The 504,294-nt window shown below is 40.5% G+C and overlaps 6 protein-coding genes and 1 non-coding gene across 15 annotated transcripts; 2 read left to right on the forward strand and 5 right to left on the reverse strand.

Moving 5' to 3' along the window:
- The first annotated feature begins 21,211 nt into the window (after nt 1-21,211).
- Nucleotides 21,212-29,209, forward strand: PMPCB (peptidase, mitochondrial processing subunit beta). 2 transcript variants are annotated; one of them, XM_072342505.1, is made up of 13 exons: nt 21,212-21,364; nt 22,350-22,490; nt 22,830-22,916; nt 23,349-23,478; nt 23,857-24,055; nt 24,715-24,794; nt 25,291-25,403; nt 25,945-26,088; nt 26,643-26,806; nt 28,282-28,367; nt 28,447-28,535; nt 28,734-28,809; nt 28,905-29,209. In XM_072342505.1, exons 1-13 carry the CDS (start codon nt 21,275-21,277, stop codon nt 28,967-28,969), a joined length of 1,464 nt encoding a protein of 487 aa, XP_072198606.1. In that variant the 5' UTR covers nt 21,212-21,274; the 3' UTR covers nt 28,970-29,209. The 2 variants fall into 2 exon arrangements, with proteins under 2 accessions (XP_072198606.1, XP_072199433.1); XM_072343332.1 differs by having other exon boundaries at nt 26,646-26,806.
- Nucleotides 29,142-45,688, reverse strand: DNAJC2 (DnaJ heat shock protein family (Hsp40) member C2). 2 transcript variants are annotated; one of them, XM_072340510.1, is made up of 17 exons: nt 45,531-45,688; nt 44,303-44,493; nt 43,909-43,984; nt 41,848-41,946; nt 39,616-39,757; nt 38,467-38,547; nt 37,723-37,788; nt 36,323-36,414; nt 36,105-36,226; nt 35,331-35,480; nt 34,955-35,043; nt 34,799-34,868; nt 33,239-33,423; nt 31,858-31,958; nt 30,900-31,007; nt 30,133-30,287; nt 29,142-29,260 (listed from the first exon to the last, which is right to left on the reverse strand). In XM_072340510.1, the coding sequence occupies exons 1-17, from the start codon at nt 45,586-45,588 to the stop codon at nt 29,186-29,188; spliced, it is 1,860 nt and encodes a 619-aa protein (XP_072196611.1). In that variant the 5' UTR covers nt 45,589-45,688; the 3' UTR covers nt 29,142-29,185. The 2 variants fall into 2 exon arrangements, with proteins under 2 accessions (XP_072196611.1, XP_072197384.1); XM_072341283.1 differs by having other exon boundaries at nt 44,303-44,404; nt 45,531-45,666.
- A 136-nt stretch (nt 45,689-45,824) lies between these two features.
- On the forward strand, nt 45,825-52,034 carry PSMC2 (proteasome 26S subunit, ATPase 2). Its single transcript, XM_072344573.1, has 12 exons — nt 45,825-46,031; nt 46,186-46,223; nt 46,930-47,011; nt 47,181-47,280; nt 47,965-48,096; nt 48,742-48,814; nt 48,965-49,060; nt 49,286-49,450; nt 49,955-50,042; nt 50,841-51,043; nt 51,572-51,668; nt 51,756-52,034. The coding sequence occupies exons 1-12, from the start codon at nt 45,962-45,964 to the stop codon at nt 51,911-51,913; spliced, it is 1,302 nt and encodes a 433-aa protein (XP_072200674.1). The 5' UTR covers nt 45,825-45,961; the 3' UTR covers nt 51,914-52,034.
- A 1,609-nt stretch (nt 52,035-53,643) lies between these two features.
- On the reverse strand, nt 53,644-86,627 carry SLC26A5 (solute carrier family 26 member 5). Its single transcript, XM_072326653.1, has 19 exons — nt 86,519-86,627; nt 74,808-75,017; nt 73,034-73,173; nt 69,519-69,629; nt 68,782-68,963; nt 68,121-68,285; nt 65,752-65,904; nt 64,511-64,593; nt 64,268-64,415; nt 63,328-63,441; nt 62,898-62,975; nt 61,909-62,004; nt 60,581-60,687; nt 59,378-59,447; nt 57,856-57,948; nt 57,026-57,148; nt 56,341-56,553; nt 56,006-56,060; nt 53,644-55,459 (listed from the first exon to the last, which is right to left on the reverse strand). Exons 2-19 carry the CDS (start codon nt 74,960-74,962, stop codon nt 55,317-55,319), a joined length of 2,229 nt encoding a protein of 742 aa, XP_072182754.1. The 5' UTR covers nt 74,963-75,017; nt 86,519-86,627; the 3' UTR covers nt 53,644-55,316.
- A 7,277-nt stretch (nt 86,628-93,904) lies between these two features.
- RELN (reelin) lies at nt 93,905-355,140 on the reverse strand. Of its 2 annotated transcripts, XM_072326651.1 has the most exons (65): nt 354,550-355,140; nt 312,693-312,803; nt 280,488-280,623; nt 249,220-249,290; nt 240,391-240,423; nt 239,450-239,528; nt 232,622-232,718; nt 227,095-227,146; nt 212,800-212,896; nt 210,519-210,759; nt 198,296-198,441; nt 192,399-192,550; nt 189,780-189,892; nt 187,864-188,072; nt 186,994-187,122; nt 185,846-185,955; nt 183,346-183,412; nt 182,216-182,449; nt 181,441-181,602; nt 177,180-177,416; nt 171,599-171,791; nt 168,915-169,027; nt 163,481-163,618; nt 162,686-162,872; nt 158,192-158,397; nt 156,829-157,000; nt 156,260-156,460; nt 153,452-153,687; nt 151,490-151,647; nt 150,340-150,547; nt 144,954-145,030; nt 143,267-143,425; nt 142,200-142,388; nt 141,685-141,958; nt 140,453-140,593; nt 140,184-140,361; nt 138,607-138,691; nt 136,977-137,159; nt 135,500-135,671; nt 135,280-135,382; nt 132,459-132,688; nt 127,556-127,776; nt 126,328-126,475; nt 122,342-122,600; nt 120,827-121,076; nt 119,490-119,658; nt 117,651-117,791; nt 116,162-116,339; nt 114,732-114,925; nt 113,505-113,761; nt 113,109-113,263; nt 112,092-112,306; nt 111,269-111,446; nt 110,392-110,567; nt 109,913-110,019; nt 109,251-109,493; nt 108,593-108,768; nt 106,927-107,000; nt 106,103-106,264; nt 105,593-105,750; nt 104,520-104,739; nt 103,330-103,527; nt 102,824-102,922; nt 98,232-98,367; nt 93,905-95,060 (listed from the first exon to the last, which is right to left on the reverse strand). In XM_072326651.1, exons 1-64 carry the CDS (start codon nt 354,776-354,778, stop codon nt 98,238-98,240), a joined length of 10,416 nt encoding a protein of 3,471 aa, XP_072182752.1. In that variant the 5' UTR covers nt 354,779-355,140; the 3' UTR covers nt 93,905-95,060; nt 98,232-98,237. The 2 variants fall into 2 exon arrangements, with proteins under 2 accessions (XP_072182752.1, XP_072182753.1); XM_072326652.1 differs by lacking the exon at nt 98,232-98,367 and having other exon boundaries at nt 93,906-95,060; nt 354,550-355,139.
- Nucleotides 355,141-386,855: 31,715 nt separating this feature from the next.
- On the reverse strand, nt 386,856-450,030 carry ORC5 (origin recognition complex subunit 5). Of its 6 annotated transcripts, XM_072338724.1 has the most exons (16): nt 449,924-449,979; nt 449,514-449,574; nt 447,119-447,272; nt 446,214-446,306; nt 444,176-444,373; nt 441,564-441,638; nt 438,616-438,727; nt 438,134-438,264; nt 434,966-435,014; nt 434,355-434,445; nt 431,942-431,994; nt 430,239-430,351; nt 427,656-427,703; nt 419,243-419,353; nt 390,682-390,794; nt 386,856-388,550 (listed from the first exon to the last, which is right to left on the reverse strand). In XM_072338724.1, the coding sequence occupies exons 3-16, from the start codon at nt 447,227-447,229 to the stop codon at nt 388,505-388,507; spliced, it is 1,344 nt and encodes a 447-aa protein (XP_072194825.1). In that variant the 5' UTR covers nt 447,230-447,272; nt 449,514-449,574; nt 449,924-449,979; the 3' UTR covers nt 386,856-388,504. The 6 variants fall into 6 exon arrangements, with proteins under 6 accessions (XP_072194825.1, XP_072194808.1, XP_072194844.1 ...); XM_072338707.1 differs by lacking the exon at nt 449,514-449,574 and having other exon boundaries at nt 449,924-450,030; XM_072338743.1 differs by lacking the exon at nt 449,514-449,574 and having other exon boundaries at nt 444,212-444,373; nt 449,924-450,019.
- On the reverse strand, nt 436,753-436,823 carry TRNAG-CCC (transfer RNA glycine (anticodon CCC)). Its single transcript has one exon. It is a non-coding gene; the product is annotated as a tRNA-Gly (tRNA).
- Nucleotides 450,031-504,294: the final 54,264 nt, after the last annotated feature.

Genomic DNA, 504,294 nt, shown 5'->3' on the forward strand with positions numbered 1-504,294 from the left:
CACCGACCACTGCTGAAGTTAAACGGGTGCTCGCTCAACCTTGCACAGCTGGAACAGGGATGCAGACCCTCCTCTCACAGAGCAGCCCCCACACCCCTGCATTATCCTCGTTCTTTCTTTTGCTGCTAGAAGTTAAAACTCTTCATGCAGGGAGTTAAGCCCACTGCCAAGCCCCTGAGAGCAGTCCTCACCTGGTAGGAAGCAAGGGGCTCTGAGGAACCAGCCTGGAGAAATGAGGAGCTCACAGAAGTAGAACAGGTAACTGCTAATATCTTTCCATAGCTCCCTCAGGGTGGAATACAATGGAAGGTAGAAAGCAAAGCTATGCACATATGTATATCTGACACTGTATGTACAGCAATATGGATTCAGAGGCTATCTGGAGTTCAGGCACATTTATATGCACCTTATCTGGAAGCTCAGGAATCAGCAATGAGATTGTTGGGAAATCTCATGCAATCTTAGAGGTGAAGGTCTAAAGATCCTGGGGGAAGCACATCTATAGACAAGGTGGAGAATGTCTTGAGAGCCCCGAGGAGAAGGATTTGGGGGTGTCAGTTGATGAAAGACTCAACATGAGCCAGCAGTGTGTGCTTACAGCCCAGAAGGTCAACTGTATCCTGGGTTGCATTAAGGGAAGGGTGACCAGAATGGTGAGGGAAGTGATTCTTCTACTACTGTGCTCTTATGAGACACTACCTGGAGTACTGCATCCAGTTACCTTATTCAAGCAGATTTGCTGCTCATTCACTAGTGGGAAAATCCCAGTTTGTTCCTCCTGATTCTTCTCACCTGACTTTTCCCAATCATTTCATCTCCTATCAGTATGTTTAAAGATAAGCAGGCCTTGCAGATGTTTTGATTTGTACTCAAACTTCATTCAACATAAATCTACACGGACTGAAGTTATTTCTACTCTTACTTTATAGACTCTACGGCTGACTACATGAGCTAGATGATAAAGCTGCTCTTCATAGCTACAATCAATGCCTGTTAGGTTAGGAATAATTAACACTTATGCATAGCAATCTGTGCAATCCAGCAGGCAAGCACCTCCAGACAGGTAGTATCTGATTGCCAACAGTAACGGATTTGGGATACTTATCCTGAAGGTCAGCTGAATGTCCCTGTGTAGGCAGAGCTGCATGCATGTGTCATTTGGAAGTTGTTTGTATGTCACTAGTGATACATAAGCCATACTGGAGGAGGTTGTGCTTTGTTGTGTTTTGTCTATATAACAAATAAAGATGTCAGCATTTGGAGGCTGTAAGTAAAGACAACTGGTGTCTGTACAACACACAGTGTTCACGGTGTTTAATTTGAAAGGGAAACATCTCTTTTTCTAGTGAAGAATTATATGGTTGTTCAAGTGCGTTCTGGCACAGCCAGAAGTCTGTATCTAATGTGCGTTACCTACTCTGCCGCAGCAGTCTGCATAACATGAGAAAATTCATGTTTGAGAGGTGTTCCACAGCAGAACCAGCATTTAAAATCAAGTAATTTCCTGTTTCACTATTCCCACGAGCCAGCTAAGATCTCAGGCTGGTCCTGCTGCTTTGGTATGTTTTGATCTTTCAATGTCTTACGTGCACAAATGCACTTAGACTAAAGAAAAGTTCCAATGTGTGCTCAACAAGTTGTGCAAACCCAGAGCAGAGATGTGTCTGACTTGTAAAATACCACAGACATGCTATTGTGCTCAGAGGGCTGATGTTCAGATTCTGCAGAAGCCAGGGGCCAGAAGTAACTAACAAGTGGGGAGATTCCAGCCATCTGTGAATGAAGTCGGAGTTTTTCTTGCCATCTAGTCTGTAATGATTTTATTTTCTTCAGTGGTACACATTTCTGGTAATGGTACTGTTCAGACTGGCCCTATATATGGCCACTACAAATGGAAATGAAAAAGACTTGGAATCTGCGTTGTACTGCAGAGAGGCACAGATACTGAGGAATATTAATCAAACAGGTTATTCTTGGGTCGGTGTATTTTATTTTCTCACAGTGAAATTTAACAGCTGAAATAGAATCCTGTTTTATTGAGGAAGTTGAGCTGTATCATTTCATTAACCATTTGGAGGGAGATATACCTTAACATAGCTTAAACTGCTTAATACAGCAACCTGTATCTTAATTAGAATCGTGCAGTTGGTATTTCATGAATTGTATCCACAGTGGTGTATTTCCCTTGGAGATAAAGTGTGAATTAATCATGAGCAAGACAGCTCAACTAACTTGACTATAAATCTTCTCTTGATGAGGGGTTTCACTTTCAGTGCAGCAGAAATGTGTCAATATTTTGTTTAGAACTTAGAAGTGCAGAACTAATATCTTATTTACAAAGTGTAATTTAGTTAGTTGACATAAGCTGTGTCAGAGGAAGGTACCTACTGTCTTGGGCAGTAACTGGAGCACAATCTAAAGAAGGCAAAAGAAACAACAACATTCTTATAATGAAACATTTTTTTTAGCTTTGTACCTGATCTGTCTTGTCTTGATTGTGAAAATCCTCCAAGATAATAAAATGTAAAATGTTCTGCCATCTCTTGCTAACATTAGAACATCAATATTATCAAACCCCATTAGATTTAGGTTAGACTTAAGCTCACTATATACTAGGCAACATTTTCTCTGACAGCACAGATGCAGTTTATAGCATCAGGAAGCACACTCGCTGCAACAGCCTGAGCTGGATCTCTCAGTGAAATAAACGATCTGAGCAAAGACATTTTTCACCACTCTGATAGTGTCCCTACTAAATCTTTTAAAGGCCTATGAATATTGAACCCAAAAGAAGTCTGCTAGGTTAGTCAAAGTCACTCTGGTAAAACTGTCCCATGCTGGGACAAAATGGAAACATTTTCCAGTAGGGCAACCTAGCCCTTCTAATTGTAATATGGGGAGGAAACCATTCTCATGGTATCCATGCTGTTTTGGAAAGAAGTCAAAGAAGACATGGCATGGTGCAGGCAGAGGCAAGCAGTTTCAAAACATGTTGGATGATAAGTTATCCTGTGAAGAATGGTTAAGCTGCCTGCTAATGCATATACATAAGGGCAATGAGTGCTTCACTGTAACATTTAATTAAAACATACGTAACCGTAAAATATTTCTCCAATCAAGGCATAGCCCTCGAAAAAATAGTTAAGCAAACACTCTGACTGAGCTCCAGGATGTGTTATTGTTGTAGAAAATCATTCTGAGTTACTCTGCATGTCAGAAGCCTGATGGCTGAAGGATGTTCCAGGAAGTAGAACAAAAAATGGCTCAAGAATGATCAGTGGATACAGACCTGGCAAAAGAGCCCCTTATAGTTTAAATGGAAACTTTAAATTGCCATCATTGATACAGAATCAATATACAATACTTAATAAAGTAACTGTAAATGTCATGTTTACTGTTACAGATCCAAACCTCTCGCATGGTAAAGAAATTGACCATTTCGGGGACTACAGAGAAGAAACTTAGAGAACTACTAAAAAAAAACCAAACAAAACAAAACCAGAAAATCACCATGCTTCTAAATATTAAGTGAAATACACTCTAATGACAAGCTGGTGTCTCTACTTAGAGGATAGCATAGAAGCATAGAATGGCTTGGATTGGAAGGTACCTCAAGGACTGTCAAGCTCCAAACCCTCTGCTGCAGGCAGGGCTGCTGAACTATAACTGGAGGAAGACAATAACTGGGACTATAATAGATGCATTTAGGTTGCATCTGTACTAGTAATGGTCCAGGAACATTCTTCAGCCTTAAAGCTAAATTGTACAGTGCATATATTTTCATAAAGGTAACTTATTCTAGCCCACAAGAGCAGGTGGCTTCATTTTCCCCAACACACCCCTAATGCCTCAGCTGTGATTAGGTACTGTATGGGAGAGTGTTTGTTGGCACGAGCCAAAATGCAGGTTGTTAAACCTTGGTAGTGATTTAATAATCCCTAGTGATAGTGCAGGTGAATTCAAGGTCCATGCCCTATTTACTGGAACACGTCTGGCCTTAGACAATACCTGATTTTATAACTTAACCTTGTATCTTGTGAGTAGTGCCAACCATTATCACGGAGAGGCAGGACTCCCTGAACCCAGTACTGCTGGAGCACAGCCACATAGACCTCCATCTCAAAGAGCAGCTCTCAGGATCGTTCCTTCCTCTCCTGCCACAATTTCTTCATACAGTGGATGAAGACCACTGCCTCACACCTGTCCATACCTCATACCTGGCTCCAGTGAGAAAAGTGAGGTTTTGAGGAACCAGAGAAATGAGCAGCTCAGAGTAAAATGGGTACTTGTGAAATCTTTCCATGCCTCCTTAAGGATGTAACACAATGGAAGGTAGAGAACAGAGCTATGTACTTATGAAACAAAAGAGACTGTATGTAACAGTGATATGGATTCAGAGGCTAGCTGGAGTTCAGACATGTTTATATGCAACTTATCTGGAAGCTCAGGAACTGATGATGAGACTGTAGGAAAATCTCATATAGGATCAGAGGTGAGGGTTAGACCTGTTAGATCTTCGGGGAAGAGAAACACAAGCCTTTCTTATCTTGTCTTAATCTATCATTCCCTTAACCTCTGTAAGGTAAGGAAGGCTAATACTGCCACGTTATCTTGTTCAGAATGAGGAAGACCAGCGTGTATCAGTTACCTTTGGTCAAGCAGATTTGCTGCTCATTTACCAGTGGGAAAACCCCAGTTTGTCCCTCCTGACTCTTCTCACCTGACTTTGCCTGAACGTTCTGTTTTCTATCAGCATGTCTGAAGATAAGCAGGCCTTGTAGATGTTTTGATTTGTACTCACACTCTATAAAACATAACTTTATGTGGATTGAAGTCTTGCCCCATTTCACTGGAACACATCTTGCCCTAGATAATACCTGATTTGAAATTTAACCTTGTATCTTAGAGGAAATTAAGACTGTTGCATTTGTCTCCAAAATCAGTGAAGCTTGGCAACTTCATTGCAAACATGCAGCACTAGGAGAGGATTCTGTTATGGTTTGTACCTGTAATGAATTGTAACATTGCATAACATTTTGTGAAAGAACTGTGATTAAAATTCATTTAGGAAATTCAATTACAGGGTCTAGAAGGCCTGGTCAGATTTGCATTCCTTTTTTCTGTGTCACTAAGCATAAAGAACAATCCTTGCCCCTTTGTGACTGAATTTGTAGCTAGAGTAGGATATATTAACAGGTTTAATAAGCAGGAAGAAGTACATTTGGTATGAAAAGGGGAGAAAATAAACAAAACACTAAGAATATATAGATTAGCTCCTCACGTGGTTACATTTTTATGAGTGACTTGACTTTCAATCATGTATTAGAAACCCTAGATCATTGTACTGTAGGCAAGATGACAACAAACTGTTTTTAGTGTCTAAATGCATTACTGGAGGGTACACTTCTGGCATTCATTTTAGACTCATGCTGTAATGGATTGAGCTTGTGTCTATCTCTTACATCAGGGAATATTTTTTACATATAGTACCATGGCTTGAATGTGAATGTCAGTAATTGCTAAGATCTTAACTATACCCTTTAGATGGATTTCTGATATGATCAGATCACTGCCTGCACATTTAATGAACCTTATTCTCACGTCACTTGTGTCTTTGCAGGGATTTATTTATTTATTTTTATTTGTTTGTTTTTGATGTGTGGCTCTAAGAAATATCTGGCCTTACTTCTGTGCTTCTATTTACAAGTGGCAAATAAAGACATTTGTCATCCTACACCCTCATCAGCAGAGGAGTGAGGGGCATGGGTCCTTCAGATGGTCTGGCTGCCTTTATGGCTGTGAGTGTAAATCTTTGTCATTACTCTTTGGCCCATAGAGAGTCCTCTGTGATGTGGGAGCAAAATACATCCTGCCAAGCTTATCCTGGCTGGACTGCAAAATGAAGGGGTATGTGCGCTGGAAGTGCTACAAAGTGCTTGGGGAGGGACAGAATGGAGATATGTAAGAAAGGAAGGGTACTGTGGAAGCATGTACTCTGGCATGCTTCATGGTGAAAATATGCTGGTGGGATCATTCCAGGCTGCGTACATCTGCAGAAGAATTATACAGACTGCAGCAGGAATATTTAGACTGACCAAGGAAGATACCTTAACAGTGCATAGGCCTGAGTTTTCACCAGCAGTGTCCTAAATAGATTGCTCTCATGATGATTTCCAAAGAGGACCAAGAGAATGAGCTGATCTTGGGAGTGAGATTCAGGTCAATTCAGCTGCTGATTCTACATGATTTATAGGAGCTGCCTTTAAAGCTGTGGAGCACTAGAACTCTCATCTTTCTCATATTTGAACATAACGTCTTTGAAGTCTTGCAGACAGTCCCTGTTGGAGGTTCACAGATGTTTATTTTCTGCTAAATAGTGACATATCCATTCTAGGAGACTAGGACTGAAACAATTTGAATACACTGTTTCTCTTTTTTTGAGCTTAGAGCCTGTTTCATACCCCTGACAACAAAGCAGAATAAAACCAATGTCACATCAAACCATAGAGTCCTATATAAGTAGGCTATTTCAGAAAGAAGGAAGCTAAGGAAGCTGGATTTTCTGTTCAGTTTTATTCACTGCTCTGTACATTCACCCTGCCAATGCAATAATATGAGCCCACCCCTCTCTATGCCTTCCTCACCATCTCCTTGGGCAAGAGAGAGCATGAGCTGTGGCCAATCCAGTTGGACACATGTGCAAACTGGCTGGCCGCATGAGCCCACTGGCAATTGGCCCCTAAGCATAACACACACTGCTGCTTTCTACCTGCCTTTTTCATACTTCAAGAATAATTTGAGTCTCCTTCCACTGCCTAGATACTGATGTTGAAGAAAATTATAGGAATTTAAATAGCTGTGAGTGTATTAAGCTTACTTTTGGGGTGCACTATTGTGTGTTCTGAGGCTTGGGTCATTTGACTCACCGGAACAAATGTTTTAGAACAACCCAACAAACACAAATTTTTGATGACTGCTTTCTTTGAAAGCCAGACCACAGGGAAAAGGACTGAGATGAAGAAATCCCAGTAAGAATTGGAAGGTAGCTGAGCTGTCCGCTTTTAATAAGAAACAAAGGAATGCTCCAAGATTCTGCAATCCATCAAAAGCCCTTCAGATTTCTGTCCTTCTCTGGAGTACTTTTGAAACTGGCTGTTAAGTCTGACCTGGTTAAAATCAGCTAATGCTGTGAACTTCTGTGTAAGTTCAATTAAGATGGTCTTTATATTGCAATGAAAACTATATAGTGAAATGAAAAACAAGAAGAAACTTTTAAAATGCAGTAGAGTTACTGTAGGGGAAATAGATGTGAATTAGAAAAAAAGGTGTATAACGGTGACATAAGTCAAAGCTTCCTTGAGATTTTTTGTGAATATTCAGTGAAGGGCCATACTTTTTCTTGCCTGTGCAAACTGTTTTTGCAGCATTATTGTACGTACATCACAGATATACAGGGCTAGAAGAGACTTCAAGACGTTCTGTAATCCAAGCTATTACATTCGGCAAGGCTCTCTGATGTAACTGGAGCATTATAATTGTCAGTAACACCACACAGGCACACTGTGTGCTGCAGGAACTGCTTTCAGCTGCTAAGAAGCTGTTAGGGCACTGATGGAAGCTGCTGGGCTCCCAGGCTGACCTCCCTACTGAAATGAGTCTGAAACCACTCCTTCATCCTCAGCTCCCAGGAGGGAGAGGGAAAGGAAATCCGCTTTGGCTTTAACAGCTGGCACTGAACAGAGGAGAGGGTTATAAATAAATGCAAATGGAGAATGAGGGCATGTGAGAAGAGCCAGGAAGGTCACTTTTTGGTGTGCCAACAGATGAGCAATGCTCAGAGTGGTATTTGACAAAATGTCACTCTTTATATGTAGACATGATAATGATGTCAAAAGAGGCTCCTTTGAGTTGAGGTTTGGGAGGATCCTCTATTTAAATCCTGTCTGAGCTACTGACAGGCTGCATGACCTCCTAGAATATACTGAGCTCCATGGGTCAAACTAGTTCTTGCTGCAACTAAATTGATGACAATGGAATTATTCTGGGAGTGAACTTGATTTCTCAGACATCAGTCAATACAGCTGGTTCACAGAATAAGTGAAAGAAAGCAACCATAGATTTCGCTGGAAAACAGATGAATCTGAACTGAGTCATTTAGTATCTGCAAAACAAGAACAGAAGCACACAGGCGTTACTTAAAATGCATTCTATTTCTCTCTATATATTTTTAGTGGGATGTAATTATTATGTGTTTTATTTGTAACTTGTGAGATAAATTGTGCTTCTTTAAATATCCCAGTATAGTATTCTCTTCAAAAACTTCATAACTGACTCAGGAATACAGCACCGTGTTGCACGATGGTAAGCTTCTTTCAATGAAAGTTCTTCTGGTGTCAGATTATAAAATAATTGTGATCATTAGTGAATGATAAGAATTGGTATTAAAAGTACCTAGGCAACATAAGCAGATGATAAAACCGTGTGTAAAATGGAAACAAAAATGACTTCTAAATAGGAAGATTTCTACCTTCTGAGATGGAAGCTGATAGAAACCACAATGTTATGGATTTGAATGCAGATGAATAACAAGCGATTTACTTCTTTGTGGAAAAGGAGTGAGTAACGAGCGTTCTCTTACTGATGTTTAACTCCACCATTTGTTTAATCATGGAGGTACTGGAAATTTCAAGCGCTATTTCCCCTTGTTTCACCAACACCTCTACAAAGAGTAGAGTTGAAATAGGGAAATCAGACTGTGATCTTGCTTTCAAGGCTGGTTGAAAGGAAGCTAAATCCCGATGTCAGTGCACCTGCATCATGAGCAGAACTTTGGGGAGTTTAGAAAGCATAAATTGACTCGGACAAAATGATTACAGAGCAATAGTAAGATATGCTCTCCAGCACAGAAAAAGATAAACAAAGGGTTCTCTTATCTCTGCCATTCCTGTCATTTAAACAAAATGAGTAGTTACAAACCAAAGGGTTTTTTTATCCCTACTGCTTATGGGATTTAAGCTAAACAGCTGTTTTCAAAACTTCATGTATGTTTCACTTCTACGAGGCATACACTAACACTAGATAAAACAATATTGACTTAGCAAGCAAAAAAACCCTCAAACCTAACCTAATTTAAGAAAACTTGGACACATAACATTGGTACATTTTTTTCTTCATTTTCATTCCAATTTAGTAGAGAGGATAATGGAGTTGCATCGCCAGTTACAATTAAATAAAAAGATCCCCAAAAGCCTTCCGTTTCTTATCAGTGCTGATTAGAACAGGACGTTGCTTCACGTGTCCTTTATTATACCTGTTTACATATCTCATTGTGCAGCTGCAGCACTATGTGGTGTCATAACAGCATTGGCCTGTTGGGTTTATGGTGCAATAATACCCCGGACACTTTTCTGAGGGGCATGTTAGTAACACTTCATCATCTTTCTGTGCAGCTGATTATGTTTTAAAACAGTGCCTTCCATTCTGAACAACATCCTATTTTTTTCCCAGATGATTTCTCTCATTTGTTACCATTTTTTAATTTTGATCTTATTCTTCAGAGTTCCTGCACTTTCTGTCTGTACAAGGCTTATCCAAACTGTATTGATTATCCTTTCTTCTCTGTAATCAAATATTCAACAGTGGCAGGTACAGGACAGGCTTCTTCAGAACTCCATTTGTCATGTTCTTCCAGCTGACAGAGAGCATGGGGTAATGACTTTATAAGTAACCACTGTACAGCAATTTTGACTTGGATCAGCAGTAGCCAGCTTCTCCAGTACAGACTACAGAGCCTGTGAGTAAACTGCAGTGGACTGGGTTCCCACTTATCAGATCGGGCTGCCCAGGGCCCCATCCACCCTGGCCTTTAATACCTCCAGGGATGGGGCAGCCACAGCTTCCCTGAACAGCCTGTTCACTGCCTCGCCACCCTCTGAACAGACAGTTTCCTCCTAACACCCAGCCTAAATCTCCCTTCTCTTACTTTAAAGCCATTACCCCTTGTCCTGTCACTGTTTGCCCATGTAGAAAGTAAGTCTCTCTCGTGCTTATAAGCCCTCCTCAAGTACTGGAAGGCAACAATGATGTCTCCCCAGAGCCTTCACTTTTCCAAGCTAAACAAGCCCATCTCCCTTAGCCTTTCCTTGTAGAAGTGCTCTAGCCCTCTGATCATCTTCATAGCCCTCCTCTGGACCTGCTCCAGCAGCTCTGCACCTTTCTTGTGCCAGGAGCCTCAGCCCTGGGCATAGTTCTCACAGATGGGACTTCACAAGAGCACACGCTAATCCTAGGATGTGATGTACATGTGCATCAGAACATTTAGATCAGTGTGATGAGAGAGTGAGATGTGCACTTCCCTGTCCCCCTAGAAGAGGCTGAGCACAGAACTGGAACAATCCATGTATGTCGGGACCACTCTCTGCCCACTTCTACGTGACCCTTTGTAGAGCTCAACAGGACTGGGTCACAAGATGGGGGAATCTGCATGGAAAACTGAATCTGTTCCCTAGGCAGATCCAGAGTATATTTTAGCTATCCATACTGCTCCTGGCATAATAATATGAATAATCTATTGCTTCTCTGTAATCTGCTGAGCCTGTTTACCACTTTTGGAAGGCTCCTTTCCTAAGACTGATATTTGACAAAACCATATTACCCGTTACTTATTATCATATGATCACTGGATAATTTAGTTTGGCAGGGACCACAGGAGGTCTCTAGTCCAACATCCTGTTCCATGCAGGGTCAGATTGGGTTCAGACCAGACTCTATACTGTTGGATTTTGAAAACTTTCAGGACTTCACAAACTCTCTGGGCAATCACTCCATGACCACCCTGTGATGAAAATGCTTTCCCTTAAGTGCAGTTCAACTCTTCTTTGAACTTTCTAGTCTGTCACCCTCCCACCACACTGCACTTTGAAGAGCCCAGTTCCACCATCTTCGTAATCTTTTCTTTGTGTAGATGCTTAAGAATGCTTTACTTTTTCTGTTATTTGGGAAAAGGAACTAGAAGGTAAAGCCAAAGTACTGCCTTTTGGATTCTTTTCCCATTTGAATGTTTGATCATTTCCTTTCTTCTTAATCATTCCTTATTTAGAGCAGGAATGAAACAGCTACATCTAAGAAATAATAGAGAATGAATAGGTGAATTATATCAATCTGACACAATTTAGAGCACTTAGTAGGTCTATGATGTCCTTACGTGTTCTTTTCCTTTTCTATCTGGAAGTCTTATTCCCTTCTTTTCTAATTTACATACCGATGCAACGTATAACATGAAATATTATATTATATGTGTATAAATGTATATAACAAGTGAAGCTCACCACCGCCCAGCCAATGCTCAGATAGCCCCTGAGCAGCAGGAGAGAGATGAACTCCCACTCCTGTCAAAACTCTTTCTGCTTGTTGCTGTGTGGTATGGAATATGTGGTATGGAATATCCCTTTGACCAGTTTAAGTCAGCTGCCCCAATGCTGCTCCCTCCCAGCTCCTTGGGCCCTTCGCTGACAATGGCCTCTATTCTGAACAATGCTGCTCAGCAGCTACTGTAAACATTGGTGTGTCATCAACATTGTTTTTGTCCTAGAACAGAAACATCATAACAGACACTCTGAAGAAAAAAATTCCATCCCATCTGAAACTAAGACAAGAGGATAATGGGCTAGTTCACACTAAGAAATCAGTCACAGTCTTATACATGATTCACTGTAGTTTTTCTTGATATTTCCTTTATCTTAAACAATGGTCATATTTGGGGTAAAAAACACGTTTGCTAAAACACGTATATGAACGGCAACAGAGAATGTACCTTCCACTTAGTCCTCAAGGAAAGAAACACCTCAGCCTCAAGTACAAGCTGTGGTTAAGGTGCAAGCTGTGTCAATGGTCCTCTGCCTTTTACAGAACAGTAATTTGCTCTGTCTGGAAAATGCAGATCTCTGGGACTTCACAACACAGTGTCAGAATCACTGGAGGGCATTTCCTCCAGGACTGCATCTTCCATTTTGTACAAATGGAAATTGTTAATGTGTGAAACAGGATTTTTCTCTCTTCAATGACTATTGAAGAGTGTTACTGGCTACACAGAGCTCTTATGTTTCATTTATGTCTCAAAGGCAGGTAAAATAAACACAGACCCAGCTCTTTCACTAGACTAAAATGCCTTGCTTGTCCATAAGGTCTAAGATGAAGTAATTAGGAGTCTGAAGCAGGATGTACTGGTTAAAAATCTGCAGCCTCTCTGATACAAAAGGACTGACTTTATGGGCAGTATTTCATTCTCTGTATTTCAAATCTGTAAAAGTTTGTAATGGAAGAAATCAGTACGAGTTTCAGACACTGAAAATAAAACAGCAGAAGCCCAATAAAGATGTGACACCAGCCGAGGATGAAGTAAAATAGCACAAATGGAAAATAAAAATAATAATAATAAAAAAAGAAACTTACATGACATTGGGGTTTAGTAGGAAGTGAATCAGTAATTTGGGAACTGGGAATATGGCTTGGTTTGTAAGTGTCAGCCACTATCCTATGCAATCTGGGTGCTTTGAATTACATCAGAGCGTCTCATTGACTCTGCTGAGCTTTGATTCATGCCTTTAAAATCTCTGCCTGTAAAGAGCAGACAGTGAATCTTAACTGTGCACATAGATCCTCATGCTTTATTGTGAACTGGGTGGATGGGTTTTCCATATTCAAGTATGCATGATTTGGGGTAGGAAAAGAGAGCTGATGCGTACATTCCTGAAAAATTTATGAGGACCTTATATGGATGAAATAAAAATTGCATGTCAATGCCACATATTCCTACTATTCATCCAGAGCCTGCCGAAGACCTTGAAAAATAATAAAAATGAATAGTTTTTAAGAAGCTCTGGAGAGTTCAGAGTTTCTCAATAAATACTTTAGAATCATGTCATATCTATCATTATACTATAAACTAATCCTGATACTTAACGTGTAATTTAGAAAGCGATGTAAATAATCTCACTGCTATAAAGTCAAGGCTAGAAAATACTTCCATGGTTTTATACTTTCCATAGTTTGAAAAAAGAAAAGGGGGGAAGTGAAAAGGAACCGCAGTGAGATTTCTGCTCTGTGCATCTGGCAGCAAGTTCTTAGGCTTTCTGGTTTTATTTTTTATATCTGACTGTGGACAACTGTTTCAGAATAAAATGAATGCGGCATAAGATAGCAAAAAAGATTTGCCTCCATTAATAGACTAGCAGGATGACTGATAGCCATAGCCAGAAACACACGAGATTATTGCTAAAGCTTAAAATAGCACAACCACTATTGTAATGGAATTTTGGTGGAATGGAATCGATGCAATCAACGACTGAAACCAGCTAGAGAATAACTGTCAGCCCCATCCCCTCGTTCTGTTGAACTACTTAGCAGTTGTCACTTGGATTCCTACTCCAAGCCTCTTTTTGTTTTCATAATGCAGCTCATCTGCCATGAAGACCATGTCGTGTTTGGAAATGCTTCTTAGGTAGATTTCTTAAGCCTCTTTTAGTAACCCAATTCTTCCTTATATACTTAGTTAACTAGGATTTTCAAAGAAAGAAATGTACGTTCCAGGGATACTCAGATACTCTGCCTACCTCCCAGTCACTATCTCAAGTTCCAAAGATGAAAAGAAACAAACATGCTTAAGGTATGCTGGACCTTTAGCCATGTATATCTATTTGAACGTGCCCTGGGTATTTCAGGCTTACTGCATGTCTACAGCTCAACTCAGTAATGTGTGGGCACTGAAATTCTTGCATCGCAGACCTGACAATACTAAGAGAATACATGGCTCAAACTGCATGGATTCTGAGAAGATGGAATGTATTTTGTAGAACCGCAGTGCGCATAAAATACGCAGCAAACCTTTGCATATGCAGTGTCTGGGACACGTAGATGTTTGGCAGCCTGCTTGCTGTTCCTGCTCTGCACTGGCTGCCAAACATCTGGGAGTTAGCTGAAAAACATGGAAAGATGGTAGGGAAGAAAAAATACAGCAAAAGCAGCCATGTCCCACAGTGAGTGGTTGGACTGGCACTCGGGGCTGTAATAGGGTTTGAGAAAGGCATCAATCTGGGACATGGGAGCATGGTGGATTATAGAAGCTCCATTTTTTCTTCTTTCAGAGAGCTATAAAAAAAAGGCCAGTTAAACTGGAATAAACCCACAAACAGACCTTAGGAGATATGCACTCAGAGATAAACTCAGTGCGATTCGGTTGTTTAACTGAAAGATAGAAATATCAACTTCGATGAGTTAGCTGTTTGATTATGTGAGAAACATCTAACCAGTCTTATCCCACATTCTCATGCTCCTTCTGCTGGCTTTTCAAGTGATGAGAATCTCAGTTTCTTCTTTTCCAGACATCTGCCAACACTCAGCTTTTCTCCTGGTAGTTTCTACAGTGTGCTTAATTGTTTCACACACAAGCAAAAAATATCATTGCTATATCATCTTGAATACTAAATATTTGCAAGAATCAACACATAAACTTAATTCAAAAATAAATAACACAGAGAATACTCAATTGTTTTAATTTATATTTAATTAATGACAAGAACTTTAAGTAAAGATACTACTGAATTTCCAGTTTATTGCACATTGCTGGAGATCCTTACAAAATGTAAGTTCAGCCTGTTGTGCCCTTAAGTAAATACACTTACAGTCTGTATAATGCCTTCTAATAGTTTAATAAAATGGATGGATCTGATCTTCAGATAAGTAAAGTCTGGAATGTGCTACTTGCCTGAAGCTCAGGATAAGATTTGCTTTGCCCAGAGACATCTGTCTTGAAGTTGGGTATCTTTACCTATTGAACTATTCATTAGTTTAGAGATAAGTGCCAGCAGCAGACATTTCTGAGTAACCATCCTAACAGAGGTCTCCAGAGTACAATGAATAACCACATCTTGGAGCTGTCTTGTTTCTGTCTTACTGGCTATGGAGAAAGTGTGGAGAACAAGTTTGAAAGAGCTGGTTAGTCCAGTGCAAAGGGATGAATGAGCACTCCAATTCACAGTATCATTAAGGTTGGAAAAGACCTCTAAGATCATCTAATCCAACTGTCCACCTACCACCAAAATTGCCAACCAAACCTTAGTACCACATCTACACATTTCTTGAACACCTCCAGGGACAGCAACCTCCACCGCCTCCCTGTGCAGCCCATTCTAGTGCCTGACCACTGTTTATGAGAAGTTTTCCTTAATGTCCAGCCTGAACCTCCCCTGGCACAACTTAAAGCCATTCACTTTCACCCTATCACTGCCGCCAGGGAGAAGAGGCTGACCCCCATCTCACCACAACCTCCTTTCAGGTAATTGTAGAGGGCAAGAAGGTCTCCCCTGAGCATCTTCTTCTCCAGACTGAACAACCCCAGTTCCCTCAACTGCTCCCCATCAGGCTTGTTCTCCAGACTCCTTGCAGATTTGTTGCCCCTCTCTGGACATGCTCCAATGTCTTTCTTGTAGTGAGGGGCACAAAACTGAACATGGTAGTCAAGATGTGGTCTCACCAGAGTTGAGTGCAGGTACTCCCTGTCCTGCTGGCTGCACTATTTCTTACACAAGCCATTGGTCTTCTTGGCCACCTGGGACACTGCTGGCTTGTATTCAGCCAAGCATCAACCAACACCCCCAGGTCCTTTTCCCCTGCACAGTCTTCCATCCACTCTGCCCCAAGCCTGTAGCAATGAATGAGGTTGGTTTCACCAAAGTGCAGGACCTGGCACTTGGTCTTGCTGAACTTCATCCCACTGGCCTCTCAGCCCAGTTATCCAGCCTGTCCAGATCCCCTTGTAGGGTTTTCCTACCCTCAGGCACTTACTCCCCATGTGGTGCCATCTGCAAATTTACTGAGGGGGCACTCAATTCCCTCATTCAGATCATCAATAAAGATATTAAATTTAGCTAGTCCATAGTGGCATCAAGGACCTCAGAGAATCTATGACATTATGGAAATCAGTGCAGGATTTAAACTAGCTAAGAAGTTGGATAGAGCTATAAAAGTGAATGCCTATATACAGTGCTTCCCCAGTTCCGTCGTGATGGGGAACTGTGGTAGCTAAATAAAAATTGCCTTCAATCAGTTGCTACTATGGGTAGGTCTGTATTCATGGTGTATTAATAGCTCAGTTAAACTATATAGTCTGAAGTTTATGTTTGCTAATGCTTTCTTAAGCATTACTGAGACTGCAAGTTTAGGTACTATAGCTGCAAAGAGTAGCAATAACAGCATTTTTGCTAAAGGTTTCCTTCCACAGGTTCTTAAGAAAAGATGCTCACAACATTGTTACCTGCACGACGTCTGAACACAGAAGGATCATCTGCTGAATCATTCTAGCAATCTGTGTGCCCTTTTGATTGCTTTCTGGAGATAATATTGTTTTAAAGTGTTTTAAAGACTTTTCCTTAAGGTTGGCAAAAGGTTGAAATAAATGTTGGAGTTTGGGGAAGTTGTCCACCATCAAATTAGAATAATGATATAAAACAATGCACCCGAGTGTGGCTGTAGCCAAGGGAAAGTGCAGAAGCGACACTTTGATATAATGCCAACAAAAGCGAAACAAAAAGAACTGTTTTCTAAGATCCTTGTTCTGTCATAAGCCTGCTAAAAAGCTAAGAAGAAACCCATCTGTTTTGCTAAATCAGATGAACTTACCCACAATAATTTCCTATTGAGTTTCTGTATCAGACTGCATTTGGCACAGTGTTCTTGGAAGGAGTATTTTGTTACTAACTATCCAAACTGCTTCCATTGATCTTACTGATAAAAGTCTTCAGAACTCAGGCACTGAGTTGTTCAGTACTCGGTGACAGCTCCTCCTTTCTTATTTCAGAGCACAAATGTTATTAAGAGAGATTCAGTCAGATAAAATAATATTCCCTGAAGAAAGTTTTTAATCATCAGCTTCAAAGGAGCTGCTCTCTTAATGAGCAAATGAAATGTTGTAAATTCAGCCAATGGTTTTCACGTTGAATTTGCACAGACTTCCTTACAGCTCGGGAGTCAATGTCAGTGGCCTGTAGGCACTTGCACTTATTGCCCAGAAGCCACGGGATTGAAAAGTTATTTGCAATTTAATTAGCTGGAGGATAACCCATAGGTAGGAATGATAAAAATAATCAGCTCACTGCCACTGAGCAGCTGACAAGAAAATCGTACATGGAGCTTGATTTATATACTCAGCATAGCTCTATTCACACACACAAAACCAACTTCCTCTCCAAAAAAGTATCATTTTCTCAGCCCAAGTTTTTAGGCTTGTTTGAATTCTACTTGCTTGGCTAAGCTAAATGCGATCCCTGGCAGCAGCATTTCGGCATGTTCATTAAGTGCAATACTATATCATTGCTTTAAACACATAGTGAATTGTAAATAAGCAGCGAACATGATGACTCCACAAAAGCAAACCCAGCACTAACCAGTAGTTTAGCTGCAGGCAATTTCAATCGTTAATGCTTTTACTGCGTGCTGGTTTCAGCAGTTTTGAAGGTCTTTCTCCCGAGCAGCTCCCTTCTGATGCTGAGCTGCTGTCGCCTGCTGACTGAAGTTGAATCAATCTGCAAGTCAGGACAGTGCTTCCAGATTACCTCCATAGCAACCTGATGGTGACAGCGTGTCCCGCTGACAGGAACTTCTTTATTTTGGAAGAAGTGTTTTATCTACGCAACTGAAAGAAAATCCCTTTGATACGATCACACTTTAGTCATATCAAGATTGTCATTCTAGTTCAGAAGTAAAGCAGTGCTGGTTTCAAAGCGTGGTGTTCAGCTTCTGTGTTGACACCCGGTTATTACGTGAACCAGGTAGGAACATGTTGATTTCCGACGTATCTCACTTTCACTGCTACTGCATGGCTTTTTTTTATGAGCTGGAAGTATTACTCAGTGATCAACCAGTCAGATACACGGGCACTGGGAGCAGCCGCACCTTTTTTTTTCTTTGCTGTTGTAACTGGGTATTTATAACACAATCTCTCCCCAATGTGGGTTCTAAAACAATGTCAGTTGATACCGGAGCCTCTTCCTCAGCTACAGTTTCCTGGCCGCTCATTTCCATGAAACACAGGAATGGCATTATCTCTGAGTACGCTGTGTCCACTCTGGTTGCTACTGCACAGTGTATAGTAATGAGCACAGAAACCTCATTTCCCCAGAAAATTAGCTGGAATTGTATAATTCAGACCGTGTTTTATTACAGGTTTTGGTGCAATTCCTTCCAGTTTGGATGCTAAAGCCTGCTTCAGAACCAGAAGTGCTGTACTGTTCATGAGGAATGCTGATCTAAAAGAGTTAGTCTAAAATGCAAAGCTGCTCTTTCTTAGGCTGAAATCTGCAGTCTGAATTTGAAGGAACCAGGCTGTCATTCTGAAAATTTCATCTCTGTCATCTACCCACTGCATAAGGCTACATGGCATCCCCAAATTGGCATGGAGCTGTTTATGTACCATGTAGATAAATGTAGGATAAATTACAAGGACGTTGTTTATTCAGAACCTCCCCTGCTGATCCTGGTCCTCCTCCTTCATTGTTGCTTGAATTAGATGCGTAAGAGCTATAAAGGAAGGTTTCTCCACCTGGAAGCTGTAGGTTTCCCTCAACCATAGGGATATTGTGAGCACTTCCTTATAATAGCCCGCTTTTAAGTAGTCTAATTGTAGAAAGATATTGTTAAAACCATTTGAAAACTAGTGTTCCAGAGGAGCTTAGGTTGTATTTATATATTCAGATCATACAGCTAAAGCACAACTATCTGTTCTCTTTTAGTGCATTTTTAGCCGAATAACAACATCGCTTGATTTGAAGCTGCATCTCTCTAATGACCTGAATGCTAAATTGCAGATTGCATTTACATATGAGACATTGCTATTTTGTTAAGTAGGAGACATAATATGAGGATAATCAGTTTATCTTAAGCTGTAATTCTCTGTCTAGCAAGGATTCAAATTTCTAGGATAGCAAATGTCTGGTGAAACGTCTCTGAGATAAATCCCAGCATAATGAGATCAGTTAGATCTAACTGTAAAACAGAGGGGAAGCTTCATTCTCATTTCCAAATGCACAGTTTGAGGCTTTTTTCTTTTACAGCTTGACAGAGATGCATCTGAAACGAGGAATGCTGGAACTGGAAGGGTCTTTTGAATATGCACCAACTAAAAAGGGAGAAACCAAACAGAAAACAACAAAAGTGTGGCTGGCTTCACATAGAGGTGGATTTTCTGTTCCACAGAAACTAATTTGCCTCCAATGCAAATTCTCTGTTGAAAGGATGTGCCTACACTGCAGCTGAAAATCCTTCTGCCATAGGTTATGTGGGTGCTACAGCAGCGCGGGCAGCAAAATAACAGTAACAGAACAACTTAAATCACAGAGATCTGCTATTACAAACGCAATCGAGGGCTCCCTGTCGAATTTAGAACCACCTGGTTTCTTGGCGCTTAGGTTTGTATTGTAAGAAATGGGTTAACAGCAGTTTCCACTTTGAAATCTATGCGGCACGTCGTGCTTTTGGTTTTCCTGTTATAATGCAGTCCTTGTGTGTCTCTGTCCTTGTGACAGAAACTGGATCCCCTCTGCAGCATCAAAGCTTCTGCTTAAGCACACGGCACGTGCAGTGCAAAGGTTTTAGGGCATTCAGTGCATTTTCACTGTGAACTCCAAAGGAAAGAAGGGTTTGCCTGCACACAAAAATATTCCAGAACAACAACAAAAAATTATACACGGCGACTTCTGGTATTGCCCCATGATTTGGAGTCTGGCAACATAAATAACTGTGAATAGCCTTCCCAATCATTAGCTTCTGAGCCAGCCCAGGAACTACCAGCAGCTGTTACAGCTGTGTGTGGTTTGTGGTAATACTGTCACCTGAAATCTACACGGACATCTCAGTGGGGAAAGAACAGCTCTTCTGAATTAACTCTGAACGACAGGATCTTGGTAGATGTAGGAGGTGGCTCACACCGAGCTGAGACACCCTCACTTCTCACCACTTCTGAGGCTCAGCACGCTCATGGAGTCGTGGGCAAGAGACAGAGGGGCTGAGGGCTGTAACACCCTCTTAGCACTCAGCTCTTTCAGAGCACTGGCTGCGTATATTAAGAAGGAAAACACGAGGCACAGAACGCGGGCATGAAGGGCCTTCTTTGTGGAGCAGCACAGAACAGCAGTTAGAAAAGCTTTATTGTGTCTGTGTTGAGGCAGAGCTTGTGACAAGTGCTGTGCTTCAATGTGAGACAGAGGGGAGATCTGGGAAATAGGAAAATAGTACAAAAAAAGAAAAGTGTAGTTTTGAGAGAGAATTTGATAAGTGAAGGAAAAAGCCCTTAAACCCAGCAGGGAAAGTAAACACTAAAGAGGAAATGAAAACTTACGGCACTGCTTTCTGCACGTCTGTGCATGTTTATCTACACCCAAAGCACGCCCAGAAACATGGAACGTGTGGTTCTGAGATGGGATCACCTGGACTAGCACACAGTACTAGCACACAGTACTAACACACAGTACTAGCACACTGTACCAGCACACAGTACCAGCGCACTGCTACGGCCTTGCCCAGCCCAGCCCTGGCTCCTGCCCAGGACCTGCAGGCTGTGCCCAATGCTCAGCAGCTTCAGTGCCCAGGGACTGCCTGCAGCACAGGGCTGCTTCCTGTGTCAGGAACCGCATTACCTGGCATGGATGAAGTCTCCTGGTAGCCCAGCCTCTCGGACACGTTCCTTATGATCCGAGCACGTTGTACGACAAGATTTCAGATGATTACCCTGCATTTTCCTAGTTGGGTTGATGCTGTCTGATAAGAAACGCCACAGCAGCCCATCCTAACTCAGTGACGACAGGAAGCTCAGCAGACATCAGCTCTACACACAGCACTGCACACAGCAAACATCCAACCTGGTGTTACAGGAACCGCCGAGAACAGTTTATTAGCAGGAAAACTGACTTTCCTGATCAGTGCAGTTCTGTGCTGCAGGCCGAGGAGCGCAGCGTGGTTTACACTCAGGCCTGTTCTGCAGTTTGCAGCTGAGCAGCTCTGGAGCAGCTGCCTTAGAACACGCCTTGCTGAGCACCCACTGACATTACCTACGCCGAAGCATCGCTTAGTGCACAACAGCCTCCTGCCTCCCTGCAGCCCGGCCCGCACCGCTCCAAGGCCGGCAGCGCCCACACAGCCCGCCTGACAGGAGACGCGGCACCGCCGCTCTGCGCCTGCGCAGCGCCCGCCGGAAGCGAGCCTCGGTCCCGCCTGTCCTCTGGCGAAGATGGCGGCGTCTACGGCGCGCTTAGCGGCGCGGCGGCTCTTCCTGCCCTGGTGCGCTCGCCTCGTTGGGCCGTCCGGCTCGGGGAACCGGGTAAGAATCGGAGCGGAGATGGTGGGGGAACGTTCCGGGTATCGGTCTGCCGCAGTGGGGGCGGGGAGCTGTAGGCCGCGTGTCGCGGTGCACGCTGGGAGCTGTAGTCAGCAGATGACTGAACTGCAGCCTTAGGCGCAGGCCCGTGGAGTCTCCCTTCGCTTTAGCAAACAGGTTCTCAGGAGGAGACTAAGTGCTAAAGGACGTGTCCAGTGCCTGCAGGCTCCTGTCAGCAGGGCTGGGGTACACGCGTGGCGCTTGTTGGGTGTTTGGCTGATGGTGGCAACGGAACTTGCTGGCAGAACATTCACTTGGAGGGAGACGGGCGCAGTCTGCTCCGATTGAGTTGGCTTAAAGTGTACGAAGAGCAGATAAAGGCCATTGGATTCTTTAGACCAGAGGAGGAAGCTCCCCTGCCATTATGAGGAGTGTGGGGGGGCAGCACTGATCCCTGCTCTCTGGTGGCAGCAACGGGACCCGAGGGAACAGCGTGAGGATGTGATGGGAAGTGCTGCAGTTGGGTATCAGGATAATGTGCTTCACTATGAAGCTGCTGGAGCGGGCGCAGCAAGGCACTGCAAAAGGCACAGCTGGCCAGGAGGAGAGAATGCTCTGTGAGACCTGAGAGCAGCCGTTCAGTATCTAAAGAGGGGCTGTAAGAGAGAAGGGGATGGGCTCTTTAGCAGGGTCTGTGGTGACAGGACAAGGGGAAATGGCTTCAAACTAAAAGGGAGATTTAGACTGGATGTAAGGAAGCAGCTTTTTACAGTAAGGGTGGTGAGGCACTGGAGCAGGTTGCCTACAGAGGGGGGTGGATGCCCTGTCCTTAGAGACACTAAAGATCAGGCAGGATGGGGCTCTGAGCACCTGATGGAGCTGCAGGTGTCCCTGCTCTTTGCAGGGGAGTTGGCCTTAAGAGTCCCTTGCAACTCGTCTGGACCTGTGATTTAACTTACAATCTATGACTGATGTCCTTTTCTTCCAGTGCGTACATGTGGGAAAAGGCAGATTCAGAGCCGCCCAGGCAGCAACAGAAGTAGTTTTAAATGTACCTGAGACTCGTGTGAGTCCTCTGCAGAATGGCTTGCAGGTCGCTTCTGAAGACTCTGGACTTTCAACATGCACGGTAGGTAACCTGTAAGGGAGATGCTTTTTCTTAACTTTGTACATGTTTTCATAACCTCTTGTCTTTTTCTTTATAGAACTCCATTGGAATCTATAAATATTTATTAGCAATTGCTCTTAAAATGAGCAGGGAAATCGGATTCGTGAGGCTTTTGCAAGTGTTTTGTCATTAGAATTTTGTGAAGATCTTTTTTCTCAAAAACCCGGTTCGCTTTAAAAAAAGCCATTTAAAAGTAGGTCTTAAAAATCTTAAGTGTAGTTCATACAGGAGAAACAGCACAGACACAATAATATTATTGATTGATAACGTTACGATTTGTTTCCTTTTTCCCCCATTGAGGTCGGGCTTTGGATTGATGCTGGAAGCCGGTATGAAAATGAGAAGAACAACGGAACTGCTCACTTTCTGGAGCATATGGCTTTCAAGGTGAGTGTTGGCTTCACATTTACAACAGATTGCTAAGTTAGGCGTCTTTAGAGATCAGTGATAGAAACTTGGTCAGAATTGTCTCAATAGGGTTTTACAAATGAAGGGGGTTGGATTTGGGTTCCAATCAGAAAGCAGAGCCAAATTGTTCATCCTGTGTAACTGATACTGAACTACAGATTGGTACCAGGTCTACTTTTAACTTACTTTTTTGACAGTTTAAAATGTCCTTAGAAGGCACAGAATCCAGCTTTGGATTTTAATTTGTGAGCATAGTAGAATTTAGAGCTGCCTAAATATTGGAGAGATGCCAGCATTCATTTCAGAAGGCTCTTGCTCTTGACCTTGACTTTTGCAGACAAGCAGTATTAATAGTCAGCAAGTGGATTCAAAGGTTTAGTTTGACTTCCTTATTGTTTTGCTTTGTTTCAGGGTACAAAAAAGAGATCTCAGTTAGACCTTGAACTGGAGATTGAGAACATGGGAGCTCATCTGAATGCCTATACATCAAGGGAACAAACAGTGTATTATGCAAAGGCTTTTTCAAAAGATTTACCAAGAGGTAACTGCTTTTATTAGCCTGAAAAGCAGCAAAGAGCAAAACTCTTACCAGCTCCTGGTGAAGCATGAGGGTGATGCTTTTGCTGCCTGACAATCCCTTCTTTCTTGGGCTAAAAGGACTTTTTTAAGCTTAAAGGAATGTGAGAGCGCAGGTTTGGGAAGGGTTGTGGCAGAAGCTGTGTTGATACTAGAAGTATTTCTGCTAGGCTCGCCCTCAGAAGTGCCTTTTGAACACATACAGTTTTAAAGCTTCTAAAGTTCCAAACTGCGGATCTTATTAATGAATGTTGGGCCGCCTCTGCTTTGAGCTCAGTTTTACTTTTGGAACCAGATTGAGTCTAAAGATTCAGTTTCCATTCCCATCTCTGTTTCCAATTAGCCGTGGAAATCCTTGCTGACATCATCCAGAACAGCACCCTGGGAGAAGCAGAGATTGAGCGCGAGCGAGGAGTTATACTCCGCGAGATGCAAGAGGTTGAAACCAACTTACAGGAAGTTGTCTTTGATTACCTTCATGCCACAGCCTATCAGAAAACAGCCCTCGGAAGGACAATATTAGGACCCACTGAGAACATCAAGTATGTCCAAGTTTGTGGCCATCTTCAGTTGTGGGGTAACTTTTCTGTATTTAAAAGATCCCCGTGAAAACACAGGGAATAACTTCAGTTTAAGTTTTGGCTTTGGAAGATACATGAAGTTGCATTGGATGTAACTGTAAGAACTTCCCTATTGCCCCTTGATACAGTCACACAAGTGTACGTGAACTTCACGTGTCTTCATTATGTGCCAGTTTTTGTTACTGGTTTCATAATGTTGTTACCTGGTGCAAACTGGGAGTGTTCCCTTTTCCCATCAGTCAGCTGTTAGGCGCTGTTGTAAATAAACCTGTGTTTACATTGCTCTTTTCTGCACTTGTTTGCAGCAGTGCAGTTGAGATCACCAAATGTGCTATTTTAAAGCTGACATGATATCATTGGTGGATCCTGGCTCCGCCTGACTGAGATCAACATGGAGTAGAGCTGTAATTCTTACTCCTTGTCAGGAAGCTGTAAGAACTATGAAAGACAAAATGTATGAAGCTCCTGCTTCCATTTTAGGTCACCCTTACTGGAGCTTTTTGCTCTGTACGCTGGCAGAACTTATAATTACTTTGATACTACATCATTCTGTACTTTTATTTCTTTACCTTGTCATAAACTTTACTGACGTGGTAACGATGATTTCTTGACTGTCACAGATCCATAAACCGTAATGACTTGGTGGAGTACATAACAACACATTACAAAGGACCCAGAATAGTCCTGGCTGCTGCTGGAGGTTGGTACGAGTTACCCTGGATCATGTGAAACTGTGCTTAAAACCAGTCGTTGAAGTTCCCGGGAACAACAGGATGAATTGCCCATTGTTCAGCGGGTCCCAGATGCTCACTGTTAGCCCTGCCTGTTCAGTTTGTGCCTCTGTAGCCTTTGAACTTCCGTTCCCATTTCCCCTCAGTAAAATTCCAGAAGCATTCTTAAATCAGTAAGTAGAACTGAATTGAGGGGTGAGGTCGTTGTTCCATGTGAGCTTGAAAAGAAGGGTCTGGGAGGAGGAGTTCATTGTGAAAAGGGAGTAGCAAAAAAAAAGAGGGAGAAAAAATGTTCAGGCTTGAAAATGAGAGCAGTTTGGTTTGGAATATGGTCGTGATTTTATGCTGAGTAACAGCACTGTGAGCAATGTGGCCTTATGGGGGGGAACCTCACTGCTTGGTGTTGCAATTTAAAGGAACTGTTTACAGAGTAGCATTATGAAGTGTGTGAAAAACCTTTGTTAGGGGTCTGTCACGACGAGCTACTTGAGCTAGCAAAATGCCACTTCGGTAACTTGCCATCTGCTCCAGAAGGAGGACTGCCGCCCCTACCGCCATGCAGCTTCACAGGCAGTGAGGTAAGCTGTTTTGAGCTGCCCTTTATCCACTTAGAGCACAACTGACACGTGCAGATGAGAGCTCAGTTGTTTCGCCCACAGTGGCAGTAACAAGTACGTTGTTTCCAAAGCAGCACTTACTTACCAACTTCTTTTTGGCAAGCCTTGCTTCCACCACCTTCTCTGCCCCATTGATTGCTGGAGGAATACCTCCCTGCTCCCACTGCTGCTTTCCTTTTATTCCCTTGCCTTCACTGTTGGAACATTTCCACTTGTTGGGGGTATTTGTGTTACATTCCCAACTGCATTCACATACTGGAAAGCCATTCTCTCTCTTTCCTTCTTGTTCTTTCTCATAAAGCGCTTTGTAGTGCCCTCTGGGTGTATGTGGCAAAGTGCTACAAAATGTTCACAGTGCAACTAGTTAAGGCTGATGTTAAGTGTAACTTTGATTTTTGGCTCTGTGTGTGTCTGCTTTGTGGTACTGGTGCATTGGAGATGTCTGTCTCCTAATGCTTAACTTCTCATGTACGTTACCACGTGCTTTCATGTGCTCCCACAGATTCGTATCAGAGATGACAAGATGCCCCTGGCGCACATTGCCATCGCTGTGGAAGCAGCTGGCTGGTCTGACCCAGATACCATTCCCCTTATGGTAGCAAACACTCTGATAGGTAACTGGGATCGTTCCTTCGGAGGAGGAGTGGTAAGTGGACCTGCGAGCACCCTGCTGCTTAGAATGAGCCCGGTGAGAATTGCCTGACGGGGTTCTGCCAGCGCAAGTGGACATGAGCGTATCTGGGGGTGTTACTGTTACTTGATGATATTATTTCTGAAGGTCCTTCATTAAGGCAGCATAAAGGAAACCCAGCTGGGGGTCAAAGAGTATTTGTTGCCCAAGATCTAAGAAAATCTTAGGAAGTGGTGCTAGATCACTAAAATAGAGGAGACTTGAGGTCTGCCAGTCCTCATGGGCAGTGGAACGGTTCATACTTGCACGTTATCAGCACGTGTGGCTGTTGCCAGCTGCACCTTTCTTGAACCTGCGTAGCTTTATGATTTCGGCTTAAAATCTGGGCTGTTATTTGGAAGTGTGAGATTACACACACAGGAAGAAACCGGCCATGAAGAGCCGATACTGGACTACGTAGCTCCTGCTGGGCCTTCAGATAGCACTGCATGTTCTGCAATGACTGAAATGAAAACAAGACACCGACAAACCTGCCGAAAATTCATGAAACGTGTTTTCTGTCGCCTCAGCAGAATTTATCCAGTAAACTGGCTCAGATTGCCTGCCATGGGAACCTGTGTCATAGTTTCCAGTCCTTCAACACCTGCTACACTGACACGGGGCTGTGGGGACTCTACATGGTCTGTGAGCCATCGACTGTGCAGGACATGGTGCATTTTGTTCAGAGAGAATGGTAAGCAAACAACTTTTGTCTAAAAAAAATACGTTTGTGGACAAATATACTTTAACCACATAGGAATTCTCTGAAGGGAATATTTCTAATTCTCTGCTTAGGCTTGCCTGGAAACAACAACTCTATCTGGTTCTGACCTTCGGCACATGGGATGCACGGTCCCAGCAGCCAGTTTTTGGCACTTTTACTTTGAATGAACACATTTAGGTGTGTTTTTCTCCCCTGGAAGAATGAGTGTGAACAGCAGGGCTTTTACAAGGAAGATACGGCAGTGATTTTCTTTTAGACTCTGATGTGACAGCAGTTATGAAAATGTACGTCAGACTTTTTAGAATGCTGCTAAGGCAGCTTGCAGCGCCATGAACTGCGTGTTTGACAACTGAAAGAGTAAATATTCAGCATAACGAAGGAGCATAATGAATGTAGTTACCTTTAAATACTGTTACCAGTGTTAATGATGCTGTCCCACATGACACAGCAGGTGGTAGGAGTACATAGGAGAGTGATGTGTAAAGTAGCTGGGCTGTTTGTTATATATGGAATCATAGAATTACCCAGGTTGGAAAAGACATTGAAGATCATCAAGTCCAACCGCAGCCTAACCAGTACCCGAACTCTAAAAACCCTCCGCTAAATCATATCCCTGAGCACCACATCCAAACGGCTCTTAAACACATCCAGGGATGGCCATTCAATCTTGAAACCTGGGACTATAGATGGCTTAATTCATCTAATACCTCATATCTACATTGAAAACGTGCTCATAGGTGCAATTCTAATGCTGGAACTGAAGATGTAATTAGAGATGGATACATTATTTCAGGGCTTGAAGTGGGTAAACTTGAAAGGAAACAAAAAGAGGGTTTTTGTCCCATCGTGTAGCACTTACTTAGATACCCTTACTCTGAGATTATGAATAGCTGGTTGGTAAACACATCATTGCTTTAGCTGTCTGTATGCTGCAGCTTCACACCAGAGAAGCTGTGAGCCCTTCTTGTGCTTAAGTAATGCTGTAAGGGTACCACATCCTTCTGTCCTAATAAAGTCTTCTCTATGCAGTGTGATGTAGTTACACAGTTTGCTACCTTAGCAAGAGCCAGGAAGTAATGGATTGCCTTCTGGGCTAATTACCTCTAATTGCTTGGCTCCTGGTAGCTTACCAGCAGCCATTCTCAGACTGGCAAGTATGGACCACACATGGCTCAATACATTCACTTAATAAAAGGAAACACAGCTCATCTAAGGGGAAACGCTTGATCTTAGGCTGAATATTGGTATGCTGCCAAAACCTCCCCTACTTTTATCATGCTGCTTCTGCGTATCCTGTGGCTTATTTTCTTATCAAATACTCTTATCAGCACTGCCTATAGAAAAGATATGCCTGGGTAGATTGCCTGAAGTAACGAGGTACACAGCCCTCCTGCATGCTGCATGTCAGCTTTAAGGAATGCTTTTGGATCTGAACTGTTTTTCAGGATAAGACTTTGTACCAGCGTCACAGAAAATGAAGTGGCTCGAGCAAAGAATCTTCTGAAGACAAACATGCTGCTACAACTTGATGGTGAGACTTACGGAGCTTTGTTTGCTTTCCTTCCTGCACCTGTATGCTGATAACTGAAGCTCATTTTCTCCTGGCTTAGGCTCCACCCCAATCTGTGAAGACATCGGAAGACAAATGCTGTGTTATAAGCGCAGGATTCCAATTCCAGAACTTGAGGCGAGAATTGAAGTAAGTGACACCCCTGTTGTATGTTTTTAATTAGGCCCCTACTGTAGTAAGAAGTTTCTTAATTGTTATAGGAAGTAACAGCACAGAGGATAGACTGCACCTGCCAGATAGTTTATCTGTTCTGCTGCCTGTTCCTCTGGGCTGTTGGTAACTTTTTGGACAGGGTTGGTAATAAAGATTTCTCTCTACTTTTTCTAGGCTATCGATGCCCAGACTATTAGAGAAGTTTGCACAAAGTACATCTATGATAAGCATCCTGCAGTCGCTGCCCTGGGTATGTTGCCATGTTCCCATCTAGTAACCCCTTCTACAGCTTTCCTTAACAGTTTAGAATGTGTCGTCTCATGGTCAACTTCCTTTAAACTCCAGGTCCAATTGAACAGCTTCCAGAGTATGACAAGATCTGCAGTGGGATGTATTGGCTTCGCGAGTAGGATGACCAGAACTTTCAGTATGTTTGACCTTCAGAAAGAAAAATAAAGAGGATACCACTATCTCCTCCTTATGGCTTTTGAGCTGGGAGAAATGCATTTGAAAAGACTAAAACTCAAACACCAACTGTAGCCCTGCGTGTTTGCGTACTTAAGGAAGTAAGGAAACAATGTATAGTATTTGCGTTTTTATTATAAAACAAAGATTGTCAGTAAAAGTCATTTCTTGACTTTAGTAGCATTCATCACTTGTTCTTGAGCAGCTTTCTTTGCCTTGACCATTTCAACGAGTTCCTGGAGAGTTGGGGGAAAAAAAAAGACACATTGAAATGTACAGCTTAACTATGCAGGCAGCCTGAAACACTCTGATAGGGCTGCATTAAAAAAGGGGTGGCCAGCAGGGAGCGGGAGGTGATTGTCCCCCTCTACTCAGCTCTTGTGGGGCCCCATCTGCAGTACTGCGTCCAGGGCTGGGGCCCCCAGTACAGGAAGGATGCGAAGCATTTAGAGTGGGTCCAGAGGAGAGTCTTAAACTGAGACAGGGGAGGTTTAGGTTAGATAGTAGGAGGAAGGTTTTCACACAGAGGGTGGTGACACACTGGAACAGGTTGTCCAGGGGGGTTGTGAATGCCCCATCCCTGGAGGCATTCAAGGCCAGGCTGGATGTAGCTCTGGGCAGCCTGGTGGCAGCTCTGCACATAGCAGGGGGGTTGAAACTAGATGGTCATTGTGGTCCTTTTCAACCCAGGCTATTCTATGATAGTGAGCAATCTGGACAGTTTAATACTGTAACAATTTATCCTAGAAAGAACCCAATTAATACTGACATGGTGTTGAAGGTCAATGCTCATCCACTTCTCTTGTGGTACAACATGGAATACAAAGGGTGGCTTATGGATAGGACTTAAGAATCTCAACTTGCTGTCACATTTAAGACAAGTTTTAAGAGGCAGACTCTTCTTCCTTGCTTCCACCTTCAGTACGTTCAGGGAAAGAAAACCTAGTCCTTCCTGCTCTCTTGGGGCCGAGTTACAAAAAGATGATTCTCTCTAAAGCTCCATCTTGTGCTAGCTTGCTGTTGCCAGGTACTGTGCCCGGGAGGTGAGGGCAATAGTAAACACAATAGATTCTAATGAGACCTAGATTACATGGTAAGAAAACCTTACCTTGTATCGCTTCATGCAGTCTTTTTTTGACCGGCCTGGGACAGCTGCTGCTATTTTCTCCCATCTTTCAGGAGTATTTACTGGGTAAGTCTTCAATGCTTGTTCTAGAAGTTTTTGTTCTTCTGTAGTCCAAGGGGATGAATCTAAAGGTGATCCTGTTTTCAAATGCAAAAGTGACAAAAAAAGAGTTCAGTAACAAACTTTTTGAGATAAGCATAGTACCATTAAAAATATCAGATTTTAAGTCCTTACAGAACTGGCCAAGTGGCACAGAATCTGTGGAAGCTATCAGATAAGCAGGTGTGAGATAACCAGAGCTGTCCTGTGAAATCACATCCTTAGGGCAGCGATGTTGCTTCTCCTTTTATTTTTCAGTAAAGAAAGAGTCTGTTTCAAGACCCTGGAGGGCTTGATGGGAGGCGTTTGGGCTTCAGCAGGAAACCAAAGCTTAGCTGTGGGATGATCCTATATTTCAAGACATCCATCCCCTCATGCCTACTGCTTCCTGAAAACGAGGAGCAGATGATCTCAAAACCAGATTTAATCTGTTGCCTCACAAAGAAGCATTTCAAACTGCCGCTGCTCAATTAACCTTGGTTTGTTCTAAGCGTATGAGAAATTATCAAATAGGTCTCGTAACTGAGCTTGCATCACCTTCTTACTCACTAAAGGTTCTTCATAAGCAGTTCTAAAGTTATGGATTACTTTCTTATCAAGATGCACAGAGGAGACAGCTCTGCTGAAGGAGCTCCCCTTTTCACCTTTACCTTCGAATCGTTCTGAGGGGGCAGCGCTGTCCATCTGAGGCACCACGCCGTGTTCCTTTTTAAATTTGTCAAATGCTTTCTTGTTGATATCATCTTTTTGATGAGGGTCTGTGAGAAACAGAACAGTTACTGCAACAAAACAGAATCCAGCTGTAATGATAAAAACACTAGCAGATAACAGGCTCAGAATAACAACAAATAAAAGCCCCAGCCCCTTTACAACCATGGCAAAGAGGTTGGTAGATACAAATATTGTTCGTGGACCAATACATTTTGCTCAAAGCATCAGACCCTCCAACTCCTATTTCACTTCATGCTGCTGAAATAAATACCTCCTCCACGTAAAATGAAGCCTGAACGAGCTGCTTCAGTGAGACCGAAAGGGATTGTCTTGTCTAAGGACTGCAGCACAGATCTCCTGCCTTACCCAGCCTGTGTCACAGGGGCAGTCAGGAGCACAGGCAGTCTCCTGCCTTCTTATATAGATACGCAGCACAGAGAAACAACTCTAATGCTGTTTTGTTTTTTCTCTACAGTAGCACGTTTTGCTTTTCCTTGAGAACATAAACCAGAGCCTTTTCTCAGTCTCCCAGCTCTCTAGGCTCCACTTACTACAAAAGCCATGTTAATGTAGCTGTCTGACTGGTGGTGAACCCCAGTTGGGTGGACAGTTCCTCTCACTCCAAGTATAGAAACAGGGCCTAGACATTTACAGGTGCATCGAGTTAGATTAAAAGAAGATTTCAGGGATTCAGTCATGAGGTAAAGACTTAATGTGATAGCTGTGAGGATGGAAATATCGAGTCACAGAAACACTCCTCTACATTTTCCACCTGAGCTACGTTTCCTTTTGGGATATACAGAGCATTTTCTCCCAGCAGACACTGTGCTGTTTGAAGATGGAGTTGCACAGAAACATTCAGACCATCCCAGTACAAAAATAAGCGAATACAGTTACCCAGCTTCTGGAGGCTCTTGGCTTTATTGATGACATCTTTTGCTGTTCGTTTTATTCCAGTGGCAGAGTGCAAGTTCATGTAGTTGGCGATAACTTCCCACCTAAAGCCAGGACAGAAAGGGGAAAAAGAGCATGTATTATAGCTGCTTATCTTTGTACAAGCTACAATCAAGCTTCTGTACGTAGCTGAACATATACTAATTCCTAAATTAAATTAATTAGTACTTAAAGATGTGAAAACTCTCCTAAGTGACACAGAATGTTTTTAGTCACTAAATACTATGTTTCTGTTAAACATTCAATCAGCTTGCGTGAGGCTCTTGGCTTCTCAGACATAAAAGGCATGGGGGCAGAATGTAGGTGTGGAAGTGCAAAACTAGAATCCTTGAGGCTGTTTGGCTGTAGCTTACCTGAATTCCTTACACAACTCCAATATAAAATACTGCACCGGCACTGAAATGGCAGGAATGTTATTAACACTTTTTCCAGTGCCCCTTGAAAGGGCCTAAATACCAGATAAAGGAGATTCAGCAGGAGAGAGCTGGAACAGCCCGGCCCCAGAATTATCCATAGTGCATCTTAGAAAAGGAGGAAGATGTGCACCTGATCAGACAGGAGGGTCACAGATCAAGGCTGTGGCTCTTGCTGTTCTTGTCTGCTGATATACAGTGCAGAAACAAATACTGATGCCATATCTATCACTACCATAATATGAAGGCTTGGGCTTGTTTGTTTTTTGGTTTAAATGTAGGCATCCAAACCTGGTAATAGAGGCTTCAAATCTGTGAATCCTAAGTGAAAGCAGGTATTTCAATCCCGGGAAAGATCAGGATTTAAGGCATGAGGAAGCTGATCACCAGTGCTGCTTTCTGTCGATCCCAGCCTTTCCTTTTTTCCCAGCTCTCTCCCAAAGAGAAAAGAGGCTCTTAGCTCTTTCTGTATGTTTTCTTCGTAACATGTAGAAGAGAAACGGCAACACATTCACTGTGGAACTACTGCAAGTATCTTACACACTTGTGTTCTCACCCAGCTGGATCACAATCATTGTTCCAGTTTTATTCTGGGCTTTAATGACTGGTGCCTGTCATGAGCCCTATGCAAACGTGCAGCGGGGCACAATCTTGCTGATGGACTGAGGCCCAGTTGAGTGAAACAAATAGGGCCAGAAGTAATTCCAGACATGTGTACAGCACAGTATTAACAGGAGAAACCAGAGGCTATTCAACAGTCAAGAAAAACAAGGACATTTAAAGAGTCCGACTGACATATCTACGATGGTCTGAAAATAATATTACATATAAAATATTATACTTGTATAATGTAAAATATTATACTTACTTACAATTATTAGTTAGCTTTGAACACCAAAACTAAGAAGTACCTTGAATTAGTCCCTGCTGGGAAGAGGTTCACTGCTTTAATTAATAACTGTAAATCATCTTCTGGCCAGTTTTTGCTCCCACCTCCACCACCTGTTGTCGACTTCTCTGAACTCTTTGTTGCTTGGCGCATACGAGCCTCTGCCTCTTCTTTCTCCCGCCTTATTTGTTCATTTATTTCTTCTATCTGGGGGGTTGTAAACGAGCACTTTCATTTTTAAGAAAGAAATATTTTATGTTGCTACAAACCCCCTCTCTGGAATTGCTTTGAGCCTTGAATTTTGCTTAGTTTCTGTTCTGTACATGATGCATGAAGAAACAGAGCTCATCTGCTTCAGCATTATTTCCCTCCATCATGTGCACAAATGTAGCCATCCCAGATTAACAGCTACAGTAAAAGTCCATCCCAAGTTCACTAAGAAACATGAGGATAAAGGCAAGATTTCTGAATATAATGGGAATCTCCACACTAACATCTGATACCAAGAGACAGATCCACAGAAGGATGAAGGACCTAAACTGGCTAGTGGGGACAGTTCAACATCTATTCTGAGTACAGTAACTCCCAGAGCTTCCAGTAAAACTGGCACCTAACCCTGGTTAGGCCAGAAATTCACAATTATCATGATACAATTCAAGTGACGGCTTTAGTAGGATAGCTAAATTAGCACTGATTGCAACAACGCAGACTTGGGCTTACTAAGGCTTAGGTGGCCATATGTACAGTTTGTTAGCAAGCAGAACTGAATTTATCTATCACACAACGTTGTGAACTGTAATCACACCTGGAGACAGCAGTTAAATACCATTCACGTATCTACTTCTGAGTAGATAACTGGATGTACAGTACAGTCCTGATGACATTAAAACACTGAACGATGCCCACCACCTTTTAATTAAGTCTTACTGGCAAAAGGAAAACTACCTTAACTTTATTAAAGCAGAAGTAGAACAGCTTTAGCAGGGACAGAAAGAAAAATCTCCTATTTTGGAACACTCCTGGAAACTGGGAATTGGATTAAACCATATGCAGTGCAAGAGGGATTTGAATCTTAAATTTTCAGTTATCAGATGAGGAAATCTAACCCTGGGATGGAGGCAGATGATCAGGAAATAAAGTTCACAGACATCACTCGAAAGTGGATGAGAGAAAGCATCTTATTCTCTCTGCAAGACATGGGTTCAGCCTTGTTACTCCAAATGGATTTGCTTTCCTGGCAAATAGAAGCAGATCCCTGTGGAGGTTCATGAACCGTGAGCACAAGTGTTTTGCTTTTCCTATACTTTGGCATCCAACCCGCTGGCCCTTCCATGTGCATATAGCATGTAAACCCTTTTGTGGATCCAGTCCCAGGTCATGGATAGTAGAGGCAGGATTTTTCTTGAGTAAAAGAATTGGTTGAGATTGCTCTCATTCCCCACCTAGGGGATATCTACGTGATGAACCTGATCTAGGAAACATGGAAGTTTGGTGGCCCTGCCAGGCAGGGGGGTTGGAGCTTCATGATCCTTGAGGTCCCTTCCAACCCGGGTCATTCTGTGATTCTGTGATATATAATTACCTGTTTTACTACAGCTGCTTTTCCTCCTTCCCTTGTTGTGGACGTAAGTGCTTCATTCAAGCATTGCAGACTAAAAATAAATGATTAAGTTACAACGCATTGCTAGTAGAAAGGTGGATATCAAAATGAGCAGGAATAGGGAGCAAGAAAACTCACCTTGCTAGCTCAAGACGATCACAAAGTTTTTCCACCTCCTCCATCATTTTAACACAATCTGCCTCATTATCAGAAAAGTAATTCCAGTTCTGGAAGCAGAAATACACATTCTGCAAAGTTCTTCAACATTATTGTCCTGTCCCTTCAGACAGAATCTTAACACACAGCATTTTTCAGCCATTGCTGTGCCTGGGCCCATATGACGAGCCTTACTCAAAACTGCACGGTAAGCACGCATTTGAGCATTTTGCTGTTTAGTAAACCCACTTTCCATACCCATCTCTGATCACAAGAACAAGCGCATGATAAAGTCTGATCTAAGCAAGCATAATTTCACTCACATCACTTGTATTTCACTATGGTAACACTGAAGTACCTTGCACGTTGTTCTCAATTTTTGCCTTTCCTTCTTGATTGCTTTTTTCTGGATCTCCTTTTCCTTCTTTGCTACTAATGCTTGTTGCCTAACTTCTTCCTCCTCTTTTTCTTTTGCTAACCGTGCTGCTTCTAATTCTGCTTGTCTTTGCTGCAATCAAAAAAGAACCAAAAAACACCAACACAAAACAAACACACAAAAATATACACAAAGCAAAGTCATACAGTTATAAGGTCATTCAATATTAACATTTGCTGTTTCCATATGTTGGAGTGTAGCAATACTTCAGCATTGTCTTTGAAGGTACGTTTTAGTACCTTACATTTCCCAAGCCTTTCATTCTGGATACTGTTTCCATGGACATATTTTCCAAGCTGTTAATATTAATCAAGTAGGTAATATTACCTCAAAGTGTTTCACACCAAACAACCGCTCACAGACCATACCCAAGAAGTGGATAGAGCTGCTTGCTTTATGTTAGAGGAAGGCAGGTCTCAGAAGTTAGTGACCGCCTTTAAGCCAGAGGGAGCGTATGCAATAACAAAACCCAGTTCTGTAAGTTTTTCATTTCAGATCCATGCTCCTTATTTTCATCTCTTTCTCAAAAGGCTCTCAGCCTTCTACTGCCTGTTACACTGGGAACAAGGACAACGCATGTGTAAAGCCCAATATAACTTTACAGTAATGTTCTGACACATCTAGAAGCTGGAGCCTCTAGACCAGGTGTGAATGAACCAGACTTCTTCAACAAAATAAACTAAGTGATTAACTTACTTTTTCTTTTGCCTCTTGCTCTTTTCGTTTTGCTTCTACCTTTGCTTTCTTCTCTGCTTCTTTCTTTGCCTTTTCCTCCTCCTTAAATTTTTTTATCCTGGGATCACAGCTGTATGCATTGTCTGGCAGAGGAAAGACATATCACATACAGAAGAAAAACAGGGCTTTTCTGCTGTTAGTTAACAAATCTCTTTTACGAGAGCAGTTTGTACGCTCACCAACAAGTATCCTAATTCTGTTCATCTCCTCTTTTTTCCTCAGTGCTCTGGCAGCCCTATTTTGCTTTTCAATCCATCTCCTTTCATCTCGACTGCAAAGGGAGAGCATAGTTAGTTCAGCACTAATACACAGCGAAGCATCTGTAACTGTCAGAAATTCAGCAACAAACAATTCCAGTTTCCCCACGTGGATGCTTTTCTGTGAATACTTCAACAATAAACTTCAAAAAAAGAACTTCCAGGCCCCAATGCACTGTCCCAAGTGCTAAGTGTTTAAACGAGCAAACAAACATGCCTAACACCTGACAAAACAGGCGTCTCACCTCTCATTACAGGGAATGGCACCGTGGACTCTGTTTCCAAAATACAATCCATTTGCTGACCTAACATTAAGCCCAAGCAAAACAACTGGAATGCTAGTATACAGTTTAATTAAAGGGCAGCGGAATAATTAATGCCAATTATCACCATTTCACACAAAATAGGCTGTGTTAAGTAAGTGTGTGTAAGAACTAACTCTTTCCATGAATTACTCATCCATAAACCAAATGCAGATAAATATCCTTTGGAACAAAGGAAAATCCCCATACGAGTAGGGGAGTCAGTAACAGCCTGGAATTAAGTACAATACAGGACTATGCAAATAATTCAAGAGCTTTCCAATAAGAAGCCTAGAAAATAAGTTATCAAAAATACAACTGACATAGAATTGATTACAGCACCTTCATAGAACCTTCACAGGAAAACACTGAGCCCAAAAAGAGAAAAAACAAAGTAATTGCAGAAAAAGGTATAAGAGAAACAAATGTCCAGCTAGAGCCTAAGTATGGCACCAGCATTAGACATAGAACTGGCTAACTGCTGCAGCTAACTACAAAACTGGTTTCTGTTCAGACTTGCAACAGAAGGTTTATGTAATTATGGACATACAGGAGTGACTGAGTGAAAGGTTGTGTCCTGTGAAATACAGGTCAGACTAAATGATTCAGTGTTTTATGTTAATTTAAATGTTCCGTGTTTACAAGAATAGAATTAGAATGTATTTTCCAACAGCAGCATGGTCTGGATAATTCAGCTATCACTATACCAAGAAGTATGCCATTTTTATGAATATCAAGCCATCAAAAATAATTCTGCTATATTCCAGGAAGCACTGCTCGTCTCAGCATCGTTTAACATGAAATTGGAGAAAGAAACAATACCTGCTTGCTCATCTAAAAACCAAACCCAAAAGCCCACAGTCCAGTTCAACTCCACAGCTGACTACTGAGCAGGGAGGGCAGAACTCCATCTCAGCTCAGCAGCCATTCCCTGTCTGTTTTATAGTCTTAACACACCAAGATTTTCCCACTTGCCATTAGTCTCTCACTCTCCTACCAGACTTCTTCTTTCTTACATACCATTCTGCTTTTTCTTTTTCTTCTTCATCTAAATAAGAAAACTCTCGCCAGGAATCAAAATTATACCTAAATTAAACACAGAAATAACAAGAATTAATGAAAAGAATAGAAAACAGCAAAACTATTAGAAATAGACAATGTTCTTCAATATTAGGTTTTTTTTGGTAGGCACTTACACGGCTTTTACAATTTAAAAGGTATCATTTATAATTATATTGCACTTACAGCGATGCCACTGTATTGAAACTAATAATTCCTATCTGCAGGACCACCATCACAGTGCACTAAGCTCCCAGTACAGGCAGTGGAGATGTACAGCAGTGTTATGAGAGAAGTAAGTATCCATACTTAGCAGATGAGTCAAGCCAAGAGCTTTGTGACTTTCTCAGACTAGTCAAACCCTCTTTAACTAGGGGAGCTTAAATACCTAATGGATACCTCCACTGAAAACACAAGTGAAACGAACCCCCCTCCTACTGTATGGGACAGCTCAGTTTGCAGCCATTCTGGCCAAGCACTGTCCAAAATTCCTCTCCGTTGTAAATTTACAGTTACAGATGTTCTATCTAGTATAAATCTGGCCCGGTTTGTGGAAGGCACCAAACAGCTGTGAAGCAATTTCATGACCTTACACAGCTAGAACAGACCATAGGGCAACAATCTACATACAAACAAGTCTGCAAACTCTTTGTATTTCACACCTTGAATACTGTGAAGAGCAGCTGAGGTCATCATCCAACTTACCAAAATGAATAGAATGCATCTACCTCTTCAAATGAAGAGTTCGCATCCCCAAGTTTAGGAACATTTTTCTTATTTGACCACCTGAAAATAAATGGAAATGTTCAGGAAGTAATATATATGCAATCTTATTTCATAAAATGGCATGTGTTAAGTACAAATCAAAATGCCAAAACTGGGTTTCCCTCCCACCACACAAATGGATCATGAGGTAAGAGAAAGAAATCATGATTGTCTGCTCAAAATATCATCCAGATTGTGCCTTTTCTGGGGAACTCTCCCAGGTTTGGCAGATATACAAGCAGATCTGATGGAGCACAAGCTACAAACACTAGTAACAGGGCCTCAGTTCTCCACACACACCCTCCTGGTAGAGGAAGGCAAACAACAGAGTGTTGTAAAAACAGGACAGAATGTAATATGGAACTGAGAACAGTCTTCTCTTTTTTACGAACATCTCACAAGTCAAACTCAGTCATTGGTGTGGCAGTGGAGATTATTTTAAGAAGAAATCATTGAGAATGCTCCATTTTGATTGTATTGTGCTTATCATCAAACTAACAGAGAATCACCAAGGTTGGAAAAGACCTAAAAGATCATCCAGTCCAACCATTCACCTATTACCAATTGCTCCCACTAAACCATGTCCCTCAACACAACATCCAGTCTTTCCTTCAACACCCCCAGGGTTGGTGACTCCACCACCTCCCTGGGCAGTCCATTCCAATGCCTGACCACCCTTTCTGAGAAGTAATATTTCCTAACGTTCAGCCTGAATTTCCCCTACCACAGCTTGAAGCCATTCCCTCTAGTCCTATCACTAATGACACAAGAGAAGAGGCCGACCCCCAGCTCACAACAAGCTCCCTTCAGAAAGTTATAGAGAGCTATAAGGTCTCCCCTGAGCTCCCTCTTCTCCAGGCTGAACATTCCCAGCTCCTTCAGCCTCTCCTCATAAGCCCTGTGCTCCAGACCCCTCACCAGCTTTGTTGCCCTCCTTTGAACACATTCCAGGGCCTCGATGTCTTTCTTGCAGTGAGGGGCCCAAAACAATTCCCAGCACCCCTTAAAAATTGTAGCTGCTACACACAATGCCAAAAGAGTTTGCAAATACCGACTGCAGTGCAACAAAAGCAGTAGGACATGGCCTACCTGGCATTTCTTTCAAAAACTGGTGAAAAAACTTCAAAGAAGTTCTCTTTTGCTTCGCTTTTGGAAGGTACAGAGTTATCAAAAGTAGGATCTATGCTGTTGAACGCTCGTCGTTTCACAGGGTCAGACAGTATCTCATAAGCTGAAAAACATTACCAGACATCAAACGTGAGACTGCAATGAGTTCTCTTAGCAATGTGGGAATGCTAACAGAAAAAACTCTACACAGATTTGTGTTTGATTTATCATTCTGCACAGCCTGAAATTTAATTATTTTGGTTGCATCTCAACTTGTACTGCTGGCAATTCCTGTTTAACTAAGCAGTAAGAAAACATCTATGAAAAACAACATATTTAACTATTAAAATGTAACAGATTTAGTTTGGGCATGACATCTTTTGGCTTTTATCCTGCACCAGAGCCTTGCAGACAAATTAAGTCTTTTAAGTCCCACAGTTGGGGAACAGCACATTGCAACTTTATAACCTGGAAATCACACTCTGCAGCTCCAGTAAACTCGAATTGTTTCCTCAAGGAAGCATGGAAAATTTGTCTGTCAGCTCTACAATAACTATTGTTTTTCATTAGGAGTAGAAATTCAAGGAAATCAAATTCATATTGCAATTATTTTCTGACTGCTTCCCTGGAGAGAGAACACCACACCATGAAGGTCACATCTTGCAAGTGATAAGCTGGAGACCTTGATGCTTTGTGGCTCTGTAAACTGAGGAATGAATGAATGCAAGGAAACAACACTAAACTGTTGTTTGTTTGTGTGCCAGTCTTCTTTTGCCCCCAGGATAAGGGACTGCTTCTGCCAGTACTCTAAATAACATCAGTTGTCTTCCGCATTACAAGATGGGAGCTTCAACAACTCTCAGTCCATTTCCTAGTGCCACCTGTAGCTGAGTTCAGGAATATGCTGTGTCTCAAACATCTGTCAGTTGGCAGAAATGCTGAACAAATAGACAAAATGTTCCTTGGGCTAACCAGGCAACAGCAGAACTGTGTATGCAATTCTATATTGCCTGAAGATCTTAATTTCCATTTGAAGCTGGAGTTGAATACAGGCCAGTAAATAATTAGAAGAGGTGGGAAACAGGTTTCCCTACTGATTTTCAGATATTAGGATTTTTTTTTCCTGTTTCAAATTGAAACAAAGTCACAATATTCTGATATTTGTTACCACAGCCTCAAAAAGGTCTGGTTTCAGTCAGCTCATAGAAGTGTCTGAGTTGGAAGGGACCTTTAAAAGTCATCTAGCCCAACCCCCCTGACATGAACAGACTGATCAGGTTACTCACAGCTCTGTCCAGTCTGATCTTGAATGCCTCCATGGCAGGGCAGCCACCACCTCTCTAGGCAATCTGTTCTTGTGCTTCATTACCCTTACTGTAAAAATACCCTTCCACCTTGTATTCCAGTCTAAATCTCCTCTCTTTCAGTTGGAAACAATTTCCACTTGTCCTGTCTCAACAGACCCTGCTAAAGAGCCTGTCTCCTTCTTTGTTATAGCCCAACAACACAGGTGTTTATTTTTGAAAAGCTTTAGTACAACTCTATAGAAGACTGTAAACATCATTAGCTTGTCTAATGTAACGCTTCCTAACATTTTAACAAACAAGAAAAAGTCATTTAGAAGAAGGATTAGAAGACACAGATTCCAAAGCTCTCCCCTACCCTGACCTTACTGATTGAAAGCATCTGTTTAAAAAAAAAAAAGCACATTTAGAAGTGTAAGTCTGGTTATACCTAAAGTAATCTCTAAGTTTCTGCCATTAGCCAGCAGCAGCATTCTAGGTCACTGCAGGCAGGAATGAAACATCATTCAGTACACCAGGTCATCTGTGCAAGAGTCTGAGAAAACTGATATCCCAGATGAAATCAACAGGTACTCTGCTGGCAGACTAAGAGCATTAGAATTCTGACTGTTTCTACTGTTGGTGTCTTGCAGGAATTATTTTACAGTGTTTCATTTATTCTAGGCGTGTGGCAACCTCTAGTGGTTCACCCTTGCATACACTGTCATAAGAGTTCATAATAACTTCTGCATCGTCACCAAGTGGCAAAGGTCGGTCAGCTCTATTTCCATACTGCCTCCGCCCAAAGAGAAGTTACACTTAGGTGATGGCTGCTGAGTAAAGAAGTTTGCCAGAACAACTTCTATGGCTTTGCACAGTTCTTTAAAAGTAGCAACAGAGACAAGTCTAATAAAAGAGGTCAATGACTTACCTTTAGTTATGCACGTAAAATAATCATTATCACCTTCTCCTATTTGCTCCCCTGCAGCTTTTCGTTTGTCTGGATGATGCTTCAAAACCATGGATTTATCTAGCAAGCAGATGCATAACATTTAGAAATGTTTCATCTCAAACACTCTGTAATTTGCAAGAAATAATAATTCCAATTATCATTTCTCTAACTAGGTTCTGCAAGTAAAGTACATCCACAAGCCCGTGAAGGCTGCTGCATGAATACAGAATACACATGAATAAAGCAAGCACACACACACGTGTCTTTCTGGTCAAGTTCTCCACTCAGGCCTTAAATCCTAAGAGGTAACTTATGGTTATCTTCAGAATGTCATCTGAACTTGTTATCAAAGTTATCTTAGAGCTCTACAGTCATCAGGAGAGAGATGCCCGAGTTCTTGCTCAAGAACATTAGCGGGGTCAGGTTTTGCTCTATGCAGTACTAACACAAGACCCATAGTGGCACTGCTAAGAACTCCAACATATGCCCACATATCAGCTGCAACATAATTTTCTGTACAAGTCAGTAACTTGCTATGGGTGCTGCCCAAGCCAGTTCCAAACATAAGGTAATGTAACCAAGCTGTAAGTGAAGAATGATTTCTATTTATGTGCTCTCAGTGACCACACAGTTGCTCGCTATGGCTTTGTTGGTAGGTGACAGACTGGCACATTGCCTTAGCTCAGCCAAGTTGAGTTCAAAGGAACCCTTCTAGCCACTTGCAGGTAACTTAACCTTCACCTGTGGTTTAACTGAGGACAGTGATTCTACTCAAACAGGGACAGCTTTTTTATGTAACTGTTTGCAAGATCAATTCACAAGGCTGTTGGCTTATTTCATACAGAATTTAACGGTCAACTTCAATCTTCAAACAAATATTTGCAGTTAGCTCTTGGTCACATTGCTTTCTAGAAATAAAAGTTCTGAAGCCTGACATGATGTTTCTTGGTGTGTAAATATCATAAAATACCCTGGATAACCCAAGTGCACTCGTGAACCTTCACATTTCATGATTTCAGACACAAGCCCATGATAGCATGAAGCAGCACACTGCACTTCAAAGTACAGTTGTTTGCTTATCTGAAACGCCAAGAGAATGCAACCTCACAAGAACACACCGTTAATAGATTGATGATATCCCCAGCACTCAACAAAAGGAACTCTACACTATCCACACAGCAAAACGACCAAAGAGCACAACTGAACTTCTCAGAGATCTGAGTTAGTACAATGTTTAAATATTTAGTACAATATTTATATTAATTAATATTAATTAACATTAATTAATATTAATTAATATTAATTGTGTGCCCCCGGTGGCACAGTGGTATAAAGTGCTGCTTGCGGCACCGAAGGGCCTGGGTTCGAATCCCCCCTGTGGCGCAGGGGGTAGAAGTGCCGCTTTGCTACACAGGGGGCTCGAAACCCGGGAGTTGGACTTGATGATCTCTAAGGTCCCTTCCAACTCGCACGATACTGTGATACTATGAATATTTAAATACATGAAAACTGAAGAGTTACCACTCCATTCCCACGAAATCCTGTGCCCACCACCTGGGAAGATAACAGCACTATCTATACTTCTTAAGCATTCAGTAGCATTAACATGACAGTTAACAATTATAAGGGGGACTGAAGGTAACAATTTATTGAAACAGGCAATGCAGGGCCAGACATACTTCTCTACCTTTCACTGAGCCTGGCTGCAGACTCCAAAATGCAGAAATATACAGTTACAGCCTGTGTTGGGATTTGTTTGTCTGCTAGTCTTTTGTTGTTGTGGTTTGTCTGTTTTTAATCAGGAGTCTTGAGATAAAAAAACAAGATGTGAACTTGGTGGAATTTTCCACATCGCTCGCTTTGGGCCTGTGGATTTCAGAACTGTAAAGTGAAATTACAGGCTGGTAAATAAGTTGGAATCAAAGAGCAGGTCTGTGAAAATAGTAAAAAAATCTTCCTTGTGACATGTTTGTATTTGTATGTAGAAAACAGAGCTGTGTTTCTGAAAGAAGAGTATGCCTATGAGGGAAAGATACTTACGAGCTGCTTTGATTTGTTTCTGAGTAGCCCTGTATCGTATACTTCCTAGCCCAAGAACTGCATAGTGGTCTTGATTCTGAGGAACAAAGAACAAAGTTCTAGTAAGCACTGATATACGTGATCTAAGAAGCCACAACGCACGTAGAGCAACATCTTAATAAAGCACATCTTTAAAGCAAAAGGCAGGATTCTTCTCTCTCACAATCAGACAACACAAAATCAGTCTAATGCTGACAGACACAGAGAGATTCAGACTGGGGTAAGGAGGGGGTCACTAACAGCTGGGAATTGCAGGTAAATTTGTCAGATCTCCAGCAAAAAAAACCCAACAAAACACAAACTAAACAGCAACAATGCCAACCCCAAAACAACACTGCCTCTGCCAACTGAATACCTTCCAGTCCTTGGGATCAAGGGTTTTGAGCATAGGAAATTCTTCAAGTTGCAATTCTTCATCCCCTGATTCTTCAGAAAGTTCCTTCTCATCTTCTAGCTCCTGGAAAGAGGCAGAAACATTTATGTTTCTCCTCTTAATAAATGCTTCAAACCATCTTCCCACAGGTTCCACTTGACAGAGCACTGATGCTATAAGCAAAAACACAAAAGCAACTTCACCTTCTGTGGTTTACTTTTTTGTTGTTGTTGTTAAAGTACCATCAAAGTACTACATAACACAACACTGCAGATTGTCAAGTACAGAATCATCGAGTAGCTTGGGTTGGAAGGGAACTCAAGGACCATCAAACTCCAACCCCTTTGCTGCAGGTAGGGTTGGCAACCGCTGAATCAGGCACTATACCAGGTACCAGCTCAGGCTGCCCAGGGCCCCATCCAACCTGGCCTGAAACACCTCCAGGGCTGGGGGATCCACAGTTTCACTGCCAGACTGTGCCAGCACCTCACTGCCCACTCCGTGAAAGATTTCCCTTTGAACTCTATCCCCAGTCTCCCCTCTCATAGTTTTATGCAGTTCCCCCTTGCCCTAACACTACCTATCCGTGTAAAAAGTTTTATTCCCCTCCTGTTTCCAAGATCACACAAGGGGAGGCTGGAGGAGGTCCTCGGAGCCTTCCCTTCTCCACATGAACAACCCCAACTCCCTCAGCCTGTCTTCACAGGAGGTGCTGCAATCCTCGAGCATCCCACGGCCCCCCTCTGCACCCGCTCCAACAGCCCACATCCTCCCACGCCGGAGGCCCCAGGATCGGACACACGGAGCTCCCAGTGAGCTGTACAAGCCCTAACGACCGCCGTTAGCTGTACAAGCCCTAACGATCTCACACGCACCAGGCGCTCCCTTCCACAGACCTCACCGCGTTCCCAGCCCCTGAGAAGCGCCTTCAGTCGGAACAGCGCAGCCGTTAGCAGCTCGGCTCTCCCAGGCACCACCGCCGCTTCCCCCCCCAGAGGCCACAACCTGTTGCTGCCTCACCGGCTCCACAAAGCCCCGCGGAAAGCCCTGAGCGACGGAGTTCGCAACCAGCAGAAAAATCCTCCCCCGTTCGGTTCTAAACTCCAACTTCTGCGCTTCCACCGGCGGTCCGCTCCGAGACCGCCCCCTCGGCCCCCACTTCGCCCGGCCACCCGGCGCCGTGCGGGACGGCCGCCCTCCCCGCACCTACCGGCCGTCAGCGCCCCGGTGACCGCCGTCAGCTGCCCCTCGTGCGCCCCGCGCAGCATGGCGGCGCGGCGGGAGCGCGCTCCGGGCCCGAACCGCGGGTGCCGCCGGCCTCGCCTCGCCGGTTGCCGGGAGCCGGCGCATGGAGGCGCACGGGGAGCGCTTCCGGGTCAGCCGAGCGCTCCGCGGGGCCGTCAGGGGCGGTGCGAGGCGGGAAGCGTGAAGCGGGGCTCGGCCCTGAGGGGAGCGCAACTGAGCGAGGCCGCGGCTCGGTGCGTGACGCGGCTGTGATCGGCCCGCGGTCCGCCGCCACGCCGTGAGGCGAGGAGGGAACGGCCGGCCCAGGCCCGCAGGAAGGCGGCGGCGCGGCCCGGAAGCGTTACGCAGCAGCGCTCGGCCTTCCGGAGCGGGCGGCGGCCGCAATCGGGCTTCACCATGCCGGACTACCTGGGAGCGGATCAGCGCAAGACCAAGGAGGAGGAGAAGGAGGACAAACCCATCCGCGGTAAGCGGCGGGCGCCGAGCGGGGCGCGGGGAGGCGGAGGCCGTCAGTAGCGGGGATCCCCGCCAACAAAACACAAACGCGGATGCAGCCTCAGAACGAGCTCCCGGTTTGCTTTTAGAATTGGCAACTTTAGTCTTTTCTTGTCTCGTTTCAGCGCTGGATGAAGGAGATATCGCCTTGCTGAAAACATACGTGAGTAACGCGCACACGCTGCTCGCTGTGCTCGGCGCTGCTGAGGCCGCACCTCGGGTGCTGTGCTCGGCTGTGGGCCCCGCACTGCGAGAAGGACATGGAGGCCATGGAGTGTGTCCATGGAAGGGCAGCATGTGAGGGGTGTGCAGCGCAGGTCTGATGGGGAGCAGCTGAGGGAGCTGGGATGGGTCAGTCTGGGGGAGAGGAGGCTCAGGGGAGGCCTTACTGCTGTTTGCAACTGCCTGAAAGGAGGCTGGGGAGGGTGGAGTTGGTCTCTGCACACAGGTAACAGCGATAGGACAGCCTCAGGTTGCTCCAGGGGAGACTTGGGTTGGATATTAGGAACAACAACTTAGAAAAGGCAGTGAGATGCTGGCACAGGCTGCCCAGGGAGGTGGTCAAGTCCCTGTCCCTGGAGGTGTTCAGAAAGCGTGTAGATGCAGTACTGAGGGACGTGGTTTAGTAGGCATAGGTTGGACTGATGAACTTAGAGATCTTTCCAGCCTTGAATGATTCCACTGTGGGTCTGTGAAAGAACTCTTCAGAAAAAAGAAACTTGCCACTTGGTGTATGTTGGGATGCAAATATGCTTGTCAGAAGTCTGAACTTTATTTTCTATCGAATCTCTCGATGCTCAGCAGTTATTGACACTTATTCCTGAACATGACATTGATTTGCAAAAATCAACGTGCTGTTTCTTTTCCAGGGCCAGAGCACGTACTCCAGGCAGATCAAGCAAGTAGAAGATGATATTCAGCAACTGCTTAAGAAAATCAATGAGCTCACTGGTATCTTTCTTTCTTAACGTAGTTTTCATTACAGAAAGCAAGAAGTTCATTACAGATGTTTGTGTTTAATTAGAGATCTCAGAAAGTTTCCTCCTAGCCTGTGTGTAAGGTTATTGATGTTTGGAGACATACCAGTTGCTTCTTCCTCCTCCCTTTGTGTTGTACCCAGGAATTAAGGAATCAGACACTGGCCTGGCTCCTCCTGCTCTTTGGGATCTGGCTGCAGATAAGCAAACTCTGCAAAGTGAGCAGCCTTTACAGGTTGCCAGGTGGGTGGACTCTATCTTTGTCCTTGCAGTAGAGTTGCATAGTGTTAAAAATGCAATTTATAACTCACTCTTTTTCTTTTTGAAGACGGGTCATATTTTGTGCAAATTGAAAGTACTTTTTACCATTATATCAAAAAAAGTATACTAAATGTATATCAAATATGCTATATGATGTTGTTATGCTTATGAAGAAGCGAAATTGCTTCTGACAGGTCCTTGGCGATACCAGGCAAGGTATTTGCAGGTAGGCTGATAGTCACATACAGAAAGAAGAGCTGAACTCAGCCAGCTGGTGAAGGGGCTCTCTGGCTGTACAGCACTCCTCAGGAAGCAGCCTAGATCTAAGAGATGCATTGCCTTCAGTGACTAGCCCTTATCTGAGCCCAGGGTGGCTCCACCCCTTCTGGTCATGTGGGGAGCACAAGTGCAAACAGTTTGCCTTGCTCCCTAGGCCAGCCACACTCAGTCACCAGTTCAAGCCCTGACCTAACCGTTTCCATCCAGGTGTCTTTCATACTTACGCTTCTGTTGTTGTTGTACGATGCTATAATGTTAGAATCACAAGTTCTGTAGCTTTTTCAGTGTGTTTGGAGAGTATATCCACCATTTCTATCCTGATGCTTACACAAATAGCAGGGCAGTGAATTCTTTTCCTGATGATGTTAATGGTATGTTGTGTATTAGATGTACGAAGATAATCAATGCAGACTCCGAGGATCCCAAGTACATCATCAATGTCAAGCAGTTTGCCAAGTTTGTGGTGGATCTCAGTGACCAGGTGGCACCTACTGACATCGAAGAAGGCATGAGAGTTGGGTAAGCAAAATCTTTTGTGTTAAGAGTTGTACTGAAGACTGAAGCCTTCTCATCTGATCCGTTAGTTTGACAGATCAGCAGCTGCCATTAGGTATTTTCACTGGGGTTGAAATCATACCAATAAGACCTTTCTGTTGGAAGACAGTCGCTAATCTGCATGCTCTGTTTGGGATGGTTTGAATTGGATGTCATTCTGGTGAAAGTGAGTTCAGTGCACCAGACTGAAACCTTTCTGTGTGGGCGCCAACAGTCCCCACTTTCAGGTAGTCTGAGCAGCGTGCTTCCACCTTGGCTGCTTTGGCAGATAGACACAGAGCAGCTGCAGGAAATGTTTGCTGAAGAGGTGAAGCCGATTATCTTCAGAATCAATATTTTGCCGGTTTGTTCTCTGGGATATTTTGAAGTTTAGTCTTTAAAATATTTTGGAATTAGTATTTTTGGAGTATAATGTTTTTTGAAATATTAAGATCCTCTGCAGAAGGAATTCTAGCCTTTAGCCGTTCTGTTAGCTTTGAGGGCCGGGTTATCTTGATGCCAGAGAAAAGGATGGTTTAAGAATTCAGCTTCTACTAATTTGCAGTTATTTCTTCATGACAGGCTTATTAACTGGTGTTAAAATAAATGTTCTGTATGTTTGCTCACCAGAGTGGACAGAAACAAGTATCAAATCCACATTCCTTTGCCTCCAAAGATCGATCCCACAGTCACCATGATGCAAGTAAGAACTGCCTTTACTTACTGTTATTATTATTTTACTTTGCTTTGCTCTCTCTGCTAATTTTGATTACAGTTTTGTTCTTGGCTGTTGAAAGCCTACAGAGAATATGCAGCATCAAGCTGTTAACTGCTCGCTTACCTTCTTGTGCAGGTGGAAGAAAAACCGGATGTCACTTATAGTGATGTTGGTGGCTGTAAAGAGCAGATTGAAAAGCTCAGAGAGGTGGTTGAAACCCCTCTGCTTCACGTAAGTAACCCACAGGTTGGAATTTTAATTGTTTTAGAGCCATGCTGATCATCTTTTAGCATTTGAAAAAGCAAGAAAAGACAAAGCTGTACGTAAAACGTCAAGTGAAAAGAGATTTAGTTCTGACCGATGAAATCCAGATTAGCCTGGTTTGTTTTGTTCTTCCCTGATGGTTTTCTAAATGGGCATGTAATCTCGGATGCCTTCTGTTTCTCACCATTGCAGCCTGAAAGATTTGTTAACCTTGGAATCGAGCCTCCCAAAGGAGTGCTTTTGTTTGGGCCACCTGGTACAGGCAAAACACTTTGTGCCCGTGCTGTTGCTAACAGGACTGATGCCTGCTTCATCAGAGTGATTGGATCTGAATTGGTGCAGAAGTATGTGGGAGAGGTGAGTTGCCAATGCTTAATGATATATACTGTGAATCAGAAGTTTCCAGTTCTGGGGACGAGGCACCCTACTAAGTCTGATGAGTGAGCATAGTAGCATGCTGGAGATACAAGGGGGGCAGAGGGACTGTCAGACAGATGGGTGTAGATCGGGCAGTCAGTTAAAACGCATGAACTATGTTGTCACCAATGAAATGGATTTTGCAGTATGGGGTGTAATCTGTATTTTGGGAGGACTCTGGAATGAGGATTTTGTTCCCAGCTCTACCACTTATTTATCAGTTGGCTGTGATGTCATCTGTCCTTTTTCTTAGTTCAGCAGTAGCAATCTGTCTCTCACCTGTAAATTACTGTACGATTTATGAGTGTTCAATTATGTGTATTTATACTAAAAATAGAGTTTCATCATTGGAAACTAGAATTGTTTGGAGGCATGAAAAGTTTGGTATATTTCCTTTAATGTGCTTTGAGTCTGTTACAAAGTCTTGATTCGTTTTGCTTTCAGGGAGCTCGAATGGTTCGTGAACTCTTTGAAATGGCCAGAACTAAAAAAGCTTGTCTCATATTCTTTGATGAAATTGATGCCATTGGAGGTATGTGTGCAGCATGCGGAGCTCTGACCTCATGGGAGAACTTGCAGATTTTCCTTTTATGCCTTAATTTTTTATCCTGCTTGCTGCATTCCAAGAAATACGCTTGTAAATACCTAAATATTCTAAATATTTAGCAAAACTACTACTAGCATGAGAAGGTGTTAAGAAGTGCTTTATACAGTCTTAGAACATATTTAGCCCAGATGAGAAGTCATCTCAGCATGTTTGGAACACCCAGATAACTTAAACTTTAGCTTGCAGTCTCTGTGTTTGGCAAAAGTACTGTTAACTGAACCCCCCTTCGGGTTCTAGACTATGTACCAAACCTGTGCTGCTGCCTGAAAATCACATCTCCTTCCCTCCTTCCCCCAAATAAAGAAGTACTTCAGTCTTGAGATAGTAGGCTTTGGTTGAGGGCAGATGTTAAAACAGAAATCCAACTCATTCATAAATCTCAGCATTTGGTCTGTTATTAGTCAGGGAAATGGCCCCTTTAATATTAAGGATGAATCATAGAATCACCAAGGTTAGAAAAGAACTCCAGGATCATCCAGTCCAGCTGTCCACCTATCACTGATATTTCCCACTAATCACAGTGTTTATTAGAGCTGACAGATACTGCCACTCACTTTTTATTCAGTGTGTGTCATTTCCAATTAACCCCTTCACGTTTTCTTTCAACTCATCACAAATATTGGTGTGTAATTTAAATACTCTTTTCCTGCATTCTCACACACAGCAGCTTTGATGTCTGCCCACTCGGAAGGTCTCTCTGCTGTTCTGTGTTTTCTCTGCCAGGTGCTCGCTTTGATGACGGTGCTGGGGGTGACAATGAAGTGCAGCGCACGATGCTGGAGCTGATCAACCAGTTGGATGGTTTTGACCCACGAGGCAACATTAAAGTGTTGATGGCTACAAACAGGCCTGATACCCTGGATCCAGCTCTGATGAGGCCTGGGAGGTTGGATAGGAAGATAGAGTTTAGCTTGCCTGATCTTGAGGTCAGAATGCTTTCTTTCACTGCCAAATATTTTCTGACATCAGTGTTTCTTCAGCTGGGGCAGTGCTGTCTGGAAGCAGTTTACAGGAGTTACCAAAATCAGCACTCCTGACTTATGTGAAACTCCATACAAATCTGGGGGATTAAGGATGTGCCAAGGGAAGTTTTCTCACACTGCCCAGATTTCATCCCTGGCAGAGAACCTGTAGATATGTTTGCTGTATATTTCTATCTCAATAGATAATCCTTTAACTGGTAATTTAGTTCTTACATTGGATTGTGTTTTATTTAGCTCTTTCTGACAGATTTCTTGAAATACGTGTCCCTGTAGAACTCTATAAGGTATTTCTGTAATTCAGTTTCATGGACAATTAGTGTTCCACTGTTATAGTCCAGACAAAGGAAACCGTAGTCAGGTACCAAGTAAGAATTCTGTTTTCCATTTGCCCTTGCTGGGGAAGGGGAGAGCTGCACTGAGAGCGGGTCGGGTTGTGTCCTCTTTCATAGTGTGAACACTTCTGTCTTCCAGGGGCGGACTCACATATTCAAGATACACGCTCGCTCAATGAGTGTTGAAAGGGACATCAGATTTGAGCTGTTGGCTCGACTGTGTCCGAATAGCACAGGTAAGCTGAATTTTCATGTAACCGTTTTGTGTACGCTTCACCTCCACTGGTGGTCAGTGTTGAACTTGTTTGTCCTTGTTATGACAGGAGCTGAGATTCGCAGTGTCTGCACAGAGGCAGGCATGTTTGCGATCCGAGCGCGCCGAAAAATCGCAACTGAGAAAGACTTCTTAGAAGCAGTGAACAAAGTCATTAAATCCTACGCAAAATTCAGTGCTACTCCCCGCTACATGACCTACAACTGATACCTTGGAGTGCTTTCCCTGTTTCTGCAGTTAAATTTTCTGCGAAACCAGAATCTGTCTGTATGTGGTAACTCCCGGCTTGTTCTCGGAAGCTAGAAATAAAGGAAGTGTTCCAAACATTCCTAAAGTGACTGCAGTGCTTCCTGAGTTTTGATATGTTGTTACACAGAGGGTGACCTTGATTGGGTACTCATCCTTCAGTACTCATCCTTCATAGCTTAGTTAGACAACACTCATAGCAGACAATGTTAAAAGGGTGATCTTTATTCATCTACTGTGTTCCTGCAGCTCGGTTGCTGAAAAGCAAAGCAAGCCTTTCGTTTCCTCTCTTTTCAAGCATTGCAATGAAATAGGAAAAAAAAGCTTGATGGAACATGGGAATGTAAAGCTGTACGGGAACTGTTACATCTTAAAGGTGAGAAAAGTTATATCAGGCTTTCTTATAAAAGAAGTGTGCAGTAGGGGAAGTGTATGCTGTGAATGGATTTTGTTACGCTTTTGGCCAAAGCATCAGTGCCTTAATAAACAAACTCAGACATTCTGATGTATTTATTTGCCCACGTCTGATCAAAAAACTGATCTCAGTGGTTATTATTTTTATAAGCACATTTTGGAGATGGGTGAAGGTTTAGTGGTAGGAAGAGAATGTTGCCATTTTGAGCCAGAAGGTAAAGTGGCTCAGAAAGTAGCAGTGATTCACTATCAGTTTATTAATAGAGTGCTTGAAATTAAATGCATCTTTCACTTGAGCAGGATGAGTGAAGGATGTTTCTTTTTGATGTCTTTTCCTATAGCTCCTATTTCTCAAATAAAGGCTCTGTCATTGCCTTCGTTAGTTCTACGGATGTACAAAGAATTTGGAGCTGATGAGGTATCCTGTATCACGTATCCTGTGCTTTTGCAGAGAATAGAGGGAAGGGAGTATTCTGAGAATTAAGTAGCATCTCAGCACCAACTGAGACTTGGGTTGTGCAGTGCTGTGTGCTGTGGTGATGTTGCAGCAGTGAGGATCTAAATGTAGTGAAAAGGAGAAAAAGGACTTTTTGATCCATTCCTTCAGCAGCTCCCCAGGCAAAGCAGCATTAATTGCATCATGGTGTGGCTTGGTGCCGAGGGGGCTTTAAGGGGGTGCTAAAACCAGAAGGGTGAGGAGCAGGAACCTGAACACTAGAAAGCAAGCAAACTTCAGTGCAAATCTGCATCAGCATGGTCTGTGGAAGGGCTTCAGTGCTGCTATGAAGAGTGCAAGGCAAAGGATGAGAACCTCAACACAGGGAATGCTTCCTCAACTCCAAACAATGGGTAACGCAGTCCATAACTCCTTGGGAAGAAGACATCCATTTGGTTCCTCCCTCATCATCTTTAATTTCTGTTAGCCCATTAGTAGGGAGGATTTCCTGTATATTGACCTGAAGATTGTCCCCTCCCTCAGAAGGGTAGTATCAAATCTGGTGAACAAACAGTTGTATGGTTTTAGCCTAACCCCACATATATGTGTGCGTGCTTGTTAGTTCATCTGATGTCATGAAGTACAGCTGACCAGTTGTCGGGAAAGGTATCTTGCCTGGGAAAGCATTAGTTACCTGATGTTTGCGTGCTGGATTTGATGCCTGGAAGGGCCTGTATGCCGGTTCTGACCCTTCCCAGCCCACCCCTTAACAACAGACACCAGTCCTGCAGTGTTGGCTTGTCCCACATGCACAGTCTTGCCAAGACAAAGTGGAGAGTTTGAACAAGTCTTGATAATCACTTTATTTTAGAATTTGACAGGATTTTGATGTGAACAGGAGAGACTACGTAGATAAAAACCAAAGCTGCAACAAGCTGAAAGTAGAAAAATATATACTGTATGCAGATACAAAGGCTTGTTAAACTAGTAAACATTATAAAATGTACCCAAAGTTGTTTAATAAGTAAACGCACACTGTGTTAACGTGCATTCATACTTCAAACTCCAGCTAAGCAGTATCTTCTGATGCAGAAAGCTTCCTATCCCTGGTGGCAGGGGATCTGGAGGGAAGAAAACATCTTCCCGTTTCCCCTGGTTCTTGGGAAACTCAGTTTACCTGAAGCAAACCATAATAACAGCGTGAACCAAAATCAAAAGTAGCAACTTCTGAACTAAGAAGAGAGGAAGTCGTCTGAATTTCTGTATGCACACGAGCTTCGCTTCGAGGGTGCAAAATGAAACGGCACTGACCCTCCTGCACTGCCCACGTGCTATTGAAATTGCTCACGGAGGAACACTGCCAGGTTCCTACCTCTAACCAGATTCATACTGATGGTTTGGGGAATAACAGGCATCCTTTAGCCTGAGTTGTTTCCATATTTTATGTTCTAAACCTGAAGTTAAACAGTACTTCAGTGGTCACTTTGTAAAGACAAAAAAAAGAAAAGAACCAACTTTTCCATTAAAAACATCCAAATGCATTTCTGAGTTCTACTGAAATCTATTTCATAAGCACTTAAAAGCTGAGGCAGAAGCAGCTGTGCTGGTAGGTAGAAAGACATCTCAGGCAATGGAAAAGTACTTCTCTTTTGGACCTCTGAGACTTCAGTCTTTGCGTAACCTTCTATTCCAGCTTAAGAGACTGCACATGGGGCATCAGTTCTTAAGTCAGTTTGAACAGGCCTCATTCCTGGCGTAAACAGGTTTTGTCTTCAAACATGAGGACAAAATAATTTTTGCTGAAAATGAGTTGTATTATTATCTAGAAGATATAGCTAGGTTTTGGCAGTGCAAGTACCATACTGACAACGTCATAATTCAACGATGGTTTTCTAATATGAACCTCACAGTGAAAATACTTGGGCAATGAAGGGATCAGTAGATTTGGGACAGGTTAGATAGTAAAAGAAACAAAATGGTACCATTGAGACTGAAAAAGAAGAGCAGCTAATGTCACCAGTGTGAATTCATTGATCCAGCCGGCAGAGTATTAGTGTATATATATATAAAATATATATATACACCTGTGGTATGCAGATGTGGACATCAGGCTTTAAAAGTTGTTTAAGAAAATCCTGTAAAGACACCGGTACAGTACACTGGAACTGCAGAACAGTTGCCTTCTGCAAGTAAGTTAAAGTGCCCATTTTCTCAACAGGAATAGGAATGTCACCTTGTCTATCAGACTCTGATTGTAGCATAATACAACAACTTTTCTCATCTTGCATAATTGTAAGGTCGTGTCACTGAACGGTTCTACCCTGATTGAAGGAAAAAATAAGAGCATGAAGGCTTCCAATTCTTTGTCCGCTCTTCCTACAGAAGGTAAGCCCCACTCCATACCCGTAGATACAGACAGCCTTTATACAGGCGCTCTTTAACCTGTGCAAATTGAGTATTCAAAGGAAGTCTCTATCAGCATAAATCCGACGTCCATTTTGCTGTTGCCACTCTTCAGTGGTCTAAGGCAGTCTGTGAAGCAGACCTGTCTTTCCTTTGGCAAGCAAGGACGGCGTCATGAACACTGTGAAACAGCAACTCTCTTGTTACAGTGTTATCAAAAAAATTCAGTCTTGTCAGCTCGTTCAGAACCGGGCCTACAACATAAAAATACCCACAAACACGGCATCAGTGCACAAAGCAGGGTACAGAGATGGAAAACAACAGTATCTCAGAAAGACACAACAGTCGTGGAGTCCTACTTGTCACTACTTAAAACTTTTAAAACACCCAGATGAATCATCACTCTTCTACTCCAAAAGACAGCAATCCTCCTTTGTAGCCATACAAAGAGGTCTGTTATTGGCTGAAGGTGCTGCAGTTCCAAATACTGAAGCTGAGAACACTTCAGGCTTTTCTTATTGAGTTATTAGAACAAGTGCAAGCTACAACGTGTGGGAGATTCACAGTTTGCCAGCTGGAAATAAATGGGAGCAGGATCTAGTCCTCGGAGAACTCATTACATCAATGCTTCGCTTTCAGCAAAGCGAAGACTCTATGAGCCTGTGCTTCCCCAAATCCAATTTTAATGCAAAATCAGCTGTGATACTACTGAGGCACCCGGCAGCAGAAAATTCAAGGCCAGAGGAAAAGAGATGAGATACAATCATTCCTATAAAGGTCACACAAAAAGCTCAACTCACCGCTACAGCTGGCAATGCAGACACAGACACCAACTTCTTTGCATTCTTTTATAACCTGCAATAGAGTCAAGTTGAAGTTAAACACGGGTATATCACAGCACACATAGCAGTTCTGGAAGATGTAAGCTGGCTACCATGAGAGCTGCACTTTCCACATTCCCCAGTAATCAGCTGAAACTTATAGAGCTACAGAATTAAGTTCATCATTATATGAGATACTGTCTTGTGTCCGAGCTGACATTTACATCCCACGGGGACAGGTTCCCTGGTAGGTACTTGATTTACTTATCATCTATGTTTTTGAAAAAGAAAACACAAAAAGAGACCTTACTTACTGATTTCAATGTTTTTGCTCCAACTGAATCCACAAAGTTCACTGGGGTGAAATCCAGAATTAAAGAGTGGATGTTTGTTTTGGGCTCCACAAAGTGTTCAAGCTCATCAGGAGACCCATCTTGTACACCAGCATCCACAAATGCAAATTTGCCATTTACAGGTAAGCCGTCATTTGCTATCTCATGTTTTACGCTCGCTTCCACATCACTAGACTGTGAGAGAAGATAAATGCAATTAAATGACAGCCAGTACTCAGCCAGTGTAAATCCCCTTGCTCTCCACACACATATGTTCTTCTAGCCTTTCATGCCAGAATCAACAGAACAGTATGGGTGGCATTTTTTTATTACAGCTTCCCATTTGACTTAATTTTATTATATCCTATTTCTGCGTGATTATTCCAAACGTGTGGGATCCCTCCATCTTCTGCTCACTGCACTGGTGAGACAGTCTGAATGTGAAAGGCTCTGCCCCACTAACGCTGCACCTGAATGTAACTAAGGCTCAACACGGTTCTCCATTCCAGTCACGATCCTCTGACACTTACACTATTCCTTAGCAGTCTGTCCACATTTTACAGTGCTTGTATTCCAAGCTTTCCTACCTGAGTAGCACCCAGTATCTTGTATAAACGAGAACAGTAATACCAGAGAGCATCATGATAAAGCAGAGGTAAATATTTACCGAAGAATTCACTAGCTTCAGTACAGCTTTCTTTTTGACTATGTTGGCCTTCTTTATCTCCCTGGCATGCTTCTTCTGGGCTTTTCTTCTTGCTGCTAATATGGCACAGGGGTCCACTCCAGTCTGGCATGAAAAGAAAGCACGGTCAGACAAGATTCAGCTTGCTAGGATGACACTGCAGTATCAATTAGCACTGAATTCATCACTGTCATAAATGTTGAAGACGCCTGCATTATTCAGTGTTCCTTGGTGGCGGTGAGAACAGTATAAAGGAAGAAGGAATAATCTTTGCAAGCACCGTGTTAAGATGAAGAAGAGATGCATAACATTCCTCTCTTGAGATCAGAGGTGCCGTATTTCAACAGAATGCTGATTTGAGTGCAGAAAGTGAAGGGGAGATAAGTGCATGTGGACGTAAATCGCTAATAGCTCTTGCTTTCTGGAGAAGTACCACCCACCTCTTTTGTGTAAGACTCACCAAGGGAGCTACAGAAAAACGGTTCAGAAATTAGTAAGGGTGTAATTGTTACCAGGTCAGGCAGTTCTGTCCTCAGCTAGTTCTGTTACTGCCATTCCACTCAGCCAGACATGGGCAGGAGGTGAAGCATACTCTGTATGTTGTTTATTCCCCACCCCACTGTGTTGCTGTTTGTTAAGATGGCGCACAGTTGGCTGCAGGATCACCTTCTCCTATTTTACTGATGACTGGGGGGGCACCAGAGAAACACTGCACTAGGGGCTACATTGAAGGGCCTGAAAGACGAACATGTTTCAGAAAAAAAAAGTTTGCAATTTCAAAACTTAGGTATTAAAGGTTTGGCTTTACTCACCTTTTTCTTCAGTGCACTTGTGTATGACTCACTATTGGCAAAATAAAGTGATGTATTAGCTTGAAATATTTTTATTCCGGGATATTCTTTAACCTAAGGTAAAAAAACAAAAACACTGATGTGTTAAGTATTGCCTGCATAGGTACAAGACATTAGGATACTTGTAAGCGTGTAGCCCAAAAGCCAACTCAGAATGGCATGTATCAAGGATAGTCAGCAGTGCTGTGAGCAAAGCCAACTGGAAGATCAGAGCCTCCACCCTTCCAGGTGTCATACTGCACAGAATCAATGCATTGTGACACTTCTGTTTATAACAAAGACAGATACAGCCATATAAAGAATTCAGTATTTACTCTGATGTTTCTATTTGTGGCTGATATTAATATGAGGAGATCATGCAGATCTAGGAATGCTTCCTTTTTGCCTCCCCTTATACGGGCATGAATACCTTCTTTCTTTCTCTTTCTTGGTCCTCAGCTACCAAAACAAGAGCCTATAGCTTTAGTCTGAGAATCTTGGCCTTTTTGTAGGTCTCAAAATGAAGTCATCTCTGAGCAGCCTGCACTCTGATATTTTACATGAAAACGACCTGAGCAGCAGCAGCTAAGAGCACGGCAAGCAATTACGCCATTAATTGAGTCTGTTTAATGAACAGGAGATAGATGAAGGCAGGGAGATGCTGTTTAATAAAGCTTGTGCCCGGGGCCCAGAGCACAGGAACGATGTGGAGCTGTTGGAAAGGGTCATGAAGATGATCAAACAGCTGGAGCACCTCTTCTGTGAAGAAGGGCTGAGGGAGCTGGGCTTGTTCAGCCTGGAGAAGAGAAAGCTCCAAGAAGACATCATTCCAACCTTCCAGTACTCAAAGGAAGCTTACAAGCAGGATGAAGACTGACTTTTAATACTATGTAATAGCAACAGCACAAGGGGGAATGACTTTAAATGAGGGGAGATTTAGGTTAGATGTTAAGAAGAAATTTTTCACTCGGATGGCAATGATGCCCTGGCACAACTGTCCAGAGAACCTGTGGGTGCCCCATCCTTGGAGGTATTCAGGGCCAGGTTGGATGGGGGTCTGGGCAGCCTGAGCTGGTGGGGGGCAGCCCTGCCTACATCAAGGGTTTGGAACTAGATGATCTTTAAGGTCCCATCCAACCTAAGCCATTCTGTGGTTCAGTTGTAAATAACAGTCCTGGTGCTTATAGATTTCATTTAATATTGTCACACAATTAAATAAGCTGGCTTTTTTGCCATTGTATACACAGCAGGTTCAGCAGTGGTATTCCTACAAATCTTACCATTCTGTACTAGGCCAGCGCAATGATAATTTGTGTAAAGGTTACTTTTGAGCATCTCCTAGTCAGACATACATGCAGGACAAGAAGGCAGCATTCTACACAATATGGCTTTTCCTATTAACATTTATTTTCTTCCTGAAAGCATATTGCAGGTGCACACCAGACAATTGCCACAGTCATCTTTGTTCCAATATGTAAAACCACACACAGAAACACACTCCTACCTCTTCATACTCTTCCACATCACAGTAGATATCTGTGTCAGGAATCTGACCAAGGATTCTGTATTGAGGTCTGGAGGGAAATGGAGGCAAACGTTTCAGTATTATCACTTACAAAGTGGAAAAGCGAGTACTTGAAATATTTTGAATCTTATTTTAAATAGTCATTTTGTCCGCCACAATTTCATCTAAATGTGGTCAAATGCAGTGAGTAGTTTGTGGAAGAAACAAAACCAAGGGGCCATCAAGGGGCTACTTAGTGATATTTAGTGGCCATTTTCTGAAGAGCATTGGCCACAGCATGTGGAGTTACAGAGTAAATTTCCTTTGGTTTAAACTGGTGCAACTTCATTGACTATCTTATGAGTACAGCAGCTCAGACTGGCACAGAATATGCTGCAACTCCAAAAAGCCTGCTCCCAGGACAAGCATGCCTGAGAAGATGAACATTCTCGACTCAGAGGCAGTATGACCACAAAGTACTGTGATGTCTGCAGGGATCAAACCACGTACAGCTGGCAGAAGAATATGCTTATTTATACAGAGTAGAAATCTCAGGATTTAATTTCACGCCAACACAGATGGATACAAAGACTTTTACAGATTTTCCATCTAGATAACCAACACCTTGAGCACAGAGGCCTCGTGTAACAGGTGAAGTCATATTCACACATGCAAGAAACCATCCTGCTCTAGGTCTGGAAGACAACTTTTGCTGTCAACTAAAAGCTTTGAACCGAAAGCAAGAAGTGATCTGAAAAACTAGAAGGGCATGGATAGTTCTTTGATGAATTATAACTTCTTTATAAAATACTTAAACATTTAGCTAGTGATAATCTGACACAGTTTGACTATGACAGTGCACAGAAAAGGTAATCATTTACTGAACTTAGCACCAAAAGTTCCGAATTCCAGACATTAAAAACAATATACACAAGATTAAGTGAATTAAGAGATTAAAGCTGCCATTTGTGACTGAAATTGCAGCTCTCAGGCTCTTTAGAAATTTTGTTCTCAGAACGATACAATTTGAACCCCAGATCAGGGCCATGAGTCATGTCCTCCGTGAACTACATTATGAAGCAGTTTCTATACTGTACACAGTTGAAGGGAGAGGAAAGGTCTGCTGCTTATTTGCATCCCTTAAACAAACACAACCACACAGAAGTCCAACAAACACTGATGTTAATAAAGAAGAAATCTGACCTTTGTGTTCTGTAAATAACAGTTATCATTGCAAATGCTACTGCAGTAAGCAAACCATAGTCTAGTCCCAGGAAAAGAGAAGCCACAAAAGCTACCACCCAGATGGCCTAAAACAAAGAAAAGCTCTGAATTAATATGCATCTTCTGTTAACACAAAAACAATAGCATAGTTCAGCCTGAAGCTTATGAATCTCTTCTGATCAGGAACAGGCTATGATGTAATTCGTCATAATATCAAACTGTAATTGCCTTAACCTTTGAAAAGGGTGTAAAAGCTCAAGGCACACTAACAACATCTGACAAATTGTCCCATTATTAATCAATGCATCAAGTCCTGTTCTCCAAGGAATGCTGAGTTAACAGCAGACTCCCAACTCTGAAGGATAAAGAAACATACAAGGCGTGCAAAAGTAGCTCTCATTTATTTCCATCTTTTACTGAGCAGTTGTTGCAAAACCTGCTATTTGCGGAGTGAATTGTTTAGGTATATAAATAAAATACATGAAGAATGATTGCCCTAAGAACTCCTGGACAATTAATGGTATTTGCCTGGATGAGACACCTGATTCCATACATATGCTGAGGAGCTTGCCACTGAAAAAGAGAGAACTCGGTGTTTCAAATGTGCTAAGGTCTCTGTGCCATACTATATAGAAACTAGCTCCATTTTTAAGCCAGCAGAACTATTTCACAGATCAGAAAGAGCAGCTCAAGCCAATAATGGGGACGTACCATTTTATTCTGATGTTTTCAATGATTTACTTCTCCGTTTGTCCAGAACTTTGGAAATCAATATATATATAGGGCTACAGTTAACTTCTGAGGTTGGGTATCTGATCCATGGGGTTAAGGACTACCTGTGTGTCAGTACACTGAGGTCTCCGTCACATTTCCGCGTTCCCCCCAGAAGTAACACACTGCTGCAAATCGCAAATCATCTTACTTCGGGTCAATAACAAACTAACATGAATCCAGAAAATCACTATGGACAGGTTTTTGGTCTGTCTTAGAAGATGACAAATAGTTTCATGTAGTTTTCTGTTACTCTGTATTTCAAATTCCTCTCAGGCATTTCTGCAGCCCTCAGTACAGTTCCTATAGCAACACTGCAGAAGCTTTGCTTTTACCACAACTAAACTACTTCTGACCTGAGCTAAAAGCTGTTGAACAAGCACAAAAACATTCTTGTCTGCAACAGATCCCTCTCCAAGGGTATTTAATGTCTTACAACCTGATTTGTAATTCCTATGCCATTTTGGAGGGTAGGAAGAAGAGAAGCAACACATTTATTACAGTTAAATATATGCTCTGAGTTGCGCATTACTCACCAGTTCAATCTTACTGGTTCTCCAGAAGTGTGCGACATCTCCAAACTGTTTAAACATTCCTTTCAGGTTCACCATTACAATTGCAGCCAGCACTGTCTGGGAATATTACAAAAAATGTTATTTTCAGAAGCAAAAGAAATCTTCAAAGCATCCAAAATAATTATTTTCTGTGCTCATAAAACTGATAAGTGTACTGCAGATGTTCGGCTTAAAAAACAACTTTTCAAGTAGTTCAGCAGAAATATATTTTTCTTCCTGCTACAAAATGGCAAGCCAGAATCAGTACGATTTGATTTACTCTCCTTCCTGGCAAGAGAAATCATGTATTGCTGAGCTTCAGGCCGTTGCAGTTATAGAGCCTGCAGTACTTGAAGTAGCTGGACTGTAATCTCAGATTCAAGTTTCTCTGCTATACCTTGTAAAAATTCTGTGACAGTCATATGGGTGTGAACCAATATACATCTCTTATTAAGAAAGCAAACAAACAAAAAACAACAAAACAGGAATTGCATATTATCCTGTGCATGGCACCAGAATCATCTTCTTGTTTTTTCATCAGTATGTATCTATTCATATGAATAAATCTTAATACAAAGAAGTAAAATTGTTTTTACTTCAACTCATTATGCTGAAGCACCACCGAGCCCCAACCCTCTCCAGCTGATTTATACCTCATTTAACTTTTCAGCCTCTTCCCAGAATTCCTATCCCGCAACAAAAGGGGCATCATTTGAAGATATCAATGTTATATCTTAAAAACCGAGTCCAGAATGGTCAATATTAATAACAACAACTGCACGCTGTATTTGCAGAATATTTATTAATTGTCAATCTAACTTACAGCAAGAATCCACACAAAATTTAAGGGTTTCTGAACCAAGCTCTAACTGTCTGCTTACTCATCAACCACTCCATAATCTCTGTTGTAAGCAATACTAGCTGGCTTCTGGTCACCGACATGCAGTGCTTAGCAGGCAGAACTACCTTACCTGTGGAAGTGGCTCAAAGAGGTATCCAATCGCCACAATTACCAACAGAACCATAATTGAAGAGAGTGCACCTGCAATCTGAACAAAATAAGCAAGAAATGACATCTGAATAACCAGAACTGCCCCAAAAGGGCAGTATTACTCATGAGCCAATGCTTCCTGCACTTCCCAAAAGGCTGGTTGAGTCATTTCTGATCCCTCCCACTCAACTTGTCCATTCTCACTGTCGTGCAGCCTCCTATTCTGGCCCAGACAGGATATGAAACAAGGAAAACTGCAGTTACTTCTTGTGGCCAAGGCAGAGATATAAAGCAGTCTAGTGGAACTCCAGTCTCCAGCTTTGGAGCACAAAAAATGGAATGGAAAAGAAAAAAAAAAAGGAAAAGAAAAAAAGAAAGCAAATTTTGCCTCCAAATTTGAGTTTACATACCTGAGTTTTCCCACCAGTGCTTTCCTGAACGAGACTCCGGGACATTGAGCAAGTGACTGGAAAGCTTTGGAAAAAGGACCCCACAGAGTTACATATTCCCAAAGCAATAAGCTCCTGTGTTAAAAAACAAAAGCAGAGCAAAACAAAAGGCAGTTATACCTAGCAACTGTATGAAGGTGGAGCTATCCATACAGAATAACAACCACCTCTTGCTGACAGTGCTTTCATAGCAACCTTATCATAACTTGTGCACGTGAGAGAACCGCAAGCACAAGTTAATGCACATTAAATCACCTGTTAAATGAAGTATTTCATAAAGCGATGGAGACATTTCTCATTCTTAAATGTTCCTGTGATTAGTGAGACTGAAAATTAAAATGAATGACAGAACTGTTTGTTTTTAAGAATTTCTTCAACTCATGAATAACTTGAACTTTAATGCTAAAATTGCATAAAAAATGGTTTGTCATACAAATAATGCCCTCTGCTTTCTACTCTAAAATATCTATTTATTAAGAATAAAACAAACTACAACTGTATTACCACCCACAGGACAAACTAACTATTTGCAATGGATAAATAAAAAGTAAAATATCATTGGAATTTCTAAACCATTTCTAATTCTTCTTTGGTACAGAAGACAATACAGAAATCACATGGGAACTCTGTGTTTCACTGTGAAAGAATGCAGAAGTAAAACAGGTGCCTATCAGAAGAGAAGTATAAGTAATGGCTGTCCCAACAATTATTATTTGTGCACACATCCAACTTCAACTGAAGTTTCCCAAAACAAAGGTACAAGTGTAATAATTATATTATGCCAATAACTTGATAACACAATGAAAGAAAAACCCATTCTTGCCCAATACACCTTTCTGCTTTAACGAAGAAATGAAGATGGCAGTGAACATTTCCCATAGGAAAATTCAAATACTTTTACCTGATTCCCATCAATGGTGTAACCATGTTTAAGGGCAAAGATCTTGGCCATAGATACAGCCATTGAAAATCCAACTATTGCTATTGCTAGTGCATCTACAAATATTGCTGGGATGAGTTGAATCTCAGGAACTCTTGGTGCACTTAACCTTGGAAAAGAAATAAATGGTTACAATTACTATAAATAAAAGCTACACGCTACATGAAAAAAGGTATAGTTTGAATGAGAATGTATCACCCCTACCCTTGAGGAATTTTCCCAACAACATCCACTCCATATGACTCAGTCAGATTCATTCCAGCTGAAACTCCTGTGCCGATAATGACCTAAAAACCCGCAAATGCATCAAGAGCTAAGAAGAGAGAAATACGTCTGAAGGAATGGCAGCTTATTAGAAGTAAAACACAAGGGATAACATTCATTTGTCAGTCAGTTTTCTAAGAGTTAGTGGGTATAGAAGCAGACAAAAGGACTCCATTCATCACCTTCAACTCTTGCTGATTTCATTTGCTGTAGACAGTTAAATGGAGCATGTTGTGGTATGATCCAAATCATTAAAACACCCTTTGCTTGAGCTAAGCCTGGGTAGAATAGCATGTATTAGGAAATGCAAACAGCACCACAGAACAGCATGTATTAGGAAACCCAGTGCAAGAGAAGGATTCCACTGCTATATTTTCCTGTGCAGAATATGCATGTTATCTTCAAAAAATAACTGGTGCAGAAGCAATGAAAGCTGAAGGTCTAAGATTGTGCTGCTACTGCCTTGCTATTAAACAATACTCTAGAGCATCTTCCCCATCAACTCTCAGAAGCACCTCCTTTCTTTATTCCTCACATACAGATTGTATCCATGCCTTCCGCTACTCCCTTGGCTGTGACTTTGTGCAGGTTGTTTGCTAGCTCTAGTTATCTGAGAACTCATTTTTAAATTCAAACACTTTAAAAGGTGAAAGTTCATGTGAGATGTGGACTATTAAGACGGCTTGATTAAGATGTGGATTATTAAGACGGACACATTGATACCTGACTGCAGGATGAATTGTGTTTTAAAAGATTACACTAAAATCCAAGGATAAAGCAGTATCAGAAACAGAGAAAGGAAGAAGTCCCACTGGTTCCTGCTCCTCTTTCTACCACTGCATTTTAAAAAGAAAGCAAGCCCTGCAGAACCTCTGGAACAGGCATCCATAAGTGCCTTTCCTCAGGAGGGGATTCTGAGCTCTTGTACTCCATGCCACATGTCATGCAGAGACTCACTCAGGTGCCAAAGCTCAATTCTTATTTGGGAGTTCATGCCCAAAACTTGGGTATATCAGTGCCTCAACCTCATGAGCACCCAAACACTCAACTGGACCAATTCTCAAACAAATTACATTCCACAAATGTTACCCCAAAGCCCCACAAGAATAAAAAAATGAGACCAATTCTACAGCTTTAGAAGAGGTATATAATTAAGGTACAGAATTTCACAACTGACTTACCACAATGATCTCCATAGGAATAGGAACTGGCAGTTTTTTCTTAAAGCGGAGATTGATTTCCTTGCCAATCAGTAATAGAGCAATGCACGTTAATCCAACAATCAATGCAGCAATATTGGTTGTTGTTATTTTTGAAAACACGGCAACTAGGCTCTGTAACAGCAGAAATATCTCCATAAAGATCATGATTATTCAAATTTATTTTCTTAGGGTATTTGCCACTGCTGTTTTTATTCAACATCTATAACTGCAGCTAATCACTGCTTCACTAAAATCCCTGCTGTTCCAATAAAATACACAAGTTCAGAGTATCTCAATGAGGGAAACAGATTTGCAACCATTTACAGTATCAATCTTACTGAAAGTGGTCAAAAATTTGGAGAAAAATTGCTATCATGGGGAAAAAAGTCCAAATCACATCTTTTATGCTCAGCATTTTCACACATATTTCAGACTGGCATCAACCTGAAAGGAGTAAATACCAATCTCTTCTAATACCTTCAAATATTCTTTGGTAGATCACATCTATTTAGAGCTGCAAAAGCCATTTCCAAAGGAAAAAGCTGCTGATACCACCACTAAAGTTACCATAGCAATGCGATTAAATAACAATTATCTTACAACAACACTGAACTGGCCATTACCGCAAATTTCTTTCAGCTGAAAAACACTATTAGAAATGGTGTTAGAAAAGAAAGTTTGCTGAAACACAATAGTTACTCAAGTGTAAATAAATCCTCTAATCATTACTCCATCTTCTTCCACAGACTTTTAAAAAGATGACATAAATGACCCCTGGAGAGGTCTTTGAAAGAAGATGTACATACCCTACTTTAAACAGAAGGAAAATTACAGCAACTACCAGAAAATTATCAAAGTCCTGGCAGCTCATCTTGAATGCACACCTCCCCTCTGATTTGTTTGGCAGTCAGTATTTCTCATATATATATTACTGAAATAATGATTTAGCAAACCTGTGTGGACCTGTTTCCAAAGGGTTTGTTGAATCTGTGCAATGACACAAGAAAGACTTCCAAGAAACATTTTCTACAGCCTTCATGGCTGTAACTGAAATGCTGATTGCTCAGCAATAAGAAAGCTTCAATCTGTTTAAAAGCTTTGGTTCTCATAGATACCTGAGACTTTCCCTATTCTTCTACTCAAGATTTCTTGTCTGCAAAATTGGAGCACTGATTATGTAAACTTGGAGCTTCCCAGAATGGTTGGTAGATCAGATCTGCTTGTTCATAACAACAAGAAAAGTAATCACATAATCACAAAATGGCAATGGCTGAGGTTGGAAGGGATCTTTGGAGGTCATTTAGTGCATCCTCCCTGCTCAGGCAGGGTCCCTTTGAGCACATAACCCAGGACTGTGTCCTGATGGCTTTTAATATCTCCAGAGAAGGAGACCCACAACCTCTCTTGGCACCTGTGCCAGTGTTCATTCACTCTCAGTGTTCCTAATAGACATCACAACAAAAACTTCAATTTATGCTTTGGTTATGATTTCTATTAGAAATGTCCCTTTAAACCATACTTTGCTGTAAGGTATCTATTTAGTATCTTTCCAAGCACAACTGTCAATTTTAAATTTAAGTGAACAAGAGCTTTTGGATTTACTGAAGTCCTATTAACCAAATAACAGCTTTACACTGCATGGTTTCTCTTCTATGAATCAAATTTTGTGCATTAGATGGGTGTGTGGAAAATAAGGCTATGAGCTATGCCAAATACTGGATCACTGTATGCTCCAAACAATCAGTTCTAATGTTTTAGTCCTTAATAAATAGCACTGTTACACATGGAGTGCCTTGCTTTAAAAATAGTTCTCTTCCATTACTTTAAAGAACAGGTACATTTATGATAGCACAGCACTTTATGTCCAGTCATACTGCAAAACAGCTTACAGACAGGAAATGAAGAATTACAGCCATCAGGAACCATGTGTGAAATTAAAGAAATACAGACCGGACAAGGTTCTGAGAATAACATTTCCTACTTTTGCAAAACATCTCTGGTTTACAGTAAAACATGTCATACAAAGCTTCAGTCTTCTATTTCATTAGGAGGACAGATGTTTTCCTACAAGAGGTTCATTCCAATGAGTTTTATCTGCTCATGTTAGGAAACCACATTTAGCAGAATCCTAAAATCTGCCCACCTTGGACTGTGCTGATTTATTCTCACCCAAGACACACTTTAAGATGCTCAAATATTGCTATAGCACTTAAGGATCTGACACCCAGTTTTGAATACTGAGGAGTTGTTCTACTTAGTGCCAAAATACATTTTTTTAACGGAAAAGGGCTTAAGTACTAGACCATGACAATGTGGCATTTGCATATTTAGTGAAGGTAGTTACTTACATATACAACTGAGAGGGGTCCACTGTATCGGCTAGTCTTTACTCCAAGCAGATACTTTAACTGTGAAGTGAAGACATGCACTGCAGCAGCAGTAGTAAACCCTCGCACCAGAGGCTCTGTTAAATAGATGGCAACAAACCCAAATCGAAGGAAACCTAAACACAACTAATGAAGAAGAGAAACAGGAACCGTGTGACTCTCATTGTAATCTGAATCTCAGCACTACACAGCAGCCAGATCTACTTATCCCCAAGCTAAATCAGGCAGCCCTGAACCTGGCCCTTCCAAAGCCACAATTCAGTAAGCAACCATCGATGTACCAAATCTTCCATTCAACTGGCAAGTACAACACAAGACACACATAAACAGGTGCTTGTATGCATTTATGGACATAGTAGAGAATATCATGTAGAGTTCTTTTCTGACAAGGTAGGAAAAAATGAAAGGGGAGGTCCTGTTTTTGCCAGTCAAGACAAAATGCCCAGACACAGACTTGCTTCCCACACTTCTCCCTGCAAGTTACTTCTGCCACGTGGCTGCCATGGAGCAGCCTGCATTCTTCACAGCACACTGCTGAAGCATGAGTCTGTTGACTAAGATCCGCTGCCCCTTGCAGCTGCAAGCCTGGCAGCAGCTCTTAAAACAAACTGTGTTCACATACCTGGATAATTCCTGAAAGAAAGGCGAGGGTCACAGCTACTTGCACCCGCTTGTCATCCCTAAGGCTGTAGTAATCTGAGGCATCTGTAGCATTAGTTGTGTTATAGCCTACAGAGATCACCTCATCAGGCACTTGTCTCACAGCAACCCCGCCAACCATCATACTAATCACAGCAAAAGTGCCTGAAATAAGGGGGAAATGAAATAATTAATTAATACATAATTAATACATAATTAATAAGTTAAAATCCTGCTCCTGTAAGGAACAGTTCTAGGCTTCCTTACTACTGCACAGATCCACAGAATTATTTGATAATAGATTCTTCTATCTAAATAGTATATTTTTTTAGATCCAGAAGCTATTTAGATATTGAACACAGACTGCTATGGTAAGTAAACATCATCCATTTTTCCATCTCAGTTTCTATTATGCAAATTAGAGACTCATGGCCAGATGGATGGCTGACAACAGAGACTAAATCATAGTTCAGGAGTTCATAGCACACGTTTCTAGACAAAACCACCCCCCTCTGGCCCACAGCTCTTTATTCTTTCCTAAGTAGGATAAGTAAATTAACAATAAAAAAACTTGCTCGTGCCCAACACATTTTTGTATTGCTTATTCACATAAACGTGAGTTCACAGAAAACCACTACACTTTCTATTTATATAACTTAATTATTAGAGCTTTGTCAGGCACAAACACACAAAGAATTTCAGTTATCCATGCAGTTGTACCTATTGATATGTGCTTGGAGGTCCCAAAAAAAGTATACAGAAAGACAGGATAAAATGAAGAATATAGGCCAAATACTGGGGGAACAGCTGCCAGCAAAGCATAAGCTAACCCTAGAAAACAAACACAAATACATATGTTAGGCAGAAAAAAACAATTTCAAGCAAAAGGACTCAAGTCTACTAAAGCTGAACTCATCTAATGTGAGTGTTAGAGATTTATCACAGGTAAAGAGAAGTCTTGCAGAGAATATTCTTAAATAAATATATATAATAGTGTAAGACAGTGCCCAGAAACTTGAGTGATTTAATTCAGGAAACCACAAGTCTGTAACTACAGGCATTGCAGATGCGCATGGATATGTTTGTTTGTGTGCACGTGTCTTTGTGGTTGGAAGTATTTCAAAATAGTTAACAAACATATTTTGTGTCTTTTGTTCTCAAAAACTTAGTGAACACTCCACCACCGCAAATCCAGAACACATTTGATTTTTCTCCTCCTTTTTAATCAGACACGATTTTCATGGCATCTTATATCTGACCAAACACTTTCTTCCTCCCTTCCTCACCTCTTCCCAGAATGAGTGGGATTACATTATACTTCAAATATCTGTAAAACATGTTCCTGAGTGTATAAGAAACAAGGACGTGTTGTTTACAATCCATTAAGACAAGGAGCTTACAGTCTGTGTTCCTTCCAGTAAATGAAATTGCTTTTTTCTTAAGACATGCAGTCCCATGTGCAGCCTAAGAGCAATCCACACTATTCCCATTTGTTGGTGGAGCTGGCAAGCATGAGGATAAAGCTGTGGGAGAACAGCACTGAGGGAAGCCAGTGAGGGACATCTCCCACAGAGCACTCCATGGTGCTTACACTCACTCCATACAGGTGCTTACCATGGGACTGTGTTTAGTAGCAAACAGTGTGCATTACATGATACAGAGAGTGACTATCCTGAGCAGTTCAGCAAATCCAGTAGTTTTGCATGACTTGCACTAAAGAGAATGCTGTATCCTGGCTTTATTTGTTCTCCAGTTCACCTAGACAAGTGCAGAGTCACAACACACAAAGAAGCCATGTGTTGCTACCACAGTCTGGTGGACTGCTCCAGTCTGAGTCTGAAAAGCTCAAAAGTCCACCACACTTAAAGGAGTCGGTGCTTTGCCCATAAGGGAGAGTTAGTGATACCCTACAACACCTCTCTCTATTAATTTATTTTTAAATCCAGAGACAAAGCATGAGGTTATCCTAATAGAACAGGCCAGGAAGGAATCTTCTGTGTCATCCAAGTAGTCATGTACAATGCAGGGACTTGTTGATGCCAAAATGTCCAAGACCTAACCTATCCAAGAATTCATATTCCTAACAGAACTGGACTGATTAAACTTCTATTTTCTTGCACCAGTGAGCTTTTAATTAAGTACTTCTGAAACTCACCTCACATGCACTCTCTGTCCCAGGGGATATCTCACGCCAAGAGCATCAACAGAACATCCTGTACCATAACATCCGGGCCTTTAATATTGCAATGAACTTACCAGTGAAAGTGATTAGAACTAAAAAACAGTGGTGTCAAAGCGTCAGAGTAGGAAGGTGGGTCTATGAATACCCTTTTATTCTCTTTCCTTTTCACTCGTACTGGCATTTTTTAAAATACTGTCAGTGCCAAGGAAATAAAGAGATATTGACATGAGAGGAGTTCACTGCTCAAACCTGGCAAGACTCCCAGGCTTCTTTGACCTCATTCTTGCCATAATGACATCCTTTCCAGAAAAACAGGAGTTCAACTTATGCCTTTTCAGAAAGGGAAAGATCAAGAGCAGTTCAAGGGTATGACTGCAATCGCTGAAGAATAATGTTTAGTTAAAAGCAAAGTTTCAACATTAAGTTTAAAGTTCACTGCTGACCACTTACATTTTAGTGCCCTTATCTAGTCCATCACATAAACTGTGCTTCAGTATACACATGGAGATGTTTGTGCCTAAAGCATGACATATTTCTCTTACAGTTTACCACTGCACTGATCTGTTTAAGATAGAATCATGGAACAGAACCATAAAATGGCCTGGATTGAAAGGACCATAATTATCATCTAATTTCAACCCCCCTGCTATGCGATGTTTATGCTCGTGTAAGGAAGAATTCTTAATTATAAAGAAAAAAAAATAATGCATAAATCTGGTAAGCTGTAGAAATAAAAAGGTCAATTGCACTAAGTTAGGATATTTCATTACCTTAATGGGTCATCCCATAATAATCAAGATTTCTGAGATCTAGACTCATTCTTCAGACCTGCCTCAGCCTAAAGAGGAATGAGTGAGGCAGAAATAGGAAATAAGCCAAAGCTTAATTAAACTTAAGTAAACTTATGTATGCTTCATTACCCTTAACATGAGGATCCCTCTCAACTGGGCTCTGTAAAAAAAAACAAGGACTCTACTCTGAGAACTACTGGGACAGTAGCTGTTGTCATGAAGCCGCCATTCCCAGTAACAGCACTTCATAATGACACTGCAGTAAAATGATGCCAGTTTTCAACACTGCAGCACTTCTGAAATTGCTGATAACGTCAGGCTTAACAAAAGGCTTCACTAGCCCAGTCACCAAGAACTGAAAAGAACAAAGGATATAGTTTCTCTCTTATTCTTCTAGAGTCTGCTCCAGCTTCAAAGCCTGGCTCTACTAGGTGTCAAACTTCCAACTAACTTAATAGAAAGTCCAAAGATTTTCATTCTTTTTATATAGGTTACTCTTGACTGCTTTTCTCCATGCCAACTGTTGCCCGCTACTACATCAGCACTGAGATGTCCGCTTAGTAGTTGCCAACATGTGGGCCACAAAGATGACTGGGGGCCTGGAGCATCTCCCTCGTGAGGAAAGAGTGAGAGATCTGGGGCTGTTCAGCCTGAAGATGAGAAGACTAAGGGTTTCAGATTGATATTATCAATGCTCATAAGTATCTAATATGTGGGAGTCAGGTGTATGGGGCCAGGCTCTTTTTGGTAGTGCCCAACAACAGCAACGAACACAAACTGGAAGATAAGAAATTTCATACAAACATGAGGAAAAGCTTCTTTACTTTGAGGGTGACAGAGCACTGGAATAAGCTGCCCAGAGAGGTTATGGAGTCTCCTCCTCTGGAGATACCCCATACCCACCTGGATGCTTTCCTGTGTGACCTACGCCAGCAAACCTGCTTTAGCAAAGTGTTGGACTAGATGATCTCTGGAGGTCCCTTCCACCCTTATGACTCTCTGACTCTGCTATAGCTTAAGCTGGTGGCTTCTGTCCTTAAGACAGAAGTCTCTGATTTCTTGCACATTCTTCTCTGAATAATTTTAGATGCAGTATTGAGGGAATCTTCCTTACACGACGGTCTGCCAAATGCTGTGCTGACCTCCAGACATGCATCTGAAAGGCCCATGCTATTCATAGGCACCCATTCAGGAAGCCAATCATTACTATAAAAGCAAACACAGAAAAAGAAGAGGATGAATAAATCCAGAGAGATACTCACCTTGAGGAAGCTGCATAACTCCAGTGCTTATACCTGAGATAATATCTCCTAATAAGTATTCCTTCACTGGGTAACGGGGAAGCCATTTTAAAATTGGTAAGAAACTGTAAAGATGAGACTTGGCTTTCTTAGAGGAGCAACTGAAAAGACAGAGCAGAAGGAAAAAGTTAAGACACTAGCAGCTCACAAAAAATCTCTATTTTCTATGCAGCATAACAGTCCCACTAAACACAGACTCAGACTTCTGATTACAGTCTTTTCTGTACAAAGCTTAAGCACAAACTATCATGACTTCGGTTACTTCAGTCCTTTTTCACATGTTGGCATTACAAGCTTCTGAGGCTGGAATTCTGAGGGAAGTGAAATGGTGCAGTCACACAACACTTCTGTCTGAGATCAATTGTCTAATAACAATCCCTGAGGATAACTTGCTTTCAGATAATGTTTCTCCCTCATAGATCTCAAGATACTTTGTAATGCTTTTTCCTATTCTTACTTACTGTCTGGATGTTTTATACTTTTTATTATATCTTCTGACATCATTACGCTTTTTTTCCCCTAGATTATTTTACTAGTGCTTTTTACTATCACTGTTACCAATACCAATTTTAAGGCTACTTGAGAATATAGTCCTCCTTTACCATGAAAGGAAAGGCACTGAAGTTAGCAATACTGATCTTTATGTCTTTTAGCAGTTATTAACCTTTAGAAACCCTGACTCGTGAGAAATTAATAGAGCCAAGGAATACCTCTCTCTATCCAGCATTGCTATGCAACATAAGTTGATTCCAGTGTGGTAGGATATTTTACCCTTGAGTAAAAATACAAGACTGGAAGTATACAAACACTTCTCTGTGTAGAGGAACTGTGAGGGATCTGCAGAAATTTGTTAATAATCCCAAACCGTCACAGGTCTAAATGGCATAGTGAAGAAGTTTATTGTTAAAGTGAGGGAAAAACTAGTCATGCACACTTCCTGCAATTCCCTCTGCTCTGTAGATTATGAACTACATAATTTTTACTTGGGACATTCTTTGGGAGTTGATGACATGACAGAGTGGAATTAGGTGCCGATACTATTGGAATAGTCCTTCAGTTAACCAAAGAGAATCCCTAAGCATCAAATCACAACATTACAAATATTTAACAAACAAGTAGTCAGGCAGAACAACATTCTGGCAAGGAACAGAGTCAACTCTGCAGACGGAGCATTGATAAATGTAAAGCTAACAAAATCAAATACCATAAGAAGCTTTTCTTCATTATCCTCTGGCACTAAGAAGCTAGAGATGCACAGTTAAAGGCATTTTACACGTAACCATCTGATACTTAGTTTGCAAGGCAGTTAGTTAACAGCTACAAAGTACCTCTATTAAATCCTCATTTGGCTAATCATTTAACTTCTACACAGCAGTCATTTACTTCAGTTCTTCCATGAAATTCTCATGTGAAATGCAATTTGACTGCAAGCATTTCCACATAAAAAGGGCAGACATTTTTCTGGGTCCCACAGATATATGCATTCCTATCTTGCATATTTTTCCTTTTCACTTTAATAAAGGTAATTCAACTAGTTCATCCTACAGTTTGTAATACAGTTACACATTTACATATAAAAACACGTACACAACCTCATCACAGCCTTGCTGAATAATCATACCAGAACTACTGCTTCTATCTTGTAGGTTTTTTGAAAGAACTACCACATATGTGTATGAAAAGAGAATTAGAATGGTTCTAACTAATAAAACAAACATAAGACATAATATCCTACCGACAAGAGTGTTCGATTTTCTGCCTCAAACTCTGAGGTGTTCTTTCTCGTTTGTGCAGCTGTCCTTGCAAGATCTCTTGGTTATATATTGGTCTCTCCACATGATACTTTTGGTTTTGCACAAGACACTCTCCACTTTCTTGAGCATCTTCCATAGCTGATCTCACTGAACAGGAGCCAAGAACAGCTCTACAGTCTCCACAGCAAAACCTGACAGTAGAGAAAAAAGGTTTGATCAGTGGATGTCGCTGTTTGAACCTCTCACTTGGAATTTCCTTTCTAAGAGTGCACTTTGATGAGCCAGGTAACAGAATTATGATTAAAGTTCAGAAGCACTAATTAGATGGTCAGTAACAGTAAATAAATAAATTACACTCGATATCTTTACTACTGGGAAACCATTATTTTTATGCTTCTCCAATGTAAAGAAAGCTTCTGTATTAATTGCTCTGTAAATAATTGCAGAAATGAAAAAATGGAAAGGTATGTTCAGACTTATCTGCCCTCTTCCTCCTCAGCTTCTAAAGGAAATGTGAGTATCGAAGAGAAATTACTTTATTGCTGCTTGCTCACAAACTGTAACGCCCATCTCCAGAACACAGACTTCAAATCTAACAATGAGAAAGCCACTTCCTTTTCCAGATAACCAGTGCCTCCTGCACCAACCCGCCCTGCTTCCTCTTCCTTCTTTCAGAGGCTTCTTTTTCCAGACAGCAAGTATCTGAAGGACGTACAATTCACTGCTATCAAAGAACTGTTGTTCAAAGGCACAGTCTCCTCAGGTGGCAGAAAGAGTGGTGAGGTACTGGAAAAGGCTGCACAGGGAGGTGGTGGAGATGTTCAGGAAACGTGAAGAGGTGGAACTTTGGGACACAGTTTAGTGAGCATGGTGAAGATAGGCTGACAGTTGGATTGGTCTTATTGGTCTTTTCCAGCCTTAATGACTTTATGATTCTATGATACTGCTGTTCTCACCCCTACACCCACTAAAATGAGGTGCCACTGCCATAAACATCTGAACATGTTCAGGACATGCTCTGCCCATTACTTAGCCCTGTGGAAGCTACTTCTATAAACACAACTCTGAATCACAGTTACTCACAACCTGAACTCTGACTCATAATTCAGAGCTCTCCAGGACTCTCCTTCAGTCATTTTGTACCCCATGTTTATGGGAGCAAAATGACAGAACTGCTACATCATTAAGCAGGGATGCTGGCTACCACTACATTTGACAGCAGAAAGTGCACACAAATACAGTGAAGTGAAACCTAGGAAAAACTGAGCTCCAAACTGCCTTTAAAAATAATAGACAGATTTCAGTTAAATTATTGTAACCCAGAATTTGAGAAGAGATGACACTGATGCTTTTGATACACTGTGAACTAATAAGAAAAAAATACAAGTATTTTAAACTGAATCTTACCACGATTATTCTGATCTGGGTAGAGATGTTACTTACAGTTTGACCCCTTTAAATAATGGGAAAAAGCCCTGATTGTGAACAAGGTCTTTGAGCTCAAGTCCAACAAGGTGATTAAGCACGTTTGCCTTTAACCAAGGGTGGTAACCCAGAAGCACATAGTTTTGACTGTACATCAATACTTTCCTAGAAAAGGGTTACTGAACAGAAATTCAACAAGCTCCACCTGAACGCTCAAAGCGAGCCACTATTGGGCCAATGTTCTGATTCAGCAAATACAGTCTGCCCAGCACCAGTATTACTCCCAGAGCCTTTAGCACAAAGGTGCTAGAATTTTCCACTCAAAGCTCATGGTTCTCTACCTTCAGGAACACAGCAGCTCTTCAGCTCTCATTATTTTGTAAGAAGATTTTCCATATGCAGTTCCAGAACAATATTTTACTGAAATTGCAATGTTTATTTACACCACAATTAAGGTTTACTTCAGCTTTATTGCATGAAATAAGAAATCAAAAGCAGGTTTGCAGGAATGGTGGCACATCAAAGGTGCTATCAAAGCTTGTTGGCTTTTTACTCTTGAGACGCATTTTAAGCTTCTTTCCCATCCTTACATAGTTTGAAGTCACTGAGAAGCCTGAATGTCACTTTAGTTTCTCACATCATTGCTTAGAAAACTGTAACTCTCAGATCTGGGTCCAGTAAACAATAGAACAGCATTACTCCACCATCTTCATGATACCAGTTGTATTTCATTGCACACTGCAAGCAATTACTTTCTGTATTAAGATGTTAGCAGCCAAATATACACTTTTTTTTTGCACCAAAGTCTACCTGCCCACAAATACCACTTCCCATTGCGCATCTTGCTCTGTTCCAGACAGTGAGGCAGGCATGAGTTCTAAAATACCTGAAATGTTAACTGTCCTAATGTAACACAGCAGACCACAAGCAATTCAGAAGCTTTCCAGGGTGCAGTGATTACGGTTTCCTAATAAAGGTGATGAAGGAGCTGACAAGGGGATGAGCCCTGTTGGACCTGATGCTTACCAACAAGGAAGAACATGTCAGGAACATGAAGCTTAGGAGAAGCCTTGGCTGCGGTGTCCATGAAATAGGGGAGTTCAGAATCATCAAATCATAGAACCATTTGAGTTAGAAGGGATCTTTAAAGGTCATCTGGAAAAACTCCCCTGCAATGACCAGGGACACCTACAGCTAGATTAGTGCCCTGTTCAGCCTGACCTTGAATGTCTCTGGGGACAGGACATCAAAAATCCCTCTGGGTGACCTGTTCAAGTGCTTCACTAAAAGAATCCTGGGTGGAACAAGACATACAGCTGAATCACAGTCCCTGACCTCAGGAGAGCCATGGGATATGGTCACAGAGAGAAGAATCCTAGAGAGTTGACTGACTGTCAGTGATCACCTCCTCCAAATCCAAGGATTGTCCACTCCAAGGAACAGGAATTCAAGCAAGAGTGGTAGAAGGCCTGTGTAGATGACCAAGGAGCTCCTATGTAAGAAAGTATACAAGATGGATGCACCAGATAGTTGTGTTACTATTCAGAAGCACCTTGATGGAGAAATGGGCAGGCAGGAGACCCACTGAGTTCAACATAGGGAAGCACAAAGTCCTGCCTGTGGGAGAAATTACTTCATGCACCTGTAAATGCTGGGATTTAATCACCTGGAAAGAAGCTGTGCAGATAAAAGACAATATTACAACAGATAATATACATTGTCCACTGAGTAGCTGAGGAGTCAAAGAGAGCAGCATTTTGTGATTACTTCTGTGTCCCTCCAAAGTGTCTGCTGACCACCAGCATTGTGATTTGCCAATAGAGATATATAGGACATACAAATTCAGACTCGGTCTTCACTCTCAGCATGCTCAAGGAAGAGGAAAAATAGCAAGAGTCATTCTCATGAGGACACAGCATAAAACAGTGATTTCTGACAACTCCCAGACCCTCAGCTAAAGGAAGAGAAAGGCGATCTTCCAGCATTTGTGAGTCTTACTTAATAGTGGAGTACTGTTCTTGGACAACCTTTGAACTTCATAGCAAGGATAAAATTAACATGCTGCTAAGAAACACTGCCATTAATCTTATCAGACAGATAAAAGTTAAGCTAAAGTAGCTAGAAGCTGTATGCAAAAGACTTAAGAGTTAGCAGTTCTTTATCTGACTGATAAAGACCCATTCTTATGTCTTTACTGCTACTATCAAATTGAAGGTGTCAGAGAAAAAGAAAGGGAAGCAAATATCACTTTATAACACCATCTCTAGTAATCAAGAACTTTCTCCTCACAATTGTAGGTGATAAAGCACAGTTGTAAAGCCACCTATACTGATCTTGCAGATGACAGTAATTTTTGATCCAGTTTATATACATGAGAATACAGTCATCAAATTTATAAGGGCCTAAATTTGGTTATTGTGGACATTCAAGCACATACAGTGGATACTTGAATATACCTTATATTCAAAATACAATGTATGAAGGAAAAAAAAAAAAGATGGAGACACAAAGAACAACTATAACTCAAAGGGTTCAATGACAGATTGAGATGAGAGAAATGCCTGTTTTAAAGGAGCAGAAAGCCTTCCTCCTGGTGGCTAAGCACAGAATGCTTTACAAGTTGGAAAAGCATGGGTGGAAGTTTCTAATACAGCATTATGCTAGAGAAGTGCATGTGCGCTGAACTCCAAGTTGGATCATGAACTGCAAGTTTATCAAGTACCTTCAAGACTGCAAATAAAGGGGGTGGCTGTTAGCCAAAGGGCTTGTGGAATTCATTGTTCAGAAAATACACTCCACCAAAGGTACACTGAAAAGCAGAGCTATTGCAAGGTCTGTTGCTGACATCCCAAGAGCCAATTTTCAGAACCATGACTTTTCTCATTTCTTTCTTTTCTCTCTGACCTCATTCCTCAGGGCCCTTATGCCCTTTTACTTATCATCTTAAGTAATTATAAAGTGATACCAAGCCGGAATTGAATTATTTTTTGAACAAGCACAAAGCAGATGTAAAATGACTGGGTGGGGTTATATGGAATGAGTTTTCTTAGTTTCCTTGGACTGCACTTATCATCCTTGTTTCTCCTTTGTTACTCCCACTAAGTACACTACTGAACAGACGTTTTAGAACTGCAGCCTTCAGGTAAAGCTTCACAAATTCAGAAATTACTTGTGAACCCAACAGAACTTTTGCCGCATAGGTAGGAAGATAAGAAATGCAGAGGCTTTCATGTGAATCTTTAAAAAAATCTAATAATCGGGACCAATCCTGGCACAGCTTTCAGACAAAGTTCCCACTCTTTTCCAAATGAAAGGTTGAGATGCCTGCATAGACAGTGTTGCTTATGTAACAAAAGCTCCTTCAGACACCCACTCCAGTTGCACCACAGAAGCTATCAGCCCATCTGCACAAGCCCAGAGCAGCACAGGGAGCAGCAATGGGACCAGGGGAGCCCCACCCCACTCTGTGGGCAAGAGCACTGGAGCCTGGCACAGGATGACTATCAGGAGCTGGGGAATCCTGATCCACCATGTGTATATACAGATAACTGTCCCAGCAACTGGATAAGGCCTCAGGAGCTTACATGACCAGTGGGGGGACACAGGGATACACCAACTAGTGGCAGGAGCCTCAGTGTCTAAGTGCAGTTGCTAGAGGAAATACAAACATATATGGACACATCTATTAATTTATACCTATTATCAATGTGAACCTCCATCCTTCCATACTCAGAGAAGGAGAACGAGATGACTGTTGTTGTCTATCTAATCTATGTGGCTGGCCACGCATACAAGTATATTGTGTATGCTCTGTGAGTCTGCTGGGAATGCATCTCTAGCCTTGGTACTCACAGGACCTGCAAAGGCAGAGCAGCAGCCTCACCTGCCTGAGACTGCTGTGTTCAGCATGATTTTCCTCTAACAAACTGATGTTTTACTCACTGAAAAGGATGTAATCCTAAAATGTGAGCTGCTGAGATCCTTGTCTCAGAAAGTAGTAACTAGCCAGATAATGAAAAAAAGACTAAATCTAACTTAGTACTTTTGAGTCTAAAGATTGATTTCATGGTTTATTTATTAGTATCTAATGTTATCTCTTATCAAATAGCAATCTTATGTTTGTTTTCAACAAGATAATATTTCAGAAGCCTGTGATTGAGGTATTTAATCAGTTTCACATAAGGCAGACAGCTGTGGCACTTTGAGCAGCAAACACTGTTCTCCCCCACCAGATATAGATAAGGGGTGGCTTGTTTCCATCGCAGACACTGTGTTCATATTTACATGGGTTCTTGAGGACATTGTTCTCATTTCTGTGTTTTGTGGCTTTAGTGACATTGAGTATGAATCTGAAATATCCAGCTCTTCATAACGTTCCCTTTGAACTCCAAAATCAGTAGCTACAGACAGTAAAATCAGAGTTAATCATAATGGTATCATGGCCAATGACTGCTTTGTTGATCTTGAGCCAACTGATAAGGATGCACAGCCCTCTGTGGACCTCAGGTTGGGTAACCATTAGCTAGGTTCACTTCTGTGGGGGAAATCCACTGCCAAAAACTGTTTTGGAGCAGGATTCACTGTGGCCATCCAGGTGCTGATCAGAAGAGAAAACATGGATCAAGATCAAGCATACATACAAAGCTAACCCAGAATCATCTCTACAGTGCGTGTAACATTGGAGCACCAATGGTTCATGACCTGGAACTCTTCATCCATCTTCTAGCCAAGTGGAACAAGCGCGCAACAAACAAGTGCCTGATCATGTAGCAATGTACAGTTACATGCTGCACTTTCTTCAGTGGAGAAAGCACCTAACAAGTCCTCCAATCATAGATTGCTTCATCAACCCTGCTTCCCAACTGGCTGCATCAAGTTACAAATCAAAAAGCAGAAGGTTGCTGTTTATAATCACAATAATTTCAGTGATCATATTTATAGTGCAAATGCCTGAAGCCACTGGGGAAGCTGAAGGACAGCAAATCACACCGTGTTTACAGGAATAAATGACGGACTTGGAAGGAGGGAAGAAAACAGAGGGTTTCAAATGTATAAATTGATATTACAGTTTCACTGCAGACAACAAGGTGTGAAGGTGTGAAGTAACCATCTTATTAACTAACAGAGGATTTGAATTTTCCAAGGATCCTGTAGGGAGTCTCCCTTCCTAGGGCTTTCAGAAAGGATTTTCCCCTCTGCAGAACAGGGACAACAACTCCTGTGCTAGAAGAAATTCCCAAAGAACTGCTGTTTCTGAAAAAGCCAACAAGGAGCTCCAGCACAGCGTAGATATTCTCTTGGGAAGTGATACTGGTAGCTACTTAATCAAACTGTAATTCTCTTCCTATAGTTTTGAGAGAGAAGTTCAACTTCTGCATTCACACGAGGGTGCGTGTTCAGAAGACATTTCCTTGTCAGCTGATATTATAACACAGATTGTCAGGGTATGTTGTTTGTGCACTAGGTACCAAATTAAATCCTGTGTGAGCAGCAAGAAGGACCTGACTTATGATGTATCCTGCCCCAGTTTAGGCAACTGCTAATTGGCTGAGATTCTGTTATCCAAGCAATAGCGTCTTCCTGACTCCTATGTACTTAAGGGTGTTGCTCTGTTGCCAGTTAGTGGAAATGACTTTTCTTGACTTTTTGACATCAGGGTTATGCACGAAGGTCACAACTGTGCAGTGGCCAATACTGCTTGTTGCTGGAATACTTAAAATTCACAGTAAGCAAACAAAAATATACAGAGGTTTTTCAGTGCTTCACACCAGCACTTGCAGACTCACTTTATGTCTTAACATTTTTCTGTGGCTGATGACATAGCTCATGGAAAAAGAAATGTCTAATGCTTCCTGGGAGCTTAAACAACAGCTGCCACATAACAAGTATGTCACAGAGCATGTGATGGTTCTATGTCTGCTCTTTGTTACACAAGTAAAACTACTAATCTTGATCTACATAAAAAAAAGTGGTTCCACAATCACAACAGTGCAGTTAAGATGGGATAACATATAGAAATTGTCTCAGACTGACTCATTATCAGTTTGTGATGAACAGCTTCATATGTTGAAAGTTTTCCACTGAAGAGAACAAAAAGGATAAAATAACCTGCCAGACTCCTGCACTCACAGCCGTACTTTAATTCAATGAGGCTACTGAAGCACTAATTTTTCAGAAGCATTAGTGAGGTCTTCATTAATTGGCAACATTTATATGGTAGAACTGAAGATACGTATACTGCAAGAAGATTAAGGAAATTGTGGTGCTCACCATTCAAGCACACAGGAAGGCCAGAAATTCACCTACCAAATCATCATCCATACCAGATCAGTAAAGATGTTAGTCTGCAGGGACAAGAGTCATCCAACTGACTCCCAGCATAAATGGATTCCTTCAAGAAATAACCCAAACAGGACACAATAACCAAGGGACTGTAAAGGCAATATGAATGCCTGGGCGAGGATCATCAAAGGGAAAGAAGAAAGGCTCACTGAGTTATTTTCTGGTGTGACTTCCTCTTACAAGACTTTCCTTCAATACAAGCACACATACAAAAGCCCCAGGTCACCTGTTAGCTATATGGACACAAGTACAGCAGGATCAGGAGCACTGTAATACCAAAAGATCATATGCATCAATTAAACATGAAACTAAAGCAGAACAACAAAAAACAAACAAAAAAACCCAAATAATAATACAGATCTGAAAATGAGCACATAACAAAATTCCACACTGAACCGTGAAACAGACCAGAGACAGGAGATAAAGAATCTAACAGAAATAAGAAGGGCTTAGAAAATAATATTGGAGTCAGAACTCTGTAGCTAAGGCACTATTGCAGTGAGCAGGACATGTGGGGCTAAGCCTCAGTGCATGGAAGCAGCAAGTGGACTTAATTCTAGCTTTTTCCAGAAAAGGACTGTAAGCACATTGTGCCAAACAGGTTTGAAAGCAGCAGCAAAAGTTAAGCATTTAAAGAAGGTATTACAAATGCCTGCATCTATGAAAACAACCCGTGGCATTGTTCCAGCCACAACTTACACATGCCTCCTCAGACATGCCTGAGCCCAGCAGAGCTGCCACAACTGGAGCAGGCAACATTCCCTGACAGACACCTCAGAACAGCAATCCAAGCTCTACGCTGCACAGCATATTAAGGTTTTAATTCTGTTCCTTGAAAACCAGATGCCCAGAAGTCAAATTTTATAATGCCAAGCCTTAATCTGTAATGCCTTAATCTGATCCAGCCCCAGTGAACTGGACTCCAGCAATGATGTTTCAAGCAACAAACACTACAGACTCTTATTTAATAAGAGTGGAAAGTTCTGTCCATGCTTTAGTTCTGACAGACTATTTGAGAAGCACTTAAATCAGAATAAGGATGGCAATTATTTCACTGAAATTCATTGGGTTCAAACTAACAGGTTGATTTGAGCTTGAGAATTGTAGCTACAGTGTGTAATTCTGCTTAAAGTTACAGACTGATCAAACCACTGTGCAGAAAAGCATCTCCTTTACGAGAACAAGTTCCTATGGAAATACTCTATCAGCAATGAAACAGAAGAAAAATTAGCAGCCAGCAGTTCATCGCATGCAGAAGTATGAAAACACTGGATCAAGAGGGAGCGATCTTCATGTAAATGAATGGGGGAAACCCATGACAATAGGGCAACCTGCTGTGGTGTTGCAGAAGAGTAAGAAACAGGTGGGAATGAAAGTCCTGACAGCTTTCTTCCTGTGTATTAATGTCAGAGGAAGAAAAATGGGCAGCTGAAATAATTCAAGCCATTCCTAAGGATCTTGTATACTCCAGTTCAATAGTCAAACTGATATCTACTGTACACACACAGACACACTGTCATAATAGTTGTGTTATGCCTTGAGGTCCACTGTTCTTATATGACTCAGCTAAAGGTCTGATGTTACCACAGACTGTCTGGACACGCTCAAGAAGTAGCCAGGAAAGTTACCAGAGCATAAACAATTCAGTCACTATGTATTCAAACTGGAGACTCTGGGACAATGGCACTCTAAGCTTTATTAGCTACTCATTACATAAATCAGACACAGTTTAGGCCTCAGCATTTCCCCAAACCGTTCTAGTTGCAGCCTGTCAAGTTTATGCTACTTACGGCTGCTACTGCCTCACAGGGCTACAGCCCCAGCTCAGTAACAACCGGCATAACCACAGCGAAAGCTGATCAACCAGCTCAGCTAGGTCAGCCTGTGTAGGGAGATCAGAACAACAACAACAAGCCCAGAACATCCAAACCTAGCACCAAGGCTCATGTTCCATAGGGGAAATCTCCTGGGACACAGAAAAGCAGTGGGCTCCAGACCCCTCTGTAGTGAGAGGCTTAAGGAGATTAGCAAGCACACCATGTGCTTTTGGAACATTTCAGCACCCTTGGGTACAAAATGCTACACCTCTGGAAAGCAGCATGCTAAAGATATTTGAATCACAGCAAGAGACCAGAAATGCCACACAAATGGAAACACTTGATGGTTGCTTAGTGCCTTGAGTCTTCAAGATCTGATGGCCAGAACCCAACAGAGCCCCTGAGCAAGTGCCCAGCTAAGAGAACCAGGTTCAGTTGTGGCAAAGGCTGGGAAGGCTTCAGTCTTTCCTGCAGAATTCCCACTATTGCGCTCGGCCATCTTTACCTTTCTAATTGTAAGTATATTAATCAAGCAAACTTACCCTGCCCATGGAATTTTGCACAGCATGACTAACAGAAGCATACCAACTCTGGGCAGATCACTCAGGCAGCAGTAGTATGGTGTAGTGATCAGAGCTTCAGCCCTGAAGTTATCAGTAGATTTTTTCCTGCTGATCTTAGAGCTTTCCTTTGCTGAAATGTGATTCCATTAATATCCCAATATTGCCCCAGCTCCCTCCACAAATCTAATTTTAAGCTTAATGAAGCTTCTAGCATGATACTGCTGAGCCAAGGCCCTCAGGTCTATACAAGGAGGTTTACACTATCTCAAATCAACATGCTTTATCAGCTACCAACAGCTGCTCTGCTTGAGTGAAACTCCACTCTCTCCCTACACTCCTTCCATTTCAGAGATGCTTGGCAATGCTCTGCATATCAATCAATAAAACAGTTCAGTTCAGAAACACTGCTAGAAGCAGTACTAGAACAAGTATGTTGTGTCCTGAGGACGTGTGGAATTGCCATAATCCAAGTATGACTAAATGTAACTATGTCTACTGGTGGAACCCTGAGAGCAGAGCTGATCTCCACCGAGATCATTCAGCATAAGCCACATGTCTGAAGCTGTACCATTAACCACCTTACCTTTATTGTTCCTACAGCAGCTAGTGAAGCAGTGTATTACTTATGGAAGTTCTGTAAGATAAATAAAGATATCTATTCACTCAGAACACATTCTATTACATGCTGGGTAGAAGATGCTTTAAAAGTCTCTCAGAAAAAGCTGTCTTCTTTCATGAAAATATAATGAAAAACAAACAAACAAAACCCCAACGACCTCAGCCTTCCCCAGCCAGACCAACACCGTGTGACTGCAACAGACACAAGAATTATGAAGGTACCTTCTGCTGAGTCACCGCTAAGTAACAACAGTAAGAGCACTTTTTCCATAGTTATCAGTCCTTATTTTACTATTAGCTAACGTCCTGCCGCAGCAGCTGCTGGGCCACTGGCGCGATGGGGTGCGGAGCATGAAGCACAGCCCGCAGCAGCGCAGTTCGTCCCGGCGGCTTCCCTTCATCCCTTCAACGGGGTCCGAAGCTCCCAGAGCTCTCAGACTGGAAGCTGAGAGACACTGAGTGAGGCAAAGGCACGGTTCTACCCTTTTCCAGCACAGGGGATAAAGCACAGACCAATCGAGCTGTTGGCAGGGTTGGGAAGACGTGTGGGCTGAAACTAAAGCTACGAAGTGAAGCAGCTATTGCAGTCGCACGGCCGCTCGGAGCCACGCGGCCCGCAGTGCCGGGCAATACACGAGGAAATGACGGACTCCCCTCTGCCTCTTCTCCCCTTCACGTCCGCGGTCCGCCCGCTCTCCGCGCACCGCCGCTGGTCCCGCAGCTCACCGCACACCGCATCCCCTCGGCGACCGCGTGACCGGCGGGGAGGCGGCCGGGGACGAGGGGGCTCCGCGGGGACCCGCGGCTCTTCCCCGCCCAGGGGCGGCCGAGCGGCAGCCGCGAGCACCGGGAGGGCGCGACGCGCGGCGGCGCTGCCCCTCAGTTCGGGTTCACCCCTGCGGTCACACCTCCCCGCGCTCCGCTCACCTCCGTCCGTTACCTCCTCGCTACTGCCCGGCCCGGCACAGCCGCCGCGCACCCAAGGTGAGCGCCTGGGGCGCGGGGCGGGCGGCGGCGAGCGGCCAACTCCGGCCCCTGCCCCTCCTCCTGCCGGCAGCGGGCGGCCGCGGGCGCGGCTGGGACTCGTAGTCCTCCCCTCGCCGGCCCGCGCCGCGCTGGCTCCCGCTGCGGCCTACACGTCCCGGCGTGCCGCGGGGCGGGCGGTGCACGCGGCCTCAGGCGCCTCAGAGGTGCCCGGCGGCGCCCGACAGGCTCAGCCGGTAGCGGGACGTGCTGCGGTAAGCGGCTGTTACTGGAGGAGCCGCCGGGCTCTATGGGGACGTCAGCGCCAATCGCTCACCGCTCTGCTGCTGTTCCTGTTTGTTATTTTACTTTACTTTTATTTATTTATTTTTAATAACCTGCCTCAGCTTCTCTTCCCCCTCTCCGCCGGTAGCTGGAAATGGCGGACCCGAGCTCTCACAGCAGGTGCGGGACGAAGCCCACGGCCAGGTGGGGAGCAGTAGGGCCCGGGTGCAGGGAGCCAGTTGTGGCAGCCCTGGGGTTTACTTCAGGATTTATTTTTGTTTCCCAGGGTTGTTTTGAAAAAGCAGGCAGCAGTGATAGTATTGGGCAATCAGTAAGGTTGGAAAAGACCTGTAAGATCATCTGGTCCAACCATCAGCCCATGCCCACCGTGCCCGCTGACCTATGTACCTCAGTGCCGCATCTCCATTTTCCTCAACACCTCCTGGGATGGTGACTCCATCACCTCCCTGGGCTGCCTGTGCCAGTGTCTCACCACTCTTTCTGGGAAGAAATGTTTCCTGATATCCAACCTGAACCTCCCCTGGTGTTGCTTGAGGCCATTGCCTCTCATTTTATTGCTGTTATGCAGGAAAAGAGCTGGACCACCCTCCCCCTTCACCACAACCTCCTTACAGGCAGTTGGAGAGAGCCGTAAGGTCTCCCCTGATCCTCTTCTCCAGACTGAACGATCCCTTCCCTCACCTGCTCCCCATTGGACCTGTACTCCAGAACCGACACAGCTTCATTGCCCTTCCCGGGGCATGCTTCAGAGCTTCAATGTCTTTCTTGTAATGAGGGTCCCAAAACTGAACACAGAACTCAGTGTGTGGCCTCACCAGTGCCCAGTACAGAGGAGCAATCACCTCCCTGACCCTGCTGACCACGCTATTTCTTATACAAGCCAGGATGCCATTGGCCTTCTTGGCCATCTGGGTACAGTTCTGGCTCATGTTCAGCCATCAACTAACACCCCCACATCCTTTTCCTCCATGCAGCTTGCCAGCCACTCTGCCCTAAGCCTGAAGCCATACATGGGGTTCTGTCCTTTAAGAAGTGTACCACATACATTAGGCATCAGGCATGGACATGTGCCAGTAAAGCAAACGAATGCAACAGCAAGAATGTCTGAAGTGTTCCACGTTGGTCGAATACGTCAGTGGGCTCACAACAGATTTTTGCTGCCCCTGTCTGAGGAGTGCACCTCTCCAGCCAGGCCTCAGCAGTCTGGGTGACTGGATGTGACTTTGTGTTCATTTCAGTTTGTAGAAGGTACATAACTATTCCAGTACCTGAAGGAGGCCTGCAAGAAAACTGGAGAGTGACTTTTTATATGGGCATATGGCAACTGGATGAGGGGGAATGGCTTTAAACTGAAAGAGGGCAGTTTTACACAAGATATTAGGAAGAAATCATTCACTGTGAGGGTGGTGAGACACTGGAACAGGTTGACCAGAGAGGCTGCGAATGCCCCCTACCTGGAAGCACCCAAGGCCAGGCTGGATGGGGCTGTGAGCAACCTGGTCTAGAGGGAGGTGTCCCTGCCTATAGCAGGGGGTTGGAACTACATGATCTTAAAGGTCCCTTCCAACCCAAACCAATCTGTGATTCCATGATTGCCTTCTGAATAAACAGGAGTAGTAGTGAGATGTCCACACAGGTGAAAACTCTAAAATAGTTCCCTGTCAATTTAGAGTTGCTTTTTTTTGTCGATGTTGTTTTTTTTGTAGCTTAAAATTTTAAGTTAAACCAATTCCAACTGCAGTACGGTACTTTTGGTTTTGTCAGATTGCAAAACGTCAAGGTCAGAATGTTTCAAAAGCTGCTTTTTAAGTAAGAGGTTTGTTATAAGCAGTCTTCTCCACAAGAGTGACAAGAAGGCCATTTGAAAGAAAAAAAATCAGAGTGATAGAAATGCACCACAACCAACAAACTTCACTTAGGGTGGTGCTGGATGCTGGGCATGCACAGCTGAGTAAATGGAGGTGCTTTGGGAAAGACATCTTCCTGATGCAGTTTTACTTATCCAAAAGTTTATCTTTTGTTTTGTACCGGGACATCAGTAGAATGTGTAAGAGCAGAGGTGCGATGGGCTTAGGGAGGTGTGGCGTCACCTTTCATGTACTGAAGTTCTGAATTGCTTTATTACCAATAAAGCACGCATTGCAGTATCGCACTACAGATAGTGCTGTAGAACTGGAGTTAGTACAGAATAAATACTGCACAAAGAAGAGGGAAAGTAGGAAACTTCAACGGGGAAATAGCAGTGTAAGATATTTCCTGCTAGAAAATCCATAAGAGTATAAATCATTTTAAACCTTACAGTAATCCATAGTGAGGTTTGTATTCAACTCATTGTGTCAATAGCTGCGTTTAAATACATGAATTAAAGCTGGTTTTAATTTCTTGTGTACATTTCAGCATGACCCGAGGGAATGTTAATAGTTAATAGCTTTTGTTGCTTCTTTCCAGCACTGTCTGGCAAACTGGCAAAAGATGCTTTGATGCTGAAACGCTGAACTCAGGAGAAACAACATGAAAAGTGAATGTTTGGTCAAAGCAGATGATGGGAGGGGAAGTCACTGCAAGAGAAACAACATGGGCAATTGGAAAGGCTGAGCCATTCCTGTGGAGTGTTGTGGGCAGCCAGCTCATGGCACACACCGCCTGCGCCGGGTGGTGACAAGGCCCCAGTGCAAGCACCACGGGCTGCGGAGCATTGGGAGGACACAGGGAGCTGCAAGGTGCTGCTGAAGGTCAGACCCAGCATTTACTCTCTGGAGCTTTAGGCATGGGGCCATGCCATTCTCAGCTTAGTTTTTCCTCAAACAAACAGTGACAGGCACTGTGGTCCTGGGAGCCAGATGGGTGGGTTTGGAGACTTCTGGCACTTCACAGTGGGGTGAGCTTCCCACACAGGACAGATGGCAAACTGTGTCAGATGGAGTGAGTCGCACCCAGCCTCTCCTTTTCTAGACCCAGGAGTCTTCTCTTGGTTCAACTTCATAAGGCAGAACAACTCAGATGCATTTGGTTGTGGAACATCCTAGGACAGGTTAAACTAGTAAAGTGGAGATGGATATTTACAGATTAAAGTAAAACATGTTAAGACTGATGGGGATTTTCCTGATTTCAGTTGACTTGGTTCTCCAAGCGCTCCTGTTGATTAACAACTACCTTTATCCTGTACAGATACATTAGTCATGTCAGGCTTTATCACTGTGTAATAGCAGGGACCCTAGGGGAGGCTTGATCATGAAGATATTTCCCTCTTCACCATGAGAACTTCCTTGAAAGCATGTAAGTGCAAATGCTTTAAAATGTCCCCTGAGATTTTAAACAAAGCTGCGCACCTGTTAGTTTGTATGGAGCGATGGATACAAACCAGATGAGTAGCTTTGCATGTGCTGCTTCTAGACAGTTGGAACAATGTGTTAGCAGGAGGCTGTCGGTGCACAAGGAAAGGAGGAACAGCTCATGCTGTCAGCAGAAGCCTAATGCAGAAGCACCCACTAAATCCATCACTCTGCCCAGTGCCTTTGGCCCAGCAGCAATCAGGAAATAAGCCACACCCTTCTGCAAGAATTTCTTTGCCACAAATTCTTTGGCAGATCAAAGCACAAGCCCTATATTCCTTTTTTTTTTTTTTTTTTTTTTTTTTTTTTTTTCACTGAAGAGGCTTTGTCAAATTGTTTTCTTTCAAAATAAATACAGATTCAGACTATTAATCCAGCAGTTACTGATGCCCTCTTGGTTAGCACTCCTTCATCCCTGGAATACTGTCTTTACCAGGCACTTTGCTTGCTGGGTACTGGCTCAAACTCTTCTCATCAGGTTCTGTGACAATAAGCCATACCTACATCCTTAGGCCAGCTGCCAGATGAGTCTCTTACTGGTTTAACTTGGCCTTAAGACTCCCTCAGCAGCCCAGATTTGAGGACACTCCTTTGTAGAATCATAGAATGATTTGGGTTGGAAAGGACCTTTAAGACCATGTAGTTCCAACCCCCTGCTATAGGCAGGGACACCTCCCTCTAGACCAGGTTGCTCACAGCCCCATCCAGCCTGGCCTTGAGTGCTTCCAGGGAGGCGGCATTCGCAGCCTCTCTGGTCAACCTGTTCCAGTATCTCACCACCCTCACAGTGAATGATTTCTTCCTAATATCTTGTGTAAAACCGCCCTCTTTCAGTTTAAAGCCATTTCTCCTTGGCCTTTCATTACCTGCCCTTACAAAAACTCCCTCCCCAGCTTTCCTGTAGGCCTCCTCCAGGTGCTGGAAGATCCCTATAAAAATCCCCTGGCACCTTCTCCAGGTTGAGCAGCCCCAGCTCTCTTAGTCTGTCCTCATAGGGGAAGTGCTCCAGCCCTCTCTTCTCTTGATGCAAGCCCTTGTTGAGCTCACACCTGGTTTAGCCTTGTGGTTCCAGAGCTGAACTAAATGGGGTTTGTCTGCCAGATGCTGTAGTTTGTGGCCCTTTGCATGTCTGCTGGTGGCTGGTAGTGTGGCTGCTGCTGAGCATCCTGCAGCAGAGCCTCATGCAGATCCTGCTTACCCACTGATGGAATGAGATGGTGCTGAGGCAGCAATTCTACCCAGTGGCATTTGCTCTGAAAGGTTAGCCACTGACTGAAACAGAACCATGTTTATAGCTGCTCTTGTGTTTCTTCCCGAGTGTTTTCTTTCCTAGACTAAACAAACTCTCTACTTGGAAGGTTGTGGTCCTATGGGTCTTGTTTTTACCACTGTGCTCTAAAGTCTCTTCAGTTTGTTTACATCTATATTTAAATGAAGGGCTCAGTAGCCGATAACTACTGTCTGCTTTAGCAACACTGACAGCTGCATGCATGTTTTCTGTGTTTTACTGTAAATGCTTCTATTGATACAATGCAAAATGACTTTTTTTTTTTGATACAGTGTATGCTGTTGATTACCTTCCCCTGGTTTTGCTGCTTAGCCAGGTGTTTACTCAGTGGTGTGTGGGTACCTCATTTCCTCTTTGAGGACATATTGTCCTTTATTGTATTTGGTTTGTTATTTTGTTTCTATCAATTCATCTAAAGTGTTCTTTTCATGCAAGGTCTGATTCAGTCCTTCAGAAAACCTGTGCTCCACTCTTTTCTAATCATTCAGGTAATGTCACCAGCTTTGAATGAAGCAAGCTCAAGAGAAGACGATTTTGAGGCAAAATGATGGTAACTTTGGTTTTCCATTGTTCCAGGAACATCAGCAGGTAAGAATGTCGTTTTTCTATATTTTTATTTCATCTCTCCTACATTTTCCTTGTTCTGGAGTATGGGTTCATGCGCTCTTGGGGAAATGGGAAAGACCATAAGGCATACTAAAGGTATCAGTGCTCATAGTTACACATGGCAAAGTTTTATATCAGTAGATAAGCTTGTCAGTACATTTTATAGCACTGTCAATGGTTTATTGCCATTAATTATGTGATGTGTCACCCTTGCTATTTCGCAAGCTATTTAGCATCAGATGATTCATTACTTTCAGTTATGTGGGAGGAAAAATAAAATAGTGCATATTCTGAATGCACCGCATGTGTGCGCTGCTTTGTGTGCTGTAGGAATGGAAGAAAACTGAGCATGAACTTTATGGAATTTGGAAAGGACAAACAACAAAATCACTTGGAAATCTACCAGTGGGGATGATTTTCATGAGATAGGCATGTCTATAGGTTATAATCAGCCCTAGTGAGATGTCTTGGGGGATTCCTCTGTGGTCATGACTGCAAACACAATTCAAGAAAAACAAACACAATTGTGAAAAGCAGCTTATCTGGCTATGCTGGCCTCTTCTCTGGAAAGTGAACTCAGACTGTTTGCCTCATTGTATCTATCTTTCTGTGTGTAAAATGAATGAATGCCTTACCCTAGCAACACAGTAGCTGCACACGAATTTAGTTTGAAATATTACTCATGTATTGGCATATTAGGACAAATAAGATTATCTTAAAAAATATGAGTGTTTGTTAATATCTTGCATTTTTGTTTGTTTAATGGGTGAAACTTTCTATTACAATATTTTAAAATCTCTTGCACAAACATTAAGATATTATGTCCTTTAATAAAATCAATTATTTCTTCCTGTTCTTTCCCTGAATAGATCCTTTACCTTGTTTCAAGTCCCAAGAGCACACTCGATTTGGGCTCTTGCAGCAAGTTTCCTGTTTTGCCAAAGGCTGGTTGCATAATCCTGACCAAGCCAAGGTTTTGACTTGTTGGTCACTGAATGACCTGCTTTTTTTAATTATTATTTTATTTATTATTTATTTTTTCTCTACTTCCTCAGGTTCATTTGAACAAAAAACTCTCAAAAGTTAAACACATTTTATGTATCTGGGCAAGGATTTATAACATATGCAATACTGGTTCAAACCAGTGTAGTGTCAAAACCAGTGGCCAGAAGCAGATGTGCAAGAAGATTTAAGGGCATAACACGTGTATGATACTTTGCTTTGATACTTGCCCATTCCATACCTGCCACCATTAATTCAGGAAATTCCCCGAATGTGTTGTGGTTTGCTTACTTAGTAACCTGCATGGATTTCTCTTTCAATTACTTGTCAGTCTCCTCTTGAATCTAGGAAAACATTTCATAAGTACAACACAATTTAGTAAGGCCTGCCATGTATGTAAACTCTACTACTGTGTGAAGAAATAGCGACTTTTACCTCTTTTGAGACAGGCCCCTTTTGTGCTGCATGGTACTGGGAGCTTGGAAACACTGATTTGCACCAGTATCTGTCCTCAGACATGTGACATATTTATATCCTGAATGGTATTATGCTTGGACACAGCTGTGATGTGTAAATTGATGCCATAGATGCATGACACCTCTGTGTTGGGTTTGCAGATAAAGAAAAGTGAGTGTGTGTATTGGTCTGTGGTCCCATTTCATTCCTTGCACTGGGACAAACTCCAGCAAGCCTGGGAACGTCTCTCTGTGTGATGTACTAAGTACATATGAAAAAACACCATCAATATTTGCATTACAGTCTAGATATTAGTAACATAATTTGATTTATGATTTCTAGGAAAGCCTACGTGGCTCGAGAAGTCTAACATCAGAGTCATTTGTTGACATTATTTTTATTGAAGCATGGATCTTTAGCTTGGTTCACCATAAAGTGAAGCATTTTATTTATGATAATAGACAGTTTAGGGCTATAGGGGCATTATAACGTTGCTGGTGTAAATACAACTTTATCAGAAGATACAAACATGACCCGCAAGAGAAACAAACACCTAAGAGAACACAATGAAACGTTCACTGTTTACGAATCACTTCATTACTACAGACACCAAATGGCAGTTACTGTAAGTAAATCAGTTGCAGAGAACTGACTACATTTAGAGAGGGGAACGGGAACTTCAGTTTGGGGCTTCATCCACAACTGCTTAGTAGAAAAAAGTTTCATGTCAAGCATTCTTTTTTTATCCACAAAACAATGCTAACCAACAGACATATAAAAGAATAAGACTGAAAGATATCAACGTCTTTACAACTACTTTTGCAATTATCTTCTTCATTAGGTACTTTGATTTTTTAATACATTTTGTCAGAAGGTAAATAGCCCAAAAGTCAGCAGCAAAAATATTACAACAACAAAACAAGTCAATACAGTGCCAATGTGTCATGTTGTAGAATACAAAGAGGACAAACAATGATAACTTAATCATATAAAATGACACAGAGCTGAAATACAGTGCACTTAAATACCTATGTGACAAAAAATGTTAAATTCTGTACTTAGTATGTACGTTTTTAAACATAAAATCTGAAAAGTCTTTCTTTGTGCTTCAACTTTTTTTTCTTTTTCCTGTTAAACAGAATTAGTTGCTTACTTCCAATACTGCCACTGTAACTGATATTACAACAGATCACAATTTTCACAGACATGTCAACATCAAAACATTTACCTATGAGAAAATAAGTCACTTCTCATTAGTTCACAGTGCGAAAAAGTGGTGTACACTCTGTCTTGAGAAAGGCTTTCAGTTATTCATCAAGCCACTTGCAGAAAAGTCCTGAAACCAGATGCAGTGCTAGGTTTAAAGAATGGAAAGCAACACATCACATGTTGGGAGGAAAAAATAAATTTCTCATTTCTTCATGGATATCGTCTAAGTGACCTTCGTCTTCTGTTGTAGAAATGCCTGAGCCCATGTTGCCGTGAAAAATTCATCATGTAATTTTGTTTGCGAGTGCTGTTAAAATCAAAGGGTGAGGGGAAGAAAAGAATGTCAGCTTGTTGTAGGTACTTAAATTTCTACTGGAGCAAGAGCTAGTGGGACAGATTCTTCTTGTTTCTGCATAATAATTTTTGAAGCCTGTGTAAAGTAGTGTAAAGCGCAGCCTTGGTACAACAAGGTACAAGGCAATAAAGAATCTGTCCCACTTTGCATCTTATTTACTGTTCATTATCTTAGGGAAAGGTTAAGAGTTTTCAGCTCATTAAAGCTTGAGATGTCTAGGGCCATATTCACTAAAGCTATATGCACTTCATACCCTCTCAACATAGGGTGTTTCTCTACTGCAGTCTTATATTCTAGTCACCTTCTGTATCAGAACATCAGTTGCTGTATCTTGAGAACAGAGCTTTGCTTCATTATCTTTCACCTTTGCCATAAAGGAAATGAAGTACAATGCTTTTATGCAGATTTAATATTTCCCTCCCTTGTACTCCTCATCTCAAATTGAAGAAAGATCGGGGAAGTCAGCATCATTACATGGGAAGAGACCAGGTGGGAGACTGCATCCTGATCAAAGGAGGGACACGTGTTTACATCTTTGTGGAGAAGACTCAACTTGTCTCGTTTAGGTTTCTGCTTTTAATGAGGGAAGAAAGAGCCATGAGAGGGCAGCAGTGCACAAGGCTGCTCAGCCTGGGATTTCGGTACCTGAAACGTATCTAACGCCAAAGGGCTGAGTCCTGCCTTCAGGTAGGCTGTCATTTGTGAGACAAAAAACTCACAAATTTTCCCAGTCCATAAAAAGTAAACACACATGCTGTAATTGGTTACGCTTTCAAGTGCATAAGCTTATTTTTAGTGAAAATGGCCCTTAGGAAAAAGAAATAATTACATGCTTTGCAAAATAAGTACAATCCTCTAAAGGCAAAGATAGCTTATGCTTTGTACCATGATGATAATGTCGTCTACATGAATCTGAGTAACAAAATGATACCCTTTTCTACAGCTACTCTAGAATCTCAATGATAAAATTAAATAAAAGCAGTTGTGGCAAAATGTAGAACATAAACGGCCCATAAATTGCAAGCTGTCTCTTTTTTTACTCTTGTTTAAGTTAATGCTCTAGAGCATCTGAGTTCGACTTGTCCTTGAATTTCACATGACTTTTTCAACTGAGAAGTTCTATGCTAATTTGTAACTGTTGTGTGAGAGAGTGACAGCGGTCAGTTCATCTTGTTTTATTGTTACTTGGTAGCTTAAGTCGAAGAAGCATCAAAGGTCAGACTTTATTCTAATCACATACTCTGTGCAGCATCACCCTCAGTGTGCTCTGTGCCCCACACCAACCCCAACTGGCCTCGCTCCGGACATGTGGGACAGAATGGAGCCTGGCAATGGGTCTGGCTAAAAACTTTTCCGTTTTTGGAAGTAGTGAAATTCAGGACTGGGTTTGGCCGTGAGATCCTCTGCGTAGTCAAAAAACAACCCACAAGCAGCCAAGGCACAAAGAGTTGCTGTCCTTGGTCCTGGCCCTACGCGATGTCTGCTGCCTTTCTCTGCTCACATTCGGCTGCAGCTCAGCAGAGGTTTTCACCGTTTTGGACACTTCTAGGTATGCCTGGCCTATATTTCACTTCCAGTGCTTAACCATTTTGTAACTGGCACACATGTTGTGATGAAGACATTTAAAACTATGAAGAAACACAAAAACGACAGAAAAAAGAAAGGAAAAGAAATATATGAGAAAAGGAATAAAGAAAGGGGTACCTAAAATTTAAAAGTGATTATTATTTCTTTTTTAATGTGTATTCAGTCTGTTTTTGTTATTTTATGAGATGATCAAAATGTTACAAACAAATAAAATATATATTCCTTGTCTTGCATGGAACACCACAGCAGTGCAATGTGTGAAAAACACAAAAAATCTGGACTTCCAAGAACTAAATGCTGTGGGTTTTTCTGCTTGTACTGGCATGGTTCAAACTTGTTCTCACCAAAGGCTGAGGTTGGCATCTCAACTGCTGCATTGGACGCTACATGCATAAAAGCTTCATGCCTGCTTATAGAAAGCAGCATGGTTTTCACTCTTGTTAGAGATAAATTGGTGTATCCTATAAAATACAGTACAGTGTTGTATTGTATTGCATAGTAGCTGTAGGCTGATATTCACAAAATAAGACTATATTAATTTATCTTTATATTAATTTCTATATAAATTCTCTGAATTAATTTTATTTACTGTTAGGAGAAGAAGTACTGGATTACAGAGACTGGTAGCACAATTTATGAGGAGGAGTCACTCTGACTCTTCAGCAGATCATTCTGACTATCATGTATTTCCTAGAACATCATCTGAACTAAAGCCTGCAGTTTAAAAATTATGAAAATAGGACATAGCCAAATTCAATGAAAAATATAAATTAAAAAATTAATATATCTAACGTCACTCATCTTTTCATGTTTTTCTCATTTCTCGTGTTTTTATTTTTGATTGACAGGACACAGTAGGAACCAAATAGAAGCAACAGTATTTGGATAACAAAGCCAAATATGAAAGGAAAACAGGAAAGACATGGTCTCAGGGCTATGCTTCTGTTGAATTTTGTGGCAGAATTACAAATTATTCATTAGGAGAGTCAAGAGAAATATGATGTGATCATTGGCTCTAGTGAGATCAAGACCTGAACCCACAGCTCAGTCATGGCGCTGGCTAATAGTATCTAACCATGGTAGCACACAGCAGCATAGCTACAAGTGACAAGACTACCTGGCACAGTCTTACTATGTGTCTGAGACATGCATGCCTATGACATCAGACGTGTTCACTGAAATGTGATACCTGGCCAAAGCTTCATCTCTGTAGTTATTAATTACAGAAAACAGCGGTAATTCCCCCTTGGAGCTGAGAGATTGCCCATGCAATAGGATGGGTGCCCTCCATTTGTAGATCCTCTTGTGCTGCAGCTCCAGAAAAACTGTTGTACAGTGGTGAGATGCTGAACACCTTTGACTAACATTAGCTTTCCTTGATACTACCTGGGGCAGAGCTGCAGGATCAGGGCCCTAGAGAGCTGTGTGGCACATCTCAGAGAACACAAAGGCTTTTCCATGGACCCGTCACCCACAAAACTTTGTGAAAGTACTGTAGCTGTAAGCAAGTTATATTTATTCAGGGAAAGTACTTACCTTATTCTAGTGTAAAACCAATGACAGCAAACAATGAAATACAACACAAGTTAGAAAATGCCTTTCAATGCATGCAGCACTGTGATTAGTCATAAAACCCTGATGAGGTTTAGAGGCAATATAGGATTTTTCATCTCTTTTGAAAATAAAAATTGAACAAATTATTTCCTGATATTTCAAATCAATACTTATATTTTATTTTCTATAAAATTCAGCATGCACTTTTTAGAAACATAATAAAAATGTCATAAAAGCACAGACCGCATCAGATTAAATTTGGCATAAATGTTGTGAATATTCAGATAATTACCCAATGTTTGAGTATTTCTGTTCTCTGTTATAACCGTGTTTGTACTTTAATTTAGATTCATTTCTCAAATAATTGCTTTTCATTAAGAAATAAAGCAGATGAAAATGCTTTTCCACATAAACACTCTTTGCTAGAGCTGAGATATATAATTTGGAGTTTAATGTTGCAAAATATGCATAAGCATCCTTTGCACCAAATACAACCTGAGTTCCTCACTAAATCATTTGTGCCAAAAGTGTGAGACTATCTGGACAATGAAGAGCATGGAGTGATGGCCATGGAGAGATTCGTTCTGTTTCCCAACAATTAATCATAATATAGTAGGTGGGGAAATATTACTTGCATTCATTGCACAGCTCCAATTCCCATGGATTATATCATGAGTTTTGGGGTACAAAGAAAGCAACACCAGACCATTAGTATTTAGTTTATCATTGCCCTTTTATTCTCAGTATCTTTTATCAGAATTCAGGTTTGAAGAAGTCAATAAAGGCCTTCTCTATACACAAAGAAATGGCAGTTCAAGTGCACATGCAAAGTAGTGCGTGGTATCTGTGCAGCAGACAGGCTGTGAGCTCTCCTTCGAGAGAGGAACAATGTGCAGATGAAATGCAGAGTTGAAAACGGGCTGTTCTTAGGGCAGAAATGCAGGGACACAAAAAAACCCACTCTTAAGTCTGGAGTAAAATACATTTTTTCATCCTAAGAAGAGCCACAGTCATGGAACACGTGAAGGTTGTGCCCAAAGCTTTCCTTACAACTGCAGAGGAAAAACGTGGCACTAAAAAGGAATTATCAGCACTAGCTTTGAAGGGACTGGGCCTCTTGCTAACTTATATCTTCTTCCATCACATGATAGATACCAGCCATTATTAAAATAGGTTGGCCAGTGGTTAGTTGGCAAGATTGATTTAATGTATCCCATATTCAGAGCAGGTACTGTGTTGGAAAGAGGTGCTCAATGTGAGCTCTATTTGCAGCTGCACTACAGCATTAATAATACTGATCTTTAATGAGCAATTCAAACAGTTAAAAAGTGGGGCGATTCTGAGGAATGCACAAAAGCACTCATTCAGCCTTTCTTATCATCGCTATGTGTTTTGCATGGACAAATACTCTGCGGGCTATTTTTTCCCCCAGCAAAAAATGGAAGCAAATAGATTGCTTCCTGAAAATGCGTTTGCTGGTAAGAGGAGGATGTCCCTTGATTCAGAAATCAATTAGACTGAACAGTGCTGTGACCCTGGCTATGTATCAGCTGTGGGCTGCACCTGTACTATGGCATAGCAGCTGGGCTCATGACAGAATTAATTTCAAATCTCTGGACAGCTAAGAAGAGTTGAGGCATGTAAACAGGTATCACATAGTTGTCCCTGGGAAGACAGTCTTTGGGGAGGACTGTAAGGAGGAGCAGAGACATTCCTCACATCGACTGGGGAACAAAACCATGAAAATCCTGGGCAGTACCATAACCCTACTGACCCACTCTAATTGCAGGCAGGTGCTTTCCTTACTTGCCTTCCTAATCCTGCATATAACCTGCCCAAGGAAAGCACAGCTAACTTGCCCATGGGCTGAGGGAAAGCTGCAGAGCTCTGCACACTGCTGGATCTGCAGGCAGCCAAGCCAAACAGGTACAGGGAGTATGGGAAAATGTTTGTGATTCCTCCACTACTCTTTGGGCTGATGAGTTGTATGGAAAACAAGGAATTTCTCTGTGGCCAAAACCATACCGCCTGTTACAGGTCAGCTTCTTGCTATAATGCCATACAGGTAGCATTGCTGTGGTGATGTGGGTTTGTAGAGCACAAACAAGCATAAACCCCACAACATCTATGAGCAGACTTCACATGGGGCCAAAGAGGATAATCTGGATGGTGGCCAGAGGGGTATATGTCTGTGTACATTAGCTGGAGTTTCTCAGGTGGGCAGAGGTGTGGCAAGGTTAGGAGAGGACAGAGCATCAACACTTCCCAGAGCCACGGTCAGAGGTAACTTCCAGTTTGAGAACTACAGAAGTTTCTTAAGGTATCTCAGTTTTAAGAAAAGTAAGCCAGGCAGAAACTTATTGACTCCTTATAAAATCAATGGAAATTTACATAATGACATCACCCTGCTAAATGAGTCCAGGCCATGCCTCTTTGCTCTTTTTCCTTGTGGGTGAAGAGGAGCATCCACTGCCTCCTCTCTAGATGGAGAGCTGGATTCCCATTTCCAGCACCTTCCTTTCTAAGCCTCTGTTTTTTTGTTGTTATTTTTTGTTTTGTTGTTGTTTGGTTTTTATACTTTTCCAGTTTAAATTGAATGGGGATTTGATTGGGAAAAGCCAAAGACAGCAGGCAAGGAAGACTAATGTGTCCAGAAAATACAAAACTGCTGACATGTTGGTTCTACTCAACAGCATCTTTCTTTATATTTTAGGTACCTTCAGGCCCTTATACTACCAATGGGGAGAGCCAGAGAGACTGGCAGTGGCAAAGTGTCAGGCGGCCTCTGATGGGTTTTCTAAGATGATTCTTCTTCCTTGCCCACTTTTGTCTTACAACCATTGAAAATCCCAGGAAATTCTGAGATTAAGGCTCACACTGGTCATTGGAAAGTGAATCGATGTTAAGAATTAAAGCTAAGTCATATCGTTGTGATTCAGGACATGTCATAACACAGCTGGTAGCCCTGTTGTGTGCAGGACCACCTGGGGCTAGTGCTAACAGACAGAAGAAATAAAAGGGAGGAGGCACTACTTGTCCACCTGGTTCCTTTCCTAGGCAAGCTGCGACTGCTTGCTGCAGCATTTCAATTGTTTTTCCATTCTAGCATAAAACATATCTTACCATTGAACTGTCACACCTCAGTTTGTCTGTTTAGTTTATAACCTGGCAGTTTCATTGTCAAAGAAGTTCTTCAGGATTCAGCCTAAGAATTCCTTTTTATAAATCTATCATATTCCTACTTATGCTTCCCAGATGAATGGGTAAATATTAGGCTCTATTTTTTCCCCACATGCTTATTCCCTTTTTATTTTATTTTAATTGTAAGGCAGAAAAAAAAATGAAAACTTTTCATAACCAGCAGTTCCCTCATCTATGGTTTCTTGAACACTGTGAAACCTCCTGCAGGTTTATGATTTTCCCATCCTTAATGGTGCAGCATCCCACAGCCACTGATTAACTAAGGCAGGAATCACATCCATCCCTTTGTTCCTTTGAGCTTTAAGCTTAATGTTATGGAAGCAGAGCCCAGCAGGGTGTAAAAGCAGCAGAGCGTGTACAGTTACTCAGTGTGGGGACCAGTTTGGCTTGGGGTTGATATGAGTGCCATGCAAGCTGGTGCTGCTTGGTGGAAAGAAGTACAGGGCTAACTTGCAATCAGATAATTCACTTTTCTACTGTTACAAAATATTACTTGCAGTTTCTCTGCTAATTCAAATTTAAAGACAAAAACCTTATAATTACACATTCTGGATGTTATTCAAGCCTGATGTCTCATTGTTGGTTTGTAAATTATTCAATAAAAGGAATGTTTGAACCTATCTATGGAGCAGGCACGCCTCTCTCTGCCAACCACTGTCAGCGATGAGTTCCAGCCCGTGAAGCCACTAGCATTTCACTTCTACTGGAACTAAATTGTTAGAGAAAAAGCAGGTCATCTCTTTGTGACGTAACACAGGAAAATGGGTTAGCTGTGAGCAAAACCCATCTTAATAGCGGGAGAACCGGGAGAGTGAAGACACTTTACTTGGTAAAATCTTGACAAGGGGATGAATATAGATCAGACCATAGGAACCTGATATAGTGAACCCTGTTTCTGAACAGTATCCTTCTTACTAAAAAAGGAAATGAATAAGGCATTAGTTGCTAATGCAAATTTTTCAGAGGCACAACAACAACACTCTGTGCAAAGAGCAATACAGCATCTTGTATCTTTGAAAGGATATAAATCAGCCTTACATGGCAGCACAGTACTGAACAGAAATATCCTTTTATCTATGCTCCAGCAAAATATATTTCACAGTCACTGCTACACTACAGGAACACACCAAGACTTGGTGATAAAGCCCCGCTTACCCTTCTTTGTTTTCCCAAGAGGCACAACACCTACCCCTTCTGTGCCACATATTTCATTGCTATCTTAACTGCTGCAGGTTGCAGTCAGGGCAAAGCATTAACAAAGACTGACTCTCAAAGGTTTCCCTGGGCCAAAGTGATTCTTACTGAGCTTAACACTTGTGCCATGCTGGAAGTATTTCTGAGATGGGGTGGGATGAGTTGAAGCTGATACTCACAGGACGACTTCTACGTGGTCCAAAGCCCACTGATCATGACCTGTTCCGTTGTGACGGGGCTGCCACCAGCGCAGTAAGACTCCTTTCATTCGTGCCTCCCTGTCATCACAAACACAAGATCCTATGAGAGCTCCAGACTACCAAAGGCTTGCACTTTTCTGTCTCCCCCCATCAGGAACTGAGAGCAAAGTCAGAGCACTATTTGTACACCCCTAAGCATCAGCAGTAAGCTGTGTAAGCACAAAACATTCAAAGGTGAAAAATGCATACACAAAAGGAAGAATTAAGTATATTTTTCTCTTATTCTTAAAACACATACTATGCTTTTTTCAAAGTATTTGATAAGCACTCTACTGTTCTTCCTTAATCAGCCTTCCCCTTACACTTCCTTCTTTTGCCTACCCTCTCATCAACCTTATTTTTCTTGCAGTGATGCAAAAATAGTCTTTCCTACCATAAATGTATCTTGTGCATTTAGACGTAATGAAATGTGACTAGGTACTCACAGGGGAACATTATAAGACACTCTTTGGGCTTGTATAAAGTCCTTTGGCTGATGCTGTGCAATTACTTGCCATGTAATTCCATTATTTACACTGTATTGGAGGAGCACTGCCTTGTCTACAGTGTTAGGATCACTTAGATTGGTATTGCAGCTGTCTGTTTGTGAAATGCTTCCAATTTGCAAAACAAACATGATTTTGCTGTAAAACACCAAGAGAAAAGGTATTGTCAATAAGCAAATAAGTATCCAGACAAGAACAATTGTACTTCCACATTTATCTCAGTTATTAAAAATTTCAGGATTCTCAAGAATCGTTATTTTAACACGTAAAATAAGTTGTTCTCACATCCAAAACACAGCTCCTCTTTCAATATAACCATTCGCTGTGTACAGCATATTTCCAAATATTTGAAGGCAACAGATCCAGTTTTACAATGTACCTGTACTCAAATGAGATATACAGGTAGAACAAACATGCAAGTGAATGTATGAAAAGCTAAAAAGGGGCAAATAAAAGTTGAACAAAGTGCTGAAAAGATTTCTAATATTCTACCTAGGCATTCAAATAAGAAACAGAGGGTCTGATTCATATCTGGCCCATTTGCTGATTCACTCTGTTTCTAATAATACTTTAGACGGTTAAAGACAAAACCAGTCCAGAAAGCTGTCACTCTGTTAAGGGTCAGCACAGGCTGGTTACGTTTGTTTTTCTGTGGCTAAAGAGATTTAACAGAAGAAAAAGATGCTCATTTTCTTTTCCAGGTGAATATAATTTTATTTGACAACTGAAACAGGAAAATGAGTCTGTAATTACTGATAGCATCTTCACTTATGACTGCCATTGGAGGCACATGCAAACATGGCATTTGTTTTATCAGATCAGGCACTGGTCCAGACAGTCTGGTATCCAGTCTTTGCCAATGGCTTCACCGTCAGTTCTGGCTTACAAGGCAGCTCTCTGTTGGACATGATGAAAACAGCTGACCTTTTCATTTGACATCGCTTCCTCCTTATTCTATCTCCCAAATGAAAGTCACAAAGCATTTTGTTTATCTGCCAACCACATCTGACTGCATGGTAAAGCCAAGTTAGTTTATCCTCTTCAATACTGCCTCACATGGCTTCACATGCATAGAAAGAATTTCCTTTCTCATGAGCTGCTGAAGGAACATATTATGCTTAAAGTATTACCTTGCCCGGGTGAGATCCAGAGGCTTAGTCACAGCTTGTCGTACTTGACATCCATTAAAATAGAGTGAATCTCCGTGGGCATAGGGTGCCAGCTGTCCACATCCATTCCCTATCACTCCCCCCTGAATGGTTTCCCAGTTTATTTCAGTGACTCTTTCAGATTCAAAATTATCTTTAATATAACTGGGTAGATCATGGCTAAAAACAGAGCAGTCATCACCTAAAAATGAAACAGTGAAATTATAAAACACGAAGAAATGAAAAAATTGGGAAAATTCAGTTACAATCCATTGTAATTGCATTCAAGTTAGTGGCTCAATACATGGGGTGACTACAGGCTGAATATGTTTCAGCAAATCCATTAATAGTGTGCACATTGCTGCACAGCATTCAGTTTTATGAAACTGAAGCTGCCAATCTGTTATTTTTTACAGCAGTACAACTACAAGGATTGCAATAGAGCTTCCCCTGTTTTCCATTGGTGCCATCATAAGAAACCTCAAATTGACGCTTGAGGGGAAATGTCTTTAAAATTGGGAAGGAATCTGACCTCATAAAGTTATGAGACTGCTCTGGATGGCTCTAAACACTTTGGCTCCACTCCCATAAAGCAGTTAGGATGTAATGAGGACACTCAGGTACCGTTAGACATGTGCTTATCTGGACTGAGGCATTAGAGCAGAATACCCTTTTGTGATTGTGTGCAGTGCTGAATCCCCTACAGGTGTCATCAGCTTCTGGATCCCGTGTACACTTTCCCTGGGAGTGACTGCACCCTTGGAAGGAGTAGAAGGCTGAAAGCCATATCTGGGTAAGCAGGTAGCCACCTCCTGGCTCTGATGAAGATTGAATGGGCTTTAAATACAGTGCCAGACAGCAGAGACTACTGATTCAGTCCAGAAAGAATAAATGGAGGGAAAAGCTGTTAGCTGAAGCCCGGTCAAATTATGAGTTTAAAGTCTGTTACTCAAGCACTCCAGTTAATACAGGATATATCACTCCATCTTTTTGTTTAACTTTGAGCTACATTGGTTTGCAGCAGTTGTATAAGAAAGAAATTGAAGAAAAGAAACCTTGATATCCTTCATCACAAATGCAAATAGCTCCAGTTGTGCAATATCCTCGACCACTGCAAAGCTTCGGGCACGCTTCCCCAATGTACACATGGTCGATCGCCCAGCTTTGTTTCTCTAGTTCTTCTCCTTTCTGAATCCACCTGAACTGAGTTGCACTGCAAATGTCAAAACCCAAATACGATATTATGATATCTAACAATTAAACACATTTGTACAGAGAACTTCAAATTTTCCAGCAGAAGATGTAATTAAAAAAAAATAATAATTGCATGAGAGTGTTGTGACTTTAATAACTAGAAAGACCCAGCCTGAACGGGTCGCAACCATATTATTGGAAGTAGACACTTCTATTTAAATAAGCTTTCTCAAAAACATTAGTTCTACATCAGACCTAAATCCAGCAATAAAGAAGCATTTTAAATCCACCAGTTGTTCCAAAGCTAACAGTGCCAGCAAGACAGCTGACATTTTATAGACCCACAGTGAGCTGACCTTTTGGTAGCCTACCTGGAAGAGACATGATCAGGCAGCTGGATAGTTATTCTTCTCCACATGGAGCTGTTGACAGAGTTATAGATGGTAGCTTCATGGAATTGAAACGGGGAACAGCCAATGCTATTAGATGAGGAAGGAAGACAGTGCGTCTGTACGAGCTGCCATGAATCTGTCCTATAAGAAACAAAAAAATTATGTTCTTAGAACTACAGACAGAATAATGAAAGGGAAACAGGGAATCTCTAAAGGTCACAATGCCACCAATCTTACTAACAAATCCAAAGGATTGCCAGCTATAGTTTTTGTACACTTTGTAGCCACAGAAAGACAAGAGTTGAGTGAATGAAAGTCTGGTGTAGCCATGGAAGAATTTCCATGCTCTGTATTTACCTACAAGCATTTAAGTACAGAACATGCCTTCAACTGTACAAATTAGAATGCATGATTATGCTACAGCACAGTGCTATTACAGAAATAATGTTATTGTTTGTCAAAGACCAAATCAAAATTAAATAACCTCCACCTGATTACAGTTTGCTCCTAAATACACTCCTGTATCCTACTAAAACAATAGTATCCCATGATTGTGGTTTTCTGTGAACACATTTTTAACAGTAACAAGGGCATGACTGCAACTGCAAGCTCTGTCAACATCTGGGATATATTATAAAGTAAATTTATGGGAGTTATGTACAGAAATCCCAGCGCTTGCCAACAGAATTTGTTCAGATCCTGTTACAAGATGAACATCAAAGCGAATGCTTCAATAAATAAAAGCCCTTGAAGTTTTTAATAGCACACTATTTTTTAAGTCTGTATATTCTGCCCTCATTTACCTCGCATCCTTAGTATACTCCAGCATCACAGAGTGGAGGTCCCCACAAGACGATGCCTCGCAGCCAACCACAATCTATAGCACAAATAAAATTGGCAGCTGTAACAAGTCAGGTAGACATTTGATGTGATATATGATGGAGTGTTGCTCTATTTTTTATTTTTTACAGGTTGCCTAAAAGAAAAACTTAGACCATGGAAAAACATCCATCAGAAGTGGGTGGATAACAAAAGACACAGTACTTCAAGTACTGCTTACTTGCACCTCACTGTTATTTTCAAACAGAATCCTAACACTGCTATCCCAAATTTCAAATTAGGTATCTAAACAAAAACTGAGTATGAGACACAGAGAGGTGGGCGTTCCTCGGCATTTGAGAAACACCTAACTTCATATTAACTACCCGTGAAATATTTAAATCATAATGATTAAAATGGGAATGTGAAATCAAGTCAATCCAATTTAGGAACAGAATTATCCTGCATGTATCAAGCACTAACGATATTTGTGCTATGTTAGAATAGAAAGATTACAGTGTCCTTTATGGAGTACTGAAGAGGTAACACAAAGCTAAATTTTAAGTACTTCAAAACCAAATGGCAGCCATGAATTTAGAGCTGCATTCTTAGTATAGAAATAAAATCTTTGCTGTGTCTGGAGAAGGGAAAGGAGGAGAGAGTCTGGAGAAAAAACACTTTACTCAGTAATGTGGAAAATTCAATGCTGATGAGTTATCTTATTTTTTGCCCTCGAAATAGAGGAAAATGATGATATGCTGGGTAAGAATAGCAGCAGCTCAGAGGGGTCTTGGCATGCAGTACGATCTAGCATGTCAGACTCCACTTTTATATCATTTCTTTAAAGACAGCATACTGTGTGTAAATGGTCACAGCAGAGCTTTCATGGAGTATATTAGTCAATATAAAATAGGCAACTGTGTTGAGAAAATACTGATTGAAAACTGGAAATCCCAGAGCTGTCTTGTAAAAAATAAAAAATAAAAAAAAAAAGCAAGAAAGAAACAAAACAAGAAAACAGACAACTATTTGTATGACTTGGCTTTCATGTTATTTCTTGGCTCTGGGAATGACCGAGAACATTTCCAGGCAACAACTACATAAGCATTTTCTGATTGCCACTGTCTCTATTCAGAATTCTACCTTAACTAAGTAAAATACCCAGAAATGTTACTCTGATTATTCAGAATACTGTTCATTACACAAATAAGCAGAGATGTTCTTCTACTCTGAGCACTCCTGCATTGTCAGCATGCCAGCTTGTTTCTAGCCCAATTCTGTATTTCCTTTTCTGTTTATTCACCAGGTGGAGGAAATGGTGTATTCTGCATGCCTTATATTTTCACCTTAGAAAATAATTCTCACTGTATCTGATGATCCAGTAATTTGGGGAGAAAGGGATTGGACTGCCAGTCCTTCTCAGTAACCCCCGAAGGATGCAAGAAATCAGAATTACCCATCATTTAGCTTTCATGTAATTTTTCATGTACTCGTTACCTACACTTCAACATTTCTCTTAAATTCTAATAATTAAGATCATACTTTATTCATCCGATCGTGCCTCATGGCTGGAAGAAGGAGAATTTCTGAAGAGAAATTAGGCTGTTTTTCATTGCATACTTTACGCTGTAGAGAGAGAACATTCCTTACTTTAAACTGCATCATGTACCCCGGTTGTATAATGAGCTCCCTGGAGGACAGGATGTTGTGTGTTTTGTCCTTTTTCTTATTTGGCCAGTAGAGATGGAACGAAGGATTTCCACAGAACCCTGCAGTCCTGACTGCATTAGGATAAAAACTCCAGTTTTCTTCATGAGAGATGCCTTCTGTTAACATACAGAGTTAAATACAATTACTGCATTGTCTTGTTAAATATCAAGGCTTAGTAATGAATCCACAGAATCACTAGATATAAACACTACATCTCTGCTCGCTGTTGTGACATGCAGTAAGTTAAGCTACTAGCAGACACAGTAAAAACGTCACCTCCAGACAACTAATTTAAATTTTAAAATAACAGCATTTCCAAAAAATATGATCAAATAAAATCTCCCTGTTCAAAAATTTACATGAACTGAGGTAGACTGAAAAAAATGCCATTCTTACACGTATAACCATACATATACACAAACACACCTGAATTCATGTGCAAATATGAATTTACACGCCAGGATATAAACAGTAGTTGTCTACAACATGAAAAATGTGCAGAACTCAAAAAAGAGAAAAAGAGTGTTTGCAAGTTCATGGGGCTTTTCCCAAATAAAAGCACGGCAGACAACAGAGTAGCTGTCACAGCCCTTCTTACCATCATCAAATGTATCTACCAGCTGACTGGGGTTGATCTCTGCTCCACCAATCAGAATGTTATCCAGAGCCCACTGCGCCCGATCAGGCCCTGAAACCACAATGCCATTGCTGATGGTGAAAGGCTGCCACCACCGCAAGCGGGTTGTGTTGGTCAGAGCATGTTCAGGGAGAAGGATGTAGTCATGCCTGACTGAGATGTATTTTTGGTAATCCATCTCATGAAGCAAAGTCCAAGTTATTCCTAGAATGAAAAGATGCAGATTTAGTAATAGAAACAAGAATAAGACAGAATCTTCTAAAAGATTAAAGGGAGATAATAGGAAATCAGGAGTAACAGCTATGGTCTTCTAATAAACAAATCTTAACTTCTTAAGGGTGGCTGGTGACTGTTATTCATTACAAGAATAATCTTGTAATTGTATGAAACAACGAATTGGCTGGAAGCCACCAATTAATAAAATCAAGCAGGAGGATCATGGAAAACTTCTCCCAAGCAATAGATGGAAATTTTAGATGGAGGAAGAACATCAAAAGGAGAAAAATGCTTTTTCAATGAAAAACAGTCTTACTGATTTGTATCTTTCTGATGACTTCCTAGATATTTATGGTGTTTGAATACTGAACAAGGCTGTAGTTTAGAAGAAACTTAGATGTACTTGCCTCCATCGATGGAATAATCTAGCAGCACTCCCTCCTTTCTGCACGTTGGTCTGTGGCATGTTGTCATGTTGTTTTCACTCCCAATTCTTCCCCAGTACTGTAGAAATCTAAGAGTAAATGTACAGAGTTACAACTAGTAAAGCGCATCACAGATCTAGAGATTTGCTTTCTGTTAGTAGATATGCTGAAAATGCTCAAAATGCAAAAACTTTTACGCATGTAACACTGATGCAAAAGTAGAAAAAGAGTTTCAAAAAGTGTTATATAGTTCCCACTGAAGCCTCGTGGAATTCAACAAGAACAAACACAAAGTCCTCTATATGGGAAGGACTGACCCCCTGCAATGGTACATGCTGAGCACCTACTGGCCAAGAAAAGCTTGTAGTTGCTTAAGAATTCCCTGAGCTATAAATGGTATTGCCTGCTGCTTTGTGAGTGTTTAAGAGAGTTCCCCACTGAAATGACATAATGTGACATACTTTGCACCCCTCAGGTCCAGATCTTGAGTGACAGCCTGCCTCACAGTTTGACCTCCAAAGTACAGAGTTGTGTCTTCTGCTAGAATCCCACACTCTGTACAAGTATTTCCTCCTTCCAAGGACATCCATAAATCTGGCTTAATTTCTTCATTGTCAAAGCGTTCTTTCAGGAAAGTCTGTAACAAAGGTATTTAACACAAAGGAAAAGTAGTTACAATCTTATGCCTCTCTGACGAACAGAGCTGGAACTGAAATTCAAAACATATTTGAAAGGCTCATGAAGATTGTAAAGATTTTTTTTTTTTCCTCCTGTTTAAATGAGCAGAAGAGGACTGAATTGGCTAAATGTGCAAATATCTTAGGGCTAGATTTTAACATACTGGGGAGACAATCCAGAACACCAGAATTTGCATGTACAAATGAATGGGTCTATTTCATTTAAAACTATATTACACCACTCCAGTATGTATCCAGTATATGTGTAGATATTGGTATTCTACATTTTCTCCCCAGCAAAAGTTGTATTGCAATGAAATGTCAAGATTCTTCTTGTATTCTTTACTCTTTCATGATAAAGACAATCCTTCTACAGGCCTTGATCAATTGCAATCATGGACAATTGTGATCTAATGATAATCTAAGAGTTAACAATGAATTTTATTACAGCTTTATTAAGCAGTGTTATGTGTAAATGAACAAAACAGTTCTTGGATACTGCAGTAATAGTTTCATTTTAAAAAGTGATAAAAGAGATAAAAATGGACTTGAGTATCTTCATACTGATAGGAATGGAAGTTCAGTTTCCAGTGTGATCAACCTCCTTCTCTCAGTCAAACACATATCAAAATTCACTCTTTAAAATGTGCAGTAGGATTACCTTCAGTGTTTGGGTCAGATAGCAGTTTGGACCTGAATATCCAGGATCACAGATGCATTGCTCTTTCAGGCAGTCTCCATGTCCTCTGCAATTTTCCAGACAACCAGGGCCCAGATAGAAATTATCAATGGCCCACTGCATATCTGAGTATTTCTGGTAGAACCGAAACCTCACAGGACTACATGTACAGAAACAAAGAAAAACAGACATGTGAAACAACTTTGCTCAAACAAAAACAGGTAGTTGAAATGCAATATACTTATGACTGTACTATCATCCAAGCTTTCAAAAGTAATATCTGGCAGTCTATGTTGAAATGACATACCCATGTTTTCTCCTTCACAAGAGTACTACGATGTCTGGACACCATGGAAGCAGGAAAAGTCTATTCTGGCTTCCTGAATTTCATTTTTGGTTTTACTTTCTTTGCAGATTACTCAAAGATACAAGAGATTTTTATTTTTGCAGAAAAAAATCAACCTAAATAGTTTGCATATGTGTGGACTACTGCAGACAACAGGGAAACTTTTCCACTCAGTAGGGCCATAAATTTACTCTCTAATTGAATGCAGCTGCTTGAACAGAGCAGAACATGCTATACTGAAGTAGGCTTCAGAAAAGCAAGGATAACTGTTCCGTTTGTTCCGAACAAGGGTCATGATCAATCTTGACAGGAAATAAAACCAGGCAGAGCACATGTTGAATGTAAATGTTTCTATTCTGCACTTTGCTTGGAAGAAAATGAATAGGTAGATGTGTTCCCTGTTGTGTTTTTCAGGAGGTGAAAATCCAAGAATCTCAGATAAGAGTAGCTGATACTTACTTGCCCACGAGGTTTTCAGGCAGTGCGTAAGTTACTCTTTTCCACCCTTTTGTGGGAAAGAAGACAGATGGCTGTGAAACACTCCCAGAACATTTTGGGTCAGCAGGTAAACACTGAGGTACCAAGTAACTCCAGCTAACACCAAAGTCAGTGGAGTATTGCACATGGACCTGATTTTGTGCAAGTTTTTCTGAGGTTTTACATCCAACAGAAACCTAATAAAGAAGAGAGCATAAGTAAATTAGAATTAATTGTGGTAGTGAGTAGAGTTAGAGTTTATAAAATATTTGAACCTGAAAATAGGCTGCAGAATTTTGCTTGAAACTATGGTGGTAACAGCTCTTGTACGCTACTGTCATCTCAGATCTCATCCCAGTATTATCAAGATTGAGAACATTCATCACATTCAGAGGTTTTTTGCTTTATTTTTCTCTAGCTAGTTCATCCTTATGGATGTCCAGGTTTTGTCACTTCTGCCTCATAGACTGATATTCTCCTCTCCCATAAAGTCTAAGATTTGAGTATTTCAGAGGAGGACACCCAGGTCAGTTACATCCAGCAGACCTTCTTTATAAAAGAGATGTGCAAAAAGCTCTTACAGCTTTCATGTACTGCTGGATTATTTCCTCTCTGTAGGTAAAGGCAGGTATGAAGGTTGATTTACTTTCAAGTTTGATGTGAATGGACAGGAGGGATGTGGCCAGTTTTGAGCTGTTTTCACTTCACCAAGCAGCTATAACAGAACAGGAACCTTATACATGTTTAATAGCCTTATTACATGATGTCCATACAACTTTTGTGCTGGAAGAGAACAGTGTGCCATCTCTAAGAAGGTCTGCAGTATTAAAGCTGGCCAACAAGTAGCAGTTGAGACAAATGAAGGCAGCTAATTAACATTTCCCCCTGCAGGGAATGGCTCATGAATTGGTATAGACATCATCTCAGTTCTTGAAAAATCTACTTAGATTTGGAGGAAAATGAGTTGTAGGGTATTTATCTAGAAGACTGGGATTTTACCTTGAACTGCATAATCCAGCCTTCTGTTGGAGTCAGGTCATGGGTGACTGCATAAACCTCTCTGCCATCATGGCTCCCACAGATCATAACACCATCAGGAGAATCACAAAACCTCTCAATTGAGCAATCATCATGGAATAACCAGTGTTCATTCACTTGAAAATAAATGAGAACATCAGTAGTTTCCAGTGACCACATGAGTTAAGAAACCAATCAGGAAGTAATTGTTAAACACTAATGATAGTTTATTTTTCAGCCTACAAGCAAATTATTTAATACTGCTCCTGAGAATGTCAGTATCTTGTCTTTCCCATGTACGCATTTATTACATGCATTGCTCTTAGAGCTCTCTTAACGTAGCATCATCTTTAATTTAGATCCATGTAGAACTTTTACCTGTGGTTTTGTCTTCCATAAACATATCAAAGGCGATCCTCCCAGTGGGCCCTGCATCGGCAGGGGAGCGCTCATGCTGTGGCAGAGGAGCACTGCTGAAGGTGTCCAGCATCACCGTTCTCTGGTCAGCTGAGCCAGAGATCAACACATTGTCAATAGCCCAGTCGTTCTGGTCCAGACCATCATGTTTAGGCTGCCACCAGCGGAAGCGTGTCCCAATAGTTTTGGCATCATAGGGAAGGAGGATGTTCACGAAACTGAAATACAGTGTGGAAATTAGTTGTAGGAAACCCACAGGGGAAGGACACTTCTCAGTGCCCTGTACTGGGTACTCTGACTGGGTCCACTCCTGTTGTCTCTTAGAGCATGTGGAAACTGGGAAAATAGAGAAGGTTAGGTAATGTAGCCTGCCTTCTCCCATGAGAGACTGCCAAAATAAAGAGCCCTCACAAATTCCAAAGTCATTCCTTGCACAGAGACTCACACAAAGGTGGAGAGGGTCAGCAGCCAGTCTATGGCATGAGTTGTTCAAATTTGCCTTAGAGAACAAAATGCAATGGTCTGTGAACATAAGATCCCAGGGAAAAATGTTAAGAAGGGAAGCGCTGAACAATAATTACTATTTTCAGCCTGAAGCCATTCAGTGAAATTTTCTTATTTCCATTACAATAGTAGTCAATGGCACACTTAAATCACTTGTCCAATTAAAATGCTAATGATTTGTTTGTGTATTCAAATTAAACGTCAAGCCATATGTCCTTCTCAGCCCCATTTCTATGAGACTTTTAAACGAATAAATGAGGAAAGGGTTCACCTATATCTATGCATGCTTTGAAACTCAGAGATGTCTGAAAAGAGTGTTTGAGTATAATGTAGACATCTTGATGAGTATCTGTAGAAATTCAGTTTCTCCTCTACACCATTTTCTAACAAGTTCAAGGAGCTTGTCAGTAAGGAGCATGATTGTAAATGAAAGCAACTTGCAGAACAGGATCATTGCAGCAGCTATCTTCCTACTCTCATGGCCTTGCAGTTGAGCTAATGCTGATACTCAAGCACATGATTTAAAGCCATTCAGAAACACCTGCAGCACTGGACAGACTCTGTCTCCTGAAGATCTGACATCCAAACCAAAGCAGTAATAAAAGAAATATGTTGTGACAAAACATTCAAAGCCACCTCACCTAGCATAGGAAATTCTCTATGCAGAAGAAAGCATTTACAAACCCAGGCTTGCTGAACTGGTCATAGAAAATTTCCATCAAAAGGCTCCAGGTAATTCCGCCATTCACAGAATACTCCAGCAGCACTCCTTGGTTGCGATTGTTAGGAGTTATCAGACATCCATACATGAAATAAAACTGGATGAATTCTGCATTGGTGAGATTCAGGTCCACTGTAACTAACATACGACTGCAGCCCTTAAAAGCAATGAAAAGTTATGTTGGCTGGTGCTTTCTGGTGAAACTTAGAAAAAGTGTTAGATTAAGCAGTCACTGTTAATAAAATTACATTTCGTAACGTCTTCCAGAATAGCACAACTTCTACAAATTATAATAGCAATAAAGCTACAACAGAACAGCAAATGACTTTCTCTGAGAACACTTTCAGTTATGTTCCATCTTAAAAATATCCACCCACGTTGCTCCTTGCATGTACAGCTTTATAATATCAAGCCTTATAAATGGTGTTCACCTTTGTGCTGCATACAAGAGTTACAAAAATCCACATCTCCAATGTAGAGCATGAGGTTCTCCATGCAGAATGGATGAACTGCTGATTGTGTGCTAATGGTACAGCTGATGCAAATCGTCAAACAGCACAGCAATTTTAATACACGTGCTTTCCAATAATGCTTTGTATATTTCACATACTTTGCTGACTGTTAATTAGTGGTGCCTACTCAGTCCTACTGGAAGGAATTGGAAATGCAGTAATTGCATTATACTCCAGAAAACTTGCATCAGTTTTCACCAAGTTATAAATGTACATGAAAGCGCATAAGTTTTATGTTTCTAAAATACCATCTAGTCAATTTTATAGCCCTAAGGCTATCAAAGCAAACTGCAATTCAGCAGCAGTCTGTGTTACACAGTTATGAATGCAGCTAAAGCACAAGTAATTTTACTCCAAATTTACACTGAAAATAAATAAAAAAAAAAAACCCAAAGAAATATCTGAAGGATGAGTTGACACATGGACATATTTTCATGGAGCAAGTGCACGTTAAACACATGTGAATACTCCCCCTCTGCATTTACCTCTGTGGGCCGATTAGAAGCAGCACCAAACCGTAGCCTCTGTGGAAAATGTAAGTTCTGCAAGGAGGCCACTATCAGTGGGCGGGTCTGAAAGTCAACAAACTTTGAGCTTTGATCCACCAGGCCCCACCACAGCTACTTTCAGGAGGCCTCCATGCCTTTATTCATTTCCCTGGCTGCAGGAAAACTGGGAAATGCCCAGATCATGGTATCTGCTTTGCTGGAGTCCATCTGGCTGGCACTGGTCTGTAGGACCTATCTGACTTTGCACTTCAGCTAGCCACAGGGTATAATTTTTTAAATATGTTTTGTGTTTGCTGTGTTAATATTTTTTAACACACTGCTCTTTATTTAAGTTCTTAGACCTAAAGCAAGAAGTCTGTGCTAAATACACACCCCGCTGAAGTGAAGAGCCATCCCGGAGGCCACCGCTCCGCACACTGTGCTCAGTTTGCCCCCATTCACTGTCAGCCAGTTCTGGTTGGATGGCGAGCGATTGAAGTTATCTTTCAGTTGTGTTGGAAGGGGAGTCTCTGGCTCATCACAGTAGAGCCCCCCCCAGTGCTCATCACAGCTGTGGAGGAAAACAAATGCAAAATTCAGCTGGTGAAGGCTATGCAGAGAGATTTGATCCACGTCGTGTTATCCCACATCAAGGTGCAATGTTATTCCACACAGAGTCTGTCTGCGTCATTCACTAGCTCACCACCTGCATAAAGGGGTTTCAAACATCTGCTACTTTTTGAAGTTACTACTATGAAACAAAAATGATTTTAGGAAGGAGAGATGCTTTTTCATCCTATCTTATAGTCCAAAGCACTCCAACACAATGTCATCAGTAAAATACATTTTACTTTGATAGACAAAACTAAAAGGATGTGCCAAGCCTAAGAATGTCCAACTAATGTTAAATTTACATGAGTTTCTGTACAATCCTAATGGACAGATAATTTCCTGCTGTTCCTGTGTACAGTCCTCATTTTTTCTTTTTCCTCTTCTGAAAAACCTTGCAATGTCTTGAAATGTGGATAAAAGCACAGAAATGTGTTTTGCTACTATGTATTATTTCAACAGAAATCACGCCTTGGTACTCCAGTACTGTTGGGATAGAGGATAGGATAGAGGATAGCACAGTAACACACCTATTCTGCTATGGAATATATTTCTAGCAAACACAGTCACAGTAAAATTATACCAGCATTTTCCCATTTCTATTACCATTTGTGACTGGAAAAGCAACACATCCATCTGGAAGGTATTTCTCTGTTGCCAAACAGAAAAATCTGGAGAGGTCTGGTTGTTGTTTGGTATATTTGCGGGGCTTTATGTGTGCCTTTATACTGACAGATTGAGGATCAAACCAGACTGCTGCCATGGGCAAATTCACTTATGACGCAAAGGCATCAGGCCATCAAGCCAACTAGTCCCAAGGCAAAAACTGGCCTTGTGAAGAGCTGGCATGTATCCTTCTGCTTAGCATGTATTCCACTACCAGCCCTGGAGCACCAGCAAGGATGAGGATGAAGGAGCAGGAGGAGGGAAAAGGGACAACCCCCTTGGGAACCAGAGATGACTTCTGGGCAGCTTTGGGACTGTACGATCCCAGCAGGGTGTGTGTCCTCAAGCAGGCCCTTCTCCCACCTTCATGAGAGGGGAGTCAAACTGCAACTTAGCCAATAGCAGAGGCAGTGTCATCTGCACCAGAGCTAACCCCAGCACTTACCCAGCCTCCTGAAATTTCCGTTCCCAAGCGGTCACAACACCCTGCTCAGCTTTAACTAAGTCCAGCTTCCTTTAAAAATTGTATCAAAACCTTTCCTGTGATTTTGTTATAGTTACAGAGATGCTGCGGTGCTGTGTAGGACAGGGAAAAAAGTACACTCACACACAGTTGTCTTGTGTGCACTTCCCATGGCCGCTGCACATGTCTATACAACCATCTCCAATGTAGACGTTGTCAATTGCCCACGTCTGCTGCTTATCAAACGGAGCAGGCTGGTGCCAGCGGAAACGAGTTGCTTGAGACCTTTGGGAGAGAAAGAAAAACAGAAGGGTAATACTTCTAGGTAGCCCTTATTTTAACTGAAGAGAAATATCAGTCTTGTGGCTAGACTGCTCCTGATTCCTGACAGCAGAAAGGTCTCCCAACGGCCAAGATAAGGTCTCCCACTGAGCTGCACCGAAGCTGAAATGGCTACAGTCACATAGTGCAGCTCTAGACAGAGGGTTGGCTCCTACACTAGATGCTATATTTACAAACCTACAGGGGTAGGTAAGCCCGTGTAGGGCTGGTGAGGCCAGCAGTGGTGTGACCCTGCTTTCTAGTTTCTTCCCTATCCTCCATCCCGGGTTTGGCTGGAAATAGTAAGAAATGGTGGTAATCCTGGCTTCTTTCAACAAACCATTTTCATTTTATTGATTAAAGATGGAAGGTCTCTTTTCAAACATCTTATTTTCATACAGTTATATTAAATATCTCATCTCCCAGGGTAGATGGTGGCGACCCAGCCAAAACAGTCTGGGAACACCAAATAGCTACTCATGTCACACAGACACATACACGTATATGTGAATGGTTCCTAGATGAGCTTCTGAAACTTTTCAAGGTTAAATTCAAAGAAGTCAACGATTTGCCATGCAGCACTAGATGGCAGCATTGAACTTCGTATAGTCTGCTTTCTTTCTAAACTCAGCTGCAAACCTCCAAACATATAAACCGCAAAATCCCCCAGATTTATTCAGTGTAAAAGTAGACTCTTTACAGTAATGTTAATGTTACACTATGAATTATTTCTTAATAAATTTACTACGCGAAGTGAATGGAGAGCAAGTTTATCCTAAAAAAATCTACTGCTGCGCTTACCAAATAATGTTTTCCAAAGAAATATTTAAATCATGAAGAATTCCTTGTGGACCGAAGAGAAGGTCCTATATCTCACTCTACCTACATTAGGTTTTGCACTTCACTAAGGTTACAGAACTGATGCTGTTGGGAGAAGCTTTGTGTTTGCATCTGCATTTTAAAATCAGCTCTAAGATATAACTAAATGTTCATTGTGTTCTGCAGGCCACAGGTTATAGAGCACTGGGGAACATGGGCCTTAAAAAGCTCTGCCATTGTGGGTTCTGTGTGCCAGTCCAAGCTGTTCACCAGGTAGCCTGCAGGTCTCTAAAATATACAGATACAGGCAGTCAGAAAGGACATGAACTGGAAGTCTGAACTACCCAGTTAGCTCTGTATAGATCTTTCTGGCAGAAACAAAACCACCAACAACAAATTATCAAGCTGTTTCCAGGGCGTAATAGTGAAGTGTATGGCAGCACTGCAAACAGCAGCAGTCAGTGCTCCTTTCACTGCACAAAATGAAGCCTCCAAAGTATTACTTTGAAGCCTGCAAAGTATTACTTTTAAAACACCAAGTCATAGGCAACAACAGCAAGCACAGGATGTAGGTGGGGATTCAGAAAATCCATATTAGCCATCAAAACAACCAAGTGTAATAAGGATGCCGATGCCAGGAGACTCTTTCAAGAGCTCCCCCTGCTCCTGCCCTTCACAGGACAAGGCATATAAGAATTTCCTATTTCTAAATAACTAGGAAAAGTAGCTCTGCAAATAAATAAATAAATGGAAAGGCACAATTATTTTAACACTAGAATGTTTCATTCTGCAATACATAGTCATGTATTCGGATTTATTCTGCAGTAAACCAGAAAGACATACCTAGTATAGGGAGGCAGAGGCAAAGTAATCCGGGTCCACTTGTTGAAAGTGTCTGATATGAGAATCCTCTGGAGATGGTATCTGTTGCATTCCACATTAGTGGGAAGACAGTCTCTCAGAATTGGGTGCCAGGTAATTCCAAGGTCCACGGAATACTCCAATTCAATAGCTAAAGGTGGAAAGTTGGTATGTTAGCTGAAGTAGAGGCCCACATCAACAGGTCAGCTGGTAACCCCAGAGATCTTTAGTCACAAGACTACACTGACACAACAACAACCCAAAGCTTTTCAAAACTCTGTTAGAAGCATGACGATAACCCCTTCAGTGGCTGTGCCAGCGGATGTGCTGCACGTTGCTGAGCAAGTGCAGCTCAGAAGGCTGCAGTATGCAGCAGGCACTCAATGCAAAGGACTGCAGGTGCAAAGATAAACTGTCAAGTCACCAGGATTAATTCAAACCAATTTCTTGTAGCTGCTGTGAACATGAAAGTGATGCGACAGCATCATGACCAGAAACTTCTTCGTTTTTCAGTCTGAATGATGAGACTCAGCTGGCTGTAATCTTTTGTAAAGCACAGCAACGCTCAAATTCAAACTTCTGACTCCTCAACAAGATGGTTTAGTCACATTTTCAATCCACTCCAGACCAGACCATTTCAGTATCTGACATAAACAATTTTTAAATGAGTTTGTTAGTCAGTGAGCTTGTTTTCACTCAAACACAGTCTAGCCATATTAAACTAATGCATTCATTTCTCAGCAAGAATCAGCAATTTCTTTGTTTTGCCTACAAACTTCCATTATGAAAAACAAAGATAAGTCAAGCTCACAAAATACTTCAAGATAAACTTTTATGAAGTCACTAAAAAGTAAATAAAAACAGGCATGAAACTGTAACTTGAAGTGAATGTTCCAGCTGCCAGGCGTTCTGGCTCAGTAAAAAATGGAGTGTGGTTGCAGTGAGAGGGGTGGTAAATTAGTTATCTTTTTTTGTTTGCTACTGGCCCATTACTCTCATGCACAGAGAATGACCCTTAATCACCTGTTCCCAAGCAGTGGATACAACACTGTGGCAATGGGACTGGAGTAAGACAGCTGATATTCTTTTTCATACATGAGATGAACTATAACTTAACTGTCCAGAGAGAAAAACACACCTTACTTTTGTCTTAGGTTTCTGACACCAGCAATAAATGCTGATCACAATTCCTGACAGAAATATGTAGTTTCCCTTTGTTTCTCAGTTCTTGTTATGATGGATAATGGAACAAGAAAACAAGTGAATTTTCCTGTACAAGAGAAGAAGAGAAAATGCAGGATCTACTAAGAATTCATTACCATAGCAGGAGTCTGTGACAGAGCAGGATGCTGCAAAATCTATTTGCAAGAAAGAGTCTTCATTGACAACAATGTCTGTGGTTACAACATAGCGGGTGCTAGCTTTCTCGATGAACACCAAAGCATCCCCAGTAGACCCACAGACTGGCATTTTTGTTCCACCAGGATGGAGCAGCCACTTTCTATTATCCAGTGTAGTGAAGTCATCTTCTAATACTGTATTGCCAGAGATGTTTCCTCCAATAAGAATCTGAAACGTCATACAATGAATTGTTATTGAAATGAAACCATGTTTAAAAGTCTTCACAAATGCATGTGACAGAAAATCCTGTAGGAGGAAAAAAATTAGTGATCTATGCACATGTATTCTGTTGGTCCAAAATGGACAGATTTACTTTGTGTTTTAGGTTGTAAGGAAGGAGAATAGACCTTTCCTGTAGAGGGATCCTAAAGAGACTGTCTTAGCTTAGGGAAACGAATTTCATTCTAGATGAGGTAAAAACTACTCACCGAAGTGAATGTTGGTGGGAGCATAATGACTACACTGACATTTTTCCTACTGACTGTTGAGCCCTGCCATAATCTGGGGCACTATTACCTGATTGCATCTGACGATTGAAATGGGGAAACATTCTGTTTTAGCAGTGGCTTTCAGAGATGAGGATTTTACTATTGAATAAATAAAGCAGAGTAATTCTTATTTGCAATTCTGCATTTGATTACTGATTGTCCTGAACAAATATAACTAACTAAACTCAATGAAGAAAGGGTGATGAAAGAATAAGACTTTTATTTTTCATTTTTAAATGGATGAATGGGAAGTAAAATTAAACACCATTAAATGCAGCTAGAAGGTCAGCATCTGTTTTCTTCCTAACTAAGTGCTGTGAAAAATATTCATAAATATTTAAACAAATTCAACTGAGACAGTCCAAGAACACTATTTTTGGTGCAAGGACGTCAGTGGAATTTCTTGAGCTTTACATCAAGTCATACAAAGCAATGTAATCCGGTGTACAGAAGTCAAATATGAAACTTCTACTGCATGGATGTGAATTGAAGTTTTTCTATAGCTTTTTCTACTACATTCTGCCAAGGAAATTCCATATTTATATAGATTCAAAATAATAGTTATTTTCTTACTGGACTTGGATTTTGCATGCTAAGGATTACTGCAATGTGACCAAGCGGCTCTACCTATGTATAAAAGACCTTCCTAGCTTCAAAATAGACATTTGGTACCCAACTTGGAAACAATGCATTAAAAACAAAATGAGCAAACAGTAATTGTGCTTATACCACAGATTAGTATAATCTTGGAATATATTCGTAAAATGCATTTTTGGATGACCCAGAGAAATGACATAAAGCAACAAAAGGGTAACATTAAGACAACACAGTATGTGTTACATCATATAACTGTGTTATATACATAAAAATATACACAATCCATGTATATATTTATACAAATAAGCTTATATTAAAAAAACAAACACAAAAACAAAGAGTGCCTACCTGATCAATGACCCAGGGACTGTAGAAATGCCCATTCTCAGATGGCTGCCACCAGCGAAGCCGAGTGGAGCTGGAACGGGCCTTCATGGGGATTTCCAGGGCAATGTATCGTCCCACGTTGCTCGAGTTGCTGAAGAGGAACTCCTGGAGAAGGCTCCATGTGAGACCACCGTTGAGAGAATACTGCAGAAGAACAGGCTGGCTTCTGGGGTCTGGCACCCCCTTACCGCATCCCAATCTCATGAAGAACTGCACAAACCTAACAGTGGGAGGAATTACTGTAAAGGTTTCTTTTCTTCAACATCCTACACAGCAAACCAGAATGATAAGCCTCATAATTCCTTGGAATAACAGTTAGCCATTGGACACCTTATGATTTTAGACAGGCAGGTGGGATAGCAAAAATTTCTTTTGTCTGTGTGGTAGTTTGTCAGTTGCTGAACAAAGCTGGTCATTCATGTTGTGAGCTTTTGTCTGTGTAGCAGATGGTGCTGCAAGTACCAGAAATGTAATCCTGGGTGATAGTTCTATCCTGTAACCTCTGAGTACAGATTTTAGTGGCAGAAAAGCTACAGTGCTCTGACCCTATCTGACAGAGAAAATTCTCAGCTACAAAGTACTATTTTTCAACATATTCACCACCATTAGCTAAGTGTTTTTGCCAGCAATGAACAAGAGCCTGTGTGCTGTGCTTGTAAAATTCTGCAACAGCAGAGATGAACCACTGTCACTTGTAGCACTGCTGAAATGCCCCACCAGCCACCTCACTGCGCTCACACCCACTGTATGGTCTGCATAAACGTTCAACAAGTGTCATTGAATGTCAGTGGGTGCCATTATTTCCACATAGAGGCATTCAGTGACACACCTTTGCTTCATCCACATTCCCACATCGGATGCCATTCGGTCACACTGTCCCTCTGTTTCCACCCATCATGTCAGCATCACATAATGGGATATTGGGTGGAGGGTTAAGCATCTACTACCATACCACCAACATCTGTCTCTGAAGTTGTGGGCCAACAGAATAAAACATGAGGCATTACTTTCAGAGCAGCCCTCATAGGTCACATTTTGCTATGAATTTGCTGAAATGCTTTAATGTAAAATAAAATCCTCAATTTTCCAGTAGCATAAACTAGCAAGAATCAGGATAGGACAACAAAGCATGTTTCACTCAGGGACCATTTTGTCCATTTAGTCAGCATGGGAAATTTGTCTAAATCACACCACTTAAATGTGCTGCCTTCCCTGAAGCCAGCTGTAGACACCCAGGGACACGAAAGCTTTCATCCTCTTTTTAATTGTCTACTCCAAAGAGGTACAATAGATAGACCCGTATCAAGCTGTGAAATTCTTCCTGTTAGCTGGTGCTTATAAATAGCACTCCAAAGCACTTGGAGTGGAGGAACCACTGTTGCAATGATATTTACCCATCTGACTTGCAGGGATATTACAAGTTTTAATTCATGTTTGCACAGCTCTTGCACAGCTTTAAAGTGCTCTATCTGTTCTAATTATGATTGCATTAGAGCTGGCTGGCTCATGGTTAAATGAAACCCTGCATCCAAGTTCTGTATCAAAAGTGCTGTTTGGTTTTGATCTGCAGGTAGATCCCCTGGGATTGGGGGCTGCAGAGGTGCTGAGGAGACAATGCCTCAATAAAACACCAGATCCACAAGTCAATTAATTCTAGTGTTCACTGCGACTCACTGTTCTCTTGGTGCTATATATAACTTCTTTTGTTATAGATTATATCTACCTCCACGTCCCAGACGTAACACATTGCTTCTGCTGTAAAGCAGTGCTGGGGACCCTCATGGATCGACATAGCATCTGTAGTGGATTGGACTCACTGCTAGCAACACATTAATTTAAGGATATAAACCCAAGTGGCCTTTTTTTCTGTTGAATCTGCTCCCAGTGGGTTAATCTGAATTTTTACTAGTGTAGCAACAACTTACTTCAAAATAGGTAACATAATGTTTAACCATCTTCATTAAAAAGATAGGAGATTTAAATATCTCTTGTCTTACCCCAAAGATATTTCACAAAGGTTCTGCCAATTTTGGAAAGGATAAGCAAAGATTTCTTATCGATCTAATAATGCTAAAATACATCGATATTCCAGAAATTCAGAACCGAGATTTGATCAGCCGTGATATCTAAAATGTATCATCTCTACTGATACTTCACGCTGTGTAGTTTCAGCTGCTGTTATCACTGTAATGGCAAGATATTTCCCCCTGTTTTAAATACTTTAAAATGTAGAGATGATGATGGTGGACACTGGATTGGGGAGTCCATTTGATTTAAACTCCCCCATGCAGAGTGGCACACAGGACTGACAGCACTGCTCAGCTGTGTATTTCAGGAGATCTCTAAGAAGAAAAGCGAAGGGCTTTTAATGTGATTACTGAGTCCGTCGCTCTTTAAAAGATCTGTTAGAAATGCTGGTTCTTGCTGGTTCCTGTCAATTCCTGGCATAAATAGAAACCTCTCCCCAGGCCCCAGGCAGAACTTGGCATATCTGTATCAAAGCCAAATATGCTGAGTTGTTTTGCAGGTGGCTGACAAAGTCAGCCTGAAAATGAAGTAAATCCCACTGCTTTTCCTTTAGGTTTCTAAAGAGCAGTCCACAGCAACACCTTTACAGCCTGCCTTGCTGTTCAGAGTTGGACATACAGTTATTTGTTGATAACTGTTATTTTTCATGGCATACACAAGAAATGAAACATACTGCTCTATTTTCCTTTTATTAGGACAGGAGCCATTTATCTCTATGTAACACCTTGAGGTCAATATATGCAAATCCAGCTACATACTTTCATGGAAAAGAGATAAATTACGTCCCTTTGAACACGAGCAATTACAAAATCATGACATGTAGTCTAATGGAGCAACTTACAGGATCCCTTGTCTCTTCTACTAAACAATCTTTTACTATCAGAACGGTCTAGGAAATCAAATTACTGCAGCATGTTGATGTCTGTGTTTGCTAAGTTCTGAAAGAAGTTTGCTTTGAGTAATCTCCTAAATACAATACAGGGATCTCAACTATTGCACTTCTCTGAAGGTCAGCTAATTGCTTATCTAAAAATGTAATGGTTTGAAATTAGGCTTCCTTATCGATCATGAGGCTCTTCATTGAAACCATTATTTAGAGGCTCAATGCTAATTAAGACAAGAAGGCAAAAAGAGATAAACAGATAAACTGCCTGTTAAAGTGTTTCTCACACAACATTAGAAAGGAGAAGGGAGTTTGCAAGGTACCCGTGGTAAAAAGTAATAACCTAAGGATAGAAGCTAAGATACCAAATAAATCAGAAAACAACGCCTATTTGTCAGCACACACACAATTAGGATGTGGTTGAATTTATATGAGTGCGACATTTTTATGTGGCTTGCTTAGCATGTCTCTCTCATTAAATATCTCCTCTCTGGTAATGATACCACATGGTCTCTAAATACAGTAGAAGTGTTTGTTTTTTCAGTTCCTGTATAGCTGGTGACAGCTTGATGGGAATTTCTCAGTGAATTATTGGAAACAAATGTGCACAATAAGAAGAAATTAAGCTTCAGAAATGAAAGAATTATGAGCTGATGAATGTAACAGTTATACTGGCAGCAGATCCTCCTGTTTCCACAATGGCTCCTAATACAACAAATTAAGACAAGCAGAGCGTATGACGTGCAAACAATTGCTCATGTTATCCATTTAAGAAATAAAAGCATGAACTATTGAAGATGTGGTGTCAGATCCTGGAGCTCTTACACAAGGAAAAAAGGTAGCATTTAAACGGTTAATCCCATTCAAGTTCAAGTTAAATTTCAAGTGGTAACAGTGTTTTAAAAAGGAGAATGTGCTAGAGTAAAGAAGGCAGACTGTATCAGCTTGCCCTTACCACAGAAGTATCACATATGTCTTATTCCTCAGTAGAGTATTTCTTCAGTGACATTCTGAAAGGACTTAAAAATTGTGTTACCTTGCTTGTGACAAATCTAGGTCTCGAGTCATCAGCATACGTAAGCCTTCTTCGTTAAAGAAAAGGTTGTTTCCTCCAGACATAATGCCACATTTCCTTGATGGCTTTCCACCACTCACAAGCAGGAATCTATCAGACTCCAGCTGACCTGAATACACAGTAAATACATATTTATGATTTACTCTGAAGTGCTCCCACTGCAGGAGAACTATTTCCAGAGGAAGAGAGCTAAATTAAACATTACATGCAGATTGAACAAACATTCATGCCAGTGTTTCTGAGTCAATGCTTTCTAGAAAACTGCCACAATTCAAAGCCAAAAATAAACTGTAAACAGAAGTATTAAGTTTGGGACCTTAGTCTCCAGTTTTTCACAGGATTTCCTATTTCTCTTCTTTTTTTTTTGTACAACAACAGCACCGTATCCATCCACCTCTATAAGGAAACTTTGCATGCCATATGGTAGCATGCGATCCAGGGCTGGTGAAAATTGAAATGAACAGTAGCACCTATGATTGGAGGATTTTGCTTCCCAGCTGCTACTTCGTTCAAAGTTCTTGCATTGCTTGTTAGTAAGGGAATCCTCGAGGTGTTTTTAGAGGTATTTGCATGGATGCTGCTTACACTCAGGTACTTGAAGGGCTTTGAGTTTCTTCCTGGCAATTTCCACTCGGGGTCCTGCTCTGCTGTTCATGCAGAGGTATGAGGTGTGCTCTGAAACAATGTTTGCAGTGTGAAGGCCACTCAGATTTCCCTTGTAGTGAGAAACTGCATAGCCCTGAAGCCCTTCTGTTTCCTTCACTTGCATGTGTGCTGTCTGTGCTGAAGTCAAACTACCCAACTGTATGTACTTCAACAATAAATCTATATTTTGTTAGAATTAGACTGACATACCTCTTTCAAAAAGTGTTGTATGCCATCATTTCCTTCTACAATTACTTTTTTTTTCATGTGTAGAATTTTAAGAAAATCCATTTCAGCAAAGATTTTATATTTCAGCATGAAAAACTAAGCAAGGAGTCAGATACTCCAAAAAAGGCAAGTGACAGCCATCACATGCTCACAAGCCATGCTTAAGAATTACATTTAAAGAAGTTCATAGTTTCACAGAGTAAATCAGATTGAGAAGCATGCAGAAGGTGAGGAAGACAGTACTATTTCATCCCTTCAGCCCCTAATTCCACTAAGACATACAGGCAAAATTCATGCTAAAAATGAAAAGAGATACCTTCAAAATCATCCTTAAGGAAGTCAGGATTCTTGGTACTTATTTTGCAGGTTGGCCCAGAGTACCCTGGGTCACAGATGCACTTTGTGCCATTGATACAGCTGCCGTGCCCACTGCACATCTCCTCACACTGCGGACCGATGTACACGTTGTCAATGGCCCATGTCACAGGCTGGGATCCAGCAGGATAAAATCCTTGGTACCATCTGAACCTTGCCAACCTGAAAAGATGTAAAGTGTACTTAATTCAAGTGACAGGGTTTTTGTTTTTTCTTTGTATACTATATGTATAGACTGTACCATACATATACATGCAGTCTTCTTGGTGGAGCTGACCTGATAAATAATTTAATTCTAGAAATGGACTGCTATATCCAATTCCTTCATCTTGTCATCTTCATGCTGACATTCAGTGCAAATACCAACAGAAATAGAAAAAAACATCATTCATTTGCTGTAATTCCAAAACTGAATGACAGACTTGAAAATGGGATTTGAAATCTAACCACTCTTCTCTCTGTCATTCTTAGGGAGGATAACTGGCCACAGTCAGATGGATTTCCTTCTGCCTTGGTTTACAGCATCTGGGTCAGACCAGGCCACTTCCATTCTCTCCCAGAGAATGAAATCCTGCTTCACACTGCTACCTTGCCTCTAGGGTGGACTACCTGTGGAACCGGGCTGGTAAAATCTCAACCTCAATTACATGGACAGAAAACACGATCTGCCATGTCACGGGGCATTCAGCTTGCTTTCAGGCAGCTTAATCTTAAAACAGACTGATAGTGCAAGTTGTTAATTTAAACTATGTTCTCCTTTGGGTGCTGGCCTGTCATTTTTAATTTGCTGCCTAAGTACTACTTGCATCAATGCTGCAAGTAAAGAGGAACAGACCGGGGAAGGAGGAAAAACAAACTGAGCAGGGGAAAAGCACATGAGAGACTAATTTTATTCCCACGTGAGAAAATGTTTCAAAGGAGGAAGGAAACTAAAAGAGTAAGAAGGGAAAAGATCTTAATTGCATTACATGTTTTATACAGCTTGTTAGAAACTAAATGCTGCAGATGAATCAATAGCACAGGCAGCTGACAAGAGTTTGGCTTTTTATTTGCTAAAAAGGAGTCTTGACAATGTAATTCAGGTGGTAAGAGGTAATTGATCACTGAGGATACTGCTAGCAGTTTCAAGAGATACCCATAAACCAGCACCCTGCTGGGAGTAAAAAGACATTGTTTTTATCGTGCCCTGTGTTTAAGGATGTAAGTGTGAAGTTGGAAATGTTTCAGACTCTTCTCTAGAGGAAATTTCTGTCCCTTGGGTTGGATTCATTCCACCCCACATAAGTTCCTTGTCTCAGCCTCCCTGCTGGTCTGAATGAAGCGTGTGTTGTAACTGAAGCAGAGGGTTCAAATCCTGGTTTTGATGAAGCCAGCAGGAGTTTCTTCGCTGACCCAACATATCCAGGTGTTTTCCTTCAGGGCCCAGCTGGAGTACTGATTCTTAGTTACAGCTATCTGCTCAGTACACACATTGATTTCTAAAACAACACATGTAGTGGAAATAACTGAAAATATCTTCATTTAAATAAATCATTTGACATCTTGGGGATGAAAACACTGGTTCTTTTAAGCATTACACAAAGAGCCATGGTTGGTATTTTTTTCTTGTTACTCTGGTGCATTCTGGTGAAGAAAATTCCTCTTCAGCCCTCTGACCCAAGGATTTAATGGCACTAAATGCAACATGGATGCTGAGTTCAGCTGATTATCAGCAACTAATTTCAGATGGCTGGTTGCTCTTCTAGCAGGAAGTTTTAAAGGTACAGGAGCAGGCTGTCTCTCTGAGCTGCAAAATGAGCTGGTGGGGAAGAAGAGTGATGTGGATGAATAGGGAGCTGTTCTTGAGGCTCTGGGAGAAAAAGAGAATCTACCTTCTGTGGGAGAAGGGACAGGCAACTCAGAAAGAGTACAGAGAAGCTGTTAAGATGTGTAGAGAGAAAATTAGAAAGGTAAAAGCCCAGCTTGAAGTCAACCTGGTAGTTAGGGTAAAAGAAATTCTTACAAATACATCAACAGTAAGAGGAGGACTAAGGAGAGCCCACTCTTTATTGGGTGAGGCTGGGAATGTGACCACTGAGAATAAGGGAAAGGCAGAGGTTCTGAATGCCTTCTTTACGTCTGTCTCTAAAGATCAGACCAGTTATCCTCAGGGTACTCCATTCTCTGACCTGGTAGTTTTGGCTGGGCAGCAGACAAAACCCCTGACGACTTAGGAGGAAACAGCCAAAGACCTACTGTTCCAACTGGACTGCCACAAGTCCATGGGGCCAGATGAGATTCACCCGAGAGTGCTGAGGGAACTGGCAGAGGTGACAGCTTACCCACTTTCCATCATCTGTCAGCGCTCCTTGTTGACTGGTGAGGTCCCAGAAGACTGGAGGCTTGCCAACGTGACTCCCATCTACAAGAAGGATTATAAGGAGGATCTGGGGAACTACAGGTCTGTTAGCCTGACCTTGGTGCCAGGGAAGGTTATGGAGCAGATTGTCTTGAGGGAGATCACGCGGCAAGTGCAGGACAACTGCGGGATGAGGCCCAGCCAGCATGGGTTCACAAACCTGATCTCCTTCTATGACTGAGTGACCTGTCTGGTGGACAGCAGAAAGGCTGTTGATGTGGTCTATCTAGACTTCAGCAAATCCTTTGACACTGTCTCCCACAGTATTCTCCTGCAGAAGCTGGCAGCCTGTGGCTTGGACAGGTACACCCTTGGCTGGGTAAGGAACTAGCAGGAGGACTGGGCCCAGAGAGGGTTGGTGAATGGAGTTAAATCCAACTGACAACTGGTCATGAGTGGTGTTCTCTACCATGAGTGGTGGGGTCAGTGCTGGGGCCTGTCCTCTTCAACATCTTTATTGATGACCTGGATGAGGGCATCGAGTGCACCCTCAGTAAGTTCGCAGATGACACCAAGTTGGCTGGAAGTGTGGATCTGCCTGGGGGTAGCGAGGCCCTACAGAGGGATCTGGACAGGCTGGAGAGCTGGGCTGAAGGCAATGGGATGAGGTTCAACAAGACCAAATGCCAGGTCCTGCACTTTGGCAACGACAACCCCAGGCAGCGCTACAGGCTTGGGGCGGAGTGACTGGAAGCGGCAACCTGGCTTGCATCAGAAATAGTGTTGCCAGCAGGAACAGGGAAGTGATTGTCCCCCTGTACTCGGCACTGGTGAGGCCGCACCTTGAGTACTGTGTCCAGTTTTGGGCCCCTCACTGCAAGAAAGACACTGAGGCCCTGGAACAGGTTCAAAGAAGGGCAACAAAGCTGATGAGGGGTCTGGAGCACAGGCCATATGAGAAGCTGGGATTGTTCATCATGGAGAAGAGGAGGCTCAGGGGAGACCTCATTGCTCTCTATAACTTCCTGAAGGGGGGTTGTTGTGAGCTGGGGGTCGGCCTCTTCTCTCATGTGATAAGACTAGAGGAAATGGCTTCAAGCTGTGCCAGGGGAGGTTCAGGCTGGATGTTAGGAAATACTACTCTGAAAGAGTGGTCAGGCAGTGGAATGGGCTGCCCAGGGAGGTGGTGGAGTCATCGTCCCTGGAGGTGCTCGAGGAACGTTTGGATGTTGTGTTGAAGGACATAGTTTAGTGAGAACTATTGGTGATTGGTGGATGGTTGGACTGGATGATCTTGGGGGTCTTTTCCAACTTTGGTGATTCTGTGACCCACCATTAAGGAAGGAATAGGAAGGAAGTCAGGCAAATGAGACAGAAAACTAAATCAAAATAACTGGAAAATGTACGTGAGTTAGGAGTCTGCACTGTCAACGTTCTCATTTGGAGGACTGCATTGGTAATTGGGTAAGGGGTCACATAAATCTGGGCTAAAAAAGAAAGATGTCTGAGCTGCTGCCAGAGATGGTTAACTATTCAATGTTTGAAATGTTAACTGTCATAAAATAGAATATTCAAGTTTAAAAATTAAACATTTTCTTCAATTATTAAATATCCAGGCTTTCCAAATTTGGTTCTCATCTCTTATATAGGTCTCATATTTTCAGAGGCATTTGTAAGGCCACTTATTTAGTGGAAGAACCACTGCATGCAGTAGATTCATACAGTCTCATAGTTGCATAGCTCATTGTCATTCATACATACTACAGTTTAATCTTTAACGATGTGATTTTTTACACAAACTGTCTTGATGTTATAAGAGAGTTTTCTCTGGAAAAAGTAAACAGTATTGTTATATACTTTGAAAAGTTACGTATTAACATTCCTGCTAGCGCATATTATTTTTCCATGCTGTATATCTCCTATCATCCAACCTAGCTTGTCTCACAAACATAAAAGTACCTAAATGAGAGCAGCAGTTAATTAATTAGAATCACAGAACTTTGTGACTATAAGAAACCTTGAGTAGTAGGTGGGTCTGCTGTCCCTACAGTGAAGTAGAATGTAGTTTGTACTAGCTTACCTTTTACTATATTTTCTAATGAATATCAGATTTCATGCAAAAAAAAAATTAAATAAATAATAAAAAAAAATATATATATATATCCTCAATGAATTCAAATGTCTCATTCAGTATAAGCATAAAAGGAGCTTTAAAGCAGGTGATTTTTTTTTACTATGCAATCAACTTCCATAAAAATGTCACCAATCAGATATAAGGATAAATGGGAAATACTAACATTCAATATTAGCATTAGGCACAACATATTCTTTGGAATCAGCTAAACTTTGACTGCCATTCAAGGCAAAAAGTGGAGAAACTCTTGTCATTTGGTTTGCTTAATGCCACAGTTCTTATGGATCACTAATGCCAGGAGAATATTTTGAACAGAAACCAGAAAATAACACAAACAAACATGCGGGTGGGTGACACATGCTAGACGCTTACCCACAGAGGTGCAGTCTTCCAAAGTGAATGACCTCCCTTCTCCAACCCTGAGTTGTTCCTGTGTAGTAAGTGCTGCTTGGGTGATGTTCAGTGGAGCACAGGGAGCTGAGGTGGCTGCTGCTGCTGTAGCACAAGGGCAGAAGGAGGTGCCAGGTTGCTCCCAGATCTCGTGAGAACTCCAGTTTTACTGGGTCAGCAGAAGAGCTGTCAGTGGTGCAGCCAATATTGATCTGGAGTCCAAGACATGAAATGCAGAAGATGAAAAAAGGCAGGCTGGGACAACTAATCACTCATCGTCTTAGTCAGCCTTGGCTATATGGTCCTGTATATATTCAGCTCAGAAGATGGTGGTTTAGGAATTAATTTAACAACTGTGATGACAAACTCAGGCCATGCATGTAAACATGAACTCTTGAACACTGTCCTACCTGCCCATGGCTATTTTGCACTCTGGCTTTTTGTAAAATGAATGTGATAGGGAATTCTGAAATACTTCCACTAAAAAAAAAAAAAAAAAAAACAAAAAAAAACAACATCAAAAACTTAATTAGAGAAAATTCCAAAGGAGGAAAGCTAATAATGTGGTTGGAACAAATGCATCGGCTCATGCAGTTCTCTGTCAGGAAATGGAATTATCACAGCACCAATAGAATGTGCATTTTTAAAACCAGAAATATTAAACCAAAATGTGCAAACGTAAACTTCTGTTCAATTAGTGAGTTGCACTGTAGTCCTCCTTTGTGTTACACTTCCAAAAAAATGTTTATGTTAGAGAAATTACACTTCAGGCTGTGGGCTGTTTCGCTTCAATATGATCCTTAGCTTACAATTCTCACTACCCTTTCTGCTCATGTTTAGCAGCATGGCCTAAGGAGAACAGCACTGAGAAGAGTATCATAGATGGGTTAGGCTTAAATTGGGTGTCAGACCAAAATATAGTTTGGCAGCATCAAATATCTCAGGTGTTGTGACAAGATTCCTGATGTCCAGAACAGTAAAAATGTAAAAAGATCAGCTGTGCTAATACTGGTTGCCTGTAATAAATAACACGTTTTATGCAGAATTTGAGAACTTTTAAGACAATTTTTTTTTGCATGCCACTACTGCGAAGGTCTGCTTTTCTTTCATGATGATATTAACATGGTTTTTTTTTTTTTTTTTTTTTCTGTTTCAGATTGCTTTTATAAAGGAAGAATTAGTTCCCTTGCAGGATGGCTATGCCATACCAATAAAATGTACTACATATACCATCCAATAAATAAAAAACTATTGCAGCTGAAATACAAAGCCTATGAAACTTTTTGTACCTTTACACATCTTTCTAGTAGAAAATAGGTATCTTTTTAACATACTGCTCCAGAACAAAAATGTTTTTCTAAAGCCCAGTAATACTCAGAACTGTGCACTAATGTTGAAAATATCTGTCCTACACTGAATATCCCTTGTCACTCTTCGGCAAAATTGAGAGCCATCAACCTACATTTGACTAGAAGATTTGCGTACTCATCTGGAAGCTTAGAGACAGGCTTGACCCAATATAGTTTTTGACTCTTGGGACACGGAAAAAAACTCTACTGCATTATGCATAGCTTCTTCATTTACTCTGATGTCCTCAAAAATGTGAGCTAAAGTCATTTAAATTTCTTAAAACATTGTTCTTATCACATATGGAAGTATGCATGGAGATTTTATGAAGTTAATGCTCTGAAGACTTATGAACATCTTCAACTGACCTCAAACATTTTTGTTCTACAGGCAGTAATCTATATTTTAAAACAGAAAATGGTTTGCCTTCAATAATTTATGAATTAGTTGCATGACAAACTGAAGTGTTCACGAGTACACAGCTAAACCAAGATTTCTTGGATCATTTCAGTAATCTAATAAACTAGTATCATTTCAGTAATTGTTTATAAACCAGTATAATTTGCTGTTTAATGCTACAGCATGCTAAGTCTTTGTTGAAATCAGCTTCATAATTATGGCATGGTGATTTACAAGAAAGATTATTTTAAAATAACTTAATGACAATATAATGACTTCCCTACACAAGTACAGGATAGGCTAAAAGGGTACTTCTATCAATATCTGTTCTAACCAATGCACAGTTTAGATTTTAGGATAAACCAGAAACACAGTTTTAGACTATGTGTTATCGTTGGATGTTCTGGTTTCTAATGGCTTGATGGGAAGCACAAAAAATGTGCTCCTTATTCATGACACTTAGATTACTTCCTAGGATGTTACGAATTCACACTGTTGTGGCAAAGAACAGCTTCCACTGGAGCTTCAATGAAAGCACAGGGGGAAGCAGAAGGAAAGCAGAGGCTTGGCTCTCTGACAGAGTATAGCCAGTACAGAAAAGCCAGCCTGTAAGAAAATAATTTCTAGTGACACAGATGAAGTTGTAGCTCTCCACTGGGTCAGATCATGGAAATACTACAACTACGCTTATCCTGAGCAGGTTGTGAAGTGGCAATCTACACCTTCACTGTACTGTGGTGCTCATCATCTTGTCTACCAGTGGGGAATTTCCAGCTTGTAGTACGTGTTATGTTAACAGTGCAAGCATATATTCATGGACAAAGTAGTAATTTAGATAAGAAAACAGGAGACTTTGAGGCAGAAATTTCCCTCTGTGTGATAGAAGTTTCGTGATACATCTACAAGAGGGAAAGTAATATCAAAGCAATTACAAAGGAAATTAGAGAGACATCTCTGCTTGGTAATCATAATAGCTGGACAAATACACCGAAGAGCTGAACCTGGACAACCAGAATTCCTAGACTAAAATGCAAAGTAACTTTCTGAGGACAAGTACCTCAAATTGGATTATAGTGTTTTCATTTACACTCAGATCCCTTGTTGTAATGGAGTGTTCTCCAACTTCATTTGAAACAAATACCATAGCTGAATCTTCCTCCCTGCAAAACAAAAAGAAAGGAACATCTTAGAATCAGTTTATTCCAGTCTTTTTCTTTTTTTTTTTTTTTTTTTTTTTTTTTTTTTTTTCCCCTAATTTATTGCTGAGAGATGCTTACGGAGCTCCCTTAGATGAATACGGGCAATAAAGCCCAATGTTTCCCCCAGGATAGAAAAACCAGTTGTCCTCTTTGGGACCAAAGTCAAAAGTATCCAGAAGTATAATAGGATTCTTCAGGTTATTTCCATCAATAATGAAATCATCTATAATCCAGATTTCTTCTTTTTTGCCTACAAAGAAAGGGAGAACACTTCTATTAAAACTTAATAAAACTACTACTAAAAAGTAGATGAATAGCCTGTATTTATGAATTAAATTGAAAATAAAGGTGCTAAAGAAGAGACTTCGCAGGCGGTCTTTCTTTAGTCCCCATACTGCTCTACCAAATTAAACTTCATTCCTCTAAAATTCATAGAAGTCTCAAATAACTGAAGACTGAAAATCCTACATTGAGTGAATCTTCTGCTGAAATCACATTTGCTTTGAAATTATAGCATCAGTGTCATCATCTAAATGAGCCTATGTTTGGCAGCCAAGAGCTCTTTGAGAGAGGAAAACTCCAAGTGACCTTTTTTTCAAATGGATCATGAATCTGAATGTGTTACAGAACTGGCACTTTCAAACTGGAGTGGAATGACTGGATGCCAGATCTTTTGTGGAACTGTTTTTTTTTTTTTTTTTTTTTTTTTTTTTTTCAATCTGTCTAAAAATTGTTGTGCTGCTCAGAGAAAGTTAAAGTACTTCTTTTAAATGAAAATCCTTTTTACAAGAAAAAATTAGTTAAAAGTTTCAGGTAAGACCATTGGAAACATGAGCTGGAACTGGATTCTCAGGCCTAGATTTGAATTTGCTTGTTTGTTGAAGCTGCACTAGGGCATTTGCCTGAGTGGCATAAATAATTTCTCTATCACCAGGTCTGAATGGTTGTTGGAATTCTTAACAGTCCTTAATGCCAGCTTCTGCTAAGAGATATTCAGAGGAACTGAGAGCAGAAGAGAGTTTTCTTCAGCTGGCACATGTCCTCTAATCAGGAGAAATAAGCTATGTTCCTCTTGTGGTTTTCTACAGTCCTTTACAATTTAATCCAAAGATTAACTGCTTGGTACATTCTCTTTCTAAATGTGCTTTTAATGTCTAGTTAATTCCAAGCAAGGTAGGCCCAATTCCCGTTTACACTTGGGACACATTCTATAATTCGAGCACTGTAATGAGGCCTCAGTGTAAATGAAAATCGGGTGCATTAAATACAATGAGAAGGACATGTGAACTTTATTGCTGCTGCTTGACTTCCCAAGAACTCCAGAACCAAAGCTGCACACCATCAAAGGTATTAGGTTAAGGTACTCCAACTTTAAAACACACAGAAGCTCTAGAAGAACTGTAAATATAATCTTTTGACAATTTTAACTGAAGTACTTGAAATACAAGACAACAAGATTCGAGAGTTTCTATTCTTTCTGAGTTCAGAAGTCCAGCCCCTTACTGATATGGGCTTTGCAAGTAGATCTGGTATCCCATGGGCATTGATTCCTTACCGTTGTTATAAGGTTGCCAGAGTCTGAAACGTGTTGCATTGCTTTGGGCTGTGTAGGGCAGAGGAACATTGATAAAGAGGACGTCTGTAGTCTGCGTGAAGTAAAACTCATCTATCAGATGCCAAGTGATGCCACCATTGACAGAATATTGCAGTAGAATAGAATGAGACCTCTCAGGGGTACCTGGAATGAGGAGGACATATATTTATGTTAATTAGAATCATAGAAACACAGAATCACTAAGGTTGGAAAAGACCTCCAAGACCACCTAGTCCAACTATCCACCTACCACTAATAATTCCTCACAAAACCATGTGCCTTATTAGAACATCTAAATGTTTCTTGAACACCTCCAGGTATGACTCAACCACATCCCTGGGCAGCCTGTTCCAGTGTCTTACCATTCTTTTATAGAATAAATTTTTCCTAATATCCAACCTGAACCTTCCTTGGCACATCTTAGGGCCAGTCCTTCTTGTCCTCTTGCTAGTTACAAGGGAGAAGAGGCTGAACCCCACTTTGCTGCAGTCTCCTTTCAGGCACTGTAGAGAGTGATAAGCTGAGCTTTCTCTTCTCCAGATTGAACAATCCCAGTTCTCTCAGCCACTCCTTTTAAGAACTGTGTTCCAGACCCCCTGCAGCTCCGTTGCCCTTCTCTAGACATGCTCGTGAGCCTCAGTGCCTTTCTTGTAGTGAGAGGCCCAAAACTTAACACACTACTCAATTTGCAGTCTCACCATTGCTGCGTACACAAGGACAATCACTTCGCTGATCCTGCTGGCAACACTTTCTTATACAAGCCAAGATGCTGTTGGCCTTCTTGGCCATCTGGACATACTGCTGGCTCATGTTTACCTGGCACTGCTGTGGCAGAAGTTCAGGACCTGGCATTTGGTCTTGTTGAACTTCATCCCATTGGCCTCAGCCCAGTGATCCAGCCTGTCCAGATCTCTCTGTAGGGGGTTCCTATCCCCAGACTGATCGATGCTTCCTCTCAGCGTGCTGTCATCTATACACTAACTGAGGGTGCACTCAGTCCCCTCATCCCGGTGTCCAGGTCATCGATATTCTACAGGACAGGCCACAATACCAACTCCTGGGAAACACTACTTGCGACCACTCACCAGCTGGATTTAATTCCATTTATTACCACTCTCCAGTCCTGGCCCTCCAGCCAGTTCTTCACCCAATGAAGATTGTAGCTGTCCATTACAATCTGTTTTTAAAAAGTACTAGTTCAAAAACATTTCTTCAAGTATAATTATAACGAGCTTACTCAGACATTTATTATAGAGTGTAAACATGGTTTTATAACAATGGTAGCAATTTTTTTTGAGGTTACATGTGTATTAAACCTATGTATCCCTATGCTTTCCTGTGCTTTCCTGTCTGCTAAAGAATTAGGGAGTAAATATACATTGCTGTTCATTGTATGTACAGACACTGTTATTTAGATGAGAAGATATTTCAGCATCATAATATCTTATGATAGAACAAACCAACTCCTTATGCCACAGCTATTTTTGACAGTTTGGTGTTTATTTGGTTGTTGTTCCAAGGTACCAGATATTATAATCAGCATCAGTAGCACATCAACACTGGAAACAGAGGAGATCAACAGTGCTCTTACCTTTGGCTATAAACTTAAATGAAAACTGGATGTACACAGTATTAGTGCAATCTAGATCTCTTGAAACCAGCATTCTCAGTCCCTCCTGCAAATACAGAATGCATAATATGAATCACGGTTCCCATCATCAAAGATTCTCCGCAGCTTACTATTTTTTGGATTCTATCTGTTATAGACTGTTGTGTCAGTGAAAGAAGTAGCTCTCTGTGCCTCATTTTCTCTCAGGCTACTAATGGTGATAGTGATAGCATCAGTATAATAATGGCAGGTGCTAGATAAGGGTCTGCAGCCACCAGAGGCACAGCTACATGCTCAGGCACAGACATGGGTGCAGCTCATTCAGCTCATGCTCTTAACCACCAGGACATCTTCTGATCTGCAAGCGCTGTAGCTGACTTACTCAGACAGTGAGTCCATGCTCATATAGACATTTTTTCATTAAACTATACAGCAGCCAAACACTCTAATTTCCAGGGAGTAAGTATCCTCTCTAGGAGGAGACTCTTTTCTGTACCTCAGAAAATATCTTTGTACAAATAACCTCTTGAGTTAAGAAGGGAGCATTCTTTTTCCCTTAGTAAGGACAGGGAGCAGGTAGGATATGTCATAGTGACCCCTAAGGTCCTGTCCATCTCTACTGATGAGCTCAGTGTTTTATGGATCCTGGAGACAGACCTGATCCCTGTTCTGCAGAAATCTAGCAAACTCCACCTCACAGAGCTTCCCTCTTTCTCAGACCCCTTCCCCAGGGAACAACCTGCAGGAACAACCAATGCAAGTTTTAGACAATTCACATCCTCTGATTTGTGATTTAGAATAGCTAAAGAGGCTGAACTGGAGTCTAGGTTTCATAAGGACATTTGTTAAAAGAAATCATTTCTACCCCTGAAGTTTTAAAACTTTGCTTTTCAGGGCCACCTAAATTTACTGTGTCAAATGAAAAATCTCATGTGGGAACTTAAAAGTTGTGTGCTTATTTGAACAAAAGCCTTTCAAGAGTACAGATATTTCTCTGGTTTGTTAAAGAAGTGATAATTTCAGAAAACACAACATTTCCTGATTTTTGAGACCTTTTGTTAAAAAAGAAAAAAAAACACTCCACAAAGAAAACTTCACAAAAAAATATAACTAAGTAAAACAAACTAACTACACAAACACTGACTACACAGTCTACAGTGAATAATGTCATTTAAAATATTCAATAGACAGTCAAATTATTTCAGGACAGAGACATTACTGATTGTAATGTGTACCATATTTCCGTATCACTCACTTGGCCTCAAGAACCTCAACTGCACAGTTTCATTCTTTTCCTTCAGAAGGTAAGGAGGAATTTACAACATGAATAACAGTAATAATAAAACCAAAAACAACAAAACAAAACAAAAAGCTCATAAAAACAACCTGGACAAACACTGTGCACATTTAGAGCAGAAAAACACAAGGAAAATGAATATCAAATTCTAGCCTAAAAACTTTGAAATAAACTTCTGGGGGAAACAACAAAAAAAAATATTGTCTCTTCTTAACTCTATTGGTTTACAACTATTTTTTTCTCAATGTAATGAATCTCTGACCCCTTTAAAAATGAGAGCTGTTCCAGACTTGATTGTATCACCATTCAGGTTTCCCCTCTCAGCACCGTAGACCTCAGGCCAAAGGTCTGGATGCAAGTTACCATTGAAATCATCCTTCAGGACAGACGGCAGAGGAATGACAGGGACACAGTACGGACCACCAAAGCCTCTGTCACACCTAGCAACAAATTTGGAGGAAAAGGTATTATCCATCTGGCCTAGGTAAAACGTATCTTTATATAAAGCATGTAAAGCAAGTCATTACTTACACACAATGACCTGCATCACAGATGCCATGGCCTGAGCACATCCAAGGGCATCCTGTAGCCAACACCACATTATCAATAGCCCAAGAATCAACACCAGAAGCATAGTTGTATTGAATCCATCTGAACCGTGTTCTGGGAGAGCTAGAAACAACAGAGTGAATGCATTTCAGGCTACAAAATGTTGCTCCATAGGGTGATAAATAATAAAGTCCTGTAGATTTCAGGAGAATAAAATCTTTTTAATAAGCACAACACTTTGCATTCAGAAGATTTATAGCCTAGCTGAAATTTGAAATTTCAATTTCTCAGGTGTGTTTTCAGGCAAAATTCCAGCAGATCTAAAGGAAGATGCTCAAGATCCTATGATCCTATGACATTCTGTGGAGCTGACCTAGACCACAGCATAGCGAAATACCCACTGACTTTTACAGGGTCAGGCTATCTTTATATCTGTAAGATTCTTTGGAAGAAGATGAGGATGACCCTGAAGAATGAATTGTGTGATTAGAAACTAAGATGCGAATCCTAGTCCCAATTTGTCTACTATGTGTCCATTTTAATCACCTTATTTTCTAGGTGGTGGAATTTACAATGTTGGGGAAGGACCTATCAAGAATTATAGAAATATGCAGACTAATGGTAAGTAAGATTATTGTCATCTGTTATTTCTGAACAAGAGCATGGTTTTAATCAGAAAGATGGATGCCAGCTTGTCTGCCGTGTTCATTTAATGATATGATTATATCACCAGGAGGCAGGCAGAACTCTAGTTAAAATTCTAGTTAAAAGTGTGAAGGTGGCACATCCAGTAACAAGCACTTTGACTTGCTGAATGCTCTGATTAATGTGCTTAAATCTTGAATGACAAATAACCCTATTACTTATGTGCAATAACAGAAAATACCTTTATATGAGAGGATGGGTAAACGCATTAAGTCTTGTTTTTTACTGGATAGATGTTAGAAAAGCTTGGTTTAACATTCTTGTTCTTGCTGCCATAGTATATGGGCAAGACTTACAAATTCACTCATCCAAACTTGTTACTTTCTAAGTTCCTGCAGCTCACATTACATCTGATGAAATATTCTGAAGCTGAATTTAAAATTCTGATGGTGTGACAACACACATTTAATAATTTAAAAGACATGCAGAAAATTCCCAAGATGGCGGATGTTTGCTCAAATTAGAACAGCAAACTCTGTATTCGTGCTAAACTCCAGAACAGCACTCACTTGGTTATGGGTGGAAGATAAACTGTAATTCTCTTCCAGTTTTGGAACCTTTCTGAAGTGTAGATGGAGCTCTCAGTGTAGTGCTGACAGCCAATCGTTGGAGGCACACACTCTTCTGTCACCAAGTGCCAGTCTCTCCCATTGTTTAAAGAATACTGCAGGTGGATGCTATGAGCATTGCTGTATGGCTTGCTGCATCCCATGCTCAGCTCAAACTGCAGGAAAGTAGAGGCTGACACATGAAAGTCCCAAGTCTCTGCATAACGAGGTTTTTCTAACAAAAGAGAGAACAAAATATATTTATATATATATAAAATTGTACGCCTTATGCATACGCTTCCAGTACTTTCACTCAGATTTTTTATCTGCTTTTTCACCTTCTTCTTTTCAGCTTCCCTGCCCTGCAGATAACGATATATTCAAATTTCTCCGCACCTCCTATCTTGTAAAACATGACCCATACATAATTTATAAAATAAACACATACAAATTTATCAGTACTTGGTGACACATACCAATGTTTTCACTGAACACGAGAGCTGTATCCATAGATAGGCAGTCGATGTCTACCTGACCTCCTTGTATTCTGTACCAGCTTGCTTGTAAATCCACAGTTCCATCAAATTTATCCTGGAAGCCAGTCTGAGAGCTGTCATTCATCCCTATAAGCACATCATCCAAAGCCCACTGAGCTGAATGTTTTCCTGTAAAAAGCAGAATGAGTGAGTTGGTGGAGTCATAGATAGTTCTGGGTTTTTTTAAGCTTACTGAGGTCCAGAGGACTGCTGGCAGTCTTACTGTGACCTCTCTCAGCAGAGGTAGGTGCCACCTAGATGCCTACATGTCTAGTGAGGACAATCTACTCCAGTACGTATATTATACAAAAATGTATGAATAAAAACCAGACATCAAAATGACAATAGCCAAATTCTGTACCATAATTACATGAATGTAAGATGTGTTCTTTTCTCCCCTAGGAAACTGCTGCTAAAATACATTTTGCTATATGCCTGAGTAACACCTGCAGGGATCCAGAGCTCCTGCCTTTCACAGAGGTAAAAAAATTTAATAAGGACACTTACAATTCCAATAATGTGCTGCAGTGCAAGGGAGGAGCTGTTGATACCAGTCAGCATCATGGCATTACTTTCATCTAAGTATGCAGGAAATACTTGGGTGGGCTTTGAAGGTACAGAAGATGACAGGAGGAGTCTGGGGGTGTGGAGATGTTAATTCAGGGAGATGGCAAGCCACCATAAAGGGAAGTTCAAGGTCACTTTATGCTCCTCCTCCCAGATTAGACAAAAAGTGAGAGAAAATGTGTAGGCCATTTTACATGCCAGGTCACTTTATACTCAGGTAAGTCCTCACATCTTAGCACAGTCAGGTGCTCTACAGAAAATCATGTCTGTAGCATGACTGAGGAATGTCTAAATACGTGCTTACAGCATCCAAATTTTTGACCTCAGTTTATTTTCTGTAACCAGAGGTTTCTGCAGAACATGCCCATATTGAGAAGTACTGATGGTTCTGGGTTGGTAAAGGCACCTAATGAATGGTGTTGCAGGATGGTGTTGCGTACCGTGTAGTGGCTGCCACCACCTGAAAGCTGTGGCAGAGGTTTTGGCCTCCCGTGGTAAGTCTATTGAAACAACCTGGGGTTCCAAGTATGACATGAAGTCTAGTTCTCGCAGTAAATGCCAGGTGATCCCGTTATCATTTGTGTATTGAACGACGAGACCTGTAGTTAACATTAAGCAAGGCAGTTAGTCAGGCTGTATGGAAAAGAGAGGGCAGCTCCTCAGGAGTTGACAGACCTCATCCAACGTGCACCACTGATGTGATGGTGCCTTCCATTCTCATTTATTGTTTCCTGGTCCAGAGGCATTTTGTGGACAAAGTCCTGTTGCGAAGATGACATGGTCTCACCATCTGCCACATATAATGTTGCTTGTCTTCACCAAACCCAAAGGATAAAATCCCTAACTTAGTGAAGGGTCTGCAACTTCAGTGAAACCAATAGTTGCATCACAGAAACCACAGGAATAATGTGACTTTCTTAATATTATCAGTATTCATTTTCTATGGAGTATTCCCACTGTTTGTACAGGACACTAAGTTGTAATTCTGATAGTTGTGCTCCCAATAAGGAGCAGCACACAATGTCCAAAGCATCCTTAAGAGTGATCTGCCTTAATATTTAGATAATTTAAGACAGAGCAGAATTTTGAAGTCATTTATGAGCTCACTGCAGGGGACAGTGCAAGAAATAAGCACTTCTTATGGATATTTCACCTCTTGAAATTCTGGATTGCTTTCAAATAACAGATTTTCTTGTGTCTTATATATCAATGCAACTTAGAGGAGAATGATGACAGTTCTGAATCAGTATCAATATAAATGCCATGCACCAAGAAACAGTCCACTGATGTTAAATGGTTTATACTGAGAGGAAAACAAAGTGACATATCTACTAAACACCACTGATCTTTCTTCATGCAACTAGACCCCCTTACTGCTCCCAAAACTCTGCTAATTCTTCCCAGATCCAGATATCAGTCCTGTCTCCATCACAGAAATTCTAAGTTTGTGGGTAAAATAAGAGAGGATGCAGCTGGAAGAGATCAACTTCTTCATACTAAAATTCACAGCTGCATATTTATAATTTTGAGCTTCAGGTGAATTATGCACAAGAATGGCTTGTTTTTATCAGACCCTCTGATGGAGATGAAAAGATGAAGAAAAATTTCAGGCATGTGGCTCTTCAAGCCAGAAATTGAAGCTACAAAACTTATACTGAAATTGAAATGTATTCATTCTCCACAATGAATACATTTCATACTTACTTTCTTCATACACACTCCGTTTCTTCACACATCTCTTCACATGTACTTCATTTCATACACACTTCTTTCTTACCTGAAGACTTGTGTACTTGTGAATTTACCTGTTTTCCAACATTATCAAATAGTTTAATAAAAGTGATTACACCTATTCTTGTCAATCTTTCTTAAACCAACAGAGATCCAAAAGAGCTATAGCTACTGATAAAAACATTGAGTATGTTGAAAATAAATACAAATGCAAACGTGGATTAAATGCAAATTCTTATTATTGAACTTTTAAATTCAAAGTTGACTTACTGTTTATGAAAAGTGACAAGCTAATCAAATGAAACAATTGTTTGATTTTGTGAAGGCAGTGAAATGTGAAATCACTATAGAAGACTCCAGATACAAGAAGTTTACTATAAGGAAAAGAAGCTTTACCTTCATTCCTGGATCTTGGTCTGTTGCAGGAATTGCCAGTAGCCTTGCTTCCAATTTGTACATAGAATTGAACCAGCCTGTTAAAAAACATCAGGGTAGAAGAGTAATGTAATCAACTGATAGAACAAAATCAGTCAGAATAACTTTCCTTAACTGATGTGGCATTTTCAAGTAGGTAATTAGTCCGGGCTTATTCATTAGGGATTGTTCCCACTAAAATCAAGCATTGCCACAGTAAACAGTGGAGGACCCAAAACAGAAGAAGGTGATGTTGTTTATTGATCCAGTGCCTAATAAATATATTGTTGATCTGAAAGGATGTTATAACAGTTCCTTCCTTCACATGAAGATGCAAAAATGCTAAGGAAGCCAAACCTGCAATTTACATCAGCACCTACCTTGATCCCTTCTAACTAGAAAGTGGTTTAAGCTTAAAAGACAATATTAGAGTTTAAATAGAATTATTATACTCTCACTAAAACACCAGTCTCTTTTTGACTGTTAATTTCTTCATGTAATGGAGCTCAGTGACAAGTGTTCATAGGCCATTTTGTGAAGTAACCTCCTGGATTATGAACTGTATATTTTAATTCTGAATATTATCTGGTTCATATGTTATGAGGGGATGAAGCATTTCTGATGGTTTTGTATCTTGTAGTTATTTGTTTTACCATTTCCTTACTTTCTCCTCATCCTCTCGATGGTAAACCATGGCAACATTTTCATCTGCATGAAACTTTTTCCATGCCCCTGGTTTTTCACAAAGCCATTTTCTAAATTTCTTCTAAAGCTGCAACATCCTTTGAGACAGTGTCACTGGTCATCCCTAAAAACAATGATTAACCCATCCTTGTGCTCCAAAATCTTATCAATTTTACCACTGTCTGCAGTGATGCCTTACTACACTTATTAAATTGTTTCTTTTAATCGTGACTCAGTGGTGTCAGAGTAGTTTACGTTTTTCTCTTAGATGTGCACTGTTTTGCTAATAAAACCAATTTCTGTTAATTAATGTCCTTTTGTTAACTCATCAAATTTCACTACATTTCTCTGACCTTCGTCTGAGTCATATCTGGTCATAACTAATATAAAGAGCATTGAGATGACCAAGAAAGCCACAACCCTTTCACTTCTTTTCTTCATGGGTCATCTGTGAAGCAGGGTCAGAATTGAGCAGAGATTCTGGAATCATCTCCACCTTGCGCTTTTGCACAGTGAAAGTCGGCAATGGCATTCTCCTTCCTGTTTCCTAGCCAGTTTTTGACTTATACTGATGCCTTCCTGCTGTGTTATGGTAGTACTCACTGATGTTTTTGAGAAGCAATTGCTTGTGTCTTGTGCTGGAGGGTGTCTTTGTGGAGCACATGGGGAGATCTGGTCTTATTGCCAAGCAGAAGCTTGGGGAAGAGAAGAATATGAACTGAAACTAGGTTTTGTTAATTCCACTACTTGTAAATGGCTTCTGCATTTTCAGTACTAGTTTTCAAGGTGGATTTATGGCTCTGTGTGAAGAAACGAGGCTTGAATTGCCACTCAGATAACTCCTCACAAGGATAACTCTTTTTTCCTCAGAGCTTTTGTATCTGGTTTGTATGATGCAACTATGATTCCAATTTCTATCTCTCACCACTATGTACGCATTTCTACAACCCTTTTCTGATTCTAAAGCCAACCACACTGCTGTTCTGTTACTGAGATTGGTGTTTCTTATGTTAGATGTTTCATATATCCACAGGGACAAAACAAGCCAGAATTTACTCATCAGTCTCATTCTTAATATAACTCCATAACTCAAGAACAGAATAGATCACAGTGTTACACTGCTAAGCCAGTGTCTCTGTGTTTTCTGCAGCTTTACTGTCTCAGACAGCATTCAGGTCATAAAATAGTAGGATGTGGTCTCAGAGCTGAAAATATTTTTTTCTATGGAGAAAAAAAAAGTCTTCTTTCTGCAGAAGGGCGAATCAGTTCATCTGATCTGGAAGAGTTTGACCCAAAACAACCCTCTGAAATGGTTGCATGGTCATTAGCAACAGAGCCTGTAATGCAGATGGAAGCCAAGTCAGCTAACAAGCCAGATGTTGCTGTTTGGAAAAATATATACTGCACAGTTTTTATCGAGCTGCCAGGTAGGCAATGTGTGTGATTGCTCTCACTGAATAGATAGTAAAGAGGAAAAGGCCATCAAAATGGGAGGCATCTCTAACCAAAATACATCCAGGTATTGTACTGTCAGTCAAGAGGATGGTAACACTACTGGTGAAATTGTACCTTTAGTGCACTGGGCCACACAAAAGGGAAGGAGAGACTTGGGTTTCTGGAGCTTGGTGCAGAAAATATTTTGGGCAAAATGACAGTCTTCTCTTAGCACTATGGGACATTATGTTTGTTATAAAAAGTGAAATCAATTACATAAGGAATAAGATGATAGGGCAGATAATGCTTCAGAATATGATAGTGCAGTGTACGCACAGGGTGCACGCTAATGGCCACTTGTTTTGGGGACTCAGTTTTAGATTACAAGATCTTAGCATTAAAGCTGAGTTTAGCATTGCTCTTCTAGGTTGCTCCCTTAGCAGTACCACCAAGAGCTGACAAATCTTGACCCCCCCTGGAGCAGAGTGAACCAGGAGCACTGTGTCCTGGTGTTCTCTGCTCTGTTAGGAAGATACGGGTGAGAAGGAAAAGGTCTATTTCCTACAAAAATGAATCAGAATTATTTATGTTCTTTACATAAAAATTATCCAAGGCAAATAAAAAGCTGTAACTGAAACACAATGATACAAACACAAAAAAGGTGAGAGTGCAGGAATGAAAAAAGAACTTTAATGTCTTGCAACATTTTTCAATCTTTACTTTTTTTTTTTTTTTTTTTGCTATTCCATGCCTGATTTTATGACACAAGGCCTTAAAAGGTCTGGGAAAACATTATTCACTTCAAAAATAAGCAGCTTAAAAATCTACTGAAGGAGTCTCAGCATTCCTATTCACAATTTTCAATCCACATATCTAACAGTATGTCATATTTTCCTCCTGCTTACTCAGTAACCAAACCACCCCTAGCAAAATAACTCACAAATAAAAGGTAACTCTGCATGGGCTAAGATGACCTCTAATAATATAACCTAATTCTATGCAAGGCATTACTGAATGCAAAGAAAAAAAAAAAAAAAAAAAAAAAAAGAAAGAGAAAAATGACTCCACTCTAATCTCCTCTTTCAAGTGACATTAATTTTAGCTCCAATAACAGAAAGCATTTCTAGGCTGGAGTATGATTTTCTTTTAGGATATGGGCTTTTCAGTTAACCCCTCACATTCTGACAAACATAGTCTGCTCTTGCTTCTAGGATAAATTATCCAGCTAATGTTACAGACAGCCTCAAACATTAAAGTGGGATTCACCTTTTCTTAGCAAGGTGTCTAAAGGCTAGATATTGATGTCTTACATAACCATCCCATTATTCCCTTATAAGTAAGGAAAAATACAAACTTCCAGAATACAAAGCAGTGGCCTTTGCTAGACGCTACTTTAGGATTAAGTCCATTGCTCTTTTGAAGTACTTATTTATCCCTTTTGAGTATGTAAGAAGTGTGGGGTAACTGCAATAATCTGAAGTACCTATGTTCTGGATGACCTACATGAGGTGGATCCTACTCTTGAGAACTTGTGCTCAAGAAAACTGAGAAAAAAATGACAAAATCACGTTTGTCCCATTTGTGCTTGAGATGATTTTTCTCCCTAGCAAACAGCTCAGGATGCATCTACAAATTTCAATTTCTGAAGGAAATTAGGCTATTCACTGCGATACTTACTAAAAGAATCAGTGTTGGTTTCATCTGCTACAATGATCAGTCTTAGCAGTAGAGAAGCTCAGCCATTGAGCTTCTGAGCACACTGAGCATATGCGCAGAAGGGGGATCTTAGATCCTCTATCAGGAGGTATATCTCTGGTCATTGAAGCCCTGGGGACAGTTTTGAGACCCTACCTGGCCTTAGATGTGCTTGTGCAAAATGAAAATGGTCTGAAAGAAGTCCAGAAATAGCATCACTCAATATTGTGCTTTTGTTGGTGTTTTAAGTGGTTCAAACTCTATAAAAATGCAAATCTATTAATATAAATAACTAGCATTGAAAATGATTTCAAAGTAATCTGAAAGCTAAAGAAAATACTTTTCTTTATAAAAAAGCTTTCTCTGGGGATGAAGGAATAACCCCAAACCATCATGTGAACATAGACTTCTTGATGGCACAGTTACTTTAGAATGACACTTTGCAGTACTAATAACATGAGAGTTAAAAGGACGGTGGAACAGAAAACGTGTTCACATCTATCCAGAGTTTAAACACAAACATACGCCTGTCAAAAGTGTATTTGTCAAACAATAAATTACTTCAATTATTAAGCAATTTTAATATAAGAGAATCAAATATTTGTCAGAGGAGACTTTTTCAGTCAGGCAGGAAGGAGAAGAAAAGCAGCAGCTGCTGTGTAACGTTGTGCTGGAGAGCAGCCAAGGATGCCCTGTGAGCCACAGCACCCATCCTGCCCTAAGCAGCACTGCTTGGCTGAGCTAAAGAGGGGGAATACTAATTTGTGGCCACGCTGAATGTTTCCACAAATAAAATAATGCAACAAAATCACCGCATCACTTGCTCTTGGAGCAGGATTTGACAGGGGACATATGTTTTACTAAACTAATGGATATAATTGTGGGGTGGCCAAGGCTTGAGACGCACGATCCTTCATGAGACTGGACAAAGGAGCAGCAAACTCTAGGATAAATAATGGTTAGAAATAATCGTCCTTAGTTTATCCTAATTACATGAATCAATTAGACAATTTGAGAGAGAGAGGATAATTACTACCAGTGGAGCAGGATTCAGTGATAGCACAGAAAGAGGTGAAAGCCTGTCAGCCTCTTGACTGCACAGAAACAATTCATATTTCGTTTTTTTTACACTTCTTACAAGTGGACTAATTCACATCTGGCAAGTAAACAACAGCTCATTTGCTCCACTATCAGCATGCTGCAATTCAATGCAGCCACTGGAAAGGGAATTTTTCTGTCCAGCTATTGACAGGCTCTCAGTTTTTGTGCAGTCTCAAGACCACATTTTCAGCTTGGTCAACTGGGATACGCTGTAAAACCTTTATCCCACAAAGATTAACAGTTCACATTTCCTGTACTGCTACTGCATTCTGTTTCCAACCCAAGTTTTCCCTTTCCAGAAAAGGATGTACTAGACCAGAATGAACAAAAAATAACTTATCAGTCTAAGATTTCTTGTATGGGTTGTGATTGCCAGAAAAACATTTCACACCCTCTTGCCTATGCTTGTAATAGCAGAGATACACAAAGATGAGAAGCGGCACTGATGACTGACCTGATATTTGTGGTGTCCAGCGGAACAGTTCTTGCCTCCCTTTTGCCAGGTCCATTGAAGTACAGAGATTTTCCATCACTGAGCACACCACAGCCTGTTCCAACCTGACCTCCTGTTATCTTGTACCAGAGAGGGCTTAGCTTCCTCTCAAACCTGTCGAACATCTCGCTGTGGTTAGGCACATTAGGTACACAGGTTCCATGTGATGCTTAAAGAAAAAGAAATATACCGGAGATGCTTTGTTGAAACTGAGCTGAAGAGAGCAAAAGTCAGATACAGAAAACTGGCAGACAGTCCTATTGCACCCACACAAGAGAAAGTACTGTGTTTTTTCTTGAGAAAATGCCAATAAGGGAGGATTGCACCTTTACAAGCCCTCCATATTTTTTTTTTTGGTAGTAAATCCTCATCCTTTAAACTCTAAGATGGCTTATTTCACTGGGTAAAAAACACATGCCTTATATAGATAAGCCACTTTATGTAAACAGACAAATATGATTCTTAGAGTCCTTCCTAAATAAATTGAACAGAAGATGTTAGCTTATTGCTTTGTTGATATAGAGGGTTGCAAAGAGTGCAGTATGCAACTGGTAGTGTCAATCTCTATTTTTTTTTTCACCAAGTATGTGTTTTTTGTGGTTTCTGTGTTTGTTTGTTTTTTTCCCCTTTTTTTCTTCCATCAGAAAAGCCCCAGAAACCACAAGTGAGCAGAATTTTTCACAGAAGGGCCTGTCAGAACATATGTTCCTTCCTGGTCCTATGCCATCTGATGGCCAGGGGACTCAGTAACAGAAGCAATTCATTTGAAGATGGTCCAAAGGTTCTTAAACAGACTTTTTAGTTTAAAATATTTTATTTTGTTTTCTCTTCTACTGCTAGTCCCTTCCCATTCATACAGATGGCTATGTTCATAGACTGTGGTTGCCAGAAACATCACCGATGTCTCCTGTCCTCAGCTGCTCTATTTTATCTGTACTGGACTCCTGTGCTAAATTTTATTCAATAGAAAGAAAATATTCTTGCTGGCAGCCCATGAAATTTATGTCAACATGTATTTTTCCAGAATACTGGAGAGGAAAAACACGACACTAGACTTACAAACAGCAACACAGCCAGTGTTAACCACTGTCCTATCTAAAAAACATCTTACCTGTGTAGCCCAAGTCACAAAAACAGACCCCCGAGACGCAGTCCCCGTGACCACTGCAGTAATTGGGGCAAGGCTCAGAAATGTAAACGCCATCTAAACCAAAAGGAGGCACACTCTTGTGGGAGCTGCTCTCCTGGATCCAGCGGAATCGAGTCTTACTGCAAAGGGACAATAATGACATGGAATTACTATTCCCAGCTTTCAAACCTACTGCACACCTTTTGTGCTCATGGCTTAAGAGAGAAAAAGAGCTTTTTTTCCTAAATTGCCTACATGCAAATAAGATGCAGGTGGATGCCTGGAAAATATTTCTGACATCCCATAGCTTGTGAGACTTCACTTACGCATATTTTTTCCACATTTTATAGGATGTATCTTTACTTTCTCTGTTTTTCTGGCCTGTATCCACCGGTGTGACGCAAAGAGCAGATTACACGGTTTTATCAGCAGAGTGTAAGATTAGATGTGACTCTGAAGACGACTTTCAGTGCTCAGTTCAACCCAAACTGCTAATTACATTTTAAAATCCCAGAAATACATTTCTTACAGTACTTATGAAAATAACTCAGTAATGACAGTGATGCAACTCAAAGGAATAAAAAAACAACACCGAATAAACTAGATGTAGGAAAAATCATTTGCCATCTACAGAAATGTCACACAAAAGGTCCTAAAGAATATGTGGACAGAAATACAATGATATGCTTGGATGGCAACAGGAAAATCCTGAAAAACAGTGATCTAATCTTTAATCTCTGCAACTGAAACTGCTCCAGAGACTTCCATGAACCAACACAAAGTTACTACAGTTGACCCACTCGCTGTATAGGGAATTTGTTAAAGAAAAAATATTTTGATTTTTAATTCCCAGCTTTTAACTTCTAGTTTAATCATCTTATGTGTGTTTCACAGGGGTGAACTGGCTTAAAATTTGGTTGTCACTCCAATGGATTAACCAAGATCCTCCTTTCTGCTTCTCCTTCTTCTTTGCCCTATGTACAATATACCTATCACCTTTAAAAAACTAAAAACAAACTTTTCACTGGGATATGGTAGGTAAGGTGATCAGCATGCTAAGTGTTTTGTACCAACAGATAAAATGGGATGCTCTCAAGATAACCATGATCCCCAAAATGAGCCAAAATGAATACAGTTTTCAACACGTTGAGCAACTCATCATACTCCCAATACTTACATTTTTAATACATTACCATGAGCTTCTTATTCCTGATCACGTTACAAAACATAATGCCAAACAGATTGCTGCTATTGATTCTGTACTGCTTGTTTTGGGGAAGTCAAATCAGCTGGTGTCAGATCTGTGCAATTTGGCACCTGCTTTTATTGGCTAATTACTGGAGAAAAGACAAACTTGTTGTGGTACATGCTGCTATTTCAGCTCCTTGCAGCAAAGGCACCAGCTCCTCTGCTACGCAATATGCTACATCCTGAAACTCTGTGTTGGGACCTAGAGATGAGGAGATTGTGTCAAGATGATGGACTAAAACCTTAGGGCACTATGTGAACTTCTGCCTAGAGAGAGAGATGGACAGGAGCCAGCAGGCTCAGGGGGATGGCTGCTGCTGCTGGTGCAGACAGCAAATCAAACCTTCTAGGGCCTCTGCCCAGGATGGACTGTAAAATTAATTCTGTTGAAATGGCTTATTTGATTCAAGTGACTATCACTCTCTTGCTTGTGCCTCTGACCTAACTGATATGCCTAAAGAAAGAGCACTATGATGAAGAGATTGAAGTCGAATATGTTGTAGTCTCTTGTAATTTAATTTTATACGTGGTTCTGACACCTTTAAAATGGAAAGCTTCTCCCTGTTTTGGAGAGCACAATATATTTTTCCCAGACCTGCTGATTTTTAACGCTGATTTTAGTCACAGCTTGCGACTTTTTCCTAACATAGCCACAAAGGGCAGGCAGCTCATTCACCACTGGCATCACAGGCTTACCTGGCTGCAAGTGACCTTGGGATAACAATAGTAATTCTTGTCCAGTCCTCAAAATCTCCTGTATGATACACAGTTGGCTCACTCAGCTCACGGGAGCTCCCCTCACAGCCTTTGGTGCCTGGAGATGCAGGATAGCAGCCTTCCTTCACAAGTGACCAGAAGAGCCCGGCATCATGTGAGTACTGAAGCAGAACGGGAGCAGAGCTGCTGTACTGGTTAGTGCAGCCAATATTCAGCTGCAAAAAAATCAGAGTATCAGATGAGATGAAAAAAACAACCCTGTGCTGTTATTTGCAGCTATTGACTGTGATTGGCTATTATTATAACTGGTTATTATTGGTTTTTAATTGCTGTTGGTTATTATCTTTGACTTTTCAGTTTGGAAGGCTTAGTTCTGAGCACTTCCTTTGCACCCTGCTGGCAAACAGTGACTGATGCTTAAAGTCTGAGTCTCACACATGTATGATATTTATCCTTAAAAATTACCATTGTCCCTTCATTTAAGTTGATGGGTTCAGTAAAACATGCAAAGAACGCACTTTTCAAAGGTCCTGCCCTGTAGCAGGCTGCAAAGAACAAACTCTAAAGGAAGATGGAGAAGAGCTGTGTCCTCTGAATCATACAATCATAAAACCATGCACATTGGAAAGATGACTAAGTCAATATAATCCAGCCATGAAGCCATCCCCAAAATGCCCAGTCAACCATGTCCCTCAGTTATACATCTCCATGTTTCTTGAACGCATCCAGGGATGATGACTTCACCACCCTGCTGGACAGCCTGTGCCAGCACCTCACCACTCTTTCTGAAAAGATTTTTTTCTTAAAATCCAATCTAAATCTCCCCTGACACAAGTTAACACTCTTATCACTAGTTACCTGGGAGAAAAGGCCAATCCCCACCTCACTACAACCTCCTTTCAGGGAATTACAGAAACATAGCCCATTGCGGTGCACCCTGATGTGCCCAGAGGATAAGTCTGACTCTGAGGTATCCCTTGCCCTGGGGCTGCAACTCCTGACCATAGCTGAGTCATTGGCTTTGCAGAATAATGTTTGTGAGAGCTGGCACTGCAGTTCTGGCCCCAGAAAAGAGCAAAATTGGATGCAGCAGAAATATAAAAATGTGAAATGAGATCATAACTAAGAGAAAAATCAACTTTTCATTTTATGTTTTCAGAAAAATATTAGTTTTGTTTTACTGCAGAAATTCTGCTTGAGCTGTATAACAAACGTAGAACAAAATGATTCCTGTACAATGAAACATTTTTTTGACAAACTACTGTCTCTGAGTTTATCAATGCAAAATTATTCCATGCATCTACTTAAAATGGAAATTTCACAAACTGAGGAAACATTTAACCATATGCTTAAAATTAAAGCATGCAAATAGGACTACGCATTTCTGTGCTTTCCAAAAAAGAGAGGAGTTTAAATTAAGGCCTTAAGTAATGGAACAACTCCCTGTTTTCCAAAACACATTGTTGTTGTTTTGTATATTTACATTGTGTTGCCAAGGGTTTCAGTGATGGAAGGTGCATGAAATCTTTTTAAGCACTGCTTTTTCAGACTAAACAATTTTTGAATTGTTGTAGATCATAAAACCTGAAGAATGAAAACTTAAGTCACTGAAGTGACACATCCAGGCTGGATGTGGCTCTGGGCAGCCTAGTCTAGGGGTTGGTGACCCTGCCTGTGGCAGGGGGTAGAAACTAGATGTTCTTTGAGGTCCCTTTCAACCCAGGCCATTCTATGATTCTATGATAAGTACTGGGAAATGGTCTGGAAGCAAATAACATCTTTTCCAAGTTAAACAGTATTTATATATGGCAGTACTTTGGGCTTTAGACAAGTTTAAGGTATAAAACTATGAACAATATACTAATCTAGAAATTGTATTGCAGTCTCTCAGTTTGTATAGCATTTCATTAGCATAACGTTTGGATGAAATGAGAATTTTTTTTATAAATCCTATTACTTCTAACTAACTTCCCTATTTACAGAAGTGTGGGAATTATATTTGAAAAGCTGCCTGTAAACATCAGATCTCCTTAATAATTCCACTTGTAAATTATTTAGTGTCTGTATCTGCCAATTATGTAAAGACCATGTATTTGTGGTGAGCTCATTAAAATTGCATTTCAACCAACCTCCAGAATACACCAATGGGATTTCACTATAAACTCAATAAAATTTTGATTAGAGTTTGGAAACAAGAGCTTGTGAAAGCAAGTACACTTTATTTGGAGCCCATATTCTGATGTACTTTCAGACCACTAAACTTCTTGTGAGCCCTATAAATAAGAATGCTAATTGGAGTCTATATGTCTTGACAAAATAAAAGTAAATTATTTGGAAACAACAACAACAACAACACACTGGAGTACAGAGAAGCTTGTAAATCCTTAAATAGCTTAATGTACAAAAAATGTACGCAAAACACATTGGAGCTTCTGTAGTCATGGAGCCCCAGATGAGACAGAGCCTTTTTCCCTTGCAAGGTACTTCCTACTATTTCCTAGTGCTGACTCAAATATACTGACAGTCACTTCAGTCCACTTGTGAAACTAGTTAAAGAACATTAAGCCTTCAAAGTTTTTCCAGAGAGGCAAAAAGCTCTCCTGCACCAAGGTTTTGTCAGCATCATATTTTATACTGTATGAATTCACACCTATACTCTACACACCTTTCAAGGCAGCATTATAATGTATTACTTTGCTTTCTATGGTGACCCAATGGCATCTTGCAAGTATTGAATGAGTTTCACTGATACACTATGATCTGGAGGAACTTGTATTTAAGGAATACCTTGAACTGCAGAACATATCCAGGCTTCAGTGTTAAATCTCTGGTCACTGCAAATCGGTCTCCGTCTGATTTACCAAAGAGCATGGCAGAGGGGGTGGCAGAGCAGAAACTTTCATTTTTGGTCATCCCTTCATTAGCCAGTATTAACCACACACTCAGCTGGTTCATAGGGTAATCAAATGCTGGCTTTTCATAAAAGTTCTGTTAGAAATGAAGAGAAAAGCAACACAAAGAAGTAGTACCTCCTTGCAGTGTGATTTCAGATGCTTTCAAAATTATCAGTTTTCCAATTTTGCCCTTTATATATTCTGTAATTGCCTCAAAATTGTAACTTTCAACTTTGTGAAGAGATGCATACATGCTCTACTGTAAAAATAGGGAGTCCTACAGTGATATGGTAAGAGCCAGGTTTGCGCCATGTAGAGAGAGACACAGCTGCAAACATTACAAATGTTTCTTTAAGTATAACCTGATATTTTCAAAGAAAATCAAATTCAAAGAAATTTCTACCAACAGAGAAGATGACTCTCATTTCACGGTGATGCCCACAGGCTGTTCTTGCTTATTACCTGTGGTAATGTGGGATTAACAACAGGAATTATGTGCTTCTGCTTCTCTGACAAAATGATGATGTCGTCGATGGCCCACTGATCGTACCCTTCTCCTGAAAACACAGGCTGCCACCACCGAAACCTGGTGCAAGGAGTCTTGGCTGCTGCTGGCAGCTCCAAATAGACAAACCTGAGAAGAGAAATGCAGTGGAATGTTAAGGAAACATCATAGGGAAATGGGAGAAATACCACTGAATATGAAAAAGAGGCAGGAAAGCCATTTCTTTTTGCAAGAAACCATTAAGTATGATGGGCCTTGCTTTCCCAGAAATGGCTGAACATCTGCCTGCCCATGGGAAGTAATGAATGAATTTTGCCTTGCTTGTGCATTTAGCTTTTATTTTACCTTTTGAACTGTTTTTTACCTTAACCCATGAGTTTTCTCACTGTTACCTTTCTGGTTCTCTCCCCCATCCCACTTAGGGAAAGTGAGTCTCTATGTGGTGCTGAGCTGCCTACAGGCATAAAACCACAACAATCAGTTACCTCTTCAGTATTATTTCACATAACTTAAATATATGCATGTACATGTATATCCCTTCCTGTGTTTTTTCTTAATATCATGCTACTTTGTGTCACTGAATCTGCTAGAACTTTCTTCTTTGGCAGATAGAAGTGAACGAATCATTTGGGGCCGTACAGAATCTTCTTTTTCAGAGTTCCTAGCTGTATGTGTCAAAAGATAAGGAACTGGAAAATAAGATTTGGAGCAGCAATATGAATAATAGATATACACGGCAACATACTCCATAAGGACCATTGTTCTTGGTTATTCCAGAGAGGAAAATGTTTTGCCTAAAACTAATGCATTGTTTAGCCAGGCAATGAAGACTCCAGTGCATATCTGGGGATATCCTCATTTGTTGGAAGCTTCCTGTAATTTTGACAAAGTGGAGGCAAAGTAAACAGTTTTATACTTTCAAATTTGAAGATTACTTTTAGAAAAAGTTTTCCAAGTTTCTTCTGAACCACTGTATATTGAAGCAAAATGAGGGGCTTGGAGGATAAAATTATTCACGTTTACATACTGCAAGGAATGAGCTATGGAAATAGAAATCGTGTTAATAGCTACATGGACAATTGCAATTTCATTTTCCACTGGTAAGCTATCTTCAGGTTTTTTAAGGCCCACTTTAATAAGATTTTTCCTTCATAGTGATGAGGGTTTACTGTGGCAGCCTGAAAGAATTTCCACATAAGGACGGCTTTTAAGCGCTACAGCTTGGATTGATTCTTCGTGTTCACATAGACTAAGAAACAGTTTTCTTAAAGAGATGATGCAGTATGGATATAACTGATTTAATTTAGGCAAAACCTTTACCTGGGTTTGCTGAAATCAGAGAAATACATTTCCGCTAGCAGCTGCCAGTTGATTCCACCATTATTGCTGTACTGCAGCAGTACACCTTCTTCTCTGCTGTCTGGTCTATTGCATGAAGAACTTTCTCCTCCTATCTGGATGTAAAACTGAACAAAATCCACCCAGGTAGTGTCCAAATCCCAGCTTACCAGCTGTCTTTTTCCAGCCTACAATAGAATGAAAAGAGGTGGGAAAGACAATATTAACTATGACACCTTCACTCCAAATTGACATATTTTAAAGTCAAGCACAGACGAATATTATACAGGAACACAGAAGACTCTGAATTTTTTGTTAACATGACTTTTCTTGTTCTTGGATCTACGGTTCTCCTTGGCCATCCTTCAGGTCTTTATCTCTCTGGTGCATTCCCACAAACATTTTTACTATTGCAGACGCAGCATTTCAATACACAACACAACTGTCTATCACAATTTTAACACAACACTTTCATCACTCCTTTTCTCCCTCACTCCTTCATGGTACCAAATGCCTTCAGGAAACATAAAGTATAAAGCAATAAAAAGGCATTTCTGACATCTCATTTTTCTTGCACTGCATAATGTTCCTGGGACACCTGGAATTATACCATCAATAATGCCTACTGTGTATCAGGGAAGAGAAGTACAGCTAATGTCTCAGATGCTTCACCATTGTTTAGTTTTTGTTTTGCATTTGCCTAGCAATCAAACTCAATTATGATCAGATCCTTGTGTATTATAATATCCTCATATATTGTAGGCTCTGATTAACCTGGTCTTGTCTCATCAAGACCCTTACAACATGCAAAAGTATACACTTTCTCTGTGTTTCACTTTAGCATCTTCTCTCTACTCTACCTTTGGTCCAAGGACCTCTCTGCTGGCACAGATGGGTGACTTCACTTTCTATTCAAAGTCTTTTAGTATTAGTGGCACTCACTAATTAGAGACATTCACTTGTTTTGTGATGGTCTCTGTGGCATTTGTTTCTCTGGTTGCTAACTCGGTGCTATTTACATGGAAAACAGCCTTCCCACATGCTGGCATCAGCCCATTTCATAGTTTTCCTTCCAGTTACCTCTACAAAAGCAGTGCATGGAAGATTTGCAGCAGTGCAGTTCATCTCCTAAATAATATCAAGGGAAGGGCAGTTTCTCTTAATTCCTCATGTGAGTAGGATTTATTCATACACAAAGCAATGTTCTTCTCCTAGCATTATGAATCTAGTCTTTCAACTAAAACCTATGGATTTAGTTCCAGTTTTACGTGAGCATAGCAGAGAGAAAAAATAGCCTCATAAAATTTAGTGAATAGCATTTCCAGAGATGTTTTTGAGTTCTAGCAGGAAACAGCTCTTGAACACCTGTAGGGTGGTCCATGTGGTCACTCTGTACTTACCAACAAAAGAAGACAGAGGATATTCAGCTAGAAAATTCTCTAAGGTGCAAAAATCTTTAGCTGTAATTGCAGTTCTCCCTTTCCCATCGCACTCAGTGCTCAAGACTGAACTTCTGGGCTTCACAGCAACAGGGACGTACAATGCTGCCCATGGTGAGACAGGACAGAGGACAGAAGCAGTGTCCCTACAAAAGCGCTCCACGTGCACCCCACCTGTCACAGCCCTGCCCCACTACAGCTCCAGTTGTGCCACCACAAAGCACAGTGTGCAGCTGGTGAGGGGCTACAGGGATCATCTTTCTGCATTCATAAAAACTAGCTGCAAACTGGCATGGCATTGACAGTGAAAACACCTTCTCAGAATGGAGCAGACTTGACAAAACACCTGCTGTTTTGAATTGCCTAAAAATCACAGGATAGTTTAAGATGGAATGGACCTTTAAAGGTCACCTGGCTCAACCCCCCTGCAATGAAAATAGACACCGAAAGACAGATCAGCATGCTCAGTGCCCCATCCAGCCAGGCCTCAAATGCCTCCAAGGATGGGGCATCCACCACCTCTCTGGGCAACCTGTTTCAGTGCCTCACTTCCTTATATCTAGTCTAAATCTCCCCTCTTTTAGTTTGAAGCCACTTCCCCTTGTCCTATCACAACAGACCCTGCTAAAATGTCCTCTCCATCTTTTAATTCAAAAAGGCGTTAAAAAGATACAACTGAACTAAGCTGTAAAAATTGTGCTTCTGTTTAAAGTAATACTTATGTGTTTCCCAGTCTTGTATATCCATGATCCTCCTACAGATTTCAAGTCTGAAATAAACAAATAGCACTGATCTACCCGGACATAAGTAATAAGATTTATGAGCTGAGAATTAAAAAATAATCTATATTTCTTACAAGATGATAGATGAATTTAAATTATGTTCCACTTATTAACTATTTCTTATTCCTACTCAGTTTAGGATAAACTCAGAACAAAGACACATTAATTGCTTTTCTCACATAATGTTTTGTTTTGCTGGTGTTACAGCCATAGTTCATTTATTGACTCTACCAAATAGGCTACATCACACTGGCAGACTAATTTCTGGAAAACTTACACTGAAGATGCAGCCATATTGATTGAGTCTTGAATACCGTCTCCTTTTTGTGGTTGTTTGTTTATTCCCAGCTGAGTAAAGCCATCCTGGATGGTGCCATGACTGTGAGATGGGCTCAGCCTCGGGTACAGTCCCGAGCTTCCCTGTGCAGGCCAACATGGCTAATACTGTCCCTAGGCACTGTGATGTGACACTGATAATGTTTTGCTTTCACAGCTCTTTTGTTTTCAGAGACCCATGGCAATTCAAAATTGTTTTAATCAAATAAAACTTTTCCAAAAGGCTCCAACACTGTTGTGGTCCCATGGGCAAATATGTCCCATCTGAGTGTCTGAGATCTGGCTGTAAAACTATTCTGAGGATGTTTTTCAGATCTACATCAACCCTGCTCCAAGTTGGCACTGACTACTAAAGAGTCATCCACTAAACCAGGTTAAGTAAAAAAGAGCATGAGTTACTTAAAAACCTCAAAGAAATTGCAGGGGCAAACTGCTAACACACCTATAACTGATTACAGTTAATGGTGAAACAAAAGATAAAGAGTTGGCAGAACAAAGGCAACATTAATTCTGATAGCAGTGATTGATTATGGCAGTAAACATTAGACATTCAAATAAGAAGTGGCTAGCTGAGCAACTGTAAAGGAACAGAACCTGTGAATACGAGCTCCCAAAACAATATAGAACTGTTGGGCAGCTATGAAAATAATTTTTGTAATGTTTATCACCATGACCATGAGATGGCTTGAAAAAGACCTAAACAGAAATTAAATAAGCCACCTTCAGCTGATGGCACACAGACTGCTACCACTCAAGAAATGAAAGATAACCTAATCCTTAGAGATCAGTAGAAAGAAGCCAGGAATTTCTAAATGAGATTTTCACTCCTCCTTAGCAGAAACCAGAAGAAAGATCATAGCAGGTTAATTACAATTTAGCAAACTTCTTTGAGAAACCTGGCATAAGGAACTGAGCCAGAAGGAGAAACATCTAATAGATAAGACAATTATATTAAAAAATCCAATTATCACAATTAGCTAGTTAGACTGATTGGTTTATTATGAAATTTTCAGCAGGGCTGCATTTCCAGGGAAGGTGGATGTGAGAGTATGTAGAAGTGTTGAGAATTATTTGATGAGCTAGATTTTTGTAATGAGGTTAACAACACATGATTACACAGCTTTGCACACTGGGTTATTCTATTGGGACTAATCCAGCTCTCATGGCAGCAGTGGCAGTTTGATCAAACCCTTGAAAGAAAAGCTGTACTTATATTCTTCCTTTCAATTGAGAACAACAAAAAAATCCATCCCAACAGAATTAGCCTTCAGGAGCAACAATGGAAAACAAGTCTATTATTATGACCCATAATCTTACATCTGATCATAAAGATCTCTTTTTATGCTACAACTGCTATTGATTTGCAGAATTCTGTATATCTTTTTCTTGCTGTATTATTTTTTTCTCTTACACATCCAAGTCATACAAGAGTGTTTTCCAGCAGGCTAACCAGGCCCTTTCTAAGTGCTGGAGGAGTTGCTTTTTCACTAGTTTTGGTTCTTTGATCACAAAGTAATCTCCTCATTCTTCCTGAAAGCCAACCTTTCTTGATGCCTCATCCAGAACAGGACAGAAAAATAGAGTTGAGATTGCTGAGAAAGAAATGTGTCTTAAAGCAGGGCATGCATAACATTAACAGTAGTATTAATATGTGCATGTTTCAGCATGTTGACAATCTGCTTTTTTTCCATGACATTTGGTATTGGATATACAATGCACGTCACACTTCATTTCTTTGGATTTCTTTGTCTTTTACCTGCAGAGCACAGCTGTGCTATTTAATGCAATTTTCATACTGCACTTTGCTATGCCTCAGAGCCTTCTGCTACCTTCCTTTTCTCTTCCTTATAACCCCATCCTGTTCCATTAAAACTGACATGACCACATGCCTTTCGGACTCTCCCGTCCCTTACTGATACCTTGTTGAAGTATAGGGAGGAGCCAGACGAGATGACCCCACAACCTTCTTCAGGCTTTACAATCTCTCCTCCAATGACTTCTTGCCACTCTGTCTTCAGGACATCTGGGTTCTCAAAATCAGACATGACAGTTGAAGGAAGGGGATTTTCAGGCTGACACTCTGTACCCCGAAACCCTGAGTCACACCTGGAAGGAAGCATAACAAGCTTTTCAAGATCTTACCTGATACTCACAATTAGTTAAGGACTTTTAAAATTACATGTAAAAAAATCACTCAGGAACTGGAGTTTTGGATGCTAGAAACAAGCTGGGATACCTGGATAACTGGAAATAAGCTATATTTTACTTTAAAAAAACAATGCAGTGTCCAGAAAGTTTAAAGCAGGCAGGCAGCACTCTGCCTTCAGTATTGCAGGAATCCTGAGAGACTGCAAAGCAGCTCTGAGCTGGTTCTTGATGTCCTTCTGACCCAGTGAAATTGCTCCAGCCCTGTGTTAGAGCCCCTTGAGTGGAGAACCACCAGGAAACCTGCAGCAGGGAATCCCTGTGCCACTGAGAATCCTTCTACTGCTTGCATCTCCCAAGGGTATGGGCTCTTTGGTGTGGAACAACCAGCTTATAATGATGCTTTAATGGCTTAGCCCCTATAGTGTGCGTGTTTTGTTTTTGTATTTTTAGTCTAAAAATACGAAAAAACAGCAAACAAACAAACAAAAAAAACAACAGCCACAAAATAACAGATTACTTAAGTGTTAAGATAGCAGTAACCTGTCAAATTGGCAAACGCTTTGTACCTGCAAATGCCATGGTCACACCAGCCATGTCCACTGCACATGTTGGGACACTGCTGTCCGATGTAGATGTTGTCTAAGGCCCACTCATCTGGTGCTGTGTAGTAACACTGACTCCAGCGGAAACGTGTGGCACTGGACCTTAAAAGCAACAACAATGATTTAATGTGGATGCTTTACATTATTGCAAACAAAAAATGCAACTATATAAAGTCAAATTGATATCACAGTCATTGCTCAGCCTGTAAAAACTAACACAAGCAAATGCAGAGTCTTACAAGTGAACTTTCTGTATGATGTTGCTTACTGCACAGGGTTACATAAAAGACTTTGCTGTTAATAATGACATTTCTGTGGAAGACTACAGAGATGCTGCAGAAACTTTATGCATAATGGCCACATTAATTCAGGACAAATCTATCAATGAATATATTCAGATTTTTATTATCAGATTATTTATCTTCTGAGGGTGCAAGGTTGCAAAACAAGAAAGTTGGATCAAGAATGTGACCTTGATTTTTATATTTTTGGATGGTTAATAGGGTATAATGAATGTAAAAAGGTTTCATATGATACATATTCAAAAAATAATCTTTGAAATTAAACATCTTGCAATTAAGCATTTCTCTTCTTTGAATAGTGGCTATTTCCATTCAAAAAGCTGACAGATTTTTATTGAATCATAGAATCATAGAATTACCCAGGTTGGAAAAGACCTCGAAGATCATCAAGTCCAATCACAGCCTAACCATAGTACCCTAACTCTAACAACCCTCTGCTCAATTATATCCCTGATATAGATTTTTATTGGATACAGACAATGATACTAGATTATGCTGGTGACATTATGGTGACATTACAGTCATCAGTTTTTGAAAAAGACTGTCACCATCAGGCCTTCCCAAGCTCTACTGCCAACTGGTACAATGTGATGCCAACCAAATGGTGGGATGGGCAATCTCTTGTCCACACTCATGCAGAGTGAGAAAAAATATTACATATGAAGTGAAACAAAAATGGGAAACTGTTATGATGGGGTACAAGGAGCTGTGATGGTTGCATGGTGGGTCTGGGGAAAGAAAGGGATGGCTGAGGCAATTTGGGAAGTGAAGTTTGGTTATAGAGCTATAGAGGGGATAGATAGAGAAGGCAAAGCTGACAGCAGCAAAAAGAAAATTCAGACACAACCTGGGGCTTTGTCTGGCCAAGGGCTGACAGGGCAGGGAAAGGAGGAGAAGCAGGAAATTTCTACAAGTAGGAGATTCTTTTCAAGCAAGTTTCCGAGTCACATGGCTATGATATGATGGCATGAGATATAATGCTCTTGTTTTAACTTAAGTAAAAACAAAACCCTTCCTTGCTCTCTGGAAATCATATAGAGTAAGATGTTAAGATGAACATAAATAAAGGTGACTGAGTCACCTGCTCATATGCTTGGAAGTGGAAGAATGAACATAGGAGTCTTGGGTAGCTAAAATGGACAGTATGGCACAGCAGTTACCCAGCCAGTCACACACTAGAAGCGTACAAAGATCAAATTAATCTATGCCTGGATAATTTTTTAGAATTCAAATATATGAACTTCTTTAAAAAACAAAAAACAAGGCTGCCCAAGGGCTTGATGTTCAACTGCAATGACCTTTGTTTTCTTTTTTCAGTACCCGTTTGATATTGAAAGTACTGTAAGTATTTTTACAGCATTATAGAGCTAATCTGCAGGGGCAGATCTGCAGATTAAACACTCCCTCAGGATACAATGCACTGATGGGTTACATTACAAGAGCTATGAATTATCCATTAAAAGTGCACAATTTCAGAAATCTGCCCACTAAGGACTTCCTAAGCATGCAATAGGCACAAAGTACAGTAAATACTGACCACAATTATTTTCTGAGTGCTCTGAAGCCAGCACATTGCCTTAGTGTTGTTGCTCATGTTCACTACAGTGCATCAACAGTGCCTCAGGGGGCTCTGCATAGACTGCACCCTGGAGGGCTGTGGTAGTGGGTATTAACTCTGGTGTGCACTGAGGAAAAGAGCAATACTGAAAGCAAATAAAGGCTTTTATGCATATGAAAGGAAAAAGAAAAAAAGAAAAAAAAGAAAAAAACAAGACCTCCCAGCAGAAAAAAAATGGTGTCATGTTGTTTGTGACAGGAATGGAAGCTGTGGCTTCCTTGTTTTTCGTTAGGAGAGTGTGGGCAGAGGTGTGCAACCCTGCAGGCCCAGGAATACCTACACAGGGGTATTTAGAGTTGCATGGAGGTAATTAGGGTATCAAGAAATGAGAGGTCACCCCCAGAAAGATCTTCACCACAACACATCCCTATCTCCCAGAGCACAGGTTGGTGGTGGAGGCCTGGCTGAAGGAAAGGCCTGTGGGCTGAGGTCTCCATTGCAAAAGCAACGCTGCTGGAAAGCCAGTTCTTGCTGCTTGTAAGAGCTTTCCATCACTGCTCCGCATTGCAAAGAAACAACAGCTTAAGAGGATTATGCTGTTAAAAATGGTAACCAACCATTTAAAAACACCATGTTAATGAAAGAAAAAGAATAAGAAGCTGAATGTCAGCTTCATTCTCAGTTTTCTGTACTGCCACTGTTTGGATGGATGCCTACTCAAATGGGAAGCATGTATCAAGGAGTTATAAAATAATTTTATCACAAGCAAAATAAACCTCTCCAATACTTAATAGGAATTGCAGTAGATGACCTTTAATTGTTTCCAGTGTGAACAATTCTGTGATTGCCTATTTCCTCCCAGTTTTTTCTACAAGGTTAAAATGTTACTGGAAGGTTCTCTGGCTTTCTGATGACACCATATTTAAATGAGACTGATGTCAAATGGAAGTCACTGCTGTTGCCTGCTCATTTTACATGAGCAAAAGAAACTGGTGGTGAGTCCCAGATGTCTCACAAGTGAAATGAAGCCTCTTCTACTATAATTTTTTTTTTCAGATACGTGATTTAAATAAAATCATTGCCTTCTCTCCTGATACTAAAAATCCTAAAGATTTAACGCAAATTTGTGGTTGATACAATTGCATTTGCTACCTTCTGAGTTACCATAATTACATTTACCCAATTATCCTGAAACTGCCATTCAGTTATTAGGTGTTGATTTGTTTATGAAGTCAGCAACTGACAGCTGCTTGTATCTCATTAAGGCCTGTTCATATGTAAATGTCTTCCATAAAACTGAAATTAATTTTCATCAGTGTTAGAAATATTCAGTTCAAGTGCAACACAGTTTCAGTGAGCAGGTGCATACATTTCATTTCTCCAACAAAACTCTCACAGTTGCAGCAGATTTCCTACTGCACCAGATTTTGGATAACACAAGGACTATGTAAACTCATGTATGCCAGATGCTGAACATCTACAAACACACAAAAATACCAGCACACACAGAAAGTTTTACAACAGAACTAGTTACTGATACAAGCCATTTTCTCTTGCACAGTAACAAAGCCTGATACTTCCAATGCACCAAAGGTGCAAATCCTCACTGAAGAGGGTCTTTTTGTATTGGGGCTGTGTAAGAGTGTGAGGGCGTACTGAGGCCGCCAAACGTCACACTGGGATGATTAAGACATCTAGGTCAGGTCCATGTTTGACAGCACCTCTGCACTGCTTTTCCTGGCCATCACCTATGTTTTGCAAGTTGGTGCTTGTTGCAGTGGGTAGGAAGGGAACAGAAGGTGATGAGAGGTAGCTCTGAAGCCATGTACCAGAGGGAATCTGACTGTCACACGTTCACCAGTAAATCTTAGGCAGAGACTTACTTGCCCAGTGTTTGTTACTGTACATGTGGTATACAGTAGATTCAAAAATGCAAAAAATTCCCCTTCCAGTCACAACCCAAGGACTCACCAAACCTTGCTGGTGAGCAGCAGAGATCAGCTTTGTGAGTCAGATTATTTCTGGTGGGGGTTATGCAGCCATTCTTCCTCCTCACCCTGACTACTCAGTAGCACAGCAGAGTTATACTGAAAACGTGTTTTATGAAAATCAAAGTAATGTTCAGTGGTAATTTGTACCTTCATTACAAACAGAACTCTGATAACAGATGGGAATCCTTTCAGATACAAGACGAAGTGTGAAATATTTATGATTTGTGCACAGTATAAAATGGTAACCTGGTTATTATTCCACCATAATTTTTCCCCACAGTCTCCTAAATTAAAATGGAATTATTTGCTTCTGTCAACTTATATGCTAAGGAAAATTACTAGATCTTAAAGAATAAAAGCTCCACAACACTGGTATTAACATCAATTATAAAATGTATAATAACTTTGATTATATAAATTAATCTTAAAATAATAGCCTACTTTGGAATAGATCCTGAAAAATTCTAGACACTTTTTAACACTTCTAAATGCTTCCATGATCCACAGGTTTACAGCTGATAGTAGAGATCACTGTGTAAGATTTAGTACATAATAATTATAGGCTAATGGGTGCCATTTGGTATTATCTGACTTGACATGCTTTAAAGATTCAAATTTTGTCCACAATGGCTTGTCTGTAAACATGAAACTCTGCAAATTGGCTCTTCTGAAAGAACGGTAAGTGTTGTGGAGGAAGGTAACACTGCTTGTTATGCTGAGGCTGTGGAGAGTGCAGAAAAAATGGCAACAGAAGGAAAACACAAAGATAGCTTAATCTGTGCAAGTTCTCACTGTAGTTGCTGTTAGGTGGAACAGAAGCAAGGAGTAGCTAATTGGAATAATTTAATCCTCAAATGCAGGAAGCGAGTGAAGATTAGTGAGATTTACAACAACCTTCTAGTTGTATATTATAGAAAAGCTTATAAAATAAATAACAGAAGAAATAACTTAGTTAAAATGTTAGGGTGGGCAAAAAATGGTTTTATTACAGTAAGGTGAATAGGATTCTTTTTTTAAAAAAGCTATTTTTGAAGACATGCTATAAAAAGAAACAAAAGGTAAAAAAATTCCCAGAAATGAATAATTAGTTATTGTTTATGCAAGGCTTTGGTCTGGAAACGTAAACAATAAAGAATGTTCAGAATAAAAATTAACGATCTAAATAAACACTTCCTCCAGTGACCCATTTAAAGAGAAGCCACTATTTTTGAAAGGATCCAGACTTTATTAGAAGTCACAGTATACATTAAAAACAGTCCTTAACAATAGTTTCTAGTGACTTCAGCAACATTTCATTCCAATGACGTGAGGAAGGCATTTTATGTTAAATACTGTGACACTGAGTTAGCCCCCATACCACCCATTGTCTTGAGAAGGATCTACACGGGACTTGATTGTTGTAGCGACAAGCAGACAAAGGAGATGAACTATCTGCACCCTCCCCTCGAAAGAAAGACAGAAAGAAAGAAAGAGAAAAGGAGAGAATAAGAGAAAGAAGGGAAGAAGGAAAGAAGGAAAACAAGAGAGAGAGAGAGAAAAAGACTCACCAAGTCTTCTGTGGTAAAAGGACAGTGATTCTCCTCCACTGAGTAAATTCACTGGAGTGGTAAATGCTTGCTGAGGTAAACTCCTGGCAGCTTGGCATACTTGGAAGACATTCCTTGAAATAACACATTTCAGAACCAGGATAATGTTGAGGCACAGTTAGAAACAAAAGTGATGTTTAAGCATTCACTGATCTGGGAGCTTATCTGGGTCCAGATGTCTGAGTGAAAAACTCAGAAAAATCCTGGGATGCTCCAGTGAAATTTCTCAAAAAACTAGCAATGGACAATTTAGGATAGGATGAACCCATAGAACCCATTTAGATGTTTATGGTTCATGTTAGTGTTTATTAATATTCTATTTTCCTCCATCAGAGTACATGTTTATATTACTCTCACCCTAGCACCTAGCATCACCAATGGATAAGGAAGTCTACACAACTGACATCCCTACTCCAGTCATGTCAGAGACCTAATGTGAAGCCTCACCTGGGGCAACACTCTTTCCTTCTGCAGCAGGAACAGTAGGAACCAACAGAGTCGCCCAAGAGGATCAGTTTTAGGCACCTAGCTGAAGTCCACTAAAACTGCATCTAAATGCCCTTACCATGCTCTGCAAATGTATCCATTTTGTAAACCAACAGCAAGTGATGCAATTTTGCTCCTTCAGCTTCTATGATCTTGAATCTTTAATTCAAGACCCCCGGAGAGGTCTGTTCCCAAAGTCTTTTTTCTTCTTTTCAGAAAACCTCATTGTTGTCACATCTTTTTTTTCTTGTAATAAACATGAACACAGTACATTATACAACTTCCTTACCATTTTTTAGAACTGTTCTTCCCTTGTTACTCCATTTTTCTTCATTAATCCATTTACTTTTTTAATATATTGCCAGAATAGCACCCCAAATTTCTGTAGTTTGGCTTTGATGAGGTATTAGTAAAGCATTTAAGCTTGTGTGTAAGTTTTCTGGCTACCCATTTGGGGAATCAATTCTACCACTACTGTCTCAGTGTAGCTGCTTCCAGATAATCTCCAGCTCTCCCAAAGACTTCTCTGCCAGGCTCCAACCCACGAGGTGTGTCAGACACAAGGGACTTTCACTTTTCTGTGTGAGTATTATGCTTTGCTAAGAAATTACTAATAAAGCAATGATATTCTATGGTAGTTAAAGCAATTGGGAATACTTATATGGTGAAATATAAGGAAGAACAGAATATATTATTATTTCACAGAAAATTTTATTGTTCAAATATATTAGAATGTTAAAAGGAGATCTGATGTCTTATTCTGCTTTTTGTTGTTGGTTTTGCTGTTTTATTTTTTTCCCTCCCCATTAGATTTTCTAAAGGATTGGTTTCTGTTCCAGCAATTTTCAAACATATTTTGTTGAGTCATCTCCCATAAAAGATCTTAGAAAATCGGATCTGATCGGTATGTGTGAAGCAAACAAGGCTTTCAAACATCTCAATTAGTGTTTTGTGTATCGGCCAGATTACATCCTTGATGCACGCTACAAATAGCCTTCTTTATTACTGTTTAATAACAACGAACGGGGTGGTATTAGGAAAACTGATTTGGCTGCAAGTCCTTCTTTCTGAACCCAGTTCCACTAAGACAGGAAAGGAGCACTAAAATCTGAAGGCAACTGATCTTTCATTGATGACAAAGTAAAGCCCCAGACACTATGAACTATTCCTAGGGTCCATGGTGATGCCTGCTAGATTTAAAAACATGAGAATCATTTGAAATTCAGTATTTATAGCTTTCCTCTTAATTCTGTATAAGGAAAGAAAGCATCACTTTGATCTGTAATGCTCAACATTTCAGTTATTCACATTACTCTGCTTTGCACACCAAAGTAAATATGGCAAAACAATATGAAGCAGGAAATGGTTTCGTTACTCATAAAACATGTTGGACTGTATGTTCATATGCCTTTGTGAACATACAGGTCAGGCACTGAAAAGGCATCAGGACTGGCTCCCTGACACCCTCTGAACCTGCTCAGAGGTAGCTGAAAGATTTTTGTTAGTTCATGCTGAAGTCAGATAAACTCCAGCTTCTCATTTAAGTGGAAGACAAAAGCACAAATTACAGCCAAATGTGCTATTTGTGTTTGTGCTGAGGCAGGGCTATGCCACACAGGGAAATAGTGTTGAACATTGCTATTTGCACTTCACCTGAGAAGGGAAAAAACCATTGGTCATTACTGCCCTGGACTGTGTTTGAACCAGGGATGGGAGATGAAAGGCTCTACATTACAATCCCCAGAAGGAATGTGCTTTCCATTTATGAAACAGCTGAGCACAGGGGCAGAAATAATTTCTATCCATTTAAATTCCAGGAAGCAGTAAACGCATTTTACTTTGGAAAACAAAGCAATAGCTCAGGAAAGATCTGTGGCCCTGTCTAGCACACCAATTCTCTTCCCAGACCTGGTCCACTCCTGTCATAATTTTATGTTTCAGACTTTCAGGTACTTTCTTCCAAACATAATGAATAATAGTTTAAGCACTTCTATTAGTCATTTTTACTGACTCAGACTGAAGGCTTTTTTAATGGAAAAGGGAATGACGGAATCATCTTCCTCTGTCCTATGCCACAAGCATACTTCAGTTAAATGATATAACAATAATAATAACAAGCAGTGTTTATGGAGAACAAAGGTCCATGCTCGCAGCCTCACCTCTTGAACAAGATGCCACGTGAGGCCGTGATTGGTGGAATACTCCAGTTTCACCTGGTTGTCCATATGAGGAGTAAACTTCTGGCCACAGCCCATTACCAGGTTGAACTGTATCATATATGAAGCTCCAATTTGCATTGACTGGGTCTCCACGTAGCGCATGCTAGAAGTTAACTTCGAATCTCCTGTAAAACTGAGAGATGTAAGGAAAGAATAAGGATGCATCTCCAGAGTAAGTCAGGAGGGAATATTATGAATGGTTACGTATTAAATAGCATTACTACTTTCTTTGTTCTGTGGATTACAACATGGGATTTGGCAATGCATAGAAGGATCTTTCTGTTGTTACTTCTGTAAATTACCAGGAAGGTCTTGATGTATCCCAGAGTGTGAAACACTGAATTATTCTGTTAGTTCTTACTTTATGCTCTCTGCATGAAGGATCAAATTAAAATCAACCAAAAGATAACATACAGAAAAAAACCCACAACAAAACCAAAGCTCATTCCCCAGGAGCAACCATTACCTAAAGCCATGTCACAGTAACAGCTGTAATTTCATTCTATCACTGTACAGTAGAGATACACTGAATTTAGTTTAAATTATTCTTATTAACTAGACTTTTCATTTTATTGATTTTCAACTGATTCCATTTGCAGTGCCTTCACTTTTGACTACTTTGGGTTTAATTTTGTCTGTTTTCAGCTTCTTGTCTGTGGGATATAAGAGTTGTAACACACTATGCAGTGGACTGGGGATAATTATTAACAGTGCTTGAAATACACCAGGCCTCATATATGATACAAGGTACCCAGTTATCACATTCACAGTAACACAATATATAGCTTAAAATTATAATGTAATTTCAAATTAAATGCAGAGTTCCTTTTATTATTATTATTACTATTATTATTTGTTTAAAATATACCATTAAAAAGGGGGGAAAAAAAAAGAATCAAATGGAAGAGATGTATGAAGAGGAAGTGATAACGGTGTAAACACCGAATCTTGCACCCTATCCTACAAGACAGAATATTAAGAAGGAATGAAAATAGCCTCCCGTCCCTCACTTAGAAATGTTTAAGAAGTGTCTTCAGAAATACTGTAGTCTTTTCAGCTTCAGCATTTTCCAAGTGCGTTCTTAAATGCAAACAGTTTGGGACAGACATCTTTTAAAGACAATCCCAGCAAAGCATCACGCAACAGTAAAGAGAGACATACTGCATAGAGAATATAAAGACAACAACCTAGTTAAGGAATGTCATTCCTTACAGCTGAGTGAACTACAGTTTATCATCTGAAAAGAGAAACTCCTGAACTATCAGTACTGTACAGTGAAACTTACTGGCTTCCACCTCTGTAAGATTTCAGGTCTTAAAGGTGTTGGTGTAAAGACAGGATTAGGAACAAGTTACTTAGTACTCTTTTGAACTAAATTCGCCCACCAACTGTTTTTTTTTCTATAGCTCCCTATCCAGAGTGAGCAGTTAAGGAATAAATTACAGCACTGTACCATCTTAATTTCTTTTTCTTCCAAACATTATCTCGCATTTTTCAAAATGACAAAAATAGGAAATTTAAAAATTAAAGCTGACTTGCTATTAATTTCTGCAATGCAGTTTGGAACTTCATGGCTGACGTTGGAAATCAAAGTTCTACAAAAGCCAGTACAACAACCATACTCTCCAGGTATCAGTCAGCTGCATGCAGTATAATTAGCTGAAAGTTACACATGACTGTGATTTGGATAATGATTTAACATTGCAGTCCTGCAAACAACAGAGCCGTGCTTAGGTAATGCATAAGTTACTTAAAGCTCAACTAAACAGAATGAAAAAGTTGAAACAAAACTGTTTGATAAGAAATCTGTTTAGAAGCTGTCTTTCCCATAGTGATTTAAGTGAGGGAGTGGTACTCAGCCTAGGTGAAAAGAATTAAAGCTTTCAGTTTCTTTGCCACCACAAAAAATTCCCTCCATTTCAATAACACTACCATAAAATTAGGCAAAAAATAATAATAATAAAAAAAATCAATAAGAAACTGTATCTTTCTTTTTCTAGTGGCAATTCCAATCATGATTAGTGCCTTCCAAGTTCAGCATTCATTTTAATGCAACAATTTAGCCAGTGGATATTGTACACAGTACATTTAGTGAGCATTACTTTAAAGTAAAAACAGCTCTTGAAAATAAATATTAAATAAATGTGAAGAAGAATGGTAATGAGGAGATGAAGTCAATCTCTGATGCTCCATATGGAGCTCTTTTCAGGGGAGAAAATCACATTATGTGTTCACAAAGGCCCTTATCATCCACAAATTACCTCCAGCTGAACAAAGGTAGCATTAAAGGTGGGTCCTCTGCCTTACTTGCTACTTCTTTGCTCTCCAGCTCTTCAGTGCATGTGGTTGGAGTAAGCTTTTCTGCTGGAATACATCTCTGGATTTTGTAGAAGACTGAATCATGTCCCTGGCATGGCAATAATTAGCAAAAAACAAAACAAAAAAAAACCCCAACCCTCCAGGAACTGAGAATGCAGAGGCCACGTTTTTTATATAAATATGTAGTTGTGAATTGTTTTCTAGCCTGTATGTAATTAGACCTGTGGAGGAGCAGGAACACAATGCCCATAGGTACCTTCAGAACAATCGCTCTCCCTCCAAGCACTGCCAACTAATTGGTACTTCTGGGAATGATATCACAGTGAATGTCAGCCGGTCTGCACTTCCCCAAACTGCTCTGGGATTCCCAGAGTTACCACATCTTGAAGGCCGGTACTTTCAGGAATACTGAAAAGCCACATGGATGCAGCTGATTTTGTAAAGCTGCACTAACAGAGGACATTGACATGCCAGCCAAACGCTAATGCTGTCCCCAGTTCTGCTCCCATCAAAGGCAGAAGTTTTTGTCTTTTTATATCACTTCATACGTATTTCATTAGATAATTCCTAAATGCATTAATGCATTTTAATCGAGTTAATTGCCTGAAAGAAAAATTCTGCATGTTACAGAATAGTAATTAAACTAAAAGACAAACTATCAGCTGCAGAGAGACTGCTGTACTGCTCCGCAAAGGTAGTTTACTATGAACTAGATTTACAGTCTTTTCCCCTGATAGCTCAGGAGTAACAGGACACTCTCATCTGTTACATGAAGTTCAATCATAATGCCATAGTCTAACTGAAGACTGTTTGTTTGTTTTATTTATATGATGCACTTTCATTTGGGTCAAAACACAGCCTGTGTATGAGCATTTTGGAGAGGTGATGAATTATTGTACACCATTCATTACTTCATTTTAAGTGTGTTCTTCAGGCTTTCAGAACGCACATTACGCTTGCAGTTAGAACCAAAGTCAAGCCAAATGTTGACAATAAGAATCAAGTCAAGCGACTGCTTCAATTATAAATCAATCGTTATACAACAACTAAAAACCACCCTTGCTCAGAACACATACTTACCAACAAATCCCTCTTTCTGAAGGAAACCAGATACCAAAAACAACAACCTCCCTCTTCAAAATTTTCCCCCAGTTTTAAGCATAAATACTTCAGATTTACAGATTCCGAGGCAGAAATGAAGACTGAGCAGAAAATTAAAGGCAATCCAGCAAAAATAGGCCTTGAGATGACACTCTGTAAGATGATTCATAGTGTATTTACCATAGTTCTATTAATGAAAAAGCAGTTGTTAGACTTTTCTCAAGAGGATGGTGTCAGTGCTACAGCAAACTCTTCTCATATAAAGTCATGAGTTAGAAAATGAGAACCTAATGGACTCACAGCTGGGAAAAGCCAACAATAATTAATTTAACTATCATCCATTTGTAGAGACTTTGTATAAGTTCAAAAATTTCCCTTGAGAAAAACAAGGTCAGTGAAGGATAGAGTTCATGTCTTCCAGTCATAATGAGAAATACTTATACATACGTAGTAAGGGAATATTGCACAGGCATCACTTCTTTATTTGATGCATGGAAAATTCAACATTACCACTTATGACTGAGCACTGCAAATCCTAGCCAATACATGCCATTGAGAATTTACCTTAGTGTTTATTTTTCTAAATCTGATTGAGAGCCAGAGGAGGAAAACAGGAACTTTTGCTGTCTTAAATAACCTGCTGCCCAGTTATAAGCCAGTCTTGGAAGAACAGAAGGAAAACTGTGTCATTAAAATGCTTCCATTCCAACTCTTTGATGAAGAAGCATAAACAGTTTGAGCCCTAACATGTTGTTTCATTTTAATGAGCAGAGAGTACCTTCCTTGTCCTTATTAAAGTGGTTAATGGTGCTTCTACCGCCTCATTATCACCGCCAGAATGGGTTCTGTGTTGTTACTACCGTTAAGCCAACTCCCTTTAGTTTGACAGATGATCAGAAAGTCAAATCGGATTGCTCAGAGGTACTTGTTAATAAAATTCCAACGGTGTTTCTCTCAGTGTCCATGGGGACGCTAAATTTATTTATGTTATTTATATTTGCTTGAGGATTTCTGTGATTACTGTGGCTGTAATTTCTCCAAATAAATATACCTCTGCCAATTAAAGCTATACTGGGTTAATATGTTGGTCAGACTAGCAAAAAAACTCCTAATCAAAACAAAGAAGTTAAATGGACTTTACCTGGTATTAATTCCTAATGTTACACTTCTGTACTCCGGATTTTTATTTTTTTTTTAAACAGGTTCATGATTAGTAAAAAAAAAAATCTTATTTTTAAGCAGCTCTTAAATCATTTTCTAATTTTTTTTTCCCACTTTTTTCTTTTTTTTTTTTTTTCTCTTTTCTCACTGCTAAAGGAACATACTAATTGCTTTGGGGTAAATGATGTTTTCTTGCTTTTATATTTCTAAATAATCAGCACATTTTTGGATATCATTGCAATATGCAGAATCATAGAATCAATAAAGGTTGGAAAAGGCCTATAACATCATCTTGTCCAACCATCCACCTACCTCCAATGTTGCCCACTAAACCATGTTCCTTAGTACCACACCTCCATGCTTCTTGAACTCCTCCAGGGACAGTGACTCCACTACCTCCCTGGGCAGCCTGTGCCAGTGCCTCACTGTTCTTTCCAAGAATAAATTTTTCCTAATATCAAACCTGAACCTCCCCCAGTGCAACTTAAAACCATTCCCTCTTGTTCTATTGCTGTTACTGGGGAGAAGAGGCCAACCCCCATATGTACCAACCCCCATAGTGTAATATAATGGCCATATAAACAGATATGAACAGCACAAAAAAAATATTCAGCATCTGTACTCTACAATCTCTATAATTATACTAATCCAACTGGATTTTAAGTGATTATAGAAATTTTACAAATTGTTTCTATTTGGAGATTCTTTAATATTTTATGCTACATTCACAGTTCCCATCAAACCTAAGTCTCTGTGCAATGACGTGTAAAAACTTACTTTTAATTGCAATTAGTTTGATGACTGTAGTTTTGTCCATAATGTGATGGTGAAACACAATTACTCTGCATAGCTGCCAAAATGACTCACATGCAACAGTCATTTAGTTCTTAGTAGGACAAATAGACAAAGAAAACAAAATTAGAACAGAATTAACTCTCACCAAAGAGTCCAATCATGGCCACAGTACGGCTGAACATTTCCCAGGTAGAATCCCAGAGACTGTGTGACTTCAACTAGGTTGGTAAAGTCCAGACTGATGCTATTGAAAAGCACAGAGGTCATAACAATTTCATCGATTGCCCACACATCTTCACCCTGAGAAGAGTGATACGGTTGCCACCATCTGAACTGAATGCCAATCTGTCTTGCATCTTCTGGCAGCTCCACTGAAATTATTCTGAAAAACAAAACAAAATCACTGTGGAAAGTCTTGCTATTGGCAATAATTTCATGGGGATTTTTTTTTGTTTGTTTGTTTGTTATTTACTAATTACTCTAAAAATCATAGGTTATATGCAGCCCATAAATACCTTAGTCACTGGTATAGTAACAGGGACAGGGGAATCACCGTTCTCTTGGTAAGCAACAGCCATGAGAAAAAAACACAGAAGAGAATTTACAAAAAATGATGTAAATTCTGCTTCTCTGTTCACATTTTAAAGCTGATTTTCCATGGCAAAAGAAACCCAGCTGCAGGTCAGGCGTTTAGACTGACAAAGGAATGATCATCTAACCAAGATTTACAAATTCTGCATTCACTCTCTCAGACACAGTAGATTTTATCCTGATCTGAAGAAATGCATCTTTACATCTGTGCTTGTTTCTGCACAGCACTGATGTCATGCCTGTGTTTTTCTTGTCCTAGCAGAACCCATCTCTATAAATTGTCACTTTTTAAGTTGAAAAGTTTCATCTTGTTGGCAGTGTGATCTCGTGTAGTCTTTTATGGCACACATATTTCTTTTGTGGTTGCATAAAGATATTACTGGATGTGAGGGACAGGCTCTCCTGGTATGCAAGGCCACCCTATTTGTCATGGCACCTATGTCAACAAACCTATAATTGACAAACTGCAAAGAAAATTAAGAGTAATATCTGATTTCCAGGAGCAATTATCATACACAGCAGCAGGGAGTGTGCATTAATTGCTACAGCAATGACACTTCCTTGAAAGCTCCATAAATCACCAGGGCCAGACTGCCCCACGCAATGCACGTGAGCTGTAAAACAGAACGGCAAGAGGGACATTTGTCTCCATCACTGTACAATTACATGCTGGCAAAAGGAGTATTGGCAAACTCATCATGTAGCTGATATTTTCCTTTCTCTTTTAGAGGAAATGTGAGTAAAATGACTGATCAGGTAAGCTGGAAAAATCATTTTATACTTTAAAACCAAGTTGTTGTTTTTTTCTTCCAGATTTAAGGCTTCCTAAACTGCTTGTTGTAATGCTATGTTCTGTGCCTATGAGTCTTGTCCCTTCAGCACTCAGTGCAAAATCACACTCTTAAAATGGCTTCCTAAACTGGCCTTCTAAAGAGTAAGTGTACAGTACTCCTGTGTAATGTCATATAGATTATAAATAGGAATGTGTTAAGCAATCAGCAAGAAAAATTAAATGGCTTGGTTAATCAAGTGGGAAGGGCTCAAGAAGTCCTGACCAGCATTTCTAGGAGCTGCTTCCTGCTGTTCATAGGCTGAAGTGTCAAGGGACAGCCAGAGAAGATGCTGCTATGCCCCCATGGCAATGGACCAGGAGGGCACAAGCTTAGTGAGCAGCAGATGCATTTATTTTGCCACTCAAACAGATGCTTGAACTATTTCATACTGTTCTAAAAGGAAGACTAAATCCTAATTCTCTCCAGTATGCGAATAATCCACAAGGCTAACCTTTCTTTCTCTCAAGGATTCCCTAATAAGCACCAACTCTACAACTTTGTGGTCAATTATTAAAATCACCATTGACTTAAGTTGCTACTGATGCTGAAAGGAGCTGGTGGTTTTGCCTTCCATTGGCCAGTAGGGCAAATCTGAGGAAAGCGGCACCCTGGCTAGCAAGAACACAGCATCCAGGAGGCAGTTGGCACTCTCATGAGCTAATGCTCTCTTATAACCTTGGACACATCTTTGTATCCGTGGATGTCACTGATGCTTGCAACTTTCTTTTCTCTCTTAAGCCCTCATAAACTCTCCCATGTGGACACTAATTCTCACTGACAGTAATTTGCAGGAAATCCTAAATTGACATACACCACCGATATACCTACCGGACTTTAAAATATTTAACGCATGTTAAAATAATTTTCTCATCCCAGGGGATTAAAGAAACAATTTAAAAACACTGGTGCAAACCACCATATATGGCACATATGTTAGTATGCAGAACCTCACTGCATCTCCAGTTATAACAGCTTCTCCTGTCTGACTTTGATTTGTTGGAGACAGATGGAGAGGGAGGGGGATCCTTGCTAATGACTATTCTGCTGCAGAGAAGAAAAGTGTTCTCACTAACATTACCAGCTACCATTAGATTTCCTAAAAACCAGCTGGGAGACCTTTGCTCTGATCTTATTCTTTCAAGCTATGCGCATACCTAATATTGAAAAGCCACCGCTGTTCTACTGAGAAGAAAAATGCAGCTGTCAAATGTTAGCAGATTAAATGCACCTTTTCAGCAGAACATTAAATGTGTAATTATTTTTTGTGTGACTGAAGATTAATTAAATTTCTGGATACAGATTGATTGCCAAACTTCGTAGCAGTTCATCTACGTTACCAAAAATGCTGATATTTTTAGACAACATAATACAAAAAGGTGAAGTGCTCTTCATGTTCTTCATCATAATTATTGCCAGCACTACCTTCGCATTTGTATGTCTGCCATTTTTCTACATATCCCATAGCAAAACCTTCCTAATCTGCAAGTGCTGTGCTTAGCTCTTTGCCTTGTGAGAACAACATAAATTCTTTAATGCTTAACAGCAAAGAGGAAAAGAAGTGTTCGGCACTAGTAAAATTTACTACACTGATACCTTAAACTCCATTAAAATCAGTCACTAGAATGTGTATTTTCCTTTTTGTTATAAAAAATTAATAGAGCTATATATTAAAAACCTTTAGGGAAATAAAGGCCTTACAGTTTTAATCTTGAATCTACAAATTAGAAATAGGGCCATATAAAATATATATGTGACTACAATAAAAGACGGGGAAAAGATCTTTTGAAGGTTTGTGAGTGTTTCATATGATCTTTCCTTCAGAAACACTTAACAGAAATAATAGCTCACATATAGTATAGTTTTACCATATATAGCCATTCCTCTCAGATTTTTGAGTATTTCTTATTTATCCCAAGAAATTAGAAGGCTGATTGTTCTGTTTTTCCAATAGAATATTCTTAAAATATTTTTTGTAATAGATTTCCTAACAAAATGAAGATAGCTTATTTTGGCAATGCCTGGTACAAAGCTGTCCCTGGGCAGAAGCAGAGTGGTGGGGAGAACCCCGTGATGCCACTCTTGCTTCTTCCATTTGTTTGCCCACTCAGAGAGCATCTTCTTTCATTGAGATATATTGGCTTTACTGCTGAGGGTGGCTGCTTCCAGATTAGGGTAGTTTTGAGCAGAGCCAGCCTGGGCGGTTCTGTGCATGTAATACAGTTATTCTTATAGAAACTCCTAATTTTTCATGTGCTTTAAGAAAAGTTTTGGATGGTCTCAAAAATGCAACAGTAGAGAGTATATTTTCCATACATTCCCCTCTAATCTGGTGCCACATACAGGTGCTGTTAGATGAGCTGAGCCCTTTGTTTGGCTTGTTTATTATTTGCACAATTCCCAGGAACAGCCACCATCAGCTCCTCCCAGGGCCCTGTGCCCAACCCCCAGCACAGGCTCAGTCATGTAATCCCATTCCTAAACAGAGCAGGAGCAACTTCCCTGCTGACCCAGAGAGACCCTTATGGCTGGATTTCTTCTCATCTGTCCTATGCTGCCTGCAAACTCCTAATCCCAGAGGATGCCGTAGTGAAGGTATCTATGGCTTCAAAGCTACAAATAATTTATGTTAATTTTTCTTTACAAGTGGATGCTTCCATGGGATGAGATACATCCCTATTTCCCACAAGTAAATTTCTTCCCCCTCATCCCTCACTGCTTGTTCTGCCATGTCACCTGAGACTTGGCTGCTGCCAAATCCATGCATTCAATTTTTATAAAATTGGACAAAAATTAGTAGTGCTCAGAACAGTAGCACCATTTTAGGGAAAATAGTAACTTCCAGTGTGCAATAGAAGATCATCACTCTACTCCTGCACCATGCGCCCATGTTGGGGCAGATGTCTTCACTCAGCACTGCAGCGACTAACTTGACCAGCATTAACTGCATGCAGATAACACCCTTCATCACATTCATGCCTATACCTTGGCTCGTGGTAGTTCAGATATGAGTAGTGTTCCAGGAGTTTCCACGTAATGCCATTGTCATAGGAGTAGTGAAGCAGCACTCCTTCCCCAGGCTGGTCAGGAGCTTTGCAGGTGCTCAGCACAGACTTGCTTCCCAGGCGTAACGTGAACTGCAGGAACCTGCAGCAGAATTACACATATATTTGAGGGTAACATTTACATCGTGGGTTTTTTTTTTTGGTTGTTGTTCCTAACTAGCTCATTTATGGTCTTCTCAATTTAGACAAATTTTGATAAATATCATTTATGCGCCTTTGTGAGTGGATTTTGTTTTTACTATCAAGTAATGCAATGTGGCACACACATTTTAAAAATGCCAATCAGTACAGCATTTAATTATTTATTAGGCACTGAAGTAGAGGGAGAGATAGTGAATGGATCTAATCAGCTGCCACAAGCTGTCAAATAAACACATCCTTATAAATAATTAATTAGCACTTGGCTTTGACACTCAAGTTTGATATTAACATTTAATATTTTCCAGCCTCACTGTACAATAACTTCCCTCCAGTCTATTTTGGGCTCTGTTGTTTACAAAGCAGGGAATGAAAACAGGCAGTACAGCTATGAACTCAGAATTAAACTATGGCACTACGAGGTTTTTAAAGAACTTTTCTTCCTGCTGAATGATCACCTTCATAATACACAAGGCTATTTCTGAAAGGGGGGGAGTTCCTGTCACAGTACAATTCCCCTGTTTCCATACCTCACACTGCTACCCTTTTGCTCTCACCTGGACTGGGAACTGTCAAGGAAGGCAGTGATAAGCTGCCGTCTCCCATCCTTGTTGAACACCAGGGCCTTGCCACTGGCCAGAACCCCGCAGCCAAAGCTGACCTCAGCTCCACGGATGGAGTAGAAGTTGTGATAGGAAGAGAGGCGGGAGCTGGCAAAACTCTCTGAGATGAACATTGGGAAGGTCTGTGACGCCGTCTCACATGCAGGCCCTGAAAAGCCGGGGTCACATCTGGGGGTGAAGGAGATCCAATGGTGTAGTTAATGCCTTCTTCTTGGACCCATCTTCTCTTAGAGGTGGTTAGCAGCCCAGTACACGCCTGAAATCTCTCAAGAACAGATGATACCATGCCTACAAAGTCCCCCCCCCCCCCAACTCTGAGGACCAAGAACATCTCTAGACCTTATTTAGTGAGCCAACACCTTTCTTCTAGCTAGTACTGATCATTCCATTAAAAAAAAATAAAAAAATCAAAGTTTTGAACACCAACCACTCAAAATCTACATATAACAAGTAGTATACAAATGTTTCTATTCATTTTTAGACCAAAAATACTCCAGGCATAATTTACAATTGTTCATATGTCAAATGATTTTATCTGTAGCACGTCAGATGTGATTACCAGCAGCTGTGCAGCATAACAGAAGGCCCTGTGGGTCACACTCTCTGCACCACCTAAAAATAGTGACACCATAATTTGGAAAATGTTTCTGGATCTTTTTTTCAGCTGAAACACTTCAAAAAGGAAAGCCATACTTCCAGAAAAAAGAATAAAAAAAGTGGAGTGCTGGCCTTCTGTCCTTGAAGTTTGTTGGGCTATACGAAATATATATATACTATACTACATATATTACATAGATTCTTCTCTGAACTTTAATATAGAAATGATACAGCCCCAAATCACCTCTAAGAAACAGTATAAAACAGTATAAAATAGTATAATATGTTGCTGTTTAGAAAGATTGATCTGTATCACTCGAGTGACTTCTGTGCATTCTGTGAAGTATGTTACTTTATACTCAGTCATCTCAAAAAGTAAGGGCTTAGATGAAACTCACTTCAACTTTCAGATCTTTGAGTGAGCATGTGACAAAAACTGAACACAAGTATTGAATTATAACTCTTACTTGCAGCCATTTCTAGTACACTGTCCTCGGCCTGAACAGAATTTGAGGCAAGATGGACCAATATAAACTGCAGAGAGAAGAAATTAGTGAAATGAAGGGTTACATGATAAACTGAATATAATGAATACAAGAAAGTATTGTCATATAGGCATTGCATTTATCTGAATCCCGCTAAATGAAAGAGGTCTACAAAAGAACAAAATGCATTCAACTGTACCTTTCTGTAGAAGCAAGTAATGGAGTTTTGTTCTCTGTATATGGTATTCAGGGCCAATTTACTATTTAATGGGTAAAGTCTGCCTGTGGCTTGAGGCCCTTGTGATCTAAATCAAGTACCTGATTTTTCTAGGACTGTCAAAACATATGATGACCTGCTATGCACTGACCATTTTCTTGCCTCTCTTTACCTTCATTTTGTTTCAGAAATATGTTCCAGTAGTACTTTCATCAATTTTCTAAAACATGCTACTGCTTCTTTCAGTGAAACTAACTCATTTAACCTCATTGCATTTATTGGAATTAGAATCTGCCCCGATGTGTCTTAAGTAACAAGGAAATATGCACTTTCACTGATTCTTTCAAATGCAATAAAATTCAGAAACATTTCAGACTTGCTTTTTATTTCATTTTCCTCCAATGACTCCTAATCAACAGCACTGATATCTTGTGAATCATATGAGGGATTAGCGAATCTCAGTATAATCTGCATCTCATTACAAAGAAATGCATTAATCTGAGTATAGCCCAAAACAAGAACTTGGGGGCAATGTTCTTTCATCCGAATGTGATAAACAAGCCTTAGACTCAGCCTTACCCTTCCTGCTGAATAATGAGCTTTGGAGTTACCTAATTGCACTGTGACTTTTGAAACATCACCCAAATAATGACCAATTTGAAATAATTTTTAACAAACAATACTTATTCCACTGCCCAGAGAAGCTGTGGATTCCCCATCCCTGGTTGTTCAAGGCAAGGTTGGATGGGGCCCTGGGCAGCCTGCTCTAGTATTAGATGTGGAGGTTGGCAGTCCAGCATGTGGCAGAGGGGTTGGAGCTTCATGGTCCTTGAGGTCCCTTCCAACCCAAGCCATTCTATGATTCTGTGACAGCAATGCATCATTACACCCTGGCAGACACTCTGTAAATCTCCATTAGTCACTCCTTGTAACTAACTCCCTATCGGACTTCATTCAATTTCTAGATTTTCTCACTTTTCAGTGTGCAAAGATTCTGCTCTGATTTATTTGTCTCCTTTGAGGTCTCTTTGAGAAGATGGCAAAAGTAGAAGCGTTAAAGATGTAATTACGTCTTTTACTTTAAAAAAGCTTTATGAAAACTGGCAGTTTTCCAGAGTTTCTAAAAGATGGCCAGCTTCCAGATTTCATTTAAAACTTAATTCACAGAAGAAACAGTTGTGAAGCTATAAGTCAGAGTGCAGAATCCTTGACATTTTCACTCTCTCTTCAAGAATTTTAGTTGTTTGCCAATATTTATGAAGTCTTTTTGTACAGTACATTCTAAAACTTCAGTTCCACTAGTATCTACCAAAAGAGGCATGCAGAACCTCAGGAAGGAGTTCATCATTAACGCTTCATTCCCTTAAAAGCAGTTCTACATCTCAACAAAATTCTGCCAGAGCTCTCCCTGTTTGGCTTTATAAGCAGACGGTAGTGCAGATATATGAATTGTACATTAATATTCAAAGACTTGTTGTGTTCTGTTGTAAAGAATTGAAGTCCTATTTCATGTATCTAACAAAATAAATTCTGAATGTTGTTTACATTGTCCCAAAACACTTGAGGCTAAAAACTTTGCACATACTCACTTAGCCCTTTCCTTCATACTGATTTCTGGTTTTAATATAATTTATGCATATTATCATATGTTCCTAAGTATTTATCTGTGCTTTAATTTTTCCCTATACTATTTTCTACACTAAGTTTTATAAATATATGAATAACTATAAGCTCCTCTCAGTTCTTTACAGCCATTTAAAAAAGAGGTTGGGGAAAAATAATTTCCTAAAGAAGATATAATCCCTGTAACAGATGGTCCTTCCTTAAGACACTGTAAGCAACGTAACTTTTATCAGTACTTTGGTAGCAGTGCTGCTTTATGAAGGTCTTCTATATCCAGAAGGGAAAAATACGTCTCAGATGCTGTAACTGCTGCTTAGGCTAGCACAGTGTGTCCTTAATAGTACAGCGTAGTACCTATACATGTAATTTGGACTATGTATTAAGTGCTTCCCAGCAATATTGTATCCCAGAAAGCATTCACTTAAAATAAGAATAATAAAAAGAACAATCTACTAGTCTATTCTCTTTTCAAGTGAGAGAATTTCCCTCTGGCTTTAAATGCACTTGCTACTGAGTATGAGAAGAAAACAAATTCAACAAACTAAGAGTCATGTGATCTCTGATTCTGGAAAATATTTACTTGGAGCAGCGCATAAAAATGTATTCTTCTGTTGTAGCATTATTGTGGATAAGAATACTGACTGTTATCGATTGCCCACATATTTCCATGGATCGGTCCTGTTTGCCTCCAGCGAATCCTGGTGTCACTTGTTAGTGCTGCATTGGGAAGAGGAGTAGTTATTCGGTTCCACCTGAAATACATAAACACAAATTCTAATGTTATACACCACTAGTTATTAAGTGATTGAAGGTGTTTGCTTACATTGCAAAAGCTTGGTGAGTATAAACGAACATATAACAGACCATGGCCTGCGATATTTTCACACAATATATGAATGTTAATTACTAGATTATAAAGCTCAGACGTTTGTTTTTTTTTTTTCTCCTTTATGAATATCTGAAGTCAGTAAGGCTCTTCACCTATATCACTATGGCATCTTCTCCATCCCAGTGAATATCACCTAAATTGCATATTAAATTCAACCTTTCAATGCAGCTGAACTCTGTTGGGTGGAAACCCCTGGGAATGGGAAGTGTGGTGTGGAGGATGTGGCCCACTGTCCAGCTGGGCCTTGTTTCTCATGCCATCCACATGGTCTGCACCTGCTGCACACACCAAGTCAAAATAGTTGCTGTGAAGATGATACAAAAATGAGGTCACCACATCATGCTGTGCTTCAACTGTGTTTTCTTCTCATGGTCATACCCATGGCTCTGAAGTGTTTATGGAAGTTGGGGAACCATGGGATGACAAGGTGGCACAGTCAGAGCAGTACTGAAGATACTTCGTCTGCTGAAGCACAGAGGATGCACTTCACTGCAACCCAACATCAGTATTCCAGGTGAGAAAAGGTGTCTGAGGATGTAAATATGGCTTTGACTGATGGTTCCTCTGACTAAAAAGAAAACTTCTGCAGCTTTGACACAGTGTAACTTTTCTTTTAATTACCAGCATGCAGCCTCCCTTCCTCCTTTCCCCTTTTCTTTTGGTAATTTATCCATAGCATCAGGAAAAAAATATATATTATTCAACAGAAGCAGTCTCATATTTTTCAAATTTCATTACTGGGCAGCCAGGAAGACCAGAACACTCCTCCCGTGCTGTGCTCAGCCAGTCAAAAATGAAAGATGATACAGGGTTGTGTGCTCTGCTTCTTTCTCCTGTCAGCCATAATTCACTTCCTTCTCTAATCCTGCATCTCAGTTAGGGTTGCAGAGAACACTCTCACCCGCTGTAGTTTTCAGAGGCGTAGACGGTGCTGTGGGGAAGATGGGGCCCAGCACATATCTCAGGCAAACACTCAGTGTGGAGCAGGGACCAGGAGCGGCCATGGTTGGTTGAAAATTCCAAGCTGACACTGGTAACACAGTGAAGGAAAGAAAGAAGAAAGGCATTGTAAGCATACCTGGTAGAGACTGGCAAGCAGAAATACCGCTACAGAGAAACACAGTGAAACCCAGAGAGGTTAGGTGATGTCCACCCATGGAAGTTTTCAAGTCACCGATAGATAGTGCCTTGTGTGACCTGACCTACACTGGCAGTAATCTCACTAGATTTCACTAAATGACCTGAGAAAGTCACTTTCCACAAACATTTCTATGATTTTATAAAACAAAAAGAAGCAAATGACTTAATTCTTTCCCATTTACTTCCCCTTAACTTTAATGAATGTCTCAAGGAAGTGAAGCCAACAAAAGAATTTTGTGGTCAGTCTGGGAGCAGTGAGGTTCTCACACTGGCGGCATTCAAAGATGAGTGCTATTTAACACCACTCTTACAACAATTACTTATGCTTGTGGCTTGAATAATATTTTGGATGTCAGTAGGCGACTATCTTTAACACCTTCCACCTTCATTAAGAAAAGAACCCAAAGTACACTTTGACCTGGAAGGCTATTTAATATACTCTTTATTGCATGGGAGGTATATCAGCCTGGGCCTGTGGAAATCAGGAGAAACACACACTTTTGAGCAGCTTATACTTAGTTGGCTTCATTCTTTCTGAGAAAAAACAAAAACCCACAAATACTCAAACAGATTCTGTAAAAACAAAGCACCAAAATGCTGATAATTGAAAGAGAAATCTCGCCTGTTGTACCTGTTACCAGGTTGATATGTTCCACAACCCAAATTGATGGAAAACTGGATCATGTGAGTCACTATGGAAGGGAGCACTGGAAGGACATGGAAGTAATCCACAGCCCAGACATTCCTGTTGTGGCCTTGGTGACTCTTTTGTTTCAGGCAAAATTTGGTGGCAGGAGTCTGCAGGTCCGGACTAATGACAACAGAAACCAAAGATGGAACCTTTAAAAGAAATGAAATCTGGCTTAAATAAAAGAAATAATATGAAAAAGGCTTACATGGAAAAGTTCTACTTAAAATAGAGAAGTGGCTTCAAATACGCTGAATGAAACATGCCCATTTCTCTCCTTGTTTGTTAACTTTTATTTTAGCTAGCTGTTTTCCACAGTAGAACTCAAATAAAACTTATATTATGAGCATAGCTACCGGCATTCTGGGTACCAGTGCTGCTTATCAGCTTAGTCAGATCAGTTTGGTTGTAAAGGCACAGTAGGACAGACTGTATCTTCTGCGTTCTGAAACAAAGGGGTATGTTGTATGAGTGCTCAGCTGGAAGAAGATACTTGTCCTGCAGTCTCTCAGCTCAGGGAACAAATGCAGTGTAACTGCAGGGCTGAGTACGTGAGAAGAGAGTAACCGTATGAGCTCACATATATGTGGGGAGGGTGTAATGCTGAAATAAATGGAAGCATTGCTATATGAAGCCCAGCCTTTGTCCGAAAGGAATGCAATTAGACCTTTATTATGTCAAAGGAGGATGTCAGCTTTAAAACTGCTTGCTTTAAAAAAAGCTTCACAATGAATTCAGCGTAATTTCAGATCCTGTCTCTCCCTGAATTCTTCAATTAATGTTTTATTATTTTACAATTACAGTTTCCTCAGTTTTGAAAAAGTCCTACCCTGTGTTTCGCACAGAACCAGCAGAGGAGGAAAACTACATACAATGAAACAATGCAGATGACTCAACCAAATTCAGGTCAAACCCTACTGTAACTATAAACATCACTTCTCTAAATGCTACAGTTACAGTGAAAATGCACATGGATCTGTGGCTGAAATCAGCTGCATGTTTACCACCAAATTTCCTCCACAATATACAAACATTGCATTTGAAACTGTAACACATTCACATGTGTATGCATCACACATGTATTTGTACACTGATTTTTGCTCTCTGTCTCCAAAGGGCACACTGTTTAAAATGGAAAGAAAAGGTATAAAGTGTGCAATTTTCTGTGCCAGGTGCAGGAAAGGCAAGCAGACATTCCTTAATAATTCTTCTCTCAGACACTGAGCCCATCAGAACTGACCCAACTCAGGACAAAGCTCCTGCATATTGCACTGTGGCTGGCAGGACCTTAAATGGAGAGAAGAGTTTATCCGTGAGGAGACGTGATCAGCACAGTTCTCAGCTGTTGACTGAGTGTTGTTGCCTGTTGTCCATTTGCCTGTTATCCTAGCATTACCCAACATGCAGCACTGTTCAGCAACAACCACAGACCTGTGTTGCAAAGGCATCCTTTCACTGCAAGAGCTGTGTACGAATTATATGATGGGGTAGGTCATACTTGACCATGTGGAATTCAACATACAACACTAATGACATGACTTAAAAATAGATCACAGGGGTTGGAAGGGACCTCAAGAGATCATTGTGCCCAACCTCCCTGCTAATGCAGGTTCCCTGCAATAGGTCGCACAGGTAGGCATCCATATGGGTCTTGATTATCTCCATAGAAAAAGACTCCACAACCTCTCTGGACAACCTGTTCCAGTGCTCCATCACCTTTATCGTAAAGAATTTCCTTTGTATGTTTGTACAGAACTTCCTACGTTCAAGTTTTAGGCGATTACTCCTTGTCCTATCACTACACACTCCTGAGATTGATCTATCCATTCTATCCATCTGATTTGTTTACCGTGATTTACCTTGTAAGCAGCGTAGGTCAGGGTATCAAGAGTTATGTGTTCCCTCCTGCCTTCAATCTTGGCATAAAGGATGACATCATTTTCATGGGATTCTCCAGAATCACAAGTTCCCCCTGTACAACACACATTTAAGGGAGAAAAAAATTAACTGAGGTCCTTGTTATTGGAAAGCAGGATCATATTACACAGACAAACTTAAAAAATAACTACTATCAGATGTTGTTTATCTTGAGGTATGAAAGAACACAAGTCCTAAGGACATACTGTATAAGAACTACTTGATCTGATATACTACGTCAGAGATCAAGGGAGTTGACAATTATGAAAACCTCAAGCAACTCTCTTAATCTGCTTAAAAAAACAATTTAAATAGAAAATGCAGTGGCTAGAACAATGCTTCTATCTGTATGTTTCAAATCCTGTTCACATAGAAATGTTCTGCTTTCTGAGTTCTTGCCTCTTTGAAGGAGACCAGCAAACTGTTACCTGGTACTCACCCCATTCAGCAACACACCAAATATGAGGACTTCAAATAATACTCATCTGATAGTTTTGCTGCTGAGAACTTGCTCTCAGTATGAAAGGGGAGAGACTGCTGCAAATCTTACTCATTGTGCTGCTTCTTCTATTGTCTATACCATATCCTAAATTGGATGAATTGAATCCACTGTATCACACAGAATGTGTGTGATATGGTAATCTCACTGGAATGAGGCAGGATTTCACGTATCTTCATTTGGTAGAATCTAAAAACACTTGATATCCTTCTCTGGAAGAGCAGATATATTGGCAAGTTTGTGGAATGAGTATGACATAACAGTTATACAATGGACAGCACCAAACTAGTCTGGCATTCTGGAAAAGATTTTTAAGAGAATATCTGTTACTAAAACAGGAAGCCTGTCATTTTCCTGTACACTATAGGTACCACAGGTACTGAAAAAAAAACATCAGAAAACAGGATGAGGAAGTTTCTCTGAACTATCCATAAAGTAGGGAGGTTGCATAAACTAAGTACTTTCTCTACATTTTTTCACTAAACATGCCCAGCTCCTGGAATGGGATAGGCAAAGCAATCTAGAGAGCTAGATAAGATGTGCATTTTTGATGCTTATTATACTGCAGTAAGAAATATCCACGTGTTCATTCAAATTCTCTGCTTGCTGGAGTGTTTAAACTGTGATCTACTTAATTCATGAATACAACAAAATAAATTTTCTAATGACAACACACTATTCTCTGTGCCTGTATGTGCTGACAACTTCTCCCCTAGGTTCAGAAGGTTGAGCAAATTTCTTTCCTGTTTCTCTTGCAGGTGCTGTAATGCTTGGGAGAACTGGCAAATTGCATCCTCTTCTTCCTGCGTGTTATTGGTAATTCACATACCACAGAGGAGATGTGCAACAATTTAGAGCCGTAACATGAGGCCTTCCACTCATTAAATACAGGGTGTTTTTTCTTGTTGATTCAGAAGGTAGCTTCTGGAGGTCATAAGTTTAGTATCTGCTTCCTCCTTTATTATTCTCTACCTTTAAACAAAAATCCTCATCTACTCTAAACATGGTGTTGAGAGAATAACATAATGCAATATCCTTTATGTGCAAAATAAAAGTTGTGGAAAAACACTGTAAGGTACTGAATGGCAGCCACAATGTCCATAGGAATTCTGGTTAGTTAAAACAACAAACTAATGCAGTTGTACTGATCACAACAGTGGGAAGGAGCAATGATAGCACAAGTTTGCCCCTAGATGCTTTTTTAGCCCTAGTAAATCACTAAAGTTGCACTTCATTCTAAAAGGAAGGTCCAGAGAAGATGCTGGCACCACATCAGTTCTTTCCACAAGGGTGACACACAGAGGCTCTTTCCAAGGCTATAATGGTCAGTGGTGTGTTTTGTGCACGAGAGATGAATTTGACCCTGGGTAAATACATTAGAACAAAATGCTCTTGAATAGAGTGATAAACTAAGCACTATGTTGACTTTTAAGGTACGCTTGTGTTTGCATTGTGAACCCTGCTTGAGGACTGACAAGTGTAAGCCCACAACTATGTGTGCAGCAGGTGTGTAAGTTTCCTTTTATATCAAGGGATATCCAACCTATGCAGTCAGTGGAGTCCAGAGAATAGCTTAGCTGGTCAAGCACAAGTGTCTCATGTTGAAATAAATGCATTTTTTCAGTAATGATCACATCCCCAATTACAAAAGAAAATTAGACACCATGACCACATGGACATACCTTCATGTAGCGGTTTTAATCTGGAACTAAATGTTTATACCAATCAAATTGGCTAGATATATCCATGGGGAAAAAAGTCTCTTCAGGGCTCATAAACCCAGAATGCCCCATCTGGCTAAGAAAGGTCTGCAAGTCAGCAATATCTGGAAGAATATTTTTAAGAGGGCTATTTGTGTGCCCACCATGTTTTCACATTTCTGTGAACATCAGAAGAGCAGACCCTCAGTCCAAGGTTTGTCTGTCTTACATCCTTCTAGGTGCATAACTGTGATGAATCTGAGCCATCCTTTTCCAAGGAATGTTTAAAATATTTCCTATGTGCATTGTGAAATCTGAATCTCACATATCCCACTAATGTTTTACTGGGAATACACACTCACCCATACTGAAATAAAACCGTAAGTTCCCATATCCAGTAGTGTCCATATACGGAGTGCATATTTTTCTTTCACCATCTCTGAGAAATACCATAGACGAGCCAGACTCCAACGTCCCACACTCAGTACCAATGACAGCACCTAGTATGTCCCACCTGGAGAGGTCAACAGTGGGCAGAGAAAGTGTGGTAGCACGTTACTGATAAATTCAAACAAAACATGTTCTAGGAGTTCATTTTTATGGAAAGCAGTATCTGTTGCTACTGTTAGAAAGTACAATAAGATCAACACAGTGCACTTTTCAAAATTAGCTACTGGGAAAAGTACTGGCTTATTCAATATTAGTTTTTAAATTTAGTCTAAAACAAAACTAACATAAATCACAAAAACAAACAAATTGGTTGAAAAGTTAAAATTACTAGAAAAAATCAACTTCTAATGCTGTTACCAAATATTTAGTGCTTTGTTGTTCCAGTACTTCATTATTTTTCTGGCGTGAAAATGTTTTAAACACAACTGCCTTCTGTTCATATTGTGTAATAGAATGTTTACAGATGAATGAAACATGAAAAAGCACGTCTTCCACATCTACTATGCCAGCTATTAAATACAAAGGTAATAAGCAAAAAAACAACTCTTTTCATCTTCTTGAGTGTTTAGGGTTACACTTTTTACAAATACATGAGCAGAGAATGAAACAAGATTTGCTGGGTTTCTTCTAATGTACGCTGATATGATCTTTGTCAGGCTTTTTAATTCTTATTATTCAGTGATAATTAAAAGAGCTGCTGCAGAATTTTTCAATTAAGTATTTCTACTGAAAATATGTTTTCAGCATGAAAACACTGGTTTCTTTAAAACTTAATATTTTCAAAGATTAGAAACTTGAAAAAACTGTACATTATTTTGGTCTCATACATAATTATTCATAATGAAGTATTTGAAAGTCATAAGGCAGTAAAGCAATGCAATATTTAGAATCATTAATACCCAATAATCCAATCATTCAGAGAGAATCAGAGAATGAGAAGACATTTAAGATTCGAAGTCTTTGAGGGATGACAAAGCCATTTCCTGTCCACTTCTAGCAGAAACAATCTCTACCACCAATGTGGAGCATGAAAACCTCAAAAACTGCCTTTTCAACACTTTAGCAGTCTGCTTATCAATTTAACCATTCACACTATTTCAAAATGTATTTTTAGATCTTCTTAAGAGCTGCCAGTTTTCTTATTGACCTAAGCTGTGACAGACTAACAATGTGCCTGCTTGAAAATCCTCCTTTAAAACTGTCAGTCATTTACACAGGAATTAGCAAGATTAGCGTCACTGAAAAGCTTTTATGACACATGTATAAATATGTTAATGGAAGCAGCGTTTAACCTAACCCTATTTTAGTTGTGCAGATCTTTTAAAGGTAATGTGCAATATAATCAAAATACAATTTTGAAAATGGGTCTCTTGGGCCAAAGGCAAGCACAGAATAACATGGTTGTGCTTACTTCAACTTACATGACAAAATCTCACAATGCTCCATTGATCTTTTGTATGCTCTATTTAGCTCAATTAAAACAGTCTCTTTGATGACCCACAAAACAACTTGAGGTCATGAATGATGCAGATCGCGGAGGTTTCCAGGGATCCTTTCCTTTTAGGCAGAATTATAATGGAAACTAGAAAGTTCTACAACATAAAATAACTGGCACTTAAAGAAAAATAAACAAAAACAGTATCTGTAAAGATAGAGATCTCTTGGTGATGGCATGGCAGAGATGCAGATGTTGACTGAACAGTACATTTGTATACATTTATCCCTCACATGACTATTGAAATTCTTCTTTACATAAGAAATGACAGGATGATACATGGATCTAAATTAAATTTAACAAGCATAGACATTCAAAGTAGCAGTACATATGCTAGAGACGCCAGAGATAGCTCTACGAAGATCACTTTTAGGGTTCACTTTAAGGAACAGGTCCTAACTTATGTGATTAAAAAATGACAGTAGAAAGATGCATGGTACTAATAGCAAATACTACTTATGAAGCTGCTTCATGTTGCCTACCTGAAGCCTTTTACATAGCCTTGGACCATATTCTTATCTCTAAATTGGAGAAATATGGATTTGATGTATTTACTACTCAATGGATAAATAATTGGTTGGATGGCTACAGCAAAGATTGTGGTCAATGGCAGTGTGAGCAAGCAGAGTCCAGTGACAAGAGTCCCCAAAGATCCATCTTGGGACTGGTTCTCTTCAATATCTTTGTCAGTGACACGGACAGCTGGATTGAGTGTACCCTCAGCAAATTTTCTGACCACACCAAGAGAGATGTGGTTGACACAGCATCTGTCTCTGTTCATACACAATGACCTTAATGACATTCTTTTCTTGAGACTGGTATTTCCTATATTTCCAAAATGAAAGAAAGGAAGAGAAGTGCAGTCCACCAAGCCACCATGTTATTTATACCAAAGAATAAAAGAACCCTTATTTACTAATGAACCTTGTAGATAGAAAAGTCAATAGTGGAACACATTGTATTAGGTTGATCTGGAGTCTTACACGGCTTACAATGCTTCCATGGAAATTACAACAGATACGGAAAGCACAATAACACTGTTTGGTAGAGTAAGTTCTCACCTACAAAACACTGTTTTCCAACATAGTCACCATCCATTCATTTTTGCCAGCAATGAACAAGAGCCCGTATGCTATGCTTGTAAAAATCTGCACCAGAGAAGGTTACCCACTACGATGCTATGATAGTGTTGTAGCTAGAAAAATGTTGCCCACTCAGTCCAACTCTCACCAGCCTGTACAAATGGAAGTTGAAAAGCATTGAATCCAGACTATACAGTGATCCAGCCAATACTGGCAATGTGCTCCACAATCTTCAAATGGGCATGAAGCCTGGCATTATCATGTTGCAAGGTTGTCTTCTTCTCTGGCCTGACTCTGGAAGTTGGGTCATTCAGCTTAGACAGTGTTGTGGCCCAGCAGACAGAGCTGATGGTTTATCCATGTTCCAGGAAAGTCAGCATCACCCCTTTCCTATCACTTCTCCTGCTGAAGGTTGTGTCCTGAACTTTTTTTTTGATGGGGAGTTCACACTCAAAGGACTGTTGTTTTGTCTCTGACTCATAGTGGTTACACCGCATCTCATCACTGGTAGTGATGAGATCCAGAGAACTGTCACCTTCAGCCTGGTACTGGTTCAGTATGTCCTGACAAACTGCATATGGTTTTCTTTCTGTTCCCATGTTAGCATTTGTGGGAACAATTTGGCACAAATGTTGCAGTATTCCAATATTGACACCATCATCTCTAGCGCACGGAAGTTGACATTCAGCTCTGTACACAGTTCCATGATTACAATTCTCTGATTCTTGTGGATGAGCTGATCAAAACAATCTTCATTTTGTGGTGTGACAGCTGTGCATGGCAATCCAGAATGTGGTTTGTCTTTCACATCACTGCTGAAACACACCTCTCACTGTGCTCACATCCACTGGTTGGTCTCCGTAAATGTTCAGCAAGCATTGATGAATGTCAACAAGTGCAATTTTTACATCATGGAGGAGTTCAATAAAACACCTTTGCTTCATCCACACTTCCATGTCAGACACCATTTTGTCAGACTGCCCCTCTGCTGCCATCTATGACATGGCAACAATATGCAATGGATTATTGGTGGGAAGGTTCAACCTTTACTACCATATCATCAGCATCAACTTCTAGTCAAGATTATTATGGGCTAACATAATAAAATAGGGGGCATGATTTTCAGAGCAGCCTTCATAAATTCTGCAATTCTTACGTATCAGAAATGGCACAGAAACAGGGAATTTGGGTCAGAAAATGTTGACAATCTTTAACAGAAGTTTTTGCAAAGACACAATTCTGAGGAAACATCTGGTCCCATGAGGAGTTTGTGAGCAGAGATGCAGGAGGCTGAATATCCAGCTTGGATGTCAGAGAGCGATGATCTACTTCTGTTCCACCCTGTTGCCAGCAGAAGTGGAAATGGAATATTTCATACCCCAGGAATCTGCTCTCTTTGCTAACCTATTTCCCTTTCATTTTGAACATCATCTTGAAATACAGGCAATTGACATACAGAAAACAAACCACTAGTCTTCTAAATCTTACATTTTTTCCACAAAAGAGAATTTTTATTTTCTGTTCAGGCCTGCTGTGGATAATTGCACCCTTTAATCTGTCCTTCATGTTCCTGTGACAGTCTCAATATAGCAGAACAATATCTAAAATACAGTTCAAAGAGCATTCAGAAACATTTCTTTAAGAAGAAATTAAGGAAGCGATTATATTTGCAGTTCTGTACAATTCCCAAAGCGAAGCCCCACAAAAATGGTGCAAGAAGGGACAATGTTAACTACAGTTTCATATGATGAGGTTGCTTTCTGTAAGTTCAACGGAACTCAGTGTTTGTTCATGGCTGTGTGTAATTTAAACCTCTGTTCCTATAAACAACAGTTGAAAGAAGGAAGTTTCACATATAGAATAAAATTTGAAAATTAAAAAAAAAAATAAAAATCAACACCTTTTTGTAATTTGAAAATTGAAGAACCAGATCAGGATGAAGTTCCTGTGAATGGGATACACAAAGTATCTGCCCTGCTCCTGGCTGAAAGCAGTGGTAGCTGCAGCTGAAGTTCGATGCTGCATGAAACCAAAAATGTATTATTTGCAGACACTGTGCTCTTTCTTACTGGGTATGGTACAAATCACTGACTTCAAGATTTGTACTCAAGTGCAGAATTTACTACTGTAATTTTGTTAATAGTTTACTAATTATCAAGGAAGGAGGAGCCCTGATTAGAACCACTGAAGAGGAGGAGCCTGGCTCAAATTAACTGATCACCTGGTCCAGCAGAGCCAGGAGCAAAAGAGAGGGCAGATGTCCTGAGGCCACATACCCATCCTGTTTGTTCAAGATGGAAACAGACTGAGACAACATCTCAAATCCATCCCACGTGGTCACCTAACACATAGTACATACATATGCTTTTTGTTTGCCTGAAATGTCTAAAAGGACACAGCAAGAATTGTTCAGCATCCAGTGTGCCATGGTTTGGTTCCCCAGACTGTGAAGGAGTCCATGAGGAATACTTCTGTATTTCTGTAAGCCCCAGATAATCCAAGTGTTTACAGTTTGCAATTAGCATGTATTTCTCAAAAGGTGCTCTTTGCTTTCAGCACAGCACAAGCAGCATCTGAACAAGCTGCTAATGATTCAAAGTACTTTGTAGGTTAAAATCAACATGCAGCAGAGACCTGTAAACTGGCAGTGTGTGTTTCTCGTTTCTCAGAGGTTACAGCCACTAATGAAATTCCTTTCCTTAAAAATAACAAAAGAATTAGGTCCGTACTGAAGTTCTTATTTTCCTTTTATTTGGTCAGAATGTACGCAGTGAGGTATACAAAATGACAGAATATAAAGCTGTAGTTCTCTACCAGGCCACTTTTGTTTTTGAAAAGCTCGCTTATGTTTTGGTAAAAGTGGTTTGACTTCCTATTGTGCCATCCTGAATGGGCTGCCAAAGTTTGGCGCACAGCAGTTTGGCTGAGTTTGGGAGGAATCTGATTTGGTACAGATTGTGAGCAGCTCTCAGGTGCAATGAAAGAAAAAAAATAATAAATCAACATCACATGTTTCTTCAAAGATGTCATGAAATCATGACTTTTTTCATTGAAACATAGAAAACTTTAGTGACACAATGGTCAGGAGGCTGTTCCTTCTGGGCTTTCCTGACTTGCTTGGTCCCAGCATCTCCAATTATCTGTTACTTACGGTGTTGCTATTTATCCTAGTAACATTTACCCAGCTTCCCAATCCCCAGCACAGAGCTCCCAGCCCTACCCAGGCACTCACCCTTTGGGCTGGCTCTCAAATTCTTCTGCCCACAGCTCCTGGGCATCCTCTGTAGAAAGGTCCACATCCCGAGTTGTGGCAAAATTGAACTCACTGCCTTCTGTCCCATGGAAATAGATGGAGTTTCCATCTGACTGGCAGCTGTGCTGTAGACAAAAGGAGCACAGAGTAGGGGATGTTACTGTGGTTGGCAAGGGCAGCTATCCTGCTCAAGGGCTGCCTGAGCTCAGAGCAAGCTGCAAATTGGCAAATGACTCTCCGGTGTCTGAGATGAAATACAGATAAATAATGGTCCATCGCCTTTCCTCTTTCTTGGCATACCCCAGTTTCCTAACCTCGTATCAACTTCCCTATAAATGCAGTTCAAACCATTGTGAAATTGTGTTTGCTTAGAAAAGAAACCAAACCTTTGTGTGTTTATTCCTATTTTAAAGCCTAGCCATTATGTTTGCCTTGTACCAGTAATCACAACTCTACTCACCTTAACAGCACTATTGATATGGATATTTTGTTGGTAGAAGAGTTTCATGCTGAGAAAAATGTCAGATCTTCATGCTTGAATTTTTGCAAGCAGAGGTGTTTGAAGGCAAAAGTGCTCTGCACTGCCACATAGCAAACTTCAGGGCTGACATGTATGAGTGAAGAGGCTGTTTGCTATAATTTTATGCAAATAGCACAGCAAATAGCTATGTAGGCAAATAGCTCTTGTAACATGTTGATCGCAGGGTGCTGAGGCTGCCCACATGAATGACGTGTCTGCTCTTCATACTGCATTTCTGCACAGATCACCTCAGCAGCATGAAATGAAGCCCCACATCTGCTCAAAGAGCCCTGCCCATACAGAGCCTTTGAACAGGTCATATTGCACACAGACTACAAAATGGCACGTAGGTTACAATATGGATTGTCTTCTTCTGCCTGTACTACTCTTGCCCTCGTGTCTATCTGATAAATTGTTAAGCCTCTGGAATTTGCATGGCTGAAAGGAATATTGGAAGCTTCTAAAGAAGCTCTACCCGTCCTTAACACAGACAACTTGGTATTATATTGAATTGTTCATATTAAAACAAATACTGATAAAAGTAATAATTAGCTCAAATGCTTCTTTGGAAAATCTGGTCACATTAGAATTATGAGCTGCAATAAGAAATGACCGATTAGACTAATTCTCCTTTCTTGCCACAGTTCAATATCTGAAAAAGAAATACAGTAATACCAAACTGCATTGACCTTTTCAGCACCATTTATGCAGTCTGCTCTTGTCTCTGAACTCCTTCAGAAGTCACCAAGGGAAAGTGTGACGATCGCCTCATCTGTGCTTAAAAAGGTCATGGCAGTGCCACATAAGTTAATAATTAAATTTTCAGTAAAAAAGAAACATGGCAAAGAAGCAAAAAAAGCTGTCCAGTGCATCTTTGTCTATGCGATTTTAAGAGAAAAGTAGAAAATGCTGCATTATCTCTATTCCTCTTTTCATTTATCAATGCAAAAAAAAAAAAAAAACATAACTAAAATTTTTATGTTGATAATTGTCATATATGTTTGCCTGTAACTTAGCAGTTAAATTTATACTTAGGAATGGCTTTTGTTCACTCTTTTGCATTAATGCTCCCAGGTATTACCAATATCGTAATTCTAAAAATAATTTTGCTCCTTGGTTTTCAAATTATGCTTCGTTTGCTGAACAGAAATTAAATAGCCTTCATCTGTCAATCAATCTACCACAAAACCCTTATTACCTGCAAGCAGCCAAGTAAATACACTAGAAATAAATATTCAGGCTAAAACTTCTGATAATTCAAATCTATGTGTAATCCATCATCTCTTAATAAACAGACAGATAGATCCTATGGAACTAGCAATGTACAGCTGCATACAAGCTTTGGAATGTCCTTTGTAGGCTGTACTTATTTCTCAGCTGCTCAGCTATATGTACGTGTTTACTTGATACTGGGACATGTCATTACTAATCTCTTGCTGATGAAAGCCACCTATTAGAATACACAGAACAGATACAGGCCTGTTACCATTTCACAATTGTATGTCCTTCTGCTGTCTTAGAGAATATTTACCAAAGTCTGTCTGGTAGAGTTTCCACTAAGGTTGTCAAGATAAATCAATGGGCAGCTTGGCAAAAGGGCAAATATGTAATTACGCATAGTTGTGTACAATCAGAATTCTATGAATGCTCCAAAGGATACAGAAGCATCACTTATTTCATTAGTTCTATAAAATTACCTTTATGTTTTGTCAAAAGCTACAAAATATCAATGAATATGTATTTTATGCTGATTTAATGTGTTAATGAACTACATAACATATGGCTCAAATCAAACTCGGACCAAGTTAGCTTTGAACCTGATATAAAACAGCTCTGCAGAGGAAAAGCTCAAACTGGAACTTAACAGCTTTTATTATTCTACATGACTACAAAAACGGTCATAGAAGCTTATTATCTTTAAAGGAGGTAAGAAAGATGCTCAGAATACATGTAAAGCTTCTATCAAAGTTCTGAGAGAGAGCAGTTGTTTTCTTTTTGCTCAGTAGAACTACTTGGGACCATAAGAGCACGTCCACAAGAGAGGAGCACCCACCTGTATAAGCTGTACCCTCATCATCTGCCAGCCACATCTCCCTGTCTTTATAACCATCACCCCCTGGGTCACACTTAGCTTCCTGCTTCCATATTTTCCTTTTCATTTTCCAAGCAGTTTCTATCTGTTGCTGCTTTTACTGCTCTTTTTCACCCAATGGGCTGATGAGGGGCAAACAACCTTAAAAGGTGCTCAGCCAAATCTTCTAGAGGCAAAAGAAACGCCACAAGAATTTATTCCTCTCTGGCATAACTCCCAACTACCTCATCAGTCCTGTTCAGCATCCAAGAGGCTGCTGATTGCTGGATTATTCTGTGGTTTTGCAACAGGGTTTGAACATATTAGAGACTGAACTGAAACCATCAGACTCATTTTCTCTTGGGTTCAACCCAGGGTTTGAATCCAAGCCTTTAGAAATGAAGAACTCAAGTACTGTGCTTTTTCCTGAATTAATGACTTTACACTTTCAGTGGTAACTATAGAATGTTCAGTTTTGAAGGACTGAATTTTACAGGTTTCTCTTCTTTTTTAAAGGTGATAAAAAATCTGAAATGAACATGTACTCTTTTTTGAAACTAATGCAATTAAGTTCTTCCTAAACTGGAGATACTGCAGATCTCTCTTATGCAGATGCATCATTCTCTCTTATGAATATCAGATGCAGTTTGCTCTATGTTTCATTTTTATTTACACATAAACAATTTTAAAGATATGAACAAATTAAACTACTTCGTAAAATATGGCAACTAAAAAGGCAAAATGGCAGCAACTTGTGGCATATTTCTCTTCTTGTTACCGTGGAAGCACCAGCTGAAGGTCCAGTACTACAACAGAGTTCAATTTTGTATTTAATGAGGGATTATAAGCATAAGGAACATTTAACGTATCCTTGCACAAATTACAACACCGAAAGGTTAACTAATTTGTGATGAAAAATTAATTTAGAGAAAAAATCCTTTGACAAATCTTATAACCTTCATTAAACAAAGCTTTCTCCCAAATTACCTTGAAAACAGAGCACACGATCCTTGAGACACTTCAGTGTTGACACTTCACAACAGTAGCTGTTTCCTATTGTTTGCAACAAGAGTGGGACTATAAGCCTTCCGTAAGTACACTGTTGTATTCCTAAGCAAACAACAGTCACTGCTGCCAAATGGAAAGAAGCCAAGAACTGTTCAGGGACTGTGGTCATCCCAAAGGGAAAAAAAATCAGTTTAATTTAATCTGGCACTACCAGTACTATTATTCACTAGCTGCAATTGTTAAACTATTGCTTAGCATGAATAGAGCAAAATGAAAATCGTCTGGACACATTCCCATAGCTCAGCATGCTTAGACTTGCTTTCAATCTAATATTCACTTTGAATTTTCTGTTTCTAAAGTTTGTCTGCTGTATAGTTACAGTATTACTGCTTTTCACCTGCTCTGGAAGCACTGTGATAGCTCATCTTCACCTGCCTCTACCACCTCTTAACTCATTTTTACCTGACTGCTGCCCCTTCATCTGCAGGTGCCCATCTTGCCTGGAAAATTCCTCACCTGATGACGTCCTTCAGTCATCTCCTTAGCACTTTCCTCAACAAACCTTATCACTGATTACACTTAAACCTACACTGCTTACCAGCATGGGCACTGTTCCTTCTTGCATGTTTCCTTTTATTCCCTCACCTTCCCAGCCTCAGCCGATCTCCTGCTTTACAAATGGATGGTGGTTTTTCCTAGAACACATTCTTTCATTTTGTTTCGTGTCTAAAGAGGCAATAATTGTATATCCATTGCTCAACATTCCTCGTTGCTACAATGGTACAAAAGTTTTGGTTTTGGTGATGAAAAATTGCAGAATTATTGTCTTATAGTTTAACAGATTTAATTCTAGAATTCTACTACCAAAGATAAATTGATATATTAAGTCAATTCCTTATATTGCAGAAGTTTTATTATACAGTACCAGGCTGTACCCCACAAGTAAGCAGTGTACAACACCTTTGCCTAAAACAAACTGAACACTTGCCTGGTGAATGGCTTTCACTACCAGCTTGACTAGCAAATATTAGTCCAGATAGAGAAAGTAACCCTCTAAAATGAAATAATTAAATTACTTATATATATTTCCAGTCTGTGAATATAGTTCTTAGCCAACATTTCTACGAGAAGCAGCAAGTCGGATTATTCTGGTGAACCTCTTACTGTATAGGATGAGGGTATTAGCTCGTAACTGGAAGATACAGACTATAGGAGACACTGATACATGGTTTCAAAACCTAACTTTTGTCAAAAGTCTGCACCGGATTCACCTTCTTTGTCCTACTCTATACTCTTTAAATTCTACATCTTCTACCTCCAGCTTTCACCTTTTCTCTGTAGTTGCTTTTAGGAAAGCCTGCTGATCACCTGAGACACAGAAGGGATTTAATTAGGACTGCTCAAAGCCATTGGGTTTCTGAAAGCCAAAGCAGGGAAAATGGATTTGGTGAAGCAGATGCCAAATGGACCTATTTATGTTTTCATAAATAAAAACAGACTAATTTATGGTAGCATCTGAATGTTCTCAGGGATCTATGTAAGATCTGATGTTCCACATCCTTCTGGCATGCTCGAAGAATGTCCATATTTTTAAAGACTTGCATGAGAGCACTGCATTAGGAGACATCTGCTGTACTCTGTGTGACCTGTTGGGTGGGAGGGATCTTTGGAGGTCTGCACTTCCCTCTGCCATGTGAACACAAGCTAGTTCTGCAAGCAGATCACTAACACTGCAGTCACAGCTGGGGATGTGGACATAAATACTGTTAGAAAATTAAAAGGCAAAGATTGGGAATGTAAAAAGAAGCACTGAAGTTCATTAAAATCAGCTTCTGTCCCAGTGTTCAAGTCAGATTTTTAAAACATTAAATAGCTCTTGGCTCTGCAGTACAGAACTTGGAGAGCAGAAACAGAGGGCAACTAAATGATACAACTGTGCCATTCAGAAAGGCATCAACGGGAAACATGCACATGAAATTCTTTGGTGTAGTGGGTTTTTGGCTGAGATGTTGCATCTCTCAAAGTTTATACACATTCCCATGAAAACGTTATTCACCTCTGTGCCTTCGAAGTATTTACAGTCATCTTTACCATCATTTAATTAGGCTTTTATCAGAGGCAAACACTGATGCACCTCTTCATATTATCTCTCCTGAGCCTAATGGCCCCGATGATTCTTCCGGACAGCTGTAGCCTTACAATTTATTTTCTGGCAACAGTTTTTTTTTGCATTGGAATGAATGTGTTGGGCATTTGGACAATGCCAGCTTGCAAAGGGCTGGTGGCAGATGGAAAGAAATCTGCCCAGTATGCCTTCACCTCTACATGAGCAGAGAGACATCAATTTCCCCCATTAAGGAGTTGTCACACAGCCCACTCAGCTGGAGGAGCATCTCTGATAGCCAGGCTGGTTGGCATGTGCTATCCACATACAAAACACACTTTAAAAGGAAACAGAAATATACTTTGTCGGCAAATTGAAAATGCATGGCTTTGACCACAGCCAATTTTTTAATGACTGTAATATTTTAAGTGATTATTTTTGCCACTTCATATTGCTCCTCAGAGAGGAGAGGTTTGTTTAATTAAAATCTAGGCAATGCAAACAGATGAAATATGAGAAGCAGAGGAACAAGAAATAAAATGAAGGAAATTAATTAAAACAGCATTTTCAATGGAGCCATAAATTAGATATTGTGCCTTTCTGGAAAGGGTCTTGTAGGTTTTCCAAGGTTCTAGATTTTGAAAAGATAGCAAGTAGGAGGATAGATGCAGTCTGGATAAAACTGTACCCTGTAGGAAGTTTCTTAGCAAGTGAAATTACAATTAAAAATTCGAAATTCAGTGGATTTGGCTACTGGGGCTTCTGGTCTGAAGTCCATTCTTCAACCAAAGGAAAAAAATACAGTGAGATTAGAATATCATTTCCCATGGGGCTTTAAACTTTTCTGCTTTCCTGTGCAAGCAGGTCAGGTGCAAGGAGGGTTATAGTGCACCTTCCCTCTGCAAAAAAACCACTAGGATGAAACTTGTCCTGTGATGTAGTAACAGTCTATAAAGTGTGCTTTTACAAATCATTTCCAATTACAGACTCATAGCCAAAGGCTGGTGCTCAAAACATTTTGCTTGTTTTTGACTGACTGGTATAATTTGTATGGTTGTTGTCTTTCTGGGACAATTCATGATGTTTATATAACATCAGTTACTCAGGTGATGGCTGATTTCCTTGGCTGGCTTATTTAGCTTGCACGCACTGAGCTATTCCTCTATATTACTGGAAACTGTTGATACTTCTAGTACTCTGCAGTGAGCACGATATAACCTCACCTGTTCCTCTGAAAGTAATGACATGTATCCACAGCAGTGTAAAATCCGAACAAGAAAGAATCAGCCAAAGCTGTTTCTACTCTTTGGCATCTAATGGGTCAATCCACATTTCTTTTACTAATGTGCATCTCACGGTGACCCGTGAAGACTAAATTCTTTCTTTCTAGGAGGCAGGAAACACCCCTGGTGTTTTGATGCTAGCTCAGTGCTAAATCTGGCTCCCTGCCACTACGCCACACTTCTGAGCCATGGGGAACTGGCATGGAGAAAATTGCGGGCTCAGCATTGCTGCCCACAGCTCTGCTCAGCTGCCCAAACAACTCAGCACAACCGTCAACCTAACTTCCAAGGAACTCCAATCCATTGCATTTAAGTTATTATTATTTTAATTACAACGGTGATTATTAAAAACAAATAACAGCAAGAAAAAACAACCAACAAAACAAGAGCAATTCCACACATGTGCTAAGTCCAGTCCTATATATGTTCAGATGCCTCCTTACAGAGTGATCATATTCTCACTAAACGGAGCCAGTGGACGGGTTTAATGCACCCTACTCTGATGTCTTCACCTCTCCTCCCTTCTCACACACCTCCACCCACCTGCAGAGAAGCAGGAAAGGCTCAGAGCTGAGGAGCAGCTGGAAGCCAGCTCATGTCTTCCCAGGAAGATATGGTAGGTAGTGGCTCCTGCGAGGCAAAGCAGCTGGCTAGAAGGCTGGGTTTGGCCCACAAACCAAAACCTGCCTTGCTGTATCTTATTCCAAAAGAGGAGTCTTGTCAGAAACAACTACATTCATGTATCTTTGCCCAGTATAGAGACACAGCAATTTCCCTTTGTCCTTTTCACACTAGCATAGCTAGAGAATCACCTTTCTGCAGAGAAATATTCTTCACTTGCTTCAATGACTTGACAATGACAATGACTTCCTCAAGAACAAGATAAAAACAAAAGAAGAAAAAACAGTTCATTTTAGCACAAGCGATTAAAACCAACAAAGATATATATGGAATATAAAGATACTTGTTTTGAAAGAAGACCATCCAATGCCATTCCTATTAATTAACACAGTATTCAGAAATTTGGAAATCCGCTCTGGAACCGGAGGGTTGGAATAGCTTAATCAACATTTCTTTTTGCCAAACTCCTAGGCCTGCCCATTTGTCTCTTGTGCTCAGTCACCCTCAGCAACACATGCTCAGGAAGGACTCACAGATCTAGGATGTTCATAGCCCTGATGTGCTCAGGGTATGGTGAAAGGTCACAAAATTTTATGGACACATTTTCAGAGTATTTTCTGAATGTGAATGTTGAGTTCCCCCATTCTCTTCTTTGTAAGCTTTCTCTTCTACTAAACTCTATTCTGTTTCCAGGGAATTGAAATGAGTGGCAATGACCTGTTACTTAACTATCAAAATAGGCATGACTGCATGGTATCAGTCTATTGAAAAGTGAGACAACACAGCTGAAACAGGGACCATGCTGACTTGGATGTCTTGGAGACAAAACACACTTGGAATCCACTTGAGGATCATTAAATAAAAAAAAAAAAAAAGAAAAAAAAAGAAAAAAAAAAGAAAAAAAAAAGAAAAGAATAGAAAATGATGAGTTTACAAGCCTCGGCACATCTTTTATAACAGAGGCTGACATTATCAGGAGACTGGCATTGGGACATTTTCAGGAATTACTTGCAGCATCCATGATGGTGAATAACACGTATCAGATACTACTGACTGGCCCTGAAACTGACTTGTTCAGTGAGTCTGGCACACACCTTCCCTCCTTTTCCCCCACCCAACATTATGGATGCTTTGGTCTCAATGCTATCTTTATTTAATCAGAAGTAACTGCTGAGACTTGAACTGTAAGACTACTGAAGATTACTCTTGTCTCAACTTTGTCTGGCACATCCAAACTTAAACCAGAGCAATCAGGGAAAACAAGAAAACTTGGCAGAAGGTGGGCCTCAAAAGACAACAACAATTTATGGTCAAATCTACAAAATATATGAAGCATCCACTGAAAGAAGAAATGGCTCCCTGCTTTAAAAAGTAAAGATCCAAGAAGCATTACTGAAGGAAGATTTCATCTCTCCTCCTGATTAGCTGTGGGGTGTTGAGACCCACAGACCTTTAACAGCACCCTGATCTATGTGGCACACTGTAGCCATACTTACTTGCAACACCATGCTCACACTCAGAGCTGTCAATGCAAATACTGAAGTGCAGTCAGGAATTTATCCTGTTCAACACCCTTCCTCACAGTCCAACACAGATAAATACGTTCCAGTGGATCCAATTAATCTCCTAAGGGGTGTTTGGCCTTGCTAACAGCATCTTTTTGGTCTTTTGCTGTCTTCTTTGGAACTGAAACACACAAATTTGGTGGCTTATCTCTCAGCTTGCCTCCTATCTCAATAGCCAGCTCCAGCTGCGTCTGCAACCAGCCATGTGCTTTCAAACGAGCAAGAACCACTCCCGAGCGCAGCAAGAAACAAAACAAAACAAAATCCTGACAAAGCTCAAAAAGATTGGAGGAGGAACAGGAACCGCTTCTTACTGGACACAGGCAAATTCCCACAAGTGCTCATTGAGGAGATGAGCCTGATTACACCAAAGTGGAGCGAGCATATCAGTGCATAATTACACTGCTTGCACTGTCCTCTCCAGTGACTGAATCCACCAGAGAACTTAAATCAGAACCTACGTAATAGCCTTCATGATATCACATTTCTTCAATACCCTTTTACTTAGTCTGAGTAGCTCTGAGGGAGAGTAGTTTTACCAGCATTATAGGGTTTGCTATTAATTTTAGTAGACCTCAAGTACTACCAAGGAAAAATTTCTGCAGAAAAAAATATACTTTTTATGGAGCTTGGTAAGCATCCAGCATGAGCTTGTACCAGACAGAACAAGCACTTCGCAAAGCCTTCTCCTGAGCAATGACTGGGGAAGAACTCACTGAACCACCACTACCTATGTGAGCAGCAGCAACATTTATTGTAAACTACAGCAAACTCTATCTAAATGCCTACCCTTATGAATAAAGTGCTTAACAAAATCCACTAGGGCAATAAAACAGTACTCAATGAGAACTGTCTGAGAAGATTTGGGATGGTTGAAGGGACTGATGAGGTGTGCAGTTTTAACATGCTGGGTTTGTGACAGTAACCAAATTAGGCCAAGGACCATTCTCTGGCCTTGACAACAAATGACATAGCAGAGTTTGCATCCAACTGGGTAAAATTTTTCCTCCCTGCAGAGTGCAGTCATTCCTTCTGCTTACTGGAAACAGATCTCAGCCCATTCGTGCTTGTGCATTCCTTGAAGATAATATCTGGGAGACAGCACAAGCCAAAATCAAGCATGGGAGTGTTGTACCAGCTAATGTGTGCAAGTGAAGATAAGTGTAAAAAATAAACCCAGTAAAATGAAAAAAAGAAAAAAAAAAATTATTTTTTTTTCTTGTTTCTTCATTTTTTTCTGAACATTTAATTCCCTTGGTTCGATGACATTATTTTATAGCACAATTTTGGAAAGGAACTTATGACCCACAGTTTTGTGTACATCAGTTAAAACTGAATTAGACTATAAACAACATCCAGAAATGTGACCATTTGTTAGCATTGCCAGGGAAACTTGCAAGGAAAAGCATTAAAAGAAGTCAGTGAAGAAATTAACACCAATCTCAAGAAAGATAATTTGTGTGAAGTACTAATTTACAGAGGACAGGAGGATATGAATTGAAACCTGTATGGCACAGACAGTCCTGGATGTCAGAGAAAGGTCTCATTAGCTGGAAATGGAGTCCAGTGTAGCAGAAAGTTGTAGGGATAGAAACATATTTAGAAAACTCATACCAGTTTTCCCTAGAACAGAAGACAGCCTTGGAGGAATGGCAGGTTTGTGAATCATTGCTTGTATCTCACACAAGGTTGGAGTTTGAAAGATATTTCTGTCCAGAAAAACTACCAGATCTCAATGTTTAAGCCCCTCATCTTTCAAGTGTACTTGAGTACTGACACTAAATCGGCTTTTGAATAGGCAAACAAACCAAAGATATTTACTTGAAATATAGACGCTGTTTGTGCATGTTTTAGAAGGAGCAAGCTTTGGGCTTTGCCATTTTGGAAGATGCAAGTATGGCACATTAATCACTGTTTTGTTCTCATACCTTCTAACTTGTGGACTGGATTTTGAAATCCATAGGTAAGATGGACATCAGAACAAACATGAAAAGATCATAGAAAATCATTAAGCAGTCAGGACATTATTTGATCTAAAATCTCATTATAAAAAAAAAGTTTTCATTGTAGTTCAAATGGTCTTAAAAAATTGATACACTGGTACTATGAGTAGACTAGTGAGATTATTTCTAAGAAGAGTAACCTTAGGCCAGATTCCGTGGGAAAAGGCTGAAGTCACAGTCAAAATTGTTCTGCCCTCATAACACGACACCTGTTTCCTGCGTGACTGCCAAAACAACCATCAACTTCATAAATGAACTCTGACAACAAAGCAGCCCCTTTTTGTGAATGAAAAATAGGATGAAAACTGAACGTCATCAACTGTTCAATGTCTGTCTGCTTGGAAACATAAAAAGTGAGGATACAACTGGTTTTAGGATGTAGAAGAACTCTGCAGTTGGAGGAACTTTATTCACAGAGATCTTGCAAGTCTCCTTAGGGCTTTTCCAAAGGTTGTACGATCTTGCTAAATCCCATTTATCAGATTAGGGTCTCACTGCAACAGTGACTTTTAATGAGTTCTCACTATCTGAATGTGTGCTGCAACAGAGGTGATATTCACACAAAAAGAGGAAGTAGAACTTCTTATGATGGCTTGTGACAAAGAAAGTGCTGAATAACACCAAGTTGTAGTACCAAACAACACTGAGATAAATAAACAGGTAGATTTCAAAATACCTGACTTGAATTTGTTTCAAAAAATATTGTTTGTTTTCCCAAAAGGAAGCCATTTCCCATTTTCTGTTGTATGATCTTTGACATGACAGTAGTTACAAACTGTCATCTGCTTTCGGTAATGGCAAAAACGTCGCATTGTTTTAGGAAGCTCCAGTGGGACAGGAAATAGGTCAGAACAGAGTAAAAGAACCCAGTTCTGCAAACAGATGGAGAGGCCTAACTGTCCTTAAGTTTTAGATTATAATCATAGAATATCCTGAGTTGGATACTCATTGGAATCACTGAGTCCTTCTACATAAATAATAATAATAATGAAATTAAACCATTATATACATATATACTCAAACTAACCTTCACTGTGGCCCCAGGAAAGAAAAGCCAGTTGCCAGTATCCACAGGATCAAGATTATCTTCTAACACAACTTTTCTGTGAGCAGCATTGATGATCAGGATGTTGTCCAGTGCCCAGCAGGCTTCATACACTTCTCCAGCATGAAGATAATCCTGTTTCCACTGAAAATGCACATTCTCCCCTTTGGCATCCTCAGGAAGGTACAAGATGTGTATGATCGTGCTGACATTGGAAGGAGCACTGAAAAACAGTGATATGGAATTAGACCAAGCATAAGCCACAACCAGGAATGCTTTTCAGTCATTTAACATGTTTACTAAATGTGACACAGCTATGCTGATATCACTTGTATGATGGTATATCTTCTAAAGAGATTAGAAAATATCTGCTCTGAGGCAGAGTCCCGCCATCCTGAGTAGTGTATGTACAGTCCAAACAAAGGCAGCCCCACTGCAGAGACCTTGCAGGCTGGGGTTGTGAGTAACAGATCAATGAGATGTTTGGAGAGCAGAAGCACAGATCATGGCAGCATTCATCACACTGATCACACTTCCAAGGTGTCTGGATAATGTCTGGTATTTTGTGGATATGGTAACAAGGAAATGATAAGGAAGCCACAGTTCCTGTGCCACATCTCCCCAAGCTTTTAAGACTGTTCACACCCAGCACCCACCCTGCCCTTTAGATATCCTTCCCCTGTGCTGAAACCTGTTTCAGCCTGTGCTGAAACCACGCCAGCATGGCACACTCAGCACAAGACCATGGCACTGTTCCTGCACACTGCACTGACCATCAGCATCCCTGTTCCACCCTACCCCATTTCTCCCATTCCCTGGAGCTGCCTGAGGTGGAAAGAAAGCTGCTGAAGCACATTCACATAAACACTGTAACTCATAGGAACCACAGGAGAGATGAGCATCCTTTCATAATTCATCCTCCTCTCTACTTTGCACGACATTGCTCTATTGACCTATTTTCTGCTGCCAGCTCCAGCTGTCAGAGTAAAAGCAACACCGTTCAAACAACACAGGCATTAACGTCACATATTTGGGGTTTCAAAGGCTTGTGTTTGCTCCATCACAGGAGAGTCATGAAATCATTTGAACTGGAAGAGGCCCTTAAAGGCCATCTAGTCCAACTCCCCTGCAATGATTAGGGGACCTACAGCCACACCAGGGTGCTCAGAAGCCTCTCCAGCCTGACCTCGAATATCTCCGGAAAAATCCATCACATCTCTGGGATACCTGTTCTAGTACTTTACTACTTTTATGGTAAAAAAACCTTCTTCCTTACACCCAGGTGAAATGTCCTCTCTTTTAATGTGAAACCATTTCCTCTTGTCTGAGCACAGACCCTGCTAAAGAGTCTGTCCCCTCCTTTCTCATACCCTCCATTAGATATGGAAAGGCAGCTCTCAGGTCTCCCTTGAGTCTCTTCTCCAGGCTGAAGAGTCCCACAAGAAAAGATTATAAGATTCTCATTTGTAATCCTTTGTGATTTCACGTAAATCAATTTGTTAAAAAACAAGGCATAATTCAATACATCTTGTTAGGAGCCAAACATTCACATCAAACTATAAAATATTTTTATGGATCATTTTATCCTATTGAAGTAGAAACTTGCAACAGTACAAATTATTGTTCTTGCTGAGATTAAAAATGATGCTGAAATGCAAAAGCCATTGAGGTGTTGGTTTAGAATGAAGAAATCACAAGGAGAACACAACATGCCCCATTCCCTGGTGTTTGGTGTGTAATGCAGGTTGATGTGTCTACGACTATGAAAAGTGCTTTATTTTTTGCTTTAATCAACTTTTCGTTTGTTCTTAAGCACATCAATGCATTCACTAACATTTGATGTAAAAACAGTCTGGTGCTTTAACAGTCAATCCACTCAAAATAAAACATTGCATTACCCACCCCAGCATTCACCTCCTCACTTCAGCAAGGTTTGGCATGGCCATTGGTGAGAACCAGGAACACAAGCTTACAGCACACTGCCTACAGCATAGACTGAGCCTTTTGGTTACTGGAGCTGCATTTTAACTCTGAAGTCATTACCTTCTTGACCTCCCACACAGGATGGAACTGCGATTTGCCAAAAGCAGTGGCAGATCTGAAATTAACATTAGTGGCCATAATTTCACCCCCTCAGCTTTTAATAAGCCTAAACAAGTGAGAACTTCAAAAGTTAGCAATCAACAAAGTTATAAAAGACTCAAGCTTAATCAACACCTGCTCATCCAGAAAGCATGAAAGTGATTAAAAAGCTGTAACAAACCTAATTTTCTCCAGCTGAGTCCAGTCTGCAGAGCTGTTCTTGCTGTAGGATACTGTGATGCTGGGATCTGAGTAACTAAAGCGGCACGAACCTGATCCTGGAAAAGGTGATGAAATCATAAGAGTTATGATACATTTAAACAATAAATGATCCTCCAGTAACAATCAGTACTGCCTGTGCATTTGTCACATCATCACTTCTCCGTATTTTAAAGTGCATTGGTTGATGATGTGATTCCCTGGAATGTGTTGCTGCAGGTAAACACAAAATAATGCATGCCTTATGAGTCAGAAATAAAGTGGGAATGATAAATCACAGCCAAGCTGTGTAATCTCTGCAGATTTCCCAAGGGAAGCAAAATAAATTGCTTAACACTCCCCCACTGCAGGAAAAAAAAACACAATAAAAAAACCAAAAAAACACCGTATAATATATAAACAAATTCTTTTTTTATTAGAATATAATCCACCTAACGGTATTTATAGGGAAGACAGTAAAGGACTGATTTGCATACTGGTACATAGGAAAAAACAACCAGAAACAAGAATATAGTAAACAATAGGGAGGTTGGAATTACTTGAGCTACGGGCAAATGTTCTCCAGGAATTTGAAAGAACAAAGATATTACAAAATTAGTTATTTTAAGGATGCCCAAAGAGAATTAAATTAAGATATCATCCCATAGACTCACTAGAGCCTATAATTAATGATAAACATTTGATGCTGATCTGGGAATCTCAGAACACTTTACAAAAATGAACTAATTAAGCCCTATGGCACCCCTGCAAGGTAGGGTAATATATTTACTTTTGATTTATAAAAGAGCGCCTCTGGGTGTTGTCACGAATGATAAGCTTAACAATTAATAAAGGGGACAGTCAAAATAATAAAAAACTGGGATTGAAAAATGCAACCTACCAAACTGATAAACAGCCTGAGTGATAATTAAATACACTAAAAATACTACTTTTTCCCCCCCCTCAAATATCAAGTAATTCATCCCTCTCAGGAAATTCAACACCCAATGAAACAGATAAATCCTAAGCTGTGCTTCACAGATCAACATCTCTACTTCAGAGACAGGTTGAAATATGAGACTCAAAGGTCGCCAGGCAGCAGATAGCAGATACCTTCCAAATTAAAAGAAGCTGCTCTCAATTAAACAGCACCTCTGATCACATCGTTTTGCTGCTGGGTGTGTACCACAGCTTTGCTCACAGTAGGGGTATGAATTATTGGTAGTACATGTAGTGTGTTATGCTTGTGTGTACTGCAGGTATATTTGGTCACAATGAAATTGTGCATATCCATGTACATAAATGCAAATACATATTATAGAAAAGGTAATTCATTAATATAAATTTTACAAAATATAAATGCACACAAATAAGGACCACATATATATGTGTTAAAATATATAAATGAGGAAAATTCTGGAGATAAAATTTTGCAACTTGGGGTACATTACTGCTGTAATGAAAGGAATGGCCCGATTAAAAAGATGTCAACCACCTGCATGATGGAACAGCCTGCATATTTGAATGGGAATGTCACACACTGCTTGCAGCCCCAGTGCCCCGAGGCAGCTCCCATCATAGCTCTCAGCTCAGCAATGCTGCACATCTGGTTTTCCACTCTGTGGCACACATCATGTACAGAGGGAAAAATAACCAAAAGCTGAGATTACATCTCCGTAATTTTGGCTAATACATCAACTAGCACTCTGGAAATGACCGACAAAGTTAACTTCTTGTATCTTTTATTACTGTTATATTGCAAACGTAGCAGCAGATACTTCCGAACCACTCACTACAGCTGTGTGGGGCACATTCAGCTGCTCTGAAACGTATTCTGCTGTAACGAGGCACAGAATAATTAATCCTGCAAAGGCAGCAGGACTCTGAATTACCAAACATATACCCAAAATGACTACAAAACAACTCTCTGGGTATAATTTACTGACAAGGCACTTTATTTCTATCATATTAAAACTAAATGATGTCAGGAAAAGCCTTTACATTTCATTTTTGCCCATCTGCTGAGATGGTCTACTCCACTGAGTGGCATCTGCTGTCAGTTTCTACTTCTGTGGCTTTTAGGAGTTCCAAGCTCTAATCACACTCATCAAAGCCAATGAACTTCAGCTGGTTTAACTACTTTGGCTGGCAGGAGGCTGTGAGGCAAAGCTGCAACATACTGACTTTTCTCTCATACAAAAACAACAGGAACATAAACAGGAAAAATAACAAGCAATATAAACTTAATAATGTGCCCCATCCGTTATGTTTACAATCAGCTCTTGGTACAGCACTCTTCAAGAAAGCCAAATCAAAATGTCCTGCCAGAAATGTGGAGACGGACATATTTGCTGACAATACCATCCGTATGATATTATGAAGAATGTTATCTCTTAAATCTGGACAATCTCAGGCAGAAATTCTTGCTTTAAAGAAAAAACACCACTGAAAAGTTGCAAGGCAGATGTGGCATTTCCCCATGTTATTGTAAAGAGAGGAGCAGACACAGAAAGCAAAGAGGAATGACAAGTGCTGCTTTCTGTTCTTATTTTAATAATCAGTCTGGTTGTACTAAGAGTAAATTAGTTTGGGAACGTGATCAACGTCAGTGGAAGCAATAGTTACTACCACGATGAAATATATGCTTCTATCAATTTTTTTTTTTTTAACGTACATTCTTTCCTCAAAATCATAAGAAAGTAAAATGTTAATTATTTAAGCATCAAATTCTGTAAAACTTTAGCAATTGAAAAACCGAAATGAACACATCTGTTAAGGCATTCTTTGCCATTAAAACAGTCTTTTTAAAATCCATAGGAACCACAAGGATCTACTGCTTGCTTCTTTTACAAAACCAGTATTAATCCAGCCTGCATAAACAGCTTCTCCCCAAGGAAAGGGAGATGGATGAAATACAACTGTTCTCAGAACTGGATTTATTGAGATGTCATTGAAAAACAGCATCTTTTCATGTAACTTTCAGTATGTCGTTATTTTCAATATTACTCCCAAAATTATTATTAATGTTTTTCCTATTACCCCATTTTACTGCAGTATGAGTAATCCTAAAATAGAAATATTTATTTATTTTGTTGTTATTTGTTATTACTTTATTTTTGTTTAAATCTGCAGTTTTAATGTTTGTCTCTCTCTTGACCAACAAAGCAATCATGAGCAAGCAGGTGATCAAAATGCAAGCAGTTACATAGAATTGCCCAGGTTGGAAAAGACCTTGAAGATCATCAAGTCCAACCGCAGCCTAACCATAGTACCCTAACTCTAACAACCCTCTGCTAAATCATATCCCTGAGTACCACATCCAAACGGCTCTTTAACACATCCAGGGATGGCGATTCAACCACCTCCCTGGGGAGGAGCACAAACATAGCACAAATGGAAGGCAAATTTGCCCAGGAAAGGGGAGGCATAATTTACCCCACTTCTAGAAATGCTAACAGATGCTGCCCCAGCTCTGAGCACAGACTACTTTGCAGTATGCGACACTGTAAATCTTCACAACCTCTTGTCTTTCTAATAAAAAGTTGTACAAAATGACCTCAGACCTTATGAATGAGCCTAGAACATGGTCGCTTTAAACCAACAATGCTCCGGTTTAAAATTAATCATGAAAACAGGTAAGAAAACATGCAGAATGATTACCATAAAGAAGCTTATAGTAACTAGTTCATGAAAGCAAGATGCTGCCTCTTTCTTCAAGCAAGTAAATCTGATGCTCTGTTGTGCTCACTGCCTAAATAAAACTAAATCCAGTTAGATTTAGCTGGTCAGCTAGTTAGCTAAATCTAACTGTCTAAGACTTACAGTCATACTTTCAATATTAAGGTATGTGCACGTGCAGATTACCCCATTTTTAATTTCCATATTTATAGTAGTGTGTGTGAGGAAGTAAGTATTCTGTTCTTGTTGCAATGATTTTACTCCTTTTCATAGGCTTCTAGCTGAAATCCACAGGTTTTAAAACTTATAATAAATGCTGATGTAGAGACAACCTTCATGGATATCATGTTAGATGATACATTTGAAGCTCTGACAATAATTTTTGACTTAGTGAAAACTATAAGCAGTAAATCAGCTTCTGTTATAAGACCCAACTATTTCCACACATTGCATAATCTGAAACATTAGTTTATTTGGCCTACGCTTCATATGCTTTTGCCCTAAGGGTAATAAAATAAAATTTACTTAAGTTGAATCCAGGCACCAATGCTGATAGGAGATGATTTTGTCTGGCATAGTGTAATAAAGCTGAGCAGGTTCTGCCTGCTGCTTCATTAGTTCTACCTGAGTCAAAACTATCCTTCCCAACTGCTTTCCTACATGTTCTGGAGGATTTGTAACCTGTAGCCAGTACCCAACTAGCACTCATCACCTATAACATGTCCACCTGAGATGGAGATATTTTATTTTCCTGGAAGTCTCATTAAGTTCATTTTTGATGCATTCAATGCCATTATTAGTTAATATTTTATGCACCTTATTTTTTGAAATGTCATAGAGGTAAAGTATTAGGAACATTTAAGGAGGAATGTGACAAAGGCACTTCATGACAGGTATTTGCAACCATGTACTGGCGTATTTGTATCCAGGCTGACAATGGCAGGCAAAATTAATTCAAGAGTCACTGCATCTTTGCCTCCAACTGTGTCAGATCTGCATAAATCTGAGTCACATGGCTGTTGGTCTCTAAGATTTGTTAACAGCACTGTGTAGAAGCTGGTGTTTTGTTGAGATAAAACTGGGTGCCATCTGCAAGGGAAGCAATATTTTGCTTCCTTATAGACTGTGACGTCCTCTGCCTCTTGACAACCTCTTGATAGTTCCTGCAAGTGCTTCAGTGGATAAGCAGATGAGATATCTAATGCTGGCTCTGAGAAGAATGAGTCTAATGTGCAACTGTGCAAGAAAAACTCACATGAAAATTTGTAGAAGGGTTTGATTATGTCCTAACTGTAGTCTGAATGGGAGCTCAGAAGACTCCTGTTTATCTAATACTGGAAGATTGCTTTTATTCATTTTGTTAATGTGTTGAATAATGATTAGTGTTTGCTAAGGATTATGATTTGCTGATATCGCTTGAATTAAGCCAGACAGAACAGGATAATACAGTGGTCGAATTTGGCTGGCTTGCTAATAGTCTTTTTCCAAATTAATGAACCATATAGTCTGGTAGAATGAGCACTCAACGGAAACTGTGGTAACTTTTTTTTTAGGTATATGTGTATGTTGGCCTCTAATCAAGAGCCAAATGATTTCAACCATATTTTAAAAATGAGTGTTTTGTTCTGGCTACACTGGAAACACCGATAGAAAAACATGTGACTCACTATTCATGCCATACTGCATGGCATACATAATCTCTGTGCCACTGTGTATGTTTTGACAATCCAGAATAAGCAAGTGAACGGAGGAACAATAATGTCATTGGTGCTTGCCCTTGGTAAAAATCAGAGCTACTCTAACTTCTGTGAAAATTATGCATCTTGAGATGCAATGTCTCAGCTGCTCATTTCAGCAGAATTCAGAGAACAGCTAACTTTATTCCACTGATAGCTCTGGGCTGATGTCTAAATTAAATGAACGTGCTTTTATCCTCTGTCATAAAATCACATAAGACTGGAGGAACGATTAGTAAATTGCAAGAGAAATTAATAAATATGTTTAAAATTAGTAAATACATTCTCAATTAGTAAATGCATTAATCAGAAGGCCTTTGGAACTGAAGTCCTAAAGATTAATTAAAGTTCAAAGCCTCATTGGATGGGGCCATTATCAAGCTGCACCCACCCAAAAGGCGGCCTTGCTCAGAGCAGGGAACCTCCCCTTGCCCCTTTCCACCCACATCCTGCCAGGGTTATCAATAACAGTGAATGTACTTTTTGTGAAGTAATCCAGCTATTAAGTACGAAAAGTCTAAGGAAATAGTTCTCCGCCTCAATTTCCTCTTGGTCTATTTATGTTCAGAGATACGATGTGCTTCCTGCACTCACAACAATTTGTTCTCTTCTAATGAACAAGATAGACCACAGTTCATATTGCTTTTTGTGCTGAGAACATTAAGAGAAAAATAAGTTAAGTAGAATTCTGTATTTCCCTTCTGCTAGTTTCCAGTTTATTCTGATAGTCTGCAATCTATAGCACAACTTTCTGAGCTGCAGCCAGCAGGTATGTGCTTGAGTAGTGTGTCTGTTGTCAAATAAATAATCAAGTGATGCTTCTAAATTTAACCACATTCTTAAATGCACTAATAATGTTTAGATTTCCTTGCTGAAGGCAAAGTGAGTGAACCTGTTAAGATCTGGATGTAATGGACACCCATTAATTACAGCTACTGCAACAATAATGTCATTAACTCCCCAGAAAGACTCTTACCGTGATCCTTGTGTCTGACCAAGTAGTAAGCTGTACAGTAAGAACGCATTTTCTGATCATATACCCATACTGCATTTTTTAATATTACTGCCATTAAATGCTTAATCTCAGATTATGGAGAGGTCCCCCGAAAGGGTGATCTTTCAATGAAGCAGGGCAAAATTTAAATTATACCATTTCAATCTTCAAGTAGTTATTAAATGACAAATTAACATGTATTGGTAAGAAGAAGAGGCCTATTGCTTAACTCTGATTAGCGACCTGAGCAAAGGTCAGTTATCCTAACTTTAACACAAGGATGTGAAAATACAGCAGGAAGGTATGTAATGTTTTGTTTAGATCTCAATAGTAGTTCATTCCAGAAGGGCTGTACCGAAAACACAGAGTGGTCCCAGAGCTGCTGTGTGAAAAGTGGCAACTTGAATATAAAGACTTGAAAGTAGTTTTCTTTCTTGCTTTAATGAAATTCCCTTTCACCAGAAAAATTTGGGAAATATTTCTTCCTCAAGTCTGGAGTTAAGGTGTTGTTCATTTCTGAAAGTCTAGAAAACAGATTGCCTGTTGTTAACTTTATATGTAGGTGAGTTATAACTGGTGAAAGCTTTATTTTATTATTATTATTTTTTTCAGTGCTTTATAGCTTTTCTATATTTTTCTTTGCTTTTGCTTTCAGTGATGCTCCTGCTCCCTTCCCCCTGGAAAAAAGACCCATGGGCATTTTGCTGAGTGGGGGGCTCCCATTTCCCTTCCCCCTCAGGAACTGCAGATGCTTTGTTTTGGAATTAATTCAAAAATGGACAATTTTAATCGTACAACAGTGTTATCCTAATACAATGTTATGAGCAGGATTAAGATGAAAGTCAGCCTGTAATCTGGCATTTATTATTTTCAGCAAACAATTTGGTAATGGCCCACATTTGACCATGTGGAGCTGGCTCTGGCACTTGCCCTGGGCCAGAGCCAAGTCAGACCCAGCTCCCTTATCTGTGCTGCTTTTCACTGCACAATAAATCTGTAGTGCTCACAGTTTAATTCATAGCAGTGGCAGAGAAACCGTGGTACAGAAGTAATAAAAACAATATTTCATTGTAACCTTGAACTGGCCAAAACAACACAAATCATTTCACCACAAGGCCATTAAAATGTCTTTCCAATATGGCATTAGCTTTAAGCCCTTTTTTTGACCTAGGCATTATCAAGGCAGCCCTTCTTGTATAACTCAGCAAAATCAATAAACACCACCTCACATCTCCTCTCATGCTATGTGAAGTGTGCTAGATGATGTTACTTATCTGTCTTCCTCTTTCACATTAGAGGTAATTTATAACCTGTCTATCTACATAAAGGACTTCTCTGTCAGAAAGGTGAAAGTTACTGGGTTTCATGTCAGGTAACAGAAGATGACAAATCGAGAAGCGAATTAAAAAATCTTAATGTTGTTTTATCAAATGGAAGATAGGAAATGAAGCAAACAGAAGAAATACAAATAGCAAATTATACTGATTTTTGCATTTAATTATATCAAATTTCCAACCTTTGCCCAAATGGCTAGGAAATAAATAAGGATAAAACAACCTGGCTGTTCAGATGTAATATGGTTTTACTGTTAAGAAAGGAATGTATCTCAACGTAGCAACAACTGAGCTTCATTTTATAATTTTGATTGCTTATAGAATTGGTACTTCAAATTACCTGGTTTAAATGCTGTTATTATGCACTATTTACACTCAGCTCAGGCAGGGTCCTAACACTTCTATTAGTCAGTTGCCTGGTATGAAATCCTTCAAAAACTACATACTAGTTCAGGAGTGCCCTCTGTTTGCTTAACACAAGATAATCCCTCTGTCCTGGGACCACCATCTTCCTTCCTTCACCACGTGCCTCAGGAGTTCTCCTTCCCTGTTTGTACCACAGTCAACATGACCTTATAAATGCACCAAGCAAACAAATCTGGTGTTTCCTGGAAGGCGTCGGAGAGGGAGAAACCTGAGTGCTGAGGGAAGTCATCCATACAGGTGACTACAATGAAGGAGGCAGCTCAACATGTCCAAAACATTTGGCCCCACAAATTGTGTTCAGTGAGGTAGTGAGAAATTTTAAAGATCAAATACTCTTCCACGAAGTCCTCAGAAGGGGTTTATTTTTCACTTTATTTGTCTAGAGACACGAGTGAATTTTCATAGCAATTCTGAAAAGAAACTTCTCATGTATGCCTGGTTCAGCTGAGGGCAGGCCCAGTGCTACCACATAAAATAGCTACTACAGCATTTGTCAGTCATTGGATAGTTTTTGCTAGTTGTAAACTAAACAAACATGAACATTAAGAGAAAGTAGTCAGCACTTGTTCCTCCCAGCCAAAGTTGTGGCATATTCAACAAAACATGTTTGGATGTGTGAATTTCTGTTGGGTTGTCTGAATCCAAGCAGAAGATGAATAGATGATGCAAAAGCAGCATTGTTAGTATAACAGCTGCCACCAGAAATGAGATAAAATATAATAAAAATATAAATTACAAGAGTTTTCGAACTGTTGAATGGAGTCAAATGAGTTCATTATTGTATATGCTGCTGAGTCAAGCAGTATAAGGACGTTTCAGCACTGGTGAGGCCCCACCTTGAGTACTATGTACCTCAATATAGAAAGGACATGGAGGTGCTGGAGCAGGTCCAGAGAATGGCAGCAAGGCTTGTGAAGGGCTCAGTGAATATGCCCTACCAGCAGAGACTGAAGGAACTGGGGCTGCTTAGTCTGGGAAAAATGAGGCTGAGGGGAGACCTTATTGCTCTCTTCCAATACCTGAAAGGTGCTTACAGCGAGAGCAGGGCTGGTCTTTTCTCACTGGTGACAGGTGACAGGACAAGGGGAAATGTCCTCAAGTTGTGCCAGGGGAGGTTTAGGTTGGATATCAGGAAAAAACTTCTTTACAGAAAGGGTTGTTAAGCACTAGAACAGGCTCCCCAGGGAGGTGGTTGAGTCACCATTCTTGAATGTGTTTAAAAACAGTTTGGATGAGGTGCTCAGGGGCATGGTGCAGCAGTGGGTTGTTATAGTTAGGGTAGTATGGTTAGGTTGAGGTGGGACTTGATGATCTTAAAGGTCTTTTCCAGCCTTAGCAAGTGCATGACTCTGTGATTCTGGAAAGAAGGAGAAGCAATTGCCTTCCTGTAGATGTCCTGCAGAGCCCCACAGATGCCACTCTAGGTGAGCACATGGAGAAACCATTTTCTCCGTGGATGTACCTGGGGGTCAATGAGTCAGTTGCACTGTTTCTGTCTATAGGCTATTCTTGTAAAGTAATTTGTATCCGTTATGATCTTCTCTTTGCTGAGGTTAATAAGGAAGCAAATGTGTTTCTGAAACATAAAATCTTGGAAGTCATTACTAATCTAAAAGGCTCATTCATCAATTCTGTTTTAAAAACTACTACTATGACTATTACCATTGTAGCCTGAATACATATCAGAGCAAAATAGGAGTATTTCCCTAATCTACAGAATCAATTACTTGTAGTTTAATTCTCTAAGATTCAGAGTGGTAACAAACTGCTATTTCAAAAATGAAGGAAGAAACCTAAGCCTGAAGAAGGATGCACCATTTCACTGAAGGTGATAAAAACGATCTGTGCTTTGTCTTCAACAAACATCAGTGAGATCCTTAGTACATAGATTTACAGAGTAAATCAACTCTAGTGTTAACCCTAGGGACCTCTGTGGTTCAAAAAGAGTAATAGAGGCTGCTGTGTTAATGATTCACTAACCTGCTGTCTAAGGCAAGGCAGGGCATGACATGAAAACCCTTTTGGAACCATTATGTCAAAGATCTGCATCCAAATCAATGACCCTTACTCATACACTAATCAAAAGCAATCAATAGCATATTTTAAATTGTTTTCTCTATTGCACTTGTGAAAAACTGTGAAAAGAGGAAGCATTAAAAATAGGATGTAAATATACTAGACCACATAGAAGTTCTTGATATGTGAGTTACACAGGGAGCTTTCTTCTTAAAAAGAAATGATGCTATAAATATAAAGGTCAACAGAATTACTCTTCAGTTAAGTAGTGTTCATAGTCTGATGGATTTATAAAGCTAAAGACTTTTAAAGTGAAGATAGTGATGACTGCTCTACCAGGAAATAAAACTGTAAGAGTGAAATACTTTTCACTGTTGAGCATGTTTGGAGAAACGATTAGCTCTATTACCTGTTTTTGTGATTAAATTATGAGCTTATCAGTGAAATATTTATGCATGTGAAAGCAGAAAGTGAAACATTCTACTTTCACTTAGGAAATAAATAAATAAAAATAGACAGAATCACAGAATTGTTGGGTTTGGTTGTAAGAGACCCCTGGAGAACACCTAGGTCAACCCCTGCTAAAGCAGGCTCCCTACAGTAGGTTGTAGAGGAAAGTGTCCAGAAGGATTCTGAATATCCCCAGACAAGGAGACCCCACAACCTCTCTGGTTGTGACCCCACAACCCTCTTCCAATTGAACTTCATGTTTCTACAGACAACTATTAAGATATTAAGAGAGATTAACTATTTGTAAATATTACTAGAAAATAGAGGGGGAACAGTTAATAATGTGCTCTAGGAATGACTGAGGATCTTTGGATAATACCATAAAAGTTGAAAAGAATTTTAAGATATAATCCTTTCTTACAAACATTTTGCATTTATCCAGTCAATGACACTGTCAAATTCACGCTGCTTGTTGAGCAGTGTTCAAGAGTTTTCATGAACAAAGCTGAAGAATGAGTGCTTTCCTTATCAAGTTAGTTGTATTTTCCAATACTGTTCAGAAGTCAAAAATGACCCATCGATACTGGAGCATGAAGAAAGAGCTATGGAACTATTTTTTTTTTTCAAGGAAATTGAACATTCCCCACAAACAATTTTCATGCTGAGACACACATGGCTCCAAGGAGCACTTGCATGGGAGGACAGGCTAAGTGTTGGTGCTCGTCACCTTCAGCTTGGTGTTTGACACACACACTGCGGAAGAAGGAGGGCTGCAAATAGTCTGACAATGCTGAACGCCCACGCAGAGTATGCACAGCCCGCATGTATCACAGACGTGGGAGCATATGCTTGAAGAGGATGCCCAAGGAACGGTGCCACTTGCACACCTGACACCTTGGCATTGCTCCCTTAAAGTCTTTTCTCTTCCCCTTACAGGATCCCATGAGTAGCTTTTTTCCCACGTCTACCTCTGTTATTAATCTCTCATTGCTATCTAGTCACCTTCCATCACATGGACCTACATGAATGACAGCTCGCTTTCATCCCTGGAGAAATCTAGTGGCTTAGCTAAGGGGAAAAGCCTGAGCTTTGGAGTGAGTAATAGAGAATATTTCAGCTAACAAAACAGGCTAACATCTCTGTAATATCCTGCAGTCCCAAGTTGTTGAACTAGACTTTCTGGCCCATGGGAGTCCAAAGGTATTGCTTTAAATATCTCAATTAACAGTCCTACTGAGTATTGAGGAAACTGACAGATTTTTTCTTTCACATATCTGTGCTTGGTCTTGTAGATATGTAGTCAGGGGTGATTAAAGATATCTGAAGCAAATGAAATTTTCTGCACACTTGGGCCTACAGTGCATGAATATAAGCATCACTCCAGACCTGGATGACAAGGCAGTGCCACTGGCTCCAGCAACTCCGAGTGCAGCATGGCAGAGACACTGCTCTCGCTCAGAAAAGCTACTGTGCATTAATGTTGACCTGTGTGCTGAATAGGGCTTACTAACTACCTTTCCATCCTAATTAAGGCTTTGTCCTCAGTGCTCCTTTTGAACTCTATTGCTCTTCGGAGTACAAGACTACCAGATGCATAGCACATTAAGAAAACTACACAGAATATCAACTAATGAAAAATTCACTGGAATCTTATCCTTTCTGACCATACAGAGAGTCATGATGTAATCTAAGTCAATTTTTTTTTGCTTCGTTTTCCAGTCTTAACCTGCTTATATAGCTGAAAATACAGAATTCCATTTGATAATTACTGATGAGAGAAATCAAAGGATACGCACTTTCATGTGGTCACAGCTAGGTGAGAAATCTAATATAAAGGCAATCCCAAAGGATTTCAGCTTAAGCTATTCAGTGGTAGATAGAAAGTGTTGAACCCTCTTTAAGAAAAGGTAATTCTCTTGGATGAATCTCTAAATAGGGTTATGATTAATCTGGACATTTGGGAATAAGATGGAAACTGGCAAATGCCTCGTTCAGTTTTATGATTGTAAAGCCAAGTACTGCTGAGCACAGCAGCAGTCTCCCGGCTCACACTGGTTTTTATCAGTTACAAAACCAGTCTGTGCGATATTTCAAGCCCAACACAGGCATGCAGGTAATGTGATACATTTTGAACTTAGGTTGAAATTTTATTTACTCAGATGCATATCCACTCTCCTCCTTCTCTATTACATGGGGGATTTTACTGGCTTCTACTGGTACAGTTTAGGATATTGTTACCACACATGATATTTCCTACTCGGCCACTCTTTGACCTTTTTTAATTTCACCTTCCCAGATGATAGGACCAAAGTGAAATTTTAGATCTAATTGTTACATGTTTGGGAAATGCAATCTTCTGTATGCCACTTGCAGTGGGACCCAGCTGCCAAGATGGACCAGCAAACATTCACTGACTATGAATGGTACAGCCACAGGTGGGAAAATGAGACAGAAATGTGTGACTTTAAAAACCCCAGGAATGCTTCTGTGGGTGAATGACATGTCCTAACAATTCAAGTGAGTTGCTGCCCTTCCACTGGTTGCATGAAGCTGCAGGGCAGCTCCAGGCTGTTTTTTTGCTAGAGGTGCTGGATCTTTGTGCAGTAATTCAGCTTAGGAACAGACACATTTTGCTACCTTTTTAAAAATGGTAATTCTATATGAAAGCACATATACCAATCTTTAGCACTAATAACACTGCTGTGAGCTGCACGGTGACAAATAATGTCGCCCTCAAATAGTCAAATGAATGACTTCAGGTAGAAACAAATATAACTGATGTATTTCTGAGCCTTCTAGGAAATAGATTTCAGATCCATTAAAGAAAAGAAGCAGCTTGCCAAGCTGCCTGATAGCTCTTATTTCCAACTGAGATTTCCAGACTTTAATCACACATTTGCTGAGATACTTGTAGTGATTTACTTTTTTAAAAATAGGTATATAATTTGGAAATACATATCCAGGAGTCCACAGAGGAAACAGCTATATTTCTTTCTTGCTTTTTTTATTGAACTATTTGTGTCATAAGAACATTTTTCCTTCGTACTTTTTACACTGAGATTTAAGTTAAGGAATTATGTGTTTTCTAAGTTTGCCTTCAGCCCAAGCCACAACTTCTGCAGTAAGCCCCTACCATACATTGCAATAACTTACAACAGACATTCTAGTTGGTAAAGCATGCCACCACCCTGTAAATAATCAGAATCAAATAGCATCTATTTTAGTTCTCTCCTGCTACCTATTCTGTTTGTATAGATGTGTTAAAAACAGCTTTATCCATACTAAAGAAGAAAAATCCACTTCTGCTAGTTCTATTTTAGAAACAGCAATCACACATTAGAGAAAGAATGAGTGATTATACCATTTGCCATTGCTTTATAAAACAGATGCGATAAAGATTAATCCATGACTACACCTCCCACCATCAGAGTATCCACTGGAATTACTCCTTTTCAAAGTTTATATTGGGAGTTTCATGGATTATCAAGAGATGAATAAATGTGCTATAGTTTTTACAAGATGCTTTTAATCTCTCATGTCAAGTGCCACACCAAAGAAAACAGTGAAGATGAAACTGAGGGTCATTTTCCATTGCAACAATGACTTTTTATGCTTTCTCAGGTGAAAGACTAAGCCAAACTTACCAAGGGAAAACTGAAGGACGGATGCAGTAGTTGTGTTAAGGCCATTGGTGGTCTACAGGAAGAAAAGCAAACAGCAGAGAGATTGTGTTAGGTCAGCAAAACAGTACATTAATCACTTGTTTTTCTTTGAAAGCATGGAAGGTCTCTGGATACTTAGATCTCCAGTGCATAAAACTATTAATTTCCTATCCTTTCAGGTTGAGTGACTGTGGAGACATTGCTGTTATGTCATTTTGATTATTGATATCTCATCATATGTCATAGCTGTTTTCCTCCTTTTTTCTTTTTTAATGTATTGTTGTCTGCCAAATGATGTGAAATGCTGGCACTTGATCAGTGTTTAGGAGATCTAAAAAATGAAGCAACCCTGTCATCTATGGCCAGCTGGGATAAACATGTGCATATATAATGGTTTTTATTTACTTATCTTTGCGCAGAACAAGAAACAAAAGTGATTATAAATAAATAATGAAAATAACATTAAATAAATAGAAAATAATAAAATGAAATATTTAGAGGAAATAATATAATCTTAGTCTTCACCAGTAAAGCAAACAAAAACTTGGTGGTACAGCATAATATACACCATGACATTTTGTTGTAGCATCTACCCATCCAGCCAAAACCTACAGACGGGCAAAAAACTCCCAGCAGTTCACTCTGTATTCAGGACACTGCCCACCTGTGTTGTTTTTCTTTCTCTCTCTTTCAATACTTTCATATTTCAGTAATTCAAATTAGGACAGTTTTAAAGCACTATGGTATTGTGAAGAAGATAGAACCACCTGTATTATTTTAAAATAATTTTCAATACATTTTGAAAGTCAAGCTTAACAATACTGCTACATAAGAAGCAATCCAGAAGCACTACTATAAAGACACTGCCTGATCTAGTTATTTTGTTGAGGAGCTGAAAAATCATAGCAACTGTTTAGCCAAGAATTAATGGATCATCATCCCAAAAAGAAGAGACTCGATGTTTGATTCATTCCCATTTGCAAAAGACCCAGCAGAGATATGATTTTTCACTGTAAGCAACCGTTGCAGGCTAGAGTGAAAAAGGAAAAATGTACAAAATGAAAGATCACATCAGCAAGAAACAGAAGAAAAAAGGGGAAAAAAAGGCACAAACTGATCAGACAGTAAGTTTATGCAATCTAAAATGTCAATTAATTAGAAGAACAGTGACAGCAAATGCCCTAAGTAAATCCATCTGATATTTATTGCCAGTGGTGCCTGCAGCCTGGATCTGATGCCCTTGGAGTTGTCCTCTCATGTCAGAACAGACCAGAACTTCATGTTCTTTCCCACTAGAGTAGTGATAAACACTTCCATTAAGAAATCCGTGATCCTCACTCATTCAGAACATCATAACGTGGATATGGCTAAGGAGAAGCTAAACTCAGTCCTAGAAGCAAGGTCTGTGGCTAGCAGAGCTCAATGCTTTGGCCACCAATGCTGAGCTGGGGACCTACATGAAGGTGGCTACAAGTACCTGGCGGACTTAAATACTCCGAGGAATGGAGAGGACACTGAATAGAAGATCAGCAACAACAATAATAAAATTGGTGAACTGCAAAATACAGAATTGAGCTCATGAACACAAAACTGCCATTTTCTTAAAGAACTAGACCCAATTATGCGGAAAATCTTACTATAGCAGTATTAGAAAGGCAATTTTGTCAGCATTTTTGAATGGCAAAAAGCACTTTTTCTGTATAATTTCCCCAAGTCACGCAGCAAAAACAGATTCTTCCATTATCAGGTGTTCCTGTTCACTTTAATTATCTACTGTGTAGATAGACGTGACAACTGGAGAGAGAAATCTCTCATGTCTGAACTCCATTATTACCATGCACATCTCTGCAGGACAATGAACAAAAGCTAATCCAAAATGCAGATGTTTTATGATTCTTACTTAGGATCAGAAAAATATCCATATCTTTTCCAATGAATAATCAGCATTTGTATGTACACTCACATCTATATGATTAACAAATTCCTGGGTGACAGGGCAGCTTTCACCATTCCCTTCTATGTACTAACATCAGCATTTAGATGATAACAGGTAGATCAGCCTGAGTAGCTGATTTCAGTCAAGCTAATGGTCTTCCTCCTTTGCAAGTTAGTTTTAACCTGATAAATAACATGGTTTACTATGCTGTCCACTAGTGCATGTATGGACAGTATTTCTGCCTGCAATGGTGCAGAAGAGCAAAAGGGGTTCAGCTTTGTCCAGTGCAGGTTTGCACCAAGTTAAGGTATTTGTGAATTTGTAACAGATGGAGACCTGGTCCTGGGAATGTTCTAGTGGGTGTAGGTGAGCATGGGGAGCACTGCTTTTAAATCTGTTTACGTTTCTGAGTCACCAGCAACTTCTCACTGAATGACAAAGAACATCAGAGAGATCTTTATTTTCCTTCCTCCACACTGAGAAGAAAAGAGTCCATGAAATGGCTTGTTTTGGCATGAGTTTTTGATGTCTTTTTTTTTCTACACACATGCTGAATACGGAGGAAAATTTCTTATAAGTGTTAACAAATGGGATCTTCACTGAAATGCACTACAGATTAGCTGATAATACGGGTCCAAGTGGAGGATGAATGAAAATGTAAGTAATTAATCACAGCTACTAATGATCTGAGAACAGACTTGGTGGGACAGATTTTCAACCATCGCAATAATCTCAAATAGCAATTTTCAAATCCATTTGAAAAATTTCCATTATCTGTACATCATATTTGCAGAAAATGCAATTTTTCTCTCCTTGGAATATTTCTAAAAGGCGATTATAATCTTTAAGCAAAACCAAGGAAGTTGCATTTATATCAACTCTTTTAAAATTGCATTCATGTCCCAATTTATGTTCATTCTGTCAGGATTGATTCAATATTACGCATCACATTTATCATGCCAAGTAATAAAGTGCTTTCTGACTTGAGTTATGAGTACCTATTATATTAGCTTACATTCAATTAATTATGTTATGTTGTGCAAGTTCTAATTTCAAAACGAAACCCTTTATCAATGTTCAGTAGCTCACATTACCAAGAAATTAAATGTTATCATTTATCACAAAAGGCATTCAGAAAAAAAAAAAATAAAAATAAAAGAGAATATGTTGAGACTTGTTCAGGTAATGTTTTAGAAAAATAAATAAATAAATAACCAAAATGAAAACAGTTGATCTTCCAAAACCCCTTTGACAAGCCTTGTAAAGGACTGCTAAGTTCAGATGCTCCAGAAAGGAAACTTTTTTCTGAGCTGGCAGGGAGTCTTTAGTAGCTATTTTTCTCTGCAACATCCCTCATACTAAATATCTTTCCAGGATTTTACCAGTGGTAAATTCTCACCAACAGACGCAGACAGTTGGTATTAAACAGCCTCTCCCTGCAGAAGCAGACAGCTACAGGCAGTAAGGAGAGGAGATGGAGGTCAAGGAAGAAAACCAATAGCTGTCACAGTTGTTGATATAATACACTTTGCAAATTCAACTCCTCTTCACTTAGTATTTTAAAGCAATGATGTGGAAAAAGAAGCTGCGAACAGAAACATTTCAAGAGCAATTTCAAGAGTGGGACTCAAAAAATAAATATAGATTGGAGAAGTAAAAAAGGTTTTACAAATTTTGACAGGAAGAAGGAAATTGTTTAGATGCTGAAAGATGGTTACACGTGAATATCAAATCATTTCAACAAAAATTAGGATTAAAATCTGTGTCCATATTTAAAAATGAACCCAGGTCAAACCTGTGGTATGAGCAGTATCCTGTGCTCACCGCAAATATTAAACCCTTCATAAGGATTTGATTTTTTGGCAACATTGCTGTAATATTTATACATCCATTACTAGGCATATTTATAAGCCTTAAAATACTTATTTTTAAGTATTTTTAAAGTATTTTTTAAGCCTTAAAATACTTGTTTTTTTTTTCAGCTGATTATTTAATTACACTTAGGCATCATCATAATTTTTTTCCCAAGTTCCTGATGCTATGACAGCAACATTTCACCAACTGTCAATATAAGAGATACAGTCCAAGGCTGGATTTTGAAGTCAATTTGTGATTAATAAAGGTAGGCTAAATTACACATTAGCAGGAAGAAGACATCTAATTAACAACATTTTAAACTACTTGGGACCCTTGGTTTGCTAAATGCAAGAAGGTTATTTTTCAGGAAGCGTTGCCTACAAGCAATACTGGAATTTAATATGAGTAAAAAAATGTGGAAAAAACATCCTAGTGATGTGACATAGTTTCTGCACAAGGCATAAAACAATACATCTCTTCTCAAGGCAGTTAATGAAGCTTAGCGTGTTCAGATAGGATTCAAAGTAGCAGAGAGGCAATTTAGCAGCACTGTCAGGATTCCCCTGCTGGAGTTCGCTATGGAGGGAATGACTGAAACTCTCCTTTACCCATAAAATAAATGAATTGCTTTTAAATCTGTTTATGCCTTTGAGTCACCAGCAACATCTACATTGCATTTGTGCAATTGAGATCTCAGTCAAAGACATAAAATTAATCCCATTCAAGGAACTGTCAGTGTCTAAAACAAGGAGAAGATTCTTGGCCAAAATCACTTCTGCTTTATGGCACTCTTCCATCCATCCTCTTCAAATAACTCTCATTAGCCTCTCCCTCCACTCAGAATACTATTGAAAACATGAAAATTAATTTTGAATTAAACAGGTTTTGAGCTGTTCTTGCAATTTTTCAGTTCTTTCAAAAACTCCCATTTTATCTACAACACTGCAGCTAACTGCTGGTGTCAGCTGCAGCATGTGGGCATTGGTTATATATCTTTCAATTAATTTCCCCCACCCAGATGATCCCAAGTTAATGCAAGTTGCACCATGTTGTTTCTTTCAGCAATTTTATGGCCGAACTACACCCCAATGAAATTAATTCTGTCATGTTCATCATGACTCAATTTGCTACAAACACTTTGCTTAGACTGGCAGGTGCTTGCTCTGGGCTGCATTTAAATCTCTAAGATGCCTTGTTTGCAAGTGATGTTTTACAATCAAATTAACATTTGTCAACAGCAACAAGAAAAAAAAAAAAGGATAGAGCTAATAGAATATAAAAAGAAAAATGAACCTTGTCTTTATTTCATTGTCAGAAATAAAAAGATGACAATTTGACAACAAAGCTCTGTTACATCACCTTTCACAGAATCACAGAATGGCCTGGGTTGGAAGGGACATCAAGGTCATGAATCTCCAAGCCTCCCACCACAGGCAGGGCCACCAACCATTTAATACTTGACCAGGTGGCCCAGGACCCCATCCAACCCAGCCTTGAACACCTCCAGGGACAGGGCATCCACAACCCCTCTGTCGTTACAGATATTTTAAATAACAGATATATACTGGATCAAGAGATATTCCTTTGCAAATGATTGCAACCATTTTTGGTTATCAGTCATCTACTGTTTTGGATGTTCCTGTGGTGTTCTTCCATGGCTTTATCACCTTTGCTAAAGAGACTGTCTGCTGAACACTAAACCTGCAAAGCACTTACCAGCTCTCGGGGACCATATGGCTCACAGAAAGTGATGGCATTGCCATGCATAATCACACCACACTGCTCTCCAACCTCACAGTTGCTGCATTCAGACCTGCAAGAAGAACAGAACATGTCCAAAATGGAAACGAGAAACCACACACTGGAGATGGCATCAGGCACGAAGACTGTAAAATAAGACTGTTATATTATGGTACTTGAATCAGACTGTCTTGCTAACATGAGGTCAAGCACCCTAAGTCCAGTGTGCTAAATCTGCCTCTTGATAAAGGACCATGTGGATGGGTAGATAAGTACTTGCTCTTGACTTCAAAACATGGGTAGGATCAGATCAGAGGAACAAACCAGTGCAACTGAGTCATTTTACTATGCCACTTTATATCACAGGGACAGTAAGTAATTCAGGGGTGTTCCAGTTTGCAAAACTTGAAAAACTTCTTCCCCGCTTTCCTGCATTGCTTCTGCATGGCTTTGGCCACCTTTCTCTCTGGGACAGAAGCCTCATTCATGGAAATGAACAGAATAAACCACACTGGTCTGGAGATAAAACCAGCCTTAGTATGCCTTCAGTTCTCTGTTGCCCTCATGCAACAAGGATGGAGACCAAGGTCTAGTACAGTGCTTGGCCTTCAGGCAGCTCATTGAGTTCCTCCTGACAGGGCTGTCGCACTCCCTTCCAACAGGAACAGGAATGGACCCTGCAGATTTGAAACCCTGAACCCTTCAGCTGCAGGGTTATCTATTCTAAAGGGCAGGATGAAGGTGAGAACAAAGAAGGGAGGAGGCACTGTTGCAGGAGAGCTTGGAGTGTTCAATGTCTGCCATCCATGTTGTTGTACTGTCTTCAGGCAACCCCTTTAAGATCAAATGTAAAGACAACATTTGCTCTGGGGACAAATCCATTGTAAGCAATGGTGAATTAATTCCGAACTTTCTCATTTCTTTCCAATTGCTGTCTGATAAATGGTATTTTTAGAGTCTAAAGCGAAATGGACTTCAGTAAGGGGTGCTTAGACATGTTCTTCTTTGGCTTCTCTCACACAAAGTGCCTCTGGCTTGGCCACCTTTTCTGATGCAGAGTGCCACAGAAATACACATTCCCACAGTTTAGTAATTTGCAAAGGCTTGATTTCATTCTTTTAATTATATAGCTAATTTCTGGATGACAGAAATCAGATGGAAAGGAAGAGATTTCAACAAGATAGGGACTTATTGATACATATGATCATAGCAATGATCACAGTTAATTCCTATACAAATTTCCTTGATCTTTTTCACTTCTTTTCCTAAATTATGGCACTTGTTAGTCTTTTCATTGATGTGTTGTGCCAAACCTTTGTCAAGTTTTTCTGTAAGCATCTTAAAGCAGGATATTTCTATTCCTGAGTGTCTGAAAACCATCAGCACACCATGGACACAGACAGGACAAATCAAATCTCTGCCTGCATTGCTGGGAATGGTCCAGAAGCATTGTAAGAGGGTCAAATCTACCCAGCGAGCTAGGGCTGAGGGATAGATGTTAGACTTTTAGATGCACAGACGTAGTGAATAATTGATTGCACTTGTTATTTTGGGTTTCTTCACTTGATCCAGGGTCAACTCAATGCAGAGCCGGCTCTAATGTGCCCAAATCCATTACAGAAATCAAAGCTGAATGTCTCTTCCCACTTTTTTATGTCACTCTGTTATTCTAAGATTTTATTAAATTTCATTTCCAGTTCCCAGAATAAAGTCAGATTTAAAACATCCTTAATTTTTTCTGTGTATTGGTATTTAACTAAGATCATTTAGCAAATCACATTGATAGAATTTAGTATTTTGGATTTAAGTAGCAAAACTGAATCTTCTAATAAAGTAATGCAGTTCCTTTTGATTTCATTGAATTAGTATTTACTTATATAAGCCACAGCTGGCCCATAATTTTATTTTTCAATATAGCTCAAGAAGAGAGCATATGAGTGAACTGAAGTGTGCCTTAGGAGAATGCACAGAAACAGGGTTTATGGTATGTGTGTTTTCAAATGATCTAAATTTCACTTGATGTCTAAACTTTGGTAACTGAAGAACATAGGAACAGGAATAAAACCTGGAATTCTGTAGTATTCTGGCTGCTTATAATCATTATTTTATTTATATTATGTGCCCCTATGCTTTTGGGTTTTATAGCAAAGTAACCGCCTGAAATCTCCATATATGCAGAGAAACATACACGGCAGGAAAACCTTACCTACAAATACTACGTAGGGAACATTTATGCCCTAATAAGAGGACATACTACTTAAGCCAAGTGATAATCTAATTGTTTAATTATCATATATCAATAAATATAAAGTGATTTAGCTGTTAATTTATTCTACTCCTCAAATGTGGTCTACAAACATATTACAGCTCTTTCATCACCACTCATCTTCTCTAGGATGACTCCTCTCATTAGAAATTGTATGACTGCTGGTAATCCTTCTTCAAACCTTTGTGTTCTCTTTGAAATGTATCACTTCTGACAAGAAATTGCCCAGCAGCTTGACAGGAATGTATGAAGAGTAAGATAATTGATCTGGTGTTCCTCAGATCATCATCATCATCATACTACATGTTTAGAAATGACCCAATTTACTCCTCTCCTGATGCAGACAGTAAGGTTAATTCCTTTTCCATTCATATAACCAGGAGACAGCATTAATTGCTCTGTCTAGGTGCAGCTTTTTGCTTTCTCACCTGCCTGGTTAGAAGTCTTAGCACATTAAAATCACTTCAGCTTTCTCTTCACAGCTGGCTCTCACTGGTGCTGTTGATGTCTGTCATATTCATCTAGATGTCTTCTATGCAGACTGCCATCACTCTCATCCCCAGCCCAGAGTCCCATCTCTCTCAGCTATTGTTCTTTGCTTTGCTGAAGGGGAAACATCTGCTGCTTCCTCATCACTATTTGTCATCTCGTTTCCCTCTACAATACCTGAGTTTGTGGACATTATATTGACTGATGTCTTTTGTGATGTTTGGACTATAAAGAAGGTAAACATCTCAAACTGCCATGAGATTTTAAAACATAAATCTTTCTGAAGTTTAATCCCACAGTTTTAGTGCAATTTGGAAATCACTTTAGGATCTCTCTCTCCTGTCACAAAGCTCTCTGCCATTTCTGTGCCACTGGAAATACCACTGTACCTCTTCATTTCTCATATGCTATGAAGAAGTGATGGAGTCTTTCTTACTGATTGATTTTACTTGCTCAGCTTTTCTTCAAATCGCCTTTGAGGAGTTTATCTTTTGTAAGTGATTGCTGTTTGGATTTCGATGGGCTTTGAGATGAAACATGGCACTAAACTGAGAGTCTAGTCAGCAATAGCTCCCACATAGAGCTTTCTTTTCCAAATGTACTGAATTCCTTGTTATCTACATCTCTGTTCTTAAAGCATGGAGTTCTATCTAGAAGCATGAATTAATGCCAGAACTGCTATTAATTTATGCATCTGCTTTCCCCCGTCTCTTTGTCTCAAGATTAATTCATTCAGTATAAAGATATTTTCTTCTAGATTTGTTCTTGTTTGAACTGTTTCTAGTTGTTATATAGCATCATTTATTACTCTTCTCTGTTATGGGGTTATATAGAGGCAAGATGATAATAGAAGCAAGTATTCAATGAACTAGACTATATTTCACATATCACCTACATTGCTCCTCTCAACCTTTTCTCATCCAAATACCATTTGGCCTTTTATCTTCCAAGAAACAGACCACGTTTCAGAAAATGCCCCGAATCTTCTTTCTCTGCTGCTACTACAAAGTATTCATCTTATGCATCAACTATGGCATCATAAAAGCAAATTACATGCTCAGAAACATGCATTTCTGCCTTCAGAAAAGTTTCATTAAGCCTTACCTCCCACAAAGACTAGAGAACAGGCTTCCCTCTGCAAGGGCTTCCTGTATTTAAATTTACACAATGCAAATTTCCTTTCTCTACTGAGGAAATCAATTACTTCCATGGTTTCTGGACTTTCCAAACTAACACACTCCTGCCAGCTTACAGCATATAGACCATGAAGCAGTTGTGCTACTAGACTTTTCATATGGTCTTCTGTAGGTCTACTATGATCTGCTTAGCATGTGGTGTGTTGACCACAGAGTGGGACTCACTTAAACTACCTTACACATCAAATACATGTTAGACATGAAATACAATGGGTATTTATGAATCCAAGAGTCATATTATTTCAGTAGAAAGAGAGATCTTCGTAAAGTACACAGCAAATGTGATTAGAAAAGCAAGGAAATCTTTGCTTAAACAAACAAGTTTGCATGCTTCTAAGTTTGGCAACTTCAGAAATAGTCACATTCTGACAGTATTGCTTGCTGGAAGACAGAAGTTAGAAAACTCAGTTGGACACACTCCACAGGGAAATCTCCGTGGTGGCTGAGTCCCATGAAAATGAAAGAAAAGAAAGACGTTTCAGCTCCTGCATTCCCAGTACAGAAGCCCTCCCTGTTTCTTTCTTCACCTGATGTTTCACCTGCTGCCTTTTCCTTTCCCCTTTCTTTTCGTTTTTTTCCTGTTTTCTCTCTGTTACCAAACTGTGATTTTTATCAGGAACCCAGTCTCAGATGTTGGGATTTTTCTGTTTACAAAGAGCCCTATCCCATCCCTTCCTTTCTTCTCACCTCACAGCTCCAGAAAATACCCATGGCTATCTTTCTCATCTTCCTGAGCCTCTGAAGAAACAAATGGATGTGGGTAGGATGCGTCTTGCAATGCATTTCAAAGATCAGAAATCTATATTAAAACAAGCATACACTCTCAAAATCATATAGTGCCATTGTGCAGAATAGCTATTTGATGTGGGGTGGCACTGTGGCTTTGCTTGGGCTCAGAATTAGACACACACATAAGCTACACAAGGCTTTGCTTGTGCACTTGGACTGTACACACCTTGCTGGAGTTCTGCATGAAGAGAGTGGTACAGGAGCTGTGACAATGCTAATCACACCAAGCCAATGTTGCATAGGATGTGGGAAAAAAAGGCCAGAGGAAAATATTAACTCCTCTCTTTTCATCTTTACACAAATAATGGCTCCAGAAATTATTAGAGGGGCTTAGCTTAACTGGCCCCGGGTGACAAGGCGCTGCTGGAGGGCTGGTGCAGCAGGCAGCTGCTCCTGCACTCAGAGCACAGTGGAGCAGGGCCAGAGTGGGGCTGGAAATCCTGCTCCAGCACTCACTGCAATTGTTTGTGATAAAGATGGGATTTTAGCAGCTGCCAGGGGAAAAATGCAATTTTAGGGGGGATGGTGTAAACTGCTAATAATCCCTGATTTAACTCCCACAACACAACCAAATGAGAGTGAGCTTTCTGCCACTAAGCAGCTCTTCACTGGAGGGAGAGCTACTGTAGAAATCCTTTATGCAGAAAAGCTCATGACACCTCATTATAGTTTTATTTGTGCTCCACTTCCATTGAGCCTTGCCGAAGATGTTGCCTTTCTGGTGTCATTACAAGAATATCAAGGTATCCCTTGCAGGGCAGCAGTGAGTTTTAGGGCTCTCTCCCAGCACACACCTCTACACACTGACGCACCTGCCAAGGTGGGTCAAGGTTATTCCATAGGGATCACATCCAGATCTCAGAGACAAAAAGAGCAGGAGACCTGGGTCTCTTTTAGACTGAAATTTCTCTGTTGAGACTTCTGAAAAGCAAGGATGAATTTGAAGATAAGAGAGCAATGAATAAATAAATTATGGAGGCTCCCAACAGACAGGCTCTCTGTGAGTTATGAGACATCTGCAGGGAAATAATGCCTCCTCTCATTTCCTTCCACTCAAGTCCATTTAACACGCTGCTGCTAAAGCTATCTACCTTGACAGCTATTCTGTAACCCATTAAGAGTCCTTGATCTATTCATTCCCATAAAAAGAAAGAGTTGGTTATTTTTTTATTTTTATTTTTTTATATTACAGCATTCCAGGTCCTTAATGTGTCTGTCCAGAAAAACATTTCAAGAGAAAATACAAAGGGAACAAAAGGAGGAAAAATAGTAGGCACATACTAAAAACTGTTACAACAAACATATGCAAAAGAAAAACGTCTGTAGCATTTCATAAACCATAATCTTTTTACATGAGATGGTGAAATGCAAAAGACCTGCACATATAGGCAACTGTGAGAGACCTTAATAAAAAGGAAGACTAAATTAGATTTAAAAGAACAGAAGTATTCCTAAATCACAAACGCAGTAACTGCTAAAAGGCACATTTTGCCTGAAAGCGATAAAGTAACTCACTAAAATATTCCTGTCTTGTATGAATGAAATCAATAAAATTAGTTACATTTTTGAAATAAACTGGATTGAAACAAACTGAAATAAATTTCAACTCCAGTTGATTTTCTACTTTGAACGTTTTGGAATTATTTTATCTCAGTTTAAAATGAATTCCACTATAGTTAGCTTCACCAGAAATACGTCATCAACAGGAAATGAAAAAATTAATCAAAAAACAAAATGTAAGCATTCAGATTCATTGTCTTTTCCAATAAATGCTTTGATTTGAAGAAATCAACATTTTCACACAAAAGCATTCAGGGAGTTCTGCTCTACTCCTTGCATTTTTTGATTAATTCAAAATTTGAACTGAATAAGAATTTCTTGCTCACTTCAATGGACTTAGAATTTCTCTCTCAATCATTAATCAGTAAATTAATAAGCTAGTATATTTAGAGCTTTATGGAGCAAAGACATACATAAGGTTACAACAATGTGTGTAATATAATACTCTGTAATAACCAGAATGATTTAATTTACTAAGATGCGTGTAAAAAGTCTGAAACTCACCACATGCTAGGATTCAATTCTTGCTGATGGTAAGAGTCAAAGTCATCTCGTAAGATGATGCTGTCACTGTGCATTTCAGCTAGAATGAAAGAAAGTGTCATATGAAAAAATCCCATCAATTACCTCATGTTTTCCAGCTCTGACCAACTGTTGTCATCAAGTACATGCTTAACATTTTAACGTCTGTTGTGTTTCTTGAAAGTTCAGAAAAAAACAACTTCCATATCCAGAATCTGGAAACACTGGCATAAAGGGAGATGAGGCATCCTCATGAAGTATTCTGGTTCTAAAAGTCAGGAGGTCAATTTTGATAACTCATAAGCAAAAAGCCAGGAGTTCATTGGGATTTTTCTGCTGTGTCAGTGAAGGTGGAAGTAAAGGTCAATTCATTCAAGATATCTAAGCTGTGAGTGAGATTACATAAGTATTTCCAACAATTAACCTGCAAGCTCTGAACTTCAGCTTTTGCCCTGAGTTTACCGTTTCATTTATATGTAACGGCCAAAACATCCAAACCAACTTGCAGCTCAGCTGTTGATGGGTGCAGGTTAGTGCTCTGTGGGACTGCCCTGCTGCTGGGTGCACCCTGCAGGTGCACAAGGGCAAAACCTTCCCTGCAACCCTGTGCTGGTGTGATAGTGTTCTCCCACAGCGGAGTTTATGTGTCCTTATTCAAATGGCTGCTCTAATGCAGAGCTGGAAAGAAAATCTCTGCAGCGTGATATACTTACACTGCAAAGGCTCAAAGGCAATAAATAAACAACAATAAAAATCAGAATGAAAAAACAACTAATCAGAGTTAGATATAATTTAATTCATTTTATATGAGTTTCATTTTTATTTGAATTCCCTAGAGCTAGTTTCATGTGACCTTACAGATTGTTTATTATAATAAAGATAGTGTTTCTGAGTTTTAGTAGTAAGAATGACAAATCACCTACCTAGCTGAGGATGCAATGGAGCTTCTGTTGGAGCTGTGGAGAACAAAGACACACAATGCATGAATATCTGCTGTGATTAGTGCTTAACTGCAGCATTAAAGATCAGTTTGGTATAAAACAAATTGTAGCAGCGCGTTCTACTATGTCAACTCTTCAGACATTTTAATTATGAAAAATATGACACGTTAAGAGTTATAAAAATATAATAGGAGCTAAAAATAAATGAATATCCTCTAATTAAAATAAGCACCAATAATAAACGCAATATATAAATTGTACAGCAAGGTAAGAAAGATTACTTCTAGTCAAGGATTACAAAATGTTAGAAATAGCTAAGATTGAGATTCAGTAATTTAATAATTTACAAGCAGAGTGGAAATTAAGTTGAATAAAAGAAATAAAGTCTAGGAGAGGCAAAAAAATTGCCACATTTTGACCATTTATGCTGCTCATGACAACATTTTACTAGGTACATTGCTGGAAGGAAAAATCCTACTTTACCTAGTGCGACAAATAAAGGATTATCTCAGCATATCACCGAATCAAACACTTATTTTTGAGCACAGTTTTGCATGCATTGCTGAACTGATTCCCTAGTAGATCCTTCCACAAAATAGTAGAATATATTAATGACACAGTGTATATGGGTATGCGTGTTTGAAATGACTAAACTTGATTTAGTCATTTCCTAACACTTTGAAACGGGAATCTTGTTGTAAAGTTACAAAAATGAAAACAGAACATAAATACTTATACAAAGAATTCAGGGAAGGTAGAACACATTGTTAGATACTCCATAGCAGCTACTACATCGACAACGTCACCCAGTCTTAAGTCCCAAATATGTTATATCTCATTCCAAAAGTGCACACAAGTGAACTTGTGGAAAGCAGCCATCTTGTTTGCCTCTCAGTTCCTCATAAAAGTGGCTATATTTCTAGCTGTGTATTGTACTTCAGAAAACAGAACACAAATAAAACAGAGAACAATGATTCTGAGTTTCTTGTTGGGCACTGACCTAAATCATATCATAGTCATGATTTCTTCAGAATATGGCAAAACAGATTACTGAAATACTGCAATTTCTGTCACAACATCTGACTGATTTTTAATGCAGCAAGCTGCGTAGGGCCCTCGCACATAGCCGTCCAAAACAAATCTCAGACATTTCTTTTTTTATCTGCCTATTTTCTCCTTAACCATTTGATTTGCTTAGAGGTATGACATTTTGTAATGAAACTGCAACTTTCCATGGGAATGCCTGTGATTAAGATGATGGAGCAAGAAACAGGTGAGGTATCTGTAGATCAGAAAAGGATGGCAAGCAGTCTGGAGGAATTTAAGACATGTGCGGACAGTGGTGCTTAGGGACATGTTTTAGTGGTGGACTTGCAGTGTCAGGTGATGACTGGATTTGATGATCTTAAGGGTCTTAAAAGCCTCAAAGATTCTGTGATTTTATGATTCTGATATGCTGCATTTTTATGGAAGAAAATGATCCACATAAAGGAGTGAGCAGCACCAAACTTGTCTTCCCGAACAGAAATGCTAATTATGACTAGCAGTGGCCCAGACTTCTCATCACAACTTTATACAAGCTGGAGCAATTGGATTCCAACTGCAAGCTAGATCTTGGCACTGCCTCCATGGTAATGCCATGGCGGATACTGCTCAGGAAAAGGCAGCATTTGTATCTTGCACTCTCAATCACTGTTCTTCTCCATGGAGGCATGTATATACATCTTAGAAGACTTTTAGAAGCTCTTTGCATAGAAAAAAATGGATTAACTTGGATTAGCTGAATTGTTTCCTAGGTAGAACAATGCAGCTGCTCTGTTTTTTTGCTTGCAGGAAAGGAAATACACCATGGTGTGGGATTTGAAATACTCTTGATGTTGCTAGTGGTTAAGCCTAAAATAAGATCTCAGTCTCTGATGCTCTGCATTAACCCTTTTCATTAGTTCTGGGTCATCACAAGAGGGGATCTATAAGGACAGGCGTGGCTGAGAGCTGCTGCTGGTGCTTGTCTAGGAGGATGGTTGTGTCAGGCCAGGTCACGGACAGACTTGTTAGCTGGCTGAGCAAATTTCATTAGCCTGTGAGAGAAAGTCTATTGAAAGAGACGTTCTTCTCCAACAAAAGCAATTCAGACCTCAAAATTAAATGAAAGACTATATTCTCATTCATCTCAGGCTGCTTGGTATTGCTTTTTGGAAGCTTCCTGCAGAAGGCTGTTGTGCCCCGAGTACTCACTCTTACCAGTGGTACTTTCTGAATTTATGCAGAATTTCATTATTCATCCAAAAGGTACAGGTAGAAGACAAACTTGTTTTTTTTTAAATTTACAAATTTCTTTGTCTTCAGCATTATTATTATTTTTTTTTTAATTATAACTAGCCATTTATACAGCATTTGATTTTTCCTGAATGGCCTTTTCAATTATATACATAGTATACTGCAAAACAAAACTGCTTACCAATAGTCTGAAAGGAAGGATTTTGAGCACATACCTAATATTACTACTAAACACTCATTTAAAAAACTACATGTGCAATTAAGCAAACACTTGGTGTTGGACAAAAGGCTGTTCCTAAAGATAAAGATTTTATTATGAGGAGGTTGATTTTGTTCCCCAAGTCTCTATAGGATCTGAGAAGCCCAAGCATTTTTGCCCCAGGTATTCCTCCATCTAATTTGTAATTCAATTTCTAGAGCTGAATACAACAAAAGACTGTGAAGTTACCACTTAATGAGTGATGATCTTAGACTTTATTCTCCCTAAGAATAGTTCCTGTATTACATTTTACATATCATTGCAAGGCACCACTGTGTTGGTCCTCAAGTATTGTAGTTAAGGTCCTCAAAATATTATAAATGTAGAATGTCACAGAAAATTAAGAGTATTTTCTTCTGTCTTTTTTCATCCATTCACAGAACGACTTACTTTAAAACAATGCAGACTGCACGGTGGGCCATACAATATGACTGAAGTAAAACAGAATTTCCTTGCATGAAATGAGAAAGCTAGAAAAATATTATATGTTGCAGAGTAACCATGCACCGCAAAGATCAAAATTAAAAGAAAAAACTACAGCCCTTCAGACTGAGAGAAGAAAAAAGGCAATCATAGCATACATTTTTAAACCATGATTCACTTAGATAGCGATACATAATTGTGTAGTTTGAAATTTAGAATCAGTATTTGTGTGGCTTAACAATGTATACTGCTCAAATGAGAATTTGTAGCCTTTCAGAAATTTTGAAGTAAAATAATTTATTACTAGATTTTAAACTATTACCCAGGATAAGTACAGAGCTTTACAAGAGGTGAATTGTACTGGGCAAATAATGGAAACTGAGCTGGATAGAGCTCATAGTCTAAGAGGCATGAACAAATACAATACAAGAAAATGTAAGGAAATGTAGGATGCTTGTCTTGTAAGGCAAGGCAATCCCTTTGGTAAGGAAAGCACAGAATAAAAGTATACAATACCAAGTGATTCAGAGAGAGAAAGGCCACAGTCAAACTGGAAGCGTGAGAAACCCAAAGTAATGGGGAATGCAAAAGTCAGTGGGGTCATTGTGGGGCTCCGTGTCCATGAGATGAGAGAGAATGAAGGCATCTTTTGGAGTAAAAGATTAAGATATTCTGTGGATGAAGTAAGGCTAATGAAAGGTTAATAATGATTAAAATAATACAAAAATATGTCCTAGTATAAATGAACTAGAGGGGAGGAAAATCAGAAAGAATTTGCAAGGAAATGTCAGCTCACTCTATAGGGGCTGGTATATAGGGAGGGAAACAAGATTCATTGATGGGTCTGATGCTAATGGAAAAATCAGAACGAAAATAATGACATATGATAATAGCTAATGATTAAGCACAATGAATGTTCAACCTGAAAAGAAGAGCTAACATATTACAAATTAAACATATGTTCCAGTTACATCACTTTGTACCAATGACACACATATTCCACAGACTTGTGTGGTCAACCTAGTGTACAGGGATAGGCAAGGAATACAGCTTAAGAAGATATTCCAGAAACATTCCTAAAACTCACTTCAAATTATATATATATATATATATAAATATATATATATATATATAATATATATATATATAATATTTTGGACTTTAATATTTTTTAATACAAAGCTAATTACAGAAACTCAAATGCTCCCAGACAAGCATCAAACACTGACTTCAACAAGCAGCAGCCATTGGACGTCACCCAGCAATTCATCATAAATGAAAGGTGCAGAAAGGTATGTATTTTGCAGATTATGAAAGAATCTAATCTCCTCATTAGCAGACAGATGAAGATGAAAAAGAAAACAAATATTTTTTGTTTAGAATCCTGCCAATACTTTCTCTCCACTGGTAAATAAAGTTGCTGTTAAAAGACAGAGGCTGAGCATTCCCCTAGAGAGAGTCAGTGTGTTGCCTGAGGGCTGCATTATTCTTGCTGACACATAAGCCAAGGAGCAATATGTCAGCTCTGAACTTCATTCTTCTGTAAAATACTACTCTGGTCAGGCCGGAGAGCCTGCAATCTGTTTCATATTTGTTTTTCAAAGTGTTCTTCAATCCATATTTACAATGTACAAAACATGCCTTAAAGATCTTCCACAAACATTCAGGCAGAAGCTCTCAAATCAAAGGGAACCTGGGCCAGTTCTCATCATTTACTTTCACATGAAGACATCTGTCAGAGCAGACAGTGGTTTCTTATGAAAGGAACATTACTCCTACAATTAGTGGTGAAGGTTGAATATGCAAGATTGTACAAAATTCTGGGTATTTTGCTGAAAGGAATGTTTCTGCACTAGAAGGGAGCAACAACACCCTTCACCATTTCCATCTTTTAAGTTTTATGGTTCTGATTCTCCTTCACTCAGGCACAGCTAAATGACAAGTTATGGCATTCTATGATACAATTCTATAACATGCTCACAATCTCTCAGCATGGTCCTTATGCCAAAGAACTGTACTGCTAGCCCAAAGGTAAATAGAGGACTTGGAACAACAGTCTGTTAGCCCTTTCACACCAGTCAGTGTGATGTGGGTGCCAACTGCCTCCATCCCTGCACCATGAGCTCTTTCAAAAGTCCAGCACCATCACTGTTCTCATACAGAGCTGATGGTCTCCTCTGAGTTTCACAGTGCAGCGCAACCAGGTCTGATCTTTTGCCAGCTCCGTTTTAATTACAGTAGTGTTTTTTCAGTGTAATCTTTTTGTTCCGTTCAAGACAAGAATAAATATGAATAAATCTGTACAAGTTTGCCTTATCAATCTGTAAGTTTACCTTGTTTTCCACTCATTTCACTATTAGATGAACAAGTGAAATGTATTGTTAAAGATATTATTAATGGTATTGTGATGATGATGACTATCATCAGTCATTAACACACTTTTCCTTACTAGTATTTATAACACATCCACCTTTTCTGTTTTGTCTTTAAATTCTTTTGTTTTCTTGCCTGTTTTTATGTTTCCTTTCCTCTTCCAAGATCTTCTTGAAGATTCATATAAACTTTAAAGCACACATCAGTTCTCAAAGATCTCTCTGGCTTCTTAAAATATTTATTGTATGCTGAACACACAGCTTTTCAAGTGATTTTGTCTTTCCCTGTGGCGTCTTTCCTTACTCCATTTACATTATACACAGGGCTGCTGTTTGGCATTGCCATTCCTTAACACTACCCTTTATCATCCTCTAATTCACTTCCAAATAAGAAATACGCTTCCCTTTCACTGCACAAATCCCATTAACTCTATTAGGATTTACTAATGCACATCTAAGGGTAGACAGCAACAGCAATTGTGATTTCTGAGATTCTGTGCTTGTTTCATGTCTCCATATATATCCTTTGTACTAGCTATTATGAAGGCTGATATCATCTCTGGTGAATAATTATTATAAAAATGTTCTGTAATAAATCTATAAAGTTTCCCTTTGGTTTTATTTTCTTTATTTTATGTGCCACATTTTTCACTTCAGTTATTCAGTTAAGTAATGTTTAGAGCCAGAGACAGACCTTAAGACCCCACCTCCGTCAATCTTTCTTGCTGTTTTGCATTTTTATCTTCACTTTTAAAGAAACACACTAATTCTTTCTGCAATAATCCTTTGTTTATATTATTAGTATTGCTGAGACTGTGATTGTCTGCATGGAATTAAAGTGAGATTTGCTTCAAAGACAACATCTTTTATTTAAAATGGAATATCAATGCTAATAGTGTAAGAGTTACAATAGTTCTCACTGGTAAGGAAGACCAGTGCAATGCACACTGTCTGCTTAGGAAATAAGAAAAGAGCAGAGGGTAGCCTGGCACTGGACAGGACTGAAAGAAGGGCAATGGGCAACAGAGTTTTTGACCAGATGAGTCAGGAAAACTGACAGCTGGACAGAAATCTGGGGAAGAACCAAGCAAAGCTCTGAGAAGCTTGCATGTAGGAATTTCAAAGGAATTAACTTATTCATGGCTGCCATAGACTGTGGGCTGCTCATAAAACTGCAGCTCGGGATGATCTTTGACTAAGACAAACTTGATAAATATTTTGGAGAATACAAATCCACAGTTATTTAGTACTGTCTGTACAAAGTAAAGAGAATTGGGGGGAACATTATGGAAAAAATGGAAGTTGTTGAGGATTTGGGAGATGACCACAAGATGGGGAAGCTGGAGGCCTCTTGAGGGATATGGTGCTGGACATGGCTCTCTGTGTCTGTGTGATGGAGAAGGCAAAGGGACAGCCACAGTGAAGCCCAGGTTTGTCACAGCTCATCATCTTCTATTCCCTGCACATAGACAATAAACAAATCCCATTTTCTCTTTATGCTGTGGAGTCCCTTTGTGCTCTGAGACTGCATGTAGTATCATCAGGAGTTATTGTTCTAATCCACACAAGTATTGTCAAATTGTTGATTTAAGGTTGAATTATGCTCCAAAATTGCAGTGGTGTAAAACAGCAGAGGGAAAGAATTACAATATATGCTACCAGCTCTGCTAGCAAAGACTCCTTGTATAGCATCTCAGAAACAGGAACTGTCAAAGTCTGTACTGACGGATTTCTACTCACTACTCTCTGCTTATCAAAGTATTTTCTTCTGTCAGGGAGATCCTGTTGCTTTGCCCATATTCTCCTTGACCACACTGTCAGCTCTGATACTGATGGTCATGTTTCCTTTTGTCTTGTTTGCCTATCTTTCATTGTGCTGATAAGTGCCAGCTTTCTGTCTCCCTCTCAGTCTTCCCTCAGTATGTCTTCTACTTATGTGTCCTTAACTTTCCTGTTCTGACCACTGCAGGCTCTGCCTTTGGCATTGGTTTCATTTTGCAACATTGCATGCAGTATGAGGCTTTTTACTATTTTATGCTAATAACTGTATTTTTCCACTCTCATGTCATCTAGCAAGTTACCTGTGTGAGATATCTTCACCACTCTCCTTAACACATCCCAGATGGCATTCCTGACAGTACTCCCATTCCCAAATATCCTTATTCCAGTCACCAAACATGACACCCATACAATTTATGTCCTATTCTGAATATTAAAGGCTTTTCTGTAATTTCACCAGAGATTTTTCCTTCCACACAGTAAAACACTGGTACCTGCTGTGTCTGATCACCTTCCATCCGGATCATTATCACCCTCCCTTGCCAATATATGTGTTACACTACTCTAATTTATTCAAAATATATTTAATTCTACCTTCTGAGCTTGTTAGTTGGTATCCTCAGTCACCTCTCTGAATTCCCTTATTTCCCTCTGAAATATTAAAATACTGAAAACTCACATGCTGAAACTGAAAACTGAAATGTTTTGCCCTCACTGTCACAGAGGTACAATTCATACTTTATTCACACCTCAATAAAAGCTTCTCAATAACATTCAAGAACTTTCTGCTACAAAACAATTGCACAGATATTCCCAAGCTCATATGAACAAAAAGAAATAATAAGTAGGCCCAAAAGTATGCATTTTAATTTCACAGGCTTGTTTGAATGACAACAAATGTGTAATATTGAAATAGTTATTTTAGACTGATTTGGCCCATGTCTCCCTTCACATGGAAATACCACTGAAATTTTGCAGAGAAAACTGGATCACAGAAATCACAAAGCACAGATATTCCCTTCTCTCCTATCTATGGAGAGTATGGAAGTAGTCACCAGAAGTGATGGATACCTTCCGTACTTCCCACTGCTATAATGAGACACATTCAAAGCCATGCATCAGTGCTAGGCAACAACTCACAACAGGACACTTATTTTGAAGTTACTCATCAAAAGCCTATATATGATAAGCTGTGCAAACAATTAGATTTTTAAAGTCAGTGTAAGTCAAACATTTTGTTTAGCTATAAAAGTGATCAAAAGTTGTTGGTGAAGGGCAAAAATACGACGGCCTACTTTCATAAAATGGGAAGGCAGGTTCTTTACAAAGCTGCTCGTGAGCAGGATGGTAACTGAAGCTTTTGCTGTAGGCAAACTGCATTCTTTTCTTCTTCAGCTAGAGTTGAAACTCAGCTTGTAGTGCTGACAGTAAACAAAAGACAGTTCTTATAGTCTCATTTTAATGGTATAAAGCAATAGGATGTACTTCAACTTATTCTTCAATGCTCAGACAGGACAGAATTCTGGGCTTCCCAGATCAATAATCAGAGATGTACAACCACCGAAAGAGCTGGTTTTGAGAATACAGGGAAGGTCCTGACTAAAATCGTCTTGAATTCCTTTTGAGATGAGTAACATTGACATGCAAGTACAATGGAAAAACACATTTACCAGATATTTTTAAAATAATGGCTGCTCTTACCTCCCTGCTCACACAGCTGTTGTGCTAAGGCATCCTTGAATATAACTTGGCCCCTATGAGTAGCTGTAGCCCTGTGGACATAAAAACAAAAAAAGACAACAATAAATAATGTAGCATACTCATTTATATATGCATATGTATTGTTATATGCATGAGTAATTAAATCAGAAGTCCCATTCTACTTTCTGCCTGTGGTCTTCTTTCTGCACTCTTTGTTTTTAAACTTGTAGAACAAATCACAGGATTTTTTCTGTATGTAGCAAAAGAAAAATTCCTAAATCAAAATGGCTACGTTCCTAATATAAAGCACTTGCATAGGCATTCAATGAGAGACATGAGTAAGAGCAGGCACATCACAGAACTTAGCTTATCGCTTTGCCTGAGAATGCATCTCTGCCTTAGAGCAGAAAAGAAATGTTCTCAGAGTTGTGAAAAACCTGAAAAATTTATATTCACAAGATCCAGTGAAGTATAGCAATACTGTTACAGAATGGATAGAAAGGTAGAGATTGAATGGTTTTTGGAAATCCTTCCTAAAACAAGGAAAAAATGTCCAAAGGAGGAGAACCCGCACTGCCCATCCTCTGACCATTCACCTTCTGAACAACACACCACCTTCCTGGTCTCTGCTTGTCCCTCTCTATCTCCATCTCTGAGGAAGTGATACGCCTACAGCTGCACAGAGAGTTTCTGTACTTAAGTCATATCAGTTTTGTCTGAAGAATAAACATTTTCAAGTAACAACCTGCAGCTAACAGGCCAGTCAGTGGACCATGGAGAAAGATTCATTATTTTGTTTTCTTCTAATCAGCCAGAGATCCAGTTCAATTTGACTTGCTCTTCTCTTACAGTGCTGCCACACTAACAGTGCCAGTTATTCTTGATTTCCAGTTGCTTAATTCATCCCTCTTTCCTGTGATGTTACAACTTAATTTCATCTTGTTGATTTCAAAACATTTCAGTATTTATCAGTGTTGACCCTGATTTCCAGTTTCTTGCAACCAAAGTTCTTTCCAAATCTCATACACGCTCTTCATACATGCTCTTCACCCTTTCCAACTCAGTAATGGAAATAATTAACAGATTATACTTTGAAATAGCCTCAGTCCAACGGTAAGATACTGAAAGCAGCTTTATGAGTACAATCTTTCAGACAACTGCGTGCCACCTCTAACTGATCACACCTGTTTTGCTTATGACACTGTCAGGAAAGAGCATAACATCTTGTTCTGTAGAGGGAACTCAACATACAATGTTTTTTCCTCAACTATTGGGCCAGCTACACTGTCAGGGAAGAGCAATAAAGCACATTTAATTTTATGTTTTTCAGATGCAATGGATCCTCAAGGTAAAACTCATCTGCAAGCTACCAAACAGGAGTAAATGAAAACTCCATTGGGATCTAATTTGTATCTTGCTCAATTAGGAAAATTCTATTTACCCCTATTCCTATGTCTGGAAAAATAATATTACGGCCACTTGATGTTTTTAGGGCACTCAGGGAACTCTCTTTTCTGTGCATGTTGTTTTTTTCTGCAGCTTGGACTTTTTAGAGGCATAGGAGAATCTGGAGAGGAGCCTCACCAGGCAGTGAGGTTCTTTGAGCACAAAGCTGGGATCATGTCCCTAGTGTAAAGTTTTGGCCCCTACCATGCTCATTATGGAACTATTTTAGGATTTCAAACACAGAGTCAGCAGCCAGTACGGTCTGAATCTTGTTGTGTCCATTATCCCCTGCGTGATAGCTGATAGGAGCCAATTATTGCTGCTCCATAGTAGGAGCAATCTGTGCCCAGGGGCAGCAGTGCTATTCAGGACAGGCACCACTTCCTGCAGCACGCATTCACAGTAGCTCCACTTTTGCAATGAGCATATGCATGAGTTCTGCAGCAGAGCCAGAGCAGCCTCAGAGGATTATGAACTGCTTCTTTCTGTTTACCAGTGCTAACTACTTGCTTTTCTCTTTATATGTTCATTACACACTGAGCAAATGCCAGTAATGTGGTGCAATTATGCAGCAACTAAGATACTTCCAGAACAGAGTGCAAGATGTACCTTTCCTGCATTGACTTGCCTCTGTTGGTGATTATAAAATCATGAAATCATTTGAAAGGACCATTAAAGGTCATCTGGGTTAACTCCCCTGCAATGAACAGGTACACCTACAGCTAAATCAGGCTGCTCAGAGCCTGCTCCAGCCTGACCCAGGGATGGGGCATCCACCACCTCTCTGGGCAATCTGCACAAGTGCCCCACCACCCTTATTGTAAAAAACTGCTTCCTTATATCCTATCTAAATCTTTTAGTTTGAAGCCAGTTCCTCTTTTCCTATCACAACAGAACCATCTAAAGAGCCTGTCCCTTTCTTTCTTATAGCCTCCCCCCCCATTCAGATACTGACAGGCTGCGCTGAGGTCTTCCCTGAGGTCATTCCTCCTTTTCTCCAGGCTGAACAGCCCCAGTTCTCTCATATTGTAGGAGAGATGTTCCATCCCTTCGATCATTTTTGTGGCTCTCCTCTGGATGTGCTCCAATGGGTCCATGTCTCTCCTATACCAAGGACTTCACATCTGGACACAGTACTCCAAGTGAGGTCTCACCAGCACAGAGTAGACCAGAATAGACCTAGTTTCTCCGTGACAGGTAGCTTAACAGAAAGATATCCTGAATTTGGATTTTTATCATTCTAAAATATGTACCATTCATTGGTGTTCCTCCCAACCACCTGTAGTCCTGCTGTCACTGTATGGTAACTACTTCCAGCATATGGCCAACTGACCAACCAAGCACAGCCGAAAGGCGACATGTACACTCCTTGTGCCCCAAGGCAACTCCTTGCTATGAACCAGTCTTTCCCAGGGGGTGAATAATAGAAGAGAAATGGATAGGAAAAGGAACATCCTGACATGGTGAGTGCTTTGAAAGAAAAGCAACTTAGAGGTAATAAGATTCCTCTTTACATTAACTTCACACCTCTGTGAACCTAGATGGATCTGTCTGCTTGGGGCTATGTAAGAGAGAAGGGAAATTGTGTTTTTAACAGTATCCAGAGAAGACAAACAGCTGAGAGAGAACAAAAGGGCTCTGAGCAGAGGAAGGCTCTATCTGGCACAGAGGTTTGCTGTCACTTCAAGACATCACCAACTCCATGCTTTGTCTCTAAGAATTCTGTTAATGAACTTCACTTCCTCAAGATGAAATCAACTGGTACCAAAGACTTTCCGGTTGTCATCAAAAAGGAGAAAAGAAACATGACCTTCCAAATATACTCTTGAACTACATATAGTCTACGTTACCTGTGAAAGAGGATGTGGAGGACCACTGTTCTAACAGGCTTGAAATCTCTATTCATATGCAGCACTGTGAGCTCCCATGTACGCAGCCTAAGTGACATAACTTTGTCCCCTGTGCAATTTTGCAAACTGTTCAAGCCCTCGGGCAATTTGGAAGAAGCAAGTCTAGAGATATTCACATCCACTTCCATTTCCCTGCTCCCACAACATGCTGCATTGCATGCCCAGACTAGAGCTCAGGCCCCACAACCCCCTTGGTAGTGCTCTGGGGCCAGTATGGCCTGGCCATCACTCTGCTTTTATAGGGGCTGGCAGCATCATTCCCTCAGAGGGGAAAGTACCAGCACAAAGGTCTTCAGGAAGCATCTGGGAATGTAGATTTCCTGCAGTAAACCACCCCATTTAATGACAGATGGTTCAGACAGGTTTTCAAGAGGATCATGGAAAACATGCTTATAGAATCATAGAATCACAGAATGGTTTGGGTTGGAAAGGACCTTAAAACTAATCTAGCTCCAATCCCATGCTACGGGCAGGATTTTCACCCAACAGATCAGGCTGCCCAGGGCCCTGAATGCCTCCAAGGATTGGGCACTTCAGCTTCCATTTGACATAAAAACACACTCTAATTAAAGAGCGGGAGTTAGATGCATGCATTCTAAAACCACAGTTTTGGCTCTACCTTTCCCCCCACTTTAACCAACTGTTTCTTCCCCAGGGTACAAAACTATGAAGTCAGCTGTCCTGGCCATATTCAGTGGGAATTGCCAGATAAATCTGGCATGTAAGATGCAATTATTTCTGTCAGCGTTAGTGCGAGAGACTGAAATTAGCATGCTTGCTCTAAAAGCCTGGATCAGATGTGAAAAAACTTCAGAGGGAATGGATTAAAATGGCCAGCAGAAGGCGGTGTGTGCTAAAGGCCAAAGAGCAACCAACCCAGCCCGGGCAGTTGTACGGGCCTGAAGTCTGTAGGCCACAGCTGTAGAACCCTGGATAGCTCTGCGATTAATGAAACATTAAGATGTGGATAAGGCTGGTGGAAACCTTCACTTGTTGGGACAAACCAACACGTGCAGCATGGTCTGCTTCCCCCTCCCACACACCATCTGTGCACTCTAAGGGGCACACTGCAACTCTTCTCCTGTTGCCAGCCCCAGCCTGCATGCAGCCAGTCCTGCAGGACTTTTCTCTCAGCACACCCCATGCAAAATATGCATTTTTAAACCTACAACTTCAACCACACTCCAGATGAGGCACTTTCAAAATGTGCAGTGGTCCATGCACCCTTCTGTGTGTTGGCCTGATATGTGCGTTAGGTTTCCAACTGTGTACATGGTCCAGCGCACACCTACAAGACATGTAGAGAACAGGGATCGAAGATCTGTCCCCAAGCATCTTCTGCATATATTTTGTAATGTGCCTACCACCTAAACATGCAAAATTCCCTCCTGTTCCTGTCAGATAGATTAGTTGAAATAATGATATAATGTGCCATTCATTTTTGCCATCTTATTTTTTCTCAAAAGTACTGATTAATTTTTCAAGTTCAGTCTCTTCTACTGTAGTTAAAAGAGCTGAGAAAGCCACCCTCCATCTTGAGACACAACTTTTGAGTTTGGAAACAATTTCCATTTCTCTAATAGAGGTAAGTTGGTTTTTTTGTTGCTGTCTTTGGCATTAAAAAAGAGAGAGAGAGAGAGAGACAGACAGAGAGAAAATATGATGATTTCCCATAGATAAATTCAGCAGAAAATATGAAAGGTATAATAATGGTAACATCAGTTCAAGATCAAGCAGAATTAAGTTCTTATGGTATAACATAGAGAAACTGTGCTACACCACACGCACTTAAGAAGTGCTGCTCTGATTAGGAGTTGATTTAAATACATATTTTAGTGCTTTCTTTAACCAAGTTTTTGAATTAGAAAAAAGTCTTCAAGTAGACAAACAAATAAATTAGGGGAACATTTAATTCTACAGTTGCATGTCCTGAATATTACAGAGAATGCAGTTACATCTAACAGCACTGGAAGCAGAAGGGTGTGCAGGCAGCCCCAGCCCCAACACATTGTAATTTATGAGAATTTTTCCTTTGTAATGTTATAAGCACACCACGTTTTTGTTTGGCTGCAAGGACTGAGTGCAGAATGGAGTAACAACAAAACACTAAGTATGCATTATCAAAGAAGAAAATATTAGGAATTACCATTTTCAACTGTATGCAAGCATTTCCATCCTCTTTTCCCCTGTATCTCAAAGAATAAAAAGATGCTTTTTTACTTCTATCTACTTTGATGTGACTAGAATGATTAGAGCCTCTTATTGACTGAAAGCAGATTAGGACAATACTTTCTTCCCAGCTACAGGAAATCCAACATTTTCATTAGTATTTTGCATTGTGTGATTATAAAGGAAAGCAAATTTTTTTTCTACACTTTAAATACAGAGTTTTTTGCAGTGGCATCTGCCAAGCAGTCAGTTCATATAAATAATAGAACAAGCATCCATTGTCTGTATATTGACACAGTGCCAACAACAAGGTCTCTGTTTTTCCCCTTTTCCTGTGTTTGGGAGAGGGTTCTGTCCTTGTCTTAGGCTTTCCCGACTATTGTGCTTAATTATCTAGTGAAACATTGATTCTATGAATTTTGGACTGCTAATGTGTTGAGCATTTATAAACACTTCAAGTCTATATTTAGCCCTATCCTAATGTATTATATCTTTTTGAGATAAAATATAGTGTTTACACCAAATTTTGCTTGTATAATTTTCTTAAGTGTACATGTAATAAAAATGTCTTTCAATCACCTAAATTATCCTTCAGGAACAACAACAACAAAAAACCAACAAGCACTTGTGTGTTTTCCTGAATGAAACTTCACAATTCACTGTGGATTTGCAAAGTACCCGGCATCTCAAAAAGTGAAAACATTTGTTAAGGCTAAATTGGATGAAACCCTGGGCAGCCTGATCTGATGACAATCCTGCCCACAGCAGTGGGTTAGAAATAGATGAGCTTTATGGTCCCTTAGAACCTAAGGCATTCTGTGAATCTATGAAATATATAGAAGTGCCCTGAGAGGTTGTGGAGTCTCCTCTGGAGATATTCAAAATCCACCTGGGCAGTTTCCTGTGTAAGGAACCTGCTTTAGCAGGAGGTTGGACTAGACGATCCCCAGAGGCCCCTTCCAACCCCTGCGATTCTGCAATGATTCTGTGATTTCACTGTCTGGGTTTGAGCAGCCTGCTCTTTTAGCAGCAACCTGTTTTTTCTGCCTATAGTCCCCAAAAGACGCTGCCAGCAGCTGCAGATGAGCTGGACCGTATGAGATTCTGGAGCCTCAGCCCTGTATTTGCTTTACAACCCACACAGGGAAATCATAACACAGCCAAATTAACCCCATTTCTTAACAAGCACTCAAATCAGCACTAATTACAGAGATGCAACTGGTGCACCCACAATATGTAAGGCAGATTACAAAGCTAGGAAACTGCCTAAAAGAACAGGATGTCCACAGGCTGCAATGCAAGGCCCATGGTACATGATTCTAATTCCTATGGCTTAAATGGATACTGATGTATTTCCCTTATCTTAGGTGTCTCTGTACACTTTCCACTGTCCTAAATATTTTCAGAGGACTTAGAAACAAATGAAGCACACAAACTTTTCACAGATTGCTACGAACCACATAATGATAGAACCTGCTATAGTCGTTCACTGCTTTTCAAAGAGGGAATTACATCCCCTATTGCCTCCTACATGAGGGGAATACAACAGATATCCTGGAATAAAAAAGCAGGGTCACTAATCACACAAAGGACAGTTATTTCTCCTCCTTGGTTTTTCATTTTCAACCAGATTTATGTGGTGGAAGAAAGCACATATCCCTTAAGACCATCTCAGCTTACAAACAGAAATAGGCAGGTGAAATACTGCCTTAGGAGAAATTAATTCCGTCATCCACAGAAAAAAAATGAAAAATGACAAATTTGTTAAGTATTGCAGAACTCTAGCCAAAAAAAGCAGGTGGAAGGACATCAGGAATATGGCATAAACTGGAGAGACTACAGTGAGGAGGTCTGGCACTGATCGTAGGATCTGGGTATACAGGGGAGGGGTAGGAGGATGCCCGGAAGGCACTGCAGGAGGAGCTGAGATATGCTGTGAGAGCACCTGGGAGCACCACAGTGTGGGTGCTGCGGGAACTCACTGCCCAAAGGGGCACAAAACAGGTGTATGGATTCTGCTGCTCATGGCACAGCTTGGTCTTTCTCAACAAACAGGTTTGTTTTAGAGATGCCCATTTACGTAACGCTGCTTCTGAGCCAGAGGCAGAATTTTTGATTCCTCCACCCAAGAGCCCATGTCTGGCCACACAGACTCGTCATCACTCCCCAGAGAAGATCAGAGGATGATAAGAAATCCAGGCTGGAAGGGACCTTGGGGTTTCCCCAGGCCAATCTCCTGCTCAGAGCAATCAGCCACACTAATCAAATGCACACAGCCCTGCAGTGGCTTTTCCCAAAATGTTTAACAGCATGTCCGGACTCACAGCTCTGGTATCTATGAATGCTTTTACATAATAAAATACTGCTAAAGTTATCAAGTTTATTTTAAACAAAAACTGCTATGTGAATTTAACTTGAATTGGTCAGTCCCTTGGTACAGTCATAAACACTTCAAATTTACAGCTCATTTGGACAGCAACATCCCATGTAATATAGTGCTCTAACAGTAATGAGTCTGAGCGCATGCTTCTCACTAGGAAGCAATCCATGATTTATCTCACTCGTAAATAAATTACCCACTAAGCTACATGGCCATAATACCTCCTTTTGATACCGTGTTGGTAATAATTCTTTAAACCTATTATTAAAAATAAATAAATAAATAAATAAATAAAAGTATATCAAACTCTAACAGCCCTTCTCTTAAAATGGAGTATTAATGATGGGATCTGTAACCACTGCCTTGAAAGAAGTCAAAGTAACAGAGAATTTGCAAGTAATATTGTACATACTTCCAGCGGAGATGGTTGGTGTCAGTGCTTTACTACTGACTCATTCTTCCTCTGAACACAGATTTGTTTTCAGAAATTACTGGCAGAGTAAGCACAGCATTAGAATGAGTCTTAGCAGGAAAATACCTTGATGATATTCTAAGACTCTTTAGCACACTTGCAGTTCTGGGTTCCCTGTGTTCCAAATGAACAACAAAAAAAGGCAATAGTGGGTAAAATGCAAACAGCCTTTGATTCTTCATGTATTTGTTAACGGCAGTTTCTAATAAAAAAGAAAACATTGGGAATTCAGTTCAGCAGTGTAGCCAGGAAGGTAAACTTTTCAAATACACACAAATAATCACTGCTTTATTACATGAAATATTGCTCGGGTCCTGAAGTTGCTGTGCCTGGAATCACAAATACTGAAGATTCCAGATGAAGGCATTCATTGGAGACCTGCACATCTGGAGGTGTATCTAACAGAATGGTGCTGGATATTAGGGAAATTCTTGGCTAATTTGTAAATCTGTTTATGGCTGATTAATAAATCAACGAACTTGAGCTAACACTTGTGATGAAGTAAGACCTCATTTCAAAACTAATGTGTTAATGGTTTTTCAGAGAGCCACAGTTTTAAGATATATATATATTTATTTATTTATGTCTTCATCAAATAAACAACATAAAAGGTGGATTTGTTCTTGAGAATCTCTCATTCTTGCCTAAGGATCTTCTGCAATAGGTCCACCACTGCATTAGGTACAAACCCTGTGAGCCATTAGGGAAGAGACATGTTCCACATGCTGCTCAGGACAAATTCCAGGGTGTCAGGATAAATAAGACAATAATTTCCTAGCACTTCTGAGCAGTTCCTTTGGAAGAAATAGGTTGAATACTGGCTCCATTGGAGTCTCTGGCAATGGTAAGCAGTAACATCCCATCTCTGAGTTAGATCTTCCCATTCAGTGTACAATGACCAGACATCAGATGTCTGAGTGTCACTGTGGTGGATGGATTTAAAACAAAGACCAGATTTGATGGAACATTGTATAACACAAGCATTTCCCATTTTAAATGGAATTGTCCCTTTTTGAGTGGTTACTGAACACCTAGCAATCTCTAAGAGAAACTCATATTTGCACACAGAATGGCTAAAATCCTGAACAACTAAAACAACAAAAAGACGATGTAACATAAGGTGCACTGTAGAATAAGGTGCTTTGCCCCTACCGATGAGCTGGATGTGGCTGGGAGCCAAAAGACTTGAAGCAATACCCATCAAACAGATGGCAGAAATAACAGCAAACTGTAAACTGGTAAAGGCAGATATATGATGGAGATACAATCATCAATTTAGAAGAAAATAAGACATCTCTGTGAACAGCATCTAAAAACAATGCTGTAAAAATAGCATCTCTAACTGTGCAGAAGCACTTGTTTGGCACACACTGAGGAAACAGACTTCAGTCATTGGCAGAGATTAACTCCGCTATGCTATTCTAGTACATGACAAACAATATATTGCCATCAATAAAAACAATGTTTTAAAATATAGCTGGTGAACCACCTCTCATAACTTCCAGGTATGTCCGTCTCTGGGGAACCCTCAATTAAATGGCTCATCATGAGTTTGGATTTCTTGCAAGATGTTACTGCACATCTTCTTTTTTGAGTTTTTTGATCTCAAGTCATACCCTCGCACCAAAATATGTGTTCATATATGGATCACACTCAGTGGACACACGCCCACATGTATCTTTTAAGAATTTCAAATGATATGTTTATTTCTATTTCTCAACATATAATGAATGTAAACATTGTTCTGCTGTACTACTGACTCTGAACAAAATGTTATGAAAAACTGTGAGACTTCCTAAACAGAAATAAACACAAATTATCATAAATATTTCAGATTCATTTAGGTAACAGAAGTTGATCATTTATGAATCTTTTTTGCTATATTCATTGCAAAACTTTTTATGTTGCCTTGCTATAGAGAAACATCTCTCTATTTTGCAGCTGCCAGGAGTGTTACAGAGGATTGCTCTTCAGTATTTCCTATGTTGTTACTTATCTTTCAGAAAGTTTACGAATAAGAATATTGCAAAGACTTTTGATCTGTTGGTTGCATTTCCAAGCCACACCATGGTCCTCCCTTACCAGCATCATATCTCTGATCTCCCAACTGAGACGTGTCCTGTACTTGACAGCACTCCCAGAGCTTCCTTTAGCAAAGTCCTCCCTATTCAAGCACCCAAGTGAATACACTGAAGACACGCTGCTGTCAGCTTTCAGTGAAACAGATCTATGAGTACAAAAATAATTTGTGTAGGGGGAAGGATGGATTGACAGACAGCGTTATCACTCTAACCATGTATCTTAAGCTAACCATCCCTATGTTACATTTAATTTCCCTGCATGTTTTTCTTTTACTTGCTTTTAATTAGCACAGGCACCTTTTGGTGCCAGTGATGGCAAATTTTAATGTTACTGGCTGTCTGAAAACTGGACAGCTGCCCAGGAATTGGCTCTGTACTATGTCATCATCCCATTTTAAAACTTAACTTTCCTAACCAAATGACACACAAAATAATGAAGAAAAATTACCCTAGTCGTGCTATCTCAGAACTGCTAAAAGGTGAAATTCTGAGCTTGAAGTTAGTTCCTGCAGTTGTTAACCCCTGATCCTAATGGAATTCTGTTGTCTTGAATGCACTGATGTCATTATGTAGCTCCATGATAGCTCTTTTGCTTTCACTCTTATGTCCTGCCTGAAAATGCCAAAATTAACAAGCCTCATTCCTTGGGGTCACCAGGCACCAAAGTCACTTTCCCTCCCTTCAAGTTCTTAGCATCCTTCCTGGAAGGATCTGCCATCAAATCATCCCAAGCTGCAGTCTGAGAACTGGAAGGCCTAGAAATACATGGGCCATCCCCTCCTGTGAGACAAACAGATCCTTCAAGGTCCACGGATCATCCTAAAACTCACCCATCACGTACTTAGTGTCACCCAGACCAACAGTGGGAACAAGGGCTACATGTGTCAGATAGGCAACCACTGAAGGGAAGAAGGAACCAAAGAGATGTTCCAGATGAAGTCTTTATGGAAGATTTGGAAGCAAACAGACACTAAAAGTAATTTTTATTTTGCACCTATAGACATTTGGTAGTTTTTTTCTTTCCCCAAGAAGAGCGTCTTAAGTCATTTTGACAAATTAGATAGAATAGCCTGATTTGCAGAGATAATATTATTCCAAAAATATTTATTCCTGCACAAACTGATATGAAAATTGAGGGGGAAAAAAAAAAGTTCCAGCTTTGTATACAAAATGTTAGTATATTTATTTATTTTTTTCCCTAATTCTAACTTAAATGTTCTCCTATTTCAGTGGCAAGTCAAAAATTGTTAGCTGTTTATTTTTTGTGGACATAACCTTTCAGCTGGACCTGTAAAGAGAACAGAAATCCCAGGTTGTGGGGTGGTAAGTTATAATCATAACTTTCATTCGTGGTATTTTGTTTCTGAAGAATTTTTCAACTCAAGTTTAAAACATTAGAAGTGCAACACTATTCCTTCATCTCCAGAAACTCATTTTTTCTGATTTTGTTTTAGGAATAAACATCAGTATTCTCCTGTGAATGCAGCTCCTTTCAGTCACACATTTAAAACATGCGATGGCTATTTTTCTGACACCAAGAAATGTCCAAGAGAGAATGTCCCTCTTCTTACAGCCAGGAGGTGAACAAACCCACAGTGAGTGACAGCCCTGGAGTCATCCACAGGTCACCCATACCTCACGCTGGTAAATAACTGCCTCTGCAGCATGAAGAGTTAAACCTTTTTGCTTCAAAATTACCTTTATATGTAAGTTATTCCATCAAGAGTTCATGTACGCTTTGAATAATACTGAGGTGAAACCACATTTCAAAGATCTGATCCTAAATGCAGGCTTTGCAAATATATGCGTATGTACATATAATGTTTGTATTTGTGTATATATGTATGTATATACACACATATAAAGAGCTAATGGGGTCAAAAATCTTTACATAAAATTAATAAAAGGTAAATAAGTAGTAGACAACTTTTTTACAGGATTTTCAGTGCTCTGGATTTCAATGCAATTCAATAGGAATTTAAAGAGACAATAAAGAAAAGCTACAATGATGAGAGTGTTTATTTATATTTCTGTGGGGAGACAAATGAATGTAACAGCAAATAATACTAGAAGCATTAGATTTTTAAATTGTAATTTAAATAATCAACAATAGCATTTGTAATGCAGAATAGGAGAATATTTGTTTTTAATTTTATGAATTCCTTTACTAATCATGTTAAATATATTCATGTCAATATATTCATTCTCAGTTTGTGGTGAAAACAGTGATACCATTTGTACACAAATAAATAAAAACACGGATGTCATTCACTTGACAAACTGCCCTGTATCGCTATATTTTATTCTCACATGGAACGTAAGGGCATATATGGAGAGTCTGAATGCAATCAGAAGAGGCATTGTAAAGTATATTTTTGACACCTTCTAGGCCCAACCTACACCTAAATGAGAGACTGGTGTCTCTTATGAATTAAACATAATCCTTGATTTATGTTCCGTAACCCTTGTATCAAAAACTGTAGTTCCAGAGCAATGTCACTGGGAATTCATTTAATGATATTGATGGTACAGCTAACACAGGGAATGCAAAGTAACAAGCAGGGAAGAGCATAGCTTTATAAATCACTCCCATAGAGCACAAGGCAATGAATAACCAGCCATTAATTCCCACTAAATTATGCTAAAATTCTTAAGCTACTTGTGCAGCAAATTATAAATGCCTGCCATTTCTGTAAAAAAAAAAAAAAAAGAAAAAAGAAAAAAGTGAAACTTCTGATCAAGAGATTCTATCAAGTGATACCGCATATATCAAACTTAAGATTATTTTTTACCTGAGAACTTATTTTCTTTACAGCAAGAAGCAAATTGCAAAGAAATACTGCAGCTGCATTGTCCTCGATGCTGCACACATTCCAGCAAACTCTTCCCAGTGCCCACAGTTCTGAATCACCCCTGCTGCTGTGAATCAGGGATGCGACTTTGCTGGCATCTGCCCAAATGCTTGCACACAAAGTGTGGGTAGCACCTGAGCCACTGGTCTGGGCCTAGGAGAGCTCACTCTGTAGGTGTACAATGAGTGATGAGTTAACAGAAACATCTGGCATTAAAGGTGGTCAAGAGAAGGTACAAGTCTTCAGTAAGAAAGCCGGATAAGCTGTTTCATAACGTCCAGTCTCTAGTATCTGGGAGAACTTAGTCTTCTGTAATGACATAGCATGAGTTGTGTGTCTTTTTGTCTATGTCTGAGAAGCTATGAAGGCGCCTCTAATTGTACTTATCAATTCTAACATTTTGAATCCTTTAGGGATTCAATCTCATATCCTTTACAATTCGTGAGGTACAAGCTCTAGAGCTGAATTGTGACCCTATTGTGCAGGCCAGGAGTGGTACGATGGATGTAATGACCATAAAAAGAAGAAATTTGCTTTCCCAGGAACTTTGGGACCCCCGTCCTGACATATGACCCCAACAGGGAAACCCTCTCATAAAGCTGTGCACAAATGCCTCACGGTCCTTGTTGGACCCGCTAATAGCAACGGAGAACCCAATCAGAGAAAAGTAATTGTGCTCAAAAGAGCAAGATTGTAAACCCAAGAAATCTGGTTAATGTACCATGCATCCAATCGTACTGGCTGGTGCCCAAATAGAGCTCTTTCACGATACTTAGCCTAACTGGTCAAAAGGGAAAAACAGCAGTCTGACAAATTGTGTGCTTTATTCCTTTGTAAATCTATTAACTGCAAGGACAAATTCCACTCCTAAATCTTAGCGAGGAAGCTGAGGCTGAGTGCACAAGGATGCCACTGCCACTGTTTCGTACACATCACGATAAAACCACTTCATAATCTCTTTTAATCTTAATTAACAAACAGTGCTTAAATAGGCAATAAAATTGCTGGAGCTATTGGAACAGGGTCTGTGTCAAGCCTGGGTCAGGAATGCTCATTGTCCGCACAGGCTCTCCCAAGGCCTGCCTAAGCCCACACCCTCACGAGGTTCACTGTCTCACCACAAGATCGCTTCTTTTTTTTTCTTTTCTTTCTTAATTTTCCAGGTTGTTTTCTCCGTTCACGGACATTTTTTTGTATTTTCCAAAATAACCCTAAGAATTTGCCAATGGGAAATCCAGCAAACAGCCCTTTCTAACTATCCCTTCTGGAATTATATCTCCTATTTTAACTTTTACTTAGAAAAGAAACCACTTAAGTCTAACATTGTTTTAGCTATGTTTTGAGAATAAAGGTATAATTATATTCTACATGTATAAGCCTCAATTCAGTTTCATGTATCTAGAACTGTGTATCAGCCTCTGGAAGACCAAAGATGATGCTCGTCTCTGCGGGTCTCCCCTTGTTTTTTTCTCTCTACAACCTCCAACAGCCCTTTGCATGTTAACAGCTGTAGAGTGCTTTCGCTCTTTGTTTCAGTAGTTAGATGAGCAGATTGAGGTCAGCATAATGCCCTCAAAATTCCTAGTGGCAAACCGCTGGTGTTACACACATTAAATCTGAGATGGCCAAGGCCCAGACTTTTCCACATTAAAAATCCTGATTCTGACCCAGTTATCCAGCTTTGGCACAATGGTCCCAAAGGAACACAGCAGCAGTATCTAATCTTGTATACTGCAAATATTAGACACAGGCAGAGCATCAGGGTTTCATTCTGCAAGGACTTGGTTCAGCTGTAAAATTAATCATAATAAGGCTTTAAAATATAATGATAAATATAGGTTATTCGTACGAACAATGACAGTCCAAATAATCACTGCTTTTTCTATCAGCTATCTCAGCTGTATTTTCTGATTCTAACAAAACCTTAAAATAAAGTACTGCTGGCAGCAAAAGTTACACCTCCCACGTTTTGCCTTAGTAGACCAGCGCTCACCCTGTAGCTGAAGACAGCTATTCTTAGTTTGGTGCTATTTTGATAACACTACTGCTGATTTAACTTCACCCATACAGACACCCTGCATGCACACCCCACACGCGTGCAGCAGGCAGACAGCTCTCAGCTGTGCTCCGTCGTGCGCTGCCCAGGGCTCCTGGAAGTTCTCTCAGCCTTTGGCAAGTGCTTAGCAAGAGAAAGTCTGCAGGAATGCAGAAGCATGAAAAGTATTATTGCATTGCTACTTGTCATGCTAATTTCGTTATGAGGCTGTTAGAATTTCACTCTGAACCATAATTTCAGAGGGGTTCATAAATCAACTGTGAAATGTATCCTGTGCTTGAACTTCTCACACAAAGAATACATCCCAATAGCTTTATTATTTCTTTTCTTTTTTTGCCTATTTGAAACAAACACAAAAAGTCCCACCAACTAGGTTTATTGAAAATCTACACATAAGTTTTTCAACTATAAAAGGAAAGTTAAATTCAAAGGTAAATCTCTGATAAAGAGTCATGGAAAACTTCCAGCATTGGGCTTCACTTGACCAGTGATCTTGTTACTATATTGGAAAAACCAATAAAGCTCATGCAAACATCATAAACTTATTTTAACATTCATAGTTCCACTGGGGTTTCTGCTCCTCAGGTGTTAGAGATGTTCAGTGCTTCTCAACCTATGAGCTGCTCACCAAAGCTCCTGTGCAGCTGAGAGCTTCCAGACAAGGGCCAAAACCCTTTGAGGGTCTGGGGCATGCACAGCACCAGGCACAGCTCCCAGGATCATTGTCCAGGGATGACAGCTACTGTACCAGGGCTTTGGACTCTGTATCTCTCCTTCTGCACCAGAGAATTTACACTGCAAGTCACATTCTGCAGTAAAATAGCCCTGCTGCTGGAAAACAAAAAAAAAAGGACAAAACCCCAGCTCTGGAATTCAGTTTAACTGCCTATGATTTGGGTAAACATTAAGGGCCATGGCCCGCAGATACAAATAAATCACATTTACCAACTTAAACCACTATCACTAAACTATCCTTAATGACAAACACAAGTAATTCAAACATCATCTTTAAGATTGCAATTACAAAACTCCTGTCAGTCTCAGAAATATTTGTTTCTGATTTTATATATATATATATATATATATATATATATATATATACACACACATAATTATTATTTTAATTCTTCTCTTGGTCCCAATGGACAAAACTACCAAGACAACAAAGCTATTCCAGAGCTCTGAACATTGCCACAAACAGTAATCCTAGCTACTGTTTAGATCCACAGTGGGTTACAAATAAACCACGGAAATTTCCTTACAAATGTAAGTAAACATTCCTGACATATCCTAGATAGTAACAAGAGTGAGATCTTTTTGTCATTTGTATTTCATTCAGCTAAAACATGCTAACAATTTGTACTCATAAAGTGTCCTCCTGAGATGCTTAGTTTTTGCATCAAACAAAGCATTAAAAGATCAGCCCTTAAAAGCTTAACAGTAAAAACAGACGAATGCAATCTATATACACTGAAACTAATGACTTTTATGACAATCTACTTATCCACCACATCAGTCTGGCAACCTAATGCATGAACTCCTGGAGTCTTAGTGCCCGAAGGTTGTGCCATATGGCACTGCAAATTTAGATTTAAACTTGGTTTCCATAATCCAGCGGTCCTCTTTTTAAAGGCACAAATAAATGCACTAATAGATACGTGAGGGCTGCATTCATTTTCAGGAAATTAGCATTAATTTGCACTTTTTAAAATCATGCCTTATTCTTGGGGACCACTCCCCTAAGAAATAAAACCCATTTGTCAGCATGGACAACAGTTTCAGACAAGAGCCCCTCATGTAGCACTGAAAAGGAGGAGAGGGAACTGGGTCACCAGAAAGCAGAACACACAACTACGTGCTACTTGTAGCAGGCTTAAGTATGTTTATCTGTCCAAATCCTGCTCTTCACTGGCTGGAGGTTGCTGAGATCTCTGAAGCGTGGTTACATGGGGGACAGGAGAACGCCTGTGTGAATTTGTGTCGGGTGAAAACCTCACATGCTCCACATGGGCAGCATCTGGTGACATCAGTATGTAGTCATGGCCTTACAGATTTCACAGTCCAGCCCTTCGTAACTTCTTGAAACTAATGAGACAGCAAAGAGCAGAAGGCTAAATTCCTCCCTTACTTGGCAGGAGGCCCTGAAGCATGTCCAGAGAAGGGCAACAAAGCTGTGTAGGGTCTGGAGCACAAGTCTGATGGGGCGTGGTTGAAGGAACCAGGATGGTTCAGTTTGGAGAAGAGGATGCTTAGGGGAGACTATATTGCTCTCTACAACTGCCTGAAAGGAGACCGTGGCATGGTGGGGATTAGCCTCTTCTTCCAAGTAATGGTGATAGGACAAGAGGTGATGGCCTTAAGTTGTGCCAGGGAAGGTTCAGGTTGGGTATTAGGAAAAATTTCTTCCCAGAAGGAGTGGTGAGGCATTGGAACAGGCTGCCCAGGGAGGTGGTGGAGTCACCATCCTTTGTGGTGTTCAAGAAATGTGGAGGTATGGCACTGAAGGATATAGGTTAGTGGGCATGATGGGCTGATGGTTGGACTTGGTGCTCTTAGTGGTCTTTTCCAACCTTAATAATTCTATGATTAGATGATAGGGTGAGAACAACTTAGAAGTAGGGAGAGATTTCAGTCAATTTATTCATTGACTCAGGCTCCTGCTTGCTGAGAATGATGAAAAAAATTCCACTAACAAGTTCAAGATTCCACAGAGGAAGAAGCCTATTGCTGAAAAACAGTGGCAGACACACCACCATTCTTTGAAGCGAAGATGTTTTCATCATGTTAAGTAATAACAGGGGACCTTTTTTGTAAGGTCACTCCAAAATAGACTTGCCAAAACAAAACTAAAAGACAAAAATTTGCAGGTAGATATATGGAACAATGACCTAATTGCCCATACTATTTAAAACAGAAATCTCTGGCCAACATCAACAACCCACAGAATGGTGCCAGCTCTGGGAACGAAAAGACATGGGCTCCACAGCAGGGCACTTCACCTAAAGGGAAGGTCAGCTATCTCTGGCAAGCAGGAAAATACCCGAACAGATTCGTGGCTGCCGGCAAGAAGGATGCTCAAGGCTGAATGTCTGTTCTCACAAAATTTCAGATGATATCCAGTAGGAATTGAGTACTGCAAGGGGATCTGGTGGTATGTAGGACACAACGGCCCAGAAGAGCAGCAGAAAGAGCTCCAGCTGCACCAGAGTTCCTCACTTGAAAGTTTCCTAGGCATAAAGACTCATAAAGGCACATAGTTTCCATAGCCCAACCAAGGCAGATGGTCCCTCCAGAACTCCAGGCACAGAGGTACCAGACCAGTCATACTCCTGTGCCCCTACCTCTCAACCATGACTCCGTGTCCAGCTTCCAGCACTGGCTCCACAATCAGTTCAGTAAACTATGGCTGTTAGTGATCCTTTCCTCTACCTGTTCAGTAACAGACCAAATGGCAAAGCAAGGAGCCTGAAAGTAGCTGGGATTAAGTTCCCACCCAGGACCAAGGATCTCCAAGGAATTTTCCCCCATATTGCCCCTCACCCAGGCACTAGGCAACTTCTCACAGCCAGAAGAAGGAGTCAGAAAAAAAAAACTTCAAAGCAAAACCTAGCCAACAGATTAGATATCTAAGTTTCAACCCTCAATTCCCCCACGAGGCTGGAGTCTACATGTGTCTGCATGGATGCTTCCAGCCCCACAGACTTCAGAATGTCACGCTACATCACACACAGCAGAGAATCACAGAATCATAGGGGTTGGAAGGGACCTCCAGAGATCGAGTCCAACCCCCGTGCCAAAGCAGGTTCCCTCCACCGGGTCACACAGGTCGGCGTCCAGGCAGGTCTCAAATATCTCTAGAGAGGGAGACTCCACAACCCCCCTGGGCAGCCTGTTTCAGTGCTCCGTCAACCTCACTGTAGAGAAGTTGTTGTTCACATTCGTGCGGAACTTCCTATGCTCCAGTTTCTGGCCATTTCCCCTTGTCCTGTCTCCACACACTGCTGAAAAGAGTCTGGCCTCCCCACTTTGCCCCCCCCACCTCAGATATTTATAGACCTGGATCGGGTTCCCACTTAAGTCTTCTTTTCTCAAGGCTAAACAGACCCAGTTCACTTAGCCTTTTTTAATAGGGGAGATGCTCCAGGCCCTGCACCATCTTTGTGGCACTCCTCTGGACTCTTTCCAAGAGATCTGTCTTTTTTTTTGTACTCAGAAGCCCAGAACTGGACACAGTACCCCAGATGAGGCCTCACCAGGGCAGAGTAGAGGGGGAGGATCACCTCCCTCGACCTGCTGGCCACACTCTTTTTAATGCACCCCATTATGCTACTGGCCTTTTTGGACACAAGGGCACACTGCTGGCTCTTGGCCAACCTGTCATCCACCAGAACACCCAGGTCCCTCTCAGCAGAGCTCCTCTCCAGCAGGTCATCCCCCAACCTGTACTGGTGCATGCAATTATTCCTCCCTAGGTGCAAGACTCTACACTTGCTTTTTTGCTCCAGTTCCTCCTAACCCAGGAAGGCTCCACCAAAAGCCAGCCTTGAGTAGTTCAGCTTTCTCCACCTTTGTTGTGTAGGATAATGAGGGTACCCACAGCCCACACAAAGTAGGTGCTATCACTTCTAAAGCCTAATACAGTTCTGCAAATCCAGATCAGGTGTCTCCAGACATCGGATCAAAGAATGACTAGAGATGGAAAAGACCCCAAAGATCTTGTAGTTCCAACCTCACTGCCTGGGCAGGGTTGCCAAGACATACTTAGCAACGCATCATGCTGTGATCAGGTTTACGAGCTTAGGCTATGTGAATGCAGTAGCACAACTTGGGGCAGGTATTCCCTGGACATCCCAAATGGCGTTGGAAACCATGAGGAAGAGAGAACAAGCTTAGCTTTCCAAGGAGCCCCTCCTGGGTCTGGGAGCTGCATGGCTAGCTACATTCTTACATCCTTGCCATACTTGGTTTTGCTCCAGTAAAGGAAGTTGCTTATTAGCAACTGGAAAAGCCCTAATATCAGTTAGTACTATTTATAGAGGATGAGCATTGATTTCACTCCACTGTTTTAAGGGAGTTAACCTTTCTAGTATTTGTACACATCAAAGAGACAGTACTTCCAAATGCTATCATCTTATATGACCATCTGACTAAGATGCACTTCAAATAAGTTGAGGTTTATTTAATCATGTTTTCTAACTTCAGGATTTTCTGAAAATGTCATTTTCCCTTTTAATTTTGGCAGTCTTACAAATTTTAGGGAAGTTTCCCAGTACTTCACATGCTGTCACAGCATCTTCAAGCTGCCTTTAGAGCTCTTCCATCATATTTTGTGTAAAGAAAAAAACTTTCAGCTCATCATTACAGCAGCTGCTAATGAAGATCTCTGGGCTTTTCTTTTATTTTAATTGGTAAAGAGAAAACGACAAATATTTTAAATAGCCATTAAACAGTACTAAATCAATGGTATTTGACACAATTTCTATAGAAGCATACAGCACATCCACTTTAATATCAAGTGAGTTAATTGTGATCAATGATACTACAGTGAAAAGCAAATGAATTCTTAATGACAAGAAACTTCACATGCCACAAAAATAGGAGCTAACAAGAAACCTAATTGTTGGATTTTTCGTCTTACATCATCAGTAACTACCACTATGTTGAAAAAAATTAAAAGGCAAACAAGTATTTCAAAGACTTGTGGATCAATCAAATTACAGTATATAATAATAGGATTACAAAAGAAGGAAAACTGTCTTTAATATTCATTTTCCACCATGTTATTGGAAATTTTATTTTAACAGGTGTTAGATTAATTAGGAAGTTATCATTTCAGAATTCAGGTTACTTTTTTTAAACCACTGAATACAAGACTGGAGACTTAATGGCTGTCCTTGTCTCACTTTTACAACCTCTTTTGTTTGATTTGCAGATTTTAATGTGCATCATAACACCTCTCATCCAGCAGTAAGAAATTCTCTGGGGAACACTTGCAGAAAATAGGACATTGAGTCCATAATTAAAGTAATCTCTTCCCGGGCAGATGCTTCAGTTGGCTCTGTTATCACATATTACAAAAGGCATCTTGAGGCCTATAAAATGTGCAGCAAATGGCTTTGGAGATGAGAAACAGCAATTTTTCATCTAATTTTGATCCATAGACATGTAAGTACTGTATTGCCACTTTTTGGTATGGAGCCAAATAACTATTGTGGTTGTTGAAATAAGCTTGGCAGTAACCAAAATTAAAGAGTACTCCAGCTTTTATCCCCTGTCAGGAAAGCCTTTTTCTAACCATCTTTGCACTTAGCAAATAAGCATGCCATCTCAAATATGCACGTTAATGCCTACATCTGGATTTAGAAGAAAGGCTTTATGCAGCTTAACGCACCATACACATTCTCTCCATATATGCTTGTTAAAATTGTCAGTCAAATTACGGCCCTAACGTCTTCTCTGCTTTGCAAAGCAGTCTGTGATACTGATTGAAAGTGTTTCTACTGCTCATCTTTTGTGTTTTAAAGCATTTAGAACATGCTTTTTGAATGTGTAAGTAGGTTCTGCAAAGTAATTTGTTCATATCAATTATAATCCTTTGCATAAACATTAATGCTGATAGGAGCTGGGTGAGCTTTTAGAGGCATGCTTTTGGTCTGCCACTGATGCGTTGTATGTGGGCAAGATTCAAGACTTGAGAAGTACTGGAAAAAAAGAAAACATGTTTGGCTTCCTTCCATTTGTTTCTTTGAACCTGCTATTTTAAACTCTTCCCTACTTTGGTGGGAAATGAATAGAGTGCTGCAAGTGCCTATTGTTTAAGGATTCAAAAATGCATTATTTCATAGAAAACATCACAATGAAACATGCACCATGACTTCAACCAAACAGCTTATGATGAGCTAAGAGACATATTTAGAGGGGTTCAATGTATCATGAGAGATTTCTGCATTTCTATCAGAAATAAAAGACCTAAGCCACTTGATATCTTCTAGAATTATTTCTTGTTTGTTTTTAGACTTCTGTTACCTTTAGTTGTGAGGGTAACACCTCAGCATAGAAAAAAGAGAGAAAACAATTTTTCTTGTCATGTTGTATTACAGTTACCTGCTTCCTTAGTTTTCTCATTCCATATTTATACACACACGAAAGTCACACTGGATATCACTGCACCATGAAATACTACTTTGTAGATTTCCGTATTAGAGTTCATCCAGACAAACAAGGAGAGAAAAGTTAGTCAAGCTTACATGAACTAGGAATAAGGACAGAGCATCCTTATACGTCCTCTGCTGCTTGAAATTAGGCTTCTGTGTATACGAGTAATTTGAAGACATGAAATTAAAAAAAAAAAAAAAAAAGCAAAAATTCTGTCTAGATGACAGCATGGACATGCCTGATTGCTCTGTTGGGTCAAGGCCAGTGCTCAGCATCTTGCAGCACTGAGCTCTTCACTATGTTATTCAGTAATAGCCCCTTGCAAGAAGTCAAGTTATTTCCAAAGAATTATACAGACAATACACTTATCTCAAACTCACTCATGCACTAGACATTTGTTGTACTACCCACTCAAGAGACAGCATTGAAATGATCAGACTCTCTCCTGTCAACCAGGGGGACATTCCAGAGCCACAAAGGCTTCCATGCACAATGTCTGGTCGTAAGAACTGCCTACGGTACTGAAATTTAGCTTCCCAAAACATCTACTACAATTGTTCTTTTCCCTAGCCTGCAAGTAAGGCTTTTATACACTGCATATTTATTCCTACAGAAGGGTTCTGCGTGTGTTAATAGCTCACACTTCACATAACAAACATTTCCAGAAGAATTCACAAAATCTATTTCGTGCTGATTTCATTAAACATACTTCTTCTGAGATCTCATTTTAAAAGGTTTGTTATCAATCAATTGTTGGCTGTCAAAAGATGTTTCACTCAATTGATATTATAGAGGAAAACCTACTAGTAGAAGCAAATTGTTGGAGTGTGTGTAATATAGTTTATATTCTGGTCATGCTTTCAAAATTAGAGCATCTTGGGAAGAAGGGAAGAAAAAGCACCTCTTTCAATGAAACAAACATTTATACTCTTGAACTAAAATATGCTTGAAAAATAACCCTGAGGTTAAATTTCAGGGAGAACAAAACAAAATTCAAGGGAGAATTCTAAACACAATTACTGATAACTGTACTGTAGATTGCAAATTGATGGCCTCGTGCAGAAAATAATGGGTACACTGCACAGAATCTAATCTCTGCTTCTAGAATTGCCAAATGAACATTTGTAAGAAGGGGAAGTAATTCTTACAGTGCTTGTTTTATTATTTAGATAATACCAGCAGAAATGAATTTCATTTTCTTTCATGAAGAAAGTGCCAGAGCCCTATATGGAACAATGCCAGATTCTTTACAGAGTAGCCAAAGGCCATATTGAGTTGCTTCCTGCTATTATACACTACAATTATCTAATATATTAAATTTGTATCAGACAAACATAAAACCAAATCCTAATACTGTACCATCTTGCAGTTTCTATTCTGACACTACTGTGTTGAAAGTTTTATGTTTTTTCTCATCTTTTGAATTGAGCCCAGCTAACTTATCAATTGAATTGCCACCTGCTTTTCATTTTTCAAACACACACTCACTTATTTGTTCTTCCTGGCTTTGTTGATTCTGCTTTCCTTGCACCCATGCAGCATGAGGAGCCTGCAATAGCAAAAGGCCAGTTCTCTGCAAGATTGGAAAAAGTGTTAAGCACTGGATATTCCTCTTGTTTTGGCGGACATTTAGTAGGATTGTCACCCTTCTAAGATGATATCAGACAGTAAGAAAAAAAGCAAGACTTGAACTTCACAAAGCTGCCTGTTCTACTTATTCACTTCATCAGTTTTCCACTGCTGAGCAGCCAACCCAGTAGAAATTCCTGACATGGACAAAGACACTGACTATTAACACTGATGGGGAGGAAGGATTAATTTTTCTTCATGTGGTATTTGATGATTACATTTAGGCAGCTGTGTATGTCTGGGTGGGATACAGATCCAGAATAAAACCCTCAGGATTCTGTAGAAATGTCTACATGGAAACTGAGTAGCTAGTGATCCACTGCAGTTAGTGAAGACCTAGGGTTTGATTCTGCTTCCTGAGCATGTCTGGAACCATTTGGGATGTCCAACGGAAACTACTAGAGAGACCTGCAGGTAACTCCCTCTAAATGTAAATAAAGCTGGCTGTCAGGTCTCACACGCCTGCAATCCTGTAACTGGATTGCACCTCAACTAACTATCAAAGGAATTAGTGATACTTGGTTCACTCATAGATACCTATCGAGAGATATGTATATATCTATCTGAAGCTGAAACTGAAAAAGCCTTTGAGGAGTCAAAATTGGTGCAATCAGCTAGCATTGTCCATCATGGTTTTCTTCTTTTTCATTGAACTCTCTTGAATACTCCCTCATTACAGTGCACTTTGTGCTAGAACATAACGATGTTTCTGAAAATACACAGAATTCCTCACTGGTCTTCTCTGTTTGCATTGTCACTGCATAAAAAAGGCAAAAGAGAGACAAAATAGACAAGGAAACTGTAATTCTCCACAATCAGCTGGGTCTATGTTGCTTGGGGTCATACTCAGAATGAGTCACAGTGATTCCATGCATAGTGTTTGATTTCACTGGGAAATTAACAAACGTGGAGGATGAAGGAGGTAATCTGGGCACCACATCAAAATAGGACACAAGCAGAGCCAAGATCTGAATGAAACACTGGCTTGTGATTTTCAGAATGTTACACATAATGCTGATTGACATTACAACAATGCCTCTCCCCGGGGAAGTGGAAAACATAGCAAAGGAGCAATTTTTCTTCATAGTTTCACAGTTCCACTACACCAGCACACCAGAAGGAACAGTTGATGAGGATTTTTATAAGCAATATGGATATGTCATATCTACCTTGACTATAAATAAGTGCTGTTACTTTGTGCTTATACAATCCTTGTCTCAGACAGGGCTACTGATATACCAACAGCAAAAAGACTGATGGTAAATACCTGCTTCACTGCTACCTTGCAATAAATGTCAGGAAGATGCTGACACAGCAAGATGGTGCTTCACAGAACGCAGAGCCAGGGCCACCTATAAGTTATAGTGTCCATGTGCTTTATGAGATGTTCTTTAACTGACCGCAAATGTTACAAATCATAGCAACAAACAGGATGCTATGAACAACTCTGATTCTTCCTAAGAATGCAAGGAATAGAATCTATATGATCATATATTCAAGAGTTGAGTGATACATAAATACAAGCAACCTTTGTTCTGATATTTGCTATTTTCTATTTACATTTTTAATACCTGTCTGTACTACCACTGAGTATAGAGTAAACAATCATATACCTAATTTTGAAGTTACTCCTCTGCATTTCTTTCATTTGAGGGTGGGTTTTAGGCTGTGGGTTTTGTTTCTTTAAAAAAAGTGAAAGAAAACAGCAAACATTGCTTTAAATGACTGTTTAGCAAAGTGGTTTACCGGGAGAATGTGTCTTCTTCAGACAATGTATTCCTCCCCCCACCCTAGTAATAGGAATACTATAGAAGACCATATAATCTTGAATGTTTATTCAAGATTTCCATAATTCTTATCATGGGTTTTCTGTAAATGCTTTAAATAGGTAACCAAGCCTCTCAATCACAGTCTTTATGTTCTGTAGTGTTTGTGCAGCGTGATATTTCAAGTTCATGCACTGGCACAGCTGCCAGCTCCTAGAAACCAGCTTAAACCTATGGGCACAAAAAGACTGGTTTGGGAAGAGGGTACTTAAAATTTCCCAGAAAGGAGTTGTGGGGGAAAAAGGTGTACTCAAACAGTAAAAAAACATCTCCTTCCTTAAATGTTTCTTCCAGTATCTTTCAATAGCTCAGCTGTTTGCCACAGCACTGAGGCCCAGTCTGTGCCCAGGAGCTGTGCTGGGAACCAGTGCTCCTGCTCCAGAAGTAATACACCCTGCTTCAATTCTCCTACCCCTGTCCACATAGGTGGACACTGCCACTAATTAGATGTCATTACGCAGTGTACACACATATAAACAACTGGGATTGGAAGGTACTTGTTTGATAACAAGGAAAAAAAAGCTATATTAAAAAAAGCACTTATTTTCCAAAATAACCTCTATAGCAATGTATTGTATTTAATACAGTAGCTGGAACTTCTGCAGTAAGCCATGCTGGTGCTCAAAACACAGTATGCTTTTGAAATTTGGGTCAGCTTCATTACTTCCAAAAACAAGGAAGTTAAGCCATCTATAAACATATGGGCTTAACAATCTCAGATGCAACACTGTGTATCACCCTGTCATTGTCATCCTCACAGCAGGCTGGGGTTTAACTGGGTGAGGGTGAGCTTCAAGTAGAAACTGCAAACAGTGAGACCAAGCTGAAGGTTCATGAAGATAATGTTCTACAGATTTCCAGCAATCAGAGAAATCACTTGTTAGCACAAAGGAGGGCCTGCTTTTTTGGTGGCCCTCTGCCAAGGCCTCATTGCCCTCTGAGTAAAGAAGTTTCCTCCTGACATCTAAACCAGATCTCCTCTCTTTTAGTTTAAAACTTTCCATCTTGTCCTATCACTATCTACCCATGTAAAAAAAATAGCAGTCAATCTCTCTCACGTTTATAAGCTTCCCTTAAGTAGTGGAAGTCTGCAATGAGGTCTCCCCAGAGCCTTCTCCAGGCTGAACAAACCCAGCTCCCTCAGTCTGTCTTCACTGACAGTCTCACCTTTGACTGAGAAGCATAGATGCAGTAAATGGGAATTTTCCCAATGATGTCTATGGGGTTTTGACATCCCTGTAGGGATTAAGTTTTTCTTTTGTCTTGGTAGTACAGTGTAAATCTTCAGTTTCTATCAAGTTGCTTCAGATTACCAGAAATTTAAGCAATATAATCTGGTAAATCTACTTTAACAACCAAATGTGTTGTTGTTTCCCTTCCCAGACCTTTTCATTTAGGCATGTCAGCAATAAATATGCTTCTGACAAAATGTTACCAAAAAAAATAAGAAGAAATAATAACCAAGACCGAATAAGCGAGAAATTACACTTCAATATATGATTTAGAAAAGAAAGAAGATAACAAAATATTCCAGCTCTACACTTTCCTTATCCCAAACCAAGCGTTAACATGTAGGATATCCATCTACATTGAAGGGAGAGGCTAGAATGCTCTCACTGACATTAACTTATATATGAATGACTCTAACTTGAGCCCTGAGTATTTCAGCTTTCCTGCCCATTTGTCCATGCCCCTCCAGGAGTAAGTCAATAGCATGTCCATAACAGCTCATTGTGCAGAGGCCCAGGGAGATTCGCCTGGTGACCTTTGTCCAGCGCCTCCTGGGAAGTATCCAGAGAGAGGTGTCAGCATGGCAAAGCTTGCACTGCCAGAGCTGGCACTAATTAATGACCTTATTATCCATCCTGAGAGAGGTCAAAGACTAACGAGCTGAGCTGAATGACAGATACATTTGCAGCAGCATAGGAGCCTCTTAGCTCTGCCACACTGTTGACAGAGTTCATAAATTATCACCCAGGTACCTTTGTGAATACCTTTATGTTATATTTAAACTAGACAAGTAGCTAGTGTCAAGTGTTAAGAAGTCTTTTTAAGTTAATCTTCTGCGGAGGAGCGAGTGGGAATGAACAAGGAAAAGGCTCTGAAGTCAGAGAGCCATACAAGGCAGGCAGCCTAGCACAGCACAAAGCAGTAGCTTTGTTTTCTGTAGCCAGGGATTTGGTAGGCACGGGAAACAACAACTGATGCAAGAAAGTGCAAGCAGCTGAGGAAAATATGAGGAGATGGACTGGAAAAAAATTAGAAGGAAGAAAATATATTTCCCCCTCCCCCCCCCCTCCTTCAGCTGGTGTTCACACTTCCCTATAAGTCCTGCAGCCAAGTAAACTCTGAAGGAAGTTAAAACTCTGAAGGATGCTAAGACTTCCCACTCTAGTCTGAATTCATCCCACCAGACAGATACGGGTTGCACTGTTTTGCACATTCTCAATGAGAAATGAGCATCAAGGAGCATCCTTATGGGATGGAAGTCTGAAAAGCCTCTGAGATCAATGGATGGCTGGGACAGGTTGACCAGGACTGTCTGCAGTGCTAGGAAAGGCACTTGTGGTGTCTCTTTACCCAAACTGCTGACATCCTTATGTTAACACCAGTGCTGCAAGTTATAGCCTCAGGTAAATTCAGATTTCTGTGCATGTTCTATACACCATAGCATGATTAAAAACTGTATCAACACAGTCCAACCAACACTGCTTTTGAATAGGTGCAACTGCACATTACGGCTGTAACAGGCAATCAGGAAATGGTTTCAAACTAAGAGAGGGAAGATTTAGATTGGATATAAGGAAAAGATTTTTCTATGATAAGAGCAGTGAAGCACTGGAACAGGCTGCCAAAAGATGTGTGGGTGCATCATCCTTAAAAACATTCAAAGTGAGGCTAGATGCAACTCTGAGAACCTGCCCTGTTTGTAGGTCTCCCCATTTGTTACAAGGGAGTTGGCCTAGATGACCTTTAAGAGTTGCTTCCAACTCAAACGATACTATGATTCTATACTATAGATACTATACTATGATTCCAAAGCAGTTCAGTGCTAACCTAACCTAATCCCCACTGGAGCCAGTAATTGATTTCAACAATGGCAAACACCTACTGCCTCAAAAAACATCCCTTCAATTTCACTTACGTGTGAATAAGCAGCCACAGCACTACTTGTATTTATATGGAACTGTCCATAAGCTCTTCCTCAACAATAACAAACAGAAAGCCATTTGCTCAAAAACATAGGTGTAATGCTGTAAGGTGTCAGAAAGCACAGCAATGACAGTCCCAGGCTGCAGCAAGTGCAGTTATTTTCAAATGTGGCAGTCATAGAAACAAAAGAAAGAAACTACTTATCCTTAGAAAGCCTCAAACATGCAGGAATATCTAGCAAGATAGTCTCCACTGCCAACCCTTAAATGAGGTCTGGGAAGGGGTGGATTCTGTTTCCACCCTTCCAGTCACTCAATGCATTGCATACACCTGAGCTTCCCTGGGCTGACCCTGCCTTCCCACCAGGTGCTCAATCACTGGTTCAGGCTGTAGCCACATTTCTGTCACAGGGTGCCTGTTTATAAATTGACCTTAAAACTTGCAATAGAAGGTCACATCTCTTAAAAAAAATTCTATTGCAGTTACTATGTGATCTGGGACCAACAATTGTTTCTTGAATATACAAAACAACAACAAAGAAAGGGAATGACCAAGAGTATGAAGAAAAGATTTGCAGTTCATCTCACTTTTCTCACATACCTACAAGAATAAAATTTAGTTGCTACAACTTGACCAACAAAGTTAATTATGCATCCTTGTAATTCCTGTTTAAATAGGCAAAGTCCAAACATTTTCTACCAAATAATGTAGCTGACAGATTTCATTAGGGCATGTGCAACTATTTTGTGAGGCTAACTTTTCTGACACAAAATTCACACAAAGCGGTGGTGGTATTTCCTCCAAAATTTGCACAGATTTGACTCATGTCAAATAAGGAATGGGGAATCTTACATAATGTAAACAGCTTATCTGGTGTGTTATAGAAATTAATGGGAAACAAAAGTCCGTCACTCATCACAGTTATTTGTTTCCCAATTAACTGTTGTATATTTAGAATAAAAAGAGAGCTAAGGGTAAAAATGTCTTGGCATTGTCATTGCCGCTAATAACATACTGTAACAAAACAAGCAACAAAACTGCACTGTGGAGGAAAAGGGGAATATCAGAAATAGATCAGTCAGTCAGCAGGTACTGTGATCACTGTCAGCAACTCATCTCCTCAAAGAAGGAAGGAACTCGCTTTTTGTGTTTTCCCATACATTAAACAACAAAACAACTTGTCTACATTGGGACACTTACCTGCAGTTTCCCAGACAGAAAGGAAAAAACACTCATTGAAAGCAAGATTTGTTGGGACAATCAGGGCAGTCACCAAAGTGCACAGAAGGTCTCATGCTAAAATACTGTGACCATTGACTTCCCTAACTAGGGAGCACTCTGGCTTTTTGTCTGTGAATGAATCAAGCTTGAAGTATCTTCTGCTTTCAGTTCTATTCTACGTACATATTTTTACCTCATATCTACCAAAATTCTGGGAGAAGTAATTAGGAAATAATTTAAGGTAAAATATACTAATATGTATATTGTAATAATATTAAGCTGTGTATTTTGTGGGCACTTGATTAAAGAACTGAATTATTGTATCTGACTTGGGTATTTAAAAAAAAATTACCAAAAAATCCCTGAAAGTAATCTTTATTTCTGAGGTTGTAAAAGAGCAGAACTTAGCAGAAGGTAAAGTGTTTTTCACCAGGAACTGTTAACATTTGAATGTGAGTATTCTTGACTGCTTGTGCTTTATGTTGAGGCTCACAATCTGAACAACATCATGAGAACTTTGTGAAGTTCTATCTCTTACTGAATGCAATAAGTAGGAAAAAAAAGTCAATGCAAAAGTGCTGTATTCTGAAAAGTTCATTGATATGGCTAATAACTAAGCTGAATCATTTTCTATTGAAATGCCAGTCTAGATGCACTTATACCTTATTTTTCTGATGGTACTCTACATTACAGAACACCGTCTCCTTCTTCTATATTATTGAAATATGAAGTCCTAATACACACAGAAACTCATCAATCAGGAAGAACTCAGTAGTTTTACTTCCAAGTAAACTACTCTTTTCAGGACCATGGTGCAAGTATAAGCTCCTAGTACAAACGGGTTAAAATCATTTTGTTGTCTCCAAAATGGTTATCTTCTTTGGCTATAGGAACCATACATGCTCTAAATATACGTACATGAAGTTCACGCAGCCTGTCCCTGCAGGTGGAGCAATCCAAACAAAACTGAGATTGGTGGTTGGGAGATGGCTCACGTGTGACGCGACCACACTGCACATGAACTGATTCCCAAACTGGTGGTCAGACATAATTCCTACAAGAAAGACACAGGGGAGATAAACAGTAACACATGTTAATGGCTCTTTGCATGGTGCTAACAGATAGAGTAATACATCTACCATGTGTTTCATCATGGCAATATGCAATGTGAAAAGCCAAGAGTATGCCACAGACTAATTAGAATTAATGCCAATGAAAACATTGAAGCTGGCCTTTGCTTGAGCCAAGGCTGACTTTGGCTGCATATACTTGCTGTCATTATTCTTTATGAGCCCAATACTAAAGGAATTATTTGCATTTTTAAAGGAGAGAAGTGGACTGCAGCTGCTGTAAATCAGTGTTACCCCATTAACTGATTTACATATATTATCAATCTAAAAGAAAATAAAATCTGAAGGAGAAATCTCATGTTTTAATTAGCAAAATGAAGCTGATAGAGAAAGGTGTTATCTTTTAGTAGACAGGCACATCTACTTGGGAAAAAAAAGCAGATGAGCTTTTGTTTAATTTACTCTTCTGATCTGAAATAAAAGCAGCAGCCTTCAACAGCTTTACCAGTATGCTCTCCTTTGAATTTTATTTTTTTTTTTGAATTGGCTTTTAATATATGGATGAATGTAAATGTCTTCTGTTAATCATCCTCTCTGGAATTCACTCCAGTTCATCATTAGATAAAAGAACTGTATTTTTTTTAAACAAAACTAACAAAAAACCAAACACCTTCCCCCCCCCCCTCCATCCCCACCAAAACCACAACAATTATGACACCAATCTTCTTCCCCCTTGGAGTCCTTCTGTAGTTTCCTAAAGATCAGAGAAAGCATGGTTGTTTGTTTAGCACCCCCAGGCTTAAAGTCAGGCAATCTTACTTAAATGGATTACTACACCTTTAATCTCAGCACATTAAACAATAAATGTTGAAACTATTCTTTTGAATGTGCTTATTAGAAGAAAATGCCTTTTTCCCAGTGACTTCAAATATTGATCCTTCAGTTCAAAGAATAGTTCCATGGGCTAAAACACTGCTAATAGGATCAGCAGAAGAGCAAATGGTAGCAGGTGCCTCCATGCTTCAAAAGGTGAATGTTAGCTGTTATGTTGCTTGGAAAGTTTATAGTAGCTGGATGTGAGGAACAATTTCTTCTCAGCAAGAGTGATGAGGCACTGGCACAGACTGCCCAGGGAGGTGGTGGAGTCACTGTCCCTGGAGGGGTTCAAGAAAAGGGTGGGTGTTGCACTGAGTGCTATGCTCTAGAACTGTCATAGGCATGGGTTGGTGGCTGGACTAGATAATCTTAGTTGTCTTTCCAACCTTAATGGTTCTGTGATTCTATGATTCTGTGATTTCTTACAGCCCCTTGCTGTACTTCAAACAACAACAGATAAACAAACATTTCCTTGCCTCTCAGAATCCCCAACAACTGTTTTTGACAGCTGTTCTGAAATGCAGACCCAGCAGATCTTCTTAAACCTTTCCTCTTAAACACTTCCACAAGTGAAAGAGTTTGCTCACAGAAGCCCTTCACTTCAGGGGCAGATGAATCTGCTTCTCCTGTGCCTCCCCAGAGGCTGCCAAAGCAATCAGTAGGGACCTTGTGAGGAAATTGCCAAGTGTTTTACAGATCTAAAGCAACATCTGTAATCCCACTTGGGCTTGTGAGAGCCATAGCTCAGGTTATATATATTGTTTGTCCTGGGGGCTATTAAATTCTAAACCTGCTTCAGTTTTGAGGGAGAAATGAAATCACAGCCAGTATAAGTATTCTGTCCCAGGAATGACAGGAGTGGGTTATGGCAGTGATGGCTGTATCTTTTACAAATGAACACAGCCCTCACATGCAGGCTTTTTCAATTAGTTCCCCACTGATGCATGCACAACATATTCTGTCATTCATTCTGCTACACAGCTCAGCTCAAATTCCCTGCAAATGGAATTATAGAATCATGGAGTCATGGAATGATTTGGGTTAGAAGAGACTTAAAAATATTAAGTTCCAAGTGCCTGTCATGGGTGGGGATAGATCTCATTGAGTTGGGATGGCCACAGTGAAGGCTCAGGATTCTCAGGATGGGAGCCTCACATCTGGAGAGCAGTGGTAGGGAAGCCCAGGGAGATGGATTTTTACTGCCTCATTCTAGTTTACTACATGATAGCAGGTGCACGTGGACTTTGTCCATCTCTTGTCAGTCTACACTGACATTTTAAGTTTTTATTTGCTGTCCTTGACTAATTGGAGTGGTGGCATTGTCAAAAAAACCACATACAGAGACAGATGTGTCCAAAAATATGCCCAGGGATATATATACACCCTTGCAGAGCGTGTGGTATTTAGGCAACTGTTTTGCTTTGCTGAGAGTGAAAGATGAAATCTCTGTTTCTTTCCCAAAGCTGTGGGACTTAGGCTGATCTCTGAAGTTTTGGCAATACCCAGTGACTTAGTGTGGGATCGGTCTCCAGAACCTATATAGAGCACCAGCTCACACACAGCAGCATCCCTGGTTGCTTAATGGGAAATAGAGCCAGCTAAAGGCTTTAGCAGGTTATTTAAATAACAGATATTTTGAGGGGAGTAACAGGAACAGCACTTCAGACAGAAGAAATCTCCCTTTCTCCAGAGCCAAATACAAGAGAAGACAAAGACTGCCCTACCCACATCCTGCAGCCAGGGACAGGCACACCAGCTTGGGAAATGTGACTGTTTTCCTTGGCAGCAACTCGTGAGTTAATGAATTCCCTAGGTTTCAAGGCAGTAGACTGCAAAAATGTGTCTAATACATCAAACACGCACAACATCTGTGGAGAATTTATTTTCCCTTTGACTTACAGTTTATAAAAAGAACAACTTTTCAGCGACAAGAATAAATTCTAAACAATGAAAAGAAACTCATTCAGAATTTTTGAAGACAAAAATGTCAATGAATTGCAAAGAGAATACTCAAAATTCTGTGTTACAATTTCATTACTGTTTTAGCATTATATTTTATTAACAGTTTATCAGGATAATTTTTACAGTAAAATCTACCACTCTTTATCTGTTGGACCTCTACTGGGAATGTCAAACTCTACTTTGGAGTTCAGTGTTTTCAGAGTACTTCATAAAAATGAAGTACTGATACTTCACGGAATGACATAGAGATGCTTAAAAAACCTTAATCTGACTGAGAATTAAAATCAAAAGATTCATGTTGAAAAGGGGAGCATGAAAACAACAAAACATCATAAAAACGTGAAAGATGGAAGAATGCAATTAATGCCAAGAACTTATTTAAATAGAAAAGGAAAAAAAAAAAAAAGAGATAAAAACCATTATTTCCTCTTCTTGCTACCAGCTTTCTTGTAGCACCTTGCTATGGAAAGCAGCACTTCCCTTCTCCATTCCCCCTCCAACCAGGCAAGCTATTTCCTAGGCTGAATGCTAAGCCTTAAACATACCTTAGGAGAAACGTAAAACAAGTTTCTTCCACAAAGAACAAGCTGAGAAATGACAGCCCTGGTTTTATTGCAGCTCTCAGAACAAATATATGTCCTTCGTGTACCTCAGAGCATGCCTTATCGAGGTATTTGGATCAAGTCCACTGTCCGATGGACCATGTCCTGCATGCCAGTGCTGCCATATCCATTCCAGTCTGGTGTTTCAAAGAGTAAGAATCTTAAGGTAACATTTTAAGATTTGTCTGTATAAAACACTGTAAAGCCTTTTGGAAATAAACAAATGTTGCCAGCTCACTTAATCCCCAAATGCTCAAAAGCTAGTTACCATCCCATATCCACAGGTCTGAAATGTGCTACATGCAAAGATACCAGGAAGATCTCTTGGAGTGCCTTTTCCCTTGTTTTTCTGGTGTACATTCATCATACTGAGGTGTTCCAGACACCTTCACTTTTCAGCTACTCCATCCCCTAAAATTTCTGAGCCTTTAGGAGTCCCAGTAAATTCATTCCAGTCCCAGACATGTTTTGTACCTGTGAACAACACTGCTGGGAGAGGATCCAGACGTGCTCAAGCCCTCTCAAGATTTAACTCAGCAGCTGTTTTTATTGCATAAATTTTCAAAAATGTGCTTAGCCCTATTCAACCCACTCTTTAGAGTCACTGAATGAAAAAGCCTCTATGTGAAGAGGTAGATTTCAAGAGGTAGATCAAACACAAGAAATCCAGACATGGAGAAAGCTTTTTGAATAGTGAATATAATGTAAAGTCCGATGACAAGTACATTGCTTCAATCTTTGCATGTGAAAAATCATTCTACTGGAAATCAGAGTCATTAATAGAGTGTTAGTGCTAATTCAGGAAAGTACTGTGCCTCTTTCATAAGGTGGTATGCAGGAAGATGAACAAGATATGAAGATGTTGTTTTAGTGGCCAGGAGACATCCAGGCAGTTCCTCAGTTCTTGACAACTTTAACCTTGGTGTGAGCCTTCCCCAAAAGAGGAGGGAAAGAGGATAGGAACTGTTCTCTCAGTTGGACCCCTGGAAGCCAAAAGATAATCTTTTCTTCTGGCAGTGCTTGGAAAGCATCCAATAGTGCAGACAAATGCAGTAAAATTATCATTCTTTTCTGCTTCCTAAATCTGAGAAATGTGGATCTGTAATAATTCTGATTTACATGATGTAACTACATGAGGTTTCTTATTTAGAAAGCAGTTTCCTAAACCAATAATTTACACAAGTATCTCATCTGCATGTCAAAGTCCTCAGCTTAACATCCGTGGTAAGTCTCAATAGGATTTCCTGCACTGAACCAGATGGTAGGTAGCCAGCCATTTCTTATTTGCTGTACGAATTAAGGATGATAGTAGGAAAGAGGATTAATGTTAAACACAGGTGTAAGATGAATGACTACAATTTGATTTTCCTGCCTCTAAATTGATTATCATCTGCTACACATTTCCATTTTCAAAGTATTGCATAAGGGCGACAGTAAAATGCCAAACATAAAATATTTATGAAATACCAAGAAAATAAAGCTATAAGTGCCAAATCACTCCAGGATCTTTGGGAAAGTAATCATTCCTGATTTACAGATAATAAAAATAGACATCCTCAAATGATCTTTCATAATATGAAGGAAGGAGCCGTGGATGCAGTACAGGTCCTTAGGACACCCCTGGGCAATCTGATCTAGTGGCTGGCAAGCTCACCCATGGCAGGGGGGTTAGAACCCAGTGACCTTGCGGGTCCCATCCTACCTAAGCCATTTCATGATTCTAAGACACCTCAGAATCAGGGTCCTACTGAACCAGCCCAGAGCACGGCTCCTTCTGGAGGCCAATGGAAAGCCCTGCACCTCTCCCCATCATCTGGGAGCAGAAGAGGCTGTGCAGCAGCTGAGCAGTGAGCTGTCAAACCTGAATTCACAGCAATCCAAGTGCAGGCCCTAAGGAAATTTTAGGCTAGGATCTGTGCACTGGATGTATATAGGCTCTGAGTGCATTTCACAGCTGCTGGAGCTGCAGATTTCAGACCATGTTTCCAGAGCCAGACATCTCCCTTTCTTCTATGTCCTTTCTGGTCCTTACCTGCATAACAGACATTAAAGCAAAATATGTCTTTTCCCCAAATTCCCTAGCAAGTGAAGCAATGGTTTATTTTTGGTTGCTGAAAGAATATTTCAGCAGTGTCTTTAAACTATTCTGAAAACTTTACAGGATTCTGAATTAAGTTCTAAAGCTCTGTGTAGAAGAATAGGTACAAAGAAAATCAAATATATATGTATGTACTTACAGTACATGTGTGTGTCTAAGAAAACCATCAGCAGTTCACACTTAAAAGGATGACTGGGAGTAAAGAATTACCTGGGGTTGGCAACTATCCAGTTGTTTCTAAAAGATGAATATGCATACACAATTATGAGCTCATTCTGAGACCTGTACAGAAGGCAAGCAACCTTCTATAGGCAGGTGAACTACCCACACAAGTCCCTTCAAAGTGAGTAATGGTGCAAAGTCCAGCTCTAAGTGAGCTGCGCTCACTGAGCCAAAAGATGAAGTTACCAATTGATTTTTTTTGATTGATTTCATTCTGCTTCACAGGAAAAACGCATCTTGTTTGATAGCAACAGACTGCTAAAGTGCTTGGTGGCCCCTGTGATCAGTTAAGGGTCAGGGTGATTTGATAAATTATTGAAGAGTACGAAGAAAGAAAAGACTGTAGGCTGTGGTCTTCCACCAGCAATATATTGCCTTCATCTTTCTTGAAGTCACGCATGTATTTAACTGTCATTGTTACTGCTTCATCATTAAATAATAGATTATTTCATCCTATGTTGGGGAAAATACCATCCACAAACTAGAAGTAGAAAAAGAACAAATAGCCATATAACAACTTAATAAAGGCTGTCACTAAAATCCTTAACTCCTTTTGTGGTCAGGAGCCAAGTGGAGCCTGAATGCAGCGCACAGAACCCCTGGGGCACTGCTGTGCTGAGCAGCTGGGGACGGAAGTATTTATTTTACAAAATATTGAATGTATTTTCTTCATAGTCCTGGAAACAACAATTTTCTGCAACTTTGCATCTGAATTACTTTCACAATTTGGGACCCAGGTCTGGACTATTTAGATGCCAGCAAGAGCAGTGCTTTATGTTCATGTTTTTTGAGTACTTCCTGAAGGGAACACTTCACTTGTTGTGCAGGTTTGCAGGAATTAGCCCCTAATATACAGATTTACAAAACTTGCTCTGAAAGGGAGAATATATATATATATATTTGTTCAATCTCCCTTTTAATGCTTTACTTTTAAGTGATTGTTAATCAAAACTTTTGAGCAGCCTTTTGTTAGAAGCCACTTAAGGGTACTGTTTCATGTTGGGGATTTATGAGTGCCAGTCTCATTAAACCTAGCAGAGGTTACACATATGGAAATTCTGGTGCACGGGGAGGAGAATATTGCCTTTCATTTGCATAATTCCCCAAGAAGCTGAATGAGCCCCTTGTTTAGCAATGGGCTGCGAGGGGCAGGGGTGGGGGTGCAGCCTCTGGGTGGGTTTTGGTGGCGCTGGAGGGGGAGAAGAGGGCAATTTACAGCTGAAGCCCAAGTGTTCCATAGAGAGCAACACGGGAATAAGTGCTCCGAGGCAAGTAGATTTAGTAACAGTAAACAGGGACCAGCAGTAGTATAAATAGAAAATGCTAATAAGCTTCTGCGTTGCTGAAGTACAGAAGAAAAAACCCTTCCCAAAGGCTTGAGCCAAAATCTATTTTAAATGTTCACTAACAGCTCTAGCATGTTTTATAATAGTAACTTTTGTATTTTTCTTTATAGAAGCTGTTAGGCTGATACCTTCATCCTGTACTAGCTTTTCATAGGTCTATTTTAGCAATGCATCCCAGCTCACCCTCTTGCAGGAGAGCAGCTGTCCCTGCTTTGCACCTGCTCTTTTTTGTGTTTTTGTGTTTGGTAGGTGAGTGTCTCATCCATGCAGACAACTCCTGCACAACTTCCCACAGCTACTGCATTGCTCTGAATCCTTCCACTCCACCACACCTTAGCACGCATCCCAGAAGTCAACCATTGGACTCATCACTGGATTGTGTTTATGTCAGCAATTGGTGTGACAAGGGACCACCATGCCGAACTGTCAGGCATTGCTCCCACCTGGCTTATTCCCAGGACCATGTGACAATTCATGAAGGCAGCGCTGAAGATACAGAAATTGCTCTAAATTTGCCCTAGTAGAAATGAAACTGCAAACCGATAGAACTGCCTGATCTCCTCCTTACACAGAGCCCCACCCTGACCAGACCACCCCACTCCATGGCCAAGGTAACATCCAATGGAACATCACTGTGCAACAGCAAGAAAACAGCTGCACACCTCAATACCAATGTGACTGCCCAACATTCATTTACAACATGCATAAATTCTGGTTACATCTACAGTGCAGTAATCCTTTACAAAGCATTACCTTCCAGAAAAGGAATAATCTTCACAGCAGAGTCCAGCTGTGCCAGGCTGAGTGATTTCTATAGGACAACACCCAGTCTTTGGCTGTACTGTTGATGGCAACACATCCTGATACCCTGGTTGCTTTTCCATAGCCTGGTGTGACTAATTGGGATAATGGCTTCAAGGTTTTACCTACAAAACCCTAAGACTCTTTTTAATTTATTTTTAATGAACTTAATAGTTGCTAGCAGCAGTTTGCCTTGTAATGCATTTCCTCCTTTTTGATCCCTTGCCTGTAGACATCTTCCGCATGTGCCCACATTACCGTCACTGTCTCAGTCACTGAACGATGCTTCTTTGCGCTGTCCCTAATTACACTTTCTATCTCTGTTATTGACATAAGCAGTGAACTCTGTTGTTTAAAATTGATAGTTTCCTCCAAAGCAAATTATATCAGTCAAACCAATCAATAAGGATGCCTTCATAATGAACCCACAGGGACCTCCATGGAAATTGTTCTACAGATGGAGAATTTATCATTTGCAGACATCATTTGTTGCTTTGCAGTGATGCTATTATGCAAATTGTTTTGTTCTGTTCCACAATTTGTTATGCAGATATCTGAAAGTGAACCTATAAATATGAATTGTGCACAGGAACCCCAAAGGGTCCCTCACCAGTGAGACTGTCCAGGTTTCCCATCTCCATAAATGATTTTAAAAGAAAAGGCAGGAGATTTAGGTTGGATATTAAAAGGAAAGTCATTATTCAGAGGGCAGTGAGGCCCAGGCACAGCTGCCCATAGAACTGTGGGTGCCCCATCCCTGGAGGCGCTCAGGGCCGAGTTGGATGAGGCCCTAGGCAGCCTGAGCTGGTGGGGGGCAGCCAGTCCATGGCAGGGATCAGGACTGGGTGGGCTTTAAGTTCCTTTCCAACCCAAGCCATTCCATGATTCTATGACTCCCTCTGGGCTTGCAGTTCATCAAGGACTTTGTGCTGTAGCTACATATCCACATGGGAAGAGCTGGCTACAAACAAGAGAATTTTGTTTCATCATTTTACACACAAAACCGAAGAGCCGCTACAGTACACACAGTGTGAAAATACCAGCTATAGTGTCTGCAGCACTCAGTGAAGAGCAGGGCTTTGCAGGGAGCCGAATGAGTTGACAAATGCATTTCACTGAGTAGTTCAGAAGTGACACAGAAGATGGTTTTGTGGGTTGCATGAAGGAATTCAATGAAAACAGCCGATCTTCAGGAGTTCTTTCTTTGAAATTATGCTGAGATTCAGCACCACTGGCTAAAAGCTACCACTATAAATGCTCAGACCACACTAACCACAGATAGGAGTACAGTTTTGCCCACTGAATGCATACTCCACAAGCACTGTGACACTAACCAAGACCTGCTGGGTTCACCTCTATATAATGACTAATCTATTAGACTCACAGCTTTGAGCAGCAAGCAAGGTGTCCCCTCTGTGCTGGGGATGCTTGGGAATAGAAATTGAAAACATCAGACTGTACCAGAGCACATGCATTTCCACATTCCACAACACACCTCCTGGCTGTGCAGTGTCACCTCACTGCCACCAGGCCAGTACATGGGGGGAACATATTTTGGCTGGAGCAGAATGGTTGACACACAGCTTCTCTGTAAGGAGAGAAGTTGACAGTCAAAGTGTTTTCCTGTTACATGCTTATCACAGAATCACCGAGTCATTATGGTTAGAAAAGACCACTAAGATCATCTAGACCAACCATCAACCCATCCCACCATGACCACTAACCACGAGCCACACCTCCACATTTCTTGAACACCTCCCTCGATAGCCTGCTCCAATGCCTCACCCCTGGTACAACTTAAAGCCATAACTTCTCACCCAATCGTTGTTACCTAGAGAAGAATCCAACCCCCATCCTCTCTGACTTTCTTTCATCACTAGATGTATCAGTTACAGCTTTCAGACTTCTGTGGTATTTTTAGCGATGAAATAAAAATCACAATCTAAGAAATCCCAAATAGTCGTTTAGGTTCTTTATTTATCTTTAACATCCTTTTCTATGATGACTGCAGGACAAAACAGAAAACTGAAAGTGGATAACTGCAAAATGTGGCAGTCACTCTTCTCTTTCCCTTGTGAAATGGGCAACAGTTTACTTTTCCTACTGCTCTATCTTAAAACTGCTGTGATCCCACCCTTTGTCACTTTATGCTGCATCTCCCCCACTAACCAACAAGGCACTGTCATGCTGAGAATATTGCGCTGAGCAGCTAATAATGGAATGAGCAGCATTCCCAGCAGCCTGAATTTCCATGGGGCCAACAGAATGGTGCACATTGAGAAGCAAACTCGTCAGAATACATGCTTGAAGCTAACAAATGTCAACAGCAGCCAAACCATCAGGAAACAAAACAAAAACAAAACAAAAACAAAACCAAAAAAAACCCACAAAATTTTGTACACAAAATCAAGCAGGAATAATTACAGCCAGCAAGGCCAAAGGGTTAAAAATTTATTTTACTCATTCATTTCCATATTACTACTTCTAACTTCAGTGATAAAAAAATCACTATTGAGAACAAATCTGGTGCAATGCCCTTCAGCCAAATGGTATGAATTTATACATACGTACCACAGACAGAATACTGTACTTCCATGCTTTTATTTTTATCTGACAACACATACTGTAACAGTTAAGAGTAGAGAGAAAATAGAGAAGAGAGTAATTCTGCATGTCATTCCTTTGCCTGGAAATTACCCCTTCTAGACAAAATACTATCAATCACAAATAGGCAAGAGCACTTTCAGATCAGATATGAACAAAGCAAATAAAGGTTGCCAAGAACCAGAACCCTCTTGTAAACCGTCGTTCAACGTCAACAGTCATTTTGGGGAAAAAAGACTGCTGTTCTTGAAGTCTTTTCCTTGAAAGACCAGTCTACTACTAAATCTTAAAGGCTGAACTGCAGTTATTTCATCCTCAAGCAAGGATCTTATAATACCATGCAGGACTCAATGGTTGTGGATGCCCCGTCCTTGGGGGTGTTCAAGACCAGGTTGGACAGGGCTCTGGGCAACCTGATCTAGTAAAGGCGTATGTTTGGTGGTCCTGCTAGGCAGGGGAGTTGGAACTACATGATCCTTGAGGTCCCTTCCAACCCGGGTCATTCTGTGTGATTCTGTGTGTATCCCAGCATAGACAGTGAGGCGTGGTGGTCCTGTGCACATCTTGCCTACAGACCTCGCAGCTTTGTGGCTCAAATATCCTTTCCACCAGCCAAAGATCACAGGATCACCACAGAATGGCTTAGGTTGGAGGGAAACTTAAAGTCCAGCTCTAACATTCTACTGTGGCCAAAGCTGCCATTCACCAGATCAGATTGTCCAGGATCTGGATTTGAATGTCTTCAAGGATAAGGCATCTATAACTTCTCTAAGCAGATGTGCCAGTGCCTCATTGCTCTATGAGTAATTAATTTCCTCCTAACATCTAACCTAAATCTCCCCTTTTTTAGTTTAAAGCCTTGTCCTGTCACTATTGGACCACGTGAAAGTTCAGTCTCTCCTGTTTGTAAGCTCCCTTTAAATACTTGAAGGCCACAGTGAGGTTTTCTCAGAGCCTTCTTTTCTCTGGACTGAACAAGCACAACTCCCTCAACCATTCTGCATAGGAGAGGTGCTGCAGCCCTCTGATCACCTTCATGGCCCAAAAGAACTCCCTGAAACTGTGAGATTGGAGGACCCTGGGTACTCCCACGCATGCAAGTCTACAAGCTGGACACTCATATTAAAACTTGAAACGTAACTCAGTTCCATGAATGAACACTTAGCTGCAAGCCTGCCGCTTTGAGCAAGTAAGCCCAACTGGGAACCTAGTGGGATAAATACTCCAAGATCTTATAGCAATTTTTGAAAACGTTTAAAAAGTACAGTAAGTCAAAGCAACACACCAGAGAGCAGTAGTCCCATTAACATTTAAGGGGAAAGATAAAAATATGAAGATCAAGGCATGGCCCTGCTTTTTTAGCTGCAAATCTGCAGGAAAAACAGCCCAAATAGCTGCAGCCCTACAAGGAAGTTCCCTTTTTTTGTTGTTGTTTTGTAGATAATTAAATCAACAGAAAAGTGTGAGGGCAAAGTGACAAAATTAACTCTCAGTCTCAAGGTCTCAACTACATTTTTTTCCTGTTCAGGGCAGATTAATAATTCAGAAAATGAGCAGGTTTTCTAATTTCCATCAGCCAGCCCTTCTATGTACGACAATTGATTTGTTTTCTCAGTAAGACTTCTAAATACTTTGCAGGTCTGATGCGATCTCACACTGTACCATAAGCTTTCGCAGATATTAACCCTTCTTATGTATGTGTTCTCTGTTTTAACACATGGACATCCATGTGGTGCACAGGACTGGTGGAAAGCATCTATGAGTTTATCAGCACAATTAGAGCTTTTGGCACTAGTATATTACCAAAAGAATGCTTTTTGTTAAATAACAAGCTTGTCACATCTCAATAGATTAGGGAGTTTTCAGCTGATGTACCAACATGGGCCAAACACACCAGATATTTTAGTCTGGAAAAAATGAAATGACTGCTCAAAGGGTATTTCAGCATTCCTTGAATGCAGTGACCAGAACAACTTGGAAAAAGGACACTATATTGAACAAACTGTGCTGCTTGGAAAGACTGAAACTTAATTTCATGCAGGTCAACTCAGATGGAGACAAAACTGCTCTGGAGTGAGCTGAAGGAAATGTGGTGGCCTCCTGAAGAAACTGCTCAGTGTCTACAGGTATGCAAAGACTGGGAAGAGCCAGGAATGCCCCCATGTCCCACATCCCAAGGTGGTGCCCTTCCAGGAATGGCATCTGGGTAACCATACTGAGTATCTAGGATTGGCCAACACCAATGAGATGCTGCAAGTCTGAGCAGGCTGCCCTGTGAGCTGACCACTCTTTCCTCTCCCATCCGTGCATGCACATTGAGGGAATTTCATAGCCCTTGCCAGTTAGTTTTTGATTACTAACTCAAAGTCAAGCAATTCTGCCAGTTAAAGGTATTCTCTATCACTCCCTATTGGTTAGGATACTTTCTGGAGCAGTAGGAGATGTAAATTAGGTTGTTCTCAGACAGAAGAAAAAACTGACTCCCAAGTCCTTGGTGACCACTTTAGCCACTGAGACTTAGTTTAGAAAGGAGACATTCCCCCAGACTGTGAGTTCAATAAGTGATGCAGCTGCTTTTCTCTCAACTGGCAGAAATAAAATTTTTCTTCTGGGTCAAATGAAAATTATCAAGAAAAAAATTAAAATCTCAGATTAGTACAAAATACATATTTTTTAGGGTTTTTTTTGTTTGTTTTTTCTTTTTAAATTTGGTAAGAAACTTGAAAATCATAAAATCTAGGGAAGTACCAATGGTTTCATTGGCAATGACCACAGAAAAATGAATCACGTAGGCTTGTGCAATCCAGCACAACTGTCATGTTGTTTGTTGTTGTTTATATGCTATTTTCTACAAGAATAGAGATTTCCCCTGTCATAAAGGCAGATGTAGGTTCATTCTTTTATTTGAGATCACCAAATATTAACTCTAAATGCAATGTACAGGTGTTCATATCTCCTAATGACTTCGTTTTGTAACAATTTTGAGACAGAACATTTGTGATTCCTAATTGGCTCCGTAATGAATTTGATACAATCCATGCTTGTAGCACTGTCTAGTCTTTATTTTGCAGCCTATCTTAATGAATCACCATAATTCACTTGGAAATAATTTGCAGAATTAGTTTTCCATCTATCTTTCTCGTGAATATTTTGAACTACTAGCAGTGTGCAACTCGAGCTGGAGGTTGTATGTGGAATATATTAAAAGCTCAGGGGCTGCTGGTACTCTGTAGCGCAGCACAGAATACAGATAGCTCTTTGCAAATTATCTAAGCACAAAATGTATTTTATAGTTATAAGGTAAGAATAACAATGGAAAGATCAAAGTCAAGCAATATTATCTTCCAACTTTTGCATGCTTTTGTTTCTCTCGTTCCTTTATACGCTGTTTGAGCTAAGCCCAGAGCTGTCAAACTGGTACCAGCCACTTCTGCTTCAACTACCATACTACTATGTCTGTCCATGCTAAAATCACTGCTGTGAATAATTAGGTCTTCATAAAGACAGTAAACTGTACTGTACTTTTCCTAGAAGTCTGCATCAAAATAAACCTAACAATTCAGTGTAGACTGAAGCATCAAAGCTTTCTTGTCCCAGTCATAAAATGAAAATACCTTTCCCACTTTAATTTTTTCACCAATATTTTATTAAAGATGCTGTATTAGTAAAGGAAATGTGAAGATTATCTTTAACATTCCCCACAAATACTGTGTGAAATGAAAAATTCTCTCAGTGAATTGGATCATTTTAATATGATGCATTATACAGAAAAAGCATGAGATCATTGAGTTGCTTGGCTCTGCTCAGAGTTGTACCTGAAGTGCCTCTGAGCACCTGGACAAAAAAAAGTCTAATTGTTACCTGCATCCCTATAAGTATAGTTGTACATATAATTGTGCTTCTTATCAGGATAGGCCTTCTTTGGATGTCAGGGGGAAGTTCTTTACCAAAAGAATGGTGAGCTGCTAGCACAGGCTGCCAGAGAGGCTGTGGATGCCCCATCCCTGAAGGTGTTCAAGCCCAGGTTGGATGGGGCCCTGGGCAGCCTGGTCTAGTAGCAGATCTGGAGGTTGGCAGCCCTGCCTGTGGCAGGGGGGTTGGCGATGATCTTTGGGATCCCTTCCAACCCAAGCCATTCTATGATCCTTACAGGATCTCTACTAGAAGGTCTGAGAATTTGATCGTAATTTTCTTTCTTGAATTTCTGTGTTATACCAATACAATTTTTTTGTTTATAAAATACGTATTAAAATCCAGAAATCACAGGATTTCTGCAGAATATTGCAGAAATGTTGCAGAAAACTTTATTTTAGAGTTTTTGAAACTTCTGCCCAGCTGAGATTTCCCTAAAGAATGCTTTTCTTTGGTCCAGTGACCCAAGCAGGTACAACAGAACTCCTGTTTTGAGGTTGATGTTTTCTCCATAGCGCTTTACTGAGCTAAGATGTGTTTTGTTGTTGTTTTTTTGTTGTTGTTGTTGTTGCTGTTTTGTTTTTCCTTATAAATTTTCAAAGAAAGAACATCCCATTCTTCACTTATTCCTACAGGACCACCATGAATACAGTTAAGTCACATATTGCAGTACATTCCTGGAGGTTTCATGTTGACCACCAAGGGCTGACTTACGAGCTTTTATCTATTTTGTACAAGCTATTTGTTTTAACTCTCCAGAAACCTACATTTTCATTTCTGGATTAATTTTTCACAAGGAAGATGCACTTTGATTTGTACAGTCTCATCACCCTTGGTTCTATTCTCATCCCCCACTACTCCTTCATTTGTTTTGCTTCAGCAAACCTTCAATTCCCAGCCTTTCCATCATTATCTTCTTCCCACTCTCCTTGCTTCCACACTTAATGTAGACCTAGAATGTCCCCATATGGATTTCTTCTACAACATACCTCTTTGAGCTGTCTCCTTAAGACCTCAGATTAGTTTTGCTGAAGAACTGCAGTACAGAGCTATCTTCACCTTCCTTCTTGAGAAGTAGACCCAACAAATTACCAATCAATAAATTCCGTAGCAAAACCAGACTCTTGAAATCCAGTGTACGTTGGTCTCTCTGTCACTGATTTCTTTAGACAGAAAGGTGTGCTCACAAAATCCTAAAGCTCCTGTATTTATCTGTCAAGCACTAAAGAGACTTGGAGCTAATAGGTCCAAAAGTAAATGAAAAACCTCATTGCAATACGACATCATCAAAAGAGAATTCTTCCCTATATTGTGAAGCATTTGGCTGAAAATGAAATCTGCAGACTTCCAGTTGGTTCATGACAATTACCAATTCTCTTTATTTCATAAAAACCCATTATGTGAAGGACCTTGATGTTTTCAGTGTCATTTAAACAAAACTGGCCTATGTTATAATTAATCTTTGATCAAAAATTTTAATGGGATCTCAGAGGAAAACGGTATTTGACTAAAAGAGGCATTCTTCTGCATGTATTAATCAAGTGAATTCTTGTTGAACTGCTTGAATTTCATTTAATAACACTGCTCCGTTGTTAATTAGCAGAGCAGGAAAATGATAGAATCTGCTGCAATGCTTTTCTATTGTAAATATCCTGAAACCTTTTCTTTTGACTGTCAATACACATTGACTTGTTTAGAGAATAACATTAAGGACAGAAAAAACAAGTTGGAAGAGAGGTCATGAGAAATTTCTGACAAGTATCAAAAAATCACTTTTAGAGTTTCCTGGGGCATCTTATTTAAAAACACAACACTCTTATATTCAAATTAATCCACTATAACATCAAACCATACATTTATGGCACTAAGAAATTAAATCACTTAGACCAGCTGTCACTTATGAATGACCATTCAATATCACTTCCCTGAGTGTTGCTAGTCATTAGCATGTTCATCAGTAACATGAAAGCAGATATGAAATCACCAATAGTGACATTTTCTGAGTTATATAAATGTAAGTGGGAGTTCACGTTAGCCAGGTGAGATATAGCAAACAGAATGCAACTCTTCAGTAAACTGAGTCTACTTTAAAAGCAAAGCAAAACAGAAGGGAATGCACACAAATCTGGAAGAATGAGGAATGGAGAGATGCAAAAATATCTGTGGCAGGGGTTCATGTTCTTAGAATGAAGTTGAAAATTGCCACAGCCTGGTGAAAGGCTAATAAGTCTTATACTTTTTGCTTAGACATGAAGAAGATTCCTTACATTAAAAAACTTAGTGTTCAGTCACTATAGGTTATGATTTATTTCTCAAAATTGAGGAGTGATTTGATTTCAGTATATAGGTGTCCTAACATAAAGAAAATGTGACTCATAAAGGATTTTTAGACATTGCCTAAGAGGTATCACAGGAACGAGATCCTCGGAGACACTCACAAGCCACATGAAAATTTGAAATTAGGCAACTTTTTAAGCAGGGCGTATGACCAACCACTAGAAAAAAAAAGGGATACAGTATGAATTCTTTGCCTCTTGCACTGAGTGCAAGATCATGCACTTTAGATAATGACAAAAATACTTTCAGCTCTAAGATAGAAATGATGAAGGAGGTGAAAGCTCAATGCAAATCAGTCAATCACAGTCTTTCAATGAGCTGCTGATGTGAAAAAAGGCAAACTCTACCCTAGAATGTACCCACTCAATTGTTTCCAGTCATGACAGGGAAGTACTCGTACAGTACTGGTAAAGCATTGCTAAGACACTGCTTCACTTGTTGGGCATAATTATGAATGCTTGTGTTCAAAATATTAACTTAGGCTGGAGCAGCTGCAGGGAAAGACTACATGTATGATGAGAAGATTGTAAAATATGTCATAAAAGTAGTCAGAATAAACTTATCCTGTTTGGAGAGAAGGTTACTACTGCTATATATAATGGAGTTATAAAGAAGCTGTTTAAGCCAAAGATAATTTTTGTATAAGAACAAAGAGTAGAAACTGGACTCAAATACATTTGCTGTAACTTACAACCTTCCTAATCACCAAGCAAATGAAGTATTGAAACAATTTTGCAAGAGGAATATGGGCAATAAAAAGACTTCAGGCAGCTTTAAGTCAAAGCTTAAATCCAGGCTTTCAGGCTCCGTAATCAGTGTTGTGGGGATCAGACTCAAACTGTGACAACCCCTCCTCGGGATGGTTCCTGAGCACCACAGCACTCAGGTATTAAAACAGGACAAGCGTCCACAAGGTAGAGTTCAAATTCCATGGAAGATTTCACAGTTGGAGGGACTCATAGCAAAGACCATATACAAATATTTAGAATTTAGATTAAGCTGGCCAAAAATTAAAAATCTGGCTACCAAAAAAATGTTTTCCATTTCTATTGTACTTCACAGGAGTGAAGTTCAGTCACAAAAAGTCAAGTTAGCATTTATTGATAATATTTCAATTTGAAATCCTCTGACTCATTTAATTGATGCAGTTTCCTTCTTATTGCATGTGAAGTGGTACAGTAGTGCTTTACCTAACAGCAGTACTCTAGCTGCATATGGTTTTTTCCTTCCAAAGTCTGCCCTTAAAAAAGGACCATTTCATTACACTGGCTTTCAAACTCTTCAGATCTATTTTTGCCTTCAGGGCACAAAAAATACAAAATATGCTTATGAAGAGTCTAAACCATTTTCCCTTAGTTAAAATGATTCTTAAACTACATGCAGCTTCCTATGCTGCTATCAGTTTTTGTTTCCTTGCATATCATGGCTGCTCTAATTAGAGTGATAGTTTCTCCCTTTCTTATTCCAAAAACTGTAACAGAACCGCATGTTGAAAAAACAAGAAATAACTGCAAGTAAGATGGACTAGGATTTACTGTGAAGAGCAAGTCCTTCTATGAACAGTCTTTTTTGTAACACAAGGCACTTTTGCTCATGTGGTTTGTGAGAACTCATAAAATCAGGCCTACATTATTTCCCTTGAAAATATCCACTTAACAAAATCTCATTTTTACCAGTTCAGAGTTCATGTTTCTTTCTCTGGTGCAAATGCTCAGTGTTAAGAGGTTTTATTTTCTAATAAATGAAGATAATACTGTACTTTTTCCTTTATTAGTAAAGAAAGGAGGAATTTCTTGTCAATTAAAATAGTCAAGGAGAATAAAGATGAAGCACGATGTCTTTTTTGTACTAGACAGTGATTCATGAAGGTGAGTGTTAGCTGAAGTTTTAACACATTTTGATCTGTGGTTGGAATTTTTAAAATTATAGGCATTGTTTTCTTTGAAGCTATTTATATTTCATTTCACCTTTCAAGAAATACATGGGATAAGCACAAAAGCACAACTGTAAATAGATTACAATAGATAGGATTCAAGAACCCGGCCCTCTCATCGCTGATCAGCAGATGCCTCCATTGGAAATTGCAAATGAATTCAGTTTAAAATTAAATGCTTTTGGAGTCATTCACTGGAGTCTGGAATTCAGCCTATAAATACACATGGGAAACCATCAAATGTGAGTCAATAAAGCAGCGCATGAAAAGCCACTCGTCCTGGCGAGACTCTTCTGCACCAGCTTTTGAGAAAGTACTTCACAGGGTTTGCAATAGCACAAATTCCACAGCCAGCATAAAATCAGACAGTGTTAACAAGAACCTTTTCTCCTTTTCTTATCCTTTACCAGTAAGATTATGTTAAATAGAATTTCATTTAATAAATTAATTTACTTATTAAATAATAAAGTTCCTCCCTGTAATTTTTAAGCTATACTTTAACTATGACTGCACTTCAGCTGCTTCTAAGGCTGAGCTCTGAAGTGTTTTGTTACCCAAACCAGACAATGCCCTGAGCCTTAGAGGGTGAAAAACAGGGGTCCAGACCGAGACACTACATACGTGCTCCACAAGTGGCACCTGGCTCCCTGCTGGAGCCCTGCCTGGCCCAGCCCATGGAGCCCAGGGTATGGGACATCCCTTTGCTTAAAGGAACTCTAATTCCCCATGCTTCACCAGCTGTACCAACTGCACAGCAACATTCAGTGATATCTGAAATGTGTGGCACGTTGGGTAGAGGGCAGATAGGATGCAAGACCTACTGGGAGCCCCTGAGTGCCTCTGGCAGGTGGGTAGGTATCAATGGCCTTGGGCTTCCACTGATCATAACAGTGTACATGACTAATCTATTAGACTCACAGCTTTGAGCAGCAAGCAAGGTGTCCCCTATGTACATCCTGGCCTGGCTGGTGTTTTTATATGTCTTCAAGGTGACATTTTGTAACTAGGCAGTACCCACCTTCCTAAAGAGAAGGGTAGAAAGGAAGAAATTAGGAACTCAATGCAAATGTCAGTAGATCAGTAGATTCTTTTGCAAATAGTCTTTCTCAGAGGGCAAAATTTTGGATTTCCTTCACAAGCTTAAAAATCTATTCTTCAATGATCACTTTCCATTTAACTAAACCTATGTTGGAACTATTAACAAGAGTTCTGAAATAATTTTTCATAAGTGCACAATATCAATCTCCATATATTACTGGCAAATTATGGTGTTATAAAGCTCAGTCATATGAAAAGGTAAGGGAAATAACCAGTTGTAGCACCTTGTAAATGTTTTACTTCAAGGACAAACAGCACATTCTGTTTCTTCTGGCTTGTTGGTAGATTTATGCTTTGGATATTAGCTGCGGTAATTTTGGTAGAAAGAAGTTCTCTGCTATGGGCCAGACATATTGTGCCATAAATTTACGTGTATTAAACTTTTAATACTCTCATAATCAACTCGAAGTTGATTGTAACAGCTTTGTTTATTTGTTTGTTTGTTTCCCCAAACTATTGCTCACTTCTGACAAATTTTACACATCTCTTATGAGGACTTTTAAGACTTTCAAAGGTCAGTTATTCAAGGAATACTCCAATTTGTACTTAAACTTTAGATGCTTCATATGCCAATAAATCAAAATTATCTGTAACAAAATTATTAACATCATGGAGTCCCTCAGACTCTGCAAGCCAATCTGTTCCATCCCTCCATGTTCACTGAATCTAGCTAACATTTTTTCCACATGAAGAGACTACAGTTTTGTCCTCGAGTGGAGCTGTCCACCAACTCAACTGCTTCAGTAGTTGGTCCTCTTTGTAACACACTGCTCTGTTGGCCCTAAAGAACAAGAGCTTGCTTTACCAAGCACAGCTAGTCTAAGAATGAACAATATGATCAATACCAAACTGTACAGTTGTCCTTGCAGCACTTGCATTCCCAGTGCTTCATATGTTTTATGATCATACATCATTCTGTCAAGTAAAGAAGCAACTATGGCACAAATTCAGGGTTTTCTGGTGCTCACTAAAACACAGGAGATTCCTGTCACTCAACTTCGAATTTCCAGTGTGTTGAGGTTCACGGCTGAGCTACTCACCTTAGTTTCTACCGAAATCAGTGGCAAAAAATAATGACTTGGAGACAAATCATCTGTCTAGTTTAGATGGCCACTGCAGGGTAATATGACAAACGTCCCCAGAATGCCCATTTCTGTCCCCAGTACAGAAAGGCAGCTAGGGGGAACCAGCTCAGCTGTTGCCACAACTCCTTGTCATAACTAAATATGACAGATGTCTTTCAACATTCCTTTGAATGAATAGCAGCTAGTGTCAGAAAATTAGACCTTCAGAAGTACTTTGCATGTCAGTGTCAACCATTGGAAAATAGGGAACTTTAAGGCACATCTTTGTGTGAATGCCTCAGCTTCCATCCAGTCACTCAAATCCCCTACACAAAAAGTACTGAACAAAGGGATCCTCTGAACTGAATGAGAAGACCCCTCTGTGAGTAAAATACGGAAGAAAATCTTAAAAAAAAAAAATAAAAATCCTGGCTTTAAAAGTGTAAAGTTGTTATAATAAAGTCTTCCAGAAATATTTATCTAGGATAAAAGAAAAAACAAAACAAAGCAAAAAACACAACAGCAAAACGAGAAGTTCTTGAATCTTGCATATACTGCTCAGTTAGAGTATTTCAGCAGAGCAAATAAACATTTGGACTGCACTAAGCAAAAAGTACTTTAGATTATCACACATTTGATAAATTCTTCAGTGCAAATCTGAATTTCATATTCATGCAAAATCTCCAGCCAAACTTCAATTAGAAGCTACCATGCATCTCTTTCATAATCCCAGGGAAAACTGCAGCTGAAGCAACTTTCTTCTGTATTGTACATCCGAGTTTATTTTGGTTGGACTCTGGCAAATTATGACTGAAGTTTTTTAAAGAGTTCATTACATCTTTGCCTTCGTAAGCAAATATTTTGACAGAGCTGCCTGAATGATTGAATTATAACTACAGTGCATTCACCAGTCCCTCTGATACCACTTATTACATCTCCAGTGATAAATTTAAGTAGGTAGTTAACAAGGAAGTGTCTTAATCAAGACCTTTATTACGCAATCTAGTAAAGTTTCATTTTTACAGAGAAAATAATGAGTCTTTTTATATGTGCTGAGCAAGCAGATGGAATATTTCAACAGATTCACAATTCACATAGAAATTAAAAAATTAAGCTTAATCTTTCTAAAAAATAAGACTTGCAGAATAAAACAGCTCTTAGTTGTTGGTTTTTTACTCTATACCTCATTAACACTTATATTCTTCTTCTTAACAGCTATTGCTGTCAGTATTTATTGATTCAATCTTCCGATAATTACCTCATCTTTTCAGCACATCACAGGATGTCAAGGTGACTACGATGCCATGCAACTGGAGTATGACTCTAATGTCACAACATATTTGTGTCAGTTTTTTGTCCAGACACAAGCATATAACAAATATCAGTGTTAGAAAAGCAAAAAGCTGACTTTATGCATAAACTGCTACTTTTAAAAGATTAATTATTTCCAGTAATGCAAGCAAAGTAGCATTGCCAAGTAATTATTTAATCAGTTTTAAATAAAGTAGAATGCAACTAGAGTGCTTAGTCTATGTGTTCCCAAAACACCACAAGATCTTTCAATACTCAGCTATTTGACTTGGTATGATTAGAAAAAAGAACAAACCATCCTCAAACACCTGCAAAACATCTTTACCTTCCCACAGTGAGGACCAATGATATATTCGTGTATTGCCCCTATTTCTCCTAATATTTGTTTTCTGCAGGCATTCAACAGCTTAGGGTTGGGTTTATGAGGAAGAATGCTTTGGTTATAGCCTGCCCTAGATTTTAATAACTGCCTTATCTGTCCTAATGGGGGCAGGATTACAGTATGTTGATTTGCTTGACAAACATTTCTTAAAACCTCTTCAGAAGAACCCCCTGGGGTCTGCTTGCTGCAAAGCTTTCTCCCATTTCAAGCAGTGACGAGTTCCTGAGATCAACAGATGCCCTACAAGCCACGCTGGACCAACAGTGGTGACTATTTCTCTTGCTTTCTGCAAAGACTCCTTGCTTCTGTTTTCTATCTCTTTTCTATTGCCTGACTTCCCTCCCCCATCTCCCTAAGCAACTAGGATTTGTAATAAACTGGTCGGGGTGACATTTGACCCACTGTGTCTTACCTTGCCATCAGGTACACATATATTAAAAGAACCTCCTCTCCCTCCCATAAACTGGACTGAGACAAACATCTTAAAGTTATTAAGTTAAATATCATCATTTCTTTTTACAAGCAAAAGTCAGTGTTCATATGAGAGGAGTCTAAGAGTTCATTGAAGTATTTAAAAGCAATCAGTAGGTAAACTAACAAAATGTGAACATGTTTTGTTAAAAAAACAAAACAAAACAACAACAACAAAAAAGGTTATTTTTTCTTTCTCCATCTAATAACCTTACAAAATAAGGTGCCTGGATTGACACAGGAATGATTTTGTTTAGTAAAATCCAGCTGAACACAACTGAAGAACAGCCCTGTCTCAAGGAGCAAGGATTTCATTCCAGGGCCTGCACTTTTTCTTCCAGGTGATTTTGTAGCAAGGACAACTGGACTGAACTCAGTGTAGAACCAACTCAGACTCTTGCAAGGTGATGTTTAAGGTCTTGTTATGTTGTGGGACAAGCTATGAGTGACCTTGTGCTGACGTTCTTCAGTGCCAATGCAAAGGTATAATGTTTTGCCTCATGTGCAAGTTCATAAATGACACAGAACCTGTAGGACTGCCTAATGTGCCAAAGTTGTGCTGCCATCCAGAGGGATCTCAGCAGGCAGGAGACACCACAAGGCTGATGCAGCCTTGGAAGTTCAGTAAGGAGAAACACAGAGTCCAATGAAGGACCATGAAGATGAAGGAATTGGAGCACCTCTTCTGGGAGGAAGGCTAAGAGAGCAGAGTCGGTTCAGCCTGGAGAAGGGAAGGCACAGGGGAATCCCCTGCACAACCTGAAGGGAGGGTGCAAGGAGGACAGAGCCAGGCCTCTTCCAGTGGTTCCCAGTGACAGGACAAGAGGTGATAAACATAAACTAGAACATGAATGTTCCATCTGAACACCAGGAAGCACCGCCGTGCTGTGCAGTGGCAGATCACTGGAACAGCTGTCTGGAGACTGTGGGGCTCCTCCATTGAGATCTCCAGAAGCTGCCTGGCTGCGGTACTGCATACCCTGCTGGAGCAGAATTGAGCCAGATGGACCCTGAGCTTCCTGCCAGTATCAGGCAATCCATGATTCTCCATGATTCTGACAATACCCTCCTCTCTCTAAAGTCAACACTACCAGCAACAGCTGAGTGGGAGCAGCACATGATCTGAGAGGCAGCCCTGCTCCCATGCCTACTTCAGCAGCAAGGGCTGAGTAGTTTACTTAATATACTTCAGCACCTAATAAAAATACAGCTGTACCAATCATTGCCTGAGGTTAATAATTCCCTTTTATTAGTTTATTCTTAAAATTAGGTTACTCTTTTTACAAGACCTGGAGCAGATTTTTATTGTGAACTATCTGTGGAAAGACACAAACAGTTATCAGTCATAATCAACAAGAAAAGATAAGAAAACCACAAAAACATTTGCTACAATAGGTGATCATCAGGAGCTTTGCACAGGACTCTTAAAATCCATTTTCCTGTAAGCCTCATCAACTCCACTTCCAAAGAAAACATGTTGGCAGCTATGGGGAAAGCATACTGATGACAACATTTGTTTGCCATAATATGCCAGAAATTAGTTTACAAACTTGTCTTCAGAATTACAGAAATAACCATTTCCCAATATCATTTCACATTTACAAGAGGCTTCAATGCATCTTAATTGATGAAGTCCAAGAACCCCATAATTTCAGCTTGAATACGTGATCACTTCCCAATAGACACAAAATACTGGGAAAATAATAGTCCTGGCACAACAGGGGAGTCAGGAGAGGGGACTCTGGCTGATTGTAGCAACACAATGCATGACAGCCAGGCATCACAGAAAGGGGCATGGGACAAGAAATAACACAGACAAGGCATGTGAGCAGGGTGATGCTCATGCAGCCACAGGAACATTTGCTTGATATATTCTTGAGGCATTCTCACACACAATGCTGTTTTAAGATGGCCCTAAATTTCTAGATGATAGCCTTTTCCCCCTACTTTATTATAGATGCTTCTCTGTTATTAAGAATTGCCACGGAACTCCAACCTATCAGTCCAGCTGAACATAGCTCTCAAAGCAATGAAAATGTATTTTAGATTGCCATGTGCACTTACAGGCTCAAGCTAGACCAGAAGTGCCTTATTTCTGAGGTCACCCATGAAAGCAGGCAAGCTGATTTGATGTCTGAGATTCAGAGGCCTGAATGTTACCTACACTGAGGGTTAGGTGAGGTTTAAGTGTTGGTCTCCTCAGCTTTACTTTTAAGCACAGGTCTCCTCAGCTTTACTTTTATCCCATTCCAGGAACTCTGAACATCTTTCACCTTCACAAAATTTTCTCATGCAGTCACTACCCCAGCCTTTCTCATTTGTCTGGTGCCAAGTTTGACATGTAAGACATGTAAGGGCTGATAATGCAGAAATTAACCGGGCCTTGTCATCACACAAATTGCTGTGCAGCATGGGAGATCTCCAAAAGACAGACCACAGCTCTCTTAAGATACTGAAATTGCAGGATACTGAAAGCCTTAATCATTGCTATTAACTTAATGGAGATAAAGCCACAAGCGGCATCATATGTGCAGTTGTTTGTTTAAAATATATATATGTGTATATATATATATAGAGAGAGAGAGAGAGAGAGAGAGAGAAATTCAGAATGTGGTGACTCACAGCCTTCAAAATGCAGCAGTTGAAGATGGTACATGATGTTAGGATGAAATAAGGAGAAAGAATTACATATGGAAAAATGTGTGCATGAGTGTATACTTATTTAAAAAAATATATTTTATGTTATTAACAAGACCTAAAATTTGTACACCCTGAAAAGCATTAGTTACAATTTTCAATGGGTATTATAATAGATAAAAATCCCCAACCTGACAGATTATTTTTAAGGCAATCCATACTTTACCACAATCAGAATCCTCTTAGGGATGTGGGGCAGCCCAAAAACTGATTACTTTCACAAAGTTCTATGTTGGTTTTTTACCTCTTGCATTTTATTAAAAACTAAAATGCAGTAAAAAAAAAAATCCATTAAAATTCAATGATCCTCTGAATTCTTCCCTTACAATTTTCCAGCCACCTCAGGGGAGACAAACAGATGTATATAAGACCTGAAAAGCCATTACTGCTGAGTAAATGTACTTGCTGAAATTGGACCAGCCTCAACATATCAATTAGCAATTTACTTTTGGTAATGTAAAACTGTCTTTAAAGGCATTTTCTTATTTAAAAAGTACAGATGCCCATTTAAAAGCAGTACTGGGCTGTAAAATTTCCCTCTGCCTCCATTGCAGTGTTCGCCTGTCTCCCTATTTGCAAGCATTAAGTGGTGCTTGTAGTATTAAATCCCACCTGCAATCACAAATATAAACAGTGTTACATGTATCATCACATTTTATATAGGCTCATTCTCCTTTTCTAGCTTGGCCACTTTGACCATGTCACTGCTAATAAGAGCGGCAGGTATATTTGTGAGGTTAAAAGCTTGAATTATTTTACTGTCATCTTCATAATGCTCCAAGGATGCTTGAAATAAATCACGGAGCAGACACCATAATTTAATTCTATGTATGTTAAATTGCAGAATAACTCAGGGCTTCTCAGCCGATTAGGTAAATTGGATTTTGATGTCCAAGAGGCATGGCTGAGCTACTGCTTCCATGGCAGGGAATTGGCAAGTACAAGAGTGCTTACAGAAATGGATGACTGTGCTCAGGTGATAGAACTGGGTGGCACTAAACCCATACTAGGACAATTTAAGCATTTTCTGCAGAAACTGCCTTTCTGGCTATCCTGATCCTCCACCCATGGGGTATTTCTGCCTCATGTAGGGAATCTTCCTCTTCAACAGGTGGACACTTCCTTGTCAGGTGAGCAGCAATGACTGCTTTTACCATGGCAACATGATGAGTTAATAAAGCTGAAACTTTTTTAATTTTTTTTTTTTTGGCCATAAATACATTTAAAGAGTAATTAAATATCTCGCTAGACAAACTCTGAAAGTTTCATTATGGCTTTGCTACATACTCTTGGCAGAGGGGAGTACCACGAAATTAAACTGAAACGTAAACTTTCTTGACCAATGTCAGCTTGGCACTAACTCACTATTTAATTGACTGTTAACAAATTCTCCAAGATATGACTACTATACAGATATTTTATCTCCCTGTTAATTGGTAATTATGCATTGGCAAGGAAAACAGTGTTTCTTTCCAATTATTCCAGAACTCAGTGATTATTTAAACTTTGCTAATTAGCAGCAGAGGGCTGGTACAACTTCTGGGCAAATTGTATTTGATAATCCCTATTAAAATATACATGGCAGTAGTTGACTTGTAACAAACTGGAAAGAAAAAGTGGCAGTTCAAAGGGTATTAGATACAGCACAAGGCAAATCAGGGCCTATTAAAACTTCCCCAACTGTTCTAATGAGAATGCCAAGGGTCATTTCTTCCTAGTTTACCATCTGTTTGGTTTCTGGCAAGTATCTCCGGTGTGAAGGGAGGGTCTGGGAGCCCATTTGGCTTGTCGCAAAGTAAACCAGGGATCCACAGCAATTTCAGCAAGTTACAGAAGTGCACTTCAAGAGCAGTTGTATATATGTAACTGAAAACTTTTTCTTAAGAACTGGTATTTGCTGATTATTCCTTACTTTTTAAAGCTGTGGATAAGCAAAGAGAGGCAAAGACTGAGCAGGAGTGAGCAGCTTGGTAGGCTCACCTAACAAGAAAAACCCAACAGTTGGTCTTTTTCTCTCTCAAATGTTAGCAGGGGCTATTTTCTTTTATCTGTCAAAATCTGAAAGCAAAACATTACCCCAGACCCAACAGTGTGTGAGCATAAACTGATGCCAAAAACAAGCCACCAGAGGCTCAAAACCATGTAACCAGTGCAGGAGCAGAGGGAGAGCATGGGCACCTCTGACACATTCAGTGCTTGCTCTGGACCCATATACCACTGGCACAGCCACAGCACATCCCAATGCTTTCTTGGAGACAGCGGTGCAAGTGCCCTTCAGCCACCCAGGCACCCTGTTGCCTTTCTTTCTCCAGGGATAAAATTGGCAACACTGCTGATGACTCCCACCTGCAGTAAATCTGCTCTAAGTCTGCATGTGTCATGTGAACCAAATCACAGAGATTCTTCAGCAAAATATTTTAAAGGGCTTTTGGTTTTGGTCTGCAATGCAACCATGTACACAACCAAAATACCAGTCAGAAGACTGCCTTAATCCTGTCAAAAGGCAACAGAATAATTTAGAAGAAAAAGAGCATAAGATAGAATGTAACGGCAAGAAATTATTTCTGGTGATTGTTCTTCCCATGCATTCTTCTAGGAAATTTATTGCTCAACATACTTTAAGGAATATTTGTAACTCTTTTAAATTATAACAAAACAAGAAAAACAATTCCAGAGACTCAAGGTATTACTTACAGAATTTGTGATGAACTTCATAATACAGAAGCATGGAATTGCAAAACAGGAAAAAATACAGTATAATCTTTTAAAGAATAATCTTTCATATGCTGTTTTTTGTTTGTTTCCTAGCACACAGAATTCTCTTGTTCAGGCCCTAAAATGTTTCCAGATAACATCACTCTCATAGACTCTTATGAAATCGCCTGAAGAATTAACAAAGCCTAAGATCCATCAGAAGTTTAAGATCTTGGTTTAGATAGGAGACATCTGTTTTAAAACGTAGTAACTTACAAATGGTGTAAACTTATGCAGAAAATAAGCCCAAATCTTTCTGTTAGCCAATTAGGTCTGTGGCAACACTTTCCAGAGCAGGGAGAGCTGTGAATCCACTGTCTCTACCACAAATCACAGAACCTGCATATGGTCTAAAGGCCCTTTTAAATTTAGCTTAAAAGGTTACAGTATATATGACTGCTATTATAAAATTACTTGTTTATTCTACACTTACTAAAATGTAAACATCAGTGTAATAATTAATTATGATTTCACATAAAATTAGATTTATATTTTGGCTTAACTACACAGGCTTCTATTTTCTGTAACAAGGACAGATTTGGGTTCTCAGCTGAGGGATTATGCTGTAATCTTCTCCCTTAGTAGAAGAAATGATGCTTTGCTCTTTGCCTTAAAGTGCACATAGTTTTGGAGGAACCCAGCTGCATTCTTGCACTTATCCAGGCTAGATCCCTCTACTGATCCTTAGCACCACTGAGCTTTAATCTCATTTGCAAGCCATCATTCTGCATTTGGAGCTTTTCAACATGTTTTTAATTGCTGCTCTTTCCTACTTTTTTATAATATTTTTGCAAGAAGTCCGGCAGTGACCATATGGACATCCCAGCCATGTGGGAGAGTAGCACTGGTGGGCTGGTAAGTCCCCAGTGCAGCTACTACACATCCCATGCAGTAGAAAGGAGGCAAAACAGCAGCAAGGGCCCTCAGACTCAAAAGAAGTGTGCACAGGAGTGGAGAGTTCCTCCAAAACGTCTCAGGGAAAGCTGGCATGTGAATGATGTTGAGGATATCAGCGATGATTTGGCTTAAAAAAGATGGAGATAATGAGCAGGAATTAAGCCTTAAGGGCAGAACTTGAGGACATGGCAATGAGCCCCTGATACACACCCCACTGATCAGGACATGAGAGTGGAAATGATACCAGAGAGATGTCATTTTGGATATTTATTTTATCAAAGGGGTCATACATAGATAGAAATACTGTTCGTAGAAGTTAGATTTAAGAATCATTTCTTTGCTAAATATCATCACATCTTGGCTGGTGAGACTTCCGGTATGTATTTATGCTTTATCCTGGTTCCACTTTTAGCTTTACAATTTTAATTTTTACCTTTGTCTGAACTCAGATAACGGTTTAGCTCGGGACAAAAGATGAATACTTAAGACAACTTCTAAGTTCCATCCCCCAAAAGCTGACTCACTTCCCCCTAGAAAAGTTGTTAGAAAGTTTCCCAAATAAATATATCAGGAAGTTCCATGTTAGTATCATCCTCCAGAGGAAGCCAAGAACTATTTCTTTGACTACATAATATTTAATGAAAAAGAAAAAAATTCCTAACCTTTATAATTAAACCTTCTGGTATTAACATTTTATCATTTTTCTTCAAAGATTCTTGATGTGTTTAACTAACTGTGTTAACTGAGAGTGATTGTGTCTCCATTAAGTGTATTCCTAAATAAGGTAATTAAAAGATAATTGTAGCTACTTAAGGGAGAAAAGGACAGATCTGTGTATGTTGGGAAGACTTCATAGAGTGGAGGAAGACTGGAATGTGATGATAATCTCATGTGACCTCCTGAGTAATGTGGACAGGAGCATTCCAGTGCTATTTTTTTGCAATGGAGAAAAAATTTTCTTCCTTACACTGTAAGCAGCTACTATCAACCCAATTTCAGAATATTGCCATCCTCGTACTTTTAAAGGCCTATCTTAGTCCCCCCTCCCTCCCCCCCTACTCTATGCTCAGCCACATAAATCTTTCACTTCTGATTTCTGAATCTTACACAGTTATCAGCTTTAAAAAAAAAAATAAATCATTTTCAGCAAGCTGAATCTAACCTGAACATCATGACCACTTGATGGAAAGGAGGAGCTGCTTCTTTGCTAATTAGAAATGATGACACAACAGATGGATCTAGGCTTTCTTAAAAAAGTACTTTATGTTTGTGTCAGAAAATGAAACAATGCCATTCCTACCTATTAGTGTATTAAACTACTCATTACATATAGTGGAAACTACTCTCTCTTTCTACTGCAAATTGTAGCTTTTAAAATATTGTAAACTTTTGAACTACCAGACTATTTTAAATGCAGATCATATGTGCTTTGAAGAGGCCAGCCTTCTCAGCTCTCACTGCAGAGTGTAGTTTTCCATGCTGGGAGCCATCAGTACATCATGCATCGTACATGCATAGAAATTTAAATTCAAAAGCTGTTGCCATCTTCCCTTCACTGTTTATTTCTTACTGTGGCTTCAAAGACACACACAAGAGCATAAGCTCTTCTGAAACCTTCAGACCATTTTTTTTTTCAATATATATGTAAAGATAGGAGCTAGTGAAAAAAAAACAAAAAAACAACTGAGATTTTTATTTAAAATATTGCATTTGCCAGGGCAGAGCTCTTCTCAGGCTATTCCTCACAGTTTTAAATAATGTGCTGCTTGCAACATGAGCTCACTTACATCACACTATTTCATTTACAACGAAGTATACATCTGATATATGACACTCAGGCCCTAGAAAGTTTTATATGAATTGTTGCAAAGAAAATTACAATGAAGGATTATCACTACTGGGTATCATTAAGTATCATCTAGACAAGAAGACCAAAGTGGAAGGTGAAAACATACAGAATAGATCTATTGGTGTTGCGTTCCTCCTTCAGCACAGATGATAACAGCTCTGTGGGGCTAATAAAAACTACTACCAAATAACAACCTGTCTACAGAATATATAGTGGCAAATAACTTGCAGAAATTCAAAAGAGAGTTTTCAAAGCAGTTGTCCCTAATGCAGCTGGCCTGGCTTCTGCCACTGAACAGAACTTGAAGTGTACAATTGTACCGTAAAAAATCCTTCCTACCTCTTGTACTATAACTGTTTTTCCCCACACAGAAAATATTTGGTTGTACAAAATACATTGGTCAGTATCCTGGTTTTAAGGAAGATGCTATTGTTAAGTAAGTGAGTGGAAAAAGTAGATTGACATTAAGCTGAATCGGTTTTGCTGTTCAATAGTTAGACAATTGGAGGTAAATGTTTAAGTTTATACCAAACGTCACTCCATTTAGAAATGACTGTTCAGCACACAACAGCTGCTGAAATTTTTTCTCTTAAAATTATCATAATTTGGTCAGTACCAGAGTTGACCAAAGATGGAGAAAGTAGAGAAAGAAATACAAGCAAAAACTCTTAAAAGCCAACTTGGACCCTTATCTCACTGGCTATATCTGGCTTCCATGTATTCTTGATTACCGAGTCTAAATTAACTTGTGTCAGTAATTGTGTTGTTATTGGTAAACTCTGGATGATCAAGTATTCATTAGCTTTGGCTGCAGATCATGAATTACTTCAGACTTACCAAATCCAAATGCACTGGAACCACCAACGCTCTGGGAAGCCTGAACACTGGTAGAGGTGTAAAGCCCAGTCACCAGTAAGCCATCAAAGAAGGTACTTGTCGAAATAGTCACTGGAACGAGAGAAATAAAATACGTGTAATTATTTACAAGTACTATTTTAAATCTTACTGTGAGGAGACTCTTGTCATTGAATTAGATACCGGCTACACTTTTTGAACAGCAAATTTGCCTATTTCTCTCAATACTTATGACACTTCAGTGACTTTAAATTGGCTTTCCCATGTAATTTTCCCAAACAACTTGCTCAGCATTCAAGCTGTGAGTACCACATTTCAGTGCGCACTTTTGCAACTTCCTCGGGGTTTACTTAAAGAAAATTGACTGTTTTAGAGGTAAACGACAGGCGTTTATTGGTGCTTGAGTCAGCTTCTGTTCCTAAATGAATCATAAGTCATGTACCAGTAATCATCTACAGCAGGAATCAGGCACAAATTGAGCATTACAACAGCATCTGAATATCTGAAGGGTGGTGGTGGCCATCTCTGTCGGGGAAGCTCCCTTTGCTAGAAGCAAAAACTACAATACAAGCTAAATATAACATATAGACTAATTGCACAATAAGTTAGTAAAACATCATTGTAACATATGGATTATAAGCAATTGTCAAGACGTTAAAATATAGTAAAAGCAATTAAATTGATTGGCTTGTTACTGATATTGTTATCAAACATATTATGAGATTGAACGCATAAGTTATTTGAGAAGCTGAGTCATTATAAATTATATGCATTTAAATAACATGAATGTATTTCAAAGAAATTTTTATATAGTAACAGTAATAATCCAAATAACATCTACAAGCAACAACAGATATTACTTGTTAAAACTGACAGTGCTTGCAATACCTATTTATTTCTTGTAAACACTAATTCTCATGCTTTTATCTCACTGTCTTTCATATCATACAGCTGTACACATACCACCAGCCTCAGCAGTTCCATCCTGGAAATATCTGAATTATTAAGCGATGGATGATATAAAGGCAATATTCTCTATGGCCAGAATGACTTCTCTGATTTCCCCCAGCAGCACACAACTTTTTTCACACTGTAATAATCTCCCATCCATAATTATTTAGGATGTTTTTCACATTTTATCTACCTCTAAACTGAAAATCAGAACAAGGAATATTTACACAAAACATGGATGGGGTAGCTTTACAATTATGTACATTATCTTCTCTTTTTCTCTTGACTTTTGTCTACCTAAAATCATCATTTTGTACATTATTTGTTATAAATCTTTACTCAAATTTAAATACAGATAAACTACATTGCCAATCTGAGGCCTATCCTATGTGATTTATTATTTTTTGTTAAACTATATAAATTAGTAAGGTCAAAGAACTTGCAAGGAGATCCACACAAAAACATTTCTCTGATGAAGAAGTGTCCCACAGATTGGAGCCATGTACACCAAAGATACATCAAGACCTTATTGGACATCATGGTTCTGCTTTCATATTTTAATCTTTTTTTTTTTTTTTTTTTTTTTTTTTTTCCCCATTTTTCCTCCTAACACACAGAGATAAGTGCTTGACAGGGTCTTTGGCGAACTCCAACCTCTCCATACATCATATTCCCCCTCCTCATACTGCTCTGTGCTCCGGAGCATCACAGACTGGTGACTGGATGAGGAACTGACTCACAGTGCTGTGGTTTGAACATATGCATTTAAGCAACAACGAAATATATGCAGCAGCAAAACTTTTTCTTGGCCCAAACACTCATACAGGGCTTCATCCAGACTACATGCTAACATTGACGGTGCCTTAATTTGTTCCAATCAGAGGAGCAATATATACCACATTTAATTTATTCTTTAACTCTTCATATTGAATTCTCTTCCTTCTTTTTATTACTTGATGGTATTCTGAATAATTCTCAAATCCGACCTTTTGTGGCCATGACTCCAAATTTCAGTGTTTTATTATGTACATCTCCCCTGAAAGCAGATAGCAGCTTCAGAGCCATATGCTCAATTTTCTTTTTACAAAATCGTCTCTTCTAAGGTGTATGTTAAAAGAGCAGCAAAAGCAATTAGACTTTTAGGAAATAAAAGAAGTATTATGGAGGGAAGAAGAAAATCAAACAAGCAAACAATGAATTCTTCCTTTCTTTGATGATGAAGTGGTGAATAGTGCAGAATCCTTTCTCTTCTCTTTGTGCTTTTGAAGCAACAAAAAGACAAAACATATGCTGAAAAAAAATATGCCTATGCGTTATTTCTGAAGACTTGGCAAAACAGTCAGCAAAAAGCATTCATAGAAGGGCACTGGGCCAGTACTTTGCTGCCATTTCGTTTCCCCATGGGGAAGCATCTTATTCTTTACTGAATAGGATATAATGCAAAACCCTACTGGGAACAGGTGACCAGTTTCTCTCTGGGAAAGAAGTGATATTTTACAATGCCTGTATTTGATTTTGGACATATTTGTGTGATTGTCAGCCCTCATTTTACATGAGCATGTAATAGGTCAATTTTTATTGTTGAAAAATTTCCAACACAGTATGGCTCCCTCATTAAGCCTCTGGGAAACCACACAATGCCTCTAGCAGAGTTTTTAAAAACAGAGCGCTAGGCTGTTATTATACACGTGTCATACATTTCAGAATAATTTCATAGTTCCTCAAGAAGAAAAAAATTAATCTTGACAATCTCAATGATGATTTTTTTTCTCTATCCAGTGGTGAAATACATCAGGTTCCCATAAAATGAAAGAAAGCGCACACAGTGCCAAGCGCTAATGACTAAGAGCAGCAAAGCTGTGTTAATGCACAGCCCAGCAACAGGACTGTGGCTTTATGTAGGGAGTAGGGCTTGACTGAGGGCTCTTTCTTTCCCCTTTCAAGATGAACAGAAATATTCCTGTGAGATCTCCTCCATCAGGCGTTATATCTGCCTGTACCCCAGCTCACACTGTATGCAGTTGACACACAATATCCAGTGCTTTGGAAGCAAGGAGTGATGCCAATGCCCACCTGAACCTTGGACAACATCTGGAGGGGCAACATCTGGAGGAACACCAGGCTCTGGGTGCTCAGTGGGCAGGAGATGGCTGGCACAGCCCCCTGCCCATCCGGCAGCACCCGCAGGCACACAGCTTCAACAGCCCCAAACAGGTCTCCAGAAGCAGCTCTGTGAAATGGCTGCCCTCACAAAACCAGCGATGGGGACTGAGAAAATCTTCCTGTGAATCAAGGCTCAGGTGAGGCAACAGCTTGCTGCAAATATCGGAGGTGGGACTGATAACAGCTACTTTAACAGTTATCCGACAATTCCAGTCATAAGGCTCTATTTTCACATCCTGAGATCTCTGCCAATTTTATCCTTTCAAGTTTTTTCTTTTGTTTGTTTTAAATAATTTTTAATGGTGTTTGCCTCATACCAATTTAATAATTTGAAGAAGAATCTTCAGTCAAAACACTTCATTCATTTCTGAGATGAGGTTAAAGGAACAGGTTGTGCTACCACAGATAAAAAAATTGCAGTGTCCTTCATTCCCATCAGCTCCTTCTCCCCAAAGGTAGGAACTCAGTGCAAGACCTGTCCTCCAAGTTAGGACAAGTTATACACACAGGGCAAAATTCAGAGTTCATACATACTCAACAGAAGCCTTTTCATTTTTAGCATCTGAATATTTCTGGAGATTCTTTTGTCATTAGAACTCTCAGAACACTTTCTGATTTGAGCGCTAATTAACAGATGCTGAAAAAAACATATCTGTGAGAGATATTTCAGCCTGGCCACACTGCCTTGTTGGAGTAGGAGATCTTCCTGCAGCTTTCAGCTCCAACCATGTTTTGATCTTGGAAGTTTCTTAGCATTTTAAAGCAGAAAATGATGTCTGCTGGTTGGAAAGAAAGTGGGAAAGGGAGGAACCTTAACCAAAAGTCTAAACCTTCTAATGAGAAGATACCAATTCAGCAGAATCTCACTCTCCAAAAAGCTGGAAAATGTGCAAAATTTCTCAAGATTGAAGTTGCCTCCAAAGTTTGACCGACACTATCCCAGATAACTTAAAGTCAGGAAACACGAAAGCAGATTCAAGGGCAGGAGGACAGTGTGTGAACTGGGACGGGGATGGTGGTGACACTGGGACCAGTGCAGAGAGTAAGGGAAGACTCTTTGGAGAAGTACTGAAAAGTGATGGGTAAGAGGGGACCATGATTGAACAATGCAGCATAGAAAAGGTGAAGAAAGGAAGACAGGATCTGTAACTGTGGCCTGGGAACACCAGTGGAGAAGTTCAGTTCCACAGACTCACGCATGACTCACAGAAGAGACCAGGGACACAAATAATCATTAAATACAACAGCCAAGCATGAACAACTCTCACATTGACTTCAGCCAGAATGGCAGCCTGCTGTGCTATCTGCTGCTCCACCTCATAAATCACATGAACAGTGCTTGAATGAAAAGGGCCTGCCCCAGAGGGCTGTGGGCACAGCCCAGAGCTGCTGGAGTTCAAGGAGTGTTTGGATAAAACCCTCAGACATAGGGTTTGAATTTTATGTGGTCCTGTGTGGATCTGGGAGTTGAAAGGAGTTCTCATGGGCCATCTCCAACTTCAGACATTCCATGATTCTAATGATGGATAAAAAATGTTCAGTCCATGACATTCAGTTCCGGTTAGGAACACATGGGCTAGGTGGATAGCTTCAGTTTATTTTACAAAAGCTGAGAAAATAGCTTGATGAAAACAGCAGTATTTCAGGAGAAATACCACAGAAGTATCAGCTGGTGCTCCCATGCCCTGCCCTTCTTTCTGCACAATGGCTGAGGCCTTACAGCCTTTTCAGAGAACGGTATTTCTGAGAATAGTGAGGACCCCTGCCCAACTTCCTACCCACCACACACTGTAGGAGACTGCTGAATGCACCCCTGAATGCTCAGCACATACACACTGCTGTGCTCTCCTTGAAGCATGCACACCAGCCAAGTGAGCGTGTACACCTGGTCCTGCCTCTGGGGAAGCAGCAGGGTGGTATTTCATTGTGGGGGAGGAAAGCAGTGCCGTCCCTTCCCTCTGCAGATTCCTTACTTCCCATGGCCGAGCGTGAGCTTGGTGCCCCATGGGATGGCAGCAGCATTGCCAGAGGCAATGCCACAGGCTGACATGGCTCTGGAAGCAGCCAGGGGAAGGGGGTTGGCAGACAGGCTGCTGGAAATGCACCACAGGTGGAGGGAGTAGCACAGCAGGAGAAACAAAGCAGGTTTGAATTGCGATAATTATCAGGTATTTCTAAGAAGCACAGGCTATTACAAACATCACATTTGTTGCCTTTTCAGTGTTACATGCTACACATTATATATAGTACTATTGAAATCTATTAATCTGTGTAAGCAATTGCATACTTGCCTTCTGTTCACTTCAGGGACCAAGTGTCTGTTCTGAGATGTGGATGTATTTTGTTTTTCTAAATACTTGAAATAGTGACAAGGTATCTAAACTGTAAAGGCAGAAAAACTGCTAGGAGGACAAAGGGGATCATCCCAAGAGATACATGGTGCTGATAAGTTGTACTGAATTTTGCTGGTCTCTGACATCAGCTAAATGCCATTTGAGAGGGCTGATATATACAGAAATTCAACTGAATTTGCAGCTCCTGTTGATAACAATCACCAAGTTTAAAAAGGAATAGATGTGCAATGCAGATATGACACAAAACAGCACAGGTGAAGGTTTAACAGAGTTCAAACATAGATTTAAAAAAAGACAAGAATCTTTGTAGCCCCCTGTATTGCTTATGAGAGTGAAGTCATACAGACTTTACTGCATGATGTATAAAACTGCAATTTTCTAGTCCGTGAAGAAAATAGAAAACAAGCTTGCTATGAGAAATGGGATCACAGCAAACAACATGCTTCCCAAAATGAGACTTTCCTCTGTGAAAGCAAGGAGATGGCTCTTAGAAAGGTCAAAACTTATTTTCTTGTAGTACTGTAATATTAGAGTATTGCATACCGGGGTCATGGTTGGAAACCTTCCATCAAATCTAGCAAAAGCTGCCAATGCCACAGAGCACGTAGAGCCAAGCAGAGCTTGACACCCCTGCAGCGCTCAGCAGTGGGAAAGCAACCTGAGGGCATACAACCACCTTATCTCACATGCTTGCATACAGACACTGACTCACTTGAAGGGCTCAAAAGAACAAGCTCCTGAGCAAACTAAAGGATTCACTGACAAGAACAGCAGGACACTCCACCCTCCAAAACTCATTTCTACTGCCTCACTGGAGATCCAGCATTTGCCTAAACTCTGCCCATGGCATTCCTGTAAGCACTAGGTACGTTACATGCCAGAAGGGTGACAACAGGCACACCAAATCTAACACCTTCTCCAGCCAGCACTCCTAAGCAACACCTCTCTGCCTAGCATTTAGCAACAGCTATGTTCACACCTCCTTAAAAACACCTGGTGTATCATGTGGTACTACCTCATACAAGGTGCTTCATGTTCTCCTGGCTGCAAAAGGCAGTAGCTCACAGAAGCTGAAGAAGAGTTTCCCTCCCTGCTCAAGTGGGTTCCTTCTTTCAGACAGCAGCCCTGGTGAAGCAGGCATTGGACCAGACAAAGCCCAGAGGCCCCTTCCAGCCTCAGCAATTCTGTGATCCGACACCAAGCACAGCCCCAAGTGTAAACCCATCCCAACACATCATACTGCCTTAGAGGGGCACAGTAACACTGAGCCTAGATCCTTAAAATACCTGACCGCCCTCTGAAATGTTAATTACAGATGAAATTGCTCAAAAGAAGAGAATGAGCTCAGATGCCTTATTTAAAGGCACAATGCTCAGACACTGCAATGACAAGCAATATATACTCAGGTAGAGTTTTCAAGGTGTGCACTACAAACAGTGTGCTGATGAAGGCATTTGTAAGTAAATAGTGGAGTGTATGTTGTTACAAGAATAAAGAATCTTTATGCAGATAATTCCCCTCAGAACTTTATTAGTAGAAATGAAGGAATTAAATAAATTGACAGAGACAGATATACTGACATTAAACTAACCTTTACTCAACAGGAATACTTTGCCTTCAAAAGTAACCCAAATCCAGTTACTCATTTACAAGTGAATTTCAAATACAAATGCCAGGCAGATACCTAAGGACAGTGTGAATCAGAGAGCTCCACCCCATCCAGCAAAAACAAAAGCAGAAAAAGCCATTGGATTCTTATACTGGTTCTGATTATCCCCATATAGGTAGGAGAAAGTAAAAAAGTCATTTCTGCATGGTGAAAGGCACAAACATAGGTGAGTGACAGAACTTGTACAAGAGAAAATGCTCCCACTTATGTAATGGCTTCCCACCCAGCAGCACACTGAGGTTCCAGCAGAAGCCTAGTGAACCTTCCTTGGCAGTGGGACTGATGGCAAACTCAGCAGCTCTTCTGACTTGTGATGACTCATCAATGGCTCTCTGCTTACCAACAGGGTTGGGAAGGAGGGAAGTAAATTGTGCTGCTTTTGCACCTCTAAACAATTTAACATCAGGACTGGTATTGCTTTGCAATACTTTACTGGCTTCAATGGTTCTTCCTAATATTCCATCAAACCTCCTTCCCTCAGTTTCTTCCCTAAATTGGTAATAAGCAACAGAGAACTGAAAACAGATTGCAGATGTGTGGCAAGGTGTCAGTAACATGGTATACAGAGACATCATTTGTCAACAATGCACAGGGAAGCCTATCAGCCCTGTGAAAGAACTATTTGCAGACACCACTTATAACATCCTTTCCAATGTTCCTAGCAAGACAGTGCTAATAACACCAGCAGCAATATGAACAAAGTTTATTCTTATATTCCTAAACTACAAAGGATTGGTCAAATTCTTTAAAGCATCTGAGATGCTTCAGAGCCCACATTTCTCCAGGAATGAAGAGTTCAGTACTAAGACCAACATTGTGTCAACAGCCACAGATGTCCAAAACAGGTGAGTCCAAAATCAGACAGAAGAGCCTGAGTTCTCATGCATCAAAATCCCTTGCTTAAACTTCTGTGACAAAAAATACCTGAAGATCTGTTTCTGACTATATCCAAAGCCACCAGAAACATGGCCAGGCTGAGCAGTGAGGTGCTTCATTCCAGCTGGCATGGAAAAAGCAAATACACCAGCACAGCCCAGAGAGCTGACAGGAGAGATCAGGCCAGCCGCTGCCAGGGGAGCCTGTTTCTTAGCCAGCAGATGGGTAATTAAGGCTCTCATTTAGGAAAGAGGATTCAAACTAGAATTTACCAAGTGGATATCCTAAAACATATTACACCCCACTGTTAGTGTGGTCCAACCACTGCCCCTGATCTGCAAACACTGCATGCTGTATTGGAAAAATTCCTATTGGCGGCCACAGAGAAAGGCTTGTTTTCTATTCCTGTGTAGGGACAGCCTTGTTAAGAAGAAGGAGATCGAGGTTTCAGTCAGTGGACCAGTGAATACGTGCTACTGCTATATACAGCTCCTGAGAACATCACATCTATTTATGTCACCCTGTTTAGCCTGTAAATCTCACCCTAATGTAGATGTCTAAAACAGACCAGATGAATCACACTCAAGAAAAGCCTCTCTCTCTCCAACTGTAAAGGGAACCTAGACTGTAAAGCTCAGCTCTAGATGCCAGCTCTGAAGATGCCTGACTGAGATGAATCCCACTGAGAGCCACACACAGAGGGTAACTTAATTACCCAACATCTATTCATATGTCCAACTATTGCCCAGAAGAATGGGAGCCCAAGTAGCACCCCCATGCCCAGAGCTCACCCGAGGACACCAGTGTCAATGACTATCTTTATCTTCATTCTGGTGCTATGCCAATATCAGCAATGCTTAGCAACTGCACAAGCTCCAAAGCATATCAGCAAACACTAATACTTCATCTGATAGCTCTCAGAGCTCTGAACAATATTAATGATGTCGGGGCAGCAAAAGGAATAATCTGGATGTGAAGCAAAATCCATTTAACAAAAGCATACATCAGCTATGAGGTCTCTAAAAATGGTGTCTGGCAGAAGTTGGCAACAGTCAAAATGGAAACACTGACTTATACTGCGTGCTATAACCAAAACAAGGACTGTCTAAGTACTATTTTCTGTAAGACTTAATGAGAATGGTCACGTATAGTTCTAGTTCAACACAAAAATCAATCTATTATTTGTTAAAATGCACCTCTGCACAACAAAATGTTAATATGAGAGTTTATAGGATGACATAACAGCCAGCCACATACACTGCAACCGTATGTGAATGATGGCTGGACTTAAATAATTATGACATGTATTTTGCCAGTCATAACACATTATTTCTGTTACCTAGTGCTCCAGTGGCAGCTGGGAAGCTCACCAGGATCGTTCCTAGACATCCTGACCTACAAAGGGTGACACTGGTCAGGAGCTGAGCCCAGGCTGCTCCCAGGGCAGAGGTGGCGCATAGAACCAGTGGCCACAGGCAGCCTCTTTGGAGCAGCCAACTAAAAGCCACTGCTTTGAGTCCTTCAAATGTTGAAAGTGGCTTGATGATTCTAAAAATATAAATTAGTTTCTAAAAAATTCTCCTTCCGGCTTTCAATGTGAAACTAGTTTTTCAGTAGAATTACAGGAACAGAAGGACAATTCTTCACCGACACCTAATTATGTCCATGGGAATAGTAACAACAGACTTCCAATGACACTGGTGCAGTTTGTGTAGGCAAAAACCAGTCAAATACGCTAATCAAGATAAATATTCTTGAGATGATGACACCTTGTGCATAACAAACGCCAGATCTATGTTGGAAGAGTTCTGTGCCCTTATTCAGCAACCACTTATCTCTTTAGCAAGCTCTGAATTCAGATTTTGTCATGATCCTACAAAACATGCCAACATAAGGTTTTTCTTAAAAATGCATTAAAAATATATTTATTTATTACCTTAGCTTGAGAATTTTGACCTCTGTTTTGAAGCAGAACCTTATTTTTCATGCCTTTCAAGTTTATGAGGTTGCCTGTTTGATACTCACACATGAAAATTTCATATTGTTGGCTGTGCTCTCAATAAATTATTTAAAAGGTCTGAATATTACTGCAGCATTCAGATTTTCAGAGAGTTTTGTAAATCCCTTTATTCTGCCATTCTCAAAAGAAAAAACAACCATTCAATACACAACTAATATTAGCATTAAAAAATACATTAAAAATTAAGGTTTGTTTGAGAGAGAGTGAGTATTCTTTTCTAATGGGAATTTGTTATAACTCAGTGGTGTCTGAGCATTTGCAAGAATTTCCTTCTTAATTTTAGCTAAGGAGGCACACCAACCAAAACCAAGCTGTTGAACATGTTTACCTTAGGCTAAAAGAATACAAATCTTCATATAGACACACAAATTATGATTATCATAAGCAAATAACAGGGAAGTGCATGGGTCTGAATGACACTGGAGAATTAGGAAATATCTTTGAATTAAAATATACGCATGCAATGTCCTTTCTTAAATACTCATCTGCAATATAAAGTGTAACCACAGATAAATATGACAGAGCTCTATCTTATCCTGAAAAAAAATTCTCTGTACATAGTCTCCTCCAATTACATACTCATATGGATTTAAAAGCAATAAAACACCAACTTCATCCTTGTTTTAGAACTTTGTTATCCTGCCCAGAGACATCAAAACCTTAGACATAACCTTCCTCTTAAGGCCTGCTTGCAACTCTTAAAGCATGTAAATAATATTTATGCAAGTCCTAGTATACTGAAACATTATATTGGCACATCATAACATTAAATAACTGTTGTCTGGTGCCAGCGAAAATGTGGCAGTGGATGCAAATCCACGAAAACTCTTCCAGCCATTTTTAATTTTGTCCAGCACCAGGTTTCTGGAAGACACTCTGCAGAACAGAAGTTCTGAATGTCAGTATATCCTTAGCCAGTGTGAAAAACCAAAGTTGGATGCCAGAGTTCACTTCAGCTGCATGAAGAGGGGTGACGTTGAGGTACTCTGAGGAGAACACAGAAAGGCAGCAAGTACAGAACAGGCCATCTGGCCATGCAGGGTTTCGGTATGGACACTGTATGGTATCACAAATGGCATCTTTATTTTTTGGGAGATGAACTATCTCACAGAGCTGGCCAAAAGTCCCTTCCAGCTTGTTGTTCTTGCCTCATCCAGCTGGCTGCTGGTACTTGTGGAGAAGTACAAGTATGGCCTCAAGTTGTGCCAGGGCAAGTTTAGGTTGGATGTTAGGAAACACTTCTTTACAGAAAAGGTAGTTAAGTACCGGAACAGGCTCCACAGGGAGGTGGTTGAATCGCCATCCCTGGATGTGTTTAAGAGCTGTTTGGATGTGGTGCTCAGAGATATGATTTAGCAGAGGGTTGTTAGAGTTAGGGTACTATGGTTAGGCTGCAGTTGGACTTGATGATCTCCAAGGTCTTTTCCAACTTGGGTAATTCTATGATTCTACGATTAAACATGGCAAGCAGAGAACAAGCCCTGCATCCCCTCCATGTATGCTCCCATCCCTTGGTAAGTGGGTTGTGATGTGTTAAAGTCACTAAGAAACCATCAAACTGTTCACTTAAATAACTGTATTTGTACTTTCACAGCTACAGATAGCAAGGAGCTCCATTATTTAGCTATGCAATACATGAAGATGTTTTCCCCTTCCTTTTTCATGCTCTCTGATCTTTAAATTCCCACAATTTCAGTAACAGCAAAATGTTTTCATTCTATCAGCAGTGTTTAACACTCATGGATGCCTTTTCTTTAACCATTTCTTTTCATAAGTTGAAGAAACTGCAGTTCCATATGACATGGAAAGTTGCTCCTTCTCTCCCAGCTCTTAGTGTTAGGCAAGTAGATCTTCCCATAACAGCAAAATGTGAGCATATAATTTATTCCTTTTCTCATCATTCTGAAGATTTTACTTTCTTTTTTGTTTTTTTACTCATGCTCAGCACTGAGGTGACATGTTTTGAGATTCACTCTCAGAATCCTATCCCATGTGCTCAGCACTATTTTTCACCATGTCCTCATAATTTTTGCAGTCACAGCAAGCTTTATGTCTGAGAGCCATGGGCAGTGTGGTACGTAATGCTGTTACCTTGCTACTAAGCTCCCATAATCACTTTGACCACACTTGTTTCAGATACCAGAGGCCATGACGAGGACAGTTCTGACATAAGCCTCACTTCTCTCTCCTCACACAGGATTCCTTGAGTGCAATAACCCAGGTGAGACCTGGCGTACTGTTACAATTAGATTATCAACAAGCCACAGAGACAGCATTTCTGTTTATCTTCTTTAAAAGAGAGTAATGACTGAAACACAGTGAGTTGCTGAGATTCATAAGCATGAGTAGGACCAAAATACGTGATGTTGATTATTAAGGGAAGTGGGTACAAGAGTTAAAAAATATAATTTTATATGTGATTCATACAACAAAGTAACTCCACTTATGCAGAATCTCCCACTCAGTTGATTGAGAATGCTATTTAAGGAGGACAAATAAAAGCTAGACAGTCCCCACCTGCACCTATAGACAGGAACAATACTACAGAACAACCTAGAGGTTGATTGGCATTTTAACTTAGCATAGACAGGATGAAGCAAATGCAGATTCACAAAGGGAAAAGATATATCATAGTACTAGACTATGGTATTTTTACTGATTTTTGGCATACAAGTGATGGAGTGTAACAAACAATTACATAATCCTTTGACTATATATGGCACATTAATTTTTCCAGATCAAATCAATTAAAAATATTTACTTTTAGAAGTTCAAATCAGAAAAGTACTGAGAAGAATCTGAAACATAACAAATGATTATTAGTACCTTGACACTTAAAAACATATCTAAATGAAAATTGGGTCAAAGTGACAAAAATAATGTGATTAAGAAATAAAATTCCTAAGATGAGAGCAATATTAAAGCTCAGTGGCATCTGTTTCTCTTATCTTTATGGATATGTGGCTAAATGGGTCAGAGGCAGACATGATGACAGTAATACAATACATGTGCCTGTCCCTCACGGTATAAGTCACAACATGGCTTGCTGGGCATGCCAAGCAATTAATGGCTGCCCAATGAATGGTAGGACTGTAGGTATATCATTTTACAGTGGGTGGTTTGTTCTTTGTGTTAGGTTTGTTATAATGGTCAACCACTGAGCAAGAAAGAATGAGGGCCAGAACAGCAGAGCTGTGGCAGGTTGTGATTAGGAAGCAGTTGGCTGGGCTCTGGGGGAAGTCCACAAAGTGCCTTTTTCCTCTAGTTTGCTTGGGCAAAGGGTTGGATCTGAAGATAAAAGGGGTCCCTCCCAGGCTCCTGTTTCTAGACAGTTTCTAACAGATGTTTTAGAACCTTTAAACACTCAAAATCCTGAGCCCAGCACTCTGAAAAAGTAACCAGTCAAGAAAATAAAGTGCAACATGACAACTTTTGTTGGACGAATTTGTCATTATCATTTAGTTGTTTGCTAAATACTTTACATACACAGCTAATTCCCAAATTGTCATTTTACATTCTTAAAAACAACAACAACAAAAGTAAAAAATAATGGCACAAGCTGGTTCTTGTCCCTGTTGTACACAACCATTCTGTGTACCACCCGTACAAATTCCCCAAGCAACTAACAGATTTTTAACAAATCAGTTCATGCTCTCTTTCCATGCTGAAATTCTTTTTGCTCTGCGCATCCCTGTGAAACAGATAAGTATTCACAGCCATGTCCCTGCTATGACTCATATCTTGTTAGAACAGAGACAGGCTCTTGGCTCTGTGGAAGAAAATTCCCACAGCCGCCTGGCTTGGTTTTCTGCATGCCTGCAGCTCCCCGGGTTGTGCCACTGAGGTCTTCATGTCCCACAGGAGACAATTACTAAGAAGTACTTCCAGAATAAGTGATGTTCTGCATATTATTACAGGAGAACAGCAAGGGCTGAAGCCATAAATAAGCCAACCCTAACATTCCAGTGTAACCTTGGTAGTTTTCCTGCAACAAATCAGCTGCAAGGTAGTATGTTATAATGATATTACTCAGAGTCACACGTTTTAGGTGGTAACATGACTCAGAGGGGTTGAATGGAACTATGGTATACCTCAGTTTTAAAGGCTTGGTATAAAGCGTGTTCTTTGACAGTAGACAATTTGAGGATGACTCTGACAAATGTGGGAAATGGGTGGGACGTCCTCTGTTACCACACTGACCAATGGATATTTGAGATTAAAAACTTCATTCTTCCAATCAGTCTGAAAAAGCTCAATAAGCACACCTATTCAAAGTCAGCTATCGGTCAAACTCAGATGTATGGCTACCACAGGTGCTCTCCTAGAGGAGCGGTGATTCACGAGAGAAGAAACTGAATTGCCAAGATAACTGGTCTCCTAAGCAAGGAGCCAAGATAGCTAAGAGCCACAAGGGCTAGCAGAGTTGTGCCAGAAAAAAAACCCCACAAACGCTAACAGATTTTTGCTTTCCTAGCCTTTCTTCTGTTTGCCAATGAAAATTGTATCAGTAGAGAGAGCTTATTCTTTAATGAGTAACAGTTCTTCCTCAAACGTGGCAAAGTTCTTCTTTGCTCCTTGTTCCATTTAAGTGATATCTCTTTGCACTATTAAATAACCATTACAAAAAGCTCCCAGGGACATCAGCCACTCACAGCCAGACAAGTGGTAATGCAGGCATACAGGTCCTCATCTTAGCCAAATGTTGACATCCTTCCAATCCTCCATCCCAATGTAAAAACATAAAAAGCCATTGCAATCATTATCATCTCAGGGATTATTAGGGTTCAGATAGGGTAACCACTGTGCTGCAGTGACTCTAAGCCCCAACATCTCTTTTTATAAAACAACTACACTGCTTAGGTAGAAGGGGAGAAAATAGCAGTCTAAACATAATAGCTTTAAGGGGAGGCTCAGATTGAACATTAGGAAAAATGTATTCTCTGAAAGAGTGGTGAGGTATTGTCACAGGCTGCCCAGAGGCAGAGGATTTACCATCCCTGGAGGTGTTCAGGAAACTGTGTGGATGTGACAGTGAGGGACGTGGTTAGTGAGCATGGCCAGGATGGGCTCATGGTTGGACTAGATGACCTCAGAGGCCTTCTATAACCTTAATGATTCTGTGATCTCAATGAACCAAAAAGAAATACCCTGCCATGCTTTCATCAGCAAATTCTGAGCAACTTATCAGTAGGAACAGATTGAATACGGAAGAGGATCCAGTCTCCCCAGTCTTTGCTCAGTAAACAAGTTCTCTTTGAATTTGTATTACCTTGAGTAAAATCAGAGAAATTTTCTACTTATATGAAGGCCGTTTTTACCACAGATACCTGAGGCTGGACCATTAGAGGAGCCACGTTTTGAGAAAAAAAAAACAGCAGAAATCCCTGGGACATCTTCAAAGTGTCCTAATTCAATAGTTAAAGTGCGCAGAAACGGCAGACCATTAAAAGTAGTTAGCTCTTTGATCTGTGAAATAGTATATTTATCTATAATTAATTCCTTCATAGATATAAGTAGCCTGAATACTGGAAGCTACAAATTCAATATTTTCTTCCACTTTTGTCTTTGAAATTCTCCAATTGATTAAAGGAATAACTGACATATGACTAATCCTCTCAGTGCTGCACAAGGAAGGATGAGGAAGGAGAATCAGATAAGCAGAGGTTGGTGTAGAAAGAGATATCTGGATCTGAGCACGGCCAATTCACCAGTTGGGATCCTCTCTACAATTTACATGCAAAATGTAATAAATACTAACAGTCCTCTGAAATAGATTTCAAAAAAATAAGGTGTTCCAGTAATCCTCAAAGACAAATGCATCCTTCTACCTAAACAATCCAAGAATTTGGACTTTGCACTTTTGATAAATAAAACTTGTCCATAAACATTAGCAATAATTATGGGAATACCAATACTATTTCAACATTTATTATCTTAGCTATGTAGAATTGAAATACTGAAGGGTTTTTAAAAGACTGAAGTGTTTAAAGACTCATAAATGATAAAGCGTTCTTATTTGGTTCCATGGAAGTTGGATACTTTGATCTTTCAAAGTATTATTTCAGCTTGGCAATCAATATTTCAGGTTGTTTTGTTTTGTTTTTTAACCAAACAAAAAACCCTCAGGTTTAATATGTATCAACATTTAACTGTTCTTTCCAAACATTTTGTACTGACTCCCCCCACCTCTACCACTGCGTATCATGCTTTACAGTCTAGTTAATGTGTCCAACTGACTGAAAGCATAAAAGCAGCAAGATCCTCATTGCAGCCTTCGTATTACTGTGTGCCAAAGCAAGATAATGCAATTTAAACTTGAAGTTCTAAAGAACAAAATAACTATATTTTTAATGAAAAAATATTTTTACTTGAGTCAAATTCTCCCTTTCAAAAGCTATTTTACAAATAAAAAAAAAAAAAACTGATTTTTTTTTTCCTCCACTAGAAGTTTTCACTCTACAAAAACTGTATATTCTGATATAAATTATTCCTGCTGGAGCTGGTTTTATTTCATTTCTTAGAGGGCACGTATACACTTTTTTCTTCACTGTAATAACTCTTTTTTCCTCTTCTATGCCTGACATATTTTTCCTTATTGCCAACAATCAAATAAACATGACTAAACACAGCTTTCCTGTGAGCCCACTTGCAAAAGTAGGTTGGGCAAGGTATTCATTTTGCTGTTTATATTAGCCTATTGAAAACCAAGAGGAGTTGGCACTTTCTCAAGTCCAGAAGAATAAAGTCAAAATGAAAGTGAGCTGTCATTGGCAAGATCACTGAGCAGACTTGTGTAGAGCTGCAGGGTTCACCTCAGAGTTCTAGAGGCACCCTTCTCCAAATTTCCTGGCAAAGATTTAAGCTATGTGTTTTATAGTATGCTTTGGGCTACTACTACACCAAAAGACAGCTTCTAAAGATGTGAACCATACCCTTGTCCTTGTCTTTAAGATGGAGAGTATGCAGTCTCTGTTAGTAATGAGAAGCATACTCTGTGGAGTAGTTAGATTACACCTAACTACTTCAGAAACCATTGACAGCAGAATAACCCATGGATGTGATTTAAGCAAGGAATCTTGCGACTGGTATTTATGAATGCAGAGTAGCCTATCAACCTGTAACATTTCTTATGCTTATTCTCTTCTCCATTAAGCTTCATGTTTGCTTTTTGCAGCAGCCAGAATTATGCACTGCGCAGGAGAGAGGCTCTCTTCAAAAGTAAAATAAAAAAGCCTGCATCAAAGCAAGATTCCTACCTTGGACCACAGAAAATCACTCAGCCAGGCTGTTATTATACTCAAGGCATTCTCAGACAGCTGAGCCTCATTATAGGCAACAGAGCTTTGGCCATTAACTTTGTAGAGAGCATGATAAAGCATTAAATGCAATGAAGATAATTTAAAGCATGTTAAGCAAGAAAATGAAACAGTATAGAATATTGCTAGTGCTGTATGCTAGGCATGCTTTCCATGGAAGCTGGAAGATTGGCAGCTCAAAGCTCAGCATTGGGACAGTCTCTCCTATGGGTTTTTGCTTACCTTCCAGCCCAGCAGAAGGAGAAACTGCTAACAGGGTGAAGCATCAGGAAAAAGTTGGCAGATTTAGGGTTTTGTGGGCCAGAAAGAACAAGGATGCCCTGTGAGGGCATGGCATCTACTCCACAACCCCCTGCTGATTCCCTCTGCCATTTGTTCTGCAAAAGAACAAACAAGCAGGGCAGAAACTTTCACAGAAACTGAACAGTAAGCAATATTCAGCTTTATAATGTAAAACTCAACCTGACCAATGCCACTTTCAGCCCCACCAGCTGGCAAGGCTGCACTATGAATTCATTTCCCAGGACTCTGGACACAGTAAGTCTGATTTCTTTGGGGTGACAGATTATTCACGTGTGGCATAACCAAACTTAATAAACAGAATCCTTTTAGAAAATTCTGAATTTTTTCATAGTTTTAGAAAAGAAACTCTCCATCATCAGTTGCTTGTCTTGTGTACCACTACAGCTATGTTTTGGGATTCACCTCAGGCTCAGCAGCCCATTCCAACAGGCCTGTCAGGACTATCTCACCTTTCCCAAAGATTCTAAGACTGTCCTTGAGATCTTTAGTTTAATTTATTCATTATAAAATAGCACATCTCCAAGCCAATTCAAGTTAAACCTCAGACTAACTCCAGGAGTGGCTTAGTCCCAGTCATCCCTCAACATATTTCTGCATTTCTACAGACATACATTATTCTTTGAAAGACAGAATTTCAACCTTCAGCCTCCTGAGCTTGTGCAAGTTCCAGCTTGAGTGTATTATCGTGAAAGGTTCTCTCAAAGACCTTTGACAACCACTCCAAGACTTTAAGTGATTAGTTCTGAAGTAGGTTTTATGAAAGAATGAACAATAACAGCAGAAGGTCCAGACATTAATATTAACCTGTAATAAAAAGAACGATGTTTAAACGATTCCTAGAAATAAAAGATGAGTACCCAGTCCTGCAGTGCTGCAAGAGCCACATAGCTTAAATTACATCCAATCAGGCAAAATGCAGATATTAAACATTTATGAGCAGCTCTGATATATTCTGAATTAATCAGTTCTGCACATTTAAAAGTTTTAATATTTAATGCCACTACCTCAACAGTCCTGCAGAAATATTAAACTTTTTAGAAGTCCTTTACAAGGAATAGCCATAACATCTGAATTGGTGTTGTAGGGTTTGCATTAGGCTGCGTTCTGTGGAAGAACCATGATTATAACATATTGAAACGCAACTGAAATTCTCAACACTTCCACCACATCATGAAACAGGAATAAGGGCAGTCATAATGAAAATAACAATTACTAAGCTAGGGGTAAGTACATCTGGAATCTGATTAAGTCTCCTAGGCATGATGGATTACTCATGAAGGCTTACTAATATCATACTCCCATGAAATCGCTCAGATGAGTATAAATGGCACGCTAAAGGCATTTCAGATATTGCAGAGTATTAGTGTTAGTGTGTTAGTGTAGTAAATCTTCTCAAAAACACCAGCTGTGGTAAGCAAAAATATTTATAGATATTTACCCAACCACAAATTCCCTGACTGTAAGGAGCGAGCACAATGAAATCTGTCTTCACTTCCAGCAATGGGAGTAATTTTAAAAACAATATGGGAGATGTTTTAGTCACTTGCCTGTAGTTTTAAAATAAAGTGCTTAAAACGTTAAAATTGGAAAGGCAGACAAAGACTTTACCTAGAAAAGGCTGAGACATAAAATGCTGATTCAATTACTGAGATGCATGTTTTGATCATAAAATTTAATTATGAGATTTCCTGCCTATTCTCAATGAATAAAATCAAAATTCCTTGGTAAAATCCTACTTAAAAGAAAAAATGATAACAACCACCCCACACTACAAAACTCGATGCTGGATAGAAATTGTAGGAGGATGGCAAAGCCTACGCTCATTTTCCTATCACTTTGAACTATGTATGACTAGAAAGAGAAACTCTGACTTGGACTTGAAAAGGTAAGAAATTGCTTTAAGAAATAGATCATTAATAGATTACAAACCACAGGGACAGCAGCCATCTAGGTGTTGAACTGAATCATCCAGAAGATTTCCCTAACATCAAATGTATATTAGAATGGCTTATGTTGGAAGGAGCCTTAAAAATCATTGAGCCCCAACCCCTTCTGTGGACAGGGTTAGTGCCCACTAGATCAAGCTGTCCAGGGTCGCATCCAACCTGGCCAAACATCCGCCACCTTTTTTTACCCTGACTGTAGCGGTCCCAGAATGGGAAACTCAGTGCATTCCACATAAACCCTTTAGGGGGACACTCTTGAGCAGGGACAATTTGAATCACTCCAACATAACATCTAGTATTGTAAAGATAAATTAAAGAAACAAACATCCCAAAGCTTCCAGAAGTAGTTGTTTTATGAAAAAAAAAAAAATCCCTATATATGAATGTCATTATATTTCTCCTACATACACCTTCATTTTCTATTTATTTATTTTTCCAATAGGTAGAAGAAACATGCTGCAAAATTGACCAAAGTAAAGACCTTCTTGACTGAATATTTTGCTAACAATGTCAGGGAAATTATTCGTCCCCTTGAAATATGGGGAAAAGTGGTTTGATTAGAACTGAGAGAAAAATACTCAGATAATTTCCTTACATAATTGTTTAACAATCTGTTCAGATTTAATAATGGCAAAATGATACCTAAACAAACAAAAAAAACCACACATGAAACCAAACAAACCTGAAGGCAATAAAAGCCAAATGTACTAAAATGAAGTGCACTGAGACATAGCCCTTCAAGATCAATAGGATGGTTGCTGTGAGCAATGGTTTTGTGCCTTCACAGGCAAATCATGAAGGTAGCAAAGGGATGGCAAGGAGTTCCTAAGCACTCTTCTAAGGCTGAGGATCTTGTGGGAATTGTAGCTGCTACAGTTTCTGAGAGCTTAAGAGAGCAGTCCTGCCACCTGCAAAATGGTAGTGAAAAGCTTACAGAAAAATATAAAGATAGGAAGCGTGATTGCAAAGGTAAAACAGCAGATGTAGAAAATGTTAGCAGGGAAAAGCTGTAGGAAGACCGCTCTTACTCTTGTCCCAGCACAATGGTCTTACATTTCAGGAAGAAGCAGCAGATAGTTCTTTGTCAGCAATCAGGATTCACTCTCCAAAGCAATAATTACATGTAGGAAATTACATTGCAGCTGGTCACATTACACTGATAAGCTGCAGGAAAAAAATAAAAAAATAAAAAAATGGAGAAGCAGCTTTTCTGCAAAGCACAGAAAGTTAAAATAAGTACTCTGGGTATCATAGCAGGTTCAGCATGCCTTCCCCATAAGAATGACTAACATCTAGGGGAAGTGAATGCAAAGGCAGGGAAAGCACATCTTCCACAAATACAGAAACCCTCAGCAATTTGCATTGATGAGCACTGATTTATACTTGCCATGTTGGGGGCAGCACAGGCAGCCCTCCTTCACCTAGATGATACCCAAAAGATACTACTGGGAGAGATCAAACAAGGGAGAGTGGGGAATAAGTGACATGTACATTTCTAAGTTAATATTGTAATAAATACCATACATGCAGTGCAACGAAGCTGTGACATTTAAGTGATTTACACACAACTTTGTCTCTTTCTTGCAAAGCAAATTCCTTCAAACTTATCACAAATGTAATTACAAAAGGGAGGAAACCAGCAGGTCCCTGTGGGTAATCTGTGAGGTACACACAAGCAGAACTGAGCCGAAAAGCAGACAAAATTGAAAATACTGTTTTGAAACATGTTTTTCTTTCATCAACAATCTGTTTCAAAAGAACCAGTAATTATAACATAGCCGTACATAAGTCTGCCAAACACCTGTGCACCATTTTAATGAAAGCAAACCTTTAAAAAAAAAAAAAAAACACTGATCAAAAAGGTAATATTATTGGTAAGTTATAAGCAAACTCAAAAGGATATTTGAAATGAAGCCGTCCTCTCAGCTGAAGCTAGAGAACTGCCTGGATTCTTCTGTGCTATATAGGGGGCCAAAGAAATAATACCAGTGGTGTAATTGTAAAGCACATCGGAAAGGCAGGTGCCATAGTTCATTGTTATGCTAAAATACTCCCCACAATCTTCTATAGCAATTGCAGCTGTCTTTCTTTTACCAGTGTGTAATAATTATCCATCTGATTAGCAAATGTAACCACCTGCAGTCAACTGGTTTACCAGTTGTGCAACTCCTAAGGACGAAATACCTTTAAAAACAGACAATTTGACACTTTATTACATTGCTAAAACTATAATACACTTTAAAAGTTTTGTCTATATGTTGATAGAAAGAACATTTCAAATGGTGTGGAATCATTTTTACTGTGATAAAAAAAGTGCTCAGAAAATGATTTTGCCAAACATAAGGAGGAAGACCAACAGTATTTTGGGGTGCATTAAGAAGAGTGTGGCCAGCAAGTCCAAGGGAAGTGATCTTCCCCCTCTACTCTGTGCTGGCCACACCACATCTGAAATACTGCATCCAGTTGTAGGCTACCCAGTTCAAAAAAAAAGCCAACAACAGGGATCTCTTAGAAAAAGTCCAGCAAAGGTCAAGATTATTAAGGGCCTGGAGCACCTCCTGTACACAGAAAGGCTGCCAGACCTGGAGCTGTTCAGTCTGGAGGAGACTGAGAAGGGATCTCACTGCTCTTTATAAATGTCCAAAGTATGGGAGTCAAGTCAATGGAGGCAGACTTGCTTCAGCAATGAGCAACAGTAGAACAAGGAGCAATGGGCAGAATATGGAACAGAGGAAATTCCATACTCACACAAGGAATAACTTCTTCGCTGACAGAGTGACAGAACATTGGAACAGGCTGCCCAGTGTGGTCATGGAGTCTCCTTCTCTAGGGATGAATGGCTGCCTACACGTGCAACCTACTGTAGGGAATATGCAGAAGATTGGACTTGGTGGTCTCTAGATGTCCCTTCCAAACCCTACAATTATATGATTTTCTGTCTGAGCTAGCAAATTTTCATGGCTTTTTAGATAGGATGACCTTGCTTTTATCTTTTCTCTCACCAGACAACTGAATATTTAGTAATACTGGCAAACCACATCATATCCTCCTGTAAGAAGTGCCAGTATCCCACTAACAATCACACTCCTGGGCATATATTTTCATTAAGGTCTTTATGTGTTTATTGGTTTGGAAGTAGTTTATGGATCATATGTTCTTCTCCCTTCTTAATTGTCCTACCTTTTTTGTATGCCCCACTAATGTCTGCACTTCTACTGTGCTCTCATGAGACCCCACCTGGAGTACTGCATCCAGTTCTGGAGCCCTCAACACAAGAAGGACGTGGAGTTGTTGAAGCAAGCCCAGAGGAGGGCCATGAAGACTATCAGAGGGCTGGAGCAATTCCCCTACAAGGACAGGCTGAAAGAGCTGGGGCTCATCAGCTTGGAGAAGAGAAGGCTCCAAGGAGTCCTTTAGCAGCCATTCAGAACCTGAAAGGGGCCTACAGAAAAGCCGGGGAGGGACTTTTTACCAGGGCAGGTAGCAACAGGACAAGGGGAAATGGCTTTAAACTGGAAGAGGGGAAGTTTAAACTAGATATTAAGAAGGAATTCTTTACTGTGATGATGACAAGACACTGGAACAGGTTGCCCAGAGGTGTTCTGAATGCCTGCTCCCTGGAAGTATTCAGGGCCAGGCTGGATGGGGCTGTGAGCAACCTGGTCTAGAAGTATGTGTCCCTGCCTATAGCAGGGGAGTTGGAACTACATGATCTTAAAGGTCCCTCCCAACCCAAACCATTCTGTGATTCTATAATTCCACAAATATAGAATCACATTTGAAATCCAATATTTTATTTACTTGCTTTTGACTTCTTGTGTTCATAATTAAAAGGAATCTACATTCCATACATTTACTCTGCTCTCCTTGATTTAAGAGGAGGCACTTAGGCAAAGAATACTTTGTGCTGGATGCATTCTCACTTCCATGTAAAAAGCCTAAAAAAATTACTAGGTTAGATATAAAAATCACCAATGTGGTAAAGTCTTATTCATCCCCCAGGAGGAGAAGGCTGTCACAGCCATGTTAACAGACAACAGAGAGTCTATGTGAGCGTGTGCCTCCGGTGGCGCAGCGGTAGAATTCCCGTTTGCAACACCAGGGGGCCCGGGTTCGAATCCCCTCCTGTGGAGCAGGGGGTAGAAGTGCCGCTCTGCTACACAGAGGGCTCGAATCCCGGGAGTTGGACTCGATGATCTCTAAGGTCCCTTCCAACTCGCACAATACTATGATGATGATAAGAAACCATGAATGCTTCAGCTTCAGGAAAAGCATCATTCACAGCTTACACCTGATCAGATAAAGAAGAATCCCAGCTCTAGACAGACAGCAACATGGAACCAAACAAATAAAACTCGCTCAATGAACTACTTGGAGACGGAAGCAGTCTTTCTTTCTGCTGGTAAGGTGAAACTCTCTTTTTCAGGAAGTACAGATGGCTTCACAAATGGGGCTGGAAAGTTTCATTTCCTGCCAGGTTTCACATCATTATAAAACACAAAACTATTGCCAACAGAAACGACCTTCAAAGCATACCTCCAGTCCAGCGTCCATGGTGCAGGTCACTAGCTAAAGTGTTAGAGGCCACCTACTTTCCTTATAGCTATGTTTTTGGAAAGTGAAAGTACTTCACTACAAATAACCCAGAAACCAATACATAACAAAACCAATTACTTTTATCTTGAACCACTTTAGAACTCACTGTCCTACATAGATATGAAAATCATACATAAAACTATCAAGAGAAACATGGACTATAATAATATCAATAATAGTAATGATAAGATTAGAAACAGGTAAAAGTCATTTCACCAAGAAGTAGGGATCAGAAGAAAAAGCAAGTGTGGGGAAAGTGTCTTATGTTGCAAGAGGGCACCTGGAGCAGGTAAGGCCCATGCAGGTTTTAGCTGTACATTGACGTTTCTCCAGAGCAGAGGTTTCAGTCTGATATCAAAGTGAGTCATATGATTTTCATCTCATTTGCAGTGTTTAATCTACTTTTCTCCTCTTTCAGATAGAAGAACTGCGAGCAACAGCAGAGATATCACAAAAGAAAACTCCCTAAATAAATATATAGATAAGCTTACTTCTGTAAACAGAAGATTCCTGCCTGTGCACAGGTATAAAGAAAACAAGCCTCTCCAGGGATGCCCCCTCAAATGCACACTCTGTCAGGTGTTGCTGGTACTGCAACCACCAGCAAGGTGCGGGGATCCTCCTGAAGCCCTTCAAACAGATCCTCAGACCACAATGCTCATTTGACCCCAAAGCCCAGACCTGTGTAAGCAACTGTCACAAAGTCAGGCCGGAGGAGACTGTAATTTGCCAAGAATTACATTTTGAAGAGGGAATTGGGGATTTTTTTTGTTGTTTCTTCATAGGAATCAGAGGGATAGAATAGAGGGAAAAGATGAGTAGCTACTCTAAGTATCCAAATTCTGTGGTTCCTTTTCCAAGTTGTTGATTCAAAGAGATGACATCTTCCCCTTTTCCTCACCTCTCAACTGAAGAACTTTTCCACCTCCCACATGGAGCTGGGCAGGGTGGAGAACGAGCACCGAAGACAAAGTCTGCACCCATTTGATCCCCACCATCAGCTTGAGTAGACACAAAGGTAATTACCAGACATTAAGAATTAAAGATCAATTTGCCAACTGCTCTGCCAGCGGCTCCAAAGCACCTCCTGAAGACATTCTGAAGCACTTTCATAAGACTGTTATTTGAAATTATCTCCTCTTTGCACTCAGTTCTCATTGAGAATAAGTTGATGCGTCATTCGGAGGCTTGCATCAACCATTTTTGGCTGATTGGTTTCAAATCCTCTAATCAGCTTACTGTCCAAATAATTGAGCTGTGTGGTAGGGAAGGCCCTTTGAGGTGCAAGCAAAGATTTCATCCCTCCAGGCACTGCAGCAAAATGCAAACCAGCATTCCCAGAGCCTGGCTGGCTGCCCCACACTCCAGCTCTCTGCTACATGTGTAGTTAATGGAATTATGGGCCGCCTCTATTTTTCTAAAAGAGGTTGATGTAATATGCCTGTAGGTTTGAAGCTGAGTTGTAGTTACATATTTTTCTCCATTATCTAAAATTATAATACTAAATTTCTCTCACTGGCCACTGTGCAAAACAATAGGAGACACGGATCCCCACAGAGGGAGTCTAGATCAGAAGTGACATTCGGAGTGAGGAAAAAAATACACATATGTGAGCGCTAGAGTGGCATAATATAGGTACACAGAGAGGATTTATACTCGCACAGGCAGCCCACAGCAGGATTTAAAAATCAGAGTGGCATCCTGAGAGGTAACTTCATCCCATGCTGTCCTTGCTTTAAAGAGCAGAACTACTGCTTGCCCATTGGGGTGATATGGCTGCAACCTACAGTATTTCATTCCTGTTTATCCCATCTGATGCAGAGCCCCCTTAGGAGAGTGCAAAGCTAGTTTACACCAGAAAAAAGGGTCTGACAAGGACTGCCCTCACCCTGAGCTTGCACCTCCCCCTGTTGTGGTCTTAGATGGCTGCCTCTTCCATCTTCACACAGACCTCCACAGCTAAAGGAGAAATGGGTGAAGAACTCCGTTTTCCTCTTCTCTCACAAATTACCATGCCCTGATTTTTATATCTTACCTTTATTATCTTCTTTTTATTATCTTCCCTATTTCCTGGTTCTCTGTAATTACATACTGAGACATCAAACAGTGAAGCATGGACTGCTTTTGAAGGCTTTCATAATTAGCTTTTCTATTGTGTCCTCTAATACCTCCTCTGGCTTTAGACTTACTTTTTTCTGTTCACAACCTCCTGAACATATGGTGGTAAATATGCAGCATGCTGTGAGCTTCACCTGGAGTCTACTTACAATATATCTGCAATGTAAATAACAGACTTTGTGTCAGTCAATTAATCACACACCAGCGGTTGGCAGAGGGCAGGCAGATTGCAGGAAGATAAACTGGTAAGTGGCATCTATCAAGTCAGCCTGGACTCTAAACTATTAAATGCTACCTAAGCCAGAGTTCTTCCATGATATCACTGCTTTTGCCTAGAAACACTTCCCTACAATTGTAAGAGATCCCAAGTTTCCTTCATACCATAAAGACTCAGCTCAAGGCCAAGTCTCCAGCTCTACAGGACTACTGTGCTAACATTTCACCCATTAGAGTCACAATCCCATTTCAACCAGCAGAAAAATACAACTCCAGTGCAAAAGTCATGCAAAAATTAAGTGTAAATTAATACCAGAGAGATGCATACAATTTAAGCATTACCACTCAAGTGTCTCTACATGTGGAACTAATAGAAAGTGAATTGCTTTGGAAGCACATTTGACTTTTCTTATTAGGACGACACATACGAGCAAGACAAAGTACTTTGTTTACCTGTTTCACTTTATTTAACTCCAGAGATTCATGAGCATGTAATCAATTATAGTCACAAACAAATTGCTTTGTGTTTTAATAAAATTTAAGAGATGCTCTTCTTCAAATGAACTCTTCTAATTTGAAGATCTTCTGTGCTACATTAAAATCCTTGTAATTCCCACAGAGAAGAAATGAAAATATAAAAACAAATCACCTAATATTTAAATAGACTAGTGTAGAGCAAAGCATAACACTACGCTAGACCAGCTTTTAGATTAAAAGTCATTGACTTCTGATGATCCCTAGCTCATTATTTCCATCAAGCTTTCAGGTACTTAGCATCTTTATGTTAGGACTGACTGAAGCTAACCAATATGCTCAAAAGGGAGCAGGACCAACAATGCAATTGGAATGCCTCAGAAAAAAGCCTTTTCAGCTACATTTGTTTCAGGGAAAATAACTTGATTTTCAAGCATAAGTAAGCAGAAAAGGCAACCACGCTACAGCAATGTGAAGAATATTTAGCATATTAGTCTACAGTGCCTTGCTACACCAATGAAAACAGCAGTAAAGCAACAGAAGCAATAAGTACACAAACGGATATTTTAATATTATGGACATTACTGTGCAGAAGACCTAATCATATGAATAGGGGGAATTTAGATGTCTAAAGGATAGAAGCTCTTGTAAATATGTAAAAGTTAGCAAGGTTAATTTAAAATAAATAAATAAGTAGCATTTTAGCAGGTACAGGTTTGAAGAATTTAGGTGGGTAGTGCAGAAACTATGAAAAGCCCCAGGAAGAGTCAAAAAGCAACAAGCAGATATTTGAGGAAGTCAAACAGCAAATTCAGAGCATCTTAGCACAGGTCAGACTCAGACTTCTCCTCCCAGAGAGGACCAACACCAGTGGTGGACACACCACCCATGACTCAGGCATTTGTATATCCTTTATTTGTTATCCTAATCACAAACATTTAATTTGGACCTACCCACAGTTTTGAAGCTTGAGTGGCATGATGCACCACTGGTACGGCAGCAGGCTCTAGCAGAGTCAGCCCAAGCCCAGCCCACATGAGGGACAGAGTTGTTAACACCTGATCTATCTTGGGCAGCCCAGCCATTTCAATTCAACATGCTGGGTGCAATTAAAAGACTTTTCTCCATTCAGGCCTTACCCAGGGAGCGAGACTTGAGAAGGAAACAAAGACAAGCCTGGAGGCAGAACATCTGATAATATTTCTAAGTTGATTTATAATAGTAATGCTTTCACCCTTAAAAGATCAAATAAGTAAGATGGTGTTACGATTAAGGTGCAGAATATCTAATTTGAGATGTGTATAAAAGAAAATCAAGGAGTGCTATCCATCAGCAAGATAACTGAAAAAGGATCAAGTCTTCCCCCATCTTTGCTATAAATCTTTCACTGAGAAGAACTAATAGCATATAAAGAATAAGAATTTCAAAAAAATAGAGATGAAAAAGGAGACATGTTAAACACTACCTAACAAGCCTCATGACATGAGCACAAAAGTCTTAAATTCAATGTCATAAATTCAGTACCTTCAAAAGAATCAGCTACATCCTTAGAGACAGCGCTGTGTAAGTCAGTAAGACACTGAAATCTTTAAGAGGTGTTAAAGATTTTAAATACATATATCCAGCTCACAGAAAAAAAACACAAAAGCATCAGCCATTTCCCCCCCTTCTGTCATTTTTTAATAGTTGTACCATATTCCCCACAGTTTATAGATAGCCCAAACATTTCACAGAGAATGGGTAATCCATAGAACATGGTTGCATGTAATCATCATGCCTACTCCAACAAACACACCAAAATATGCTGAAATTAATACCTGCATACATTAAATTACCACTTAGAAAGAGCACTTCATCTGTCTCCAGAGGCAACATACATTGATTACTCCTTACAGGTATTTTCCTGGGGAATATATGTTGTTCAGAAGTACTGAATAGTGTGATATCACCGTATATGTAACCTCTACTTTTGGTTTTACATTTAGGGCACATAAGCCGCTATTTTCTGTTTAAATGTTCTAATCTTCTTAACAGTATAATCAAGCTTCTAATACATAATATTATAAGTTTATATTTAGAAGGAATAACTGTCACGTTGGTGGTGACGGACATATCTCCATTCATCTGACTGAATTACCCTGGATAAATCCCTTTCCCCAATTCATTTTGCAGAGGCAGCGAGCAGCTTCATTTTATTTAAAAGCAAATCACACAGTTGCAAGATATTTATAGTTAGTACGTAAAAAACTCACTTCAGTTTTAAGAAATGCTTCTCTCTTCCTCTGCATCCCTCCAAAGATATTCCAGCCCATAGATCTTTTTATTGACACAGGATTTTGCAAGCTACACGTTCAACAAAAGATATTCCTGTTCAGGACGAGTCGCAGAACCTTAAATTCTGTTCACATTCCTCAACAGCTCAGTATTCTTGGAAAGTAAAAATGAGACTGTTTTCTTTAAGGAAGTTTATATTTACATGTAACACAGGGATCTCTTTTCTCTAAGCAGAAATGAGAGTTCTCCCAGCATTTCCTAGTTCCCCACATATTAACAGCTACACAACACATAAAAGGTGACCCTGCTGATACAAAACTTAAGCCAGGACTAAGACACAAAAATGAGCTCTTGCTGGGAGATACCGAGGAGGAGATTTTCCAAACACCAGGCTTCTGGCATATGACAGGAATTATGTCAGGCTTTGCCATCATACAGACAGTAAGTATAATAAATAACCACTAAATACCCACAATCCTGAAATATATATGAAGATTTCTGCCACCTCAGTCACATATAGTTCCTTGTTTGCCCTTTCTTCCTATTTGGAAAAACTTGGTAAACATCAGTCACCCAACACGTGTAAGTAACTACAGCAACAACCTGACTGGCTACGAAGTTAAAAAAGAAAATAAAGAACCAACAAAAGATCCAGATACATAACAAAGGGGATCGTGCAATATGCCCTTAAATGTGTAACCAAAAGAAGGGTCAAACAATTTATTATCACACTGTCATACTTTGATTATATGTAAACACTCCCAAATTGTTCAGGAGAAACAGAAGAAATGTGATGTGGTATTTACATTCATTTCTGCTTTGTCTCAGCTAGACATACCTATGTAAGGAAGCAGCAAGTAACATCAGCAACTAAAAAGGCCAACTGTTCTGGTCTTGCTCATTAGAAAGGCCCTGATCTCTCTTTAAACTGAAGCACAGTGCTCTTAACCATAAAAAAAAATCCACCAAAAAAATATGACACGCCTCTGATTCAAACTCATTACGAGCACTTTGCATGCAGAACATCATAAACATGTGTTAAATTCTGCAGAAGAGATGAAAAACTGAATTGATGTACGTCTGAGATACTATACAGATCTTTCTAGCATGGTGCTTGCTTTCCTGCTGATATACCTGCCCAGCAGTTTAGGAGGAGAGCTACCAGCTGGAAGTTAGCAATACAGCTATACAGTGCAATCCACAAGCTCCAAAAAAACAAACCAAAACATAGAGAAGAGGGGTGTAACGCTGTAACACAATAGAAAGCACAGCAATGGCAGCAGAGCAACAAAGTCCTAAGGCGCAGCAAATAAGGACTTGCTCTAATACATCAGCCACATGCACAGAAACAAAGAATGGAAGCCACTTACCCTTAGAAGACCTCAGGCACACAGGGATCTCTAACAAGATGCTCTTACCTCACTGCTAACCCTTGAATGAGGTCTGGGAAGGGGTGGATCCTGACTCCACCCTTTCAGGTCACTCAGTGCGCTGCATGCACCTGAGCTCCCCTGGGTTGTCCCTGCCTTCCCACCAGGTGCTCCATCACTGCTTCAAGCCAGGACTTAACATTTCCACTACAAGGGGAACTGCAGAATCATAGAGATGTAGGATGTCCCAAGGAAATGAACCCACAAGGATCACTGAGTCCAGCTCCTGGCTACACACAGTGCCACCCAAAATTCATACCCTGTGACTAAGAGCATTGCTTAAGCACTTCCTGAACTCCAGCAGCTCAGTGCCGTGCTCACTGCCCCGGACAGCCCGTTCCGTGCCCACCGCCCTCTGGTGCAGACCCTTTCCCCATCCCCTCTTCCCACCCTCCCCTGACAGCTCCATGCCGTTCCCTCAGGCCCTGTCGCTGTCACACAGAGCAGAGCTCAGCGCTGCCCTCTGCTCCCTGTGAGGAGCTGCAGCCACCATCAGGCCTCTGCTCAGCTCCTCTGTTCTGCACTGAGCAAACAGGGACCTCAGCTGCTCCTCACATTTGCCCTCCAGAACCTTCCCCATCTTCATATCCCTCCTTTGGATGCTGTCTAATAGCTTTATGTCCCTCTGATGTTGTGGCACCCACAATGCACCCAGTGTAGGAGGTGAGGCTGCACAGGGCAGAGCAGGACAAGCCCTCCCCTCACCTGCTGGCAGTGTCCCCTTGCCTGCTGCACCCCAGGGTATCATCAGCCCTTTGGGCTGCCAGGGCACAGGGAAGAATCCAGTCAGCTCAGAATCTGTGTGTTGTGCATCTTTAAAGCAGGGGCTCAGTCCCTTTTCACTTTATCTGTAAATATCACACCTACATTCGTGAAGTTCTCTTTGTCTGTATAGACATGACATTGGCTAAACTGCTCTGGGTAAAAATGAGCTTGTATTTGCACTGAGATTTGTGTTAGAAATGTTCCTTCTGGAGTGATGCCCAACCTTATTTTGTTCAATGTCTGTTAATTGTGTCGGCACTCACTGTTTCCCACATGCAGACTTTCTTCTAAATACATTCCCTTGCCCAATTGCCTTTTCTAGGCTTCTTGGGGCATATTCAATAATTCATTATTTTTACGCCTTGCTTAACAAATCTAGATTAAAACTTTAAATGATATTAATTTACAACACTTAAGGCCCAAAGTGGCTTTCCTGGAATGGGATGAAATCAGAGTCATTATCCTAAAAGCCATGCTTTTCTTTTTCCTCAAAACACCAGGAGCACACCTTTCATTTACAAAGGAAAGCTGCAACGAGGGCAGAAACTTCCATATCAGTTGTGGAGGCTGATGGTGGTAGAGGGGTGAAACAAAGTCAGGGCTAGACAAGGAAGACTGGAAACACCACCGTGTATGTTGAGCTTTGTTGCACTTGGTTAACCCTTCTGCCTCCACCTTTCTGTAGCAGAAGCCTGGGGTCAACCTCACCCTGAAGCAGCAGTTTCTAGAGATACAGTCCCCAACAAAACATACGTAAATACATATTTCGTGTTTCTGACTATTTGCCACTGAAGTATATTTGGTAAGTGTAATAAGTGCATGCTCTGTAAATCTGTAATGAAAGGTCAATAGTTGTGGCACAGTTCACTACTGGGAACCCAGCAGTGATTCTTAGCAGTTACTGATGTCCAATCAGGAAATGTACTGCACTGCAACTAATTTTTCAATGTTTTTGTTTTGTTTTGTTTTGTTTTTTTTCCCTGGAAGAAAATTGCTGCAAATAGCAGAAGAATTTGCTCTCTGATATCACCAAGTGGGAAATAAACAGGAGGCTGGGGAAAGATGGGCATTGGGTTTTTAGGCGAAGACCCAAAAGAGGAGTAGCCAATGCATAACACACAAGTGCCTCTGCTCAATTACAGTTTGGACTTTTACAAAGATGATCTGTACTAAGAAAGTAGCCAGATGCCATAGCATTGGCTTTCCCTCAGTGATGAATGGTGTGAAAGCTTGCTAACATCTGCTGCCACTTGACGAAACAAAACTTCCATCGCCTTGAATGGGAAGGTCCACAGATGCTTAATGAAGTAATCTGGGCTGCCAGAGGCTGGAGAGGGACCAGGCCAAACCCACACCTTTTCACCTCCTCTGGCTGAGGCAGTTTCTGCAAACATCACAGCCCCAGTACAGTGACGTAATTTTCACCCCACATTAGCAGTATGTTGAAGGAAAAATAGGCTAATGAAGAACATTAAAGATGATTTCCCTTAGTGAGATGAGCCTGCAATTCTCAATGCCAATTTCTATCTCTGCTCTGAACAGTTTTCCCCTGTTTGAGATGGGCAGCTCTGTAAATATCATTCCTTGGGAAGAAAGAAAAAGGTAATTTTAGAGACGTGGAGGTCTATTTATCTAGTTAAATGGATTCTTATTCTGTAGATATGCCACAAGAGCTTTTCAAGTTTGTAAGCATAAATGTCCTCTAAATGTAGATATCCAGAAGGAGCAAAGTGATAGATCGCTATGGCTTTTTTTTTCACCAAAAGACTGAACTGGGGAAAAGATTTCTGCTGAGGAAGAAAACTGAACAATGGCTGAATGTAAAGGAAAATGTGGTCAGTGTATGCATCACAAGCCCCATAGCAACTGCAGGTATCATTACAGAAAACAAGTGTTTGTTACCTTGGAAATGGCAGTATTCCTACCAGCTGCACTTTGGTGCCTTAAAGAGCTAATTATTATTCTGTTATTTATTTTGGGAACAAATGTGAGAGGAGTCATGAGGGTTACTTGTTTGAATCAAATCTGTTCAGTGGCCGGAAATTAAATGGTCAACTTGTCAGAAGTAAAACTATTCGATTTTTGGTTCAGTGACCAAAATGAAAAGAAAAAGAAAGAAAAAGATCAGCTAACATAAAGGGAGAAGTATTGGGGCATTTAACACACACACACACACACACACACACACACACAAATTAAAGTATCAGTTTGGTCAACATGAAAATCTTCAATGAACACAGAAAAATTAGATAAAGAATACTGTTCAAGCAGAAAGGTCTCATTCTATTTCCTGATTATTCAGTTATCTTCTTTTTTTTCCCCTTTTTGTAGTCAGTTCCAAATCTGAAATACTTTTCCAAAGCGAAAATCAAAAGTTTGCATTGAAAATTTCATCAAAGTATTTCAAATTCTTCACCACTTTCTACTCAGTGACATTGTCTGTTTTTATCCTCCCCACAAGCAAATTATAAATGAATTTCTTACTCATTACAAACAAGGCAATTCTAGATGAACAAATTACAAAGTCCTGTTTCTTATGGAAACAATACTGTCATCTTAAAGCCCTTCTGTTGGGCTATTGGTAATGAGCAAATCAACAATAACAACTGGAAAACATAAAAACATCTGCCAGAGGGCTTTGCTCTTGATACCATCCAGAACCATGCTCTTCATGCTGCCATCTTTGGGGCCCGGAGAAAAAGCAATCACTCTACAAAGATATTTAACGTTAGCGTTTAACCAGACATCCTCTCTTTCAAAAATACTAGAAAGGTGTTTTTACTGAACTTGATAGTAGTGACTCTGTGACCTGACACCCCACAAACAAGCCTGCTTGCTGCAGCACTTGCTGGGCAGTGCTTTGTTAGACCCGGATCTTTGTCTGGGTCAGTGGTGCTGTTTGGTTTCTTTCTGCAGTTCACGGTATTGAAAATCATTTCACCCTTTGTCCAGATGAATGTGTCTAATTCTGGAAGGAGGCTTGTTTTCTCTAGCAGCATATTTCCCCTGTGAGATAGGAACACTGGAAGGTTATTCTGGCCTGGAAACTGCCACTTGTTTAGTCAGAAAGATAAACATTATCTATATTTCTTGTTCTTTCCTATCTATTGTATTGTCCTGGAGAGCAGTGGGAAAAGTGGAACCGAATGGCAGAGACCTTGCCAAGCCCTATGACGTGATGAATGACTTCTCACATCCCAGGGCCTGACATGGGGAGAGGCCACAGAGGGTTGAGCTGCTGTTTTCAAATGTTAAAAGGCTGATCACCTGCTCATTGCTCACATTTATCACACAGAGAGAGCTCTCAGGGGCAGGACACACACAGCAAACCCAGTGCTGCCATGAAGTATTCCTCTTCAATAGCATGGCCAATATACCTAGAAAAATGGTTTTCAGCCTGTATCAGCTGATTGTGTCCTTGGTGACTCACGATTACTGTACCAGACATGTTGAATGCTGAGGCCAGAAATTCCCTCTCAATTACGGAAAGATATTCCCAGGTTTCTCTAAGCCTTCTGGCCAGTGAGTGTTGTGCGCTCACTTTTCCCTCTTCCTTCCTTCCTCTCCACTATGATGCAAACATTCAAGGTCTCCCCATATTTCCAGGGAGCATCCAACATTGCCTGTGGGCAATCAACACACAAATCTCTTCCAACCCAAGCGGAGGCTGGGAACTGGAGGGGAATGAAAGATGGGGTGCCAGTCCCCCAATAACCAGTGGCTACAAGGAATAACGTGTCAGAGCTGGTGAGCAGATCACCTTCATGTTTGCACCTCCTAAAGCTTCTGTGTCAGAAGTTAGCATGGCAATGGCTTTGTGAATGTTTCCAACACCCAGTGATTCCCTCGACCTGGAAGGCTGGAACTGTTAATAAGACTTCTCATTGCCAGGTATATCCTGAGGTACTTTGACACCCTGGGGCATGGATGGACAAGTGTGGGGCACCAAAGCAATGATGCAGTTCAGAGAGAAACCTTCAGTACATATCATTTTATGAAGGAGGCCAATGTAAAGGTCTAGAGAAGTGGAGATTTTTTTGTTATTATTTTTATAAAGGGTGAAGCTTGCATCTGAATGGAGATGGATTTGATGCCTGCTGTCACTCCAGGCTCTCAAAGATAACAGACGTGAGCTGGAAAAGCTGCATTGATTTTTCCCCAAGACAACGCTTGTAAAAATGCCACAACCAGTATTAATATCAAAGTGCCTAGTCAGAAGATGGGAACTGCCTGTTCTGGTCCTGGTTCTGATTTTCTGGTCCCTACCAGGACAGAAAATCTGCCAAGAGGAACTTTACAAAGACCTTGGGAAAACAGCCTTTGTTTTGCAATAAGCCACTGGAAGTTTATGAGTTCCTCACCTGCTACCCTGCAACTTCCACAGACCCTTCACATCCAGCCCTTACAGACCCCTCCTGTTTTCCATGTTAATGTACATATTCATTGAATCATAGAATAGCTCAAGTTGGAAGCCACACACAGGGATCACAGTCCAACTCCTGGCTCCACAGAGGACCTTCCAGAATTCAAACCCCACATCTGAGAGTGTTGTCCAAATGCTCCCTGAACTCCAGCAGCTCAGGGCTGTGACCTCTGCCCTATAGGATGGGTCAGAAGGGTTTCTGCCCCTGAAATGCCATCACCTTTTGATTTCGCACAGCCCATATTGCACTGACGGTGTGATGCACTCTTGGGCTTTCATTTTCCAGGGAAGGGTGAATGGATAAGACAGGGAGCTTGACAAGAAGGAATCAGGAAAGAACTTCCCAAGGCCTCTTCCACAAGCAATCTATTCTTGGGCCTTGACGGATGTTAAAAGTTGCATTGTAAGAATTCATACTGTGTTTATGCCAGTGGCCACTCACAACTGAGGAAAAAATAAAATAAAATGGGAATGACACAAATATTCCAGAAACACGTTTGCACTTCATGCACTTTTTATGCCAGATGAAAAGGCAGGAAATGTTAACACAAAGAAAGGAAGCATGTTAAAAAGGCTGAAACTTTCATCACAGACTATTGACATTCTCAAACCAAGGACTACTAGGAAAGGTTGCTTGTTCTCAGAGGTAAGACAGTGCCATTCCCTTCCCTCTTTATGCAGCAAAGATTCATGACAAATCCAAACCGCAGCTGTAAAGCACGAGGCAAAAAGCTAATTAAGTTTATGTCGGAATACATCTCTGTTGTATCACCAGGTCTGTCATCAGATGGATTATCATGCATTAGTGCACGTGCAAATGCTGTATTATTGTGCTGTATTGAAGTGTGACATTATTTCAGAGGCAGTGGTCTTTAAAAATCCAGATCAACAGAAGAAAACTGGAAATGCTAACAGCCAGCAGTCATACTCTGTCCTATGTGATGAACCAGCATGGCTTGGGTCTAATGGGCAATGCAAAAAGATTAGAGAAATGAGCTACGTGTCACCACAGCATGGTAACCTACTTACACACTGTTTACTGGTCAACTTAGGTCCTGAAGCGAGTTTATATCTTGCTATATATACTGAAAATACACAAATATACACATAATTGGAATGGGTGATATAATGTAATGTACATATACATATATATAATTACAGCTACTAGTTATTCATAGAAAAAGTAACTTTTAAAAAATCTAATTAAAAGCTGTTACCGTGGACAGATTTGAGCAATGGATAAACTGAATGTATTCAAAATTACGTCCTTTAAACTTGAAGGAAGTACGTGCAATATTCCCAGATCAATTTTTAATGCACAGACCAAGAACACCAACAGTGCCATTTCTGTCCTGCAGTCAGATGTCACCTGGCAAATGTGGGTCAGGCCAGCACACTGTGCTGGCTGCAATTGCTGTTATTTGGGGCAATCAACTCTCCTTTGCGGGGATAGCAGCCTCCTGATGGGGGCGGAAAGGGTTTAAGCAGAGATTACATCTCTTTTGCAAATTTGCAAGGATTCATGGAGGCCTTTGTGGGCCATTACCTTCTCTTATAAATCCCATGTCTGACCATATCTATGGTTGAGCCATCTGCTGGCTGCTTATCTGGCCCAGGAATGAGAATGATGGCAGCTGATCCCATTAAAATTTAACATCTTTCCTAGGAAAATACCTTGACTTTGTCTCCCTTTTTCTTTTGAGGTTACCGTCTTTCATCAGCTTGTGGTCAAGGGATCTTCAGAGCACAACTATATAAAACTTTTGTGTTTGTCTCACTTTAACTCTGGGACCAGACAGGAGCTTCAGAAATAGAACCTGTTGTCTGAGGTCAAGATTTAAATAAATAAGGTTCAGATCTGACAAATTCAAACTGCAAGCCATAGAGAACAGACCCCATTATTCAGAAGGTCATTCCTGCTTCAGCAAGCTCTGGTTTATGCAAGAAGATCCTAAACAGAATGAAGCGCAGCTGGGATGAACTATTTGGGCACTGGGGGATGAAGGTTTTTCTCTGAGTGCTCCAGAAGAAAAACTTTATGGGTTATGAAACCTCTACAGCACTGCAGGATTTTGCTAAAGACCCATTAGGAAAGAAAAGACTTGAAAACCCAGGATCTGTCCCATTCTTAATAACTCCCTTGCTGTTGCTACCTAGTGCTATCCTCAGGGTTTTAACTTAAGCATCCTTTAGGAGTTAACTGTGATCCTACGAACAAAACTTTCTACACAGCCCTGCAATTTAGAACAAAATAATAATGGAAGTATCCATTCCTATAAACATGATGATGAGGTATAAGTAAACTAGACCAATTTTGAGGGAATATCCTGCAAAAGTTTCCAAGAATGACATAATTCACAGAATGATGCTAGAAAGCATTGACCAAAACACGCTCTTCCCTTACCAACATACATCACATTCCCCACACGTTTTACTCCTAGTGGCTCACAATAAGCTTTGTACACTGTGGCATAACTGATAGAGAAGATGCCATAACCAAGTGTCCGGACCTTTCTTACAATCCTACTTCTCTCTTCCTCAAGCAGCATCACTTTTTACACTCCTGTTATTTTCTCTCACCCCCTCCCTCATCTCAGATTCCGACACGTTTTTTGTTTTTTCCTACTCTGAACAGTCAGACTCTCCCATGCACATAACCACCAGACCAACCTGCTACCAAAAATGACAGCATTCCCAATGAAAACAGGCATTGAGTCACAACCTGTAGTTCTTACATACTGTGGCTAAGTAACAAAGGTGCACTTGGCCACACTTGAAACAATTTCTTATCAGTGCTGGAAGAGTGTGTAATTACCACTTAAAATAGTTGAAAACTTTTCTTCTTTTTTTTTTTTTTTTTTTCGGTCTATCCAAGCAGTGGTTCCACACAATATACAGTGTGGCCAAGAATAGTAACAGCCATTGATGGGAACTGATAACATTTGGGGACTGAAGGTTAATCGGTTCTGGAAAAAAAAAAATAGGAACAATGGAGAGTGAAATAGGAACTGAAGTCTCATTAAAGCAAACTATTTTAAGGCTGGAATTCTGAGTTTTGACATCAATCATGGGAAAAGAGTCCAAAGTTGTTCCTAAAAGATCTAAATAAGAAACCTTGAGAAAAGAGCGCTGCTTGCAGTGACAGCAAAACTTTTTTTTGAGAGAGAGATAAGGAAAAATACTGTGTGAAGGATCCCTTTGCACTGTTCTAAACCCTACCAATATGAATGTTTATTTTAAGTTCTCTGTAATGAAGGGCAGTGAGGATTCGGTGTTCAATCAGGCTGATCCTTCCGCATGTGTTTCCTTTGTGTATTTCCAGAGTACAAAACTGCCTGCAAACCGCGGGATGTGCCCACAGCACCAAGGGCAAATTGGTGTGAACAACCAAAACTGAGCACGGATTGGGAAGAAACAACAACAGCAAAAAAGAAACTTGCACGAAGATTTTGGATTTGTGATTTTTTTTGCTTAAAGGAACAGTCTTCTGCTCTGTAGATTGCAGTGGGAAACCCAAGAGGAAGTGGGATCACTTCAAAGCTATGAGCGAGTCGTGATGCAGCTCCAAGCACACCAACACCACTTGGCTGGAAAGGAGCTGAGCAGGTGCCCGCATTTAACAAGTGCACACTTTGTCAGTTCGGATTTGAGCAAGTGCAGAAGTGCTTCGCCAGCTCAAGGGCTTAATTAGATTTGAAAGAAAAGAAAAGCTAATTCAAGGAATAAAAGTCTGTCAAAGGTGATAAAACTGTTTACCAATTTCTAATCAGTCCTGTATGTAAAGAGCATATTCACGTGCAGCATGGCTCTGTCCCTATTCAGTCAACATGTGTTTAAATATTTAGTGATTGCAGGAAGAGGGACAAACTGGGAGCAGTTTTAGGGGTTAGGGGTGAAGTGCTAAATCCCAAAGTATCCAATTGAATAATGAAAAGTAGGGAATACCATTGTCCTCACTTTACTTATGAGGTTCAGTGTCACAGGGAAGTGAAGCGCTGGACTCAGCATTCCAGAGAAGCTGCTTGGAGAAGCTCCATTCTCAGCCGATGCCCACATTTCCCCACAGGGACCTTTCTTCTCATGGACACAGGGCAAGAGGGACCACGGGGCAGACAGATGTGAGCCAGTGTCACAGCTCTGCGTGTAAACCAACTAACAGAACGCTGTGAGCTGATTTGTGTTTAGTATTTCTTCTCTTCCAGCCCTATGAGGTAAGGTTTCCCCCAACTTCCTCATCTCTGAATTTGGTTCTCATGGGTTCTGCTGTCACCGAGGGGAGATGCAGCCGGTGCAGAACAGCCCTGCTGGATCCCACACTTGGAATGTGCTCTCTGTACAGGTGGATTTCCATTGCACATCTGTACATCTCCCTTTGTCCTGTGCTCCTGTACTGCGTTCGCAACTCCACCCCACAAGTCTGCCGTTAAAGCCTGGTGCTTTGAACAGTAAATGCTGAAGCAGTGCAAACTGGGATTTGCCACTAACATTAAACTGCATGACAGAACAACCCGGATTACTGCGGATTATTTTTCAGGTCATAATTTTATTTATTTTACTGGTGCTACATTTAACACCGATAATTGTCTCGAGATATTCAGATGAGACGTTTCAAAGTATCTACCGGACTAAGTGCGCTTTGCTCAAGGGTACATCCTCACGTCGCACGGAGCCAGCGAGCACTGCCTCTGCCTTTGTTTTGGCACAGCCAAGTGTTCCATCAATGCAATGAATGACAAAACAAGCTCCCGTGACAGGCTGTGGCAGGGCGGGCTCACGGCAGGGTATCCCCACACCTCGTGCTGCACGAACGCATTAGCGCCAAGTTCAGCCCGAGCGCTGCGTGCCCAGGATGGGGTCGTCCCCCCGCGCCGGGCTTCGGCTTCTCTCCCGGCACAGCACGATTCTGTCGCTTAAGCATCTGAGCCGCGGTGTAAGAAAATACAGAGCTTAAAGCTGAGGGAAATTAGGGCTGGGTTGTTGTTTTTTTTTCGCTCTCGGGTCGGACGGGTTGGATGCAATGCGATCGGTCCGAGAGAGGATACGGGGCTCTGAGGGGAAACCGAGCGCCACGGTCACAGATTTTACACATGGGGATCGTTCAAAAGCAGATAGCGACACTTTTATTCAAAGTTTCGTATGGATTTTGTACGAACTGCGTTGTTAAAGGCTATACGGAGAGAGACACTTCAGCGCTCCAAATCCGGTGAGGACGGGTGTGTGACGTTCGTTCTCCCCGTCCTTACAATGGGAACGAAACCATCAGAACACCCGCATCCCTCCGAGATTCTCTGATTTGCTTTAAACTTAAATTCTGAGCCGGAACGCATCAAAGGCAGCAGTTCGACTCCAGCCATAGCCAGGGGCCGTCCCGTGGTGTCTTATTCTGAGCAGGACGCTTTCAGTAAATATTTACTTCTTTCTTTTATCTGGCTTTTTAATGTTTATTGCAAATCAGCGCTTATTACATAGCGTCGCAAAACCTCGGGCGGATGCAAAGAGGGGAGAAGAATCGGCCAATACACCTCGGAGCGGCCCTCCGCGGTCATGAATTAGAAACGTTCCGCATCTGAAAGTTTACCCTACGAAGAGGCGGCGATGGGGCTCTATCGTTTCTCCTCACCTCGGGATGCCCACAGAGAGCCGGTGCTGCGCCGTGCTGCCCGCCCGACCCGCTCCCCTCCCACACACACCCCCCGCAGCCACCTGTGAGCGCGGCTCCCGCATCCCCCAAACGCGGCCAACTCCGGGCACCGCGGGCGGCACCGGGCACCCCCAGCGGGGCGCGTTCCCCGGGTCCCGAAGCGGGGAGGAGACGGACCGCCACCAACTTCGGAGAGTCCGGATCCGATGCCGGCTACGCAGACCGGAGAGCGGAGGGAGCTGCGGACACCGCGGGAGTCCCTCGGGGGATGCTCGCACGCTCTCAACGCGCGGCCGCCACTTACCGTGGTACTCCTGGCCGGGCACGTAGGCGGCGGGGTTGCCGGCGATGTGGAGGGCGATGAGCACCTCGCCCTGCTCGCCGTCCCCCTCCAGCTCGCCGTGGTGGGTGCAGAGGAAGAAGAAGGGCGAGAAGCGGGCTCGGGGGGTGGCCGCCAGTCCCGCTGCCAACAGGGCTCCCAGCGCGGCCAGAAGGCAGGGCCAGCCCCCGGGGACGCCCCGCCGCCGCTCCATGCTGCTGCCGCCGGCGCCGCTGGGGCATCCAGGGCACGGCGGGGCCGCCGCGCCGCTCCGCTCCTCTCCGCTCCCCGCGGGACGGGACGAGACGCGACGGGACGGGACGCGGGGCGGGACGGACGGGGCGGGACGGGGCGGGCGCTGCCCCCCACGGAGCCCGCGGGAGTTCGGGGAGCGCGGAGAGGCGCGGAGAGGAGCGGAGCGGAGCGAGGTAGGGGCGACCGCGGCCCTTCCGCTCCCGCAGAAGGCTGCGCTGCCCCGAGCGGCTCCGCCGTCCCCGTCTAACGCTGCCGGGGTGCGGGGCTCGGAGCCGGGAGCGCGAGGGCTGGGAATAATTTATTTCCCCCGGTGTCGGGGTGGGAGGGAGGGGAAGGTCCCTCCTCCTCCTCCACCTCTTTCTCCTCCTCCGCCGGCGCCGCCCGCTCCTCCCGCTCCTCGCTCTGCGCGCCGGGGTGCGGTACTGCCTCTGCGGGGCCGCGGGCTGCCGGCCCGGCGCTGTCGCTGCCCTTTGTCTGTCGCCGGTCCCTGCCTTACGGATCCCGGCCCCTGGTGCTGGTGCTGCTCCCGGATCCCTGGCCCTGCTCCTACAACCGACCCTGCCCCAGCTGCCGCCCCGACACCTGAGTCCCTGTGCCCCCGTCCCGCTTCTCCAACCTCTGTCTCTCTGCCTCTATCCCTGTCTCATATCCCCGTCCCACAGTCCAGACCCTGTGCGCACGCCCCTACCCGTCCTCCCTAGTCCCTGCCCCTCTCTCTGCTCCCGTCCCTGCCCCAGCCCTGCCCCTGATAGATGTGCACCCAGTGCTTGGGAAAACGTCGGTCTTTTTTCAGACCTTCTCCCCACAGACATACACAGAGACCCTTCAGCTCAGGAGAGGCAGCGTGAGGGTCCCCAGGGAGGGCAGGTCCCAAGGAGGGTTGTTCAGCCCCCAAGGAGGTGTGCCCAGGCCCCGCACCTCAGGAAGAGGAGCAAACCCAGAGTAGACCGCAGGGGGGATGAGCAGCTGGACTCGAAATGCTGGCAAGAGGAATAGTTCATACAAACGTACATTTTTAACAGAGCAGGGCTAGCGGAGGTACTGCAGCATAAGGAGACAGGAGCAAACATACCGGTCTGTAAGGTATGTGCCACGCTGCTGCTGGATGCCAACTGGTGCCCAGGGACAGTGCGGGCGAGCACTGGTGACATGATGTAAGTGGAAAGCAGAGCCTACCTGCCAGCATTTTGTCAAGTGCAGAACTGGCACGAGCCAGGGGCTCCCTCCTGGATCCGTGTTGGTGCCAGTGGGAAAGATTCCCTCCGCAGAGGCGCGAGCCACATGGCAGCTGCCCTTCATTGGCGCAGGCTGCCGGGCTGGCCCATCTCCACGCTGCTGATGGGAGCCCGCGTGGGGCCCTGGGGACATCCTCACCATCTGCCCGAGCTGCCTCTGCCACTGGCTGTGCACTGAGCTGAGCTCACCACCACCAACAGAAGTTTGCTGCAGTCTTCCTACCTCAGACCTTGGTGGGGGATGGAGTGAGGCCATGTCCCCCATTGTCCTGGATGGGGGAAGCATGGGGACAGACTCCCCTGTGAAGATGCAGAGGCATAGGGGTGCAGGGGACATGCAGCTCCAGCTGGCGGCTGTCCCGGGCCACTGCCTTGGAAACAGAGCTCCTCGTCAGTCTGGCTCCGACTTTTCCCTTTTAGCTCCTTTATTTATTTTTCAGCTTCGGGCATTTGTTTGTTTTGGATTTTTTTTTAACATCTGTGCCTCCTCCATAAATTTCAGTGCTTGTAAAAATGATGGACTAACATAATTTGCTCATGCCAGAATCTCAAACAGGCATAAGCTGTTCAGGCTCCCTCCAGAACTGCCCTTGGGTTATGTTTGCCCCATGTGTTTCCCCCCTACCCCCTTACCCCCCAAGTGCTCACTCACTATCCACAGAGCTCAGGGTCTGCAGGCACAGCCAGCCCCATTATTTCATAACGAAGGTAGTGGCAGGGGAAGGGGCAATTCCTCCCCATCGCTGCCAGAGTGGTCCCCAGCTGCCAATGATGCCTTTATTTATTTTTCCTCTGAGAGAGAACTCTCTAAGTAAGTTTGGGAGCATGGGAGCATCTAATCAGCCAAGGGATTTCTCACTGAAGTTGTTGGGGTTTGGATAAGCCCCGTGGTGATCGATTTTAGGCTTTTTTCTTTGTTGCCAGTGGTTCAGTGCCCAGAGTAGCCAGGACTGTCAGGGAAGCTGGGCACTAAAAGCTGTGTTTGTCATTTACAGGTGAGGGGGAAACTCAGCAAAGCAATGTGGACAAGGCAGGGTCTCTGCTTGGAACCCTCATGCTCTGCCTTAGTCACCTCCCTCCCCCACTTCCGTACCTTAATGCCTTTCTCTCTCTGTCCTTTTTCTTTGTTTTTACTGTTCCTCCAGGCATCTCACCTCTTCTTTGAAGATCACAGCCTGTGCCTTGTCAGTGGAGAGACCCCAGAGTGCTAATACTGAAGGGGACAGGACTCAAAGGGCTGTCTGGGTCCTCCAGCCTGTCACAGGTTACCCTAAAATCTACCGGCACCAATGACAGGGGTATAGACGGCCTGCAGGCCGCTGGCCCAGAAGGAAAATAAATACAGCGGCAACGATCTAAGGAGGCACACTATTTTACTAAATACTATATCGGAATACAGAATAACACAATATAATGTAATATAATTGGAATTAAGGCTAAAGAATCAAGTAAAATAAGAGAGAGTGAGTCCCGAAACCGAGAGGCCTACTGTAACTCTAGGCGAAACGGCTGGAACGCTCCCACACGGCTCTCCCCATGGCTGGCAGGATCCAAGAGAGCGAGTCCAGCACTGAAGTGAGATTATATAGTCCTGGTCATATGACTGACCGTGGTGCTCCCTGGGACATGTAGTCTTCTTTCTGTGAGCAGCAGATTCGTCAAAATTATCTATGCTTAACATGATGTTATGATGTGGAATACTGATAGCAAAATTACAACATTGCAAAACCATGACATTCCACCCCTTATTCTACATCATTACATTATGCTTATTACACACACACACATATATAGTTGTGAGTAATCAGCAACCTTATTTTCTTAACAACTTATATCTATTTCATGCAAATCCCTAAGCTGAAAAATAAAACTCCGTAACTTAACACACTATTATTTACTAACTCGAGAAAATGGCAAAACTGCCAGAAAGAGGAACATGATAACGGTGGAGGGAAAAAAAAAGAGGAAAGGCAGCACTAATGGGGCGTCCCCCACATCAAGGTGCACTCATCCTTTCCCTAAGCTACAGGGTCACTGCATGGAGGTTGTCTTGGGACTGTCCTCCTCTGTATCCATCAATCTGGATGTCAGGGAGGAGCCACAGAGCATAAGCAGAGGGGAGAAGCAGACCAGCATGACTGCTGGTGGTATGGCCATCCTCCAAGTCATCTGTTCCCTTCAGTGGAACAGAAGCATCAAGGAGAGGCTCAGCAAGAAACTCCCCAGCAGGTGATCACAGTATCACAGTATTGTGCGAGTTGGAAGGGACCTTAGAGGTCATCGAGTCCAACTCCCGGGATTCGAGCCCTCTGTGTAGCAGAGCGGCACTTCTACCACTTGTGCCACAGCGGGGATTTGAACCCAGGCCTCCGGTGTTGCAAGCGGCACTTCTATCACCGTGCCACCGGGGCACACGATTGTGCCAGCAGCTTCACATCCTGGCCTGGAGAGTTCAGCTCCAAACCCTCATAGGGGAACAGTGAACCCAGGCCTCGTGGCTGCGGGATGACCCCCCTCACTGCGGGGTGGCTCACTTGGCACATCCACACCATCCTCACCATGGGCTTCTGCTTCTTGCCCAGGTGACAGGGATAGGAGTGGAACTGCTGGGGCGGTGTCTGGAGTACCATGCCTCCATAAAACTTGCTTCTCCAGCCCTAATATGGTATTTCAGGCGATAGCAGCGATAGCATGGGGTACTGGTACTGCGTATGTTTTTCGTGCCACCCAGTGGTTGCCTCCACCATGGTGAGCACATAACGGTTACCATTGCGAGATCATGGCAAGGTGATATAATCAACCTACCATGCCTCCCCATATTTATATTTTTGCCATCACCCTTCCCCCCAAAAAGTTTTCATCCTCTTGGCTTGTTTAATTATGGCGCATATTTCACAGTCATGAATGACCTGAGCAATAGCATCCATAGTTAAGTCCACCCCTCGGTCTCTGGACCACTTATATGTTGCATCTCTTGTTTGATGGCCCGAGGTCTCATGGGCCCATCGAGCTAGGAATAATTCAATCTTGCTCTGCCAGTCTAAGTCTATCTGAGCCACCTCAGTTTTGGCAGCTCGATCAACCTGATGGTTATTTTAATGTTCTTCAGTAGCCTTACTCTTAGGCACGTGAGCATCTACATGGTGCACCTTTACAACAATGTTTCTTATTTGGGCAGCAATGTTTTTCCACAGTTCAGCAGCCCAAATAGGTTTACCTCTTTGTCGTTGCCAGTTGTTTTGTTCCCACTGCTGCAACCACCCCCATAAGGCATTTGCCACCATCCATGAATCAGTATAAAGACGAAGCATTGGCCACCTCTCCCGTTCAGCCACATCTAAGGCCACCCCTCATGCTGGACAGCCGGGCCTCCAGCGGGCTGGATGGGGCAGTGCAGTTCTCCTGCCCCATGGCCATAGCGGTGGGCACCTGCTCAGCCTGGAAGCGCACCAACCCCTTCCAGATATGGAACAGACCCACCGGGGGAGCCGAGACCGGTGTTGTCCGCTTGGGGTTGCGCTGCTCCGCTACAGGCTGCCTCGTCTGGGCTCGGGAAGGAGCCTTGCTCTGACCGGAGGTTGTTACACTCAGACTGGAGGGCGTCGTGCTCAGACTGGAGGGCGTTGCGCTCGGACTGGAGAGTGTTGCACTTGGACTGGAGAGTGTCATGTCCAGACTGGAGGGTGTCACACTCGGACTGGAGAGTGTCACACTCGGACTGGAGAGTGTTATGCTCGGACTGAAGGGCATCTCGCTCAGACTGAAGGGCGTCTCTCACAGACTGGGGTGCGTCTTGCCTGGACCAGAAAGCATCAAGTTCGGACCGGAGGGTGTCACGCTGATATAGGAGGTCATTTCTCTCAGCTCTGAGACTCTCCATCTCAGTTCTGAGACTCTCTATCTCAGCTTCAGAAACTTTCTCCCTCTCTGCCTTTTCAGCTCTGAGACTCTCTCTCTCAGCTTCAAAATTGAATAAGGCCCAATAGGCATTAGCCAGGCCCCAAATCATTTGTGCCTCCTGAGATCTGCCTGTGCCGCAACATTCCTGCCTCAAATATGCGATCAAGCTCTCAGGATTCTTCAAGTGTTCAGGAGTAAAGCTCCATGACACTGAAGATGTCTGCCTTTTTAAAGTCTCCTCAAAGCCTCTCCACACTCCCTGCCACTCAGTATTCTCTGGTTCTGGGGAAGACTTCCTCAGAATGTTATAAATCCAGATACTGAGTGAGATTAATAAAATAACCAACAGTATGTTCAGGGAAATTAACAGTGTGGTCAAATGGGCATTCAAAAACTGCATTAAGGATTCAGGGAAGGGACGAGGAGCATACAACACCCTGAAAAGCAGTTTTACTAGCAGTTTTAACAGAGCACACATTTTTTTTCCTCTCTACAATAACGAGATAGCAGAGCTAAAAGTTTACAAAATATTCCGGGGTATTGGCAGTCCGCCTGGACTTTCAAGGTCAAGCTCCCAGGTGCAGAAACGTAAACTTCAGATAGCTCCTTAACGAAAAAAAACTCGTAGCTCTGTAAAAAACTAAAAGGACAGCAGGAAAAACAGCAGCTTTTGCAGTTTTTACCCACTTTTGCCCCTTTTTGCCCAAATTTCTTGGCAATCTGCCCGCATTCTCCACCAATTATGTCACAGGTTACCCTAAAATCTACCGGCACCAATGACAGGGGTATAGACGGCCTGCAGGCCGCTGGCCCAGAAGGAAAATAAATACAGCGGCAACGATCTAAGGAGGCACACTATTTTACTAAATACTATATCGGAATACAGAATAACACAATATAATGTAATATAATTGGAATTAAGGCTAAAGAATCAAGTAAAATAAGAGAGAGTGAGTCCCGAAACCGAGAGGCCTACTGTAACTCTAGGCGAAACGGCTGGAACGCTCCCACACGGCTCTCCCCATGGCTGGCAGGATCCAAGAGAGCGAGTCCAGCACTGAAGTGAGATTATATAGTCCTGGTCATATGACTGACCGTGGTGCTCCCTGGGACATGTAGTCTTCTTTCTGTGAGCAGCAGATTCGTCAAAATTATCTATGCTTAACATGATGTTATGATGTGGAATACTGATAGCAAAATTACAACATTGCAAAACCATGACACAGCCGCCGGCAGCAGTGCGACAGATACATAGACCAGACGTGATCCCTGCCTTCCTGAACCTTCATCATCAGGGTCAGAGAGTGCTTCCTAAAACTGCCCTGTAAGTTTCAGGTTCATCTTTGTGTAGCAGAGCGGTGCCGATGGTGCCCATCAACAAAACATGGAGATGAGGAGTACTGCAGAAACCGCAAAGTTACAATTACACAGCATCCTACAACAGCAGGGACATACTTGCTGAATAAACTTTCAGGTGAGCCAAGGCTGTGGCCAACCCTGTGCTCCAGAGGAAAGGAAGGAAAAGAAACACCACGAGCCCAGTTTTCCCATAACTCCTTCAAAATGTCCCTTGCATGGAGCTCCTGTGCCCCTCAGCAAATCCCCTCAGGGGATTTTGTCCCCTGCTCTGGATCAGTGCGATACCTGCCTATGGAAGTTAAGGCACTCATGCAGTGCCTCTGACCCGTATTTCCCATTCATCCTTCTCCTAACAACAGCAAGATTAAATAATAACTATTATTATTAATAGTACAGTCTGTTTAAGAAAAGCAATTCTGACCAACCTGCCTGTATCAAAACAAGGTTGTAAAATCACAGTAGCCTCTGTTTTCATGTCTCTGAATCAAGTTTCATGTGCAAGTTACCAATATGCATTGTTAAAAGCTGGAAGCACCTAATGCTACAGGACAGAGGTTACCACGGGCTTTCACCCGCTGTGTAGTATTTTTTTTAGCATGGAAAACAACAGGGAATAAATGGAGTTGAGAAACGAGTAAAGACTGCTGTCTGCAATGGAGAATGCAATAGGTGGAACGTAAATAATTACCCAGGAGGTGCAGGGCCCTCCCAGACATGTGTGACGGGGGGAAATCACAGCACAGATGGACGTGGCTGTGGTCCATATTCATTTACGACAGTGATTATCTAGGCTCTGGAGCTGCTCACTTCATTCAGAGAGTTCTTGCACCCCAAAAGCAGAACAGCAAAGCTAACAGCAGAGGAGCAGCTTTATTAGCATGGCCACAATCAGTTACTTTGCAAGGATCAGGGTAGGCTCAGGAACAGTTCAGCAATACTCAGCAGTAAGGAGTTCTGCCAGAGCTCCCCGTGTCTGGAAAGGTTTTCACAGCAGAACACTTGTCACTGCACTGTGGAAAGTCCTGATTCAATTCTCCAGCTTTTAAAAACAACTCTCTATTACTGCCCAAGTTTTCTTCATAATTGGCTTAGAACATCAGAGACCACCAGGCTGCAAGTAGCACTTGTTCACTGTGTTACAGCATGTAACATTTAAGAACAACAAGTCGAGGCTCTATTGATTTTCTTATGCTAATAGAGATGGTCAGGTGGAATTTTCAAAGTGAGATCTTTCCACCAAGTGCTTTTCCTGTCCACTCATCCAAGCAAGCAGCTGTGTCTCGCTGTGTGCCTCTCCTCCTGTCCATTGTGCAGGCTGAGAGAGCTGACCTGCTCTTTTTGCTGCTTGGAAGGTTTTGCTGAAGAAAGGAATACCGATGGCTGGAGGAGCATGATGTGATGGATGTGCAGAAGAAACAGCCTTGTAGCTGATACAGTTGATGATCTGCTCACAAGCACTTTTCTTTGAAAAAGTACTGTTGTGTTACTGGATGCAGTGGTTCCCTTGGGCCAGCTGGCCCCACAGCTCATGTTCCTGACCTTATGGAGCACAGGGCTGAGCCTGGCTGTGCAGCAGTGACTCCTCTGGAGATGGGGAATGCGATGTGCTGAGCAAATGCATGCAGACAGATTGAGCCATTGGGTCTGTGTCTCATCCCATTCCTCCTTGTCTCAGGTACAGGTTGGAAAAAATGCAAACCAAGCATCCGAGGGATGGAACACCTCTCCTACAAGGACAGTCTGAGAGCTGGGGCTGTTCGGCCTGGAGAAGAGAAGGCTCTAGGGAGACCTGAGAGCAGCTTTTCAGTATCTGAAGGGAGACTGTAAAGAAAGGAGGGAACATGCTCTTCAGTAGGATCGGTTGTAATAGGACAAGGGGAAATGGTTTCAAATAAGATGAGGGGAGATTTAGATTGGATATAAAGAAGAAGTATTTTATAGTAAGAGTGATGAGGCACTGGAACAGTTTGTCTAGAGTGGTGGTGGGTGCCCCATCCTTGGAGACATTCAGGGTCAGGCTGGACACGGCTCTGAACACCTGATCGAGCTGTAGGTGTCCCTGCTCATTGCAGGGGGGTTGAATCAGGTGATCTTTAATGGTCCCTTCCAACTCAATTCCATGGTTCTATGATTCTTTGATAAAACCATCAACACAGGCTGGGAAATCCTTCCCCAATCACCCCAAGGGTCCCTGTATCAGGGAACTCAAGTGGGAGGATGAGTCCAGCAGGGCCAAAAAAAAACCCCTTCTCTTCTGTCTTTCAGGAGTGTTGAAGCTTCAGCGAAGTTGGGCCTCAGCGCATCTGCCTTGTGAACGCTGGACAGAAACGTTAGAAGTAATTAGTAGCTAATTGATCTTGTCCCTTCTTTCAAAACAAAGTCTTCCGTTCATGAAGTCTCCTCATTTTCTCCTATTTATGCAGGCGCTGCCACAGTGACTTACCAGAGGGGCCTGGAGCTCTGGAGCAGCCCTGGCCATGCCAAGTAACCCCTTGGGATGAATTCCTTTTTTGTGCACACTGCTGGTCATAGCTGTGTAATAATGCAGCCTTGCCTCGCCACTTGCATGAACTTTGCTCTTAAGTAGAGCCCAAGCCATTTCTAAACAAAGGCCTAAATGTGAAATTACAGTCAACTTCCATGCCTATGTTATTACGAGATTTTCGTTTTTCTAGGGTATGAACAATAGCAACTATTTGGCTGCGCTCTTTTCCCGGGCGCTGGCACAATATGCATCTTCTGTAAACTGACATCTCATGATTTTGTCTGAAAATAGAATATTTAACTGCCCACATTTTATTCTCTCATATTTAGTTTCATTCAAATGGCTTTAAACTTGTATTTATTGCTTATTAACTTTAATGAGGTATGAATATAAAAGAGAATATTAAAAGGGTTTTCTTTTCCAAAAAGGCATTTCTTTACAGTGTTGATGTTATCAAGTAGGTGAGTCTAAGCCCTTAAATTTATTATTGATCATTAAAAAAGGAATATGAGATTACAAAAACCTTCAAATTAGGCAACCAGGATTAATAGCTTTCTATTGTTTGGCTTAATAACACAGTTTAAGTGTGAATACTTTAAAAGTGTAGGAAGCCTTTATGCTTCAATACCTTATGTATTTTTTTTTATTTCTATGAAATTACTTTAAAGATTTAAATCTCCTGCAGCGAATAAACTATGCTCATGCTTAGAAAACAAGATACTGTGAGAGATTTGGGGCTTGGAATTATTCTGAGTATTTATTATACATAAGAATAACGAATTCTGACGACAAATACACAACAGTCATTACAAGTTTTGTTTTTATGTGTTCCTAACTTCGGTGTATTTTCTTTTAATGAATTATTTTGGGTGCAATACATGCACAGGAATATCCTTCTTTCTGTGTCTGATCCACTGAGCCGATGTGCCTTATTAACAATGCATGAGGAGCGCACCTAAATCTATTTAAGGAAATTCAACTTGACTCTCGTTATTTACAATTCTAATGTTCAATCTTGCTTTGGAAATCTGATTTTCAATGTACGTTAAATAAACATGTTTTATATGAAGAGGCATCTCCTTCAACCAATATTCATGGTTATTGTTTCCTACTATACTATATGTTTGCTGATCTGGATTTCTGTAAAGAAATGCTGGATATTTACAAGTGTTACTGAAGTTTCCGAGGCTTTCATTAACTTGCAGATATTTATCACGGGTTGTCTTTATCTGAAGAATTTTTTAAATGTCAGTGTCCACAAAAGAAACCCTCAGTCCATTTTACAACCTGATTTATCTCTCCGCTTTTCTCTTCTAACCTGAATAACCCCAAGGGCCCAAGGTACACATGGCTAACAGGACAGGTCAAATTTAACCATTTGCTTTGCAAAGGAAAGCAGTAAATTCTAAGGAAGTCCATAAAAGATATTCCTTCTGTTTTACCTAATGATCAACAAACCTGGAAAGACCTGGAAACACCCAATACTGTGTGTTTTGAGGATTTGCTCTCATCACTTCTGCATTTAAATTATATCTAAAATATACAGTGCACATGGTTAAATGTTGGTGTAGCTGTGCATGGAGATCCAACATCCAACACTTTTATCTAAGACACACCCACTGCAGCTTGTGAGCCCACATGTACGCTGAAAGGATGAACTTTGTTTGCCAAGTCTCTACCACAAAACTTTCTAGGCTGCAGGTACAAATACAATCCAAGCAAAACATGAACTGTGTTTGCATCAAAGCCATTTAAAATGCCCACAGATTTATGGAAAACCAGAGAATAAATAGGGAGTTCCCAGTGATAGAGCTGTCCAGGAGGAGGGTGCTCCCAGGCAGCAGTTTGGGTGCAGGTCGTGTCCCACTGCCCAACACCTCCATGCTCTCTGACCTGCAGGACCACATGGGACATGCAACAGGATGTCAAAGTTCTGTGCCTTACTTGGGACCAGGTCACCAGAGCCACCAAGTGCTCACATCCATTTTTCTCAGCCCACTGATGCAGAGCCAGTGTGAGAAGAAAAACTGCAGACGGATTAATGTGATGGATGCCCTCAGCGATTGCATTGCTGTGTTTATTCACTAAACACAATCTCTTGGTTTTGGTTAAAGAGCATCTTTTGTTGATGAGATGAAATGAGATGAGATAAAGGCAGAAGAGCAACAAAATACCATTTGGGCTGGGGTACATCCCCACAGGATGGCTGAAGAACTTGGGGCAGCTCAGCACCTCCATCAATGAACTCAGTGAGCCTGACCTCACCCTGGATTGGACTACTGGGCAAAAGCCACCTCTGTCACAGCTTCAGGCACTCTGCAAACCAGGCACATGTGAGTCTGTGCCCAAAGGTCACAATATATGCGTGTAATAAGATGTGGGAAGTGAAAAGACTGAAACAGGTATGAACAAATGGGAGTAGAAAGAAATCCAGTGCTAATGCCTTTCTTCTTCCCAGCACTCTTCACCTATGGAAAAAAATCTTGTCAGAATTGCACAGCTTTCGCTTTCATTTCACTGGCTTGTAAATCGTCAGATTCCTTGTGTTTCAGAAAGAGCCATATCCTATGTATATGGTAGTACTGTAAAACATGGGGCCTGAACTCAGTGTCAACGTGAATGCAGTAAGAATGTTAGGAATGGTATCTCCACTTCAGTTTTGACCCACAAAATGATTTTTTCAATCAAAGTAGGACTTAAAAATCAGACTCAGTGGTTAATTTTAAAAAAAGGTTTTAATTTGTATTAGCAGCAAAGCGTTAGGATAAGCCAGAATATTATACAATAAGCAGATATTTTTATTATTATTCCAAATCCTTCACCAGAAGTCTAAAATTCATCACTTATGAGTCAAATATTCCTCCCAGCTCCCTGTAAGAAGGTCACAGAGAGATTGCTCAGAGTGGTTGTCAACAAGAATCTCTTGTATAATAAAAAGTAAAAATGAGACCACAGGATTTTCTTCCTCCAGAGGAATCATTCTACAGCTGAGGAACAATCTGATCCTTGGGAGGAAAGTGCTGGGCTCCTATCCCTGCCCTTTGCTTCTCTCAGGGAAGTCGATCCCTCCACATCTCAATATCACTACTTCTAACGTGATCACATCAACTGGCCCATAATGGGTTGTTCAATGGACAATTTTATTAAGTATTGATTGCAGCGCTTCTTGGTTCCCTTTATAGTAAGCATTATTATGTGATCTTAGTAAAACCATGAGTCTATTTTACAAGCTTTTAAGCCCAAAGGTGCTTCTGGCATCATCTCAGTGTCTGATACCATGGATCATAGGGCTCCACCAGGGAAGCTTTTTTGCAGCTCAAACCTTTCAGCCATGGCACAATGTTGTTTTACAAGGTCTTGAAGATTTCCAGTGCCAGAAAATCCATTGCTCTTCATTCAGAATGATGTAATGGCATTTTTAAAACCACTTGATCCAAATCAAATATTTTCATTTTTCATACAATTGTGTTTCCCTTCCCTTTGTTCGACTTTGTTCCACCAATGTTAGATATCAGATTCAAGTCAAGGCAGAGGAAATGTCCCTCTGAAGGCACGTCAGCTATCAAGCTTCCTGTCACCTCTCTCTTTAGTAAGCTGAGTAAATCACCTTCTGTAAGCTCCCCACACGGTAGCAGAAACATTCCACAGAGAGTGACATCGCCAGCAGACATGAGTCCTCCTTGCTCTCATATGACACGATGCACAATGGTGTGAAAAGGTGCCACACTCCTAAAACTGAACAGGCTTTTGGAGAGCTGCCATGGAGGAGAGGGGATGAACCTGAGAAACCTACACATTAAAATATCTTGCTGGGTCACCACGTGTGGACTTACAGCATGTTTGAAGTTTTCAAATGGGTGTTCATGGAGACTGAACAAATATGAGTTTGTACATGCAAAGGTTTTCTCATGTTTGCTGGCCATGACATTTCTTCTGTTTCCTCAAAGTCCATCTGAAACCCCCAGGGGACACCAGTATATCTAGTACTGCCGCATTGATTGTGTGCCCTCTTATGAACTTCTGCAAATCAATTGCCAGTCCCAGATTGCTTTTTTCCATGGTAATTCCTTCTACAATAAAAACACACAAGTGCTTGTGAGCATGTGTAGAGTCTCTGCATTAAAGCACAAGGTCCAAACTGTACCTGAGAGCATTTGTACACAAAAGACATGAAAGAAAACACCCAGCGAGCTTGCAGACCCATTTAGAGTCTTCAGGGCAATGGGAGGAGAATGTGAGGCATCTCTCAGCTTCCAGGTGAAGTGAGTGGAGGAGCTGTACCTAACTAAATATCTGTGCTTCAAAACCTGTGCTTCATGTCCCTTGGGAAAAGGGAGCCTGAGTGACCTGAGGCAAAGCTTCATGTCATTCTGCCCTGGCTCTTGTGGCCATACTGTCATGTTGACTGCTGTAACCATGATCCTCCCTCCTAACACTTCAGCTATTTAGAAGTAGTTCTCAGATTTAGTCATTTTTCACTTCAGAACGTCTGGAAGGATGTGGGCTACAAGAGCCTGTGCCATCAGTGTCTGTCTCCAGAGGGACCTGAGCCTTTATCAGCTGATGGAAGGGGCTTGGGACACAATGCGTGGCAACACCTGGCAACCCTATCATCTGTCTGATTCCTCACCCTTCCCCTCACTCATCCTTCCAAGCAGATAACAGGACAGGTGTTATCTCTGTGAGCTGTGCACACAGACTGATGGCGGTGCTGGAAATCCCAGGTTTCCAGGCAGGCTGCTCCTTCCCTGCTGCAGGCTGTGCCACCCTCCTTGCACCAGGCCCAGCTTTCTGCTTTGCAGGCAAGCCTCGTAGACCCAGCTGTTCCTCACAGACCCACCTGGACCTCGTGCCACCTCTGCCTCCCAGGAGGATGTGTGGGAGTTTGTGCACTGCAGGCCCCAAGCGGCCCTGTCAGCCATCAGCAGCCTGGCGTGAAATCAAAGGATGTTTGTCCAGTGCTCGGAGAGGCTCGACTAGAAGAAGATATAGAAATGCAAAGCGCAGGATTCTTTTTTTTTCCTTGGCAAATAGCCTAGAAAAGTAACAAAAAGAGGCAGAAATGCCAAAAAGCAAACCACCTACTGTTGTCTCCTGGAGATAAAGCAGAACATTGTTCCTAGGAGCAGAATGGCGCTGTCATTTCTTGTGGAAGTGGAGGCAGCGTCACAGGGTCCTGGGGAGGGGCAGGAGGTGGGGGGAGAAGAAATGAACAGCTCGAACGAACCTCTTGAGGGAAGTGAAGGTAGTGCATTTAGTGTGGAATAACGTGATATCGTGCATTGAGGGGAATCACAGCTGTGGGGAGTTAATGCAGATGCAGAGACATTTGCGACATTCACTGGTTACAATAGTTTGTTGTAGATTATTACTCCCACTCCTGAGGAGAGTTCTTCTCCACATGAGTCATAAGGACCATGCCCGTCTGTCTCGTTATGTCCCATGGCACTCTATTGTCTATTATGTTTTCTTCCCCCACACAAAAAATGCCGATTTTCAAGGCTATGATTTCTGACATTCAGTGCATACAACAAGGACAGAACCCCAAGCACAGGGGCTCGGTCACTGCACTGCTTCCACTAGGTCAGTCTTTGCTGTTAGGAGTCTTTGGAGTACAATGTTAGCTTTTAAGCTAGATCCCTCTGTTTGATTTAGTATCAGTCTGTGTTTGCTAAAGCCAAGCCCCATTACTAATGAAATTAACAGCAGCCTCAAAAAGACTTGACTTTTTGCGTGGATAATTGCACACGTACAACATCCTGTTTCTCCCTGTTTTGTAGATTATTGGGCAACAAAGCATAATCTTGTGACAAGAAGTGTTTTCACACCTATTCCTCCAGGCTCTACCAGAGCTGCTGACACAAACCTAACAGAGGCACCTGCAGTGTCTCCTGCCCCACCTGTCCACACACCAGTGCTCCAACATCCCTCCAAAGTATGACACAGAATCAGCTCAAGACCTGCCTCTTTGCTGCTCCACTCTTGTGCCTCAGCGTGAGCTGACTCGGGCACACATTTCATTCTGCTTGCACTATTTGAGCAGCAGTAACCTCTGGCAGGCAGGTGGGAGACAGCTCCATCTGAAACCGCCGCGGCTCTTTGCTTCACTGCGCACAAACTGAAGCCCTGAGGAGCTGAAGCTCCATTTGCAACCATAGGAAGCTCAGGAAAGCAGCAGTTCACCTTTCTGTGGTTCTTTGGGGATAAGGCAAAGAAAACAAACAGATGTAATACAGCAGTGTTCTTAGGGAGCTGTATCTAGGAGATCACATATGCAATAACTCACTGGTCAGTAATGGAAACTATCAGCGGTATCTTTATTCACCAGTCAGCAGTCAAATCCCCTTAATGGCTGCTTCCCAGACACAACCAACACTTTATTTCTTCACATTTTCACGCATTTCACCCTCTGAGAGCACATTACCCAGCCGCCTCCATGCTGCTGGGTAGAAGGTGCTCCCAGGTGGCAGAGGAGCACTGCGTTTCATTTCTGCCCTCTGTTACAGTGACACACATAAAGAAACCATTGATAAATCGTATTTTTCCTACAGGCTACTAGCTGTGTGAAGGATCAAAGGCAAAGTGCCTTTTCACAACTCTATGTGCTTAAGAAAAGTAATAAATAACAGCAATGTTGTGGCTGTGTACAGACTTCGTATCCAGAGACAAAGCATTTTGCAAGCGCAGGTAAAAATGCTTGTCATATTTTCTACAAAGGGGAACATAGAATCCAACTAATAGGTAATTTTTTTCCTTCTATGTGTACAATATGTTGGAAGAAAATCTATTTTAACACTATTGCATTTGGCTCAGCTCTGCACTGTGCACTCAGCTGTGTGGCTCCAAAGCTATTTGCCGCTGCAGGAAGAAGGGAGGCATGGCGCTGCCTGCTGCAAGCAGGATGCCTGGGCTCAGGGCTGTGACTGCAAACCCATTGAAGGACTCATACACTGATCAACCATGTCCTAGCAAAAGCATCCACTGTTTAAGGCATCCAACCTCTGTAAGCCACAACTTAGGCTGAAACACTGGGGCTACATGTCTGGAGCAGGACTGCACACGTTGGGCATGCACTGCAGCAGCACGGCAGCTTTTCCTTCCCATTTTGCACTGACCAAAATATATGGATGTGTGGGGATGTGAGGGGGAGCATCAGCCTCGGTAAACGTGTGTGTGGCCTCTGAGGCTCAGAGGTGCTCCTGATGGGCACCACATTCAGAGTGGCGACACTGGAACTGGCGCAGAGAACTTGAAGCTGTGGGAGAAACTGGAGGTGCCGACTTCGTTCTTTGTTTGAAATTGCATTTTTGCCACTCCGATTAGATTAAACTACACTGCATCTCATTAACAATTCAGGTGTTGTCTGTGTCTTTAGAGAAGGAAACGTGAGATGACAGACTATTTAACAAGTTCATTTTGAGCACAAAGTGTGTTTAAGGCAGGAAAAAAATATTACTTCATGCAAAACTTGGGTTCGTGTAATTGCAGGTCTGACTGCTTCTAAGATGAAAAGCCTCTTTCTTAATTCAAGGCAAATGTAGCAGAAATAATGTTTAGAAAAGAGGTGCAGGTAGGTACACACCAGGGAGTACAATTTTAATATCCTGAGTACGAGATTTCTTAAATCTGTGTCTGACCCTGCATTAACACACTTGGTTACATTTCATCTGCCACATTTATCTTTGTCAGGTTTTTTTTTCCCCTGCAAGTTGCCTGCCTGTACTCGTGTTAATCTGCCCATTTCAAGGCTTTGTGGAATCCCAGCACCGACCCATTGGGTGAGGTCTGGTTATGTCCTTCTTGAGCAGATCCTCCTCAGAACCTGGTGGCATGGATTCCAGATATCTGCCTTGAAAATAAGCAAAGCAATCAGCAGTTCATCAATCAAGAGGACGGTAGGTAATTCTGGAAGCTCTGAAGATGTGCTTAGTGCAGATTTACACCTGATGCTATGGCTGTGCCTCACCGTGGAGTCAAAAAGGTCCAAGTCATTCCCAGCCTGTAAGCTGGGTGGCAGGGATGTTCACCAGCCTTTCCAATGCAAACTAAAACTTTTGCTTAAAGGGCAATGTGTGTGGAAGATCTTGTAGAAACATAGAATTTTTGGAGTTCAAAGGGAGCCTTAAAGGTCATCTGGTCCAACTCCCCTGCCAATGAACAGGGACACCTACAGCTCGATCAGGTTGCTCTGAGCCCTGTCCAGCCTGATGCTGAATGTCTCCAAGGACAGGACATCCACCACCTCTCTGGGCAACCTGTTCCAGTGCCTCACCACCCTTGGTGTAAAAACTTCTTCAGATCTAATCTAATTGTCATGGGATGTAACTGAAAGGAATATGGGATAAGGCTCCCAAGTATCCTGTTCTGAAATACTTGTGTGAATTTCCTCTAGTGCAGCTCCATGGGCACCCACCTCTCTGCTGAGACATGTGGGAAAAATCCCAGCTTGCTTGACCTTTCCTGAGCATTGATTTATCCAAAATAGGAGGTGCTGTCAGAAAGGATGGACAGCAGGAAGGAAATGAGAAGTGACACAGCCCAGTGTCAGGCTGGAGCCTTCATTCAGAAGCCCCCCAAAACACCCCAGACTTCATCCCAGCAGTGTGGCCAAACCAAGAGCTCACTGCCCAGGAGAGCTCATGGAGGTCTGAGGGGCTCCACCATGGTTGCCAGCATTTATCCCCTGGCTGCATCCATGCCTACTCCAAGTCTGGAGGCTTCTGGCAGAGACTTCTTGGAAAGCTGAACAACAGCTGATTGGCCACAACGTTTCCTGAGGGCCAAGGGTTCTGTGCTGCTTGTTGAGTCTTACCTACCTCCTGATTCAATGTTTTGTAAATTTAGCTCTCTCCATCTTCAGTTGATGTGTGGATGAAGACGCTTATAGATGTTATTTATTCCAATAGTGAGAAATGACTTGATAATTTATGGGTTGTAAACCCAAAGTTGTACAGGTTTTTACCTCGGGAGAGAATAAATCCACGTCTCATTTCAACACATTTTAGACAACGTGCTCCTTTTTAATGGCTTCCTTTGATTTTACTCTGAGATATGTAGACACTTCCTCACAGGATTTTCATAGGGGAGCTTCATGCTGTTCTGTCAGGTTGCATATTTTCCCCCTGAATTTCTTATAGAAGATCACGCTTATTTGAATTACAAAGATGTTAACATTGTGGTGTCACTGCAAATAAGGAGTTTAGGCAAAGATTTTATTTTGATTAAGAAACAAAAGTGTTGCAGAATAATGACTGCAATAGCAATAAGAAATGCAAGGATGTTTAAAATCAGAACATTTTTATTTATTTGCATATGTTGAAATCTGAGTATGCTTTTAGCCCCAAATAAAAGAATTTGTGCACACAGTTGCTAAGTCTGGTTGAGGGGATGTGCGTGCAGTTTGTGCCCTGAGAGGAGAATATAACTATAAAGGATACATATTGGGATATGGTGAGAGGAAATTTTAGGCAATCACATCTGACATTACAGTTCAAGGATGGAAAAGATTTATTGATCTGTGAGTTAAATAGTGACCTTGGTTTCACCCCTTTTTAGTGCTCTGTAGGTTGCATTCAAAAATCGTACCGTAGTGAATCCTTAGGCTCAGATAACTGTAAATCCTTCTCTTGATACGTCACAAAGGAGAAAAAACATTGCAGGAGATGCTCAGTTCTACCAGCTGTTTAATACAAAGGACCATTTTCACGTCTTCTGCACAGATTAGAGTCAGTTTTGTGGGATTCCTCCATCTCCTCTTTCCTGATGACAACCCTTATTTTGATCTATCGTGACCTCCCAGGCCAATATTTGTAAGCAGTGACTGAAGTCGTGAGCCAATGCCATCTAAATACACAGTATGGCAAATGGGACGGGACAGGCTTTTGTGTCTCTGGGCCCAGCCTCACACCACTGAGGTAATTATTAAACTCATGGCAAACAGAACTTTGATCCCATCTGTATTTTTAAGCGATTGGCAACTGCAGGTTTTTTTTCTAAAGTCACTTGAAAAGTGACACAGGAATTCATTGGGTCAACACAGAAGGTGTCCAGTGCAAGGTTTAGAGGAGCAAACAGCAGTGAGGAGCTACACCGGGAGCTGGGGGGCCTCTGGTGCTGCCCACTCAGAGGGAATCACAACCTTCATTTCCCAATCAAAAAGGACATTCACTCAGCATCAGTGCTCCCGCCTAGTAAGAGAAGGCAGCGTGGTCAGGGGAAAGGTGGATGTGTAATAGGATAAAAAGATGCACTGCTCACAGCGCAGCAGGATCTTCGGCAGCTGTTCCTGCTGCTGTCTCACAGGCCTCGGCAGGACGGCATCCTGTGAGACGTGGCTGAAGGAAATGCTGCCATGTGGGTGTCCAGGAGGACACAAAACCCATTTCCACCTCCTTCTGCAAAATGCTTCTCCCTGATTTACATACGCTGGCCTATCTGCTTCTCTGAGTGCTCATAGCACTGAGGTGGGCCAGGAAATCGTTTCCTCATTGAGCTGCTGCTAGGAGCTGCATTCTGAGATCCCTGCACAAAATGCTGCAAAACTGATGGTAAGAGCACCAATTCTCCAAGTCTCTTCAGGATGTGGAGTATGTGGGTAAATGTTTGTGCTTAACCTGAGCCAGCAGTGTGCACTTGCAGCCTGGAAGACCAGCAGTACCTTGGGCTGCAACAAAAGAGGAGTGGCCAGCAGGGACAGGGAGGTGATCGTCTCTCCCTGCTCTGCCCCTGTGAGACCCCATCTGCATTCAGGCCTGGGGTCCCCAGCACAGGAAAGATGTAGAGCTGTTAGAGAGAGTCCAGAAGGGGGCTACAGAGATGACTGGAAAGCTGAAGCACTTCTCCTCTGAAGACAGGATCCAGGGTTGTTCATTCTGTAGAAGAGAAGGCTATGGGGAAACCCTATTGTGGCTTTCCAATATTGAAAGGGAGATTATAAACATGAGGGAAATTTCTAACATGGATAGATAATAATAGGACAAGAGGGAATGGTTTAATACTTAAAGAAGGGAGATTTGGATTAGACATCAGAGGGAGTTCTTCAATGAGGGAGTGGTGAGAAGCTGTCAGAGGCTGCCCAGAGAGGCTGTGGATGCCCCATCTCTGGAGGTGTTTAAGGCCAGATTGGATGCAGTGCTGGGCAGCCTGATCTAATGGCAGGCAACTCTGCCTGTGGCAGAGAAGCTGAAACCTGATGATCCTTCCTCAACCATTCTATCATTCTGTCATTCACGTGCACATTGTGAATGTGGGGAAATGTAGTGAGCAAAGTGCAAGAGCCCACCTGCCATGAGGAAAGCTCCCACTTTCACAGTAACTTCTCACCAAGACAAAAAACAGATGGGATGGTTTGGTGAACATCCCATCCTGCTTTCCAGAGCTGATCTGTGCCTGTTGTGCACCCCTGTGCTTCCACTGAGCTGCCTGGGGCTGAGGGCTGTGAAGTGTCCTGGGCAGCCAAGAAGTGCCATGAAGCAGAACCTTAGGCTGCTCCTAAAGGGCTGAAGTGAGTATGAATAGATATAAAACATGGATGGACAGAGAGATAAGCAGCAGAATCGAGGCTTTCCCTCAGTCTGTCTTGCTGTGTTAGCCTATGTTCTGAGCCTGGGGAGGTGAACAGCCTGGCTCTGCACAACTGCAGTCCCAGCATGTGCAGCCCGAGTGGTTCATTCATTTGTGGCTGTATCTAATTAAAGAAATTCGTTCTCTATTTTAATTATAAAAATAATTTCTGACCATGTGCCGGAATAAAATGACCTTTCTCCCACTAATACAACTTTGTGTGAGTATGTAATCATACAGCTCTTGTGTCTGCAGTGTAGGATGTTCTGCACCGGGACGCGTCTCATGACTGTGTAAATTTAAAGCCCTAAATATTTCATGCAAGCTGTAAAATAGCGTAGTGCAATCAAAAAGTGCACCATATCGGGAGGGGTTGGACTAAGGTGTGAAGATGATGAAAACTCATCTGTTTGCTTGGAACTGTCAGCTGGGAGTTACTTGTCTACAGTTCCAGAGACCTCTCCAACAATTTATGTCAGCTCTCACAGCTGTTCCTTGCCATGCTCCAACCCCCCTACCAGAGATGCAGTCATTATTGCACCTACAACACTGGGCTGGATTTCTGCCTCTGGAGGGTCTCAGAGCAGAGACCAGCACCCTCCAGGAGGTGGCCCTGAGACCTGGCAGGGGATGCCCCAATCCCTGCTGAAGTACAACTGGTGGCTGGAAATAATAACCAAGTCACCACGAAGTAAGAACCCTCTTCTTTGTAGTGATAAAACATATCTGCGGATGGGCAGCTATCTGTAGAGGCAATCTGCAAAGAAATAGCTGGTGAAAGCTCAGCATGCTGGCTAGGCAGCTTCCTAATAGCTTCTGTGTATCACCTAGCAAACGGATATCTACAGCGGTGTCGTTTATTGGTGATGACTGATAATGGGATTACTGCTCCCACATCCAAGAAGCGTGGCATCCCAAATAGCATCGTTTCATGCTGATGGAAAGACATTATTATCGTGTCCTGACTTCGTGTACTGCTCAACCAGTTATCTATGCAGGACTCAGTGTGCAGCTCTGAGACTTTATAGGGTATTATCATGTTATATGAAATTCATGCTGCTGCAGCTATAAATCAAGAGGATGCCTCGTTTGGTGGCTGATTCTCCTTGGAACGCTATCTCTAAGCAGAGGCTCTGTTCTCTGAGAGATTAGAGTGTGATTTAAAAAAAATATGTTGTCAATTAATTTAATGCTCATGAAAAGGGCAGGTTTAATAACTTTGGCATTTGCACAGCACTGTTTGTTGCAGCCTAAGCTTCTGCACAGCACCTTAAGAAAATACCCCAAGCTTGACCACAGAGTGTCCCCTTTGCATGGATAGGAGGATAGTTAAGTCACACTTTTAAAATAGCATTTCCATCTACTAACACTGTCCAGGAGAGCACAAACTGTGGCAGAGGCCAAATGCAAGGAACATCAGTCTGCAAGGGGCTGCACATATTCAGGATGTGATTTCGAGAAAAGCCAGACTGATCTAATAGCTTGTAGGTACAAAAGAACATGCTGCCAGTCCTTGCCCTGCTCCCCTGTCCTTGCTCAAAGTCAGACCTGAGAACTCCTCCTCTCCTCTTTTGACAGTCATGGTGCTCATCAGCCCTTCTTGCCTTGGGGGAAGGCAAACAGCTCCCCAGATGTTTTGCTGGGTTAGCTTTTGGATCCCAGAGGGGAAGGCCTATTCTGAAAGTGGTAGAAAGCAAATGATGGAAGTGTATATCCTAGGGAGTGGGAACCCACTAGCAAGAGGAGATGACTCACCAAGTGTCATGGAGTTGAGCCCTTTCCTTTTGGATTAGCTTGATGAGATGCTCATGTGGGGCTTCTCAACACACAGCAAGAGTGCTAAGACTACAGGTGCCCCCAAGAGCTGATATTCCCCAGGCACAGTGTATTTGTTAGGGTGGCTCTTGTCTGAGACCTTCTCTTGCATTCTCTCACCAGCAAGAGTGACTACCACATTTGTTGGGCACAAGAGTGCAGGCTTACCCTTGATGGAGCAATAGTAGCTGGAAGAAAAATGTCACCTTGGGATCAAAGAGTTGTTAAAGTACTGGCGGGTTCAAAAGCAGGACTAATGGGAGCTGAATAGCAAAGCTGAAAACCAGAAAGCTTTGGTCAGCTTTGTGCAGCTGATCTGAGCCCTCCAGTCAGCCCCAGTTAGAGCCCCAGCTTGAGCCATCTCTGTTGTGCTGCTGACGATGGATATTTGAACAAATCTCTCCTTTCCTTTTGCTGACAGGAAGCTGTATTACTTATAGGACTGACTGAACCAGGGCACACAAAACAGATTGGGGTCAAACATTAAGACATATCTTTATAAATTCATCCCTAATTAAGCTGTGAAAAGGTCAATTGCGTTTTTGAAGATCAAGCTACAAAGGGAAGCTCTTGTACCATTAACCTTAGGTGTATATATGGGCCCCTCCTGAGCCACCAGTGAGATGAAGTCTTTGGATCTGCCCCTTAAGTGCTGTTAATCCTCATCATTCCAGAAGCTTATAATGAGAAATCAAAGCTAAAATCCCAGCAACAAGAACTAACTCATATGATGACCAAACACACTTATTGGCCAACCCTACTAGGCCTCAGGTAGGCTGCAGCAGCAGGTATTTCCACTTGTGCTGCTGCTTCACTTCTTCATGAAGAAACGGGATTAAATTGATGATTTAACTTCTGCACCCCCTCAGGCTCTCCATTTCACCTGTATTTAAAAGTAATAGACTTGAGAAATAGCTTGTTTTAATCTTAGAGGTTGACTTGAAATCTTAGCATCCATCCTTCATGCACTTCTTCTTGGGACTCCCAGCAAATAAAGACTTCACCCTACGCACACAGGGAGAAGGAAGAAAGTTCTCCAGCACCTACAACACAAGGATGGTACTTTATCATCCTTTGGAAAATCACGGAGAGCTTTGAAGGTGTACAAAAAAGTAATGATTTAATAACAAAGTTCTGTTGGTTGCCCATTGCGTCTTTTAAATGCCCATTGACTATAAAGGCTTGTAATCTTTCAGCAGGTTATTGCCTCTGGGAGGTGTTGCTACTTCATTATACATTTTGTGATTGTTCACAAGCCTAAGATGCTAAAGATTTGCTTTCTTCTTCCTGAAATAATGCCTGAGACTCGAGTTAGGGAGTGAACGTACAGCGCATGCTGCTCATGAATAAAAGATGTTTGCAGCTAGGCAATCTAGAGTGTTCTTCTCTTAGGGAATTAATGCTATTCATCAGAAATTATTTTAAAGAACAGTTTTTAGAGGAGAAATCTTGCTTGAGTGATGGTGAGGGTGCTGCAGGGGAGAGAAGGGGAGGGAACCGGGACATTGAGCATCACCACAGCTATGGGAGAGGGCTCAGTCCTGCTCCTCACCTGGGGCAACTCTTCAGATCACAGCATCCTTCTGGTGCTTTTCACCACAATCTCGTGGTTATTCCTGCTCCCACTTTTAGACACCTCCTCCTTGCTCCAAACCCAAACCATGGCTGCCAGGCTGCTGTGGGGCAAATCATCTGTGCCCTCAACCTTGTCACCATCGTTGTGCTTCCAGCTCTTCGTGCCACCATGTCCACGGGCAACATCTATGCCTGGGACAGTCTGAAGACACACAGCATCTTCTACATCAGGTTGAATATTAGGGAAAATTTCTTCTCAGAAGGAGTGGTGGAGCATTGGGACAGGCTGCCCAGGGAGGTGCTGGAGTCACTGTCCCTGGAGGTGTTCAAGAAAAGGGTAGCTATCACTCTTAGGAACATGGGTTAGAAGGTATGGTGAGTGATGGTTGGACTAGATGACCTTAGTTGTCTTTTCCAACCTCAACTTGTACAAGGTTGTGACCCTGTGTGTGAGAGGGTGCCTCCCTGAGGCCTTCAGGCAGCTGCCAGACTCTGGGATATGTCTTCCTCACCGCCCAGCTCCACTTACAGCCTCAGTCACTGTCTCTGATGTCTTAGTGCCAACTACATGGCAAGCGGTGAGACAGGAGTCATGAGAGATATCTTATGGGTGATGGTTTTGTACATATCTTAGGTAAAGAGGCGTGAAAATGCTCTGCTGAAGTGAAACTCTGCGACTGGCACCAACATAGTGCTTCTGCACACACATCTGAAATAGCAGTGACAGTCAAGACGCTGAGAGTAGAGGAACATGGTGCATATGCTGCACAGGAGCTGTGGGCAGCACAGCCACTGCTTCTGGCCACCTGCAGGACCATGCCACACCTGCAGCCATGCTGTTGTCACGTTATAGAAGCCAAAAGTTCTCTAAGTGTGGCTGGACTGCATCACCCAGACTGTGTACCTGCAGGAGGAGCAAAGGCTGAGCCATGTTCAGGAATCAGCAACACATATGGGCTCTGCCCATGAGCATGACAACATCTGTTAAAGACAGACACTATCTCTGTCCCTCTTCTCAAAGCCACAGCCTTGGTGGCACAGCCAGGTGCAGCCTACTGAAAGGTTCCTCCTACCTGGAGAGTCTTTGCAAGTGATCAGCAGGAATTGCTCTGTGCATGGTGAGGAGACAGGGAGATCCCCATGTGCCCATGAGTTTTAAGGATAGAACTCCAGGTATCGCCTCCTTATCCTACAGTCCTCATAACAAAACATCTTTTTGCTTTCAAGTATGTATGCATGTGGGTTGCTCCAAAAGTAATGCCTCCTATTTATTTCCATAGAAACTACAACAAAGAGCACAATAATTCCATTTGATAGAGCAAATTCTCAGCTCCAAAACACCATTTGTCAACACAGTCACCACCATTAGCTATGCATTTTCACCAGTGATGAACAAGAGCGTGCATGTCGCTGTTACTGCTGCTGAAGTGCACCACCCACCATCTCACTATGCTCACGTCCACTGGTTGGTTTCCATAAAAGATCAGCAAGAACTGCTGAATGTCAGTGAGGCATTCAATGGCACATCTTTGCTCCATCTGCACTTCCATGTCAGACGCCATCCTGTCAGACTGTCCCTCTGCTGCCATCTGTCACACAGCAACAACACGTAATGGGATGCTGGTGGGAAGGTTCAGCCTCTACTGCCATACCACCAACATCTGCCTCTGACATCATGGGCCAGTGTAACAAAGTAGAAGGCATTACTTTCAGAGCAGCCCCTATGCATACAAGTAAATACGTATGTAATTTTATGGGATACTTGGATCTCAGGCAGCTGTGAATAAATGAACCTTGTGAAGAGTCACAAAGTCCATCACTATAAGAACCACAGCCCCAAAATGTGAGAGAAATGAAGAAGGCTCCCGTTTCTCTAACACTGTGGCTCTGCCTGTGGTGCTGGCAAGCAGGGGGCTGCAATTACACTATCAGTGTTTTATTGCAGGAAAAGCATCAACACGTGTGCTGTATTTTCTGGCTCCTAAACAGCAAAGTAAACATACATAAAATTGCGAGGTGATGCATAACATGCAAAATGAAGACATTTTGAGTCATGCAGCCAAATGGAACACATGAAAATTACTGGTAGTTTATGCGGAATGAAGTTTCATTCCACATAACTTTATGTGCCTGCACAGAGAACCTGTAATCCCACAAAGGAGCACCCCGTCACCTGTAATGAATGAGGGGTTTTAAAATGAGAAGCCTTTTAAGGTTTGAGGCAATACTTATCTAATACATCTGAAATATGGAGACTAAAAATAACACTGGAATACACGCGGTATCCAAATGAAACCATCCCATTCCTGCTTAAGAAATTAAGCATCCAGCAAACACTTCATTTGTCTTTAAATTCCATATTTTCTTCTGCCACGTTTTTCACTCAAAAGCCTGTGTGAGCTTTTGTACTGTTGCCAGGTTTATTCTGTGTGTACGTACAGGTTCTTGCCATGGAGATGTGTCCCTGACATGGAGGCATCCAGTATAGGAAATGACACGCAATGCCTTATTCTTCTGGTTTAATTAATGCTCTGACAACTTGGCAATGAGGCTGCAGCAAAGAAAAGGTCTCTGCAGGAAACCGCAGGTTTTGAGCAATAAGAAAACTGTCAGAATTTTACTATATATCTATAGTAACATATCAAACATCCAAAGACTTCTGGAAGGCATCTGTAGAAAAGGATTCAAAAGAGAAAAGGTTAGCAGAAAAATGATGCTCCTTAACCTACTAAAAATAAAAGAATGACTTTCCCAGCAGCTGAAGTTGGAACCCTTAAAGCAGCCTACATGTTCTTACTGATTCCATGCAGAAATGCCCGTTTTTAATGAGCGAGGACTGCTATGTACAACCTGCAAAGGGTTATCCCGGTCTCCATTGAGGCAGATTTTCTCCTGCCATTTAAACATGCTGAGTAAAGAACGGGTCAATCCTACACAGTGATCTGGATCCCCACGACCTGCTGGATTCACTATTTTGGGCAGCAACAAAGACAGCAGCCTGAAGGAGGCTGCAACAGCTCCAACAGCAGCCACAACTCTGGATCATCACGACTCCATCCTTTACTGAGAGCATCATTCAAAATTCATGATCTTACTGCACTCTATCAGCACCCCCTCTTTCCAGGATAGGATATTGCAAAGGAAATAGTCCACCAAGCACAGCACCATCTGACCTCCAGTATCCCTGCATCTCTTTGGCTGTGCAAGCAGAGACAGGGCTCTGTTCTGATGGATGTGCTGTTCTCAGTTGCTGATGGACAACAGCTGTCTACGCTCACGCACTTAATTGCCTTCAGCACCAAAGATTCATGGAGTTGTGCCGCACGCTTAAGCAGCTCTCTGTAATTGGGACTTAAGGGACTTTTATTTTAGTGAACAGATTAATTTATTTCTGCAAATGCTTCCCAAGTGAACCAGGCAGGCTCGTCCCCTCACAGGTCTGATTTTTGAAGAAGGTGCATAGGAGAAAGTAGAAGGCTGCCACCAAAAGTATTCATTCTACATGAAAAATAACCACAGGAGAGGATGTGGATGCTATTCAGTGTTAAAGATGCCATGAGCAGCAGTGGCTATAATGAAGAGTATCTGATTTTGCCACAAAGGTGATCAAGGGGCTAGGGCATGTCCCCTACAAAGACAGGCTGAGGGAGCTGTGCTTGTCCAGCCTGGAGAAAAGAAGGCTGCACAGTGACCTCATTGCAGCCTTTCAGTACCTAAAGGGAGCCTATAAACAGGAGGGGAGCCAACTCTTTGAAAGGGTAGCTAACAGCAGGACAAGGGGAAATGGTTTTAAGTTGAATGAGGAAAGATTTAGGTTGGATATCAGGGGGAAGTTCTTTACTATGAGAGTGGTGAGGTGCCGGAACAGGCTGCCCTGAGAGGCTGTGGACGCCCCATCCCTAGAGGTGCTCAGGGCCAGGTTGGATGGGGCCCTGGGCAGCCTGGTTTGAATGTGGAGGTTGGTGGCCCTGCCTGTGGTGTGGGGGGTTGGAGATTCATGGTCCTTGAGTCCCTTCCAACCTGGGCCATTCTGTGATTCTGTGATGCAATTCTCAGAATTTTGCAAAAAATAAACAATTTATCCTATAATGGCTGTGTCAGCCTTAGCACAATTTCTATCTCGAGGGTAAAGGAACTTTAGCCTAAAGACTTGGCTAATTGTATGATGGAAAACTAAAGCTGCTGTCTTCTTTTTTTGATACTGATACAAAAAATGTCGTGATCATTTCATCCATTGAAAAGTTCTGTTACTCCCGTGCTTTGGAGAAGGTATTGAAGATGAGAACAAAAGAATTGAGTGCACAGCTGGGTTATGCACAGACCATCAAGATCGAATCACAGAGTGTGCGTTCTCATTTTAAATGTGGGTGGTGAGTGGTGGAGGGGTCACTGAGGAGAACACTTAGCAGAAAACTGGCCATTCGCACAAACATCCCATTTACTTCTATCACCATCAACCATAAACCCCTATTCTTGAGACTGGGTGAGCCTGGGTAAGAACATGCTGAGGGAGCACACATAGGTCCCCAGCGATAGCACCACATGCATTCTAGCATGCCTGAAGTAACAGTGATGCAGGGGAAGCTATTTCAGGTTACGGCACACACCTGCAGCCCAGGCCAAGTGAAGTGGAAGTGCTCATGTCACTGCAGGAGGAAGCTCTGGGAGGGAAGGACCTCCAAGGTCTGTTGTGGCAGCAACACTGTGCCCTTCTGGCGGTACTTACACTCAGCTCTCTGAAACTCCTGAATTGTAGCTGGATTCACAGCTATTTGCCCTTTTTGTTGTTGTTTTTTCTTTTTTGTTTTTTCTTTTTGAACTGCATCCTTAGAGAACAATAAAAAGCCCATGGGAAGCATTACTGGGAGATAATGGGACGGGCATTCTTCCAGGTGTCTGCAATTCAGAACCTCCGGAGCTGCAGGGCAGTATCAGCACAGGTCCCCTTTGAAGATCACGGAATCATGGAATCAACTGAGTTGGAAGAGACCTTTAAAGGTCACATAGACCAACTCCCTGATGATGAGCCATTTGTTTTTCATCAACATTTCATCAAAATCCAACAGACTTGTAGAATAAACGTCAACAACAAGACAACCAGCTACACAGTCATCATGGCACAATGCGCTTAATCAAACTTTGGAAAAAACAACATTGCTGAAGCTGAACACCTGCCCTTGAGTCTCCAGTCATCACTCATGAACAGCCACACAAGTGCTGGCAGGACAAGGGACATAATGAGACGACAGGATGCTCCAACAACGTGCACCCACAGTACAGGCGGCCCACTGCAGGCTGCCCATTTTGCCAGCTCAATGAAGGCTCTGAACCAAGCAGAAGAGTTAGGGACACTTCCTGGTGCTCTGGACTGCCCTTTTTCTATGCCACCTATGCTACTTTGTGCATCACTGTTTCTCAAAGATGGCCTGTCATCTTCCTAATATTCCTATTATTCCTATCAGTTAACCTAAATAGCATGGAAACATGAATGGGCACAGGCTGCTCAACAAATCGCCTTGGTCTTACTTGTAATCTTCTTAATACTAGAAACCCAAATATTCACAAATATGTGTGTTTTCAAACATATGGCTGATGTATTGCCAATGTTGAACAACAAGCAGTATGATTTCCAACTGTTTGTTACAGCAGAAAAAGGCACTGATGTCGAGAAACCAGAAGTTATTGTCATGTCAGTAGCATCAAACCCTGGATGGAAGAAATCTTCTGTTTCCAGACTGGGCAGACTGAAGCACATTGCATGCCTAACTCCAGGCAATCCCTAAGAACCTGCTGTTCCTTGCTCTTCTGTGCTACCTCTGCCAACGGAGGAGCAGAGGGAATATCTAATCCTGGGATATTCAACCGTCTGTGTTTTGCTTACAGGTCACAGACATGTAATATCTCCTACGTTCCTGCTGGGAATCCCATCCTTCACACTATTTTCCTGGCATGGCTGTCTGTTCCAGTTAGAGGGAAGCAGGTAGTGCCTGAATGGGCTTGGCAGATCTACTTGGATGCTGGAAAAATTTCACCGAGGAAAAAATGGATCTACGCTCACATATGTAAATCATGGTGTACAGCAGCAGCAGCAGTCAGAAAATGTTCAAATAACCAACTCACCTCTTTTAACTAACAAATAATAAGAGAAGAGCCACAGGGATTATTATGGTCGGCACAGCGAGTTCTGGGAGAAGCACAATGAGGTAAATCACTGTCAAAAAAGAATAAATTTTCTTCACACTACACGAGGATGCACTCTTAGAAGACTCTTAAAAATCTCTAGGCTATTGGTATGAAAATGCAGCTGTTGATGAAGCTCTCAAACTCACCTGTAGGATGAGTGCAATTCTAGCCCCGGGGAGGCTGAAGCCCAAGACTTTGCCCACACAAATGGGGTCTTAAACTGAAATATTGCTAGGGTACATAATAGGAAACTCAGCAGTAATTTATAAACTCACTGATATGAATATATAGAGGTATTTCTAGTTTGTTAGAATAAATCCCACTATCCATCATCAGCATAGTTATAGCTTACATCCATCATCCACACCTCAGCCACCTCGCTCATTCTCATTCTGCTGATTCAGCTTCAACTTTTATATCACTTGATAGGAATCTTTCAAAAGGTCGCAGAAGTGCATTCAGTGAAAGGACAGCAGTTTTGGGTAAGGGATCCCCAGTAAATACTTCTTCTCCAGGTAACTTTGTTTCAGTCAAATTAACTACATCCCACAACTATTCATAGACTCAGCCTCCAGATTTACACTGTCAATGATCATCAAGCTATCAGGGAAGAAACTGCATTACAAAACATATTTCCAGCATTACGTTTTCTCAGAGCTTATTTTCTAAGGCCAATACTTAGTATCACCCATTATTTGTGTCCTAAAAAGGGAGTTTGGTAGTTCTGACAGTCTGGTCTTCTATCTGGGATCAGTGGGTTTACAGATAAGGCTGGACAACCAAATGAATGCATTGGCTGCAGTACTAATGGAACACCTTTCCAGCAGCAACCTGAATCAGAACTTACTTGGTTTTGTCCCACATTCAAACATCTGAAACATAGCATGTTTAGTATTTTCCATGTATACTGCCTGTGTATTGCCTAGCACCTATAAGAAATTAAGTCCTCAACTGGTTCTGCTCTTGATCTCTATGGCAACAACGAAAAAAGAAACATCATTCATCCATGTTGATTTATAATATCCAACTGAATTTTGACTTTAAAACAAGTAATACTTTGCATATCATTATGTACGATTACAAGTGCCTATGTGTGTTTATGTATTCATACAGTTAAAAATACTAAGCTTTTGGAATTGATTTATCCATACACCATTATGCTTGTTTTTTCTTTTTCTGTTTGAAACCTTAGACTTTGCATCTTCTATCAATGTACATCATCAACAGCATTAAAAACATTCCTGAAATGATCAGGTATTAGTCCAAGTGGTAAAAATCCTACTCATTTCCTTCTGGTAGGTTATTAGATATAAACACTGCCTGACTCCAAGATGACAAAGTTTTCTTACACATCCTTATGCTCAGGTAGGATGTATTCCATGTTCTCTTGGTATTCTGTTTGCATGCATCCTCTGGAACTATTTGAGTATTTCTGATTATTTTTCATGCAGGGTCATTTGAAGTGTTATACTATTCAGAACATACTGTTGGTAGTAAAGCTTTCCGAAGAAGTGCTTCTTAGAGTACTGACTTGGTAGGTGCTCTGGTTTTCAGCCATTCTGGCAACCACTAAGCAGGACTTTCATAAGCTGGCGCTGTCCCTCTCCAGCAGTACGGCCCCGTCTCCCTTTGTTGAAAGCTGTAAACAAGGTCAGCTGCAGAATTTTCCAAGTATTGTGACTCAAAGAGTCACAGGACTTCATAAATTAGCATCAATCACATTATGTTTCATACATCCAAGTGTAATCCATGTCAGATGTCTGGAAAAGCTATGATGCATGGCTGTTTCTCTGAATGGGCTGGTAGTAACAGCTCAAACTTCCTTCACCAATTTTCAGCCCTTGGTAGTCTGGCCAAGCACAAGAGCTCAGCTCAGCCCATCACAAGATCCAAAAAAAAGAAGTAACTGTAAAGTTTAGTGCCAAGAACAACTTGTATACATTTTTATTAGTAAAAACAAAAGTAGGCAATAAACATTTTGAAACAGGTCATGTATTTGCATCCATTCACTTCAGCAAGCGTGACAAATGTTGCCACCTCATGGACAGGTGCAGGGTTTGATGTAGCTCAGCAGTCGGAAGGAAAACGGATCACAGAGATGACTCAGTGCTGCTCTTTCACATTCTCCTGAGGAGGGAAATGACAGCTTGGCCAGAAGGATGCTTTTGTTGCTTAGATTCACCTGGAACTCTTTCATCTGAGTCCAAATCCAGAAGCAGAAGCCTGGCTACATGTTCACAATTGAAACAAACAATGAGTAAGAGCTACACACGTTCAGGGGATTTGACCATCTCCAGTATCAACAGGAGGGTGTATTTTTCCTTTTAGAAATCCCTAACAGTCAACACATGGCAAGCATTCAGGAACAAAATACCCAAATAAAAGGCTGTGGGGCCCCGAGTCTTCAAGATGGTGACAGAAACTTTAGATTTATGAAGGCAATAATCCTTGAAGGCAATAATCCTTAAGTGGGCCAGTGGATTTCAATACTCTATAAAGATAACAGCAGCTGGGACTCCTCTGCTTGTAAACTGGAAACAAATATAGTTACTGTGTATTCCACCATATATTTCCAAAATCAAAGCTTAGTGCTGTTACAGAACAGCACTGATTATTCACTATTACACCTTGTTTGGGCAATCATTACAGGAACACTCTGTCAACTGTTGAACCTCTCCCTTTCTGATGGAAGGGCAGCTGTGCCACACTTCTCTACAGGACAGACACTGTTACAAAAACCACCACAGTATGTATCTTAAATTGCATTCTTTAAAACAGCATTATAATTAGTGCTCCGCAGAAATGGATGAGCTTAAAGGGAATATAAAATGTTCAAGCAAGAAAAAAAACCAAAAAGTTTCAAGTTCAACATCAGGTTAGAATTTCATGAATCAATGAGTTTTTAAAAGCAAGCATCATAAAAATGGATTTGCAGTAACATTTATGAATGGTCTGAAAAAAGGACAGTGTGATGATTAATTGGGAGTTCCCAATCATTGTGATCTCCATATAACAGTGTAACAGTCTGCCTATGAATGACTGAAGAGAAAGCATTTATACCAGCTTGATTTTAAATATTTTCTTACGTTTATTGTATTTCGCTACTCCACTCCCCTAAAATGGTAGCCTCAGGAAAAGCTACTTTGGCAGGCAATTGGAAAGATTCCTGTGGAGAGGAAGTGAAAAGACTGGGCATACAAACAAGGGCTGCTGCCATGTTCAAAGCACCGGGGAGAGTTCATAGAGCAAAATGCAGTCCTAAGTAAATGGGTTTCAGGCAATTTCAGTGTTAAGATAACATCATTAAGAGTAGAACAGATTGTGCTCAAACCCTGCTGTTTATAATTAACACATTGCTTCCAAATACTCCAGGGTCCCCGGTAAATAGTCCTCTGCTCAGATCTACCCAGACCAATCAGAATATTTTCATCAGAATCCATGCTGGGCCAGCACCTGTTTGGACAAATCCAAAAGAGCCAAAATACTCTTCTTTCTGGCCAGCTAAGTAGAGAGATGAACACAGCTTGCCTTAGTCATTGTCACAGTGTCCATATGGCTGTGAAGCTTGTTTTCACAAGAAATCGTACAAGTACTTTATTATGTCGAAGTTCACAGTCCTACAAACAAAAACACAGTATATTGGAGCAATCGTCGTAACAGTGCTAAGACTTCAACCTGTTTGGAGACACATACGTGAGACCCAGCGCTATCAAAATCAAGTAATACCTCCAAATAAGAGCCATCAAGAATTAATTTTTAATTAAGTTCCTATCTTCTATTTATTCAAATTTTGTAAAGTTTGAAAAAAATAAAGCAGCTTTCTAGCAGCAACTGAAAGATTCTGATTCCAGCCACTAGGCAGTAAAAATATCTAAGTAAATATGTTTTCACATGGTAAATATGATATTCCTGCTAGTGATGCGAAGTTGCAGTCTTCTATGCTATTGAATGTTTTGTTCATTTTCCAAACCACCTGTTTTACCATGTACTACATAACTCCTTCATCTCCACTCATTTGCAGTCTGTGTTCTTTCAGTCTTGACACTACTTGACCCATATTCATAGCTAAATTTGAGAAATCTGAGAACACTACTCAATAGGACAGAAGATTTTAATGTATACTTTTATACTTTAATAGCAGGCAGAACGAACAGCAGTAAAATAAAACATATAATTATTTTTTTTTGTCTTCAAACTCATTCTGTCACGCAATCTAACACTCAGACTTTGAGATTTACTGCCTGAACAAATAACACAAATTACTGCATGTAATGACAAGTACAAAATTAAAAGGTTTTTTGGTTTTTGTGTTTTTAAGTATTCAACGATTCAAAAATAACTGTTCTCAATGCTAAGTGAGATTAACTGACTGAATGTCGTATTTTCTAGGCTGCAATCATTTAATATTCTCTACTCACGCACTATTCTGTAACCCACTTTTCAAGAAGTTTCTACAGAACATCACACTGAGCAGAGAAAAAGTTCAGAAATCCCCATGATACCTAATGAGATAAAATGCGTTGGAGTCTACCTAATAATCCAATGACAAAATTAAAGGAAATTAAATGCCACCATTAGATTTGTATTACCTTACATTGCTGAAGAAAAATGCTAGTTATAAGGCTTTCCACAGAAACACAGTTTGGAATCTGGTTTCTGTACTCATAGTAAGAGTCAGAGCAGAAGCAAGAGAATGGGGATGTCTGCACACAGTGATCCATGTTGCTAAACAGATGGTATGCTGCACTTGGTACCAGTGGGAGCTTTTTCAGGGCATCACTCACACGTGACTTTATTGCTGGGAACAGCAAATTGATGTAGCAAAGCCCTGGAGATGGTAGCAGTTATGGCCCAGCTAGGCCTGAACCAGATGAAGCTTAGCTCCACTGTGCCTGTGTGGTTTACTGACCAGACTATCAGACATTTCATAGCTCAAGGAAGCAACTTGTGCACTGAGAATAGGGAATATAGTCTGAAACACAGACTCCTCTAAGTCCCGTATTAGAGAGGAGAGGTGGCCTTCATAAGCTTTCTCCTTTTTGCCATGTGTCATTCCTGGGCTTTGTTCTGGTTACACACTCCTTAACCAAGACCTGCTAACTGAGCTGGCTGCAGCAACATGTGTGAGGTAATGCTGTTTGAATTTCACATCGGTTGGATTGTTGCCTATATACTGCATGCAGTTCTATCTGTAATTTATAACCATCTCTCCTGATGCATCTGGAACTGAAGGCTTTGAAAGAACAGCTAATTGCTACCTTTGGCGTACTCACATTGATTTACTGAATTAGTCTATATCAACTACAGAAGACAATGTGAAAGATTCCTTATAACCTAGGCAGCTTTTATATAAGTTGTAAAATAACACTTCTAAGAACTGAATATCAGTTTGGACTTAAATACCATAATGTGCCTTTGGTAATAAGATGGGCTGCTGTTTTAGATCAGAGTTTTCACAGGAAGTTCCTGACTTTCATTAAGCACAAAGACAGTATGTTACTATGACACACTGAAGCAGTTCCTTGGCCTACTCCTGTCACTCTAAGATAGTTGTTTTCCAAAACAGGATCGAAATTTATCTCAAGTTCAACACCTCTCGTAGATAAGACTCATTCAGTCATTCTTCAAAAACATCCACAGATTTCCACTCTGATCTGCAAAGAGCTAACATAAAGACTGGGAAAAATACAGGTTTTAAGTTTCATTCAGATTGGCACATACAACACTAAGGGTCTCTAGTAAGCTCACCGGGCAATAGCTCTGATGAAATCCAGAGATACAGTACATTTGTATCGGGGTCCATCAAGCTGGTCATTGTTGCCAACCACGGATAACAACTGGAGAGTCACAAGGGAGGTGATCTACAAACAAGAAACATCAGTAATATTAATCATTTTTGCTAACACGAATAGCAATAGGCCATCTTTTTTTCCTATCTGTCATCAGTGTGTCTTCCCAAGTTACAATATTCTCATGCTTCAGAAAGTTACTCTTGTTTCTCACCTATTTTCTCATAGTCCTGGAACTAGAGAACTCAGGAACATTTGTACCTTTTCTCCATGGCATTTTTCAGCACAGGCAATGAGGCAGACAAGCCAAATCCTTTATATCAAAGTTATTCTGGAGTTGCGATCAGAGAAAGATCTTGGGGGAGAATAGCAGGCATGAACCGAACATCTTCCAAATCTCTGCCCAACAGCCAGGACAGACTTTGATTCTCTTTCCTTTATACCTGAAGACCTCCTCTTGAATTTTCACACTCAAAGTTGAATTTTCTTGTGCCAGCTCATACCGCATTTTGAACAGATGGATAGTATCACTCTATTCCAGCTAAAAGAAAGGAATTTCAAGCTTGGAAAGAAAAGGTCTGAAGACCATGTGCTTAAAACGAATAGTGCCTGAAAGGACAGAAATTTGTCTAGAAACACTCATGCAGTGTCTTGGCAGAGCAGCCAATTATTGTACCAGTACAGCAATGTACCAGCATATTTATCACTGTCTTCTTCTTCCCAGGTACGACTGCAGCATCACTGAAGTGCAGTCAAGGGGCGTCAGCAGTGAATGCAGTCAGGCTGTTCTGCCTCAGGAAAAAAACCTGCGGTGATTCTGCTGCTGCCCTACCACCACACATGCACGTGCATAGTTAAAGCAAAAAACAAGAAAATATTTCCCTAGCCTTTGCAAAAGATGCTGCTGACAACTCAGTGCAACAAGAACTGGTATCTCAGCACAGCCCTGCTTTTCAGAGAACAAACAACCACCACAAAACAGAAGGCTACAACCTGCTTCTGTGTAAAGATAATAATATAGTAAGGAATATCTGAAGCATGAATGTATCGAGAAAGAGCATCAATTCAAAACATCAAGGAAGCACGCTGCTATAAAAGGTAACAAGTATCAGCACCGATTTAAAAAAACCTAACTCAGTAATAACCCCACTCTTCCACTGGAAGTGAACTTTGTCTTCAAATGTGTGACACGGCTTGCAGGAGGTACAAATGATTTTCCCTAATGTGGACATAATATGAGAAAATGACATCTGCTTGTGGAGAACAGAAAAAGAAATAAGCATCAAGAATGAGGCAATCTTTTATATGAGCTTTAACTTTCTTGCATATGGCATTAGGCAACAATGATTAGGATGTCATCTTTCTGCAAGGTACTAACTCTGGTTAAGGAACACAGGCCTCCCTTTGCTCACTAAGGCAAAGACTTAATCCAGCTCTATAAATTACAATAAAGAGAAGCAGATGATTTACAAATTGTTAGTGCTGACAGCATTTAAGAAAACTAACTTGCTATTATATACATGGCTCAAAACGCAGATAATTAATCACCCTGAACTCGTCACTGAATTGTAATCAATCTCAAACTGGTTAGGTGTTTATTTTCTTAGAATACCCATGAGTTTGAGAGCATATTTTTCTACACTTTTCATCCAACAAAGTCTTTATTTAGCTAGTGAAGAAATATTATGTAGTAGTCTGTCGTCGCAATTGCTGTTTTACACCCCAGTGCCCCATTACTGCCTAATCACTTCTGCGGTATGCACTTGCAGCTGGCCCCATGTTCAGAAATTACCAATGAAGGGACTGCAGGAGGCTCCTAAAAAAGCTTCCAATGAGCCCAGCAAAAGCCCAGAGATAGCTTGGAGCTATCACAGTTTTGTGGGATGCAAGTGACTTTGTTGTTGCATTGCAAATGTTCCAGCCATGATTTAATAGCAAATCATAATTGATTTTTTTCCAGCTATCACCAAATGCCACATATGTAACATAAGGTCAGCAGTATAAAATCCCTCACTGAAGGCTGACACTATAAATCCAAAATAGTGTCAGACTACATGTGAAGTTTCATTAATGTTTCAGACCCAGTATCACCAGACAGAAGGTTTTTGATCATGTCAGAATTAGTTACTTAGCAAGCCACATTTTACTCATTTCTTTCAAAAGTCCTCCGCTTTTTTAGCTTAATAAAAATGTCATCACACTGAAATGAATATCTAAACACTGAGCTCCAAAACTGAGACTGCTTAAAAAGAAAGAGGTAGACAATTGCTGTTTTCAATTCATGCGTGTTTTTAATTAATTCAGGTAGGAAACAGCTCTTTCTGAAGAGGCTCAGTACTGATAAAACCAGGGCCCGTATCTCAGGGGAGCAGCCCTGGGACGGGTCCGCCTACCAACAGTCAAATGTTACATCCTACAATACCTAACTTGCAAGTCTTCGGAGTAGAATTCAAGACCTACAGAATCTTAGCTACAGATGTCTCCTCTATACACAGAGACAGGCAGGGATCTCAGGAGGACATGTGCAAGAGCCTCCATGTTGATCCATGGGCACCAACCCAGAGCTCTGTTTGCACAGCTTTCTTAAGAGGTTCAGGAAAAATCAAAACCAAGGGTTGTATAAGGGTTCTGTCATCCGAAAGCAGTAACTTTTTGTTTGTTTGTTTGTTTCCTGTTTTATACAAATACAGTACAGCACTTCCACTGATAGGCCAGCGACAAAACTGGGTGACAGACACTTCTGGTTGTTTTGTCAGAAGATTCAGTTTTGCTACAAGTGGATTTAAGTCCCTGAAAGCAGTTTGTGCTCAACCTATAAATCCAGATCTGATGCATGGGAAAGATGATTTTCCTCATCAAACAGTTATTATATCATCTAGGTCACAGAAGGCCCGATCTTCCTGCCACAAGGGATTTGGGCTCCCCTTAGCTGAGCATCTGGCACTTCCCTGGGGCATGTTTAACTTTGGAGGTAACCTATTCTTAAATGAAGATATGTCAGCGTATTTGGAACAAATAAAAAAAGCAGTATCAAACTAATTATACTTCGTAGCACAAAGAAACGTTCAAAGCTTTTTTTTCTTTTTCTTTCTTTTTTTTTAAATGCTGTGCATACAGTGGCTGCATTTCATTGTCACAAAAGCTGAGAAAAAAACATCTGGCGAGAAGAGCCTAGCAACTAGCCAGAAGAATTATGTGTGGGTGACATAAAAGAAGAATATTTACTGAGAGTCTTCCGAACAAAGGAAATTACAGTTGGGAGAAATATTTTAAAGCTATTCATAAAATTAAAGTTATACGTGGCAATAATTTAATACCAGCGAAGACTAATAAGTAAGTAGAATTTTCTACAGGAAAAACAAGGACATCTAAAGAAAAGTTAACTGAAAGAGAAGAAGGAATAGGTGCCATTTCTGTGTTCTAAAATAAAGCAGGACTGAGCTTTCTTTGGAATGTATTTTAGTGAGAAACCTGCTGCTGAAGGCCTGGCTGCAAGGTGGGGATACCCACACATACATGGCCAATTGTTGCTGCAGCAACCCCTCAGAATGCTCCTGAAGATTGGCTGGTCGGAGATGGACATGGTCAAGCCTCTGGAAAAAAAAACACAGAGTAACCCACCAGCCATCCTTAAAGGCTGCCTTTTTCCTATCAGCCTGAGCTAACAGATGGCCTTGCATCATTCCCCCACAGAAACAAAGGCAGGCTTTGTTAGCACGCTGCTGTGAGGGGGCAAGAAGAATTCCAGAAGTGAGAGCTGTCCATGGGGAAAGGCCAGGCTCTTCCTATTGACATGGCATGCCTGAAAGCACTAACAGAGGTGCAGAACACAACTGAATTCAGAACAGAGATACAGACACACACGGGTTTGGTTTGGTTCTGTCATTACAGACCATCTCAGGAAGAAGTTTGGATAAATTGTGCGGCACATCTCAAAGTTAATGGATAAAACTAAATTGAGAAAATGATGTTGACTGTTATAAGAGATGCAACTAAAATATCACCACGTGGAACACTTTAAACTGGATCAGACAAAATCCTATTGAAAATGACTGCTTTAGGAACAACTCTCAAACTGGCAGAGATGCACTTGATGATCTACAAGGTATTTTTCATCTCCACAGCCTGCAATTTCTAATTACCTTGCTGTACTATTAACCGCAACTCTTAAGTCTGGGTTACTTTCAGAAACTGACAGCTTTAACCTATTTTATGATTCCAACCTCAAACCAATCAAGGTATTAAGAACTTCCATAATTTAAGTTATAATGCTCAGACAACAGTACTATATTATTTCATGATCATTACAATCTATATGCACCTAAGTACTCTGCAGCACCACCACCACACAACTTTCCAAGCACAAATGCAACTTGTGCACTTGTTCAAACCCCACTGCTGCTTGTAGTTGCTGCTGCTCGATAAGACAGCCTGAATCCCAGATGCTATATAGAAAGCACATTTCAGTCACCATGACTGCAGAACTGGTCTCCTGGAGCTGAATTCAATGACCCCAGTATGAATTACGTGAGCAGAAAAAAACCTCTGCTCAAAATGATTTCAATCAAAATTATGTCCAAAGTATGTTTGGTGTGTCAGTCCTGGTAGGAAAACCAACAAATGGGAAGTTAATGATAGAAATAGCAATTACATATATTTAGGCCAGCAACTGATCAGACCTGTTTTTATAAAAATTACTAAAAGTAAATCAATATTTTTTACTGAATGCTTGCATTTTAACACACAGTTTCATACTTGATAAAGTATTTTGTCAGTAGCACTCCTATTTCTAACTATACCATACCATTGCATTTCTTTTCATATTTTTGTGTGGACTCTATACATCACACCACATACAGCTTAAGTAATCTCTGCACATTTCATCAATGGGATGACAATACTTCACAGATGATGTCCTCAGGTGGGGCAAGCAGAACACTGGCATAGGTAATTAACCTGAACAAGACAAAAATGTTGGCGAATTCCAGATGTGACAGCATAATCATCACTAAATGTTCAACAAGACAACTCAGACCCCTTTGTTACCTCTAAAATCTCATGTTGCTTAGGCTTGCTGGTTTTTTTAATTATTATTATAACAATTTAAGAATTTTAATATCTTTGCTTTCTCATTATGTTTAGCTGTTACCAGGCTGCACTTTTGACAGCATAGCAGGCAGGAAGATTTGCATCACATTTTCCTTTAAACATTATCATGCAATATCCCTACAATTCTACTTTCAGTCTTAAGAATTTCCTGAATCATGGTTATTTTGTGCGACCGAAACCATTATGTCATAGCATTTTTTTCATGAGTGCACTACATTTTATCATAAAAGCAAGAAACATTTTCCCTCTAGCACAATGACTCCCATAGAAAACTTTCAGAATCCTCGGAAACTTGCTTCAGGTTCCTAAGTCATTTTATTCAGGATCAATTCACGTGAGTACAGTGCTTTATTTTAGTCAAATCTTTTGCATTTGTTATTCTGCATCTCCGTCTTATGTTCCTCTGACTTTGCTTCACTTACAGATTTAAACAAGTGACATTTTTGGCTCTTTCAAGGCCTTGTCTTCACAGTAGAAAAGTTTCTTAAGCCCATGGTGTAGAATCTTGAATGTTTACATTACAAAATTCCTTCAGTTTCCATTATATGGGTCATAACCACCATTCCCATATGGTATTTTTCCCACTGTATAAACAATGTGTATCACTCGCCTTGTTGTACTCTGTGTGTCCCACTTACACTAAAGATTTGACAAAACGTGTTGCTGATTTCATAGGCTGATTCAAGGCGTAAGTGTGAATCTTTCACTCTTTTTCCTTCTCCCCTCCTCCTGTCCTGTAAATCACTCACCTCCTTTCAGACCATTTCAGCATACCAGAAGCTGTCTATTTCTACTACATTCTCCTGTAAATCAGCTTCCTTGATAGCTTTTCTCTTCTATCCTAGGTGAAGCAAATGTACTTTTTCTCCTTCAAGAAGACGCCCTCACCTTCCCCTAGAATTTATATTCTTTTTAGAATCAACTCTCTTTAAACCCATCTTCTACATCTTTTTGTTGGGTGACAATTTAATTTATAGGATCACAGAATGGCTCAGATGCCTGCAAATCCTGAGTCATCAGTGCAGCATCTTTTCATCTCTCCTTTACCGTATTCCCACTCATACTTTCTCATCATCTCTAGCCTTCACATCTTTACTTCCAAAATAAAATACACAACTGGGATGTAGGGAAAACAAAGTTCCTGTTTCATGAATACTGAAACAAGGTCCAGTGAACAGCCCAGGAAAATAAAAAGGCAAGATAAAACAGTAAGCAACAAAAACACGGGAGGTAAAATTTCTTCAAATATGTATTCAGTTCGTGACACACCTGGCCACTGAAAGTTCAAGGTTTTATGAAGTTAAGAAAGAAGCATAACACATACAACCATAGGCTGTTAAACAAAGACTGTCAAATCTGCGGCAAACAGCTGAGCCACAGCGAGTGAGAAGCTGTATCAGACTAAATTCATCCCATGTCTGCCAACTGTATATTCTTCCCTGCATGTCTGATATTAACTAGTAGCTGTTATGACACATTCACCAGAGGTCATATAATAAATCAATCAGTATCAATAAAATCTGCATCTTCTATATCCTTCTACTTTGTATTTCCCCTTCACCCTTCTCTTGGGTCTCCACAGGAGCTTTCTCAATATTAATTACTGTATTTTCTCCATAGCCTGCAGATGGGGAAATAAATAAATAAATAAATATGGGCTTCTTCCTACCAGCTTCTGGAAAACTTCTAGTTGTCTCAAAAGCAGCAAAAGATTAGCCTTGCCCACTCTAATTGTCACAATAACAGAACTTTCTGAAAGCCATTCAATAATTTATTCATTTGGGAACTCTTATCAGATGGTTCTTTAGAATTATATTTTTATTTAATACATAAATTTGGGAAGGATCCTTTTACTCTCCGAACAGTCACTTCAGCATTAACTCAGTGTGCACAAGGAGAAAGAGAACAACAGAAGGCTATTCACAACAATCTTAAAGTACTCTGTCATCTACCCTGAAAGGCACGCTAAAAATTTGCTTAAATAATTTTATCTCAAAATACATTTCTGTACCCCAGGATATATGTGGAAATTTCTTCAGAAATTTACTAGCCTTAGAACAGATTGCAGTTTATTTTGATCCTCCAAAATGATGAAAAACAAGAGTTGACTGTACTTAAAATCTGCTGGATGCACACACATCTGAATTGTTCCATAACAACCTGAGAAAAGCAGACCTAACCACAGGGTCTACAGAGACAAGCTGTGGAAAGGTGATTCAAAAGTACTTGTCTTTCTCTTTTGTACTTTAAAATCAGAGCAAACAAAGATGGTAACAGATGGTCCAAATAATACCTGGGGAATGGCACTTATGGTTCTTCTGATTACTTGCAAGTACTGTATTCAGTTCTGGGCACCTCAGTACAGAAAGGACATTGGGGTGCTGGAGCAGATCCAAAGAAGGGCAACAAGGCTTGTGACAAGCTTGGGAATGTGCCCTATGAGGGAACTGGGGCTGTTTAGTCTGGGGAAAAGGAGGCTGAAGGGGAGACCTTATTGCTCTCTTCCAATACCTGAAAAGTGCTTACAGTGAGAGCGGGGTTGGTCTCTTCTCACTGGTGAAAGGTGACAGGACGAGGGGAAATGGCCTCAAGCTGCGCCAGAGAAGGTTTAGGTTGGATATCAGGAAAAACCTCTTTACAGAAAGGGTTGTTAAGCACTGGAATAGGCTGCCGGGAAGGTGGTTGAGTCGATTTTTTCAAATCGAAAATTCTGTTTGCCGGTAGAAATCATAGAATAGCTTGGGTTGGAGGGGACCCAAAGATCATCAAGTTCCAGCCCCAGTGCCATAGACAGGGCCACCAACCTCCAGATCTGGTACCAGGCCAGGCTGCCCATGGCCCCATCCAGCCTGGTCTTGAAAAAATGCTTCTTTTTGTTGTTTATTTTTTCCTCATAAATGGTTTGTTTCTAATAAAATTCCATAGTCTGCAACCTGCTCTCAAATATGTACCATGAGTAAGAGCTCAGTGTCTTGAAAGACTGCCTACAATAACATAATGTATCCCAACTATTATAGAGAATCAGAGCAACAGACTCAAATTAACACTATATTCATTATGACTACATGCATCTCCGCACGTTTCAGTGGATCTATAATAGAAACAGATAGCAGCAGAAATAAAAATAGAAATAAATCATATCACTGAAGCATACAAATACATCATCCTGGTAAAAAAAAAACAAACAAAGATCTCTTCTATGCCAGTATGCTGCCTCTTGAAAGGAGCAGCAATAGATGCTTAGGAAAGTGTACAATACAACTGTAAGCAAGAGAAATTCCACAACATACGCTCTTGGGTACTCTCCATTTCAGGGACTTAAGTAATTAAATATAAAATTATTCACACATATGGATCTGATCAGTTAAAATACAGCATTTCATTTTGTTCTTGCATTGTAAAACTGAACCTAAAAAGATTGCTAGACTGGGAAATTAATGAACCTAATCAACACATTGCAGGAGAAAATTATGATAAGGTTGCACATACTAGGATGAAGACCAACACTCAGTCAGTCAATCATCCTCTCTAATTGCTTGAAAAATAAGAAACCCTACTGTAACAGCGCAGAAACTGATGGCTGTAATCAACAATATGAAATCTTTGTGTTTTTTGTTTTTTAAATTAAAATTGATAACTATGCAGGAAGTTTACACTACAAAAGCGACTGTGAATTTGTAACATCCATTTGTATTCATCATTGTACAGAAAGTAAAGCTTGCAGTCATCCATGAACTGATGTCATGAAATATTAAAAATTTAACTTCAGTGACCCATTAAATACCTGTTAGATACAATTGCAGAATACATCTATAAATAGCCTTAAGCCTCTTGAATAGAGGATCCTGAAAAGTGGTACTTCCTTTCCATCTTTTATTCAGCTGTACTGTTTCATCAAATAAAGAGCATGAAACATCATCTGTCAGCACAACACATCATCTGTCAGCAATTAATTTGAAAGGAAATAAACTGTTCTGCAAACACAACACTGTTTTTGTATGCAGTTTCCATCACAACTGTCAAATTTGCTAGTTACACCGTGTATCACTTAGCTTTCCCAACCTGGGAAAAAATAGTTTCTAACACATTTGGCAAGCACACATGTCAGGTAGAAAAGTTCACAGTCAACCAAGAAAACAGATGAACTAGTGAACTAGCATGCTGTAATATCTGCTAACTATACAGGGCAAAGAATTTAATTCAGTTTTATCTATAGACAAGTAATAAAAGGGGAAGAGAGTGTCCAGGTTGGGATAGAGGAAGAGAAGCTTTGTACCAAGTACTGTTAGACTTGAAGTAATCTACTGAAATCGCTCCTTGAATTGCTCTTTGGAGCAGTGTGTGCATTCCATCTAAATACCTGCAAAACAGAAGTATTGCATAAGAACAGTATGCAGCTTATTAGTATTTGTCGTGCCCTTCCAAGATACAAGGAAAGTACTATTTAGACTGACAGAAACACTCAAAGATACAATCCTCCTTCGTTTCTTAAAGCACCTTGCTATAAAGTTTGGATTAAAGTTAGTGTAGTTAGTAAACATTGACTATATGGCTCCCTTATCACTGCATCATCATTTATGGAGCAACAGAGTCTAGAATACTGATATGCTACACAATGCAATTTCTATAAGTAACCAGGAAAGGATTAAATACATAGAAAAGCCAGTACGGGACATTCCACTTTAGTTTCAGAGGAATACAGAACAATCAAAAAATACAAGTCTAAAGTTTCCATGACTAATTAACATCAATTTTTGCAGCTGATGGCTGTAGCACTCATGGTATTTTGTATTAATCATTGTATCAAGACTTTTCTGTAACGTTCAGTGATAAAAGAAAATATCATTTTTGAATGCTAGCACCATGAAGAGGGCTATACCCCAGAAAATACTACATTCAGCACCAAACCAAAAAAATACATGCGAGAGATTAATGAAAAGGTGCAAAAACATAGGAAAGAATCAAGCAAGGAGCAAAGTCTTTCCATCGTATGGATGAAACCTGGTCACTCTCCCTCTATCTACAGAGGGAGATATAGACTGTACATACAGAGGGAAATGTAGACTATATATATAAATATAGACTCTCTATATACTGTCTACTGCAATGAGAAAAACAGGAGAAAAACGAAAACAAAGAAATAAGAGGGGAAGCAGGTATGATTTGGCAAAGGCAATGTAAGTATCTGATGAACAGCTACTTGTCATTCCCATTGACTGTACTTTACCTTGAAGACTTGAAGGTTTTTCACACAAGCTTTATGGAATGGACAAATAAATCGCAAGGTTATCTTCTGGAATCTCTTTAGCAGACAGAAATAGAACTATTCCTTCTGTACCTTTTAACTGATCTATGACAGAACTAGCATTGCAGTCAATAAATGTTTATAACAAAAACTGGTATCAAAGAATCAGTAGATCAGGGAGTACTGGCTTTAGCCTGCTGCTCTTCAGTAAGGGAAACTCAAGCAGCAGAGACAAAACGTTGCCTAGGGCTGAAAACACTCGACTTGAAGGCCTTCCCCCTCTCTGACACTGAAAACTCAGACCTGCTCAGCATGAAGTTCTGGATTTGTCCAAGAAATTCATTAGAACTGACCACTAGCAGGAGCCAGTTACCAAATCAGGATGTCCAAATTGTTCCTTCTGAGGTGCCTGGCAGCCTGTACCCTCTTTAATGGTTATACTTGATTTTACTACAAGAAATAACAATCTTAGAAGTATTAGTGAAGACGTCTTTCAAAGTTAACAAAGTTATGAAAACTACGCCCCCAGAGTATCTCTGTCGTTGCATATCTGGTCTGGCAAAGGCACCACACGTCACTAACACATGGCTGATTTTATCTGGGAAGTGTACTGCGACTTCCTCACCTCAAGAATAATTTAAAGTCACCAACTTTGGAAACTGCATTTCAAAGAATTTCGCACTGAAAAAAAATAGAACAAATGTTCATAAAAAATACGAGACTTTTCTGTCCCTAAAACGATTCCCAATTTATTTTATAACAGAGATATTGTGCAATATGAATGCTACCATGGTAACGACTCACTTTATTGAACAAGAGAGAAAATAATTATCCCAAACCTGTGCATCATGCAAGCACATGCAGTAAATTTAGTGCTGCCCTTTCCCTCCTTGCTATTTTTCTTCTTGCAAAGAGAGATAGATTTTGAATTTATACATTATAGCAAGCCAGGCATCATTTTGCTTGTTCCTCCCACTTCTTTGTATATTTTACACCTCTTAAGGGCATGATGTGAAGGACCCAGTTACTTACAAAAAGAAAAAGGGATTAATGAATCAGAAATGCTCTTCCCCCTCCTGAGTTAAGTACAGAAGACTCCTATGTAAATGCTTCATGCATTTAAGAAAAAATGAAGCCCTAAGGCAAGCACAGCACAGCACATGCTTAGTATTCACTCAGTATACTGAAACAGGAATCTTACGTTTATAGCAAACCAAAAGTTATTAATCTCCAAACATAAATTAAACCTGATTTTACTGTTTGGTCCAAATATTCGTTGTGATATTATGTTCTTGACCATATTGTTACATCTTACATACACGGGGCCCATAATATTATCAGAAGAACTGCATGGATAGAAGCCATACAAATCCAATTAATCTCAATAGAAGTTGTATAGCTAAATCCCTGTGCTTGCCTTTGACATTTTGGAAGCAGTGGGGGAGGTTTTACTAGTAGTGAATGTATTATCCAAAACTCAGTTTTCTCTAAAGAAAAATAAAATAGACAGTTGTAGAAATATTCAGATATCAACAAATACTTATGTGACTGTCAATAAAATCACATTTCTAGCAAAGCAAGAAACGTTTTCCTCAAAACTGTACCAAAAATAACAGTATTATTATGCAGCCTGCACAATAAAACTAAATGCACGCATGTATTAGTTGGATTCTTATTTTACGTACGGTTTTAATCTTTTTACTTCGTTTGCAGTGGATCTGCCTGTCTAACAAAATGCTCAGGAATTAATTAAATCTTGTGCTCACAGTTAGGGGACAGCCAAAACAAAGTGTTGGGATGTATTAAATTTCTGTTCTCAAATGAAGAAATAAAGATACTTGGAAGTGCTGTTTAAAACAATGATCTTGTTTGCCAGGGACCTTCATCACTCTTTTCTTTTCTCCTTAACTACTCCAACAAACTTAACAGTAGAAACAGAAGTACCCTCATCCAACTTCAGCAACTGGTAGATTTCTTCCATTACTGGGGACAATTCAGGTCTAAGCGCATTCATGCACACACAGCATATAACCTGAGAAAAACCCTAGCGTAACATGGAGCTGCTCATCAACATCCTTCATGGAGCTGGAGCTCTCCAAACCATCCAAATACAACTTGCTTTGATACACTGAAATGTAAGCTGTCGTATATATCCTTTGTAACACATACACATACACAGCCACACACCTACATGTGATTAATACTCATTACGAAGTTCTTACAGAAAGGGAAAATATAATTCCAGTAGGTTAAGAAGTTTTAAATAAAACTTGTTCTGTTTCAAATTAACCATAGCAACACAAATAAACTGTATCCCCAAAATATGGAATGATATCCATCCTTTTTTTTTTTTTTTTTAAACCCGCAATAGACAATAAAGCCGATACTTCACACTGAACTACAGCCAGTAGACAACACTGCTAGATACGGCAATATTCTGCAGCAGAATGTCCCAAAAGCCTTATAATCTGACTAAAAAGAAGTTTACAAAAACACTCGAATGTTTTAAAAATACACATAATCTACTGGGACAATCTCTGAAATGGTAGCTTCCCTGGCCAGATGCTCTCCACAAAGCTGCCTTTGAATTTTGCAGCTATGCAAAGCTGTAATTTCTGGGCTACAGAATTTCAGTGTATTAAAATGCTTAACAAAATAAAATGTAAGTGATAAAACGTTTCACGTTTCAACTGAATTAAATATGAAACAATTCCGTAAAGAAAAAAAAAAAACCAACTTATATCCATAAGCTTTTGCCAATGCAAAATACTCCACTATCTCTCCCCTGACCATGGCTCTTACAACCTCATCTACTTCTATCCTCTCACAGCCCCTTTCAGTTTCTCATTGTACCCCCTTGGCACCATCACACACCCTCTGTAGCCCAGATGCACATGGGTGAAAACACTCCACACCCTGTGGCTGAGTCTGGGTTAGCTGCTGGTGGATGGTGCACACCAGCTCAAACTGGAAAACCACTGAACAGAAGACAGTGGTCACCGTCCTTCATTACATTTGCTGGACTTTAATGTCTTTGTAACATTCATCTTTCCATCCATTTTAGCCAGAACCAGGTAAGCTAAAAAAATGTTTGAAAGATGTAAATAGGCCGACAGATGTGACAGATGTGCAGCAGACTCTGTTCAGGAAACCGGACTAGGAGAAGCTCAAGAAATAAGCAGCCTTCTGAAAAGTTGATACTGTGAAGATATGGAATAGACACTGATACATATCACATTGAAACATACTACAGACTTGTGGTGGGGGTGGAAGGGAAGCACGGCCTGATTTTGATCTTCAAGAACTTAGGAAGTACCTCAATACTCCATATAAAACAAAAACAGTTAGAAGTACAGCAATTCATTAACTAAACATACATCCTTTATTTAAAAAATAAATCAATTCAGACGTATACCAAAATCTTCTTCCAAATAAAGAAAAATTGGAACAACTACAAGATTCCTAAGCCGCTTCCTCCAACCAAACCTTCCTGGTGTTCCCCACAAGCAGTTGCTCTTTGAGGGGATCATGGATGAAGCACGGGCAATAGTTGTTAACGGATGCAGGGTGGCCCACTTTCCAAAACAACTGTTAGTTGCTCATTCAGAAATGTAATTTCCATTCAGTTGACTAATGAAATAATACCTGACATTAAGATTTTTCAGAGGCTTGGTAATAACCATTATCTAGGTTCTATTTTAGTCTCTAAGTGGCAACTTTTTTCATGTGGCAAACCCTGCCCAAAGGGAATCTCCCGTCCCCCTACTTGGGGGCTGGCCCATCACCAACTGCAGCCTAGGCTACAATTTCCAGTAGCAGAATGAAGCCTATTCAAGCTAGCATGATTAATTTAACTAAAAAGAAAACCACAAGCAGAGAGAAATGGATTAAAAACTAACAAAACCCTACATACACATGGTCTTATCTTAGACTTGCCTTGTTAACATTCCATTTTTTTGAGCCACAGGGTGAAGCACTCCCTGGGCACTGCCCAATGCTGACACTATAACCTAGTGCCTTCCAGTCTCCAGCACAACCCAAGGCTGAATTCAGGTATTGTTCCTCCCAACACAAAGCAACTGAAAGAAATCCACTGCCAGGTTCCCAGAAAGCTGGGGAAAGGCTTAACTGAATTTAACCCTTAGGGGTCCCTGTAAGCAGCTACACAAAATTCCCCTGGGCTAGAGCTACATACAGCATCAGTAATTCCTAACTTCTTTGTAACTGTTACGTTCTATACTTGGAAATACCATTAGACAGGGGCATACAGCAAGGAAATGGTGTTATGAAATAGTTTCATTTTCTTCAATGAGAACAGATGTTAAAATTTTTTGTAAAGATCTAGCAGCAGAACCAGAGATGCAATATGGTTTATTTACTACTCACTTTCTGCATTTTCCTCTAACCAATAAATGCATTTAACTTTCAGATTTGCTCTCCAGATTCTCTGTAATGGGAAAATCCAATAATATAATATAATTTAGACCCAATAAAGAAAAAACGCTAAGACAAAGGAAAATATATGTAGAGTACTGATGGGAATAACTGGCAAACCTTATTTAATCAAGAGGTTTGACTTATAGAAGTACAACAGTATTAGCTTATATTGGGTCATCCAAATCCTCAACATATCTGAAGATTCCAGTAACACCAATGAAACTGTGACTTATCTAAATATAAAGTCAGCTACTCAGTAAAGACTATTCCAGACAGTCCCCATGTGTCATTTTATACAACACACTCAGCCATGATTATACAGTAAGCACCTACAGATAAAACACCTACAGATAAAACAGAAAAAAATTAATAATTTTCAAAGCATTATAAAATAACTGAAACAAATTATCTGCCCATCTTTTCAAATATCAAAAACTGTCATTTTCCAAATGGCTCCCCTAATGAGCAGAGAGCAGTCTCAATACGTCCACCAGTGACTTCAAATACTGAGCTCCTCTACATTAAGGGTATGTCATGTATGTATGTGTGAGCACATGCTTGGAGTGCTGGGCTAGTTCCAGTATTTCTCTATGACACTGTTCATTTGTTATCACTGCAAAACAAAGGCAAAAGAAAAAACACCACCAACAAACAGATGATAAATACGTGGGCAAACTTTTATGCTCGTGATTTCCAACTTTAACTTCTTCCTATTTAAAACATATTAGGATTTATCATCAAAATGAGCAGTTTTTCCTGTTACCAGCTATATACTATGAATGTGATGGTGAATGACATCACATCTCCAAATACTTATCTTTCTCATTTCTGCCATTTTTTGGTTAGCCTAGAGCAATACAGTGCTTATTTTTAAGATATTGGTTATAAAATAAAATTAATTTAAAACACACTAAACCTCTGAATTTCAGCATTTTTATTCATACGAATATGACTGTAAGCAAGACTATCAACTGATGCAATAGATCCTTTATATAGATAGCACTTCTGTAGGTAATACAGATAAGAGTACTGTTTCACTCAGGATGCAGAGGGAGTTAAATCATGAAATATTCCATTTTAATTAAGATTACTGTATCAAAGGCAAGATTTAATGCAGAACTGAAGTAAGGATGAAGGTTAATGCCTATTCTAAAAAGAATTTACATAAATTATGTTTCAGTAGTACACCAGAAGGCTTATATTGTCAATTTATACCAAGTGATATCATAGAAATTAGAGACTGAAAGTATCTATTAAGTAATCATCCTCCCTTCTCCCTCCAACACAGAATTCTTTTCTCAAGTTTATTTATGAATTCTTTGTTCACTGAAACTTCAAATAGCTCAAGTAATGGGACAATCCACTGAAACTTCAGCAGAGAGCATCACACACTTCAGCATCTCCAACATGTAGGCCGGTTGTTTTTGTTTGTTTGTTTGTTTTTTAAACAGTATCCAAAGATGGGTTTCACCTCATCTTATTTCATTACTCCTACTTAGACCTCCTTTGGACTTCAAAATGAATCCTTTCTTCCTACTTGAAAGCTATAAATGCTTTTAGTCATTTTCATCATCCCCCAGTAGCTATTTAGCCAAATTAGTATAGGGATCATCCCTCTTGATCTGAGCATTGCCAAGCACACAGATAACCATATGTAATAATTACACACGTTCATTTCCTTTAATCTTTCTTCACAAGTCATTCCCTTCTAGCCTTTAATTTTTACCACTCTTCGTGCCTACATCTTCTTTCAAGTGCTAGTATCTTCCAATTATTTTCTTTCCTCTGAACAGCTTTGTATTGGGCCATTCCCACTTACGCATGTTAGTCTGAATATCTGAATTTATTCTGTAGGTTGTTCTTTTTGATAAAACATCACACTGGTATTTCACTTCTCTGTTCATAATGAACAACCACAGAAAAAAAGAATTACCTGTACTAAAGACTAACATTTTAGCTTATTAAAAACATTATAAACATAAGTGCCTAATAAATTGAAATTATTTAAATTACTCATTTCTGTCTTTGGCTATTATTTTCCGGGCTCCATTTTTATTTTTAATACCCAGAATAAGACTAAAACTTTTGAGATCTTGATGCTGTTTACTTTGTACAGAAGGAGGGAAGGAAAAAGCAAGTCAAGAATGAGTTCATCAACAGACCAGCTAACTGCAACAGCCCCAGTCAGTCACTACATCTTTATATCCTTCCCCCTTTACTACTTCTCTTGGTTGCCCGATGCATTTTATGCTACAGAATCTCACACTGCTAAGAGCGAGTCAACAAAGAAAATAAAAGGTTTTTCAGGTTACAATTAAAAAGAAGCACAGAGAGATCACACTGTTGATGTCACTGCTATACCTGTTCACTGAATCAGAACGGATAGCTTCCGTCACCCATCCTTCTAGACTGTCAGTCTAGCATCTTTCACAAGTACTACAGTCACACCAATGATTAAAAAGCTTTTCTCTGCACCATCAGTGTTACACATCCATTAGAGGTCACTTCAGGCTAGAAAATATCTGTTGCAAAACATCTTCCTAGGCCATTTACTAGTAATAAATAAAGTCTGGAAAAGATAAGGTCACGCATGGTCCTCAATTATTAAACTAAATCAACAGGGATCTCTCTTTGTATGTCTTTTATTAAAAACCCCAGTTAACGCTCTCCCTGGTCTTCACTTTTAAAACCCTGATTTGTGTTACACTTTAAGAAATATATATGGGCAGGAACTGGTGGGAAAGTAATTACATATGTAAAAACACACAGAGGCACCTATCAACATTCCACATGAACTGTTGCTAAGAACTTCCACATGCCCTGCTTGAAAGGGAAATGCATATTAGTTTATAATCATATTTAGAATTGAGTATTGTTTATAATAAAAGAGATAACATTAATTTGAAGATTAAAATACAGAATTTTTGGTACTGGGATATTTTCTCTCTCCACATGGCTAGCTGTAGGGTAATTGACGTTCATCAGATTGAAGTAAAATTGCCCCATCATACGTTAGTGTAACCTACTTGCAGATAAGCATCTACATTCTGCTCATCTAAAACATGTCTTAAAAGTATTTCAATTTTAATTTCAATTGTTAAACCGTGCCATAAAATCCCCTCTAGATAAGCTAAATCACGTTCTGAAATTTACCTCTAAAGAACCTTCTGAACTCATATCTGAGCAGCCTCTTTTTTTCCCCCCTCAGTTCTCCTACAAGCTCCTCATGCATCCAGTCTCACCATATTTCAAAATGGAAGCAGAAAATTCTACCTTTCTTGTCATATTTGGCTCTCTTGTGTCAAAAAAGATCACTATTGATGTTTTCCACAAAACAATAAGCTGTGATACAATTGCTGATACTGAAACGTGTTTCAAAGACATATGGTACACAGAAATTCAGGGATGGAAAATGACAGATCATCATCACAGAATTCTGCAGAGTGTCTACCAGGAAAATCCCCGCGTTAAAAAGACAGAACTTAAGCACTTGTTCTTTGAGATAAATCAAAAGCAGCTCTGCAAATTGAAAGTCGGCACTAGCCTGCCAGCCAACTAACTATATATCCCCAAGTATACTACAGTGTAACCAGACAACTCAATCCACAGGAGTGATGAAGTCAACAGTAGATTATAAAAATCAACTGTTTTTCCTGCTCTGCAAAAGTTTTCACAAGGAACATGACAACCAAGAAGGTGCATTTGGTGGCACGTTTCTTTCTATTGTTTTATGAGCAATTCAGAATATTCAAGGAAAAGTACTTACTAGCCAATATGAGTAAGACTTCTTAGACCTCAGGGTTGGAATATAAGATAGCTTCAAATGTAAATATTTACCTTGTAGCTATGTAGCTTCTAGCTGATGAAGTAAATTAGTACTTCAATGACACGTCACTGTAATCTAATAAAACTGTCAAAATCAGAGAACTTCCAGAAGATCGCATCTACAACAGGGTGCATGAGATGATGTTCTCTGTACGACCAGTTCTCTCCATTAACTAGAAACTCATGCTACTGACTAGCTTAGATCTATGTGCATACTGTGAAAGTACAGTGAAGGCAGATCTAATTAGATCTAGTTTTCATTCCGTCCTCCTTCACCTTTTGAGAAACGAAGGCACAAGGATCAGGGCCAGAGATTGTGCACAGTACCTATTGTACTTTTTGATATTTGGCATTGTTATCAGCTTTTAGAATAATACTTTTGCAGCAGATTTGCCTGTTCACTAACCAAGTCACAGGGATTTTTTCTTAAAAACCAACACAAAAAAACGTATTTATGGAATCAAACCTTTGCAAGTCTAAGCAATGTCAGGACATTTTAGCTTCTTATTCTGTGACTCCTCCATATTTTAAGAAGCAGTATTTTTAATGTTCATTTGTAACATAAACTTTCCATATTTTTCGGATTTACATGTACCTGCTGTCAGCCTTCCACACTGCTTCCCCCACGTATTTGTCAATTTTCATTTCCATAGATGGAGAAGAGAGATTATGTCAATTCTTAACTATTCCTCGTCTATCAAGAGGCATTCTTTTGTCAAGCTTCATATTTTGAAACCCTGCCTTTCAAATTAACTGTAATGCAGCTGCTTCCTTTATCCAAGATGCTGTGTCAAGCTGCACTATTCCGTATCAAATGAATAGAAAGCAGCAGAGGGTCCTTGGAGGAGGAGGAGGGATGTCAAGTAGAAAGTCAGTGGCTTGAACTGACTGCAGTTGGCAAGGCAGAAACAGTAGAAGTATTCACTGATGTGATCCAACATATTCTTTAATACATCATTTTGCTGCCTTGTGCTCTATCATTATACAAGTACACAGCCTTGGTACCCAGACATCCAAAGCTGTAGAGTTCTCCTGGTACAGACTGAATGCTACAGATTATTTCACATGTAATACAACAAAACATGTAGTGAAATGACATATGAGGGACCTAAAGAAAACATAATATAGACAGGGAGATGCAATAGCACGCAAAACAAGAGAGGAGGACAGAGACTTTATTAGAACCATTCTGAGGAAAGCACCAGTAGAAAGAAGGTAACATTACAGTCAACTGTTCTACCAGTGACTGTGAATCATTTTTGTGCCATTTATGTGCAATTATATTCATTTGTATTCATTACTGTGTGTGCAGAAAACTACAAGACCCATATATAAGTTAAGGCTTGAAAAATGAAGACCATGTCAGAATATCTGTGCCCTTACAACCCTGCTGAGGGAAATGCCAAGGAAGAAGCAAAGCTATTTAGGTAAAAAAAGACAATGGCAGTACAAATTAAAAGAGATAAAACTTGTTGTAAGTAATCTTCAACTCAGAATTAGAAATAATTAAGTCACCAAGGCAGCAGAGAAACAGGGACACTACGGTGCTGTTTGACCCGAGTCCTGTTCTAGTCCAGAAATTCTGTATTTCACTGAGCCAGGTTCTATACTAATTCTCAGTCAGAAGATGGCTCCTTTTCTCAGTCTGTGATCCATATTAGCAGAGAAATCATCCAAGTTAATTTTAAGAAAGAGAACAACAAAAATTATGAATAGTGTTGACGAAGTCACCTGACTGTTCAACAGTCACATATCATACAAGAGATTTGCAAGAGAAGTAATAAACTCTACCTTAACTCTCCAATTTACTTTATCTCAATGTTGCATCCTAAGTCATTTTGATGAATAGCTGGTAATTCTGGAACAGATTATGTGCATACAGTAAACAGTTAAAGGAAAGTGATTAGAAAACTTATCATATACAAGCAGTTTTTGGATATATATGTTATCAAGCGAGGTTGTGCAGTATTTGCTTAATTAATCTTTGCTGTCTTAACAGATGAACCAGATGTACTATTATGTTCTTTGTTCTTCCCTAAAGAGGGGATGAGCCGATTATTTATCTCCAAACAATAGGAGTTCATGTACCACAGTGAAGATTTTTTTTTTAATCTGGGAGGCAATCACTAACAAGCTTCAGCTGCAACCGCTTGATGTAAACACAGTGTGAATTTGTTCCTGGAGTATTAAATGATGTTCCATTAAGTACATGAAACCCATTTCTAAATAAGCATGTAAAGAAAGGGATGGAAAGGACAGAGTTTGGGAAGAGACAGATTCTGCTCTGACTTTCATGTATTCATATTTACTTCCTTTATACACTAACACATTCCCATAGATAAGTTAAAATTTCAATCTTCAAATACTGTTTACAAATAATGCACTGATAAAACAGAAGTCAAAGAAAGCATTGGTTGATGCAACAAAATCCGTTTTACACCATACAATAGATGATGTGAGGACACAGAGGAATATATAAGGATTATCTCAAAAATCACGCTTTTTATTTGATCATATTTGGAAAGTACAAATGTATTGTAAACAGATTTTAAAGAGCATTATATAGAGCTACTTACTGGTTGATGAGAGTCAGCAAATTCTCACAGAGAAACTACTAAAATAATAATAAAAAAAGAACAAATGCAGCTAGAAAGCTTCTCATCTATTCTAACTAAAAGCATCGACAGAACAAATTTAGAAATTCCATTCATCTTCCTCAGACTCAATCGTATCTGAAGTTCTCCTTCTCTCTCTCCCTCCCTCCCAGTAGCATCTCTTGTCATAACTAGAATTTCTCCTGTTGTACTGGTTTTCAATAATTCACAATCATTTGCTTTTGTTATATACATTTATCTGTGCCTTAAAAACAGCTAAGTGCAAACCTGGGTACTGTTACCAGAAGCTCCTTAGAGAAATAAGTTTTCTACCTAAATTACCAAGAAGAAAGAATTCGAGTAGAGCAGAACAGAGGTGGTTACGAAAAAGCTTCCCAAGAAGGTTGAGAAAGCTTCCCAAGAAACTGTAAAGCTTCATTAACAATATACCCTCCCCAAATGAAACAAGATCGAGGCAGGTCAAACAACAGAGCGTAGCTCAAACATCAGTTTCTCTACAAGATCTTTTTTGCAAAAACTAAAACCAGAAGAAATGAAGCACCAGGAATACATTTATTTTTATCCACAGCCATGCTGATGCTTAACCAAATAGCTGACTATTCTTTAGAAGTCATGCTTTTTCTTTCTCACCTGAAAAAAGCAGGCTTTCTCAAGCTGCCACAGCCAGTGCTGAAGTGCTAACCTATGTTCCCATGCTTTGCATCACAAGTTCCCATTTAAGGTGGTGAATTTCCATCAGATCAGTTTGGTGACCAGTAATACAAAAACTGAGTTATTTATTACCTCTTATCGCCACCTTTCCAAACCTACTAAAAATTAACAGAGTACTGACCAACAGATTATTAAACTTTCTAATCCACAGATATAACAAAATAAGGCATGTGATGCATAATATACCTACAGAATAACATATGTGATAGGATCAAATGCAACAATAATATTACAAAGACATAGAAAATACAGCTGCAATTTTGCCAACAGCTAAGTATGCTGTTCTAACAATACTGGTAGTCACGACATCACTGGATCAAAAAACTACATTACAGGCCCATATGGACAAGATGCCTGCAGGGGTTGCACAACTTGCATAAGACTGAATGTACAGAGAACTGTTAGTGATGTTATATAAGAATAATACTCATTTAGCCAGCACAGAATATATATGTACTTTCACAGACACTGCAAAAAAAAAAAGGAAGCTTATTTGTAGCAGTAATGAAAATTACCAGTAAGGACAACTACCCCAGAGTATAGAGTTTATGTTCAATCATCCAATCTTGGGGGACACTGAAGTCTTTAGAATGATTAGACAGGAAGCTATACTGCACACAATATGTATTTTTAACCAAACCTTTTCCTCTGGAAACCCACGCATCTTAGAACTAAACACTTCAGACAGATTGGACATAAAACGTTCCTAGGAGCAGACCCTGCAACAGCAAGGAAGGCTGGAACACTGTGCAGGAACAGCTGAATGAGCAAAGAGAGAGTAATTCTTGTTCTGCCAAGAGTTCTCAAGTATAGAATGGAAAGGGGAGTATTTTCAAACATTAACACAATCTCAGCTTTGTAGAAGCAATTACACTTTTTTTCAAGTGGGAAACACTACCATGACAGCACTCCTTCTCAAAGTTGTCTCATCAAGAGGATCCAACATAATGCGTAAACAGACTTAGCACTATGATCAGAATAGGAGTATCTGGTGTCTGAGAAAGACCATGCCAAAAAAGCAAACTCCATATCAAATAAGTAGGTAACTAAACTAGAATTCTTACTCTCATCTTGGCATCTGAATTTTACCATAGCGGGCAACAACAAAGCAGTCGTTTAAAATAACAAATTATCATATGAAACAGCAAGATATAAAGTATGCTGCTAGCAAAACATAAGCAAACAAATCTTGTAGGTAAACTGCCATAAACTGTTCCAGTTTACATATGTTAATATTAGTTATTCCTTAATCTACTCCATGTGATGCAGTCAAGAAAGGAAGGAAAAAGAAAACAAACCTGACAGTATTCCATGCTTCAAGAAAGGCTATTTTAATCAAGGGAAATTACATTCCTCTGGCTCCTCGCAGCTGGGAGCATTCTATATACATCAGGGGTTTTATGTATTTCTAATAGATCAGTATCAGATTGGTACTTAACGCACTACTCTAAATCTTAGAGCTGTAGACTTATTCCACCTTCAGATAAGATCACTTGCTCTGTAACCAGCATCACTTAGAATTGCATTTATGAGTTTGCCAAATTGGAAAATGTTAATTTTTAACCTCCGTTCCAAATTCTTATATATTTATATTAGTTTCAGGAGTTTTGAGGATCTCTTAAGGAAATTCAAATGCTTTTCTTGGATCCAGCATTAAACAAATCAGAAACATCTTTAAATGAAATGCAGGCTGTGAAGTATAAGACAGCAGATACATCATTATATATCTACAGAGAGAAACAGCCATTTCCAAATGCACTGTGATTAGAAATTAATTCTAAGTAAACTAATCCTACATATATTGAGTATACATAATACTCGATATTTTCATATAGCTATACTAATTATAGATATACCTAAATTATGACTACTTAAATAAAAATATAAACATAAAATAAATCTTTTTAAAAATAACATAACAGTCTTAACTTCAATGAATTACAGTGAAATGCAGGCAGAAGTGAAGTTACCTATTGGCATGCGTCAGCCATTACTATACTCTGAGATAAGTTATCGCATCTCTCTGCATAGGCCCCTCTCCAGATGTTCTGAGTTGTGTTACTATTTATAAGTATGCAGAAGTAAGCAAAACAAAGGAGATGGTTCAGTTTTAGAGAATAAAAGCAACATCATAGCTCAAATCTGTAGTAGATCCAGGCAATCTTTTTTATGAAAAGCATACTTCACTAGAAGATGGGCAGCTGGACTAGATATTAGCGTTCTTTCCCAGCCTTAATGATTCTATGAGTCTAAGAAAGTCAAAGCAAAATAAAATATATAGAAAACAGGACATGTGAAAAACAGCTGAGAGAATTAATATGAAGAAGCAACTGAAAAATCATTTTGGTAGAGGCAAAAGTATTGGTGGATTTTGGCTAGCAGTCCACATCATAAACCACAACAAGTAAAAGACCTACTTGTGATATTAAATGAACAACACTTACCCACTTAATGTAAATAAAGCTTGTTTAATTTAAATAAATGTTGATAATTCATGTAACATTCCATGCACATTCTTACAAAGAAAACACTGTATTTCGGTCTAAATAGTAGAAATCTAAAATGAAACACTGTCCTACAAACCAGACTGAATAGACCTGTGCAACATGTACTTGTGGTAGATATCATAAAGCTTCCTGGTATCCATCCATCCATGTAGCAATTACACTTAGCCACAATGCACACTTGCAGCTCTGCACAGTGGGTGCATGTGGACACAAATCATGGTCCTGCTGGTTCCCTAGGGCTGCAAAGGCGAGCTGCTAGGAAACATCAACCAGTGTACCCAGATATGTGACTCTGCTGCTACTGTAGAATGCAGACTGCATACAACACCACTGCACTGGCTGAACATCTTCCATTTTTTCCCCACTAAAATATTTCAGCCACGTGCTCAATCTAGCCATACATCCAATTAATTGCATGCACATTAACTGTGCAAACTCTGACTGAGGCACAAGTGATGCTGGTTGGTAGTATCATCTTTCATCTGCTAAATTATTACACAGAAGTGCACCTGAAGAAAGACAGTTGAAGATCCTGTCCTCTGAAATGGCTACAGAAATCACTGATTTAACTTCCATGATCTCTTGATTAGAAAACAAGCAAATTCAATCAAGTTGGTGACATGTAACAGCAACACAAAATGTGTTAAAAAACAATAACATAAATTAGAACTGCTAAAACAGCAACAAAAAATAGGATATTCTGGAGGAGAAGACCAATATTCACATATGTTCCAATATCAGTAGTCTAAAAACCTCACCTTCGCTTCCTCTCAAACAATTCCTCACTAGATGTGTGAAAATGTTATTTAAAAATAGCACACACTGAAAAGAAAACACAGAAGAATTTTCAACTCTTAAAGTGGCAATGGAAACAACTGTCATTTGCAGAAGTGTAGATTTGTATCTTTTTGTTTTCCTTGGTGCTGTTTGCTCTGCTAATTACTGAGGGCAGGGGCAAATCAAACTTTATAAGCCAATTCATATAGCCCAATTACAGTAAGAAGCATCTGTAAAGATCGCACGGCTAAAAGACGTGCATTCACTTTCTGTTTGCAAAAGTACCAGACTGTTCAATCACTAATTAATATTATTAATGTTATTAACATTAAAAGGCAAAAGTTGCAAGAAGATGGAAATTTTAAGTTGAGATTCTGTTTTGTAAAAATGAAACACTGTTAATAAACTCAAGCATTGAGCAGAACACTGAAATTTTTTCTGCTCAAGGAAAGCTTCATTTGGAAAAGCTAATAACCATAATTTTGGTATGAATAGAAATTATGCGCAGGAACAAGAAGCAATAAGAAACATCAAGAAATCAGCAGCACGGCAGATCTTAAAGCAGCTGCCAGTCCTTGAATCCTGACTGAGATTGTTGATCAACTTTAAAGTCAAGGCATGCTATTTTCTGATAGCACATGGGGAGAATTCATAAGCATTTGGTTCATGTACAGCCTTTTGGTCTCCAAATGAAAGAGCACAAAATTAAAGCTGAATCAGTTAAAAAGACTGATGTTTGATTTACAGCTTTTTAAAACTTCTGCACAATTACTCTTTTCCTATTTTAGACACAAGCAAGAAAAAAAACCAACCAACTTGTGGCAATGTAACAGCAAAAAATATAGACACTGTAAGGTAATTGAGCTACTAAATAATTACTTGGAAAACTATTTGGAAGCTTGTTCAGAATAGTAAAAATCATTGGAACATGACCTGTTTTAAGCTATTCAAGTGGAAGTACAATTCAACTACTTCAAAATCTTTTAAAGTTCTTCTCTATGTTATTCTACATTAGAAATGAATTTTAGACTAAAATTTAATGCAAAACATGTTTCAAGAGATAAAAAAAAAAAAATTACAATACTTTATTTTGGTATCAGCAAATCTAATCTCAACCTTCTTGCCCTAACAGTTACAATTCAAGAGAACCCTTTCAACGTATCTTTACAGTTTAATCTGCGTATTTTAAGATGAAATTCCTGTAACAATTCTTTGATAACACCGCCATCTAGTGTTGAATTATTTCATACTTTAAAATGAAACTTCGGTGTTTAAAATCACTGACACCTGGCTTCAAATATTTAACAAAAGAGAAAGAAAGGTTTAATACAAGAAGTATCTATATGGCCCATCAACAGCAGACAGATCACAAGTGAAACCAATCCAAACATTGCTTGGATTGTACTGTATTTTATACAACTCTAACAGCCTTATAAGAATAACACCTTTTCATTTCTTACTGAACTAACCCTAGTTATACCCTTGTTGATCAACTAACATCGTTAACTGAGATAATGTCTTTGTGACTTTGTAATTAGTTTCAGTTTCAACACTGTGTCTTAAATCAACAGATATATTACACTGAATGCAGCAAACCAAAACAGTCAAGGTATAACTCACAGCCCTTTCCCTATCCAATGTCATTAGACAGATCAACAAACTTCATAGTAGAGTGAATTAAAGAATCTATGCATTTATAGAACAACAATTCATCTCAGGCAACCTCTAACATTTCAGACAGAAGAAAAAAAAGTGAATAGATACTGTTGTACAAAATTAGGTACTTTAATTCACATTAGTAAAACTGAATTCTTTCTGTTTCAAAGAAACTCTTAAGTAGCTACAGAGCTGAAGCCAGCCAAAGGCTGGACTTGTAAGGATTCTATGGTTCTATACATTGTTTGCGGTTTGTGTTCTTTAGCCTCCTCCTGAATGCCTCTGAAAGGTAAAGCATTGACCTCCCCTGGGAGTTGAATACTACAAGTTGACATTCACTGATCTAAATACAGAAAAGTAAAAGTTTTTATTAACAGACTTTTTTGAGGTTCATATCTAATTAGGTAATATACCTCAAATCCTACAGTAACCTTTAACTCTTAACCAATAACCTTAAACTAAGTTCAAGTCTGTGAGAAAATACTGCATGAAGATGTAGCTGCCTACTGCATCTGAAAAGCACGTAGGCTGCCACCATTATTAACACATACCACTGATTAAATAAAGTACTACAGTTCACTTGGTCTTGCATTTCTTGATATTAAAATGTGTATTATTTGCAGTGGATTACTCTGCAAATATGAGAGATGAACTTTGCCTACTTAAACATATGTGAACGCTGAACAGTGATGATTAAAACCGCAGGAGAACTGGTTAGATATCTCAAGTGTATTTCCTAGAACTCTGCATAAAAATAAACATCATATTTAAGTAATCCCCGATTTGAGACTTATCAAGTATATGTAGAAGATATTTCTAAATAAAAGTCGACCACAACTGGAAAGCAAGAAAAGCAGCGGAAAGGGAGATCTCCTAAGGTGGCCATGAAAGCTCAAAGAATCAAGCTGACATTAGGAAATTATTTATTAGATATAAATAATTAATTAGATATAAATAGATATTTACAACTGATAAACACTGAGCTTTAGAGAGAACAGAGAGAATCTTACATTTACTGCGTTTCACTCAACGCTACAGTTATGCTGCCATCTAGTGAAAAGGGAAACTGACGCTCCTTTGAGAAAGGAGATGGGTCCAAATGAAAAGTATCACCCCTATGACATACATATACCACAGCAGGTACTTTTCACCCTCAAAGACCTTACTCCTCCCTTTGCTCTTATCTTGACTACTACAACTTCTGTAACACGTTATCAGTGACTAATTCTGTCCATAGGATAGAGAACAGTTATACATTTAAACTGAAATGCAAGAAGGCTAACAGACTTCAGTGAGAGCCCAACAAGCAAATCAACACAGATAACATTCCATGATCAAGAAAAACTGCAGCTATTATAAACTTTATAAACTTTAGCTTTATAAACTGTAGCTTATTATAAACTTTCACAAAACCATGACATCATTACACAGAATAAAGCTTGTATTCATGGCTACTTATACAGATGAATACTACCGTGAGACTTCAGCTTAAACTAATAATGTGCTTATTTTTCTATCATATTCCATTGAAACAATGACTTAAAAAACAACCAACAAAAAAAGCCCCCACACCCATCAATGTGAAACCTGTTGAAAAAGTCCACACACAATATACAGGAAATAAAAGCAAGTACTCACCTGGGAAAATATATTTGCAGTTGGAGCAACTCTGTTGTCCACAATACTATATAATATTGCTAATAATCTGTCCAGAGGAAATGGCTTTGGTCCAAGGAGGTGATTGCTGGTCTGCAAAGCAAACAAGAGTTTTTAATCCAGAAGGTTTTTTCCAGAGTATCACAAGATGCTATTTTTGTAATTTTCAGTTGCTAGGGAGGAACTCACAGTAGTCTTATATGTATATTTATATATATGGCTTCATATATATTATGGAAAACAATGAATACATGCTTTCCAATCAATATAAAAATACAGAAAGCTCTAGTTAACATGGCAAGAGTTCAAACTGCACAATAAATGGGAACATATAACAGAGGATCTGATGCCAAATTTCCTGCCACTGGATTTATAGATTTACTTGTCCTATTAAATTCCCTTGTCTAATCTATAGATTAAAGAGGAAAGACCAGATGTTATGACAAGGTACAAATAGTTTTCTTCAGTTTATAATGGGAAGGCAGGTTAGACTTCTTAAAAACTACCAATTTTTTAGCTAGTGAAAAGTGAAAATGTTCAGATTTATTCTATTGTCTACAGTCTGTAATCCACAATCACCCGACAAGTACTGCACATCACAGCAGTTCTTAAAAATCTGCAGGAAATGTTTTCTAAGTACGTGTCTTGGGTGTTTTCCCTACAAAAAACAAACGTTTTACTAGATAGTTTCATTTTGAAAATGTTTATAATGAGGAGATTCTGCTAAAGTATCACCATATCCGCTTTGACTCATTTTAGCTAACCTTCTCCTCTCTTAGACCTAACACTAGTTTCTCCGTTCCAATGGCAGCTGCATTAGGTTCTTATGAAAGCCATCTGGAAATCAGAAATGCTAATACTATGGAAACAAAATAGGCCACATCACATTAATTTTACATCACACACAATAGCATGAGGTGCTTTACTTCTAATCATATTTTTGTCAAAAACAAACTGAGAAGTGTTGAATAAATGACTATAGAAAAAAAAACATCAGATGTTTCAGAACAAGAGTTCTTCATCTTAAATGCCATATTAAACCACCCTGATAGGCAGCCTTATGGTCTTCAACATGATTATAGTGAATCAACAGAGTAGATCTTTCATAGTTTGAGATCACCTGATTTTCCACTATTAAGTTTGATCGCATTTTCATGTGTTTGAGTCATAGCTTTTACCTTAGTCACCTCCAATAAAGAAAACTAATGCATGGGCTCAAGGGCACTGTAATTGCTTGCTCTGTGCTTCATGTAAGGCCTTCAGTGGAGTAAAAACTTGCTGTAAGACCAGGAAATGCACTGGCTCCTTTAAATACTACACTGAAACAACAGGTAACACTCTACTCTAAAAAAACCCTGATTCTATGATAAGTTCTTCATTTTAGAAAATCTTAAATATGTGAAGTCTTCCGGCAATTTAAGACTTTCTAAAATAACAAACTTCATTAGAAATCAATAATGTCTCCAGATTTAAACTTCATGGATTCAGAACCGGTGTCAAACAATGATGCTGAAGACAACACTTTACTTATATTATTCTACAGAATCACAAAATAGTTGAGGCTGGGACACACTTTTGGCAGTGCCTGGAGGTCATCCAGTCCAACCCCTCACACCATTCAACAAGATTTGTTCACATTTATATATAAAGACTAAAGCTTCACTGCTGATAGTCTCAGAGAACCGACTTTCTGAACTCAGATGGAATCTACCAAACTTCAGGCAAAGAACAATAGCAAGCCATGTAGAAATACAAAGCAGACCCAATTTGCAGACCTACTGATTTTCACATAATTGCTATAAGAACACACAAAACAGCTCTGATGTGTTCTTCACCACCAACAACCAAATATCACCGGACATAAAGTTCATCATCACAGCTACTAAATTCATATACATAATTAAGCCGCTTTCACTGATTAGTCATAATGACAAAACTATGACTTCATCTTCAAAAAATATCAGACAATGCACTTGCTTTCAAGTTACTTAAACATATCCCTTTCCTATCTTTCATAAGCACCTGGAATTTAAGGAACTTAGCCAACAGCATTCTTCTTTGAAGCAGACTGCTGCATTAATTTGTTGCTAAGCATTAACAGACTCAAATTCTCCATCCATTCATCTATTCTCATAAGTTCCTAAACTGCTTTACTCTTTACATAGTGAAGTGGAAAAGTATAATAGGATTCACCTTGCTGATTTCAAGACCTAAATTTAATAGTCTGCACCACTGCACTCACCAGAGACCCACTCAATGGAGTCAGATGGACCCTCCCGCAGACATCCAGGTAATGGTTTGTAAATCACTCTATGCAGCCTGACTAGATCCCCTCTGAACACCACACGAGATTTGTTGGCTACTGTACTGAAAGGCGTCTAGATTTATGCGCAAACCGAGTAGACCACAAAGCTCCTGTCACATGAGGATGCTGAGAGCTGAACTGCTTAACCCCGAGAAGAAAAGGTTTGTGGGGATCTTACCAGCGTGCAGACAGATGGGGCTTCAGGTCTCAATTCAAATCCCTCTTGCTCAGAGCAAGGTCAGCCGCAAGACCAGACAGGTTAACCAGGACGACATCAGCACAGTCTTGTAAACCTCAAAGGATAGTGAGTGCACTCTGCCTCTCCAGGAAGCCAGTGACACTTCATGACTGTCATTATAGTGGAAAGTCTTTCTCTTACACCTCATACAAACATTTTGTTCCAGCTTATGCCCAGTGTTTCTCTCTCAGGTACAGGACAGGCCTTCCCTCTACCTCCCCACAGAGGGCAAGTGCTGCAGCCCTTGACTACCATGAGGATGAACTTGGCCAACAAACTGATCTCCTGTACCAGAGATGGGGCAGAACTGGACACGGTTCCAGATGCGGTCCAAAGACTGCTAAGCATGAGGGCCCAGTAGGTATCCACCTCCCATGACTTCAGCTGCCTAAATTAAGGAGCCTACTTAGCTGAGCCCAAAGCCATCTCATTTTCTCCTAGGAGCTGCTGCCAGACAAAATGATAAGACATTTTAGGCACTGAAGACTACTGCATGTAGTAACAGTGAATTCAAAAGAAAACACAGAAATAAGTTTCTGATATTTTTTTCCTGTTTTTTTCTTAAGTATTTTTAAAGTAAGCCATTTTATGAAAAGAAGTACAGTTTATAGAGCACAGAACCAGATAATACCAAATTCTCCTCTACAGATGCAGTACTGTCAGGTATACAGAGTAATATGTAATCATAACCCAGACTGTCAAAAGTTTTGATAAGGAAGACACTTGTTTCCTTTTAAGTGTGTCAAAGTAGAGAGAACGAAATACATTCAGCTTCCTTTTTTGCAGCACACATTGATCTATTCTTACTAGCAAAGCAACCAAGATTAAAGAGGAATTTCAGAAGATAGTTTAAAATGCTTCTGGAAAACAACATCACCAAAATATACCAACAGCACCTCTGTGGCACTGGCTTTTAGAAAATCCATTCCTTCAGCGGAAGAACACTTCCAAAACGTGTTTTAGCTTCTAAAATCCAGGAGGGGTCCCTAAAGCTACCTCTTAGCTAACACAGAAAGCAGTAATATCAGAAGTATGACACCAAAACTGTTCTAAAACCATCTATACAGAGAAGACAAATTCACTCTAGCACAGAACCCGCAATCAGAATGCAGGTAAGGTGGAAGAATTGCATATACCACCCCCTTCTTCTAAACACAGCAGTTCTGTGAAGCGTATCACCCAACATCAATCAGAAGTCAACAAACATAAAAAAAACTACTAAAATGTGTACACCCCAAGTAGCTAGCAGGCACAATCAGCATACAGTAATTCCTGAAGCTGCAATTAATGTACAGTTACTTCACAAGTCAGTTTTCTTCACATTATCATCCTTCTGCTTTAAGAGATTCGAATTTTCCAATTTGAGAAATGTTTTCTTCTGCAAAGCCAGCAGAGTTAAACAAAACGAAATGCTCCTTCTAGAAGTTCCACATTACTGGAATTCTTTTGCAGAAATAAATTCCTGTAAGAGTAGCAACAGATCAGAAGTTCTTCCAAACAGAAGACAGTGAAGAATAAGATTTATGAAGGTCTTCCGGAAGGAGCTGAGGAAAAATATTGTATAAAATAGTACTTGCAAAAAGCCAAGGGAACCCTCGTAACGTTTCACAAAGAAAGTTATCTTCTACGTTCAGAAATATTATTCATGAGTATTTAGAGCTATCAAAGCTACATGCTCTTGCTTAGGGGTTAAAAAAACACCCAGGCCGGATGTGGCTCTAGGAAGCCTGGTCCAGTGGTTGGTGACCCTGCCTGTAGCTGGGGGGTTGAAATTAGATGATCATCGTGGTTCTTCTCAACCCAGGCCATTCTACAATTTTCTTCCCCAGTTGTCACTGTGGGCTTGTTCATACTCCCAACATTTAAATGATCCAAGCCTTTCACAGTTTCACAACTCCAAACAAGAATGAGGATCAGATGCATTCTTAAAAAGTAAAAGCTTAACCCAAACTAAATTACATGCCCAAAAAGGTGAAAATTCCTAACCTCAATTGGCTGAACTTTCAACCTTCCTTATCATATGCTAAAAGATTCTCACCGTGCATGCTGGAGATTAAAATAAATAAACTCCAGGTTAAAGTCAAGGTATCCTTCTCCAACAAAATAAAACAAGCACCAATACATCTGATCACCTGTAGAAGCATACTCCTGCAAAAGTAGCTTCACCAGGAAAAATCTCACTTACTAAACTGGAAAAACATTGTTCCAGATCAACCATGCAAAGAAACCCAACCAATTCTGCTTTTATCTGCAACAAGGTAAATACAGGCACTTTTTTTCCCCTCTCAGGGAATTCAAAAGATTTACTTTTTCTAATTAGAAAGCAATGCCTCCAGATTTTCAGCCTGGCTGTACCTAAACACTTAAGGCAGGATTTATTTCACCTAATGTTAGCTTCCTGCCAAGTGGATATGTACAGCCAAACTAGTTTCCTAAGCTCCCATTATACCCAGTAGAAATCTAATCAATATTGTTTATGGCACAATTCATCCAATTCAATACAGAACCTACTTTAGCATGAGATGAATCTTGCGCTGCACTCCAATGCCCACATCAGCTGGCTCTGCACTGTCTATAGGAGACTAGTTTAGGTGCAGCACCCACCTGGATTTAAGTGAATGTGAACTCTAAATATGATGCTAGACAATTTTTTTCTAAGCAAAGGTAAATAAGCAGGCACAATTGGTGTGAAAAACACAAGCAAACCAGCCCCTACTTGTAACACTGCATATGTAATCTTTTATTTCTGTATTTCCATTTCCTTCACTGTAAAATCAAATATACAAGGTTACATCTAGGTCAATGCATCTCTGTGCAATATTTATAAAAGTCAGAGGGCAGTAAAAGAAATGCTGGTCTGGAAGATCCCTGTGGGGCCTGCAGTTTTTTTCTCTACTACTGTGGGAACAGTGCCTGAAAAAATTTCAAAACCAGACTCCGGCCTATAAGAAATTGGAATTTCTGGCATCAACTGTTAGGAGTGAAAGGGCCCTTTTACTTGTAGACTACAAAGAAAACCAGAGCTCTTGCAGAAGGGAAGGACCTCTTGAAATTCTACAAAGTTTTATCATACTAATCGTTCCCCAAGACATATTTCAAGTTCTTGTCTGCAATAAGTTTAACGTAACAAAGCTGATATCTTCAGTTCAGTATATTAGATGTACAGGATTACAAAGTTTTAATTAACTTCAAAGTAACATTAATTTTGTAATGCAACAAAGGTACAAGAATGAGATCTTCTGCAAACTTGGGCTGTGCTGATTATGAAACTTACTTACAGGTGGGCAACAAAGCAAGCTAATTTAAATGCACACACCAAATCACACTTTGTGAACAACAGCTCAATGCTTCAGCAGTAGGCTAAATGGAAAACCAACAAAACTAGAACTAATCTAAAGAAGATTATAAAGAAAAAAGTAACCAAAAACTTAAACTTTTGGGATATTAATTTTGGTTACATAACTACATGGATCTTGTCAGTTACCCTCATTTACTTTTCTTTCCTCAGTGCCTCTTCCTGTTTTGTTTTTGTATCTACTTGAAAGTACTTTGTTTCCACAAAAATGTAAATTGACTACAGGGCAGAGACTGTGTCTGCATGGTCTGATGCTGCAGGAACGGTAACAAAATGAAAGAAATGCATCATCAACGGAAGCACTTCTGAGCACTAAGAAGTAAATTCAGACATAAATGCATTTAGCAATTACACAGAACAAGCTCTACAGCATAGCTGAGGTGACCGTGACCTCTATATTCTGTCATTTAATCTCTTTCCCTTTCTTTCACATTCCTAGCTGTTCTCATCTCTCTAGTTGTTCCCATCTCATCACTAAGCCTGAAAATCCTATTGCTGAGAGAATAAAACAAAACACCGTTCCCGCAGAGGCTGCAGGAAGAACATCCTTGGTCGAAGGTACAGCAATTATTTCTCCTCTCTCTCACTCCTGAAAATGATTTATCAACTAATTAAGATGTGGATGTACTTCAAGAAGATAGCAGCCCTTAAAATAATTAAATGCTCCAAAAGATCTCTGGAGTTCACATGCCAGAGAGAAGATGTCCATGACATCTATGTGTACAGGACATATGTATTCAAAGACTCAAGAATTCCTACGTATACTTAATTATCTACTTAAAGCTGCAACAGTTGAAGTAAAATTAAAAGTCAAATTTTCACAAGTATAATCTGCACCACTACAGAAATGGGACCCAAAGACTCTAATCTCCTACAGGGCCAAAGAAAAATGAGGGCAGGTTCAGAAGGAAGGGTTATTAAGCTAAGAAATTATCAAATTAAATTTTTCACCCACGCTGAATGTGGCACAGGGAAGGAAGGACATAATGATGATTTCTGCATGGATTTAGTGCTATCTGCACTGCTCCTGATTCTATGATTCACCTAAAAGCAACTCAACAGGTTACAAACATTAATTTGATTTTTCCTTTTACATTACATCTACGAACACACATACAGATACTTGCTTTCCAAGTGCATCAAGTGTCTGTCAGTAAAAACCAGCGCAGCTTCACTGAAACCAGTTATGTTTAGATACTCGTAATCATGACAAGTTTAGTTATTAGTCTGATGGAATAATTGCTTCTTTTTGGTCAACTCTATGTAAACAACAGACAGAAGTGCAAAGTTCTCAAGCCTCAACACACAAATTTAAAGTCCTTATATCTTAAGCATAACTAGGAATTGATTTGCTTTTCAAAATCATTTGCTACTTTAATGCGCTCAATAGAAATTCTGAAACCCAGCTTTTCTACACATTCTATATTTATTCATGGTATACAGTGGGACTGAGTGTACCATCAGCAAGTCTGTTGATGACAAAAAGCTGGGTGGTGCAGCTGACACAATAAAAGGAAGAGATGCCATCCACAGGGACCTGGAAAAGCTTTAGAAGTGAGCACACGAGCATTTAGTGAGGTTCAACAAGGTCAGGTGCATGGTGTTGCATGGGTCTGGGCAACCCCAGATATGTGTACAGACTTAGAGAAGAACTCAACTGTCCAGAGAAGGACTCGGGGATGCAGATGGACAAAAAGCTGGACATAAGCCAGCAGGGTATGTCTGCATCCTGGAAGGCCAACTATCCTGGGCTGCACCAAAAGAACAGTGGCCAGCAAGGAGGGAACTTTCCCCTCTGCTCTGCCCTCTTGAGACCACTTGCAGAGTAGGGCATCAAGGTCTGGGACCTCCAGCATAAGAAGGACATGGAGCTGTTGGATGTGTCCAAAAGAGGGCTACAAAGTTCCTTAGAGAGCTGGAGCACATCTCCTACAGCTCTTGACGGAGCTGGGCTTGTTTAGCTTGAAGAAGAGAAAGCTCCAGCCTTCCAGTATTTGAAGGGAGCTTCTAAGCAGGAAGGAGACACATTTTTTGCACCATCTGACAGTGAAGGCTTTAAACTAGAAGGGAGATCTACATTTTTGCTCAGAGAGTGGCATCCCTGGATGCATTCAAAGCCAGGCCGGATGGGGCCCTGGGCAGTCTGAGCTGGCAGGTGAGTACTCTGCTCATGGCACAGAGGTTGGAACTAGATTATCTTTAAGGTCCCTTCCAACTCAATCCAATCTACAATGACCTTTAAATAGCTTTATTGAACACACTTAGCTATATAAAAAGATACGAAAGACAAATTTATGGTAAATTCTCAAGAAATAAAAATGTATGCATCATACAGAGATGTATATAACGTAAAACACATACGCCAATATCTTATTTCAAGTAATGCTTGCTTGTACAGTAATACAGAATAATAAAGAGTATGAAAGTATGAAATCAATAGTGCAGTAGTAAGAAAATCTTTGTTTCCAAGCTCAGCTTTGAAAAATAAAATAGATACCTTTTCATGTTTCTTCATGAAGTTGGTCTTCTTAATTTTCCCATGATGCTGTAAAACAATGGACAAGAGCAAATACAACATGCAAATTATTTTCTGCTCTTCTTACTGCAGTGACAAAATTGAATGAATCAGAAAGAATCATGCACTATGTCTGGCAGTATGCTAATACAGTTCTGCTTTTTTATTATGCCTCCAGTATATATAGCTCTGATGCTGCTAAGTAATTCTTCTTACTAGAAGTCCTAAAATCACACTTCATTGTGTCCCAAGTGGTATAAAACAACACTCTAACATTTTTTGATGGAATGCATAATTTATTTTTTCTGATCTAACCCAGAGCTGGTGAGAACAAATGAAAATCTGTTTTTAATATGGTTCATTACTACTTTCTTCCCCCAACCCTCAATCATATCATGAAAAGAAAGATTTTTCATTTCTTTTTCACTCCTGAGAAGTTCAAATGATGGCCCTTTGGTTTTTAAAGATACACCCACCTGAATTTTCATTTTTTATCTCCTCCATTTCAGAATTCAGACTATCTGAAAGTTAGCAAAATGACAAACTACGCAACGTTAAGACAGTTCAAGTGGAAGGAGGAAAAGGACAAACAGAAACACGAAGAGGAAACAAATAAAAGCCATTTAAAAAGGAGTTTTCTTAAGAAAGAAGATGACAGTCCTAAGATAATATGAAGTGTTCTTGTTTGAAATGAGAGGGCAAAATACAAAGATTGTTTTTAAATTATAAATATTCCTCAAAATATCCCTTGACATGTGTTTCTACTACTTTGAGAAGCATTACTGAGTCTACCTTCTTAGCATTTTCAATGAATTTTGAAAAAAATATCTCCAATAAAAGGAATCTTCTGTCCATTTTAATGATGAAAATCTCACACTCGGCATTTATATAGCTCAATACTTGGCCACGTCAATACCTCAGTAACCATGGCATTTTTGATTGACTTTTGAAGAGCTTAATATTGTTCTGAGTTTTCTATAAATAATTTGCCAGACAAAAAACAAAAAGGTAGTTTGTTCAGTTAACACCTACCTCACATGCTTTTAGACAGGAAAGTAATCTTTTTATTATGTCTTTGAAAAGAGAGCTGCTCTGATAACAGAAAACTGTTGGAGGGAAATGTGACCAAACCTGGAGTTACATGACATAATAGTGATAGATCTCAACACATTTTATGCATTTTAAAGGTGATGCTGCCATCTCCATATGGTATATTTCATTTATTTGATGGTGTTTCAAAGCAACTGAGCAGGTACTCCATTTCTGTGTCAGTACAACAAAACATGAAGCTCAGAGCTCATTTTCAGTTAGTTTTTAGCATTGTTTAAATCAATACAATAAACAATTCATACATTCTTTTTTTATTAAAGAATATTTTAAAAGCAACTTATTTTTCATTTAATCGTCACACAGAACTTTCACATAACAGCACCGCTGCCCATTCGGGCTTTTAGTATTCCCAAATCCCACAGATCACAACTACAGTAACCTAGCTCATATACTAGTAGAGCAGATTAGCACCTCAATGCCCATGCTTTTGTTTGCATCCTTTTGCCTTCTGGCAGTCATTAGTTAACTACTCAAAAAGATATTTTTCTGTGTCTACTTGCAATCTCTTTGCAGCCCTAATAAAACCTTATTCTGTTTTCCCTGTCAGTATGACTCCAGAACACACAACTTGAAGGCATACCCAAAACATGTTACCATAGGGCTTTGAGATGCACCTGTTTCTGAATGCTGCCCCAGCATCTGATGAATTGCTATCTCCTATCTGATGATACCTGCAGAAAGAACAGCAGCTTCTGTTCCACCCAGTTCTTGGGGAAAATATTTAATGTCTCTGAAATTTCTACACGGTCCCTGCTTCAAAAACGCTAGAAGTTCACATTGCATTTACTGTGGGAAAGTTCAGTATGGTTCATATGCAAGAGTGGAAATCAACTTCAGAAATGATACAAAAAGAGACAGGAAAAAAAATTGAGAAGGTTGTTCAGTGAACACAAGCAAGAAAAGATGTAACATGTTAGGTGACATGCCTTACTTGACTTGATTCTTATAGCCTTTCTTGTTTGAGTTCCAGGACTAATATAGAAAAATCTGGCCAACAACATTTGCTTAAAAAATAAAGCACTTGCTACGAAATTGTTTGGTCAAGCAAGAAGAACAAAATATGCCCATAAAGGTAATTTGTCAGACAGCACTTACTACAAGCACACCTACACCCTTATAAAGGACTAGACAGAAAGGTGAAAAACCTTCAGTACCAGAAACAGAAACATTAAACTATTAACATAATAGGCTATCATTCACTAGGAACTGCAGTAAACTTCAAAACATGTATTCACAATCTGCATTTGAGAAGAAAAGCATATTCTTAAAGACTTCTCCTCTTCTTTTTTTCCAGTTGCTCACCCTTACCTGCCATGAATACCATATATTCATGTACACAGGCACGTGTTGATAGATACACCTCACAAAGAAAATTCAGCTGTCAAAGAGTTTTAAACCAGGACAACCATGAATGCTGAAAATCGGATACAAAAAACAAAACAAAAACACCTTTACCTTAAGAAAGAATCTCTTATCTGTCCTAACAGGATTGTAGGAGGCAAGGTAGGCAGCAATTAGAAGAAATTTGGAGTAGTAAGGAAGTTCCACATGTGCGTGTGCAGAAAGTCCTGTAAAAGAAACAATTGAGAGCAGATTTCAGATTTCCACAGACTTCCAATTACAGTGGTTTGTATTCTCCTGTTTCAATACTATAGTCTACGTGATTTCCTTCTCTCCAGCTGTACTCCTGTAAATAAATAAGTATGGCTTCTTTTGACAAAGCTGTTACCACAGATATAAAGTCAGGGAAGGGCAAGGAATGTTGGCATGAAGCTACACAAAATACACATCCCGAACTCCTTACAGACTCTTCTCAGAAGCAGTATTTAAAAAATCAGCAATTCAAAAACCACTGAGGTGTGATCTCCCTAAAAATAATACAAGGATACTTCCATTCAAGGACAACGTTCCAGCAAACAACACAAATTAATAGACAACCCAGACTCTGAAAGATACAGGTCAGCAAGAAACTGAGCTGTCATGCCACCAGAATCGGTGCTGCATCACTGAGCAACAGTTCAGCATCTCACCACTTTTAGCTACTCTTATTTTCTATAAAAAGGAAAACATTCTCAAGACTTGAAACAATACATCTGACCCAGTGTGCTACATAATATACTTCATTAATATAAGAGTCTCACGTATTACGAGCACAAGTAGTACAGCCTACTGAGTATTTTTCTTCTTCCTTTTTAATGTACTTCATAATTTTTCCTTTTAAGCACCCTCATTCTTGTCACCATAGTTCTTTTTTTTTCACAGCTCATGCAGAATCATCAAACCACCCTGCTTCACGAGTTGTCAAAGTAAGGAGACAACTAAAAGGTCCCTCTTGTACTTTCTTCACTTACTTCAATTGTTTCTTGCTCTTTAAAGTACTACTACCTTTACAGCTTAATTCACAAAGATCAGCAAATAAAGATGAAGGAATTAAAGATGTTTAAAGGTTGAGAATCAAAGCTTGCAGAGTGATGAGAAGCAACCTAGACAACAGCTAGCAATTCCTTTTCAGGTATTCACAAAATTACAAGTCTTAGCTATAATTTACAAATGAGAATGTTTTGTATTACATACTGATTACATGGAACAACAAACTAAAAAAAAAGAAATCACATGCAGACAATTCAATTTAATAAAGAAGTGTCTATTTCTACAACTGATCTGGTAGTGTTCCATCACGCACCATCTCCTTAATTACATCCACAGTAAAACTGAGTGTTTTAAAGCATGTTACATTATATCACTTTAAGCTGATGGTAAACAGCATTTGATGGTCCAAGGATACCTGTTTTGCTTAGGAATGTGGTAAACCAGTACAATGTACCACGTAAAACACAGACTTCACTCTTCACTGACTGCTCTGCCAGTTGGTATGCATAGGTTTGCAGTTAGTATTATTAGATGGAGAAATACTGATTAAATGAAATTTGCTTATACCCCAAATAGCATCATAAGAAAAATTACTCCTAGGATATATGGAAGGGGAAAAGATAGGAAAGTCCTTTGTAAAAGGCCTTCTCAAAGATAACATATCTTCCCTGAGCTGTAACTGAACACTAGGTATCCCCATCCACATTAATTCCAGTCACACTTTATCAGGTAACAGCAATCAATCAGAAGTGTATACATTTTACATTACAAGCTTCAACATTTGGCACCTTTAATCTGCCCAGATTCTCCTTCTTCACACTGTAATCGCTCCCACTGTGAGCTAAAAGACAGAAAAGAAAACGCAAGTACATAAATTAATTCTTGTTACTCCCATGTAAAATCATCTTTTTGTGAAAAAAAACAAAAAACAACAACAAACCATATACCAAGAACATAGGCCAGAGTGAAAAAATAATCATAAATATCAAGTCTTTATCAAGTCTTACTATATCGAATATAGGTTTCATTAATATGACAGAAAATAATAATACAGAAAACAATTTCATATTAAGATATAAAAGTAAAACTGAGTACTAACTAATTATAAAATATCCATTCCTTTCCATTAAATGACGACAGCATTTTAAGCTTTGAAACAAAGCAGAATTGAATGAAGAATGGATAGTTTCAATTTTTTATTATTCTCAAAAAGTTTATCCTAACAAGAACAACGCTATAATCACTCCACACTGGAATTTTGAAGTCTGTGTGGGAAAAAAAGAAAGCTGCTTTTATTCTTCTCTGAGAAGCTTTGGTAAAATCAAGAAGAACATTTTGACAGTGAAAAGTAACGTCTACAAGTAGGTGTTTCACGTAATATTGAAATCCTCTCCTTATAATTTCCCCTGAGGAACATTATCAGCATGTCATGATTTTAGACTATCACTTAGTATACTACAAACAATAACATTTTATTCAAGTACCAAAGTACCACTGCATTTTAAAAGACCATCATGAACAGTCCCTAAGCTGAAATACTGTCTGTAATTTATTATCAAATATTAGGCTTATCAGCCATGAGCCGTTAAAAACATACAAAATAGCTTAATGAGAGCTGAGGTAATACTCAAATCATAATGAACGTTCAACCAAATTATTAACCCAATATTTCATACACTGTCTACCTCAAAGGTAGAAAAAAGTTTCATTTTCATCTTGGTTCAGGCAGCACAACAGCATGTAACAAAATTCCACTGCTGTAACTTAAAATTAAAAGAAAACCCAGGAGTAATTACCGTTGTATGGCCAGAAAAATTAATATGGTTATTTTTATCAAGTGCTTACAGATATGCAGAAGTAAATCCTAGAACTATTACACAAAAAGCTGAAATTTATAATAAAAACTGGCAAAATTCAAATTTATAATCATATAAAAATAGTAAAGAGGGAAAACTAGTAATTTGGGAACCATTAATAAGCTACCTTGTGTGCCCCCAGTGGCGCAGTGGTTTAAGCCGCTGCTTGCGGCACTGGAGGGCCCGGGTTCGAATCCCCCCTGTGGCGCAGGGGTAGAAGTGCCGCTTCACTACACAGGGGGCTCGAAACCCGGGAGTTGGACTCGATGATCTCTAAGGTCCCTTCCAACTCCCACGATACTATGATACTATGATACCTTACATCATGATGTTAGATTACATAGTAATTAGAAAGGACTATTAGAGAATATAAAAAGTTAAGACTGCAAGTAGATACTAACAAAGATCAATACTGAGTCTGAATACACAAATATTTGAGGCAAACAAAGCAATTAATGCCTCGCTGTACTGCTAAGTCAGGCTCATACAGAGGGAAACCTATTTCCTGTTTCAAGGAAAGATCATTTTTCCAAGACATTTAGCCAAGACTTCTACTGCTCACTCAAGTTCTGTTACCAGAATACTCTACGGCCTCAGTGGCATTCACTGAAGAGGAAATATTTATGTATCGGTACAAAGAAGTCAAATTAATTATCCTTACTTACATGGGTATAATATGAGAATCACAAATCTGAAGGACAGAGAAGACATTAAGCCTGAGACAATAGTTACCATTAAAAGGTGTGCATCAGGGTGCTTTTCCTAGCAGCCTCACAAGTCAAATAAACAAGGAATCTCAAACTACACCAACCTAAGTTCAGTGCGCGAGCAATACAGCAAGTTTTAATGCTGTTAAAAACTATAACTGTATATAAGGAATGTTTTGCCCTTGGACAAAAAAAACAAAGGTCAAAAAGCACAGCAAATACATAAATCTAATGAATGAACAAAGCTAAAGGACACTGATGCACAAAATCTGCACCAGTATTTTTGTCTGTATATCCTGGTGATGGATTCCCATGCTTGACAGTTCCACTCGTGATAACACTGATCTGCATGACCGCCACAGAAATTCAAACTGCAACCCATCTCTGCTAGTTCACTCACTACATACAACTTATCACTTACTTCTTCATATGCTACACCTACCAATTTATTTAAAAGATCTCTCCTAAAGTATCTCATTTTTAACATCATATGCCAAAAAAGAAACACAGGTTAAAGAGTAAAGATTCTATCTAGCAAAAAAGAAAGACAGCTCACAAAAGTCCACTGAGACAAAGAAAATATTCATGAAGAAAGCTTGTTAAACACAAAAACAGAAAAAGAAACCACCAAAGGTTACCTGGATATTTCCCGGAGGTAAACTGTCTGCATTGCCTTCTTCAAATGAGGTTCAATATTTTTCCAGAGTTTACGAGTGTCGCGTTCTTTCGCTGCACCAAGCCAAAATAAACTCTGTTAAATGTTTAACGTGTGGAACACAAACCAAATCTACAGCAACTGAACAGTCAGAGGCAGAACACAATGACTCTAAATGCTGCATCACAGTTATGCATTTGCATACACATCCTACAATGCAAGGCTGTTTCTCTGTGGTTATTCTGATGAACTCTGGGACAGTCTGACAGAACCTCTGCTTTTATTTTCTCCTCAGCCTTGATAGAGAAATGACTTTTGTCACTACTTTGTGGAAGTGCTGCTGCTGGAGAGAGGAGAAAGTTGTACAGGGGAGTAGCCAGTTTTCAAAGTATTTCCCTCTCATTTTCTCAAAACATCAACACCAGAAACTTTGATCTTCTATTGCAAATGTTACCTGTTGGGTGCAACTAGTCTAAGTGACACAGCTGTCACCAGAAAAATTAACAAAGCGAGGGTCAAAACAGTCTTCCAGAAAGTCAACAGAAAGACATACACACTCTCATGCACATGCTCAAATTAAAGACAGAAGCTTACCTTCTCTTCTGACCACTGGTTCGCAGTATTTAGAGAAATTGAGTGCTGCCTACAGAAAGTAAAAAGTACAACACATTAAGAATGTATGACAATACATTTGATCTACCTACAGAATAGAGAACATGGTATAATTCATTGGTTTTGTAATCAAAAACTATTATTTCAGTCAATAATTATGCTGTTTTATTTCCAAATATTCTACTGTGAAGTGTCACAACATTCTTGCAGATTACATATAAGTTGAAATAATCAGCGTGGTTGGCAGCAAAATCTGTTCTCTGTACTCAAAGGCTGTAATCCTTGATTTTTTTAAATAACACAACTAAACGTTATAAATGGAATTAAAAAAAAACAGTTTTGCCTTCAATACAAAAATGAGTAATGGAAGTAAACTATGGAGTCTAGATGCAGTTCAACACGTACACATTGCTTACTTCTGAACTTAGAACAGACAAGCAGGAATGGTTTATAAAAACTGTCCTAACACATCCACATAGTCACACAAATTCCTTTAAGAATGAGGGACTTCTGACAAGGATCTAATCTCAAGCTTTTCTGAAATGGTCAAGTAATTAGCACACAGAATACTGTAAAATAACAATCTTCAGAACTCATTTGCCTCTTGTCCTGCTGAATCTTTCTACATCTCTGTGCTAACACAATGAACTCAAGGCAGTGTCTTCAACACATACATTTAATCATTCCAGAATATTTTATTAATAATCATGCATAGTTACATATATATTTCTAGGTCATACTAAGCACTATGGCGTGGTTCATAAGATAGTGAGAATCAGAGTCACTAACAAGGAAAAGATGTCCAAGATCATGTAGTCAACTGCCTACCGACCACCAATGCTTCCCCACATCCCTTAGTACCACATCTAAACAATTCTTGAACATCTCCAGGGACAGAAACTCAAACAACCCCCAGGCAGCCTTACTCAGTGCTTCACCACTCATTCTAAGAAGTTTTTCCTTATATCCACCCCAAACTTTCCTCTGGCACAACTTGAGGACATTCCTTCTAGTTCTATTGCTAATTATGTGGGAGAAGAGGCCAATTCCCACCTTGCCACAGCCTCTGTTCAGATAGGTGTAGGGAGCCATAAGGTTTCCTCTGAGCCTGTACTTCTCCAGACTAAACAATCCCAGATCCCCCAGCTGCTTCTTAGAAGACTTTTGCTCCAGACCCCTAAACAGCTTCATTGTCCTTCTCTGGACACACTCCCAGGTTTTCACGTTTTTCTTGCAGTGAGCGACTCAAAACTGAACAAAGCACCATGGCCTCACCAGAACCACCAGCGGGATGGCAGGCAGCCTTCTCAGTTTTGTCATTCATCTGCAAACGTGCTGAGGGCAAACTCTGTTCCACTATTCAGATCATTAATCATAGAATCATAGAACCACAAGGTTGGAAATGACCTACAAGATCACCTAGGTCAACTATCATGAAGATATTAAACAAGGCTGGACCCAATATTGAGAGAAGGTCTCCAGCTAGACTTTGCGCCATTTACTACCTTCCTGTGGGCTCAGCCATTCTGTCAGTTTCTGATCCACCTCATTCTCTGCTCACCCAGCCCATATATTAACACCTTGTCTATGAGGTGTAACAGTGTAATGGGGGACAGTGCCAAAGGCCTTGCTGATGTCCGCAAAGATAATATTCACTGTTCTCCCCACATCTATCAGGTGGGTTGTTTCATCATAGCAGCTTACCAGGCTGGTCAGGCACGACCTCCCCTTGGTAAGTCCTTGCTATTGCTGAAGGGAAAAAAACTTCCTGCGCTGCCCAGGAATCGAACCCAGGTCGCAAGAATGGGAATCTTGCATGATACCACTACACCAGCAGTGCTGCTGCTGGCCCTGCAAGAACTACGTCTGATGGAAAGACAATCTCATCTAAGTATAAAGCTTCCAAAGTTAACAGATAAGCTCAGTTGAAACTTAGACATATTTTCCTGTTGGAAAAGCAAGCAGAACATTCAGATCACCTCATTGGCAAAATCTGTTCACTGTTTGTAACCACTGACCACAATAGATTTTTGAAATTTCAATGGGTTCTCCCTACAAGCAAAATTTCCTTGTATCCAGTAACTATATTTACTTAAACAATAGTAACTGAGCTAATAATAGGCATTGCTTTTCATCTTTACCTATGCAAATGTCACCATCACGTGTGCATTTGTTTTAGTTTATTTTTACTGTTTGATATTACATTCCTCAATTTATACCTGGTTAAGACTCCTTTTACCAAATACCTTCAACATATTTTCACTTTCTCACATATTATATTGCAAGAACATTTTAAGTTAAAACTTTAAATTCAAATGCTTCAAATTTTAAGTTAAATTTCCCATACTGATGAAGTATTAACATTGTTGGGTGACAAATTACACTTCATAAGCAAAGGAAACCATAGAACTTGTAACTGGACATGCAGTGGTTATCTAACATCATTCACTTGAGTCTTTGTCACACACTGAAAGTAATTGTCTCGTGTTCCACTGAACATTCTGAATTGTTCAGGAAACAAATACAACAGAATCTGTTAAGAGTAACAAAAGTCCACAACTGCAGTGTGCAAAGTTCAAATCCACATAACTACATACAAGAAGAATCTGAAGAATAAGGAAGGTTGAAAGAGCAAAATCATAACTACTACTAAAAAAACACCGCTATACCTAAGTCTGTAACAGAGCTGTTCTTCAAACACTGCTGGAATTGCAACAACTGCTTCTACCATACTTAGAAGTAGCCATAAAAACTTGATGAGATACATCTCCTTATCACAACAGGTGAAAACATTTGGTTTAGTCCTCTTAGCCACTCTGATACTGTGGAATTGCTTGAGTATAGGCAAGATAAAGAGGAATTCCAGGCTGGGTGAATCACATACAGACTAAATTCCTTGAATGCAGTTTTTGTCCTCTCTGTGACTGGCTGGACACTGTGTAATACAGGAAATCCTTTAGAGCCACGAGAACAATCACAATTTTTGTCATGCATCTTTAGGAAAACCACATTTTGTCCTAACACACCTTCTCTTTCTCTACATTCAAAAGTAAATCTAGACTTGCCAGAGTTTTTCAGGGAAACATGCAAATAAACAGAGAACAACAATAACAACAACAACAGCAAAAACACTAAAAGAACTTGTCTCACCAGATGCTGAAGTTCTTTGAGGTCCCTACAGACCATGTAGAAGACGCCCAGCAGGATATTTATATATGCAGAATAGAAATCCGCAGAATATTCTGGAGGATGATTCTGGGACAAGATCTTCTGCAGGTGTCCTATTTAAACATAAGTAAGTTTGGATAATCTATGGAGAGCTTTAAAAACTGAACACAAATTAAGCAGAAAAATATTTCCCATTAAAAACAAACACTACAAAAACAATCATTGTAATTGAAAGAACTAGCAAGTATAATGGAGCCAAAATGTTATTTTTCAACGGTCTGCTAAGAGAAGAAAGATGAGCATTTTAGAGGCAGTATGAATACAGTCTTCTGCCTTCCAGTAGCTAACGTGCTTTTCAGAATCAGAAAAAGGCACATTAGTAAACATGGTCAAAAACATTTGTACAATTTTTGACAAAGTGTTATTTTATCCCCCTCAAAAAGCAAATTCAAGAATTACATTACCTATGCTGTAATCAGGAAAATACAAGACGAATGGCTCAAAGCATCCAGTATTTGGACGGAACATTTCCCATACTATTTCACTAAGCAAGATAACTGTCACATTTCTGTCAGTCTACAAGGAGGGGAAAAAAAAAAAAAAGTAACAGATGAACAGAAAAAAAAAAAACCATGGCATATTATAACATCAATGAAAAAATACCATGACATTTCTATTCAAAATAATAAGCAAACAAAAATGAAATGTACAGTTTAAAACAGATCCCTACCATAAGAAAGCTTCGGCTAGTCTAGTCAAGAGAGTCATACAGTCGAAGATTTTCATCTTCATCTCTTGGCATTTCATTGACATGTAAACTTTCTGGGGTTACAAAGCTTCAGTACTAAACAATACCAAGCTCAATCCAGTCATGGCAGAATTAAGGCAGCAATTTATATTGGTAATCAAACCCAGACTTTCTGAGCAGATAGGAAGAGTTAACAAGTGAAAGCTCAGATCTCAGAAGGACATAGAGATTTTGGAAAGGGTCCAGAGGAAGTACACGAAGATGATCAGGGGCCTGGAGCACCTCCCCTATGAGGACAAGCTGAAGGAATTAGGCTTGTTCAGCCTGGAGAAGAGAAAGCGGGGTGACCTCATTGCTGCCTTTCAATACCTGAAGGGAACATACACCCAGGAGGGGAGTAAACTCTTTGAAAGGGCTGACAATAGCAGGACTAGGGGAAATGGATCCAAATTGAAGGAGGGAAGATTTAGGTTGGATGTTAGGGGGAAGTTCTTTACTAGGAGAGCGGTTAGGCCCTGGAACAGGCTGCCCAGGGAGGTTGTGGATGCCCCGTCCTTGGAGGTGTTCAAGGCCAGGTTGGACAGGGCCCTGGGCAAACTGATCTAGTAAAGGTGTATGTTTGGTGGTCCTGCTAGGGCAGAGGAGTTGAACTACATGATCCTTGAAGTCCCTTCCAACCGGGGTCATTCTATGATTTTATGATGCTATGATCCCTTTAAAACCAAGCTAGTACTTTATTTTCAAGGTCAGGAGAAGAGTAGGAGCAGCAGGTTTTTGAGTATTGCCGTTCTTTCCTTCTATCACATGTCAGTGCTTCAGCGCAGTCCTCACTATACTCAAAGAATGCTGCAGTCTTGTAGTTCGAACTAGACAATGTCTACAGAAAAAACCTATAAAGAGCTCTGTCAAAACCCCAACTGATAAATGATGTTTAATGTGAGTTATGAATGACTTGAAAAGTTTAAATGCCATTCCCTTTCTCTGAAATTCCTACTTCTTGCTAAAATGATACCCACCAACATTCTTTATTGTTTCTTGTTTCTCTACTTGTATTCACCTATTTTCCCTTAATGAGCTCACTTTTCTGCAGTTTTCTTTCCCAGACCTCCTACCCATTTTAGCTAAGAAAAAGCTAAGGTATTTCCATTTCAGTTCCTGACAGACCTTCCAATATGAAAAATGTAAATAACTTTCTATCATAACCCATACAGAAATCAAGCATTCCATTTTCACAAATGATGCCCTGTTCCACAAAATATGTGATACTAACAAAGACCCATGCCTTACATGAAAGTAAATGATAACTCAACTTTGCCCCTATGGCATTCATCTTCTCGCACGTGAGTTTTACAGCACCTCAATTCAGAACACAGAAACGAGGATATCAGCATGAGGAAAGGCTAGCAAACTTATCTGGAGATCACTTTTGAACTTGAAAATGCTGCTTTAGCATATTTAAACAAAAAACAAACAAACAAAAAACATATGCTTTTTTTGGTTCCTGAACAGTAGGGGCTATGCTTCCCTCATCTATTGTCAGTTTAATTCTTCTCTAGGGCAGCACACTCTTCAACATGGGCAAAACAGACAAGGGTCAGAAAAACCTATCAGCTGCCAAGATTAAAAACACAGCTCTGAATGAGCCTTCATTCAGTCAATGGTGAAATGAGTGTCACCAGAAGGTTACTGACAAGTTCTTGAGGTACAAAAAAAAAAAAAAATAGTCCTGTATTCAGTTGTTCAGACATTTCAAAATACCACCATTTTCTGGTTTTGTTTTCTAGAGAATACCCTGGTTTTACTTCTTCCAAGGGACAAAAGACATATTCCAACTATATAGTTCAGAAGTGAAAGAGGATAAGATACAGAGTTTAACTTCAAATCAGACACTTGCTATGGTGTGATTACAGTAGAAATGTAAAAACCTTCTGCCAACATCAAGCACGTTCTCAGCTGCTGAGCTGAACAAGTCCAGCCACAAGCAAATAGCTCATACTGTTCTGAAAAGGCCATCAAGAAATGGCCTGAAGTTTCACGTGGGAAAAAACTGAGGAAAAGAAACATTTCTTGAATTGCAAATTCATGCTTCTGATTCTGAACTCGCTCTATTTGATTGAGCTCTCTGAGTCAGCCTGACTCAGATGTAGATTTAGAATCCCCACACTCACATTAACAAATGCTAGAAGGATTGGTTTCTTAACTTATCTCTTGTTGGTACAAAGTATGTAGTAGGTAGGGTCTGTGTTGAACTTTTGCCTGATAGATCACAGTGTTCCTTTTTTTGCTTTCTTGGGGTAGTTACTGTGGAAGTTTAAATGAAGTATAGAAAAAAATTTACATCTCAAAAACAAAAAGATTCAAGAAAAAGCTGCTACATTTTTGGCACCAGCATCTCTATCAGAAGGTATTATTAAATTTCACTCTGATTTGTTCATACTGAGGGATAAGATAGACCTGCCAATATTTAAGTTCTGGTTTACTTTCCAGTTCTGACCTCTGCCAGTTGCTTATTTTCAGGAAATCAAACAGACAAACCAACCAGCCTTGCAGCTTTCCTAACCTAAGGAATCACTTTCCACAATGAGCACAGACAGACAGATATCTCATGTGTGGTTCTCTGAATGTAGGAATCATATCATCTATTTGTTTTCTTGAGATACTCACCAATTCTTGAAGCCTAAGAAATGCTGGCAGGATGTTTGCTTCCATTTCCCTTAGCTGTTCTGCTCGATCCAGTACCTTTAACAAAATAATGATCTCATTACATAAAAAATATTAGCCTGAACTCCCATTTTGACTTGAAATCCATTCTCAGCTACCGGAGACACATTTCACCACTAGGTCTCAGACAAGAGGAAAGGAAACTAAGTAGGAAGTCACATTAACTAGGGAACATCTGAGAGATTATTGCTTCAGGTGTGCTTCCAGAAAGGCTACCAAACAAAAGATATAACCTCCAGAAAGCTACACTCTTATACCTAAAGGTAGCAAGAATTAATAAGAACATATATTGATCAAGAAAACTGTAACATCATTTATAACCAGTGAAATCTCAATTTTCTCCAAAAGTATTTTTCTATTAAAAACTGGGTACTATGTCAGCTCTGTACTAACACACCGTAGGAGAGCTGTCTTTTACCACTATTCAGTCATGACTCCGAAATAATTAAGAGCTACCACTTAGTATCTTCAAGTAGCTAACATCTGGAGTTCATACCACTGAATTTTAAGATAAACTTTTCTTACCATAGCTCATAGCCCAGAATTTTACAGAATTTTATGCAAACCCTCTGTAGTAATAACAGATATGTGGTGTATGTATAGCTTGTACAAGAAACACTAACATAGAATCATAGAATTGCTCAGGTTGGAAAAGACCTTAAAGATCATCACAACTGAATATCTGAGTCTATAGGGAAAAAAAACAGGAGAATAAAAACATTTTGAAAAAATCTTATTGTTGAGGAACAATAAAACTGCAGGTTCTTATTTCTCTATAGTGATGAATACTGCAGATGTACAAATGAATAGAAGTTAGAGCTGTTCTACTTCTTTCAGATAGTTATAAGGAATAAATTAATTTTTTGGAAGTAATCACAAGCACGCAGCACCCGTGCTTGAGTTAACAGAAGCATTTAGAATCCTTTGCTTAAGAGTAAACATTTATCTTAATTAACTCTGAATTAATTAAGCTGAAACATTAGATTATTTATTACCAAAATGAAACGGAATAAATTGTCTTTGCCAGTTGATGTTACCAGCATGCTGGTCTCCCATCAGTCTCAATTTAAACTGTTCTATCATAAACCCAGATGACACAGGTTAATTAATATACATGAATTGATTTCCTGCATTCCCGTCTGTCCCCATGCGGAACAGAACTGAAATACTAATTTAATACTTAATTCTTCTGATTCAGCAACTATTTCTCTGAAACAACTGAAACTTTATAGGTATTTAATGCTTTGCTTTCTGTAACCCCTGTTCAGGAACATTCTGATTTCCAGATCAATAATAAAGACTTACTATATATTTTGTGAAATCTGCTATCACATTAGTGCTAAAGATGTCAATACCACTTTTATTTTTGGTCTGTATATTAAATTGAATTACCTATAAGTAGTTTATTATATATTTTAAGTAGTGGTTTGGAGTTTTCTTTTTTTCCAATTTTTGAAGAGTAAATTTTATCAACTTCACGATCTTCACCAGTTAGCATTCCTTTCCATAAATACAATATGAACTGATTAAAAACATTTTTATATCCATTAAACAAAATACTTAACTATAACCTGTGAAAAAGAGCATAGAATTTTCTGTGCAATTGCGAACTTCTTGTTTGACTATAAAAAGGCAAAGCAATGTGCTCTGCAACTGGTCTGAGAAACACACAAAGTGATAAACCCCAGGTGATCAAACTTCCAATCTTGAGTCACTTTCATGTTTTCTTAAATAGTGAATTTGACCTTGTTTAACAAATTAAATGATTCTTAATGCATGCTTCATATTTATTTCAATATTCATCTGTTGACACAATCAATGCTGTTAATGATGTCTGCAAATGTTTACTAGTTGATGTAGCTAGATTAGCACAATACTGGTGTACAAGTCCTACGCTGATTCAATCGTACCTGTGATCTAAGATCTCATATTTTCTTCTGCAGACTGCTTCTTTCCTCCACTGAAGTATGTCACCAAATCTTTCACTGCAGGATTTCTGACATCTCAGTTTTAAAACCTCAGTTCTTACCTCCAAGGGCAACAGTCTAAAGATTACATTCATAGAGGAAATTGTGCATTTTAATTCCTTAGTATGACTTCTGACTTAAGTCTATGATAGTCAACAAATTGTTGTCATTTGTGCGCACCATAATGCACTTCACCCCTGCTTCCTGCTTTTGCCTTTTCATTTGTGAAATTATCTTCTTTACAAAGAAGTACCTGGGTGTGACTAAACTATGAAACAAATATAGCCTCTCTAAAGATAATATTATAAGAGACTTAATTACACAGTATAATTTACGGCAATTACTTACTATGTTACACAGCTTTGTGTATAAAAATAACTCCAAAACCATGAAAAACACACTTCCACCTACAGATAGTAAACCAGCCGAAAAAAAAAACAAGTCTATTTGGCATCAACAGATTGTGAGCAAGTTACAGAAAAGAAGTTTGTGAAAACTGTTGTAATGCGTACATTGCACATACAAGCTATTGACAACTACATCCACATAAGCAAAACAAAACCTACCCACTAAAATCAAATTACTTACAACATATACTGTTTGATCTTGAAGATTTTGACTCACAAGAGCTTGTTTAAACAGACGCACAAAGTCATTGAAGGTATCACAAGGCACAGGAGAAGCTTGTTTTGTTTCAGAAGAATAGTTTTGCAACTGGAAGAGAATTTCTTCTAAAAGAAGTCGTGAAGTAAAGTATTCCACACAGTTCACAAACACATGAGGAAGCTGGAGGGGATAAAAATAACCAACTTCATTTCTATACTGTATTAATAGTGCTTTTTCAATCTAAATACTCCAAAATCAAGTTTCCCTTCCATATGAAGCATTAAAAGAAACCAACACTGCCAACACAGTAGAAAGCATAAACAAAAAAACAACCACCACCATCTCTTGCTGTAGAGAAATAAATACTTAAGCATCTAGTCAAACTGTCACAAGTCATAAGGTGATGAGAGATCTGACAAATCCGCATACAAAACATGCAGTGTACCTTCCAATTATGTTTTAAAATTTCTCTTCTGATAGCAAAACATAGAAAGAACACCAAGTAGCATTCTGATCAAAGCAAAGACAAGATGATCACAACACATTACAGTCTCATAAAATAACCCATTACAAACCACAGTGTCTGGATAGCATGAACTTCTCAAACTTGTATTATAAAGAAGCTAGCAGCACACACTTCAAAGAAATTACTCAATGCTTTTGGCATTCATTGCATACAAATGACCCTAGGATGAAGTATAGAATTCTATATAAGACATGCGATAAGCCTGTTTGTGCAGAACATTCCATAAAGGTCTGAAAAATGTGCATATATATTTATTTTCTGTGATTATTTATATGGCATTAACCAATTTCAAATCAAGATGATTTCACTTAGAAAGCAGGAATCCTTAATGTGAATTTTGCTTTGCTTTTGTATACTCCTTATCTTGAAGAAAAGTGGTTGATTCCAATTAGTTGATATAATTCCCTTATTGCTAGCCATCCAGTTTCAACACTATTACAAACATTTATTCAAGGTACTCAGTTCCTCCAAAATAAGTCATCTAAATAACTGGTTTTCTTATGTTAGAAACAGCAAATAGCAAACTGCTTTACTGTGCATTTTAATGTACAATGCACATTGAGCTGTGTTTGGAGAATCTAGAAGAAACAAAACAATTGGCCTATGCAACACTGCTTCCAGCTTTTAGATGTATGGGACTGTATTTTTCCAAAGTGAAGATCCTCCTGCATCTAAAAGCAGGATGATTGGAATAAACCAAATATGCTGCAACAAATACAACATTCTCCTTGAATCTGCAAAAGTTTCAGAACAAATGGCCGCAGCCTTGTATTCAACCAGTGATTTTCATAATTTCATTGATTTATTTTTTTTTTCTTTATAAATTTCCAGCAAGCATATGGCTTGTATCTTTGCACAGAAAGCTGATGACTGCACGAAGTTCAAGCTTTTGGGACTACATTTAAAGAAATTATGCACACCCAACTGAACATAACTGAAATCAGTTTGTTAACAAAAAGTAAAATTCTACTTTAGCAAACTCTTCTTACTATCACTCATCTTCTCTCACAGCTGCTCCAGGACTTGGTCCCCAACATATTAGGCTAGGAACAGCTTTGCAACACATATCCACAAACGTTGCTGGGACATTCAGGTATCACCAAAATTACATTTGTGAAGCTTCCATAAGTTGTTGTTTTTTTTCTTAATGTTCAAATAAACAATTAAAAGAGAATTACAAGATAGCAAAAAGGCTACGTACGTAACCCCTTGTCACTGAGAGCCCATTGCAGGTTAAGTCCTTTTCAGAGAGAGGAAAAAAATAGGATGTTTTTTCTTCCTCTTCTAAACTTTTCTAAGAAAAAATATTCTTCTATATGCTATATCTTAATATATACTATTTCACAGTAATTAGAGGGGGGGAAAAAATAAAACCAAAGCAGAAATAGCTGAGGAAACAAACCACTCTGGGAAAGCACACAGCTGAGGATTGTGTTTTTAATCACTCCTCCATTACAAAGCTCTAAATTCAGTATCAAATGCAAACAAACTTACCTGTAATGTGTTTAGAAGAGTCTTCATCACGTAGGTCTTCCCACTAGATGTATGTCCATAGATAAAGATGGAGGGAAAACTCAAATGCTGACGCTAGGGAAAAAAACAAGTTTGAAAAGAAAATGGTTGCAATTTTGATACCTGTTCTGCTTTTTTCTGTTGTTTGTTTGCAACAGAAGATTTACCAGTGAAGTTTTCCCACCAAAAAAAAAAAAATAAAATAAAATAAAATTTAACCTCCAAAACTGAGGTCTAAGTATAAAATACACCAGTTAACACGAAACAAAATTTGATCGCATTGATACCACAACTGCTGAAATGCTAAGAGAATAAGTCCCAAGAATCAAAAGTCACAAAAAACTACCTGTGAAACTGATGTAATGTGGGGACACGTTTTTCACGAAAGAAAATTTAAATGGGAGCAAGTAAGAAGAAAAACAGTAGGTTCTTTATTCAAACTGATCAAATAATGAACAAAATTCTGGCAAGGATAAACCAGTACCTCTTACATTGTCATACCTCCTACAAATACAACATGTTTTTCATTAGCAATACAACATCTTATGGACAGCAACAGAACTGCTAAGAACCACATACCTAAAATTTAGACACACAGATACAACAGTTGCAAATAGAATTTCTATACTGCCACTTAAATAAAAGGCACCCCAGAACTTAAGACCAGGAAAAAAAGGCAGAATTTGTTCCATTTTTGGAACAAAGTTAATACCAGGGACCATCATGGAGAAACAAGGCTACAGAGACAGTACAGTATAAATGGTCAACTAAAGAAACAAGATGTACACAAACTACATCCATAACAACATCACAAAAACTCTACTTTTACTCTGAAATAACAAAACACTCTGAAGTTCCACTGAAATACACGATATAGAAAGCACTACCTCTCCAAATATTGACAGCAACATGGACACTTGGGATTCTCGACAAGGCACCAAACTTTCCAAGCTAAGGAGAGTAGCTGGTGGATAAGCTGGATGTTCAAGAATAGGCATTTTGATGCTCCTGTAGTCAGGATCCTAAACATGAACGTCCCTCCTGAGGTGTGGAGATAAGAAATAAAGTGAGAAGGAAAATAAAAAGTTTTAATTATGATTTGCTGTCATATACCATAAAGGACATGTAACAGAATCACAGAATTATCAAGGTTGGAAAAGACCTAGAAGATCATCCAGTCCAACCATCACCCAACCATTACCAATGGTTCCATCACTTCCCAGCTAAATCATATCCCTCAACACAACATCCAAATGTTTCTTGAACATCCCCAGGGTCGGTGACTCCACCACCTCCCTGGGCAGTGCATTCCAATGCCTGACTACCCTTTCCGAGAAGTAATATTTCCTAATGTCCAGCCTGAATCTCCCCTGGCGCAGCTTGAAACCATTGACTCTAGTTCTATCACTGTCTACATGAGAAGAGGCCGACCCCCAGCTCACTACAACCTCCCTTCAGGAAGTTATAGAGAGCTATAAGGTCTCCCCTGAGCCTCCTCTTCTCCAGGCTAAACTATCCCAGCTCCCTCAGCCGCTCCTCATAAGGCCTGTAAATTGGGCTTTACTACATAAGGCATTATATGGCAATTTTCACATATGGCAGATTCCAAAAATCCAGATAAAAATGGAAAGGTATGCAATATATCAGCAAATCACTATAGTAAAGAACGGTCACATTTAACTGTCTGGAGAAACGCATATTTTGGTCTGTCTTTATACACATTCAAAAGTAGCAAGGTAATAAAATGAGAAAAGCAGATCAGTCACAGATGATCACCTGGACAGCCAGTAAGTTGGGATCTGCAAGTAACATGGAACAGGTGGGGCATAAGAAAAGAATGACAAAATAATAGCTCTTCAGGTGTTAACATGAAAGCAGGGCAAACTAAAGCTTAAAGCAGCAGTAACATATGAAGAAAATTAATCTGATGATTTAGTCCAGAAATACTGATCAAAAATAGTAGAAGCTAAATTACCAGACCAGTGAGGTCCAGGTAAAGCTGCAACACTGATCACACTCTTTTAGACTGCAACAAGTCAGGAAATACTGAAGGTCTGACTGTCCACTCCCTGGAAAGGCTTCATTTTAGTTACAAAACACAGAAAAACAGCTCTGTTCTCACTCTCCTGCACCTTCTAAAACTGCTGTGAAGATATAACACAAGTAAAGGAGTTTAGAAGTTTTTCCCCACATTTCATGTAGAACTTCTTGTGTTCCTGGTTGGTGCCTGTCGCCTTTTCTTCTGTCACTGGGCACTATATATACATACATTTGAGACTTCTCTTCCTTTTTTACACTTTGTCTTCTGTATTTTCCATGTCTCATTGTTTCAAACTACACTTACATTTAAGTAAGCACATCAGCCCTAACAAGGACTACTCGAAAAACTATGTTTGAATCAACCTGAAAGACAGCTAAGTCCATACTTGCAAGTATGAGAAACCCAAGTAATGCAGCTACGGACAAAAAAATAAATGCATGGTCATATGTATCAGGCTTTTTTCTTTTTTTCCTGCATACCAACAACCATTCAACCAGACTTGGCCCATTCTATTAAATCATCATCATTTAAAAAAGAATAGCTTCAAGTTTCTTGCTGCAAATGAACTAGAATTAATTATCAAAGATGGAAGGAAAATATTTAGCCTCCACAGCAGGGCACAGGCAAAGACAGAAGGCTTTGGAAAGGGCTGAAAGGCACGTGGTGTGAACATAAAAGCTGCTTTGCAGTGACTGCACTCCTCAGGGCTTAGCACAGTGCCTTGAGCACATCTGAAGTCATCTGAGATGCAGAACAGGATGCTATCAGCAGATTTATCTGCCAGCCCATGAAGATGTTTCTCAGCCTTACACCAAGCACAGCTAAGCCAAAGAATGAAAAACCTGCACCTCTACTTACTACATACAGGTCACAGAACCATAGAGTCACTCAGGTTAGAAATGACCTCAAAGATCATCAAGTCCAACCACAGCCTAAATATACTACCCTAACTAACAACCCCCACTAAATCATGTCCCTGAGCACCACATCCAAACGGTTTTTAAACACATCCAGGGATGGTGACTCAACCACCTCCCTGGGGAGCCTAGCATCTAGTTCTTCAACAGGATCTCATTCAAGAGATGACATGAAAAAGGGCATTTGGCACAGAGTTTTCAAGACATACAATTGGGAATAAATGGCAATGCTCGCACCATCAGCCCAGGCTCACACTCAGGATGTTCCCAAACTGCGTTGAAGGCTGTATGTGTGGCTGCAGTCAGAGCAGGAGGAGCACTTACTGCAGGAGGCGCCTGGTGAAGTCGCAGACAGCACCACTCAAGCCAGACGGCACGGCAGGATCTGACACACGGGAGGATACCTCTCAGCTCACTGCTTCCAGAACACCCACCCCCGGCACGTCTTTCTACACTGCATCACCAAAACGGAGTTCGTAGCCCTGCTCTCCCCCCGCCCCACAGAGGCTCACAGAGGCGCCCCCTCCCGCCGCGATACCCCCGCACTTGAGGGGCTGAAAGCGGAGCCCGGGCCCAGAGGGCATCTCGGGACAGGACGCGGCAGGGATCCCGCGCCGGCAGGGACCCCGGGGACGGCGCCACGTCCTCGCCTCAGCACTCACTTCCCCTCCTGCCCGCCTCCCCTCCCCTCGCTCCTCGGCCCGCTCCCCGCCTCAGTTCAACCATCACCTCACCCAGCTCCGCTCCAACACACACGCCGCCCGACCGCTGCCGGCCAGCCGGCTCCCGCGGCCACTTTCTGCACATGCGCGCGGCGCGACCCGTCCCCCTTTCCTCTTGTAGTGCGCAGGCGCGGAGCCTGCACGCATGCGCCGTAGCGACATGACGCTGGCTGCCGTCGGCGTGCCCCTGGCAGCGCGGGAAAAGGCGGGAAGGGGACGTGGAGGCTGAGGGGGGTTGTGTGGGAGCGTTGTGTTAGCGGGGCGGAATGGAGGAGCTCAGCTGGAAGGGAGCTGCTGTGACCAACAAACCCAGTTGTCCGTTCATGGGAAAGACCTCAAAGATCAAGTCCAACCATGACCTAAACATACTACCCTGTCACTAACGGCCCTCTGCTGAATCACGTCTCTGAGCGCCACAACAATTATTATATTATTAGCAATTATAGTTATTGCATTCTCTGTATCTGTTGTTGTTTCCATAGAAATAAATAGGAGGCGTTGCTTTTGGAGTGACCTGTGTATAATCGGCCCAAGACAATCCCTCTACACTGAGTGTGGCTCGGACAAGCTGAAAGGTTGGATGCTCGTGCTTTAGAGACATTGATGGCTCATGCTGCATCCCAGGGTCATTAAAGTCATTAAAGCACCTGTAAATCCATATTGCTTTGAAGTGGAGGATCTCATTCTCACTGTTCCATCACTGCTTACATTCATTTAACTAGGAGTTGAGTGGTTGTGCAGTGACATGGCTCAGGGAACAAGTCCAGCTGAAATGAACACAAAGCACAAATCAGGTACTTTTGAATAGCCTCACTTCTGCAACCCTAGCTATTAATTGAGACCACCACTACTGTATCATTTAGCTTCTAATCTGGAATTCAGACAAAATACCTGGTGGTAACACTGTTTATTGATCCAGAGTGGCACCATTATTATCATGATGCAGTAAATAAAAATATATCCCTTCTTCAGCAATTTAAAATGATTACGAATATCTATGTTGATTGAAATTGTGGGGCTACAATGCTTGTTTTTTTTCAGGTATGACATGTAAAAATTAAGATAGAATCCTGGGCTTGTATATGTACAGATAAAAAACTATTACAGAGAGCGATCAAACAGTTCTGTCCAGTTTTTCAGTCCTATCAGCGCCCATATATCCCTGCTTTGATTTAGTAGGCATGATTCTTTATACTTTTCATTTAGAAGGTAAGTAAGCAGCAGCCTCTAGAGATAGGATTCATGCATTAGTACCTGGCTGGTTATCTGTAGTCTAATTGGATTCATTGTACATCTTCAACTACATTTTACACTGATGTTGCCACTGAACATGCATTTCTGTATAGATTCAAATATTTTCTTAATTCATACTAAAATGACATGGTTCTTTGTCTTATTCTGGTGAGTTGCTGTCATCTAAAAGAGAAAGCAAACAGCTGAGATTTGAAACTTGAATCTAACAGCAGAAGATAGTTCTTTCTCATTGTGTTCATGCTCAGGTATTTTACATTAATAATTGTTTTGCATATGAACCTGATTTCTGGTACAAGTAGTAGTTAATTTTCCTTTAAGTTTTCTTACTATAGTTTTGGTTCAGCAAAAATCTTTTTTTAAGAATGGAATACTCGATGATTTCATTCATATCACTGGGATTCCTTATTCGTTGAATTTATAAATATGTGAAGTGCAGAATTAGGTTGTTTACCATGTAAATACATGGAACTGCATTTCGAACATATACATATCCTGTATAGGCTCTGTATAATACAATATAGAGACTACTATAAGAGTAAACGATGTGCAGAATTTTCTTCTTCATTTCTCTGTCTTTCCAGGATGTATTTTACCAGTAATGCTGTTGTGCATTATGCCATTGAGACTGTATCTGGATTATTACTTGACAGTCTCTTCCTATTCAGAAAAGTCATTTTAAACTGATAGAGGTGCAGAAAAGGGCTCCCATAAAGAGCAGGAAGATAAGAAATTATTGCCCTGGAAAGACATTTACTTGAAAGGATAGTTAAAGTGGTATAAGGAATTACTGTAGCCATATGTTCCCTGCTTTGCTAGGACAGTGTTATCATCCTCTTCAACACAAGTCATCCATTTGACTTAAATTCCCAGATAGAGACTATTTAAAATATAAACTGGGTGATTTTTCTTTGAGGTGGATGGAGGGATCTCAAGTGATTCATTGTACCCACCAGGGTACAGAAACAAAGCTTAAATAATGAAAGAGAAAAGATATCTACAATAGCTTCTAAAGTGATTTCAGTTTAATCTGCTGAAGGATATCTGATACATCCTAAAGAAGGATGGGATTTGAACTTTGATGAAGAACAGATATCAAAGAGAGGAAAGGAGCTGCTTAAATTAAGGGTCAGTTCAGAAACTGTGACATAGTTTATAACCACTGACAGTAAGAAGTCTTCAAACATCTTTCCCTGTACTGTGAGAAAACAAACTAATGCTGAGTCGCACTCTTGGTTATTTAAGAAAGAGATTGTGAACGTTGTTTGTTCTTATATGAACAAGCATCACCAAAATGAAAAGGTACTGGTTAGTTGCCATCAGAATTTGTAGAAGTCTTGCCAGAAATGCCCCTGAAATGATAATCTTCACGGTTTAAAACAGCATCAGATCTATCTTGTAAGAGCAATGCTTCAATAAGAAGGATCATTAACTTCAGTACAATACTCTCGTAAATGCAGACTCCTTTATTTCTCCCCAGATGGAAGCCTACTATTCCACGTAGTATAGATTTACATGTGAGTTATTTTAGAAAGTGAATAATTGAAATACATCTTCAATGAATGTATGAAGGACCAAAGTATGCTGGACCAAATAACGTTGGTCTGGCTGAAGCGCACCTACTCTGCTGCAGGCCATCCTAGTGAAAGTGGCTGTATGCATCAGCTGCACAAACATGGCCAGGTTCCTAATAAAGCAGTATGAGCACACTTTAAATACACAGTGGAAGCCTAACAATTATTATTTCCTGTCAAATGAAATTATATAGAAGTAGATAAATCTATGCACAGGCTCACATCCCATTTGTAGCTACAAGTTATTAGGCATCTTCAATGAATAAACTCACCTCATTCTCCAAAACTAGGAAGATGAGGTATTATGGTACACAGACTGTAATAGAAGACACACAGAGAAATAGTCCTTGGAGACAACTTTCTGGGAATTGGATTACAAGAATGCAATATACTTCCTTCACATCTCATTCTGTGTACGGCTTTGTGGTGGCCAGGCACAACAGGCACCATGTCTGTGCCATGGGATAACACTAATGGTGACATGGCTGTGCTCACAGCTGTTAGAGGTTCTCTTGCACTGGTACAGCTGAGGATCTGATCCATAATGTCTCATTAAGTTTTCTAAAGATAGACAAAAATGAATGCTTAACAATCTAATCGTTAGTGATTATAATCACCGACAGTGGATTTTCAAGCAATTAGCAGTAATTAAGCTCTCATTTATAACTCATTAATATGAAAAACAGTAATTCTGTGGATGAAGTACTCCCACAGTATCTAAGGGAAAGTATTTTGCAGGCAGAAATATATGATGAACCATCTAGAGTTTCATAGAACCATAGAGTCACTCAGGTTGGAAATGACCTCAAAGATCATCAAGTCCAACCACAACCCAGCCCTACTACCCTATCTAACAGCCCTCTGCTAAATCATGTCCCTGAGCACCACGTCCAAATGGTTTTTAAGCACATTCAGGGATGGTGACTCAACCACCTCCCTGGGCAGCCTATTCCAGTGCTTAACAACCCTTTCTGTAAAGAAGTTTTTCCTGATATCCAACCTAAACCTTCTCTGGCGCAACTTTGAGGCCATCCTGTCACCAGTGAGAAGGGACTAGCCCTGCTCTCACTGTAAGCACCTTTCTGATATTGGAAGAGAGCAATAAGATCTCCCCTCAGCCTCCTTTTCCCCAGACTAAACAGCCCCAGTTCCTTCACTCTCTCCTCATAGGGCACATTCTCCAAGCCCTTCTCACAAACTTTGTTGCCCTTCTCTGGACCTGCTCCAGCACCTCCATGTCTTTTTTGTCCTGAGGTGCCCAAAACTGAACACAGCACTCAAGGTGAGGCCTCACCAGTGCTGAGTACGGGGGCAGGATGACTTCCCTAGTCCTGCTCACCACACCATTCCTGATACAAGCCAGGATGCCATTGGCCTTCTTGGCCACCTGGGCACACAGCTGGCTCATATTCAGATGACTGCCCATCAGCACACCAAGGTCCCTTCCATCAGGCAGCTTTCCAGTCACTCCTCCCCAAGCCTGTAGGGCTGCCTGAGGTTGTTGTGACCAAAATGCAGGACCCGACGCTTGGCCCTGAAGATCACCGAAAGAGATTTGATCAAAGTATCATCATAGCCAAATACTGCTGAAATTTCAGCTGGCTGCTCAGGCGGAAATCAGTTGCATACTATCATAATCATTTACTTTGACTCCAGGTCCTGGGGGGGACAATCTCATAAATAATGAGAGTAAATAAATATCTTTCCTCAGACTTAAGAAAAATCAATTCACTGGTTTTACTTTAAAGTTATATTTTCATTAATTCTTTATTCAAAGAACATTTATTTTCCAATTTATTTTTCTAGGAAAATGGTGACCTAGCACCAACCTCTCCAAATAAATTAGTGTATTAATTAATATATGTATTCCTTTACAGAAGTGTGTAGCAGCTTGCAGCAGGGTACAAACGCTTTACTAAGAGCATACCATTTTTGCATACAAAATTGCTGAGTTTTTGCACATTTCATTACAGTCTTTATAAAGCAAGAGGGCCAAAGGAAATCGATGTCTTGACACAAGCTTAATCAAAACCTTTTATGACTCATTACATACTCAGATTCTGAAAGCCATACCAAAGTGATATCATTTCTAGTTGAAGTCAGTCCTACCTGGCGGTTCTTGATTTACTTACCCCAGTGCCTCAGTACCTCAATGGAGATAAGCTGAATGAATTCTAAAAAACAACCTTGTTAAAAGAGATTTTACTTCAGAACAAGATTAACATTCTCCACATCTAAGATGAGACATGGAGAAAGATGTAACTATCTTATGCACCAACAGCAAGAGCAGACACTTGGATTAACAAGAAATGAGTAAGAAACAAAACACGTGGATCAGGGCTGGGAGAGTAGCTAATGGCTAATGTTACTTGATGTGCATTTCTGGTATGCACAACCTGTCATCATGATGTTTCATGTGTCACCTGAACCAAAACTATGGCATCAGATTCTTACTGCTCAAATCCGCAGTTAGTCTTCGCTGTGCTGGGCAATGTAAGGGCAGCACGGCATCACGGAATGAAATGAGGTTTTAACTAGCGTACCACTGTGGGGGGCTTAAACAAGGGCTTTATTAAAGACCCCTTAATTCTTTGATTAATTCCATAGTTAATTCCACTACTAAAACTTTCCCTCAGTTTAGAGTTATGCTGGAACTTTGGAACTTTCTATATCCCAGTGTAAGTGAAAGGAAACTTTGTTTCTTCTTATATTAAACTTTCCATAGTGCTGAGAAATACCCTGCTATTACCTTTGCCCATACCCTGAGGCACCCTTGAGCAGAGGCTGGTAACAGCATAGGCTGGCAGCAGTTAGAGAGCACTGTGCAGAAGGATGTGATGCCAGGAGGCAATTTCTGCAGACACAGTCTGTGATGCAGGATTAACGTTAGCATGGAGTATAATCTGCTGGGAGAGATTTTGGTTCCTTGGATGGGGTGTGTAACTGCTGAACCATTCACCGTGAGCCTGTTACTGTTTTATAGTTAAAGCCATATCACGCTCAGCTTCTTTCCTGTCTTGGTTTTTGTTTGGTTTGTTTGCTTTGGAGTTTTTTGTTGGTAGGCTCGTTTTTCTTTATTTCTTTCTTTCTTTCCTTTTTTTTCTTGTTTCCAGTAAGTTATGAGGCAGATCCCAACACATTCTCGTAGAATCGTAAATTATTTTAATCTTTAAATAGAAAACCAAATAAAGATCTACACTGCAGGAGGAATCAGCAACTGTGTCATCACATTTGTGAACTAAACAGAATATCACAATTTTAATCTATAATAGTAAAAAAAAACCAGCTAAATGTTACCCTGGCTGATAGACTGCTTACTGAGTCTAATAAGAAATCCTATCTCCTTCTCAGCTTGAGTTGTTTCTTCAGCTTATTTTCCATGGACATACAGCTGTCTCAGTCTCATGTCAGCTTCTCAGCAAAATAAATTTGGCATTTAACTAAGTGCAGAGCAGAAAAATTCTGTGCTGACAATTTTTAATAATCACAATTAATTATTGATTAGTGTTAATGACAGTAGGCAAAAATTGATTTGCTGTTTGTACTGAGCTGAAATAATTTACTTGTCAAATGAAAGTGATTAACCAGTAAGACTAACTGCAATTATGTAATAATCTCCCATTTCTTATTTACTATATTAATGAAAAAAATCTCTGTTTGGTAAGTGGTAAATCAAAGAAAGAAATGCAAGATAGATTTAGGTAGTAATCTTTCATTATATTTATCACTCGGATATGGTTTCTTTCAACTACAATAAAGAACTCATGAACAGGGGATAATGCTATGCTAACTTTGATAGATAAGGATTTTTTACCTTACAGCACCCTTTGTGCAGCAGTGAATGACCATTTAGGACTGACCTCATTCCTCTTCATCTTTTCAGCTAATTGTCAGTATTTATAACAGTTGTAGTTTTTGGCAAAGCATTCGAGCACTTAACCTGCACAAATTGTCTTTTTTGTAAAGACAAATCTGTGCTGCCATTGAGATTGTATGCACTTATAGATGCTATTTTTTCTCTTTACTGACTGGTATTTAGATCAGTTCTGAAACCACACACAGCACTTCAATGTCATCATATGCTGGGCATCTGATTCCACCTTCATGCCTCTGTCTGTTTCCCTGTTAGTAGGTTTGGCAATTGCTTACTCCTCAGTGTACAGCTTCATGACAGAAGTTCATGATCAGTTCGTTAGCTTTGGTGGCTCTTCCCACCTTCCCCCAAGAAGCTGCCGTCATTGCATAGCAGAAGCCTAACTATTGCAGTTTTTTCCTCTTCTTTGATACGCAGCATTGCAAAAAGTGTTAAGGAGGAACTGGGTAGAGACACCTCTGTCCATATTTACTAAGATATGCTCTCAGTACAAAAGCATTGATTGGGAGGACAATGTTGTTTGACACCACGAACTGATCAGAGGTGCAGGCAATATTTCCCATTGAAGAGTGAGAAGATGTATGTGGTGATAGGCTACGTGTATGAAAATCATTTGCTGAGTGCAAGTGTAATTTCCGAGTAAGGAGACCCAAGATGGTGCCTGGGCTACTATTAGCAAGCAGGATGAAGATGCTGCCCACAGAAGTTCAAGAAAGAGATCATGAAGTTCACAAACTCTAGTTTAGACCCTTTAACTCAACATGATGTTTTTTCTCTGAAAGACTGATGCAAGTGAGAGAGGCTGTGAATTTTAGTTTCATACAAAGAGGACTTCATGAAAGAGAGAAGGTTTGTATCACTGAGATAGGGCAGAGATAGGAGCTATATTTGTACTCACTAGAGAAGATAAGAAGACGGAAAAGAAAAAATGTCTGATTATACTTTATCAAGAAGAATTTTCCAAGCTATGAGTAAAAACAGTTTTCATCTCAGGACATTTCAGCTGATGATTTCAAAATCTGAGCACAGAATAATTGTTTCCTCTGTGAAATTAATGAAGCTGCCAAAACCTGCCTTTCTGTCAATATGTATTCTGCTGATATCTCTTTTATTTGTTCATACCTATCAAGATATTGCATGCTCTGAATTCTGTTTCATTCTGAAAATATCAAAGTCAAAATGGTGTAACAACCACATCAACTGTATATGAATCAAGTCATGATACTAAATGTGGCTTGATCAAAACACTGCCATAATTCGAAAGCAAGTGTTGATCTCTATTCTAGTCCAGCTTAATTCAGAATCTGGTATGTCAAAGTTCTTAATTTTTTATGTTCTCATTGTCAAGACAGCTTTAGAAATAGAATCCAGCTGCATCAGGCATGGATCTGGGCTTGGAGGAAATACAGACCTCATGTATGTCCTGACTGATCGTAGTATGATGAAAATTTCTTCAGAAGCCTTACAGGTTTCACATGCTTGCTTGAGTTGTTTTTAGTATTTCTGATGGAAGTTAGCAATTAGAGATGTCTTTGCAGCTTTCCCTTTCCCTGTCCTCCTGCAAAAGATGTATAGTAATGGCAGGCATCCTACACCCTGCTAAGCTAATAAGTTACGTATATTCTGATGTTCAAATTACTGGCTGAGGTAGAAGTAGAACAAGTGCCCAAAGGGGAATAGCATGCATGACAGCAATGGGCCATGAAGGAAGAGGCCTGAGGGACTCTGATCAGTAGCAGACAAGAATATTCTGAGGCACAAAGTGGTAGTTTGCTGAGTGTGGACTCTGGGCATAGAGTGGTGAAACAGGAGTGGGGTGAAGAGTCTGAAGATGTGAGCAGAAAAAGGGAATGACAGTGCAGTAATTGCTGGGATAGGTAGGGGTTCCCACCCTCTGGCACTTCTGCAGTCTGCATGTTTTTATCTTGCTTCAGAGCCTAACAGCAACGGTAACTATGTGGTCCCTCCATTACAGAAATATATTTTATGTTTAATTTATATTGTCTCAAAAGTGTGGTTCAAAAGTGTGGTACAGATAAACATCACAACTCTTAGAATGGTGAGGACTGAGCATGTAATGTTGCATGTAAGATATAATTAATAGAATAATCTCCCTTTGTAAGGGAAAAGGGATTTAAATAATATCAATTCGTTTCTTCTACATTGACAGCAATATCTTAAGAAAGGGTGTCCAACATTTTGTCTTGTGGAGTGGAATTGTCTTGGCCTGCATATAAAGTATACAAAATAGTTAATGTACATAAGTAACATTTCTTTTAATATATATATATATATTTTAAAACCTGAGGGGAGAAAAGAGGGCAACAAAAGCATAAAACTAATGGGTTGGACACATATGCCATAGAGCCCAGGACTCGCAGCAATGGTCATCAGAGCCATAAAAGGAATTAAAAGCTGCATGGATCAACTAATTGGGGTACTTGAAGCTGTCCTTTGGGGTGCTGGAACGAACTGTTTCTCTGTGAAATCACCCCCCAAAATCTTCTAGCCTGCCAAACCATTATTTGGTCTGAATTTGATCCAAATTGCCAAATATTTTTTGATTATTTTATCACATTGCAATCATTTTGTGAATAGTTGTAATAAATCAGCTTCACCTAAGACAGCCCTTCTAAGAACTGCTTTGAAGAGAAGCTTTCAAATCCTTCATCTTACTGATCGTGAGTTTCAGTGGTTAAAGTGAGACAACAGGCAAAGGGTATCACAGCATGCTGAATGGGTTTGGTGAGACACAGCTGTATGTCGTGGGATGTTTCATGTGCCAGTTTGACCAGAGATGACAGCTCTTCCTATGTGTTTTCCTTTAACATTAAGATTCTAAAGCAACAGAAATGTAATTAGCTTTTTACTTCAGGAAGTACGTATCTTGTTATCTACTAAAACAGTTTGTAACACTCTATAACAAAAATGCAAGAGATGAAGGGAAATGTGCAAAGGAATGGCACACCATCCAGCATAGTGCTGTTACTACATTATGAGGTATGCTGGAATTCAGGGTGAAATAGTATGTGAGAATGGACTAAATCTTGATGTATCCACAACTTCAGAGACAAGTATGAGCAAAAGGTGTGATATGTCACGTTTCTATAATTGCAGATATAACTCATTTTGATGACAGCTTCAGATTGTGGTAGTTAAATAGCTTCTATCTAGAAAATATTAATTCTGTGGTATTCAAGCAAGTGTAATTCAGACAGATTCAAGGAGACATATCTCAGTCATTTGCACAGAAGAAAGCTGAAATGCATCATTCTTCTGAAGAACTAACAGTGGGGCAAGAATAATCTGTACGCTCGACTTCACCCAGTGGCCAGTGACCTGAGTTCCACAGCTCAATGGCAGCAGAGTTGCCCCAGCTTCTTCTCCGTGCCAAGTTCCAGCATCTGAGTCTGGTGAGCTGCTGTGTCTGAGGATCAGCACTGTTAAACCTCACTACAGAAGTTAGCTACCAAAGTGGTGTACGTCCACTAATGCTGGGAAGCTCACTGTCTGGGCTTCCCAAAACAGACTTCAGCGCTATTGTGCCTGCAGGCCAACAAGATACGAAATACACCAAAACTATTCTGCCCAAGCTTTTATTTTTTATTTTTAAATTTACATCATAGCATCAGCTCAGCTTTTGAATCAGTCCATCTCACCTACCCTAGAATTACACTGAAAATCTGTAACTTAATAAGGTTTTGATCAAGTCTTTAAGAGTTATCTTCAAACATCAAGTAGTTAATTGTGTTGACAGTTTGATATGACTACTGTATTCTAGCGCATTGCAGAGTTCAGAAAACTAGATTTACAAGTTTAATGGTAACCAAATCTTATACAATTGCTTTTTGTAGCCTCCAGTGAGTGAGTCTTGGTCACGTGGTCAATTATATGGTTTTGGTTGGGTTAGAATTTACAAGAAGCCTTATTTCTGCATCTCTGCGTTTATTTATTCAGCAGATTTGACTTCATGCACTGGGTTCTCACAACAGAAGCAGCAGAATGTGGAAAAATACTTGGAATTCCTTAAGCACTTCCTTCTGGTGCTCTAAGAATCAGCAATATGTACGTTCTAGTAAGTATATATTTGCTGTAGGTGAATGATCTTGATTTATAGAGTTGTAGTAGTTCTTATGCAAATAATGTTCAGTTTTGCTCACTCCTCTCTGCTTATGGTCTTTCAGGTTCTTTGGTCGTTCACAGCTAGTGCTGTGGCATTAAAATAGCAAGGATAATCTTACCAGAGAAGATGGTTTATAAACATGGAAATGAACTTCAATTTTGCTATGTGAGTTTTGTAATTCTTTTAGGAAAATGCAATTCAGAGCAGTGCTGCAGCAATCTGCTGTTTTGTTACGCTAGTTCTGTTGCACTGACTGAGGGAGGAAACAGACTCAGTAGTGCTAAATTACTGTGTACTTTTTTTACCCTCTTATATTCAGCACTGAGTTGTGGATTAAAAATAAAATAAAATAAAATAAAATAAAATAAAATAAAATAAAATAAAATAAAATAAAATAAAATAAAATAAAATAAAATAAAATAAAATAAAATAAAATAAAATAAAATAAAATAAAATAAAATAAAATAAATTTAAATGTATTTGTGGCACTTCTCTGTGACATCCCAGGAGAAATGAGTCCTCAGAAAAGCATTAACACAGACCAGGTGCCTTAAATGATTTGCACTGTGCACCCTGAAATACACACAACTCAAATCATCTTATATCACTGCACCATACATGCAAAATGTGAATTATGATTTCATCTGTTGTGCACTTTCTGACTTCAGCCCTACATTTACCAATATCTGAGAGGCATGTCTGACACGTTTTGCCTACCCGTAGATAGGCACTTCTCTGCTGCTTGTGTTTTAAAGAGCTGCCTTATATATTACTTAAATTCTAATACTGCATGCTGAACCATTCCCTCAAGCGATAGGTAACTGAGGAGACAGTCTGGGAAGCAGTGAGATGCAGATGCTGCTCTTAATATACCAATCAGTCAATTTCCTAATGGCCTCTTCACTCAAAAGCTGATTTTAAAACATGGATCTATCTCACAGCACTGAGAAATCTGTGTTAAATGCAAAGAGCATGCAGACAGCCCACAGTAAATAAACAGATTTCATAACCCTGCACAAATGAGGTGCTTGCAGCCACATACTGCTATCTGTTTTCATCTTCTGTCATGCAACAAATGCATTAGAAGTAGCTTGTGAATCCAGGAGCTGCTTTTTCTTTTTCTGTTTCCCCTTCCTGCCTGAGAACACAATGCTGTTAAGGGAAAGAGAATATCCTACTTGTGTTTCTGCACTGGGTGAAACTGGGCTGGTGGTGTGACAGTGAAAATAAAGCTGCTTGGACTGTTGACCACATGGGCTGCTGTACTGGGAAGGTGGAGTCTGCTACTCAACTGCACAGAAATAAATCAGGAAATAGAAAATAAGGGCCTTATACTCAGTACAGATTGTGGCTACAATCCTACAATCCATATACATAGTTACTGATGGAGGAAGAGCGCATGCTGCAAGGAAACCTCCTTAGAACACCTGGCAGGATTATAAATAACTGCGTATTCCCAAAGGTAGGAGAAGGTTAAAAGGAAGAGGAGGCCCTACTTTGTTCCTGCTGGCTGTGGTGTGTGTTGCCATAGATCAGGAGACAGGAGTGAAGCTGTTAGCTGGGGCTGGTCCAGATGGAGTCTGTTAAGAGTAAAAAAACCTGAAAATCCACAAGAGAAAGTCAGGAAGGAGCCCAAAAGAGAAGAGAATGAAAACAGGGTTATTCAGGTTACAAAGGCATCCTAGTGTCCCTGTGCTAAAATCATTTCAGGGCCCACAAACACACATCACATATAGCAGCAAGAAAAGACCAGTCCGAGAACAGAACAGAATTCCATCATGCGGGCAGGATGTTTTCCCATTCTCCTCTGGGGAGGGTGCTGGTTTGTCCTTTGTAGTGCCTCACTAACACACATATTGCCTCCTTAGGAACAGTTTGCAACTTCCAGGATAAGGTCACTCCATCCACCCTAACTCATAATGCAAGGAATCCATGTCTATAGCTCCAGAAAAGTGAAGGAACTTTGCTCAGCCTTTGTCTTAAATAGATATGACTTTTATCATGAGTGGGCTTTCATTCAAGAAAGCACTTTTGCTTCCTACTTCATGTTTAAAACAGAATACAGATCTATTACTTTGGTATTAATTTAGTTTGGGAGCTCTCATTGTTACCCTGGAGCCATGTTTCACTTTGAGAACATCACACTGAAGTAGAAAGCTACTTCCAAGTCAGTATTGAAAGATAATATTTCACTCAAGTTACGTTTTCACATGCAAAGGTAAGAACTTTTCCAGTGTCTTGTGGTTTTGTAGTTGGTTTTGCTTTTGCTTTTGTACCATTTACAATGCAATCAGGTTCCTGACAGCCCTCTTAGCAACTACTCAGTATTTCCAGGCTAACACTGAAGTCACCATTAACACACACAGGACAGGAGGTAATGTGCCACTGCATTCAGTGTTGCCCCAAGCCCTCCTCACACCCAACACTGGAGCACTGAGCTCAGCTCTCACCCCCTGGAACGGAGGAAAACTGACTTAACCTGGATCGCTCCAGGGCCTTGAGTGCTACTCATCTTTCTGCAAAATGACAGCATCCACCACCCATCAATGGGGAACAGCCTGCCTCGACTCTGGGTTCTGCTCAGCCTGTTCCAGGCTCCCTCATGTTCCTTTCTCCTTGTCCTAGGGCTTTCTCCCAGGAAATCTGACTACAGACAAGCAACTGAGCAGCCATATGCTTCATTTCTAGTGAATGAAGTGAGATCTATTCACATACTTAGTGTAAAGCATATGCCTAAATGCCACCAGAATACCTAAATCTTTGCAGAATTGAACAGCCTGCACTGGAACAAACTTGGAAAAAGCGATCGGCTTGAACTGATGAGCATCACCCAGTATTTGAACCATAGTGGTTTCAAATGCATCAACGAACTCAGTGTAACTCTTATCCATGTTTGATTTAATTACCACATGGGATGGCCTCAGAAAAAGCATCTAATGCTTTAATGTACCATATCAGTTGCCAAACCCCATGTAAAGGAAGCCAGTGGGAGGTATCCGCACTGTAAGGAAGACAAATGTGCGTGCTTCTACTGTACCACTTAGGGCTGTACCTAATGCCAGACATTCCTGCAAAGGTAAGGGCTCTGATAAAAGCTCATAAAGCTCCTCACTGATGGCAAAAATAGGAGCCTAAATTTATGCTCAGCCTGTCTTCCTTACAAATGCAGTTTTTAGCAGGATTGAAGTCAACATGGAGGGAGCAGTGAATTCTGGGGCAGACAGACAAACATGAGCTTAATGTTGTCTTCCTGAACCCATCAGAGCTTGCTCTGCTCTTTCCACTAAGTGTTAAAGCTGTTTTTACAGATTATTAGCTATCCTCTCTGGGTTTGGGGGTTTCTTTGTTTGTTTGGAGGGTCGGGGCTGTAGTAGGTGCCCTACCAGAGTCTATTTGTTAGCATTGTACCATCCCCTTTCCTCCCATCCATCCAATGAGGTGCTTGGGATTCCGCATCCCCACGTGTTCAGGCAGGAGGCTGCCCAGGGCACCCACCCTCCTTGGTTTTGCCTCATTTTGCAATGGCTTAGAAGAAGGAACTGTTTCATAAGAGGATGATTTAGCATTAATATGAGAAGGATCTTTGAAAATTGTGTCATTTACATCATGTACTACATCCCCAAATCCCATTCCATTGTCTGGGTTTACCCATCCATCCAGACAGGCTTGGACTGGGCACAGCAGAGAAGGCAGAATCATTAGCAATGCAAAGCATTAGTTTGATGACAAAATACTTCAATTTTTCTCCATTTCCTTTGGGATTTCCCTGCCACGCTCCTTTAACTCCAGGTTTTGTTGTCCATTGTGTGCCAGTGCATCCACTCCAGTCTCTGGAGAAGCATACAAAGCACTAAGTACCAAATACAACTAAAATGAGCTGAAATGCAAAAGGTGAGAGGAAAGACTGTCCTCACCTAATAATGTGCCTGATTTCTTTCAGCAACTTCAATGCCTGTTTCCTTTATTACATGGGCACACCTCTTAGCAGGCATAGCAAAGGAAAGCACTTTCCATGTGCGCAGTTTAGATCACACCTGGAAGCACAGTTTTTTGAGTCTACCTTAAGAATGGGCAGTTACTAAAATAAGCAGTACCAGTGTCTCTTACAGCCCATGGGCACCAAGAGAAGAGTTTAATGACCCCCTGTCTCATTGGTGGGAGCCTGCTGACCTGGTACTCTTAGTAGCCCTAGAGGAGAGCAGGTCCCAACTGTGGAACCCCATAACCTGCCTGCAACAGGTCCTGATTTCTGCAGCTTCCTCACTTCCTTCAGCTCAGGTGTTTGAGCCCCAGCTTGCAGCTGCTCAACCAGACTTCTGTGCAAGACATTGTCACTTGGCTGATGAACTGTTGTTACCAAATGTGGCTGCACTCAGATTAGGGAAGTTCCTGTGAGTAGTACACATTCTGCAATAGTCAAAGGAGGAAGGATTTTTCCTATGAAGCAAAGTATGCTTTAGCAGAGTAAGTTTGCCTCACAAAAAAAAAAGCCACCAACAACAACAAAAACACCAAAATGTTATCACACAGAAATGGGAGTAAAATAATTGAGGTGTTCTGTACTTTCTAGATAAGCTTTCTAGTCAGAATTGCACAGACCGACTAATCCTTAGTATGGCTTTCTAATTTAACTTCAGTCTGAGGTACTGTGTAAGTGACCAGTTAACCTCCAGCAGCTACAGGGTCTGACTGCAGGCATCCCAGCCCATATGCTTGCCTGCCCAGAGACCCTTCCCTTCCTGCAGCAGAGGAGCCAACTTCAGCCTCCAGGATGGAGCCTAACCTCCAGCTCCAGCCACACCAATGGTCCTATCTGAGCCTCCCTGCAAAGCCCTGATGGCTGTTTGGCCAGAAGGATGCTGTCTTCATCTGCACATCTCCACAGCTGTGGGAAGCACTCTGGGAGCCCAAAAAAGCAAGTGAGCCTGAGAGCAGTCATCTGCTTCCTTGTCACCATGAGGTGTACATCTTCAGCAATTCTTTACAGGGAACGTGTTATCCAGATCATCTCTGTAACAGAAACCTTGGCTACTTTCCATTCTACTCACAGCAAGAGAAGTCTTCACCAGCCTCAGCAGATTATAATTCACCAATCTTTGCAGCAACAGTTAAGCAGCAGTAGCCCATTCTTTCGGATATACTGTTAGCATCACGGAACAAAAAGCACAAAGAACACGATCAGAGATCAGAACAGGTGGGTATAGCCAGAATATTTAATAGCCATTTTAAGTCCTGCTTAATCCGACTTTCATGCTTGAATTTACAAAGAGTCCGTCATACAAGGCTGTGTTTCTCTTATCCAAATGTTATGAAATGCAGCTGGAGGGGCCCCAACACCATTAGATTTTAAAAAGTCTGAAAAATCTGAAGAAATGTTCAGATTTCCCCCAAGATGCACAGATGCCACTTGTTCCTAAGAGTCTCCAAGAGCAGTGCACCAGATGTTATTATGGAGGAGGCTTTTGCTCATCGCTACTGTACATTTAATAATTTAAAGCTTTGGTATATATTATAGCTACAAGGGAATGTTCATCATTTACTAAATAACCACAAAGAATTTGGAATGTTTCTATGGGCCTTTGTTATTCTCTTGTATTTGCTTTTTTGGTATTAGGTGTTTAGGAGATTTTTTGCCAAGGAAACTGCAGTCCTACCTGTGGATTTATTTTATCTATGCACATCGGAAAGCAGACTTTTGTATGCATATTTATGCAGATGCATAACGTTCTGTCTTCAGCTTTGTATCGTGTACAGCTCCATACAGACTGTTCTGTCTTCAGCTCCAGATGAGTACAGAACAAAATGACACTTAAAGGATCAGTAATTCCATATTTTTAATGTAAGTTCCAGGTGTGTTTCAGTTAAGCAAACCTTCAGCATTACATGCTGTGTTAGGGCAAAAGAAGGTTGAACAGCCTCTGAGCAAGAATATTAGATGACTTTGTTTTAACAGAATCTGAAGAGAGCAATAATAGCAATGCAAAATGCATAATAAGATGCACTGACTGCAAGTATATGGGAGGTCATGTTGACTGGCAAAAGTGTTTAAGAGATTATGTGAGTACTTGAACAAAACTCATCCTAGGAGACCTAAAGCTGTGCAGCCAGCTGGGGATTTGAGTTTGGCACTCTGTCTCACAGCGCACTTGTTGCATTTGCGTGTAAACCTACAGCTGTTTGTCCAGGATCTCTGTGATAGGGTGTTTTGGGCTTCACCTTCATTTCCCACTGAAGGACACGGGAGAAACTCAGTACTTCCTCTATGTGTATTGAACTTTCATGCTAGCAAAAGTCATTGCATCTGTATTGGTTGTTAATATACAGATGGTAGCAAATATACAGAAGGAATAAGTAAAGGAAAACTCACCAGTGGTGGTGCCTTGGCTGAAGAAGCTGGAGCAGTCTTCACTGAGGAGCAATCTCCAAGAGATGTTGCCTCAGTGGGAGTCAGCCCTTAAATGAGGTCTCAGAGGGGATGGAGTCGAGCTCCACCCCTCCAGGGAGCACAGCTACCTCACTCTCACCTGTGCTCCCACAGCTGACCCCATACTTGCCTCAGCTGATTAATCAGAGGTTCAGGCTGTGATTACCAATCTCCCATACAGCATCCATGTTTGTGTGGCTCCTAGTGGCTCTGATTCATACAGAGCCCTGGTTCACACACAGCATGGTCATCAGGTGAGAGGGAAATATCCTTGTACCCCTGATGCAGAATCAGTAGGACCTTTTGGAGCTTTTTGCCCTTCCCTCCCCCCATCTTTAACAGGAGGCCAAGAAACAAAATGGGAACACTGAGAGTTAATGCATGTTGTTTTCTCTGTCTGGAAAAGTAAACATTGCTGCCCTGTTTTTCTTCAAGGCTAAGATCCACTACTGAGTGAATCTACTTGTTTTGGGTGATTCCATTGTTTGAGAGCTAAGAAAGCCTTACTTGAGTTCAATACTTTGATGTAAAATGTTGAGAAAAAGGATTTTTTTTTTTAAACAGTAAGGTAGCTGAGATGATTCAAGGATATACACAAGGTGTGGCTTTAGGGGGAAGGCAACATCTTATGACACTAGCAGAAAGTTGGGTAAAAGGGATGTTCTTTTCATCTTACCTGAAGAGCTTTTATGCTTGAAAGATCTTCTATTTCCATCTATACCAGGCAATCAAAAGTAGAGCTAACCTCTCCATACACACCTTGTCTCTGTAAGTAGGAAATATCATCTCTCCCTGTTGGCTCTGATGTGGAATGCTGGCACCTGTAAGTTGACTTTCTTCTGAAGACTCTTCTCACTGTTTGAATCTGTTATGGAGAGCTTGAAATAATACGTTTCTCCATACTCAACTTTTCTCTCTATAGACATTTTCTGCTTGAAGAACAGTATGCTTCGATATCAAAGCAAAATTCACTTCTACAACCAAGAGAATAATAGCCAGATATTTATTTTTTTCCCCAGTGTGACATGAAGTAGGTGATGCAGTTTGTCAGCCTGTGCAGGAGCTGAGGCACAGCTCCACAGCTCCTCCTGCATACCTGACTGGTCACCTGAGATCATAAAGAGGTTGGAACAGGGGAATTTTGCTTCTAGTATCTTATTAGAGCATCTCTTCCACTTGAACTATGATCCTTTTCAAGGCGTTCCTACCAAAAGTATGCATTAATATGCCACATCATTACTTCATGTATTAAATAAAAAAAACCAACACCACTGTTGTCAGTGTTGTAGGTACAAGTATTCTGGGAAGTTCATTAGTATTCTTCACCAGATAAATTTGGAAATGTAGCAGTACATGCTAAATGATGAGAAGATACTAAGGTGTCTCTCTGAGGGAAATGACTTCTCTTCCCCTGTGGGTTGTTTTGATTACTCGGAAACTGCATAATCGGAGATGGTGATGCCTGTCGCTTCTGAATGATTAGAAACCTTTGCTGTCAGAAAATATTTGGAGTATAGTTTGTCTTTCATTGCTTTCAGTTCCCAAAGCAATTATATCAGAAGGAGTTAGGATGGACTAGTGAGGTTTTCTTCAGAAGTGATGCAGTTTTATCACCAGCAACCTACTGTAGATGTGTAAGAGAACGTGTGGGTGTCTATTCTGACAGAATCATTATTCCCCTGATGGTATCTTTGTTCTGATTTCTTTACCTGCCCAAGGGATGCCACTGCTCTGAGGAATGACTCTGGCCCTGATGTTTGGAGGCTATGGAATATTCATCCATAAAGTGAGAGATATTTCCTCATCTCATTGTAGGGGTGGTTGGATTGGATAACAGTGTGTGTTTGTAAATACATCATTGGTGTTTGGAAAATCATCTTCAAGCTGTACATGATCACAGAGGCAGCGTAATTCCACTAAATATAAAGCGGAATGCTTACTTATGAGCTGAATTCCTGTATCTAGCAAGAGCATAAATATGCAAGTGAAAGTCAAATGAAAAATATTCAAAGTCTTTTCAATTCCTCCTTGTGTCCTCAGGGAAGAAAGCAAGAGATAGTAAAGTAACAACAGAGAACAGAAAGGATATCTATAAGCAGGCCAAGCTGCTTAGAAAGAGGCATGTTTTGAAACATAACCCAGAGGACTTTAAGAGTGCAAGGAGAAAGAGAAAATACAGGCAGCACCAAGAGGGTACTGACGAGCATCCTGGTCTGTCCTATAACTTTGATCTGCACAAGGTCCCCAGCATGGTACTTAGCAATTCTTATCTTACACCATTTTGCACTTTTTTGCTTCTAATAACTCTTGTATAAGGAATACACATTCAAATGTAGAACACCGGTTTTTGTGCTGGCGGGATGTAGAGCCAAATGGTTATTAAATATAATAGATAATCACCCATGATCAAAAATTCAGAGGTCTGCAGCAAGGAGGTCAGAGACTGCAGGAGCAGGAGGAAAGTCATTTGCTAGGCATTAAGAAATCATCTCAAGATAACTTAGAAACATAAACTGCAGACCAGTTGTAAGGCAATACATGGCACCCAGCTCTTGCCTCTCACACATCAGTGTCTGCTTCCCTCTTTCCAACCACATCTCTGAAGGGAGAAGCTGTTTTTGTAGTTATGTGAAGAATGAAAAAAATTAGAAAGGAAGCATTTTTATGCCATATTAAATAGCTTGTACCTCAGTGAGACACCACAGCCAGGTTTTAACTTGCCATCATGACATATACAGAAGTATTCTCAAGATTTCCCCTGTTGCTCCAGGAGCAATAGGCCAAGCTTTCAGCCCTCCAAACTTTGAGGAGTGTTAGCCATGTGCTGCTCAGTACCATTTTCAAACATTCAAAACAACAGGTATTTTCCCCTACAAAGAGGAGGAAGTAATTTAGAGAGAGAAAAAAATGTCCATTTTAGAGCAGAAAGGCCTGGCACCCCTGTCCTCTCAGCTGCCCACAGGGCCTTGGCTCTGTGTCTGGGCCTCCTGAAGCAACCAAATGCCCAAAAGATTATGAGCTGCTGCATCCCCTGTTATCTGGGTACAGGAGATAACATGGCTGGTAACTTCTGCAAACAAAGAATTGAATAATCCAGCCCTGGAAATCAAAGCAATTCAGAACCCTTCTCTCCCAGGAGGGGACTCAGCCTGCTGGTGCTTCACAGGGATGCGGGGTAACGTAATGCCCACATATCTTTTGATCAGTGTTACAACAACAGAGAAACTTGACTCAGAGATGGATTTAAAAGTGCAAGCTGAGGTAAAAGCAGGGTGGCTTTTCACGTTCAGTAAATGTCCCCTGACACAATCCCTGTTCAGCTCTTTGTGATTGCTGTATCCAGGGACCAGCCCTCTGCCCCCTCAGTTTCCCTCAGGTTAGCCTAATACAGTGCTGGGGTCTCTTCATAGCTCTCCTCTGTTTCTTTTCTGTCCTTGCTCTTCTTTAACACAGAAAGCTGAAGCATGTTCTGTACAACCTTTGGATCCCTGTCAAAGAAGGTATCTGTTATGGTGAAGAGTAAATCTGGACAGAAGCTGATAAAGCAACCACAGCTGTGATCATTAAAAATAAGTTTATAGTAATCAATAGGACTCAAGAAGTCCATAGTGCTGCGTGATGCCAACAGGGCTGAAGAAGATTTGAACTGTTTTATGCCATTAACCTGCCAGCAGAAATACAGTGGGGAATATGGAGTGGGGTGGGACACAGCTGAGAGGATAAAACACACTATTCTGAGAAATACTGTGATCCAATAAGAAGCCAGGGGATGGTTTCTTCTCCCCACATTTCCTTTTCCAGAAATTCCTGCCTCTGTGAGGTGAGGCAGCCTTAATTCAGGCTGCAGAAACAGCAGAAAGCCCAAATTAGAGCAGTGTGCAGCAAGGGCGAGAAGGCACCTGCCACCTTTGCACTAATCAGCATTTCAAGTACATCATGTGCCTCCAAGTAATTTACAGCCAAAAAAAACCCGATCCTTTTTCAAGTACTTGATACAAAGTGCATATAGAAATTAGACATATCTTTGATGATGATTTTTCTGTTGAAAATGGTTATTTATGATGCTTCCAAACTTGATTAAATAAATTCATTCCAGTAAACTCCAATTTTTTCTATTTGTTGACAAAACTGCAGAGTATTCCTTTGGCAATTCCCATGTCAAGAACTTTAGAGCTCTGACCTATCCATGTGCTTGAGTACCGCCACATCAGCACAGTCAGGCTCTGCTGCAGACACTGGAATGATGATTGGTGTAGAAATGCTCCTGCTAATTTCAGGCTAGCAGCAGCAGAGGGGGGATCATGCAGTCAGTGAGGTGACACCCATTACTGCAGCGCAGTTAGGTATGGCATCATTCAGTACAATGTAGCTGTTAAGTTTGTGTCTTCCCTGCCTCCCCCTCAACTCACTGAAATCAGGCTTGGTCCAGGCTTAGAGCTAAATCTGCCAGCCCTGTAACAGAAACAGAGAGCTCAGAGAGAACTAATTTAGGCTCATCAGTAGAAAATACTTGAGAAAAAGTGCTCCTCGTTCCTCAGTCATCACCAGGAGACAGCAGGCACAGAGCTCAGTCATTAGAAATTGCCCTAAAAGTGTGTTCATTCCCTAAGGGGGAAGTGATATCAGCAAATAGCCATGAACAGCATGAGCACATGCTGTTCATCTGTAATTGACAGGCTGAAGGCATGGCACACTCATAGGCTCAAAGTATCATTAGGGTTGGGGCAGACCACTAAAATCATCAACCGACCCCACCATGCCCATTAAACCATGTCCTTGAGTGCCACATCTCCATGTTTCTTGAGCACCGCCAGGATGGTGTCTCCACCAACACCCCAGGCAGCCTGTTCCAGCGCATTACTACTCTTCCTGTGAAGAAGCTTTTCCTAACATCCAACCTGAACCTCCCCTGGCACAGCTTAAAGCCATCACCTCTCATCCTGATACATACGATCAGGTGGATCTGCCAACTAACAAGCCCAAGATCTCAAGTGAACATCTGAGATATCCCAAGCACAGCTTCTGGTCACTTACATGTGCTCTCTTGGAGCTCTGGATCTCATCTCTCCCAGTTCACCATCAAGCACTGGGAAGACAGAAACACAGGTTTGGGAATGGATTGCTGCCACTTTTGTCAATGACATTTGAGGGAGTGAAGAACCTCTGCAGAAGACTTGAGATGTGGCCGTAATCCTCCCTACAGGACTAGGAACAAAGTGCATCCCGTGGGCAAGGGGCAAGAGGGAAGAGAGCATGGTCCTCCTTGACCTAGTGAAGGGCACCTAAGGGGAGAGTTCTTTATTGAGGAACTGTCTGTAGTGCCACACAGCACTCCGCTGGGGACAGCTCTGGATGTTTGTTGACTGAAGTTTGCAGTTTGTTGCAGATATACACCCCCTATCACAATCTTTGGAGGCAATCCAAAGTAATTGCAAAGCTGTCTGCCTGTACTGCGAGAGCAAGTAATAAGTAGTGAAAGACCTTTATGGGTTGAAGAGGTTGTCTGTGCTGGTATGGGGGGAATTCACATAGTTCTTCCAAGAGGAACAACCCCAAAATAGATTTGCTTATCAGTAATGAGAACATACCAGTATTCAATTGAATGTGGTTTCCTTGCACGCTAAGAAGACATTCTGTCTCATTAATTCCCTTTAACTGTGCCATTTCTCTTTCACTTTTAATATTCTCAATCCCAATGAGCTCCAAAGGGAGTACAGGAAAGGCTGGAATTATTTCCTCTGAAATCATGTTCACCTGTCTGTCAGAAATTCTTGAAACAACCGCAATAGATTCTGAATTTTTAATATGGTTCACAAGTTCAGAGACAGAAAAATCAGTGCACAAACAGTTGGGATTGCAGTAGCTATCTACACTGTCAGGTTACACGTGTTTCTGTAAAAGGAAATCAAATGCAAGGCTGCATGTAAAGAGTGATCAAATATAGTCTGAAGACAAAGAATGACTGCTGGGAAGCAGAAGAAGAAAGGTCAGTAGAAATGGATATGAAATGGCTGGGAGAGAAAAACAAGCTCTCTGCCTGTCTTCTCATTGCTCTGTATTATAGCTGAATCTGTAGCACTCTATGTGTAAATTAGATGTACCCAATCAATGTAACGTAGACTTGTGTTAACACTCCAAAATCCAAAGAGCCTGAATCCTTAGAAATTTTTTTTAGTGTAGAAAGAGTAAAAGAGCCCTGATTGGCTACTGATTGATAACAGTGGCCATGCTGCCCACAGGTCACTCTATGGGAGCTGATGGACTAGGCTGGAGCATTCCCCACAGCCTTCCAGCCTCAGGACAGAAGCACATGGGGCACACAAGGAGGAGCCTTGTACCTTCACTGCAAGTGGAGCTCTCAGCTCTGTTGTGGCTCGTGGAGCTGAAGAATCAAACACCGTGCTTATATCAACAAGGGAAACTATGTCCTTCAACAGAGGCAATGGGGTCTGCTTTCACCAAGCTCAAGACTGCCCAGTCCGGCAGGTTAGACTGCTGGGGAGGGAAGATGATCTCAAAGTCAGGGAAAGACAAGAGATGGTGAGCGCTGCAAGCAGGGGAAAGAAGAGATGTGAGGCTATGAAATATGACAGCACAGCCAAGGGATACTGGGAAATCTCTGATGGGTTTCTTTGCATGTCCAACATATGGCCAACTGTTTACGGTCCAGCTAGGGCCACTGATAGCTAGTCAATAGCAATTAATATAGGAGGGGCAATTAATTTGGTATGAAGAAAGCTTCTGCTTTAGGATGGGATGAATCACACTATCATCTGTATTGACTAGGTTTCTATTGACTTTACTGGGGCTCTGGGGTCATTTGTTCAGATGTGGATGCCTGCAGTCTGGACATCTATGTTCATTCAGCTGTCTATCCATAAACACAAGAAAAAAAAGGAACAATGAAAACAGCAAATTCCATCCAAAACATGCAACAGCATTCCATGATATAAACATACTTTCCTATGTCAGTAACAGTCAAATAGATCCCTTCAATTCTCCAGGAAATAAATGTTGTCTGAGGTCTTTTTGAAGGCGATGACATCAGTCAGAGTGAGTGGCAAAAAGATCCCTTGAGCAAGTCTCTCCGTGAGCAGCTACCAGAATCCAGCTCATTGTGCTTGCTTGTATATTCAGCCTGTTTGGATACACAGGGATTTTTGACATTCATGGATGTCTGTGGTGGGGTTAAAAAAGCTGAGTTGATCTTGAGCCATTCTGCCATTTGGAGCTCAGCACTGATGGGTGCTTTGTGCCAGGCTGGCCATGGGAGTTTGTTGCCTTTTGATTGCGCTGACTGGCTGTTCTGCCTGGTTATGGTAACCTGTCTTACTAAAATCCATAATTGCAAGATTTTACTTTTTGATATTGACCAAGATTTCGATGTGACAGCTTCGGGGATCTCTTTAACGTGCACCATTGATCCAGTACTAAAACACTTCTCAGAAATGAGAAGTTGTCTCACAGTGGAAAAGGTTGGCATAAAAGAATAGAGAAACACTTGGAACCACATGACCTTCAAATCATGGAGAAGAAAACAGCTGCAGGTATTCAGATGCTGGTAACATACATGCTACCTAGGGGGTCATGATGTGAGTTTAGGCCAGTTTCTTACTCACATGAGAATACTTCTGCTGATGAAGCTAGTCATCTTTCTTTAGCCTTGGGCTAAAATATGAGCTGGGTTTATGTTGTGTATTAGGCGAAATACGGGGATTTCGGGCTGTCACGTGACAGGCCCATCCCCTTTTCTGGAAGGATTGGTGATGTGTACAAGATAGACGTACACAAAGAGCATAGTTTATATAAGTGTGTTTTTGCTTTAAGAAATCGCCATTTTACCGCTCATCCTCTTGGTGTTACTTCGGTAATTGGCCCAGCTGCGGGCTTCTAGGGTCATAAAGTCATTAGTGGCCGTAAAGTCATCAAATGGTGACCCCGACATGATAGCAGTGATTTATGACAAGATAAGAGTGATAAGAAGACCTAGAAGAAGTGGGGCAGCTGTCTTAGCTGCTCTAAGTATGGTTGGTAAGCTTGAATTTGTGTGAGGTGATGAGACAAAGCTGACACCGTAGGGATATCTAGCCAATCACTGTTTGAAATAGAAGGGCCAGTTAGTGATCAGGGGAACAGTGCTGGCAGGGAATGGTGAATCTAGACAGCCCAGCCCAGCTCATGGCAAACAGCCTCATGTAAGCTATCATAAGTGAGTAAGAAATTGTCCCTAATGCAGACCACACTGGGGGTTTCAACAGAAGAACATCATCTCTTCACAGCGCTGTAGAGGCCAATGGCAACCTTGCTAAAAGGTCTCACTATGGGGTACTGATGTGCATGAGATCTGGTGGCCCTTGAAAAACACAGCGATACGAGTGTTTCTTCATAAAAGCATCACTGTGAGGAGACTGTTCTTGCAGGACACAGCTGCAGCTTTGACTGCCAGAGATTAAGTCAGCTTGAAGTTGATGTGGAAGAGCTTGGCAAGAAAAACCCACATAAAACCTTCAGAGATGAGAAATCTGATTAGAAAACGTGTCCAGAAAGAGTAGGATGGCTGGTTTTTGTGTGCATATAGCCTAAAACCTGTATTTAGACATTTTACATTGGGGATGGGGGATCCTTGTGAAACATGGCAGAATGATAGGCTGGCTTCAGTCCAAAAAGAACAGGCAGAGAGGGAAAAAGGAGGCAGTGCCCCTCTAACCGTGGGGTGGCAGTGACCAGGCATGCCTAGCAGTGTTCTCTGCACGTGTCATGCACACAGAAACCTGTCACAGTAATATCTTTTCAACCTTTCTCTCCCTGCACAGCCTGTTCATCTGCACATAAATCAATGCTTGCACTTTGCCTACAGATACTCACATCCATCACAGCAACAACAGAACCTGTAGCATCTGTAGCCCGCAGTAAACTAGATGGCATGGCCTGTTGCACAAAATCAAACATAAATGATAGGAAATATGGAATTGGTTGGTAGGTGCAGATATAGAGACGGCTTAAGAACTACTTCTTGTTTTGATTATGTATACAGAATGAAATAAAAGTATATTATGTACTTAGAGAAATATATTATGCGCATATTAAGCTGTACAGAGCTTGTTAGATGACACAGACAACGAAAAGCCTCCTGAAGAACAGCTGACAAAGGCTTATTGCATTCTAACAACAAAAAAACTCCAAGTCTTCTGTTCTCTTTTGCATTCTGCAGGTTGGGGGGGGGGAGCTGGATCCATTTTAGCTGTATAACAATTACCAACCCCTTCACAGCTAGATCAGGGCGTTCAGAACCCAGCCCAACCTGACCTTGAGTATCTCCAGGGATGAAGCATTCTCCACCTCCCTGGGCCACATATTCCAGTGCCTCACCAATACAGGGAGGCAGCGGGTGGCTGCCCACAGCTGGCATCAGGCAGTTCAGGTTGGACCTGAACTGCAGAACACTGAAGTGTGGGTTTGATTAAGTACTGTTATTTTGTTAATTGGTTTTGCAAAACTTCTTTTATGTTCCTTCTCTCTTGAAGTCTTGTTTATATAAAATCAGTCTAAAATCAGCACTCAGCTAGGGAAATTCAACTCTTTTGTGTTCCAGATAGAAATCTGAATTGGAATTACTTCTGTTCTTTTGAGAAAGAACTATCAAATGATGGCATCGAGCTAACTTAGCTCTTCTTAATGCCAAAAGCAGCTGGGAAAACTCTTTTGCCTCTAAAAAAACATATTTTTTGTCCTTTGGTAAGAATCTGCAGTGGTTTGCTGACATTTGTGTTATACCTGTCTTTTCCTAACCAGAGCTATTAAAAATGTGAAGGAAAAAACCCATCGTGAATTGCCAAATCTTAGAGTCATTAAATCATGTAGTCGAGGTTGCCAATGACTTCTGGAGGTTTTCTATTTTGACCTGCTGCTCAGAGCAGGCTTCTTAGTGCTGCATCCAGTCAGGTTTTGAAGATCATCAAGGACTCCACAGCCTCTGGGCAACCTGTGACAGCTGGGCAACCTCCATCACCCCAGCACCTCTTGTGTTCCAGTTTGTGCCCATGGCTTCTTGTCCTGGCATGAAGCACCACTGAAAAAGAGCCTGGCTCTGTCTTCTTTGCACTCTCCCTTCGAGTATATATACGTACATTAGTGAAATCACCTCTCTCCTCCAGGATGAACAGTTCCAGTTCTCTCAGCCTCTCCTCACAGGAAAAGTTCCCTAGTCTCCTTATCTTCTTCGTGGTCCTTGGTTGGACCACCTCCAGTATGTCTGTGTCTCTCCTGTACTGGGAAACTGGAGCTGGGTCCAGCACTCCAGATTAATCTTCCCAGTGCTGAGGGGAAGCATCACCTCTCTTGACCTGCAGGCAATGATCTGCTAAATTCTGCCCAAGAGGTTGTTGGGAATCTGAGGATCGTGAGTCAGATTCAGAAGATGAATGCTCTCTGGGCCACTGTTGCTCTTCAATGCACTATTCAAATTTGATTTATAAAACGTTCTTGACATCCACTATGGGATATACTCATGTGACCCTCCGAGTACTCTCTCATGATAACCTCATGTCTGATCTTGAATTATATACTATTTGGATATTTTGTTCATTTTTCTTATGCTGGAGTAATTTTCCACACAATCAGAGGCAGTGAGGCCCTAAAAGAACTGGCTCTAATCATGTTGCTTCCCACAGGTAAGATCAGAAGTCACACTTTTAGATGATTCTTGACAGGGACACAGCAGAAACTGGGGAAAGAAATGACAGACTGTAATGATACAGTTCCTCTTGGTAGCAGTGGGAAACGTTCACATTGGGAAAAATGACACTTGTTTTTTCTTTCCTTTTCAGACCACCAGTAACAGATATTTAGTCTGCTTTGGCTTTCCCTCAAAGTCCTCACAGATGTGTCAAGATGTTTCACCTACAGGCTTGAAAGCAGGAAACAGAAGGCCTGCTGTTAGCTTTTGGTGATTTTGAAATCATAGACACTCAAAAGCTGCAGTGCCAGGCACCATGGGTAGATATGGGTTGCTTTGCCATCAGTTGGCTGCACACAGCCAAGGCCTCTCGTAAGTGGGGAAGCCAAGTTCACCCTGTTTCTCCAGTGGGCCTGGTATCTTATATGATAGCTATTGAAACCTTCAGGTAACTATTGCGGTTATGACTTGCTGCCCAGTGGTGGCAGTTAGCATCTCTTTAAGTTGAAATTTTCATCTAATTTTTCATTGGATTTCAAAACCTATTTACCACAGTGTCATTAGCAGCCCAGTCTGATTGATGTTATGTTTACAGACCAGAACAAATATCATACAGGCGTGATAATTTTAGCAGGGCCTCTAATAGCCTGTGGACTCATCTTCTACTTCCTCCCCACCATTCCTTAAACCTGATCGCAATTTAAACCTCACTTGACCTTCCTTGCAGTTTCTGCCTTTGCCCTTTTTCACCAACTTTCTGCCTATTTTTTGCCCATGTAAGGACATTTTTTTTGGGTGACCTCTCACTATTCTGATCACTTGGTACAAAGTCCTTTCCCAAACACGCATGGGCTTCTTACCAAGTATTTCTGAGAAGCTGCCACTTCAGTTGTTGAGCACAGTTAACATTCATGTCTTCCTACAACTGCCAGGTACACTCCAACTGGATGTAAGTACTGCAAGACAGCACATATTCTATACAAATTTCCATATAGTCTTCCACCTTTTAACATCCAAATTTATTAGTAATATTATAGATTTATCAATGTAGTTAATGACATTTTTAGTATTTTTTTTCTCCTAGCAGCATGATTGTCTCATATACTACGATGACTCTGTATATGTATGAGGCACTATTTTGGCAGCTAAAAAGACCATAGGGGTCTTCCCTCTGTTTCCAGGCATCCTGTTAATGGACAGGAGATAGGAATGGAATAAATGGAATGAAAAATGAAAAATGAGATAAGGAATAAAAGACAGACAGTCAGTCTGCTGTTTTCAGAGGGCTGAGTTCAGATGCTGGAGAAGAATCAACTCAGAAATAGAGGTCAGGAAAAGAAAAAGAGTATTAAAAGTTGGTATAGAGATTTCTTTTTGTGGAAGAAAAGATAAATTTGAGACCCTGATACATCTTCCTTCTGGAGGAAGAAAGATATGCCCCAGGGAAGAGAGAATGTTAAAGCCTACAGAAAGTCTGATACAACAGAGGGGAAGACTCGGGCAGAAGTTATTGGGGGGGTGGGGAAGCAATCCAGAAATCAGGGCTACCATCTCTATTACAGATTTAGTTCCTCTCCTAGCAGAGTTGTGGAATTTCTGTAGCATTAACATTTTGGGAAACACTATGGAAGGGGAGGGAAAAGCTACAGAAGAGAAGCAAAAGGAGAAATATTGGCTTGTCTGTCTTCAGTACCACAGCCTTCAGATATCTGTTTACACAGAGATTATTCATCCTCCTTGAGAAAAGGAGTCTTGCATAATTTGGATGTATTCATGACCTAGGGTCCATGCATGTTGCCAGCGTTCCTTTCTGGTCACACAGCCCTGGCTGCCAGTCTCCGCATCCTCTGAGGACCCAGCTGCAGGTTGCTCTACCCTCTACTCCTGGAGTCAAAAGTCTGATGACAAGGAAAACTCCTTAGGACACGTCCGAGTCATTTAGTGGCAGGAACCAGTTCCTGAAAGGAGCAGGTGTGCAGACAGCTCACCTAATCCAATTGTACTGCTAACGTCTGCAGTGGTAATCCATCCAGAGAGCCGCTTCCCAGACTGTGGCTGTGACAGCCTGCCTGGCTGAGACATGTGTATACAGGGAATCCCCAGGGACAAACCGGCATCTTTGAATTCCCTCCAACTTTCACTCGCATAAATGAGAGCACATATGTCTCCTTAATTCACAAGAAAACATGATTTTGAAATTGCCATGGCACCTGGCTCTCTAGCAAATATGCACATTATAGATGAAGTAGCATGGATATGTAGGACAGAAAGCAGGGTCCTCAGAAGTAGAATGCAAACCCAAATCTCCCTATTCTGTAGTGAGCACTGATTTCGTGTAACATTGGCAGCTCAGAGGGAGCTCCTTGCTGCAGTTATAGCTGCAATGTGTAATTCATAACTGCCACTTGCAGCTCAAACATGGCTTTGCTTCAGTGTTAGACAGGCTTCTTGGTTTGGCTGGTTGCAGTTCTTTCCAAGGCAAAAGAAGGAACTGCCAAAACTGAGCAAATCATTTCAACTAATGGACTGCACTTGCAGAACAACAGGGGAAATATTCTTGCATCCTTCCTGATGTAGCACTGCATCCCCATCCATCTTATGCTAGGGATGAGAACTTAACTATGAGGCTGGTCAAAGGGCTTGTCCACCTGCTAATGGGCTTTCCTGGCTCCAGACAGAGGTGAACCATTTTTCATCATTTATACAATAGTATCATTATGTTCTTATTAACCCGAAGTCCTTACTGGTGACTTGAATACCATACTTCTGTCTCAAGAAATGTTGCTTTTCTCTGAAAGGGACTGCTTTGTGCAGTGGAGGTTTAATTCTTTATTTACATTAATGCAGTACAAAGTGAATGTGGTAGATCAGAACATTTAGTGTGTGTCTTAATGTCTTTTTCTCATCCCCTCCCACCTGGACAGATTGCTTATCATTTTAGCTATTTTCACCTCCACTTCTCAGTACCACTTGCTGGCACTAGCCAATTTGAAGCCTTCTTCAGAAAATCGTGTTCTCTCTCCCACGCCAACCTTGCTGCAAGCCGGATGGGGAATTTTTCCTGAAGTTGAGCAACCAGAAAGGAGCGTTATGTTTGGCAAGGGAAATGCCCACATTCAGACCCTTGCCTCATCCATCACCTTCTGAAATCATGTCTTGCCACATGCTAAGAAAAGCTGATTTCTTTGAGTCAATCACATTGGAAACTGATCTTTACTCTGCTAATTGCTGCATTTTGAACAATTTGCTGTCAATCTGCTGCAGAATAAACCACATCCTCCTGTTCCCTGTTACACTTTTGCACATTTGCTCTTTCCACTTGGCTGTCAGCATAGTCTTTACTTCTCTGCTGGACATTCTCTCTTGGCTTCCTATCAGCTACAAAAACACTCAAACCATTTTACCATCCCTAAATGGGACTAATGGATGGTATTTGTGCACACTGCTATGCTTACTCCCACTGATCACAGTGCTGTAACTCAGACCAAAGAGCCATCACCTTGTACCTTCTTTCCTGACACAGTGCTCAGTGCTACTGTCACATCAGCTACAAACGTGATTATTATGTAGCCTGTTATACACCTCCTTTATTAACACATAATCTCCTTCAAAATCACAGTTCAGGAGTGCTCCAACCTGTTTTGCTTATAGCTTTCAGGCTGTGCCACACATTCTGCCTTCCTATTACCAAAGACTTCCCTCAATTTTGGCCCTGTGTCTTCTCTGATTTCATACTGCTAAATTTTACAGTGCTATTCCTTGCTGCAATTACTGTGACTCCAAAGGTCTGCATGATGTATGTACAGTGTCTTATAAAAGTAAATTGAATCCCTTGTTTTTAAAACTGTTTTCTAGCCATAGGTGGAAGTACTTCATTTGCTTGAGGAAAGAGCAGTGGTGAGGGCACCAACATTAGGTCAAAACCCCTCAGGCCTGAAGCAGATGACGCTTTGCTCAAAGGAGGAGAAATCCTTTCCCAAGCATATGGAGATTAAAGTTAGAAATGAAATTATTTGTGTATATTTCCCTTCAGCTTGTGTCACTTTGTCAAACAGAGTGATTTTCAAAAACATCCCGGTCATAAATCTGAGATAAAACTTTGGGGAAGGCTGTGAATCTTCGGTTATTTTTCAAAGACGGTTATTTTTCATAAGATCCCACAGATATGCATGATCATCTCTGCACGGATATTTATTACCACTTCACCTTCCCCACGTGCTGTTCAGTAGACACAGTGGAGCGTCAGCTAGATTCATGACATCTCCATTAAAAAGTAATTGTGCATCCCTCAGTGACAACTGGTTTTGCAACATCCCAGAGCAATTATTCCTCAGCGCTTCACAACAGCAGCTTGGAACTGGTGGAGCCACCGTGCCCATGGGTGCTGGGCTTCGCTTCCTCTCCTGGGTGGGCACAGCAGTGGCTCACATTCCTCCTTACCCCAGCCCAAACCATTTGCTCTGCACATCTCCATCTGAGATTCAATGCTTAAAGTGACAATCTCAAAACATGTGAAAAAAAGCATTTCAATGCACAGTTACACCGAAGTGAAGGGTGGTGTGGAGGTCCTTAATGACAAAGCTGCGCACAATTTTTCTATTAATCCCACAGCATTTTGTTTTGTGAAAATTAATTTATTTATGTCATTTTTCCACGTCAGTTCCTCATAATGCAGTTCTACCAGAAGGTGTTACGTCAATACCGTTTCCTCTCTCACAGCAGGGATTGTGTACAACGTCACTTGCGGTTGGTACTAATTGCAGAAGATGGCAGTACTAACAGTAATTATGATGCTTGACTGATTGGAAGATTAATTCATCTTTTCCACCCTTCATCCTTTGCTTTCGCAAAGTTTGTAGTACACTGAAGTCACACTCGTGCAGAAAGGCAGAAAAAAGATGAGCTCTGTGACAATTTTAACAACTTCAAGTGAATTACAAGGTTTGAATTGTCTCTAATATGAGTAGAGGTGATTCCTTGTGTTACTTAATGATATTATTGTGCTCAGTAAGGTTTAGCTCTATTTCCTATGTAGGGAATATTATCAGAAGTGCTGTTTCAGTAAGCCCCAGCTTTCCTTTAATATTCTGGGAGCAGTGCAGAGTTTTGGAAATCATGATGGGAAGGTGAGCCCATAGGCTTTGAAGACTTGGTTCAACAGGAAAGTGGTATGGCACTGTCACGGGTTTGGCCCATCGGTGTTCTGCCATGGATTTGATAAGTTGATGGTGAAGTCCTTTCTTCCTCCCACATCACATCCCAACATCCATGGGGCACTGGGCCCTCCAGACCAAGGAGTGAAGAACACATGAACAATCATCTTTGGGTTTCTGTGTGGAAACAACAGGTAAGGATCTGTGGGCTCCTCCTCACCTGGAGGATGACTGCAGCAGTGATGGGAAAAAGGGACAATTCTGAAGGTTACGGTACACAATTCTGAAGGTTAACATACAATAGATTTCCTAAATCCACTCGAAATACAGGAGATGGTAAATAGAGGTAAATAGAGGATATTTTTACTATCAAAAATCTGAGCTAAGGAAAACAAATAATTGTTTCCTGTTCCTTCTGAGGATCCTAAGGCCATTCTCAAATTACCTGCAAGAATTGCTCTCTGCAAATCTATTCAGAACCATTAAACAGGAACATTCACTGGAAGTGCACAGTGCTACTTTAATGGGACTGTGCAAACCTGAACTGCCAGAATCAGAGTTCAGGCTATCTTAATGTCCAAAGAATAAATCAGAGAACACTTACACGATTTCATTATTTATTTTCCATATGTCAGTATTTATTTTCTGCAGAGCAAAGAGCCCACTCTGAGAGATAAAGACCAAAATCAGTTTTACACTCACTTTTGTGAGAGTTAATAGCGCAATGACTTCAAAAGGAACAGCACGTAGCTCACCCAAGCCTGAATTTGGTCCATATCATATAAAAAGAAATATGCTTATGCAAAACTAAATCGTATAAAAGTCTTAGTGGATTAAGTCTCACAGTCACAGAACCCACTACAGAAGCAGAAACTGAACAGGAGAAATACAAGCCGTTACCTGCAGTTTTCTCAGCAGTGTGTGTGAAGTGATGTATTTCCTGTGTGGATTCTTTCTTTGCCTAAATCTCCCCAGCCCGCAGTGAGGAGTCTGCTGTAAATAACACAAGTGAGAGCATGTGGATAATAATAGCAGTGCCATAGAAATGGAAAGGATTTCTCTCTGAACAAACCTCAAGTTCTCCATTTAATTTTTGGTAGTGCTGTTTTTATTAAATTAATTTCCATGACTACAGAGTTGAGACCAAAAAATACTCAGTGAGTAAAGTGGGAAAGCCATCTTTACATCGACCTGAAAACTGAAGAAGAGAACAAGAATATCAACCAAAGCAATACAAAACCTCCTCTTGGGATCTGCTCTGGGATCCTCACTAAATGACCAGTCTTCCAGGAACAAACATTGTGAGACATGAGTACAAAGAAGAGGGGAAGGAAGGGGGCTCACTGAAGTGCTGCTGGGGTACTTCCACAGCCAATGAGACAGATTCTCTCCCTTTGTGAATTGGTGCCTCTGTGCCACATAGGTGCAAACAGGGAATTCAGAGCTGCCTTGAACTTGGCTTGATTAAATCCTGTGCCTGTCAATCTCTTGAATAAATTGCATCATGATATTTTTAATCAAGCTAAAGCCAGAGCTGATCAGCCCACAGGATCAGAAACCCAGCTGTGCCCTTACATCACTGCCTGGCTTGTGCCTCAGTGGAGAATATTTTGAGAAGCATTTTCTCTGAGAGGCATCACAAAGCACCCAACAACCTCAACTGGATTCCACGTTTGTAAAATAAGGACAAGACCAGGATCAGCTGCGGCAAGTTAAGAGCAGCTCATAAGAAACTTCCCCTTTTCATCATCCCTTGATCCCAGCTGCCTTCAGTAGAAGGGCTCTGAGTGCTCCTGCCTTCCTTTGCTAGACTCAAATTCATGCTCCAGAATGTTTTGGGTCACTGCAGTGAGGCTGCAGAGGGCCAGTTCTATTAAGCACGTCCTCTTGCTAGATTTCCACCTACACAGCATTATTCTGTCCTTCCAGCATTCGAGACGCTGTCTTTTATACACCCACTGAGCACCAGATGAGTGCGGATACAGCCCATGAATTTGTTCTGATAGTGTTCAAACCAGGGACAGCTGCAGACCAGATCTTACCAAGCACTGCTTCTAGTTCTGTTTGTTTTTGTCCTAAAGCTTCAGTAGCGGTAGGTGTCCTGCAGTACCTTCTCTTTCTCCTACACTTACACAAACTGTATTTGACCCTGTACAGTCTTTGGACTGGGAACTTGATTGTGAGCTGATCAATGGGTGTTGCTCACAAATCAGGCTGATCCCTGAGGTCCGTCCCAATCCCACAGATTTTTAATTCTTCAGAGTAGAACATGCAGTATCAGTGAGTGTCATCATTAGCTATTAGATGGACTTTGACTTGTTCTGAGGAGTAAGAAGGCCAGTCCTGGCTTTATTCAAGAAGTATTTATTATTCAGGAAACCAGATAACTAATTCTCCTCTGTTTGGATATGGTGATGCTAAGTTCAGATGCCAAAAAGCCTCTCCTATAACTCATTTTGTACATTACCCTTTTTAATTACACACTCGCCGTTTCATTCCTATGCATTTTGGTTTAGAAACATTAACTAGATTGACTGTATTGATCCAGATCTTAACCTGAAAAAAAAATCTGCGCTGTGTTCTCTTGAGGACTCTTCAATAAACAGAAGCGCTGCTCCTTTAACTTTTCTTTGCGACCCGTTTTGCAGAGCTACTGTAATCTTTGTTGACCCAGACTGCACCCACTCCAAAGTAATAATAACCTATCGATGTGTGCAGTGACTGATGTAGCGCTCGGTATTTGAAATGGAGCTTGACAAGTGTCTTGTACAGAAAAACATCACCATGTTGTAGTTTGTCTTTTATCAGTGCAGCGTTAGGTGTATTTTTCTTTCTGAAGCATTGGTTGGCATGAAAATCCCAATTATTGTTTTCACACAAGCTCCCGATCTCATTTGATTGTTCAATTTAGCACCTATTTCTTGGGCTGTTTCTGTGATACTGGACTAATTATTTTACAGAATTCTACACTGAATTTCCTTTACCATCTGCTGGTCTAATCAACCTAATGATCCATGTCCTCTGGCAGCAGACTGCATTATTCCTCATTATTTGCTCCGCTTCTTACTTTAGCACCATTTGCTCTATAGATTGAGTGTTTGGCTCCAGCTCTTGGCTGCTGATGAGGTCAGTGACAGCACAGCTTTAAGCAGATATTAGATAAGGTTATCTCCAGAGTTATTAGTATCACCTGCTAGCACAAGGCAGAGCGGCCTGAAAGCCACCTGAAATGAGAGCAGGCAGCATTGATCCTTGTAGCTTCCATTACTTGAATCAATGGATCCAACAAAATCACTGGGAACAATGTTTCTTTGCTTAGTTCTGATCCATGCCAGACGAAAGGAAAAGTAACACAAAAGCCCACTTAATGCTTATATGCTACCAAAGGTTTATGTTACCAAGAGCAACTTAAGGGAAAATTTATGCTATCTCCAAGTTGTCAAGTAGCTTGTAAAAATCAAGCCCATGCTTTTAAAACATAATTTGATTGTTTGGACATAAATTGTTGAGTGTGTGAATTGGGGCCCTTAAAACTGGCTCAAAGCTGCTGAACCGTAATGCTTGTGGAACTGTAAATAACTGTTAATGATCAGAAGAATATCACCATTTCTTTTTCTTTGGTTTGGTTTTTAAAATGTACAGCTCTGTGTTAAACAGAAATAAGCTAGAGTTTCAGTAACAACTAGTGTTTAAAGTTAGGTTCTATGACCTAAGACGGCTTCTCCAGCTCGTTTCTGCTTTGTCGGTGGCAGCTCCAGTGAGCACATCAGTCCTCAGAGTCCTGAATGAATTAGCACATCTTTTGAATAGGAAAAAGCACTTTTTCTTGTGACTGGAGAGTTCCTTCATTCAGGTATAGGAGTCACTGAAAGTAAATGTCTTCAGGATAAAGGCCTACAGAAACACAGGTTTAGGGGAGTGGATATGAATTGCAGATGGATTTCTATACACCTGCCAAGAAAAGCTCCGATTTGGTTTCTTCTGCATCAGTGAAAATTAAGGGGTCTGCGTTCAGTTTCCTACAAATAGATTGTGAAATGCCTTAGGGTATCCAAAATATGAGGGCACCCAATAACAGAGACCTGTGATGGGAGAGCTCTGAGATGGTAGCCAGAGGTGAAACGATGTTCCTAAGGCCAGGGAGCAACTGCATGGAGTCTACATACAGCCTCAATGTAAGTACTGAAGCCTTCTTAACATCACATGGAGATGTGACGGAAAAGCAGTGTGCAGATGGCACTCTAAATAACAAATTGTGTCTCCCTGAAGTGAATATGTCAAGTATTATTGTTGCAAAGAGCCCGTGAAGTTTCATGTACTGTCAGCCTATTCAGGGCTTTGCACCATTAATAGATGTTTATCTGCTCTGTTTTAGAGGATATTTTAAAAAGGAACAGAAAGATTTCTACTGCATGTCCAACTGCCTGGGAGGGTAATGCAGAGATAAGAAATCATTGTTGTGTAGAAGCTCTGCAGAGAGAACACGTCCTGATCCCAGATGAGCCCAGCGATGTTTGCATTCTCAGAGAGAAGAAGAGCTAATCAAAGCTGTGACACAGTTAACTTCCCCTAAATTAAAAGATAAGGAGGAAGGGGAAGTGAAGTCCCCAGGAAACCATTTGATACTTCATTTGTACTCAAGAGGCAACACGACAACCGTCACTGTCACAGGGGGACCAAAGTGCAGGAGAGAGGCTGGATCCTTGAGGTATCACTGAAGAAGCAAAGTGATGCTGATTTGTTTCCTTGGCTTCTGTGCCCCAGAGAAATCTTGCAAAGACAAGTATGCAGGAGGTTGGTAGTGCTGTTAGTTGCTTCCCTTCTAGTGCTTGATTTGCAATCAGGAGGGTAACGTTTGCTTTTCCATTTATCTTGGTTTGTAGCTAAACTTGCCCAATGCTGAAGTTGAGATGAAGCTGTTGTGTGAACTCAAGGACTGTGAATTCAAGGATCAAGACTTGCTGACACCTTCTGGATGGGAGCAGGCCTGGATTTTCATCAAATAGGATGTTTTGCGCATAGTCTAGAAAGTTTTGGCTTGGGGACTTGCAGCATTTTGTGTCACAGCAAGGAGAGAGCCATCCCAGGCAGGGGGTGCCAACAAGAAAGTGGAGTGGAAACAAACATCCCATGTCACCCTCAGTATCATCCAGCAGTGCTGGGTCTGGATGCGTAGAGTGAGAATTTTTGTTGTATGATTCTGTTTTGAGAATCAGAATACAAGCAATAGAGGCATGAAGCAGGGAGTTTTTTCTCTCTTCCTTTTAACTGTAAACTTTCCTTTTGGTTTTGTCTTTCCTTTTGTATGTGAGTTCAGTTTATTGTATCATACAGGGCTGGGCTTCAGTAATCCCCCCAAGCTGATACTTTGCACTGGAAAGATTCTATTTACTTTTTCTTCTGTTTTCACTTCAAGTTTTGAAATATTTTATGAAGATTGGAAAGAGTCAATTGTAGGTTGTTATTGCAGTCCTGTCCTGTACTTTATAAAGGAAAACCAGCAATGAACTTTATTCAATACAAAGATGGGAATGTTCGCAAATCACACTGGTCCTGGAACCTTTATGACTAATCTAATACAAATACATATAACAATATTATTTCAAATGTAAGCGTGCATTAAAGATTAGAATATGTTTGAAGGTGGCTACATTCTTTGAGAGAGAGCATGTGAACCCCAAGCTGGACTTTTCTATGTTATAAAACAGGGTGGGAGTTGCCTGACCTGCATAGTTGAGGCCAGAAATTTTGCTTAAATGACTTGTACTCAAAAGATTATTTGTCTAGAAGGATATTCATTACTTGTGGGCTTCCTACGACATGGGAATAAACAGTCTTCAGATTCAGCCTCTGCTTTAAGGATCTAGCTGGAACTGATCTGATTTCATTTCCTAGCCTGTGAATCATCTCATGCTTTTGTCTACTGGTATGAAGATATTGACCAAGTCTTCCCGTGTCCTTCTCTTTCCTAATCAGACATATTTGGGATGTTGAATACTTCAAGTTGAAGCACAGTCTTCTCCTTTCATTGCTGTTATGACCTTTATCTGAATGATTTATAACTAATCAGTATCCTTCATTAACTGGGGAACAAGAATCACACATGCCAGTTGAACCACTGCCTAAGACTCTGATTTTATTTTCTTCTGCATGCACATCCCAGAATCACATCTATTAGAGATGTTCTCCATCATTCATATGTAATGTAGGTTATTTATAAATTAAACTCGGGAAATGAAATGCTGTGCAGTACTAAATTAAATAACATTCAGGAATCCAAATTTTAGTACTTAGTATTTGCTTTTAAAACAAAGATTCACCAGTAAATTTTTGTTTTTCTTTCTTTTTTTCTCTTTAATGTGATGAGTGTTGGTCCAGCTACCACAAGAAATGGTTACCTGGACTTAAGGCTTTGTCTGTCTCAGGAATATCTAATTATATAATTACAACGTATAATTCTCTGAGTGGGGCTTTCAGAGTCTATAGTCCCTGTAAAATTGCTCTCTGGAAGTGATCCTAAGGAAATGACTTTATGGAAAATTACCGTTCTTTTTGCTGGTGTAATGCAGTTAATGATGCTAGCCTTACAAATCCAATGCAATGACATTACTCTTCATCATTCATATTTTGGTGCCCTCAAGATTTTTATTCAGTTTTCCTTAGGAAGGTATTTTGAATATGTAAAATAAATAAATAAAAAAATAAATAAAAAATGAGCATCTTCTCTTGTTTATTTGTCAGGACAGACAAGAAATTTTGTGGCATCTACGGGAAGGAGATGCCATTGATTAATTGTTGTATTCAGTGTTGAGGCATTTGACAAGAACAATAGGAATTCAAATGCTCAGATGGCTTAAAGCCCTTATGATCAGAACCGCTCAAAACACTGATCCCATAAAATGTAAAATTGAAATACTAACTCTTCTTTGCAGAATTACAGTGCAAAAAGATGAAATATCTAGAGACCAGTTCAGCTGGTAACAATGCATCTGTTGGATACTTTCAGTAGTATTTAAGAGACTCGTAATTATTATACTGAAGTACTATCAGTCTGTTCAGTCAATAGGTTGAGACAGTGGGAAGCAGGCAGAAGGACTGAACATACAAGTCCTTCAGCAAGGAGGTGTCATTCTGCAATTGGCAGTGATGGCAGTGACCAGCTCCTGTCCCCTCTACCTGGTGAGCTGCCCACAGCTCCATGTTCATCTCTCTGCTTACCTTCACAAATAAATAGTGCTCATAGAAGTTGAAGGGGGCATCAGAACATTCACTCACTGAGGAGCAGAATGACAAACTTCCCATGCATGGGGCTCCAGAAAACCATGTAAGATTCAGCCAGTGATGCATGACTAAGGAGGCTGCAGAGAGTGAACTGGTGCCTGCCCAGAGCTGCCCCCTGCTCTGTATTGATCAACCTTTTACATCTTCCATCTGAGTTCAACCAAGCTCTTACTGGCTTGGTGGAACCACTGGGACCTTGTCTAATGCTCACCGTCATTTTGGCATTGCTCTTTCCAATCAGAAATAACTGCTTTGATTAAAAACAAACAAATAAATAAAGATGGTTCTTTCAGTCTTTATTTGCTATACCCTCAAATTTGCTTCTGGTGAGCAAATATTAACATGTTTTGCTGTTGTATGATATGCAGGAACTAAGAGCAGTCTTTTCTTGATCACTTCTCTGTATATTTGAATAACTGTGGCAGATACTTTTTCTTGTGAAAGTTACTAAGGAGGGTTGGGGGTGGGGTTTACCATCTTTCGCTATAGGTATACATATATTTTAAATCAAAATGTTTTATATGTCCACAATTCTGCTTTATCAGGCACTGCACAAAAGACAGGAGCAACAAGAGGAGGTTCAGTTACCTTCTCATGCAAGAGGAAATACTTAAACAACATATTCATCAGGAAACAAGGGCATTCACACTGAGAAGTGGATCCATCCACAGCATTCTTACAGGAAGCTTTTAAACCTCATTATGTTCCTAAGCACAACTTCTGTGTGCAGCGTGAAACCTGGTAAACAACTTCAGATTTGAATCCTTTTTTTGTCCTGTCTAACTAGGCCATGGTTCTGGAGCCAGTGCTCCCTAAGCTCTGCCACTGTAAGCTGCCAGGTCTGTTGAGAGGTTTCAGGTGCAGCATATGACTGTCTTTTATGAGATATAGATAGGATGTTTAGCATGCCAAAGCTTGGGTGCACCCCAGTGTTCACAATAGAGCAGTTGGGATTTCTGCTTGCTCCTCAAAGGTAGAAGCTAAGAACACTATAACCTGTTGAGGCTGGACTGTGATCTGCTGGTAACCACTGGGTCATGGACATGAGTTGTCTGCAAAAAGCAGCAGAGAAAAGTGAGTCTATTGTTGACCTGTCAAAACATACTACATCTGCTCTGTGCCTTCCTTGGCAAATTTTGATGGTTCTGCAAGCTGGAAATGCTGGGGGTTTTGTGCATGGCTCTGTGGGGCCTGGTGGATGTTCTGGTGCAGCACTGCTGGAAAAATAGTCTCAAGATCATTCTTCTAGCCCTAGCAGTCTGCACAGGCAGCAAAGAGTGCAGATTCTCAAGCAAAATGTGTGAGAGACAGAAGGAAGCCAGCCAGCTCTGCAGGTGGCAAAGAAGATGGGAGATGTAACTACTGAACAGCAAGGTGGGTTGTGTGGCACAGCTCCTTCTCATGTCTGCTAGACTGCAGAGGTGCTGGTACGCATCAGATAAACATCTTCAGCCAACTTGAGCAACATAATTTATTCATAAATGTCTCATGAGAAAGGAAGGCACGCCATGTTCAGTCTTTCGTGCAGCTGATCGGATTTGCAAAGGCTCTGTAACTTACAGCTTAGCAAACAACTGTTTTCATACTCGGAGAGAAGTGGACAAATGGTTCCATTTAACCTCCTGCAGAGAAGATTGTGAACGCAAGCACTGTACTGTCTCTTCAGTTACTTTCAACAACAACATACGTTTACAATTTTGCAGAAAATACAGCAAATGCATAAGAATTTAAGAGTTTTCACTTAGAAATGCAATTCCAGAGAGCAGTTTTAAAAGATTACGCCAATTTCAGTTACATTTGAAAGGAAGATTTCTAAAGACTCAGGACTGGGATAGGATCTTACCTTTCATTCCTTATAATTATCTCTGCTAGAAGTTTATGTTATGTTTACTATTTTTCTTATTTCATTTTGTGAAAACAGGGCAGCTCAGTAAGGTCATACGAACTGAGTTCCAATGTGATTTCAAAATTTTAACTCTTGTTCCCATTTGGCACAAAAATCCATCCCATTGTCAACATTGACTTTGGTGGTAGGGGAAACTGTGCACTCACTGTGAGATCCATGGAGTACTTAGAGAATGTGGAAAGGTCAGGAGGAAAAGATGGTATGATGGGACTTCACAGCTCCTGATTCCTTGTCTTGTACTCAGTATTCTTGGGAGAAAGCAGAAGGAGATGAAAATCCAAGTGTACAAAAGGGCTGACTACAAATAATTGAAAGTGATTTGCAGAGCAGTCTTTAATTCCAAGTTTGTCTGATTTATAGAAGAGTCAGGATTTAATTATACTTGTTGCAAAACTTTCCCAACATCCTTGAGACAACATACTTACAGCAGCAAACTCTGCAAACCACTAATATCAATTTCTCTTTATAGGTCTTGGAAAAATGGAAATGCTGCTTGAAGATCACGTGGTGTTTTTTAAACATGCTAAATGGATGGCCGTTGTAATTGTAGGTCAGTCAATGTTATAATAATTACCAGTAAAATATCACAAAATGTTTTGTTTTTTTTTGCCAGATCTGTGTGCCATAGGGAGAATTCCATACAGTGTTCAACCTCCCATCGTGTGGCATTTTGATTTAAAAATGAACACTATCCAGTAGCAACAGTTCAGGTGCTAAGTGAATTAAAAAGTAACTGATATGTTTTATGGGGTAATTGTTAAAGAAAATGTTGAACGTAAGAAGGTGTAGTGGTGGTGAGTTCCTAGCCCAGCGCCATTCTTCTTTGTTTGTTCATTTCTAAAAGAGGAGCTGGCTAATACCATTGCCAGAATTCTAACACAACACTAGACCATGATAAGAACTTAAACAAAGTAATTCTGAAACACTTTATAATCTGAACACATATTGCAGGAAAAAGAATACAAAAAATACCAAACCCCACCAAAACAAAGAAATAAACAAAAGCCTAGCAAACATCCTACTGCAGATCCTTACTGACTTAGACAGAGACTGAGTTTCACATGACATGTTTAACAGAATATGACAAAGGTTAATACATCCGTGAGCACTGTTTGCAGTTCTGCCTGTGAAGACTGGAGCATTCCATTAGGATAAACAGGACTGAAAATATTCATACCAATGAATCACCCGACTGTAGGCAGCACTTGTGACAGCACTGCACTGGGAAGCAAGAAAAGTTTAGCCTAGCTGCAGATGGAGCCCTAGGACTGAGCAGGTCTGATAACATCTACAGTGTTAGCAGACAGCTGAGTGGACCTGGGCCAAATGCTTACCTTTTTCTTATCATTCATTCTGAACTCCCTATTCAACTTTTCTTCTGCTTTTCTAGTCAAAAGATCATTGATAAATCGGCAAAGGATTAGAAACAAGACAGAAGAGTAATCTGCAATCTGCAAAATACATATAGTGGTGATTAGGGATTTCTGGCAGTTTGGCTTTTCAGAAGAGTAAGATGTTGATCAGGGTCTTTAGGTACAGACATGGGAAGTGGAAAGTATCTGCCACATTGCAGCTCCATCATCTGCTAGACAAAGTTATAGCAAAATATAATATCTGGAAGCCTTGTTCCCCCTTCTCAGCCCTGGATCCTTGTGAGGACCAAGCCAACACTATCCATCAGGCACTCTGGCTCATGGTAACTTCTGTTGGACTTTGTTGAGAGCAAATGGGATTTCTTGCTAGACACGGAAAGCCCCCAGACTGTCAGAGATTCTCCTAAACACAGATCCTAGGTACCAACTGCAAGTTTATGGTGCGGAGGCAGAAGTTCTGGGTGACTGGTAATGACCTGTTTTGCTGAAGAGTCTATTACATTCAGTTCTCTGAAAAGATATATTATGAGTCAAAAGTCAATTCAAAAGCTGAGGAATTCATTTTGAGAAATAGTGCTGGGGAAAAAAACAACAACAACAACCAGAAACATTCTGTTCCAATATTTTCAAAATGAAATGGTCTTGTTTTTTCTTATCTACGCTGCTTCATTCTAACATTGATCTAAGTTTAGTGTTAATAAATGGTAGAAATATGTGAAAAGGGAACAATATATCTGACTGGATATTAGTTTTCCCTAATTTATTTTCAGTTTGGCCACCAAACAGAAAAATCAATTATTCTTACAACTCTATTCACTATAAATAAGTGCTTCTCTTCCAACACACTGCTCTCCACAGCTTTCTCCTTTGTCATGGAGACCTATGTTTGCCAGAAGCAGTAATCTGTGGTTATCTCCAGATGATCTCTTCTAATATTTTCATTCACGTAAGTTCCCATTTGTTTTTCCTACTGCTAGTGGTGATTACAACTAGTTAGCCTCTACTACAACTTCCATTAATATAACGTTTATGGCCTTCTTCAGCTAATGAAGCTATAAATTAAAATAGAATCTAACAAGGACCCACTGGGTATGTGAATAAATATTGATTGCACATGGTTAAATATTTATTTTGATTATTTTGATTGTCTTTCAAAAGGTTTTCATAATAACTTGGTACTAAGCCCAATCAAGCCACTTGACATATTTTGAACAAGATATTCCAAAGCACAATCCCGTGTCCTTCAGTGGAACCAGAATGCGATCTCCTTTCCCTCACAGTGCCCTTTAACTACAAAAATCTGTGTTTGAGAGAACTTACATCGTGTTAACTCTTATTGCTTATTGCTCATTGGTTTCATTAGTCTCTTCATTAGAGTGGTTATGTCCATTAATTTTCCTTGTTATTGTAGTCACACTTACTTCATACAAGGAGTGTGTATTATTGCCAATTTCCCACTGTGAAACTCTTGATACTTTTTTTCAGAGCTATTAAAGTGTTGGCTCTACTCAACAGCTCTTTACCCCTGTGTCACCACTGAAATGAAAAATTGTTTCAGAGGCATTTTTGAGCCAAAGATTATTTCAGCAGTACACAAGAAGGAAACATTTATTCAAATGACAGCCTGGAGCTAAAAACAAGGAGACATTCCGGAACTCTGTTAGCAGCAGGAGAAAGACCAAGAGACTACAGCAAGCGGTGTTCTGCCTCTCAAAGGAAAGGGAGAATTTATAACAGATGACACCAGTGTTGAAATCTTTGCTTTTCTTCATCACGCATATCAAATTTTCTTATATGGTTAAGATTATTAGCATCGTTATAAGGAGTCCAGATATGGAATAGGAATAGGTTGGATACCACTTAAGAGTTTGCTGAGCAGGGGAGCTCATGGAAATTACTGAGGAAATCTTTCAGTCAAAAGGCTGAGGCAATATTGTGGTGTCCATGGGGAATGAGAAGTTTTATAAGATTAGAAAGATAAGAAAAATACAAATACAAGGCCTGTGTTTAGAAAAGGGTATGGGAAGAGTATGAACACAGAACCGAGCTGCAGATTGGTCTGCCAAGCTAGAAAGCTTGTTTGCTAGAAAAAACATAGAAATAATCACAGTATCACAGTATCGTGCGAGTTGGAAGGGACCTTAGAGATCATCGAGTCCAACTCCCGGGATTCGAGCCTTTCTGTCTAGCAGAGCAGCATTTCTACCACTTGCGCCACAGGGGGGATTCGAACCCCAGGCCTCCAATGTTGCAAGCAGCACCTTATACCACTGCACCACCGGGTATAATGTTTTGTTTTGTTTTGTTTTAATGAATACAATAGAACAGGGATAAGTAACACCTAACATGGACATATTAAGGAATAATCTAGTCAAATTTAACTTATTATATACTACTTATGGGACTTCTGAATAAAGGCAAAGATATAGGTGGCCTGTAACTTGGCACTTTTGAGGCTTTTAATACCCTCTTATGAAATATTTTCATAACCAGGTGAGGAAAATGTGATTTATGGAAAGCTACTGGAAGGTTAATGCACAAATAGGTGTATTTAAAGCATTTAAACCAGTAGCTACTCCTACCTCCCTTAGATACTTGAAGTGTGTGTCTTTGGCAGTTCCACAAAAGTCTGTCTTAGCTTTGCTATTATTCAACATTGTTATAAACGTCTTGAACAATGAAATAGGTTATATGCTTATTAATTCATTAGATAGTATTAACCTAAGTGAGCTGCAAGCACTCTGGAGATTTAAATGGCTAAGTACATAAGCATGATGCTGTGCACAGGTTCCTATAACCTGCTTGTCATCCAGGCTAATTAAGCACATTAACATCCTGCTAATGTGACTACACTGCTTGCAGTAGCTGCGATATCCCTGGATGGCACTGAATTCTGCTACAGAGATACTCAGTATGAGATAAATTCCATGCTTTTCCCATTTAATCTCCTTTCACAGTTTGGTTCAGGTCACAGTGCTGGTATACTGGCAGGTCACTTATGTTTATCCATTTTACCATAAATCCATCTGGAAACACAGCAGACTTAGTTGCCCCATGCTGTGTAGTGCCAGAGTGAATGCTTGCTCTAGGCTACGATATCATCTTGTGCAGCATGATAATCACTCTCTGCAGCTCCCAAGCTTCCCCTGCAGATTTGAGTATTGATCAGGGCCTGTACATCAGAAAGGTCTGCACTGTTCCTAATGCCTACACTAGAAGAGTGGTAATCTTTTGCTTTTCCCAAAAATATATTAGATTGCAGGCATCTATGATTGGAGAAGATCAGTGCTGATAAGTTAACATTACCAACTTGTGCTTCACTATTGTATAGTTCTTAAATTAGGAACAAGCAGAATCACCTGAACTGGCTTGCCACTCAGGTGAAGTCACTGGACTGCTTCTGCCCTGCTGGCATTTAAATTCTGGAGATCAGAATTACCTTCTATTACATACTGAATGACCTGCTGTTTAGCCTCCCAAGAAGGCACATTTGGAAATACAGGAAATATATATCTGGATGGATTCAAATGTTGAAGAAATTAATACATTATTTTTATCTGGTGTGAATTAAAACACTTTTAAACATTCTTCTCTGCTGGAGAACAACATAGATCATATCCTGATTGCACTAGTGTTGCCTCGCTAAGGGCCAAGAAGGTAGTTCAGCACTAGCACGTATACTTTTTGAAAGCTTCCCTAATGTTACATTTAGCATTATATAGCCTTCAGTTAAATGTTTCCTGGTGGAAAAGTTGCAGGTAACTATGTGATCTGGAAAGAAAACCCTAAATGCATCTTGGTGGCAGAGGAGGTTTTGTGCATATCCTAAACTAGGCTGGTCCATAGTAATGTATTTCCCCCTCCACATGAATCCCAGCCTAGGAGAAATACCTTAACTAAACTTTTACTATAGGAAAAAACATGTCTAGAAACCAACCTTAACTGCACAGCTGTCTTTGAAGATGTACAGGATATAGCCTGCAGCATGGTATTTCACAGTGCCTTTAGTACTGAAGCTACTGACCCTCTGGCAAACAGCTGCCACAGCAAGAGAGGTAAAATTTCCATCGTTGCAGGAGGAGTCTCTGATGGCGTGTGTGAACGGCACAACACAGCAAGCCACCTGAAAGCTCTGTCTGAGCTAATTAGCAGTGCTGACAAGCAGGATGTACTAGCAAGGCAGAGCACTGCATGGTGAGAGAGCGACCTGACTTGCTCATAACCCTCAATAGCGAAACACTGCACTGGGCAGTGCTGCACATCCTCAGCATTGTAGGAGAGCTTAGCAAGACCAAAGAAGAAGCATTTCTTGATGGGCTGCAACTGGAGAGCTTAGAACCTGATAGATTTGGGGAGAATAAAGTGTTTTATTTTCACCATAAGGTGTTTTGGAGCAGTTTTACAACTCCTCTAAGTTACCCAGGCTGTGGGAAGGAAGCAGAGCTGTGTCAAAGGGTGCTTTTTTTCTTCTTCCCCTGAATGCCAGTAATGATTTGGGGTCCCACATTCCCTGTTCTTATTTCATCACAATCATTTATACTCCATGTCTTTTGTTGCCAGTGAGAGCTCTGCTACTTGACACTTCCTCCACCCTTGTCTTTCTTTTACAAGTTGGCAGGACCTCTTATTCCTTTCAATCTCTGCTTCACATACAACTGAGATACTTCTCACCTTCCTTATACCCGTTGTGTGACTATAGCCACCACTCCGTCTGACCACATCCTCTTTCAGCTCCCTCTGTCAACAATAACTTCTTTCACTCAGACAATTCCTTCAGTACAGAGCCGGCTTTGGGATAGGTGACCTCCTGACAATTACACTCCCTATCCAGATTTTGGGCTATCCAGTCCTGCATCCCAAAGGGGATGTGGCTTCAGCATGGCCATGATTCATGGATGCTCTACAGGAACCACTCTGTTATCACTAACAGGAGCTGGATTCAATTCATGGGAAGCAAGGAAAGCATTCTAAGTTACCTGCTCTCTAATTTTAGGGTAGACCTACATTGGACCATTTCGGATCAAATCTGTTACGGCAATGGCAGTTTCCCTGACACCGATAGCAGTAATTCCAGCCAGCCCTCTGCTGTGTCTCTCCCATGGCTGCAAACACTACTGAAATAGAAAGAAATGATGCTCCCCACTCCCTGAGAAGGAACATTTCACCAGCACAGCCGGGCCCCTGGAGAGATGGAAGACAAAATGTGCAGAAGCAGTAATAAAAAAGACATAATGTGAAAGTTAATGCTTCTTGATCGACAGCAGAGGCTCGACAGTGGCGAGACTGTGGGTTGCCATGGCGACAGGGCCACCCGCTGGGCCTGCTGCTCCCCTCTGCAGCATGGCTGCTGCCAGGACTAAGGCCCACAGTGCTGCTCAGGGTTGTCACCAGCCACCACTGCAGTTGGTTCTGCACCACAGTGTGGGATGTATGTTTTGTGGTGTTACCAGCACTGGCACCCATTCAAGGTATAATCAAGCCCCATAAATGCTTAGGGTAGCATGGTCCAAAGGGACCTTGACAAGCACGAGAGGTGGACCCATGTAAAGTTAATGAAATTCAACAAGGCAAAGTGCAAGGTCTTGCACTTGAGTCAGGGCATTCCCTGATATGTATACTGACTGGGAGAAGGAGAACTTGAGAGTAGCCCTGTGGAGAAGGACCTGAAGGTTTTGGTAGATGGAAGACTTAACATGAGTCATCAGTATTCTGGGCTGCATCAACAGGGAGAGGCAGGTGACTCTCTCCCACTGCTTTGCCTTTGTGAGGCCCCATCTGGAGTACTGAATCCAGGGGCTTCCAGCACAGGAAGGATGTGGAGCTGTTGGAGAGAGTCCAGAGGAGGGTCACGAAGATGACTAGAGGGCTAGAGGTCCTAAGAAGACAGGTTGAGGAAGCTGGGCTTGTTGCCTCTGGAGAAGAAAAGGCTGTGGGGAGACCTCATAGTCACCTTTCAGTATTTAAAGAGAAATTATAAGCAGGAGGGAAATCAATTTTTACAGGAAAGGAGGAATTGCTGTAAGCTAAAGGAAAGGAGACTGAGATAAATCATGGAAAACTTTTTCACATATTGTGGTGAAGGGCTGGCATAGGCTGTCCAGAGAAGCTGTGGATGCCCTGTCCTTGGAGGTGTTCAAGGCCAGTTTGGATGGGGTCCTAGGCAGTCTGATGTAGTGCTTCATCTAGCTGTGGGCAGCTCTGCCTGTGGCAAGAGGATTGGAACTAGATGGTCTTTGAGGTCCTTTACAAATTAAGCCATTCTAGAATTCTGATCCTGTGGTTCTATGTGCATTTCTTCCCAGATGTGACCCCTGGTCCAGCAGCATCCATCTGTAGTTCTTACGTATCATATCAAAAGTTGTCCCTAGCACTAAATGTAGTACTTCCACTAAGTCCTCCAGACACACAGAATGCCTAAGCTTCTCTACGACTCCTCTACCACAGGAAATACCTTAACAGGTGCTTTGTGTAATGATCATAACAATCAGCACATTTTGGTTTGATAAAATGGTTACAAGTATGGTCTACAGAGACTGCAAAAGCTCTCTTTAAGCTCACATGTTTTATAATCACATACACAAGCATTTCTAAAAATAGAATTATTGTTGTAAAATCCGGTACTTGATGGGATGTGCCAAAAAAAGAGCTGTCCATGCCACATGATTCACATTCCCTTTGTTGTGTGTTGCATGCTCATTTGCTAATTTGTAAACAGGATCCTGCCTTATTTGGTGTGTGACACTGCGTCTGCTGTCAAGAAGGATCATGTTGATGAGAATCCTGCTTCACCTTTTGAAGAAGCTTTTGGTGAAAAGCCTGGCTAACGTAGTTTAAAAGTTTGTTGTGTTTTTTTCAGATGAAACTAGATGGTAGCCACAGAGCTGGGACCCAGATAATTCCCAGGGAGAAGAAAATAGTGAAAGTATGAACAAGGTTGTTGGAGAGAAAGGATAATCTTCTAAAGATTAAGATGATGAATGCTGTTGTGAAGAGCTTGAGACTATCCATGCTCCTGCCACAGACAGGATGTGTGCACTGGCAGGCAAGATGCTTAAAGCCTTTTGTAGATGAGCAGCAGCTCAGTGTGGCTCCTACTGAGGCTTCGTTTGGAGAAGTGCTACAAAAAATATCCATGGGAGCTCTGCTTTGTGAAATGAATCCTCAGCTGTCTTTTACCTTAACTGTTCTGTCCAGAATAGACCAGCATCCTAAGCATCATATCTCACAGAGACACGATGTTTTCCAAGACCGCAAAGCACTCATATAATTGTGGTAAGAACCATAAAAAGCATCGTAAGCCTGTCTGCAGTTGCAAACACCACGTGCAGAAAAGCAAATCTGGGCTGCACATTGAGCAGGGAGAGAAAAAAAAAAAACTCAGCAGAGGCTTCTCATCAAGTAGCAACTGCCAGCGCTGTGAAACAAGTGAGCAAGGATGACAGTAGAAAAGCAATTATGTTATTAGAAGGTATCATAGTAAACAAATACGAAAGAAACAATTAAGGATTGCACAGATAATCTTTCTTTCTGTGTTTTCTTAACCTTTGGTTTTGAATCTTGATCAAGCTCTTCTGCAGTTGTGTTCATATTTCCAGTTGTCATTTACAAAAACACAAGCGCTATTTCTTTGTGTGACAGAATATTGATACCTCTGGGTTAATTATCTTGGAAGGAACTTCTGAATCCAACATAGAGGCTTCTGCTGTTCAAACTCCTGAAGTAACTGATGAAAGATTTACTATTTATTATTCTATAGATATCAATGATGGAAGGAGATGAGACTAGGAGAGGATGGGAGTGAACTTCACAGAGATTTCAAATATTAAACAGCAGTGGGGATTCAAAGTTCTAGCAACAGACACATTTGGAGTGACTCAGGTGCCTCCAGAGTAGTACCTGGTACCATGTCACCATTCAGATGCACTCAACTGAAGGACCAGTAGGTATCATTTTTTTGGTGCTAGAGACCAGAGAAGGACACCCTGATGTCCTACGACACCCAGAACAGCCTCTGCCTGGACACAATCTTACCTCCTTTCTCACTCTAACATTCACATAATCACAGAATCACCAAGGTTGGAAAAGAGCTGCAAGATCATCCAGTCCAACCATCCACCAACCACCAATAGCTCCCACTAAACCACGTCCCTCAACACAACATCCAAATGTTCCTTGAACATCCCCAGGGTCGGTGACTCCACCACCTCCCTGGGCAGTCCATTCCACTTCCTGACCACTCTTTCAGAGAAGTAGTGTTTCCTAACGTCCAGCCTGAACCTCCCCTGGTGCAGCTTGAAGCCATTCTCGCTAGTCCTATCACCAGTTACACGAAAGAAGGGGCCGACCCCCAGCTCCCTTCAGGAAGTTATAGAGATCTATAAGGTCTCCCCTGAGCCTCCTCTTCTCCAGACTGAACAATCCCAGCTCCCTCAGACTCTCCTCATAAGCCCTGTGCTCCAGACCCCTCATCATCTTTGTTGCCCTTCTTTGAACACACTCCAGGGCCTCGATGTCTTTCTTGCAGTGAGGGGCCCAAAACTGGACACAGTACTCAAGGTGCGGCCTCACCAGAGCTGAGTACAGGGGGACAATCACTGCCCTGTTCCTGCTGGCAACACTGTTTCTGATGCAAGTCAGGATGCCATTGGCCTTCTTGGCCACCTGGGCACACTGCTGGCTCACGTTCAGTCGAGCATCAATCAATACTCCCAGGTCCATTTCCTCCACACTGTCAATCAGCCACTCTGCCCCAAGCCTGTAGCGCTGACTGGGGTTGATGTGGCCAAAATGCAGGACCCAGCATTAGGTCTTGGTGAACCTCATCCCATTGGTGTCAGCCCAGCTATTCAGTCTGTCCAGATCTAGATGATCTTGTAGGAACTTTCCAACCTCGTAATTCTATGATTCCATGATCTAGTTGCAAACTCCTCAATACAGGCAGGTACAACACCTGCCAGACCAGGCTGCTCAAATCTCCATCCAGTCTGGCCTTGAATGCCTGTTTTCATCACGGGTGCCCCAGCCCTCTGACCATGCCCTCCCCCAGCCCCGCTTCAACCGCTCCTTACCCTTTTTGCTTTGGGGGTGCCAGGACTGGATGCAATAGTAACTGAGAATTTAGGTGCATGTTTTAGTGGGCAAGATTGGTGACAGGTGGACATATGGACTAGTTGATTTGAGAGGTCTTCTCCAACCCTCCTTGAAGATTCGAGGATCTCTCATTCTGTGATTCTATGTACGGCATGTGGAAGAGGCAGAACTCTCAGAGCTGACAATAATGTTCAACTGCTGTCCACGAGTGAGCTGAGAGATTTGTGAAAAGACTTCAGCCATCATCCGGGTGAGCACTGTGCCCCATGGCTGCTCTGTTTACGGGAGAATGGGGCCCTTATTCCATTCTTGTACAGTAAAGGCAGGCATCTGGAGTCCGTTTGAAGGGAAGAGGACACTGATAAAGCAATTGGAAAAGGGTTATCTGCATTCATGGTATGGGAGGGGTTCTTTCTCTTCCATGAAGGAAAAGTGTCCATTTGGAGAAGTACAGGCAAGTGGAAAGGTGGAGAGTACCAGAGTGAAGTAGCTGTGCTTAGACATGACGCCTAATACTGAACAAAGAAAGGAGATATATATATAAAGATTGGATGTTGGGAGGAAATTCTTTATTCAGAGGGCAGTGATGCACTGGAACAGGTTGCCCAGAGAAGCTGTGGAGCTGCCACTCTCTTGCCTGGGAGATGAGGGCCCACACCCACATCCCCTATGACCAATGTGGTGCCACATAGTGTGGCAGGGAGCGGCCACCCTGACCAGTGAGGCCAGGAATCAGGCCTGCTATTGGTGCCAAACTTGAAAGGACTTTGATTCAGAGCAGCATTTTTTATTTTGGGAACTACTCTGGGCTCAGGGAACTGGGATCCCCGTGGAGGAGATTATCATTTCCACAGGAACAAACTTAGAAAAATGTGTATAATAAATTAAGAAACATAGAAATGTTGTAAAAACAAACAAGCTGTCCGCTAGTACAGCCACAGCAGTACTTATTGTACTGTCTTTTGCCAGTCCCTTTAAACCTTTCCTTTCACCTACAGTTTACGGGACAAACTGCCTTACTGAGCAAACAGGAGAGCTCAATATGCTCTGCCAGCACTCTCTCTACTAATATGCGTGTCTTTTGAGGTGTCACAGATCCCCTGCCAGGCTGGATCTTCATCTCACCCAACACAGATTTCCTGATGGAGTTTAGATGTGGACTTGAAAGAACTGTAGGCCGGTTTCCCTCCACTGACTGCAAAACGCTTGTAGCTTTGATGCATGTAGATAAATGTTTCTTCTGAGCTGGACAAACCCACAGACAAACGCTCCTCATTCCATGAGGCGTGATGCCAGCCTGCATTTCATGTCTGGCTCAACTCATCACTTCTGGGTGGACTTCAGGGGCTTACTTCATTGCTACTCAAAGCCTTGGAATTCCTCACCTTCAGTGGAACTTCCCTACGGTTGTCTAGTAAAAGCATCTGAACACTCAAACACTCAGGTTAAATAAAACAATAAAACCGTAACCTACAAATAAAGGAATAAAGAGAATCGACAAGAGTTTGGGGAAGCGGGAGCAGTCAGGTTTTCTCTCAGGAGAGAGAATAAAGAGAGCCAAAATATCCCTGCTGTAAAAAAGGCACCAAAGGAAGAGAGAGCATAGACCTGAGCTCAGCTAGAGCCACAAAAGCTCAAGCCGTGCTAGAAGGAATATGC

This window comes from Excalfactoria chinensis, chromosome 1 (assembly GCF_039878825.1).
Source record: "Excalfactoria chinensis isolate bCotChi1 chromosome 1, bCotChi1.hap2, whole genome shotgun sequence".
Taxonomy (NCBI): domain Eukaryota; kingdom Metazoa; phylum Chordata; class Aves; order Galliformes; family Phasianidae; genus Excalfactoria; species Excalfactoria chinensis.

What these genes read in the sequence shown, in the direction of transcription:
- PSMC2 (XM_072344573.1), top strand. Translation starts at nt 45,962, where the DNA reads ATGCCGGACTACCTGGGAGCGGATCAGCGCAAGACCAAGGAGGAGGAG. An exon ending in GAAGAAGGCATGAGAGTTGG is followed by an intron (nt 48,097 to 48,741) that starts GTAAGCAAAATC and finishes TTTGCTCACCAG; the next exon opens with AGTGGACAGAAACAAGTATC. An exon ending in TTAGCTTGCCTGATCTTGAG is followed by an intron (nt 51,044 to 51,571) that starts GTCAGAATGCTT and finishes TCTGTCTTCCAG; the next exon opens with GGGCGGACTCACATATTCAA.
- DNAJC2 (XM_072340510.1), bottom strand. Translation starts at nt 45,588, where the DNA reads ATGCTGCGCGGGGCGCACGAGGGGCAGCTGACGGCGGTCACCGGGGCG. An exon ending in GTTTTTGAAAGAAATGCCAG is followed by an intron (nt 38,548 to 39,615) that starts GTAGGCCATGTC and finishes ATTTATTTTCAG; the next exon opens with GTGGTCAAATAAGAAAAATG. An exon ending in AATTGAGAACAACGTGCAAG is followed by an intron (nt 35,044 to 35,330) that starts GTACTTCAGTGT and finishes TTCTGCTTCCAG; the next exon opens with AACTGGAATTACTTTTCTGA.
- ORC5 (XM_072338707.1), bottom strand. Translation starts at nt 447,229, where the DNA reads ATGCCTATTCTTGAACATCCAGCTTATCCACCAGCTACTCTCCTTAGC. An exon ending in ACCAGTGGTCAGAAGAGAAG is followed by an intron (nt 434,446 to 434,965) that starts GTAAGCTTCTGT and finishes GGCTTGGTGCAG; the next exon opens with CGAAAGAACGCGACACTCGT. An exon ending in TACCTCCGGGAAATATCCAG is followed by an intron (nt 431,995 to 434,354) that starts GTAACCTTTGGT and finishes TCTGTCTTTTAG; the next exon opens with CTCACAGTGGGAGCGATTAC.
- PMPCB (XM_072342505.1), top strand. Translation starts at nt 21,275, where the DNA reads ATGGCGGCGTCTACGGCGCGCTTAGCGGCGCGGCGGCTCTTCCTGCCC. An exon ending in GCAGCTTCACAGGCAGTGAG is followed by an intron (nt 25,404 to 25,944) that starts GTAAGCTGTTTT and finishes GTGCTCCCACAG; the next exon opens with ATTCGTATCAGAGATGACAA. An exon ending in CATGCTGCTACAACTTGATG is followed by an intron (nt 28,368 to 28,446) that starts GTGAGACTTACG and finishes CTCCTGGCTTAG; the next exon opens with GCTCCACCCCAATCTGTGAA.
- SLC26A5 (XM_072326653.1), bottom strand. Translation starts at nt 74,962, where the DNA reads ATGGAAGATGCTCAAGAAAGTGGAGAGTGTCTTGTGCAAAACCAAAAG. An exon ending in GCACTGGTGGGAAAACTCAG is followed by an intron (nt 62,976 to 63,327) that starts GTATGTAAACTC and finishes TATTTTGTTCAG; the next exon opens with ATTGCAGGTGCACTCTCTTC. An exon ending in GAGCAAAAACATTGAAATCA is followed by an intron (nt 56,061 to 56,340) that starts GTAAGTAAGGTC and finishes ACTCTATTGCAG; the next exon opens with GTTATAAAAGAATGCAAAGA.
- RELN (XM_072326651.1), bottom strand. Translation starts at nt 354,778, where the DNA reads ATGGAGCGGCGGCGGGGCGTCCCCGGGGGCTGGCCCTGCCTTCTGGCC. An exon ending in ACCAAGATCCAGGAATGAAG is followed by an intron (nt 143,426 to 144,953) that starts GTAAAGCTTCTT and finishes TGTTAACTACAG; the next exon opens with GTCTCGTCGTTCAATACACA. An exon ending in CAGCTCTCATTTTTAAAGGG is followed by an intron (nt 138,692 to 140,183) that starts GTCAGAGATTCA and finishes CTGTATTTGCAG; the next exon opens with GAGGGACTGAGAATGCTGGT.